The sequence below is a fragment of the Typopeltis vanoorti genome, chromosome 8 (genome assembly GCF_054136105.1).
Source record: "Typopeltis vanoorti isolate ZY-2024b chromosome 8, IOZ_Tvanoo_1.0, whole genome shotgun sequence".
NCBI classification, from domain to species: domain Eukaryota; kingdom Metazoa; phylum Arthropoda; class Arachnida; order Uropygi; family Thelyphonidae; genus Typopeltis; species Typopeltis vanoorti.
The window spans coordinates 19,965,342-20,478,436 of NC_143556.1; the positions used below are offsets into that span (position 1 = coordinate 19,965,342).

Sequence of the window (513,095 nt, forward strand, 5' to 3'; positions counted from 1 at the left end):
GACAACTGTTTGCCATACTACAGAAGGAATATAAACGAATTCCGGTAGCAGGCTACCGTAATATACAGAGTGAGCATACCCAAAGGGGCAATGGCTGTAATACCAGCAAAAGGAGACTCGATCTCGTATTGCCAGCATAGTGATGAGAAATACAAAGAGTTGGTGTGCAGGTACTTTTAGCAAGTGTATATTTTGTCCTGTTAGCCTCGATTTTACTCCCGATGGCTTCGAATGCACTATTTTCACTGACCTCCTGGATTATGTATAAAAAAATAAAATTAAAATAAAAATCAGCTTATACCTTTTTATTCCTGTATAGGGAGTAGGCGAGGCCATGTAGCTCTAACTGGATTATGTGTAAAATATTATAAATTTAGAAAGAAAAAAACTTTTTTCTTCTTGCTTTTCCAATACTTGAGCAACATTATATAGCATTATATAGCAACATCATACTGTATAGCATTCTTCCTTTAATTATATTGGATATCATAATCTGTAGTTTTATGTAAAAACTCTCTAGTGTGTGTGTGTGTGTGTGTGTGTGTGTGTGTGTGTGTGTGTGTGTGTGTGTGTGTGTGTGTGTGTGTGTGTGTGTGTGTGTGTGTGTGTGTGTGTGTGTGTGTGTGTGTGTGTGTGTGTGTGTGTTTTAAAAATAGATATTTAATTACTTTAAACCGAGATAAAATATTAAATTTTAATGAAAATGATACAACTAGTTTCGGCCTTTTACAGCCTTCATCAGGTATCCACTAAAGGTAGAACACAATAATAAAAATTGAAGTTACAAAAAACTGAGAATTACAGGCAAAAATGCAATACATAATTGACATAAAATACGTTGTATTTTTTTAAGTTGTTCTATCCAACGCGCCATTGTCTGTAGCGTGCGTGCTTGTAAGTTCTCGTGAAAGCAGTATTGAACAACTGCAGCATGGCTATCAGGCTTAAATTGCTGTTCAAATCTATATACAGAAAACCCACTCATACTAATAGATATCTGCACTGTCAGTCTCATCACTTTCCACCACAAAAGCTCGGAACTATTTTTACCTTAAGACACAGAGCACGCTCTCTTTTAAGTGAACCAGATGAGCTCCAAAAAGAAATTAATCACCTTTCTCTTATCTTTAAACAAAATCGATATTCTGAAAAAACGATTCAGAAATTCTTCTGGATCCTCCTAGGCAGTGTACTACGGAAACTACTAATTTTACAGGTAGCATCTCCATCCCATACATTAGTTCAGTCTCCAATAAATTGGCTAAAGTCCTTAAAAAAATACAACATCAGGTCAGGACGTTTTTCACTGCACTTTCTAAAATCCGTTCTCTTATAAGCCATCAGAAGCCTATTCATCATAACCTAAAATATCCAGTTGTATACATATTATGGTGCGACTGTAATATTCCTAATTTTGTACAGACTAATAAATCTATTGAACTACGTATATAAGAACATAAGAGAGACATCTCCTATAAAAGATCACATGCATCTGCGCTATCCAGTCATGTTCTTTTCTCAAACAATCCTCATGATGATCTACAAAGTCACTCAGTTTTCTGGGATAAATCCGAAAACATTTTTCGCTGCAGTGATGAGTTTGAAAGGAAAATCGTGGAAGGGAAATCCTCCTTAATCCTGAACATTTGAACATCAATTTAAGTAACGGCATCCCTGACAGCCATACTGCAGTTGTTCAATACTGGCGTTCACGAGAACTTACAAGCACGCACGCAACAGACAATGCCGCGTTGGATAAAACAACTTAAAAATACAACGTTTTTTAAGTTGTTTTTTTTAAGTTGTCAATTATGTATTACATTTTTGCCTGTAATTCTCAGTTTTTTGTAACTTCAATTTTTTATTATCGTGTTCTACCTTTAGTGGATACCTGATTAAGGCTGAAACTAGTTGTATCATTTTTATCAAAACTTAATATTTTATCTCGGTTTAAAGTCATTAAATATCTATTTTTGAAATGTACCATAACAACCGAGTAGAAGCTTAGGAATACATACATATATACAGTATATGGAAGAATGATCATTAACTCGGTTAACAGACATATTTTTATAAAGAATTGAATGACTAGAACCGAGATTTAAGTAAAAAGGTTTTAGTATAAAAACAAGACTAGTTTCGGCTTGCAACAGCCTTCATCAGGTGACATTATAAAAGAAAGAAAAAACACTAAAACACTGAAGATTAAATAAACCATGAACATCATCGCGAGTCGTCTCTATACATAATTGGCATTAAATCGTTGTGGTTGTGAAGAGTGAAGAAGCATGTTTTAAAATGTATAGAGACTCGCTATGATTTCATGGTTTATTTAATCTTCAGTGTTTTACCATTTTTTCTTTCGTTTATAATGTCACCTGATGAAGGCTGTTGCAAGCCGAAACTAGTCGTGTTTTTATATTAAAACCTTTTTACTTAAATCTCGGTTCTAGTCATTCAATTCTTTATAAAAGGGGGAAAAATATATATATATATGTATATGTGTGTGTGTGTAGTATACTGATAATTTCAATATATATATAATATATACACAGTATGTATATATATATATATACTTCGTATACTTTGATAGCGACATAAATATTATTTACTCTCGATACCATATGCTTTGTTTTGAAATTATGGGTATGATTTCATCATAACACATTGTTGATATGTAAGCAGAAGCATGTTTTAAAATTAATAACTGATAGTAGTATCCTTCTAACGCGATATACAAGTTCTCCGCTTACAAGAAGGTAAGAATTACATTATTGAATTAAAATAAAATATGCGGGGATTTGCAGGTTAGAAGTATGTATATTTCGAAATTTTTTTATTGTTGTGACCAAATAATTTGACATCGATTTTCAAGAGGATAACATCTCTAGAGGTTTGCGGCATAGACACTGAGGGTACGGTATCAGTTTTGGTTTTAATTTGCGCTGGAGTGCGACATATTACGATACAGAATTCATAAAAGTATGATTTCTGATATCACTCAGGGGAGAAAAAAATATTTTCCTATAAAAATACTGTAAAAAGTTTACATCTCCACAACCTGTTATATGTGTTGGTGTGTTTGCAACTTCATACTTTAGACAGATGATGTTAAAGAAGATAAAATGAGGAGTCGCAAAGCAATAGTTATTACCAGCTGTATTGAAATCAACATGCAGCAAGTGATGACAGAACATTATTGAATTACCCACTTATCAGTAATTGTTTTGCTAAGTCCTCATTGACTAAATGTTTTACAATTTTGACAAAAGAAAAATATAAATAAACTTGTTGGAACTGTACCTCAGGAAATTGATGAAGCCGGGGATTTGGGGAGTGTTAGTGGATAGGGAGTTAAAGTTTAGAAGGCATATTGCAGAAATGGCTAAAGCTGCTCGTTTGATTATTTCGTTACTGAAGAATAGACGAGCAGACAAGCTGGTTATTATACCTCTTTATAGATCCTTGTATGACCCTATCTTAACTACACACTCAGATCTGGTTACTTGGGTTTCTTGGGGATGAGGAAGAAGTAGGGACGATCCAGAGATGAATGACCAAGACAGTAGCATGTCTGTGGAATAAACCTTATTAAATGCAAGTCGAAGATTTGTGGGTTATATAAATTGGTTGACATGCAGAAAAGTGTGATATGATTGAGACATACAAATTACTGTCTTGGTCATTCATTTTTATAGGAAATTTATTCCTATAAAATGTTAACTCAAAAAAACCAACGACAGTAACTTATTATTATGGGCTACTCCATGGACTTGGATCCGCAGACTCATCAAAGGAGGGTTTTTACAAGATTAATACAGAGGAAATTTTTCAGAACAGGTCTGGCAATGGTAGAAGAACTGGAGTCACCATCCTTGGAAACTGAGCAAGAGTGTAGTTAGTAAGAATGTAAAGACAAGATTTTTTGTTTGGAGAGTAGAGAATGGTGGAATAAGTTGCCAGTTTGTTGTGGGTGCCACAACTGTGAGCGAATTCAAAGAAAAGTATGATAGTTACTGTGCCAAAGTTGGATAGTGCTTGACATGATGTTTAGGGCCTCCCTTGATGAGTCTGCGGATCCAAGTCCATGGAGTAGCCCATAATAATAAGTTACTGTCGTTGGTTTTTTTGAGTTAACATTTTATAGGAATAAATTTATTGGCAGTAGCAAGATAGTTGACTGAGAATAATATACTTACCATGGAGTAGAAATGGAATAATTAAAAATAAATCCCCTAATGCCTGTTTTTCCCTAAAGAGAAAATACAGAGCTCCTTTTGCTGGAACCTTTTGAAGACAGGTAGGCAGCCAGTCTCCATCTTTCACTGATAGTGATACTGAGCTATTAATGAATTATTGCTTTTTCATGGGGGGGGGGGAAATAGAGAGTATATAGCTGTGGCCATCTCATGACCCTAAACCCTAAAACTCATACTTTGGAAAGACCTGGGTTCAAATCCTATTTAGGATGTGAAGAACCTTTGTTAGGGTTTTTTTAACTGAAGGTGAGTTAGCTGGTCTCATATGGAAGTGGCAGGGTTTCTCCTCCCCGAAACTGCAGGCTTTTTATCCTGCGAAGTGGGCAAATCGACCATTAGAACACAATGCAGGCCTCATAGTCTGAGTTGCTTCTCTCTTAATTCCAAATAAATCAAACCAGATCTAACACTTGTATTATTGTCTATAATAGTGTGAGTTCTGTGGACAGTTTTTTTAAGATACAGAGTTATAAACCCAATTTTACAGGAGAAAAATATTCTACTTGTTCATGCCACAAAATGACTAACTTGTGAACCAGGGAAAGAAAAGTCTTTAAAAAAGTTCCTCTGTTTGCCAACTAGAATCAATCATATAACAATCTTTCTTCAAGCTGCCTAATGCTAGAGATACAAATGCCATTTCCATAGGGCCATGCAGACACCTGTGCATGGAGAATGTGAAGGATATGGTATTTTTAGAGAAAGAGAGAGGAGTTGGAGGGCAGCAGAGAAGGTGAACAGTGATCATATAATTGATTGCCAGGATAGAGGTTCAGGATGTAAGCAATGGCAAAAATTGAATCTGAGACTGTTATCAGTGGAGAGGAAAGTAGGCAGTGCACAATATATAGTTGAGTGTTGTTATGAGTTTTAGATGCCAAGGAGAAATGAATGAAAACATATAGAAAAAATAATGAATTAATTTTTCTATATGGAAGATTTTAAATATGTCAAAAAGTGACATATAGTAGTGCGATTAAAATTAAATAAAGAAAATTTAACAGTTGTTGGAGTGTATGCCCCCGAAAAAGGAAAAAAAGAAGAAAATTATTACTTTTACAAAGAGTTACAAGAAATATATGAAAAATTAAATAAAACAGACCATATAATTATGGTCTGTTTTATTTAATATATTCCTTGATAATAATTATTGTTGATTATGATTGATGTTACAGAACTGGTTTGAATGCACCAGTTTTCGTCTGATCACTGAAGTTAAGCAAGCCTGAGCACAGTTAATACTTGGGAGGGTGCCCATTTGGCTGCTGCTGGCATTAATTATTTTTGCCAGCCTGGTTAGCCGAATGGTTAGTGTATGCACTCTCCAGCCAAAAGGCTACGGGTTCGAATTCTGCCATGGGCATAGAAGTTTGTGATTGTCTGAAAATTGAATTGTGGTGTTGAGCAGTAGATGGTTGGTGTACATTATGATGGTAGATGCGGTTGGTGGAGACAGAGTTGTAGAGTAGGTACACCCCCCCCCCTCGATGAGTCTTTGGACTCCCTGAAGGTGTCATGTAATAATAATAATAATTATTATTATTATTTGAAAAAAAAAAAAAAAATTTATATAATTATAGCCAGAGATTTAATGCCAGAATAGGAATGAAAAAAAGTAACAACAATATACAAAAATTTGGAGAACCAACAGTAAACAAAAATGGAAAGTGACTCATTGATTATACAATATATAATAATTTAAAAATAATGAATGCATTTTACAAACATAAAAATATACATGGTGTGCAAGAGGACAAAAATCAATAATAGACTACTTTATAGCAAATGTAAAAGCAGCAAACCTCTTCCTAGATATTAAAGTTAGAAGAGGACTAGAAATCGACACAGATCACCATTTAGTGCAGGCAAAACTAAGGTTCCCACCAAACTGGCTACGAAAAATACAAAAAATAAACAAACTAGAGAAACAAAATCTAATTACAAAGTAAGACTACTAAATGATTCAAGTATAAGAAATTTATACCAACAGAGGAAAATGAAGACATTGAGAAAGAATGGAATAATATAAAAGAAATTATTGCATCAGCAGCATATGAAAGTCATCATCATCATCATCATCAAATTCCTGCCATGTACCCTCAAGGGGTGTACAGGATATGACAGTACTACATGAAAAAATTACATCATTACTAACTTCCTATCTACAATTTTCCTCCAAATCAGTCTGTTACTTGTCAAGACTCCAACATTATCAGATCTTATATTTCTATCGTCTAAGGCACTTTGTACCGTATCAATCCACCTATATCTTGGTCTTCCTCTGGGTCGTTTTCCTGCCAACCTGGCAGAGAACACTTGTTTTGCTAATCTTTCCTCTCCCATTCTATTTAAGTGACCATACCATCTGAGATTAGCTCTGCAAACGCATTCCTGGATGCTGACAATGTCAAGTTCTTTCCTAATATCCTCATTTTTAATATGATATTGCCATTGATGCCATCTGTTCATGCCTCTAATCTTTCTCAGGACTCTCATATCTGCGGTCTCTAGTCTTTGGTCAAGTGTTTTACTTCTGACCCAGCTCTCAGATCCATAAGTTAAAATAGGTTTGAACACAGTCTTGTATACAGCTAATTTAGTGTTCCGACTAATTTCTTTCTTATTCCATATGAATTTATTCAATTGACTTCCCACGATACCAGCTTTGCTGATTCTGTTGTCTATTTCTATATTTAGTTTACCATCTTCAGTAAAAATTGTGCCTAAGTAGCTGAAATGTTTTACTTGTTCCACAGGTTCTCCATTCGTTGAAAATTTATTTATCACTAGGTTAGACTATAATAGATTTAGTTTAATCCTTTATCCCAGTGAGAGCAAACAAAGTTTGCGCCTGAAAATATCTTCAGGACTAAATATAGTGTTGTACTATCTTATCCAGTAAGTAGTGCAACACCAAGGCAACTCGTGGCAAAGGTGGAGCAAGCTACCAGGCACTTCTAACCCAGTATCTCCCATAATGCAAAACACATTTCCTATGTGGATATGTATATACTGTTATGCATTAAAGGGATTGGCCATCTACCCAGACTAGTTTCGACCTTTATTGAGGTCTCTTCAGTGGGAGCCAGGCCCAGAGCTGGAGATACCAGGCAGAAGCAGTAGCAAGTCATCTGTGCCTATGGGAGTTGCCAAAAGGTTTATCACCTTTTTTAAAAATTACTCTGGATTTAGAGAAAGATGTTGAAAATTTATTTATCACTAGGTTAGACTATAATAGATTTAGTTTAATCCTTTATCCCAGTGAGAGCAAACAAAGTTTGCGCCTGAAAATATCTTCAGGACTAAATATAGTGTTGTACTATCTTATCCAGTAAGTAGTGCAACACCAAGGCAACTCGTGGCAAAGGTGGAGCAAGCTACCAGGCACTTCTAACCTAGTGATAAATAAATTTTCAACATCTTTCTCTAAATCCAGAGTAATTTTTAAAAAAGGTGATAAACCTTTTGGCAACTCCCATAGGCACAGATGACTTGCTACTGCTTCTGCCTGGTATCTCCAGCTCTGGGCCTGGCTCCCACTGAAGAGACCTCAATAAAGGTCGAAACTAGTCTGGGTAGATGGCCAATCCCTTTAATGCATAACAGTATATACATATCCACATAGGAAATGTGTTTTGCATTATGGGAGATACTGGGTTAGAAGTGCCTGGTAGCTTGCTCCACCTTTGCCACGAGTTGCCTTGGTGTTGCACTACTTACTGGATAAGATAGTACAACACTATATTTAGTCCTGAAGATATTTTCAGGCGCAAACTTTGTTTGCTCTCACTGGGATAAAGGATTAAACTAAATCTATTATAGGTTCTCCATTCACAACACAGTTGACATTTTCAATGATTCTGCCTATTTTCATTGTCTTTGTCTTTTTATTGCTGACCTTCATACCATATCTATTACAACATATTATATCTATTACAAAAAAAAAAAAAAAAAAAATTACATATGTGAAATAAAAACAATAATTGAAAATAAAAAGCTGGCTTTTAAAAGATGGTTAAGTAGCAAAAATCAAGAAGATTAAATTGAATATAAAAAAAAAAAAAGACGAGCAATAGCCAAAAGAGAAACCAGAAAGAGACAGAGAAAGTTGGGAAAAATTTGTATCATATCTAGAAAATGAATACAAAATAAGACCCAGTGCGTACAAAATACTAAAACACATGAATGCAGATACAAAAGAAACTGCAAATATAAATTGTGAAATAGATGTAAAAGAATTCTTGGATTACTTTACAAATCTTGGGATGGATAATACTGGCATCAAAAATAATTACACCAGAAACTTACAAAATACCTTAAATGATATGATAACAATGAAAGAATTAAAGGACAACCTAAATAAAATAAAAAATTTCAAATCAGCAGGAGAAGATGGGATAAATTCCAAACTGTATAAATTTGGTGGAAAAAAATTTCATCAAAGATTATTAAAATTTTTAAATAAAATATGTGCAAATGGACAAATGCCAATATAATGGAATACAAGCATAGTAATACCTATATTTAAAAAAAGGGATAAAACAAAACCTGCTAACTACAGAGGTATTAGTTTATTGAATACATGCTACAAAATATATAGCAGAATACTTAATGAAAAACTTAAAATATTCAGTGAAAAATTATTATTAGAATATCAAAATGGATTTAGAAAAGGACGCTCTACAGTGGATGCAGCGTTCTGCTTAAAACTACTTATAGAAAAAAGAAGAGAATTTAATTTGGAAATCTTTTTTTTATAGATTACGAAAAAGCATTTGACGAAGTAAAAAGATATATACTGTTTGATATATTACAAAGAATAAATATACCTAATGTTTTACTACATGCAATATTGAATATATTCAAAGATAATGAAATAAAACTAAAATGAATGAAAAATGTCTGAAAAACAATCTATAAACCAAGGAGTAAGACAGGGATGCCCTCTCTCTCCAACACTTTTCAATATTTACATTAATGAAATATTAATACAATGGAACACCTTAAACAATCCAGATATAGAAATTTCCCGGAATAACAAAATAAATACGCTATTATTTGCAGATCATCGAGTAATAATATCAGATAAGGAAGACAATTTACAAAGAGCAATATACATGGATGGTCTGAAACGTTCTCAGCCTAACAATGAAAAACCGAATTTTAATTTCAAAATTATTTTTATTTTTCAACATACTCTTCCTTAAGACTAATACATTTATTCCAGCGATGCTCCAGCGCCATTATCCCTTAACTGTAGTGGTTCTCAGTAAAATCTGCAAAATATCCCTCTGCAGCTGCAATCATCTATTGATTCGAAGAAAAATGCTGACCAGTGAGGAAGAGTTTTAGTTTTGGGAAGAGATAAAAGTCGGAGTCAAATCTGAGGAAAAGGGTAGATGTTCCTTCAATTCATAGTGCAAATCCCTTAATTTTCCCATTGCCAAAACACTTTTGTGGGCAGGTGCATTGTCCTGATGAAAGGTGATTTTTTTTCTTCTGCAAACCGGGTCTTTTTTCATGAATTTGTTCATCTAGTCTGGTTAAAAGATCGGAATAATATTCCCCGGGTATTGTTTTACCCCTTTTCAAGATAATTAATAAACAAAATTTGGTCTGTTTTATTTCAGCATCCCAAAACACTGATGCCATGATCTTCCCTGCTGATGGAACCGACTTTGTCTTCTTTGGTACTGAACAGCTGGCTTCTGTCTGCTGTTTTGACTACTGTTTGGATTCTAGTGTGTAATGGTGAATCTAAGTCTCATGCACAGTAATAAATTGATGCACAAAATCAGTTTTATTACTGTTAAAATGTTCCAAGCACTGTTCAAAGATTTTCATGCGAGTGTGTTTTTTGATCTGCTGTGAGCAAGCACAGCACCCATCTTGTGCAAAGCTTTTTCATTTGCAATTCTTCATGCAAAGTATATCCTACATGTTCTTTTGAAATGCCTATAGTCTCTGCAATTTCACTCACTTTGACTCATCGGTCATCCGATACCATATTATCATGCACTGAACAATAATTTCTGGTGTTGTTACACTTTTTGGACTTGCTTCACGTGGATCATCTTCAAGGCTGGTACGGCCACGTTTAAACCCGGCAGCCCATTTTTTGATTGTCGAAAATGAAGGAGATGAATGCCCATAAACTTTTATGAACTTTGAATGAATTTCTTTTGGTGTTAAACCTTCTTTTACAAAGAATTTTATAACCTCATGATACTGAATTTTATCCATTTCAAGGGATACAGGCAACACTTTTGCTTCAGACAGCTATATAAAACAAACTATTTGATAGAATGACTTGCAATTTCACATCGATGCTTATGACAGATGTACCAACTTTGAAAAAAAAATGCCGTTTATGGTTGAGGCCAAGAACTTTTCAGACCACCCACGTATAATTTAAACGTTACAGTATAAAGTTTGGAATGAAATTTTCCATAGATAAAACTAAAACAATGGCCAGTTAGAAGTAAAATAATTATTAATAATAAAATAATAGAACAGATAAATACTTTCAGTTATCTTGGATGTGAAATATCATGTGAAGGAGAAAAAGACATAAAATTAAAAACTTAAATTTTTACAGATTATAGTCCTAATAAATAGACCATTCAATCCAAATATAGTACAGAAAGAAACACGCTTGAAAATATACAATACTTTAGCCGTGCCCACATTATTATATAGCAGTGAAATTTGAGCAATAAACAAACAAGATAAACAAAGAATAAAAACAATGAAATTAGATTTATGAGAAGAACTACAAAATACACATTATTAGACCAAAAAAGGAAAGAAGACATTTTAAAAAAACTAAAAATAAAATCAATAGAAGAAAAACTAAACAATTATAAACAAAAATGGATAGAACATATAAACTGAATGGCCAACACCTGATGTTCTAAACAATTACTGTTATATAAGCCAGTTGGAAAGAGATGGCGGGGTTGACCTCAAAAAAGGATATTGGATGGATAATGAGACCCGAACAGACCAATATGGTCTATGCTCGTAATTAGCATGACAAAGATGATGATGACGAAAAACATAAATTTTTGATAGAATAAAATGCTATATCTGAAGTTGCTGAGGGATTATTACCTTCAATGATATGAATCAGATGATATGGCCATTTCACCATTTTGGAACAGGGATCATAGAAAGTTAATATTGATCTTGGTGGTGACCAAGCATATGAATTTTTTTTCCCATCAGTCCACAGAGTTAGTTAACTTAGGCTCATTAATTTATCATTATTATTATTACCCTAAGACCCCATGGAGTCAAAGCCTCATCTAGGATGTCCCTTTGTCATATACACTGCTCATCATACCCTGCCTTAAATACATTCAAATTTTCAGACACCACACTCTCAAACAAGGCATTGCAATCATTCACAACTCTGCATGCAAAAAAACCTTCTATTATTCACACCCTCCTTATACTTTGTGGGAGATCAGGAGAGAACAAGTTCATAAAATGGTGGGAGATCAGGAGAGAACAAGAGGTCATCCAGGGATGACCTCTTGTTCTCTCCTGATCTCCCACCATTTTATGAAACCCTCTTAAACTTTGATCCTATAACAGCCCCTTACCAACTTATATGTCTTTATCATATCACTCTTCTTCCTCCTATTCACTAGACTGTAAATTGCATGTTCTCAACCTTTTCTCATATTCTGCATTTCAGAGATCATAGACTACCTTTGTCAATTATCTCCGGACCCTTTCCATCATCTCTTTGTTCTTTTGAAAACTAGGTGACCAAATCTGTGCACAGTAGTCTATGTGTGGCCTAATCAAACTTTATACAATGGAACAAGCTCCTTACTTCAAGTCAGGAGCTAGTGCACTAGCTCCTCCACATCATTCCCAGAATTTGATGTGTTGTACTTGCAATTTTGTCAGTGTGTCCTCTAAATTTTAGATCCTTATCCACCTTCGCCCCAAAATCTCTTATTTCCTCCACCTCCAACAATATATCCTTACTAAGAAATTCTACATCCCATCTTTGGTTCCCAAATTTTAAAGCCTTACATTTCACAACATGGAATTGTCATCCCCACTCCCATTCCTGTTCACTTAATTTATAGAAGCCTTCTTCTAAGGCCAGAAGGCTCTACTTCTCATAGTTCTTCCCAACTTTGCAACATCTGCAAACAACTGAATATCCCTACCCAAATCTTCCCCAATATCATTAACATACAGGTTAAACAGTGGCCCTAAACACAGATTCCCGAGGCACACCACTATTCACTTTCTCTTCTGGGATATTGTTTCTCCTCCTCCCCCTACACACACACACACACACACACACACACACACACACACAACTTGCTGATACATATCAGATAGCCAATTTCCAATCCAGTGCACTAGTCTAATATCCAGCCCCATCCACTCTAGTTTGTTGGGAGTTTATTTTGCACTTGATTAGACTATAATAAATTTAGTTTAATCCTTTATCCAAGTGTGAGCAAACAAAGTTTGCGCCTGAAAATATCTTCAGGACTGTAGCAAGGTGGCAACTCAGAGGAAAGGTGGACCAAGCTCTCATCACTCCTTGTCTCCGTATCTCCCACCATGCAAAACACATGTCCTTGCGGACATGTATAATACTATGTCCTTCCCACATGTATATTGTGGGAAGGGCCACTACCCAGACCGGTTTCGACCTTTATTGAGATCTCGTCAGTGGGAGGCAGACCCAGAAGTTGTGACACTAAGGCAGAGTTGCCAACAGTTGCACCACCTTGCTACATCCTAAAGATATTTTCAGGTGCAAACTTTGTTTGTTCACACATGGATAAAGGATTAAACTAAATTTATTATACTCTAGTTTGACTATCAACTTATCATGCATTAATCTGTCAAAAGCCTTTGCAAAATCTAAGTATGCTACTGTGTATCAATCTCTTTAGTCCAGTGAAGCTGTCACCTTCACTATGTGTTTGCTAAAGGGAAATAAAACATGATCTTCCTTTAGCAAACACATGCTGTCCATCAAAGATAACACCATTGTTGTCAACCCAATTCTGGAATTTGTGGTTCTTACTAACCTCTCCAACACTTTAAACACCTCAACTGACACACAGATAGGCCTATGATTTGATGCTTCAGGTCTGTCACCTCCCTTATGAAGTGGCACAATATTGCCTTCCTCTCACTCCTTTGGAACTTGACCACTGCAAGACTCATATTACATAAATGTTTCAAGGCAGCTGCCAACTCCTTAGCACCTTCCTTCAAACATGGAAGGTTATTAACATCAAGTTTGCTTAATTCCCTATATACTCCTTGCTCACTTGCAGTCAGTTTCTCCTCCTCATCATCAATTGCTCTCAAACTCTCAATGATGTCACATTCACAAGAATGAAAGACCTTTATGAACTGCTCATTGAATATTTCAACTATATTCTCTGCCACAGTGGTCTTATACCATTTTCTCCAATGTCATTCTTCCATAATCATTCTTTTTTTTTTTTTTTTTTTTTTTTTTTTGCCGATTACACATCGAAAGAACTCCCTAGGATTCTTTTTGGCTTCATTAGCTAACTGCTGCTCATACTTCACTTTCACTACCTTATTTAACCTTCTGATCCTTGGAATACATTTAGACATTGCTTCTACTAGACATTTCTTGAATATCACTCAAGCTGCATTGATCTCCTTTCCAGCCAACTCCTAATTCCATGCTATACCTGCAAGCAATTATTTGAGAGATGTAAATGTAATAACAGAGAAGTAAAAAGTTAATTTAAAACAATATAGCATGACATGTAAAACTGCAGGTGAGGGGTAGCATGCAGAAATTTTGTGAAGGAATTAAATCAAATTTGCCAAGAAATTATGTTTTTGTTTAATCCTTTATCCAAATGTAAACAAACAAACTTGGCATGTGAAGTAACTTCATAACTAGGATACTTGTATATAGCAGCTTTGGGAAGGGTCACTAATGAGACCAGTTTCAACTTTATTGAGTTCTCATCAGTGGGAGCCAGACCCCAAAGAGATATACAAGTAATGCAGAAGTCATATATTTTCCATATACAAGTAAGTGAAAAGGTGTATAGTTTTAAAATACTCTGGATTAGTGATAGCTACAGAAAGATTTTTCACTTGGTTATAATTTAAAAACTTGCCAAGAAATTATATTCTTGTTGATAGAAGCAATGTTCAATTGCAATCTTATAGTTAGGAAAATAAGCTGGTAATTAAATTAACAAATAAGATCATAAATAAAAAATTGCATTTGAAGAAAATTTTGTGGAGGGATCATATTGTGCAGAGGACATAGTGGAATTGTTCAATGAACACTTTATTGGAGTATTTCATCCTAGAGGAGTCAGTTTTAATGTTAGAGGGATAGGACTGGTTCGAGGTCTGGAGGTACAGGAGGAGAGTGTGTTTCAGATACTGAGTACTCTGGATGTCAGTAAAGCTGTGGGACTGGATGGTATTTCACCACGAGTTTTGAGAGAATGTGCTAGGGAATTGACAGTGCCTTTAACATGGCTTTTCAATGAGAGTCTGGCTTTGGCAAAAGTACCCAGGGAATGGAAGGAAGGTAAGATAGTGCCATTGCATAAGGGTGGTAACAGACTGGAAGTGTCTAATTATAGGCCAGTCTGTATGTCATCAGTAGTTAAGATCTTGGAGAAAGTAGTGAGGGACCGTATACAGCATTGGGCAGATGAGGGTAATGTTATCTGTGAGAATCAACATGGATTTGTGAAAGGACGCTCTTGTTTTAGCAATATGCTAGCCTTTTATAATAAAGTTTCAAGAACATTAGATGAGGGAAAGGCATATACTGCAATTTTCTTAGACTTGGCGAAGGCATTTGACAGGGTGCCACATGATAAGCTGATATTTAAGTTGCAGCACATGGGTCTGGATGTCAGATTGGTCAACTGGATTCAGGATTGGCTGTCTGATAGGTATCAGAGTTATGTATGGTGGAGCAGTTTCCAGGAGGCAGAGGTTTACAAGTGGGGTCCCACAGGGCTCAGTACTAGGACCTATATTGTTTAACCTTTATATCAATGACATAGCCAGTGGATTGCAGGGGGATATTCAGTTGTTTACGGATGATGCGAAGCTGGGAAGGATTATTAGTAATAGTGCAGATGTGGTAGCCCTGCAAGAGGATTTAAATAAGCTAGATAGATGGGCAAATGAATGGGGGTGTCAGTTTCATGCAGCAAAATGTAAGGTCTTGAGGTTTGGGAAACATCGATGGGATGCTGCATACTCTATGGGAGGAGTTATACTGGAGGAAGTAGGGGAGACAAGAGATCTGGGGTTGATAATTGATAGAAACCTGAAGTTTAGGGGACATATTGCAAAGGTGGTGAAGGTAACACAGAGGATTGCTGCTATTATGAGAAGGACACTGACCTGCAGAGATAAGAGGGTTATCATTCCGTTGTATAAGTCTCTGATCAGACCACACTTGGACTGTTGTTCTCAGATTTGGTCCCCAGGATTTGAAGGGGATAAATTAACTGTGGAAAGGATATAAAGACGGATGACAAAGATGGTTTCAGGACTGTACAAGGATAGTTATGAGGATCGGCTGAGAGAATGTGGACTGCAGAGTTTGGTGGATAGAAGAAGGAGAGGTGATATGATTGAGACTTTTAAACTGTTGAGAGGTGGTTACAGGGTTGACACTGGGGAGTTCTTTCGCTTGGTTGAACAGCGGCAAGGAGTGATGACAAGAGGCCATCCCTGGACGTTACGAAAGGAAACTGAGCAAGAGGGTAAGGAGTGGTTTCTTTGTGTGGAGGGTGGTTGAGCCGTGGAATGCATTGCCTGATGGAGTGGTGGGAGCGAGAACGGTCAGTGAGTTTAAAGAGTGGTAAGATAAACTTTGTGTTTCTCAGGGGGGGACCTCCCCTCGATGAGTCTTGACAGACTTTATGTCTTAGGAAGGACCTCCCTCGATGAGTCTTTTGACTCCTTGGAGGCCTGAATAATAATACTAATAATAATAATAATATACGTAAGTGCTGTAAAGTGCAGGCCAGAAGAGTGATAAATATGTTAAAAAGTTAATTCTAGTAAATTTTTCCTTTATAAAGCTAGTCAAAGGAAGAATGATTGTAAAAGGATAGATTAATTAGGTTATATTATCCAGGCAGAAATGATATGGCACACCTGCCAATGAAAAAAACTAGAAGAGAGGTGAATGAGTTAGAGGTTCCGATGATATTTCAAAATCTATTTTCTAATGTGGCAGAATTATGTTAGCAAATATGTTCATGGAATGTACAGGAAACAACTAAAAATATCTTGTCCTTTCTTCACTTTCTATGGGAGCCAGAAAAATAAAATGAAATAAAAACCATGGAAGATTTTTTACATGGCAGGGCCAAAGGAGATGCAGAAAATTGTCAGTATCAGTTGTCATTAATAAAATTACTTTATATGGAAACTACATAAGAAATATATAGAGCATTTAATGCAAAACCCTCATGATGAATATATTATCACATCATTGGAGTGAACACACAACAAATGAATACTTGCATGAAGTAAGAATGGGATAAAAAATAAATGCAATAGCAAAAAATATCAAAGCTTATTCAGTATTGAAGCTACCCCACTCCTTCAACAAGAAATCTGATTTAGATGACTAATATAAAGTTTTTAATTTAAATTAAAAAGACATACATGATTGTATATTTTTAGAAGGTAAGGATAACAAGATATTTAGCCAAAACATATGTAAGATGTGTATATAATTATTATTATTATTTGACACCTCCAGGGAGTCCAAAGACTCATCGAGGGAGGGCACCTGCTGTACAATTTTGTCTCTACCACTCAATCCACTAATTATGCCAACACCACCACTAGTATTTCCACAGCCAATCACGAACATCCATGCCCAGGGAGGGATTCAAACCCGCAGCCTTTTGACTGGAGAGCGAATATGCTAACCACCATAATGATGTATAATAGGGTAAAATTATGTGTATATAGTGATATATGATATGTATATATAATGATGATGTAACATTACATTACTGTATGTTAACTATATGCATATTGTAACATGCTCAAGCTGTTGCTCTTAGGTTAACCTATGATTATTCAAAATTGTGTATTATGATAAAATTTAATAAAGTGAAAATTTTATTTTAAAGAAATACAAAAAAAAAAGAGAGAGGAAGTTGTTGAGAATGAGGCTCAGTTATATGAACTTAAATATGTATATTCAATAATCGGAAATGCAGCTTAAATAAAATCAGTAAACATGGAAGATGATGAATCTGATTGACTGTCAATTTTGAAAGATTGAGAATTAAAATTATAAAAACTAAAAATTAAAGATCAGAAAGGAACAAAAACTATTAAAGTATATACAGGACCATCAACATTATGGTTTGCTGTCTGTTTTGTTTTGTGGGAATCAGTGTTATGTGATAAATAAACAGCGACCAAAGGACTATGAGCTCTCTGTGGTTTAAGATTATAAATTAAGAGCTATCTTAAACCATGTGGCAAGTTAGTAATCAGTTTTGCACTGTTTATCATCTGATGAAGATTACCACAATTATATACCTTATTACTTTTTTTCATTCCTTGTCTTTAATTTTTAATTTTCATAATTTTAATTCTTACTCCATGAAAATGCATAGCCCATTTGATTCCTCATCTTCTTTTTTTTTATTGGTTTTATTTATGTTTCCTTTTCACCTGCAGAATATACAAACCTTGTGGATGAGTTGCAAGTGATGAAGAAATGCATTAGCAAATAAAGATGGGTGCGAAATGAGCAATCATAATGGGGACATTATCTGAACATTGATTGCACAACAGTAAAAAAATCTCATGGTAAGAATGAAACTGAATTTATTTATTTGAGCCGTTACAAGGCACCCTCCTCAAATAGTATGTAACAGAAGTAACTCAAGGTCAAAGAGTGTTACATCTGTGTGTAAAAACTCACTTCTCCCCTAAGAACTATAATAGATGCCATAGATTCCCTATGCTATTAATTAGCAAAACAGCTAGCAAGCTCCCCCCACTGGTGTTACACCTGATATATTAGGAATATAGTATTCTCAGCCATCATGGTGTAACATGAAGAATAAATATCATAAATTAAAACCCCTGCATAAAAAAAAAAATGAATTATTTAATGGAAAATTTCTTGCATCCAGTAAAAAGTATAAAATGTAAGGGTTGTTGTTAAAGTAGCTGATAAAGGAAGGAATGTATTAATATTGTAATATGACTTAAAATAAGGAATTCTAACTAAATAAGTAGCTAACAAAGGAAAGTATAGATTAATATTGTAATACGATTAAAAATGAGAGAGTTAAGTAAATAAGTAGAAATGGGGGAGTCATAAAATACATTATGTGAGAGATTAAGTTATTAAGTAGAATTCATAGAAAAAGTTTGAAAGGGGATTAAGTCAGGCCAGCACAAGAAAAGCAAAGCTATCACTTAGGGCCGATCCCCGGATTGAAACATTGAGAACGGGCTTGCCGATCAAATGACGTTTGGCGAGAAAACGCCACCCTAATTGGTCGATGATTAAAAAACAAGTAGAAGGAGGAGAAAGGAAGTAAGAAATGGTGCCGTTAGGAGAGCAGCTATAAAAGGGTTGGTAACCCCCTGGAAAAAAACCCTTTTGGATAGTCGCTTTTGGCCTTGGAGTTTGGTTTTGGTTCCGGTGGAGTTCACGGGGTTTTCCTAAGTGGCGACAGGGGTGATATCTCCTCGTCACAACACGGAAACGAAAGCGAGCGGGATTTCGATTTCCGTTTTCCCGAGTAGGAAGCAAAGAAAAAATTGCCATTGAGTTCTAGAAAAGCAGGGATCTTCGACGTTTCAACTACGCAAAGCAGAGAGCTGTAAAGAGATCGATGTCCTCGTTGCTAATAGTAGAGCAAATATATGTGTGTTAAAGTATTCCAGAGTTACGAGAAGTTATACTAGAGGTTCGCTTGGAAAAGAATAAAGGCCCATACGAAAAGCTCAAGAAAGGTACTGTAAATCATAACCTATGTTAGCTAGAAATTTGTCTGTGAAAAGTATCGTGATTCCAATACAGAACTGTTGAAGTTATACTAGGACTTTAGTATATGATAGAATGTGTTATGTGTAGATTGACTAGTGTTAAAGATTTGTGAATGATTAAGAGTCCTAAGGTATTTTTGCATGTCTATTATATTGCACAAGATATTTAAATGACATAATTGTGTGTTAGTGCAAATAACGGAATAGCGTGAATTAAGTAATTACGTATCCTAAGAATTGAATGCCTAATGTAATGTATAAAATAATTGAAATGTCACAAGTATGTGTTAGCAGTGAATGATTTGTTAATCTACTTCAGTATGAATAATCAGATAGTGTGAATTGATCTAATTTGTTCACATCAGGTGAATTTATGAATTAATGTGTATGGTGGCATAATCACAAATAGCCATATTGCTTGTAATAATTTAATGTTAGTCTATAAGTATTTTAGTTTAGTATTTGAATTGTACCATGTTTAGAAACTTAATAAACCTTTTGTTCAGTGATAAAAGAGTTGTCTGATGTTGCTAATCCAATGCACCGCTTAAAATCATCGTACCTAATCACGCGGAAAAATTTAATGTTGAGGGAAGAGATTAAGAGTCACGACTGCAATAATATTTAAATACTAAGAGATATATTCGAGATTGACTTTCTCCCTATTTATGACAACATAAATGGTGCAGTTGATAACCACTTGAAAATATTGTACTTAGTCACGCGGAAAATTTAAGTTGAGAATCGAGTTAAGTGTCACGACTGCATTAGTTACACTTTCAGATATATTTGAGTTCTTTCTCCTTGTTTATGTATATAATATCCTAAACTAAATATCCCAAAAGGCACAGTATAAATACAAATATTAGGGGTACTACGGGGAGCAATAACTTAGATATTGGTATAAGTTTTGGTAAAATCTCGGGCATAGAAGTTAGAAGAATATAGATAAAAGGAATTTGTAAGATTAGAGTAGAAATCGTAAATTGGGACACAACACTGGTCATACCACATCATAAATAAAAATATCTGTTTTAAGACTCTTCTATTGAGAATTTAACATTAAATAATACAGATATTTTGGTTAGCCTTGACATCACTTCACTGGTAACCAGTATTCCCATAAACGACACCTTATCACTTATTAAAAAAAAAAAAAAAGGTTTGTCCTCCTGATATCACAAATCTCTTTTCCTATGCCATCCATTCTGGATTTTTCTCTTGAAGTACAAAATTTAAAAACAGATAGAGCTATATGGCTTCTCCCCTCTCGCCCTTCCCTTACCAATTTTTGAAAAACAAGTTCTTGATGCAGCCCCTCTCAAACCTTCTATCTGGTTACAATATGTGGATGATGTGTTTTCTAATCAGCCTCATTACCCAGACACACATTAGACTCTTTCTATCTCACCTCAGTAGTATTCACCCTAAAATCCAGTTCATTCACTATGGATAAGGAAACTAATAATAGTTTAGCTTTTAATCTTGGTAACACGCCTACCCAACGATAACGTGGCCTTTTCAGTATACAGGAAACCCACTCACACACACACCCTTTCAACAACATGATATTATTAAAACCTTAACCAATAGAACCTATATTGGTTCTATGTACTTCTTTGCATGGAGTACATAGAACCAATATAGGAAAACAATTTAGAAAATATAGAAAACATAGAAACATAGAAAACAATTTCCAGCAATTGTCTCTTCCTCCTCCCATTCTATGAAAAATCTCCTCTATGTCAACCAGATAACAACCCCTGACTAGCTTATGTCTCAATCATATCCCACCCCCTCCTATTAACGAGGCTTAACAGTTTACATTCTCTCTATCTGTCCTTGTCTTCCACATTCCAAATACCACTGATCATCTTTGTAAATCTTCTTTGGACTCTTTCTAACATATCCTCATTGTCATGAAAACTCGCTGACCAAATCTGTGCACAATAATCGATATGAGGCTTGATCAAGGCCTTATACAATGACACTTGTTTCTGCATGTCAGGGTCCTCTGCATTATTGCCATTATCCAATGTGTCGTCTTCACAACTTTGTGCAATTTACTCCATTAAGCCTCTGACATGAGTGTTACATCTGATCATAGTATCAAAGGGGGAACGTAACTATTCTGCCTCTGGTTGGTAACAGTGATCATGCAATAATAACTTGGGAAGTGGGTATGTTTATAAAAGTTCCATTCAGAAAAGATTACATGCTGAACTACAAAGCAGGAAATTATGACCTGAGGAGTATGCTGGGTTCTGCTCCATGGTATGTTGTTTTATGAGAAACATTTAAAAAAATACTTAAATGATGCAAGATTGGAATGTTTATCCCTATAGTTCGAAGAATAAATAGGGTAAAAGTGAAATGGATCTGTAATGTTATTATGCAAGAGATTCTCTGCATTATTGCCATTATCCATTCATTCATAAGAAAAAAGTGATGTGGAAGACATACCATGTACATAAGGATGATGTCAGTTATGAAACTATTGTATGAAAAGCTAAGTCTGAGTATAATAAGAAACTGTCTGTAAGCTAAAGACAACCCAAAAGAATTCTTTCCTTCTTCTCTGAGTAAAGGGAAGAATAAATATGAAAGAATAACTACTGAATACAGAAGAGATTGTTCAACTAATGAGTGCCCATCTTTCTAAAATCTATCAAACCTGGTATATGCAACATTGCACTCACTGCTACCTCTTCATAGGTTGAAGAAACTTGGTTGCATGGAGGAGGAGATAATAAAGCTGTTGCACACTGAATTACAATTCGGCAATATGGACTGATGGGATATCAGCCTGGTTGCTAAAAGAGTGTTCAGCTGAACTGGCTGTTCATTTGACTCTGCTGTGTAATTTGAGTCTCAAGAACAGAGAGTGGAAAGAATGCGTGGTAATCCCATTGCACAAGGGTTGTGCAAAGACTGATGTATCTAACCATGACCACTTCAGATATACTTATCAGTATCTCTGGAGCAGTGGTGAAGATTTTGGAAAAGTTGGTTAGAACTTGCACACAGAAATGGGTTGGTGGAGAATATGTAGTTTGCAACAAACAGAATGGGCTTACTAATGGAAGGTCATGTTTGAGCACTTACTCACATTCTATAATATAATGTTACTGTTGAGTTAGACAAGGGGGAATTGATACAACATGATACTTTTGAACTTTGCTAAGCCTTTAACTGAACGGAACATGGAATGCATAAATTAGAAAATATGGGATTGGATTGTAAAATATTAGCATGGATAAGAGGATAGGTGATTGATAGATATCAAAAAGTGGTATATTGGGGATGTGAGTCTGCAAACTTTAAGGTAACTAGTGGTGTACTACAAGGATAAGTTCATGGTTGTTATTTAATGTATACATTAATGACATTGAGAATGTGACAGGAAACATACAGCTATTTACTGATAATGATGATGATGATGCAGAGATAGGCAGGGTAATCAGGAATGGCTAGTATGCAGTACTCACATGTGATTTGCAGAATGATTTGAATAGGCTAGAATTGTGAGCATATGAAAATTGGCTGTCAGTTCAGTATTAGCAAACATAAAGTCTTGCATGCACATTGGTGTGATGAGATATCCATCGTCACATTATATTGGTGGAATTATGCCAGCAAAAACTGATCAAGCTAGAGATCTTGGAGTTTTAGTAGATAGGAAGTTTAAGGGCCATATAACAAAGACTACAAATACAACTCAGAGGATAATTGCAGTCCTGAAACGAACCTTGCATGAAGGGATAAAGAAGTCATTTTGCCTCTTTATAAGGCCTTGATAAGACCTCAGTTGGACTATTGTGTACAGGTCCGGTCTCTGTTTTCCGTGGTGATTCTGATATACAGTGGAGAGGATGTTTAAAATGATATCAGCATTGTGGACCCGCAGACACTAGCAAATAGGAGATAAGAGGAGTGATATGAATGGGACTTCTGAACTTCTGAAAGGGTCTTACAGGTTATTAGTTGATGGAATTTTTCATTTGTTGGAGTGGAGAATGAATGCCATCAAGATGGCAGGTGAGCTAGATTTTTCTCTCATAGAGTAGTGCCTGATTGGAATGGATTGGTAGTGTGAATGAATTCAAGAACAGGTCTGACAGCTGGTGATAAAATGTGACCTTCCTCAGTGAGTTACCCACTCCCTGGAGATCTCTTTTAATAATAATATTTAAGTTCACATAACTGAGCTTCATTTGCGATACCTCTTTCTCTTACTGTATGTTCTCAATGAAGTTTGGCTTCAAATACTTGCCATTCCTACCTTCTACAAATACAGTATACAAATATGCAAAAATATACATTATAGTAATAATATTTAGATACTTTTTTCAGTAACTATCTGGTCTTGTGTGGTGGTGTTCTGGTTTTTCCTCCCAAAAACTAGATTTTCATTCCACAAATAGACAGACTGTCCAGAAGAACATCCTCAGTTTAGCATTGTAACCTTAGCTTCTTTGGCAGTAATTCGAAATGACCGCAACCAGTTTTGCAGTGTAATTAATTATGCCTGCTAGGAACAGCTATGCCATATAGTTGATTAAAGCATTCCATTCAGTGGTAGAATTCTTTAATCCAAAATGCTACATAGAGAGAGATTCAGTGGTTGGAATCCAAATGTTTTCCAAGATAAATAATGCTTTGGTCTGCTCATTTCTCTAACATATGTATTTTTATACTGTTGCAATTATCTGACAAAATTTTATTTAAATTCCACACAGTTTCCTGTATTCTTTAAAGGGAACAGCATGAATTTAATTTTATTTACAATTTTACTTGAGTAAAGTCAGCCATAGGTGTTCTACCACCCCTGGAACAAATGAGTACAAAAATGACTATGCAACGTGAGTGCAATTTTTGAGGTTTCAACCCTGAAACCTTTGATACAAATGTAGTTGCCAACCTTGAATGGGTTGTTAATTACATAACATAAGGGTAATTGTGAATCCACAGAAGAGTTTATGGCATTGGTCAGTTGACTTGGCCACAAATTATTGGTATAAGTAAGATTTGGTTTACAGAAGATGATAGGAATAATTGATTAAAGACAGAATTGAGGAATAGGTGGATAAGACTGTGATACTCTATGGTAGGTAGTTCCCTTAAGCAATAGACTCATTTTATAATAGTGACAGCTGATTTTGATAAGGGAAATGGCTACATCATGATGCTGCTGGATTTTGCAAAAGTGCTTGTCAGAATATTGCTCAGAAAACTGTTATGTAAAATTGGAGCAATTGGGAATGGATATGAAAGCTAATGTCATGGATAATGTGTTCGTGTGTGTGGGGGGAAGCTGACTCAGACACCAGAGAGTAGTATATGATGGAATAGAATCCAGGAGAATGAGGGTGAGTAGTGGGGTGCCTCAGTACTCTAGAATGATTTGAGAGGCAATTATTCTGTCGCTGATGCAAAACTGAGGACAGTAATTAATAAAGGTTATGTAGAGATCTTGCTGATCTCTACATAAATTGGAAATAAATTGGCAGTGTGGGCAAAGGATAATGGTTGTCAGTTTAATATAGCAGAGTTTAAGGTTATGATACTGTGTATTACATTGATGGTACTGAACTGCAGGAAGTTGATGTGACTAGGAATTTGGGGATGATGGGAGTTGAAGTTTAGAGGGCATATTGCAAAAGTGGCCAAAATAGCTCAACAAATGACTTGGATGTTGAAGAAAAGAACACATTGATAGTTAGTGATAGAGAGGTTATTATCCTTCTTTATAAGACTATAATTTCTAAATCTTAACTGTTGCAGATTTAGTTGCTAGTTTTTGCAGCATGAGGTGGTGGAGGCAGGGGTGTGCCAGTAGTGTATGGCACCTGTGTGCAAAACTTTAGTTGGCTCCCCTATACTCCTCCCCCCAATAAAAAAAAACTTTATAAAAACATTATTTTTAATATTTGATGCCGATAAAGTGAGTGCTTCATTTTGAATTTTATCTCCTAAATAGGAATGCATATTTTTAAAGTCAGGATCATTAGCACACATCGCGTGTGTTCCGATATAAAAGGATTAAACTTTTCTAACATCTCAATGCACTTTAAAAATTTCCATTGTTGCGATCATAAAGTTTATTACTTTTACCACAAAGAGCTAGATTTTGTTTGCCTAAAAACTGTACTAGGCCTGTGTAGCTCAGTGGAAGTGGCACTTGAGTCCTCTGCGCTTGGTCGCTCGAAGTTAGACTTGAGTTCAAGTCTAGTCGCTGACTGAAGGAACTTTTTCTAAGCCTTTCTTCGACCGATTCTCGAGTGAGTCGAACTCTGGCACAGGCAAGTGGGTTTTTCCTCACATAAACTCAAGAAAATCGACCGTAGTACTCACATTATTTCAGACAGTAAGATATCTTGTTAGGGTTAGGTACCAGGAGATGGCAGCACTTGTTTGCCAGCCTCTTCATTGGTGGCTGCTATAATTAGTGATAGACATGGGCCAGCTATCTCTGATTGGCTACCAGGAGAGATTGAACTGCCCACTCAATTTCCAAAAGCTAGATAGGCTATAAAGGCCTCGCCTACTCACTATAAGGGAATAAAAGGCGTTAGCTGTTTTTTTTTTGTTTTTTTTTTAAAAAACTGTACTCAAAAATTATTTGTTTTATAACTTCATACCAACGTTTCCTTTCATTATCTAAACTGTTTGTTGCAAATGATCAATACAAGTTTTATTTTTTAAGGATGTAATTAATTCTGTCCATTTTTTGTAATTGTTCAAAATATTTAAATTTTTCTCATGATGATTTAGGTACATTGCAAGATGTTGCCTATATTCTGCTGATAACAGCAGAATATAGAATAAAGTTAAAAACTGCAGCAGATTTTCTTATATATGTTTAGAGCAAATGCAAGCATGAACAAGATTAAACAAATTCAAACGCACGTCATCCTGTAAACAGCAATCTCATGCAAGTTCAAGTTTTTACTTGTTTACTCTAAACTACTTGTTAGAATTAGAATCAGAATAAAATAAGATCTTAAGGAATAATAACAAATAAGTGATTATAAATAATTTGTTTAACCACGCTACCGGCCAAGACGTCTATAGACGTCAAGGTTGTCATGGATGTGAAGTGCATATTAAAATTGTAATACTATTGATATTACATTGAAATATATGATGGATACAAAGTGTTTGAAGATGCATATTTGATCCATAATGGCCTGTAAGGTGGTTAAGACAAATCTCTAAAATATAATTAACATTTAAACAAAAATGTAATTTATTTTGATATAATTAATGAATAATATTTTTAAGTATTTCCTCTCGCCTGAAATCTTTGGCGTCTTTACTATCCTGTCACTTGTGTGGTCGCACATATTGCCGGCGCGCCCCTGGGTGGAGAGGATCTAGAGATAGTGACCAAGATTGTCACTATGACAGATCCATATACCATATTTTTCGATAGATAACACGCACCCCCAACATGTTCATCACTCCTTTTGCTGTATAGATAACGCGCATGTGCCAAAGAGCTAAAGATGTGAGAATATCTATTGTCCATGTGTTGCAGGAATCGAAAAGAATTGCACAAAACGATAATATAAAGGATTTCAAGGCCTACCCATTTTGGGTTATGAAGAGAAACAGTTTAAATGTGCGCTCCTCCACTAGTGTCGGACAGAATTTGCCGTGCGACTGGGAAGTGAAAGTAGCTAAATTTCATTTGTTTCTGAGAGAAAACTTGTGTGGGGTTGATCCTTGTCACTTTGGGGATATGGATGAGGTTCCCATAAGTTTTGACATGCCTAGTTCTAGGACTGTGAATCTGAAGGTAGCAAAAGAGGTTTCAGTTGCTACAGCAGGGCACGAAAGGTCTAACTTTACTGTGGTTCAAAGACAATTTGCGGGCTAAGTGGGAAGACTTAACAAAACAGGGCAGATGAAAAGAATGTCATATAAAGATATAGTTACGTGGATTGTACTGCTGTAAGTGAAAACTGTGTTAGAAATGTTTTCATTAAAGCACAAGGGAATGCAGTGGTGTCCAGTGACAATGATTATGAAGCTGAAGAAATACCAAATGAAATTTTTAACACAATTGATTCTTTCAATATTGAGTCTGATGAAGAATTTTTTGGATTTGAATAGTGTAGTGTTCAATAAATATTAAGTAATACTTCTACCTTAGTTTTGTTATTACATTTGATATATCTCTCATGCCTTTCAAATGTATACTGTGCATGTTCATTTTTAAACGAATTTAGACTTTTTTGTATAGATAACGTGCACGTTATCTATCGAAAAATACTGTATAGGATCAATTGAAAGCATGCAGGTTGCAAAGTTTACTGATGGAAAAGGGGATATGATAGAAACTTTTAAGTTACTCAAGGGTTCTATAAGATTGATACAACAGAAATATTTTAATAATGATGAGTAGGGAGAGAAAAGGGGAAATTGTGTAGGATCAGTAAGTATGCAAACTAGATTTTTGCTTGGACAGTGATAATAAACTGGAATGGATTGCTAGATGTCATTGTTGTTTTGTTAAATATGTGGCTTCCACTCACGAAAGGTTTATTTGTAAACATATAGTACATTCATATCATGAAGGGTAAGGATTATTTTTCTGTTTTTATTAATTTTATATATTTTTTGCATTTTTAAATTATTTTTTACATAGTCCAGAAACTGCTCTAGAGAACAAACATGGAACTTCTTTCAAGAAACTTCAGACCTCCAATAAGTCCAGTGATGGTCTCACATTAGGCAATGACATTCATCTCCCACCTACTAAACACAATCTCAAACATCTCTTTCCACAGCAGGATTTGAACCTGCAGCCTGTTGGTTGTAGAGCAGATATGCTAACCAGGCTGGCAAGTATAGATCAGTACTTGAGAGAGAGATAAAGCCATCAAAAAACTGAAATGTGGAAAGGCAACTGGGGGTAGGGGACAACTAGAAATTTTCAGAAGTATGGCCAGAAGGTTAAATTCTGGGTGATCAGAATAGAAATCTGATAATATTCATCTAAAATGAGAAATGGAAATAAAGATGAATGTCAAAGTAGAGAAATTGCTGCTGAGTATTCTAGATAGATTTATGTAAGCATTCTTTAGAAGAATTAATACTTTCTTATATTTTGACAACTTACATTGCCATCATCAGGGTTCACAAAACTATGTGCACGCAGACACACGCTAACAGTGGGCTGAAGAAAGGCAACCAAAGGTAGGCCTAGAGTCCTAAATGGTGTCCCCTAGTGAGCTAAATTGGGTGGTCTTGGCCATTGGTCTGAATATCTGAGGATGAGTGCTTCTCAAACGGAGCACTCTCGTGCACCCACATTTGTTGAGGTTTGGAATGTTTCTCATGGCAGAGGTAGACTTGAGGAGTAGCCTTTCATATTTGTATTTGCTGCAGTGTAATAGAGTGGTCTTCTTCCACCATATCCTATGTTGGGTGTTCAAAGCATGGACACCCACCATAGGATACATGGTCTGTAGTGGTTGTAAGGTTGTATTTCCTTGGGATTTTTGTTAATTTTTCAGATGTGGATAGTGATTTTGTGTAATCACTGCTCTCTAGGAGAAGATGGAGGGGACAGGAGGAATGTGTTTACAGGGTTTAACATTTTTTGGAGGTAGTTGTTGGCTAGGAAAGTGTTGAGAATATGGTCAAGTTCATGTTGTAATAGATTTCACGGTATGATATGAACACAGATGGATAAGAAAATAACTATTTATTAATTTAGAAGCTAATATTTCACTGGTATTATATCCAGCATCTTCAGAGCACACAACACAAAGTTTGTTACAAAAGCAAGACAACCACAATCTGGTGTAACAGTGGGGCTAGTATAAGTAATTGCAGCGTGCAACACAAGACTAAAGTCCTAATATGGCACCATCTAGGTAAAAAAAAAAAAAAAATTCAAAGTTTTGAAATAGTAGTCCAAATGATAGTCTTAGAAAGTTTTAAAAAATAAAATAAAATAAAAGTAATAAATATTAATTTGGTCTTAGGATGACTGTCTCCCAAATCTTTGGTAAATTTATACAGCCATACTTGTTAAGGTTTGGAGTATGTTTTAAGGCTTCTGTTGATTCCAGGAACAACCTCTCTGACTTGTAGAAGCTTCTGTGCATTACTTTTGTTTCTTTCCAATTGATCCTGTGTGCAGGGGTATCCAAAGCATGGTCTGCCAGACCCGACTTGCCATAGTGAAAGTGTCGGATATATTTTTTGTGTTCACTGAGGCGGATGTCCACAGTTCTTCCTGTCTGTCCGTAGTAGGCTTGATGGCAAGAACAGAGCACTTCATAGACTCCTGGATGTGATAAAGGAGTTCATTTGTCCTTAGGTGAAGCGCTTCACCTAAGGACAAATGCACTCCTTTATCACATCCTTTATCACATCCTATAACCGTGCCAGCCAAGCCTTACTCAGAGAACAAATTGCCGCCACTTGCCGTTTCCTGAGTGAAGCTAACTCAGCTATACAGGCACTCGAAGATGACCTTTCAAGCACCTTAAGCCACGAAATTTGGTCGATTTTGCGCGACATCTCGTGCACTGCAGTGGAGAAAGAGTTTAGATTAGTCCGAGATGGATGCATCAAAAAATTCGAAAATTTAAAAAAGGTCGCGATCTCTAAACCGCAACTTCCTACCAATACGGTAGTGAATCTGTCTTCACTAAGTATGAAACCTGAAGCACTCGACGCCCTCGCACGTGGCCACAACTTCGCCATTGCGCCCAAAAGAATACCTGCTGAGGATATCATAATACGGATTGAACGCGGGATCCGAGACCTCCCAAGCCACGTCGCCAACGATATTAGACTGGATGTAGCTTGTGTTCTGACCAAAGCCAAGCCACCTAAAACCAACATGCCCAGTAAAGAAATTAAATCTCTATTAGAATTAAAGAAAAACAAGAAAATAATAATCACCAAAGCTGACAAAGGGAATGCCACAGTATTGCTGAACCAAAAAGATTTCACAGGTAAGCTGAAATCTCTATTGTTAGATCGTGCCACTTACCTCCCTATCGAATACAATCCCACCAACTCACAAATTAGAAAACTACACAGGCTCCTTAAGAAGGTCACTTCTTGGCCTGTGGAAATCACCAACAAACTAAAATCATATAACTCCATACCCCCCCGTATTTATGGACTCCCAAAAATTCACAAGGAAAATGTGCCATTACGTCCCATAGTGGATGGCATTGATTCCCCCACATACAAATTAGCTAAACATTTGGCCAAAGCTATCTCACACTATACTGGCAACACACCTTCATACATAAAAAACTCAGCCCACTTCAAAGCCAGCATAGAAAACCTTTCACTCAAACACACTGACATAATGGTCAGTTTTGATGTGTCCTCCTTATTTACGAATGTCCCTCTCAAAGAATCCTTAGAGCTAATCCAAGCTAAATTTCCTCCCGATATCACAGCCCTATTTCAGTTCACAATGAACTCAGGCTATTTTGTTTGGCAAGGAAAATTCTACAAACAAATAGAGGGGACAGCCATGGGTTCTCCACTCTCCCCACCCTTGGCCAACTTTTATATGGAGACTTTTGAAGAGCAAGCATTGAACTTTCCCCACAAAAACCAACCATTTGGCTTCGCTATGTAGATGATGTATTCGCTATTTGGCCACATGGCTCCGATGCACTCCTCTCCTTCTTAACACACTTAAACAACCAAAACCCCAGAATCAAATTCGCCCTGGAAGAGGAAAAAAACAACTGCATTCCGTTCTTAGACACACTAGTCACCTGCCAGCCTGATGGAACCTTGGTTTTCTCAGTATATAGAAAACCCACCCATACAGGCAGATACATTCACCAACAATCCCCCCCCCCCTCACAACAATATGGAGTCATTAAGACACTACACAACAGGGCTAAACTTATCTGCTCGAATGACAATGCCCTAACCACAGAATGAAACCACATCCTCAACACGTTCTCAGCAAATGGCTGCCCCCCCCCCCAAAAAAAAAATCCAAAAAATATTAAAACCAGTAAACCACAACCCTCCCCCTCACAACAAGGATTACTCTAAATCCATCACCATACCTTACATCCGAGGCACCTCAGAAAAAATCACAAAAATCCTAAAAAAACATAACTTAACTTCTTGTTATAAACCATATAAAAAATTGGCATCCCTTATCTGCTCAACAAAAGACCAACCTCCCCCCCCCCCTAGACCTACCTGGTGTGTACCAGGTCCCTTGCAGCTGTAAGCTGTCCTACTTCGGCCAAACAGGCAGGACAGCAAATATCAGAATTTCAGAACACAAGGACTACATTTTGTTTCACCAATACAGCGACTCTGGTCTTGCTGACTATGCTCTGGATACCTGCCATAGAATACGGTGGAAAAAAGCCAGGATAGTACACCGTAGCAAATACAGATATGAAAGGCTTTTCATAGAATCAGCTTCAGCCCTAAGAAACAAGCCAAACCTCAACAAATTTGGCTGCATGAGACTTCCTCAAATTTGGGAAACCTACATCAGAAGACCTTCAGCCCAATCGCCCAAGAATACCAACATCGCCCGCACCATCAGGACTTTAGGAGAAATAATAGCTTCATTCTTCTTACTCATTTATTGTTTTTGCTGTGCCTGCGTGCACGTATCTTGTACCTAAGTTCTTGAAAATGGCAGCGTGACGTTGCCGAAATATAGAAATATATTAAAATTTATTTTAATGTATATCCTAGTACGTTGTAATTTCCTGAAATAATATAGTGAAAATGCATAACCAACCTCTAAGCCTTTCCACGAGAATTACTATCTCATTACTTGGTCTATAACAACATCCAACCAAGTATTTCATTCCATTCACCTCTATCTTACACCATACTGCCTCAAACCACTGGCACTATTTCCCTCTTGCATCTCAACTTTGTATGGACATAACTCTTTCTATGTCATCAATAGCACTCCCCCTCCTTTTTACCCCTTCTATCCTCACGAAACACATCAGACCCTTCCATCTCCATTCCTGTCAGGATGTCGTCCTCATCTAACCATGTCTCATTTATTACAACAATTTTTGGATGAACAGACTCAATTAGTGCAACCATTTCATCTGCCTTGTTTCGTGCCTTGTGGTTTCAATTTTACACTCTTAAATTTTTTCTGTATGGTTTAGGCACAGGGCAGGCAGATTGACAGTTATGTGTATACTATGTTATGCATAGAACTCCAGACCGTCATTTACAATTTATTATTATTGTCTTATTATTATTTTTTTTTAATTTAAATATTTGCATTCTGTCATCATCTTCATAAAATTCCTGACGTGTACCCTGAAGGGATGTACAGGATATGATAGAACTACATGCAAAACTTACATTGCTACTAACTTCCTATTTACAACATTCCTCCAAATCAATCTGTTACCTGTCAAACATTATCAGATCCTGTATTTCTGTCTTCTAAGGCAGGGCTTCCCAAACTTTTATAGGTTGAGACCAACTTTCAAAAACAGTAATTTTTCGGGACCCACTTGCCTGTAAGGAATATTTTGAAGGGAAGGGGATTGAATAAAAAATATCGCTTTACTACTTTTAAATTTTTTATTGAATAGACTTAATTAATATATAAATTTATTAATCACATACATAATGAGGTATATGTGAAGAATGGGCTTGTTTTCTATTTTTGCTGCCGATGTCTTGGACATCCACTTCAATATGTGTTATTTTCAGATGCAAAGAGTTGCATAATTGAAGTTTATTTTGAAATTTGTTTTTAATTTCTATCATTGCCGAAAATCCAACTTTACACATGTATGAAGTAGTAAAAAGAAGCAGCACTCTTAACGCTGTGGTGGTAGAAAGAGACCCAGTCAAAATCGGCTCACGACTGCCACTCTGTTCTAAGGTACTTATTACTGTATTATCAATCCACTTATATCTTGGTCTTCCTATGGATCTTTTTCTGGCAGAGAACACTTGTTTTGCCAACCTTTTCTTTCCCATTCTGTTTAAGTGACTATACCACCTGAGATTAAATCTGCTAACACATTCCCAGATACCAACAATGTCTAGTTCTGTCTTAATATCTCAGTTTTGAATATGATATTGCATTTGATGCCATCTGTTCACACCCCCTAATCTTTCTCAGGACTCTCATATCTGTGATCTGTTGTCTTTGGTCAAGTGTTTTATTTCTAACCCAGCTCTCATATCCATAAGTTAAAATTGGTTTGAACACTGTATTGTATACAGCTAATTTAGTGTTTTGACAAATTTCTGTATTATTCAATATAAATTTATTCATTCAACTTCCTACATACCAGCTTTTTTGATTCTGTTGTCTATTTCCATATTTAATTTACAGTCTTCACTAAATATTGTGCTTAAATAGCTGAAATGTTTTACTTGTTCTATAGGTTCTCATTCAGGATACAGTTGATGTTTTCAATGTTTCTGTCTTTGTCTTTGTCTTTTTACTGGATTGTCACACCAAACCTATTACAATAGTTATTCAATTTAGTCAGGGAATCTTGCAGACTTGTACTGGATTTATTTAGAAGTATAATATGATCTGCATAAAGTAAAGAGCTGAGATTAACATCTCCAATTTGATATCGGGTTTAATATCACTTTACTTCATAATGTGATACATATAGATAATGAATAACAGAGGGGATAATGTACATCCTTATCTGATGACAGATTTAACATTAAACCATATTCATGTACTTCCTTCAATTCTAACTGCTGACTTACAACTCAAATTAAGATTAAGTATTGCTTGATATAATGCCCCTTGATATATATGAAAGAGATAAACCAAGGGGTCCGACAGGGATGTCCCCTCTCAGCAACTCTTTTTAATATCTACTTAAATAAATAATAAAATGGAATAAAAATTTACATCAAGGAATTAAACTTTCTCCTACAGTAAACTTAAACACTCCCCTATTTGCCAACGACCAAATAATAATTACAAATTCTGAAGATAACTTACAGAAAGCTATTTTAGATCTAAATGAGATATCCAAAGATTATGGTATGATAATATCAACAGAAAAATAAAAAACTATGGCCTTTAAAGGACAAGATCCAGCAATAACTAAAATAGTAATAGATAACAAGATCGTAGAACAGGTGAATTCATTTAACTACCTAGAATGTATGATCATGTATGAAAATGAAAAAGATATAAATGTAAATATTGCAAAATATTTAAAAATAACAGGTGTAATTAAAATGAAAAGCTAAACGGCTTGTTTTCTGGCAACTTAATAGTTATTAAAGGGATAAAAATCCTATGTTTTTATATAGTCAGTAAGTGAAACTCAAGATCGAGAACTACGATCTATGAGTTTCAATGCCGAAAAACTATCGGCGAAGGCAATTCGAAGCAAAGGTGGAACAGGATCCCTCACTATTCTTGATATTCTCTCATAATGTAAAACACAGCTCCTAGGAGATGTAATACTGTCATTACATTATGAGGAGAGGTCACTACCCAGACCGGTTTCAACCCTTTTTGAGGTCTCATCAGTGAGTAGGTACACCTGGAAGATATCAAAGCTTAGTGAAAAGAACTTACATACCTTCACTATACAAATGTGGCAACTTAGTAGTTATTAAAGGGATAAAAATCCTATGTTTTTATATAGCCAGTAAGTGAAACTCAAGATCGAGAACTACGATCTATGAGTTTCAATGCCGAAAAACTATCGGCGAAGGCAATTCGAAGCAAAGGTGGAGCAAAGTTGCCAGAAAACTAGCCGTTTGGCTTTTCATTTTAATTACAAAATATAAGCACACCTTTATGGCATTCGTATAGTGAAGGTATGTAAGTTCTTTTCACTAAGCTTTGATATCTTCCAGGTCTACCTATTCACTGATGAGACCTCAAAAAAGGTTGAAACCAGTCTGGGTAGTGACCTCTCCTCATAATGTAATGACAGTATTACATCTCCTAGGAGCTGTGTTTTACATTATGAGAGAATATCAAGAATAGTGAGGGAGCTTGCTCCACCTTTGCTTTGAATTGCCTTCGCCGATAGTTTTTCGGCATCGAAACTCGTAGATCGTAGTTCTCGATCTTGAGTTTCACTTACTGGCTATATAAAAACATAGGATTTTTATCCCTTTAATAACTAATAACAGGTGTAATTAACTCTATATTTAAACGAAACCTAGTTCAAAAACAAACCAGACTAAAAGTATACAATACATTAGCCCTACCAGTCTTCATGTATGGAAGTGAAATCTGGACAATAAAACAAAATGACAAACAAAGATTAACAACAGCAGAAATGAAATTTATGAGAAAAACTGCTAAGTATACCCTATGTAGAAAGTATTTTACCTTGGGTATATTAAATGTTAAAAAAATACCAAGCTATTTTAAACCTGGTTTTACTCCATTTCCCAAGTAAGCAAACAGAAAAACAAGTCAAGTTTGCGCCTGCAAGTGTTGCAAGTCTAGCTGATCCTGCACATAGTGCAATACCACTTGTTCTGATAAAATACTTATAAGCTGTATTACTAAAATCTTGTTCTTTATCTTGTAAATCTTGTATTACTAAAATCTTGTAAAAACTTGTTCTGGTAAAAAACTTATAAGCTCTGTATTACTAAAATCTTGGTATTTCTAGCCTGGCTCCCACTGATGAGACCTCAGTAAAGGTCGAAACCGGTCTGGGTAGTGGCCCCTTGCCTTTAATACAAAGCATCATACATCTCCTCCAGGAGATGTGCTTTGCATTAAGGGTAAATATTAAGATTAGTGATCAGAGCTTATTCTACTTTTACCATGAGTTGCCTTGGTCTTGCTCTACGTGCAGGATCAGCTAGACTTGCAACACTTGCAGTCGCAAACTTGGCTTGTTTGTCTGTTTGTTTACTTGGGAAATGGAGTAAAACCAGGTTTAAAATAGCTTAGTATTTTTTTAACAAAGTATACCCTATTTGATCACAAAAGAAGTGAAGAAATTATGAAAGAATTAACCAAGAACCAGTAATAGAAAAAATTAAAAAATATAAACATAAATGAATGGAACACGTTCAAAGAATGAAAACAGAAAGATTACCAAAACAAGCCTAAAAGTACAAGCCATTAGGAAAAAGAAAACCAGGATGTCCTCTTAACTGATTCAACGATGACTTCTAAGGCCGGAACAGGCCATGTTAGACCTAAATCCTTGATACGCATGATGATGATGATAATGCCCCATATACACCATACAACTGTAGTGTTTTGAATAGTTTTTCTCCTCACACATTGTCATATGACTTTTCCAGATTTACAAAACTTAAATACAGATCTTTGTTATATTTCGATGATTTCTCAACTATTTGTTATAAAGTTAAAATCTGATCATGACAGCCTCTATCTGGCCTGAATCTAACTTGTTTAACCAAGCTTCCCTTCCACAATCCTTCTCAACCATTTCTCAAGTATACTTGGATAAATCTTACCAGGAAAACTCAGTAGGGAAATAACTCTGTAATTCTCACATTCAGTTTTAGTTTCCTTTTTTTACATATGGGTACTATAAGAGCTCTCTTGTAATTGTCTGGAATTTGCCCCTCTGTCTGATATCTTTTTCTCCAGTTTTCACGTCACCTTTATCATTACTAATTCCTTTTACAGCACTCTTTACTCTATTTCTGAACTTCTTCAACAACCTCCAGAATATCTTGCCACCTTCCTGATATTTATTTTCTCTGTTCTTACCAAAGTCTTCCCATGACTTTTGTTTAGCTATTTTTACACAGTGTTAGTTTTCTTACATTTGTCTCTGTATTCTCTAAGTGCACAAGCTGACTTAATCACCAGGAACTTTTGATATACCTTCTTCTTTTCCTTCACTGCCTCTCCAACTTCCTGTGTCTACTATGGAGTTCTGATTTTTCTATCCTTGCAGACAACTTCACCACATACCTCTGGCTTAATCAATCAGTGTTTTCTTTATGGCTTGCCACTGAATTTCCAAGGTTTGGTTCCCATTCTCAAACTCTTTCATTTTTTCTTGAATAATATTTGTGTATTTTAGTCTACAATTCACATCTGAGAACAGGAACCAAACATTGGAGATTCAGTGGTAAGTCTTGAAGAACACCCTGATTGATTCAGCCGGAGAGGCATGTGGTGAGGTTGTCTGCAAGGATAGAAAAATCAGAACTCCATTTTGGACACAGGAAGTTAAAGAGGCAGTGAAGGAAAAGAAGAAAGCATATCAAAAGTTCCTGGCAAATAAGTCAGCTTGTGCTCTTAGAGAATACAGAGACAAATGTAAGAAAGCTAAACACTGTGTAAAACTAGCTAAACAAAAGTCATAGAAAATAAATATCAAGAAGGTGGCAAAATATTCTGGAGTTTGTTGAAGAAGCTTAGAAATTGAGGAAAGAGTGCTGTATAAGGAGTTAGAGATGATAAAGATGACATTTAAACAGGAGAAAAAGATATCTTTGAAGTATGGAGTAATTACTTTGAAAAATTGCAGAATGAAATAAGCAGTGATAGCACAGTGGTAAAAAAACACTCAACAGGCATACACTCAGGATATGTCCATACTTGAAGTAGAAAAAGCCATCAAAGGTTTGAAATGTGGATAGGCAGCAGGAGTAGATTATATTCAACCAGAAATGCTGAAGTATTGTGGTAAAAACATCTTACAGTGGCTGCACTACATAGTTCAGAAGGCCTGAACATTGGGATGAATTCCCGATGATTGGAGTGGAACTTTCATCATACCCATATATAAAAAGGGAAATAAAACAATGTGAGAATTACAGAGGTATTTCCCTACTGAGTGTTCCTGGTAAGATTTATGCAAGTGTACTTGGGAAACGGTTGAGAAGAATTGTGGAAGAAAAGCTTGGTGAAGAACAAGCTGGATTTAGGCCGAATAGAGGCTATCAGGATCAGATCTTAACTTTACGACAAATAGTTGAGAAATCATGGGAATATGAAACAAAGATCTGTATTTAAGTTTTGTTGATCTGGAAAAGGCATATGACAAGGTGCCAAGAGGGAAGCTATTCAATACGCTACAGTTATATGGTGTCAGTGGGTTATATCAAGCAATACTTAGTCTTTATTTGAGTTGTAAGTCAGCAGTTAGAATTGAAGGAAGTACAGGAAGATGGTTTAATGTTAAATCTGGTGTCAGACAAGGATATACATTATCCCCTCTCTTATTCATTATCTATGTGTATCACATTATGAAGGAAAGTGGTATTAAACATGATATCAAAATTGGAGATGTTAATGTCAGCTCTTTACTTTATGTGGATGTTATACTTCTAAATAAATCTGCTACAAGTCTGCAAGATTCCTTGACTAAATGCATTAACTGTTATAATAGATATGGTATGAAGGTTAGCAATAAAAAGACAAAGACAATGAAAATAGGCAGAATCGTTGAAAATATCAACTGCATTGTGAACAGAGAACCTGTGGAACAAGTAAAACATTCAGCTACTTAGGCATGATTTTTAGTGAAGATTAAATTAAATATGGATATAGACAATCGAATCAACAAAGCTGGTATGGTAGAAAGTCAATTGAATAAATTCATATGGAATGAGAGTGAAATTAGTCGGAACAGTAAATTAGCTGTATACAAGACAGTGTTCAAACCAGTTTTATCTTATGGATCTGAGAGCTTGGTTAGAAGTAAAACACTTGACCGAAGACTAGAGACTGCAGATATGAGAGTCCTGAGAAAGATTAGAGGCATGAACAGATGTCATCAATGGCAATATATGTTAAAAATGAGGATATTAGGAAAGAACTTGACATTATCAGCATCCAGGTATGCTTTTGCGGAGCTAATCTCAGGTGGTATGGTCACTTAAACAGAATGTGCGAGGAAAGATTAGCAAAACAAGTGTTCTCCGCCAAGTTGGCAGGAAAACGAACCAGAGAGAGAAGACCAACATATAGGTAGATTGATACTGTACAAAGTGCCTTAGACGATAGAAATATAAGATCTGATAATGTTGGAGTCTTGACAAGTATACAGACTGATTTGGAGGAAAATTGTAGATAGGAAGTTAGGAATGATGTAAATTTTTCATGTAGTACTATCATATCCTGTACACCCCTTGAGAGTACATGGCAGGAATTTGATGATGATGATTCACATCTGAGAGCTGGTCAACTTTTATTTGCCTTAAAACTCTCTTACATGTTCTTCTTTTCAGTATGAAATTCAATTTTATCCTGCTCAAGACTTAAACAGTGATCAATTGCAATTTCAAATCCTCTGTACACTCTAGTGTCCTGCACCAATGAGAAAGCATCACTAAACAATAATATAGTTAATGAGACTTTTCTTATTCTTTGTCTCTTCTCTCCATGTGAATTTTTGCAAATTTTTATGTTGGAACATTGTGTTAGTAATAACCAGTCCATGTCCTGAGCAAAAATCCAACAGGTATTTGCCATTATTATTATTATCTTTACTCTTTTTTCCAAATTTTCCCAAAATATTTCTGTATATCTGACAATCATTTCCTACTCTGCTATTTACATCTCCAACAAGGATCAACTTTTCCTTTTTCATATTGTCAGTTGCTTTCTCTAAATCCTCAAAAAATTCCTCCCAGTTCTATCTTAGTAAGATCTTCTGTGTGACCATAGAAACTAATAAGGCTCATTATCCAGTTCTCCATTTTGATATTGCCTGCTATTCAAGATTAGCCTTGTATTTAGTATTGAACACTATAGCTACTCTTTCTTTTCCCTGATTGTTATTGCCTGAATATAACATTTTGCATTTGTTGCTCAGAAAAATCTCACCAGATTTTTTTTTTTTTTTTTTTTTTTTTTTTTTTTTCCAGTCACCCCTATTATGTCAATCTGGTGTATCCAATTCTTCTGCTAATTCCATTTCTTTGCCATTCAGTCTTCTTATGTTGATAGTACCGATCTTGAACTCTGGTGATTCTGAGTTGGGATGTGTTTCAGGATTTGTTCCATTGTTCACCCTAGTTCTCTGGCAAAAACAGCAGAGGCCTTGTTTAACTGGGTTATGCCCCAGCTGACATGAAATTCTATCATGTTGTGCAATCAATTTAACACTGTGGTTTAAGCCTGTTTCTCAAACTTCAGATATCCACGTACCCCTTGTTAAATTTTCATTATTACCTAGTACCCCTAATTAATAAAAAAATAATCCATTAATTAATTATAATTAATAAATTAATTCTTTAAATTAATAAATTAAAATTAAATATCTATTTTATTTGAATTTATATGTTCATGTAAACAAAAAATATGATATATTTTAAAATTTTGGTTCTCTAGAGATGTCAGACGACACACTCTTATTAGTTTCATTTGATCCAGATGCAAAATCAACGTTTTCTTGTTGCTTATAGCTACTTGTATTTGCTATATTGCTCTCTTTTGGGGGTTTTATAAATCCAATCTTTAACCAATGATCTATACATAAGAATTAGAAAGCTAAATAAAATACTGTATTTTAAATTAAGGGGATATAAAATCCACATTGTTTTAAAACCGAATAAGAAACTCAAAGATTGGAATCAGAGAGTTTCATGCCGAATATAGTAAACTATAAAGTATCGGTGATCACTGGCGTGAGCTAATGCAAGTGACCCTAGTACGTAGTACAATATCGGACAACTCGTTGCAAAGGTGGGGAAAGTTCAGATCGCTATTCTTAGGTATTTTCCATAATGTAAAAACACATTTCCTAGGAAATGTATGCTGTTATTACATTATAGAGGGAGGTCACTACCCAGACCGGTTTCAGCCTTTTTTGAGGCCTCATCAGTGAGTAGCTAGACCATAATACCAACGTGTATAGCGAAAAGAACTTATATACTCTGCTATACGAGTTTCCAAAGAGGTGCAACCATTAAGTTACTTGAGCTAATGCAAGTGACTAGGGTCACTTGCATTAGCTCACACCAGTGATATTCGGCATGAAACTCTCTGATTCCAATCTTTGAGTTTCTTATTCGGTTTTAAAACAATGTGGATTTTATATCCCCTTAATTTAAAATATTGTTTATATCGCCGAAATGAAGCTTATTAGCTCTTTATATTTAAGTAATAAAATACTGTATTTACACGAATATAACTAACTTTTTTCCCAAAATTAAAGCTAAAAAATTGTGTGGCGAGATACGTGCGGGAATTTTCGGAAATTAAAGTTTTCAGAAAAAAACTGAAAATGGTGCGACGTACCAAGAAGCTCCTACTCGCTATCACTACTTTTGGCATCGAGAACAGTTTCTTTTTGTGCATCGTCAAAGTGATCTACCCAAATAGCGTCGTCTTCTTTCCAATTATTTCAAGCAAAAATTACCAGTAATTTACAAGACTTGAGATACATAGAGCAGCGAAGAACTGCATATGATTGGATATGATTGGTGCGGTATTAACAAAAGATTGCGCGAACCAAAGACAAATTAGCATTTCAACAGCTGAGTTGAAATGCTAATTCCCTTCAACCGAATTCCATAATATCTGAAACACATTCACTGTATATTTCTTAGTTTTAACACGTTAACGTGTTAAAACTAAGAAATAGGTGTCAAGCAAAACATATGTTCCACCGGCAACATATGGTTTTACTTGGCAGTTTCTGATGGAGAGGGGATGTGATTCATTAGTTAGTGCCATTTTATCAGGGTTGTCTCTAATTGCACTGTTTGTTAAAAAATATAATGACTCCTTTAATTATACATAACCGAAAATTGGCACATACCCACTAACAACCTTTCGCATACCCTAGAGGGGGGGGGGTACGCATACCACACTTTGAGAAACACTGGTTTAAGCCAATAAGAATGCAATTTCATCAGCTGAATCCCAGATTGCCTGCCCATCCTCATTTGTTCAGTATCCAGGTGGATACCTAACAGGATGCACCACAAGGTGAGGATTGGACATTAGGTCAGAAGCCCTGTTGGTTCTCCGTATTCCTTTAAAGACTATGTGGAGGTCACCTGTCAGTTTAAGCACCCCTTCAATCTTTTGTAAAAACCTTAAAGATTCCTTTTAGTGTAAATTTTTAATTATTCACCATATGTGTTAAGGAATGTGTCATCTCCATAAGGTTTGTTTTTATATATCCTTTTTAGTTATTCAACCCACATCTGAGTCCTGACGAGACTTCATAAAATATCATAGACTGTGTGTTATATGTGCATTTTTAGTATGTGAATTTACTATTAAATATTGATATGCCAGAAAAGAGAGGAAATGTATAAAAGAACAGCAGGTTCCCTAAAACTTCATAATACATAGTTTGAATACAAATCATAATAGATGAGGTGGCTTATTTGAGAGTATGCCAACTTGATATTTCAGATGTTTAGATTCAATTTTGATTGTTATTTAAATGAAGCAATTGATTAAGAATATATTGAGTTTTTTAAATTATTTATGTCGTAAATTTTATTAAGTATGTTTGAATTTTTATGTAGGATAGTAAAAAGAGTTGCAAGCTTTCAACATCAATGTGCGTCCTTAGTCCTGCTGGCTGATCGTTTAAAAATGTCGATTACCTTGCAAGATGTGGAATCTTTATGGACAAGCAATAAGCACAAAGAAACAATATTTTTACTCCTTACAGACCATTTTTCCAAAGCTGAGAATTGTTACAAATGTCTATTAGAATTGATAAGTCCAGCATTAAATACAAAGGCAAGAAAAGTAGGATTAATTGTTGCCATATTAGAAATATTCAACCAGTGGATTTATGATAAACCAGAAAGGGCTCACCTTAATACAGATATAAAAGATCAAGCATTTCATTTGGTCTTGCATGAAAAGAAACTGTGCATTTTAAAACTAGTCTTTGAAATTTTTAAATTAGCTGATGATGCCTCTCATTTTAAAAGTGATATTGATGCTCTTTTGTATCAGAAAAAATATTCCCTGGTAGGTAACGTGCAGAATATAGAGGTTAATCTTTAGTTTGCAATCATTTCACTGATTAACTTTACTATCTCAATTGAAATATAAAAGAAACTTAGCTTTATGCATTTATACAGATGTGATATACACTGCTTGGAAAGAAGCCAATGGACACCATAGTGTGAGGAACAAACAGCTGTGGCACCCACCTTAATAAGAAGTAGGACCTCCTTTCGTTGCAATGAATCTCTGGGCCATACTTTCCACAAAGCATATGATAGTGATCAATGGGAATTTTTGACCATTCTTCCTGTAGGCATGTAATGAGGCTCTAGACTGTTGTGGAGCAGATGTGTCAAGCATGATGACATTCATGTCTGCAAACCACACAGTTAGAGCAGCAGCCTTATGACACAGTGCATTGTCTTGCTGAAAGAGACAGTGGTCAGTTCTGTAGAAATTCCACAAAGTAGAAAGCATTGCATTGTCCAAAATATTCAGATACCCCTTGGAGTTCAATGTTTGTGGCACCACAAACAGAGGTCTGAGGCTAAACCAGAAACGCAGGACCATACCATCACACTGCCACCTCTGAATTCATAGGGGTTACACACTGGTAAGAGATGTTCACTCTTTGTACCACTGAAGATGACACTGCATTGGTTCGGATAATGTGGGTCTTACATATCGCAGTCATACCATGTAAACTCATGTTGTGAACCTTGGTTTTGAATCTTTCTGTGCAGATTTGTATTCCGGTCGATGTCTGGAACTCCACATTGAACGTGCCGACCGTCAAATGTGGGTTTTTACATAGTATCCTTCGAAGTACCCTACAATCACGTTCAGTGAGTGTGGTGGGTTGTCCACTGCAGATAACACTTCCAGTTGACTTCCTGTGCTTCCATCTCAGTATGATATCGCTGATTGTTGACATGGGATGGCCCAGTTTGTGAACAGATTGGCCTGCAACTGGGCATCCTATCACAATGCCTCTTTCAAACTATGTCAGTTCCCTTCTTACAGTCATTTCACCTGGACACAGTTGCACTGACTTGGGAGCATCATATTTCTCCAATTTATACCAGCTACAAACGCCTGACTCGTAACATGGCACGATGCACCTTGCCCATGGGGGGGGGGGATGTCCGTTGACTTCTTTCCAAGCAGTGTATTTATGTTAGTTTATATAGATATAAATGAAGTGTCTATAAACGTCTATATTTATATGGATATTGTCCTTGTAGGCAAAGTGCTAATGTATTTTTTTTTTTTAATCTCTCCCAAGAGATTGCAGAACCTAGATCACAATAGTGTCATATGTAAGGGCCAAAATTAAGGGAGAAGGAACCTGATTTTTGAGAACTAGAGGTTGTGGATGATGGGGAGGAAGAGGAGACACAGGTTTTATACATTTGATGTTAGACTGTAAAAAAAGTTGAAAAGCTGTTGTTTTAGTATGCTTAGTAAAAAAGAGAAGAATGATAAATGCCAGTTCATTGGAGCAGAGATCATGGAAGTGTCCATAAAAGAGACATGAAGCTGAAACAGTGGTTGAAGTATGTCAGTGAGAGAGATTTTATCAGCCAGATGGCTTTCCTTGCTCATAAAAAAAAAAGTGATATTTGTGTATCTATATTCAAAACACTAAATCTGTGTGATATACAGGAAAACTTTATGCAGAGCGATATGTATGTTATTCTTTGAAGTGGTAATTTAACAGAAAGAAATTATTTGACATCTAAACTTGTGGAAACAAGACTCCAACATACAGATGCATGCATGCACATGTGCACACACACATACACACCTGTTTCCAGGTGCATGACACTTATCAAACAAGATAGGGAAATTTTCAGATCTTTCGCATGTTCCTTCGCATTCAGTATTGCATGCAAATCCACTTGTAACTGATACAGGAAAAATGTAGCAGCATTAAAACTCAAAATGCAGAAGAAAAATTAACAAAGAACTTTAGCAGAAACTACCAGGGGTTTAAAAAAAAAGAAAGAAAGATTGGATAAATGTTAGGGTTATATGGAAACTTTCTCAACTTTTTTTTTTAAAATGTTTATCACATCCTCAAAAGATTGTAAACTTATGTATAGATATAATAAAATATTATATATTTGGTGTTATATTTTTTCTATATCAAGTTAATAGTGGATTTCATGCAGTACTGAATGCATGAAAGAGTTAGATAATCTGGTTCCTGTTCTGCAATAATGCACTTTTTTCAAGAGAATTTCCATTACTTATATAAAAGGCATTGAATACTTCATGGTACTTCACTACTCACAAACATTTCTTACACTTGGAGAAAGGATAAACCAAGAATATAACCAGGTGAAAAAACTTTCAACATCTATCTCTAATCCAAAATATTTTGATAATAATGGTGGAGAAGTTCTACAGAGAATTGTGGGAGATCAGGGGAGAACCAGAGGTCATCCCTGGAAACTGTATAAAAAGGGTGTGAGTAGGGGAGTGAGAGGCAGGTTTTTTTCGTGCAGAGTTGTGAATGATTAGAATGCCTTCCCTGAGAGTGTGGTGTCTGCAAGGAGTTTGAGTGTGTTTAAGACACGGTATGATGAAATGTGTGTGTGATAAAAGGACCTCCCAGATGAGTCTTTGACTCCAGAGGGCTTGTTTAATAATAATAATAATATAATAAGGTGTGGCACCTTTTGACTACTTGTATATGGATGATATATGACTTCTGCATTACTTTAACCTTGGGTCTGGTTCCCACTAATGCGGCTTTGAGTGGATGCTGAAGTGGTCTCCTTAGGTGTGGGAGCCACTGAAGTAGATGCTCTCTCTGAGATATGAGTGACCCCACTTGGTGGTGGGGTGGGCCTGCTACTGCTAAGGGCTCCGTTCAGTGACCTGGTGGGCCGGTCACTGCTGAGTAATGAGTTAAATGATCCTTTGGGTGATCTGAGGGATCAAACGAGAGAGGTATTCCCACACTTAAACATACCTCAAAGTCAAAACTGGTCTAGATAGTGGCCCTTTCCATGATGCATAGCATTATACATATCTGAAAGGGCATGTGTTTTGCATTATGGGATACTAAGGCAATTGATGTGAAGTCATTAACCTCTATATACAAGTAGCCCAGTTGTGAAGATACTTTATGCACAAACATTATTTGCTTACACTTGAAGAAAGGATTAAACCAAGAAGATAATTTCTTGGCATCTTTAATGTATTATTATAAAAAAAGCATTTCTGAACATCTCAAAAAGTGAAGACCTGCTCTTCAGAAGACAGAAGATTATTATTAGGAATGGCTAAAACAACAGTCAAAGACCTTTCTAAAATCTGGAAGGATATAGCTGTTTTTCTAACAGCGACTTGGAACCTAAAGAAGTGTGATAGGAAAAGGCTAGCCACTTTTGAGATATGGTGTTACATAAAGCTGTTGAGGATATTATATACTGAAAGGTGGTCAAATGAATGGGTGCTAGAAAGGATCTGTAGAACTTTGGCTCCTTAAAGATATTGACAGAACAGTTTTGTTTGTCATATTGAAAGGATGGAAGGTGGACATCTCAAAATAGTAATAAAAGATAAAGTTCCTGAAAGAGAAGGAGAGGTAGATCTTCAATGAGATGGGTGGATAGTGTGTTTGAAGTGACTGACCTTCAGAGAGTTGAAGCCTCTAGAAGGCAATACAACATGACCACCTGATGAGGTGGTCATGTTGTATTGTTGCATTCTTTGGCAATGTGTGTCATATCGTCAAGGAATGGATGAGAAGGCTTGGAAAGCATGGAGTTTCTACTATGTAATATGTTCTGCTCATCTCCATTTTAATTTTAAAATCTCTTCCCCTATATCCAATACTTTTGTTTATTTTCTTATATCTTCAATCATTATTTTCTTGTAGTTTGATGTTTTGCATGGCTTTCTGTAGCTCAGTGGATGTGGCGTTTGCACACCACGGCACTTGGCCGCACGAAGGAAGACTTGGTTTTGAGTCTAGTCGGTGACTAGAGGAAATTTTTCTAAGCCTTTTTTTGACCGGTTCCCGAGTTAGTCGATCTCTGGCACGGGCAAGCGGGTTTTTCGTCCTGTAAACTCAAGAAAATCGACCGTCGAACCCACATTATTTCAGACATTAAATATATTGTATTAGGGGACCACGAGATGGCGGCACATTTGAGCCGTCTCTCTTCACTGCGTACTGTTTAATTAGCGATAGCCTTGGGCCATCTATCTCTGATTGGGTACCAGTGGAGATTGAACTGCCCACTCAGTCCCCATAAGTTAGATAGGGCTAAATGGCCTCGCCTACTCCCGTATACGGGAATAAAAAAGGCGTTAGCTGATTTTTTTTTTTTTTTTCCCTCTCCATTCTACGTTCAAAATTTTAATATTTTACTACTAACTACTACTAAAATACAACCAAATTTGTCTTTTATATCAATCTGTTGAGTTCTCTTCCCAATGAGATTCAGTTATCAGGCTGCTTAGTACACAATAACCTGGTTATTGGGAACCCTGCCTAAAAAGCAAGTAGTCCTCCTAATTGCTAGCTTGTCATCAGTGTGACCAACACAGATATCTTTAATATAAGTTGGTTTTATTCAGTGATCCACATGAATGGAGGACCATAACTGATTCTCTCTTATTGACCAATGGAGGTGTTTATCACAAAAGCCATAGCAATAAGAAAACACTTTCAGAGCCTTGAACACATTCTCATATGCAGTACTGAATGTAATAAAATACTGTTTACTAAATCATTTGCTACTAGCAAACTGAAATTTGAAATTCTGTGTTAATAATTGTTACCACACTAAGCATTCACATCCAGTGATGGCTGCACCATCACTTTATAGAAATGCACATAACAGATAATATAATAATTATTATATCTTTCTTGTCAGGAAGGAAGATGTGTATATTCACATATACACTTTTATTATTATTATGATGATGACCAAATAGTGGGCATATTCAGTCTTGCAATTTGTATTTCAGTAGTAGTAATAATACAAGAAGTTTGTATTGTTGCTTTAATGTTGAAACAAAGCAATATTTCATTTTTAAAAACTGATAAGTTAGCTTAGCCAAAGGAAAAATTACTGAAACTTAAATTAAAATACCAAAAAATTATATTCTTGTTTAACTCTTTATCCAAGTGTAAGCAAACCCAGTTGTCCTGTGAAGTTTCTTCACAACTAGGCTACTTGCATATAGAAGTTGATTGCCTTAGTGTCCCACAGTGTAAAGCACACATCCTTTCGGGTGTATATAATGTTATGCACTATGGGAAGAGCCACTACCCAGATCAGTTTCAACCTTTATTGAGGACTTATCAGTGGGAGCCAGACCTAGAAAAGATGCCGAGGTTGAAGTAATGCAGAAGTCATATATATATTCTATATATAAGTAGTAAAAAGTTGTAACACATTATTATTAAAATACTCTGGATTAGAGTAAGTTGAAGAAAGTTATCAGCTTCTATATACAAATAGCCTAGTTGTGAAGAAACTTCACTCGCAAACTTGATTTGCATACACTTGGATAAAGCATTAAACAAGAATATAAAATTTCTTTTATTTAATTGACATTCTTAATTTAATTTATAACAAAGTGAAAAATAATTTCTACTATTGAAGTTTAATTTCACATTTGATGATTTATATTTCTCTTAATTCTTAATTTAGGCATGCCAGTGTATTATATGTTTAAAGCTTCAAAACCATTATTCCCTTGAAGAGGTAGGTAACAATGCAGACGATATTAGGATATATATTTCTTTATTTATTTTATTTTATATATCTGTATATTTAATCTAATTAATAATATTTTCATTACATGTATTCATACCCCCCCCCTTTTGATTTAAACTTGTGTTCATCTGTACTTTGTATATTTTTTAAAGTTTTATGATTTATGAAGAAGATAGAAAGCATTGTCAAGTAGATGTGGCTGTGCTGTTGATTATTAAAAATTGTTTATTTATGATCTGTATTGATTTAACTTTTCCCCCTAGGTAATAATTCCTGTTGTCTTGCAAAATAAACTTAACCTTGTAGAAACTTATCTAAATGAATTTACAGACTTGCAACTAGAGTTAGTGAAATATTTAGATCAGTTATCTGCAAATTCCAATGAAGTTGAAGCAGTAATAAAGTAAGTATTGTTAGTTTTTGGGTATTTTATTTTTTACTTTTATGTAGTAAAGTAAAGAATGATTTTAAAATTAATTTCATAAGCACAAATTTGATAGTTGAAAATAAACACCAAACATACAGTTCATGAACATTAATAGATATCTGCCGTGTGTGTTATATATATGTATAAGAAACTCAGCAGTACAATAAACTAATAATCATTTGAACTATTAAATACATTGGAAGCATTAAAAAAAGTATCATTGGCTGGATAACAGAATTTTGAGAAGAACAGGGAGGGGAGACAATTTATAAACATCTTGTAAAGGAAGAAACCAGCAAAATTTTTATATTTATCCCCCCCCCCCTCCCTCCCAAAGAATCTTGGAACAGATATGAGATTGCCTCAGACCTGCTGGTATTTAAAAAATAGTTGTCAGTTTCAAAAAAGTGTAAGATTGTTTATAACACATCTTTTTTGTTTGTAACACAAATGCAGAAATTTGCAGAGGTTGGCATCTTGTTTTTTGCCTTAATAACTGAAACATTTATCCTTTAGAAATAGTAGTGAGAGATGATCAAGTCTTTTCTGTTTAGAACAAGTGGATATTTTGGGGGGGGGGGAGTGTTAAGAATTGAATATAAAGGAAAATGTAAAATGAGATATTTTGCAAAGTTCTCATTGTGAAACCAAAGAAGTAACAGTAATAAATTCTTGATAATGCATCAGCCCATCCTAATGCTGAGAAGATGGTTAGTAAGAATGGAAGAATAAAATGTATCTTCCTTCCTCCAAATACCACTTCTATAATACAGCCTATAGACCAGGGAGTCATTGTTGCCTGCAAGAGGCTGTATAAGAAGAAGTTTCTTGAAGAGGAGAACAAAAATGATCCCAAAGAAGATACAAGAGGAGCCAGGACACTTCAAAATTTGCACGCATACAACATCAAGTCCACCATCTTTAATTTTGCTGCTGCTTAGAAGGAGATAAAGACTACAACATTGGCTAATGGCTGGACCAAGTTACTGAACAAGTGTGAACCAGAATACAATTTCAGAGATTTTGAAGCCTCTGATTTCCGTGAAACTGCGAGCTGGTGATAATGTCAGTGAGAATGACATTGAACAATGACTAGACATCGACGAGGGTGACCCAGGCTACCAAATTCTCAGCCAGGAAGATATTGCTGAAGATGTTCTACAGGGCAATCAAGGGGTTGACAACGAGGAGGAAGAAGAAGAAGCGGTTCTAGCTGGTCCGAAACTATCTGTGGTTAGAGAACACATAGGCAACATCGTCTCATTCATAGACGCATCTTCAGATCCAGAGGTGATTGCTTATTACGAACATTTTCCGCAATTTCGATCGTTAATTATTAAGAAACAGTATAAAAGTGGAAAGCAACTGAAGCTTTCCAGTTCTTTCTGACCTCCAGTATTTCTTCATGAACATTGTTCCATCTCAAGTTTCTTTTTACTAAATGTTCTCTTTTCTGGTCTGTTCATCTTTTTCCATGGTTTTCCTTTTGGCCTCTTCCCCTTAATTTTCATGTCATGCATTTCTCTTGGTATTCTTTCTAAATTATTCTCATTATGTGTCAGAACACTTCAAGCACACATTCACAGGCATTTCTTCATGTTTGGGACAAGCCTCTGGTCCTAAAATATTCCTAATGTTCATAGTTCTTTCTATTTCCTTTTTTTTTTTGCCCACATAGGCCTCAAAACTTTTCATTCCATTGCTTGTATTCTGTTCGTTAATCTCCATGACCTTGTGGATGATTCACTCTTGTCTTATTTTTTCATTGATGTTGGAGTATCCATAAGGCTCTGTGTACTCACTTACACCCAATCCTATTTATAGCTTTACTGATATCAGTACATACCATTTGTCTTCTTTATATATAGAGCCTTTTACTCAGATGACTCATCCTTGAAGATCTAATTGTGAAAGTCAACTCAAAGAGGAAACTGATCTTGATTGGTGAGGAGATTGTTATCAAAAGAAAAGGGAATGAAGAATGGTCATTCTTCAACAAAATAAGATGGAATATGTTTTTGGTAGCATTAAAATTCATTATACTATCTTCATCTCATTTAAGAATGGCTAAAGGTTGATGAAGATAGTATAATGAATTTTAATGCTACCAAAAACATATTCCATCTTATTTTGTTGAAGAATGACCATTCTTCATTCCCTTTTCTTTTGATAACATTCTCCTCGCCAATCAAGATCAGTTTCTCTTTGAGTTGACTTTCACAATTAGACTATCCTGGCATAAATACATCGCATTATTGCTTTTTATTCCTCTTCTACTCAACATCATAAATCTCCACATCCTTAGAATATTTTTTGCATGTCTGGGTTGGCATACCCCCCCCCCCCACCTCGAAATACTTCATTATATCAAGAGGAGAGCTGTTTCCTTAATTTATGACTCTCCTACTGATTCCTTCCAGTTGCTTTCCCCATAGATGATCCTTTGGTTCTGCATTGTCCTTTCTTTCATAACTTTTCATTCTCTTCCTTCATTCCATATATTCCAATACGATTTTCCCCAATGAATGTAGTCCTCAACTCTTCAAATTAAAATTTTCGCATTCGACACCTGTAGATGCCATATGGTCACTTCCGTACCTCATCTAGTTTTGGGAGTGAAGTCTTCTGCTAGAATAAGTGGTAAGGTCACAGATACCCTTTCCACACAGAGTTAGTAAGACAATCACAAACATCCATGCCCATGATGGGATTCGAACCCTCATCCTCTTAGTTGGAGAGCAGATACGCTAACCACTCGGCCAACCAGGCCATCAATTCTTCAAGAAACACTTCTTCTTCAGCTGCTCCCATTTCTATATTGGATCATTGTTTCTGATGAGTCTTCTCTTCTTCTTATGAGTTTCACTAGTTTCTATTGTAGATTGCATCTTTGTCCAGGTTTTTCTCCTTCAGATTTCCTGTACATTATCTTTCCACCTCTTCTTTGGTCTTCCTTTTTTTCTTCTTCCTTGTATTTCCATCATCATGATACTTCACTCACCATATTTTTCATTTCCCTCACTCATTACAAGTTCATACCATCTTCAAGAAACACATTAACCCCCCAACCGGCCAGGATGTCTATAGACATTCAGCTAAATCTGGATATGATTCAGACGACCTGTTGAAAGAACATGGATAAGAAGTGCAATTTGGCCATCATGTCGTTTAGAAGGTGTGATAATCCCTCATGCTGAAAAGAATACTTAATCAGATTATCTCACGCTCATAGCTACGTCTCAGTTGCCTATAACAGGAAATGCAGTTCCTCGTTCTATGCTGGGTAACTGAATCTTAGTTATATTGGATACACTAAAAATATAGAAATTATTTTTATTTTCTCTTTTTATTGTACAATACAATTTTAATGCCTGGACAAAATAAAGATCCTTGCATAGTTTCTTCACTTAAATATTGCCTTACCTTGGAGAACCAATTTCATTTTTATTTTTATTTTTTTTTGCGCTGATTTTTTCTAATCGCTTACTCCACAAAACATTTCTTTGTTCTCGAAGAAATTAATTCACGATAATCATTTGAAATATTATTTAAAAATACTGGCTGCTGACGTTCGACATTATGTTATATTTTTGTTCAAAATCATATTTCAAAGAATACTTCACAGATTTCCTGAAGGACATGCTTGAGCAACTTTGCTTTATAGAAAATAACGTGAAATTCTTTAATCATGTCACTAAATTTTTTTTTCTTTATATTATAATCTACTGTTCTTTGCACTTTCACCTTCTTGGTTTCCCTGTATAATCCTGATATTCTCTGTCCTGCCTGTTTGGCCAAAGTAGGACAATTTACAGCTGCAAGGGACCTGGTATACCCCAGGTCGGTCCAGGGGAAATGGTTGGTCTTTGGTAGAGTGGATAAGGGATACCAACTTTTTATATGGTCCATAACAAGAAGTCAGGTCATGTTTAGATACTAGACCGACCTGGAGTATACCAGGTCCCTTGCATCTGTAAATTGTCCTACTTTGGCCAAACAGGCAGGACAGCGAATATCAGGATTTCAGAACACAAGGACTACATCCGGTTTCACCAGTGTAGCCACTCTGGGCTTGCAGACCAAGCTCTAGATACCCGCCACAGGATACGTTGGAAGAAAGCCAAAGTAATACACCCAGCAAGTTCAAGTACGAAAGATTATTCATAGAATCAGCCTTAGCTCTAAAAAAACATTCCAAACCTCAGCAACTTTTGGTGCATGAGACTGCCCCAAATTTGGGAGACTTACATCATGAGAACATCAGCCCAGCGGCCAAGACAACCTAACATAGCCTGCTAGAGGGCACCATTAGGCGTTTAGGAACAATAGTAGTTTCTTATCTTTTGCCTCATTTGCTTTTTGTAGTGCCTGCATGCACGTGCCATATTTGTATGTTCCCATGAAGCTGGCAATGTGACATTGCCGAAATATAGGAAGTATTTATTTAATTTTCTTTTAATTAATATTCCAGTCTATGTTGTAAATTCCTTAAATAATTTAATAGTCACTATATCAGCCTGTAAAAGAAATGTCTGTATTTCTTTCTATGTTAGGATGTCTACTAATCAACAATTGAAAACGAAACATGAACATTCTTGATGTATCTCGCACTACAGCTTGAAGCACTTTAGCGTGACTAATGGAGAAGTGTTCCCTCTTTTCTTTCTCACTAGCAGTGAGAGTAATCTAAGCTTTTAGATTTTCCTCCAGCTAAGACGATTATTATCAAGTATTTCTAAGACATAGATTATTTCAGAAATAGCAACTAGCAGCAGTATGGGTAGTAATATTTTGATTTTTTAAAAAAAAGAAACAAAATGCATATAAACAATTTTGCATTATGGAAATATAACATAGTATTTCTAAAATGTCAAATAATTTCAGCAGAAGTAGAACAGCTGATTTTAGATTGCAAAGAAATAGTACAGAATTAGAAGCTTTATGGTACAACAATATTATGGCCTTATTTCTTTTGTCAAAAGAGTAAGATGAAGTAATAGATTTTGAATATCTGGAAATGTTTTCAAACCTGTAGAAATTTAGAATAGTTATGTAATTGAATTCCAGGAGATGATAAGGAGTGGAGAGGGTAAGCATTAGAAAATCTTCAAAATGAGCATAAATTTTGAATCATTCCGTATATGATATCCTTCATATTATATTTTCAACATATCTACAGTAGTTATGCACTGGATATTATCGTAATGTGCATCCTATAAAGAAAAAACGAACGCGAAGTATCCCTACTAAAACATCATTGGATATAAATTTTTGATACTAAAAAGACTCACAAATGTTAACCGAGTAATGCAATTTAACATTTGTTGTTCATAAAAAAAGAAAAAAAAAATTGTTTCTAAAACTGAAATGTGGTGATCCATATAATGGCATTTTGCTAGGAAAGAAAGCAAAAGGTCATATTTATTTCAATAAATATTATTTAAAAATATAAATATGTGACATAATATTTTCAATGCAAACATTTGAAAATTTGCAAAAAAATTGTTTCTATATTGTGAGTAAAGTGAAAGAACAACCAGTGCAACTGTTCTGTTGCACTGATTTGAAGAATAAAATACAGGTAACCCTTGTATAACGTGGTACTTATACAACGTGGTTTCACTATAATGCGGTCTAGAAATTGTAGTAACCCTTTATCTTTTCATATATATTTCACCGCACGACTTAAAAATCAAATTTTATCTTCTTTAAATTTGTGTCTGCCTGTATCGCGCAGGTAGTTATAAGTAGCGAATTTATATTATGGGAAACACCCTTTAGCATGCATGTACGTCAATTGTATACCATATAAAGTGTTTATTGTTGAAAATTGTCTTTGTTTTCTGCCAGGAAAGTGCATTAAAAATCATAAGTGTGTGCTATCTCAAGCTGAGCACTTTATTTTCTGGTGAGTTATATACATAATTAATATGTAATGCTTTTTTATGTAAAAAAATTATTTTTATAGTAATGGCCACAAATTGCATTGAAAGGGAAAAAATGAATATTGAGAAGAAAATTCGTCTCGAAGAAAAAAATTAAAATCATGGATTGGTTGAAAAATGGAGAAAAACCAATTGTTGTAAGGACTTTGAATTTAAATGAATCAACAATTCAAACACGATGAACATAAAATCCGAGAAAGTGTTTATTGCTGGGTCAACGATAAGTGCAAAGCTCGTTGCTCGTGTACACAATTTTCTAAGAGAAAAATGAAGAACTCTCTAATGATTTGGAAAGAAGATGCACTCAAAAGAAAATTCCTTTGGATGGAAATCTTATTAAACAAAAAACTCTCAAAGTTTATAAACATTTATAATGCAAACCAGGTGTTCAATGCTGATGAATCCGGGTTATATTGGGGAAAATATGCCAAAATGCACCTATATTTCGAAAATGAAAGATCAGCTCCTGGATTCAAAGTTTCAAAAGACAGAATTACTCTACTGTTTTGTAGTAATGCATCAGGTGATTGTATGACAAAACTAATGTTTATTAACCGATCCTCATACTATGAAAGATTAAAATATGCACTTATTTTTATTTTGCCTAAAACATTTATGTATTACGTGCAATGAAGCTTAATTATAATTTGTAATTTTTATACTATGTATTTGTGTCATAGTTTATGTTTTCTTAACTTACATGAATTACCTGAATTAAATAAAACTATTTTTTTGTTGGATATGTCGTTGTTTATATATTTTTTTAAAAAAAAAAAAAAAAAAAACGTTTTCGGAACATAACCCTACTTTTTGTATGTGATCTGAGTCTTGCATAACATGATCTATATAATGCGGCATTTCTGTGGAACCTAACATCTGAGTTATACGAGGGTTACCTGTACAGCAAATTTACTATTACTAAATAGATTCATTGCAAAGGCTGATCGGTGGTCATTTCAGGATTGGTTATTTTCGCACATGTGAAATTCGTTTTTGGGAAGAGACACAATCAATTGTTAGGCAAAAAAAAGGTCAAATATCTTTGGATAGTAAAGGAAATTCCAAATAAAACAGTAGGCATAAAGACAGGTGGTGAGTGACAAAGGTCACTCACTGTTAATTAATGAGTGACCTTTGTCACTCACTAACAGTTAATCCACTTATGACTCTAAAATAGCTGTAAAGGGATTACCAGCAGAGGGGAGGTAATGGCATGATAAAAGATAGAATGCTGATTAAGTTTTGATCCATGCAAAATGCTATGGTGGTCCGGATATTTCATAGACCTCAGCCAGTAGGAAGGTTAATAGATTTCTTTCTTCTCGCTAATCACCCCCCCCACACACACACACACAGTACTGTTGCATTATAATTGTTGGGACCTCTCATGTATGAAATTGATATTCAAAAATTAAACAAAAAAAAAAGTTTATGTTGAATTAACAGAATAAAGAGAAAAATATACTCTAAACTTAAATGAAGTCATTGTTTTTATTTTTTTTAGGCTTTCATTTATTCAGTTTGTTATAATTTTTAATAAAGTAAAAATTTTGTATGAATAATGTTTTCAAGCCTCCATATAAGTTGCTTTCAGCAAAATCCTTTAGTTGGGCAGAACTGGATTTGAATTCCAGTAATGCAAATAATCCTTTATCAGGACTTTTCAATCACAGATGATTATCTGGGGTGGAGGGTTTTATTTTTCTCAGAAATGCTGGTTTTTCATCCCTTGAAACAGACAAACTGGCCCTATGAACTCTCATGTCTACAGATATAAAATACTTACTAATGAGCAAGGAAGGAATGAAAAACAACCTTTTTCTATTATTATTATTCCATAGTAAAGTAGGAAATAATGATGATAGAAGTAATGTGGTTTTTCTTCAGATCTTCGATTGATACATATTTTATTTTAAGATCCAGTGATTCCTGAGTTATCTAGCCATAGCCACAAAGCAGTTTGCTGGTTGAATAATGAAAGTGATAGTTAATTGAAGGTATAATTACATTGTGCTGTACCAGGGAAGTCGTTTGACACCAGCCAATTTGAGGATCAGTTAATTCAGTGTTTAGTCATTTTATAGTTGGATAATTGGGAAAATCGCTGTATTATTCCATCATGATGATGTATCAGTCATTATTTGTATATCATCGATATACAATCATGGTGGTCAGTAGAAGATATATCTCCTTAGTGACTACCACCTTACTATGGGTGATCACATACAACTAACAAAACTACATTGTTATCTGCAATTTTTTTCAGCATAATTTCAGATAATAGTTATGCAAAAATTAATGAGTTGCAAAGTTTAGCATGCTTAGTCTCCTTTTAATCATATCTTCTTTTACAGAAGGCTGAATGTACCTGAAGTAAAAAGAGAAACATTACAACCCAGAGCATTACATAAATTTATATCTCGTCTTATAAAGATTTTCAGGATTTCTCCTGGTAAGTCTAAATGTCAAATTGATCCTAGCAAAACAGAATTATTTTAGATTGGTTTCTAAAATTATTTTGTTCATTCATTCATTTTAGTTATTCTTAATTGATATTTTGTTTTTTTTAAAAACTTATTAATTTATTCATAAGCAAAAAAAAAAATGTTTTTTCTGAATCTGTAATATACAGTGGGTTTCAAATTAAAGTAAGCAAATCATGCTGAAGAGATTTTGACAAAAAAAAAAAAAAAAGTTCAAAAAGGTCTGATAAAGTAAATAATATGCTGCTATGAGCAGGAAAAAATTATATTAATGTGAACCAGATGGTATTGTGATTGTGAAATGGTTCAGAGTCAGTGACAAAAGTTATTCGATGATATTTATTTTGCTCATTACGTAAAATAATGTGATATAAAAACATTATGCTGAGCTAACTCTTGACACCATACTAGTTGAAGGATAGAGTCAGTCTCACGCCTTCATTTATACTGCCTTACAACTTGTGGTATGCAAAATTCACTATCATTCCTCCTCGTAGTATCATATTTCTTCTGTCAGTCATTTTTCGAACTAATTTTTTTTTATCATCAAAATCTCTTCCCCATGATGTGGTTAGGGTACTCGCCAAGTTTGAGAATATTTTGTCTACTGGCTCTCTCTCTCTCTACATATTGTTCTGAATAGGGTACTTTAATTTGAAACACCCTGTACATGTAAATAAAATATATATCATCATTAATTGTCATGCAGTATAGTATAATAATCAGTATAAAATTTCTTTGCTAGGTTTTTTGTCAAGGGTTTCTTTCTGAGTCTCTGGATCAAGTCTTACTTTCTTGTCTCCTGAAGACATCCTGACTGCATCAATTCATTTACTGCTTCTTCCTTTATATATTTTCTACTGTTTTCTATTTCATCTCTTGTTCTGTTTAAATGATATACCATCTTAGAGTACAATAATTCAACTTGCACATGCTTGTATATTATCCATTTCAAACTGTTTTCTAGTATCTTCATTTTTATTTGTTCCACCATTGTTATGTGGTCGCACATTTTTTTTTTTATTATTATTGTACATAGAGAAAGAAATAAATGAGGTATACATGTAGTTGATACAGCTTGTCCTCAAATTATTTCATCTTTGTTTTGATACAGATATTTTTATCTGTATCAAAACAAACATGCTGTATATATAGCAGAACTAATTCTGCTATATATTGGTTCATTTCCTTCCATTTTATGGTGTGCTGTTATTATTATTAAGAGAAACCTCCAGGGAGTTAGGGACTCATTGAGGGAGACAACACACTACTACACAAGCTGTCATATTTGTTCTTGAATTCATTCATGCTACTTGTATACTCATCATCCAGTGGCGACCCATTCCAATCACACACCACTCTATGAGAAAAAAATCTAGTTCTCATCCCTTCTTGACAGCATAAATTCTCAACTTTCGATAATGCTCCCTCAACCTTTCCCACCCTCCATAAAATTTGAAATTTTATGGAGGTGGGAAAATTCCATCTACGGAAATCCTGTATGATCCTTTCAGAAGTTTGTAAGTCTCAATTATTTTACCCCTCTTTCTCCTGTTTTCTAGTGCCTCAGTCTACAAAAATTCTCAGTCTGTCTTTGTAATCAGTATTCCACAATCCTGATATCATTCTTAACACTCTCTTTGCTCTCTCTCTCTCTCTCTCCACTGTATAAGAATCACCATGGAAACCAGGAGACCAGTCCTGAACACATCACTCTAAGTGGAGTTATCAAGACCTTGTAAAGAGACAAAATGTGACTTCTTTATCTTTATATGTGAAAGTTTGTTTTATCATTGCAATTATCCTCGAATTTGTATTTGCAATCATTGCTATATGACCTGGAGTGCTTAAGGGTCAAAGCCTTATAACTGGGAGGTGACCTCCAAGTATCTTTTTAAGGAATGCAAAGAACCGACTGTGGCTTCTGATCTAATGTTCAATCCTCACCCTCTTGTGGTGCACCCTGTTAGGTATCTATCTGGATACTGAATGAATTGGCTTAAACCACAATGTAAAATGATGTTCCAACATGACAGAAATTCATGTCGGCTGGAGGTCTCCAGGTAAATAAAGCCCACATTGTTTTCATTAGAGAACCAGGGCAAACAGCACAAACTCAGCTATTGGAACAAATTCCAGAGCACATCCCAACTCAAATGTCAGTGAAGTTCAAGATTGGTACTATCAGTGTAATGGAAAAGAAATGGAACTAGCAGAAGAATTATACCAGATTGACATAATAGGCATGACTGATACAAAGAAGACAGAAACAGGTGAGATCTTTCTAAGTAACAGATAACAGGGGATACTCAAAAATAGGCGGATTCTGAACTTGGCATGTGCACATTTTGTAGTTATGGATCATGCTGCTAGGCATCATGAGTGTGCAGTTTTCCACACCAGTCTGGCAAGTGGCATCATCCTGTGTGAACTGGTTCATTGTTCTGGCTGCTTTTTTGTTACTGTTTACAAGCCAGTTTGGCGGCTTTGTGATGGCTGACCACAAGGAATAGAGAGTGTGTGAAACTTTGTTTTCTTTTGAGTAAAACTGCAGCTGAAACTATTGTTATGTTTCTGCAAGCCTTGGATGACACTTTAGGTAAAATGCAGGTCTATGAGTTGTTTTCCCATTTTAGAAATGGGGACATGTCAGTTGAAGACTAACCACAATCTGGCTGACCTTCAAAAGCAGAAATGATGAAAACATTGAAAATGTTTGCGAGGCAATCAATGAAGATTGTTGAAAGACCACTGAGCAAATTTTTGAAGACACAAATTTGTCATGGAATTCGTGCCAACCAATTCTAACGGAAGATTTGCAAATGAAACGTGTGTGTGTGTGTGTGCTAAATATCTTCCTTGTTTGCTCACAGAGGACATTTTATTCCCACGGATAATGAAAACCATGAAAGGGTAGCAATTTGTTCATGTGGATGAAGTGTAACAAAACTCACTGGAGACCATAAACAGTATTCCAGTTGAACAGTTACAGAACTGTTTCCAGCAGTGGAAAAAAATGTTTGGACAAGTGCATTGACTCACATGGAGAGAACTTTGGAGGAGACTAGAATATGGTATTATAAACTTGAATAATATTTTTTTTTAAAAATAATTCTGGCTCCATTTGGATACCCCCCCCTCATATAAAATATTATATTCAGGTGATAACAATCAGGGAAAAGGAGTAGCTATAGTATTCAACACTATGTATGGGGATAATTTTCTTGAATGAATGACAAATATCAGAATGGGGAACTGGACACTGAGTTCTATTTGTACATATGGACCCACAGAAAGTTCTATTGAGGAAAAAATACAGCAATTTTTGGTGGCATTAGAGAAGGCAGCTGACACAATGAGAAAGGAAAGGTTGGTCCTTGTTGAAGATCTAAACAATAGAACAGGAAATTATTACATGACATACAGAAATGTTTTGTAAAATTTGGACAAAATAGCAAAGCCGATAATAATAGTAAGTGCTTGCTGAATTTCTGTTCAGCACATGGTCTAGTTATTACCAACACAAAAGATCCTGTGTAGCTCAGTAGAAATGGCGTTTGCACTCTAGCGCTTGACCACACGAAGAAAGGATTTGGTGGTTCAAATCTAGTCACCGACTAGAGGAAATTTTTCTATGCCTTTTTTCAACAGGTTCCTGAGTTAGTTGATCTAGCACAGGCTAGCGGATTTTTTCTCCCGGTTGCTGCCTTCTTCACTGTGTACCGATGAATCAGTGATTGCCCTGGGCCAGCTATCTCTGATTGGCTACCAGTGGAGATTGAACTGCCCACTCAGTCTCCAAAAGTTAGATAGGGTAAATGGCCCTGCATACTCCCTATACGGGAACAACATAGGCATTAGCTGATGTTCCAACATGAAAATGCAAAATCACATGGAGAAGAGATGCATGAAATAAGAAAAATCTCATTTGACTGGGGTATAGTTGGTAGCAATGTTTTCCCACTGGTTCAGGACACAAGATTATCAGAGGTAGACTCAAATGCACAAACCTCATTAAAGAAAAAAATGAAAGAATTTTTAACCAAGAACAAAACCTTGGAGATCTATTGCAAACCCTGATGTAAACATTGACTGATTCATCCAGAGAGGCATGTGATGAGGTTGTCTGTAAGGATAGAAAAATTGGAACCCCAAGGACTCAGGATGTTAGGGGCAGTCAAGGAAAAGAAGAAAACATATTGAATGTTCCTGGCAAGTAAGCTTGTGCTCTTAGAGAATACAGAGAAAAATGTAAGAAAGTGAAGTACAGTGTAAAACTAGCTAAACAAAAGTCATATGAAGACTTTAGTAAGAACACAGAAAAGAAATATCAAGAAAATGACAAAATATTCTGGAGGCGCTATTGAAAAAGTTTAGAAATGGATGAAAGAGTACTGTAAAAGGAATGTGAGATGATAAAGGTCACATGAAAACTGAAGACAAAGATATTCTAGATGTCTGGAGTAATTACTTTGAAAAGTTGCTAAATGAAACAAGCAATATCAGCATAGTGGTAAAAAACTTCTAATGCAGTCAGGAATACATATCCATACTTGAAGTAGAAAAAGTCGCCAAAAACCTGAAATGTGGAAAGTCACCTGGAGTAGATGAAATTCGACCAGAAATGCCCAAATATGAAAGTATAAAAGTTTTACAGTGGCTGTACTGCATAATTCAGATGGTCAAATTCCAGATGATTGGAATAGAGCTCTCATAGTACCCATTTATAAAAAGGGAAATAAAACTGGATGTGAGAATTAGAGGTATTTCCCTACCCCTAGTAAGATTTATGCAAGTATATTTGAGAAGCAGCTAAATAAAGGAAGGAAAGCTTTGGGAAGAACTTGCTGGATTCAGGTCAAATAGAGGTTATCAGGATCAGATTTTCATTTTAAGACAAATAGTTGAGAAATCTTTGGAATATAACAAAGATTTGTATTTAAGTTTCATAGATCTGAAAAAGCCATATAACAAGATACCAAGAGGAAAGTTCTTCAAAAAGTTAGTTATATGCTCTAAATGGAACATAATATTGAGAAAACATAGTGTCTATTTAACCTGGCATTAGTAAAGTGACAGTGTCACAGTTATTTCTTTCTATATGTTTGGGATCTGTGACACCCCACCTTACTAATGCCGGGTTAAGCTCTAAGTCAAGCAGTTAGAAATAAAGGAGGTACAGGAAAATCATTTAATGTTAAATCAGATGTGTGACAAGGGTGCACATTATCTTCATTGATAACAATGGAGATAACAATCTCCATTGTTATCCATTATATATATGGATCACATTATGAAGGAAAAATGGTGTTAAATCTGATATCAAAATTGATGTTATACTTCTAAATAATCCCAGTAAAAGTCGGCAAGATTCCCTGAGTAAATTGAATAACTGTTCAAATAAATTTGGTATGAAAATCAGCAATTAAAGGATAAAGACAGTGAAATTAGGCAGAAACATTGAACGCATCAACTGTATGCTGAATGGTGACCTCATAGAAGAAGTAAAATATTTCAGCTATTTAGGCCCAGTTTTTAGTGAAGGTGGCAAATTAAGTATGGAAATATCAAGAGAATTAGTAAAATTGGTATGTTGGGAAGTCACCTGAATATTATATGGAATAAGAGGGAAATTAGTCAAAATACTAAACTAGCCTTGTATACAAGACAGTGTTCAAACCAATGTTAACTTATGAATCTGAGAGCTAAGTTAGAAATAAAACACTTGATCAAAGACTGGAGACCACAGATATGAGCGTTCTGATTATGATTAGTGGAGTGAACAAATATCAAATGACTGTAGCATATTAAAATGATGATATTAGGAAAGAACTTACCATTGTTAGCTTTAAGAATGTGTCAGCAGAGTTAATCTCAGATGGTATGGTCATTTAAACAGAATGGAAGAGGAAAATTAGCAAAACAAGTGTTCTTTGCCAGGTTAGCAGGAAAAAAGACCCAGAGGAAGATTAAGATTATAGGTGGATTGATACAGTAAAAAGTGCCTTAGAAGACATACAGGGTGTTCGGGATAAATTTGACAGTTTCGTAAGGAAAAAGAAAATCTTCTTTGTATCTATTAAATTTAATGAATTGACAAAAAAACATTACAGGCAGAGTTAATTACAATACTATCAACAAGATTTACTCAAAATAACCACCATTAGCATCGATCACAGCTTCAATTCTGCTTCGGAACCTCGAACAAGCTGATGCTACAGTCTCCCTGGGAAGGGCCGCAAAAACTGTTTTAATTTTATCCATTAACTGGGCTTTTGTATTACTGGAAGTGCGATTGGTGTCTTTTTCAACTGCGCCCCATACAAAATAATCCATGGGGTTAAGGTCTGGGGAGTTTGGAGGCCAAACATTTGGACTGGTGAAGTCGTAGAAATTTTCAGACAACCATTTTTGACTTTTCCCAGAGGTGTGGCAAGGGGCCGAATCCTGCTGCCATACATACGGCCTACCATTGGCTACCCTTGTTATCCAGGGCTTGACTACAGTTAGCAACTCCACGAACAAAGCCCGAATTCCAATGCCAGGGTTCTTCAACACCTGTTCCTGCAGATTTGCGAGGAATTCTGCTGTACGAACGCAATCAGATCGTCTGCTAGGGATCTTTCTTCTTGCTACATCCTCGTAGTCACCATTGCAAGTCTCTAGTTCATGCCTGATTGTTTTTACTGTATTCAGGGAGCATTGGGCAGCAGTCGTAATATCCTTATTTTGATGGCGGGCACGAATCATCATGATACAAGTTATTCTCTTCCATGATTCAGGTGGGTTCCAGCTATCCATCCTTTCTGACATCTTGTATATGAATGAAGAAGGGTCCAAACTTTTAAATGAAGAGAAGTGTGTGTTAATACATGTAACTTACGGAAAAATATAATTAATTATAAATATGTCAAATTTATCCCGAACACCCTGTAAATATAAGATCTGATAATGTTGGAGTCTTGACAGATAATAGATTAATTTGAAGGGAAATTGTTGACCAGAAGTTTGTAATGGTGTAATTTTTTTCATGTAATGCTATCATAATATCCTATACACCCCCTGAGGGTGCATATCAGGAATTCGATGATGATGCTATATGGCACTTGAACTTCAACTTAATATCTACTTAAACTCCAAGATTCTTAGCCTAATCAATTTCTTCTAGTATAATCCCAATATTATAATATGACATTGGATACCTATTCAGACCAAAGTGCATGACTTTTACTAACATTGAATTGGCAGAAATTTTCACATGGCTGTCAATTCAATGTTAGTAAATGTACATTTCCAACAATTTCAGCCTATTCAAATCATTTGGCAAATACTGCATATCAACTGCATTCCTGATTGCTTTGCCTATTTTTGTATCATCAGCAAATAGCTCTGTGTTGCCTGTCAAATCCTTCCCAGTGTCATTATTGTAGAGATTGAATAACAATGCACTAAGGGCTGAACCTTGAGGTACACCACTTGTTACCTTAAATCTTGCAGACTACATCACCCATATAACTCTTTTGGATATCTTTCAGTCAGCCGTCATCTTATCCACACCAATATTTTATAATCAAATCTCATTCTTCAGTTTATGCAACAGTCTTCCATACTGCATTCTGTCAAAAGCCTTAGTAAAATCCAGGAGTATCATGATATATCCATTCACCTTGTCTAATTCAATATTAACATTATTGTAGCATGTGAACAAGTTGCTGAAACATTCCAATAGTAAATTCATGCTATTCATTACAAAGTAGAGATTCTCTGTGAACCCATTTCCAAATATGAGCCCTAACCAACTTTTCCAAATTCTTCACCACCACTCCATACTTAGGTTGATTGTTGGATGCATCAGTCTTTCGGCCACTCTTGTGCACTTTTATCATCATTAAATTCCTGAAGTGTGTCCTCAAGGGGTGTACAGGATATGATAGTGCTACATGAAAAACTTACATCATTACTAACTTCCTATCTGCAATTTTCCTTCAAATCAATCAGTTACCTGACAAGACTTCAACATTAACAGAGCTTATATTTCTATCTTCTAAGGCATGTCCACCTATATCTTGGTCTTCCTCTGGTTCTTTTTCCTGAAAACCTTGCAAAGAACACTAGTTTAGCTAATCCTTACTCTTCCATTGTGTTTAAGTGACCATACCGCCTGAGATTAGATCTCCTAACACATTACTGGATGCTAACAATGTTATTATTATTATTACGGGCAACTCCAAGGAGTCGACAGACTCATCGAGGGAGGCTCTAACATCATGTCACGAACAACTATTTGTCTTTCACACAATATCTATCATACCTCGCCTTAAACTCATTCATGGTCATAGCACCCACAACAGATTCTGGCAGCTTATTCCACTCATTTACCACTCTCCAAGTAAAGAACCTAGCTCTAACACCCCTGTTAACCACATTTTTGCCCAGCTTCCATGTATGGCCCCTAGTCCTCCCACCACCAGCCCTATTCTCAAAAATATCTGGATTAATCTTATAGAAACCCTTCAGTAATTTGAATGTCTCAATCATATCACCCCTTTTCTGCCTATCAACCAATTTTTGCAACCCACAAATCTTCAATCTGTTCTCATAAGGTTCATTCCACAGACCTGCCACCATCTTGGTCACTCGTCTCTGGATCCTCTCCACCTCCTCCCCATCAAGAAGAAACCCTGCTGCACATAACTGGGCACAGTAGTCCAGATGGAGTCTTATCAAGGCTCGATACAGAGGAACAACAACTTGTTTGTCTCTGCATGTTAAAGTATTTTTCAGAAGCCAAGTGATTTGGTGAGCCGTTTTAGTCACTTTTGCAATGTGGCCCCTAAACTTCAATTCTATCCACCAACACTCCCAAATCCCTGGCCTCATCAATCTCCTGGAGTACGGTTCCACCAATGCGATATACTGCTGCTATTCTTTTCACCCCAAAGTGCATAACCTTACACTTTGCCACATTAAATTGACATCCATTTTTCCTAGCCCAGTCCTCCAAACTGTCCAAATCATCCTGTAAAATTTTGACATCCTCTGCACTCACAATTGCTCTACCCAACTTTGCATCATCAGCAAACAAGTGAACCCTCTCAGATCCTTTCCTATATCGTTAACGAACAAATTGAAAAGTAGTGGTCCAAGAACAGAACCCTGCGGCACACCACTAGTCACAAGCCATCTTTTGGACTCCACTCCTGAATTAAACACTCTCTGGTATCTCTCCATCAACCACCCACCTATCCATCTCACCAACCCTATATCCATTCCCATATGTTGCAGTTTAAGGATTAGAGTTCCATGTGGTATCCTATCAAAGGCCTTGGCAAGGTCCAGTAGAATCACTGAAATCCCATTACCCTTATCCAGTTCAGTCGTTACTGTGTTATAAAACGTGAGCAAATTACTGAGGCATGATCTACCCTTCACAAAACCATGTTGTCCCCCATACAGTATCCCATTTTCATCTATCCAATCCTGTATTCTTCTCTTGACTATTTTCTCCAAGACCTTGACAAATGATTCCTGATATGCTAATCAGTCGGTAATTTACAACAGCAGTCTTGGAATCTCCTTTATGCAGTGAAACTATTTTCTCCTCTTTCCACCCCTTCAGGACTAACCGAGACTCGAGACTCAGATTAAATAGAATGGTCAAGGGTACTGACAGTTCTTTAGCCGCTTCACGTATGACACGAGCTGGTATACCATCCAATCCCACAGATGTATTCACATTGAGGTTTTGTAATAGACTATTCACCTCCACTTCATTCACCACAATTCCCATATAAGCTGTTGGTTCCTTCATTCCTGCAATATCACCACCTGGATGATATACTCATGCAAAGTGCTCATTCAGTAATTCCCCTATATCAACTGATTCGGTTACCTCCCTACCATCGGCATTCTTTAAAATCATTCTGCCATATACATTTTTTCTTCTACTTGCAACATATCGAAAAAGCTGTTTAGGATTGTCTTTAGCCTGCATGGCCAATGTTCCTTCGTAATCCTTTTTTGCTTTTCTTACCACACTTGTTACCCTTCTGGCCTGGGCTTTATACTGTTCATGTGTCTGCCGGTCAACTTTCTCCTTAAATTCTAATTGACTCGCTTACATTCTTTACGGTCGCACCGGGTTGGTACGATTTTGTTAAACTCTCTACTAACACACCTCTTACTAGGGAATCTTCATACGACACACGCTCTTTCATTTTGTTTACACTCACTATCATACCCTTATTTTTTCTCTCATATTTTTGCCGATTATTAGTCGGTAGGCTTGTTAAAGCTTTTTGCCAACGTTCCAGTTGCTGGTTTACTCCATGTATCGCTCCGCGTAATAGAGCTATTTCACTCATTGCGTCAGTGTAATCATTTTTATTTTCCGATGATTCATTCAATCGTTCTGTATGCTTAACTTCATTCTCTCTTACAACGCCACTCTCACAGCTATCAGGTACTACCTCGCAAATATCCTCATTCATACCTCTAATATCGCTGTTATCTAGATTCTCACTTTCGACAATGTTATCACTCACACGACCTGAAACATTCTTTACACTTTTTGCACACATTCACTCCACAATCATTGTTTAACCAGACTCCAACCACTCTCCTCGATGCATACATTTCGCAAATGGTACACTGAATCAAGTTTTTTAAGTTAAGATTTTCAGACAAATATGGCGACCTTGACTCCATCTTTGTATTCCTCTTTATGGGAGCCATGTGCACAGATAAACGATCTATCAATTTACTATTACAATACTCAAAAACACACAAAAATCACACAGACACATTGAAATACTAAAAATAAACAATACTATGTAAATACTATGCAAATTCATCAATTTTTACTCAAAATATCACTTATCTGGTCAGGAGTTATTCTCAGACACTATATACTTATTGCCCTCTAGTGGCTATGTTCTTTCCAAGTGGCAATATAATTTTTAATATTATATTGCCACTGATGCCATCTGTTCATGCCTCTATCTTTCTCAGGACTCTCATATCTATGGTCTCTAGTCTTTGGTCTAGTGTTCTATTCCAGCTCTCAGATCCATAAGCTAATTTAGTGTTTTGACTAATTTCTCTCTTATTCCATATAAGTTTATTCAGTTGATTTCCTACCTTACCGGCTTTATTGAAGCTGTTGTCTATTTCTATATTTGATTTACCACCTTCACTAAAAATCGTGCCTAAGTAGCTGAAATGTTTTACTTGTTCTATAGGTTCTCAATTCACAATGCAGTTGATATTTTCATTGTCTTTATTGCTGATCTTCATACCAAATCTATTACAACAGTTATTCAATTTAGTCACGGATGTTTTTGCAGACTTTCTACTAGATTTATTTAGAAGTATAACATCATCTGCATAAAGTAAAGAGCTGAGATTAACATCTCCAATTTTGATATCAGGTTTAATAAGACTTTCGCTCATAATGTACATCCTTGTCTGACACCAGATTTAACATAAAACCATCTTCCTATACTTCTTTTAATTCTAACTGCTGACTTACAACTCCAATAAAGACTAAGTATTGATTGATATAATGCTCCATTGACACCATACAACTGTAGCGTTTGGAATAGCTTTAGCTTTTCTCTTGGCACCTTGTCATATGCCTTTTCCACAACTACAAAACTTAAATATAGATCTTTGTTATGTTCCCATGATTTCTCAACTATTTGTCATAAAGTGAAAATTTAATCCTGACAGTCTCTGGCTTGAATCCAGCTTGTTCTTCACCAAGCTTCCCTTCCACAATCCTTCTCAACTGTTTCTCAAGTATACTTGCATAAATCTTTCCAGGAACATTCAATAAGGAAATACCTCTGTAATTCTCACATTCAGTTTTATTTCCCTTTTTATATATGGTTACTATGAGAGCTCTACTCCAATCATCGGGAATTGGAGTGCACTTTTATGCTTTCTTTTTTGCTATTGATAATTACCCATTTTATCCAATTTGCTATTAACAAATAGTAAGAGAATAAATGCAAGATAAATATAAAACATAACATAATCATATTGAATTTTAGCGAGTGTCAGTCATTTATTTATGTTGATGTAGGTAAATTTAGAATCAGTGTAGTTAGAAAATAAATACATCAAAACTCCTATTTTGTGCTTTTTAAGGATATGCATGTCTTAGTCTGTGATAAAATTTAAACTTTATGAAGCTTCTGGTAACTTAACTCATTTGGTCATTGTTTGTGACTGAGTGAATTGTAGCAGGAACAAAGCTCCAATAAACTCGCAGTGTGTGTGTGTGTGAGAAACACATGCAGCCACATAGCCAATTTAAAGTATAGTAGGCATGCATAATTTTTCTTATATCCATGTCTAAGTTATGAATTAAATAATTCATAACTTAGACATATACTTGATTGGGTATAGGGAAAGAAAATAACATCATTCCTTGTCAGATGTTCATCGTAACTAAGTGGAAACATTTTCTCCACAACTATCTCTCATCCAGAGTATTTAATAATTATGTTTTTTTCTACTTGTACAGGAGATGTAACTTCTGCATTTAATATTGATTTAACATTGGTATCTTCTTGGGTCCGGCTTCTGCCGACAAGACCTCAATAAAAATCAAACTGGTCTTGGTAGTCACTCTTCCCATAATGTTTTTGTGTTATGGGATGAGTAAGTTAATGTGGAGTCAGCAGCCTCTGTATACAAGTAAACTAGTCAGAAGTTACTTCACACTGATGGCACTTGGTCATAGGCAAAAATAAAACAAGTATGTAATTTCTCCTCAAGTGTAATATAAAGTAGGTCTGTTTTAACATTTAAACATGCAAAATAAATAAACCAACAAGATAAAGCAGTCCTGATAAAGGATTGCTTTGAGAGTCACTATTGATCTCTGTTCTCTCATGGTATTGTATGCGAGCATACTTGGTTCTGTTCATTCAAAAGCAGGTGAGATTTTTCCAGTATTGAATTACAAAGCAGTTAAAAATCAAGGTGCTAGAGTCAGAGTTTGTCTTTCTCATTCAGTATACAGCCCAGACTCGGCACCATCTGATTATTGCTTGTTCCAATCACTGACTCAATTTTTTTCAGTGACATCTGTTTAGCCTGTGTTATGAAGTCAAACATAATCTATTTTTCACCCTCCAAGGACCAGGAGTGATATGAAGGTAGGGAGATGTCAAACTGCCAGCAGAGAGAAAGAGAGATTGAGATTGATCAAGATGATACAGTATACTGGTTTATATTTTGTTGAATAATGTTTTTTTGATCATAATTTTGTGAAGCATTAAAATATCGATGTGAAAATTAAAACTTCAAGGCTTCTTCATGTATGACTTATGTTTCCTAGTATAATTTAAATGCTAATGACAATATCCTTTCTTTGGAAAGACCTGAGTTCAGATCCGTTTATAAAGACTTTTCAGCTAATGGTAAGTTGGTAAGTCTTATACATAGCCTGACTGGCCTTATAGCTTTAGTTCCATTAGAAATCTCAAACAAACAAACTAGTGTGATGTTGTTAAATTGTGAATGAAGCTATGTTATGTAATTTATTATTTTTCATTCACATTTAACATTGCTTATTAAATAGTAATCATGGCTCATATAAATTTATTTATTATTCCTTAAATAAGAATTACTAATTAAATATTTATTTAAAACCTGACCTATTATTAACTTATAAAATAATAAAATGTATAGAATCTTGTATAACTAAATATATATGGTGTAACGTAAAGTGTTATTTTATATTTAACTGTATACGTAATCAAAAAGTTGAAGAAATAGCTTAAATATTATATTGTTCTTATTTGTGAAATATTTAATGTTATGTAATCACTCATGTAGCAGTAATAGAGCATACATTACATTGGCGAAATGTTTACGCTTAGTCTGTTGTCATGGAGACGCACGCGTAAACAACCACGAGTGAAGAGAGCGTGGCGTTCGAACGTAAGGTGGGAGTGAAGGTCATACAGTATATATAGAAGGTTATAGAGAAAGAGAAAGAAGAGGGAAGGTCATAGATAAGATAGAAAGGAAGAGAAGAATTATTATTAAGCGAGTGAGGAGAGAGTTTTGCGGAACCAAGATTATAAAATCCTGAGGGCAGAAATTTATGACTATAGTGTTCGGAAGTGAACCTATAAGTAGTGAAACATAAAGTTTAATGTTATAAGCGAAATCTGCTGTTGTTTTGAAGAAAAGTTGATGCCGTAATCAGATAAAAGGAAACTGGACAGTCAATGCGAAAATTCTGATTAGTTCCAGTTAATCTGGATTACGATTAAATTCTATGTTGCCCTAGAAAAAGGTTATATTGATTACTTGGAGAAAAGTGAACAGGAAAAGATATTAGTACCTAATTACTGTTGTTTGGAATAGTGAAGTGCGACTTACAGTAATACAGTTTAAACTATGGAGAATATTTGTTATGTGTGTTCCGCTAAAGTTAATTAAGTTAATTCATAAGTGCTCTCTCAATAATTTGATGTATTGAAGAATTTGTCTGGTAAGAGTAGTTGTATAAGTTTTTCTATTCTAGCATTAACTGTAATATATCTCCGACGCTCAAGGACCGGAATATATTTGCTTGGAATATTGCTTACGTAGTTTATTGCCTGCTGTGAATATAAACATTGAGCTGATAGATTTGTGATGACTGATTAAATGTGAAGTTCTTATGTTAACTTGAGATAAGAAGATTTGTGTTTTTGAGACTGTGAATTGTATATGAAGATTAGAACATTGAGTTGGCATACTGATTTAGGAAGATGTGTTAAGTTATTTGTATAGTTCCATTTTAAAATAGAGTTCTTGTATTTGTTAACCATATCATATATTAAATGTTTTATTTTGTTGATCTAAATATTGTGTTTGCCTGAATTCCTTATTATTGCACCGTTCATAAATATTCGAATCTTGCGGGAACCCCAAGTAAAAAAAATGATAATAAATAATTCGGCCTAATGAGAAGACTGCTGACCTAATTAAGAATTGATCCTACTATTTATATAGACTAATCTAAGAATAGGGTGGCGCAGTATAAATATAAATTTCCCTACTTTTGGATCGGTGATCACTTCGCAATTGGTTATTTTAATTATAAAAGTGACTTGAATCTAGAAGATAGATTTAGAACACGACAGAAAAGGAGTCGTCGCGACAAATGGCGCAGTCGACAGGATGTGATTTAATTGATAGTAATTAAATTTAACAACTATAAGTTAAGAAATTGAATTTAAGTTTTAGTAATAATGATAGTAGAAGTACTCCCTGGAATTTGGAAAGTGAAATAATTAAATCACAGTGAACTGGTTATAATCTGGACTCAGGCAAAGATAAAAGTTTATTTTAAGGTAGAAAGATTTATATGTATTTATTGTATTTATTGAGATAGTAATTTATTAATCACTATGGCTGTCACATCAAACTCTGAAATGAATGACAGTGAATTTTTTCGTACTGTAAACCCGCAAGAGGTTTTTCCCCAATTTTCAGGTGAAGAATCAGATGATGTACTATTTTTCTTTACCTATGTTGAAAAACTTAGAGAAATTGCAGGTTGGACTGATTTTCAATTGCTAGTTTTGATTAGAAGCAAATTAGTAGGTAAAGCAAAAACATTTTTGCATTCTTCTCCAATACTTCGAGAAACTTTTGAGTATTCCAAATTTAAAGACACCTTATTGTCTCAATTTTGTAAACTTAGAAGTGTAGGTCCTAACTTGTGGAAATTGCAGAAAATTGTTCAAAAGGATAAAGAGACTGTTACTGATTTTCACAATAGGTTATTAACATTGGCCAACAGTTTGAATGTTACTGGTGAAGATAAACCTCACTTAGATTGGGCTGTGTTCCAACAATTTAGACAAGGTGTTAGGCAAGAATTAAGAGAAACAGCCTACAAGAAGAAAATTTCTACTTTAGAAGAGTGTCTCAAAAGTGTTAAGGAAAAAGAACAAATACTAGGTGACCTTTATCCCTCAACCAATGCAAGTCTTGTGAATGTCGTGAATAAAACTGATAGTTCATTCAATCAATCAGAAATAGAAAAGAGAAGTAAAGTTGAAGAAGGAAAAGCAAAGAATATTGGAAAAAATTCAAGTAGTGTAAACTGCATGACAGAGAGTAAAGAGCAAATGGACAAGAAACTGATGACAGAAGTGAAATCCTTAATTCACCAGGAGGTGAATAAGTTAAATCAGCCAATAATGGATAGTCTTAATGAAGTTGTGAGACAGTTATCAGCTATTAATTTGAAGTCTCAAGAAAATCAAAACCACACTACAAATAAAATTGATGAGATGATCAAGCATGAGGTTGAAAAACAAAGTCAACCTATTTTAAGTAGCCTAGATGAGGTAATCCGAGGATTAAATGATGTTAGACAACAAATGGCTGCTATCCCTCAATCCAAGACAGAGACAAAGCAAAGAAATCCTCTTAAGTGTTACAATTGCAACAAAATTGGACATTATGCCAGGAATTGTTTCTATAACAAGGGAAACTACTCTAATAACAGATGGAACTCAAAGTTTGGATACAAACCCCACAGAAGAAATAAAAGAATTCAAAATTATCAAACATCTAATGAGAGAATGATGAGAATTAGAGGTGATATCCTGGGCTCTAAATGTGACATCATAGCTTTAGTTCCATTAGAAATCTCAAACAAACAAACTAGTGTGATGTCATTACCTTTTTTTTATTATTAAGGATCTGTAATCATATTTAACAAAAAAAAAAAAAAAAAAAAATGCTTGGTTATCTGAGTAGAGTTTCTAGCTTAATGATGCCTTGGCCACACCCATTCTACTAGTGCATTATTATTCCCATCCTTTTGTTGATAAGATGGCTATAAACACAGATGGAGAGGACCTAAAACTGCTGTAGCATTCCAATAATCATTCTTTCTTGTCTGATGCTCTTCTCACCATATCCTCAATTGCTCCCAATTACTTTAACCTGTAAAAATGAAGGTGCATACCATAAAAAAAAATGGTACTCTTTCAAATATATTTTACAAATCCATGTAAACTGTACTGTAAACTAAACTTAGTATTTAATATTCATGTTATACTTTAATAAAATAATATTTTTAAACTTAATAAAAAATATTTTTTAAATATTATTTTCCACCTGTTGAAAAAAAAAATTAGCTCATTGTTTACATCTTGTATGTTTCCAAAAGATGTGCAATCAATTGAATCATCTATCTCTCTGAGTAATTTTTATGCAATCTTAACATTAATGTTTTCATCTTCAACTCATCCATAATTGCAGGGCATTGTAAGTCTAATAATCTTTTATGTATGGGATTACTGATTTATTTTATATTATTTATACCTTTTTATATTATTTTATTACTTAAAATAATATATATAATTTTTATGTTTTGCATACCAAGTTATGCAACTATTTCAACTATATTGGATGAATTGATACTGTCACAGTAAAATTAGGTTAGAGATGATAGCATGATATACACACATAAAATGGTAAAGAGTGACTTAAAAAAATAAAATAATAATAAAAATAAAATTTCTTACACTGTTACTTTGCTCTGTTCTTTATGTGAATCCAATCCACAAAAATCTGTTGTAAATTTGAGTACTGTGGGTAGGCTGCAGTTCATCAGATTAAGACCTGTCAGACTGATTTTCATGTAATCAATACTACACTGTGATTTTTTTTATATCTTCTCATTAATATTTTGTGATTATTACAATTGTGCATATTTGTAATTCTTGAATTTTAACCTTACAGATGAGTGTCCTAATTTATGTTCTAAAAGAAGTTATGGAGCACTTAAGTATATGTTGTATAGAAAATATATTGAGGTATTTTTTAACGTTTTTCATTTAATTTCTTTTTTTTTTTTTTTCATTACTACCTCTCAAATTTAGAATTTTAAAATTAGAGATTGGCTAAGTTGTAAATTTTGACAGAGTATATTACTACATATATGTTATTTATTATTGTCCTATTCACTTTGCTGGTACTCTGATCATCTTCTTCCTGAACAAGTGTGGAAATTATCAGGTTTACTATGAATAGTAATAACAAAAACAGCAGTTAGTCACTCTCATGCAGTTAAGATGACTTGGTTTGCTTCACTATGTGGAAGTGTATCCTGTTTTTAGTTTAATCATTCTAAATGATATGATTCTACTGTTTTATAGTGTGTGTTGTTCTTGTTTTTCTCAACTTACTTATTTTACTACATAGCTTTGTTGTATATACAGTGTATACACTAGCGACCAAAAGCTATGAAATGTATATGAAAACATTTGCATGACTACAGTCAAATGTGGACATAAATTTATTGATGGCATACTAATAACTTATATTATACAAAAAATGTGTTAGAAATTTCATACAAATTGCAGTACATTTTTAGCAAAAGTTACAAATTTCCTAAAGACGTAGTTAAATGTACAGTGCTTTGACAAAATTATGTGGAGAGATATTTCAGTATGGAATATATCCACCCAGAACTGCGATTCAGCTCTTACAACATCATATCATGCTTAGCATTAAGTGATTCAGAGCTCTTTAGGCAAACTGGCCCACTCCTTCTTCAGAGCAAGGAAAAGGTCTTGTTTGATTTCTGGAGGGTAATTTTGAGCAGCAGTGCATCCACTTTTTGCATCCAAACAAGTTTTATAGGCTTGAGATCTAGGGAACCTGCTGGCTAATCGATTTGATTAATATCCTTGGTCTCCAGATGTATCTCCACTGCTTGTGTACAATATGGTGTGGCATTGTCATCCATAAAAATGAATTCTTTGGCACCACGGAACAGTCACACATGAAATTGAAGAACTTAGTGGAAATAGTGTTCACCAATTAATCCCTTTTTCTAGCACTTGTAGCTCTGTGCATTCGTTAAACATAATGCCTCCACACACACACACCATGACCCCCCAGCACTGCTGTATCTCTCTTTCAAGAACATTCTCGCGATGGTAAGCAGTGTCATGTTTGCACCAGATCAAGTGTTGTCTAAAGTTGGAGGAAAGACTAAAATGGTTCTCATCTGTAAAGAATTCATTAGCACATTGGTGTCTAATCTAATTTTTATGGATACAACACCACTAAAAACATGCTCTACAATCAGCTGGAGATAAAGGAATGCAGACTACAGGCCTTTGGGTGTATAAGGCTACTTGTCACAGGCAGTTATAATCTTCAGAAATAGTGTTTGTCCTTAGGTTTTTGGACATCAGTATATATATATGTGTGTGTATGTATATATATATATATATAAATTATATATTTAGTTTAATCCTTTATCCAAGTGTAAGCAAACAAAGTTTGCTCCTGAAGTATCTTCAGGAGTGAGGCAACTCGTGGCAAAGGCGGACTGAGTTCTCATCACTTTCCTTAGTATCCCATAATGCAAAGCACATCTCCTTGCAGATATGTATAATGCTGTGCATTATGGGGAGGGTCATTACCCAGACCGGTTTCGACCTTTATTGAGGTCTCTTCAGTGAGAGCCAGACCCAGAGGTGATACCAAGGTTGAAGCAATGCAGAAGTCATATTTCCATATGCCAGTTGCCAAAAGATGTCACACCTTATTATTAAATTATTCTGGATTAGAGAAAGATGTTGGAAGTTTTTTCCCACTTGGTTAGACTATAAATTATATAGTTTAATCCTTTATCCAAGTGTAAGCAAACAAAGTTTGTGCCTGAAGTATCTTCAGGAGTGGGGCAACTCATGGCAAAGGTGGACTGAGTTCTCATCACTTTCCTTAGTATCCCAAAATGCAAAGTACATCTCCTTGCATACATGTATAATGCTATGCATTATGGGGACGGTCACGACCCAGACCGGTTTCAATCTTTTTGCCATGAGTTGCCCTATTTCTGAAGATACTTCAGGCGGAAACTTTATTTGCTTACACTTGGATAAAGGATTAAACTAAATATATAATTTATAGTCTAACCAAGTGAAAAAAACTTCCAACATCTTTATCTAATCCAGAATAATTTAATAATGAGGTGTGACACCTTTTGCCAACTGGCATATGGAAATATGACTTCTGTATTGCTTCAACTTTGATATCACCTCTTGGTCTAGCTCCCACTATAGAGACCTCAATAAAGGTCGAAACCAGTCTGGGTAGTGACTCTCCCCATAATGCACAGCATTATACATATCTACAAGGAGATGTGCTTTGCATTATGGGATACTAAGGAAAGTGATGAGAACTCAGTCTTCCTTTGCCATGAGTTGCCCCACTCCTGAAGATACTTCAGGTGCAAACTTTGTTTGCTTACACTCGCATAAAGGATTAAACTATATATATATATATATATATATATATATAGTATGATGCTGGTTTTTTTTTTTTTTTTTTTTTTTTTTAAGAGAAGTGTCTGATGTAAGAATAGACAACATCTTATAATGGACTGAAGGCAACTTTGATTCTTAGTTTTTGAGAGTACTGTTCTCTCTGTAACCATCTTCATGTATAGGAGAGTGATTACATCTTTATAATGGTGGTTTTCTTTTTGATTAATTTCAAACAAATTAATCAGCAAGGCTTGTCTTAATGTCTTTTGTACTCCTTTCAGATTGTACCCATTCCTTTATCATAGTTGCAACTCTTCGAATTAAGTTATTTTTCTTGAGATGGAATTACTGATAATTCTGATAATGTATCCTTTTTTGAGAAGGGTAGTGATGCAGCATTGCATGTAAGTATCTTCCATTGTTATTCAGAAGTTTCTCAACCTGGTTCATGCCACTCTTATTCAGTTCCCTACAAGTTATATATAAAAGCTTAGTATTTTATGAATCATCCATAAATAATTTTCCATTTAGCTGCTACCAAATGCATATAATTCAGGCATAAAATGCAGTTGTGTATTTTAAATCAAAAGTAGAACCATTAATTTATCTTTCAGGGTTACTTACAGGAATTGTAGGCATTGTGGATGACCGAGTTATTCCTTCTGTTTACAGTTGAAACATTTGACTATGAACGTAAAATCATAATAATTAATTTCTTGATGTGTACATCCAAGGAGTGTTCAGGTTACTATGACAGCACTACATGATTAAGTTTACATTATTATTAATCTCCTATCAACAATTTTCCTCCAAATCAGTCTATTACTTGTGAGCACTCCAATATTGTCATATCTAACATTTTGTACTTCTAAGGCACTTCTGACTGAATCAGTCCACCTAGGCCTTGGTCTGGGTCTCTTTCTTGCCATCAAACACCTGTTTTTTTCTAACCTTTCCTCACCAGTTCTTTTTAAGTGGCCTTTGCCACCTTAGATTAGCTCTGCTGACACATTCTTGAATATTGTCAAGTTCCTTTCTAATATCTTCTGCCATTAGTTCATTCCCCTAATTTTTCTCAGAATGTTCATATCTTGTGCTTTCTAGTCTTCAATCAAGTGCTTTATTTTTAACCCAACTCAGATCCATAACTTACAACTGATTTGAACACTGTCACTGTCTTTTATAGTACTAGTTTGATGTTTTGTCTAATTTCTCATTTCTTCCATATAAATTTATTCTGCTGACTACCCACCATACCAGCTTTGCTGATTCTGTAGTCTTTTTCCAGATTTAATCTGCCATCTTCACTAAAAACTGTGCCTAAATAGCTGAAATATTTTATTTATTCTGTAGGATCTTCATTCACAAAGTAGCTGAAGTTTTCTATGTTCCTGCCTATTTTCATAGTTTTGATCTTTTTCCTGTTGATTTTCATGCCAAATTTGTTACAGCTGCTATTCAATTTAATTAGAGAATCCTGGAGACTTGCACTAGATGTGTTTAGGAGTACAACATCATCTGCATGAAGCAAAGAGCTTAGTTTGTCATCTCCAGTTCTAATATCAGGCATAATGCCACTTTCTTTCATAATGTGATCCATATAGATGATGAATAAGAGTGAAGATAATGTGCATTCTTGTCTTACCCCTGATTTCAGATCAAACCATCTTCTTGTATTTCCTACAATTCTAAGTGCTGACTGAAAACTTAAATGTGGACTATGTATTGCTCTGTATGATGTTCCATTCACCCCATATAATTGTATTGTTTTAAAAAGCTTTTCTCTGGACACTTTGTCGCATGCCTTCCAATCAAGAAGTTTATCTTCATGTTTGGTGTTGAATGCTATCACTTCTCTTTCCTTTCTTTGTTCATTATTGTCTGAAAAAGAACATCCTATATTTAGTACGATCTTACTTGTTTGTCTTCTTTGTCTCAATGCCAATTATTTCCACATGGTACTTTGGAAAAATAAATAAGTGATGTAAAATAGAAATGATGGAGGATAAATAAATGGTTTAAAGCAGTGTTTCTCAACGTGGGGCGTATGCCCCACAGGGGGGCAATTTGAATATTTTGGAGGGCAATTAGAAAATGTACATGTACATTTTTATATTAGACATATTTATATTATACTTTTTCAGAATTTGGCGGACTATTATGCTAGGGGGGGGGCATCAAAATCTTTGAGACGTTGATGTGGGACATGATCCAAAAAAGGTTGAGAAACACTGGTTTAAAGTAAAAACAAACACAATTAGCAGACTGATATTGAATTATAGAAGTTGATGGTAGAATTTTTGTGCCTGAAAAATGGTTTAAAATTCACTAAACATGTTTGATCCTTTTTTCTTTTTTTTTTTTTTTTTTTTTTGTGGACTGTTATATTCAGGCAATAATGATCAAGAAAAGGAGGGAGTAGCAAAAGCATTCAACACCAACCATGAAGATAAATTTCTTGATTAGAAGTCAATTTCAAGTAAAGTTATGTGGGCAAACTTCAAAATGGGAAAATGGACATAAAACCTATTTGTGCTTATGGTCCCACAGAAGGATCTCGTAAGTAAGGAGTCAAGGAATTTTTTGAGTCACTAGAGCAGGCAGCTTACATAAAGAAAATGTGGTACTTGTTGGAGAGATAAACAGCAGAGTAGGAAGTGAATCCCACCAGGTATATAGAAGTGTTTTGGGAAAATATTTGAGAAAAGGGCAAGGCTAATAATAATGGTCTAAGTATCTGCTGGATTTCTGCTCAACATATGGACTAGTCATTATAAGAAATAAGAAAAGCCTTATTGACTATGTTAGTGTTAATAGTGATATCTTCATGATGGTTCAGGATAGCTATACAGAGGATTTGAAATTGGAAGTGACCATCTCTTAGTTTTAAGTATGATAAAACGGAATAGCACATTGAAAAGAACAGTATGTAGAGAAGTTTTTGAAAGAATTAAAGTTGAGCACCTTTTACAAGTAAACTGTAGACTCAACTATACAAACATTATTGAAGAAAGAATGAAACAGTTCAAAAACAAGAACCAAACTTTGGAATCTGTGGCAAACTCTGAAGAAAACATTGATCGATTCAGCTAGGGAGGCATGTGGTGTCTATAAGGATAGAAAAATAAGAACACTAAGTGGACACAAGAAATTAAAGAAGCAACCCTGGAAATTAAATAATAGATACTAAATAAATACTAAAGGTTCCTAGCAAATAAGTTAGCAGATGCCCTAAAGATTACAGAGAAAAATGTAAGAGAGTTAAGCTGTGTGTTAAAGTAGCTAAACAAAAGTCAAAGGGGGTAGACTGGTAAGAATATACACTGCTCAAAACAATTAAGGGATATTTTGGTCTTCTTGTAAATTATAAAATTATAAAAATGGTTTTAAAATGTAACACATTTATTTTAAAATATTCTTAATATATAACAGTGTAGAACATGCAACTGCGTACAAAATCATGTTAAGACTTGTCAAAACAATAGCTTCAAGAGCTCGAAATTGCGAGGAAATATCCCACAAGAACTGTTTGATCATCTTATCTGGTCCATGCAATCAAGTTGTACTGCTGTTTTGGCTATTAATGGAGCCTATACGCCCTATTAAAAATTAACAAAAGCGTTTTTGGCTATTCTTGTTGTTATTCTTGTTAAAATTATTTGACTTTAAAATGTATAAGTTGTTGATTATGTATAATTTGTTAAATTTGTAATAAATATCGATTATTTAAACAATATCTCATCAATTGCACCCTATCCATAAGTAAGAAATATTTATTAATGGTTAAAGTACCCAATAGTTATAATTATCTGACAGAAACTAAAATATCCGCTAATTGTTTTGAGCAGTATAGAAGGTAAATATCAGCAAGATGGAAAAATGTTCTGGAGACTATTGAAAAAGCTTTGAAAAGTAAGAACGAGTACTATAAAGGAATCAAAGATAAGTTAACATGAAAGCTGAAGATTAGAATATCTTAGATGTCTGGAGTAATTGCTTTGACTTTTCTACTACAGTGACAGAACTGTAGTGGAAAATTTTCAAGAAAGATGCAAACAGGAATACATATCAATACTTGAAGTAGAAGAAACTCTCAAAATTTTAGTGTAAAAGCAGTCAGAGCAGATGATATTCAAGCAGAAATGCTCAAATATGAAGGAATAAAAGTGTTGCAGAGTACCTGTTCAGAAGGTCAAATTCCAGATGATTGTAGTATAGCTCTACTACCTATCTATGAAAAAAGGGAATGAAGGTGAATGTTGGAATTACAGAGGAATTTCTCTAGTAAGTGTTTCAGGTAAGATTTATGTAATCATACTTGAAAAAGTGGCTAAAAGAAACTGGTAGAAGAACAAGCTAGTTCAGGCCAAACAGTGGTTGTCAGGATCAAATTTTCACTTTATGACAAATAATTCATAAATCATGGAAGAATGACAAGGTGTCCATGGAAAATCTTTTCAGAACACTACAATTAAATTGGATAAATGGAACATTTTATAGGGCAATACATAGTCTATATTTAAAAGCGGCATTAAACCTGATATTATAATTAGAAATAACAAACGTAGGCTTTAAACCTGATGTTATAATTAGAGATATCAAATTAACTCTTTGCTTTATGCAGATGATATTGTACTTCTAAGCACATCCAGTACATGTCTCCAGGATTCTCTGACTAAATTGAACAACAGCAGCATTAAACCTGATATTATAATTAGAGATATCAAACTTAGGCATTAAACCTGATGTTATAATTAGAGATATCAAACTTAGCACTTTGCTTTATGCAGATGATATTGTACTTCTAAGCACATCCAGTAGTCTCCAGGATTCTCTAACTAAATTGAATAACAGCAGCACAGTTTTTAGTGAAGAATTTAACATGACAATTGTTACTAGATTAGTCCTGTTTATAGTTAAACTCTTAGGGAGAAAGGTTCCTTGGGTAGAATATGTGCCTTCCATATGCCTGGGATTTTTAGACCATCATTATTGTTAAGATTAGGGTGGTTGATAAGGCTTCCTTAAATTTACGTTCATACCATGTTTTGGTGTGATGTAAACAACTGGTGCTTTTCTAGTCAATTCTATGTAAAGTAGTGACCAGGGCATGATCAGAAAGGCCAGCTTCACCATAGTTATTATATTTAATATGTCATTTATGTTCCTTTTGTCTGATAGGAATTGTGCATCCTGTTTTTCCTGTGTATGGTAGATTGCAGGTGCAATAAATACGGTATACTCCAGGGTGGGCCAGCAGAGGGAGTGGGTCTTTGGATGAGTTAAATAAGCTCTTTACTTTTGCAGGTTTAATGGTAGCTTTAAGGTTGTATTTCTGTAGTATTCTGTTTATTTTATCTGATGTCCCTTTAATGTATGGAATGGTTATAGTTTTATTTTAGTCTAGTTTATCTTTGTTTTTTAGTGAGGTCTTGTAGAGAATTTTGTTGATGGTATTTTGGGAAATACCAGCAAATACTTATTATCAGCAATACTTTCCATTTTTTAGGAAAGTATTGCTGATAATAAGTATTTGCTCCAATGAAAAAGCTGTGCTTTTTCATTGGAGCAAATCTTCAAAGCCCTGTTTTTTAGAGTATTAATGACACCTACTTTTTGTATTGGATGGTGGTATGAGTTTATGTGTATATATTGGTCACTATGTGTCAGTTTCCGGTAACAATTGTCATGTTGAATTAGGACATCATTGTTATTGTAAGAAAACTATGTATATGAAAGAATGTTTCTCTGATGTTATCTTAAATAGAATATAGCTTTGATGTAGTTTTTAATTAAGTAATTAATTTATTTTTTATTTGTATTTGTATTTTTTATTTATTTATTTATTTATTATATTATATTTTCACTAGAGGTCTTGGTGCAGGTCATATGTCTTCCAAACAAGGCCAAATCACTCAGTTCTTCTTACTTCTTATATTTTTGTAATAAAATGTTGGGTCTTTGATACATATAGTGCAGTATTTTGATGGAAGAAGTCCAAAAATCCTTCTCAGTACCATTCTTTCAAATGTAATAAGTGTAATTTCAAATGTAATGTTGATGACCATGTTTCACAACCTTAGGTTGTGAAACATGGTCATCAACAGAGAGAGAGAGAGAACAGAAAACTTAGGTTAATGTTAGACATAGGTGGCTTAAATGGTTTATATTTTCTTGATAATGATAATATTCTGGAATTCAGGAATTGCACAGTTGCAAAATATCTGTGATTGGCCTTCTCCATTCCCTCCTCTGTCTTGTGATGCATATCACTGTATCTATTAATGTTAACTCTTAGATATATAAAATTATTACCAACCAAATCTGATCTGTTCTGATAGCTTCTTGGGATGCACATATGTTTAGTCTTTTCCTGGTTTATAGAAAGACCCATAGGCTTACTTGCCTTAAATTAGATGTAGCTTGTCTAGCATGTTGACAAGAGTCTACAAGGATAATGATGTTATCAGCATAAGCTAATAGAATGTTCTTCCTATTCATTTAGGTCTTTGACTTTTCCAGTGCTAAGTCAGTGAGATGCATCTCCTTATTTACTTGATGAATATTCCTGTAGGAAACCTACCTTGCAAGGGTGGTGATTACACAGTTGTATCATTTATATACTTTATTGTTCTATTCTAAAAAGTCTTATTATATCCTACTCGTAGGGCATTTCAGTACACATTGTTGTATATTCGCTTATAGTTTGCAATACTAGATGAATTCTTTATCAGATTCTTAAATCTTTTCTAACAAATTGTCAGAGATTGAAAATATGATCAGTTGTTGACTTTCCCTTGCACAAGCCACACTCATTGTGTCTTCTGCAAGGTATATTAATTATTTTATAGACCAGTGTAGAAGACATCGTTTTTTAAAAGTAGAGCCTAACATGGTTGTATTCCAATCCAGTAGGATTTCTTCTTTTTGCCATGTTAACTTAAATGGTTTGTTAATTTCAGTTTTTAAGGGTGTTCCTCCAATTTTTAGAAATTCTGCTGCAATTATGATTTCGCTGACTGCTTTAATTTTTATTATCATCAAATTCCTTATATTGTTCTTCCTCTGACCTTTTTCTACCAATTTGCAAAGAACATTTGTTTCGCTAATCTTTGCACTCCCACCTTATTTTTTAGTGTTTTAATAAATTCTCATATTCAGTCAGAGATGGTTTTTCAACATTTCCTTTTAAATGTTGTACCTCAGGTTTAAGGTTTCTGTCTAGTGGTGGTAGCGATTTGTTTAGTAGTCTCACAATATATTGTTTTAATTCAATACTTACTTTTTCTTGGATAATGAAATCTCCTTGGTTGTTAGTCATTATTTGAATTAATGCTTTATGTAATCTTTTAAATGTTCTATGAAGTACCTATTATTTTCAATTGTCTGCAACAATAGAAAAATCAGAACTCCATGGTGGAGCGAAGAAGTTGAAGAGGCAGTGAAGGAAAAGAAGAAAGCATATCAAAAGTTCCTGGCAAAAGACTTTTGTAAGAACATAGAAAATAAATATCAAGAAGGTGGCAAGATATTCTGGAAATTGTGGAAGAATCTTAGAAATGGAGGAAAGAGTGCTATAAAAGGAATTAGAGATGACAGAGGTGACATGAAAACTGGAGAAAAAGATATCCTTGAAGTATGGAGTAATTACTTCAAAAAATTGCTAAATGAAACAAGCAGTGATAGCACAGAGATAAAAAACTCTCAACAGGGATGTAGTCAGGAATATATATGTCTATACTTGAAGTAGAAAAAGCCATCAAAGGCCTGAAATGTGGAAAGGCAGCAGGAGTAGATGACCAGAAATACTCAAGTATGGAGATATAAAAGTCTTGCAGTGGCTACACTGCATAGTTCAAAAGGCTTGGGCAGAGGGACGAATTCTGGATGATTTGAGTAGAGCTCTCATAGTACCCATATATAAAAAGGGAAATAAAACTGAATGTGAGAATTACAGAGATATTTCCCTACTGAGACTTCCTCCTGGTAAGATTTACGCAAGTATACTTGAGAAACAGTTGAGAAGAATTGTGGAAGAAAAGCTTGGTGAAGAACAAGCTGTATTCAGGCCAAATAGAGGCTGTCAGGATCAGATTTTCACTTTACAACAGATAGTTGAATTTTGGGAAAATAACAAAGATCTGTATTTAAGTTTTGTAGATATAACAAGGTGCCAGGAGAAATGCTATTTAAAATGCTACAGTTGTATGGTGTCAATGGGGCATTATTTCATGCAGTACTTAAACTTTATTTGAGTTTAAGTCATCAGTTAGAATTGAAGATTGTTTAATGTTAAATCTAGTGTGAGACAATGATGTACATTATCTCCTCTGTTGTTCATTATCTGTAATTATCTCATTATCTATATAGATCACATTATGGAGGAAAGTGGTATTAAACCTGATATCAAAATTGGAGAAAGCCTCCGTAGCTCAGTCAGTATAGATGAAGCCTTTTGGTCGGTTCGATTTCTGTCAGTGAAGAACCTTTATCTGGTCTCTTTCTACTGAAGATAAGTTAGCCGGTCTCACACAGAGGTAGAGAGATTTTCACCTGGAAACGGAGGTTTTTCGTCTCTCAGAACAGGCAAACCAGCCTGAGAACATGGATCTACAGTCAAAAATACATACTTAAAATCTCTCATTGGAAGGGCTCAGCCAGTCCTAAGGGACGAATCAGGAAAATTGGGGAAATCCCACACAACAATAACATCAAAATTGGAGATGTTAATCTTAGCTGTTTACTTTATGCAGATGATGTTATATTTCTAAATAAATCCGGTACAAGTCTGTAAGATTCTCTGACTAAATTCAATAACTGTTGTCATAGGTTTGGTTGAAAATCCAGTAAAAAGACAAAAACAATGAGAATAGGCAGAAACATTGAAAACATCAACTGTATCCTGAATGGAGAACTTATAGAACAAGTAAAACATTTCAGCTATTTAAGCACAATATGTAGTGAAGATGGTAAAGTATATATGGAAATAGATAACAGAATTAGTAAAGGGTGTGCTTAAGGGTCAAAGCTGTATAATTGAGAGGAGACCTCCACATAGCCTTTAAAGGAATGCAGAGAACCAACCAGAGTTTCTGACCTAATGTCCAATCCTCACCTTCTCGTGGTGCACCCTGTTGAGTATCTACCTGGATACTGAATGAAGGAGAATGAGCTGGCAATTTGGGATTTAGCCGACCAAATTGTATTCTTATTGGCTTAAACCAATATACAAAATGATGGTACAACATGACCAAATTTCATGCCGGCTGGGGTGTCACCTGGTTAAACAAGGCTCCCGTTGTTTTCGCCAGGGCAAACAGCGAAAAGTCAGCTACTGGAACAAATCTGAAAGCACACCGCAACTCAACATCACCAGAGTTAAAGATCGGTACTATCAACATAAGAAGCCTGAATGGCAAAGAAATGTTGCTAGCTGAGGAATTAGATAAGTACCAGATCGACATAATAGGGGTAACTGAAACAAAAAAGACAAAAACTGGTTACATCTTTCTGAGCAATAAATACAAAATGTTATATTCGGGAAATGACAATCAAGGAAAAGAAGGAGTAGGCATAGTATTCAACACTAAATACGAGGCTAATCTTCTTGAATGGCAGGTAGTCTCAAGTAGAGTGATGTGGGCTAATATCAGAATTGGGAATTGGACAATGAGACTTATTTGTGCCTATGGTCCCACAGAAGGTTCTACTAAGGTAGAAGTGGAGGAATTTTTTGAGGCTTTAGAAAAAGCAACTGACACAATGAAAAAGGAAAAGTTGTTCCTTGTTGGGGATCTAAATAGCAGAGTAAGAAATGATTGTCAGACATACAAAAATATTTTGGGAAAATTTGAAGAAAAGAGCAAAGCTAATAATAATGGCAAATACCTGTTGGATTTATGCTCAGGACATGGACTGGTTATTACTAACACCATGTTCCAACATAAAAATGTGCACAAATTCACATGGAGAGAAGAAGCAAGGAATAAGAAAAGTCTCGTTCACTATGTTATTGTTAATAGTGATGTTTTCTCCCTGGCGCAGAACACCAGACTGTTCGGAGGATTCGAAATTGGAAGTGATCACTATTTAGTCTTGATTTAGCTCTTTGCTTTTTGCTGACGATGTTATACTTCTAAATAAATCCACTACAAGTTTGCAAGATTCCCTGACAAAATTGAATAACTTTTGTAATAGATATGGTATGAAGGTCAGCATTAAAAAGACAAAGGCAATGAAAATAGGTAGAATTGTTGAAAATGTCAACTGAGTTTTGAACGGGGAACCTGTGGAACGAGCAAAACATTTCAGCTACTTAGGCACGATTTTTAGTGAAGATGGTAAATTAAATATGGAAATAGACAACAGAATGAATAAAGCTGGTATAGTAGGAAGTCAATTGAATAAATTCATATGGAATAAGAGAGAAATTAGCCAGAACACTAAATTAGCTGTATACAAGACAGTGTTCAAACCAGTTTTAACTTATGGATTTGAAAGCTGGGTCAGAAGTAAAACACTTGACCAAAGACTAGAGACCGCAGATATGAGAGTCCTAAGAAATATCAGAGGTGTGAATAGATGGCATCAGTAGCAATATCATATTAAAAACGAGGATATTAGGAAAGAACTAGACATTGTCAGCATCCCGGAATGTGTTAATCTCAGGTGGTATGGTCACTTAAACAGAATGGGCGAGGAAAGATTAGCAAAACAACTGTTCTCTGCCAGGTTGGTAGGAAAACGACCCAGAGGAAGACCAAGATATAGGTGGATTGATGCGGTACGAAGTGCCTTAGATGATAGAAATATAAGATCTGATAATGTTGGAGTCTTTACAAGTAACAGACTGATTTCGAGGAAAATTGTAGATAGGAAGTTAGTAGTGATGTAAATTTTTCATGTTGTACTATCGTATCCTGTACACCCCTTGAGGGTACATATCAGGAATTTGATGATGATGATGATGAATTAGTAAAGGTGGTATGGTAGGAAGTCAACTGAATAAATTTATATGGAATAAGAAAGAAATTCGTGAAAACGCTAAATTAGTTGTATACATGATGGTGTTCATAGAAATTTTAACGTTTTGATCTGAAAGCTGAGTTAGAATAAAACACTTGATCAACGACTAGAGACCACAGATATGAAAGTCCTGAGAAAGATTAGGGGTGTGAACAGATGGCATCAATGGCAATAACATATTTAAAACTGGGATATTAGAGATGAACTTGACATTGTTAACATCTAGGAATATGTTAGCTGAGTTAATATTAGGTGGTATGGTCACTTGAACAGAATGGGAAAGGAAAGATTAGCAAAATTATTGTTCTCTGTCATTGTTGGCACGAAAAAGACCCACAGGAAGACCAACGTGTAGGTGGGTTGATACAGTAAAAAGAAGAAGACAGAAATATAAGATTTGATAATGTTGGAGTCTTGACACGTAACAGATTGATTTTGAGGAAAATTGTAAATAGAAAGTTAGTAATAATGTAAATTTTTCATGTTGTACTATCATATCCATTACACCCCTTAAAGGTACTTGTTAGGAATTTGATGATGATGATTATTTTTAGTTTCTTCAATTAATTTTTTTGCTTCCTGCTGCTTGTGAATTTGAAGGATTTCTTCCACACAGTGAGTAATATTTTATTATTATCGTTGCTTTATTTCCTGCTTTGTTTTATTCTACAGATTGTCTTCATATGTTTACATCCTCACACTTCTTGGTATTATAATGATTAGTATTTCTGTTAACATTTCTCTCTTTGAGAAAAACTTTAAACTATTACCAGTGATCAGTATCTGCATCATCTGTGTAGGTAGGAATATTATGTATGTGCCTATTGTTTATTGTTACATGGTCTGTTTGTTTTCCATAGCATCTGGAGAGAACTAAAAATAATCACAAGTTTCTTTATGAATATTTCTTCTATGAAGGCATGTACTACTATGAGCCCTTTGGAACTTGCAAAATTGGCCAGATAATCTGTATGACATTATCTGGCCAATACTTGGTCTGCATCTGTTTCATTAAAGTCACCCATAACTAATTCTATACAATGCTCAGGTAAAAAAAAAATTGTATATTCTTTCTAGTTTATCATAAAACTTATCTTTGACATCATCATCCTATCTTCTGTTGGCACATAACCATTGTTAGTTGCAACATCAAATGGATGATGTCTGTTAATTCTTTTTTCTTTGTTTAATTTGTTAAAATAAAATAAAAAAAATTACCAGATCTAATAGAAATAGGAATTAAAATAAATGGAATTGAAATTAACTGGCTATGATCTGCTGATCATATAACTTAACAATAATAACTGGAGCTAAAAGTAATGAAGAAATAAAAAGGAGAGCATAAGATAGGACGCATTGAAGTGCTGCTGCCACCAGCCAATCTTTGAATTAAAGCACCCAAGAAGGAAAAGATGGTTTTTTTTATTCATATTTTTATATTTTATAGAAATCTGAATACATTAGTTAAAGAGAGTGGTATGCAGATGACATTACAGTAATTTATGGAAAATCTGAATACATTTGTTAAATGGAAATAATAATCTGTTGCTAGATTTAAATATCTTCCATCATCTACTCCAACTTTCTCCATTTGTTCAGTACTTGACTATCAAAACAGCATAAAAAGTACTGTTTCACTACTATATAAACTATCATATGTTCGAGGCACGTTTATATTATGACAATATTGATAATACCCAGTTTTGACTTTTTCAGCATAGCATCCCAGAAGAATCTTGGAAGGAAATGACAAGAGTAAGCATTATTTTAATGAAATAAAATAGCACTTAAGTAAATTAGTAATATTAAAATATGATGTTCTTGTAATTTTTTTTTCTGAAAAATTTTGACTTCTAAATAATGTTAATGAGACATTATTATAAACATTATGCCAAAGGTGAAGCTAAACAATATAACATAATTCCTGTCCCCCCCCCTCCCTCTCTCTCTCACACACACATACATACACAGCATATATGTATGTACATAAATCATATATGCATCATGCATGTACATGTGTGCAGAACCATGTACAGAACAGATTTTTTCTCATTCCCTAATTTCCCATGTAGGTTTCACAAGTGAAACTGTAGCATCAATTCTCAAAAAGATAAATTATCATGGAAAAATCTTTAAGTGCCCTATAACAGTATTTTTTATTAATATAATATAATATCAGCCACATGCAAGCACCCACTAATGCCTACCATTAAAAGCAAAGATATCGGCAGTAAAGCCCAATGATGACAGAGAATATGACAATGATGGCATATCTACTGCAGTGTGTGAGTGCGTCCAGCATGCATACTCAGTACATAAAAATTGACTAATCAGCATACAGACTTCTTGGGAACCTGAACCGGTCTTTTTTTCTGTCCACTGTGCTGCCTCCCTTCAGTGAAACAATTCCTAAACATAGAAAAATGCATTGAAAGCTTGGAGCAGTTACTATTGCTACTATTGACCAAACCAAGCTAGAACAGATCCATGGCCAATGCATAAACAAGAAATCACCTATCACGTCAATGGTACACAACTCGATTGAGGCTAAAAACAAATGCCATTATCCTCACCTTCCACACTGAAAGCAATGATATACGGGTACAGCTCAACCTTACCTTTACCCAGCATGTTCAAGGCTGCTGACATTATTCATTATACATGATACATCGACTACAAAAGAGAGATTCTAGTGTGGAAATCAAGTAGCATTAATAGCAAACTTGAAAACCAAAGTACAAGTACTGCATAGGGAATGTGTATGACCCACTTGGTCAACAATAAACCTTTCAGATTCACTTTACAAATATACATGGTCTCTGCTCCAACCTCAACAGTGTCCATTCCACCTCCAGTCTACAAAACCCAACCTTTTTTTCTGACAGAAACCCAAATTTCAGACTCTCCAAGCACTATTCATCTGAACTTCTCCAAATACACACTATTTGACTCCTTTTGGCTCAAGGAGTGACATTTGCCCTGACATACCATGTCAGAGAACATTGAAGGAAGAGAGCAATTTAGAATCTCCTAATCATGATCTACATAAAAATCTCTCTGCCTCACTCTGTCCAATTTATTTGCTGTCTATATCACTCACTCTCCCAATGCCACCAACTACACACTCTTCGATTTCCTCTCTGTGCAAGTCAATATCCTTCAATCCAACTTTCCTAGTAGTGAGATTATTTATCTTCCTTTGCAATTTCAGTGTACACAATGCCAACTAGCTTTCCTTCTCCAACTTTACAGATCAAGCAGGTAGAGATGTTTTAAACATTTATCATCACAAATAACCTTATTCAAATCGTTCACATGCCCACCAGAATACCAGATAATTCCAACCACTTTCCAAACACCCTGACCTCTTCCTCACTAATGATCCCTCCAAATATACTCTGAAGATTGTATCTACTTTGCGTAACTTAGACCACAACCTGGTGCTTATCTCTTCCCCGACTGAGCAACATCCATGCAGCTATTCTCAACCAAGAGTCCTCTGGCATTATAAGAATGTCAGACTGGATTACCTCTGAGATTTCTATGCCTCATTCCCATGGTCAGATGCATGCTTCGCTCTTCCAACCCAAGCATATGCACTGAATACATGACCGAAGTAATCCTCTCTGAAATCCGAGAACATATTCCCCATTCCATTCTAAATTTCCGTCCCCTAAGTAAACCCTGGTTTTCCAAAAGATGCACCAAGGCTGTACAAATGAAGAACCAAACATGCTGCAACTGGTTATCATCAAGAACTCCACCTTCTCTCACTGCATACACCAAAATCCAAACCAGCTGCAAGAAAATCATTAATGCATCAAAAACTGATTTCCAAAGAGCCAAAAGCAGAAAACTTGCATTATACCCAAATGGCAGCCATGCATTCTGGTCTCTGACGAAAGCAGTTGACCATAACTTTTGCCCAACTCCGCTCCCACTGCTAAATCCCCACATGATTCTATTGCATCACCCACAAAAAAAAGCCAATCTCCTGGCATCATACTTTTCTTCAAATGTCTTCACAGATGATTTTGTTAAATTTCGTCAACCATTTCAAACATCCAGCATTCAGTGTTCCCCTGACCTTTCACCAGGAAGTAATCAGAAAAATTCTATCCAAATTAGATACCAAAAATCCCCTGTCTTTGATGGCATTCTTCCAATTGACCTGGAGATATATGCTCCAGAGTGGACTCCCATACTGTATTGCCTGTTTATGTTCTCCTACTCCACTGGCATCTACCCTACACTCTGGAAATTAGTCCATGTCCAACCTATTCCCAAAAAAGGGTGACAAATCCTTACCATCAAACTATTGCCCAATCTCTTTCACCTGAGTCCTCTACATAGTAATGGAGACCATCAACAGCCAACTTCTATGCTATCTTGAAAGTACTTACCTAATAAACAGCTGCCAGTATGGATTTTACCAATACTGTTCAACAGGGGATCTGCTCACCTGTGTTACACACCTCTGGGTAAGCACCATGGAAAATTTTGGTGAATCCTAAGTGGTTGTACTAGACATCCCAAGACTTTTGACCGGGTTTGGCACAAGTGCCTATTAAAGCTTCCATCATTTGGTTTGTCTCTTGACTTCTTCAACTGGGAATGCCAGTTTTCTCACTGGATGCACATTGCACATGATGGGTGACATTTCCCTGTCTTCTAACTATGCAACTAGTGCTGGGGTTCCACAAGGTTTTCTCTCCTCTCACCCATCCTTTTTCTTCTATATATCAATGACCTGCTTCAATTCACCACCAATTCAATACCCACTTTTTTCTGATGACAGTGCACCACATTTGTCCTTCTCACTTATCAAACCTTGCACCAAACAAACCACCATAATTCACAGAGCAAGAGCCTGAATTCTGATCTCCAAACTATTCTTCAATAGGACTTGGATAATCTTGTCAGTTTCAACATCTGCAAAATACAGTTCTGCCTTATTTCCCATAAAAAAGAACCATGTTATCTCAGACTTACCTTTGACAATGCCGAATCTGTAGGCAAGAAGTGATCTCTCTTCTCTTTGACATTAAGACTCTCTTTGCATAAACATATTACAAGTATCTAAAAAATTAGGATTCCTCTTTGGTTCAAGGCATTACTTTACCCTAAAACAGCTATTAATTCTGTACAAATCACAAATCTGTCCATCCATCTAGTACTGCTCATACATCTGGCAAGTCCCCCCCCCCCAAGTGCTACCTAAAAACACTTGACGCAATACAGAAGAGAGCAGTCAGACTGATTAATTGCTCATCTCTTACCAACTCACTCCAACCACTCTCACACGGGCATTTAGTATCTACTCAAGGGGCATCTTCTATAAATATTTTCATAGTAAATGTTCATCAGAATTATCATCAATAATTCCACTCCTCCTCTCTCTCCCCCAAATCCATTGAAATACGTGCAGCTACTACCCAACAAACTCCATACTCATAGAACAAGTTTCTCTTCATCCTTACTGCTATTGTATTCTGGAACAGCCTTCCCTGCCACGTGTTTCCCAAGGAATACAATGTACAGGCCTTCCAATCCAATGTGAACAAGTTCCTCGTTTCCCAGTTCTCTTCCCATACATGGTACTAACGAACTGTAGGTGCAGTATAGATTATGCCCTGCATAATCCATACCGCACCATCTCCCACCTATTACTAATAACATTATTTTTGCCTGTTAAATGTGTGTTCTCTGGCTGATTTGCCTGTATGCAGGATGAAAAAAAAAACTTGCTTGGAGAAAAAACACTACAACCTAAACTCAGGACTTTTCTCGAAGGGAGGGCATATGTGACATTGTTCTTCCAACTGTGCGCTACACAACAGATTTCTCTTGGAAAAATTAGGAGATCTATATTAAGAGATAACTGTAATAATACAGTGAGAGTTGACAGTAAAAAAAATTGAGTAAACACACAAACACATACACTCATATACATAATTGAGTTTTACTGTTTTCCAGTCAGGACATCATTTCTATTGTTTCTAACCATTCAGTTATATGAAACCTTGTTCAGTCATGTTGAAACCTGGATCAGGGAGCATAAACCAGAAATAATATTCCAACATTGCAGAAAGCTTTCAAGTTTGTATTTCAGTATAACGGTGGTTATTGAAAAATAAATGAACATTTCTTTCTGTCATTGAGAATAACTTGGAATTCTCATTGTTATACTAATATGCACTTAGCATTATGTAAGTTTACTGCCTATGTTCTCTCACTTTATCCCTTTTGTAGATGGATAAACTAAGTTTATAGAGTGAAAATCCAGTCATTATGCGACCAACAAACCTCAGTTTCAATAGACAACCCCTATGAACAGTCTTATCATTCAATGAGATATTACTGTAATTCCACGTATATCCACATATGTGAATTTAAACATATAGTTCAACATATTATTATTCCTATTATTATTATTATTATTATTCCTGACACCTCCAAGGAGTCTGAAGACTCATCATGGGAGGACACCTACAACTTTCTCAACCACTACCGAACATCTACTACGAATCATCTCCATCAACACCATCTACCGCCCACCTCCACCACCAGTACAAGTAGTATTTTTTGTCTATAAATTGTGTGTTCTGAAAGGCCGATTTGTCTGTATGCAGGATGAAAAACCCGAGTTTCTGGGAGAAAAAAACCCTGCTACCTCCGTATGAGATTGGCTAACTCATCTTCAATTGAAAATCGTCCAAATAAAGATTTCTCCCGTCGCGATGAGAATCGTACTTAGGCCTATTCCAATCGAAGGGCGCAATGTATACCGTCGTAATGTACAATATATTCTCACAGAAGCCTTCATATGGCTTGTCACTACCCAATTGATTGCTTCATGATCACTCTTACCAGTTGGAGTAAAATTTGATACCTCATTTGTAGTAACATCCTCTGATGAAATAATTAAATTATCCGTGTGTGCTCTCTGTTACATACCGCCTAAGATAGTATGTAACAGGTAGTATCTCTTAAGAAATTCATTCTCTTCATCCTGATTTGTATTCTTCTTCTTCTTTCTCATCCTTGGGGACTCAATCTGTCAGATGACAAGTTGAGTCCCTATGTACAAATCTTTGCCATCTGGTTCTATCTTTGGTCATCTCTCTGGAGTTTGATAATTGTGACCTTTCCTTCAAGGCCTATAGCCAAGTTTTTTTTGGTCGACCTCTTGATCATCTTCCTCCAATTGAATTCCATTCAAGACTATTTGGTAATCTTTGAAAGGACATACTCCAGAGATGTCCATACCATCTTAATTGTACTTAAGAATTAGAGCTATGATATCTTCTCTATAGTTTAATTCATGTTTGACTTGCTCATTTGTTTTGTGTTCTGACCAGTGAGTCTTATTTTTTGAAGCATTTCATTTCGAATGCTCTGATTTTCTGTATTTCTTTCTGATTAGGTGTCCAAGTCTTGGCTCCATACATTGCTGTAGGTATAATAATAGAGTTTTAGTTTGAGGCTTTTGAAATGCTGCTATTTTTCCATATTTTGTTTAATTTATTCATATTAGATCATCCTTTGTGTAGACTGTATTTTACTATTGTGTTCTTGAGGTTTTGAGTAATGAGACTGCCAAGATATGTAAATTGCTTTACTTGTTCAAGTATGTGATTTTTCCAAGTTTATTGAAATTTTTTCCTTGTCGCTTCCTATTTTCATTGTTTTAGTTTTGCTTAGATTGATTTTCATTTTAAAAGTTTTACATTCTTCATTTAAAATTATTATTGTTCTTTAGATTCTGCAAGAATAATAATATCATCTGCATATGTAATATGGTTGATATTCGTGCCATTTATTTGTAAACCTGGTTTCTTCAGCTATGGATTTGCATATTGCTTTATGGTAGATAATAAATAAATTTGGTGAGAGTGGGCAACCTTGCATGACATCTCCCTTTTTGAGAATTGGTATTGTGATGTCTGGAATTTCACCAGTATATAGTATATGGTTAAAAAGTTCAAGCAGAAAATTGCTAGCTGTTATGTCACCAAATATTTCCAAAGTTCAGTTTTCATTTTTAGGGGTTTGTTTTGGGGTGTTTTTGTTAATTCTTTATAATTTTATATACAGTCTTGCTATCATTCGTTTTATTGGCTTCTTCACACATTTTTGCTTTTTCTTCTAACCAAGCATTCTTAGCAGATCTGTGCATTCTGTCTATTTTGATTTTCAGTCTTTTATAATGTTTCTTATTTTCTCTGTTCAGATTAATATTTTGCAGCTCTTTTTTTTCTTCTTCTTCTAGTCTCCAAAATTTCTGTTTTATTTGCTCTAATTGTTGTACCAAGTGTTTTAATTGCAGTATTTATCATAGCTGCTTTACCTGTTTTCCATGTATTTTCTACATTGTCAAAAGTTATTTTCTTTAACTGAGTTTCTATTGTGTTTCTGTAGTAGTTTTGTTATGTTATTAGTATTGCTTATGGCCTTTGGTTTGCTATTTTTAAATTTCTACTTAATTTTTGCAGCTAGTAATTCATGATCAGTCTAAACTTGCTTTCTTTAGTGTTCTTACATTTTGGATTGAGGATATCCAATTATTTTTGATCAGAATATAATCAGTACAATTTTTAATCATACCTTCTGGAGATGCAGTTGTGTGAGGATCTATGGAAAAATAGTGTTTGATATGATTAGATTATTATTATGTTCACATAATTTCAGCAGTCTTTTGCCTCAGTATAGTTATTCCGGTTTTGTGACCACATATTTATTAAAGAAAACTATTTTTAAAACTAAACAAGTACTAAAAACAACACCTGACAAGTTTCGTTAGTGTGATGACTAACGAAACTTTATCTTCAGAGGTAAAGAGAACTAAAAGTTTAAAGCACAAACTACTAGAAATTACGAAAATTAGTTCATTTGTTGGTATTGTGAACATCTTGACAGTTTGTTAAAAAAGCGAATAACAGATCTATACAACCAATGATGTGTGTTAGCTGGAGACAATGCTATTTGTTGTCGCATTCTGTGGTTCACGTTCACTCTGTTTGAGGTCTGAAATTGGTAAATTTTTAATAAACGATGACCAAACTTGATTTAAAATCAAACCTTGGTTTTTGTTGCATTGTGTAGGAATTTTAATCATATTTGCTGCCTCTTTGAATTTTTTTGTGAAACAATTCTTATCTATATAGGACATGTTTGTTCTGTTGGATTCTGAATGAAGAGAAATTTAAATTATTAATACTCTCCTCAGAATCCAACATAATCCACCATGGCAAAGGCTACATTTGTAAATATTATTTAATGTAAATCACTTGTTTATAATTTAATATTCATATAACTACCTTTAATTTTATCTAATATTTAATTATTTAATCAAGAATATATGTATTAATAGTGGAAAAAACTCTGTGTTAAAATATTATCAAGCTATTTAGCTTATTTCTATGTTAATATAGAATTTATATTTGATAATTTAACTGCGCATTAATTGAAATGTGAATATTCTTTATTTATTCCTATTTGTAGAAGTTTAGCGTTATGCAATACCTCAGTTTTATTATGTTATGTTTTGTTGTCATGGAGACGTATGTAAGTAAGCGAGCACGTTTTTGGAATAGCACGTGGGGAGAAGGTTTATTGAAAAGAGTTTTAGAAAGAAATCATGAGAATAATTTAGGTGGGAAGAATGGATATAAAAAGGAAGAACGCTGGAAATTATTATTATTAAGAGAGAGAGAAAGGAGAGGATTGGCATTAAGTTGGAATCGGAGCATTCGGCATTCGGGAATCACAGTGCGATAATAGTGAGTCGGCAAGTCACTCAAGCAGCTAAATAAAGTCTACTAGTCGAGAGGTGGTTAGCTAATAAGTTGTAGAATAATAATTATAGCTACAGAAGACAGCTGAGTGACTACTAAATAGACTAGCAATACTTGAGTTGAGATTTAATTTCAGGGCCGACCTGTCAAGGACACACAGAATCTTGAAATAAAGCACGGAGTTACTAGAGTAGTAGAGGCTGTAAAGTTGAAGTTTACCGTTATCTGTGTTTAGAATTATAGTGCTTAAATAATTATTTGAATGCAGGAGGAATGAACAACTGTGCATATAAAACCTCAAGTTAAGAATTATTGTGTGTTGCCTTATTTCATGAGTGATCAGTAGTACTTTATGCAACGTTTGTTTATGTGTATTGTGACCGATGATTAATTCAGTTATTGCTTAGAAGAATTTATTTAATGAGTGCTGTTTACTGTTTAAAGTGTTTACAGTTATAAAAAGTGTATATGTATAAGTAGATGAAGATAGAAGATTATTGGTAAGATTATTCCAACCATTAATATTCTTATACAGAAAAGTGTGAGTTTCATCCTAGAATTTCCCTATTCTAACAGTAACTATTGGTGAAAATTAGCTGAGGTGTAAATTTAAAAGTGTTTGTTTATGAGGAAGTGTTACTGCAATTTTTGTCGTATTTGGAACTTAAGGAACTGTGAGAAGACTGTATTATAGAGATAACAGATTTACCATTGTATGAGTTGAATGATTGAATTTACCTGAGAAGTTAAAATGTTTGTGATATCTTAATTACTGATTTGAATTTAAGTGTAAAATTTGTGATTCTAAATTAAATGTTTGTTTTTGTTTATCTAAAGTTGTATTTTGCCTGAATCTCTTTTACTGCACCATTCATGAAATATTCGAACCAAAGCGGGTAAGTTAAGTAAGTCAAATATACTCGGCCAGTATATATTTTAAGGAGAAATAGTTGAAGGTTGATTTTTCTTCAATTCTTGAACTAATTCAGATATAGAGTGGCTTAGTCTTTAAATATAAATTTTCTCTATATTTGAATTAGAAACCAACTAGCAACTTATTATTTTGTTTAAGAACATCATAGTGACTAACATGTCGGATCCAAAGTATAGATTGAGAAGAAGTAGGACCCAACAAGATTCTGTGTGTCCTTGACAGGTCGGCCCTGAAATTAAATCTCAACTCAAGTATTGCTAGTCTATTTAGTAGTCACTCAGCTGTCTTCCGTAGCTATAATTGTTATTCTACAACTTATTAGCTAACCACCTCTCGACTAGTAGACTTTATTTAGCTGCTTGAGTGACTTGCCGACTCACTATTATCGCACTGTGATTGCCGAATGCTCCCATTCCAACCTAATGCCAATCCTCTCCTCTCTCTCTCTCTCTCTCTCTCTTAATAATAATAATTTCCAGCGTTCTTCCTTTTTATATCCATTCTTCCCGCATAAATTATTCTCGTGATTTCTTTCTAAAACTTTTCAATAAACCTTCTCTCCACATGCTGTTCCAAAAACGTGCTCGCTCACTTACATACGTCTCCATGACAACAAAACAAAACATAATAAAATTGAGGTATTGCATAATGCTAAACTTGTACAAATAGGAATAAATAAAGAATATTCACATTTCAATTAATGCGCAGTTAAATTATCAAATATAAATTCTATATTAACATAGAAATAAGCTAAATAGCTTGATAATATTTTAACACAGAGTTTTTTCCACTATTAATACATATATTCTTGATTAAATAATTAAATATTAGATAAAATTAAAGGTAGTTATATGAATATTAAATTATAAACAAGTGATTTACATTAAATAATATTTACAAATGTAGCCTTTGCCATGGTGGATTATGTTGGATTCTGAGGAGAGTATTAATAATTTAAATTTCTCTTCATTCAGAATCCAACAGTTCTATCCCAGAGTAGAGGTTGGGTGAAATGCCAATCCCGATTTATGTTCTCTCTTATTTTGTACGTTCTTTTGATGTTTGCTCATGCAGATTTCTCCCGATCTCCCCATCTGGCCCACATAACAGATGCCACAGGAACAGTGAATATTATAAACTCCTGGTTTTTTCATTGGGTGATGTGGAGGTTTCAGAGGATGAAGAGATCTTGATATTTTTGCAAGTGGCAGGAAAGTCACATTTATGTTGTATTTGTAGAGAGGTTTGGCTAATTTATCTGTTACATTCTTGATATAAGGAAGGGTGATTGCATTCTGGAAATCTTGTTTATTTACGTTTCTTGTAGGTGCTGTATTGAATTTCTTAATTAACTTAGTATTGAAACCATTCAGTTGTAGGATCTGTGTTAAGTATTGTATTTCTTCTTTCCGATTTTCTTCTGTACTGGGGATGTTGTATGCTTTATAAACCCTTAAGGTTTTTATTAGGCCTATTTTTTGTTTCGGGTGGTGATGTAAAGTAGTATACAGAAATTTTCCTGTGTTTGTTGGTTTTCTATAGATGGAGAACGATAATCTGTTTTTTCTTTCATTTATTTCTATAAGGATGTTAAAATTCTCAATACAGCACCTACAAGAAACGTAAATAAACAAGATTTCAAGAATGCAGTCACCCTTCCATATATCAAGAATGTAACAGATAAATTAGCCAAACTTCTCTACAAATACAACATAAAAGTGACTTTTTTGCCACTTGAAAAAATATCAAGATCTCTTCATCCTATGAAACCTCCACATCACCCAATGAAAAAACCAGGAGTTTATAATATTCACTGTTCCTGTGGCATCTGCTATGTGGGCCAGACGGGGAGATCGGGAGAAATCTGCATTAGCGAACATCAAAAGGACATACAAAATAAGAGAAAACATAAATCGGGATTGACAATTCACACAACCTCTACCAGTCATGATGTACTCTGGGATAGAACAAACATGTCCTACATAGATAAAATTGTTTCACAAGAAAATTCAAAGAGGCAGCAAATATGATTAAAATTCCTACACAATGCAACAAAAACCAAGGTTTGATTTTAAATCAAGTTTGGTCATCGTTTATTAAAAATTTACCAATTTCAGACCTCGGACAGAGTGAGCGTGAACCACAGAACACGGCAACAAATAGCATTGTCTCCAGCTAACATGCATTAACGGTTGTATAGATCTGTTATTCGGTTTTTTAATGAACTGTTTAGATGTTCACAATACCACCAGATGAACTAATTTTTGTAATTTCTAGTAGTTTGTGCTTTAAACTTTTAGTTCTCTTTACCCCTGAAGATGTTAGTCTGACGACTAACGAAACTTGTCAGGTGTTGTTTTTAGTCCTTGTTTAGTTTTAAAAACAGTTTTCTTTAATAAGCATGTGGTCACGAAACCGGAATAACTATATTGAACTTCTTAACCACAGAAACCTTTACAGGAATAGTCTTTTCCCTCTTTTATTTTTCTCGTCCACTCCAAATTTGCTTATCACATCTTTCATGTCTGGTGTGTATCTCCATATACTAGTCACATGCCTTCCTGATGATTCATTTTCCTTTTCTGTTTATAGAAAACCTACACGTGCAGGGAGATATTTATACAATTATACCATCATCCAGTTCAAAAATAAAGTATCCTAAAAACACTAACTCACAGAGCCAGAACTATCTGTTCCAATAGCAGTGCTATTACTACTGAACTAACTTACTTGCATCACACTTTTTTAGCCAATGACTATAATCCTCAAAGAATAGAAAAAATACTAAATGCTCCCTAGAAATATCCTCCATTACTTAATATTCAAGACTACAGAAAAATTGTTACCATCCCATACATTCAGAGCACATCCAAAAAGATATCCTAGAGTTCTTAATTAATATCAGCTGTGCATCATGTTTAAACCATATGTCAAATTGGCAACTCTCATCCATTCATCTAAGGACAAATTCTCTCCTTTATCACATCCAGGAATATATGAAGTGACTTGTACTTGTGACCTGGCTTACTATGGACAGACAGGAAGAACTGTTGACATCCACCTTGGAGGACATAAAATATATATTTGCCACTATTGTTATGGCAAGACAGAACTGGCAGACCATGCCTTGAATATCCCTTCACACAGGATCAGATGGAAGAAAACAAAAGTGCTACAAGTCAGAGAGATTGTTTTTGAAATCAGCAGCAGCTTTAAAACATTCTCCAGACTTCAACAAGCATGGCTTTATCAGTTTATCAAAAATCTAGGAGAGAGAGTCATTTTAGGATCAAATTAATACTTGCTTTTCTTCTCTCTCTTTATCCAACAAGAGATGTTATCTTAGGACTTTGGTTCCTTATGTTTTCCATTACATTTTTTAAACTAGTTCTATTGTTAGACCGAATTGTTGCGGTTTCATGTACTGTGACTTCCTTGTGCTCTGAAGATGCTTGATATAATACCAGCAAAATATTAGCAAATAAATGAAATAAATAATAATTATTTTCTTATATTCTGTGTTGTGAATTAATACCATTAAATAAACTGTCATGATCAAAGGTGGACAAGTGAGCAACAAAAATGTGTTTCATGGGTGCAAAGATTTGTGTTGTGAACTGAAGCAATATGTAAGCAAGTGGAATGAATGGTTGATATGATTAAGGTTGGAGAGTGTGGTGGCCATGGTGAAAAGGGCAAAATCAAATTATGAAAAGAGGTTAGCCAAAGTGGCCTAGGGAAATCTGAGAGAATTTATTTGCTGTGTAGCAAATAAAAGGAAGAACAACCATGGAAGAAAACCTTAGTTAGTAGAGATGGTAGAAAAGTATCAGATTTTTCAGTTCAGTAAGGTATATATATTCCAGGCTGGCCAGTTAGCTTTCTGGATACTAGAGAGGAACTGGATAAAAGAAGTAGATGAGTTAGAAATATTAAACAGTTTCACGAGCTTGACTCAAATACAACAATTAGACTGGATGTACATATTGGCATAAGTGCTGAAGGAATGTGCAAAAAAGTTATCAGTGCTCTTGACCTGGTGTGTTTATGATTTCTAATGAATGAATGAAAGAGGACCAAGATGATTCCATTATAAAAAGGTGAAGCTAAGACTGATGCAACAAATTATAGACCATTTAGTGTCTCTGGTGTGGTTATTGAGTTATTGGAAAGGCTGGTCAGGAATCATATCCAAAGGCAGACAGAAACACTGGGATTCTCTGTAGATGCAGCATATCTTTTGTTTAAGATAGGTCTTGCTTGGCAATCTGCAGAGCTGGATAAGGGGAATGGATTAAATTAAAATTGAAAAGAAATTATATTGTTTTATCCTTTACCCAAGTGTAAGCCCAAGGAAAAGGCATACAAGAATTGAAGAAAAAAACATGCCTCTTGGTCTTGTTTTTTTTTTTTTTCCTTCAACTTTTACTTGGACAACCAAGACAAATCATCTCCTGCACCATTGTAAACTATCCACTGCATTCCTCCTCAGAACTTTTTCCAAAAAGACATCAGGAGAACCCTGATTAATTTGATACCAATAAGGCTCCTGGTATGCCCAGAATTAACACCTATCCTGTCTTGCCTATATAAGCTATCATATTCAACTGGCATCTATTCAACAACATGGAAGCAAGCCTTCATTCAGTCTGCACCTAAAAAGCTAGACAAAATTCTGTGATCTAACTATTGTTGTATTGCCCTCAACCCAGTACTTTCAAAAAGATTTGAAGAAAGCTATGTTATTGTTACTCTCGATATTTCAAAGGCATTTGATTATGTCTGGTATTGAGGCCTCCTGAATAAACTTCCATCTTATGGCAGGTCATAAGATGGTGTTCCTCATTAGTCATTCACTGTATGTCATGGTGTATGGCTTCCTCTCATTAGATTTCTCTATCATTGCTTGAGCACCCCAAGTTTCTGTACTCTCACCCAATTTCTTCCTCCTTTACGTCAATGACCTGATTTCAAATTCAATCTTCAGTTTTGCTGATTCTCAAATGAGGAAGAGGATCTTCGATCCTCTTCCTCATTTGAGAATCCCTGTTGAACTCAGTGATATAAGCCTCAAGATCTTCCATAACCAGTGACTGAAATACTGATCTCCTTAACATCCTGAAATAGAGTGTAGACAACTTAATTTCAGTGCCATAAAAACTTAGGCATGCCTTATTATCCACAAGAAAGATCCTACTTCACTCCCACTTACTTTTGATAATGTTCCAATATCCTTTCAAGATCAGCTTTCTCTTCTTGGACTGACTGTCACATCCAGTTAACCTGGCACAAACATATTAGCCTCCTCAATTTCAAAAAAAATTGGTGTTCTTTTCCATTCAAAACATTACTTCCTTTCTGCATAGCTCCTAACACTTTATAGTCTCAGATCCGACCAACCTTGGAATATTATTCCCACATTTTGAGTGGTGCACCCAAATCCTCCCTAAGAATTCTTGATACACAGAAGAGGGCAATCTGTTTAATAGATGATCCTTCCTTCACAGACTCTCATCAATCACTTTCTCATAGGTGCTCTGTTTCTGCACTGTGCCTTTTCTGTAGATACTTTCATATGCATTCCTCCACTTTCTTCTAATGATGTAAGAACTAGAGCAGCCACTGACTCTTTAAGAAACTTCAGTAGATTTACTTCTTTCTCCATAAACACTTCCCACATGTGACACTATTGTGTTGTGTTATAGATTCTGTATCTTTCATGTATAGGCCATTATCACTCTGTCTACCATTTTCATCCTATATGTTATAGGTATGTTAGAAAAAATAGCCAGAGTTCTCTGCATATATGATCTCCATGCCACTTTCAAACCTATCGTTTAACTAGTGACCATCATACATTCTCCAAAGATCAACTGCATCTTCTTCAACATCCTGGCCAGTTTAGCCTTCTTTGGACAGACTGGGTAGATCTGTTAACATCTATCTGCCTTGAAGAACACAAAATTACATCTTCAGTTATCTGTATGGCAAGTCAAGATTGGCAGACCATGCTATGGACACTCCTTCACTTCTATATTACATAGAAGTTATGGGCCTGAGAGACCATATCAGACTATAACTTCAGAGGTGGTGATGATGATCACCACCTCTGAAGCATTCTCCCAACATCAGAAAGTATGGTTGCATTAATTTACCAAAGAACTGAGAGATTATCATTTTGTTGAGACCTGACTTCTCTAAATTAACTTTATGGTTATCCCATGGAGGGCACGTGTAAGGACATATAGTTTTGTTTTCAGTTACAATTACTTAGTTCAGTGCATCTGTCACAGTTGTACTCTGATGATGCTGGGGAAGAAACAGCAAAATATTAGTGAGTTCATTAAATGTTTTTTCCTCTATTGGTGTTGTTTATATCATGGGGCATTAGTATGAATCATTTATGTTCATACTAATGAACATAAATGATTCATATATTCATATTCATAAATAACTTAATAATGGTCTTCCACAAGGGTCAGTATTGGCACCCTTACTTTATAACCTATACACATGTGACTTGCCTGCTACCATCTCACGCAAGTTCTGTTATGCTGATCACACTGTAATTGCCATTCGACACAAAAACATGAGTCAGGCTGAAGACGTACTTACAAAAGATCTGAAAACTATAGGTGAATATTATAAAAAATGGAGGCTCCGGCTCAATCCAGACAAAACAGAAGTATCAAGCTTTCACCTTAATAATCACATGGCAGATGTCACTTTACATATCTTCTTTGAAGGATGTTTACTACGACACAATAAGTTTCCAAAGTACTTGGCATTACCCTGGACCGCACGCTCTCTTACAAGCAACACCTAACAAACGTTTCTGCTAAGTTAAGAACCCGTAACAACATAATACAAAAACTAATAGGCACGACATGGGGAGCAACAGCCGATAATCTGCGGATTACTGCTCTTGGTCTAATTTTCTCTGTTGCCAAATATTGCTCACCAGTGTGGCTAAATAGTACACATGTTAAACTTGTTGATAGCCAACTAAATAATACAATGAGACTGATTTCTGGCACAATTAAATCAACGCCCACACACTGGCTTCCAGCTCTTAGTAACATTGTTCCACCGAATCTGCGCAGGACTAAGGCTCTCTTACATGAGTATAAGAAAATCTTGGAGAACACAGCCCTACCAATACATTTAGATCTCCCAGACTTAAGTGTGCGACGATTGAGATCAAGACATCCACCACTACAATTAGTCCAACTACTACTACATTCTAACTTTGACTTGAAGCAAAAGTGGCAAGAACAGTGGGAGAGCCATACAGATGACATCACAAAATTTTCTCTCAATGAATTACAAGAAAGTTTTGATGCTTGCTCACACCTCCCACGAAAATCCTGGACTCAGCTTAATAGAATACGAACTGGTCATGGTGTATGTGCAGACATGCTTTTTAAATGGGGTAAACGACCATCCCCGCATTGTGATTGTGGAGCTCAGAGACAAACTGTGAACCATATTGTGACTCAGTGTTATCTCAGAGCATATTCAGGAGACGAATTGGACTTTTTAAGTGCTACACCCGAAGCTATGAACTATCTGACCAATATGGATGTAACCTTTTAATTTTATTGGTTTTTAAAATGACTTTTGACTTTTAATTTTATATGTTATTAAAGTGTATTGTACTGCATGTTTTGATATTCATGCCATACGAATAAATTTATGTTCATCTACAAATTAAACAGCAGCAGCCTAAGCACAGAGCCTTACAACATAGCAACTTCCAGATTACCCTTCATTCCACTTCAAGCCCACTACAATTATCACTCATTAAAGTTATCCTACAGTCATTCACATTCTTTCTTTAATTCATCACAGCATCAGAACTCTTTAGGATTTCCTGTGGCTTGTTTGGCTGATTTCCTCTCATAAACTGATTATACATTCTTTTTTACCCTGTTGTGGTCACCCTTCCTCAGTGCTTTGTACTGCCCATGAGCTTACTAATTATCTTTCTCCTTATATACCCTGTTTTTTGCCATTCCTGTTTAATGATACTACTTATCCATTGAAATCCTGACCTGATTTACTCTCCTAACCTTGGGTATATAGTCTAATATTGTTTCCTTTAGACATCACTTGACCATTTCCCATGCACTGCTAATGTCCTTCCTTTTCAGATTTTTATACCATAGCACTGTTTTGCTCTGCCTCCTAAGCTTGTCCATAAATACCTGCCCTATAATTCTACACATATCTCTTAATTGAAAAGTCCACATGATTGGCACCTTCAAGTCAAGACTGCATAATCTCTCTTCCCATTTGAAGATAGTGTGGCTACCTTGTCTGTTGACAGATCTTCTAATGCTGTCACCATATTCAGCCTTCCCAAACTGAATTCTCCCCACCATCATATGCTGTTTCAAGTAATTATGTCTTAGTGGTGAAGAATATCCATTTCCTTCCTGCCATTAGGACCAACAAGAGGGGAAATGGATCATGGTGAATAAATTTTCCTCTTCAGCTATGGCAGACTAGCTAATGATGCTATCGAGAAAAACATATGCATCATAGTTTGAGGGTCCTAATAATTTCCGACACTTCTCTCTTTCATTGGCCCTGCCTGCCATGTGATCTTTCCTTCTTCCAATGTATGTTCCTGTAGTTGAAGGTTCTCCCTCATAATAATTACACAGCCTGCACTCATTGTGCTAATTGGTTAATGGATGTCATTTACATCTTCCCTTGCACTCCCCTTCATCGCCTGTATGAAACCACTTTCCCGCTAACTGGAGGCCTGAAGCAGCTTGAAAAAGTTTCATGTTTGGACTCTAGAGAAGCATTTCCAGACTGTTAAAAAAAATTAATTAAAAATACAGAAATATATAAAATTGATAAAAAAACAAAAATTAGAAAAAAATCCATCATCTGTATATAAATCCTTCCATTCAACGAATTCTGTCCAAAAGTCTGCAAACTGGGCACAGCATTTCTCCTGCACAATAACTCATCTGCCCTCATTAACTTGCCTCTGTCATACCCTGGCAGCAGGCTCACAGTCTTTACTCTCTTACTGTTCTTTTTTTTTTGCTTCTTCCAATAACTTTCATATCTTCTCCATACCATACTTTTTTTTTCCTTTCAAGTCATTTGTGCCTGCCAAAATAGTCATCTTTTTCATTTCTTTGAATCTTGATAACCTCACTACTACCATTAAATTTTGCACCAAAGAAACAAGATTTAGTCATAGAATCATAAATGACATTCTCCTTACTTTCTTTCCCTTGCCATACATTCCTTTCTTCTTACCTCACATCTCATCTCTTGTGCTATTCTTAGCAATACCACTCATCCAGTATTGCTGCAATCATTCAAGTTCACACATTGCACTCACTGTAAAGGACTTCACATGAGTGCACTGTTTCTTTCATAATATCCTCTTCACTTCCTTGTAGATGTTAATGCATCATCATCATCAAATTCCTGCCATGTACCCTCAAGGGGTGTACAGGATATGACAGTACTACATGAAAATATTACATCATTACTAACTTCCTATCTACAATTTTCCTCCAAATCAGTCTGTTACTTGTCAAGACTCTTATATTTCTATCGTCTAAGGCACTTTGTACCGTATCAATCCACCTATATCTAGGTCTTCCTCTGGGTCATTTTGCTGCCAACCTGGCAGAGAACACTTGTTTTGCTAATCTTTCTTCACCCATTCTGTTAAGTGACCATACCACCTGAGATTAGCTCTGCTGACGCATTCCTGGATGCTGACAATGTCAAGTTCTTTCCTATTATCCTCATTTTTAATATGATATTGCCATTGTTGCCATCTGTTCACGCCTCTAATCTTTCTCAGGACTCTCATATCTGCGGTCTCTAGTCTTTGGTCAAGTGTTTTACTTCTGACCCAGCTCTCAGATCCATAAGTTAAAACTGGTTTGAACACTGTCTTGTATACAACTAATTTAGTGTTCTGACTAATTTCTCTCTTATTTCATATGAATTTATTCAATTGACTTCCCACCATACCAGCTTTGCTGATTCTGTTGTCTATTTCTATATTTAAATTGCCATCTTCACTAAATATCGTGCATAAGTAGCTGAAATGTTTTACTTGTTCCACAGGGTCCCCGTTCACAACTCAGTTGACATTTTCAACAATTCTACCTATTTTCATTGTCTTTGTCTTTTTATTGCGAACCTTCATACCATATCTATTACAACTGTTATTCAATTTAGTCAGAGAATCTTGCAGACTTGTTGGGGTTTTATTTAGAAGTATAACATCATCCACATAAAGCAAAGAGCTGACATTAACATCTCTAATTTTGATATCATGTTTAATACCACTTTCCTTCATAATGTGATCCATATAGATAATGAATAACAGAGGGGATAATGTACATCCTTGTCTCACACCAGATTTAACATTAAACCATCTTCCTGTACTTCCTTCAGTTCTAACTGCTGACTTACAACTCAAATAAAGACTAAGTATTGCTTGAATAATGCCCCATTGACACCATATAACTGTAGGGTATTGAATAGCTTCTCTCTTGGCACCTTGTCATATGCCTTTTCCAAATCGACAAAACTTAAATACAGAACTCTGTTATGTTCCCATGCTTTCTCGACTATTTGTCGTAAAGTGAAGATCTGATCCTGATAGCCTCTATTTGGCCTGAATCCAGCTTTTCTTCCACAATTCTTCTCAAACTTTTCTCAAGTATACTTGCATAGATCTTGCCAGGAACAATCAGTAGGGAAATACTTCCGTAATTCTCACATGCAGTTTTATTTCCCTTTTTATATATGGGTACTATTAGAGCTCTACTCCAATCATCGGGAATTCATCTCTCTGTCCAGACTTTCTGAACTATGCAGTTCAGCCACTGTAAGACTTTTATACCACCATACTTCAGCATTTCTGGCCGAGTGTCATCTACTCCTGCTGCCTTTCCACATTTCAAGCCTCTGATGGCTTTTTCTACTTCAAGTATGGATATGTATTCCTTACTACATGCCTGGTCAGTTTTTTACCACTGTGCTGTCATCACTGCTTGTTTCATTTAGCAGTTTTTCAAAGTAATTACTCCATACTTCAAGGATTATATCAATTATTATATCACTGGGCGTTAACATCTTCCTCCTTGAAGATGTTAATGCCCAGTGATATAATAATTTAATAAGTTGCAAGTGGAAACGAATAAACAGAAATATCCATGAAGGATGCATAATCTCACTACTCTTATAGATTAAAAGTTATTTTCGACCAAATGAACTCTGGAAAAGACAGACTTTTAAATGAAAAAACCTTATAAACAATGGTTACCCAAGAAAATTGATCCACAACGACAGCCTGAAGAAATACATTATAATTCCACTATCACAATTCCATATACCGGGACAGTTTCCAATAAGATTGCTACACTCCTCAAGCCACATGGAATATGAGTGGCTTTTAAATCTTCAAAGACCATATGAAAAAAAAATTTTAAATCTTCAAAGACCAAATATGCCAGAGTCTACAATATCCCCTGTTCGTGCGGATTAAACTAGAGGTCAGACCTCTAGAAGTTTCGACATCAGAAAAAAGGAACACGTAGGAGACGTATACAATAACAGAGATGACAACTTGGGGTTAGCATTTCATTTCTCCAGGACAAACCATACCATAGAATGGGACAAAAGCTCCATGCCCTACTTAGAGGAGGATTTCTGCTCCCAAATCATAAAAGAAGCCATAACAGTGATCCGTTCTAAACATAACTTAAATAGAAACCAAGGATTAATTCTACCTGATATTTGGAAGACCCTTATAAGATCTTTAAACGTGCCAGAATTAAATCTTGCTGCTAATTACAGACTGTTCCTAGATAACAACAAGTGAGATCATACACGCTCTATGCATGTGATCTACCATTCTTCTGTTTTTTGTAAAAAATACAGTTGTATTCGGTTCTTCCTTCATTAATAGTTAGTGAACAGTTTTAGCATTTAAGTTGTTTTACATCTATTTTTACCCTGAAGAAGCCAAACAGCTAAGTTGGCGAAACTTGTCGGTATTTCTTACTTAATTTCAAATAAATTTGACCTATATAAACCCAATTGAAGTCTATCTCACCACTCTTTTTAGTGAAATAGTAAAGAAATGGAAGCAAAATATAAACCCAGCATTTAAACTAATTGTGGAACTATACGTAATACCTTGTTGTTTGCAGATAACCAAATAATCGTAGGAAAAAAGTGAAGATCAATTCCTGAGGTTAATATTTTGCTTGAACACACTTGCTTTGGAATGGAAATATCAACTGATAAAAGAAAATCATCACTTTCAAAAGTAAAATCATAATAGATAATAAAATTTTTGAACAAGTTAACTGCTTCGGATACCCTTAATGCTCTCTCTCATATATAAGAGAAGCTGATGTTGATACAAAATATCAAACTTCCTAAAGAAAAACAGGGTGATTATTATTTTATAGGTACCTCCATGGAGTCCATAGACTTATTACAGGGACCCAAACTATCCACACAATGTCATACCACTCCTTGAACCCATTAACAGAGAACGCATTAATAAGTGACTCTGGTACCTTATTCCATTCATTTAGAACTCTCCAGTCGAAAAAATTTAGTCCTCACATCTTTACCAACTGCAGTTTTACTCAACTTCCAGGGATGGCCTCTTGTCCTGTCCCCTTAGTTACGTATTGAAGCATTTTTCCTACATCAGTCCTATAAAAGCCTTTAAGTAACTTAAACATTTCTATCATATCCCCTCTTTTTCTCCTATCAACCAACTTCTGCAATTCATACACCCTCAATCTATTCTCAATGGGAATGTTCCACAGACTACTCATTTTGGTTGCTTGTCTCTGAATCTTCTCCACCACTTCCTTATTCCCAAGAAACCCAGAAGACCAGATCCGAGCATGGTAATCCAGATGTTACCATATCAATGCCTTATAAAAAAAGGAATAACAACTTTTTTATCTCTACTTGTTAATGTGTTCTTCTCTGTCTACCCATCCCTAAATCTCTATTTCCTGGAGTACAGTTCCCCCAATGTGGTACACAGCTTGTAATCTATTTATCTCACAATGCATAACTTTGCATTTCTCCACATTAAACTGATACTGTTATATTTTATCTATGGCATCCTATTTAAATCATCCTACAAATTCTCCACTTTCCTTGATATACTGTTACTCTACCTAATTTTGTATCATCAGCAAGCAACTGAATATTTTCTTTCAGGTTATTTCCTATTACCATTTATGTGCAAAATAAACAATAATGGTCCTAGCACTGAATTTTTTGGCACACCACTAGTCACCAGCTTTCGCCTGGTTCCTGCTCTTCTGTATACCACTTTTTGATATCTCTCCAGCAACCACTCTCTTATCCACATAACCATCCCCATTCTATTTTGCATAACTGTGTTATGCAAATTATTTATTCTAATTTGCATAACACAGTTCTGTGTGGTATTCGGTCAAATGCCTTTGCAAAATCCAGCAGAATCATCACGTAGCTATTTCCTTTATCACTCAGCTATCATTCTACTTTAAAAAAGTTCTTAAATTACTAAGGCATGACCTATCCTTCACAAAGCCATGTTGCCCCTCATAGAGCATCATATTCTAATCCACCCATTCTTGAATTATCTTTTTAATGAATTTTTCCAGTACTTTTACCACCACTATTGAGATACCTATAATTTGCTGCTGCAGTCTTAGACCTTCCTAACCTAAGGGTTAAAAGAAGGGCCTGCATACTGTTGAGTTGTGCAGTTTAGATTTATATATAAATCTAAACTGCACATAATTCAGAAATATAGTGCTGTTCCACTACTCATTTTAACATAATATAGTCTTCCTCCTTTCATATCAGGATGCCATTGTACTTTAGATCTTGTTGTGGAAGTTGATCATCACACTTCAAATAGGAGAGGCTCCAATTAAATGTGGTAGGAATAAACTAAAACCAAATTCTAAGAGTTCAATTTGATTGAGAACTCAGTCATACCTGGGAAATGGGTAAGAGTATGGTTAAGAAAAATGTGAGATCAGGTTCTTTTCATGGCATGTGGGTGAGTGTTTGGAACCAGCAAATGTTGTTAGTGTAGCTTTACTGAAGGTTTTCAGAGAAAGTCACTTGATAAATGCCCTCACTCAAGAAGTCCTTATCATCTTATAGGAGCACCTGCGTAATAATAATAATAATAACTGCAGACTTGTAATCATGTGAATCAACAATACACATTGCTGTTCTCATTATTCTGTCTAGTATTATTAGATATGTTCATGTAAAGGCCAAAATGTGTGGGAAAGTACATTATCTCTGATTAATTTTTCTTTGTTATTCTAAGATTACAGTATGATTCCTTTCTTCAGTGGTTTTCATGTTTTTATTGTTTTAGAACAAAACTAATTATTTGGCATTATAACTATTGTACATAGCCTGTATCAGTTAAGAGTACCTGAGGATTGATATCATAAATGTCTGGGGAAAAAAGTTTTGTAGAAAAACTAGGAAGGATATCAAAATAGTAATGATATAGAATATTTTGAAACGTTCCTGGCATCACCTAAAAAGAAGATGGCAGCCTGATCCATTTGCGAGTTGTAATGTGTACACATATTTCTGAAAAAAGTAAATGAGAAAACTCATGTTAAATAACTTAATCTTTAATAGTAAAATTTGAAAATTTGTCAAAGGCATCTTTCAGTACAAATTTCCTAATTTTAAAATAATGCAATTTTTTAATTTTATATTTTATAATTAGGAAATTGTTGACTGTTTTGTTACCTTATAGAATCTGTTAATTGTATATTATGCTGTTCAATTTATGTATTGAAAAATGCCTTTGACACATTGGAAAAAATTTTACCATTGAAGGCTCTAGTTTTCCATTTCTTTTATTTTTAATATTATGCCTGCATATGTTATTCCAGTTTTAAAACAGATGTAGGTATATTTCCCAACTAGCACTGTGATGAATGTGCTGAAGAAACAGCATTATTCTGCTGCTTCATAAAATGGCCATAGCTACAAACAAGATTCATAGAAAGACTTGTATCGATCCAGTGAATTGTAATTGTCACCTGGGGCAGAAGAAAGTGACCAAATGAGTCAAATGCCAAGTCATGCAAATTTCTTTCTTTGTTGTGCAAGATCTATGGAATTTCTTCCCCATTACCAGATCATGAATCAAGCATCATCAAAACTATTCTCTAATGCTTTTCAGATACAGTATGTCATAAACAGCCTCATGTATAGTTTTCTGGCACCTGGCTTCTATACTATGTCACATAGTCCTGAATGTCCATTAATTCTATGCTAAGCACACTATCCATGTGGTTCCCTACTCACCTCATTTACCAGATTTAGCATCTTGTGCTGTTTTCCTTCCCAAACTGAAATGCACCCTGAAGGGGAAATAGTTTTAAGACATGGCAGATATACAGTACAAGCTATTCCCAGATAGGTTAACCAGAGATGCAATGAACAATGGAAGAGAGTTGCTGGAATCTCTGCACTTAATCAAGTGATCATACATTCAAAGAGGTAATTCAAAGTATAACTTTGGTGCACTTTAATTTTCCTATTAAAAAAGTTCTGTTCTTGATATTTTTGATCAAATACCGTATTAATTTTTTATATGACGCCTACTCACAAAAGATTGTAAACTTATAATACATTTTAATGTGTATAGGTATTTTTAGTTTATATATTTATATATATTTTGTTATTTATTTTTTACATAATCTGGAAACCCTGCTTTAAAGATGTGGAACTTTGTTAAACATTTCAGACTTCAAAATAATGCAGCAGCAGTCTCAAACACATTCACCTCCCACCTAAATGCAATCAAACATCCATGCTCATGGTAGAATTCAGACTTGGAGCCAAATGGTTAGAAATTGCACCTGCTAATTATTCATTGAACCAGGCAAATAGTTAAAGCCTTGTTAAAAATTGCAGAAAAGAGAGGGGAGAAACCCTTGTTTTATTATGCTTCCTGAAGTCACACACCATGGCAGAAATTTAGAAAATATTTTGAAAGAAAAAAGAAAAAAAAAACATGGCAAATGAAATTAAAAAGGCAATCAAGGAAAAGATGTGATCTTAGAGAATGCACAGAAAAATGTAAGAAAGCAAAGCAGTGTGTAAAAGTAGCTAAAAAAAAAAAAAGCAAAGTCATGGGAAGATTTTGGTTAGAACATAGAAAATAAATATCAGGAAGGTTGCAAAATATTCTGAAGGATATTGAAAAAGCTTAGAAATGGAGGAAAGAGTACTGTAATAGCAATCAGAGGTGATAAAGGTGACATGAAAACTGAAAAAAGTATTCTAGATGTCTGGAGTAATTACTTTGAAAGGTTGCTAAATGAAACAAGCAGTGACAGTGATGGTAGAAACCCTCAACAGGAATGCAATCAGTGATACATATCAATGCTTGAAGTGGAAAAAGCCATTAGGCACTTAAAATGTTGAAAGGCAGCTGGAGTAGATGATATTCAACCAGAAATGTTCAAATATAAGGTATAAAAATTTTACAGTGGCTACACTGAATAATTCAGAAGGCCTTGTCACAGGGTCGAATTCTGGATGATTGGAGTAGAGCTCTCATAGTATCTATAAAAACGGGAAATAAAACTGAATGTGAGAATTAAGAGGAATTTCCCTACTGAGTGTTCCTAGTAAGTTTTATGCATGCATACTCGAGAAACAGCCAAGAAAAGAAAGGAAATTTTGGGAAAGAACTTGATGGATTCAGGCAGAATAGAGGTTATCAGGATCAGATTTTTACTTTAAAACAAATAGTGGAGAAATCATGAAGATATAACAAGGATATCTGTATTTGTTTCATAGCTCCTGTAAAAGGCATATTACAAGGTGCTAAGAGAAAAGCTGTTAGAAAACATACTGTTATATGGTGTGAATGGGACAATTATATCAAGCAGTACTTAGACTGAATTTGAGTTAAGTCAGCAGTTAAAATTGAAGGAGGTACATGAAGATGGTGTGATGTTAAATCAGGTATGAGACAGCGATGTACAAAGGATAGTGGCATTAAGCCTGATATCAAAGTTGGAGATGTTCATCTCAGCTTGTTACTTTATGCAGATGTTGTTATATACTTTTAAATAAATCCAGTACAAGTCTGCAAGATTCTCTGACTAAATTGAATAACTTGTGATAAATTTGGTATGAAATCAACAATAAAAAGACAAAGACAGTGAAAATAGGCAAAAACATTGAATACGTTGACTGCATTCTAAATGGAGAACTTATAGAAGTAAAACATTTCAGCTATTTAGACAGAATTTTTAGTTAAGATGGCAAATTAAATTAGAAAATAGACTGCAGAATTAGCAAAGCTGGAATGGTAGGAAGTAAATTGAATAAATTCATATAGAATAAGAGAGAAATTAGTCAAAATAACACTAAACTAGAGGCATACTGCTGTTCAAACCAGTTTTCACTTATGGATCTGAGAGCTGGGTTAGAAATAAAAACACTTTATCTGAATCCAGTTACCGCAGATATGAGAGTTCTGAGAAAATTTAGGGAAGTGAATGAATGGCATCAGTGGTAGTATCATATTAAAAATGGGGATATTAAGAAAGATCTCAACATTGTTAGCAGAGCTAATCTCAGGTGGTATAGACACTTAAGCAGAATGGGAGAGGAAAATGTTTGCCATGATTTCAGGAAAGAGACTCAGTGGAAGACCAAGATGTAGGTGGATTGATACAGTAAAAAGTGCCTTAGAAAAGCGAAATATAAAATCTGATAATATAGGAATCATGACAGATAGCAGATTAATTTGGAGTAAAATTGTCGATAGGAAGTTAATGTAACTTGTTCGTGCAGTACTGTCGTAATATCTTGTACAACCACTAATGGTACATCAGTGGTTGTACAAGATATAATGACAGTACTGCACGAACTATAACGACAGTACTGCAGTTGTACAAGATATAATTTGATGATGAAGATGAGGCAAAACATGCTTTTGAATTTACCTGAGTGCATTCTGTTGCTTTTTTTATAATTTGTGGAGCAGACCTGGTTGGCTGAGTGAATAGTATCTCTGCTGTCCATTCCACAGACCGTTGGTTAAAATTCCACTGTGGCATGGATGTTTGTGAGGTGGAAAGAGATGTTTTACCATAGTGGGGGGGGGGGGCTGGGAATTGTATTACTGCATATTGGTACCATATTTTGATGGGGTGATCATTCTTTAATGAAATGTACTATTCTGCTTCTGTCATTGTAGCAAGTAAAAACACAGCTGCTTATTTGCACTCCAACAGAATATATACTAAGATAATATTTTTAAGGGTATTTAGTTATACTTGGAAAACCATTATTTTACACATGGGAAAAATTAGGTTTCTGCGAGTTGATAAAAATGAAACTAGTAAATTATAGTAGTGAGATTGGAGAGGGGGGGGGGAATCCTGCATAAAGTTTCTTCTTTAGTGAAATGCTAGTAAATTTAAGAAGCACTTGACTTTTTTCCTCTTTGATATGAATTCAAAATGATATTTGATAATTTTACAGTGCACAAATAAAACTAAAAATAAATAAAAAATAACTTCATTTCAGAATGTGGTGGACAAAAATCCAGAACTGCAAAGAGAATTGGCTTTAGAATTACTTAATTATAACGAATATGAAGAAGCATTAAGGTGGTTAAGGCACTATAATATACCTATGGATGAATGGCCACAAATATTAATTGAGAATGAAGCAAAGGAGAAAACTGAACAGTCATTTAGGTAGGTTGATTGAAATAAATATCATAAACACAAACTAATTCTACGCTTATCACTCAGTAAAAATTATCGAAAAAATATTATAAACTTTATTAATTAATGAATCTCAGACCACTTGGTGGGTGGAAAGTTTGAGATTTAAATTTTGATCTGACTGGAGAAACTTTTTAGTTACTACATATCAAATGGAATTCATGGAGGTTCTCATCCTGCATAATAAAATGATCCTTTTTAGATCAGAAGAAATTATAAACTATGTAGACTGATGTGTTATACCTTAAGTTGCTTGTTCATTGATCCATAAGCTGAATCAGGAGTTTTTTAGATAAGCAGTATTTCTGTTATTCAGATAGACAGAATATAACTGCTTCTGATAATTACATAGCAGCATACTGGATTGTTGTACAGTTTTTAAAAAGTGCGTGTGTTGCTAACAAATTTTGAGTATTGTGTTGTCTTTGTGTGCATGCAAGTGTTAGTTGTACTCCTTGAAGATGTCTCACTGATTGACAGGAAATATTGAAAGCATTAAAATTAATTTTTAATCCTTTCTTAGTGTTATCAGTACTCCATTAAGGATCCTCCATGTCCTCCCAGCACTTAAGTCTTAACATGTAGATATATATATATATATATACAGTAAAACTCCATTTTTACGTTCCCGCAATTTGCGTTTTCCTGCCTATTGTTTTCCCACCATTAACAACTGGATGTGGACGTTATTTCCCGTGATTTGCATTTTTTTCTCAGGTGTCAATACTGATTTTCGAATCGATTTCTGTGGAAATCTGCGCATTTCTATTCCCAGGTGGCGTTGCTTTCGGCTGTAGTTTCATTTCCGCCATCACAGTGACTTGCAGCAGTAATGTAGTGATGAGTGATACCGTGATTTTTCAATCTGAGTATGAATGGATATTGCAGAATTTCTGCTACGTAATTCAGCGTGTGCAAGCTGCTTTCAAGTTGCGGTGGTGGATTATCCATGTTAGTAACATGGAGAAAAAAGACAGAAAATATATTTTGTTAAAAGAAAAGATGGCAATTCGGCGACGTGTAGATTGGCATGCTGGAACACGTGTGCATTTAGCAAAAGATCTTGGTCTCTCCATTCCACTTTGAACACGATAGTAAAAAACAGGTCAAGCATTGAACTCAATCTGGCAATTGAACTCAAAATGCAAAGCAATCTGGCGCTATGTCGTTTTGTATTTAAGAATCTATTTAGGTAGTAGAGGCTATTTTTTTTTTAGCTGTTTCAAAACAACTAAAAAAAAAAAACGAAAAGCAAAAACAATCAACAATTAAAGATTTTTTTAAATAGATAAATGTGAGTAATTGTAAATTCATTTATTTTCAGTTATTAAATTTTGTAATCGAGTATGTAGACTCACATACTAGCAGTAAGTTATCTTTTAGCCTTTTTTTTTAATCTTTTTTTACATTTCCTGCTATTTACACTTTTTTTCCATCAGTCCCCTGAAAAGTGTAAAAAAAGGGGTTTTACTGTATCTGTAGTAAAACTCTGCCAGCTATGATAATACCTCGTCATAGCATTTCCTGTTAACATTCACACATATGAGGTTTCGCATTTATTATCTCATTGAGTATTTTTTAGAAAATTATTCCTTTCACTGGTAGGGAAATTCAATTTCAGCTTACTTTGTGAAGGAAAGGTACCTGTGTGTGCTGAAAGTTTCTTTATTATTCATTCAAAACAGATCTTCCTGGCATTAAATCCTGCTTGGTGCAGGGTTGGGTATTTTAAATGATGCAACTTTAAGCGATCCCATCTGGCTTGTCGCAGAGCCTGGTCTTGGGGGGAAATATATTTATGTCTATAAAATACATTTCCCCCCAGGTTTCCTATTTTGAAAGTCAGAGGGTTTTGAAAAAACCCTCTGACTCTATATGAGACCAGCTAACTCACCTTTATAATGATAAAAAGTTATTTTTGACCAAAAGAACTATGGGAGAGATTGACTTCAATTTGGGTTTATATAGGTCAAATTTATTTGAAACTAAGTAAGAAAATACCGACAAGTTTTGCCAACTTAACTGTTTGGCTTCTTCAGGGTAAAAATAGATGTAAAACAACTTAAACGCTAAAACTGTTCACTGAAACTATTAATGAAGGAAGAACCGAATACAATTGTATTTTTTACAAAAAAACAGAAGAACGTGTACATCACACACATAGAGTGTGTATGATCTCACTTGTTATGTGGGAACATTCTGTAATTAGCAGCAAGATTTAATTCTGGCATGCTTAAAGATCTTATGAGGGTCTTCCAAATATCAGGCAGAATTAATCCTTGGTTTCTATTTAAGTTATGTTTAGAACAGATCACTGTTATGGCTTCTTTTATGAAACAGATTTTCTTACCAAGATCAACTCCTTCCATCACAAAATTAAATTCACATTAGAACTTGAGAAAGAAACACAATTACCATTTCTGGACACTTTAATTAAGAAACAAATGGATGGACGCATCAGCCTTACAGTCTATTGCAAACCAACCAACACGGGTCGATACTTGCACTTCACTTCTTCACACCACATTTTTCAGAAACTAAGCATCGTACACATGCTAAAAAATAGAGCCTCTCTCATACTACAGAAGATAAAGACCTCAAAGATGAACTATCCCTGATATCAAAAAACCTTATAAACAATGGTTACCCAAGAAAATTAATCCACAAGATACTTTACTGTGACCCCCCACAACGACAGCCTGAAGAAATACGTTATAATTCCACTATCGCGATTCCATATATGGGGACAGTTTCCAATAAGATTGCTACACTCCTCAAGCCACATGGAATACGAGTGGCTTTTAAACCTTCAAAGACCATATGCCAATTCGTAAGATCTCCGAAAGACAGTCATCTTTTCTTCAAATATGCCAGAGTCTACAGTATCCCCTGTTCGTGCAGATTAAACTAGAGGTCAGACCTCTAGAAGTTTTGAAATCAGAAAAAAGGAACACATAGTAGACGTAAACAATAACAGAGAAGACAACTCTGGGTTAGCATTTCATTTCTCCAGGACAAAAGCTCCATGCCATACTTAGAGGAGGATTTCCGCTTCTGAATCATAAAAGAAGCCATAACAGTGATCCGTTCTAAACATAACTTAAATAGAAACCAAGGATTAATTCTACCTGATATTTGGAAGACCCTTATAAGATCTTTAAACGTGCCAGAATTAAATCTTGCTGCTAATTACAGACTGTTCCTACATAACAAAAAGTGAGATCGTACACGCTCTATGCATGTGATCTACCATTCTTCTGTTTTTTGTAAAAAATACAGTTGTATTCGGTTCTTCCTTCATTAATAGTTTTAGTGAACAGTTTTAGCGTTTAAGTTGTTTTACATCTATTTTTACCCTGAAGAAGCCAAACAGCTAAGTTGGCGAAACGTCGGTATTTTCTTACTTAGTTTCAAATAAATTTGACCTATATAAACCCAAATTGAAGTCAATCTCTCCCATAACTCACCTTTAGTTCAAAAGAGACCAGATAAAGGTTCCTCATGTCATGGATGGGAATCAAACCCAGGTCTTTCTGACCAAAGGTCTTCATCTATACCGACTGAGCTACAGAAGCTTTATTCGTTCAAAATAGATCATCTTGCAGAAACTATTACATTGTTTCGAATTCAGTGTTAATCCCCCTTCTCCAACCTCAAACTTCTAGCACTAGTGGGTACTATAGATTTCTTAATGTTTTACACACAGGATTGTTAAAAATTTCCTCCTGCATTAATTATAACTATCTCCAAATAGACATAATTCAAACAGAAATTAATAATTTAAACTTGGCAAAAGTTTAAATGGGATCACGGATGTATCTTCAAATGGACGTAAGTCGAGGATGACTGTGTGTATATATATAAATTAGAATTAAAATGATGCGCCCAGGTGCATCATTTAGAAGACAGGGATAATGTAGTATTCAGTGCCAACTTAGATTTGGACAACTTAGAATGCACTCTGCATTCTCAACATTTAATTTCCATGGCACTGACATCCTTTCATATCATAGATGTGTAGTAAAGATAAAGTCTGTCTCAAAAATGAACAAATTTTAGGAATTACCAGTATGTTTAATTCTTACCATAGTGAACTCATAAGGATTAAAAAAAAAATATATATATATATATATAGCGTTCTTTGGTGAATTTTGATTAGTATGGCATCAGTGCTGGTTTGGGGTTAGACATTTTCTGTAGTTGATTATAGTGAATCAGTTTGCTATAATGAGAATTAATATTTGTAACTGTAATGATGCAGTGTTGGAAGTACTTTAGAAGACCAAAGTATATGATAATGAAGTGAATAGCAAGGCTTATTTGGTAATGGAGCTGCTGCTCCCCCCTGTATTCCAACCTAGGGCTAAACTTGATTATAACTGGTATAATGTATAGTCATCCCTCGACTTAAGTCGGAGTTCCATTCATCCAGCAGGGCATAAGTCGATACATTAAATCAACAGAGTTTTAGGAATTTGGGACTTAACCGTAATAAGTATAGTGTCATTTTAATTCTTAAACCTTATAAAACTGTATTGTATGTTACTACCACTATAAAATAGGAAAATAAACACCCAAATCTTCCTCCACAATCACATCTTCATTACCTTCCCTACGTGATGGACCAGGCTATGGCTCTTCTGGTGTAAGCTTTTATTTTTTGATGAAAATGTCCGATGCGCTTTGCTTATTCCTCTTCTTCTTTTAATCGTAAATTTGTTCATAGCAAACAAATGCACCATGTACTTTCCTTTCTACTAATAAGTAGTATTCAACATTGGGGTCCATGTCTTCAACCATTTTGAGAATATTGCTAACTGCGGAGAACATTTCTGCAAGATCCTTCACTGTGAATTGTTTAACTACCTCTCCTTGTTTCTCTTTTTCCTCTTCTTTTTCTCCTTCCACCTCTTCTGCAACAAGTTGTTCCTCCAGTTTGCCCAACTCTTCGGGGGCACTTTCTATGAGTTGAACTATGTCGTCATCATTCACTTCGAGATTCAGTTAGTTTGTTAGGCCCACTATTTCTTCACTCAATTTATAAAGGTCGTCATTTTATTCAAAACTTCTAGAATCATGCACAAACCTTTTTTATGTCTTTTTCCATATGCCACTCATACATTGAGAGGTCACATCGTCCCAAGCCATAGCAGTATTTTTAATAACGTGATAATTATTGAATGCATTGAGAGATCACTTCGTCCCAAGCCACAGCAACATTTTCAGTAGCATGATAATTATTGAATGCTTTTCAGAATTGCATGAGAGTCTGGTCATTTCCTTCAGTAGCAGAAATGGCTTGTGAAAAAGTTCTCTGTAGATAATAAGCCTTAAACACTACAAGAACTCCATGATCCATCAGTTGGATCAATGAAATAGTGTTTGGAGGGAGAAACATGACCTTGAACTTGGTGAAGATCATCTATATAAGATGGATGACCCGGAGCATTATCTAGAATTAATAAAATTCTAAATTCTACATTTTCTTTCACACAATAGCTTTCCATTTCACTCGCATTACAGTTGATTAAGGCATCCGCAAATAATTTTTGAGTCATCCACAGCTTTTATATCTTTGCTAATGAACTGGAAGAGTGTTCTTCCTAATGTTTTTGAAGGCTCGTGGATTCTCACTGTGCCATATCACAAATGGTTTCAGTTTATATCCAGCCACATTTCCCTCCAACAGAATCGTAATACGGTCTTTAAGAACTTTGAAACCAGGCATAGATTTTAGCTTTTTGTGGATGAATTGTCCACTCAGGTATTTTTTCCAAAACAAGAAGGTCTCATCCATATTAAATATTTGCTGTGGCAAATAATTTTCCTCCTTAATAATTTTATCCAATTTCTCTACAGACTCCTTGACAGCCTTCTCATTGGAACTTGCAGATTCACCATGCATTTTCATATTATGCAGTGCAAAATGCTACTTGAATCTCATGAACCAACCGGAAGAAGAATTGAATTCGTAGTCATAATCGGGTCCTGTGTTCTCCTTCAACATGTTGAAGAGACAGTGCCTTAGTGGTTATGGTCATAGTGCTAAGAGGTATACTCTTTTGGTTCAGGTCCTCTATGCATGATGGAAGTAGCTTTTCCAATCACCGATAGGACCTTGTCGTTGCTTCATCACTATCGTTGAACTTGCAACTTCTTTTCAAGATCAATTGTCCTTTTTTCTGTGATTCTTCACTAGGTTTTTTAATTGAGCATGTAGGAGCCATGTTGCACAAAATATATTGCAAAATATTAAACTATAAATACACAAATAACCCCTATTTTTTTAAACACAAAATCAACAAAGGAACTGTTGAAGCATAGTGCCGACTGTTGAAGGAGGTTGCTGCTGAATGCATTGTTGCTAAATAAAAACTTTTTACTTTATGCTCACGTGCTCGAAAGCATAGTTGAAAATGTTATTTATTCCATTATGGGATCACGGATGTATCTTCAAATGGACGTAAGTCGAGGATGACTGTGTGTATATATATAAATTAGAATTAAAATGATGCGCCCATGTGCATCATTTAGAAGACAGGGATAATGTAGTATTCAGTGCCAAACTGGTTGGAGCTAAAAAAAGAAAATGTTGAGGATGAAGAAAAGTATGTGAATGTTGAAATATATATCCAGTGGCCAAATTGAAAAAAAAAACGAAATCGATAATGGAGAAGAACATAGATCAAGTAGACTATGGATTTTGAAAGATTAAAAATTAAAGAATAAAAAGGAACAAAACTTGTATACAAAGCCAGCTGTATGATGGTTTGTTGCCCTTTCCTTAGGAATCATCTTTGGATTTTAGACAAAAAAAATAATTTTTTTTTAAGTTTTTTCTTTCTCTCCAAAATCTAAAGACAATTCCTACAAAACAACCATCACACTGCTTCCAGTTGGCTTAATATATATTATATAAGTTTTGTTCTTTTTTATTCTTTAATTTATAGTTTTTAATTCTTAATACTTCAAAATCCATAGTCCATTCATCCTCAATTGTTAAGAAAATGCACACACACACACGAGAAAATATTTTAAGATATTAAATATTGTGTAAACGTGTCTCTATTTTTATAATAAGTTGCCTTCTGTTTGTAATATGTTGTCGGCTGTTGCGCCTTTGTAATATCTTGGTTGTTGTGTCGTTGTAAACTGTTGATTGTTCTCTATTATTACTAGTTTCTGTTTCTATTTTATGTGCTATCCCTATCTATTATTAGTTGCTATCTCTATCTATATAATGATTCATTCACTTGTACAAAGTTTATTCTACCTTCCGCACTTTCTGTCATATGCCTAAGAGTACTGGAAATTTATTTTAGACTGCGCCATCAGTATTCTTTTCTTGGCATAAGACTTGGTAATATGTCCGGCAGACCTCTCTCTCTCTCTCTCTCTCTCTCTAACATAAACTCCTTTCAGTCAATTATCATAGTATCTAATTATAAGAATAGGCTAGGTCGTAATTTATTATGTCTATACACAAATGCCAGGAGCATTAGAAACAAAGGGGTTGAGTTTGTTGCTTTATTGAATACGATGTGGCCTAAGATTGTTGGCATTAGTGAAACCTGGCTATCATAATCAGATATGGTAAGTGGGATCGAGTGTAAGGGATATACTATTTTTTTAGAAATGACAGAAGAGATAGGAGAGGAGGAGGAGGACTACTAATGATATCAGATGACTTAAATCCAGTTAGGATAGAAATACAAGAAAACAATGATGGTAACAATGCCCCATGTAGCGATGAGTTTGAGTCTATTTGGTGTGAAGTGGAGGTTAACAGAATGAAATATATGGTGGGGTGTTGCTGCAGACCTGGCAGCTCAGTGGGACAAAGAAATGCATTGCCAATTTAGCCTTATGGGTTCCAAGCGAATGATCATTATGTGTGACTTTAATTTTCCAAACATTGGGTAGAAGAGATATCTCATGATCAGAAAGAACAGGAATTTATTGAATTGTTGCGGGATGACTTTCTCAAGCAGCATGTGAAAGAAGGAACTCGAGGTCAAAGAGTGCTGGATTTGCTCATAACATCAGAAGGGATCTCTGTCAAGAATATAGCTATTTTTCCACCAATTGGTGACAGTGATCATTCTGCTCTTTCTTGGGAAGTATCTACTTGTATTGAAGCTCCGATTAAAACAGGCTACATGCTGAACTACAAAGCTGGAAATTATGATCCACTTAGAAGAATACTATCTGTGGTCTCATGGTATCAGTTACTGTATGGAAAAAATGTCAGCAATGCATGGGAATCTTTGAAAAAGTGCTTGAATGAGGTGGTATCTGAATGTATCCCTAGTGTTTGAAGAGTAAATAGGTTGGATGTGAAATGGATGTGCAGCCTTATTAAGCTAGAAATCCACAAGAAGAAGATGACGTGGAAAGAGTATCATGAGAGTAAGATAAGAGTAAGAGTGAGAATATATAAAGCTCAAGCCAGAAATGTAACGAGTATTGTGAGAAAAGCTAAAACGGAGAATGAAAAGAAATTGGCCATGCAAGCTAAAGGCAATCCAAAAGAATTTTATCGTTATGCCGCAAGCAAAAGAAAGAATGAATGTGGAAGAATAACTTTATTGAATGCAGAAGGTACACGAGTGTCGGATGCTAAGGAGATTGTTCAGTTAATGAATGCTCACTTTGCTGAGATATATCAACCAGGTGTATGGTGCACAGTGCTACTGCTATGTTGGATGAAGAGTCAGAGGTTCATGAAAATGAGGTTGAAGAGCTTTTGCATAACCTGAATAAGAATTTGTCAATATGGATAGATGGAATATCTGCCTGTTTGTTGAAGGAATGTTCAGCTGAATTGGCTAGGCTTTTCACACATTTGTATAACTTGAGTCTCAGCTCAGTAATGATACCACAGGAATGGAAGGAATGTAATATAGTTCCGTTGCACAAGGGTGGTGCAAAAACTGATGCGTCTAACTACCGACCTATTAGTATTTATGGTGTGGTAGTGAAGATTTTAGAGAAGTTAGTAAGAACTCGCATACAGAAATGGGTAGACAGTCATTCTATACTCTGCAGGGAACTGCATGGGTTTACTAAAGGAAGGTCATGTTTTAGCAATTTGCTCATATTTTATAACAATGTTACGGCCGAGTTGGATAAAGGAAATGGATACATTATGATAATGTTGGATTTTTCTAAGGCATTTGATAGGATACCACACAATAGGCCAGTGGTTCTCAAAGGGTGCGCCCTAGAAGATTTCCGGGTGTGCCCTGTGGTATTCCAGAGAAATATGTGTCCAAATATAAAAATAAATATAGTTACTCTATTATACCTTTTCATTACAGATATACCACTCTTTTTGTCAACACATCATTATTATGTTAATTAACAGCAGTTTTTCTTACAAAGAGAACAAGAATATGGTTTATTCTTGTTGTGTATATTACTTATTTTAAAAGTGTTGGAAGTGGATGTTATGTGCATATTTCTTATTTTCAGATAAATACATCCAAATAAAATGGATAGATTTCTCAAAAAGAAGCGTGATATTGAAGAATCAGATTCTGGAAGTGAGCAAAAGTTAAGTGCAAGTAAGAAAGCAAAATCGCGGCCTACTCACAAATATAATGAACGTTATTTAAGATTTGGTTTCACTTGGACCGGAAGTGAAGATCATCCTTTGCCGCTATGTTTAGTATGTGGATGTAAAATGGCAGATGAATCATTGCTTCCTAGTAAATTGAGTAAACATTTTAAAACTATACACTCTAATTTGCAAGATAAATCTGTAAGTTTTTTCAAGAGATTGTCTGAACAGCAAACAAAAGCCGCAAATTCTTTTAAAGATATAATGACTGTTTCTGATAAAGCTCAAATCGCTTCTTATCAAGTCTCAGAACTGATAGCAAAAAATATGAAAGATCATACTTTAGGTGAGTCACTTATTTTGCCTGCATGCAAAAAAATGGTCATGACAGTGCTAGGAAATGAAGCAGCAATGAAAATAAGCAAGATTCCTCTGTCCAACGATACAGTTCACAGGCGTATTATGAAATGTCTTCTGATATCGAGAAAAATGTATGCAGTAATAAACTTCAGTATTCAAATTTTGCATTGCAAGTTGATGAGTCAACAGACATTACCAACAAGGCCCAACTCTTAGCATTCGTCCGTTTTATTAATGAAGATCAAATAGTAAATCAGTTTCTTTTTTGCAAAGAATTAAGTGTGTCTACAAAAGGTGAGGACGTTTTTAACATTTTGAATAGCTATCTTGATAAATGACAGTTAACATGGAAGTCGTGTGTAGGCATTTGTACAGATGGAGCCCCTTCCATGGTAGGCTGTGTTAGGGCCTTACATCTTTTGTAAAAATCAAAATGAGAATGTCATCGTAACTCACTTCTTTCTTCATAGGGAGGCCTTGATGGCAAAAACATTGGGAGAAAAATTAAGAGAAGTTTTAGATCAAGTTGTTCAGATGGTAAACTTTATTAAAACAAGACCTGTCAAATCGTGTTTATTTGAAAAGCTTTGTATCGATATGGATTCACAACACAGACCGCTGCTTTTACACACTGAGGTGAGGTGGTTGTCAAGGGGAAAAGTACTTACCCTGGTACACGAGCTACGACAAGAACTTCTTGCTTTTTTTGAAGAGATGAAACAATTACATTTTTATAACCTCCTTTGATGCGAATTTTGGATTGCCAGGTTACAGTAACATGGCAATCCAAATATAATGCCGATATATTTCAGCAGCTCAGTATTTTGAATACTAGCATGCAAGGGAAAGAAGAAAATATTCTCACATCCACTGACAAAATGAAAGCGTTTCAGAGAAAACTACAGATTTGGAAAAGAAAAGCTGTTGAAGGTAATTTGGAAATGTATATATTGGTAAGTAACGCTTGCATAATTGAAACACTTCCAATAATAGTTGAATATTTAACAAGTTTAGAAGAAAAATTGAGTTCTTATTTTCCATCACTTAACACTGAACAATACGATTGGATTAGAAACCCATTTATGGAAACTTCAAGTGATTTTGGTTTAACATTAATAGAAGAGGAAGAACTGGCAGCTATATCAACTGATCGTGGATTGCTGATTAAACATAGGGAATTGTGTCTTGAGGCCTTTTGGATTTCTATTAAAGAAGAATATGTATCAATATCTAAAAAAAAAGATTTGAACATTTTACTACAATTTTCAACATCATATTTATGTGAATTAGGATTTTCTACCCTCATCACAATTAAGTGTAAAAAGAGAGGAACTCTTCAATGTATTGACGAGGAAATGAGAGTTTGCCTTTCAAATATATGCCCAAACATTGAGGCAATCGCTAGGACACATCCGGCTCATGTTTCTCATAAACACAAGAATGAATAAACTTAAGGTATGTTTCATTTTATTTTTTTTTTATCGCATTATTTTTTTTTTCTGTAATATTTGACTTAATTATGTCAAATATTACAGAAATATTTGGGTGTACAGGATATGATAATACTACATCAAAAAAATTACATCATTATTAATTTCCTATCTACAATTTTCCTCCAAATCAGTCTGTTACTTGTCAAGACTCCAACATTATCAGATCTTATATTTCTATCGTCTAAGGCACTTTGTACCATATCAATCCACCTGTATCTTGGTCTTCCTCTGGGTCGTTTTCCTGCCAACCTGGCAGAGAACACTTGTTTTGCTAATCTTTCCTTGCCCATTCTATTTAAGTGGCCATACCACCTAAAGATTAGCTCTGCTAACACATTCCTGGATGCTGACAATGTCAAGTTCTTTCCTAATATCCTCGTTTTTAATATGATATTGCCATTGATGCCATCTGTTCATGACACTAATCTTTCTCAGGACTCTCATATCTGTAGTCTCTAGTCTTGGGTCAAGTATTTTACTTCTGACCCAGCTCTCACATCCATAAGTTAAAACTGGTTTGAACACTGTCTTGTATACAGCTAATTTAGTGTTCCGACTAATTTCTCTCTTATTCCATATGAATTTATTCAATTGACTTCCTACCATACCACTTTGTTGATTCTATTGTCTATTTCTATATTTAATTTACCATCTTCACTTAATATCGTGCCTAAGTAGCTGAAATGTTTTACTTTTTCCACAGATTCTCCATTCACAACACAGTTGACATTTTCAATGATTCTGCCTATTTTCATTGTCTTTGTCTTTTTAATGCTGACCTTCATACCATATCTATTACAACAGTTATTCAATTTAGTCAGAGAATCTTGCAGATTTGTATTTTTGTATACTTATTTATTTATAAGTATAACATCATCCACATAAAGCAAAGAGCTGACATTAACATCTCCAATTTTGATATCATGTTTAATACCACTTTCCTTCATAATGTGATCCATATAGATAATGAATAACAGAGGGGATAATGTACATCCTTGTCTCACACCAGATTTAACATTAAACCATCTTCCTGTACTTCCTTCAATTCTAACTGCTGACTTACAACTCAAATAAAGACTAAGTATTGCTTGATATAATGCCCCATTGACACCATATAACTGCAACGTATTGAATAGCTTCTCTCTTGGCACCTTGTCATATGCCTTTTCCAAATCGACAAAACTTAAATACAGATCTTTGTTATATTCCCATGCTTTCTCGACTATTTGTCGTAAAGTGAAGATCTGATTCTGACAGCCTCTATTTGGCCTGAATCCAGCTTGTTCTTTACCAAGCTTTTCTTCCACAATTCTTCTCAACCGTTTCTTGAGTATACTTGCATAGATCTTGCCAGGAACACTCAGTAGGGAAATACCTCTGTAATTCTCACATGCAGTTTTATTTCCCTTTTTATATATGGGTACTATGAGAGCTCTACTCCAATCATCGCGAATTCGTCCTTCTGTCCAGGCTTTCTAAACTATGCAGTGCAGCCACTGTAAGACTCTTATACCACCATACTTCAGCATTTCTGGTCGAATATCATCTACTCCTGCTGCCTTTCCACATTTCAAGCCTTTGATGGCTTTTTCTACTTCTAGTATGGATATGTATTCCTGACTGCATGCCTGGTCAGTGTTTTTTACCACTGTGCTGTCATCACTGCTTGTTTCATTTAGCAGTTTTTCAAAGTAATTACTCCATACTTCAAGTATATCCTTTTCTCCTGTTTTCATGTCACCTTTATCATCTTTAATTCCTTTTACAGCACTCTTTCCTCCATTCTTAAGCTTCTTCAGCAACCTCCAGAATATTTTGCCACCTTCTGATATTTATTTTCTATATTCTTGCCAAAGTCCTCCCATGACTTTTGTTTAGCTAGTTTTACACAGTGTTTAGCATTGGTCTCTATATTCTCTAAGAGCATAAGCTGACTTATTTGACAGGAACTTTTGGTATGCTTTCTTCTTTTCCTTCACTGCCTCTTTAACTTCCTGTGTCCACCAGGGAGTTCTGATTTTTTTATCCTTACAGATAACCTCACCACATGCCTCTCTGGCAGAATCAATCAATGTTTTCTTCAGAGTTTGCCACTGAATCTCCAAGGTTTGATTCCTGTTCTCAAACACTTTCATTTTTTCTTCAATAATCTTTGTGTATTTTAGCCTACAGTTCACATCTGAGAGCTGCTCAACTTTTATTCGCTTTAAAACTTTCTTACATATTATTCTTTTCAATATGAGATTCAATTTTATCCTGCTCAAGACTAAATAGTGATCACTTCCAATTTCAAATCCTCTGTACACTCTGGTGTCCTGCACCAATGAGAAAACATCACTATCAACAATAACATAGTCAATGAGACTTTTCTTATTCCTATCCTCTTCTCTTCATGTGAATTTGTGCACAACATATTTCTCAGAAATTTGTATATAGTGCACCTACAATTATTTGTAGGATTTTAAATGCGCCTCGACTTCCAAAAGTTTGAGAACCACTGCAATAAGCTGTTGCATAAACTGGAAAATATGGGATTGGAACATAATCTGTTGACTTGGATCTGGGGATGGTTAACAGACAAATATCAAAAAGTATTATACAGTGGGTGTGAATCTGCCAGATTTAAGGTAACCAGTGGTGTACCTCAAGGTTCAGTCCTTGGGCCATTATTGTTCAATCTATACATTAATGACTTCAAGCTGGGTGTATCATCAGATTTGCAATTGTTTGCTGATGATGCAAAGATAGGTAGGGCAATCAGGGATGCTGCTGATATTCAGCAATTACAAAATGATTTGAATAGACTGGAAATCTGGGCAAACGAAAATGGCTGTCAGTTTAATGTTAGTAAGTGTAAAGTTATGCACTTTGGCGTGATTAGAGATCCAGTGGCATATTAACAGGGTTATGCTACAAGAAACTAAGGAGGCAAGGGATCTTGGTGTATTGGTGGATAAGAATTTAAAGTTCAAAGGTCACATAGCAAAAGTTGCAAATACAGCTCAGAGGATAATTTCTATGCTGAAGCGAACCTTGAGATGTAAGGATAAGGAAGTAATTTTGCCTCTTTATAAGGCTTTGATAAGACCACACTTGGATTACTGTGCTCAGATTTGGTCTCCCAGTTTCCAAGGGGATAAAGAAGCTGTGGAAAGGGTGCAAAGAAGAGTTATGAAGATTATATCTGAAATATGGGATTTAGATTATGAGGACAGATTGCGAGTATGTGGATTACAGACTCTGGTTAACAGAAGAAAGAAGGGTGATATGATAGAGGTCTATAAACTTTTGAATGGTTGTTATATCATTTCAAATGATGAAAGTTTTCGTTATGTGGAAGGCAGGGAGAGAACATGGGGGCATCCATGGAAGTTAAGGTTGTTCTCAGTCAAGAAAGGGTTAAGAGCTAGGTTTTTCTCTCAGAGAGCAGTGAGTGAGTGGAATAATTTGCCCTTTGGGGTAGTGAGTGCATCTAGTGTAAATGAATTTAAGGGAAGGTATGATAGCTGGGTTGGGTAATTTACAGCCTCCCTCAATGAGTCCTTGACTCCCTGGAGGTCTCAGATAATAATAATAAATAATAATAAACAGTCGTGGTCCACATGCACTTATTATCATTTCTAGTACCTTACTTGTTTCCTTCTTACAGGCCCGAGTTTATTTTAAAACAGTGCATTGTAAATCAAAGATTAGGTCGCACTCTATTGACTTATAATAAACACATTTATTTACACTAAGACAAAATTACACCAATTGTACGATAGGGAAGGTACTCCTACCTATCTGTTAAAACTTCCTTTTCAATTGGTGATAATTATACAACATAAAATATTCTTTCACTTTCCTGTTTACTGAATAAGATTCTTATCTATTCATAAGGAAATGAATTTGCTATTCTAAGCTACTGCAAATATTTACTCCAGTTACTAACAAGCTAATAAAACTTTCTCATAGACACTGCTTATTCTTAGCGCCATATATTTATCAGTCCACTGTAAATAGTTCTCCTAGATTACATAAAAAATTAGAACATACAAAAAGAAACAAACTCAAATGAGCTCAAACATCTTTGTCGTGCACTTAAGTCCTAAACTTTTCTTCCGTCTCAGGCTTTGGATTTCTTCATACAGTGTCTCGTATCACTGGCGTCTCGTCAGAGATGTTGGCGGGGTCTGGAATGCAGATTTCCGGCACTCATGGGCTCGGGCAAGAGGAATAAACATACGGAGTATATGCATTCTCGTCCAGTTGGCGGTGCATTCTTCTCCGGTACTGGTTCACTCCTCGTTCAATAGCTTCTGGCGACCTACCGCTGCAATGTCATAGATCTAGACAGCCTCTTGGCTTCCGGTGGATCAGTGTCCTCTTCTCCACCTCCTTCCCACCTCTGCCTTGTCCTCGATAGTCGACTGCTGATATTTGCTATACCAAGCTACTATAAATGTACTCCAGTTACTAACAAGCCAATAAAACTTTCTCATAGACACTGCTTATTCTTAGCACCTTATATTTATCAGTCCACTGTAAATAGTTCTCCTAGATTACATAAAAAATTAGAACATACAAAAAGAAACAAACTCACATGAGCTCTGGCACACATGGGCTCGGGCAAGGGGATTTAACATACGGAGTATATGCTGTCTCATCCAGGTGGCAGTACATTCTTCTCCAGTACTGGTCCACTCCTCGTTCAATAGCTTCCAGCAACCTACCACTGCAACGTAATAGATCTAGACAGCTTCTTGGCTTCCGGCTGATCGGTGTCCTTCTCTTCTCTACCTCCTTCTGACTTCTGCCATGACCTAGCCGAATAGTCGTGTCCTTGATAGTCGACTGCTGATATTCGATGTTCTCGTCGACACCTTTATCCCTCCTTCAGAACCTTGCATGAAGGGTTGAGACCCCCAAAGAATTCGGAACGACTCCTTGATCTACTACTCACGCCAACTATTTCTTTCTTCTCTTAAGTGCACTCCTAAAATCCGTTTTGTCGAACAGCGGAACCTTGTCTGATCCGTGCCAACCCTTTTAACATTCACCTTGAAGGTGGTTACATACAAAGCTTGTGAACAAAAGTTTCATCATCACATTCCTACCATGTACCCTCAAGGGATGTACAGGATATGATAGTACTACATGAAAAATATTACATCATTACTAACTTCCTATCTACAATTTTCCTCCAAATCAGTCTGTTATTTGTCAAGACTCCAACATTATCAGATCTTATATTTCTATCGTCTAAGGCACTTTGTACCATATCAATCCACCTATATCTTGGTCTTCCTCTGGGTTGTTTTGCGCCAACCTGGCAGAGAACACTTGTTTTGCTAATCTTTCTTTGCCTATTCTGTTTAAGTGACCATACCACCTGAGATTAGCTCTGCTAATGCATTCCTGGATGTTGACAATGTCAAGTTCTTTCCTAATATCCTAGTTTTTAATATGATACTGCCATTGATGCCATCTGTTCACACCTATAATCTTTCTCAGGACTCTCATATCTGCATTTCTAGTCTTTGGTCAAGTGTTTAACTTCTGACCCAGCTCTCAGATCCATAAGTTAAAACTGGTTTGAACACTGTCTTGTATACAGCTAATTTAGTGTTCCGACTAATTTCTCTCTTATTCCATATGAATTTATTCAATTGACTTCCTACCATACCAGCTTTGCTGATTCTGTTGTCTATTTCTATATTTAATTTACCATCTTCAGCAAAAATAGTGCCTAAGTACCTGAAATGTTTTACTTGTTCCACAGGTTCTCCATTCACAACACAGTTGACATTTTCAATGATTCTGCCTATTTTCATTGTCTTTGTCTTTTTAATGCTGGCCTTCATACCATATCTATTACAACGGCTATTCAATTTAGTCAGAGAATCTTGCAGACTTGTAGCGGATTTATTTAGAAATATAACATCATCCACATAAAGCAAAGAGCTGGCATTAACATCTCCAATTTTATATCCTGTTTGATACCACTTTCCTTCATAATGTAATCCATATAGATAATGAATAACAGAGGGGATAATGTACATCCTTGTCTCACACCAGATTTAACATTAAACCATCTTCCTGTACTTCCTTCAATTCTAACTGCTGACTTACAACTCAAATAAAGACTAAGTATTGCTTGATATAATTCCCCATTGACACCATATAACTGCAGCGTATTGAATAGCTTCTCTCTTGGCACCTTGTCATATACCTTTTCCAAATCGACAAAACTTAAATACAGATCTCTGTTATATTCCCATGCTTTCTCGACTATTTATCGTAAAGTGAAGATCTAATCCTGACAGCCTCTATTTGACCTGAATCCAGCTTGTTCTTCACCAATTCTTCTCAACAGTTTCTCAAGTATACTTGCATAGATCTTGCCAGAAACACTCAGTAGGGAAATACCTGGCTTTTTCTACTTCAAGTATGGATATGTATTCCTGACTGCATGCCTGGTCAGTGTTTTTTTACCACTGTGCTGTCATCACTGCTTGTTTCATTTAGCAGTTTTTCAAAGTAATTACTCCATACTTCAAGGATATCTTTTTTTACCGTTTTCATGTCACCTTTATCATCTCTAACTCCTTTTACAGCACTCTTTCTTCCATTCCTAAGCTTCTTCAACAACCTCCAGAATATTTTGCCACCTTCTTGATATTTATTTTCTATATTTTTGCCAAAGTCCTCCCATGACTTTTGTTTAGCTAGTTTTGCACAGTGTTTAGCATTCTTGCATTTGTCTCTGTATTCTCTAAGAGCACAAGTTGACTTATTTGACAGGAACTTTTGATATGTTTTCTTCTTTTCCTTCCTACCTCTTTAACTTCCTGTGTCCACCAGGGAGTTCTGATTTTTTGATCCTTGTAGACAACCTCACCACATGCCTCTCTGGCAGAATCAATCAATGTTTTCTTCAGAGTTTGCCACTGAATCTCCAAGGTTTGATTCCTGTTCTCAAACTCTTTCATTTTCTTTTCAGTAATATTTCTGTATTTTAGTCTACAGTTCACATCTGAGAGCTGCTCAACTTTTATTCGCTTTAAAACTTTCTTACATGTTATTCTTTTCAATATGAAATTCAATTTTATCCTGCTCAAGACTAAATAGTGATCACTTCCAATTTCAAATCCTCTGTACACTCTGGTGTCCTGCACCAGGGAGAAAACATCACTATCAACAATTACATAGTCAATGAGACTTTTCTTATTCCTTGCCTCTTCTCTCCATGTGAATTTGTGCACATTTTTATGTTGGAACATGGTGTTAGTAATAACCAATCCATGTCCTGAGCAGAAATCCAACAGATATTTGCCATTATTTTCTCCAAATTTTCCCAAAATATTTTTGTATGTCTCACAATCATTTCCTACTCTTCTATTTAGATCCCCAACAAGGACCAACTTTTCCTTTTTCATTGTGTCAGTTGCTTTTTCTAAAGCCTCAAAAAATTCCTCCACTTCTACCTTCGTAGAACCTTCTGTGGGACCATAGGCACAAATAAGTCCCAGTTCCCCATTCTGATATTTGTCCACATTACTCTACTTGAGACTCACTGCCATTCAAGAAGATTAGCCTCATATTTTGTGTTGAATACTATGGCTACTCCATCTTTTCCTTGATTGTCATTGCCTGAATAATAACATTTTGTATTTATTGCTCAGAAAGATGTCACCAGTTTTTTGTCTTTTTTGTTTCAGTCACACCTATTATGTCGATTTGGTACTTATCTAATTCCTCAGCTAGCTCCATTTTTTTGCCATTCAGGCTTCTTATGTTGACAGTACCGATCTTAACTCTGGTGATGTTGAGTTGGGGTTTGTTTTCAGATTTGTTCCAGTAGCTGACTTTTCGCTGTTCGCCCTGGTTCCCTGGCGAAAACAACAGGGGCCTTGTTTAACCGAGCGACGCTCCAGCCGGCATGAAATTTTGTCATATCATACCATCATTTTTATTTTGGTTTAACCAATAAGAATACAATTTGGTCGACTAAATCCCAAATTGCCAGCCCATCCTCGTTCGTTCAGTATCCAAGTATATACCCAACAGGGTGCACTACGAGAAGGTGAGGATTGGACATTAGGTCAGAAGCCCTGGTCGGTTCTCTGCATTCCTTTAAAGGCTATGTGGAGGTCTCCTCTCAGTTATACAGCTTTGACCCTTAAGCACCCCAGCAAATAAGAAACAAAAGTTTCTTATTCGCTTAATCAGAGCAATAATATAAAGTTTCCGTTGGCAAAGCATTACCCTTGTTGTTACTGTTGTGTCCTTTTTATGTCCTATAATTGTTAGGACATTTATTTTGTGAAAGAAAATGAAAACAAGAAGCAATTTCTTAAATTTGTCTAGGTGTGAAACAATTATGCAGTCTTGATCTTGAACTCGCAATTTACTTTTCTTCCCCCCCCCCCCACGTCCATTTTCGTACATTATTACAAGCGGTGCATTGGATGGCAATTTCATTGAGCAAAAGTTTATTATGCACATAAGTACAATACAATACATTAAAAATTGTTAAAACTCAATTCAATACCAAGCTGATGCAATACAAAGTAATACTAGCAAAACACAAATGATAAGTTATAAAATTTTATGTGGGAAGGGTGATTATGCTGCCACAAAAGGCTCCACACATTTGATAAAAAGGATATCCTCGTAAATGTTTAAAATTTAACTAAAACTTCTCATCTGTCTGAGTACAGTATTATGATACAGTACCTTAATTAAACACAATTAGTTTACACATGTTAACTCACAAGAGCAATATGAGTTAAAAAGTCCTATCACTACTATAGTAACCACATTCAAATCTTCAAACAGCTCTCAGACAAATATATAGATGACATATATAAATTTCTAGACACTTGATTATTTATCTATTATCAATAACAAGCTTATTCTCTTTCTATTTCTAAATGCACTAAAGTCCTAGTTCAACTCTCATTCAAGTCTTTCAATTGATAAGTAACTGAACTACAATCACAGCTACATAAATTTTGAAGTATTATAAGATTTTACGATACTGTTTGATAAGGATCTTCTGTGCTAGTCTCTACTCTCACTCGTCTGCATTTTCTGAAGATGAATTCTTCTGTAGTCGACCATATCTGAGATTCCTCTGATCAAGGTCGACTTTTTCATCTTCGGCACATCAAGCTTCTTCCAAGGAAACACGATGAATCTGCAATTCTGTACTCTTGAGATTCACCACGTGGGTACCTACTTCTCCACGGATTGTCTTCTTCGTCAAGAACATGGTAGTTATAACATGCAGTAGTTACCTTTCTCCTCAGCTGTACAGTGTTTCTCCTTTCTATAATAGGAAATTAGGACTGAAATCCCGCTTACTTTGTTTCTTGTTGTGGCAGAAGGAGAGAATTCCTGACCGTCACTCAGGAAAACCACATAAGACAACCCCAAATGAGAACTGGAAACGAAGAGCCCCATGGGGAGGTTCCTAACCCTTTTATTCCATGACCCTATTGACACCTCCTGCAATTAATTCCCCCCCCCCCATGTCTGGATACCTTTCCTTCCAGTTAAGGTGGCGTTTTTCTGTCAAAATTCCAGCGGGCCGTGTGCACACGACTGACTCTTGCTGATGTCTAAAATCGGGAACTTTGAACTTGGACCTTACATTGGTTCTTGCTAACCCTATGAGTCACATTTATTAAACTTTATCAGCTTACCTAAATTTTCTAAGAATTGACATAAACCTATAATCCCTTATTTCAATTGTTTAACAACGAGCCTTTACATGCAAATTCTTATGAGCAATATTCTGTAAATTAATTACCTTACTTTCATCATATTACAACAAATTTTCTTATGTGAGTTAACAAATATTCTCAGTTGTATTTCACACTTAGATGCAGGTATAATTTTCTTATTAAAGGTTCCTACTTGTTAAATTGTGATCAAATAAATCCTTTTAGGAACTTTATTAATCACAAACTTTAACATTACCATTTTTGGACGTTCTTTGTTTACAAAGTTTGAGCAAGTTAATTCCCATCAGATTATTTACATAGGCTTTTAGCATTCTTTGTACAGAGACATACAAGGTTATTTTTAACACAATCTTGTGAGATGTGACCTCTGTAGAAGTCAATGTAAAGCGCTTTTAAAATTCTTAAGCTACATCAAATTTTACCGAGTCATGTTATATTGAATCAGTTTTTATTACATCATTGTAAACATATACTTATACTCAGCTAATGATAGTGTACATTTATTTTGACAGAACATTAAGTGACTCAGATCAAAATCAAACTCATTTAGATTGCAAATTAATTGATGAAAATGATGAATATTGGGACCCAGAAGAGAATAATGAAAACTTTCTTTCTTTACGCCTTGAAATTTCTGATATTCATGTAATCAAGACATTGGAAGAGTTTCAAGATTGTATTGATGACATATCTCAAGTAAGCATAAGATTTTTTCTCTTCCCTAACAACTAATTTGTGGAAGAGCTAAGTTGTATTTATTCATGTATCACTACAAAGTTATAGTCAATCCTCATTAAAGTCATAGGAACTAAAGAAATAGTGTTATAGTAGGTTTGCTCTAGTGTATTTCCTTTAACATGACATTAATACTGTGGTTTTGGTCATTTCTTTTAAGGAGTTTATTATAATAAGTGATTTCACTATAATAATATTTGCTGTAGTGAGAATTGACTATTTTTACAAAGCACCTTGTTTTTCTTATATTAAGTAATCTGTAAAGATTATTAATTATAGATGAAGAATACTTGAGTGATATATGATTCACCAGTGATATAGTAATATTAGCATGACTAAAAGAATTAGAACACATGATTATATAATTAAATGAAGTAAGTCTAGAGACAGATCTACAAATAAGTATAGAAAATCAAACTTAATGTATGGTGGAAATACTCGAGAAAGAAAACAAACAGAAACTAAAACAAATTGAAATAGTGAGTTCATGTAAGTATCCAGGACAAAAGATTACAAGTGACCATAAATTTGATGATGAAATATCAGCTAGAATAACAGGATTGATTCTTGTGCATCTCTATGCCTACTAATAACAAATATAGAGATGCATAAAATTGCCTAAAAAGGAAGAAATGTTGAAAGATATTCATCTAGCAGCAGACTGATGAAAGTTGATGATAATGATAGGAGATAATTACTTTTTCAAGGATGGTACATTAGTTTTGTACTTGTAAAGAAGTTGCTGCAGGAGAATAGAAAAAATGCAGTGATATGCATTTTCACTTTTCACTGTATAATTAAGAATTGATTCTTAAGGGTACAGAAAACCAGGACCTTTGCATTTTGATATTTTTAAAATTAACATTATATTTATGGATTATTGCAATTGACTCTCACTACAGCAAACAAACCCACACATTCATTATAACAAACTTTTGAAAAGTCATATATTTCCATATTCAGATTTCTGTATCTATCATAGTGATTCATGTTGAAGTTTCTGGAATGAAAATAAATAATTTAATAATTGAATTAAATATTTATATGCCACCATTTCACCAGCTCAAGCTAACATTATCTAAAACACTTTGGCAACACACACTGAATGATGACTGGGAATGAAATGACCAAAGAACAAGGACAGTCATGTGTATGGAGGATGACACTGGCTTTCTTATCAGCAGTCTTATGAGATTACTCCTGACTAGAGGATAGGGTGATACACCAAAATTTGTGTAGGGTTACACAATCAGTTCTTTGTAGTACACAGGGTTATGCATAACATGAACTGCTTCTGGGAACAGTGCCTAATTTGAAATGACTGATGAAACACTGGAACTTACATACAGGTATACTGTAGACCAGTGCTTCCCAAACTTCTGGATGTCAGGGCCCCCCTTCGGAAAAATTAAAATATATCACAGCTCCCCTCGAAAAAATATCGTAATATAGACATATTATTATATTTATATTCAATACAAAACATAAACAGTGAATATTGCAAAAATCAAATGCAAATATTACATTTTTAGCATGTTATATACACATTTGACATGCACATTTTCTCATATTTTTATATAAATAGATTTATTGTTATTGTACATTTGCAGTACAAGCACATGAAACGTAAAATGAATAGTAATAAAGAAAGAATTAAAAACATAAAAGAAGTTTAATAACAATTTAATGTGATGGATGTGTTTCAATACTGCTACACCAATATCAGGTGAAATATTTGAAACTGCAATTCTTAGATTTCTGCTTTGAAATGAGACTTATATGAATAAGTATATATTTACTAATATTCATTAAGCACAGAAATACGCAGGAAGCAAAATTTGTGAACCCGCACCAATGTGTGATTTTTTTCCATTAAAATATAAAAAATAATAAAAATTAAATACGTTTCTTTTAAGATAAAAATAATCTACTTAGTCTTAAAAGATTTTAAATTTGTTTTCATTATTTTATGGCCTCCCTCAATAAAACCTATGGCCCACAGTTTGGGAAGCACTGCTGTAGACAACTGAGAAGCAGAGAAGGGGGAGGTAGCCACTGGTTTGTTTGAGGACGGTGGAAACTTTGTCTAGAGGTATATAGACTTTTATAATTTTGTATTTTAGGGGTGAGCTCAGTCTATATGTTATACTTTTAATGTAGGATAGGGGTATGATGTATGTATGATCAATCTGATGAAGGGGAATAAAGCCTCTAGCCTTTTTGTACTACAAAGAACCTCACATCTTCTTCTATCACAGTGAGAGATAGAAGAAGATGTGAGGTTCTTTGTAGTACAAAAAGGCTAGAGGCTTTATTCCTCATCATCATCATCATCAAATTCCTGCCATGTACCCTCAAGGGGGTGTACAGGATATGACAGTACTACATGAAAAAATTACATCATTACTAACTTCCTATCTACAATTTTCCTCCAAATCAGTCTGTTACTTGTCAAGACTCCAACATTATCAGATCTTATATTTCTATCGTCTAAGGCACTTTGTACCGTATCAATCCACCTATATCTTGGTCTTCCTCTGGGTCGTTTTCCTGCCAACCTGGCAGAGAACACTTGTTTTGCTAATCTTTCCTCTCCCATTCTATTTAAGTGACCATACCATCTGAGATTAGCTCTGCTAACGCATTCCTGGATGCTGACAATGTCAAGTTCTTTCCTAATATCCTCATTTTTAATATGATATTGCCATTGATGCCATCTGTTCACGCCTCTAATCTTTCTCAGGACTCTCATATCTGCGGTCTCTAGTCTTTGGTCAAGTGTTTTACTTCTGACCCAGCTCTCAGATCCATAAGTTAAAATTGGTTTGAACACAGTCTTGTATACAGCTAATTTAGTGTTCCGACTAATTTCTTTCTTATTCCATATGAATTTATTCAATTGACTTCCCACGATACCAGCTTTGCTGATTCTGTTGTCTATTTCTATATTTAGTTTACCATCTTCAGTAAAAATTGTGCCTAAGTAGCTGAAATGTTTTACTTGTTCCACAGGTTCTCCATTCACAACACAGTTGACATTTTCAATGATTCTGCCTATTTTCATTGTCTTTGTCTTTTTATTGCTGACCTTCATACCATATCTATTACAACAGCTATTCAATTTAGTCAGAGAATCTTGCAGACTTGTAGCGGATTTATTTAGAAGTATAACATCATCCGCATAAAGCAAAGAGCTGACATTAACATCTCCAATTTTGATATCAGGTTTAATACCACATTCCTTCATAATGTGATCCATATAGATAATGAATAACAGAGGGGATAATGTACATCCTTGTCTCACACCAGATTTAACATTAAACCATCTTCCTGCTTTATTCCAGCTTTATTCCTCTTCATCAGTAAAGTAGTGACATGTCAATGTAATAACATATCAATTCAGGGGTGGATATTAAGTAACTGGAAAAAAGTTAGCAGGAACTTGTGGACCATGCAGATAAATGGCAAAGGCATTGTCTGCATGGTCTACAGTTAATTTCAGCCATACTGTGGACTGGGGGAGAGTTGAATTTATTGCCGAAGTTTTTAAAAATCATGTATAAGTTAGCAATGGGTTAATGAATGACCTTTGGTTTGTTTAGAGCTGGTTATTTCAGCTAAAATACCGCGATCTAAGGTAATGCTGAAAGAGACTGCAAATGTCAGGTGGGAATATTTTGGAAAGGAACTCTAGTGTATTATCCACTAGAACTTTAGTGAAAAGAAATGACACATCAGAGCTCACTTAAGTGATCGTTCCCCATTTTGAAGGTCCTGTATAGGGGTTTTAAAATGTGTGGAGTTTATGTAAGCAGCTAATATGCTTATTAAGTTTGGATGCCAAATGTTTAGCAAGTTTATAGGTGGGATAATTTAAAATATCTGTGATGGTGTTAGATTCTGATTATATAGAGATTGGAGTAATTATTATTTGTTTCAGAATCCAATATGATCTTCCATCACATAGGCTAGACTTGTAAATATTATTTAATGTAATTCACTTGTTTATAATTTAATACTCATATAACTACCTTTAATTTTATCTAATATTTAATTAATTAATCAAAGATATATGTATTAATAATGAAAAGACTATTAAATATTCTTAAGCTATTTTATTCATTACTATATTAATATTATAAGAACTTGTATTTGATAATTTAACTGTGCATTAATTGAAATGTAAATATTCTTTATTTACTCCTATTTGTAGAAGTTTAGCGTTATGCAATACCTCAATTTTATTATATTTTGTTTGGTTGTCATGGAGACATATGTGAGCGAGCACGTTTTGGAACACCACATGAGGAGAAGGTTTATTGAAAAGAGTTTTAGAAAGAAATCACGAGAATAATTTAGGCGGGAAGGATGGATATAAAAAGGGAAGAATGCTGAAAATAAGAAAGATTAGATTAATTAAGAGAGAGAGAAAGGAGAGGATTGGCATTAGGTTGGAATCTGAGCATTCGGCATTCGGGAATCACAGTGTGATAATAGTTAGTCGGCAAGTCACTCAAACAGCTAAATAAAGTCTACTAGTCGAGAGGCGGTTAGCTAATAAGTTGTAGAATAACAATTATAGCTACGGAAGACAGCTGAGTGACTACTAAATAGACTAGCAATACTTGAGTTGAGATTTAATTTCAGGGCTGACCTGTCAAGGACACACAGAATCTTGAAATAAAGCACGGAGTTACTAGAGTAGTAGAGGCTGTAAAGTTGAAGTTTACCGTTAGCTGTGTTTAGAATTATAGTGCCTAAAGAATTATTTGAATGCAGGAGGAATGAACAACTGTGCATATAAAACCTCAAGTTAAGAATTATTGTGTGTTGCCTTATTTCATGAGTGATCAGTAGTACTTTATGCAACAACATTTGTTTATGTGTATTGTTACTGATGATTAATTCAGTTATTGCTTAGAAGAATTTATTTAATGAGTGCCGCATACTGCTCAAAGTGTTTACAGTTATAAAAAATTGTTTGTGTGTAAGTTTATGAAGAAAGAAGATTATCGGTAAGATTATTCCAACAATTAATATTCCTTTGCAGAGAAGTGTGTGAGTTTCATCCTAGAATTTCCTTATACTAACAGTAACTATTGCGGAAATTAGCTGAAGTGTAAATTTATAAGTGTTTGCTTGTGAAGAGGTATTACTGCAATTTTTATTGTATTTAAAACTTAAAGAACTATGAGATATTGATGTGAATGATCATTAAGGAACTTTATTAAATAGCTAAAAGGAACTGTGAGAAGACTGTATTACAGATAACAGAATTACCATTGTCTGAGTTTGCATGACTTTATTATCAGAAAGGCTGAAGTGTTTATAATAACTTGTTTAGTATTTTGATCTTAAGTGTATAATTTGTGATTATAAAATTAAATGTTTGTTTTTGTTAATCAAATGTTGTATTTTGCCTGAATCTCTTTTACTGCACCATTCATAAAATATTCGAACCAAAGCGGGTGAATTAAGTTAGTTAAATATACTCGGCCAGTATATATATTAAGGAGAAATAGTTGAAGGTTGATTTATCTTCAATTCTTGAACTAATTCAGATATAGAGTGGCGCAGTCTATAAATATAAATTTTCTCTATATTTGTATTAGAAATCAACTAGCAACTATTTTTTAGGTTAAGAACATCATAGTGACTAACATGTCGGATCCAAAGTATAGATTGAGACGAAGTAGGATCCAACAATGGGGCTCCAGGTTTGTGGAATATAGGTAACCCATGTAGCCCAAGGCTACATGGGCAGTGTGTTTGTGTGCAGTTAAAAGATTTTTAATTTGGACAAATCTTCTGTTCACCACTTGTAATATTATATAACAGGTTTATGTTTTTATTTTTTATGAATGGGTCTTCCCATGTAGTTGGAGATCTACCAGGTTTTCTCTTGAATGATCTTGGATATCAGTTTGTAACACAGTAGGTCCACCTGTTGTTGTTGAGTCTTGCAATATGACCTGCCCACTGTGCCTTGTTGTCCTATACTCTGGTTAGTTTTCTGATAGTTGTATTTGTGATGTGGTCTATTTTACTTATCCCATCTCTCAGCATACCATGGAACTTGAGCGTAGGCTAAAAATGGCAGGACACAGCTGTTGAACATGCTAGGGCTTATTTCGATATCTAGCTTAGGATTAGTGATTATGGATTTGATATGGTTAAAGGAAGTCCATGCATCTCTTTTTCTTGTTGATATTTCTTCAGAAATATCATTGTCCATGTTTATTCAAGGTATGTGTTTGACCAAGGTATGTGTAGGAGTTTATTCTATAAAAAGTGTATTCTACACTTTTTATAGTGAAATTTATTTAGTTAGATGTGGTTTTGACAGTATTTGCTTCTCATCCATTTGGTTTTGTCAGGGAGAATTTTAGTCCTATTTTATTACAGGCATCATGCACTTGAAGCATTGTTTCGAGTTGTGGGGGATCTTAAGCTATGAGTATTATATCGTCTGCAAACATTAATATTTGGAGCAACTCTCCATCAATTTTGGTTATTTATGCAGAGCTACCAGTGTTAATTTCTTTAATTATAATGATGTAGACCGGGTTGATGCTTGTTCTAGTACTGCCTGTAAAACTGTTATGTTCTATGGTGTCGAAGGCTTTCAATAAATAGAAAACAAAGGAGATCTGGTATTCTTTGAATCATTCACTAAGTTGGGTGACTACTTGTATGTGATCTATTGTAGAATAACCTTTTTTGAATCCTGCTTGTTCTTTACTATTATTTTCTTGAAGGGTAGTTTTGGTTCTCTTTGATGTAATTTTTTGTCATTAACTTATATATATATATATATATATATATATATGTGATAGCAGACATACAGGATGGTAGTCTTGATGTCTTCTGTGTTGCCTTTTTTGAAGAGAAGAATTGTTTCTGATGTTTCCATTTTGATGGTATTTTTCTTTCTTTTAGATACCAAGTAAATCTTTCGGCCAGTTCTTTTTTATAAAGTTGTGGTCTTCCTTGTTGAACATCCTCAATTTTCATCTAATCAATGCCTGGAGCTGTATTTGGTTTCATGTTTTTGAGTGCATATTCTATTTTGTCTGGGAACACTTCTGGTATATATATATTATCGAGTTTTCATTCTGGTAAAGAATATTTTGATACAAAAAGGTCATTATAGAAGCACTATCTTTTCCATTTTTGTTCTATTTGTGTGTCTTTTTCCATCTTGATCTAGTAGTGCTGTTGGGATTGGCCTTTTCATTCAGGCCTCCAAGGAGTCAAAAGACTCATCGAGGGAGGTCCTTCCTAAGACATAAAGTCTGTCAAGACTCATCGAGGGGAGGTCCCCACCTGAGAAACACAAAGTTTATCATACCACTCTTTAAACTCACTGACCGTTCTCGCTCCCACCACTCCATCAGGCAATGCATTCCACGGCTCAACCACCCTCCACACAAAGAAACCACTCCTTACTCTCTTGCTCACAGTTTCCTTTCGTAACTTCCAGGGATGGCCTCTTGTCATCACTCCTTCCCGCTGATCAACCAAGCGAAAGAACTCCCCAGTGTCAACCCTGTAACCACCTCTCAACAGTTTAAAAGTCTCAATCATATCACCTCTCCTTCTTCTATCCACCAAACCCTGCAGTCCACATTCTCTCAGCCGATCCTCATAACTATCCTTGTACAGTCCTGAAACCATCTTTTTCATCCGTCTTTGTATCCTTTCCACAGTTAATTTATCCCCTTCAAATCCTGGGGACCAAATCTGAGAACAATAGTCCAAGTGTGGTCTGATCAGAGACTTATACAACGGAATGATAACCCTCTTATCTCTGCAGGTCAGTGTCCTTCTCATAATAGCAGCAATCCTCTGTGTTACCTTCACCACCTTTGCAACATGTCCCCTAAACTTCAGGTTTCTATCAATCATCAACCCCAGATCTCTTGTCTCCCCTACTTCCTCCAGTATAACTCCTCCCATAGAGTTTGCAGCATCCCATCGATGTTTCCCAAACCTCAAGACCTTACATTTTGCTGCATGAAACTGACACCCCCATTCATTTGCCCATCTATCTAGCTTATTTAAATCCTCTTGCAGGGCTACCACATCTGCACTATTACTAATAATCCTTCCCAGCTTCGCATCATCCATAAACAACTGAATATCCCCCTGCAATCCACTGGCTATGTCATTGATATAAAGGTTAAACAATATAGGTCCTAGTACTGAGCCCTGTGGGACCCCACTTGTAACCCTCTGCCTCCTGGAAACTGCTCCACCATACACAACTCTCTGATACCTATCAGACAGCCAATCCTGAATTCAGTTGACCAATCTGACATCCAGACCCATGTGCTGCAACTTAAATATCAGCTTATCATGTGGCACCCTGTCAAATGCCTTCGCCAAGTCTAAGAAAATTGCAGTATATGCCTTTACCTCATCTAATGTTGTTGTAACTTTATTATAAAAGGCTAGCATATTGCTAAAACAAGAGCGTCCTTTCACAAATCCATGTTGATTCTCACAGATAACATTACCCTCATCTGCCCAATGCTGTACACGGTCCCTCACTACTTTCTCCAAGATCTTAACAACTACTGATGACACACAGACTGGCCTATAATTAGACACTTCCAGTCTGTTACCACCCTTATTGCAATGACACTATCTTACCTTCCTTCCATTCCCTGGGCACCTTTGCCAAAGCCAGACTTTCATTGAAAAGCCACGTTAAAGGTACTGTCAATTCCCTAGCACATTCTCTCAAAACTCGTGGCAAAATACCATCCAGTCCCACAGCTTTACTGACATCCAGAGTACTCAGTATCTGAAACACACTCTCCTCCTGTACCTCCAGACCTCGTACCAGTCCTATCCCTCTAGCATTAAAACTGACTCCTCTAGGATGAAATACTCCAATAAAGTGTTCATTGAACAATTCCACTATGTCCTCTCCATCAGTCACTCTATTCCCATTTTTATCCCACAATATCATTCTTCCACAGTCATTTCTCCTCCTACTGGCCACATAGCTAAAAAATTCCCTAGGATTTTCTTTGGATCTTAGGGCCAATCTCCTCTCATATTCCAGTTTCGCTTTCCTTACCACACTAGTCACTCTTCTGGCCTGTGTCTTATATTCCTCATGCATCTCTTCACCTGTCTCCTTATATCTCTTCCATAGCCTCTTTTTCGCATGCAATTCCTGTTTAATATTGTTTGTCATCCACTTTACTCCAAATTGCGTCCTCTTCTTCACTCGTGGTATACAACTTACCATTGCTGATAACAAATATTCTTTCACAATTTCCCACGCACTGGTGATATCCCGGCCTTCCAATTCCTCCCTCCATGAAACTTCCCGAAGTTGACGTCTAAGACTATTATAACCACCTGCCTTATAATTCCACATAAGTTCCCGTCTCTTTGATACTCCTGCATGTCTATTCATTTTCCAAGTCAACACCATATGGTCACTCTCTCCAACTGGTGGGAGAGACGTCAACTCAGTTATTATCAACTCTTCTGATGCTATAACCAAATCCAAAATTTTTGAACCCCTTGTTCCCTCTGTTACATGTTGCCTAAGACATTTGTCCCTAAAGAATTCTAGAAATTCCATTCCCCTATTGTTACATGCATCTTCCTCTCTCCAATTTATACTACTGAAGTTAAAATCTCCCATAACAATCATTCTTCTTGCACTTGCCAAACTTAGCTGTCTAAACATCTCCTGGTCCCCATCCTCTGTGCTCCTGGGTCTGTAGCAACACCCTACTAAATATCCTGTCTTGCCTACCTCTACCTCACACCATACGCTCTCAAAATCATTTGTCTCACTTCCTTCCAAATTCTCCACTCTTAGAGGACATAGGTCATCACTTATCATAAGCAGCACCCCACCACCACGCTTTCCCCTCCTATCCTGGCGAAAAATGCTATACCCAGCGACTTCAATATCTGTTTTTATATCCCCTTCTGTCAACCACGTCTCAGTGATCGCAATAATTTTTGGCCCGGCTGATGCTATTTGCGCCACCAATTCCTCTCCCTTATTTCGGATACTCCTGGCATTAGTATACAGCATATCAATGCCATTGTTTCTATACCCAGCATTATCCCTTCTAGACTCCACTGGGCTCAGTGTTACCTGACATTGTCTCCCTTCTCCCAAGTATCCATTCCCACAAGAGGCCACCCCTGCTATCATCCTCCCTGGGACACACTGACTCGTTCAGAACAGCAATCTCTCCAGATGCCTACGTCCTTCCTCATTCAAATGTAAACGGTCTCTCGTATACAACTCCTCTCTTTCCTCAAACGCACTCCAAGCATCCACATATACCAGTCCTCTCTTGTCACACATTCTCGCTATTATGCCATTCAATATCACCGCTTAAAAAAAAAAAGGAAGCAGGACACGCAGGTGCTGGTAGGAACATCGGCTACAGTCTTACTTACTCAATGGTAAAAGTTCTTTTAGTCAAGGAAAAGCAGAATAATCCAGACTCAAATAATCAGTTCCTCGTAACCAGATGGCTGTATCACACGGGACACACTCGCAAGCGTAATAATAACCGGTCCGCGTTTCAAAATTATACAACTTCGACGAGGATGGGATTCGAACCCACGCGGGGATACCCCAATGGATTAGCAGTCCATCGCCTTAACCACTCGGCCACCTCGTCTTACAAAAATACTCAGTAAGTCATCCCTAATGCGAACATCACCACCACATCCAAAAAATCACATAAAGATTCCTCACGTGATAGACGGAATCGAACCCAGGTCTTTTCAACCCCAGGGCTTTGCCTATACCTATACCGACTGAGCTACTTTCAGTTCTCTTCTCATTTTTAGTAAATTCAAGGTTTGTATGGAGAGTCTTTCTTTTTTGGGGTGTACTTGATTGACTTTAAAATTTTCCATGCACTTGGATAGATTTGCCAGGAGCGTGTCATAATCCTTGTCATGTTTGTTAATATTTCATTTTATTTGATCAATAGACAAATCAGGATCTAAATATTTGGGTCACTTTGCATAGTCTGAGATTGCCCGATGTTTTTTTCCTTTTTTTTTGGTCAGTTTGTAGGATGGCTCGTAGTAGTCAATGGTCTGTGGATGTCAAAATACTTTCTGCAAATTGTTCTTACATCTTGAACTATTCTTTTGCAGTTTGTTACAATGTAGTCTGTTTCATTTCTTATATGGGAATTGCCATTTGGAGATTCCCAAGTCCACCTTTTTCCTACTCTGTTTTGGAAGAAGGTATTCATGATAAAAAGTTTTTCTGCTTCTTCAAATTCTAGTTTCTTTCCTCTTACATTTCTGTTACCTAATCCAAAGGAACCAATGAAGGTTTCTTGATTTCTGTCCTTCCCAATTTTAGCATTAAAGTTGCCACATACAAAAGCTTACGTGGACTTTTGCTGTAGCGGCTCCTCAAGATTCTTGTAGAATTTATTTATCTCGTTATCATTTGAAGCTAATGTAGGAGCATATTGTGATAATTTTAAGGATGGCCTTTCTTCTAAGATCTACCTACCATCAGAGTGCCAACTCTTTCAGAGAGAATGTTACACAAAATGATTTTCTTTGTTGATCTTTTCCTTATAATGAATCCGACTCTGCCTTGTTTTGCATTATTTGGTTGCTGGGCTAAGAAAAATTAGTGAGTCGTCATTCCATCATGTTGTTAGTTCTTTTCATTTCATTTATGGCCAGAATATCCATTTTTGTGTTGCCTAATTCTTTAAGTAAGAAGTCAATTTGGGAATCCTTTGCCAGAGTGCTGGTATTCAAGGTACCTATAGTCAGGTTAATCTCTCCAAAAGATGGCCTGCCTTCATCTGATGGATTGTTAGCACCCCTGACTCTTCATTTTTCTTTTCTGCCATCTTAGAAAAGTAGGTGAGAGTTTCACAGGACTCAGGGGGATGGGGCCTATTCTTCTGTTTCGCTGTCATTTGCCATATAATTGCTGTTGACTTTGCTTTAGTCTTTTTTTTTTACTTAACCAACCAGGGTTCTGAAGTATAGAGAGGATGACGGGGGACACCACGTGAAGGTGAGGATAAGTGGAATTTGACTTGACTGGGCCGTCCGGACTTGACCGAAATTCCCATGATCACTGGTGAATATCAGCTCCATCAGTGTTTTTGATATGACATGCGCCATAAAAGCCCATGTGCCTCCACCAGTGAAGCACATGGACTTTTATGCCAGTAAGACCTCCCCCCCCCCGCCCTAACCTCTGTTGACATATCATATAATAATTACTATATTTTATTATTGTCCACTGCAGCATTTCCTTTGTCTGTTTTCACTATAACTGTTTTAGTTTAATTTTTTAGATTTCTTAAAGCTATTTGTTTGTTTTTTTTCCTTCTTTAGTAAAATTGCTTTTTAGAAACCATGTTTTTTTTTTTTTTTACATGGTAGTGGCTTCTAGCCTAATAACATCTACGTCACCTTCACCTTGCAGTAATCTTTTTTTGATGGCAAAGTTTATATCTGTCATGATCTTAATGCACTGGATTTTTTTTTTCTGTAGTAATCACATTGAAGCCTTTACTTAAGATTTTGGTTTCATTGACAAAAAAGTGTATAATCTGATCAGCTATGGATAACCTTGCCTGCTAGAAGTTGCTTGAGATTTTTCTTTGTTGCAAGATTTTCAAACTTCCCAATTAGATTTCTTTTACTGTCAATAAATATTTTCCATTCATTTTTGGCTGAGAGTGCTCTATAAAAATACAAATATATGCTTGGAAAGCTTAAGGTGAAGGTCATAGCATTTTGAACTGAGAATGCTAAGAATTCTATGAGTGTTTTGTATTTGTTCTTTTGGTGGAGAAATTCTGACTTTTCTATATGTTCTTAGTGTTTGAAAGGTGTAAAAGTTTTGTGTTGCTATGTTGACAGCAGTATTTAAGAAACATACACCATATCGCTACCCTACGAGGTACAACAGACAGACAGACAGACAGACTGGGCTCACTCCTAAAACATAATTAGAACGGTCTATAAACCTCTGAACAAAGTTTCCACCTTTCTGAGACAAATAAAACACTGCCAGGATTCTCTCTTTCCCATCTGTCCACAGAGTATACCTGTCCGTATGTGTTCCAGTATTTTGGACAGACAGGTTGGGACCACCTTGGTGAGAAGAAAAGAACGCAAAAAAATATACATTCAGTATGGGCAAGTGGACTTGCACAGCATGCCTTGGAAGAAAGCCATTTCATCAGATGGAAAAAAGCTGAACAGCTACACAGATCCCATTTCAAATCACAGAGACTGTTCCTGGAAGTGGCTCATGCTCCGTATAATCCAGTGAACTACAGTAGAACTATGGTGTAACACTACACAACTTTGGGCCTACTACCCTATTCTCCAATCAGCACTAATCTCAGAAAATTGCTGCAGAGAGTACCACTGTTGCCTTCAACCCCTTGTTCTGTAGGTCATTTCGTTCCCAGTCTTTATTAAGTATGTGTGTTGCCAGCATATCTTTGATAATGTTGCTTGATCTGGAAAAACATCAACATGTAAATATTTAATTAGTTATTAAATTATTTGTTTTCCTTTCAGTTCTATGTAGTTTTTATCCCTAAAACTTTAATTTTGAAAAGTCAAAACCAAAGCCTCATTGTCTCTGCTGTTCTAAAGGAAATTCACAGCGAACTGTCAGTTGTAACAGACTATTCCTATAGTCTCCACAAGCTCACTGTACTATGGTACAAATAAGCCATTATTTTTGCAGTGTAGAAAGATTCAATAACCAACATCAAATACTGCCAACAAAATTAATGCTGTTCTCTTCAGACTTCTTCATTCTTTGTCAGCCATATACAGGTTTTCAGTTCTCACTTTTTATATATACACTGTATGCTGAGTTAGCTTTGCATTAGGGACCCCCCCCCCTTCCTCCCAAGTGATGTGTCCTGCTGCACCATACTGATGGCTGGGTTCACATTTGGCATGAACAGCATGTAGCCCTATGTGTGCAAAGGTTTCTATGGTTCAGTAGTTCGAAAGATTGATTCTGGTATTGAGACCACATGTTTATTAACTACGAACAGGATACGTGAAAACCCGACAAGTTTCGTAAGTTGTATGACTTGCATCATCAGGGGCATTCGTGTATAAAAAAAGTTAAACACAACTAACAAAGATTAAATTCATAGTCCATTAGATGTTTCTAACTGTAACATTGAAAAAATTGAAACATTCGTTACTGAATGTTTGTTGGAACATTGTTATTTGTTGTCACATTGTGCTTCACGTGTGTTATGTCTGAGATCTGAGGAAGTTCAATTTTTTATGCATGCTGACCACACTTAGTGTAATATGAAACCTTGGGTTTGTTGCACTGTGTAGAAATTCTAAGCATTTTTGCTGCTTCCTTGAATTTCCTTGTGAAACAATTTTTATTATTATTATTATTATTATTACGGGTAACTCCAGGGAGTCCTTAGACTCATCAAGGGAATCCCTAACATCATGTCAAGAACAATTATTCAACATTCACACAGTATCTATCATACTTCGCCTTGAACTCATTCACAGCCATGGCACCCGCAACAGACTCTGGCAGCTTATTCCACTCATTCACCACTCTCCAAGTAAAAAACCTAGCTCTAACAGCCTTGCTAACCACACTCTTGCCCAGTTTCCATGGATGGCCCATAGTCCTCCCACCACCAGTCCTGTTCTCAAAAATATCTTCTGAATTAATCTCATAGAAACCCTTCAGTAATTTGAATGTCTCAATCATATCCACCCCCCCCCCTCTCTTCCACAATTTTTTTTCCTATCTACAATTTTCTTCCAAGTCAGTCTGTTACTTGTCAAGACTCCAACATTATCAGATCTTATATTTCTATCATCTAAAGCACTTTGTACCATATCAATCCACCTATATCTTGGTCATGTTACTGCCAACCGGGCAGAGAACACTTGTTTTGCTAATCTTTCCTCGCCCATTCTGTTTAAGTGACCACACCACCTGAGATTAGCTCTGCTAACGCATTCCTGGATGCAGACAATGTCAAGTTCTTTCCTAATATCCTCGTTTTTAATATGATACTGCCATTGATGCCATCTGTTCACGCCTATAATCTTTCTCAGGACTCTCATATCTGTGGTCTCTAGTCTTTGGTCAAGTGTTTTACTTCTGACCCAGCTCTCAGATACATAAGTTAAAACTGGTTTGAACACTGTCTTGTATACAGCTAATTTAGTGTTCCGACTAATTTCTCTCTTATTCCATATGCATTTATTCATTTGACTTCCCACCATTCCGGCTTTGCTGATTCTGTTGTCTCTTTCTATATTTAATTTACCATCTTCAGTAAAAATCGTGCCTAAATAGCTGAAATGTTTTACTTGTTCCACAGGTTCTCCATTCACAACACAGTTGACATTTTCAATGATTCTGCCTATTTTCATTGTTTTTGTCTTTTTAATGCTGACCTTCATAACATATCTATTACAACAGCTATTCAATTTAGTCAGAGAATCTTGCAGACTTGTAGTGGATTTATTTAGAAGTATAACATCGTCCGCATAAAGCAAAGAGCTGACATTAACATCTCCAATTTTGATATCATGTTTAATACCACTTTCCTTCATAATGTGATCCATATAGATAATGAATAACAGAGGGGATAATGTACATCCTTGTCTCACACCAGATTTAACATCTTCCTGTACTTCCTTCAATTCTAACTGCTGACTTACAACTCAAGTAAAGACAAAGTATTGCTTGATATAATGCCCCATTGACACCATATAACTGCAGCGTATTGAATAGCTTCTCTCTTGGCACCTTGTCATATGCCTTTTCCAGATCTACAAAACTTAAATACAGAACTTTGTTATATTCCCATGCTTTCTCGACTATTTGTCGTAAAGTGAAGATCTGATTCTGACAGCCTCTATTTGGCCTGAATCCAGCTTGTTTTCACCAAGCTTTTCTTCCACAATTCTTCTCAACTGTTTCTCAAGTATACTTGCATAAATCTTGCCAGGAACACTCAGTAGGGAAATACCTCTGTAATTCTCACATGCAGTTTTATTTCCCTTTTTTATATATGGGTACTATGAGAGCTCTACTCCAATCATTGGGAATTCGTCCCTCTGTCCAGGCTTTCTGAACTATGCAGTGTAGCCACTGTAAGACTCTTATACCACCATACTTCAGCATTTCTGGTCGAATATCATCTACTCCTGCTGCCTTTCCACATTTCAAGCCTTTGATGGCTTTTTCTACTTCAAGTATGGATATGTATTTCTGACTGCATGCCTGGTCAGTGTTTTTTACCACTGTGCTGTCATCACTGCTTGTTTCATTTAGCAGTTTTTCAAAGTAATTACTCCATACTTCAAGGATATCTTTTTCTCCTGTTTTCATGTCACCTTTATCATCTCTAATTCCTTTTACGGCACTCTTTCCTCCATTCTTAAGCTTCTTCAACAACCTCCAGAATATTTTGCCACCTTCTTGATATTTATTTTCTATATTCTTGCCAAAGTCCTCCCATGACTTTTGTTTAGCTAGTTTTACACAGTGTTTAGCATTCTTGCATTTGTCTCTATATTCTCTAAGAGCAAAAGTTGACTTATTTGACAGGAACTTTTGATATGCTTTCTTCTTTTCCTTCCTACCTCTTTAACTTCCTGTATTCACCAGGGAGTTCTGATTTTTTTATTCTTACAGACAACCTCACCACATGCCTCTCTGGCAGAATCAATCAATGTTTTCTTCAGAGTTTGCCACTGAATCTCCAAGCTTTGATTCTTGTTCTCAAACGTTTTTCAGTTTTTCTTCAATAATCTTTGTGTATTTTAGTCTATAGCTCACATCTGAAAGCTGCTCAACTTTTATTCGCTTTAAAACTTTCTTACATGTTATTCTTTTCAATATGAAATTCAATTTTATCCTGCTCAAGACTAAATAGTGATCACTTCCAATTTCAAATCCTCTGTACACTGGTGTCCTGCACCAGGGAGAAAACATCACTATCAACATAGTTAATGAGACTTTTCTTATTCCTAGCCTCTTCTCTCCATGTGAATTTGTGCACATTTTTATGTTGGAACATGGTGTTAGTAATAACCAGTCCATGTCCTGAGCAGAAATCCAACAGATATTTGCCATTATTATTAGCTTTGCTCTTTTCTCCAAATTTTCCCAAAATATTTTTGTATGTCTCACAATCATTTCCTACTCTGCTATTTAGATCCCCAACAAGGACCAACTTTTCATTTTTCATTGTGTCAGTTGCTTTTTCTAAAGCCTCAAAAAATTCCTCCACTTCTACCTTAGTAGAACCTTCTGTGGGACCATAGGCACAAATAAGTCTCATTGTCCAGTTCCCCATTCTGATATTTGCCCACATTACTCTATTTGAGACTGACTGCCATTCAAGAAGATTAGCCTCGTATTTTGTGTTGAATACTATGGCTACTCCTTCTTTTCCTTGATTGTCATTGCCTGAATATAACATTTTGTATTTATTGCTCAGAAAGATCTCACCAGTTTTGGTCTTTTTTGTTTCGTCACCCCTATTATGTCGATCTGGTACTTATCTAATTCCTCAGCTAGCTCCATTTCTTTGCCATTGAGGCTTCTTACATTGATAGTACTGATCTTTAACTCTGGTGATGTTGAGTTGGGGTTTATTTTCAGATTTGTTCCAGTAGCTGACTTTTCGCTGTTTGCCCTGGTTCCCTGGCGAAAACATCGGGGGCCTTGTTTAACCGGGCGACGCTCCAGCCGGCATGAAATTTTGTCATGTTGTACCATCATTCTATATTTTGGTTTAACCAATAAGAATACAATTTGGTTGGCTAAATCCCAAATTGCCAGCCCATCCTCGTCCGTTCAGTATCCAAGTAGATACCCAACAGGGTGTACCACGAGAAGGTGAGGATTGAACATTAGGTCAGAAGCCCTGGTCGGTTCTCCGCATTCCTTTAAAGGCTATGTGGAGGTTCATTCCATAGACTTGCTGTCATCTTGGTCACTCCTCTCTGGATCCTCTCCATCAAGAAGAAACCCAGGTGCCCATATCTGGTCACAGTAGTCTGGATGCGGTCTTATCAAGACTCGATACAAAGGAACAATAACTTGCTTGTCTCTGCTCGTCAGAGTATTCTTCAGTAACCAAGTGATTTGATGGGCTGATTTAGCCACTTTTGCATTGTGCCCCTAAACTTCAACTCCCTATCCACCAACACTCCCAAATCCCTGGCCTCGTCAATCTCCTGGAGTACAGTTCCACCAATGTAGCATGCTGCTGCTAATCTTTTCACCCCAAAATGCATAACCTTACATTTTGCCACATTAAATTTTGGAGGACTGGGACCTTATCCCAGTCCTCCAAACTATCCAAATCTTCCTGCAAAATTTTGACATCCTGTGCATTCACTATTGCTCTAACCAACTTTGCATCATCAGCAAACAAATGAACAATTCCTCTCAGATCCTTTCCTGTATCGTTAATGAACAAATTAAATAGTAGTTGAAGAACAGAACCCTGCTGCACATCACTAGTCACAGGCCGTCTTTTGGACTCTACTCCCGAATAAACTACTCTCTGATATCTCTCCATCTCACCAACCCTATATCCATCCCCATATGCTGCAGTTTACCGATTAGAATTCCGTGTGGTGTCCTGTCCAAGGCCTTAGGAAGGTCCAGCAGAATCACTGTAAACCCTTTACCCTTATCCAGTTCAGCTGTCACTCTGTTATAAAACGTGAGCAAGTTACTGAGGCATGATCTACCCTTCATAAAACCATGCTGTCCCCCATTCAGTATCCCATTTTCATTTATCCATTCCTGTATTTTCCTCTTGACTACTTTCTCCAAGATCTTGACAATGACTCCTGATATGCTGATTGGTTGGAAATTTTCAACAGCAGTCTTGGAACCTCCTTTATGCAATGGAACTATTTTCCCTTCTTTCCACCCCCTCGGGACTAACCCAGACCCGAGACTCAAATTAAACAAAATGGTCAAGGGCACTGACAATTCTTTAGCCGCTTCACGTATGACACGAGCTGGTATACCATCCAATCCCACAGATGTATTCACATTGAGGTTTTGTAATAGACTATTCACCTCCACTTCGTTCACCACAATTCCCATATAAGCTGTTAGTTCCTTCATTCCTGCAATATCACTACCTGGATGATATACTCATGCAAAGTGCTCATTCAGTAATTCCCCTATATCAACTGATTCGGTTTCCTCCCTACCATCGGCATTCTTTATTATCATTCTGCCATATATAATTTTTCTTTTACTTGCAACATATCAAAAAAACTGTTTGGGATTCTCTTTAGCCTGCATGGCTAATTTTCTTTCATAATCCACTTTTGCTTTTCTTACCCCACTCGTTACCCTTCTGGCCTACGTTTTATACCGTTCATGTGCCTACAGACCACCTTTCTCCTTAAATTCCCTCTGCAGTTGTTTCTTTTTTTGCAGCTCAAGCTTAATGATATTATTCATCCATTTAACCCCTACTTGATTTACTATTCGGACTCTAGATATACAGTCAGCCATTGCCTCCTGCAAACACTCCTTAACCACCTCCCATGCACTATCAACATCCAGCCCGTGCAGTTTTACGTGCCATAACACTGAACCAAGCAAACTCCTAAGCTTGTCACACTTACCAGCCTGATAATTCCACATGTACCTTGTCTTAATTGAAAATTCCACACATTTAGCCACCTCCCAGGTCAAGACCCTATGATCACTCTCACCAATTGGTGGCAATGTGGTCATATTCATTACAGGAAATTCTCAGATGCAATTACTAGGTCAAGCACTCTCTTACCCCTAGTATTTTCCATTACATGCTGTCGCAGATAGTTATCCCTTAATAACTGCATAAAATTTATCAGTATATGACATGATCGTTTTTTCCCAAAGTACTTTATGTCCATTGGAAGTTGTGTGGAAAGCTATAACTGATTTGTGTTCTCTTCTTTTTTCTAAGTCTTTTTGATGTTCTGCCATATGGATTTCTCCTGACCTTCCTGTATTGCCTACATAACAAATGCCACAAGAACAATAGATTTGATAGATCCCTGGTTTTTTTATGGGATCGTACGAAGGTTTCGGTGGATGTTGGAATCTTGATATAAAGGGAGAAAAGCTACTTTTAAGTTGTACTTGCGGAGTACAAGACAGTAACTAGTCTTGAAAAAGATTTTCAAGACTAGTTACTGTATCATTTCTCGGTACATTAGTGAAGAAGCTGACTATATTCAAGCTTGCTAAAACGTCTGAAGGTTCTATATTAACATCCTTGATCTTCTCGATGAAATGTAAACTGTTCTTTATGAATGAATCTGTTTTTCCTATATGTGGCACTAACATGTTTGTCAAATATTTTGCCAGATTTGATGTCAGGGAATCTCTTCCATCTACAATCGACTTAACAGAATTTATATTTTATGTATTTTTGGCACGCCATAAATTCTTGAGATTAATGGGTGTTTAGATGATATAGTTCTTTTTAGTTCTTCAGGCCAGTTAGGTATCTTCTTCATTAAGTCATTAGTTTTATTATGTGTTTGCCATGTGGGATCTCTGGTAATAGGCAAGTAGGTGGTGGAATACTCTAAGAGGGTGTTCATCTTTCTTGTGTAATCTTCTGAGTTCATGATGACTGTAGTGTTCCCCTTATCTGCTTTAATTATCATGATGTTGTTGTCAAGTCTTAATTTTTTAAGTGCTGCAGATTCCGGTTTTGATAAGTTCTTGCATGGTATTTTGCATTTTAATAATAATGAAGAACTTTGTATGTGGAGGAAGTCAGCTGTATTGCTAGGCAAATTGTGGATTCCTTTTTCAATTTGTGCAATGATCTCTACTTTCGGAATGTGCTGTGCTGTTAATGCGAAATTGAAGCCTTTCATTAGAAGATTGTTTTCTGCTTTTGACAGGACTCATGAAGATAGGTTAATCAGTAATTTAAAGTGATCTAGATGCTTTTGTTGGTTTTTTTTCTTGCTGAAGTAAATTGAATTTCCTTATTAAATTATATTTTTTCTGTTTGTCAACCAATGCAGCTTTATTGTATGTAATGTTATCGATATTATTCCAAAGGTCTGACAGTAAAAAAAGCGAAATGAGGAATTACATTACTTAACACAGAACCTCACACTTAATGGATTTGAGCCAAAAACAAGCAAGAAAATCCTGAACACAGCTCCCACAACCAATGTAGAAAAACAAGATTTCAAAAAGCAATCTCACTACCATACATCAAAAATGTCACAGACAGATTAGCGACATTGCTCTGCAAGTACAACTTAAAAGTAGCTTTTCTCCCTTTATATCATCATCATCATCATCATCATCAAATTCCTGCCATGTACCCTCAAGGGGTGTACAGGATATGACAGTACTACATGAAAAAATTACATCATTACTAACTTCCTATCTACAATTTTCCTCCAAATCAGTCTGTTACTTGTCAAGACTCCAACATTATCAGATCTTATATTTCTATCGTCTAAGGCACTTTGTACCGTATCAATCCACCTATATCTTGGTCTTCCTCTGGGTCGTTTTCCTGCCAACCTGGCAGAGAACACTTGTTTTGCTAATCTTTCCTCTCCCATTCTATTTAAGTGACCATACCATCTGAGATTAGCTCTGATAACGCATCCCTTTATATCAAGATTCCTGCATCCACCGAAACCTTTGTACCATCCCATAAAAAAAACCAAGGGTCTATCAAATCCAAAATCTCTATTCTTACATAGGCCAGACAGGAAGGTCAGGAGAAATCCGTATGGCAGAACATCAAAAAGACTTGGAAAAAAGAAGAGAACACAAATCAGGACTATTACCTTATCCTCCAAATGATTGTAATCCAATTGAACATGTGTGAGATATGCTAGACCAGTGTGTGAGACCTGCTGATCCTCCTCCACGGAATGAGCATGAACTGACGGAATTGCTGCAGCGGGCATGGGTAGAGTTACACATGGAAAATGCTTGCCACCTTGTGGAATCTGTCCTAGGCATCTGCAAACCATGATTGCACAGAGAAGTGGACCAATACATTATTGGGTGGGTGTTCCTAATGCAAAGCTAACTCAGTGTATGTATGTATATATTATTATTACTACATGACACCTCCAAGGAGTCCAAAGAATCATCGAGGGAGGGCACCCACTCCACAACTCTCTGCCTCTACCACTCAATCCACCAACCACAGCAAACTGCATCATCTACACCAATGCCATCTACTGCCCCCCACCACAACTGGTATTTTTACAGACAATCACAAACATCCATGCCTACGGTAGGATTCGAACCCGCAGCCTTTTGGCTGGAGAGTGGATATGCTAACCACTCGGCCAACCAGGCCTTTACCATTTCATATATATATGAAATGATAAAGAAATGGAAGACAAATGTAATACCAGCATTGAAACTAGATTGGGGAACTATACTTGTACCTTGTTGTTTACCAGTGACCAAATAATCATAACAAGAAGTGAAGGAAAACTCCAAAAAACAATATTTTCCTTAAAAACAATCAAGAAAACATCTGAATGAAATATCAATAGACAACAATCATAGCTTTTAAAGAACTGCCTCGCCTCTAGTCCATAATAAAAGTATGATTGAAAATAAAATTTTAGAACAAATTAACTGCTTCAGATAAACTTCCTAAAGATGATCACAATAATGTGTACCATAATAACAGTAATTACAATATTGATTATTAACAATAATTGGCTGTGTTTATAATAATAATAACCATATAAAATAATATGGAGCATAAAACTGCAGAAGAATAAAATAATATAAACTGGAGAAATCAAATTCATGCTTAGAACAGCAGGCTGTATACTCTGGAATTAAAAAAAAAAAATGCAAAAAACTCAAAATGGTCTTTGTAATTGATATAATATACAGTTACAGAATGAAATGGATTAAACATATTTAAAGAAATAACATTTCAAAACTACTCGAAAAGGTACTTTGATACTACCTATTTGGAAGACCAGGAAAAAGATTGAATAAGACTGGAACATGCGCTGAGAAGGATGAAGGATGATAATATATTCATGTCCTGTGTCACCATCATCTGTTGAGCTTGTTCCCTTTGTTCTACACTTTTCTGCAAGAAATAGAGTACACAAAAATTACTTTTTTGTATACTAGTTATAGCGATTATTCATTGACAAAGCCATAGACAAATATAGGAGTTTTCCATCTTTATGTGCTTAGGAAGAAATTAGCTGTGAAATTAGGTTTAGGGTATCACTAAGCAGATTACTAAGAACCTTAGAATTTTTTGTGCTTAAGTTGTATTCTGCTCTGTCCAGAAGCTTTCTTTATTTTTAAGTTTTGCAGAAGTTAAGCTTCCAGTTGCCAATTTTGGTGTTGCTCCGATTCCTAGCACCTGTGGTTTATCTTATTTTGGCTGACTTGGAAAGTCTGCATGGCTATTCATCATGAGGAACATAAAAATTACATCAACAGAAGAGCAAGTTCATTGTTGGAAACATGTAAGGAAAGTTGTAAAGCATTACTACATCATCCTGATTTTAAAAAAATTCAATGGATTGTGTTCATCTCCATTGTGGATTACTCAGCACTGCTCGTTGATATTTTTGTATACCTTTTACTACCTCTTGTTAAGGTTTCATTTATAATTATTATGCTGCTCTGTTACAGCTCATGAATTTATAACTGCAAAGAACTGCTTGGTTCTTTGCAGTTATAAATATCCGGCCTGGTTGGACGAGTGGTTAGCTTATCTGCTCACCAGCCAAAAGGCTGTGGGTTCGAATCCCACTGTGGTCATGGATGTTTGTGATTGTCTGTGAAAATACTAGTGGTCAGCGATAGATGGCGTTGGTGTAGATCAGGGGTTCCCAACCTTTTTGTTTCCTAGAGCACATTCTAAAATACCAGTAGGGTGACGGGCACCATCTATTTTTTCGGAATTGCAACGCTACTGTTGCACAACAAACAAACACAGTTATCTTTAAAATTAATGAAACAATATGTTTTCCTCCCAGTAAGTGTTCAAATTATAGGTTTGTTCATTGTATTTTACTTGATTCACTCATTTTAGGATTAAAAATCAAAATATTTCAAAAATTTAAGTACAAGACACCGTTAAAATTATGCGCATATAACTAGCAACAGATAATGAACAATTTTGAATGCGCGTCTACTTTACATTGTATGCATTTAATACTCGTCATGTGTCATTAACGCATGCGTCATATAGCATGCCATGAATTGTTGTGTGATGTGCACATGATTATTTCAAACTATGCGGCACACGGTTTTACAGCGGCAGGCACACACAAATTGGTCGACGGGTGCCATGGTGCCCACGGGCATATGGTTGGGAATGCCTGGTGTAGATGATGAAGGTAGTTGCAGTTGATGGAGTGGTGGAGACGGAGAGGTGTAGAGTAGGTGCCCTCCCTCAATGAGTCTTTGGACTCCCTGGAGGTGTTGTGTAATAATATAATAACTACTTTGTTACTCCTTCTTTCATGTTGTTATTTGTTCTTTTATTTTATTTTTTTTATACTGGAAATGACTGCAATAAGATGAGTATAAATTTCATAAATAAAAAATATAATATGCTATTTTACATTTCCATCACAAAATAAATATGTCTTTCCTCTGAAAATATCTGCATGCTAATTCTCACTACAGTGAACCTTTAGAATAGTTTACTTTAGTGAATTTCCTTTAGAATATCATTGTGCATGTGAAGATATGGTTGGGACTTTTCATCAGTTTGTTATGGTGGGTGAATTTGTTATGACAATGTTTGCCATAGCGAAAGTCAATTGTTGATTTAAACTTGGTTGTTATAAACTATAAACTGCTTTATAACAACCAAGTAAGAGGTATTAGTCTTTTTTTATTATTATTCTGAGTGGCATTTGAGAGTACTGGCATTGTTTATGTAGATTTAAGTGTTTGCATAGTTTAGTGTGAATCAAGCCTGTACTTGCCCTGCCTTCAAGAAAGTGATGGTTTGGTATATATATTAGGTGCTCTTTCTTCATAATTCCTACTATGCCATAAACTTCTTGAAATATCCTACAACAGGATAGATTTATTAATTTTTTTTTATGTGGAATTTAGGTATTCCTGAATGTCCTCCCGCGATGAGTCTTTGCATTACTTGGAGGTGTCACGAATAATAATAATAATAATTTAGGTATTCAGGATCACTTTTAAATTTTGTTAGTTACATTTGGACCATTTTAATGGCAAAATTAAGTAAAAAATTATCTGCAGTGAATGTACAAAAAATGATTAGATTCAATTATTGTGATGATGATTGGGCTCACTTGATCATTACCATTTTGCCATAAGCTTTTTGAAATATCCTACAGCTACATTTATTTAGCATAGTAAAAATTCAATAAATTAATGAACAAAACTATATACAGAAACCAAGACAACAATGTAATATGGCACCCTATGCTGCCATTAAATAAGCATGCCTCTATAAAGATACCTGAAAATCAACTTCAGTGACAAGATGCAGCTACACAGGAGTCTGCTCCATGTCAGGAATGGCTTCTATTTTGGGGATTGATAGTAGCCTGCATTAGCTTCCATCTAGGAAATAACTTCTAATACTCACCTCTGGGTCCAGGGTGCCAACAGTGGCATACTGGACACTACAAAAAATGAGCTACAACTGCATTATTAGCTATTATTAGCTCTTTTTGAATGTTGATGTTTACTTTTTTTTATATTATTACTCCCACACACAGTTCAGCAGAGTCTGTAGCAAATAAATCCCATTTATGAGTAGGAGTTATGACATAGATATGTGTCGATAATCTTCTTAAATAAGTAAAGACTGTGGTCCTTTGGAAGTACTTCATGGGGAAGGCTGTTCCATCGAACTGAGGTGAATGGAATGAAAGATGACCGAGAGTAGCAAGTTTTCAGTGAGTATACATCTCAACTGTAAAAGGATATTGAGCAGCTGTTGCTTGAGTTTTCCTGTAGATCTGCCAAACAATTCCCAGGGAAATATCTGTAGAAGAGATAAAATATGAAAATTGTAATTTATTTTTAGTAATTTAGTAAGAGATTTAGTTAGTAGGATCTTTAGTAAGAGAGTTAGTGAGGTGTCATTAATTAACAAAACCATCCTTTTCTAAAAAGCATCAAGGATTTTTAGGGACGTCCTAGGTGCACCACTATGCCAAACATGAGAGCATTGTTCCAAGGTTGGCTGGATTTGGGATTTATACAGAGTAAGTAACTGGTCAGAAGTGAGGTGTTTTAGAAGCCAAGGATTCTACAAAAGTAATGTGATAATGTCTGAATAGTTTGGAGTGAGGGTCAGTGCTAGAAGAGAGATCTGGTCTTGACTGTTGAGCTGAGCATTGTCAAAAAAGGTGGACAACATCAGGGGATCTTTTTTTTACAAGAAAACAAGCAAAAAAAAAAAAAAAAAGTGTTTTGGAAACATTGGTGCTAGGTTGTTTTTAGCCCAGTCAAGAACACCACTGCAGAATCAGTCTTCAGGACATTTATTACAGATAACTATTTTTTAGAGATACTTGTACTATAAAGGTAAGACTGAATTAAGATGTGAACACAGGGATAAGGATGTTTGGCAGTAAGGCTTATACATTGAATATTCATAACTGTATTTTTTAAGGAAATTACAACATAGAGTAAGATGTTAACTAAAATAAATTTAATTAATGCTTCCAATATTTCAGCAAAGTTACATTGCCATCATCAAGGAATGCAATATAATATGTGTGTGCAGGCACTATACTAAGTAATGAGGCTGAAGCACATGAACTGAGAGTAAGTCTATAGTTTTAAAGAGTTCCTATAATTGGCTCAGACAGGCATCCTTGACTGTCGAAGTACAGAGGATGAGAGCTTACCCGGTTTGAGGCAGTTTCATGCAACCACATTTGTTGAGTAGTTTCTTAAGGCTGAGGCAGATTTAAGGAAAAGTCTTTCATATTTATATTTGATGTCAATATAAATGGAGTAGCGTGGCCTTGCACCGTATCCTATAGTGTCCAAAGCATGGTCAAAAGCAGAGTTTTAATAATCTTCTACTGGTGGGATGGGTGGGGGGATTACTGTGAATGTATCTACCAGTGTGGGTAGGTGGGTTTTCTTGTGTTGTTAAAATGTCTAGGAAGGGGAGACTGTCGTTATTTTCTTTTTCTAAGGCAAACCAGATCCTGGGATGTTGATTGTTTAAATGTGTTAAAAATATGTTGAGGGCATCCAAGCCATGTGGCCAAATGGAGAATACGTCATCAACACAGCAGTTAACTCTATCCCACATAAACCCACAAACAGTGAGTCTATGTGAATCGGAGTTTATATACTGTCAACATATTTTTATATGCTTTATATAAAAGAAAATAACAGTCTCCCCTTCCTAGACACTTTAATTACATGCCATCCTAAAGAATTCCTGGCATTCTCCTGTATACAGAAAACCCATATGCACTGATATTCAGTCACCTTCCCAACAGTATGGGATTATTAAAAGTCTGTATAAGAGGGCTAAATTAATTAGTTCAAATAACAGTGCCTTCTCCAATGAACTTGATCTCATTTCTAAAACCTTCTTAACCAGTGGCTACAATTCCCACCATATCTAAAAAAAATATTAAAACCACTCACTCTCTCCTCCTCCTCTCCAGAACAGAGACTATACCAACGCTATCACTATTCCATATATCCAAGGTGCATCTTAAAAACTAACTAAAATCCTTTAAAAAAAAATACAACCTTCCAACCACTTAAAGACCATATAAAAAATTAGCATCCCTTATCAGCTCAACCAAAGCCCAGCCACATTCCATAGACCTGCAGATGTTTAGTGGATCTATTGTAGTTGTAAAGTATCCTACTATGGCCAAACATCTCAAAGGCATTTGATCAGGTTTGGCACAGGAACCTACTCACCAAACTCCCTTCCTCACTTTGCAACTGGATTCCCAACTTTCTCACTGGTTACTCACTACATGTTATGGTGGATGGTTAACTTTCCTCAGATTTCCCCACTAATGCAGGAGTACCCCAGAGTTCTGTTCTTTCATCCACTCTCTTCCTCTTGTTTGTATATATAAATTACCTGCTCTCACAGAATTTTTGAATCCTATCCGTAGCTTTGCTGATGACAGTACACTCCATTTCATTCGACAAACCTGTTAGTGCTTAAGTATTAGAATCCCAAATTAGAATTGAGAACTCAGATCTCCTAGTTATATCCCATTGGAGCAAGGACAACCTTGTAAACTTCAATGCCACCAAAACCCAGGTCTGTCTGATCTCTCGCAAGGAAGTGCTCGCATCTCCCCTCCCCTTACTTTCAGGAATACTGAGATACCCAAACCCAAACTTCTTTAGAAGACTGATAAGCTGATTTGCACCTCCAATCTTTCCTGGCACAACCATATTTCAACTATAGCTTTTGTAGCTGCCAAAAAACTTAGTGTACTTTTTCGAAAAGACACTACTTCACAGCTGCTAACTCTATATCAAGCCCAAATCCTCCCAGCCATGAAATATTGCTCCCATATTTCAGGTGGTACCCCAAAATCCTCTCTAAGATTGCTCAGTTCTATCCAGAAGAGGGCAATCTGGCTAATTGATGGTCACAGACATTTAGTTTTTGCCTTGTGCCTCTTCTACAGATACTTTCATGGAGAGCTCTGCTGAATTGGCCACTATATCCTCCACTCTCCTCCAAAATCATTAAAACAAGAGCCACTACTAACCAACACCCTTTTACAGTCCACCATAAAACTCACTGAACCAACTTCACTGCCTCCTTTTTTTATTCCATCTACTTCTGTCGTTTGAAACAGTCTCCCCCACTCTGCCTTCCCCAAAGATTACAATCCTCAGCTGTTCAAACAAAATGTGAACAGGCTCCTCCTTTCTTCTATTTCTCTCCCCCCCCCACACACACAGTGCTAGTGTGCTATAGGTCTTGTGGCTCGTGTGTGGATCATATATATATATATCTGATCTACACAGTTAAGGACTGTAACCATTTCCTCCACTACAGACACTCAGGACCTTCTGACCATGCTTTGGACACCTGCCATAGGATATGCTGAAAAGGCCACTTTTTTGTTGCATGAAACTGTCCCAAATTTGGGAAGCTTTCATCTTCTGTTACTTCAGCTATGGTCAAGAATGAATATTTTAGCTAACTAGGGGAGACTATTTAGGATTTTAAGCTTACTCTCAGTTGACATGCTTCATCTTCATTACTTAGTGTATTGCCTGCATGCACATATATTAATATTGTGTTCCCTGATGATGATGGCAGTTTGACTCTGCTGAAATATTGGAAGTATTAATTAAATTTACTTTAGTTAATATATTAGTATACATTGTAATTTCCTTAAAAAATTCAGATAAGGATGAATAAAATATTAAACTTTAATAACCAAATATTTCAACCTGCAAAATTACAGGTCGTCATCAGTAGCTTATCCTTATGTTCATGTGTTATTCAGTCTTACTTTACCTTGTACAGAAGATGTTGAAGCTTGAGATGTTTAAGCATTGCAAAGCTTGTCATTCGAGTAGGATGAGTGAAGAGTGTTATCATCAGCAAAACTATTAATGGGATTTCTAGTCATTGAGAACAGGTCATTTCTATAAATCAGTAAGAGGGTGGGTGAAGTGACAGAGCCCTGAGGAACACCTGCATTAACAAGAATATCTAAAGAGAACACCTTCCACCATCAGACATAGGGATCGATATGAGAAAAATGGCAATCCAATTACAAAAGGATGAAAGCAGTTCATATGATGATAATTTGTTGAGAAAGCTTGATACCAGATGCCACAGGTTTCTCCAAACCTTTCCATAGCACTAGTCTAATGGTAGGTGATGTAGGCGAGGAGATCTCCACTGGTTTTAGATTGGTGAAATTCATACTGGTGGTCATTTGGAACCCCACTCTAGAGACAACAAATAACTTTCAAGCCACTACAGTCCTCCAATAAGCATGGTCACATACCCTGAGCAATTTTTCTATCATCTAAATCATTTCACAATTATGCTCATGTGATTCAAAACCACAGATTGTTGGTTGTTAAGGAGTGAATAGCATATCTGCCAATAGGCCAACCAGGCAGGCATATGATTGTGAAATGGTGTTTCTGGAGTATTTGGCATGCTAACGTTTAAAAGACTGATAAGCTTAGGTTCATGTTAAGGACAAATAAATGGTAAATCATAGTACTATGTTTAATTATTCATTCAAAAATGTCATTCCGAATACTGAATGACTCGTATCATATTAGTAAAATTAAAACTTAATTGGCTTTGAGTTTTATTATTTTATCCATCTTTATTTTAAGTTAAGAGTACATCTTGTATTCATAATTACAAATACAAGCATATTATTTTGATAGAATTATGATGTTGTTGGAATGGATGCAGAATGGAAGCCATCCTTTGGTTTGCAGCTACCAAGGCAAGTACACTTATGTTGTATTCTTTATGTCATAGATTTCTTTACTTATATAAAGTATTTCTTAAAAACAAAGAGAAAGTCCTAACCACACAATGCTAAGGTATGCAATTTTGCATACCTTAGCATTATGTAATATTTTGATCAGTAATTGTGGAAAGTTTTTTAAATTGAATTGAATAATATATTACACTGGACAAGAAATTATTATCCTATTTTGTTCATATTATACCCAAGCATATGCAAGCAGTAGTTTGCACATAAAATTTTAGTAATATCTCACATAAAGCACTCAAATATGGAGCTTGTTTCACTTAAATAGTTGTGTTTTTATTTTATGAGGGGAGGAGGGGGATGAAAAATTCTGATAAACAACTGGAACAAAAATGATATTAAAGGAACTGATATAACCACTAAAAGAACATATCTTAAAATCCTTTAACTCCCATGTTTCATCAAATTGTAATAATTTGCTCTTATCTTTTAGGATATATAAGAAGACATGTCAGGGGTTTTGAAGAAATTCGAAGACGAAGAGGTGTGGGCCGTCATCAAATTTTTCGTACTGCAAGAAAAGTCCACAACCGAGGCTCAACAAACTTTGTATGAGTCTTTGGGAGACTGTACCCCCATCATATCCAACAGTTGCCAGATGGGTGGCCAAGTTTCAAACAGCATCCTGAGATAACAGATGCCCCTGGTTCAGGAAAACCTTCCACAGTGATCACACCTGAAAACATTGATGCAGTACATGCCATGATTCTTGATAGACGAATACCAGCCAAAAACATTGCAAAGACTCTCTGGATATCCATGGAACAAGTTGGGGTCATTATCCATCAACATCCGGGTATGCAGAAGCTCTCAGTGAAGTAGGTCCCCAAATGTTTGAGTGTCGACCAAAAGACGTGTGCTCTCATCTCAAGGGATTATTTTGAGAAATCAGGTGCAAATTTTTTGGCTTGTATTGTGACTGTTGATGAAACAAGGCTTCATCACTATGACTCAGAGACCAAACAGCAGTGAATGGAGTGGAGACACAAAGATTCTCTATGGCCAAAGAAGTTCTGAACCCAAAAGTCAGCAGGGAAGGTTCTTGCCATTGTCTTTTGTGATATGAATGGTGTAATCCTTACCATTTTTTGGCTTGTATTGTGACTGTTGATGAAACAAGGCTTCATCACTATGACTCAGAGACCAAACAGCAGTCAATGGAGTGGAGACACAAAGATTCTCTATGGCCAAAGAAGTTCTGAACCCAAAAGTCAGCAGGGAAGGTTCTTGCCATTGTCTTTTGTGATATGAATGGTGTAATCCTTACCAGGTACCTCAAAAAAAGGTTGCATGCAGAAGCTCTCAGTGAAGTGGGTCCCTAAATGTTTTGAGTACTGACCAAAAAATTGTTACAGCAGCAGTTTATTCAACAGCTCTGAAGGAATTGAAGACGGTACTGAAGGTAAAGTTGATGAGATGATGAAGAAGGTTAATTTTATCTAGAAACAATTGTAATTTATGTTCGGGATGATCCCAGACTGTAAATACGTCGTCGACATATCTTAACCAAATTTTTGGTTTGGGTTCAAAAGTGAATATTTTTTCTTCAAGGTGTTCTAGAAATAAGTTTGCTAGGTTTAGTGATAAAGGAGATCCCGTTGCTGTTCCTTCTTCTTGCTTATAAATTTGACCTTTCCAGGTGAAGTAACCTGATGCAATCTAGCAAACTTGTTTCTAGAACACCTTGAAGAAAAAATACTCACTTTTGAACCCAAACCAAAAATTTGGTTAAGATATGTCGACGACATATTTGCAGTCTGGGATCATCCCGAACATGAATTACAACTGTTTCTAGATAAAATTAACCTTCTTCATCATCGCATCAACTTTATGTTAGAAAAAGAATCTCTACAGGGTATCTCTCCTTTTTGGATTTACACATCCAAAGAAAAGAAGACTGTTCCATCGCCACATCTGTCTTTCGCAAGCCTCAGGTCTCTACATTCACAATTCTTCCACTCATCATCCATCTCAGAAATCTGGCATTATTAAATCACTAGAGCACACAAATTCTGCTCCTCTGAAGAATCTTTAAACCAGGAATTAGAAGTAATCAAAAATACGGCAATCCTAAATGGATATAATCCGAAAACAACTCAAAAAATCATCAGTCACTTCTCCACACATCAAACCAGACAGGAAGAAGTCCATAGGATTCCCATACCTTACGTCAAAGGCATCTCCGAACATCTTTCTAAAATTATGAAGAAATACAATTTTGCCACTACTTACAAACCTATCAACCAAATTTACAACTTGTTACCTTCTCCTAAGGACAAACTCTCACCTTTGATGTTGCCTGGTGTTTATGAAATTCCATGCTCATGCAAATTGTCTTACTTGGACAGACAGGTAGGTCTGTTCAGAAACGCATCTCGGAACATCAAGACCACATTCGTCTTTTTAAACCGCAGAAATCTGGCCTCTCTCAACACGGAATTGAAATCCAAACCATAGGATCTATTGGGAAAAGTCTAAACTTTTACATAGATCTTATATAAACATGAACGTTTATACAAAGAAAGTTCTGAAGCCCTACTACACAGACCAAACTTAAACTGCAACGACGTTCTTACAATTCCAAAAGTATGGGAAATTGTCATAGAAAATTGTGTTAAATAATTATTTTTATTTTATTTTTTTTTTGTAACATGTTACACACATTTAATGAGATTCTATTGTAATCATGTGCCCTAACTATATGTTATTCCTATTATTGTTTTAAACTACTGTACTGATGATGTCCTAAGATACTTAGGATGAAATATTTACAATTAAATAATTTTCACTGTGGTTAATACGTGTGTTTCTTTTAATTATGATCACACCACAGGTTTCGTTATTTAAAAAAGAATTATTATTATTATTATTATTATTATTGTTCCGGGAAACTCCAAGGAGTCGACAGACTCATCGAGGGAGGCCCTAACATCATGTCAAGAACAACTATTCAACATTCACACAGTATCTATCATACTTTGCCTTGAACTCATTCACGGTCGTAGCACCCACAACAGACTCTGGAAGCTTATTCCACTCATTTACCACTCTCCAAGTAAAGAACCTAGCTCTAACACTCTTGTCAACCACGCTCTTGCCCAGCTTCCATGCATGGCCCCTAGTCCTCTCACCACCAGTCATATTTTCAAAAATATCTTCTGGATCAATCCTATAAAAACCCTTCAGTAATTTGAATGTCTCAATCATATCACCCCTCCTTCGCCTATCGTCCAATTTCTGCAACCCACAAATCTTCAACCTATTCTCATAAGGTTCATTCCACAGACCTGCTATCATCTTGGTCACTCGTCTCTGGACCCTCTCCACTTCCTCCCCATCACGAAGAAACCCTGGTGCCCATAGCTGGGCACAGTAGTCCAGATGGGGTCTTATCAAGGCTCGATACAGAGGAGCAACAACTTGTTCGTCTCTGCATGTTAAAGTATTTTTCAGAAGCCAAGTGATTTGGTGAGCTGTTTTAGTTACTTTTGCAATGTGCCCCCTAAACTTCAACTCCCTATCCACCAACACTCCCAAATCCCTGGCCTCATCAATCTCCTGGAGTATGATTCCACCAATGCGATATACTGCTGCTATTCTTTTCACCCCAAAGTGCATAACCTTACACTTTGCCACATTAAATTGACATCCATTTTTCCTAGCCCAGTCCTCCAAACTATCCAAATCATCCTGTAAAATTTTGACATCTTGTGCACTCACAATTGCTCTACCCAACTTTGCATCATCAGCAAACAAGTGAACACTTCCTCTCAGATCCTTTCCAATATGATTGATGAACAAATTGAAAAGCAGTGGTCCAAGAACAGAGCCCTGTGGCACTCCACTAGTCACAAGACGTCTTTTAGACTTCACTCCTGAATAAACCACTCTTTGATATCTCTCCTTCAACCACCCTCTTATCCATCTCACCAACCCTATATCTATACCCATCTGCTCCAGTTTACTGATTAGGGTTCCATGTGGTATCCTATCAAAGGCCTTGGCAAGGTCCAGTAGTATCACTGTAAACCCATTACCCCTATCCAGTTCAGCCGTCACTGTGTTATAAAACGTGAGCAAGTTACTGAGGCATGATCTACCCTTCACAAAACCATGTTGTCCCCCATACAATATCCCATTTTCATCTATCCAATCCTGTATTCTTTTCTTGACTAATTTCTCTAAGACCTTGACAATGATTCCTGATATGCTAATCGGTCAGTAATTTACAACAGCAGTCTTGGAACCACCTTTATGCAGTGGAACTATTTTCCCCTCTTTCCACCCGCTCGGGACCAACCCAGACCCGAGACTCAAATTAAATAAAATGGTCAAGGGTACTGACAATTCATTAGCTGCTTCTCGTACAACACGAGCTGGTATACCATCCAATCCCACAGATGTGTTGACATTGAGGTTATGCAATAGACTACTCACCTCCACTTCATTAACCACAATTCCCGTATAATCTACTGGTTTATTCGTTTCTGCAATGTCACCACCTGGATGATATACTTTTGCAAAGTGCTCACTCAGTAACTCAACTATCTCAACTGGTTCAGTTACCTCCCTACCATCGGCATTCTTTAAAATCAATCTGCCATGTACATTTTTCCTTTTACTTGCTACATATCTAAAAAACTGTTTAGGATTGTCTTTAGCCTGCATGGCCAATGTTCTTTCGTAATCCTTTTTTGCTTTTCTTACCACACTCGTCACCCTTCTGGCCTGCGCTTTATACCGTTCATATATTGAACAATTGACTTGTTAATGTGTTATCACAAAAACATTTTAGTGAAAGAGGAATATTGTGCTTAGTACATGATAATGATGCTGCAACAGGTGATTGAGAGTTCATTGGAGGAAAAGAAAAAAAAAACATTAATATTTAAAATAAAAAGTAAAATTAGTTACTGTATTTGCTGTGGTGTAAGATGACCCCCAAAATCCGGATGACTACAAGTTTTATATTTACTGCTGACAACAGTAAACATTACCTTAATATAATATGGGCAGAGCAATCACTTCTGGTATTTTATATATTGTAATTTATGAACTATGTCTTCCCATACAAATCAATAAAATTGTTATGTATATATACTAGTCTTCAGTTTTTGTGTATCACTAGTATGGTGTCATTAGAATATAAATGAAAAAGTGCATGCTTGTCCTAATGAATACATTTATTTAATACAAATATTAGAACACAATACTTATATCTAACAACACTGCTGCACAGTACATTACTGCAGCAGCTAGATGATCACTTGATTTTTTTTTTCAATCACTGAGTTCAAAGGTTCGCTTTGAATATGCAGAGTATAAGATGACTCCTGGTTTCAGCAGGTTTTTTTTTTTTTTTTTTTTTAACTTCAAATATTGTATTATATCCCAACATATATGTTATATATTTCTCATCACTTTTTGCAAATATTTTAGTTGAAATGCTGTCATTTTTATGAGTTTTCTCTTCTGTTGCTTTCAGTGTGTCCATATTTGTCCTCTTTTGTAATTTTATTTTAATTTTGCTTTTTGATGTGTGCATTGCTGCTGGAAAGTTCCCATTTTTTCTCTTACAGCTGGATAATATTAACACAAGAACATTATTAATTATGGTCCCCTACACTAATTTCCTTGTGGAAGTTTATTTTTTAACATAAAATTACCGATATTAATGACATTCAGTGGAAATCTGTACAATTATACACTCGCTAAAAAAGTGCCAGTTTTTAAGATGTTAGTAAGAATTTTTTTGAAATTCAAATCTGGAAAGGCACTTGGCCTCGTTGGTGATATATGAAATATACAAAATGTTATTTCCCATTTTGTGTGTGTGTGTGTGTGTGTGTGTGTGTGTGTGTGTGTGTGTGTGTGTGTGTGTGTGTGTGTGTGTGTGTGTGTGTGTGTGTGTGTGTATTTAAACGGTTGTTAATAAGAAATTTGCAAAATCTAATACTAGAGTAATGTTCAAATTGATTAGTTCCAATTATTTTCCTACTGTTTCTTCTTTTTTGTTATTGCAATATTGTAAAAAAGAATAATGCTCTAAATAATAATATTCTAAAAAAATTATAATAAATGTTTCATCTATTAAACATCAGGATTGTTCATTTTTTTTTCTCTTTTGATTTATAAACCAAACAACCATAATTACGATTTGTTTAGTGAACTCTGTTAAAACATTCCTCTTTATTGAGAGGCATAAGTATACCACATTGCAGATGGGGGGGGGGGATTTCAGTTGACCCAATATAATGGGGACCTGCTCACAAAAAAAAAAAAAAGTTGAATCCCAGTAGAGAATTGTTACATGAGGTTACCCTTTTTTGTAATTTGAACTGAAATGCTTTCCTTTCGGCGAAGATTTAATGATGAGATAATGAGATATGATGAGATTCATCTATGATGAGACAATTCTCTCATCATTCATCATAGATGAATACATATGGAGTGTATTCTATGCATGACTTATATTTTAATGGTGTAACTATATATACAATCAAATCTATTACTATCAAACATATTGAGATCAGAGGAATAGTTTGTTTCAGCAGAAAGTGAGTTATATTAAATTTCCTTTAAAACAGTGCTGTTTGATATGAGTTCTTTACCTAACTTTTTGGTAGTCTGTTAGAGTAAAGGAGTTTGCTATAATGAGAGTCTGTAACTTATTGATGGTTAAATAAATGTTTATTATAATAAAACAAAATCTTATTACAAAAACTATAGCTATTTTTTATGATTACTGTTAGAATACTGACAAATTTCCAAGAGGCAATTATGATCTTAATAACAGTTTTGACACAAACTTATAATCACAATTAAGGCAATTGATTACTGATATCTGTTTACAGACTTTCTTTGCTCCAGTTAGCAGTGTGGGATTCTATTTATATTTTGGATTGTATAGCCCTTTATGATGTTCTTCCAACTGAATATTGGCATTTTCTGTCTGCTTCCATTTTCTGTAATCCAACATTATTAAAGTTAGGTAAGTTTATTTACAGAATAAATATGTTTATTTATATATTTCTTTTTGTTCCATAATACCACTGCTAAGGTTTTCATAGGAAAACCTTTATTTTATATAAAGTTAAATATTTGCACATGAATGGACTTGGCATCAGGCACCTAGAGAAATTATTTATCAGAATGAGAACTAATGCATAAAATCAAGAAAACTAGATCATCTTGGGAGGAATTAGTTCACCTAAAGATGAGCCAAGGAACAGGACATCCAAAGAAAGATAATTTGTAGATATCCTACTCCTCCATTCATCATCAGGTGAACTGATTACTTCTGTTTATCAAAAGCCTACCTTCACTGGATGTTGCATTCAAGCACTCTGCTCACCATCCTTCTCAGAAGATTAAAATTATCAGATTTTAATTTTATTATTTTATGTGAGAACTTTATTACAAAGTGCTCACATTATATGCTGTATGTTGCAACAACTACAACAAGAACTTTTAAACATCAAATAATATATGAAACTCAATGGCTTCTGAGAGAGGACCACACAATGTCTTTGTTGATTCCTGTAATCCTAGCTCAAATAACTTGGAAACAATATGTAGATCCCTATCCCCTATGCATTTCTGGTATCTCGGAACCAATTTCTAGAATTCTTAAGAAGTACAATCTAGTGGTTACATTTATTTATGTCAACAAACTATCATCATGGTTCCCATCTTTTAAAGATAAACATTCTTTTCTTGCTCTTCCTGGCATCTACCAAGTTCTCTGTGACTCACCTTTCTTACTTCGGATAAACTTGATGTTCAGCGGGAAAAAAATACAAGAACACCAGTCTTATATCATCAATAGGAAATCTGAGAAATCTGGTCTTGCACAACATGGGATACATATAGACCACAATATCCTCTGGTCTGAAACATGTCTACACCATCGTTGTTGCCACAAGTTTGAATGTTTATTCAAAAAAGTGCCATACCCTTATTGCATCGTCCAAACTTGAATTGGAATGACTGTGTATCACTATCAAAGATATTGGATAGTCTTATTTTAATTAATACAGATTATTAAGATTTTACACAGTTATTTTAATCAATACATTAAAAAAAAATACAGTTAAAACCTGGCAATTCATTTCTGGGGATGAAGAAATGCATCTCCAAATTACCCAGATGAGTACTAAATGGGTAATCATTATTGGTGACTTAAATTATCTGAATATTAATTGAATATTAGCGACAACTGTCTCAAGCCGCATGTGTGAAAGAAGCAACTCTAGGACAAAGTGTTAGATTTGATCACAGCATCAGAAAGTGTCTCAGTGGGATGTGACTATTTTGCCATCAGTTGGTGATGGTGATCATGCTGTACTGACCTGGGAAATGGCCAACCATATTGATGTTCCAATCAGGACAGATTATTTGCTGAACTACAAATCTGGAAATTATTACAAACTTAGGAGAATACTGTCTTTCCTTCCATGGTATCAGTTGTTGAATGGGCAGGATATCAGTAGTGCATGGGAGGTTTTTAAAAGATATTTAAATGATGTAGTATCTGAATATGTCCTAAGAGTTTGGAGAACAGTGGCAAATTCTCCATGCTTGCTATGCTAGCTCATTAATTGAGAAAGAAGTAATATTTATTTGTTAATAAATGCATGCATTTATAAGCATTCCATTTAGGCTTTTATTTTTGTAGATAGAAGACGTCTTAAGCTTGTGCGGCAATAGTTGAGCTTTGCGTTGTGTATCGAAGGCCGATGCTTGCTCATTTAGTCAAAGCTACCTTGGCTTGCTCTGTTATAGGAGCTTCCAAGTCCTTGCTGAAGCACTGCGATTTCATGCGCATGCATAGCCATTTCCGCTCCCTTCATGTCGTCTTAAACATAAGGCCATACACAGTCAAAGTAGCTCTAGCCAGTGAGCTTCAGCCAGCGTTTACAAGTGTGTGTGTGTGTGTGTTGCTTGGGAAAATTAAGTTACAACCAACTTTTTATGACGATGTTATTGACCAGTTCTTAAAGCACCATATGGTAGAATTTGTATTCAAGTAGCTAAACTGATAAAGATAGAATATCATTTGTAAAATAAATATTGTATTTGTATGATTAAATGTACATAAATTTCTAAATATGTAGTTTTAAATGGTCAGTAATTCATTATTCCACTAATCAGACTTCAATCACACCTCTCACTCCCTGAATGATAGAGCAAGCATGAATTTCAAGACCATCATTCGCCCCTGTTGGAGAACAAATTGAGTGAGAGTGAAATGGTTGTGCAATCTCATTAAAGAAGAAATCCATAAGAAGATAATAATGTGGAAGGAATATCATGACAATAAGAGAGATGGGAATTATGAAATATATAAATAAAGCTCAGGCCAGAAAAGTTACAAGTATTGTACAAGTAATGGAAAATTGAATTTCAATATGAAAAGAAATAGGCTCCATAGGCTAAAGGCAACCCAAAAGAATTTGATCATGATGCTGCAAGTAAAAGAAAGAATGACCATGGAAGAATAAATTTACTGAATTCAGACAGTACCCTAGTATCAGAACTAGATGAGGCGTAGTTCAAATAATGAGTGCTTGCTTTGCCAAGATCTGTCAAATTGGTGTATATAACATAGTGCACAGTACTATCATTACATTGGATGAAGAGATAAGAGATGCATGAGAAGGATCTAGAGCTGTTGCATAACCACTAAGAATTCATCAATCGAGACACATGGGATATCAACACATTTGCTAAAGGAATGTCCAATCAAACTCTCTAGGCCCTTGACTTGTTTGTATAATTTGAGTCTTATAGCTCAGGAAAGATCCCACAAAAATGGAAACAATGTATAATAATGCCACTGCACAACGGTGGTGCAAAGGCTGATGTATCCAATTATCGACCAGTTAGTATCTCTGGAGTAATTGTGAATACTTTAAATACGTTAATAAGAACTTGCGTACAGAAATGAGTGGACAAGGAAGCTGTATGTCATTCATGCATTTGCAAATGAGAGAATGCAGTGGTTGTTCTACTGTGATATGAAATGAACATCTGATGGACACAAGAGAGTGAGAGAAAGAGAGAATATATCAGGGGCGAATATTCCGGGTGTGGTAGATGTGCATTGTACACCCACAAAATAGCAGTATACCGATATTATATTTTTGCATTTATTCCTTCTAAAGGCTCATCTAATTGTTTACTACCTTCACATGATTCCTAAAATTAAACACAATATATTAATGCTTCATGAAAAGGACACTTTTCAAAACATAAACATTACACCACATCCTTGTTAATAGCCCAGGTGTACAGTCACAAATACTGACCTTTGATCCATTTAAACAGAATGCAGATGGCGCAGCGTGTCAAATACTTAGCATTCCAGTGGTTTTAAATGGTCCAGAAGGCGAGGCAAGATGTGCGCTGAGATAATAGCAAGCACCCAGAAGTTGTTAGTGGCTGTGATTGGTTATTGTGTGATGTAATCCAATCAAAAGTTGTCATTTGTCATAAGTTGCTGTTTTTGTTTTCTGAGTTTCATCTGTTTTACATGCATGAAGTGTTAACTATAAGGAATTTAGTTTAATTAAGTGTAAGCAAACAAAGTTTGCACCTGAAGTATCTTTAGGACTGAGGCAATTCGTAGCAAAGGTGAACCAAGCTCTCATCACTCCTTGTCTCATAATGTATCTCCCATAATGCAAAGCACATCTCCTTGCGGACATGTATAATGCTATGCATTAAGGGAAGGGCCACTACCCAGACCGGTTTCGACCTTTATTGAGGTCTTGTCAGTGGGAGCCAAACCCAGAATTGGTGATACTAAGGCAGAAGCAATGGAGAGGTCATATTTACTTATACGAGTTGCCAAAAAGTGTGCCACCTTATTATTAAATTACTCTGGCTTTAGAGAGTAATTTAAGGTCTGCAGGAAGTGTCCACCATGGAGTGAACACTGGAAGTGTTCACTCCATGGTGGACACAGGAAGATGTTGGAAGTTTATTTTCCACTTGGTTAGACTATAATGATTTTAGTTTAATCCTTTATCCAAGTGTAAGCAAACAAAGATTGTGCCTGAAGTAGATTAAATTAAATTCATTAAAGTCTAACCAAGTGGAAAATAAAATTCCAACATCTTTCTCTAAATCCGAAGTGTGAACTGATGTGTTTATGATACCAATATAGACATGTTTTTAATATATATTTATAATTTCAGGGTGCTTAAGAGTCAAAGCTGTATAACTGAGAGGAGACCTCCACATAGCCTTTAAAGGAATGCAGAGAACCGACCAGAGCTTCTGACCTAATGTCCAGTCCTTACCTTCTTGTGGTGTACCCTGTTGGGTATTTACCTGGATACTAAACGAATGAGGATGGGCTGGCAATTTGGGATTTAGCCAACCAAATTTTATTCTTATTGGCTTGAACCAAAATACAAAATGATAGCACAGCACGACAAAATTTCATGGGGCGTCGCCTGGTTAAACAAGACCACCCGTTGTTTTCACAAGGGAACCAGGGCGAACAGCAAAAAGTCAACTACTGGAACAAATCTGAAAGCACACCCCAACTCAATATCACCAGAGTTAAAGTTCGTTACTATCTACATAAGAAGCCTGTATGGCAAAAAAATGGAGCTAGCTGAAGAATTAGATAAGTACCAGATCGACATAATAGGGGTAACTGAAACAAAAAGACAAAAACTGGTGAGATCTTTCTGAGCAATAAATACAAAATGTTATATTCAGACAATGACAATCAAAGAAAAGAAGGAGTAGCCGTAGTATTCAACATTAAGTACAAGGCTAATCATCTTGAATGGCAGGCAGTCTCAAGTAGAGTGATGTGGGCAAATATCAGAATTGGGGAACTGAACAATGAGACTTATTTGTGCCTATGGTCCCACAGAAAGTTCTACTAAGGTAGAAGTGGAGGAATTTTTTGAGACTTTAGAGAAAGCAACTGACACAATGAAAAAGGAAATGTTAGCCCTTGAGGACTTTGGCAAGAATATAGAAAATAAATATCAAGAAAGTGGCAAAATATTCTGGAGATTTCTTGAAGAATCTTAAGAATGGAGGAAAGACTGTAAAAGGAGTTAGAGATGATAAAGGCGACATGAAAACAGGAGGGAAAAAAAAGATATCCTTGAAGTATGGAGTAATTACTTTGAAAAAGTGCTAAATGAAACAAACAGTGATGAGAGCATAGTGGTAAAAAACACTGACCAGGCGTGCAGTCAGGAATACATATCCATACTTGAAGTAGAAAAAGCCATCAAAGGCTTGAAATGTGGAAAGGCAGCAGGAGTAGATGATATTCGACCAGAAATGCTGAAGTATGGTGGTATAAAAGTCTTACAGTGGCTGCACTGAATAGTTCAGAATTGGTGATATTCCCGATGATTGGAGTAGAGCTCTCATAGTACCCATATATAAAAAGGGAAATAAAACAATGCGAGAATTACAGAGATATCTCCCTACTGAGTGTTCCTGGCAAGATCTATGCAAGTATACTTGAGAAACAGTTGAGAAGAATTGTGGAAGAAAAGCTTGGTGAAGAACAAGCTGGATTCAAACCAAATAGAGACTGTCAGGATCAGATCTTCACTTGATGACAAATAGTGGAGAAATCATGGGAATAAAACAAAGATCTGTATTTAAGTTTTGTCGATTTGGAAAAGGCATATGACAAGGTGCCAAGAGAAGCTATTCAATACACTACAGTTATATGGTGTCAATGGGGCATTATATCAAGCAATACTTAGTCTTTATTTCAGTTGTAAGTCAGCAGTTAGAATTGAAGTAAGTACGGGAAGATGGTTTAATGTTAAATCTGGTGTGAGACAAGGATGTACATTATCCCCTCTGTTATTCATTATCTATATGGATCACATTATGAAGGAAAGTGGTATTAAACATGATATCAAAATTGGAGATGTTAATGTCAGCTCTTTGCTTTATGTGGATGATGTTATACTTATAAATAAATAAGTATACAAAAATACAAATCTGCAAGATTCTCTGACTAAATTGAATAACTGTTGTAATAGATATGGTATGAAGGTCAGCATTAAAAAGACAAAGACAATGAAAATAGGCAGAATCATTGAAAATGTCAACTGTGTTGTGAATGGAGAACCTGTGGAACAAGTAAAACATTTCAGCTGCTTAGGCACGATTTTTAGTGAAGATGGTAAATTAAATATAGAAATAGACAATAGAATCAACAAAGTGGTATGGTAGGAAGTCAATTGAATAAATTCATATGGAATAAGAGAGAAATTAGTCGGAACACTAAATTAGATGTATACAAGACATTGTATATATCTAATTCAGTTTTAACTTATGGATGTGAGAGCTGGGTCAGAAGTAAAATTCTTGACCCAAGACTAGAGACCACAGATATGAGAGTCCTGAGAAAGATTAGTGTCATGAACAGATGGCATCAATGGCAATATCATATTAAAAACAAGGATATTAGGAAAGAACTTGACATTGTCAGCATCCAGGAATGTGTTAGCAGAGCTAATCTCAGGTGGTATGGCCACTTAAACAGAATGGGCAAGGAAAGATTAGCAAAACAAGTGTTCTCTGCCAGGTTGGCAGGAAAACGACCCAGAGGAAGACCAGGATATAGGTGGATTGATATGGTACAAAGTGCCTTAGACGATAGAAATATAAGATCTGAGAATGTTGGAGTCTTGACAAGTAACAGAGTGATTTGGAGGAAAATTGTAGATAGGAAGTTAGTAAGTAATGATGTCAATTTTTCATGTAGTACTATCATATCCTGTACACCCCTTGAGGGTACATGGCAGGAATTTGATGATGATGATAAACAATAGATAAAGATGTTCTAAAAGGAGTAGAGGCAGAGCAACTGTAAACAATATTCAAAAAGAAAGCAATTGAGAATCCATATCAGTGCTTGAGAATGAAGGAAATCATTCAAGCCTGAAATGTGAAATCATCTGGAATAGATAATGTGCTACCAGAAATGCTCAAATATGGAGGTGTAGAAGTTTTATGGTGGCTGCACTGCATAATTATTATGATTATTATTATCACTGCATAGGCACCTCAATGGAATCCTGAGACTCATCATAGTAGACTCAAACTATCATTCCAATATATATCATACCTCTCCTTGACACCATTAACAGACAAAGCACTCACAACTGATTCACCATTCCATTCCATTCATTCACCACTCTCCAGGTTGAAAAATCTAATCCTCATGGCCTTGCTAACCACTATTCTGCCTCCCCTCCCAGTGAGGTACTGAAATATTTCCTTTGTATTAATCCTATAAAATCTTTAAGTAACTTAAATGATTCTATCATACCCCCCCCCTTTTTTTTTTTTCAATCAATCAATTTTTGCAACCCATAAACCCTCAATCTATCCTCATATGGAGCATTCCACAGGGCACTTGGTCACTCACCTCTGAAGTGTCCCTCTCCACTACTTCCTCATCCCCAAAAAAACCAAGTGAACAGACTTGAGTAATACAGTTGTGGTTATATCAAGAGAAGCTGGCTCTGCAAGCTTTATAAAGTGGAATAATAGCTCCCTTATCTCTGCTTGTTAGTGTGTTCTTCAATAATCAAATATCCTGTGAGCGACCCTGCCACTTCAGCAATATGCCTCTTGGCATTTGTGTATAGATATAATTATAGTGTAGACATTATTTGAACATTGATTGGATAGTAATGAAATCTTATGAAAAGAATGAAGCCAAATTTATTGAGCTATTGCATGACAACTTCCTTCAGCAGCATGCGACTAAAGAAACTATGTCAGAGGGGAGTCAATAAAAGAAGTGACTGTTTTCTCTATAGTTAATAACAGTGATCATGTTGTACTGATCTGTCAAGTTGCTAAGCATATAAATATTTGATTTAGTTAAGGTTACTGAACTTCAAAGATGGAAATTCAGATGTCGAGAGGAATCGGTTGCTAGATTCAGCAGTTTATGGGAAATATTTAAAAAATACATCAGTATTTGAATATGTCCCTAAAGTTCAATGAATAAATAGAGTGTGAGTGAAATAATTTTATCAGGTAAGAGATTCTTAAGAAAAAGAGGATATAGAAGGAATACCAAACATGATGTCAGTTAAGAAAATTATAAGGTGCAAGCTAGAAGAGTTCCATCTGTTTTCTGGAAAGTAAAGTATGAAAAGAAGCTGGCTCTGCATGCTAAAGACAACACAAAAAAATTCTATCATTATGCTGCAAGTAAAAAATGAAGCATGTTAAAGAATAACTCTTGTCAGCATGGATGATATGTTAGTGTCATGAAGAGATTGTTCTACTAACAAGTGCCCATTTTGCTAAAAGCCATTAACCTGATTTATATATCATAGAACTCAACTACTACTACTGCACTACAAAACGTAACTCAAGTATATGAGAAGATTCCGCATGAGTGGAAAGAATGTGTGATAATCCCAATACACAAAGGTGGTGTAGTGACTGATGTGTCTTAACTCTAGAGAGCTACAAACTGATTGTATTACAAGAATTGCTATTTCAATTTCAACTTGCTGTAATATTGGTTCCAATTTAAATATCAATTCATTCCATTTATTTAACAAGACACAACCTGCTAGATTTAAAATTGAATCCAATTAATGAAAGAAGTAGAGCAATTTTAAAATGAAAAAAAAAAAAGTATTGTTGAAATCATTTGAACAGCGTATCCCTGTATGAATTCCCATTCTCTATTTTAATTTGATTAACCTAATCAGATTAAAATGGGAGAGTTGGGAGGGTAGCTTCCTCCACATATATCTGTTGTTGCATCATTCACCCATTTCTACCAGATTTGGCATGTGGTATTCCTAAATATCTCACGAGAGTCATTTTTTTGATTTTCATGAGAATTTTGCCCCATTCAGACTAAAATAAAGGAGAAGTACCTTCCTTTTCTGATTTACAAGCTGTATTTTACCATTTTCAGTGGAATTCAGAATATAGTAGCTTCTTGCATTGTAGTCATTTCTTACATTTGGCTAAAATATTCAGAGGCTGTTAAGCTTTCAGACTGGAATGAGGGAAATCATAATGATATACTGAAAGCACCACATGCTGCATTATTCAGTCACTTTTGAGCAGATTAGGAATATATTTGTTTGTTATATCTCTTAAAGTACACTTAAAGTTTCACTTAATTTGAACTAAAATAATCATATACATAATTTAAAAAAAAAAAGAAGTGACTAAGGCACTGGAACCAAAATTGGGCTGCAAAATTTTAGAACTACAGGATGCAATACTTTGTTGAAAATGTAAAATACTTTCTAAAATTTGACACAAAACAATGTGCAATATGAGTCAAGGAAAGTATTCTAAATAACAGCCAACTTCCATCTTTCTCAGAGCTTGATCACTTTTTTTTTTTTAAACATGTAAGATTGGTTTTTAATAAGATTTGTGTTTCTGTGGTTATTTAAGGATCTGCGAATTAGTAGGGTGTTCAGAAATTTTTTGTTCATGTCTATAAATAGCATGCATTTAAGGTTAACTGGTCCAAAGTATTAAGAGTTGGTACTAAGTATTTTAGTCATTTCAATATAATAATCAGTATTGGTTGACAGAAATTTTGATTGTTATACAGTCAGTAGTTGTTGTTTTTGTTTCAATAGAAGTTGTTGGCTAATTTCTGAATTGCCTGTCTTTCCTGACTCACTAATCATCAAAGTAGATGGTTAATAACAGGTGTCATCATGGGTGAATGTAAGGATTGAATGCTGGGTCAAAAGTCTTGGTTTCTATATTCTTTACAGGCAATGTGAAGGCTTCTTCTCTCAACTATATAACTATACTTGGGAGAAGTATTGCATAATTATTATTATTATTACATGACACCTCCAGGGAGTCCAAAGACTCATCGAGGGAGGGCTCCACAGCTCTCTGTCTCCACCACTCAGTCCACCAACTACAATGAAGTGCAGATACTTTCATCATCTACATCAACAGCATCTACTGCCAACCACCACTAGTATTTTTACAGACAATCACAAACATCCATGCTCACGGTGGGATTCGAACCCACAGCCCTTTGGCTGGAGAGTGGATGCACTAACCACTCGCCTGCAATGGTTGAATAGTTTTGACCATAATGCAATACCCTAAGTAATTACTTTGAAAAACTTGTTAAATGAGGCAGCCAGCAACAGAATAATGATGAACCATATGCAGAAGGAATGATTATATTTTACCACAAAAGTAGAAAATGCTGTTAGAAATCCAAACTGTTTTAGATTTTATTTTAGAAATTTTGTGGTCATCTGCAATCCCCTTTTTGGTGTGATATATGATTAAACTGAAAATATATAAGTTATCTGAATTTATTTCTAAAAAGAATATGTAAAATAAAATGGTACATGAAATACTGTAGTAATACCTCCTATTCCTATCTTTTTTAAGGATACAGCATAATATCTGACATACATATGTTAGAAAATTGCATTCCTGATGCAAAGGGCAAGTTAAGAAAAGAAATTCAAAATGTTCTGGATTTTAGTACATTTTTTGGACAAGTATGTATATCATTTTTTAGTGTATATCATATTATGTATATGATATGATCTGTGGTGCTTAATCTTTATCCTGATTTAATTAACTGCTTTAATTAATTCACTATTATTATTATAATTCTGACATTCCAATAGAGTCCTAGGATTCAACGCAGAAGACTCACACAATGTCTCTTATATCTCTTTAAGCTTGTTATTAGACAGCGTACTCGCATCTCTCTCTATATATATGTGTGTGTGTGTGTGTGTGTGTGTGTGTGTGTGTGTGTGTGTGTGTGTGTGTGTGTGTGTGTGTGTGTGTAGAGAGAGAGAGATATATATACATATATATATAAAATGATAAGCCTTTTTATGTTAAAGATACCAAGCAATTTTAAACCTGGTTTTACTCCATTTCCCAAGTAAGCAAACAGACAAATAAGTCAAGTTTGCACCTGCACATAGTGTGAGTCTAACTGACCCACAAGGTAGTGCAACTCGTGGTAAAGGTGGTATAAGCTCTGATCACTATTCTTAATATTTACCCTTAATGCAAAACCCATCTTCTTGAGGAGATGTATGATGCTATGCATTAAAGGCAAGGGACCACTACCCTTGTGGCCCCTTGCCTTTAATGGCATAAAATGCCATTGATATGACATAAAATTTAATGGCTTTTATGCCCTATGGCAAAAAAAGGCCACTGGCCTCTTCCTGAACAGAAGAGGATGGGCTGGCAGTTTGGGATTTAGCTGACCAAATTATATTCTTATTGGCTTAAACAAAAATTTCAAATCATGGTACAACATGACAGAATTTCATGCTGGCTGGGGCATTGCCCGGTTAAACAAGGACCCCCCCTCCCCTTTATTTTCGCCAGGGAACCAGGGGCAAACGGCGAAAAGTCAGCTACTGGAAAAAATCCTAAAAATTAGCCCAACTCAACTTTATCAGAGTTCAAGATCGGTACTATCAACATAAGAAGCCTGAGTGGCAAAGAAATGGAACTAGAGAAGGAATTGGATAAGTACCAGATCGACATAATAGGGGTGACTGAAACAAAAAAAGACAAAAACTGGTGAGATCTTTCTGAGCAATAAATACAAATATTTTTATTCAGGCAATGACAATCAAGGAAAAGAAGGAGTAGCAATAGTATTCAACACTAAATACGTGGCTAATCTTCTTGAATGGCGGCAGTCTCATGTAGAGTGATGTGGGCAAATATGAGAATTGGGAACTGGACAATGAGACTTATTTTTGCCTGTGGTCCCACAGAAGGTTCTACTAAGGTAGAAGTGGAGGAATTTTTTGAGGCTTTAGAGAAAGCAACTGACACAATGAAAAAGGAAAAGTTGTTCCTTGTTCGGGATCTAAATAGCAGAGTAGGAAATGATTGTCAGACGTACAAAAATATTTTGGGAAAATTTGGAAAAAAGAGCAACGCTAATAATAATGGCAAATACCTGTTGGATTTCTGCTTAGGACATAGACTGGTTATTGTTAACACAATGTTCCAACATAAAAATGTACACAGATTTACATGGAGAGAACAGACAAGGAATAAGAAGTCTCATTGACTATGTTATTGTTGATAGTGATGTTTTCCCACTGGTGCAGGACACTACAGTGTACACAGGATTTGAAAGTGGAAGTGATCACCATTTAGTCTTGAGCAGGATAAAATTGAATTTCTTACTGAAAAGAAGAATATGTAAGAAAGTTTTAAAGAGAATAAAAATTGAGCAACTCTAAGATGTGAACTGTAGACTGAAATACACAAATATTATTCATGAAAAAATGAAAGAGTTTGAGAGCAGGAACCATACCTTGGAGATTCGGTGGCAAGCCCTGAAGAACACACCCAGAGAGGCATGTGGTGAGGTTGTGTGCAAGGATAGAAAAATCAAAACTCCATGGTGGACACAGGAAGTTAAAGAGGCAGTAGAGGAAAAGAAGAAAGCATATCAAAAGTTCCTGGCAAATAAGTCAGCTTGTGCTCTTAGAGAATACAGAGATAAATGTAAGAAAGCTAAACACTGTGTAAAACTGGCTAAACAAAAGTCATGGGAGGACTTTAGCAAGAACATAGAAAATAAATATCAAGAAGGTGGCAAAATATACTGCGGGTTGTTGAAGAAGCTCAGAAATGGAGGAAAGAGTGCTGTAAAAGGAATTAGAGATGATAAAGGTGACATTTAAACAGGAGAAAAAGATATCCTTGAAGTATGGAGTAATTACTTTGAAAAACTGCTAAATGGAACAAGCAGCGATGATAGCACAGTGGTAAAAAAAAACACTGACCAGGCATGCAGTCAGGAATACATATCCATACTTGAAGTAGAAAAAGCCATCAAAACCTGAAATGTGGGAAGGCAGCAAGAGTAGATGATATTCGACCAGAAATGCCCGAGTATATGGCGGCATAAAATTCGTACAGTGGCTTCATTGCATAGTTCAGAAGGCAGGGTCAAAGTGTGAATTCCAGATGATTGTAGTAGTAGTACCCATATATAAAAATTTAAATAAAACTGAATGTGAGAATTTTAGAGGCATTTCATTACTGAGTGTTCCTGGTAAGATATAATATATGGAAGTATACTTGAGGAACGGTAGAGAAGGATGGTGGAAGAGAAGCTTGATGAAAAACAAGCTGGATTCAGACCAAATAGAGGCTGTCGGGATCAGATTTTCACTTTATGAGATAGTTTAGAAATCATGGGAATATAACAACGATCTGTATTTAAGTTTTGTCGATTTGGAAAAGGCATATGACAAGGTGCCAAGAGAGAAGCTATTCAAAACACTACAGTTATATGGTGTCAATGGGGGTATTATATCTAGCGATACTTAGTCTTTATTTGAGTTGTAAGTCATCAGTTAGAATTGAAGGAAGTACAGGAATATGGTTTAATGTTAAATCTGGTGTCAGATAAGGATGTACTTTATTCCCTCTCTTATTCATTATCTATAGATCACATTATGAAGGAAAGTGGTATTAAACCTGATATCAAAATTGGAGGTATTAATCTCAGTCTTTGCTTTATGCGGATGCTGGTATACTTCTAAATAAATCTGCTACAAGACTGCAAGATTCCCTGACTAAATTGAATAACTGTTGTAATAGATATGGTATGAAGATCAGCATTAAAAAGACAGAGATAATGAAAATAGGCAGAAACATTGAAAATATCAACTGCATTGTGAATGGAGAACTTACAGAACAATTTCAGCTACTTAGGCACGATTGTTAGTGAAGATGGTAAGTTATATATGGAGATAAACAACAGAATCAACAAAGCTGGTATGGTAGGAAGTCAACTGAATAAATTTGTATAGAATAAGAGAGAAATTAACCAAAACACTAAATTAGCTCTATACAAGACCGTGTTTAAACCAGTTTTAACTTTTGGATCTGAGAGCTGAGTTAAAAGTAAAACACTTGACTAAAGACTAGAGACTGCATATATGAGCATCCTGAGAAAGATTAGGGGCATGAAGAGATTGCATCAATGACAATATCATATTAAAAACGAGGATATTAGGAAAGAACTTGATATTGTCAGAATTAGCAGAGCTAATCTCAGGTGGTATGGTCACTTAACCCCTTAACATACAAAGTCTGTGACAAGTCTTTTGTTTATTGCACCAAAAGTGATTTTGAATTTTGGTTTCACATATAAATACAACCGAATATAGACGCTAGACAATCTTGTGTCTATTTCCTTTCAAACGAGAAAAGTTGCCAACGGTGTGTATCTGCTATTTCATTTGTGTTTGCAGAAATTCATGATTATTTTTCAAATAATGATGAATTTGATCCATCAATTCATCCTCACCCAAAAAATTGGCAAAAAAACGACTGCTTTCTGATTTTTAATTGGTACGTTAAGCAGAATGGGAGAGGAAAGATTAGCAAAACAAGTGTTCTCTGCCAGGTTGGCAGGAAAAAGACCCAGAGGAAGACCAGATATAGGTGGATTGATACAGTAAAAAGTGCCTCAGAAGACAGAAATATAAGACCTGATAATATTGGAGTCTTGACATTTAACAGACTCATTTGGAGGAAAATTGTAGATAGGAAGTTAGTAATGATGTAATATTTTCATGTAGTGCTATCGTATCCTGTACACCCCTTGAGGGTATATATCAGGAATTTGATGATGATGATGAGTTTTGAGCAGAATAAAATTGACTATCATATTGAAAAATATAATATGTAAGAAACTTTTAAAAGGAATTAAAGTTGAACAGCTTTTAGAGGTGAACTATATAAGCATTCAAATATGATTGGAAGGGAAATGATGGGATTCTAGAACAATAATGAGACTTTGGAGATTCAGTTGCAGACTAAATAAAATTTTGGTTCATCTATCCAAAGAGGCATTTCATGAAGTTGCTGCAAGGATGGAAAAATCAAATTTCCATGGTGGATGCAAGATGTGAAAGAGGCAGTATAGGGAAAAGAAGTAAGCATATCAAAAATTCCTAGCCAGCAGGTTGACAGATGCCCGAAGAGAATACAGAGAAAAATGTAAAAAAAGCAATGCAGTGTATAAAATTGGCTAAACAAAAGCTATGGGAAGACTGGTAAGAACATAGAGAATAAATATCAGAAAGCTGGAAAAATATTCTTGAGGCTATTGAAAAAAATCTTAGAAATGAAAGTAGGGGTGCTGTAAAAGGAATCAATGACGATGATGACATGAAAACTGATGATAAAGATATCCTAGATGCTTAGAGTAATTATTATAAAAGACTGTTAAATGAAACAAGAAGTCATGCTAGCAGTAGTAGAAAATTGAAAGTTTGTTGATAGTTTTTCCACTTGGTTATACTATAAATTAAAGATGCCAAGAAATTATATTCTTGGTTTATTATACTGTAAATTAAAGATGCCAAATAAAGCAAGAATATAATTTCATGACATCTTTAATTTACAGTATAACCAAGTGGAAAAACTTTCAGCATCTATCTCTAATCCAGATTATTTTAGTAATAAGGTGTGATACCTTTTGGCTACTTGTATATGGAAATATGACTTCTGCATTACTTCGACCTTGGTATCACTTCAGGGTCTGGCTCCCACTGATGAGACTTCAGTTAAGGTCAAAACTGGTCTGGGGTAAAGACCCTTCCCATAATGCATAGCATTGTACATGTCCGAAAGGATATGATGTGCTTTGCATATGAGATACTAAGGCAAGTGATGTGAGTTGCCCAGTCCTGAAGTTACTTCAGGTTCAAACTTTGCTTATAGTTGGATAAAGGATTAAAGGAAGAATATAATTTCTTGGCATCTTTAATTTAGTGTAGAAGATATTTACAAAGGAATGCAATCAATGGTACATATCAATACTTGAGGTTAGAAAAAGTCATTAAAATCCTGAAATGTGTGAAGGCAACTGGAGTAGATGATATTTGACCAAAAATGATCAAGTATGGAGGTATAAAAGTTTTACGCTGCACTGCATAATTCAGAATGTAGAATCCAGATGATTGGAGTGGAGCTCTCATAATGTCCATCTGTAAAAATAGAAATAAAACAGCGAGAATTACACTGCGGTTTCCCTACTGAATGTTTCAAGTAACACATATGTAAGCATTCTTGTGAAGGGGCTAAGAAAAATTGTCAAAGAGAAACTTGGAGATGAAATAATGGAATATAACAAGGATCCATATTAAAGTTATGTAGATCTGGAAAATTATTATGACAGTATGAATTGGACATTGTACCAAGCAATATGCAGTCTATGTGAACTTATAAGTCAGCATTTAGAATTAAATGATACTTTAATTCTAAATTACAAGTACAGGAAGATGGTTTGATGCAAGGATGCACACTATCTCGACTTTATTCACATATATGAATCACAGTCTTAAGGAAAGTGGCATTAGGCCTGATAACAAAATTGGAGATATTCAACTTAGCTGTTTACTTAATGCAGATGATGTTATACTTTTAAATAAATCCAGTACAACTTTGCTTTCCTTAAGTGAATTGAATAACTGCTGTAATAAATTTGGCATGAAATTAAATTCAGCGATTAAACAACCAGAAAGTACGAAAAATAGGCCTGAAAATTTCAACTGCACTCTGAATGGAGAACCTGTAAAACAACTAAAACATTTCTACTATTTAAGCACAATTTTTAGTAAAGATATGGAAATAGACAACAGAAGTAGCAAAATTAGTATATATATGTAATAAGAGAGAAATTCTTTAAAACAGTAAACTAGCAGCATGCAAGACAGTTTTGAAGCCAGTTTTAATGTATGAATCTGAGAGCTGGATTAGAGGGGAAAATTTGATCAAAGACTGGATATTACAGATATGAGAGTTCTGAGAAAAATTAGGATAGTGAACAGATGGCATCAATGGAATCATTAAAAGTGAAGATATTAGGATGGAACTTGACATTGCTGTTAGTATCGACTTAGTATGATTAGAGCTAATCAGGTGGTGTGATCACTTCAAAACAGAATGGGAGAGGACAGATTAGCAAACAGGTGTTTCATGACAGGAAAAAAAGACAGAGGAAGACCAAGATGTAGGTGGACTGATGCCTCAGAAGACTGGAATGTAAGAGCTGACAATATTGGGAGCCCTAGCAGATAACAAACTAATTTGGAGGAAAATTGTCAATAGAAAGTTAAACTTTTCATGTAGTACTTTCATAGTGTCCTGTATATCCCTTTGAGGAAACATATCAGCAATTTGATGATGATGAACTGTCATAGGCAAAAGCACAGAGCCGATCCACATTGATATGCAGTGAATAACAAAAAATATCAGGCCTAATTAAATGCCTCAGAAATGTGAAGAGCAACAGCCTGAGTTTATTTTCTCCATATCTAGAGTGCAGAATCCATATTGTCAACCACTTATGAATAAGTAAGCCTCTGGATAGTGAACAAGTTGGCTATTGATTTTCTCTGTAGTTTTAAACAGGTTTGATTATATAGGAGAGAAAGAGATTTCTGAAAGTCAGTTGTGATATGCCTATTTCTTTACTTTTCTTCAAATATTATTGGAGAAAAAAGTGAAACAGTTTGGAAACAAAGAAAATCATACCTTAGAGAACTCGATTAAAAATCTGAAGAAAATATTGATTGAATTCACTAGTGAATAGTGTAATGAAATTGTCCATAAGGATAGAAAGATCAGAACTAATTTTAAGAAGTTAGGAGCAATTCTGGAAAAGATATCATATTGAAAGTATTCCTAGCAAATAGTCATGTGCTCTGGAGAATATAGAGAAAAATTCAAGAATGCCAAGTCATTTTTAAAAGTGGCTAAGTGAAGTCATGTAGGAGACAATTTTCATGAAAATGGTACCTTGGTTGGTTTGCCATGGGCCATGCATAGTAAATCTTGTAATCACCTACCTTCTTTAACATAGTATAATAAACTCTTTTCTATCATAGTATAATAGACAATGTTTAGTAGAATGGAATCAACTTTTATGTTATTCTAAGTGCTTGGTTATTTTTCTACTGTCTTTTTTATGTAAATTTAAACCACAAAATTTCTATAGTTGCAATTTTCTTCAATAACTTGTTAAGCAAGTCATCCAGACTTCTCAAGAGAAATTCAATTGGAGAATGTATTAGAAATATATAACAAAAGAAAGTTCTTATGAAGATCATTTCAGATAGATCTAAAATTATCTGCATGCCTACCTAGTCCATTAAAAACCAAGACTTAATGCTCACTCACTTGAATTGCTCTTAAAGCAGTTAAACTTTCAATAAAGATGTGAAAGCTATTATGTCAACTAGATAAACAATGATGCAGTTATTTGAATGTGAAGCCCAGTTCTAGTTGTACAAAAAGTTGCTCTTTATATTTAAAGCCTTTTTAGTCTGAATGCTGAAGTGGTTTAATGTTTTTTGGGATGAAAGTTCTTCATTATCTAAAGTTTTTCTCTTGTTATTAGTCTAAAGGAGAGTGAAAAAGCAATCTTGTATCATTATTAGTTATGACAATCCTAACTGATGACTAGAACATGAAGAATCTCAGATGGTAAAAATTCATAAAGTGTACTGCAGTTTACATTGTAACCACCAAAACAAAAAGTGTAAATTGCAAAGTATGTAACAGACACAGCCTTTCTTTATGATCTTTATTTACATAAAGGATTTGTTTAATGGTTAATTTTTGAAATTTTAATAGAGCTCTTGATCACTTATTCTGTTTCCTGAAACTTCATATATGTCTTCAGTTCCAGATTCTATTTGTAGGAAACATTATGGAGTTATAAATTCCTTAAACTTCATAGGTATAGCCTGTTGTTCAGTTTTATCATCACGTGCCATGTTTAGTAAATTTTCCAAATTGGATAACTAGTTAATCTGAATGGTGCATGCACAAACTGTACAAAAGAAAAGTTTGTATAACTCATTGTACAGAAGAAACGTTTGTACAACTGATTGTACAAAAAAAAAAAAAGAAAGAAATGTCGTGTAATGTCACGATTTTTCAAATAAATTTTGTAAATCAGAATATGATTGCAGGCCTGTTCGGTTGAGTGGTTATCATATCCACTTTCTGACCAACAGGCTGCAGTTTCAAATCCCACCATGGGCAGGATATTTGTGACTGTCTTTAAGTGAGAGATGAATTTCATTGCCCAGCATTCAGAGAACCACACAGTTATTGGAGATCTGAAGTAGCTTGAAAAAGTTCCATGTTTGGCCTCTAGAGAAAGGTTTCCAGATTTTGTAAAAAATAAATTAAAAAATTCAAAACTGATTTTTGGAAAAATAAAAATCCTTAGTCAGTCCATGGTACAAATGTTATATAGATTTGCATGTAACCTATCGTGGGTGGGGACTACATAAAAAAAAAATTCGCATTAAGTTTGTATGAGATGATTTGTCACAATGATTCTTAGTAAATGAAAAATAACATTATACTATCTTTTAAGTTGCAGAAATGGCACCCAGAAATATTAGATCCATCTTATAACTATAGCGTGAAAGGACTTGGCCAGCTTGCAAAGATTATGCTAGGATATCCTCTAAATAAAAGTGAGCAGTTTTCTGATTGGGAACGGAGACCACTTAGAGATTCCCAGATTAATTATGCAGGTAATTTGTACATTTCTCGCCAAATCACAATTTCATATATGAATTTATACAAAATTAGTCAAACAGAGGTTTCATATAAAAGTTGCATTTCATTTTATAGAATAGTGAAAAATCGATACTTAGCCTAACTTTCTCGTTGTGTAGGCTTCTTTGGAGAAAGGACATATTAGAATCACTATTTTCCAGTATTAAACCATAATAAAGAAGTCAAAAAGAAACTGTTTTAATTCAAAAAATTTGTTTAAAAAAAAAAAAAAAAAAGTTTCACTTCATCAGGAAATATAGTATAAAATAGTCTAGATTCTTTGCTAGAAATGTTAACTGTTATTACTTAGCTTGGTTTTTTTAATTTATTCATGCTATTTCCTGATAAAGTGAAACAAAGTTTTTTCATGAAACTAGTCAAATTAAAATATCATTTCTTTACTACTTTGTGTGTGTTTTATACTGGAAAATAGTGAATCTAATATTAGCCTAACTTTATCGTAAAATACACTGTGGTGCTTTGTCTATTTTCATATTGAAATGAATAAAATAAATAAATTATTATTATTTCTCGGGCAACTCCATTCTGTTAAAGACTCTACAAAAACAATGGTTATGGTGGGAGACCCACAATTACCATTGTTCACCAGTACCGCTCCTTAAACTCATTCACTGAACACTCACAAACATCCCTGTCAATCCATTCCACTCATTCACCACTCTCCAAGCAAAAAAAATCTACTCCTAACACCCTTCTAAGCACACTGTTATACAATTTACTGGGCTACCACATGTTCTCTCCCTTTCTGCTATGTATTGGGATAAAAGTCTTTGAAATCCTGTAGAACCATTTTATTAACTTATATTTCTATTATGTTCCCTTTTTTACACCTATCAGCTGGTTTTTGAAGCTCACAGACCTTCAGTCTGTTCCAGGAATCATTCCATAAACTCATCATAATCTTGGTCACTCATCTCTGGATCCACTCCACTACCATTCCTTCATCCAAATGAAATCCAGGTGACCAGATCTACATGCAGTAGTCTAGATGTGGCCTTATAAAGGAAAATAATAACCTCTTTATCTCTGCCTGTCAGTGTGTCCTTCAACATCTAATCTGATGTTTTGGTCACTTTTGCAATATACCCTCCAAACTTCAACTCCCTGTCCACAATCACTCCCAAATCCATAGCCTTGTTAATTTCCTGCAGTTCATTTTCATCAATATAAGACACAGCTTGCGGTGTCTTCTTTCCTAAATGTATTGCCTCCCATTTGGCTACATTAAACTGATATCCATTTACCTTTACCTATACTGCCAGATTTAAATCATCCTGCAGGATCTCTACATCATTTTCACTTTTTCCGTCTTTGGATCAACTCTCCAAATTATCATACAGAGATAAAGAGCTTTTCCCTCCCAGAAACTTGGTTTTTTTTTTGTCCCTTAGAATAGGCAAATCGGCCATTAGAACATGTGCAATAACATACATAATACACTGGCATCATAGCCTGAGTTGCTTCGGCCATAAATCTAAATAAACCAAACCAGCTTTATATCTGTTTCCATTTGCTCCACTCTATGCAACATGTTGATATCTTTGCAAAGTCCAGGAGTATCACTTGAATCGTAATTTCCTTTATCCAACACAGTTGTTACTTTATTATAAAAAAGTAAGCAAACTACTAAAGCATTATTACTCTTTTTAAAAGGATGGTGCCCCTATATCACTGATGTACAAATTAAACACAGAACCAAGTACTGATCCCTGCAGCACTCCACTAGTCATCTGCCTTCTCCTGGACTGAACTCTCCCACACACCACCACTCTTTATATCTGTCTGTCAGCTATCTTATCCAAATCACCAGCTTAATATCCATTTTTATTTGCTCCAATCTGTGCAATAGAATTCTTATTGATGTCTTTGAAAGTCCAGCAGTATCACTGAGTAGCCATTTCCTTTATCAAACTCAACTTTTACTTTATTATAAAAAGTAAGCAAATTACTATGGCATGATTACCCTTTATAAAAGCATGTTATCCCTTATTAAGTATCATATTCCTGTCCACCCACCTCTGAATTCTGTCTTTTACTAACTTTTCCAATACCTTATCTACTGCTCCTGAGATATTGATTGACATATAATTTGCTACTTCTGTCTTGGAGCTTCCTTTATGCAATGAAACTATTATTTTGTCTTCTTAATGGAAAGATTTCACTGAATGATCTCAGCATTATATAGCTAGTACCTTCTGTTTTCACTAAGTATATAAGGTTTTGCAAAAGAATTAAGAGTATTGGACATGTAAATATTTATTGTAAAGAAAACTAAGATACGCAATAACAAACATTATAAATGACAACTTAAAATATGATGGTTGTCAGCTCCTTGTTGTGGCTGCTGTTCTCTCTCAATTTATCTTTTATTCTTGTAGTGAAGTCACTCTACTTTATTTTTTACATAATACCATAGAAAAAATTCTAACATTGTAATTCACTACTTCTGGCTGTGGAGAGCTATGATTGTGAATGAGTCGCTGCACAGATTGTGTAGGAGGAATGGTGCGGAGTTTGTAGATGATGACAATTTTTATTATCTTTTGTAGTAATGTAAATAATTCTTAAATAGATCATTAAACATCAAAGAAATGACCTTTCATAACAATTACGTCATGAGCCATTACGAATAAATCACGTTAACGAGACACGCACATTGTCATGCACAATACCAATTTTTTGTATGAATTAGAACCATCAGTTATAACCTAGTCTGTAACCTTCATTTTAGCTTACTAGTTTGTATTCCCTGCGGATGCCAATAGAAACAGATTGGCGAAACATGTAGGAGGATAAAATAAAGCTACTTGATAAAGATTATATAAAAAGTGTAATAGTCTTATGAATAATTGTCAAGAAAAAATTCAATGTAAATAATTCTTGTTTGAAATTTTATTGAGAAAATCATACCAACTGTAATTTTTCTTAATAAACCATTTTTTTCTAGCTTTAGATGCCTTCTGTTTGCTTATGTTGTATGAAACACTCTATACAAAGGCACAGAATAATAATTTGCAGTTAGATGACATAATTCAGAAGGCTATTAAAGATGGAAAGAAACAAAAACCTTCAAAATCTGCTCGTAAGAAAATTAAAAACGAGTTAACAAAACATGCCATGGTAAATATTTTTCTTTAACCAAATTGTTTTTTTTTTCATGATCACTGTTTAATTATCACTTTAAGATTAATTCTTTAATTTTTACTAACTGTGCTACCCTATTAGACTCTAGAAAACAAAGTAAGCACTTAATTATAATTTTAAAAGACAATGTGTTGGAGCAATGGTTTTCAACTGTTTTTTGCATTTATTTGTTCACATGGAAATCATTCTGGGACTCTTGTAGGATGGATTTTATTCCAATTTGATATTTGAAATCCTTACAGAAATTTGTACTGCTGGTATTTTTGCTGAGAATTCTATTGACTACTTTTTTATGAAAGTTATTTAATAACATTTCATTTCTAGCATCTCTTCATTTGAACAGATACTTTTTTTAAAGTTCTACTGACAACCTAGTTTTTGTGTTGGTCACAATAGGAATCAATGTATGTGTTGGTTTTCAGTAGACAGAACCTGAGGGTATGCTTTTGTGATGTATATCCAGAAAAGAAAGTGTGTTTTGTTATACAGTTTCAGCAATTAGTTGAGGAAGATGTCCAGAGTTTGATGCCCATAGGCCATTTACCGTATTTTCCGGTGTATAAGACGCTCCTATGTATAAGACACACCCAAGAAATTTAATACAATTTTCTGGAAAAAACCTAAAAAAAACTTTTTCTGTAGGCGGAGGTCCAAAATGTCTTTCAGCTTCCCTATTCCCATGTTCTTCCGCATATTTTATTACCTGCAATTTGTAACTTGAAGTATATGAATGTCGCCTGTTTTTTTCCATCACTAAAATCTACGGGGAAATATCAAACTGAACACAAAATATCTCAACACGTCAATCAACTCAATACTGATAAACATTGGTAACTGATTACTCGGATAAGATATTATGAAACTTGAATAGGGACTCCCCATTCTTAGCCAATGACACACTAGAAGTCATGTGAAGGTCACGCATCAATTTGATTGCACCATTAACCGCCTACAAAGATCTTGGAACATAAAAGGGAGTGCGTATGACTTTGAAAATAGGAAACAAACTTTACCTTCATTATATAAGATGCACCCCATTTTTAAGGTAAAAAAGTGCGTCTTATACACCGGAAAATACGGTATATCAAGATGTCATTAGTATATCTGAGCAAAACTGGATTTTTGGAGGACATAATCTGAAGCATATTGTTCAGAAGTAGAAAGTTTTTTAACTTGGGTATATTATGTATTCAAGATACCAAGTAATTTTATATAAACTTGGTTTTTAATCCTATTTCCCAAGTAAGCAAACAAACAAGTAAGTCAAGTTTGCACCTACACATAGTGCCAGTCTGAGGCAACTCATGGTAAAGGTGGATTAAGCTCCGATCACTTTCCTTAGTATTTTTCCCTAATGTATAGCACATACCCTTGCAGAGATGTATGATGCTATACATTAAAGGCAATGGTCACTACCCATACCGGTTTCAACCTTTATTGAGGTCTCGTCAATGGGAGCCAGACCTGAAAATGCCAAGGTTGAAGTAATGCAGGGCTTACGAATTTTACCTAAGATCGGAGCTTAATCCACCTTTACCACGAGTTACTTCAGGCTGGCACTACGTTACCATGAGTTGCCTCAGACTTGCAGGTGCAAACTTGACTTACTTGTCTGTTTGCTTACTTGGGAAATAGGATTATAAACCAAGTTTATATAAAATTACTTGGTATCTTGAATATTGTTCAGAAGTTTTCATGTAAATGTTAGCACTGTGGAAACTTTTCATATAAAAGTTAGCACTGTGGAAACTTTTCATATAAAAGTTAGCACTACGGGAACTTTTCTAAAAATCTGAATAGAGTAGATAGATCAAAACTGACTAATTTAAATCAATTTGCTTAGTGTGATTCTTTTGTCTTCTCTTCTTCTCCCTTCTACATGTTAGGCCTACTGGCCTGTTACAGAGCTATCGTAAGCCCTTTAACAGGCCAGTAGGCCTAACACAGTGCTAACTTTTATATGAAAACTTCTGAACAACATGGTTCAGATTATGTCCTCCTAAAATCCAGTTTTGCTCAGATATACTAATGACATCTTTATATGGGCACCCAACTCTGGACATCTTTCTCAACTACTTAAATAACACAAATATACACAATTCACTATTGAAACTGTATAACAAAACACACTCTTTTTTTTTTTTTTTTTTTTTTAATGTATGAGTGAAACTTACAAACTCCTTCAGTAGTGCAGCTGGTTTCTTGGCTAAGGAATATTTCTTGCCTGTGGGAAACCAAAATCCAGACTGTTTTTTGTTGGGTTTGAAAATCCCAAGAATTAGTTTAATATACTGAGAAATCCTGAAATGCTAATTATTTCTACAACCAAAATAAGAAAGCATGCTAATATTACTCACCAAATCATTATCATCATCATCATCAAATTCCTGACATGTACCCTCAAGGGGTGTACATGATATGATAGTACTACATGAAAAATTTACATCATTACTAACTTCCTATCTACAATTTTCCTCCAAACCAGTCTGTTACTTGTCAAGACTCCAACATTATCAGATCTTATATTTCTATCGTCTAAGGCACTTTGTACCATATCAATTCACCTATATCTTGGTCTTCCTCTGGGTCGTTTTCCTGCCAACCTAGCAGAGAACACTTGTTTTGCTAATCTTTTCTTGCCCAATCTGTTTAAGTGACCATACCACCTGAGATTAGTTCTGCTAACGCATTCCTGGATGCTGACAATGTCAAGTTCTTTCCTAATATCCTTGTTTTTAATATGATATTGCATTGATGCCATCTGTTCATGCCTCTAATCTTTCTCAGGAAGGACTCTCATATCTACGGTCTCTAGTCTTTGGTCAAGTGTTTTACTTCTGACCCAGCTCTCACATCCATAAGTTAAAACTGGTTTGAACACTGTCTTGTATTGTATACAGCTAATATTAATTACTCAAATCTCTATATATTCAGAATCCAACACTGTAGAGTGTTTTTTACCACTGTGCTATCACTGCTTGTTTCATTTAGCAATTTTTCGAAGTAATTACTCCATACTTCAAGGATATCTTTTTCTCCTGTTTTCATGTCACCTTTATCATCTCTAACTCCTTTTACAGCACTCTTTCCTCCATTTCTAAGCTTCTTCAACAACCTCCAGAATATCTTACCACCTTCTTGATATTTATTTTCCTTGTTCTTGCCAAAGTCCTCCCATGACTTTTGTTTAGCTAGTTTTACACAGTGTTTTGCTTTCTTACATTTGTCTCTGTATTCTCTAAGAGCAAAAGCTGACTTATTTGCCAGGAACTTTTGATATGCTTTCTTCTTATCCTTTACTGCCTCTTTAACTTCCTGTGTCCACCATGGAGTTCTGATTTTTCTATCCTTGCAGAAACCCTCACCACATGCCTCTCTGGCTGAATCAATCAGGGTTTTCTTCAAGGCTTGCCACTGAATCTCCAAGGAATAAGACTTTTCTTATTCCTTGCCTCTTCTCTCCATGTGAATTTGTGCACATTTTTATGTTGGAACATGGTTTAGTAATAACCAGTCCATGTCCTGAGCAGAAATCCAACAGGTATTTACCATTATTATTAGCTTTGCTCTTTTCTCCAAATTTTCCCAAAATATTCTTGTATGTCTGACAATCATTTTCTACTCTGCTGTTTAGATTCCCAACATGGACCAACTTTTCCTTTTTCATTGTGTCAGTTGCTTTTTCTAAAGCATCAAAAAATTCCTCCACTTCTACCTTAGTAGAGCCTTCTGTGGGACCATAGGCACAAATAAGTCTCATTGTCCAATTCCCCATTGTGATATTTGCCCACATCACTACTTGAGACTGCCTGCCATTCAGGAAGATTAACCTCGTATTTTGTGTTGAATACTATGGCTACTCCTTCTTTTCCTTGATTGTCATTTCCTGAATATAACATTTTGTATTTATTACTCAGAAAGATCTCACCAGTTTTTGTCTTTTCTGTTTCAGTCACCCCTATTATGTCGATCTGGTACTTATCTAATTTTTCAGCTAGCTCCATTTCTTTGCCATTCAGGCTTCTTATGTTGATAGTACCGATCTTTAACTCTGGTGATATTGAGTTGGGGTGTGCTTTCAGATTTGTTCCAGTAACTGACTTTTCGCTGGTTGCCCTGGTTCCCTGCCGAAAACAACGGGGGCCTTGTTTAATCGGGCAACGCCCCAGCCAGCATGAAATTTTGTCATGTTGTACCATCTTGAGTATGATATTTTTGAATAAAGAAAAATAAATTTTACTCGTATTTTTAATTTTAACAATATTTAAGATTTGATATTCTTGCCTAGAGGAACTTTTCCCTGAGCCTTTTGTAAGCCAACTCTAAGGCTGTCTTTGGCACAGACAAATGTTTTTTTTTTTTTTTTGTTTTGTTTGTTTGTTTGTTTGTTTTTGATTTTTTCCTCAAATTTGAGATAAATGATTAATGAATAAAGTTTTTTCTTTAATTTGCAAATGTACTTAAGTAAAGCAATATATTGCCTGTGTAGCACAAATGGAAGAACAGCAGAACATTGCACTCTTCAAATGGAAAAGGCCTGGGTTCGATTCTTGTTATGACAAGGGAAATCATTATATGGGCTTTTCAATTGAAGATGAGTTAGCCAGTCTCATACAGATGTAGCAGGGTTTTTCATCCCACGTACAGACAAATCGGCTTTCAGAACATGCACTTTACAGACAAAAAAAATACTGTTGTTGTATTTTTTTTGTCTGTAGTACACTACTACCATCAATGCCATGTTCACTAAATACATCTCATCATCTCCACCAGTAGTGGAGATGATGAGATGTATTTAGTGAAGAAGAGTAGAGTGCCCTCTCATGATGAGTCCTTGTACTCACTGCAGGTGTCACATAATAATAATAATAATAACAGTTTAATATTAAATTATTTCATAAATAATAACTTGCCAATCACTGATGATGAATGCAATTCAAGTATTACAATATGGGGTGCATAAGGGTCAAAGCTGTATAATGGAGAGGAGACCTCCACATAGCCTTTAAAGGAATGTGGAGAACCAACCAGGGCTTCTGACCTAATGTCCAATCCTCACCTTCTCGTGGTGTGCCCTGTTAGGTATCTACCTGGATACTGAACGAACGAGGATGGGCTGGCAATTTGGGATTTAGCCTACCAAATTGTATTCTTATTGGATTAAACCACAATGTTAAATGATGGTACAACATGATAGAATTTCATGCCAGCTGGGGTGTCACCCGGTTAAACAAGGGCCCCCTAAACCAACACACCCCAACTCGATATCACCAGAATTGAAGATCGGTACTATCAACATAAGAAGCCTGAATGGCAAAGAAATGGAGCTAGCTGAGGAATTAGATAAGTACCAGATCGACATAATAGGGGTGACTGAAACAAAAAAGACCAAAACTGGTGAGCTCTTTCTGAGCAATAAATACAAAATGTTATATTCAGGCAATGACAATCAAGGAAAAGGAGTAGCAGCCATAGTATTCAACACTAAATATGAAGCTAATCTTCTTGAATGGCAGGCAATTTCAAATAGTGATGTGGGCAGATATCAGAATGGGGAACTGGACAATGAGACTTATTTGTGCTTATGGTCCCAGAGAAGGTTCTCCTAAGGTAGAAGAGGAGGAATTTTTTGAGACTTTACAGAAAGCAACTGACACAATGAAAAATGAAAAGTTGGTCCTTGTTGGGGGATCTAAATAGCAGAGAAGGAAATGATTGTCATACACAAAAATATTTTGGGACAATTTGGAGAAAAGAGCAAAGCTTATAATAATGGCAAATACTTTTTGGATTTCTGCTCAGGATATGGACTGGTTATTATTAACACCATATTCCAACATAAAAATGTGCACAAATTCACACATGGAGAGAAGAGGCAAGGAATAAGAAAAGTCTCATTGACTATGTTATTGTTGATAGTGATGTTTTCTCTCTGGTGCAAGACACTAGAGTGTACAGAAGATTTGAAATTGGAAGTGATCACCATTTAGTCTTAAGCAGGATAAAATTGAATTTCATATTGAAAAGAAGAACATGTAAGAAAGTTTTAAAACAAATGAAAGTTGAACAGCTCTCAGGTGTGAACTGTAGACTAAAATATGCAAACATTATTGAAGAAAAAATGAAAGAGTTTGAGAACAGGAATCAAATCTCGGAGATTCAGTTGCAAGCTCTGAAGAAAACATTGATTGATTCTGCCAGAGAGGCATGTGGTGAAGTTGTCTGCAAGGATAAAAAAAAATCAGAACTCCCTGGTGGACACAGGAAGTTAAAGAGGCAGTGAAGGAAAAGAAGAAAGCATATCAAAAGTTCCTGGCAAATAAGTCAGCTTGTGTTCTTAGAGAATACACAGACAAATGTAAGAAAGCTAAATACTGTGTAAAACTAGCTAAACAAAAGTCATGGGAAGACCATAGAAAACAAATATCAAGAAGGTGGCAAGTTATTCTGGAGGTTGTTGAAGAAGCTCAGATATGGAGGAAAGAGTGCTATAAAAGGAATTAGAGAGATAAAGGTGATATGAAATCTGGAGAAAAAGATATCCTTGAAGTATGGAGTAATTAGTTTGAAACACTGCTAAATAAAACAAGCAGTGACAGCACAGTGGTAAAAAAAATTTAAAAAACACTGAACAGGCAGCCTGGAATGCATACTTGAAGTAGAAAAAGCCATCAAAAGCCTGAAATGTGGAAAGGCAGCAACAGTAGATGATATTCGACCAGAAATGCTCAAGTATATGGCGGTATAAAAGTCATACAGTGGCTGCACTGCATAGTTCAGAGGGCCTGGACAAAAGGACGAATTCCAGATGATTGAAGTAGAGCTCTCATAGCACCCATATATAAAAAGCGAAATAAAACTGAATGTGAGAATTACAGAACTATTTCCCTACTGAGTGTTCCTGGCAAGATCTATGCAAGTATACTTGAGAAATGTTTGAGAAGAATTGTGGAAAAAAAGCTGGGTGAAGAACAAGCTGGATTCAGACCAAACAGAGGCTGTCAGGATCAGATCTTCACTTTACAACAAATAGTTGAAAAGTCATGAGAATATAACAAAGATCTGTATTTAAGTTTTGTAGATCTGAAAAAAGCATATGACAAGGTGCCAAGAGAAAAGCTATTCAAAACGCTACAGTTGTGTGGTGTCAATGGGGCATTATATCAAGCAATACTTAGTCTTTATTTGAGTTGTAAGTCAGCAGTTAGAATTGAAGGAAGTACAGGAAGATGGTTTAATGTTAAATCTGGTGTCAGACAAGGATGTACATTATCCCCTCTGTTATTCATTATCTATATGGATTATATTATGATGGAAAGTGGTATTAAACCTGATATCAGAATTGGAGATGTTAATGTCAGCTCCTTGCTTTATGCGGATGTTGTTATACTTCTAAATAAATCCGCTACAAGTCTGCAAGATTTCCTGACTAAATTGAATAACTGTTGTGATAGATATGGTATGAAAGTCAGCAATAACAAGACAAAGATAATGAGAATAGGCAGAAGCATTGAAAATATCAGCTGCATTGTGAATGGAGAATCTATAGAACAAGTAAAACGTTTCAGCTACTTAGGCATGATTTTTATTTTAGGTGGTAAACTAAATATGGAAATAGACAACAGAATCAACAAAGCTAGTATGGTAGGAAGTCAACTGAATAAATTTGTATGGAATAAGAGAGAAATTAGTCAAAACACTAAATTAGCTGTATACAAGACAGTGTTCAAACCAATTTAACATATGGATCTGAGAGCTGTGTCAGAAGTAAAACACTTGACCAAAGACTAGACCGCAGATATGAGAGTCCTGAGAAAGATTAGGGGCGTGAACAAATGGCATCGCTGGCAATATCATATTAAAAACGGGGATATTAGGAAAGAACTTGACATTGTCAGCATCCAGGAATGCATTAGCAGAGCTAATTTCAGTTGTTATGGTCACTTAAACAGAATGTGCGAGGAAAGATTAGCAAAACAAGTGTTCTCTGCCAGGTTGGCAGGAAAAGGACCCAGAGGAAGACAAAGATATAGCCTGATTGATACAGTAAAAAGTGCCTTAGAAGATAAAAATATAGATCCGAAAATGTTGTCGCTTTGACAGATAACAGATTGATTGGATGGAAACTTGTAGGTAGGAAGTTAGTAATGATAATGATGTAAATTTTTCAATTTTTCATCATATCCTTTACCTTGAGGGTAAATGTCAGGAATTTTATGATGATGTATTACAATATATAAATTGTCGTCTATGTCAGGGGGTCAGCAAATTTCTGAGAATGGCCAGATAGGAAATATTTGATGCTTTGCATGCCATAAGATAAAATATAGAATATCATTTTCGTGTGTGTGTGTGTGTGTGTATATATACAGTTTATTTTTTAAAAATTTTTTATATACATATATATATACAGTATATATATATATATATATATATGTGTGTGTGTATGTATGTATAAGATAAAAAAAAAAAAATTGAAACCATTTTTTTTTAACAAAATCATCATCAATTTTCTGATATTTACCCCCAAGGGGTTGTTCAGGTTACTATGACAGCACTGCATAATTAAGTTTACATTATTATTTATCTCCTGTCAACAATTTTCCTCCAAATCAATTTGTTACTTATGAACACTACAATATTGTCATATCCAACATTACGTGCTTCTAAGGTACTTCCAACCGAATCAATCTACCTTGACCTTGGTCTTCCTCTGGGTCTTTTTCCTGCCATCTTGGCATCAAACACCTGCTTTGCTAACCTTTCTTCAGTCATTTTATTTAAATGGCCTTACCACCATAGATTAGCTCTGCTCACACATTCTTGAAAACAAAATGCAGAATATAATTGCGTACAAAGAGAATTGGGGTGCTTAAGGGTCAAAGCTGTATAACTGAGAGGAGACCTCCACATAGCCTTTAAAGGAATGCGTAGAACCGACCAGGGCTTCTGACCTAATGTCCAATCCTCACCTTCTCGTGGTGCACCCTGTTGGGTATCTACTTGGATACTGAACGGACGAGGATGGGCTGGCAATTTTGGATTTAGCCGACCAAATTGTATTCGTATTGGTTAAACCAAAATAAAAAAATGATGGTACAACATGATAAAATTTTATGCCGGCTGGGGAGTCACCCGGTTAAACAAGGCCCCCGTTGTTTTCGCCAGAGAACTAGGGCAAACAGCGAAAAGTCAACTACTGGAAAAAATCTGAAAACAAACTCCAACTCAACATCACCAGAGTTAAAGATCGGTACTATCAACGTAAGAAGCCTGAATTGCAAAGAAATGGAGCTGGCTGAGGAATTAGATAAGTATCAGATCGACATAATAGGGGTGACTGAAACAAAAAAGACCAAAACTGGTGAGATCTTTCTGAGCAATAAATACAAAATGTTATATTCAGGCAATAACAATCAAGGAAAAGAAGGAGTAGCCATAGTACTGAACACAAAATATGAGGCTAATCTTCTTGAATGGCAGTCAGTCTCAAGTAGAGTAATGTGGGCAAATATGAGAATGGGGAACTGGATAATGAGACTTATTTGTGCCTATGATCCCACAGAAGGTTCTATTAAGGTAGAAGTGGAAGAATTTTTTGAGGCTTTAGAAAAAGCAACTGACACGATGAAAAATGAAAAGTTGGTCGTTGTTGGGGATCTAAATAGCAGAGTAGGAAATGATTGTGAGACATACAAAAATATTTTGGGAAAATTTGGAGAAAAGAGCAAAGCTAATAATAATGGCAAATATCTGTTGGATTTCTGCTCAGGACATGGACTGGTTATTACTAACACCATGTTCCAACATAAAAATGTGCACAAATTCACATGAAGAGAACAGGCTAGGAATAAGAAAAGTCTCATTGACTATGTTATTGTTGATAGTGATGTTTTCTTCCTGGTGCAGGACACCAGAGTGTACAGAGGATTTGAAATTGGAAGTGATCACTATTTAGTCTTGAGCAGGATAAAATTGAATTTCATATTGAAAAGAATAACATGTAAGAAAGTTTTAAAGCAAATAAAAGTTGAGCAGCTCTCAGATGCGAACTGTAGACTAAAATACACAAAGATTATTGAAGAAAAAATGAAAGAGTTTGAGAACAGGAATCAAACCTTGGAGATTCTGTGGCAAACTCTGAAGAAAACATTGATTGATTCTGCCTGAGAGGCATGTGGTGAGGTTGTCTGTAAGGATAAAAAAATCAGAACTCTCTGGTGGACACAGGAAGTTAAAGAGGCAGTGAAGGAAAAGAAGAAAGCATACCAAAAGTTCCTGTCAAATAAGTCAGCTTGTGCTCTTAGAGAATATAGAGACAAATGCAAGAATGCTAAACACTGTGTAAAACTAGCTAAACAAAAGTCATGGGAGGACTTTGGCAAGAATATAGAAAATAAATATCAAGAAGGTGGCAAAATATTCTGGAGGTTGTTGAAGAAGCTTAAGAATGGAGGAAAGAGTGCCGTAAAAGGAATTAGAGATGATAAAGGTGACATGAAAACAGGAGAAAAGAATATCCTTGAAGTATGGAGTAATTACTTTGAAAAACTGCTAAATGAAACAAGCAGTGATGATAGCACAGTGGTAAAAAACACTGACCAGGCATGCAGTCAGGAATACATATCCATACTTGAAGTAGAAAAAGCTGTCAAAGGCTTGAAATGTGGAAAGGCAGCAGGAGTAGATGGTATTCGACCAGAAATGCTGAAGTATGGTGGTATAAGAGCCTTACAGTGGCTGCACTGCATAGATCAGAAAGCTTGGACAGAGGGACAAAGTCCTAATGATTGGAGTAGAGCTCTCATAGTACCCATATATAAAAAGGGAAATAAAACTGAATGTGAGAATTACAGAGGTATTTCCCTGCTGAGTATTCCTGGCAATATCTATGCAAGTATACTTGAGAAATGGTTGAGAAGAATTGTGGAAGAAAAGCTTGGTGAAAACAAGCTGGATTCAGGCCAAATAGAGACTGTCAGGATCAGATCTTCACTTTACGACAAATAGTCGAGAAAGCATGGGAATATAACAAAGATCTGTATTTAATTTTGTCGATTTGGAAAAGGCATATGACAAGGTGCCAAGAGAGAAGCTATTCAATACGCTGCAGTTATATGGTGTCAATGGGGCATTATATCAAGCAGTACTTAGTCTTTATTTGAGTTGTAAGTCAGCAGTTAGAATTGAAGGAAGTACAGGAAGATGGTTTAATGTTAAATCTGGTGTGAGACAAGGATGTACATTATCCCCTCTGTTATTCATTAACTATATGGATCACATTATGAAGGAAAGTGGTATTAAACATGATATCAAAATATGAGATGTTAATGTCAGCTCTTTGCTTTATGCGGATGATGTTATACTTCTAAATAAATCCGCTACTAATATGCAAGATTCTCTGACTAAATTGAATGGCTGTTCTAATAGATATGGTATGAAGGTCATCAATAAAAAGACAAAGACAATGAAAACAGGCAGAATCATTGAAAATGTCAATTGTGTTGTAAATGAAGAACCTGTGGAACAAGTAAAACATTTCAGCTATTTAGGCACGATTTTTGCTGAAGATGGTAAATTAAATATAGAAATAGACAACAAAATCAGCAAAGCTGGTATGGTGGGAAGTCAATTGAATGAATTCATATGGAATAAGAGAGAAATTAGTCAGAACACTAAATTAGCTGTATACAAGACAAAAACAGTGTTCAAATCAGTTTTAACTTATGGATCTGAGAGCTGTGTCAAAAGTAAAACACTTGACCAAAGACTAGAGACCACAGATATGAGAGTCCTGAGAAAGATTAGAGGCGTGAACAGATGGCATCAATGGCAATATTATATTAAAAATGAGGATATTAGGGAAGAACCTTGACATTGTCAGCATCCAGGAATGCATTCACAGAACTAATCTCAGGTGTTATGGTCACTTAAACAGAATGGGTGAAGAAAGATTAGCAAAACAAGTGTTTTCTGCCTGGGGTGCTTAAGGGTCAAAGCTGTATAACTGAGAGGAGACCTCCACATAGCCTTTAAAGGAATGCGGAGAACCGACCAGGGCTTCTGACCTAATGTCCAATCCTCAACTTCTCGTGGTGCACCCTGTTGGATATCTGCTTTGATACTGAACGAACGAGGATGGGCTGGCAATTTGGGATTTAGCCGACCAAATTGTATTCTTATTGGTTAAACCAAAATAAAAAATGATGGTACAACATGACAAAATTTCATGCCGGCTGGGGCGTCGCCCGGTTAAACAAGGCCCCCGTTGTTTTCGCCAGGGAACCAGGGCGAACAGCGAAAAGTCAGCTACTGGAACAAATCTGAAAACAAACCCCAACTCAACATCACCAGAGTTAAAGATCGGTACTATCAATGTAAGAAGCCTGAATGGCAAAGAAATGGAGCTAGCTGTGGAATTAGATAAGTACCAGATCGACATAATAGGGGTGACTGAAACAAAAAAAGACCAAAACTGGTGAGATCTTTCTGAGCAATAAATACAAAATGTTATATTCAGGCAATGATAATCAAGGAAAAGAAGGAGTAGCCATAGTATTCAACACAAAATACGAGGCTAATTTTCTTGAATGGCAGTCAGTCTCAAGTAGAGTAATGTGGGCAAATATGAGAATAGGGAACTGGGCAATGAGACTTATTTGTGCCTATGGTCCCACAGAATGTTCTACTAAGGTAGAAGTGGAGGAATTTTTTGAGGCTTTAGAAAAAGCAACTGACACAATGAAAAAGGAAAAGTTGGTCCTTGTTGGGGATCTAAATAGTAGAGTAGGAAATGATTGTGAGACATACAAAAATATTTTCGGAAAATTTGGAGAAAAGAGCAAAGCTAATAATAATGGCAAATATCTGTTGGATTTCTGCTCAGGACATGGACTGGATATTACTAACACCATGTTCCAACATAAAAATGTGCACAAATTCACATGGAGAGAAGAGTACTAGGAATAAGAAAAGTCTCATTGACTATGTTATTGTTGATAGTGATGTTTTCTCGCTGGTGCAGGACACCAGAGTGTACAGAGGATTTGAAATTGGAAGTGATCACTATTTAGTCTTGAGCAGGATAAAATTGAATTTCATATTGAAAAGAATAACATGTAAGAAAGTTTTAAAGCGAATAAAAGTTGAGCAGCTCTCAGATGTGAACTGTAGACTAAAATACAGAAATATTATTGAAAAGAAAATGAAAGAGTTTGAGAACAGGAATCAAACCTTGGAGATTCAGTGGCAAACTCTGAAGGAAACATTGATTGATTCTGCGAGAGAGGCAGCATGTGGTGAGGTTGTGTGCAAGGATAAAAAAATCAGAACTCCCTGGTGGACACAGGAAGTTAAAGAGGCAATGAAGGAAAAGAAGAAAGCATATCAAAAGTTCCTGGCAAATAAGTCAGCTTTTACTCTTACAGAATACAGAGACAAATGTAAGAAAGCTAAACAGTGTGTAAAACTAGCTAAACAAAAGTCATGGGAGGACTTTGGCAAGAATATAGAAAATAAATATCAAGAAGGTGGCAAAATATTCTGGAGGTTGTTGAAGAAGCTTAGGAATGGAGGAAAGAGTGCTGTAAAAGGAATTAGAGATGATAAAGGTGAAATGAAAACAGGAGAAAAAGATATCCTTGAAGTATGGAGTAATTACTTTGAAAAACTGCTAAATGAAACAAGCAGTGATGACAGCACAGTGATAAAAAACACTGACCAGGCATGCAGTCAGGAATACATATCCATACTTGAAGTAGAAAAAGCCATCAAAGTCTTGAAATGTGGAAAGGCAGCAGGAGTAGATGATATTCGACCAGAAATGCTGAAGTATGGTGGTATAAGAGTCTTACAGTGGCTGCACTGCATAGTTCAGAAAGCCTGGACAGAGGGACGAATTCCCGATGATTGGAGTAGAGCTCTCATAGTACCCATATATAAAAAGGGAAATAGAACTGAATGTGAGAATTACAGAGGTATTTCCCTACTGAGTGTTCCTGGCAAGATCTATGCAAGTATACTTGAGAAACGGTTGAGAAGAATTGTGGAAGAAAAGCTTGGTGAAGAACAAGCTGGATTCAGGCCAAATAGAGGCTGTCAGGATCAGATCTTCACTTTACGACAAATAGTCGAGAAAGCATGGGAATATAACAAAGATCTGTATTTAAGTTTTGTCGATTTGGAAAAGGCATATGACAAGGTGCCAAGAGAGAAGCTATTCAATACGCTGCAGTTATATGGTGTCAATGGGGCATTATATCAAGCAATACTTAGTCTTTATTTGAGTTGTGAGTCAGCAGTTAGAATTGAGGGAAGTACAGGAAGATGGTTTGATGTTAAATCTGGTGTGAGACAAGGATGTACATTATCCCCTCTGTTATTCATTATCTATATGGATCACATTATGAAGGAATGTGGTATTAAACCTGATATGAAAATTGGAGATGTTAATGTCAGCTCTTTGCTTTATGCGGATGATGTTATACTTCTAAATAAATCCGCTACAAGTCTGCAAGATTCTCTGACTAAATTGAATAGCTGTTGTAATAGATATGGTATGAAGGTCAGCAATAAAAAGACAAAGACAATGAAAATAGGCAGAATCATTGAAAATATCAACTGTGTTGTGAATGGAGAACCGGCGGAACAAGTAAAACATTTCAGCTACTTAGGCACAATTTTTACTGAAGATGGTAATCTAAATATAGAAATAGACAACAGAATCAGCAAAGCTGGTATCGTGGGAAGTCAATTGAATAAATTCATATGGAATAAGAAAGAAATTAGTCAGAACACTAAATTAGCTGTATACAAGACTGTGTTCAAACCAATTTTAACTTATGGATCTGAGAGCTGGGTCAGAAGTAAAACACTTGACCAAAGACTAGAGACCGCAGATATGAGAGTCCTGAGAAAGATTAGAGGCGTGAACAGATGGCATCAATGGCAATATCATATTAAAAATGAGGATATTAGGAAAGAACTTAACATTGTCAGCATCCAGGAATGCGTTAGCAGAGCTAATCTCAGATGGTATGGTCACTTAAATAGAATGGGAGAGGAAAGATTAGCAAAACGAGTGTTCTCTGCCAGGTTGGCAGGAAAACGACCCAGAGGAAGACCAAGATATAGGTGGATTGATACGGTATAAAGTGCCTTAGACGATAGAAATATAAGATCTGATAATGTTGGAGTCTTGACAAGTAACAGACTGATTTGGAGGAAAATTGTAGATAGGAAGTTACTAATGATGTAATTTTTTCATGTAGTACTGTCATATCCTGTACACCCCTTGAGGGTACATGGCAGGAATTTGATGATGATGATGATGATGATGATGTGTTTTCTGCCAGGTTGGCAGCAAAACGACCCAGAGGAAGACCAAGATATAGGTGGATTGATACAGTACAAAGTGCCTTAAAAGATAGAAATATAAGATCTGATAATGTTGGAGTCTTGACAAGTAACAGACTGATTTGGAGGAAAATTGTAGATAGGAAATTAATAATGATATAATTTTTTTCATGTAGTACTATCACATCCTGTACACCCCTTGAGGATACATGGCAGGAATTTGATGATGATGTTGATGATGATGACAAAGAGAATTTTGAGAAATTAGTAAGAAGTGTGGAATTCTTTTTTTTTTTTTTTTATGAGACATAATTATGCTTAATTGTGGTTGAAAGTTAGTGTTCTCAGACATGAAAATCAATTGCAAATACTCATCAGGTAAAGCTTATTTGTAAATGAGATTTTGTATTTCATTTTATAAAATGTCTTTTATGATCTATGGGTTCTGAATAAAAACATCAGAAACTGGTGATACTTGCAATCTAAATACTGAATAAATGCCCTCTTAATATACCATTATTTCCCATGAATTAATTCTCACACTGAAGAAAGTTGCAAATAAAGAGAAATCCTACTAGCAATAATTGGAGTGGATAGCCCCAGTTATTACTTTAAAAAATATGAAATAATTCGCTTTGTATGAGAATTTATGCCCATTTCTGTTGGATCATGATGATTCCAAAATCCTTTCTTTCATTATTATATTATGCTCAGCATTTATTATAAAAACACATGGACTACTGAAGACTTTGAGTAATGACTTTGATTCCTTTAAGCTTTGTTTACTTCAGGTTAATACTCAAACTGTCTATTGCTTAACTTGACTGTCCCAGTTATTATCTAGCCAAGAAACTAGCAGCAACTCAAGCAGTTGATAAGTGGTTTCTTCCTCTTACATAGAAACATATTGTAGATAAAGAACACCACACTTGACAAGGATGATATATTAGTCATTCATAATGCATAAAGCCAACACAAAACTGCATGACAGTGTTACAATAAAAAAAAAATAAAAATAAAATAAAAGTTCTTATGCTTAGAAGGAAAACATTTTTAATTAGTGCCATTCTAAAAATTGGTCATAACAAAAAAAAGTCAATAAAATTCCTCTGTAAGAAGATGGATAAAGTTCATAGTTATGGCATACATAAAAATATCACAATACTACTTTTAAACCACTTCCTCAAAATTATAAACTCTATGCTGTTCTAAAAACTTCTTCTTCCCTCTCCTTGGTTCATTCTAGTGTGTGCCAAATTAAGTGCATCTGTAATTTACCCAAAAGGAAACATTATGCATTATATATACTTGTGAGAAAAGAGAAACATAAACATTGCATCAGATTTATTAATTATAGAAAATCAACCCCTTCCAAATCATGCTTTGAATCCCTCCATATTAAATTAAATTAAATTTAATTTAATGGCAGCTGTTCCCTATATCATAGCAAAATGTGATTTGTATGGAAATTCAAGGAAACCCATGAAGTCCTAATCAAACAACCAAACCTTGATAAAAATGATTGACTAAAGATTTCCAAACCTTTGTATTGGTCAACATTCAACTTTTACAAACTCAAAACAGCCAGTCAAAATCTCCAAAGAAAATTCTGTATGTAACCAAATGTTCTAGACTTCACAGCCTTTCTAACAAAGCAATTAAACAAAAGACAGAAAGAACTTCAAGCCAGTATAATTTATCATCATCATCATCATCAAATTCCTGTCATGTACCCTCAAGGGGTGTACAGGATATGACAGTACTACATGAAAAAATTACATCATTACTAACTTCCTATCTACAATTTTCCTCCAAATCAGTCTGTTACTTGTCAAGACTCCAACATTATCAGATCTTATATTTCTATCATCTAAGGCACTTTGTACCGTATCAATCCACCTATATCTTGGTCTTCCTCTGGGTCGTTTTCCTGCCAACCTGGCAGAGAACACTTGTTTTGCTAATCTTTCCTCTCCCATTCTATTTAAGTGACCATACCATCTGAGATTAGCTCTGCTAACGCATTCCTGGATGCTGACAATGTCAAGTTCTTTCCTAATATCCTCATTTTTAACATGATATTGACATTGATGCCATCTGTTCACGCCTCTAATCTTTCTCAGGACTCTCATATCTGCGGTCTCTAGTCTTTGGTCAAGTGTTTTACTTCTGACCCAGCTCTCAGATCCATAAGTTAAAATTGGTTTGAACACAGTCTTGTATACAGCTAATTTAGTGTTCCGACTAATTTCTTTCTTATTCCATATGAATTTATTCAATTGACTTCCCATGATACCAGCTTTGCTGATTCTGTTGTCTATTTCTATATTTAGTTTACCATCTTCAGTAAAAATTGTGCCTAAGTAGCTGAAATGTTTTACTTGTTCCACAGGTTCTCCATTCACAACACAGTTGACATTTTCAATGATTCTGCCTATTTTCATTGTCTTTGTCTTTTTATTGCTGACCTTCATACCATATCTATTACAACAGCTATTCAATTTAGTCAGAGAATCTTGCAGACTTGTAGCGGATTTATTTAGAAGTATAACATCATCCGCATAAAGCAAAGAGCTGACATTAACATCTCCAATTTTGATATCAGGTTTAATACCACATTCCTTCATAATGTGATCCATATAGATAATGAATAACAGAGGGGATAATGTACATCCTTGTCTCACACCAGATTTAACATTAAACCATCTTCCTGTACTTCCTTCAATTCTAACTGCTGACTCACAACTCAAATAAAGACTAAGTATTGCTTGATATAATGCCCCATTGACACCATATAACTGCAGCGTATTGAATAGCTTCTCTCTTGGCACCTTGTCATATGCCTTTTCCAAATCGACAAAACTTAAATACAGATCTTTGTTATATTCCCATGCTTTCTCGACTATTTGTCGTAAAGTGAAGATCTGATCCTGACAGCCTCTATTTGGCCTGAATCCAGCTTGTTCTTCACCAAGCTTTTCTTCCACAATTCTTCTCAACCGTTTCTCAAGTATACTTGCATAGATCTTGCCAGGAACACTCAGTAGGGAAATACCTCTGTAATTCTCACATTCAGTTTTATTTCCCTTTTTATATATGGGTACTATGAGAGCTCTACTCCAATCATCGGGAATTCGTCCCTCTGTCCAGGCTTTCTGAACTATGCAGTGCAGCCACTGTAAGACTCTTATACCACCATACTTCAGCATTTCTGGTCGAATATCATCTACTCCTGCTGCCTTTCCACATTTCAAGCCTTTGATGGCTTTTTCTACTTCAAGTATGGATATGTATTCCTGACTGCATGCCTGGTCAGTGTTTTTTATCACTGTGCTGTCATCACTGCTTGTTTCATTTAGCAGTTTTTCAAAGTAATTACTCCATACTTCAAGGATATCTTTTTCTCCTGTTTTCATTTCACCTCTATCATCTCTAATTCCTTTTACAGCACTCTTTCCTCCATTCCTAAGCTTCTTCAACAACCTCCAGAATATTTTGCCACCTTCTTGATATTTATTTTCTATATTCTTGCCAAAGTCCTCCCATGACTTTTGTTTAGCTAGTTTTACACACTGTTTAGCTTTCTTACATTTGTCTCTGTATTCTGTAAGAGTAAAAGCTGACTTATTTGCCAGGAACTTTTGATATGCTTTCTTCTTTTCCTTCACTGCCTCTTTAACTTCCTGTGTCCACCAGGGAGTTCTGATTTTTTTTATCTTTGCACACAACCTCACCACATGCCTCTCTGGCAGAATCAATCAATGTTTCCTTCAGAGTTTGCCACTGAATCTCCAAGGTTTGATTCCTGTTCTCAAACTCTTTCATTTTCTTTTCAATAATATTTCTGTATTTTAGTCTACAGTTTACATCTGAGAGCTGCTCAACTTTTATTCGCTTTAAAACTTTCTTACATGTTATTCTTTTCAATATGAAATTCAATTTTATCCTGCTCAAGACTAAATAGTGATCACTTCCAATTTCAAATCCTCTGTACACTCTGGTGTCCTGCACCAGGGAGAAAACATCACTATCAACAATAACATAGTCAATGAGACTTTTCTTATTCCTAGCCTCTTCTCTCCATGTGAATTTGTGCACATTTTTATGTTGGAACATGGTGTTAGTAATAACCAGTCCATGTCCTGAGCAGAAATCCAACAGATATTTGCCATTATTATTAGCTTTGCTCTTTTCTCCAAATTTTCCGAAAATATTTTTGTATGTCTCACAATCATTTCCTACTCTACTATTTAGATCCCCAACAAGGACCAACTTTTCCTTTTTCATTGTGTCAGTTGCTTTTTCTAAAGCCTCAAAAAATTCCTCCACTTCTACCTTAGTAGAACCTTCTGTGGGACCATAGGCACAAATAAGTCTCATTGTCCAGTTCCCCATTCTCATATTTGCCCACATTACTCTACTTGAGACTGACTGCCATTCAAGAAGATTAGCCTCGTATTTTGTGTTGAATACTATGGCTACTCCTTCTTTTCCTTGATTGTTATTGCCTGAATATAACATTTTGTATTTATTGCTCAGAAAGATCTCACCAGTTTTGGTCTTTTTTGTTTCAGTCACCCCTATTATGTCGATCTGGTACTTATCTAATTCCTCAGCTAGCTCCATTTCTTTGCCATTCAGGCTTCTTACGTTGATAGTACCGATCTTTAACTCTGGTGATGTTGAGTTGGGGTTTGTTTTCAGATTTGTTCCAGTAGCTGACTTTTCGCTGTTCGCCCTGGTTCCCTGGCGAAAACAACGGGGGCCTTGTTTAACCGGGCGACGCCCCAGCCGGCATGAAATTTTGTCATGTTGTACCATCATTTTTTATTTTTGTTTAACCAATAAGAATACAATTTGGTCGGCTAAATCCCAAATTGCCAGCCCATCCTCGTTCGTTCAGTATCAAAGTAGATACCCAACAGGGTGCACCACGAGAAGGTGAGGATTGGACATTAGGTCAGAAGCCCTGGTCGGTTCTCCGCATTCCTTTAAAGGCTATGTGGAGGTCTCCTCTCAGTTATACAGCTTTGACCCTTAAGCACCCCAGTATAATTTAGTCCACTATATATATATAGTTTTCTGGCCAGTGAAAGTAACAGGATTCAAATATTCATCTCAAAGTTATTTATTTTATTATTTTAATTTTTTTTTTCTTGAGTTCAGGTTAGCCATTGGTTGGTAAAATAAGTTCTACAATTCATAGCATGTCTGTGCCGGTTAGCCTAGTGGATATACGCTTCTCAACCATATGCCTGAGGAAGGAGTGTCCTAGGTTCGATTCCCATCAGTGAAGTGAGGAGCTTAAGGATCTTCCTCAGCCATAGCCAAGTTAGCCAGTCTTGGGCATGGACAGCAGGATTTTTTCTCCTGCAAAACAGGCAAACCATCTTGTCAAACCATGAATGCACATTTTGACAGATGGGATACTACCCGGAATAAGGAGCAACCAACCTATTCCACTGGATTATCGGTTACGGAAGCTTTTGCGGTAAAATGTGTAGGCCTGCATGAAAGCATAACATACGATGATGATGACAATTCATAGCAAAATGTAGTATGGCTTGTGTGTGTCTTTAAAAATTTCATCTAGTGCAAGATCACTATCCACTAAATGTCTTAAAGTGGCTTGAAGTTTCCAGAGCATGATCTTTGGATTGCTTAACTTAGTCAATCAATGATGCTAATGTACTATGGATTTAATATTTTGCGGATGGAATTCACATTAAAAAAATAATAAATATGTATGTACACCAGAAAATAACCTTGATGTAAAGATTAAAACTTCAAGTAACTAAGTTTATTTAGTTTCATAGGGACCACAGAATAGCTTGTTATATTGGATAGTTTATTATATTTCTTTTAAAATAGCAGTGTACACTGAGGGATTTAGTCATGGATGTTTCAATAGTTTATTATAGTGAAGGGTCGCTTATTATTATTATTATTATTATTACGGGCAACTCCAGGGAGTCATTAGACTCATCGAGGGAGGCCCCAAATCATTTTCATCACAACTATTCGACATTCATACAGTATCTATCATACCTCGCCTTAAACTCATTCACTGTCACAGCATCCACCACAGACTCAGGGAGCACATTCCACTCATTCACTACTCTAAAAGTAAAGAACCCAGCTCTAACACCTTTACTAACCACACTTTTGCCCAGTTTCCATGGATGTCCCCTAGTCCTCCCACAACCAGCCCTGTTCTCAAAAATATCTTCTGAATTAATTTTATAGAAACCCTTCAGTAATTTGAATGTCTCAATCATATCTCCCCTCCTCCGCCTATCAACCAATTTTTGCAACCCACAAATCCTCAACCTGTTCTCATACGGTTCATTCCACAGACCTGCTATCATCTTGGTCACTCGCCTCTGGATCCTCTCATCACTACTTATAATGTATAAAAACTTATACATTATAAGTTTTTATAACGTATGCTGAACATTGTAAACAGGTGAAAGAGATAGTTGCTAACATTACATGAAATATGCTAAAAAGGCAAATAAATTTACAAAGAGAGAGAATATATATATATATAAAACAAAGACAATCCTATTATTGTTGATAATGATGTTGTCAGATTAGGTCAAGATAATACTAAGTATACCCATGGTCAAATCCTCTGTATGCCAGTAAATGGTATGGGCATACAGAGGATTTGAAATAAAACATAATCGGCACCTAGTATTGAATATAATAAAAATGAGTATCATTAAAAAGAAAAATGCATTATAGTTTTGAAAAAAACCATATGAGATGTTTAATAATGAAAATGTGGTACAGTTACAAAATAAATTACCAATCTTCTCCTCTTTCTTCTTATTAACTAAATGTAGTGGCTATATGGGCGCTAGTAGTGGTATCTGGCGGTCGTCATATCAAACTCTGAGCCAAGGCCATTCACATGGTACAAGTCACATTCATTTGTGGTTCGTGGTTGCAGAGATATACAATTTTCAAATCGGGACATTCTTTTTGAAACACCTTGTATTGGGGGTGGTGAGGGTGAAAGAGTTTGAAAGCAAAAATGACATCTTTCGAGATGAGTTAACAAAATCTGAATGAATCGTGATTAATTTAAATGAACATTGATTAAAACTCATCAAGGAAAGCATGCATAGATAGAAAAAAGATGATGGACACATGAAGTTAAACAATCAGTCCATAAAAAGAATTGTTGAAAATCCACAACTGGTAATATGGTATGCTCTTGGGGAATATAAAGAAAATCATAGGAAAACCAAGTTACATAAAACCAAACAAAACTCATTATATTATGCTTGACAAATTATTATATATTTTTAATCCTTTACCCAAGCATATGCAAACAGTTTGCATGTGAAGTAACTTCACACTAGTCTACTTGCATATAGAGGCTCGTGACTTCACATCAATTGTCTCATGATTCCATAATGCAATAACATTATGTGAATGGTACCCACCATTTTTAACCTGTATTGAGAGTTCAACAGTTGGATCCAGACCCAGGAAGATTCTAAGGTTAAATCATTGCAAAAGTCATATATTTTTTATATACAAGTAGATTCCATAATGCAATAACATTATGTGAATGGTACCCACCATTTTTAACCTGTATTGAGAGTTCAACAGTTGGATCCAGACCCAGGAAGATCCTAAGGTTAAATCATTGCAAAAGTCATATATTTTTTATATACAAGTAGAAAAATGGTGTTGAAAGTTTTACTGCTGGGTTACAAAGTATATTGTACTTGACAAGAAACTGTATTCTTGTTTTAATTGTTTAAACATGTATAAACAAAATATGCACATGAAGTATCTTCACACCTCCTCACTTGTATTTGATAAACCTTACCCTACACAACTCACCTCAACCTACAGAACATCAACTACCACCACCCTCAATTCCGATCTCCAAGCCATCCTGCAATGGGGTTCGGCTAACCCCATCAATTTCACTGCTAATAAAACCCAGTTCTGTACTATTTCCCATAAAAAAGAACATTTTTTCCCAGTATCCTTTTTGACGATACCCAAATATTCAGACAGTTTGAGATCACTCTTCATGGAATTACCCTCACATCAAACCTCTCTTGGCATAAACACATCACCATTGCATCCTCAGCTTCAAAAAAAAACTAAGATTTCTCTTTTGCTCAAGACGTTACTTCACCCTTGAACAGCTGTTAACATCATGCAAATCACAAATCTGCCCAGCTATTGAATACTACTCCCACATATGGAGTGGGGCCCCTAAAAGCTTTCTCAAAATGCTTAACTCAATACAGAGGCGAGCAATTAGACTTACTAATGACCTATCTCTTACCAACTCTCTCCCCCCAGATGGTGGAAGTTTATTTTTCACTTGGTTAGACTATAATAAATTTAGTTTAATCCTTTATCCAAGTGTAAGCAAACAAAGTTTGTGCCTGAAAATATCTTCAGGATATTTTCAGGCACAAATTTTCAGGTAAGGTAGTGCATCACCAGACAACTCTGAGCAAAAGTGAACCAAGCTCTCATCACTCCTTGTCTCAGTATCTCCCATAATGCAAAGCACATCTCCTTGCAGACATGTATACTGCTATGCATTAAGGGAAGGGCCCACTACCCTGACCGGTTTCAACCTTTATTGAGGTCTCGTCAGTGGGAGGCAGACCCAAACGTGGAGATACTAAGGCAGAAGCAATAGGAGAGGTCATATTTGGGTCTGCCTCCCACTGACGAGACCTCAATAAAGGTTGAAACCGGTCTTGGTAGTGGCCGTTCCCTTAATGCATAGCAGGATACATGTCTGCAAGGAGATGTGCTTTGCGTTATGGGAGATACTGAGACAAGGAGTGATGAGACCTTGGTTCACCTTTGCTCAGAGTTGCCTGGTGTTGCACTACCTTACCCCAGTTCTGAAGATATTTTCAGGTGCAAACTTTGTTTGCTTCATCATCATCATCATCATCAAATTCCTGCCATGTACCCTCAAGGGGTGTACAGGATATGACAGTACTACATGAAAAAATTACATCATTACTAACTTCCTATCTACAATTTTCCTCCAAATCAGTCTGTTACTTGTCAAGACTCCAACATTATCAGATCTTATATTTCTATCGTCTAAGGCACTTTGTACCGTATCAATCCACCTATATCTTGGTCTTCCTCTGGGTCGTTTTCCTGCCAACCTGGCAGAGAACACTCGTTTTGCTAATCTTTCCTCTCCCATTCTATTTAAGTGACCATACCATCTGAGATTAGCTCTGCTAACGCATTCCTGGATGCTGACAATGTCAAGTTCTTTCCTAATATCCTCATTTTTAATATGATATTGCCATTGATGCCATCTGTTCACGCCTCTAATCTTTCTCAGGACTCTCATATCTGCGGTCTCTAGTCTTTGGTCAAGTGTTTTACTTCTGACCCAGCTCTCAGATCCATAAGTTAAAATTGGTTTGAACACAGTCTTGTATACAGCTAATTTAGTGTTCCGACTAATTTCTTTCTTATTCCATATGAATTTATTCAATTGACTTCCCACGATACCAGCTTTGCTGATTCTGTTGTCTATTTCTATATTTAGTTTACCATCTTCAGTAAAAATTGTGCCTAAGTAGCTGAAATGTTTCACTTGTTCCACAGGTTCTCCATTCACAACACAGTTGACATTTTCAATGATTCTGCCTATTTTCATTGTCTTTGTCTTTTTATTGCTGACCTTCATACCATATCTATTACAACAGCTATTCAATTTAGTCAGAGAATCTTGCAGACTTGTAGCGGATTCATTTAGAAGTATAACATCATCCGCATAAAGCAAAGAGCTGATATTAACATCTCCAATTTTGATATCAGGTTTAATACCACATTCCTTCATAATGTGATCCATATAGATAATGAATAACAGAGGGGATAATGTACATCCTTGTCTCACACCAGATTTAACATTAAACCATCTTCCTGTACTTCCTTCAATTCTAACTGCTGACTCACAACTCAAATAAAGACTAAGTATTGCTTGATATAATGCCCCATTGACACCATATAACTGCAGCGTATTGAATAGCTTCTCTCTTGGCACCTTGTCATATGCCTTTTCCAAATCGACAAAACTTAAATACAGATCTTTGTTATATTCCCATGCTTTCTCGACTATTTGTCGTAAAGTGAATATCTGATCCTGACAGCCTCTATTTGGCCTGAATCCAGCTTGTTCTTCACCAAGCTTTTCTTCCACAATTCTTCTCAACCGTTTCTCAAGTATACTTGCATAGATCTTGCCAGGAACACTCAGTAGGGAAATACCTCTGTAATTCTCACATTCAGTTTTATTTCCCTTTTTATATATGGGTACTATGACAGCTCTACTCCAATCATCGGGAATTCGTCCCTCTGTCCAGGCTTTCTGAACTATGCAGTGCAGCCACTGTAAGACTCTTATACCACCATACTTCAGCATTTCTGGTCGAATATCATCTACTCCTGCTGCCTTTCCACATTTCAAGCCTTTGATGGCTTTTTCTACTTCAAGTATGGATATGTATTCCTGACTGCATGCCTGGTCAGTGTTTTTTATCACTGTGCTGTCATCACTGCTTGTTTCATTTAGCAGTTTTTCAAAGTAATTACTCCATACTTCAAGGATATCTTTTTCTCCTGTTTTCATTTCACCTTTATCATCTCTAATTCCTTTTACAGCACTCTTTCCTCCATTCCTAAGCTTCTTCAACAACCTCCAGAATATTTTGCCACCTTCTTGATATTTATTTTCTATATTCTTGCCAAAGTCCTCCCATGACTTTTGTTTAGCTAGTTTTACACACTGTTTAGCTTTCTTACATTTGTCTCTGTATTCTGTAAGAGTAAAAGCTGACTTATTTGCCAGGAACTTTTGATATGCTTTCTTCTTTTCCTTCACTGCCTCTTTAACTTCCTGTGTCCACCAGGGAGTTCTGATTTTTTTATCCTTGCACACAACCTCACCACATGCCTCTCTGGCAGAATCAATCAATGTTTTCTTCAGAGTTTGCCACTGAATCTCCAAGGTTTGATTCCTGTTCTCAAACTCTTTCATTTTCTTTTCAGTAATATTTCTGTATTTTAGTCTACAGTTCACATCTGAGAGCTGCTCAACTTTTATTCGCTTTAAAACTTTCTTACATGTTATTCTTTTCAATATGAAATTCAATTTTATCCTGCTCAAGACTAAATAGTGATCACTTCCAATTTCAAATCCTCTGTACACTCTGGTGTCCTGCACCAGGGAGAAAACATCACTATCAACAATAATATAGTCAATGAGACTTTTCTTATTCCTAGCCTCTTCTCTCCATGTGAATTTGTGCACATTTTTATGTTGGAACATGGTGTTAGTAATAACCAGTCCATGTCCTGAGCAGAAATCCAACAGATATTTGCCATTATTATTAGCTTTGCTCTTTTCTCCAAATTTTCCCAAAATATTTTTGTATGTCTCACAATCATTTCCTACTCTACTATTTAGATCCCCAACAAGGACCAACTTTTCCTTTTTCATTGTGTCAGTTGCTTTTTCTAAAGCCTCAAAAAATTCCTCCACTTCTACCTTAGTAGAACCTTCTGTGGGACCATAGGCACAAATAAGTCTCATTGTCCAGTTCCCCATTCTCATATTTGCCCACATTACTCTACTTGAGACTGACTGCCATTCAAGAAGATTAGCCTCGTATTTTGTGTTGAATACTATGGCTCGTATTTTGTTTGCTTACACTTGGATAAAGGATTAAACTAAATTTATTATATCTCCCCCCCCACTATCGGACAGACGTTTGGTTTCTGCAATGTGTATATTCTACAAATATTTCCATGGGCAATGCTCATCTGAAATAACAGCAATAATTCCTCCACAGTACTAAGCTCGTTGGAATACATGCAGCTTGCTGCTCAACATCCCCTCACAGTGCACCTAGAAACAAACAGAACAAGTTTCTTTTCCTCCTTCTCCATCCCTGCAACTGCTGCACTGTGGAACAGTTTCCCACCTACTGTGTTTACCAAGGAATACGATTTACAGTCATTTAAATCAAATGTAAACAAGTGCCTCCTTTCCCAATCCACTACTCATACATGGTACTATACGTTGATCAACCAACCAACCAACCTACCTCTTGTGTATGAGTGCAACATAAAAAAAAATAAATAGATAAAAAAAGGCCATTTTTGACCTTCATTGAGGTCTCATCGATGGGAGCCAAACTCAGGAATGTTCTATGGTGATGAACTGTTTTATTGCTTTATGTATATAGAAAATATTACTTCTGCATTGATTTAACCTTGGTATCTTCCTGGGTCTGGCTCCCACTGATATAAGACCTCAATGAAGGTCGAAAACGTTTGGGTAGTGATTCTTCCCATAATGTTTTTCCGTTTATTGTATTGCTGAGGCAATTGATGCGAAATTGACAACCTCTGTATACAAGTAAATTAATTATGTGAAGGAACTTCACTATTACAAAGATTGTTTGCTTAACTCTTGGGTAAAGGATTAAAACAAGAATATAATTTCTGTTGGATATCTTATATATTCAAAGTATATTCTATCTTGTCAGATAGAATATACTTTGTAACTGAGCTGTAAAACTTTCTAAACTCATGGGAAGATGTTGGTAAGAATGTTTTGGAGGCTGCTAAAAAAAAGCTTAGAAATGGTGGAAAGAGTACTACAGAAAGAATCAGCAAAGATCATAGTGGTTAATGGACAGCCATCAAACATTAGTCATGATACAGATGAATCAAAGAGAAATCAGGTGACCAGAGATGGGCCATTGGGCTCTGTGTGTGTGTATGTATGTACGTATATATATATATATATATATATATATATATATATATATATATATATATGAGAAATCTCTGGTTTGCTGATGAAACTGGCAATAGTTAATGAAAGTGATCTGGGAGATACTGCAAGATTTAAATAGACTATGAGGGTATGGGCAAGAGATGATGGTTGGCATTTTCATTTGGCAGAGTGTAAAATTATACATTTTGGAATAAGATTACAAGCTCTGTAACATCAGGTCACCCCAAAAGTAATGTTTTTAATACCGTACTTGTTCAGATGTGTCTCAGTTTGTCTAAACATGAATTTTTAAAGCTTTATAAGTATCCCTAAGCTGAGGCCGCCTCATTCTAAGGAATTCCACCTTACAAGAACATCATACATAAGTTATTGTTTAAATAACCCTTTATTACTATGGAGGTCACTGAAGAGCACATCATGCTTCATGAGTTCAGAAAATGGCAACAGTGCTGCTAATACCAAAAATTGTACACAAGAAGTGTACAAAATTGTACACTTCTTGCACAATTTTGCAAAAAATGTGCAAGAAGTGTATGGCGATAATGCTTTGAATGTTCAAAAGTGCCAGCAATGGTTCCAAAAATTTTAACAAGGAAACTTTAGTATGAAAGACTTCCTTGCTCTGGGCAACCTGTCTCTCTCAATAAGATATGCTGGAAGCTGCTATTGCAAGAAATGCCAATGCAACTGTTGAAGATTTAGCAAAAGATCTTAATTCATCATCATTTGCAAGAACTTGGAATAGTGTCTAAGCTCGGCAAGTGGATTCCTCACGAACTGATGAACAACAGTCAAAGAGAGTGCATCAAATCTGCATTGCTCTTCATTGTTGAGAGGTTCAATCTACGTTTTTGGTGGGATATGACTTTAAGAATTGAACTCTTGCAACAAAACAAAACAAAACCATCACGGCTGAAGTATACTGTGAACAATTGATCGATTGAATGAAAAACTGAAAGAAAATAAGTGTTCAGAGGGATAACGAATTCTTTGATAATGAATTTTTTGAAGTAATTCATTATCCCTCTGAACACTTCTTTTCTTTCAGTAGAGTACCTGCTAAAGAAATTTTGCAGTACTGACTTGATTGTAGAGAACATGGCTTAGAGTTGTGTAAGAATGTGGATAGCAAAAATGTGGGGCCAACATTTTATTGCTGGAGAGCAATAAACGTGGAATGGGTTGCTAGGGGTAGTTTTGAATACTCTCTCTCTTAGATCAGTTAAAATTGAAGGATGTACAGATGGATGGTTTAATGTTGGATCAGGTGTAAGGCAGAGTTGTTTGTTAGCTCCTCTTTTATATCAGCTGCATTATTAAGGAAAGTAGCAAAAGAAAGAGTGAGAGAGTTAGAATGATTAGTCTTTTGCCATGGTATGACAGTGAAATGTTTAAAAGGAGGGCCATAATTGCGAATGACTTTATGTGTGGGTTATGTATGACGAGTGGTGTGGAATTTGTGGACGTGTGGAGTGAGTTCGATGGGCGAAAGGATCTGTATAAGATGGATGGCTTGCATTTGAATGGTTACGGTGTAAGAAGACTTGAGAAAGTGTTGGTGGATGTGCAAATTCAGGGAAACTAGATTTATTAAGGGGGGGGGAGTAGATATACAGTCCTTAGGGAGGCAGTTGAATGTATGAATGAATATAATAAGCCCGAGTGAATAAGGACAACAAATCAGAATGGGATAGTTAATATAAGGCATCAAGGTAGGGTTGGGCTAATGGGGGTCTTAAATTCATGTACACTAATGCTAGGAGTATTGGGAACAAGAAGGAAGAGTTTTTGGCCATGGTTGGCACTTCCAGACCACAGGTTATTGGTATTAGTGAATCATGGCTGACTGTAGATGATATAGCTAGTGGGATTGAATGTGATGGGTATAGTGTGTTCAGGAATGACTGGGAGAATAAAATGGGGGGAGGAGTATTGTTGATGATAGCTGATGAGCTACAGCCAAGGAGAATAGAAGTTGAATTGCAGGATGAGAAAAGAGCACATTTGAGGCCATTTGGTGTGATATTGTGGCTAGCAGAACTAAATATACAATTGGGTGCTGCTATAGACCAAGTGATGGAAAAGATGGTGGTGACAGTATGCACAAGCAAATAGAAGAAATGAGTGGAAGGAGGGTGATTATTATGGGAGATTTTAACTATGGTCGCATTGATTGGAGTGAGGAGAGGATACACGGGAGGAAGGAATTGGATTTTATGCAGTTATTAAGGGATAACTATCTGCGACAGCATGTAATGGAAAATACTAGGGGTCAGAGAGTGCTTGACCTAGTAATTACATCTGAGGATTTGGCTGTAACAAATATGACCACATTGCCACCAATCGGTGAGAATGATCATAGGGTCTTGACTTGGGAGGTGGCTAAAGGTGTAGAATTTTCAATTAAGACAGGGTACATGTGGAATTATCGGGCTGGAAAGTATGACAAGCTTAGGAGTTTGATTGGTTCAGTGCCATGGCATGTACAACGGCAAGGACTAGAAGTCGATAGTGCATGGGAGGTAGTTAAGAAGTGTTTGCATGAAGCAATGGCTGACTGTATACCTAGAGTCTGAATAATAAATCAAGTAGGGGTTAAATGAATGAATAACACCATTAAGCTTGAGCTGCAAAAAAAAAGAAACAACTGCGGAGGGAATTTAAGGAGAAAGGTGACTGGCAGGCACACGAACGGTATAAAGCGCAGGCCAGAAGGGTAACGAGTGTGGTAAGAAAAGCAAAAAAGGATTACGAAAGAACATTGGCCATGCAGGCTAAAGAGAATCCTAAACAGTTTTTTAGATATGTAGCAAGTAAAAGGGAAAATGTACATGGCAGAATGATTTTAAAGAATGCCGATGGTAGGGAGGTAACTGAATCAGTTGATATAGTTGAGTTACTGAGTGAGCACTTTGCAAGAATATATCATCCAGGTGGTGACATTGCAGAAACGAATGTACCAGTAGATTATACGGGAATTGTGGTGAATGAAGTGGAGGTGAGTAGTCTATTGCATAACCTCAATGTCAATACATCTGTGGGATTGGATGGTATACCAGCTCGTGTTGTACGAGAAGCAGCTAAAGAATTGTCAGTACCCTTGACCATTTTGTTTAATTCGAGTCTCGGGTCTGGGTTAGTCCCGTTTGGGTGGAAAGGGGGGGATAGTTCCACTGCATAAAGGTGGTTCCAAGACTGCTGTTGTAAATTACCGACCGATTAGCATATCAGGAATCATTGCCAAGGTCTTAGAGAAATTAGTCAAGAAAAGAATACAGGATTGGATAGATGAAAATGGGATATTGTATGGGGGACAACATGGTTTTGTGAAGGGTAGATCATGCCTCAGTAACTTGCTCACGTTTTATAACACAGTGACGGCTGAACTGGATAGGGATAATGGGTTTACAGTAATACTACTGGACCTTGCCAAGGCTTTTGATAGGATACCACATAGAATCCTAATCAGTAAACTGGAGCAGATGGGGATAGATATAGGGTTGGTGAGATGGATAGGAGGGTGGTTGAAGGAGAGATACCAGAGAGTGGTTTATTCAGGAGTGGAGTCTAAAAGATGGCTTGTGACTAGTGGAGTGCCACAGGGCTCTGTTCTTGGACCATTGCTTTTCAATTTTTTCATCAATGATATAGGAAAGGATTTGAGAGGAAGTGTTCACTTGTTTGCTGATGATGCAAAGTTGGGTAGAGCAATTGTGAGTGCAGAGGATGTCAAAATTTTACAGGATGATTTGGACAGTTTGGAGGACTGGGCTAGGAAAAATGGATGTCAATTTAATGTGGCAAAGTGTAAGGTTATGCACTTTGGGGTGAAAAGAATAGCAGCAGTATATCGCATTGGTGGAACCGTACTCCAGGAGATTGATGAGGCCAGGGATTTGGGAGTGTTGGTGGATAGAATTGAAGTTTAGGGGCCACATTGCAAAAGTGACTAAAACGGCTCACCAAATCACTTGGCTTCTGAAAAATACTTTAACATGCAGAGACAAACAAGTTGTTGTTCCTCTGTATTGAGCCTTGATAAGACCCCATCTGGACTACTGTGCCCAGTTATGGGCAGCAGGGTTTCTTCGTGATGGGGAGGAAGTGGAGAGGATCCAGAGACGAGTGACCAAGATGATAGCAGGTCTGTGGAATGAACCTTATGAGAATAGGTTGAAGATTTGTGGGTTGCAGAAATTGGTCGATAAGCAAAGGAGGGGTGATATGATTGAGACATTCAAATTACTGAAGGATTTCTATGAGATTGATCCAGAAGATATTTTTGAAAATATGACTGGTGGTTGGAGGACTTGGGGCCATAAATGGAAGCTGGGAAAGAGCGTGTTTGGCAAGGGTGTTAGAGCTAGGCTTTTTACTTGGTGAGTAGTGAATGAGTGGAATAAGCTTCCAGAGTCTGTTGTGGGTGCTCCGACCGTTAATGAGTTCAAGGCAAGGTATGATAGATATTGTGTGAATGTCGAATAGTTGTTCTTGACATGATGTTAGGGCCTCCCTCGATGAGTCTGTCGACTCCTTGGAGTTGCCCGGAACAATAATAATAATAATAAAAGTGGTATTAAATCTGATATTCAAATTGGAGATATTAAGCTTTGCCCTTTATTCTGTGCTGATAATATTGTCCTCTTAAATTTGCTAAAATTATTTAAGAGTATTTACCAAATTAATTGCTTTTACAAACTTGATATGAAAATTATGAAAATAGGCAGAAAAACAATACATCTGCTATATTTTCAGTAATGAGAACCTGCAGACCGGCTACACCATTTAGATGTGTAAGAACAATTTTAGTAAAGAAGGCAAATTACTTTCTGTATTCAGTACCTGAAAAATTGTAAATTCACACCATAAATGTTGACTCCATGGAGGGTGTAATAATAATAATGTGTATACATAGATATTAATATCTTGGTCGATAAGGATTACATAATTCAGAAACCCTATACATTAGAGTCTAAATGTGGAACTTTTTCAAGCCACTTCAGACTTCCAGTAAATAAAAGTGGTTTCACACCATAAACAGATTGTCAGAACTAACATGTTTACACATTCATCTAAGATGGTATGGTCACTTAAACAAAATGGGAGATGAAAGATAAATGGCAGAAACGATTGAAATTAAAAAATCCTAACTACAATTAACCTACCTATATCATGGTATTCCAGAAGAATACGATGATATATGTAGGTTGATGTAGTTAGGATGCTTTAGAAGATCAAAGGTAATCAAATCAGACCTGAAAAAATAAGCCAGCTTGTAAGAAAGTTGCTGATCAAAATAACTAGTAATGGAATATTGCATTAAACTGTTGGTGCATCCCATCCCTTAATAACACACACACCATAAATTGAGAATGAAAGTATTATAGTAAACTCAACAGATAAGAAGAAAACATAAATTTGTCATCATCCAGAAAATTTTGTAGTGTTTTAATCATAGATATATATAATGATTTGACCATACTATAATGATTTTGACTTCAAAATGTCTGTCTTTGGATATTATACTGTTCACAAGATACATTGGTTCAAACAGAATACCCAAAGAAATCATCAACAATTTATTTTGTTGTGTTATTTTTTATATAATGTTTTATTTTTTAGAATGACTTGTCAAAAAAATAAATACATGAATTAGAGACTTCTGGATTTTCATATGATAAAAAAGGTAAAATGCTGTATACAAGAACATTAAAGGTGAATACTCAAAATTATTAATGAAATCTGTTTTTTCAAGTCAAGTTATAAATATGTGTTAATAATACCATTAAGAGATTCAACGATGACTTCTAAGGCCAGAACAGGCCACTCTATGCCAAAATCCTTGACAAGCACGATGACGATGATATACATATTTTTTTAGCCAATGTATTCTTCCTATATTGACATATGGCAGTCAAATATGGACACTAAATTCAAAAGAAATTCAGAGATTAAGAATAATCCAGTTTAGTATGGAAAGAAATATGCTTGGTATCACAAAAGGAATATGTAGATAAGAAATCAAACCAAAATCTCTGACATCATAGGAAGAGTGAAACATCTGAAGTGGCAATGGGCTGGGCATATTGCTCAAGGACAAGATCAACAATGGACAAAATAAGTACTGTATTGGATTTCACAAGAAATAAAACGACCACGACGCCGACCTAAATCACAGCGGATTATTGATATCATCAGATTTGCAGGAGTGACATGGGAAAGGAGAGCCATGGACAGGCAGTGTTAGAGTAATCATGGAAAGGTCTTCATCCAGCAGTGGATTGACAATGGCTGATAATGATGATGATTTTTATTTATTTTATTTTATTTTTCTAATTTTTTACACTTATTCTGCATATCTAAGTATAATGAAGTCTCCATGCTATGTAAGTCTTTAGAGTTGGTATGTTTTTGATCAACTCTCTGGAAGGAATAATAATGTATTCACTAACCTGCAAAAATATCTCAAGTGCTAACAAAATTAAATAGGCTTTTAATACCAATGCTAAGGTTAAAAAAGATAAAACCGAAAAACTTCCCGTGGTGATAACCATTCATACTTTGCCAAGGAAACAAAAATAACTATTTCACAATAACTAATGCCATTTGAAAATACCAGGTGGCTCACCCAACAAAGTCTAGCAGGGGAAAAAAATAAAAATAAAATATATATATAGATAGATAGATAGATAGATAGATATATAGATATAGAAAGAGAGAGAGAGAGATTTTTTTCATCATCATCAGCAGTTTCCTGGTATGTACCCTCAAGGGATAGACAAGCTTAGTTATAGAATGTTGTTGAATAACTTATTTTAATGGTATTAACAACACCAAATGAACTATTTTATAAAAACAGATGTTTATTAACTGGCTTATATTTTGATGGATTTGAAACCAGCATCAGCAGAGCATAAAGCAGCATGTTATATTCTTCCATCTAATCTTGTGTGAAGGAGTGTCCAAAGTGTGGTCTGCCATTCCTGATTTGCCATAATAATGGTAGCAAACGTACTTTTTATGTTCTCCAAGGCAGATGTTAATAGATCTTCATGTCTGCTCATAGTAGACCGAGTCATAATTACAAGGAACTTTATATCCTAAGACATTCTAGAAGATGGTGTTTATCCTTAGGAGAGTGGATCAGAGTTGCTAATGTAATTTGGTTTGATGTGGTGCGAAGGCCATGTTTTATTAGCTTTTGGTTATCTTTTCTGATGTACCTCTGACATAGGAAATAGTGGTTTTGTTCTTGTGCATTGGAGGAGGGAGAAGTAATGGGGTTATATAGTATTTTATCTATTTTGTAGGAATTGTAGCCATTGGCCAAGAAAGTGTGGCATATCTATTTTGTAGGAATTGTAGCCATTGGCCAAGAAAGTGTGCCATAGATATTTAAGTTCTGTTGAAAGAGTTGTGTCATTAGAACAAATTGCTCTGGCTCTGGGTGTGTGTTTTTAGACTACCATACTGTTGGGCTGGATGATAATGTGATTGTTTATATAGATATCTTCCTGTGTGTGTGTGTGTGTGTTGGCTTTCTGTAAATGGAAAAATATAGTGATCCTCTGAAAGGCAGGCAGGTGACTAATGTGTCAAGAAAAGACAAACTGCTACTAGATTCTTTTTCTACTGTGAAGTGAATTTTGGGGTATTGGCTGTTTAGGTAGGTGACAAAAGCATCCAAAGTATCTTGTCCATGGGACTAAATGGCAGCCACATCATCATTCAAAGTGTAACCGCACTAGGGGCTTGTATGAGCTGTGGTAAGTATTTTGTTTTCAAAGTATTCCATGTAAAAGTTAGCTTGGGGAGGGACTCATGCAATACTATTAATCTGTTTACAGATTTTTCCTCCCCATGTAAAGTAACCTGTACATTGTAAATTTGAGTAATTCAAAGATATCAGGGTGAAATTTAGACTATTAAATTAAGAGTGTCTATTAGTGGTACATTAGTAAGTAAAGAAGTGACATGAAAAAGTGACATTGCTGCTAACTTCCTATCAACAGTTTTCCTATAAATTAATCTGTTATCTGTGAAGATTCCAATATTATCAGATCTTATATTTTTTTCTAAGGTACTTCTTACTGTATCAATCCATCTGATGTTGGTCTTTTCTTGCCTTCTTGGCTTGCTAACTTTCTCTGTTTAAGTGGCCCCATACCAACTGGGATTAGCTCTGCTAACAATGTCAAGTTTATTGCTAATATCCTCATTTTTAATATGACAGTAATATTTAATTTTGATGTCACCCTTGGTTTGTAGTCTTTGATCAAGAGTTATTTCTAACCCAGCTCTCAGATCCATGAGTTAAAATTGGTTTGAACACTGTCTTGTATACAGCTAGTTTAGTGTGTTGACTAATTTCTCTCTTGTTTCATATAAATTTATTCACTTGACTTCCTTTGCTAATTTTGCTGTTTCCAAATTTAATTTGCTATCTTTAACTAAAAATTGTGCCTAACAATTGTTTTACTTGTTCTCTAGGTACTCCATTCAGGATGTAGTGAATGTTTTCAATGTTTCTGCCTATTTTCATTGTCTTTGTCTTTTTGCATTGCTGGTTTTGATACCATATTTATTATAGCAGTCATTCAGTATAGTTAGGGAATCCTGCAGGTTTATCTGGATTTATTTAGGAGTATAACATTATTTGCATAAAGTCAAGAGCCGAGATTAACATCTCCAATTTTGATATTAGGTTTAATACCACTTTCCTTCACAATGTGATCCATATGGATAATGAGTAATGTACACATATGTCTCACACTTGATTTAACATCAAACCATCTTCCTGTACATCTTTCAGTTTTAATTGCTGACTTACAACTCAAATATAGACTTGATTGATATGTTTCATTTTCTCTGTATAATTGAAGCATTTTGAACTAAATCTACAAACCTTGTTATATACCAATATTTGTGAACTATTTGTCTTAAAGTGCAAATGTGATTTTAACAACCTTTATTTGGCCTTAACCCAGCTTGTTCTTCCCCAAATTTCGTTTCCACAATTTTTTTTTTAACTTTTACTCAAGTATACTGCATACATCTTGACTAGAACACTCAGTATAGAAATTTCTCTTTAATTCTCACATTCAGTTTTATTTCTTTTTATAGATGGGTACAATGAGAGCTCTACTCCGGTGATCTGGAATTTAATCCTCTTTTCTGAATTATGCAGTGTAATCACTGAAAAACTTTTATATCTCCATATTTGAGCATTTTTGATCAAATATTATCTACCTTTCCACATTTAAGGATTTCATGCCTTTTTTTCTGCTTCAACTTTTTTTCTGCTTCTGCTTTCATGATTGCATTCCTGTTTTTTTAAACAGGAATGCAATCATGAATTTATGTTTTTACCACCATACTGTCACTCGTTATTTCATTTAGCAATCTTACAAAGTAATTACTCCTGGCATCTAGAATATTGTTAATTTCAGTTTTCATGTCACCTTTGTCACTCCTGTTCCTTTTACATTATTTGTTTCTCCTTTTCTGATCTTTTCAATAGCCTCTAGCATATTTTTACCACCTTTGTAATATTTATTTTCTAAGTTCTTGCCAAAGTCCTTCCAAGCTAGTTTTGAACATTGCTTTGCTTTCTTATATTTTTCCCTGTGTTATCTAAGAGCACAAGCTGACTTATTTGCCAGGAACTTTTGATATGCTTTCTTCTTTTCCTTGACTACCTCTTTCACTTCCTGAGTACACTATGGAGTTTTTTTTTTTATTATTATTTATTTATTTTATTTTATCATTGCAGGCAATCTCATCATATGCCTCTCTGGCTGACTGACTCTCTAAGGTTTGGTTCTTGTGTTCAAACCTCTTTCATTTTTTCTTGAATAATGATGTTTGTATATTTGAGTCTACAGTTCACCTCTGAAATCTGTTCAACTTTCATTGGTATATGTTGTGTCCTCAACCAGTGGGGAAACATCACTGTCAGCAATACTATAGTTAATGAGACTTCTTATTCCTTGCAACTTCTCTCTGTGAATTTTTTGCACATTTTTATGTTGAAACATCATAGTGTTAGTAATAACTAGTTCATGTCCTGAACGGAAATCCAGCAGATACTTACTGTTATTTTAGCTTTGTCTTTTCTCCAAATTTTCCTAGAACATTTTGATATGTCTGGTAATCATTTCCTACTCTGCTGTTTAGATCTCTAACAAGGACCAACGTTTCCTTATTCTTTGTGTCGGCTGCTTTTCTAATACTGAAAAGTTCCTACACTTGTTCCTTAGTAACACCTTCTGTAGGGCCATAGGACAAATAAGTTTCATTGTCCAATTCCTCATTCTTATATTTGCCCACATCACTCTACTTGATATTGCCTGCCATTCAAGAAAATTATTCTCATATTCAATAACGTTTAAGGAAAAGAAGGGCTAGCTGTAGAATACTGCAGCTAGCCCTTCTTTTCTTAAATGTTATTGTCTGAATATAACATTTGTATTTGTTGCTTAACTAAATCTCACCTCTTTTTGGTTTCTTTATTTTGTTAAAACCTATTATGTTAATCCAGTACTTATTTCTTTTCCATTGATACTTCTTTTGCTGATGGTGCCAATCTTGAACTCTGATAATATTCGGTTAGAATTTGCTTTAGTAGCTGAATTTTCACTCTTCATCCTGTCTCCCCGACTAAAACAACCGAGGTTTTATACATCTGTCCTGATGTTCAACCCAAAGTTTTCTCATGGTGTGCTATCATTGTATTTTGTTTAAGCTGATAAGAATACATTTTGGTTGGCTAAATCCCAAATTGCGATCCTATTGTCTTTTATTCAGTATATCTAGGTGCCTGTCAGGGTGCACCATGAGAAGATGAGGATTGAACATCGAGTCAGAGGTCCTGGTTATTTCTCTGCATTTCTTGAAAGGCTACATGGAGGCTTCCTTCCAGTTATCCATCTTTGATCCTTCTGCACCCTATGTATTTTTTAAATATTAAAAAAATTATTATCAATATTATCATCATAATATTGATGAAATATTGCACATGTGGGTTTAACTTTTCCCAGATCATAAGATCAGATAATTTATTTGAATAAAATTTAAACTAAATTTGGAAGTAAATTGTCAACAGACAGCAGGCAGGCAGTTACTTGCCTCATTGTGAAGGGAAATAATGCCTACCATAACAAAACAGCCATGTCATTATTTTCTTTACTATGCTGCATATTATAATTGTTCAATATAAAGAATTTTATTTGATTTTATTAATATTATCTTGTTTTCATTAAAGTTTATCTTGATTCTATGAAAATTAAAAATAATTAAATTATCATCATCATCATCAAATTCCTGCCATGTACCCTCAAGGGGTGTACAGGATATGACAGTACTACATGAAAATATTACATCATTACTAACTTCCTATCTACAATTTTCCTCCAAATCAGTCTGTTACTTGTCAAGACTCCAACATTATCAGATCTTATATTTCTGTCGTCTAAGGCACTTTGTACCGTATCAATCCACCTATATCTTGGTCTTCCTCTGGGTCGTTTTCCTGCCAACCTGGCAGAGAACACTTGTTTTGCTATTCTTTCCTCTCCCATTCTATTTAAGTGACCATACCACCTGAGATTAGCTCTGCTAACGCATTCCTGGATGCTGACAATGTCAAGTTCTTTCCTAATATCCTCATTTTTAATATGATATTGCCATTGATGCCATCTGTTCACGCCTCTAATCTTTCTCAGGACTCTCACATCTGCGGTCTAGTCTTTGATCAAGTGTTTTACTTCTGACCCAGCTCTCAGATCCACAAGTTAAAACTGGTTTGAACACTGTCTTGTATACAGCTAATTTAGTGTTCCGACTAATTTCTTTCTTATTCCATATGAATTTATTCAATTGACTTCTCACCATACCAGCTTTGCTGATTCTGTTGTCTATTTCTATATTTAATTTACCATCTTCAGTAAAAATCGTGCCTAAGTAGCTGAAATGTTTTACTTGTTCCGCAGGTTCTCCATTCACAACACAGTTGACATTTTCAATGATTCTGCCTATTTTTATTGCTGACCTTCATACCATATCTATTACAACAGCTATTCAATTTAGTCAGAGAATCTTGCAGACTTGTAGCGGATTTATTTAGAAGTATAACATCCGCATAAAGCAATGAGCTGACATTAACATCTCCAATTTTGATATCAGGTTTAATACCACATTCCTTCATAATGTGATCCATATAGATAATGAATAACAGAGGGATAATGTACATCCTTGTCTCACACCAGATTTAACATTAAACCATCTTCCCGTACTTCCTTCAATTCTAACTGCTGACCTACAACTCAAATAAAGACTAAGTATTGCTTGATATAATGCCCCATTGACACCATATAACTGCAGCGTATTGAATAGCTTCTCTCTTGGCACCTTGTCATATGCCTTTTCCAAATCGACAAAACTTAAATACAGATCTTTGTTATATTCCAATGCTTTCTCGACTATTTGTCGTAAAGTGAAGATCTGATCCTGACAGCCTCTATTTGGCCTGAATCCAGCTTGTTCTTCACCAAGCTTTTCTTCCACAATTCTTCTCAACCGTTTCTCAAGTATACTTCCATAGATCTTGCCAGGAACACTCAGTAGGGAAATACCTCTGTAATTCTCACATTCAGTTTTATTTCCCTTTTTATATATGGGTACAATGAGAGCTCTACTCCAATCATCGGGAATTCATCCCTCTGTCCAGGCTTTCTGAACTATGCAGGCAGCCACTGTAAGACTCTTATACCACCATACTTCAGCATTTCTGGTCGAATATCATCTACACCTGCTGCCTTTCCACATTTCAAGCCTTTGATGGCTTTTTCTACTTCAAGTATGGATATGTATTCCTGACTGCATGCCTGGTCAGTGTTTTTTATCACTGTGCTGTCATCACTGCTTGTTTCATTTAGCAGTTTTTCAAAGTAATTACTCCATACTTCAAGGATATCTTTTTCTCCTGTTTTCATGTCACCTTTATCATCTCTAATTCCTTTTACAGCACTCTTTCCTCCATTCCTAAGCTTTTTCAACAACCTCCAGAATATTTTGCCACCTTCTTGATATTTATTTTCTATATTCTTGCCAAAGTCCTCCTATGACTTTTGTTCAGCTAGTTTTACACACTGTTTAGCTTTCTTACATTTGTCTCTGTATTCTGTAAGAGTAAAAGCTGACTTATTTGCCAGGAACTTTTGATATGCTTTCTTCTTTTCCTTCACTGCCTCTTTTACTTCCTGTGTCCACCAGGGAGTTCTGATTTTTTTTATCCTTGCACACAACCTCACCACATGCCTCTCTGGCAGAATCAATCAATGTTTCCTTCAGAGTTTGCCACTGAATCTCCAAGGTTTGATTCCTGTTCTCAAACTCTTTCATTTTCTTTTCAATAATCTTTCTATATTTTAATCTACAGTTCACATCTGAGAGCTGCTCAACTTTTATTCGCTTTAAAACTTTCTTACATGTTATTCTTTTCATTTTCAATATGAAATTCAATTTTATCCTGCTCAAGACTAAATAGTGATCACTTCTAATTTCAAATCCTCTGTACACTCTGGTGTCCTGCACCAGGGAGAAAACATCACTATCAACAATAACATAGTCAATGAGACTTTTCTTATTCCTAGCCTCTTCTCTCCATGTGAATTTGTGTGCATTTTTATGTTGGAACATGGTGTTAGTAATAGCCAGTCCATGTCCTGAGCAGAAATCCAACAGAAATTGCCATTATTATTAGCTTTGCTCTTTTCTCCAAATTTTCCCAAATTATTTTTGTATGTCTCGCAGTCATTTCCTACTCTGCTATTTAGATCCCCAACAAGGACCAACTTTTCCTTTTTCATTTTGTCAGTTGCTTTTTCTAAAGCCTCAAAAAATTCCTCCACTTCTACCTTAGTAGAACCTTCTGTGCAACCATAGGCACAAATAAGTCTCATTGTCCAGTTCCCCATTCTTATATTTGCCCATATTACTCTACTTGAAACTGACTGCCATTCAAGAAGATTAGCCTCGTATTTTGTGTTGAATACTATGGCTACTCCTTCTTTTCCTTGATTGTCATTGCCTGAATATAACATTTTGTATTTATTGCTCAGAAAGATCTCACCAGTTTTGGTCTTTTTTGTTTCGTCACCCCTATTATGTCGATCTGGTACTTATCTAATTCCTCAGCTAGCTCCATTTCTTTGCCATTTAGGCTTCTTACATTGATAGTACCGATCTTTAACTCTGGTGATGTTGAGTTGGGGTTTGTTTTCAGATTTGTTCCAGTAACTGACTTTTCACTGTTCGCCCTGGTTCCCTGGCGAAAACAACGTTGGCCTTGTTTAACCGGGTGACGCCCTAGCCGGCATGAAATTTTGTCATGTTGTACCATCATTTTTTATTTTGGTTTAACAATTTGGTCGGCTAAATCCCAAATTGCCAGCCCATCATCGTTCGTTCAGTATCAAAGTAGATACCCAACAGGGTGCACCACAAGAAGGTGAGGATTGGACATTAGGTCAGAAGCCCTGGTTGGTTCTCCGCATTCCTTTAAAGGCTATGTGGAGGTCTCCTCTCAGTTATACAGCTTTGACCCTTAAGCACCCCAAAAAAAAAAATAATTAAATAGGCACCATAATTTCTTATTCATATATAGGGCATAATAGACAGTTAGGTGTTTTAATTTCTTTATAGATACAAAGAATATGTTTATTTCTGAGTTTCATTGGGTATGTAGAGATTTGTTTTTCACATTTTAGAATAGTAGAACTGTCTGCATCATATTTTAATCCAAAACTTGGCTTTGGCCACAATTTCCACAGTACTTACATAGATATTCATTAGTTTGATCAAATAGTTAATCCTGTATTCATGTCTGATTTTATATATATTTTTTCTTCAGACTTGTCAAACATTACCAGTTATTCAAGAAACTAATAGTACCAGCTTTCCACCAGTACCTGTTTCAGAATTTAAAGTAGTAGTGGACACTATGCTTCAAGGATTGGGACGATGCCTGAGAATATTAGGAATAGATACTGTTATTTTAGAAGATTGTGATGACCATGATAAAGCAGCAAAGGTCCAGTATCATAGTTCAGATATTCATTCAGTACTGTACTATAAATAGGCTTTTCAAAATCCCTAACCTAGTGATAATGACTAAATTTAAACATATGAGGAAATGATTTGAGAAAAGCAGAAATGGGTGCTGTTTTGCAATTCTATTCTTATATAGACCTTGATCTGACCACAGTAGCAAGGAAATTTGCCTTTCGGATAATTGAAAGGTCAGATAATGAAATACAGTTACATGGTGCTCTGCCATAAGTTAGTTGACATGTATAGTTCAGTTAATTGAAGCATTGTTCTTTTGAATGTTGGATAAATGGTAGATTACTATATATTTATCCTACACATAGTTATCTTTAACCAAATTAAGTAATTTCTTTGATAAATTTAGTATGCAAATGATCACTAAAAAAAAAAGACTAAAAAAATTATGTCAGCAGATAGGAAAATAAAAATAACATTAACTGCATTCTCAGTGTCCTATAGAACAAGTACTGTAATAAGTTTTAATTCTTAAAGTGCAATTTTTAGTGAATACGGTAAACTAAATACAGAAGTAGATAATGAAAAAAGTAACATTTGTGTAGTGGGAAGCCAAATGAATAAATTTAATATATAAAAAAAAATGAGAGAGAGAAATTAGGAGGAGAGAAAAAATAAAATAAATAAAAAAAACTAGCAGTATATATGACATTGTCCAAACAGAATCTTAAATCTGAGAGCCATCCCAAAAATAGAAAGCTCCTCCAGAAATTTAAAATTAGTAACTCAAAATATACTCTTGGAGAATATGAAGAGAATAAATAAGAAAGCAAAGTTATATGTAACAATAGCTAAACAAAACCTGCGAGATGTTGGAATGAATCATTATCATCAAATTCTCGATGTGGTGTATCCTCAAACATTTACCTACTTACTACTTATCACCACTTCCTCAAAATTAGTCTGTTATCTGTCAGTATTCCAGCATTATCGGATCCTATATTTCAGTCTTCTGAGGCACTTTTTACTATAATCAAACCATCTGGGTCTTTTTCTTACAATTCTAATAAAAAAAAAATTTTTTTTTAATTGTTATGCTAACCATTCCTCTCCCATTATGTTTAAGTGACCATACCACCTAGGTTATCTTTGTTCACACACTCTTGAATGTATTATCATGTCCCTTCCTAATTATCTTTACTGGAGATCCCAGATGACATAATAATGTCATCTGGGATCTCCAGTCTATGATCAAGTATTTTATTTCTAACCCAGTTCTGAGATTCTTGTAGCTAAAATTAGTTTGAGTACAGTCTTGTACAAGTATATGACTAGTTTAATGTGTTGACTTCCTGCCATACCAGCTCTGTTGATTCTGTTTTCTATTTCCATTGTAATTTGCTATCTTCACTAAAAATTCTGCCTAAATAACTGAAATCTGCTACTTGTTCAATAGGTTGTTCATTCAGAATGCAGTTGATGATTTCAATGTTTTTGTCTGTTTTCAGTGTTTTTTATTGCTGATTTTCATACCAAATTTATTACAACAGTTATGCAGTTTACTTAGGGCAGGGTTTCCCAAATTGTGTTTTGCAGAACACCAGTTTTCCACGGAAAGTGAATAAGTGTTCTGTGAAATATTATCAAAATTAATACGAGCCTGGAATGGTTTTAAATGCTGCGACAAGTTCAAACATGTTTGAAAATCAGGCGCTCTTCATTTTGTGTGTGGATTGTGCTATTAAGGCCAGTGCGCTGGCCTTGACACCCTGGAAAAAGAGGAAAACAATATCCTCCCCTTCCTAGACACACTAGTCACCTGCCAACCTGATGGTACCTTGGTTTGCTCAGTTTTTAGAAAATCCACCCCCCATATAGGCAGATACATTCACCAACAATCCCACCCCATCACAACAATATGGAGTTATTAAGACACTATTCAACAGGGCTAAACTAATCTGTTCAAATGACCAAGCCCTAACCATTGAACTAAATCACATCTTTAACACTTTCTCAGCCAATGGCTACCCCCCCCAAAAAAAAAAAAATACTAAAACCAGATATCCACCCCCCCCCCCCTTCACAGAAAAGATTACTCTAAATCCATCACCATTCCCTACATCCAAGGCACCTCGAAAAAAATCAACAAAATCCTAAAAAAACATGACTTGTCCACTTGTTACAGACAATATAGAAAATTGGCATCCCTTATCTGCTCCACTAAAGACCAACCACTTCCCCTAGACCTACCTGGTGTATACCAGGTCCCTTGCAGGTATAAACTGTCCTACTTTGGCCAAATAGGCAGGACAGCAAATATCAGAATCTCAGAACACAAGGACTGCATCTGATTTCACCAGTACAGCCACTCTGGGCTTGCAGACCATGCTCTGGATACTTGCCACAGAATAAAGTGGAAGAAAGCCACAGTAATACACCACAGCAAGGTTCAAATATGGAAGACTATTCATGGAATCAGCCCTTAGGAACATGCCAAACCTCAACAAATTTGGATGCATGAGACTGCCCCAAATTTGGGAAACATTTATCAGAAGAACTTCAGCCCAAAGGCCAAGAACACTTAATATAGCCCGCTAGGGGGGCACCATCAGGACTTCAGGAAAACGGTAACTTCCTCGCTTTGTTTCTCATTTGCTGTTATGTAGTACTTGCGTGCACGTCTTTATCTTAAGTTCCCATGAAGATGGCAACGTGACATTGCCGAAATATCGGAAAGTATATATTAAAGTTGATTTAATTTATATTTCTAGTGTACGCTGTCAATTCCTTAAGTATTAATCATCATGTTTAACCACAAGAATATATATATAAAAAGATAAGCGGAAATTTGAAACGTTTTGTGTCTCTTCATTGTTTTGAAACGTCCAACAATGTGTTTGCCTTCATGAGACAAACACATTGTTGTCTCATGTCTCGAGTCATCAGAATTGAAGGAGAACCTGCTTACCAGCTCGGAACTCAGGGGATTGGGCGCCAGAGGAACAGAGCCCCCCCCCACTAGTATATATATAATAGGGAAAAAAATCCTTAGTCCATCCTTGGTACAGGTTTACAAAGAACTTTTCATGAACAGGAGAGTCACAAAAAAAAAAAAAAAAAAAAACTCTAACTGAATCAGTTAAAATGTTTCTTCAAAGTCTACCACTGAATTTCCAAGGTTTGGTTCTTGCTTTCAAACTCTCTAATTTTTTTTTTTTTTATTGAATAGTATTTGCATATTTGAATCTGCAGTTTGCCTCTGAAAGCTGCTCAACTTTGTGCAAGAAAGTTTTAAAAATAATCATTTCTTATTTCATATCCTTTGTATACTCTTGTGTCTTCTCTCCATGTGAATTTGTGCGCATCTCTATGTTGGAATAAGGTGGTAGTGAGGACTAATACATGTCCCTAACAGAAATCCAGCAAGTACTTAGTACTTACCATTGTTATTAGTTTTGTTCTTTTCTTCATTTTCCCAAAACATTTCTATATGTCTCATAATCATTTTGTACTCTGTTTAGATCTCCATCAAGAACCAACTTTTCCTTTTTCTTTATGTCAGCTGCCTTTTCTAATATCTTGAAAATTCCTACACATCTTACTTAGTAAACCTTGTGTGGGACCATAGGCACAAATATATCTTATTGTCCAGTTCCCATTCTGATATTTTCCCACATCACTGTACTTAGTATTGTCTGCCATTCAAGAAAATTATCCTCATATTTTTATTGTAAAATACTACAGCTAGTCCTTCATTTTTCCTAAACATTATTGCCTGAATTCAGTGTTTTATTGTGTTTTCCCTTAGAAAATTAGTGTTTTTATTATTAAAATTAGTATATTAGTGTACATTTTAGTGTTTAATAACATATTTTTGTTAAGATATTGCAGTATTAAATATAGTTTAAAATGTCACCAAAATCACACAAGAAATGTGATGCTAAGAACAGTGAAGTGTAGAATAAGAAGACTTGCCTTGCTAAGGAGGTTATTGAAATGGATTAACCTCCAGAATAGCGAAGTTAAAGCAGATTATTAGAGAAACAATGTGGGAAATACAGAAAGTCAAGTGGTGTTTGAATGAACATAGGGAGGAAAAGAAATTTAAGCAGCAGAATATGAAACAACAAAGCATGGAATCAAGTAAGTAACGTTGGTTGTAAAAAGAAGGATATTATGGTGACTCCATCATAAAACATGCTGTTGATGAGTGGTTTATAACTTCAAATTTTCCTGGAGCAAAAATTAAGAACATAGCACATGCAACTGAAAAACAGAAAAGAAAAGTAATAAGTTAAATATGAGAGAGGATATGAAAGAGTTGTTGGAAGAAGTGAGAGTGAGAAAGTGAAAATAGTGAGTATATTACCTTGCTATGACAAAAATGAATTAAGAACTGCTATGATGGCAAACAATTCAATGCAAAGGCTGTGTAGAAGGAATGGATGTGAGTTTTTGGACATGTGGAGTGAGTTTGAGAGAAGACTTGATTTGTATAAGAGAGCCTACACTTGAATGCTTTTGGTATCAGGAGTCTTGAAAAACTAATAACAAGTATGAGACCTAACACAGTCATGGAAATTGAACTATAATGGGAGGAATAGTGAGAATATGTGCATAAGAGTGACAATGTATAAATTATATATTTAGTTTAATTATTTATCCAAGTGTAAGCAAACAAAGTTTGTGCCTGAAGTATCTTCAGGACTGGGGCAACTCATGGCAAAGGTGGAGTAAGTTCTCATCACTTTCCTTAGTATTCCATAATGCAAAGCACATCTCTTTGCAGACATGTATAATGCTATGCATTATGGGAAGGGTCACTACCCAGACCGGTTTTGACCTTTATTGAGGTCTCTTCAGTGGGAGCCAGACCCAGAGGTGATACCAAGGTTGATGCAATGCAGTACTCATATTTTCATATGCCAGTTGGAAAAAGGTGTGACACCATATTATTAAATTACTCTGGAAGTTTTAACTGAGGCTCGGCTGTTGCTATTACCCCCCAGATGAAATATGAGCGGCCTTACTCAGTGATGGGGTGAGCCTGCCACGGGGTAGAGCCAACAATGAGTTTTGATCCTGCGGGGTCACTCATTGTTGGGTGATCCAAGAGAACTCACGAGTTTTTGGAGAGGTAACCCTGCACTTAAACAGGTAAAACCAGTTTGTGTAGACTGGTTTTCCCTGTTTAAGTGCAGACCCTTCCCATAATGCATAGCATTATACATGTCTGCAAGGAGATGTGCTTGGTATTATGGGATACTAAGGAAAGTGATAATATATAGACATGTCTACACAAGAATATTATATTTTAATTTGCCAAATATTTCAGTCTGAAAATAACAGACTATCTTCAGTGACTACACAGGAACAGTTTTTTTTTAAACAAGGTGAAATACCAACAATTGATCATTCAAAAGTAGAACGAGCCACGTGATGTTATATCGCTAAGTAAAGAGAGGAAAACATTTTTTATCAGAGTGATGATTAAATTAAAGATATTAATTCACAAATTCATATAATAATCTTAATTTATAAATAACATTAGACTAATGTAAGAATTAAAGTCTTAATTTAAAAAAAAGTTATATACATGTTAATGTGTTATCCTGATTAAACTTTCCCATATTTTTGATAAAGATATACAGTCATTTCGATTCAAGTCAGGGAGATTGTAGGAGGCGAGTCTTGGACCAGAGGATGTTGTGGCTTGTCTCTATTCCGTGCTGAGCCAATCCAGAATAATTGGATTTGTTGTGCTGAAGGTATGATTGATGTTCCTGAATTCTTTTTTCTATAGAGCATCCTTTTGTCCAAAGTAGGACAGATTACAGTTTCAAGGAACTTGATACACACCAGGCAGAGACATAGTTGAGGATTTATCTTTAGAAGAGGGGAAATAGGTGGATATTTTGTTAATAGGCATATAAGTGGCTGTTAAATCATATTTCTTGAATTCTTGAAATTGGTTCTGAAATCCCGGAAATATAAGGAATTGGAACTCAATGTATTGAATCTGTGTTGTTTTGGATTGGCTTGTAAGAATCGAATAGATGTTGTGTACTCTTTTCGGAGAAGCCATTTAATATCATGTGGTGTTTGATAGTTGAAAGTTCTTTCTGTAATTCATGAGGAGTTGAATAATTAGTTCTGGCTGGTTGGATTAAACATTTTATGATTCCTGATTTTTGATAAGGATGATGAGCAGATTGTTTGAGAATATAATGTCCAGGGAAGGTGGGTTTTCTGTAAACTGTTGTTAGAATACCTGAAGGTGAACAGATGAGGAGGATGTCTAAAAAGGATAACTTGATGTCTTTTTCAATCTCCATGGGGTAAAATCCTGTATAGAAGGATTTTTATACAAAAATACCTAATATACCGATTTTACTGGTAAACAAAATTCACTAAAAATACTTGTGGGTTAATAGAGCAATTTCATATTTTTTAAAATAATATTTTTTATATATTACTGAATATTGTCACCTCAAAAGGTATTTGTAAAAGAACAAATGAATATAAGTGTAAGATAAATTGTCTAAAGAAACCTCTTAGTCACCAGTAATTCTAGACAGATTAAGGTATTAACTAATGACCTGGAGCAACTGCAACCTCGAAGGTCAACATTGCAAAGGGAGTTTCCCCACCTTAATGCAACAACCGAAAAAAAAGGTGGCAAGTGTAGAACAATGTAATACCCAGGGGATTAATACGTAGCAGAACCCAAGGACATCGGAGAAATATAAGAGGGGGTTTGCTACGGCGATAGGGGCTTTTTAGTGGTTCCTTGGTCAGTGAGAAGTTACGAGGTCACGTGAAGTTAAGTACTCGAGAAGGCGACGAGGTCAGCAAGGGTCGAGTAGTTACCGGAATAAGATGTACTTTACAGCGACGGAGTTTTGCTAATCATCATAGAAAATGATGCGCTATCACCATCGGAGACCTGCATTCCAGATAGAAAATTGCTGCGGGACTGACACATCTAAGATAAGCTGTTTTAGAAGAAATTAAATGCCGATTTTCCATGCTGGCACGTTTCTGATGTTCGCTAATATTAAAATAGGATTTCACAAGCCCCAGAAGAGTTACCCGAGTTCAATGCTAAAGTCGGACTGTAATAGAAGGAAGTGATTTCAGGGATCATTCAGAAAAGACCAGACATCTGTTCAAAGTGAGATCTTTCCTTTGTTTAGCTAGAAATAAAAAGATTGTGATGATGATTTAATTAAGGGACTTGTTTTATAGTGATACTTGAGGACTTTAGGCCTTATGCTGATATTTGAAGTATTTTGTTATTTGTGAGAGAAGGTCTGGCTAAATTTTAAGGTGAACCATCTTGTATTTAATGTTATAGCTATTGCCTAAACCTGCAGAATGTTGTGTGAAAATTGATCTGAGTATTACCAAGGTTAACGAGAGAAAATTATAGACATGTGGTCTTATTAACTTAGACATATTCATAGACATAGACTTATAAACATAGTTGTGATTTGAACCATAGAAGCTAATTTACTTATTACTTAAAATTGACCCATTGTACATTTCATTGATGTTAAATAAATTGTTTTCTTGTTTAAATAATATAATAAATTTAGTTTAATCCTTTATCCAAGTGTGAGCAAACAAAGTTTGCGCCTGAAAGTATCTTCAGGACTGGGGTAAGGTGGTACAACACCGGGGCAACTCGTTGCAAAGGTGGAGCAAGTTACCGACACTCCTGTCTCAGTATCTCCTATAATGCAAAACACATCTCCTTGCAGATATGTCTAATGTTATGCATTAAGGGAAGGGCCTTGCGAATATGTCTAATGCATAACATTAGACATATCCGCAAGGAGATGTGTTTTGCATTATAGGAGATACCGAGACAGGAGTGTCGGTGTCTTGCTCCACGTTTGCAACGAGTTGCCCCGGTGTTGTACCACCTTACCCCAGTCCTGAAGATACTTTCAGGCGCAAACTTTGTTTGCTCACACTTGGATAAAGGATTAAACTAAATTTATTATACTCTAACCATGTGAAAAATAAACTTTCAACATCTTGTTTAAATAACTTGCCTGATTTCTATTTCCAATGCACTTCTCATTAATTCAAATCTGTGAGCCTTAAGGTAGATATTGCCACGACTGCATAACAGAAAATTTAAGTTGCTAGATTTACATAGAATTAAGAGAGTAAAGTTCCGTGTGGTTTACTGTGTGTTATTTTTCGGAAGGAGATTCAACTCCCACCCACGAATTTGGTGGTGCAGCTGGAAACTAAATAAATTTTCCAAATTCAGTGAGAATAAACACCAGTGGGTCAGACAAAAAGATTGGCTCAGGCCTGAGGTGATTTCTTTGTTCTGTAAGTTTTGCACACGTGAGCTTTATATTATTTGCAGCCATAAGTCAGATGTATAACAAGGTAAAGAAGGAAAGTTTAAGTAAGATAAAGTAGGATTTTAAAGGGAGATTTAAATAAAAGAAAATAAGATATAATAAAAGATTATAATAAGACGTTATTATTAAAATTAACATATTTAACAATGGTAAACTTAATACGAGGATGTAAGGAATTGGTTCTGGCTAAAAAGGAAGGTAAGGAATCTGTGTTATGAGGCCATACTGAAAAGATGTCGTCTATATATCTCACCCAAAAGGAAGGTTGAGGGAATATAGATGAGAACAGGATGTCTTCTAAATGTTCCAAATAAAAGTTGGCTAGAGCAGGTGAAAGTGGACTTCCCATGGCTGTTCCTTCCACTTCGTTGTAGAATTTGTTTTGACATTAGAAATATCCAGAGTGCATCACGAAATCAAATAATTTTATAATGTCTTGTGGGAAGATGTCAGCAAGTAATTGTAAAGTCTCTTTGAGAGGTAGATTAGTATATTGAGATTCTACATCGAAGCTCACCATAAGATTAGTAGGTTGTAATGAGATATTTTTTAATTTATTTAGGAAATTGGAAGAGTTTTTCAAAAAGGAGTGTGATTTGCCTATATGTGATTTCAATTATTTCGCTAAATATTTGGCTATGCGATGAGTAGGTGAATCAATACAGTCCACTATAGGACGAAGAGGAATATCTGTCTTGTGCATTTTAGGTAGACCATAAAATCTTAGGAGGTCTTGCAAAATGAGTTTTTAGCCTTTCAATCGTATCTGCATCCAAACTTATCACCTCATCTAGAAGGGAGTTTAATTTCTTCAGTTGTCTGTTGGTGGGATTGTGATTAAGTTCTTAGTATGTTGAGCGATCTCAAAGTAGAAGAGAAATTTTTCTTCTATAGTTTGAAGAATCCATAATTACTGTCGCTTTCCCTTTGTCTGCTTTAGTGATGACAAGGTGACTGTTGCTTCTTAAGGAATGTAGCGATTTCTTTTCAGAAGGAGATATGTTGGAAGGAGGAAGCTTGGCTTTAAGTAGTGTAGAAGCAACTTCTAGGCAGAGAGAATTAGCCTTTTCACTGGAAAGATGACTAAGGTTCTGTTCGATGTTAACCAGGAAATCTAGATATGGAATCTTTTTAGGGACTATAGCGAAATCATGTCCTTTTGAGAGGATGAGTGTTTCACTACTAGTTAAAGGCGACTGGATACGTTGACGATTCAGTTATCTGGAACTTGGAAAGGCTTGATTTGTTTAGAAACAAGAATATTATATTTGTGGTTTAGATGTTGATTCTGTTTTTTACACGAACGTTGTATAGAGCGTTTAGCCACATTAAGAACTAAGTTTGTGGAGATAAAGGTCTAGAGATCAGAAACTTGATGAATGTTAGTAGCAAGACCATGTTTAGCTGATCTGAGTTGGTTACGGATTAAAGCTAAACTGGTGTTCCTGTAGATATTATGAGCTCCAGGAGATTTGATGGTTTCTTCAATCTTAGCGAAATTAGAAATGATCTTGTTGTTGCGGCATTTTTTCAGAAAGATGATCCTCGCTCACAACTTACCTTGTATTACTGATAGTTTTCCTCATGAAGGAATAGAATTTGATTCTTTAGAGAAACTTGTGACATTAAGATTATAATATATAGACACGTTTACACAAGAATATTATATTTTAATTTGCCAAATATTTCAGTCTGAAAATAACAGACTATCTTCAGTGGCTACATAGGAACAGTTTTTTTTTTAAACAAGGTGAAATACCAACAAATGATCATTCAAAAGTAGAACGAGCCGCATGATGTTATATCGAGAGGAAAACATTTTTTATCAGAGTAATTATTAAATTAAAGATATTAATTCACAAATTCATATAACAATCTTAATTTATAAATAACATTAAACTAATGTAAGAATTAAAGTCTTAATTTAAAAAAAAAAAAAATTATGTATATGTTAATGTGTTATCCTCATTAAACTTTCCCATATTTTTGATAAAGATATAGTCATTTCAATTCAAGTTAGGTCATTGAAGTAAGGCCTCGGCACTTTCTTTAAATAAATTCAAATTTATAGCGACATCTGTGTAGGAGGTGAGTCTTGGTCCAGAGGATGTTGTGGCTTGTCTCTATTCCGTGCTGAGTCAATCCAGACTTATCGGATTTGTTGTGCTGAATGTATAATTGATGTTCCTGAATTCTTTTTTCTATAGAGCATCCTGTTTGTCCAAAGTAGGAAAGATTACAGTTACAAGGAACTTGATACACACCAGGCAGAGACATAGTTGAGGATTTATCTTTAGAAGAGGGGAAATAGGTGGATATTTTGTTAATAGGCATATAAGTGGCTGTTAAATCATATTTCTTGAATTCTTGAAATTGGTTCTGAAATCCCGGAAATAAAAGGAATTGTAACTCAATGTATTGAATCTGTGTTGTTTTGGATTGGCTTGTAAGAATCGAATAGATGTTGTGTACTCTTTTCGGAGAAGCCATTTAATATCATGTGGTGTTTGATAGTTGAAAGTTCTTTCTGTAATTCATGAGGAGTTGAATAATTAGTTCTGGCTGGTTGGATTAAACATTTTATGATTCCTGATTTTTGATAAGGATGATGAGCAGATTGTTTGAGAATATAATGTCCAGGGAAGGTGGGTTTTCTGTAAACTGTTGTTAGAATACCTGAAGGTGAACAGATGAGGAGGATGTCTAAAAAGGATAACTTGATGTCTTTTTCAATCTCCATGGGGTAAAATCCTGTATAGAAGGATTTTTATACAAAAATACCTAATATACCGATTTTACTGGTAAACAAAATTCACTAAAAATACTTGTGGGTTAATAGAGCAATTTCATATTTTTTAAAATAATATTTTTTATATATTACTGAATATTGTTCCTGAATTCTTTTTTCTATAGAGCATCCTTTTGTCCAAAGTAGGACAGATTACAGTTTCAAGGAACTTAATACACACCAGGCAGAGACATAGTTGAGCGTTTATCTTTAGAAGAGGGGAAATAGGTGGATATTTTGTTAATAGTATAATAAATTTAGTTTAATCCTTTATCCAAGTGTAAGCAAACAAAGTTTGCACCTGAAAATATCTTCAAGACTGAGGTAAGGTGGTACAACACCAGGCAACTCCGAGCAAAGGTGGACCAAGCTCTCATCACTCCTTGTCTCAGTATCTCCCATAATGCAAAGACTGGTTTCGACTTTATTGAGGTCTCGTCAGTTGGATACAAGTGTAAGCAAACAAAGTTTGCTTACACTTGGATAAAGGATTAAACTAAATTTATTATAGTCTAACCAAATGAAAAATAAACTTCCAACATCTTTCTCTAAATCTAGAATAATTTAATAATGAGGTGGTACACCTTTTGGTAACTCGTATAGGTAAATATGACCTCTCCATTGCTTCTGTCTTAGTATTACCACTTCTAGGTCTGCCTCCCACTGACGAGACCTCAATAAAGGTCGAAACCAGTCTGGCTAATGGCCCTTCCCTTAATGCATAGCATTATACATTTCTGCAAGGAGATACTGAGACAAGGAGTGATGAGAGCTTGGTCCACCTTTGCTCGGAGTTGCCTGGTGTTGCACAACCTTACCTCAGTCTTGAAGATATTTTAAGGTGCAAACTTTGTTTGCTTACACTTGGATAAAGGATTAAACTAAATTTATTATCGTCTAACCAAGTGCAAAATAAACTTTCAACATCTTTCTCTAAATCCAGAGTAATTCAATAATAAGGTGGTGCACCTGTTGGCAACTTGTATAGGTAAATATGACCTCTCCTATTGCTTCTGCCTTAGTATCTCCACGTTTGGGTCTGCCTCACATGCTGGATATAGAATACGAAAGGCTCTGCTTGGGGTAGGGTTTTGACTGTCTTTGAGGAGAGCAACCGCTGAGATTATGGCTCTGTCTGGTGGTGGAATGAGCCTGCCACTGGGTAGAGCCAATGCTGAGAAGTTCTTCTTGGTGACAGTGAGCCTGTCACTGAGGGGAACAAAGCTGATTTGGGCGATCTTTCGGGATCGTCTAATTTTTAGAAAGGTCTTTACTTAAATACACGTCAATAAAGGTCGAAACCGGTCTGGATAGTGGCCCTTCCCTTAATGCGTAGCAGTATACATATTCGCAAGGAGATGGGCTTTGCATTATGAGAGAACTGAGACAAGGAGTGATGAGAGCTTGGTCCACCTTTGCTCGGAGTTGCCTGGTGTGGCACCACCTAACCTCAGTCCTGAAGATATTTTCAGGCGCAAACTTTGTTTGCTTACACTTGGATAAAGGATTAAACTCAATTTATTATAGTCTAACCAAGTACAAAATAAACTTCCAACATTTTGTTAATAGGTATATAAGTGGCTGTTAAATCATATTTCTTCAGAATTCTTGAAATTGATTCTGAAATCCTGGAAATATAAGGAATTGGAACTTAACATGTTAATGAGATTCCTTTACCTTCCTTTTTAGCCAGAATCAATTCCTTACATTGTCGTATTATGTTTACCATGGAGATTGAAAAAGACAACAAGTTATCCTTTTTAGACATCCTCCTCATCTGTTCACCTTCAGGTATTCTAACAACAACAGTTTACAGAAAACCCACTTTCGCTGGACGTTATATTCTCAAACAATCTGCTCATCATCCTTATCAAAAATCAGGAATCATAAAATGTTTAATCCGACCAGCCAGAACTAATTGTTCAACTCCACATGAATTGCAGAAAGAACTTTCAACTATCAAACACCACATGAAATTAAATGGCTTCTCCGAAAAGAGTACACAACATCTGTTCGATTCTTACAAGCCAATCCAAAACAACACAGATTCAATACGTTGAGTTCCAGTTCCTTATATTTCCGGGATTTCAGAACCAATTTCAAGAATTCTGAAGAAATATGACTTAACAGCCACTTATATACCTATTAACAAAATATCCACCTATTTCCTCTCTTCTAAAAATAAACGCTCAACTTTGTCTCTGCCTGGTGTGTGTGTGTGTGTCAAGTTCCTTGTAACTGTAATCTGTCCTACTTTGGACAAACAGGACGCTCTAAAGAAAAAAGAATTCAGGAACATCAATCCTACCTTCAGCACAACAAATCCGATAAGTTTGGATTGGCTCAGCATGAAATAGAGACAGACCACAACAACCTCTGGTCCAAGACTCGCCTCCTACACAGATGTCATTATAAATTTGAACGTTTATTTAAAGAAAGTGCCGAGGCCTTACTTCAATGCTCTAAATTGAATCGAAATGACTGTATATCTTTATTATCAAAAATATGGAAAAGTTTACTCAGGATAACACATTAACATATATATATATATATATATTTTTTTTTTTTTTTTTTTTTTTTTTTTAAGACTTTAATTCTTATATTAGTCTAATGTTATTTAATAAATTAAGATTGTTATATGAATTTGTGAATTAATATCTTTAATTTAATCATTAATCTGATAAAAAATGTTTTCCTCTCTTTAATACTTAGCGATATAACATCACGCAGCTCGTTCTACTTTTGAATGATCAATTGTTGGTATTCCACCTTGTTTAAAAAAAAAAAAAAAACCCGTTCCTATGTAGCCACTGAAGATAGTCTGTTATTTTCAGACTGAAATATTTGGCAAATTAAAATATAATATTCTTGCATAGAATAGACGCGTCTATATATTATAATCTTAATGTCACAAGTTTCTCTAAAGAATCATAAGGAAAGTGATCATAACTTACTCCACCTTTGCCACAAGTTGCCCAGTCCTGAAGATATTTCTGGTGCAAACTTTGTTTGCTTATACTTGGATAAAGGATTAAACTAAATATATAATTTCTAGTCTAACCAAGTGGAAAAAACTTACAGCATCTATCTCTAATCCAGAGTAATTTAATAATGAGGTATGACACCTTTTGGCAACTGACATATGGAAATATGAGTTCTGCATTGTTTCAACCTTGGTATCACCTCTGGGTCTGGCTCCCACTGAAGAGACTTAATAAAAGAATTAAAATAGAATTTAATACTTCCTATATTTCGTCCTAGTCACTAGGACATCTACGGGGATTACAAAAAACAATTAATGTAACATATACACAAATAACAAACAATACTAAGCCCAACCACGTGGGTGACACTAAAGTCCTATCTAGGTAGAGCGCCCTCTAAGGGCAGTAGTAGGTGGCCTGGAATGTAAGGTGGGAACTCTGGTGATGAGTGTTTCCCTAATCTTTGGAAGCTTAATGCAACCATATTTATTGAGATTTGGTTGGTTTTTGAGATCTGCTGCTGCTGCTTCTAAGAAAAGTCTCTCTTTCTTGAATTTGCTGTGGTGGAGCATGGTGGTTTTCTTCCATGATACCCTGTGGATGGTGTCCAAAACATGGTCAGCCAAGCCTGAATGACCATAGTTGTGTTTGAAGATGTAAGACTTGTGTTCCTCTAGACGGATGGATGTTGATCTGCCTGTCTGTCCAAAGTATGCCAGCTTACAGGAACAGGGTACTTTGTAAACTCCAGGCAGAGAGAGAGGAGGGAGCTGATCTTTCGTAGAACGGATAAGGGTAGCCAGTTTGCGGTGGGGCTTATATGCTGTGTGTAGATTGTACTGTTTTAGTATCTTGGCTATTTTTTCGGATGTGCCACGGATGTAGGGTATGGTGATGGCATTTTTAAAATCTTGTTGACGAGAAGGACGGGGAATGGGGGAGGAGTTGATTATTTTTTTGATACTGTAATCGCTGTAGCCATTGGAGAGGAAAGTGCTGTGTATGTGGTTAAGCTCAGTAGTGAGGGCGGTTCCACTGGAACAAAGATTGTGGGCTCTCTTGGTAAGAGTTTTAATAATGCCATATTGTTGAGAGGGGTGGTGGTGGGAGAGTTTGTGAATGTATCTGCCTGTGTGTGTGTGTGGGTTTTCTGTATACGGTGAAGGTAAGTGTATCATTAGGCAGGCATGTGACTAAGGTGTCTAGGAAGGGTAAGCAATTGTTCTTTTCCTTTTCCATAGTGAACTGGATTCTTGGATGTAGACTATTGAGATGACTGAGGAAGGAGTCTAACGTGTCTGGGCCATGAGGCCAAATAGAGAACACATCATCTACATATCTTAGCCAGAAAGAAGGTTTGAGTGGGGCTGAGTCTATGGCTCGTTTTTTGAAATCTTCCATATAGAAATTGGCAAGGGGGGGGTGAGAGGGGGGAACCCATGGCAGTTCACTCTATCTGCTTGTAGCAAATAGGCAAAGGAAAAGAGATCTAAGATGTCAGAGGGAAAAACGTTTTCTAAGAGAGATAAGGTGTCAATTAAGAGAATATTGGTAAACAAAGAGGAGATATCAAAGCTTACCAATATGTCTGTCTTCTTCAAGGTTAAATTTTCTGTGAGGGCTTTAAAGTGGGTCGAGTTTTTTATATAGGAAGGGGACCTTCCAGTGAGGGGGATCAGAGAGTTGGCCAGCTGTTTAGATAGTCTATAACAAGGTGCATTGGTAGCATCTACTATAGGCCTGAGTGGAGAATTGGGTTTGTGGATTTTTGGTAAACCGTATATTTGGGGGGGATGGGAGCGGAAAGGTTTAAGTTTTTTCGTGACATCAGGGGGCCAGGAAGATACTTTTTTGAGTAAAATTTTTAGTTTTTTGACTTGTGTTTTTGTGGGCTCGTGTTCTAGCGGGATGTAGGTAGCACGATCGTGGAGGATAATGTTCATTTTACGATTATATTTACTGGTATTAAGAACGACTGTGGCATTACCGTTATCCGCTCTGGTGATGACGATACTTTTTTCTTTACGTAGTTTTAGGAGTGCCGTGCGTTGGGCATATGATAAATTACTTTTTGGCGGAGAAGAATGCGCGAGGATGTTGGCTACATTGAGTCTGATGTTGTTAGCTATCTCCGACGGTAAGCGACCGATTCCACGTTCGATGTTCACCATTACGTCAAGCACCGGCACTTCCTTCGGAGCGACGGCAAAATTACGGCCGAGGCAAAGGGCGCTGACGGCATCGTTGTTGAGCCTTTTGGAAGAGAGGTTTATTACTGTCTGGAGCAGTTGAATTTGTGGTTGTGGTTTGTTTTTCACAAGGTTGCTATATTTCTTGATGTGTTTATTTTTTATTTTTTGGAATTCTCTCTGTGCCGAAGTTTCCGAAATGCCAGAGAGAATCGACCAAAGTTCAGGGTTAAGAACGGTGGAGAGCTCTGAATGCAAGGAGCCAATGGCAGCGTTCGTCACTGCGAGGGAAGCATGTGTAGAGGCGATTTGCTCGCGGAATAATGCCTGGCTGGCACGGTTATATATACGAAGTGCTTTTTTGGAATGGAAATTGATCTTCATTTTAACGCAGTTTGGTATCACTCTTGCATCCCGACATCGTTTTAAAAAGGCCAGCCTATTTAGTTGCCTAGATAGTCGTAGTTTTGACTTACCGTATTGCTTGGATTTGCGTGGTAATTCTTCTCCATGGATGATTAGAATACGTGTGTTAAAAATGCCATCACCATACCCTACATCTGTGGCACATCCGAAAAAATAGCCAAGATACTAAAACAGTACAATCTACACACAGCATATAAGCCCCACCACAAACTGGCTACCCTTATCTGTTCTACGAAAGATCAGCTCCCTCCTCTCTCTCTGCCTGGAGTTTACAAAGTACCCTGTTCCTGTAAGCTGTCGTACTTTGGACAGACAGGCAGATCAACATCCATCCGTCTAGAGGAACACAAGTCTTACATCTTCAAACACAACTATGGCCATTCAGGCTTGGCTGACCATGTTTTGGACACCACCCACAGGGTATCATGGAAGAAAACCACCATGCTCCACCACAGCAAATTCAAGAAAGAGAGACTTTTCTTAGAAGCAGCAGCAGCAGCTCTCAAAAACCAACCAAATCTCAATAAATATGGTTGCATTAAGCTTCCGAAGATTTGGGAAACACTCATCACCAGAGTTCCACCTTACATTCCAGGCCACCTACTACTGCCCTTAGAGGGCGCTCTACCTAGATAGGATTAGTGTCACCCACGTGGTTGGGCTTAGTATTGTTTGTTATTTGTGTATATGTTACATTAATTGTTTTTGTAATCCCCGTAGATGTCCTAGTGACTAGGAGGAAATATAGGAAGTATAAAATTCTATTTTAATTCTTTTTGAGTGTTGTAAGAAATCCATTAAGCCTCCAACATGATGTCCTCACAGCACTTAAGCCTCTACACACGTATTCTAATCATCCATGGAGAAGAATTAGCCCGCAAATCCAAGCAATATGGTAAGTCAAAACTACGACTATCTAGGCAACTAAATAGGCTGGCCTTTTTAAAACAATGTCGGGATGCAAGAGTGATACCAAACTGCGTTAAAATGAAGATCAATTTCCATTCCAAAAAAGCACTTTGTATATATAACCGTGCCAGCCAGGCATTACTCCGCGAGCAAATCGCCTCTACATGTGCTACCCTCGCAGTGACGAACGCCACCATTGGCTCCTTGCATTCAGAGCTCTCCACCGTTCTTAACCCTGAACTTTGGTCGATTCTCTCTGGCATTTCGGAAACTTCCGCACAGAGAGAATTCCAAAAAATAAAAAATAAACACATCAAGAAATATAGCAACCTTGTGAAAAACAAACCACAACCACAAATTCAACCGCTCCAGACAGTAATAAACCTCTCTTCCAAAAGGCTCATCGACAATGCCGTCAGCACCCTTTGCCTCGGCCGTAATTTTGCTGGTGCTTGACGTAATGGTGAACATCGAACGTGGAATCGGTCAATTACCGTCGGAGATAGCTAACAACATCAGACTGGACGTAGCCAACATCCTCGCGCATTCTTTGCCGCCAAAAAGTAATTTATCATATGCCCAACGCATGGCTCCCTGAAACTACGGAAAGAAAAAAGTATCGTCATTACCAGAGCGGATAAGGGTAATGCCACAGTCGTTCTTAATACCAGTGAATATAATCGTAAAATGAACATTATCCTCCGCGATTGCGCTACCAACATCCCGCTAGAACACGACCCCACAAAAACACAACTCAAGTGTTGTGTTTTGAGTAAAATTTTTTTGAGTAAAAATTTTACTCAAAAAAGTATCTTCCTGGCCCCCTGATGTCACGAAAAAACTTAAACCTTTCCGCTCCCGTCCCCACCGAATATACGGTTTACCAAAAATTCACAAACCCAATTCCCCACTCAGGCCTATAGTAGATGCTACCAATGCACCTTGCTATAGACTATCTAAACAGCTGGCCAAGTCTCTGACCCCCTCAGCGGAAGGTCCCCTTCCTGTATAAAAAACTCGACCCACTTTAAAGCCCTCACAGAAAATTTAACCTTGAAGAAGACAGACATATTGGTAAGCTTTGATGTCTCCTCTTTGTTTACCAATATTCCCTTAATTGACACCTTATCTCTCTTAGTTTTTCCCTCTGACATCTTAGATCTCTTTTCCTTTGCCATTAACTCTGGGTATTTCTCTTGGAACAACAAAATCTACAAGCAGAACTGCCATGGGTTCCCCCCTCTCAGCCCCACTCAAACCTTCTATCTGGCTAAGATATATAGATGATGTGTTCTCTATTTGGCCTCATGGCCCAGACACGTTAGACTCTTTCCTCAGTCATCTCAATAGTCTACATCCAACAATCCAGTTCAATATGGAAAAGGAAAAGAACAATTGTTTACCCTTCCTAGACACCTTAGTCACACGCCTGCCTAATGATACACTTACCGTCATCGTATACAGAAAACCCACACACACAGGCAGATACATTCACAAACTCTCCCACCACCACCCCTCTCAACAATATGGCATTATTAAAACTCTTACCAAGAGAGCCCACAATCTTTGTTCCAGTGGAACCGCCCTCACTACTGGGCTTAACCACATACACAGCACTTTCATCTCCAATGGCTACAGCGATTACAGTATCAAAAAAATAATCAACTCCTCCCCTATTCCCCGTCCTTCTCGTCAACAAGATTTTAAAAATGCCATCACCATACCCTACATCCGTGGCACATCCGAAAAAATAGCCAAGATACTAAAACAGTACAATCTACACACAGCATATAAGCCCCACCGCAAACTGGCTACCCTTATCCGTTCTACGAAAGATCAGCTCCCTCCTCTCTCTCTGCCTGGAGTTTACAAAGTACCCTGTTCCTGTAAGCTGGCGTACTTTGGACAGACAGGCAGATCAGCATCCATCCGTCTAGAGGAACACAAGTCTTACATCTTCAAACACAACTATGGCCATTCGGGCTTGGCTGACCATGTTTTGGATAGCACCCACAGGGTTTCATGGAAGAAAACCACCATGCTCCACCACAGCAAATTCAAGAAAGAGAGACTTTTCTTAGAAGCAGCAGCAGCAGCTCTCAAAAACCAACCAAATCTCAATAAATATGGTTGCATTAAGCTTCCGAAGATTTGGGAAACACTCATCACCAGAGTTCCCACCTTACATTCCAGGCCACCTACTACTGCCCTTTGAGGGTGCTCTACCTAGATAGGACTTTAGTGTCACCCATGTGGTTGGGCTTAGTATTGTTTGTTATTTGTGTATATGTTACATTAATTGTTTTTGTAATCCCCGTAGATGTCCTAGTGACTAGGACGAAATATAGGAAGTATTAAATTCTATTTTAATCCTTTTTGAGTGTTGTAAAAAATCCATTAAGCCTCCAACATGATGTCCTCACAGCACTTAAGCCTCTACACACATAGACTTAATAAAATCAAAACCTGTCTGGATAGAGACTGTTCCCATAACGCATAGCATTTTAATGTCCGCAAGGAGATGCACTTTACATTATGGGATACTAAGGAACGTGATGAGACCTTACTCCACTTTGCCACGATTTGCCCCCATTCTGAAGATACTTCAGGCACAAAATTTGTTTGCTTACACTTGGATAAAGGATTAAACTAAATATATAATTTTTAAAGTGACAATGTTATGTAATTGTGTTAATGATGGGAATGGGCATTATCATTGGAATGATTATGATGAGATAACAATTTTGACTTTGTTTCAAATGTGTTAAGATGTCTGTATATATAAGGCACTAGAGAATAATAGTGATCTGCAATGTTGTCCAGCTGTGTCACATAGACTACAGACAAGTGTATATAAAAGAACATGCAGGTAGCTTGTATCTCTACATCAGTGTTTCTCAAGGTGTGGTATGCAAACCCTTCCAGGGGATATGCAAAAGGTCTTCATGGGGATACATGGCAATTTTCGGCTATGCATCATTAACACATGGAATCATTATTAAGAAGAAAAAAAAGAATTATTTTAAATGTATATGTTTCTCAATAAATTATATATTATGTGTGAATTCTCCTACTCAAATTGCGAGTTACTATCGTCACGACATGTCCTGGCAATAGGTAACTCGCTCCATATGGTAAACAACACACCCTTCCCAACAGTATCACTATACTGAAAACGGGAAGAAAAACAAGTAGTTTTATTGTATCACTGAATAAGGTACGGAGACGGTGCAATTAGAGACAACGGGGTAAAAACGGCACTAACTAATTAATCATCTTCCCTCCAACAGAAACTGCTGTATAGACTCAAGCAAAACCATATGTTGCTGGTGCAACATATGGTTTTGCTTGACACCACCCCCGTCGTGAGCTTATTAAAACTAAGAAATATATAGTGAATGTGTTTCAGGTATTATGGAATTCGGTTGAAGAGAATTAGCATTTTAACTCAACTGTTGGCTTGCCTTTGTCTTTGGTTCATGCGATCTTTTGTTAATACTGCACAAATCATATGCACTTCTTCATACTTGCTCTATCTCTACTGGCCTACCATTACTATCTGTTTCGCGCTCTGCTTTTACTTCTCATTTGTGAAGGATTGTTCATTAAATATCTCAAATTTTGTAAATTACTGGTAATTTTTGCTTGAAATAATGGGAAAGAAGATGAAGCTATTTGGGTAGATGACTTTGACGATGCACATATGGAAACTGTTTTCGATGCCAAAAGTAGCGATAGTGAATAGGAGCTTCTTGGGAAGTCACGCCATTTTCGTTTTTTTCCTGAAAACTTTAGTTTCCAAAAATCCCTTGCATATATCTCGCACCATGATTTTTTAGCTTTAATTAAATTTTGGGGGGGGGGAGTGCGAGTTATATTCGAGTAAATACAGTAATTTTTTTAACTTTCAAATTCTTAAGTATGGATAATTGGTTAAAGACTGGATTTATAAAATGCACAAATGAGAGCAATATAGCAGTGTTGTTTACAGTAGAGCAATACAACAAGTTGCTTACAGCTACTTGTTGCTTACAAGTAGCAGTAAGCAACAAGAAAACGTTGATATTGATCTGGATCAAATGAAATTGATAAGGGTGTGTCATCTGACATCTCTAGAGAACCAACTAGGAAGAAGAAAAATCTTCGTAAGTATGATATGGATTACTTGAAATGTGGATTTTCATGGACGGGAAATGATGAGGAACCTATTCCAAATTTTGTTCTATTAAAAATAAATCATATTTTTTGTTTACATGAACATATAAATTCAAATAAAATAGACATTTACAATGAAATATGCTTTATTTATTTATTATTATTATTTTGATAAGGGGTACGTGGATATCTAAAGTTTGAGAAACACTGCTCTACATGAATGCTGGGGGTATCAAACAAAGGGGTAGAGTTTGCTGCTTTGGTCAATATGTTGGGACCTCAGATGTAGCCATTAGTGAGACCTTGCTATTAGAATCATACATTCTAACTGGTATCAAGTGTAAAGGGTACGTTATTTTTGAGAAAGATAGATAGGATAGGATAGGAGAGGAGATGACATACTGCTAATGATATCAGATAACTTGAATCCAGTTAGAATTGAGACCTATGATTGTAATACTAGGAACAGTTTTTCATTTGGCAGTGAGTTTGAAGCCATCTGATGTGAGGTGGAATCTAACAAGATCAAATACACAGTGAGGTGTCGTTACAGATCTGATGGAGCAGTTGCTAGTGCTGAAGAACTTCATCACCAAATAGAGACAATGAGCATGAAAAGAGTAATCATAATGGGAGACTTTCATTATCCAACTATTGATTAGGTAGCAGTAAAATCTCATGACAAGAATGAAACTGAATTTATTGAGCTGTTGCGAGACATCTTTCTCGAGCAGCATATGACAGAAGGGACTCGAGCACAAAGAGAGTTAGATTTGATTATAGTGTCAGAGAGTGTTTCTCAGTTAAAGACGTAACTATTCTGCTTCCAGTTGGTGACAGTGATCATGTGGTACTCACTTGGGAAGTGGCTAAGTTTATGAATGTTACATTCAGGAAAGATTACATGCTGAACTACAAAACAGGAAATTATGACCAACTGAAGAGAATACCGAGTCCATCACAATGGTATCAGTTGCTGGATGGGAAAAATATCGACAGTGCATGGAAACGTTTAAAAAATACTTAAATGATGCAATATCAGAACGTGCCCCTAGAATTCAAAAAATATATAGGGTAGGAGTCCAATAGATGTGTAATCTTATTAAGCAAGAGCTTAATAAGATTACACATCTTTAATTTGTAAGAAAAAGATGATGTGGAAGGAATACCGTGTGCATAACAATGATGTTTGTTATGAAAATTATAAGTAGCAAACCAAAAGAATCACACCGATTGCACAGAAAGTCTGAGTATGAAAAGAACTGGCTCTGCATGCTAAAGATAACCCCAAAGAATTCTATTGATATGCTGCAAGTAAAAGAAAAAATGAATATGAAAGAATAACTACTGAATGCAGATCATGCGAGGGTGACAGATGCAGAAGAGGTTGTTCAACTAATGAGTGCCCTTTTATTAAAATCTATCAACCTGGTGTACTTAACATTGATCTCACTGCTACCTCTTCACTGGAACGGGTATATGAGGACAAGGTATTAGAGCTGTTTCATGAACTGAATAAAAATTCAGCAAAGGAACTGATGGGATATCAGCATGGATTATTCCTTTAACCAGGCTATATAATTTGAGTCTCGGAACAGTGAAGATTCTGCCAGAGTAAAAAGATTGTATGGTAATCCATACATTGCACAAGGGTGGTGCAAAGACCGATTGATCCAAGTATCAACCATTCAGTATCTCAGGAGTGGTGGTGAAGGTTTTGGTAAAGTTGATTAGGGCTCGCATTCAGAAATGGATTGACAGAGTACCTCTACTTTGCAATGAACAGCATGGGTTTACTAAGGGAAGATCATGTTTTAGCAGCTTACTTACATTCTATAATAATCTTACCATTGAGCTAGACAAGGAGAGTTACCAAAAATATATGGTGGATACACCATATACTTTTGGATTTTGCTAAGGCTTTTGACAAAATACAGCATGGAAGACTGTTGCGAAAATTGGAGAATATGGGTTTGGATTATAAAATATTAGCGTGGCTCAGAGGATGGCTAATTGACATATCAAAAAGTGGTATCTGCAATATTTAAGGTAACCAGTGGTGTACCACAAGGAATTGTCCTTGGTCCAGTGTTATTCAATCTATACATTAATGACATTGAGAAGGATTTGACAGATGACATACAGCTGTTTGCTGATGATGCAAAGATGGGTGAGGTAATCAGAAATTTGGCTAATATGCAATAATTGCAGAATGATTTGAATAGACTGGAATTGTTAGCTTGAGAAAATGGATATGAATTCAATGTCAGTAAAGTCTTGCACTTTGACATGATTAGATATCCAGTGTCATATTGGTGGGATTATGCTAGAAAAAACTGATCAGGCTAGGGATCTTGGAGTGTTAGTAGATAGGAAGTTGAAATTCAGGGGCTATGTATAAGATTGCAAATACAACTCAAAAGATAATTGCAATGCTGAAACAAACTTTGAGATGCAAAGATAAGGATGTTGTTACACCTGATATCTTAAGAATGTAGAATTCTCAGCTATCATGGTGTAACATGAAGAATAAATAAATTAAAAACCCTGCATAAAAGATAATAGATGATTATGTATATTATTTCTGGGAAAACTCCCATGTTACTCCTCTTTATAAACTATTATAATTACAGCTATTTTGCCTGCTTCAGTTTAGGAGTACCCCTGTTTAAATGTCATTGGCTATTTACTCATGGATTCTTAGGGCATTATGGGTGTAGATGTACTAAAAAGTATATGTAGCCTAAGGAATAGAAAATTGCACATACCTTTTTCTGGGTGTTGTGGCTTTTCCTCAGTCTGCGATGTCGAAAACTGCAGAGTGTGTGTATGGGGGGGGGGGTAGGCAGTTTGGTAGAATAAGTTAGAAAAACCCGGGTTTTTTTCGTAATATATAGAAACATATACTTTTATATAGGGTGGGGAAAAAAGTGAAAGGGTTAATTTTTTTAAAATAGGGAGGGGGAAGGGGAAAGGTGGTTGACGGGGTGTGGACCGTTTCGACTATTCGTGGTCGTCATCTGAACACATTGGGAAAGTGGAAGCTGTGTCAGGTCAGGTGAGTGCTTCTGCTTTAGAGGTGTTTGTGTTGTCTCCTATTGGTCGGGGTTGTGACCTCAATTTTATGTTGTGAAGCTTCCAAACCTCGGAGATTATGTAGGGCCTGTGTACGTTGATGGAGTTCGCGTCACACTTTATAGCTATTGTTTCCGATATTCTGAGCATTGTTTCATTGTCTTGTCTGTCTATTATGATGGCCTTGTCTATCTGCGGGGTGTGTTTTTGTTCAAGGGCGTGAACAGCTATTTCCGTTTTTCCTGTGTTTTGTATACGATTTTTCTTTTTGATGTTGCGTTTTTTAGTGTTTAAATGTTCTGGAATAGGGATGTTACAGTCACGGAAGTGTTCTTGTAGTCTTGCCCATAAAGACCTGATGGTGGAACCTGTGTAGGTGATGTCACAGTCTTTTTGGCAGGGAAATTTATAGACTACATTGTGCTGTTCAAATATTTCTTTTTGTGTGTGAGGTTTGGTGGATTTTAGGAGGTTTGCCAGTTTTTGGCTTGTGGTGAATACCAGTTTGTAGTCAGTATGTTTGAAGATGTATTTATAGGCTTTGTATGTGTTTTGGGTGTATGGTAGTTTGATAATTTTTTGTGTAGGGAAGTTCGTTTTGGTACTTGAGTTGTTTTGGCAGTTTTTTGCTGTCTTGTTTGCGTAGTTAATCAGTTGTGTAGGATAGTTGCGATTTAAGAAGATCTGTGTTAGTTTTTTTATTTCAGCGTTTAGACTATTTTGATTGGTTGAAAATTTGTAAGCATTTATGAATTGTGATAAGATGACGGATTTTTTAACAGAATACGGATGGTATGAGTGAAAATGGAGGTAGTTTCCGATGTGTGAGGGTTTGTGGTATATTTTCGTGGCTATTTTGTTGTGTGTTCTGGTTAATGTCAAGTTTAAGAAGTTGATGGATTTGTTCTGTTCGGTTTCTGTGGTGAATTTTAATCTGTTGCTGTAGCTGTTTAGGGATGTTTTTAAGGTGGTGATGTGTGTGGGATTACCAAAGCACAGAATATCGTCTACGTATCTGCCATAAAAGGTGATGCTGGGGGGAAGGGAAGGGTGGAGTAGAAGTGATTCTATATGTGCCAGGAATAATTCTGCTAGTTGTCCACTGATGTTTTGGCCCATGGGGAGTCCGAAGATTTGTATGTACATGTTGTTGAACTTGAAGAAGTTTGCCGAGATTACTAGTTTTATTAAGTTAATAATGTCAATGGGCGTTAGTTTAGTATGAGAGTGTAGGGTGTGGTCTTCTGTGAGTAGTGTGTGTACGATGTCTAAAGTTCTGGGGACGTCCACGTTAGTGTATAAAGAGGCCGCATCCAAAGAAGTGAGGATGTCTTCTTGGGATAGGGTTAGGTTTTTTATTTTTTTGAAAAGGTCGTCCGTGTTTTTTATCATGAAATTAGACGTTGTGGTTAGAGGTTTGAGGAGTTTCGCTACGAATTTTGATAAAGGGGCTGTGGTGGTATTTTTGTAGGAGACTATTGGTCTCATCGGGTACCCGTCTTTGTGGGTTTTTATTTGTCCGAACATACAAGGGGTGCGTGTGGTGCGGGGGATTGTGTTTTTCAGTGTGGTTTTGTCAATTTTATTTTCATTTTTTAGGATGTGTAGGGTATCGTTGATTTGTTTTATGAGGTCGGAGGCGGGGTCAATTTGTATTTTTCGGTAGGTGTGTGGGTCGGTTAAGATGGCTGTTATCTTGTTGTGGTAATCAGCTTGGTTTGTGATGACTACGGTGTCCCCTTTGTCCGCTTTATTGATAATAATGTTCGGGTTCTTCTTTAGGGATAAAAGGGCTTCTTGTAAGTTGGGGGTGATGTTGGGTTTAATTATTATTTTACTGTTTATGATGTTGTTAATTTTGTGGAATATTGTTTCTTTGTTAGGGTCATACTCTAATTTCGCTTGCATTTCGGTAATGATGTCTCTGTTTTGTATGTATTTTGGGGAAACACCAAAGTTTAATCCTTTGTTCAGGATGGTGATTTCGTCGGGCGTGAGATTGTGGTGTGATAGATTGATAATGGAATTGTTTTTTGTTGGTTCTAGGGCGGAAATATCCGAAGGGTTGGAAGCAACGCGATTGTTGTATTGGGTGTTTGTTAGTGTGTACCATTTCTTTGCGTGTCGATCTTCTAATAATAGCGTGTAGTCGTTGATGTGCGATTGGGTATTATCCCAAAAAACTGCCCATTCGTTAGTGGTTAGTAGCTTTTTCAATCTGTTTTTTGTTTTGTGAATGTATGAATATGCTTGTTGTTTCTTTTTAAATCTGTTGTTTATGGCTTGTTTTATGAGGGCACGGGATGCTCGGTGGCAGATTTTTTTGTTTCCGTGAATCGTGCTGTTCCCGCGTACCGTCGCAAATTTTGGTGTGATGTTGTGATCGAGGCATTTTTTTGAGGAAAGTTATGTGTATTTTTTGAGCGGTGTATGTTAGGATGGTTTTTTGGTATGTACTTTTTGTAAAGTTTATGCACTCATTGAACATGTGACGAGCGACCATGACATATGCTTATGTTGGTATGTGCGTTAGGTGAAGGCTATTTTTAATGGTGTTTGTGATCGAGGGGGGGGGGTTGGGTGTTGGTGGGGGAGTTATGAGTAGAGAGCCAATGTTAGGGGTTGTGTGGTTATAAGACACAAGAAAATTATGTATATTATTTCTGGGAAAACTCCCATGTTACTCCTCTTTATAAACTATTATAATTACAGCTATTTTGCCTGCTTCAGTTTAGGAGTACCCCTGTTTAAATGTCATTGGCTATTTACTCATGGATTCTTAGGGCATTATGAGTGTAGATGTACTAAAAAGTATGTGTAGCCTAAGGAATAGAAAATTGCACATACCTTTTTCTGGGTGTTGTGGCTTTTCCTCAGTCTGCGATGTCGAAAACTGCAGAGTGTGTGTGTGGGGGGGGGGGGGGGTAGGCAGTTTGGTAGAATAAGTTAGAAAAACCCGTTTTTTTTTCGTAATATATAGAAACATATACTTTTATATAGGGTGGGGAAAAAAGTGAAAGGGTTAATTTTTTTAAAATAGGGAGGGGGAAGGGGAAAGGTGGTTGACGGGGTGTGGACCGTTTCGACTATTCGTGGTCGTCATCTGAACACATTGGGAAAGTGGAAGCTATGTCAGGTCGGGTGAATGCTTCTGCTTTAGAGGTGTTTGTGTTGTCTCCTATTGGTCGGGGTTGTGACCTCAATTTTATGTTGTGAAGCTTCCAAACCTTGGAGATTATGTAGGGCCTGTGTACGTTGATGGAGTTCGCGTCACACTTTATAGCTATTGTTTCCGATATTCTGAGCATTGTTTCATTGTCTTGTCTGTCTATTATGATGGCCTTGTCTATCTGCGGGGTGTGTTTTTGTTCAAGGACGTGAACAGCTATTTCCGTTTTTCCTGTTTTGTATACGATTTTTCTTTTTGATGTTGCGTTTTTTAGTGTTTAAATGTTCTGGAATAAGGATGTTACAGTCACGGAAGTGTTCTTGTAGTCTTGCCCATAAAGACCTGATGGTGGAACCTGTGTAGGTGATGTCACAGTCTTTTTGGCAGGGAAATTTATAGACTACATTGTGCTGTTCAAATATTTCTTTTTGTGTGTGAGGTTTGGTGGATTTTAGGAGGTTTGCCAGTTTTTGGCTTGTGGTGAATACCAGTTTGTAGTCAGTATGTTTGAAGATGTATTTATAGGCTTTGTATGTGTTTTGGGTGTATGGTAGTTTGATAATTTTTTGTGTAGGGAAGTTCGTTTTGGTACTTGGGTTGTTTTGGCGGTTTTTTGCCGTCTTGTTTGCGTAGTTAATATAGTCGAAGAAAAGAAAGAATAATTTTTGTGTTTCAACTTCAGTGACAACCACGAAAAAGGGAAAGCTGTAAAGAAATCGATATCCACGTCGCGAGTTGCACAGCCATTATTTAGACGATTCAAAGTGTGTGTCCTGAATAACGAAAGGTAAAGACCGCGTAGGCAAAGTTCAATTCAAAAGGGAACATATGAGAAGCAGATTATCGGAGAGGTTATACCAGGATACTTCAATCAGAAAAAGATAGAGGCCCATATGGAAAACTCAGGAAAGAAAAGTACTGTAAATTATATCTCGTGTTAACTAAGATTTGTCTGTATTAGTTATCATTATTTTAATTCTGTACTGTTGAAGTGACCAAGAAAACAATACTAGGACTTTAGTATCTGACAGAATATATTGAAAGTAAGCTGGCTAGTGTTAATGTTATATGAGTAATTAAGTGTCCTGTGAATCTTGCATGTCTATTATATTGTATAAGAAAGTTTAAATGTCATAGTTATGTGTTAGTGCAGTAAATGCTTTAGTTAAGCTATTTAAGTTTGGATAGTTAAATAGTGTGAATTAATCTTATATGTCCATGTCATATGAAGTTATGTGTTGAATGTGTATGGTGGCATGATTGTAATACCCATTATAGGATCATAGCTTAATTATTTATGATAAGCTAATGTCAGTTTGTAAATATTTAGTATAGCATTGAATTGAGTAATAACTAAAATTTGAATTGCACCATGTTAAGGAATTTAATAAACCTTTTGTCCAATGATAAAACAGTTGTCTGAAATTGCTGTTCAATGCACCACTTGAAAAATTACGAACCTAATCACGCGGGAAATTAATGTGTTAAGAAACGAGGTAAAGTGTCACAACTGCAACATTGTTTCACTTTCAGACATATTTTAGTTCTTTCTCCTTGTTTTTGTATATAATATCTCAAACTAAATATCCCAAAAGGCGCAGTATAATACAAATATTAGGGGTACTAAGGGGAGAAACAACTTAAGTATTAGTAAAAATTTTGGTGATATCTCGAGCATAGATAATAGTAGAACATAGATGAGAAGAAAATATTAGATAGAATAAAAATCGTAAAAGGGGATGCAACAATATCATTTTTGTCTCTTTTAGGCCTTGATAAGACCTCACTTGGACTGTTGTGCGCAGATCTGATTAGGGTTACCATATGTCAGCATTTATGCAGACATGTCCACATTTTGATAATGGAAATATCTGTCTGCATACATTTTCGAAAAAAACCCGTTTTGACCGCATTTCTGTCGGAGCATTTTAGATTTTTTTTCCCAGGCGTTTCTCCTGTGTTGGTAACATTGCTGAAACAAGAATGCAGGAGGTTGGTCAGAATTGCGCTTTTAGATATCTGCACTCGTTTTTTTTTTTTTTTTTTTTCTTTTTTTCCCCCAACTTTTCGCTCTTTCTCGCTGGCACTGGCCTCACATTAATGGAGTTATTGCATGCTTAGTGCTATGATAGTGGTGGTGTTTGAAGTGGAAATCAAGACTCATCCTTAGTTTTGTTCATTCTTAATTAGTATTAATGATCTTGCCAAGTAAGTAAGATATTAAATTATCAAATTATATTAGAATTAAAATATATACCACGTTTTAGGTTATGACATAACTGTTATGTAGGCCTACCTAAACATTACAATATAATTTTATATCATCTTACTTATATTTATTTCAGATTATCTGGAGGATGTCTAAAGCTAAAAGAAAGTGCTCCTTCAATGATAATCATAGGGAAAAATTTCCATGTTTTCACCCTGGACCATGGGAGGTTGAATGTATTGCATGCAGTCCTGGTACATACATTTCAGTCGCACAGCATAGGATAAGAGACTTGGAACTACATGCAAAAACAGAAAAGCATTTAAAGTGTGTTAGGGGACAGAGTTCAACAGGAAAATTAAGTGATTATTTTATCAAACCAAATTCAGAATTGGAAGATAGTGTAAGTGCTGCTGAAGGGCCCTTGCATATCATGCTGTTGTTCATCACAACAGTTACAATTCCATGGACTGTGCTCTTGGATTGTTGAAACAAATTTTCAGCAATTCAAAAATTCCAGCCAAAGTGTTGAGTGGTCGCACAGAAACACAAGCCAATGTAAATTCTGTTCTTGCTCCCCATTTGATAGAAACTATAATCAAATCCATGGCAGATATTCCCTTTATAGGTGTTTCAATAGATGCTACTAACTATGGTAATGTGAAAGTATTTCCTATCCTTATTCAATATTTTGACTATAAGAATGGAGGTTTACAGATTAAAGTAGTGAATGTTGAGAACAAACCAAATGAAACTGCAGAAACTATTTCAACTTATGTCAGTGAAACACTAAACAGCTTGTGACTTCAAAATAAATGTGTTGCTTTTGGGAGTGATAATTGCAATACCATGTTTGGGGGTCTTATAAAGGTCAAGGCAATAATGTATTTGCCAACTTGAAGAGGATGGGTAACCAGTCATTGGTCGGAGTGGGATGTCCTGCACACATCCTTAATAATTGCATCCAACATGATACAGATCTGCTTGACATTGACCTACAAACTTTAATAGTTAAAATATATAATTGCTTTTCAGTATACACTGTCCGTGTGGAGTCTCTCAAAGAGTTCTGTGAGTTTGTGGATATAGAATACTAGCAACTTTTAAATCACAGTAAAACGTGATAGCTATCCTTGTATCCTGCTGTTGAAAGACTAATTCAAATGTATCCAGCTCTTAAATCATTCTTTTTATCTCAAAATAGACCACCAGCTGTAATAAAGAACTTTTTTGAAGACCTTTCAGTGAAATCTATCTATGGCATTTGCAGTCTCTAATTGGTGTGTTCCATTCACATATTAGCAGGCTAGAGAAAGAAGACAATTCCCTTATTGATGTAATGGAAATACTATCTTCATTACATTTCTTCAGGAAAGGAAAAATAAACATTTTGTACCATTGAAAGCAAAGGACATGTCGAAGAAAATGGAAAGTGATGGCTTCAAATCTGGGGTAAAAAAGTTTTGGTGTTTAGACTATTTGAACATGTGGATGCAACAGTTTAATGAATTTTCCTGTTTTAAGTGGCTAGGTCTTAAAGAACTCTCCTGGGAAAGTGTAGAAGAATGTATGCATTTATTGATGGAGCGAGGTTTGCAAGCTGATGACAGCAAATGTTTTGACCAATTTTCCAACTTGAAGAGATTTGTCTTCATATGATGGAAAAGAAGTGTCAAGTCAGAAAAAATGGTGTGACTACATTGAATTCTGCAAGAGTAAAGAACAGTACAGTGAAATTGTAAAGATGGCTCAGTTTCTGTTTGCAATTCCAGTTCACGTCAGTGTAAAAAGGCTGTTTTCATTAATACAAGCTCAGTGGACCAAGGAAAGAAATAGACTTACCATAGAATCTATGAAAGGACTTGCTATAGTTAAATTTAATTACAGACATTTTATGTGTAAAAATATGTTCGTCTATTTGTGTCGAAACAAAGAACTGCTAAAGAAAATTAGAACTAGTGAAAAATATGCATGGGCTGCAAAGTAATGTATGTAGTGTAATAAGTCTAATTCTTTTTCATGTAGGCCTACTCTTGTTTCATAAGACTTATGATGACACTTAAAATCTCATATTTTTGTGTGTTCTAATAAGCATACTCATCACATCTAATTAATGAAAAGCTTATAAAGGTAAAGATTTCAGACATATGTATTTATTTTTGTGTTAGATGTTTGTGTCCGGAACGAGTTGGTCATGCGATGGGGTGTCAGCATTTTGGCATTTTAGAATATGGTAACCCTAGGTCTGGTCTCCTGGTTTCTGTTGTGATTCTTATATAGTGGAAAGAGAGTTAAAAATTCTATCAGGATTGTGGAATACTGATTATGAAGACAGATTGACAATTTGTAGGCTGAAGACACTAGCAAACAGGAGAAAGCGAGGTTATATGATTGAGACTTACAAACTTTGGAAAGGGTCAGACAGGATTTCAGTTGATGGAATTTTTTATTTTATGGAGGATGGGGAAAGGACAGAAGAGCATCCTTGGAAGCTGAGAATAAATGCTGCAAAGTAAGGGATGAGATCTAGATTTTTCTCTCATAGAATGGTGCATGATTGGAATGGATTCCCATTGGATGTTGTGTGTGCAAGCAGTGTGAATGAATTCTAGAACAAGTATCAATACTGGTGCATGTAGTAGGTGCTGACTCCCTAGAGGTCTCTCTTAATAATAATAATATAACATCTTATATTTGTTGCTTAGCTGAATTTCACCTGTTTTTATCTTCTTTGTTTCATTCACACCCATTATGTCAATCTTGTACTTATTGAATTTTTCTGTTCAGTATATTTTCAGTTGATGCTTCTTATGCTGATGCTGCATTGGGATTTGATCTTCCAGTAGCTGACTGTTCATTGTGACTCCTGGCTAAAACAGCAGAGTTGAATATTGCCCATCCCATCCTAATTCATTCAGTATATGCGTGTAGGTAGATATCCACCAACAGTATTTCATGAGAAGGTGAGAATTGGACATTAGGTTAGAAATCCTAGTCATTTCCCTGCATTCTTATAAAGGCTATGTGTAGATATCTTCCCAGTTATCCAGTTGACTCTTTTGATACCCCCTTTAGAAAGAATATAGAAAATAATAATTATTGTCAAAACAGCAAAATCTGTTGGTCATTAATAAAATGGTTGTAAATGAAAGAATTAGTGTCAAAGATCAGTAATCATCATCATCCAATACCAGTACCAGACAAGATATTATGATAGAACTACATCATTATTAACTTACTATCAACAATTTTCCCCCAGATCAATCTGTTATCTGTCAAGACTCCAACAACATTATCAGATCATATACTTCTGTCTTCTAAGGCACTTTTTTCCCTCTGTCAATCCACCTGTACCTTGATCTTCTTCTGGGTCTTTTTCCTACCAACCTGGGAGAGAACACTAGTTTTGCTAATCTTTCCTCTCCCATTCTGTATAAATGACCATACCACCACAGATTAGTACTGCTAACACATTCCTGGATGCTAACAATGGCAGGTTCTTTCCTAATATCCTCGTTTTTAATTTGATATTGCCATTGATGCTATCTGTTCATGCACCTAATCTTTCCTCAGGACTCTCATATCTGTGGTCTCTAGTCTGGTCAAATGTTTTATTTCTAACCCAGCTCTCAGATCCATAAGTGAAAATTGGTTTCAACACTGTCTTGTATATAGCTAATGTAGTGTTTTGATTAATTTCTCTCTTATTCCATACAAATTTATTCATTTGACTTTCTACCATACTGGCTTTGTTGATTCTGTGTCTATTTCCATACTTAATTTACCATCTTCACTAAAAATTGTGCCTAAGTAGCTGAAATGTTTTACTTGTTCTATAGATTCTCCATTCACAAAGCATTTGATATTTTCAATGTTTCTGCCTATTTTCATTGTATTTGTCTTGTTATTGTGATTTTTACCAAATTTATTACAACAGTTATTCAATTTAGTCAGAGAATCTTGTAGTGGATTTATTTAGTAGTATAACATCTTCTGAAAAAAGAGCTGAGATTAACATCTCCAATTTTGATATCAGATTTAATATCTCTTTCCTTCATAATGTGATCCATATGGATAATAAATAACAGAGGGGATAATGTACATCCTTGTCTGACACCAGATTTAATAACAAACCATCTTCCTTTACTTCCTTCATTTCCAACTGCTGACTCACAACTCAAATAAAGACTAAGTATTCCTTGACATAATGCCCTATTATATCAGGATCAGATGACACCATATAACTGTAGCATTTTGAAGAGTTTTTCTCTTGACACCTTGTCATATGGCTTTTGCAGGTCTACAGAACTTAAAAGAAATCTTCAAAGTTTTGAAGACCAGTTTTGTTATGTTCCCACGATTTCTAAACTATTTCTCGTAAAGTGAAAATCTGATCCTGACAGTCTCTATTTGGCCTGAATCTACTTGTTCTTCACCAAGCTTCCCTTCCACAATCCTCTCAACTGTTTATCAACGTATAGTTGCATAAAACTTATCAGGAACACTCATTGGGGAAATACCTCTGTAATTCTCACATTCAGTTTTATTTCACTTTTTGTATATGGGTACTATGAGAGCTCTACTCCATTCATCTGGAATTTGTCCTTCTGTCCAAACCTTCTGAACTATGCAATGCAGCCACTGTAAGACTTCTCTACTCCTGCTGCATTTCTGCATTTCAGGCTTTTGATGGCTTTTCCTACTTCAAGTATGGATAAGTATTCCTGATTGCATGTCAGTTGAGTGTTTTTTAGTACTGCACTGTCATCACTACTTGTTTCATTTAGCAATTTTTCGAAGTAATTACTCCATACATCAATGATATCATTTTCTCCAGTTCTCATGTCACCTTTATCATCTCTAACTCCTTTTACAGCACTCTTTCCTCCATTTCTAAGCTTCTTCAACAACCTCCAGAATATCTTACCACCTTCTTGATATTTATTTTCCTTGTTCTTGCCAAAGTCTTCCCATGACTTTCGTTTTGATAGTTTTACACAGCTGACTTATTCACCAGGAACTCTTATTTTCCTTCACTGTCTCTTTAACTTTTTGTGTCTGCCATGGTGTTCTGATTTTTCTATCCTTGCAGACAACCTCACCACATGCCTCTCTGGCTGATTCAGTTAATGTTTTCTTCAGGGCTTGCCAAGGTTTGGTTCCTGTTCTCAAACTCTCTCATTTTTTCTTGAATAATGTTTGTGCATTTTAGTCTACAGTTCATATCTGAGAGCTGCACAACTTTTATTTGCTTTAAAACTTTCTACATTAAAGAATTCAGTTTTATCCTGCTCAAGACTAAATAGTGATCACTTCTAATTTGTACAGTCTACTGTTCTACACCAGTGAGGGAATCACTGTCAACCCTAACATAGTCAATGAGACTTTTCTTATTCTTGCCTCTTCTCTCCATGTGAGTTTATGCAAATTTTTATGTTGGAACATGTGTTAGTAATAACTAGTCTATGTCCTGAGCAGAAATCCAACAGGTATTTGCCATTATTATTAGCTTTGCTCTTTTCTCTAAATTTTCCCAAAATGTTTTTGTATGTCTGACAGTCATATCCTACTCTGATATTTATATCTGCAACAAGAAACAACTTTTCTTTTTTCATTGTGTCAGTTGCTCTCTCTAAAGCCTCAAAAAATTCTTCCACACTTTCTACCTTAGTAGAACTTTCTGTGGGACCATAGGCACAAATAAGTCTCATTGTCCAGTATCCCATGCTGATATTTGCCCACATCACCCTACTTGCTATTGCCTGTTATTCAAGAGGATTAGCCTCATGTTTAGTGTTGAATGCTATAGCTACTTCCTTTCCTTGATTGTCATTGTCTGAAAAATTTTGTATTTATTGCTTAGAAAGATCTCACCAGTTTTTGTCTTTTTTGTTTCAGTCAGCTTGTTATGTCAATCTAGTACTTATCCAGCTCCTTAGCTAGCTCCATTTCTTTTCCATTCAGGCTTCTTATATTAATAGTACCAATCTTGATCTCTAGTGATGTTGAGTTGGGTTGTATTTCAGGATTTGTTCCAGTAGCTGACTTTTCACTGTTCACCCTGGTTCCCTGGCGAAAACAACGAAGCCGTTGTTTAACCTGCCTATGTCCCAGCCAATATGAAATTCTGTCATGTTGTACTATCATTTTATTTGTGGTTTAAGCTAATAAGAATACAATTTGGTGAGCTAAATCCCAAATTGCCAGTCCATCCTCGTTCATTCAGTATTCGGGTAGATACTTAACAGGGTGCACCACGAGATGGTGGGAATTGGACATTTGGTCTGAAGTCCTGCTTGGTTCTCTGCATTCCTGCATTATTACTATTCCAGACCTTCATGGAGTTTTAAAAAAAAAAAAAAAACTAATTTCTGGAGGCCTGACACAAAGTATTATACCACTCTTTAAACCCATTGTCATTTATGCTTGTTCACCACCCTATTCGCCAATCAATTTCATGGTCCAACCACTTTTCACGGAGAAATGCCCACTACTCATAGAATGAAAGAAGAGGAGAAATTACTGAGGTTGAATTTCGACGGTTAATGGGAGTTGACTGAGAGCTGCTTACATTTGTACAGACAGGAGGAAAGTGGAACAGTTTTAAAATCCAGTTCAATCTCAATCAGTTTAAAATCCTTAAGAAAAGGCATAAGGTAGAAACAAATAATGCATATGAGAAAGTGATTGAAGCACCTGCGAAAGAGGATTAATTTGGTTAACTAATGACCCTCTTTAAGGTTATTAGTTGTATAGGGGTCAGAAAAAGAATAGAAGTGTAATTTAGCCTAAAAAGAGGAACATGATCTCTTCTGTGGAGATCTGGGTATTATCAAAGTAGAGGGACGTAAAGTGAATTTTTTCTTAATAAAGAAAGATCATAAAACTGTCTTGATGGCACAGAAGTTGAACAAGGTTGTACTCACCCCTACTAAAAAAACTGGAAAGAAACTTTATATTAAATGATATTTTTTTCTTGACCACATAAGCTCTGTAAATTGACTATTTGGGAAATGTTGATCAAGTATCTGAGAAAAAACTATTTTAATACCAACTAGTTTCACCAACTTAAGCTGTTGGCATCTTCTGGGTGCAGAACTGATGATGGGAACTAAAGCTAACAAAACATGTTACAGACCAGACATTAACAGAATTCTAATTATAAATTACAAAACAACACTGAACGTGTGCAATACATGTGTGACGCGTACATGATTTCACTTGTTGTTGTTTAGGAACGTTTTATAGTTTCTAAACAACAACAAGTGAACGTTTTATAGTTCCAAGAAATGAACTTTGGTACTAAAGTTCATTTCTTGTGTGTTTGGATATCTAATTAGGGCCTTCCAGATCTCGGATAAGATTAAAAATTGGTTCCTATTAAGATTTTCTACAGAACAGGTGACCATTGTGGCTTCTTTAAAAATACGAGAGTGGTAATCCTCTTCTATGTAAGGAATACAGCTTTTATCCCACTCAATGACATGGTTGGTTCTGGAGAAATGGGAAGCTAAGCCCTGATATATCTTGTCTGTTGTTTTTGACATATCTGATGTATTCTCTCTGTCTTATCTCAAGGCTTGAAGTTTGGCCAATGTAACTTAAACTGTACAAGCACGGGATATTGTAAACTCCAGCATATTTAAAGAAAGGGTGGAAGTCTTTTGGAGATCTTAAGAGTTTTCGAATTGTATCTTTAGGTTTAAAGGTCACTCTTATTTTATGTGGTTTGAGGAGTTTAGCAACCTTGTTAGAGGCTGTCCCCACGTATTGAATGACGATTGTTGTAATATATTGAGTGTTTTCTTGTTGTCTTTGTGGTGGATCAGAGAACAGAATCTTGTTAACAAGTCTCCGGTGGTGACCATTCAAGATGAGGTTGTTGGATATCAGTGTCAATTCGTCTTGGAGATCTTTTTGGTCTGTTGTAATCCGGACAGCTCTCTTCTTTAGCATATGTACAATGCTGAGTTTTTGAGAAATGTGGTGGGAGGAGCTGAAGTGTAAATAACGCCCTGTATTCATGGGTTTTCTATAAACTGAGAGGTTGAAACGACCATTAGCTTGCTTCTTAATTAGGATATCCAGAAATGGTAGTTGTTTTTCTTTTTCAAAGGGTCAAAGCTGTATAACTGAGAGGAGACCTCCACATAGCCTTTAAAGGAATGCGGAGAACCGACCAGGGCTTCTGACCTAATGTCCAATCCTCACCTTCTCGTGGTGCACCCTGTTGGGTATCTACTTTGATACTGAACGAACGAGGATGGGCTGGCAATTTGGGATTTAGCCGACCAAATTGTATTCTTATTGGTTAAACCAAAATAAAAAATGATGGTACAACATGACAAAATTTCATGCCGGCTGGGGCGTCGCCCGGTTAAACAAGGCCCCCGTTGTTTTCGCCAGGGAACCAGGGCGAACAGCGAAAAGTCAGCTACTGGAACAAATCTGAAAACAAACCCCAACTCAACATCACCAGAGTTAAAGATCGGTACTATCAACGTAAGAAGCCTGAATGGCAAAGAAATGGAGCTAGCTGAGGAATTAGATAAGTACCAGATCGACATAATAGGGGTGACTGAAACAAAAAAGACCAAAACTGGTGAGATCTTTCTGAGCAATAAATACAAAATGTTATATTCAGGCAATAACAATCAAGGAAAAGAAGGAGTAGCCATAGTATTCAACACAAAATACGAGGCTAATCTTCTTGAATGGCAGTCAGTCTCAAGTAGAGTAATGTGGGCAAATATGAGAATGGGGAACTGGACAATGAGACTTATTTGTGCCTATGGTCCCACAGAAGGTTCTACTAAGGTAGAAGTGGAGGAATTTTTTGAGGCTTTAGAAAAAGCAACTGACACAATGAAAAAGGAAAAGTTGGTCCTTGTTGGGGATCTAAATAGTAGAGTAGGAAATGATTGTGAGACATACAAAAATATTTTGGGAAAATTTGGAGAAAAGAGCAAAGCTAATAATAATGGCAAATATCTGTTGGATTTCTGCTCAGGACATGGACTGGTTATTACTAACACCATGTTCCAACATAAAAATGTGCACAAATTCACATGGAGAGAAGAGGCTAGGAATAAGAAAAGTCTCATTGACTATGTTATTGTTGATAGTGATGTTTTCTCCCTGGTGCAGGACACCAGAGTGTACAGAGGATTTGAAATTGGAAGTGATCACTATTTAGTCTTGAGCAGAATAAAATTGAATTTCATATTGAAAAGAATAACATGTAAGAAAGTTTTAAAGCGAATAAAAGTTGAGCAGCTCTCAGATGTAAACTGTAGACTAAAATACAGAAATATTATTGAAAAGAAAATGAAAGAGTTTGAGAACAGGAATCAAACCTTGGAGATTCAGTGGCAAACTCTGAAGGAAACATTGATTGATTCTGCCAGAGAGGCATGTGGTGAGGTTGTGTGCAAAGATAAAAAAAATCAGAACTCCCTGGTGGACACAGGAAGTTAAAGAGGCAGTGAAGGAAAAGAAGAAAGCATATCAAAAGTTCCTGGCAAATAAGTCAGCTTTTACTCTTACAGAATACAGAGACAAATGTAAGAAAGCTAAACAGTGTGTAAAACTAGCTAAACAAAAGTCATGGGAGGACTTTGGCAAGAATATAGAAAATAAATATCAAGAAGGTGGCAAAATATTCTGGAGGTTGTTGAAGAAGCTTAGGAATGGAGGAAAGAGTGCTGTAAAAGGAATTAGAGATGATAAAGGTGAAATGAAAACAGGAGAAAAAGATATCCTTGAAGTATGGAGTAATTACTTTGAAAAACTGCTAAATGAAACAAGCAGTGATGACAGCACAGTGATAAAAAACACTGACCAGGCATGCAGTCAGGAATACATATCTATACTTGAAGTAGAAAAAGCCATCAAAGGCTTGAAATGTGGAAAGGCAGCAGGAGTAGATGATATTCGACCAGAAATGCTGAAGTATGGTGGTATAAGAGTCTTACAGTGGTTGCACTGCATAGTTCAGAAAGCCTGGACAGAGGGACGAATTCCCGATGATTGGAGTAGAGCTCTCATAGTACCCATATATAAAAAGGGAAATAAAACTGAATGTGAGAATTACAGAGGTATTTCCCTACTGAGTGTTCCTGGCAAGATCTATGCAAGTATACTTGAGAAACGGTTGAGAAGAATTGTGGAAGAAAAGCTTGGTGAAGAACAAGCTGGATTCAGGCCAAATAGAGGCTGTCAGGATCAGATCTTCACTTGATGACAAATAGTTGAGAAAGCATGGGAATATAACAAAGATCTGTATTTAAGTTTTGTCGATTTGGCAAAGGTATATGACAAAGTGCCAAGAGAGAAGCTATTCAATATGCTACAGTTATATGGTGTCAATGGGGCATTATATCAAGCAATACTTAGTCTTTATTTGAGTTGTAAGTCAGCAGTTAGAATTGAAGGAAGTACAGGAAGATAGTTTAATGTTAGATCTGGTGTGAGACAAGGATGTACATTATCCCCTCTGTTATTCATTATCTATATGGATCACATTATGAAGGAATGTGGTATTAAACCTGATATCAAAATTGGAGATGTTAATGTCAGCTCTTTGCTTTATGCGGATGATGTTATACTTCTAAATAAATCCGCTACAAGTCTGCAAGATTCTCTGACTAAATTGAATAGCTGTTGTAATAGATATGGTATGAAGGTCAGCAATAAAAAGACAAAGACAATGAAAATAGGCAGAATCATTGAAAATGTCAACTGTGTTGTGAATGGAGAACCTGTGGAACAAGTAAAACATTTCAGCTACTTAGGCACAATTTTTACTGAAGATGGTAAACTAAATATAGAAATAGACAACAGAATCAGCAAAGCTGGTATCGTGGGAAGTCAATTGAATAAATTCATATGGAATAAGAGAGAAATTAGTCGGAACACTAAATTAGCTGTATACAAGACTGTGTTCAAACCAGTTTTAACTTATGGATCTGAGAGCTGGGTCAGAAGTAAAACACTTGACCAAAGACTAGAGACCGCAGATATGAGAGTCCTGAGAAAGATTAGAGGCGTGAACAGATGGCATCAATGGCAATATCATATTAAAAATGAGGATATTAGGAAAGAACTTGACATTGTCAGCATCCAGGAATGCATTAGCAGAGCTAATCTCAGATGGTATGGTCACTTAAATAGAATGGGAGAGGAAAGATTAGCAAAACAAGTGTTCTCTGCCAGGTTGGCAGGAAAACGACCCAGAGGAAGACCAAGATATAGGTGGATTGATACGGTACAAAGTGCCTTAGACGATAGAAATATAAGATCTGATAATGTTGGAGTCTTGACAAGTAACAGACTGATTTGGAGGAAAATTGTAGATAGGAAGTTAGTAATGATGTAATTTTTTCATGTAGTACTGTCATATCCTGTACACCCCTTGAGGGTACATGGCAGGAATTTGATGATGATGAGGTCCAGAGTGAATTTGATTGAACGGTGAAAGGAGTTGATCTTATTTAGGAATTCAAATAAGTCATCTTTTTTGTGGTTCCACACAATGAAGATGTCATCCACATATCTCCACCATATTGTGGGTTTGGGGTCTATTTGAGATAAAATTCTACTTTCAAGATATTCCATGAAAAGATCGGCACAAGATGTTGAGAGCGGGCTACCCATTGCCAAGCCAGTCAATTGCTGGTAAATGGTTTTCTTCCATAAAAAATAGTTTAATGTTAGGCAATGACTGAACAGCGAAGCGATATCTTGTGGAAACAACGTACCTAAAATGTTGATGTTTTCTATCACAGGGATGTTTGTAAATAAAGATTGGACATCTAAGCTGGCCAGTAGATCATTTTCGGAGATGTTTTCTAATTTCTCTACAAAATGTTGCGAGTTTCTAATATAAGTATCCGAATTATGGATATGTTGTTGTAGGAGTTTTGCGAGGTGCTTAGACAACAGATAGGTAGGAGAGTTGATACCATCCATAATAGGGCGTAATGGAACTCCATCTTTGTGAACTTTAGGAACGCCATATAGTCTAAGAGTTAGAGGATGCATCGACTTCAAATTTTTTATTAATTCTGTTGGCCATTCCATTATGCTCTATTGTGGATGGTATCAACTCTCCTACCTATCTGTTGTCTAAGCACCTCGCAAAACTCCTACAACAACATATCCATAATTCGGATACTTATATTAGAAACTCGCAACATTTTGTAGAGAAATTAGAAAACATCTCCATCTCCGAAAACGATCTACTGGTCAGCTTAGATGTCAAATCTTTATTTACAAACATCCCTGTGATAGAAGTCATCAACATTTTAGGTACTTTGTTTCCACAAGATATTGCTTCGCTATTTTAGCTTGGCAATGGGTAGCCTGCTCTCACCATCTTGTGCCGATCTTTTCATGGAAGAAAACCATTTACCAGCAATTGACTGGCTTGGCAATGGGTAGCCCGCTCTCACCATCTTGTGCCGATCTTTTCATGGAATATCTTGAAAGTACAATTTTATCTCAAATAGACCCAAAACCCACAATATGGTGGAAATATGTGGATGACATCTTCATTGTGGAACCACAAAAAAGATGACTTATTTGAATTCCTAAATAAGATCAACTCCTTTCACCATTCAATCAAATTCACTCTGGACCTTGAAAAAGAAAAACAACTACCATTTCTGGATATCCTAATTAAGAAGCAAGCTAATGGTCATTTCAACCTCTCAGTTTATAGAAAACCCACGAATACAGAATGTTATTTACACTTCAGCTCCTCCCACCACATTTCTCAAAAACTCAGCATTGTACATATGCTAAAGAAGAGAGCTGTCTGGATTACAACAGACCAAAAAGATCTCCAAGGCAAATTGACACTGATATCCAACAACCTCATCTTGAATGGTCACCACCGGAGACTTGTTAACAAGATTCTGTTCTCTGATCCACCACAAAGACAACAAGAAGACACTCAATATATTACAACAATCGTCATTCGATACGTGGGGACAGCCTCTAACAAGGTTGCTAAACTCCTCAAACCATATAAAATAAGAGTGACCTTTAAACCTAAAGATACAATTCAAAAACTCTTAAGATCTCCAAAAGACTTCCATCCTTTCTTTAAATATGCTGGAGTTTACAATATCCCATGCTTGTGCGGTTTAAGTTACATCGGCCAGACTTCAAGACGCCTTGAGATAATACAGAGAGAACACATCGGATATGTCAAAAACAACACACAAGATATATCAGGCTTATCTTCCCATTTCTCCAGAACCAACCATGTCATTGAGTTAAAAGCTGTATATTCCTTACATAGAAGAGGATTACCGCTCTCGTATTTTTAAAGAAGCCACAACAGTCGCCCGTTCTGTAGAAAATCTTAATATGAACCAAGGTTTAATCTTATCCGAGATCAGTAAGACCCTAATTAGTTCTCTAAACACACAAGAAATGAACTTTAGTACCAACTATAAAACGTTCCTAAAATACAAGTGAAATCATGTATTTGCCACACGTGTATTGCACACGCTCAGTGTTGTTTTGTAATTTATAAATAGAATGATGATACAATGGGCCATGAAGCCCTTTTTTACAGGGAAGTATGGCACTATCTCAATCCCCCCTCCCCAAATTTTATCCGGACTCGGGACCGGCATAGCTGATGAATCAGGCCTATGACTGAGACTTAAGTATTCCTGACTGTAATCTGTGTGTGCTCGTGGGACCGGTTTGCCTGCTTGCGGAATAAAAAAAAAAAAAACAGATAAACTGGGGGGGAACCCTGCTGTCCACGCCCAAGACTAGCTAACTTGGCTATGGCTGAGGAAGATCCTTATGCTCCTCGCATACTCGACAGGGATCGAACCTAGGACATTAAATGCCAATCTTGATTTCTCGGAAATCAAGATTGAGGGAGAACATCAAGAGAGGATATTAAGCTGTCTAAATTAAGGAAGAAATAAGAAATGCACATGGGGGGGGGGGGGGAAAGGTTCGCAACAACTTATGAACAATTAAGCACCCAAAACAAAGTCTTTTAGCAAGAGAGAACTGGAGTGACGTCATCATGCCAGAGGGTAATTGCGGACACTTCAGAGTATGAACAAAGAGGATATTTAAGGGACTGAAGTGGGGAGAAAAGGGAACCAGGGCTTTTTTTTCAGCTGTACTGGAAGAGAAGAAGCGATGACTAGGATCTCGTGGCTGGAGGTTTGGTAGTTCGTACCTCGTGACCCTGATGGTTTGTCGTTGGAGTTTTGTTGACTTGAGTCTCCCTGAAGTTTTTTGGGTAGTTTCTGAGGCAAGTCTGTCAATGTATCCGATGGATAAACGTCAAAGGTGAAATCAGAGTTTCTCCAGTTGCCTACTAGTGTAATCAACAGTCAGCCGCCAGCCGAAGAAGGAAGGAAGGATATCGTTTATTACTCAAGCCAAAACAACCGCAACGGTATACAGAGTACAGAAACATCCAAGTTAAAGAAGTATCCAGATCAAGGCAAAGATTTGAGATGTCCCGATGGAAACTTTATTTGTGGTAAAGGACCGTCTATAAAGAAAAGAACTGTGAATAAGCACATTGTATCGATGTTTCCTGGATTGTAGATATGTAAAATTTGTATATATATGTTAAGCAAGTGTCTGTGCTAAATTTTGTAAAATACTGAGTACTGTGTCAGAATGTCGTAAATGTATATGTTATATTTGTACAAGGTATTTTCTGAAGTTAGCTGTGCCAGGAGAAACAGTTATTCCCCATTTCTTGTCTAGTTTGTAATCACAATTTTTTAGTTAGAATAAAATGCTTTGTTTGAACAGCAATTTGATCTAATCATTGCCAATGCACTATCTTAAAAAAAAATTACAGACCTGTGCGTGTTAATTAAATATTGCGAGGACTTACTGTATGGTTAAGAAAATTTTGACTATGGTTTGCCTTTATTCCATTTCTTTAATTTCTCATTCTCTATTACTCTGTCTGACTGGCACAGTTGTAAATCAAATAAATTTGTCAGGCTGATGAGTGTGAGAAATTGAATATACCACAGTTGTATAGCAAGCGATAGCTAGAATTAGAGTCTGCTTTATGTGCTGTGGGAACAATGGGCAAGGGCAGGAAGAAAGGAGAGAACAAAATTTAAGATAGAGAAGCTTCATGAACTAAACATATCGTAAACAAATTTTTCTTTAAACTGAAGTAATCAATGGAATGGTAATATAAGGAAATATAAAAACCACAAAAAGCAAAATAAATTAAATAAATAGAGTAAAAATCAATAATAAAAAAAGTTAATAGTAATAACCGAAGAACAACAAAAAATTTACAATGGCACAGTCTAAGAAGTAATAACAACATCTAAAGACATAAAAAAATCATACAATTTTACAGTTCCGCTGAATTGGCTTCCACCATTCCTCCACTTTTCCTTTAAACTTAAAAGCAGATGAACAACTGCTGATCAACATCCATTTACATTCCAGTTGCAAACATACTGAACCAATTTCTCATGATCCTCTTTTATTCTTCTTCACACAATTTTTCCTGGAGACTACAACCTCCTGATTTTCAAAATACACATCAGCAGGTTCCTTCTTTTTTCTTATCCATTTCCCCAGCAACAGCACTAAAAACTCTATGACTTTTGCTGCAGTTGGTGTGGGGTTGATATCTAACCAAGAACATTAAAATGCAATATTATTACCATACAGCATTATTACTGACTTCCTTCAACATAAATAAGTAAAATTTCAGCAAGGATTAAAATACCAACTTTTCTATAACACTAATTGTTTAAACTAAATTTTAAAACTATAACAATTTCAGATTTGTGATTTATTAATTCATCATCACACTTTAGTGTGATGATGAAATGATGATAAAGTTTCTAGTACCATGTATAAATTTATGGTCTAAACTTTGATTTCTTAATTTACAGTATTGTATAAACAGTGGTTGGGAATATTAAATGGCATTTCAACTGTAAGTACATCTTTTCAGGTTGCTCAGAAGGATAATAGAGTTATATTAACAAATGGTGCACCATTTAACAAGGTAAGATAGAACTGTTTACAAAAATTATAAAAAGATATTTTATTGAACTTAAATGTTGTAATGGTTGCTAATAATTTCTTTGAAATGGCAGTGTATAACTATTTTGTTCTCCATTACATAATTAGTAATTATCACATTATTTATCATGGTATTTACATACACAAAATAAGTAACATTCATTTTCAGTTGAAGGAGCATGTTCCTGAAGGGATGTGTCTTAATGTGCCAGGTACCTTAGTTGCCAGATCCCAAGCAGCCTTTGTCTGCAAACATTACAATGTTCAGATTTCAGAAGCAGATATTTTTGCAAGATGCTCAGTAAGTATTATCAACTTTTTTTTTTTCATTTTTGCACATGGCTGGGTTTCCAAAGATGCAATATGTCATCTTAATTAATTAATACTATCATAGTGCAGAATTTTTTTTATTTTAAGAATTAATTTTGAACACTGACAAATCTTTATTATCTTGCTCTTTTATTATTAATTATTATTATCTTCAAAAATAAAAACTAATTGGTTGTTAGAATTATTAAACTTCTTTATAACTGTTTTTTCTTCCACTGTCACTTGCTTAGGAAAGAGACTTCACTTAAAATATACAGCCTCTGAAAAGCATGTGATAGGAGGAACTTGAGGAACTTTATAAAACAATTTCCAGGATACCAGGTGCCAGCATGGTTGGCCAAGTGATTAGCTTTTCTGCTCTTTAGCATAGGCTGCAGGTTCAAATCCTGTTGTGGGTATTGATATTTGTGATTGTCTTTATGTGAAAAGTAACTTTCATTGCCTGGTGTGAGATTGTTAATGGTTGTGATTGCTGCGCCATTGTAAACTATGGCTATCTATTTATGCCGTATTATTTAATTCCTATTCTTGGTTCTATCTCTTACTCTACCTTCCGTGACTCTATATTCTTATACCTGAGAACACTAGAAATTTATTATTTATTAAAGACTGTGCCACTAGGCACCTCCTTGTGGTATAAGAAATAGTAGTACTTCCAGCAGGTCTTTAGTTAATCCAAATCCTCTCAATTAAATTACAGTCGTGGCTCTCTATGCATTCCTTATCTTATCTATCGTTTAGTCCCCCCCCCCCCCCCCCCGCACGCTCACAGGATCGAGTTTATTTCAAAACAGTGCATTGCATATTAAAGATCAGGCGATACTCGTTGAATATAAATAACAAGCATGTTTATTAAATACTAAGACTGAATATACAATACATGCAATAGGGAAGTTGCTTCTTATATCTTTATCTTAAGCTACACTCTATATGACAAACTTCTGCAGCATACTTCCACAATTATGTAACATATCTTACAAAATTACTGCAATATAATTTATGACTCCTATTTATTAAACTAGCAAACTAATTTAGAACAGAATCACTATGGTAATTTTCTGTAATTATGCAGCATGAAGCCTTAGAATTCCTCACAATTAACAATTAAACATTATGTCCAATCACTTCTTAGGAATTTGCTATGCTCTGATCCATATACTTAATAATTCCAACCTTAAAATTGCATTAATTATTTTCAGGCTATAACCATCTTATCACATTAAACTTAGCAGTCCATTAAGGTAGTTCCCTTACATCACATACAAAAATAATATACATTTGACTCGCATGAATTCCTTTTGCCTTTAGTGCACTTCGTCTCGGAGTCCTTAGTTTCCTTTTCTGTCTCGGGTTTTGAGACAGAAAAGGAAACTTTTTCTTTCCTTAGAGGTTTACGGAGCACCGGCATTTCATTCAGAACGATTGGCAGGTCTGGAATGCAATTTCCCGGCATCTTGGAGCTTCAGGCAAAGTGGATTCAGCATACAGAGCACATGCAGATTTGTCTGATCGGCAACGCATCGGGTCTGGCTTGGCTGCTCCCTCTTTAGTTAATCGCTTCTGGTAACCATCATTTTTGATCTGGACGATTTGCCGTGGACCTCCACCTCGTTACCTCCTTTCGACTTCTCTCTGTTCTAGCCAAAACTGTCGACCTCTCCTGGTTGAAGATCCATGCCTTATATTCAGTCTTTTCTGAAACCTTGGGTTAAGGATTGAAATCCCCGTACTTTCCCGTGCAAACTCTGGATGTAGGTTTGGGAACCCCAGATATTTCCTCATGACTCTCTTGATCTAAAATTTCCGCCGACTTCTCTTTTCTCCCCCTTCATATGTCTTTAATCTGTTTTACCGGACTGCAGAATTTATGTTCGATTCTTGCCGCCCCTTTCTCCACTGACCTTGAAGGTCGCCTAAGACTGAACTTGTAAACAAAAGGGCTCTCTTACACTTTAATCAGAGCACTAACATCAAAATAACCTTCCGATGGCAAGGCATTGCCCTTGGCTTTACCATTTTAACATTCTTTGTTTATGTGAGGAGCAAGCTAATTCTCTTTGGGCTTTATACATAGGCTTTTAGTATTCTATTTACAATAACAAAGTTTATTTTTACAACCTTTCTAGATGTGACCTCTGTAAAAGTCGATGCAATAAAAAGTATAAAAATTTACTCTGCATCGAATTTTACAAGACCATCTCCCCACTTATTGGAGGCCTTAAGTATTTGCTCTCTAGAGCAGGGTTTCGGGTAATATAAAAAATAAAATAAAAATCTTGTCCTGGTTGGTTGAGTGGATTGCATACATGATCTCCAACAAACAGGTTGTGGATTCACACATCCCTCCATGGGCATGATAATTATTTACTGTTATTTTTACTTCATAGTGTGATAATGTTTAATAATAGGAAATTAAGTATATAACACACTGTTTATTAAGCATAAATTTATTGTTCAAATATATGAAAAATAAGTAAAATATATGTGATAATTTTTAATAAAAATGTTTATACAGTAGATATAAAAAAGTTTTATATAGTGAATATCTTAACAAATGAAGTAGTGAAAATGTAAATTTCATTAAATAGCTATGCTTATTTGTTTTGCATACTAAGTAAACATATAGAAAATTACCAACTGTTATAAATTTCTTAATGTGCCACATCCATAGGTCACATGTCATTGCTAATTAATAGAGGTGCTGATATGCATTGCCATTGTGTACTGCCACAAAAATATAAAAAGTGTGTGTGTGTGTGTGTGTGTGTGTGTGTGTGTGTGTGTGTGTGTGTGTGTGTGTGTGTGTGTGTGTGTGTGTGTGTGTGTGTGTGTGTGTGTGAGATAGTAAAAAAAAATCCATACCTATAATACTAATGTATTATAGGTTTATAACCTTTTGTGAATGGAAGTCACAACTACAACAAAAAAGCTAACTCAGTCTGAGACAGAAAATCAGGGTTTTTACCTCTCACACACAAAACGAGTAAATCAGGAGTGGTCATCTTGCCAGGCTAAATTCTGTAAATCCTCAACATCTTGAATAGGTGCTGGAAGGAAGAATTTATAGGTGAGAATAAAAATAAAACTGTGTGTAATAGTAAAAAAAAAAAAAAAATCCATAGCCATCCTATAGTACTAATATATTATACAGCGTATTTTTCATATTACTATCAAAGTTGCATTGCCCAACTGATTTGATCATATCCTATAACTGTAATTGACTGTTTTGTGTCTTCAGATCTTAATAGTTATTAAGTAACTTTTGAAAACAGGTCTAACAAATATTTTAAATGATAGTATTGGATTTAATCCTTCTTTCTAGTTCTTGTACAGCATGCAGCATATATATGTCATAGTAATACCAGATTTGCATTTTCCAAATAATTCGATAGTTCTTCTGGTTAACTAAATACCTTGTTTTATTGTTGTTTTCCATATTTTAATAATCTGATCAATATATATTGAATAGAGTTGGAGATAAGCAACATCCCTGTCTAATACCTTGATTAATTTCAATCTCTTCTGTTAATTTATTACCTAACTGCAACTGTATTTTTGTATCTTTATATAAATGTTTTATAGTTTGTAAAAAACATTTCTGTTTTTACAAGCTATGTAATAGATATCCTTGTTTTTTCATTATACTCCATAATTTTTCTCTGTGTATTTTATCAAAAACTTTCTCATAATCTATAAAGGCCAAATGAGTCTCCAAATTAACTTTTTTGTTATATTCCCTCTCCAATGCTTTTTTTTTTTTTTTTTTTGTTGGTAGTGCCTGCTTTATGTTGCTTCATTCATTTAATTCTTACTTGGTTTATCCTCCTGATCCCAAGTGTGCAGTCTCATACTACCTCTCTCTCTCTCAAACAATTCTAGACCACTTCCTATGAACTACTGAAATCCCTTTTCTTGTAGCTTCTTATGCCATGGCTAATATTTTGACTCTGCTAGATCTTCTGATGCTAGGAAATAGCATCAGAAGATCCATAACTTCAGTAGCAACTCTACCTCTGAATGGGGAAAGTAACCATACGGTCTTGTTCTGGCAGGTTGCTCAACATGTGAAATTACAGAGGTGGCAGTTATGGCAAGCTAACGTGGAAGGTTTGGAGCAGTGCCATAACTGCCACCTCTGTAATTTCACATAAACCCTTTGTTTACTGAGAATTCCACATGTTGAGCAACCTGCCGGAACAAGACCGTATGGTTACTTTCCCCATTCAGAGGTAGAGTTGCTACTGAAGTTATGGATCTTCTGATGCTATTTCCTAGTATCAGAAGATCTAGCACAGTCAAACTACTGGTCCCTTATGTACAATTGAAACAGCAATGATCCAAGTGCAGAATCTTAGCACTCATGACAAATATCTACTGTATGTCACCTGCTTTCTCCTTGATTCTGTTCCTTTATAACAACTCTGGTATCTGTCCATCAACCACTTTCATATACATGTCACCAGCTTTATATTCATCCATATTTGGTCTGTTTTTTGTAACAATGTTTCATGTGGTATCCTGTCGACTGCTTTTGCAAAATCCAGCAGTATCATCATGCAGTCATTCCCTTTATCTTTCTCAGCTGCAATACGGTGGAACTATTTTGTCCTTCATCCACTCCCTTTGAGACATGATCACTCAGTAACTCAAATATTTTGTCATCATTCCATAGCCATTCTTTCATTTACTTGCCATATAGCAAAAGAACTCTGAGATTTTCTTTGGTCCTTGGCTAATTTCTTCTCATAAACATATTTTATTTTCCTGTTGGTTACCTTTCTTTTTCTTGCCTGTGCTTTGTATTGCATGCGAGCTTGCTGACAGCTGTTCTTCTTATGTATCCTCTACAACCTTTTTTTTTTTTCAGCTCCTGTTTAGCGATAATGCTTATCTAATTCCATCTCTATTATGTGATGTATTTAGGTATATATAGTCTGATGTTGCCTTCAGATACCCTTTGACCATCTCTATGTTCTGCTAACATCTTTCCCTTGCAGATTCTCATGCCATATCACTGCTTCAAGCAGACCCCTGAGCTTGGCATAGTCACCTGCTCTGTAGTTTCACATATACCCCCATCATAACCCAAAAATTCCATGTTTTGCAACCTCCCTGTTTGACAGTCATCATTCTCCTAATCAGGGGCGCATTGTGACCACATTTGGACAGATTTTCTGATCCTATGACCAGATCAAGCACTCTCAAACCCTACGTTCCCACTATCACTTGTTTTGTGTATCTCTTACTAGGTGAATAAATTCCATTTTCTTCACACCATGTGATCCTTCCACATTAATTACTATTGTGCTAATTCACCAACTCATGTTTCACATCCTTTCTTGTAGAAGACTCTTCTCCCCCCCCCCCCTTCCACAGCCTATATCAGCAGCGAACTGTATATTTTATCTTATTGGTCTCTCTCTCTCACACTGGATCTCAGATGAAAGAGCCTTCCATAAAATTGCTCTCTTCCTGATCTCCTGCTCTTTTTTTGACAGCAGGTCATCTGCTATCATCATCAATACCTCTTTCCCATCGTATTCTCTCTGTTCTCCTTGAAAATATTATAATTATTAAAAACAACATGTAAGTCCACAGTAATAACTTTAATTAATAAATAAGGTAGATATTTCATACTAAAACTAATAGTACATTTTCAGTGTTACAAACAGATAGGAATAGAATACAAGTAACGATCATTCAGTGGATGAATTTATAAATGGATGAATACCTAAGGTTTCTTCAACAGTTCACAGAGTTCCAATCCCCTACATTCCAGGAATCTCGGAACCTATAGGTAGAATTTTAAAAAAGTACCAATTGATTCCCATGTATATTCCTATCAACAAAATTTCTTCCTTATTGCCTTCTACAAAAGATAAACTATCATCTCTGTCTTTGGCTGGCGTTTACCAAATTCCTTGTGAATGCAATGTTTCTTATTTTGGACAAACTGGCTGTTCTGTGAAAAAAAGAATTAAAGAACATCAATATTATATTGATTATAACAAACCTCAGAAGTCTGGTCTAGCACAACACAGTATTACCACTACCCATAATATCCGGTGGGATAAAGCTATTCTCCTTCATAGATGCAGGTTCAAATATGAATGCCTCTTTAAAGAAAGTTGTGAAGCTATTTTACACCGACCGAATTTAAATTGAAATGATTGCCTCTCTCTCTCGAAGATCTGGGAGACATTTATTTTATGTAATCATTAAAAAACTAATTATCTTAAATATTAATTATTTATTAATTTCTTTCATTTCCTAGCTCACGACAACATTGTATTTTAATAGGTGATCCACCGAATGTTCGTTACTTGTATTCTATTCCTATCTGTTTGTAACACTGAAGATGTACTATTAGTTTTAGTACATCTTCAGTGTTACAAACCTGTGATTACATGATCTGCTGCCATCCAAATCTTACTAATAACTTTTGGTGAGGTTGTGCAAATCAATACCGAAACTTCTCTTTATTCCCAATACTTGAATTATCATCGTCATCATCAAATTCCTGCCATGTACCCTCAATGGGTGTACAGGATGTGATAGTACTACATGAAAAAAATTACATCATTACTAACTTCCTATCTACAGTTTTCCTTGAAATCAGTCTCTTACTTATCAAGACCCCAACATTATCAGATCTTATATTTCTATCGTCTAAGGCACTTTGTACCATATCAATCCACCTATATCTTGGTCTTCCTCTGGGTCGTTTTCCTGCCAACCTGGCAGAGAACACTTGTTTTGCTAATCTTTCCTCTCCCATTCTATTTAAGTGACCATACCACCTGAGATTAGCTCTGCTAACGCATTCCTGGATGCTGACAATGTCAAGTTCTTTCCTAATATCCTCGTTTTTAATATGATACTGCCATTGATGCCATCTGTTCACACCTATAATCTTTCTCAGGACTCTCATATCTGCGGTCTCTAGTCTTTGGTCAAGTGTTGTACTTCTGACCCAGCTCTCAGGTCCATAAGTTAAAACTGGTTTGAACACTGTCTTGTATACAGCTAATTTAGTGTTCCGACTAATTTCTTTCTTATTCCATATGAATTTATTCAATTGACTTCCCACCATACCAGCTTTGCTGATTCTCTTGCCTATTTCTATATTGAATTTACCATCTTCACTAAAAATCGTGCCTAAGTAGCTGAAATGTTTTACTTGTTCCACAGGTTCTCCATTCACAACACAGTTGACATTTTCAATGATTCTGCCTATTTTCATTGTCTTTGTCTTTTTATTGCTGACCTTCATACTATATCTATTACAACAGTTATTCAGTTTAGTCAGAGAACCTTCCAGACTTGTAGCGAATTTATTTAGAAGTATAACATCATCTGCATAAAGCAAAGAGCTGACATTAACATCTCCAATTTTGATATCATGTTTAATACCACTTTCCTTCATAATGTGATCCATATAGATAATGAATAACAGAGGGGATAATGTACATCCTTGTCTCACACCAGATCTAACATTAAACTATCTTCCTGTACTTCCTTCAATTCTAACTGCTGACTTACAACTCAAATAAAGACTAAGTATTGCTTGATATAATGCCCCATTGACACCATATAACTGTAGCATATTGAATAGCTTCTCTCTTGGCACTTTGTCATATACCTTTGCCAAATCGACAAAACTTAAATACAGATCTTTGTTATATTCCCATGCTTTCTCAACTATTTGTCATCAAGTGAAGATCTGATCCTGACAGCCTCTATTTGGCCTGAATCCAGCTTGTTCTTCATGCAGCTTTTTTTCCACAATTCTTCTCAACCGTTTCTCAAATATACTTGCATAGATCTTGCCAGGAACACTCAGTAGGGAAATACCTCTGTATTTCCTTACTGAGTTCAGTTTTATTCCCTTTTTATATATGGGTAGTACTATGAGCTCTACTCCAATCATCTGGAATTCGTCCCTCTGTCCAGGCTTTCTGAACTATGCAGAGCAGCCAGTGTAAGACTTTTATACCACCATACTTCAGCATTTCTGGTCAAATATCATCTACTCCTGCTGCCTTTCCACATTTCAAGCCTTGGATGGCTTTTTCTACTTCAAGTATGGATATGTATTCCTGACTGCATGCCTAGTCAGTGTTTTTTACCACTGTGCTGTCATCACTACTTCTTTCATTTAGTAGTTTTTCAAAGTAATTACTCCATACTTCAAGGATATCTTTTTCTCCCATTTTCATGTCACCTTTATCATCTCTAACTCCTTTTACAGCACTCTTTCCTCCATTCCTAAGCTTCAACAACCTCCAGAATATTTTCCCACCTTCTTGATATTTATTTTCTATATTCTTGCCAAAGTCCTCCCATGACTTTTGTTTAGCTAGTTTTACACAGTGTTTAGCATTCTTTCATTTGTCTCTGTATTCTCTAAGAGCACAAGCTGACTTATTTGCCAGGAACTTTTGATATGCTTTCTTCTTTTCCTTCACTTCGTCTTTAACTTCCTTTGTCTACCATGGAGTTCTAATTTTTCTATCCTTGCAGACAACTTCACCACATGCCTCTCTAGCTGAATCAATCAGGGCTTTCTTCAAAGCTTGCCACTGAATCTCCAAGGTTTGATTCCTGTTCTCAAACCCTTTCATTTTTTCTTCAATAATCTTTGTGTATTTTAGTCTACAGTTCACATCTGAGAGCTTCTCAACTTTTATTCGCTTTAAAACTTTCTTACATGTTATTCTTTTCAATATGAAATTCAATTTTATCCTGCTCAAGACTAAATAGTGATCACTTCCAATTTCAAATCCTCTGTACACTCTGGTGTCCTGCACCAGGGAGAAAACATTACTATCAACAGTGACATTAATAGTCAATGAGACTTTTCTTATTCCTTGTCTGTTCTCTCCATGTGAATTTGTGCACATTTTTATGTTGGAACATGGTGTTAGTAATATCCAGTCCATGTCCTGAACAGAAATCCAACAGGTATTTGCCATTATTATTAGCTTTGCTCTTTTCTCCAATTTTCCCAAAATATTTTTGTATGTCTGACAATCATTTCCTACTCTGCTATTTAGATCCCCAACAAGGACCAACTTTTCCTTTTTCATTGTGTCAGTTGCTTTTTCTAAAGTCTCAAAAAATTCCTCCACTCTACCTTAATAGAACCTTCTGTGGGACCATAGGCAGAAATAAGTCTCATTGTACAGTTCCCCATTCTCATATTTGCCCACATCACTCTACTTGAGACTGACTGTCATTCAAGAAGATTAGCCTCATATTTTGTGTTGAATACTGTGGCTATACCTTCTTTTCCCTGATTGTCATTGCCTGAATATAACATTTTGTATTTATTGCTCAGAAAGATCTCACCAGTTTTGGTCTTTTTTGTTTCAGTCACCCCTGTTATGTCGATCTGGTACTTATCTAATTCCTCAGCTAGTTCCATTTCTTTGCCATTTGGGCTTCTTATGTTGATAGTACCGATCTTTAACTCTGGTGATGTTGAGTTGGGGTGTGTTTTCAGATTTGTTCTTAGGTATGCTTAAGGGTCAATCCTGTATAACTGAGAGGAGACCTCCACATAGCCTTTAAAGGAATGCGGAGAACCGACCAGGGCTTCTGACCTAATGTCCAATCCTCACCTTCTCGTGGTGCACCCTGTTGGGTATCTACTTGGATACTGAACGAACGAGGATGGGGTTGCAATTTGGGATTTAGCCAACCAAATTGGTTATTGGTTAAACTAAAATAAAAAATTTAAAATAAAAACTTCTATTATTAGTATACATAAGTCACAATATTCCTTTATGCACCTAGTTAACTTTATATCCTGAATTGTAACTTTTATTTTCAATTTTGTCATTTCAGAGACTAGATTCTGCATTTCTTAGTGATTCTCACACTCACTTGGTTCATGAGTGCTGGTGCATATCCTCATACCTGCATACACAAACACACATTCCCTATCCCAGGTGGAGAACATGTATGCAGGTATGAGGCCTCTAGTTTTCCTGAATTGCACTTTCACGCTCATTGAACAATGCTTTCTGAAGACACCTAACTAATAAATCCATTTAAGTGCAGTCCAATAGCATGTCTGTCTGTCATATTCAAACCATAGCTCTATAAACTACACTCCATTCTATCATAGTTTAGCAGCAGACCCACAATCTTTACTCCCTCCCTCTTCTTTTTTAGTTTCTTTGAACAACTCTTTTTTTTTCATTAATGGAAGTCACATAATTTTTTTATGTGACTTCCATTAATGAAAGGTTTTAAACATAGACTACATTAGTATCAGGATTGGACTAAGGTTTTTCTATTTATTAATTTTAGATATTTTTTGTATATTTATTATTTTTTAACAATTAATAAATATACAAAAAATTGTCCAGAAACCTTGTTCTTGAGATCACACATAGTACTATTATTTAAATTAAGGGGATATTAAATCCAACATAGTTTTAAAACCGAATAAGGAACTCAAAGATTGGAATCAGAGAGTTTCTTGCCGAATATAGTAAACTATAAAGTATCGGCGACCACTGGCATGAGCAAAATGCAAGTGACCCTAGCACGTAGTGCAATACCGGAAGACTCGCAGCAAAGTCGGTAAATTCTGATCACTATTCTTAGGTATTTTCCATAATGTAAAAACCCATTTCCTAGGAAATGTATGCTGTTATTACATTATGGTAGGGAGGTCACTAAATTAATTTAAATAATGTTTTCATTGCCGAAATGAAGCTTATTAGCTCTTTACATTTAAGTCACACATAGTACTTTTTTGTACCATTTCAGGTAAATTGGGTAGTGATCTTACACCAGTCTCAATCTTCTCCCATACACTATTTTTTATCTTACTTTTTTTTTTGCATCCTGACAGTTTTGCCAGTGTTATTAATTTCCACACCAAAAAAAATAAGATTGTCGCACTCATTAACTACTCCTAATATCATAGAATCATCATAAAAATTTTCTCTACACTCTCCTTATCTCACTTTGTCATATGGTCCTGATTTTTTTACCCCTCGCACCTTGTTTCTTTCTCTTTATAACTATACACAGTCACCTAATTTCTAGCATGCTTTCTGTTGCATAAGCATGCTGTTTCTTTCATGAGGTCTTCTTCATTCTATTGACCATCACTACTGCACTTTCATCAATAATATGGCTGACAGATTTTCCCAACTTTGGTCAATATTCTCAACTCTGCTGTCACATATTTTACTCTCCTCACATAACTGTTACTCACTCTCAGAACACATCCTACATATTTGCTTGCTACTCTTGCTTTCCTTTCACTTTCATAAAGAATATGATTTACACATGCACACACTGCAATGAATAAAATCTTGTATATTAAAGTCTACACAGAAATACACCTTGGTCACAGTTGTTCTTACACATTAGCACCATGCCAACAATATCAGTATAATACGAAATATGTAATTTTTTTGTAAAAACTCTACGACTGAATCTGCTAGACACACTCATTAAAAAAAAAAATAAAAAATAAAAACTACAACAAATTCACCTAATATTAACTAAAGTCAAAAATTTACTTATCTTTCTGCACTACTTAAGCCTGTGTAGCTCAGTGGATGTGGCGTTTGCACACCACCGCGCTTGGCCGCATGAAGGAAGACTTGGTTTCGAGTCTAGTCGGTGACTAGAGGAAATTTTTCTAAACCTTTTTTCGACCAGTTCCCGAGTTAGTCGATCTCTGGCACGGGCAAGCAGGTTTTTCCTCCCGGAAACTCGGGTTTTTCGTCCTGTAAACTCAAGAAAATTGACCGTAGAACCCACATTATTTCAGACATTAAATATATTGTGTTGGGATTAGGGACCACGAGATGGCGGCACATTTGAGCCGTCTCTCTTCATTGCGTACCGCTTAATTAGTGATAGCCTTGGGCCATCTGTCTCTGATTTGGTACCAGTGGAGATTGAACCCACTCAGTCTCCAAAAGTTAGATAGGGCTAAATGGCCTCACCTACTCCTGTATACGGGAATAAAAAGGCGTTAGCTGGTTTTTTTTTTTTTTTTCTGATTTCTGCACTACTGTAATCAAATTATTGCCTGAATTTAACATTTTGGTCAGTATGGCATGCATATGTGGAATGTATGCATTAGTGAATGTGAATAGTTTGTAGGAAAAAGAAGAAACTGGTGATAGAGTATATCCAAATACCACACAGAAGTTAGAGAGAGACTAGAGACCACTTGGCATACAGCAAGAAGAGTAAGAAAGGAAGCAGGAAGTAAAGGACAGTACAAGAAAGCAGAAATGGACAAAAAAAAGGGGGGTATGGTGATTACACAATTGGGGACATGGTGGATATATGAAGTACAGAATCATGTTTTCTGGGAGCAAAGATTTGTGACATTACCTATATCATATGTAAGCAAATAGAACCACTGAATGATATGATTGTGTTAGATGGAATAAATGATTTACACAAAAAATTGAGTACAGTATGAGAGAAGATGTGAAAGAGTTGTTGGGAGTAAGGCAAAAAAGAAGAGCAAAAGTTAAGATTGTGACTCTTGCCACAGCATAATAGGAGGGAGCTCAGGCAGACAGTTCTTGATTGTGATAGTGATTAGACTATGTTAATGGTAAAAAGATTTGTACTTGCAGGACAGATTATACATTTTGGGTTAGATATCTGGAGAAATTGTTGTTTAGTGAAAATTAAATGTGAATAGCCCAGGAAAACTAGATGTGGCTGAGAAATTGCATGAAAGTGTCGATGTGTGCATTCAATTAAAAGGTTGAAGCTGACTAAGGGTGCAGTTAAGAAGCATGTGTGGTCCAATTCTTTTTGTGGCATTTGCCAAGTGTGCAAAATAAGTTCTTGAACTTCCTAGAAGAGCTTATATAATAATATTTTTCAGTAATATAATTGATGGACTAAGCAGAGTTTTATTCTGATTCATGTCGCTAATCAACAAGGGTGTGGTATCTGACTAGGCAATAAAACTTATTGCCATATATACCCAGAAATAGTATATGCCTCATCTGTATATTATCCTCTGTTTATATATAATTAATATATATTAATTATAAGCAACAATTCTCAAATCATGTGCAATGACACCCTGGGATCTTGCAGTGTCTATGCTCCATTACAAATGAATGCCTACAAGGTAAATTTTTGCAGATATATTTACTCCAGTATAACTTGCCCTCACATATATTTACATCCCTGATTTTACTTTACGAGAAAATAAATTATAAAGTTTCGCATATATCTCACATACAAAAAAAAGTTTAAAACTTGAAGAAATAGATACTCGCAATTACTGCAGATGGAAGACAGTTGCCTCCTTACGTAACATTCAAAAGGAAAACAATGCCGAAGGGGAAATTTTCCTCTGGAATTCATGTAACAGTTCAAGAAAAAGGGTGAATGGACACTACAATGGTTCAGGATTGGATTAGAACAGTTTGGGACATACAGCCGGGGCCTTATTTCAATGTCTTACTCTCTTCATGTGGGATAATTTCCACAGACACTTAGGACCTGAAATAGTAAAATAACTTTTAGATGTTGAAGACCAGTGTGGCCATTATTTGTGGGGGTCTTACACCTTATTTACAGCCCTTGAATGTATCAATCAACAAACCATTCCAGAACTACGTATGAAAATTCTACACGGAGTGGATGGCAGCTACGATCTGACTCCAGCAAGGAAGATTAAGAGACCATCATTAGAACTGTTGTACAACTGGATTTTGAGAGCTTGGGACATGATTTTGCCATAAGTAATTGCCAAGATTTTTTATAATAAAACATCTTGGCAATTACTTATGGCAAAATCATGTCCCAAGTTCTCAAAATCCAGTTGTACAACAGTTCTAATGATGGTCTCTTAATCTTCCTTGCTGGAGTCAGATCGTAGCTGCCATCCACTCCATGTAGAATTTTAAAATAAAATTAAAAAATTAAAAATAAATTAAAAAATATCTTTATATTGAAACATTATATTAGTAAAGTCCATGGCCTAAATAAAAATCCTGCAGGTACTTACCATTGTTAGCCGTATTCTTCTCCAAATTTTCCCCAAATACCAGGTATACAGAAATGTTTTGGGAAAATTTGGAGAAGAATACAGCTAACAATGGTAAGTACCTGCAGGATTTTTATTTAGGACGTGGACTTTACTAATATAATGTTTCAATATAAAGATATTTTTTTCCTCTTTCTCTCTCACATATGAACAATCACAAGACCTATAGCAGATCGGTTGCCCAACGAAGGTTGTATTCTTTGGGGGAAGACTCTTCTAAAGAACAGATGTAGATGAATGAAAGATGATTTAAAAAAAAAAAAAAAAAAAATCTTCATGATCTTATAATTCCAAAATGATAAAAGGACAAGCAATAATGAAATGGTTTATTTTAATTTAATTACTGAAGGAGTGTCACTAAAGATTCAAATATATCGTGTAAATAACATGGATACTTAAAATTTAAATGCATTTATTTTATAAATAATGTGAGCAATTATAAATTATGACTTCAGTTTAATGTTTTCCGGAAAAACTTTGGTTTCCTAAAAGTGCGAGTTATATTCAAGGAAATACAGTAATAGACTGGACTGGTTGACATTGAATGTAACAAATTTTGTAGCAAATTTTGTGTTATAGATACTGGCACATAAACACAACTGTTTTTCTTGGTATAAGATTAAAGGTCAGGATATCATGAAAATAATGTGTACAATTATTATTTTCTATGTTATTATTTTCTGTGTGTGTGGTGGGGGGGGGGGACAGAGAGTTATGAAGACATGATAAACCACTTTATGGCTTAAATGGTGTAATGAAATAATTTAAGTTACTATGGTGAAAAAGAAAAAAGTTTGGAAACCACTGATATAAAGTGTATATTCATATGACAACATATTTTATTGCTAACATAATAGAATAGATAATAGGACACACTATGATTCTGAATTCTGAATTATTTTTTGTATCGACTCAGGTTTGTAATGGAGATCGTTACATAAGGATTCCATCAGCAGACCTAAAGATGATGTGGAAGAAGACTGTATATAGTGCCGAAGATTTTTATGGTGAAAATAAACAGCATCTGCAGATCCATAGTGAAGTCATGGTAGAGTTTGAGGAGGGCAAAGTTGATGTTACTTCTGCTACATTAGATACTGGTGTTTCAATAAAGCTGGAGCTTTTATCGTCCAACGTATTTGACAGAGTGGACTTATTCTTTGTTTGTGCTACATGTGGTAAAGTGTATTGGGATGGTTCTCATTATGGACGAGTCAAACAAAAGATGTGTGATATTCTTTCAACAGTAAATACAACTGGATTCAACATCTACACTCGTCATCAGGTCGAAACAACTTTTTTTTTGTTTTATAATTAGTTGTTCATGTGCTGCATAAATTTTATTACAATTTAATCATAACATAGGGACTGTATTATACTTGAAACCGTATAATACAGTCCCTCATTGTTAAAAATGACTCACTATAACAAACTACTGAAAAGTCCCAAATGAACCCCCCCCCCCACATAGGCAGAATATGATGCAAAAGTGAACTTACTATAACAAACTATTTCTGTGGTCCCTACAAGTTTGTAGCAAGAGTCAGCTGTATTATTATCTGAAATCCTGGTATAGATCAGCTAAAGATCAGCTTCATGCATTAATTATAATGAATACATTTCAGAATGCCATAGCATCATCAATTTCCTGATATAACCTAAGTGGATGTTCAGGCCACTATGACAGCACTACATGATTAAGAGATTACATTATTAATAATCTTATCAACAATTTTCTTCCAAATTAGTCTATTACTTTTCATTACTCCACTATTGTTGTATCTAACATTTCGTTCTTCTAAGGCACTTCTGACTGAATCAATCCAGAAGAAGACCTTGGTCTTCTTCTGGGTCTTTTCCTGTCATTTTTGCATCAAATATCTGTTTCGCTCCTTTCTCTCCCATTCTATTTAAGTTGACCATATAACCTTAGATTAGCTCTGCTCACACAATCTTGAATCCAAACAATGTCAAGTTTCTTTTTAATATGATTCTGCTACTGATGTCATCTATTCAGACTCCTAATTTTTCTATGAATTCTCAGATCCATAACTTAAAACCAGTTTGAACACTATCTTGTGTACTGCTAGTTTAGTGTTTTTCCTGATTTCTTTCTTATTCCATGTAAATTTATTTTGCTGGCTATCCACCATACCAGCTTGGTTTATTCTGTTGTCTCTTTCCAGACTTAACCTGCCATCTTCAATAAAAACTGTGCCTAAATACCTGAACTATTTATATGTTCCTGCCTATTTTCATAGTTTTGGTCTTTTTATTGCTGATTTTCATGTCAAATTTGTTGCAGCTGTTATTCAGTTTATTTAGGGAATCCTGGAGATTTACAGTGGATGTATTTAGGAGTACAACATCATCTGCATAAAGCAAAGAGCTAAGTTTGATATATATTTCCAATTCTGAGATTAGGTTTAATGCCACTTTATTTCATAATGTCCATCCTCATCTTATACCTTATGTTACATCAGACCATCTTCCTGTATTCTCTCAATTCTAATTGCTGACTTACAAATTAAATATAGACTGTATTGCCCTAATGTTCTATTTACCCCATATAACTGTGTTTTGAAAAGCTTTTCCCTGAGAACCTTGTCATATACTTTTTCCAAATCTACAAAACTAGTACTAATCCTTGTCATATTCCTATGATTTCTCAACTGTTTGTCATAAAGTGAAAATCTGAAACCTCTATTTGGCCTGAATCCAGCTCCTCCCAGTTTCTCTTTCACAGTGTTTTTCAGCCTGTTTTCAAGGATGTTTGTATAAAACTATGTTGAACACTTAGTAGAAAATTCCCTCTGTAATTCTCACATTTAGCTTTGTTTCAGTGATGCCAACATGTCAGACTATTGCTGCAAGGATGAATGAGTAATGTGAGGAAGAGAGTGGAAGAAATAAGTGAAGCAGGAGAGTGGAAATAGTCAGACTGCAATGATTGTAAATGAGAATAGTAGTACTGTGAGTGATAATGATAACAAGAATGCAAGATGGACAGGGAAACAAGAGAAGTTGGGTTGGACAGGAATACACAGTATAAGGAGAGTTGATGTTGGAAGTAGTAGTACAGGATGTATTTAAGTCTATAGAGATAGATAGAGTAAGTATTGATAAAGGCAATTGGGAATGGTTCTTCTTCACCCATATTTTCCCCAATGGTCTACATAGACCATTGGAGAAACAATGAAGGAGACAGTCTTAATATATCCTCTCTCCAGATGTTTTTTCTTGAGCTCCTTAACAAAGTGGAGAAAGAAGAATTAGTCCACTTTCTAATATTATCTATCCAAATGATTCTAGGTTATTCCTCGATGTCTTTTACCAGAAGTCAGGCCTGTGCTAATTTAGGTAAGCTACCTGATCTAGCTATGTGGCCCAGCCACAGAGCTGTTTCTGACGTATTTTATTGATGATATTTTCTTGTATTCTATCAACAGAGTGGATTTTCCTCTAACCTCATCATTTGTTATGTGAGCCATATGTGGTAGCTTTGAAAGTTTTCTGTAGCACTTCATCTCAAAGGCCAATAATCTTTTTTCATCTTCCTTTAGCAATGTATCGATGAGGTAGAGTCTTGTAGCTAGCTATATTTTATTGTCCTTCCAAAGTGGCTGTAATGTCATGTTTAGACTGGCCATCTCTGTGTTGTACGCATCACAGGTAGGTGAATGTTTCTACTTCTTCTTTCATCATTAATTAAAACTTTTGTAGGCTTTTTTTATTGTCTAAAGACATTGTTTTTGATTTATGAATGCTGATCTTTAATCCATAAAAACTATGGATGCCTTAACACGTTCATTGCCAAGCTGAAAATTGGAATTTTGTGTGGTGGCCAAATTTTTTTTATTTTTTTATTTAGTTTTTATTATGCTCAAAATAAGTTAATATATTATTTATATGCTTTTATTATTATGTACATGGGATTTATGTACTCTAAATATCTATTACGCGATATTGCGTGATATGTAATTCTGTCAAATAAGTTATGTTTTATAAATAAAAAACATTTAAATATAATAATTATAACTTTAATTATCAGTCTTTTATAATCACATAGAATTTTTAAAAATAACATACAAATAGAAAAAAATAATTATCAAAAATCAACATTTATAGGGAACTTACTAAACAATACTCAAAATAAATAAAAACCGAACTTCAAGCACGCTAAATCAATGAATAACTAAACAAAATCGTCGCGTCGTCGCCTTGTCCAAATGCCGCCACTGTGCGCACTGGCTAACATAAACAATAGACAATGGCTGGCGGCCATCCCTACTCCACGAAAGTCGATCCCTTCCCTAGTGGCCAATATAAATGTTACGCGCCATTTCGCTGTGGCCTATTCCGCTTAGAAACTTGATAGCGACGTCCACGTGATCGGCCGAAAGGTAAGAACGCGCATCACGCGATATCGCGTGATTGGCAGTGAACGTGTTAGAAACTGTCTGTTAATTGTTGTAAGTGATGTTCATTCTCTGCTCTTGGGTCAATGTTATCAATAATCTAAGATTATTAATTTTTTTTTTGCCAACTATAATTCCAATACCACTGTTTACAGAACTAAGTTTGATATATATTCCAAGTTAAAAGTATCGGCAAAAGTATGCAGCCCTGATGCACACCTCTTTCCATTTTGAAAGGCATTCTCTAGTTACCTTTGATTTCTATTATTTTCTGAAGAATGATAAAGAGTTTTAATTAGGTGTACTATTTTCTTTCCATATTGGTTCAGTATTCTCCACAATGCCTTATGTCGTATTGAATCAAAGGCCTTCTGTATATCTATAAAATTGTGATATAGTATTTTATTATGTTCAATATATTTTTCTCCAGTGAGATGTATTGTAAATAAATGAAGTATTGTACTCCTGTGTTTATGGAATCTGCTTGGTTCTCTGAAAGTACACTTTCTCTTTTCTTCTCAATCCTAGTTTTAGTAAGATTTTAGGAAAATTTGTTGATCTCCTTATCATTTGGAAAACACTTTTAGAGTTGTTTCTATGTCATTCTCCTTCAATCTTTCTGCATTCATTCAGAATTCACTTGGTTTTAGCTGTTTTGTTATTATTTTGTTTAGTTCTCTATACTTTTCCCTGCTATCATTATCCTTGTTTATAGTGGATTTTAAGATTCTCCTTTGATCACATAGTTTAAAATGTCTTCTGTAATCCAGGGTTTGTTTATCCTGCAAGATTTTCCTATTATAGTATTGGCTGCTTCTAAAATAGCTTTAGACCCTCAGTCCAAAAAGAAACTGAATGTTTCGAAAATAGAAGAAACTAGTGGTGTCACCTGTTGTATCTTTTTGTTGTCAAAAGCAGTAACCTTCATTAGTGTTGTGTCAACTATTTATGACATTTGTTTCATTAGAAGTCGAGTTATAGTGCCAAGAGTGACAGTGTGTTTTGATGAACAGTCGGAAAATGAGTTTCAAACAGAGATCTGCGATTGACTTTTGTGTTAAACTTGGTAAAAGTTTTACTGAAATGCATCAAATGCTTCAAAAAGCATATGGTGATGAATGCTTATCCCATACTAAAGTTTCCAAGTGGTTTAAGAGATTTCAAAGTGGTCGTGAGACGCTTCAGGACGACGAAAAGCTGGAATGAGCGAAGTTAACATCCAGTAAAGACAATGCTGATTTGTTTCTACTATTCCAAGGACATTATCCACAAAGAATTCATTCCGCCTGTCCAAACTGGCAATGGTGAATTTTATCTTGAAGTTTTGAAGTGACTGATAGCGAGAATTCGTTGCGAATGGCACGAATATCATGATGCAGGCAGCTGGTCACTTTTGCACGATAATGCACCATCTCATCATTCGAACATTGTGACAGTTTTTGAGCAAAAACCAAGTTTGTGTGTTGGATCACTCGCCGTATTCACCTGATTTAGCACCGTGTTACTTCTTTCTCTTCCCCCCACTTCATTTGCTGGTGGAAGGAAAGCAATAGGACACCATTGAAAACGATAGGACACCATTCAAGCAGCAGTAAACACAACCTTCAACAGTATCCCAAAAACCGATATAAAAAAAACTCATTTAACGAATTAATTGACCGTGCCAAACGCTGTATCGAAGTTGAGGGAGAGTATATTGATTGAAATAAATGATTTGAATAATTATGATTGGCCTGTGTTTTATTTTCTATCAAAAGTTCGGTTTCTTTTTTTGGACAGAGGGTGTATCATCATCGTCGTCAAATTCCTGACATGTACCTTCAAGTGGAAGTGTACATGATATTATAATAGTACTACATGAAGAACTTAAATTATTACTAACTTCCAATCAACAATTTTCCTCCAAATCAATCTGTTATCTGTCAAGACTCCACAATTATCAGATCTTATATTTCTCTCTTCTAAATCAATTTTTACTCTATCAATCCACCTATATCTTGGTCTTCCTCTGGATCTTTTTCCTGCCAATCTGGCAGAGGACACTTGTTTTGCTAATCTTTGCTCTCCCATTCTATTTAAGAGACCATACCACATGAGATTAGCTTTGCTAACACATTCCTGGATGCTAACATTGTCAAGTTCTCTCTTAATATCCTCTTTTTTAATATAGTATTGTCATTGATGCCATCTGTTAACACCCCTAATCTTTCTCAGGACTCTCATCTGTGGTCTCTAGTTTTTGGTCAAGTGTTTTATTTCTAACACAGGTATCAGATCCATAAGTTAAAATAGGTTTGAACGCTGTCTTGCATACAGCTAATTTAGTGTTTTAACTAATTTCTCACTTTTTCTCTGTAAATTTATTCAATTGACTTCATACCATGCTGACTTTGTTGATTCTGTTGTTTATTTGCATATTTAATTTACCGTCTTCATTAAAAATTATGCCTAAGTAGTTGAAATGCTTATCTTTTTCTGTAACTTTTACATTCACAATGCATTAAAAATTTCAATGTTTCTGCTTATTTTCATTGTCTTTATTTGCTGATTTTCATATCAAATTTATTACAACAGTTATTCAATTTAGTCAGAGAATCTTGCAGACTTGTACTGGATTTATTTAAAAGTATATCATTTGCATAAAGCAAAAAGCTGAGATTAACATCTCCAATTTTGATATCAGATTTAATACCACTTTCCTTGGATATAGATAATGAATAACAGAGGGGATAATGTACATCCTTGTCTGACACCATAATTTAAACTTAGCCCACCTTCCTGTACTTCGCTCAATTCTAACTGCTGACTTACATCTCAAATAAAAACTAAGTATTGCTTGATAAAAAGACCCATTAACACCATACAACTGTAGCGTTTAGAATATCTTCTCTTTTGGCACCTTGTCATATGCCTTTTCCAGATCTACAAAACTTAAAAAGAGATCTTTGTTACATTCCTACGATTTCTCAACTAGATGTCGTAAAGTGAAAATCTGATCCTGATAGCCTCTATTTCGCCTGAATCCAGCTTGTTCTTCACCAGGCTTCCCTTCTTTTATTTCCCTTTTTGTATATGGGTACTATGAAAGCTATACTTGAATCATCTGGAATTCATCCCTCTGTCCAGGCCTTCTGAACTATGCACTGCAGCCACTGCAAGACTTTTATATCTCCATACTTGAGCATTTCTAGTCGAATATCATCTACTGCTACTTTTGAATCAGGCTTTTGATGTTTTTTTCTACGTCAAGTATGGATTTGTATTCCTGATTGCATGCCTACTCAGTGTTTTTTTTTTTACTACTGTGATGTCACTGCTTGTTTCATTTAGCAATTTTTCAAAGTAATTACTCCATACATCAAAGATATCCTCTGTATTGCTTGATAAAAAGCATGGGATCTTATCCCTTGATAAGACCCCATCTCGACTACTGTGCCCAGATCTGGTCACCTAGGTTTCTTCTTGATGGGGAGAAGGTTGATTGAGAGGATCCAGAGGCGAGTGACCAAGATAATAGCAGGTCTATGGAATGAACCTTATGAAAACAGGTTGCAGAAATTGGTTGATTGGCGGAAAAGGGGAGATATGATTGAGACATTGAAATTGCTGAAGGGTTTTTATAGGATTAATTCAGAGGATATTTTTGAGAACAGGACTCTTGGTGGGAGGACTAGGGGACATCCATGGAAGTTGGGCAAGAGTGTAGTTAGTAGGGGTGTTAGAGCTGGGTTTTTTACTTTTAGAGTGGTGAATGAGTGGAATAAGCTGCCAGAGTCTGTTGTGGGTGCTATGACAGTGAATGAGTTCAAGGTAAAGTGTGGTAGATACTGTGCGAATGTCGAATAGTTGTGATGGACATGATGTTTAGAGTCTCCCTCGATGAGTCTAATGACACCTTGGAGTCGCCCATAATAATAATAATATCTTTTTCCAGTTTTCATGTCGCCTTTATCATCTCTAATTCCGTTTTCTACAAACTTTCCTCCATTTCTGAGCTTTTTCAACAGCCTCCAGAATATTTTGATTCTGGAGGCTGTTGAAAATTTATTTTCTTGATATTTATTTTCTATGTTCTTACCAAAGTCTTTTGTTTAGCTAATTTTACACATTGTTTAGCTTTCTTACATTTTTTTCTGTATTCTCTAAGAGCAAAAGCTGACTTATTTGCCAGGAACTTGCAATATGCTTTCTTCTTTTCTTTCACTCTTCTTTAACTTCCTGTGTCCACCATGGAGTTCTGATTTTTCTATCCTTGCAGACAACTTCACGACAAACCACTGGCTGAATCAATCAGTGTTTTCTTCATGGCTTGCCACTGAATTTCCAAGGTTTGGTTTCTGTTCTCAAACGCTTTCATTTTTTCTTGAATTATGTTTGTGTATTTTAGTTTATAATTCACATCAGATAGCTGCTCAACCTTTATTCGCTTCTTCTTTTCACTTTCAATTTCAAATCTTCTGTACACGCTAGTATCCTGCACCAAGGAGAAAACATCACTATCAACAATAACATAGTCAATGAAACTTTTCTTATTCCTTGCCTCTTCTCTCCATGTGAATTTGGGAACATTGTGTTAGTAAAAACCAGTCCATATCCTGAGCAGAAATCCAACAGATATTTGCCATTATTATTAGCTTTGCTCTTTTCTCCAAATTTTCCCAAAATATTTTTGTATGTCTGACAATCATTTCCTACTCTGCTATTTAGATTCCCAACATGAACCAACTTTTCTTTTTTTCATTGTGTCAATTGCTTTCTCTAAAGCCACAAAAAATTCCCCCATTTCTACCTTAGTAGAACCTTCTGTGGGACCATAGGCACAAATAAGTCTCATTCTGCAGTTCCTCATTCTGTTATTTGTCCACATCACTCTACTTGCTATTGCCTGTCATTCAAGAAGATTAGCCTCATATTTAGTGTTGAATGCGTTTAGCTACTCCTTCTTTTCCTTGATTGTTATTGCCTGAATATAGCATTTTCTATTTATTGCTTGAAAAGATCTCACCAGTTTTTGTCTTTTTTTGTTTGTCACCCATATTATGTCAAACTTGAGTATAGGTGTGTTGCTTTTGCAGGACAATGCACCTACTTACATGCTTATGAAACCCAACAGATAATACACAACTTTGGCTTTCAAGTTCTGCCTCATCCACCCTATTCTCGCCAGACCTAGTCCCATCTGACTATTTCCTATTCCCAAATTTAAAGAAACATTTGAAAAAGGAACAAAATTTACCACAGACAATGAAGTCATAGCTGCAGCTGAGGATTGTGCAACAAGGGAAAGACTTCTTTCTTAGAGGTTTGCAAATGATGCAGCAGCAGCGTTGTAACAAGTGTGCAACACTTCATGGGGAATATGTAGAATAATGTGTAAGATACATGGTTCTACCTCATTTCCTTCATGGTGATTATCACAACTTTTCAGCACACCCTTGTAGTCTTTGTTTGGAATTTGTTTTATCACCGAGTTAATTTGTCCATAGAAGTCATTAATATAATCTTCATTGTGTAATGGTGTAGGTGCATAGACCTGTATTACTGATACATTTATTGGTTTTTCCTTCCAGTTTGACAAGATTCTGCTACTTATCAGTTTAAAATCCATCACATATTTTGATGGTTTTATGAATCAAAAACCCAATTCCATCTGAGCATGGGTAGGACCAGTTATAAACCTAAAAGTAAATCGCTGTGTTTATTTACGAATGCCAGGAGCATCAGAAATAAGGGATTTATTCCTGATGGTTTCATTGATTGTTTACTCACTCAAAAATCATTGAAATAAGTGAAACATGGTTGGATAAGGATGATATCCTGACAGGAATGGAAATGTATGGTGTTTTCTGTGAGGATAGAAAGAACAAGAAGGGAGAAGAGTGCTATTGACGGTAGAAAGTGAATTACAGTATGTCCAAGCAAGCAAAGTCAAGATGCGAGATCTAAATAGTGGCAATGGTTTTGAGTAAGTATGGTGTGAGGTGGAGGTTGACAAGAAGAGATATTTAGTTTGATGCTGCTATAGGCCAGGGAATGGCGAGGACAGTGATGAAGAAATGTATAAGCAACTTGGGTTAGTGAACAAGGAAAGGGTTGATTATTATAGGTGATTTTAATTATGACAGTATAGACTGGAATGAAGAGATTGGATTTAAGAAATAGGAAAATTAAATTCTTGAGAGACATCTATCTGAGGCAGTATATGAAGGAAGGCACATGAGGATCGAGAGTTTTAGATCTGATCATTTCATCAGAGAATGCAATTGTGAGTGGGGTTTCGCACTTCCCTCCAGTTGGCAAGAGTACAACAAGAAGTGATCACCTGATTATGGCTAGCCATATGGAGACTTCTGTGAGGAAAGGACATAAGTGGAAATACATGGTTGGTGATTATGAAAAACTTAGGAGACAGCTTGGAGTTATAGCATTGGAATAAGGTGTTAATTGGGGAGGAAGATAAATGCTGCATGGGAACTGACCAAAAGATATATCACAACATCAATGTGCAAATATTTTCTGAAGGTCAAAAGGCTGAATAAAGTAGGTATTACATGGATGAATAAAGGGAGTAAGCATGAAATTTGGAATAAGAGGATACTGTGGAAGCAGCACAAGATGAATAATGGTAGCAATCAGTTGCATGAGAAGTATAAAGAGCAGGCCAGGAAGGTGACTGAGTTGGTAAGAACAGCAAAATTACAGCATGAGTAGAAATTAGTAAATCAGGCAAAGAAAAGCTCTAGAGAGTTTTTCAGAAATGTGGACAGTAGAAGCAAAAATGATTATGGTTAAATGATGATAATGGAGGAAAATTGTAGTATGGTAACTGCTGCAGAAGACTTGCAGAGGTATTCAGTGAACAATTTATACGGATGTTTCATCCTCATTACGGTGAAATCATGAAAAACTCAAGTGTAGAAGACATAGGCAAGGATGGCTTAATTGTGAACGAGCAGGAAGTATATGAAGAATAAATAAACTTATTTATTCTTCATATACTTCATCAAATCCTATTGTCAATAAGGCAATAGGATTTGATGATATATATCACTACATGTCTTATGTCTTTTCCTGGGAATTTGCAGTAGATTGGCATGCCTGTTTAATAAGAGTCTTACAACAACACAGGTTCTAAGAGAGAAAGAGAAAAAAAGATAAAATTGTTCTCAGGTGGTGATAGGGCTTTGGTACAAATTATAGGCAATCTCTATATCTCGAGTTGTGGTTAAGGTACTGGAGAGATTGGTAAAAACTAGGATACAGAAAAAATGGATTAATAACATCAGTATTCTCTGTGGTTGTCAGCAGTTTGTTGAAGGGAGATCATGTTTTACCAACTTATATACTATAACAAGGTGACAAATGTCTTGGACAAGGGAGATGCATGTACAGTTATATACTTAGATTTTGCAAAAGCTATTGATAGACTGACACACAGCAAACTGTTAAATTGAAATGGATGGGATTGGATAACAGACTAGTGAGTTAGATCAGTGACTGGCTGTCAGATAGGTATCAGAAAGATGTATATGGAAGTGCAGTGTCCTGAAGGAGGAGGGTCATTAGAGGTGTGCCACAGGGATCTGTATTGGGACATTATTTTTCAATTTGTATATTAAAGATATTGGAATGGCTTTAATTGGTGATATGCAGCTGTTTGCATGTGATGCAAAATTGGGAAGAGCAATGCTGAGTCAAGGATGTTATGCTCTTACAGGAGGACTTGAATAGATTATATGAATGGACAGGTAAGTGGAACTGTCAGCTCTCAGTGTTGCACAGTGTAAGGTTTTGAGATTTGGTAAGCAACGATGGGATGCAAAGTATACTTTGCATATACTTGGTGGAGAAACTTTAAAGGAGGTAGAGGAGATAAGAGATCTGAGAGTGGTAGACAAGGACCTAAAATTCAGGACCACATTGCACAAGTTATGAAGTTGTCACACTGCATAATGGTAATGGTGCAGAGGATCCTGATGTGCAGAAATAAAGAGGTTATGATTCCACTGTATAAGACCTCATGGATTATTGTGCACAGATTTGGTCACCTGGTTTTCATGTTGATCAAGGTTCGATCACAGTTGGATGAGCTTTGTGTGTGATAGTGTATGCCTCTCATGATGAGTCTCTAACTGCAAGTTAGAAAGGGTACAGAGAATAGTCAGTGGTCTTTGGAATGTGGAGCATGAAGACAGATTGAAAGAATATAAATTACAATGCCTCGTGAATAGGAGGAGAGGATATGATTAAGACATATAAGTTAGTCCGGGGTTGGTATCAGGTTGACATGAAAGAAATTTTTCATAGATTGAGAGAGGGGGAGGGGGGTAGAACAAGAGGCCTTTCCTGGAAACTATGAGAGGGTGTGAGTAGAGGAGTGAGGAGAAGGTTCTTTGCATGAAGAGTGGTTGATGAGTGGAATTCACTTCTTAAGCATCTTGTGAATGTAGACATATTGAATCAGTTTAAGGCACGGTTGGATGAGCTTTGTGTGTGATAACATATACCTCCACAATGAGTCTCTAACTCCATGGAGGTCAGATGCCAATAATAATAATTACTATATCTATGTGGTACTTTTCCAGTTCTTCTGCAAGCTTGATTTCCTTTCCATTAATACTCATATTGATGGTTGCTATCTCCAATTCTTTTGATGTTGAGTTTGTTCTTTCTAGACATCATCATCATCATCATCAAATTCCTGCCATGTACCCTCAAGGGGTGTACAGGATATGATAGTACTACATGAAAAAAATTACATCATCACTAACTTCCTATCTACAGTTTTCCTCCAAATCAGTCTCTTACTTGTCAAGACCCCAACATTATCAGATCTTATATTTCTATCGTCTAAGGCACTTTGTACTGTATCAATCCACCTATATCTTGGTCTTCCTCTGGGTCGTTTTGCTGCCAACCTGGCAGAGAACACTTGTTTTGCTAATCTTTCTTTGCCCATTCTGTTTAAGTGACCATACCACCTGAGATTAGCTCTGCTAACACCATTGATGCCATCTGTTCACACCTATAATCTTTCTCAGGACTCTCATATCTGCAGTCTCTAGTCTTTGGTCAAGTGTTTTACTTCTGACCCAGCTCTCAGATTCATAAGTTAAAACTGGTTTGAACACTACTTGTATACAGCTAATTTAGTGTTCCGACTAATTTCTCTCTTATTCCATATGAATTTATTCAATTGACTTCCCACCACATTACCAATTTTATTATTATTAACAATTATATATAAATTAAATATAGAAATAGACAACAGAACCAGCTTTGCTGATTCTGTTGTCTATTTCTATATTTATCCCTCTTGTTCAAAGAAACATGTTTAGAAAATTGAATGTAACGCATCGTATGTGAGGAGGTAGAAAGTCAGTAGTCAGCTTTACATTGGATCTTTCTTTTTTGCTGGTTTGGTAAATCAACACATTCCTGTCTGAATGTTTTAACTGTGAAGAGTTTTTAAACTTTGAGCATGACAGTTGATGTGTATGTGTTACTCCAGTAAATATTTCATTAATTGTGCAAGAGTTTCCAAACAGCACTGTCACCATTGCAACAGACACTAAAAAACCTAGATCTTAATGTGGGACCTCCTTATGAAATTACATCAAGGAAAAGGTGTCTGGATAGATCTTAGATACTAATGAAGCATTGATGGATGCTGTTGCAGATATTTGCATACTAAGATAGATTTCACACATGACATGAAATGGATTGTGATAATGATGGACAACATAGAGGTGTGGTAGTTCAACTCTTAGTATCCTATGTGTATAAAATATCTCAAGAAAATAATCTTTTCATATAAGATTTCTTCAAATAGTGCATAAATTCATATTTATTTTGCTTAGGAAATGCCCATTCCTGTCAGCTAAGTTTATTTCTGTTTGATATAACTGAATTTGTAGACTATTTTTTATATATATTGATTTGTTCATTCATTTCTTTTGTTTTTCAGAAACAAGACATACCTGATGTTAAAAATAACAGAAGCCAAAATACAGAGATATTTGATTTAAGCAATGAACAGTCAGATAAAATACAACAGCATGATGCTCAATTTACTAATGTCCTTCCATATGATCCAGAGGATTCTGATAGTGATGGATTTAATGATGATGATTATATAGATAATTATTTTTGAAAATAATTTCTGTAAATAACTTATAAAAATATTTTTTTAAAAAATAAGACTTGTCACTCTCCTTACATATCCCATTAAAAATTTTGAAAGATGTTTTTCTGATTTAGGTATGAAAGGACAGTGTACTCATATCACTTGTCCAATAAGTTGTATATTTAATCATGCTGTTATGGAGATAATTCATTTATTATTTATATAAAAAATGTTTTGTTCATTTTATATAAAGAATTAATAATTTTAAGATAAAAACTAATGAGTTATTTAATAAAATATCCAGCATTTACACAAACAAGAACTTTAATATTTCATGATTTCTACCCATTCTTAATTTTCCTCATTTTTGTAAAATTATTCCTAACCCCAAAGTAAAATGTACATAGAAAAGTATTATTAATGATGAATCATTTTCAAAGTAATAAAATTACCATGATGCTTTCCTGAAATCTGTGATGTGTCAGAAAAATCAGTAATGCTGCTAACAGACAATTTCTTTTGTTCTCCCACACACACACTGAGCACAGCACAGCACGATGTGCTTTTGTATGGTTTTGTGATCATTTGTATGTGCGGTTGATATTCAGAATAAATAAATTTTAAAACAAATATTACATATCATACTTCATAAAGAAATATTTTTAAAAAAAATCAATAGTCAGTTAAACTCATCACCATTTAAAATTAATAAATGCATTTTCAGTTTTATTATCCTTAAGTTATATACTCTTTAACTTCTGAAGTAGACTATTATTTTAAAATCATACAGATCAAATTTTTAATTTCTTCTAAATGTAACATGTTAATGATACATTACTAAGATAATGAAATGTAAATTTTATGATATAAAATTTGCATAAATGCAATAATATTGAGTCCTTGGACTCAATGGAGGTGTCACATAATAATAACTAAGCATCTCCATGGAGTCCTAAGGCTTATCATACCACACTAACAGTGCACTCACAACCACCTCCAGCAACACATTCTACTTGTTCATAACTCTTCAAGCAAAAAATGTAATCCTCACATCCCTGCTTACCATTCTTTTTTGTTACCTTCTCCTTCTACATGAGGTACCCATTTGTGGTGCAGGGAAAAGGTCACTCGGTCCTTTTCATTCTCCTTTTTCTTTGCTTTTCTTCCCATATTCTTTGATCTATTTCTCCTGAAATTTTTACTACCCTGTCTTTCAGACTACCATCACTGCTATCCAATGCCCTTCCACTGTTTGCTATGTGGTGCCACCCATAAGAAACTGGTCGTCTTGCATTACGTTCCCATCTGCTTCAACAAGATGGAAAGTCCTGAATGGACTGGCCATGATCAGTTGACTTAATGGGCTTGCCTACAAGGGAAAGCCCACTAGCTGATACTTCTGTAACCAACAAAAGTCAGCTAAGCTCACCAAATGATCCTGGCACATCAAATGATGTATTCAACATTTTTCCAGGGGTGCTTAAGGGTCAAAGCTGTATAACTGAGAGGAGACCTCCACATCACCTTGAAAGGAATGCAGAGAACTGACCAGAGCTTCTGACCTAATGTCCAATCTGCACCTTCTCGTGGTGCACCCTGTTAGGTATCTACCTGGATACTGAACGAACGAGAATGGGCTGGCAATTTGGAACTTAGCCAACCAAATTGTATTCTTATTGGCTTAAACCAAAATATAAAAATGATGGTACATCATGACAGAATTTCATGCTGGCTGGTTAAACAAGACCCCTGTTGTTTTTGCCAGAGAACCAGGGCGAACAGTAAAAAGTCAGCTACTGGAACAAATCCTGAAACGCACTCCAACTAAACATCACAGGAGTTCAAGATAAGTACTATCAACATAAGAAACCTGAATGGCAAAGAAATTGAGCTAGCTAAGGAATTGGATAAGTACCAGATCGGCATAATAGGGGTGACTGGAAAAGAAAAAAAAAAAGGCAAAATGTGGTGAGATTTTTCTGAGCAGTAAATACAAAATGTTATATTCAGGCAATGACAATCAGGGAAAAGAAGGTGTAGCTATAAATTGAATGGCAAGCAATATCAAGTAGAGTGATGTGGGCAAATATCAGAATAGGGAATTGGACAATGAGACTTATTTGCACCTATGGTCCCACAGAAGGTTCTGCTAAGGTAAAAGTAGAGGAATTTTTTGAGGCTTTAGAGAAAGCAACTGACACAATGAAAAAGGAAAAGTTGGTCCTTGTTCGGGATCTAAATAACAGAGTAGGAAATGATTGTCAGTCATACAAAAATATTTTGGGAAAATTTGGAGAAAAGAGCAAAGCTAATAATAACGGTAAATACCTGTTGGATTTCTGCCTAGGACATAGATTGGTTATTATTAACACAATGTTCCAACATAAAAATGTGAAAGAGAAGAAGCAAGGAATAAGAAGTCTCATTGACTGTGTTATTGTTGATAGTAATGTTTTCCCACTGGTGCAGGACACCAGAGTGTACAGAGGATTTGAAAGTGGAAGTGATCACCATTTAGTCTTGATAAGGATAAATTTGAATTTCATACTGAAAACAAGAACATGTAAGAAAGTTTTAAAGTGAATAAAGGTTGAGCAACTCTCAGATGTAGACTGTAGACTAAAATACACAAAAATATTATTCAAGAAAAAATGAAAGCGTTTAAGAACAGGAACCAAACCTTGGAGAGTCAGTGGTAAATCCTGAAGAAAACATTGATTGATTCAGCCAGAAAGTATTTGGTGAGGTTGTCTGCAAGGAAGTTAAAGAGGCAGTGAAGGAATAGAAGAAAGCATATCAGAAGTTCCTGGCAAATAAGTCAGCTTGTGGTCTTAGAGACAAATGTAAGAAAGCTAAATACTGCGTAAAACTAGCTAAACAAAAGTCATGGGTAGACTTTGGTAAGAACATAGAAAATAAATACCAAGAAGGTGGCAAAATATTCTGGAGGTTGTAGAAAAAGGAATTAGAGATAAAGATAACATGAAAACCGGTGAAAAAGATATCCTTGATGTATGGAGTAATTACTTTGAAAAATTGCTAATGTCATGACAGCGCAGTACTAAAAAACACTCAACAGACGTGTAATCAGGAATACACATCCATACTTGAAAGCCTGAAATGTGGAAAGGCAGCAGGAGTAGATGATATTCGACCAGAAATGCTCAAGTATGGAGGTATAAAAGTCTTACAGTGACTGCACTACATAGTTCAGGAGGCTTGGCAGAGGGACGAATCCCAGATGATTGGAGTAGAGCCCTCAAAGTACCCATATGTAAAAAGAGAAATAAAACTGAATGTGAGAATTACAGAGGTATTTCTCTACTGAGTGTTCCTGATAAGATATATGCAAGTATACTTGAGAAACGTTTGACGATTGTGGAAGGGAAGCTTGGTGAAGAATAAGCTGGGTTCAGGCCAAATAGAGCCTGTCAGCATCAAATTTGCACTTTACAACAAATAATTGAGAAATCGTGGGAATATAACAAAGATGTGTATTTAAATTATATATTTAGTTTAATTCTTTATCCGAGTGTAAGCAAACAAAGTTGGCACCTGAAGTATCTTCAGGAATGGTAAAGGTAGTACAAGTTCTCATCACTCATGCCTTAGTAGCTCCCATTATGCAAAGCACATCTCCCTGTGGACATGTATAATGCTATGCATTAAGGGAAGAGCCACTACCCTGACTGGTTTCAACCTTTATTGAGGTGTCATCAGTGGGAGCCAGACCCAGTGGTGGTGATAACAAGGCGGAAGTAATGGAGAAGTCATAATTAATCCTTTATCCAAGTGTAAGCAAACAAAGTTTGCGACTGAAGTATCTTTAGGACTGAATTATAAATGTATAATTTATAGTCTAACCAAGTGAAAAGACTTCCATCTTTCTCTAATCCAGAGTAATTTAATAATAAGGTTGTCACCTTTTAGCAACTCATATAGGTAAATATGACTTCTTCATTACTTCCAATTTGGTATCACCACCACTGGCTCTGGCTCCACACTGATGGACCTCAATAAAGGTTGAAACTGTTTGGAATCTTGGGTGATGGATGGCAATGCTGTAGCCAATGAAGTTCTGAGGCTTGGCTGTTGCTGTTACCCAGGTAGAGGGGCAACGAATGGCAATGCTGTAGCCCATGAAGTTATGTGAGCTCGACTGTTGCTGTCGCCCCTCAGATGAGATATGAGCGGTTCTGCTCGGTGGTGGGGTGGGCCAGCCATTGGGTAGAACTTCGCTGAGAGTTCTTCTCAGTGACGGGGTGAGCCTGTTACTGAGGGAAACAACCACTGAGTTAAATGATAGTTTGGGTCACTCATTGTTGGGGGATCTCACGAGTTTTTTGGAGAGGCAACCCCCGCACTTAAACATGGAAATCGGTCTGGGTAGTGGCCTTTTCCTTAATGCATAGCATTATACATGTCTGCAAGGAGATGTGCTTTGCATAATGGGAGATACTAAGGCAAGTGATGAGAACTTATACCACCTTTACCACGAGTTGCCCCAGTCCTGAAGATACTTTAAACGCAAACTTTGTTTGCTTACACCTGGACAGAGGATTAAACTAAAAATATATAATTTATAGTCTTACCTAGTGAAAAAACTTCCAACATCTTTCTCTAATCCAGAGTAATTTAATAATAACGTGCGACACCTTTTGGCAACTTGTATAGGTAAATATGACTTCTCCATTACTTCCACTTTGGTATCACCACCACTGGGTCTGGTTCCCACTGATGAGACCTCAATAAAGGTAAAAACCGGTCTGGGTAGTGGCCCTTCTCTTAATGCATAGCATTATACATGTCCGCAAGGAGATGTGTTTTGCATAATAGGAGATACTGAGGCAAGTGATGAGAACTTATATCACCTTTAACATGAGTTGCCCCAGTCCTGAAGATACTTTAAACGCAAACTTTGTTTGCTTACACCTGGACAGAGGATTAAACTAAAAATATATAATTTATAGTCTTACCTAGTGAAAAAACTTCCAACATCTTTCTCTAATCCAGAGTAATTTAATAATAACGTGCGACACCTTTTGGCAACTTGTATAGGTAAATATGACTTCTCCATTACTTCCACTTTGGTATCACCACCACTGGGTCTGGTTCCCACTGATGAGACCTCAATAAAGGTAAAAACCGGTCTGGGTAGTGGCCCTTCTCTTAATGCATAGCATTATACATGTCCGCAAGGAGATGTGTTTTGCATAATAGGAGATACTGAGGCAAGTGATGAGAACTTATATCACCTTTAACATGAGTTGCCCCAGTACTGAAGATACTTCAAGCACAAACTTTGTTTGCTTACACTTGGATAAAGGATTAAACTAAATATATAATTTATAGTCTAACCAAATGAAATAACTTTCTACATCTGTATTTAAGTTTTGAAGATCTGGAAAAGGCATAAAGCTGTTCAAAGTGCTACAGCTGTATGATGTCAATAGAGCATTGTATCTAACTTCCATCAGTTGATATCCTACAGCACCCATTCAAAAGTGTATAGACCTCTGTCATATCATTCTTCCTTCTCCTGTTAACCAAAGTCTGCAATCCACATACTTGCAATCTGTCCTCATTATCTAAATCCCATAATCCAGATATAATCTTCGTAACTCTTCTTTGCATCCTTTCCACAGCTTCTTTATCCTCTTGGAACCCCCAAAACGAAATTGCACGCAATAATCCAGGTGTGGTCTAATCAAAGCTTTACAAAGAGGCCAAATGACTTCCTTAATGTCAAGGTTTACTTCAACATCGTAATTATCCTCTGAATTGTATTTGCAACTTTTGCTATGTGACCTTTGAACTTTAAATTCCTATCCACCAATATGCCAAGATCCCTTGCCTCTTCAGTTTCTTGTAGTATAACCTTAGTAATATAATATGCTGCGGACCTCTAATCACGCCAAAGTGCATAACTTAAAACTTACTAACATTAAATTGACAGCCATTTTCTTTTTTTAAATTTCCAATCTATTCAAATCAGTAGCATCCCTGATTGCCCTGCCTATCCTTGCATCATCGGCAAAAAATTGCATTTGATGTTAGATCCTTCCTGATGTCATTAATGTGTACATTAAACAATAATGGCCCAAGGACTGAACCCTGAAGAATACCACTGGTCACCTTAAATTTGGCAGATTCACACCCACTGTATACAACTTTTTGATATCTGTCTGTCGATCATCCTCTGATCCAAGTCAAGAGTTTATATTCCAATCCCATATTCTCCAGTTTATGCAACAGCCTATCATGTGGTATCCTATCAAATGCCTTAGAAAAATCTAACATTATCATAGGGTATCCATTCTCTTCATCCAACTTGGTTGTAATATTGTTCTTGGTTGGTAGATTCCTCTTGTCATCAACTAGGACTGAACCTATAACTGCCTGCCTTATAACAGTCTACTACAGGAAACTTTGCCACAAGACCACCACCACCTAGCCATCTCAAAAGAAACTTCTTGCTTCGTTTTCCAAGTTTTAAAAATATCAAAACTTTTACAATCTGAAAGGTCCACATGTAATATTACTCGTGCAGAGATGTCTTAAATCGCATAGTGGTTGTTAGTCCTGTAGAAATGACATTTGAATCCATAGCAATAGGGTGCCCGAAAAAAAGACCATTATAATTTTGATTCTAGTAGCCAACTAAAAGGGACTTTTTGCTATGTTTTTCTTTCTTTAGCAAGTTCCCTAATTAGTCCTGTAGATATGACATTTGCATCCACAGCGCTTGGCTACTAGAGAAAAAAAAAACACCATTATAGTTTCGAACTAATTGCCAACTAGAGAGACATTTTCTACATTTTTCTTTAGCTAGTTCCTCCGGTTAGTCTAGATCTATCACAGGTATATAAGTTTCTTTCGCCTGAAAGAAATTGAAATGCAGCGTTAAAAAATTTCAATTTTTTAACGCCATCTAAAAATAATCAGTCATATTGATAGACCACGATATGGGGCAGCAGTGTGTGTCGCACTTTCCCTTCCGAATTTTAGGTTCATTGAGGGTTTCATCTATCAGTAAAGGATGAAGGCTGCTAACCCATCAACTCTACTTTCACAGGAGAATAAAAGCATTAAAGGATAAACTAAATTATATTTATATTCAGCATTTTGATGATGTTTCATTTCATATTTTCAGATGCCGAGTTTCCATTGCAAAACACCTTCACTACTGCTGTAACCTTTGTTTCTGTGCAGTATGACCTTTGCTGTAGAACCTTTACATTGCAAATAATTTGATTCTGTGTAACATCTGCGAAGTGAATCAAGTAATCATTGTAGAAGCTTTGACCCTATATCGTAGCGACGAGAGGCGAATAAGGCACTAGCCTCGGTCACACAAGATGAAGGGAAGATAGAAGAGACGTTTTATAATTTTAGTTATTATATTAAAAAGAAATAGATAAATTGAAAAGAAGTGAAATAGAGTACGTACGCCATACTATACAGTACTTACAACTATTTACATCAGAATAGTGCTATGAAACTACACTGTTTGGAAAGAAATTAGCGGTCGTACCCATGGGCGAGGTGCATCATGCTATGTAACGAGTCACGGCTCTGTAGACGATATAAATTGGAGGAATATGATGCTCCCAAGTCCGGGGAAATGGCTGCGAGAAGGGAACAGGCAGAGTTCGAAAGAGACGTTGTGATGCGATGCGATGCCATGTTGCAGGTCTATCTGTTCGGCAAATTGTTGACAAACTGGGCCATCCACGGTCAATCAACAATCGGTGATGCCATACTGAGATGGAAGCACAGGGAGTCAACTGCAGGTGCTGCCCGCAGAAGACGACCCACCACAACGTTCACGTTGTGGTGGGTCATTCGTGAGTCAAAATGTTGAATGTGAAGTTAGACATCGACTGGAACACGAGTCTCCACAAAAAATTCAGAACCAGGGCTCATAATATGGGTTGCCATGGTAGGATCACAATATGCAACCCCCACAATACCCGAACCAACATGCAGCTGTTGAATGGTGCAAAGAGCATGTACAGTGGTACATGGAGACTTGGAAAGTTATTATGGAGCGACAAATTACGCCATACCCTCTGCAAGCAGATGGACGCGTGTGGCGGATGCCCCATGAACGACTCTTACTAGAATGCATAATCCCAACTATGAAATTCGGAGGTGAAGATGTGATAGCATGGTCCTATTTTTCCTGGTTGTGCCACGGATCTCAAGGTGTCCCGAAAATCGAACCCAAAGAAGTATCTGAACATCTGCAAAATGCAATGCTTCCTACTTTGTGGCGTTTCTGTAGAAACGCCACAGCAAGACTTGTAGATATGACTGTTACCACATCTGACTGGCCTGTACGGCTCTAATTTCAACCTTACTGAACATCCTTGGGATGAATTAGAGCATCGGCTCAGGTCAAGAAATGTACACTACACTACACAACATTCCAGACCTCATTATGTGCCTAAAGGAAGAATGTTCCAAAATTCCCATCGATCGCTTTCGTACGCTTGTGGAACCTATACCAAATAGGATTGCTCCAGTCACCAGCTAAAGGGGGGGGGGGTCCTACATCATATTAAGGTGGGCAGAATGGCTGTTCAGTGAGTTATTCCGTTGACTTCTTTTAAAGCAGTGTCTATTGGGACAGTACAATTTTCTATTTCTATTCATTCCTGGAGAGTAAAAGGTACCATTTAGGACTGATACACATCCTGCATTTGCGAGCTTCGATAACATCTCCTTTTCAACCAAAGTTCATATTCTGCCAGTTGCACAGATGTCTGTGAATATCAAGTGAGAATTGATTGTTTAGTCAACATGAAAAATACCATGATTCAGGGAGAGTAGATCCTAATCTTCTCTAGATTAGGATTCTCTAGATTAGGATTTTTATTGTCTAATCCTGAGCCGACCAGCAATATTCACCTGCTGTGTGTTTTCTATGGATGTTATTTTAAAACAAAATGCTGATTCAAAATTTTCACAAAAGTTGCTATTTTAAAAGGCTTTTGCTGTCCTCATAAACAATCAAAATGAAATATTCCAAGCAGAATGATTTTGAGCAAATCAAAAGTGGATGAATGAACATTAAAATAAAAAGATGAATCTAATAATGATAAAAGCGCCTGTGTAGCTCAGTGAAACCGTCGCGAGTTCGATTCTAGTCGCCGACTAGAGGAACTTTTTCTATGTTTGAAAAAGGAAATTTTTCAAACATAGAAAAGGTTCCCTAGTTAGTCTCTGGCACAGGCAAACGGATTTTTTCTCCCGGAAACTCAGGTTTTTCATCCCGTAAACTCAAGAAAATTAACCGTAGAGTCCACTATTTTCAAACATTAAAAAATATATTGTTAGGGTTAGGTACCACGAGATGAAGGCACTTGCTAGTGGTCTCTTCACTGTGTGCTGCTTAATTATTGATAGCCTTGGGCCAGCTGTCTCTGATTGGGTACCAGTGGAGATTGAATTGCCCACTCGGTCTCCAAAAGTTACATAGGGCTAAAACGGCCTCGCCTACTCCCTATAACGGAATAAAAGGCGTTAGCTGATTTTTAATATTACGTGGAGGATGAAAAGTTCTGATTGGTCTACAAAAGAATAGCCCAATCACTAACCCAGCTTCTAAACAATAATAATCAAATGGAAATAAAACAAGTAATAAGTCAAGAAAAGAATGAAGAACCAATACAGCTAAATTTTCTAAATAAAATATTGGATAAACTAAAAAATAGGTAAGCTACAGGAGAAGACGGAATACATTTTCAGAACTATGCAAATACAGCTCTAAATAATTTCAATTACGATTAATTAAATTTCTGAACAGAATATGGGAATAGGGAAACATCCCGCAAGAATGGAAGACAGCAATAGACTATTGCCAATAAACATATTCAAAAACGGAAACAGAAAGGATTGTGAAAACTACAGAGGAATATCCTTATTAAATACATGGTATAAAGTATATCTAGATATAATTAAAAGTAAATTAACACCATATATATATCACGAAACCACTCATCGCAATATTAATTTCTGTGGAATAAAGAAATGTTACTGTCTGTATTAACAAAAGAGGTTGATAGATGGCGTATACGGGCTGATGTGCCAGAATGTCACGTGACTAAACGCAAGCTTGTTTCGGCGCGCCTACGAACCGCGACCAGTCGTCGAAATGGAAGCATCCTTGGAACAGCGTTATGCGATTAAATTTTGGGTGCGTTTGCAAAAATCGGTATCGGACACTTTTAACATGATACGCGAAGCTTTCTACGGTGAAGCAATGTCGAGGGCAAGTGTTTTTCGCTGGCATAAAACTTTTAATGAAGGAAGGCAAAATGTGGAAGATCTTGAACGTGAGGGAAGGCCTTCAACGTCCATCACAGAGACAATGATCAACACAGCAGCGATTATCATCAAGGAGGGTCGCAGAATTACAGTATGCCAGCTGCATGTTGTCCTGAATATTTCTGTGGGAAGTGTTCACTCAATCATGGCTGAACATTTGGGACTGAAACGTGTTTGCGCCCGATGGATTCCCAAACTCTTGACACCGGAGCAAATGCACCATCGAGTGGATGTGTGCACAGAATGGAAAGAAAGACTGGAACAAGAAGGCGACAACTTCTTAAAACGCATCATTACAGCAGATGAAGCTTGGTTGTATCACTATGACCCTACAATGAAACAACAAAGCAGTGAATGGAAGCATCCGTCTTCGCCTACCCCCCCCCCAAGAATGCAGAAACTGTAAAATCGGCTGGTAAAGTTATGACCATAATGTTTTTTGACTACGAAGGCATTGTTTACCAACACGCTGTAGAACCCGGGAATACTAAACGGCTCGGATGTTTTACGGACAATGGTACAGCACGTCAAAAGGAAGCGTCCATTGCTGAAGAATGGCTTCTTATTGCACCACGATAATGCAAGGCCACATATTGCTGGTTGTGCAGTTGACGTTTTGCAGAAGAACAACATAGATATCCTACCACACCCTCCATATAGTCCTGATCTCGCACCGTGCGATTTCTGGCTGTTTCCTCAGCTCAAGAAACCACTAAGAGGCCGCTATTTCGAAAGCAACAAAACTGCGGAGGCGGTTTTGAAAGAACTCTCAAAAAACGGACTTTCACATGTGTTTAAGAAGTGGACGCAACATTGGGACAAATGCATCGAGTCTCACGGTAGTTACTTCGAAAAAGACCATGTAAATGATGACGATTAAAGGTAATCTGTTTTCTGTATAAATATAATCTCATATATATATATATATATATGATATACTGAAATATGGCAGTAATTGATCTAGGAATTAAAAAATTCCTAGATGAATTACAGAAAAATCTACACGTATTGAACAAAACAATAGAACAGCATGATATGAAGATCTCAATAAATAAAACGAAATCAATAGCATTTCAAAGTAAAAAAATTAAAAGATGTAAACTAGTCATTCACAACAAAGTAATAGAACAAGTGGACAAATTTAAATATCCAGGAAATTACATAAGTCCCAATAGAGAAATCGACATTGCATATAAAAAGAAAAAATTCCTAGCAGTCCTTGGAATTTTGAACAGACAATTCAGTAAACACGTGTCTAGAACAACACAAATAAAACTATATAAAATAATAGCCAAGCCAATTCTGAAATATGGCAGTGAAACATGGACTTGGAGAGAACGAGATAAAAGACAAGTGGAAGCTGCAGAAATGAAATTTCTAAGACCACTCGCAGGCTATAAAAGAATAGAAAAGATAAGAAACGAAGAAAGAAGAAAACATTTATCCATAATCAGGAGTGGTTCGTGCATAGGCACTACGGAACTGCAGCACCCCCAATTTTTCTCGGTATATAAATATATTTATTAATTTATTTATACTTGTTTGTAATATTTAATTTTATCGTCAACAATCCTATACAATTCTCGTATTTTGTACAAAAAATAATAAAGATCCATCTTGTTACACTTAGGAGGGCGAAGGACGCTAGCAGCACTGTGTTTACCACAGTGTCATATTGCTACGCGCGCAAACATATGCACGTCATAATGAGATGCGAGCTACTAGCGTAATGCGGCACTGTTCGTCGCGCAGTTCCATTGTTGTTTATATGCAGTTTGCGCCAGTAATAGAGTGCTTATAGTGCTTATCGTGTTTACTCCGTCTCTTTAAATATTTGGACATTACAATTAAAGGATTTAGTTGCAATGTCCAAAAATTGTAAATCCCTTCCTTTAATTACAATTAAAGGAATGAATTTTATTTTTAAGTAATTTTGAATTATACCAAACTGTATAAACTGTAGTTAATTCAATAATAAACAATATTTTTTCATGTTTAATTTTTTTTAATATTTACCATAATTTTGATATTTTATCCAAATACGTATACACTGTACTTACAATGTGTATGTATATTTCGAAAGTTCCAGCACTCTCCCCCCCCCCTCCCCACGATTTCAAGCAACGAGCCGCCACTGTCCATAATTAACATAACAGACGACATCACAAACTATAGAAAGAACTGAGAAAACCATATAGAAAGGATGAATGAGGACCGATGGCTAATTATTGCCTTGAAATATAAACCAAAGAGACACCGATCAACAGGAAGACCCAGGAGGAGATGGGCAGAAGACTTTTTAAATCCTTGAAAACTTTACAGGCAAAATTGCCTAATACGGTAAGCCAAGAAGAGAAGAGGGAAAGACTTTTCTCAGATGATGCAACAGCGTTGTAACCAGTATATAACACTTCGTGGGGAATATGTAGAATAATGGGTAAGTTCCATGGTTCTACTTCATAACATTTCAGCACACCCTCGTATTATTATTATTAACTAAACATAAGTTACCAGAGATTGATGACTATTAAAAGATGGAGAATCATACACTGATGTACCATAGCAACTGCTCACGCATATTAGTCATATTATGTGCGTGTTATTTACATGCCATTTGAAGTGGAGAAGGAATAAACTCTTTTATACGGTGTTATATATTTTTTCGAAAATAATTTTATATAAGAATATTTTTAATGCAGTTCGAAACAAATAAATTTTGTTTGTTTGGGTAATAATGGGGAAAAAATGGAAAAAATCATTTAGAATTTTTAAAAGTCCTGTTTTCTGAAACTGTATTCTTTAAAATCTCAAAACATCTTCATTCTGGTTTGATATGTAAAATTTAATTCCTTCCAAATATTTAAAAGGGAAATATTTTGTAAGAGCGCCATCTGGTATGCTACTGTATGTGAACTTCGATGTCAATCCACTAGAACGGGCACTTCAAATGAAAGACCATAACTTCATCTTTTTTTTTTTTTTTTTTCTTTGTGCCCGGTCTCAAAAATAAAAAAGACAGCATGTTGGTGCCTTTGGAAAAGTGGCTGATTTAACTTTCACAGGATCTGTCAGCTTCAGATGTCGGTGCTTCTTGTCCTTCGTTGTAATATAGGCGGAGTTGATGATCACGTGCGTTAACAATAGGCCACACTCCAGGTGGCATGCATGCAGCTGACTACCGAATCAATGCACTCCTTGTGGCGCGTTCCTAGCACGTGCTTTGCATGGGAACGACCGTTATTCTCACCAAACGAACAACAGCATGCCAAGATAAGCCACTGATACTCGTAGAATTTCTCTTCTTTAACGTGGGAAGTGCAGGAATGACCACCACTCCGCTTGCATCATTAATGGGACAGATTGAAGTGACGTTCTCACGCTCTGTAGCTTCAATGCTCTAACTTTGTTTACTGAGCACTAATCCTTCTTGCCTGAGAATCTTTTTCGTCTAATAATTAGAAGGTAAATTTCCCAGGATATGCGCCAACGTAAATCTCCATTAACTGCACTTGATTCTAATTTAGTGTGAGTCATCATCATCACAAATTCGGATATTTAGCAGCCTAGACATACGTTATTAGTTTTCTTTATAGAGAGTTTATAATTTTGGAAGTTAGCAAAAAATAAAAATAAAAATAAAAATAGAAAGTTTAAATATAGTCTGAATGGATTTGTTTGTTTTGAGAGTGTTTTTAAATAAAGCAGACGAAGTACTCGAATATCACAAAACTATAATGAATTGAGTATTTATTTTTGCACTAATATAAAAATTTTTAATATATATATATATAAAGGGGTGTACAGGATATGATGGTACTACATGTAAAATTACATCATTACTTTTTGTCTACAATTTTCCTCCAAATCAGTCTGTTACGTGTCAAGACTATCATTATCCAACATTATCAGATCTTATATTTCTATCTTCTAAGGCGCTTTTGACTGTATCAATCCACTTCCTCTGCGTCTTTTTCCTGCCAACCTGGCAGAGAACACTTGTTTTGCTAATCTTTCTTCACCCATTCTGTTCAAGTGACCATACCACCTGAGATTAGCTCTGCTAGCGCATTCCTGGATAATGACAATGTCAAGTTCTTTCCTGATATCCTCGTTTTTAATATGATATTGCTACTGATGTCATCTGTTCACGCTCTAATCTTTCTTAGGACTCTCATATTTGTGGTCTCTAGTCTTTTGTCAAGTGTTTTTACTTCTGACCCAGCTCTCAGATCCTGAAGTTAAAATTATTTCATATAAATTTATTCAGTTGACTTCCCACCATACCAGCTTTGTTGATTCTGTTGTCTATTTCCATATTTAATTTACCATCTTCATTAAAAATCGTGCCTAAGTAGCTGAAATGCTTTATTTGTTCTGTAGGTTCTCCGTTCATAATGCAGTTGATATTTTCAATGCTGCTGCCTATTTTCATTGTCTTTGTCATTTTAATTCTGACCTTCCTATCAATCATATCTATTACCACAGTTATTCAATTTAGTCAGGGAATCTTGCAGACTATATATATATATATATATATATATATATATATATATATATATATAGCAGACTATATATATCTTGCAGACTATATATATATATATATATATATATATATATAGCAGACTATATATATCTTGCAGACTATATATATATATATATATATATATAATTAACACTGAAAAATTTTCCGAAGAATCCGCTTTTTTTTTTTACAACTTTAGAATAAATTATTACTCTTGTAAATGAACGTTACAGTTGGATTCCGAAAATATTCTTCGGTACTGTTACTTTTTCTTATTTCTTTGTAAAGATTTTTCGAATTACTTGTGTATTTATTTAAAGATTTATTTACTTCTTTTTAAGATTTCTTCGTGTTCGTTCTCCAAGTCAGTAGAGGGCTCACTGATCTGGTATGTTTATTTCCATCTATGAAATATATCAGTACATATTTTTTTGTTTTGTTTTGTTTTACACAAAATTTAAGTGAGAAGTCTGTTTGTATCACTGCGCGCTAGGCTGCGCGGTGATACAAAATGCGCAGCACCAATTAGAGCACCTGCAAAATTCTTACCAGAGTGCCTTGGCTAACGGAAATAAACAAGTGTTTGAAAGGAAAAATAAAAGTGGGAGAGTTTCTGAAATGAAGGAAAGAGTGTTGTATGGTGACTCGTTATTAAGAGGAGTGATAAATGGGAGTGTAACTAAATCGTACTTACCGGGGGGGTGCGAAATTTAAGGATGTAAGTGAGAGTATTAGAGCGCAAAAACAGAGGGTGAAAGAATTGATAGTTGTGACGGGTACGAATGAATTGAAAGGGCATAATTTTTTTATGAGAGAGGACTTGAAAGTATTGTTAAAGGTAGCGAAAGAAAAGAGGGACAGAGTTATAATGGTGAGTCTGTTGCAGCGGTATGACAGAGAGGAGTTTAGAAGGTGGGTCATAATCGCAAATGACATTATGCGCAGGTTATGCAGACGGTGTGGTGTGGAATTCGTGGACGTGTGGAATGAGTTTGATGGGCGAAAGGACTTATACAAGATGGATGGCCTGCATTTGAATGGATTGGTGTGCGGAGACTTGAAAAAGTGTTGCTGAATGAAGTGAAAATGGATGTGCAGAACCAGGGAAACTAGAACTACCAAGGGGGGGGGGGGGAGTGGATATGCGGACATCAGTGAGACAGTTGAGTGTAAGAATGTATTTAATACACCCGAGCCAGCACTAAGAACAAAAAATGGGAATGGGACATTTAGAATAACGCATCAAGATAGGGGTGGGACAAAGGGATCAGTGCATTTCATGTATACTAATGCCAGGAGTATTAAGAACAACAAGGAGGAATTTTTGGCCTTGATTGGCTCTTCCTGGCCACAGGTTATTGGAATTAGTGAAACATGGTTGACGGAAGATGATGTAGTTAGTGGGATTGAATGTATAGGTTATAGTGTGTTTAGGAGGGATAGAGAGAATAAAATGGGGAGAGGAGTGTTATTGATGATAGCTGATGAACTGCAGCCAAGGAGAATTGAAGTTGTATTGCAGGATAGCGGAAAGAGCTCATTGAGGCTATTTGGTGTGAGATCAAGATTGGAGAACAAAATATACAGTTGGGTGCTGCTATAGACTAGGTGGTGGAATAGATGGTGGAGATGGTATGCAAAAACATATTGATGAAATCAGAGGAAGGAGGGAAATTATTATGGGGGATTTCAACTATGATAACATTGATTGGAAGGAGGAGAGGACACATGTGAGGAAAAAAATGGATTTTATTCAATTATTAAGGGATAACTATCTGACACAGCATGTAATTGAAAATACTAGGGATGTGAGAGTGCTTGACCTGGTAATAGCATCTGAGAATTTGATTGTAATGAATATGACCATATTGCCACCTATTGGCCTGGGAGGTGGCTAAAGGTGTGGAATGAACAACTGCAAGGGCCGGATGTCGATAGAAAATGGGAAGTGGTCAAAGAGCATTTATAGGAGGTTATGGCTGATTGTATACATAGGGTCCGAACAGTAAAACAAGTAGGGGTTAAATGGATGAATAACACCATTAAGCTTGAGCTGCAAAAAAAGAAACAACTGTGAAGAGAATTTAAAGAGGTGACCTGCAGGCACACGAACGGTATAAAGTGCAGGCACACGAACGGTATAAAGTGCAGGCACACGAACGGTATAAAGTGCAGGCCAGAAGGGTAACGAGTATGGTAAAAAAAGCAAAATAGGATTATGAAAGGAAACTAATTATGTAAGCTAAAGAGAATTCCAAACAGTTCTTTCAATAAGATGCAAGCAAAAAAAAAAAAAACTTACATGGAAAATGATTTTAAGGAATGATGATGATGGTAAGGAGGTCACTGAATCAGTCGATATAGTGGAGTTACTGAGCGAGCACTTTGCAAGAGTATATCATCCAGGTGATGACATTGAAAAAATGAAGGAACCATTAGGGAATTGTGATGAATGAAGTGGAGGTGAATAGTCTATTACAGAACCTTAATGTGAATACATCTGTGGGATTGGATGGTATACTGGCACGGGTCTTGCGTGAAGTGGCTAAAGAATTATCAGTGTCCTTGACCATGTTGTTTAATCTGAGTCTCGGGTTTGGATTAGTCCCTAGGGGGCGGAAAGAGGGGAAAACAGTTCCACTGCATAAAGGAGGATCCAAGACTACTGTTGCAAATTACCTACCTATCAGCATATTAGGAGTCGTTGTCAAGGTCTTGGAGAAAGTAGTCAAGGGAAAAATACACGAATGGATTGATGAAAATGAGATGCTGTACGGGGGGGGGCAGCATGGCTTTGTGAAGGGTAGATCATGCTTCAGTAACTTGCTCAAGTTTTATAACACAGTGACGGCTGAACTGGATAAGGGTGATACTGCTGGACCTGGCTAAGGCATTTGACAGGATACCACATAGAATTCTAATCCGTAAACTACAACATATGGGAATGGATATAGGATTGGTGAGATGGATAGGTGGGTGGTTGATGGAGAGATCAGAGAGTAGTTTATTCAGGAGTACAGTCTAAAAGACGGCCTGTAACTAGTGGTGTGCCACAGGGTTCTGTTCTTGGACCACTGTGTTTAATTTGTGCAATATAGGGAAGGATCTAAGAGGAACAGTTCATTTGTTCGCTGATGATGCAAAGTTGGGGAGGGCAATAGTGAATGCAAAAGATGTCAATATCTTGCAGGACGACTTGGATAGATTGGAGTTCTGGGCTAAGGAGAATGGATGTCAATTTAATGTGACAAAATGTAAGGTTATGCATTTTGGAGTGAAAAGATTAGCAGCAGTATACCACATTGGTGGAACTGTACTCCAGGAGATTGATGAGGCCAGGGACTTGGGAGTGTTTGGGGATAGGGAGGTGAAGTTTAGGGGGGAACATTGCAAAAGTAGTTAAATCAGCTCATCAACTCACTTGGTTGTTGAAAAATACCTCGACGAGCAGAGACAAGCAAGTTATTGTATTTCTATACCGAGCCTTGATAAGACCTCATCTCGACTACTGTGCCCAGATTTCGTCACCTTGGTTTCTTCTTGATGGAGAGGAGGTGGAGAGGATCCAGAGGTGAGTGACCAAGATGAGAGCAGGTCTATGGAATGAACCACATGAGAACAGGTTGAACATTTGTGGGTTGCAGCAATTAGTTGATAGGCGGAAAGGGGGAGATATGATTGAGACATTCAAATTATTATTATTATTATTATTATTATTATTATTATTATTATTATTATTATTATTATTATTTCGGGCGACTCCAGGGACTCCTTACACTCATCGAGGGAGGCCCTAAACATCATGTCCACAAAACTATACGACATTCTCACATTAACTATCATACCTTGCCTTGAACTCGCTCACCGTCATAGCACCCACAACATACTCTGGCAGCTTATTCCACTCTTTTCCCACTCTAAAAGTAAAGAACCCAGCTCTAACACCCCTGCAAACTACACTCTTGTCCAGCATCCAAAGGTGTCCCCTAGTTTTCCCACTAACCAGTACTGATCTCAAAAATATCCTCTGAATTAATCCTATAGAATCCTTTTAGCAATTTGAATGTCTCAATCATATCTCCCCTTTTCCGCTTATCAACTAGTTTTTGCAACCCACAAATCTTCAACCTGTTCTAATATGGTTCATTCCATAGACCTGCTATCATCTTAGTCACTCGCCTCTGGATCCTCTCCACCTCCTCTCCATCAAGAAGAAACCAAGGTGACGAAATCTGGGCACAGTAGTCGAGATGAGGTCTTATCAAGGCTCGGTATAGAAATACAATAACTTGCTTGTCTCTGCTCGTCAAGGTATTTTTCAACCAAGTAAGTTGATGAGCTGATTTAACTACTTTTGCAATGTTCCCCCCTAAACTTCATCTCCCTATCGACCAACACTCCCAAGTCCCTGGCCTCATCAATCTCCTGGAGTACAGTCCCACCAATGTGGTATACTGCTGCTAATCTTTTCACTCCAAAATGCATAACCTTACATTTTGTCACATTAAATTGACATCCATTCTCCTTAGCCCAGAACTCCAATCTATCCAAGTCGTCCTGCAAGATATTGACATCTTCTGCATTCACTATTGCCCTCCCCAACTTTGCATCATCAGCGAACAAATGAACTGTTCCTCTTAGATCCTTCCCTATATCGTTAATGCACAAATGAAACAGCAGCGGTCCAAGAACAGAACCCTGTGGCACACAACTAGTTACAGGCCGTCTTTTGGACTGTACTCCTGAGTAAACTACTCTCTGATCTTTCCATCAACCACCCACCTATCCATCTCACCAACCCTATATCCATTCCCATATGCTGTAGTTAACGGATTAGAATTCCAAGTGGTATCCTGTCAAACGCCTTTGCCAGGTCCAGCAGTATCACTGTAAACCCATTACCATTATTCAGTTCAGCCGTCACCTTGTTATAAAACTTGAGCAAGTTACTGAGGCATGATCTACCCTTCACAAAAACGATGCTGTCTCCTGTAGAGTATCTAATTTTCATCAATCCATTCCTGTATTTTTCCCTTGACTACTTTCTCCAAGATCTTGACAACGACTCCTGATATGCTGATCGGTCGGTAATTTGCAACCGTAGACTTGGATCCTCCTTTATGCAGTGAAACTATTTTCCTCTCTTTCCACACCTTCGGGACTAAACCATACTCGAGACTCAGATTAAACAACATGGTCAAGGGCACTGATAATTCCTTAGCTGCTTCACGCAAGACCCGTGCCGGTATACCATCCAATCCCACAAATGTGTTCACATTAAGGTTCTGTAATAGACTATTCACCTCCTCTTCATTCATCACAATTCCCTAATGGTTCCTTCATTTTTTCAATGTCACCGCCTGGATGATATACTTTTGCAAAGTGCGTGCTCAGTAACTCCACTATATCGACTGATTCAGTAACCTCCTTGCCATCGTCATTCCTTAAAATCATTTTGGCGTGTACAGTTTTTTTTCCTGCTTGCAGCATATTGAAAGAACTGTTTGGGATTTTCTTTTGCTTGCATAGCTAGTTTCTTCTCATAATCCGCCTTTGCTTTTTTTACCAAGTCCTTACCCTTCTGGCCTGCACTTTATACCATTCGTGTGCCTGTAGGTCAACTCTTTCTTTAAATTCCCTCCACAGTTGTTTCTTTTTTTTTTTTTTTGCAGCTCAAGCTTAATGGTGTTATTCATCCATTTAACCCCCACATGTTTTACTATACGGACCCTAGGTATGCAATCAGCCATAACCTCCTGTAAATGCTCCTTGGCCACTTCCCATGCCCTATCGACGTCCAGCCCTTGGAGTTGTGCATGCCATGGCAGTGATCCAAGCAATCTCCTAAACTTGTCATACTTGCCGGCACGGTAATTCCACATATACCCTGTCTTAATCGAAAATTCCACACCTTTAGTCACCTCCTAAGTCAAGACCTTATGATCACTCTCACCAATAGGTGGCAACATGGTTATATCCATTACAGTCAAATTCTGAGATGCTGTTACCAGGTCAAGCACTGTCACTCTCCTAGTATTTTCAATTACATGCTGTCTCAGATAGTTATCCCTTAATAATTGAATAAAATCCATTTCCTTCCTCACATGTGTCCTCTCCTCCTTTCAATCAATGTTACCATAGTTGAAATCCCCCATAATAATTACCCTCCTTCCACTCATTTCATCAATATTTTTATCCATACTATCACCACCATCTATTCCATCACCTGGTCTATAGCAGCACCCAACTGCCAGTCTCAATCTCACACCAAATAGCCTCAAATGAGCTCCTTTCACTGTCCTGAGATACAAGTTCAATTCTCCTTGGCTGCAGTTCATCAGCTGCCATGAATAACATCCCCCCCCATTTTATTCTCTCTGTCCCTCCTAAACACACTATAACCTATACATTCTATCCCACTAACTATATCGTCTTCCGTCAACCATGTTTCACTAATTCCAATAACCTGTGGCCAGGAAGAGCCAATCAAGGCCAAAAATTCCTCCTTGTTGTTCTTAATACTCCTGGCATTAGTATACATGAAATGCACTGATCCCTTTGTCCCACCCCTATCTTGATGCGTTATTCTAAATGTCCCATTCCCATTTTTTGTTCTTAGTGCTGGCTCGGGTGTATTAAATACATTCTTACACTCAACTGTCTCACTGATGTCCGCATATCCACTCCCCCCCCCCCTCCTTGGTAGTTCTAGTTTCCCTGGTTCTGCACATCCATTTTCACTTTATTCAGCAACACTTTTTCCAGTCTCCGTACACCAATCCATTCAAATGCAGGCCATCCATCTTGTATAAGTCCTTTCGCTCATCAAACTCATTCCACACCACACTGTCTGCATAACCTGCGCATAATGTCATTTGCGATTATGGCCCTCCTTCTAAACTCCTCTCTGTCATACCACGGCAACAGTGATGGCCGAACCACTGTGGCCTCACTAGACGAATTAAATATAATATTGAATATCGGAAATAAAAATTGCTGAAAGGTTTCTGTAGGATTAATTCAGAGGATATTTTTGAGATCAGGACTGGTGGTGGGAGAACTAGGGGACACCTATGGAAGCTGGGAAGGAGTGTGGTTAGCAAGGGCGTTAGAGCTGGGTTCTTTACTTTTAGAGGGGTAAATGAGTGGAATAAGCTTCCAGATTCTGTTCTGGGTGTTATGTCAGTGAATGAGCTCAAGGCAAGGTATGATAGATACTGTGAGAATGTCGTATAGTTGTGTGGACATGATGTTTAGGGCCTCCCTCGATGACTCTAAGGACTCCCTGGAGTCGCCTGTAATAATAATAATAATAATAATATATTACAGCCTCTGAGAATTCTAACAAGAGAACTAGTCTAAACACACGCGAAAACGAAACTTCTAGAGTTCAACTAGTTCAAGCGGATGAATACTCACTCAATTCCAACCACTTAGACAATCAAAGCATTGTGGACCAAACGATATTTTGATTGGATGAGTGCATTTGCTCAATTATTTACGCTATTTGAACTCTTTGAGAATACCATGATAAAAATAAATAAATAAATAAATATTTAAAAAAAAAGTTATTTAGAATCATTCTATTGCATCCCGTTTGATGACAGCATTTGTTTGTTTCAGCATTTGTTTGTCTTTTTCGATGGAAGAAAAATCTTCCAAACTGCGTATAAGACCAACTAACTTACCTTCATAAAAGAAGCAGTACAAATGCAAATTGTAAGCTCAACTGAATAGAATGCAGAAATGATTAAAAGAAATGCAACAGACTAAGAACCTTGGTGAAAACCGATTTTTTTTTTGTTTTCTTTTAGAGTGGGATAGTGCCTCACTTGGCTAAATAGAAGGGGCGTATTGGCAATTTCAAGGCTAATGCCTGCATACGCAAAATTGTCGTTTTAATGTCTTGCAAAAGGCGACAAATCTAATTCACAATTTCTTCGATGCAGTCACAATGCTAAATGTAGAAAAGCACTCCTATACTGCTTCATACCCACTGATAACCTTTCCTAGTGCGCCATTTTTAACTGCTATAATTCAGGGACTTCTAGGCAGAACTGTGAAATATTATTTCCAAACTATGGAAAACTCTGATAAATAAGTGCAGATCACTTCGCCAAGTTGCATTTTTGTTTTTAAGGATAATTTTTCTGCAGTGCTAGGCGGTTAGAAGAAAGCCTACTATAGATTGGATTGCCGATTTTAGATAAAACTTTTCCCGAATTAGTCGATCTTCGACATATGTAAGTAGGGCTTTTATCTTCTTCTTCTTCTTCTCTTCATGTCTCGGTTTTTTACCGATCAACTCAAAAAAAAACAGACTACAAATACCATTTCATGCAATAATAATAGTTAGGGTTTAGGATCATGAGACGACAGTAGTTGTCTACAGTACACCAAAATCACTAAAGCACGAACTCAACTATTGAACGAGAGAAAGGCATATGTGTTGAGAGTACATGACAGTTTTATATATATATATATACTGATATCAGAATATTAATTCCAAGTTGTTTTCAAACTCCTGTAATATGGACTGTGCAGTTTGTATGGAAACTACTTAGTAATAGTTTAGTTATAGCTAAACAATAGGTTTAGACCTATGTAATATTAGCTAGATATCCCTTTGATTTAATCGATGGATATCAGTGCAGCATTGGTAATTTTTGACACCTTTCGAAGTAAGAGGTTTTGATCTGTTTGAAATATAGAAGTACGTCGTCTCACTCTCTGATAGTTTCATTTTCAAGTGTAGTTGGTCTCCTTTTGTCTGTTTAATTAAAATTTTCAATTTTATTCTTTTAAATTTTTTGTCAATACGAAATCTGTTTTTTTTTTTTTAAGATGATGTGAAGCACATTTTAAAGAGATTTGTCAAATAGATGTAAGTTTTCCGAAGTAAATTGTGGACCTTCCCACTAAGTCCTAGAAATCTATGGAGGACAGGGCAGTCGTAAGAGTCCACTAAGCAAATTAGGTAATACCTAGGAGCGGCATGAACCGACAAAATTATATTTTAACCATAAAAACAATTTTGTCTTTAATTTCACACATTTAATTATAGAACTTGCCTAGAGAGCGGCATATACCTTTACATCAGTCCTGATGGAGAAAGCAAGTAATGATAATAACGAAGAAGCTGAACCATTCTTATTCACTGATATCATTCATTATCATAGTAATTTAAGATTTTCAGTTTTTCTAATCTTTATTGTTTTTAGGAACAGATTTCATCGATGTTTCAACAACAATGGTGGCGCTGTTGTTGCACGCTCAGAAAAAAAAAAAAAAAAAAAACGAAAAAACAATGCGACTTTTCCATGTATTGATCCATGATTGCCAAAAAACTAAAACTAAAACGTGGGAAGTGCGATGTTTTTCAATAAATAAATGAATATTAGTAGCCAATAATTCGAATGGCATTTTTTCTTGGAAACCTGAAGTAAGAAAAAAAAAAAAAAAAAAAAATCAAGACTATATTTTAGTACCTGAAATCTTGTCCAATCCATTTCTATCTCTGTTTTTTTTATTATTATTTCATCGGTGATGCTTTTTTGCGTAGTCTCATATATATAAGTCATCATTTGTCATACGTTGGGGCCAAAATATGTTTAATATTTTACGCAGACATTTGGTTTGAAAACTATTTAACTTATCTTCCTGTTTTTGGTCAGCTTTCATGTCATAATAATACTGTCTTAACATTGCTAACGTTTAAAAAAAAAATTTTAAAAATTAAAAAATTGGTTTTATTACGACATTTTGAAGATTTTCATATATTACTTAATTTTCTAAAAGCAATATTTGCATTGTATTTGCATTGTATCTGTGTCAGTTCCACCTTCAGCATCTTCATCTGCACCCAAGTATATAAAATTCTTAATTTCTTTTATAGCATGCCAATTGATTTTGATCTCTTTGTGGCATTCACTGTTTAGTTTAAGCACTTTTGTTTTAGCCATTTTTATTTTAAGATCAGCTATTTCAGTCGTTTTATACAAGTCTTCCGATTTTGTTTGTATATCATTGTATTTTGATGATATGTCATCAGCATATTACAATAACCTAGGCATTACGCAACCCTGCTTGCCACCAAATCTTATCTTAAAGTCCATTCAGATGTTATTTTCTGTTGTGCAATAACACAACTTTTACTTCCCTTATATATTTCTTTGATTATCCTCACATGTTTGACGGGAATTCCATAACTTTTAATAATTAACCTTAATGTTTCTCTGTCAATATTATTACTATTACGCGACCCCTCCAGGGAGTCCAAAGACTCATCGAAGGAAGGGCAACCACTCCACAGCTGTCCGTCTCGACCCTCAACTACAACCAACCACAACTACCATCATCTACTCTAACGCCATCTACCGCCCACCACCACCACTAGTATTTTCACGGACAATCACAAACATCCATGCCCACATCGGGATTCGAACCCGCAGCCTTTCAGCTGGAGAGCGGGTACCAGGCCGGCCAACCAAGCCGGCATATTGTCAAATGTTTTAGCAAAATCTTTAAAATGTAGGTCTAATGGGCCTCTAAATAGGTTTCCACTTGTTCTAAAACCAACTTTGTTGTGGCTTAATATCTTCTCTACTTCATTTTTAAGCCGATTTACCAATATTCTATTAAACATTTTTGGGGGTACTGAGAGTAGGCTAATTCCCCTCCAACTCTTACATGTGGTGAGATCACCTTTCTTAGGGATAATTGTCATCGCTTCTTTCCACTGTTTAACAGTAGTTTCTATTTTATCATTGTCTGGAGCTTTACCACTATTTTATTTTCTCTATTACATTCGTTATTTCATTTTTAAATATAGTTCTGATGTTATATTTAAAGTTATGCTTAGGAGGTTCTTTTGTTATTGAACTTTTAATCATGTCAGTTCTATTGTTGTCGACATTTAGAATTTCATCAGTGTTCTTTCCATCTTCTAACAATCCTCTTCAGTTAACAGTGAACCATCTTTATCTCTTCAAGCATTTACTTGCTTCTTTTCTTGAGATAATAACTTCCTTATCATCTCCTACGATCTTCCAATGTGCCCTAATGTTCCAGCCTTTTGCGCTTCTTCTGCCAAACTGTTTACCTAATTCTTCTTATCCTCTCTTGCAGATCTTTTAACTAACTTGCCTTTTTCTCTATAATTGTCGAATTTAATTTCTTTAGGCCTCTGCGATTTAACACTTTCAAACATCATTTTAACTTTGTGCCTTTCTTTTATGAGTTTTTCTTAGCACCCAAACAGCCTCTTGCAACCTCGTTATATACCATTTCAAAACGTTCCCATTGCATTGCATTTCAATTATGCATTTTTGGTTTCTACTTTATTACCATCTAGCTTGTGATTTTCCAAAATATGAAATCGATTTTTTTTATCAAAATAGAATTTCTTTTTCTTGATTTCATTAATTTCAAACAAATCAAAATTTTTTTTTTTAAATCCCACGCAGTTTTAATTTAATTTTGGCTGTTACTAGGTAATGACCCAATCCTACATCAGCTCATCGTCTTACTTTAACATCTAAGAGTGAACTCCTAAAATTATCTTGATTGCAATGTGATCAATTTGGATTTTGGTTTTACCATCTGGTTATTTTATTTATGTCTTTATGCTTAAATAAGTTTCCTCCTATCACAAAGTTAATCATTTCAAGAAACGCCTCAAGTAGGTCACCATTCTCATTTCTTGAACCACATGCTTCGTTACCTACTGCTCTCTCATCTTCATTATTTCTTTTACCAACTTAAACTTTCATTGCACCCATAAGAACAACTATGCCATGTTTTGATATTCGTTCTGTACATTTTTGTAACTTATCATGCAAATTCTCCTTCTCTTCAAGATCCTCCTCATTTGTTGCTGCATAAGCTTGTATATTCTGGCTAATTTAATACATCTTGAACGCAATCTCGCCGTAAATGTCCCCTCGCTTATGGGCTTCATTTTATCGAGCTTTTACTTGTCTCTGCAATAAATATAAGTACCGCAACTGTTTCATGACTTTCATCTGATCCTGAATATAACATGAGATTTCCATGTACAATTCTCACTCTTCCAAAGCTGGTCCATCTTAGCTGACGTATTCTTAAAATATCTATTCCATACTGTCCCATTTCCTTTATAACTTCCTGCGTCTTTCCAATTTGAAACATCGTCCTAACATTGCATGTTGCAATTCACGTGGTGATCTCATCTGTTTCAAGGGTTCCTGTAGGCTTTATCCATGAAACTAAACTTCATCCATGCATTATTTTCTTAGAGATTCTCTTAGACAAACTCAGTCAATCTCGCAGGCATCCAATACACGCGCCGCAATAAAATTAGTCTCCTTATTTTTTTCAATATATTTTGTAAGTATCATTCTGTTCTTTATTAACTAATGATGAAAAATGATGAAAAAATATTTCTCTTTGCATAAAATATAATTAAATGGCATCTGTACTCGTAGAACTTATGTTTTCTCTCATTAAAAATTAATTTGAATTTTTGCATAGATTTCTCCTTTCGGAATTTATAAATTTCACTGTCAAAATAGTTTCCAAACTTTTTTTTCGCCAAATACACAACTTCCAAGATAAGAAATTTGACTTAGTACTTCATTTTCTATTTTATTTATTTATGTAATTATTTTACTATTATTTGTTTCTTTGCTTTCAAAGTTTTGGAAATTACAAGTTAGACCTAGGTTCTAGTCTAGTCGCTGACTGGAGGAACTTTTTCTAAGCCTATCTTCGACCGGTTCCCGAGTTAGTCGATCTCTGGCATGGGCAAGCGGGTTTTTTCCTCCCGGAAACTCGGGTTTTTCGTCCCGTAAACACAAGAAAATCGACCGTAGTACCCACATTATTTCAGACAGTGACATATCTTGTTAGGGTTAGGTCCAAGAGATGGCAGCACTTGTTTGCCAGCCTCTTCATCGGTGGCTGCTATAATTAGTGATAGACATGGGCCAGCTATCTCTGATTGGCTACCGGTGGAGATTGAACTGCCCACTCAGTCTCCAAAAGCTAGATAGGGTATAAAGGCCTCGCCTACTCCCCTATAAGGGAATAAAAGGCGTTAGCTGATTTATTTATTTAGAATAGAATGAAATTATAATATCAAAACTATTATTGTCCAAATATCAATTGCGATAATTTACTTTACTCTCTGAAAGACATCAACGGACACCATAGAGTGAGGAACGAAATCCATTGCTCCCACGTTAATGAGATGTAGGATCTCTGTTTGCTGCGATGATTAGAGAAATCCTATGGGGCATATTACAAGCATATGATAGCGATCAGTGGGAATTTTGGACTATTCTTCCTGTAAGCATGTAATCAGGTCCTGGATTGTTGTGGGGATGGATGGCTCTTGACCTTATCTGACGCTCCAGTTCATCACATGGATGTTCAGTAGGGTTGAGATCATGGCTCTGTGGAGGCCAATCAAGTATGGCGGCGTTCGCATCCACAGACCACACAGTTATCAGCAGTCTTATGACAAGGTACATTGTCTTGTTGAAAGAGACCATTGGTGATTTCCGTACAAACGCCACGTAGGAAGCATTGCATTGTCCAGAATGTTCAGATGCCTCTCGGAATTCAATGCTCATGGTACCACAAACATAGATTCGAGGCCAAACCAGGAAAAACAGGACCATACTATCACACCGCCACCTCCGAATTTCATAGCTGCGGTTACCCACTCTGGTAAGAGACGTTCACCAGGCTTCCGCTACATCCGTCCATTTGCTAAGTACAAGGTGTAATGATTTGTCGCTCCATATCACAGCTTTCCGAGCTTCCACGTCCCACTGTCCATACTCTTTGCACCACTGAAGACGATGCTGGTTCGGGTAATGTTGGGTTTGAATATCGCGGTTCTACCATGAAAACCCATGTTGTGAGTGTCGGTTCTGAATGTTTTTGTGTAGACTCGTATTCCAGTCAATTCCCGAAAATCCGCATTAAACGTGTCGGCCGACGAATGGCTGTTTATATATATTATCTTTCGTAGCACCCTATGGTTATATTCGCTGAGTGTGGTGAGTCGTTAACAGCAGTTATCACTTTCATTTGCCTCCCTGTGCTTCCATCTCAGTATGGTATCACTGCGTGTTGACTCGGGATGGCGTAATTTGTCAACCATCTGCCAAAGAGATTATGCACATGGCATCCTATCACAACGCCTCTTTCAAATGGTTGCGAGAAGTTCCCTTCTCGCAACCATTTCACCCGAACACAGTTGTACTGACTTGGGAGCATCATATTCCTCTAATTTTTACCGGTTACAAGCACCTAATTCGTTACATGGTCCCATGCACCTTGTCCGCGTGGGTGTTCGCTGTCTTCTTTCCAAGCAGCGTAATTCCTATTTTTGTCGCAGTACAATTCTGCTGGATTGAATCCAGTAGATTATGGATCCAATGAATAATTCGATCCAATAGCGGAAATTTTGGATCCGATGAATGGAAAAAAATCATATAGAAAGCATAGCAGTAAATCAGTCAGAAGTATAGGAAGACCGAGGAGAAGCTGGCTGGATGGTCTTTGAAGACAGACGCATTACAAGCATTTACGCTAAATAATACGGAAGAAGAAGAAAGGTCTATTACGAACATCGCATATCATTTGGTTCATGAATATTTGTTTAAATTTACCAAATAAGTAAGCTAAATTTTTCATTAGTTAGAGAGAGGTATCTGAAACCTTAATTGCTAAACTACGACTGAATAAATTCCAATGCATAAATTACGAGTAATAAACATAACTTCGGTCACGTTCTCATCCGTCTAAATTATACGAATAAGTCTTTTCTAAAGTTGAATTACCTACAATCAATAGAGGAAGGAGTTTCAACGCATGGCCCGCGGGCCACCTGTGATCTGCCGGCCAATTTGAAAAAATAACTATTTAACATTAAAACGCAATTAAATAAAAAAATAATTCCAATGAAGCCCGCGGGCCTCTAAGCTACACTGCGGTATTTAGAATTGTAAGATGCTTTCCAGATTCACAAGGAACGCTGTGCATTTGATACTTTACATAAAATTGTATAAAAATAAATATTAAATGGACATGCTTCTTCAGCCATCTACCAGCGCCAAAGGGTACTTAAATACTAGTACTAACGCCGCAGGTAGATGGCTGAAGCAATAGTTCGTTCGAGTGTCTGGTGTCTTCCAGATACACCTTGAAGGTTCTCGATACTTCGTTATTTTCATATAAATACAAGAGGATCTCATCCACAGCCAGTCAATCAGTCGTAAACAGTGTGATATTCGTGTATAAGCGCACAAGGGTTCGTCGTGTCAGTCATAGCCTATTGTGGTTTTATGTTGCCAGAATTTTTTTCATTAGTGTGAGACATATTCAGTGGAAAATAACCTTTTGGATTATTTTTTGGGTTCACCTTCCATCACTATGGCGTTTACGAGTAAAAAGCGTAAATCAAGTGATTCTTGTCGGATTTTTAATGAAAAGTGGACCAATTTGTACTTTTTTTTGTGCCGATCGACGATAAGCCAGTGTGTAATGAGTCAGTGTCAGTAAAGAAATGGTTGTCGTTTTGAATACAATACAAAACGACACTATGAGACAAAGCATGCGTCCAATTTCGATCACCTTCAAGGGCGGCCTCGTGTGGACAAAGTGAACCGTCTCCAAATTGATTTAAAATGCCAGCAGGGTACGTTTAAAAGGCAGAGGGAAGTGACCGAAGCGTGCGTCAAAGTGAGTTATGTAATAGCGGAACAAATTGCTAAAAATCAAAAGCCTTCTTGGACGGTGAATTTGTGAAAGAGTGTCTCATCGCTGCTGGGGATATTCTGTGCCCAAATAATAAGGAAGTGTTTAAAAACCGAATTTGTCTGGGGTAACTGTAGCACGACGTGTCGAAGAACTTGCCAATGTTATTGAAGGAACTTTAAAAAAACGGTCGTCCGAATTTACGTCATATTCACTTGCTTTATATGATAGCCCAGATGTGAAGGATACAGCACAACTGGCTAGCTTTGTCCGTCGCTCAACAATTTAATGTAACAGAACTGCTAGGAAAGGCACTGATATTCTTGAAGCCGCTAAGAAAACGCTCCAGCGTTTCGACCTCACCCTGCTATGGTGGGAAAGAATGAAGGGTTTGTTGCGCTACTACGGAAAGAACCGGAACTAGAAGGAAAAGATTTCGTCCATTACCACTGTTTAATCCATCAGGAGAATCTGTCGTCAACCTTATTAGGGCAAGAAGATTGAATCATCGTCAATTCCAAGCGTTTTTGACCCAAGAGTGCGAAGCCGATCACGGCGATGTGGTTTATTATAGTGATGTGCGTTGGTTGAGCAGAGGAAAGGTTCTTAAAAGAGTCTTTGACTTAAGGAGTGAAATACGGCAGTTCTTGCAAACCAAGGGGAATCCGATTGCGGAATTTAACGATCCGAAGTGGATGACAGACTTTGACTTTGTGACCGACATCTCGTGGCATATGAATGACCTAAATACCAGGCTAAAATCCAAAAATCAACTGGTGCACACTCTGTTTGATCACATCAAAGCTTTTTGGGACCAAGATCAAACTTTGGGAAACACAACTCGCAAAAAAAGACTTAACTCATTTTCAGCTTCTCGCTGAGTCCAACTGTTCGTCTCTTGATGAATACGCTACAGAATTTGACGTGTTGAGAAGTGAGTTCGAAGAGACATTTAATGATTTTCGTAAACAACAGTCTTCTTTAGATTTATTTTTAATGCCATTCAGTGTTAATGTTGCCGAAATGCCAGGCTCAGTACAAACTTGAACTCCAAAACAACTCTTCTTTGAGAGAAAAATTATTCAATGTGCCCTTGCTTACATTTTATAGACTACATTTCTGAGGATGCATTCCCTAATCTTCGCCGACATGCTTTGAAGATGTGCGCTTTTTAGGAAGCACATACTTATGTGAGCAGTTCTTCTCCAGAATGAAGCATGTGAAGTCCAAGACAAGAACTCAGATTACATTACCGTCCAACATCTCGAGAATACTCTGCGCATAGCGACTTCCAACATTGATGCCAACAACAAGATGGTCAAGGAAAAGCATTGCGAGGTTTCCCATTGACGTTGTAAAAATGAATGTTTTCTTCATTAAATTATCTTTTTTTTTCCAAGTCTTGATTGTATTTACTTATCATGAACCCGACTCCCACGTACGCTCTTTAAGCTGAGTTTGTTTATTTTTATAGGATTTTATGTAAAATATCAAATGCATAGCGTTCCTCGTGAATCTGGAAAGCATCTTACAATTCTAAACTGAGCAGAATAGCTTAGTGGTCCTGCGGGGTTCATTGAAATTTTTAATGCGGCCCGCACTCTCTGAAAGGTTGCAGACCCCTGCAGTAGAGTAATATTTCAAATTTGAACAGTAATAAAATAAAGCTGTATCTGTCATTTTAAACGTAATTCTGTTATTATTATTATTTGAAACATCATCGCGGGGGGACATTCTACTCCACTTCGTAAACACATCTCACCGTCTCTCCTACTGCTTAATTCTCTTACTACACATCACTATCATCAACGTCATCTTTCAACCATCACTACTAACAAAATAATAATAATATTATTATTATTATTATTATTATTATTATTATTATTATTATTATTATTATTATTATTATTATTATATCCGACCAGCACATGGCGACACACAGAATCCTGAGTATTAAAAACTTGAAACACTACATGATATTAACAAGGAATTACTTCAACATCACCTATCGATACAACAGAGACACATATCGTATAACACGACCTACAATAACTTTCTACATCCCCACACCCTTCAACAACTCATACGGTTCTTTTGTGCGATCACATCAGATACCCACGCAACTCAACAACCTACCAAGAAAGTTAAAACACGTCGATAACTACAGAACATTAAAACACGAACTCTGGAAAATATACGAACAAAGTTAATATACCATTAACACAAATATACACATCACAAATAACCAGCATCCAATGCCTACATCCCATGCATAAACAGTAACAACAACATAAATAGTGAAGGCTAATCCCACTCTCTTCATAAAAGCTAATCCAAGCTTCGAAGTAGGTGGGATTAACTTGCCTCACTCATCTACACGTAATCCTTATAATCAAAGAATGCAGATTATGTAACAAAACAGTCAGTAAAGTGTATAACAATAAAGATGATACTGAAGATACTGATTATTATGTGATAATATCATTAATATACCGTAATATGACTATGTAACATGAAAAAATAATGTAATAAATTATTCTTATTATTAAAAAATTATGTAAATAATGAGTTTACATTGTATGTTTGTGAGAATTACGAAATATAATATTTTAATTGCATATGTGTAAATACTGTTGTATAATCACACTTTCTCAAACTCAAAAAAAAAAATAAAATAGTAAACTACAACATGTAATATTATATAACTTGTGTAACTCTGAGCTATATAATTGTAAATTATTACTGTGATTGTTATTTTAAAAGATAGCAAAAAAAAAATATGTTATCATCATTATTATTGAAATCTCATTATATGTAGCACTTAGTGCTGAACCTTGTAAAATAATACACTGAAGGTTACTCAAGATGATCATTGTACAGGGTGTCCCAAAATTCACGCAAGATTTAAATTTAGCGCCATTTGTGTGGTAAAGTGTTGCCAACGAGAAAAAAAAAGACAGCGTGACAGCTGACAGTTCAGGGTTATTAAAAATGGAGCGCTACACGAAAGAACAACGCATTTTCATTGTTCAGCAATATTTTAAAAATAATGAAGGTTTGGCAGCTACAGTTCGCAATTTTCGTACAAAATATGGTCGGAATAGTGATTTAACTTCATCAACTGTGAAAAGATTAATTAAAAAATTCAAGGAAACTGGATCAATTAGTGATCTTATACACTCTGGCTTGCTTATTTTTCGAACAAAATCATCTTCAGCGATGAGGCTCATTTTCTTCTTGATGGCTTCGTTAATCGACAAAATTGTCGCATTTGGGGTTCAGAAAATCCATGAGTGATTGTTGAGAAATGAATGCATCCACAACGTGTCACTGTTTGGTGCGGATTTTGGGCTGGAGGCATCATCGGTCCATTCTTCTTCGAAAATGCGGCTGGTAAGGCAATAACAGTTAATGGTGCTCGCTATCACGACATGATAATCCAGTTTTTTGTGCCTAAATTGCACGATATCGATGTGGACGACATGTGGTTTCAACAAGACGGTGCCACATGCCATACAGCCCTAGAAACAATTCAATTACTGCATGAGTCATTTCCTGGTCGTGTAATTTCCCGTTTTGGTGATCAGAATTGGCCGCCCAGATCATGTGACTTAACGCCGTTGGACTTTTTTCTTTGGGGTTTTTTGAAGTCTAAGGTTTATGCCAACGAGCCCACGACCACCCACGCCTTGAAGGAGGAAATTGAGCGCTGTATCAACGAAATTCAGCCACATTTATGCAAAACGGTCATGGAAAATTTCGACAAAAGAGTGCGTATGTGCCAGCAAAGCTTTGGAGGCCATTTACCCGATATGCATAACCCTATACTGTATACTTTATGATCAATAAGAAATTACAATTTTTAATTAAAAACCTGTGTTTTCTATCAAAATTACTTCTTGCGTGAATTTTGGGACACCCTGTATATATGTAAATATTTGAGCGATTATTAAAAAAAAAAAATAATAATAATAATAATAAAAATAAAAAAATATGCCTAAGGATTTTGTTATCTGTAATTCCAAGTAATTCCAACGTAATATTCCAAGTAAGTCACGGTAATTCCAAGTGTGTGAATATGCAATTTAAGAACGAAAAATATGCACTGAAACTACATACTGTGTGTGTGTGTGTGTGTGTGTGTGTGTGTGTGTGTGTGTGTGTGTGTGTGTGTAATAAAAAAAATATAGAAAAAAAAATCGTCAGCCCAAGCAAGGTATGAATGTGCAGGCGGTTACAAAAAAAAAAAAAGGGAACCGTATTAAAAACAATAATCACATATTCGCTATTGTAATATTTTGTTGATCTTGTGTTTCGCTGTCTATATGTACATCCATATAACAACGATCTAAAAAACACTAAAATATAATGTGGATGTATTCATTTGTTAATTTAAATATTTCATTGATTATTTGTAAAATTTCTTAATGGAAATAAAGGGACTGCAAGACAGAGAATGCAATGAAAATGTTCTAAGTAACCGCTATATAAAATTTTGAGATCTACTAGATACATGAATTACATAGTTAACAAGTGTCACATTAATATCAAATACCAACAATAGATGGAGACACATTAGTTAAACGTACAAATATGATTATAATATACTGTATCAGCAGAATAAATTAATTTTAAATGCGGAACATAGCTTTAAATAGCTGAATAATTAATTTTATTAACATGAATTATTCAATAAATAATTAATTTGAATTTAGCTGCTATTATAGGTTTTTGCCTGCACCTAAAGAAACCCAACAAATCGAAATTCTGTATGGCAGTGAAGCCTTTTAAATTAATTCATAAAAGACGAATATATAAACGCACGTCGACTTATTATCAATCCAATGATGTTTTCTGCTAGGTCAGTATTATGATTGTTCATGCTCAGAAATGGCATAGGTGACTGCATGGTTCTATATAACAACGATACCACAATTTCGATGAATCAAATCCTTGATTCATCGATAGCTTGGATTTAAGATTCATTAAATTATGAATCTTAAATCCAATAGTGTGGATTTTACGGTCCATTTTTTGAGAAATGAAATTGAAAAATTCATTAGTTTCAGGAGGAAAACTCTACTTGCCCCTGCTAGAGATCAACCAAACAAAACTTTAGAGGGGGGAAAAAATAGTCTAGTTGAAGTGTACAATCGAATCTATAAAAGCCTTCCATTGGACAGCTTAAGGCTGTGGAAAAAAATGTTATTTCCATAGGGAGTGGGCTATTACGGTATCAAAAATCACATCTAGAGGTGGGTAGTCAGTGACTGCCTACCTCTAGAGTGAAGGTGTGACACTCTTTACACTCTTTAATTGTTTCACTCTTTACAGAAGACTTTGCGAAGGATAGGTGTTGGTTTATCAATCCAATCATGTTGTCTGCTAATGGCTTTTATCTCCATCACTGATAGCTGGACCAAGTATGGCAGATGATGGTTGAAATCTCATACTTAGTTACGTGCTCTAATAATTGTCTCAAATAATCGAGTTGCCAGCGCCGAACTCGCAATAGGTTGAAAAAAAAATAGTTCTGAAAGTTTCTCTGGTTGACGACTAAAATCCAACTTACAACTGCATTTCTTCTGTTAGTATAGCACTATGGAAGTAATGTCATTTTCACAGGGCTGTACAGGACTAATAGCAGAGTTGAATAAGGAGAATAGATTTATCTCATGATTTTGCCAGACATTTGCTATAATTCTGCATGAAATATTTTTATCGATGTGTGTGTGTGTGTGTATGTATATATATATATATAATTATATATATATATATATATATATATATATACATATATATATATATATATATATATATAAGTCCTGACTTGCACTACGTGCAGGCGAAAACTTGACTTACTCGTCTGTTTGTATATATATATATATATATATATTTGAATTTATAAATACAAACTCGTCTGTTTGTATATATATATATATATATATATATATATATATATATATATATATATATATATATATATATACACAAACAGACGAGTAAGTCAAGTTTTCGCCTGCACGTAGTGCAAGTCAGGACGACTCCGCACGTAGTGCAAGTCTGAGGCAACTCGTGGTAAAGGTGGTTAAGCTCTGATCACTATCCTTAGTATTTACCCCAAATGCAAAGCACATTCCCTTGCGGAGATGTATGATGCTATACATTAAAGGCAAGGGCCACTACCCAGACCGGTTTCGACCTTTAATTGAGGTCTCATCAGTGGGAGCCAGGCTTAAGAAATGACAAGGTTTAAGTCATACAGAGCTTATAAATTTTACCTAAACAAGTTGCCACAAGGTGTTTTGACCTTATTAATTAAAAATCTCAGGATGAGAGATAGATGTAGAAAGTTTTTTTACCTTGGATATATTATACATCAAAGATACCAAGCAATTTTATATTAAATTAAACTTGTTTTAATCCTATTTCCCAAGTAAGCAAACAGTTTGCGCGATATACAAACTTGACTTACTTGTCCGTTTGCTTAGTTTCAAAGAGTGCTATATGATAAGGGCACAATGAGAATTATGGTGATCATTGGTACCATAGGATTCTGTTTTAATTTTAATATTGTTGGCAATGGCGATGATCTGGAGGGAAGAATTCAATTATGTGAATTATATGCCAATGATGCTGGATTGACATATAATTCATAAGGCTGGATTTATGCATAAAGGAGGGAAGCTTCAGGCATTATAAAGGGTCTCAGCCTCAGTATAGATAACCTAAAATTCTCTGAGTATAGGGATTGGGATTCTTAAAAGTTATAGCTTAGGTATCATAACAACCTTAAATCCCGCCCTTGATGATTAGGGACATAACTAATACATAATCCTCACATGGTGACGCTCATGAACTCATGAAACTAACTCTCATGAACATTTGTCCATAAAATTTTATGGACAAATGTTCATGAGTGTCAGTTTCATCTTGCTAAGCGCGGGATAATATAATATATTGTCAGGGCCCTCGCCAGATTAGATTGCGCCCTGGGGCAAACAATTAAATATCGCCCCTGATGGATTATAAGACAAAAATATAAGAAAATCTCCAGTTGTTAATTTTTTTTTTTTACAAGAGAAACATTAATGCCAAACGATTACATAATAATATTAATTAAATGTTTGCTCTACGGGGATATCGCACAATAAAATTGTTTAGAAGCTCATTGGCAGTTAATGTTTAACTTGTAATTTTCGTTTGCTTTGCTTTCCTGATTGAACCCTGATGAAGCCGCATTAGCTGGCGAAACTAGTTGGTAATTAAATAGTTATTCACCTACACTTGACCAATATCTAAATAAAAGTTTATTCTCATTAATCCTTGTGGTCAAGAATCAACAATTTTGAATGTTTATAAGTTCTTCTAAAATTAAATTATAAGCTATGTCCGCCTCTGTCGATGTAGTTGCTAGACCAACCAATCCTTCTTGGGTCATTGCTGTTCGCAAATAATTTTTAATCAGTTTAAGCGTGGAAAAACTTCTTTCCGCACTTGTTACACCAACAAGAATTGTTAGCGTAGCGATGGCGTCTACCGCAAAATGGCTGAACAGCGCCCGTATTAAGCCGCACCATGAGGCAGGCTGCCTCTATGCTACACCCTGTCGACGGTACAGTATATTGTGGGTTGAAGACATTGCACACTGAGTATTATATTAGTGTCATTTGTTGCTATTGGTGTGTGAAGCTAGAGACCTAAGGCACGGTACTTGTAGGAATAAAGAAGTTATTCTCCCGCTTTACAAGCGCCTTTAATAAGACCACATTTAGAAGATAACATAGATAACATTACAGTATAGATGCAGAGTAAATTTTTTTGAGCTCAGCAGGTAGGGTAGAACTCAGAGTCATCCCTAGTAAAGATATGATGAAGCATGTGAGCATACGATGAGTAAATGGGACAGTGCCAGAGGATGTTATGAGCGCTAACGCCTTTTATTCGCATATAGGGAATAGGCGAGGTCTTTCAACCCTATCTAGCTTTAGGAGACTGAGTGGGAAGTTCAATCTCCACCTGTAGCCAGTCACAGATAGCTGCCCCATGTTTATTACTAATTATAATTATAGGCAGCCACCGATGAAGAGACCGGAAAATCAGTGGGTTAGGTACCAAGCCATCTCTTGGTACCTAACCCTAACAGAATATGTTGCCGTCTGAAATAATGTTGGGTCTACGGTCGATTTTCTTCAGTTTACGGGATGATGTCTATTCAGTTCCTAGTCATGGAACTTGTATGTCATATTCTCTCGATCTTCAATAACTTTATGATATACAGAGAATCATATTAGTACCATTAGGCTAAGAATTTGGCTGGGTATCCTGCTCTTAAGGAAGGCTTTTTTTTTGTAATACTATTTAGATTTCAGTTATGTATCACTACTCGATAAAACTGATCTGTTCTCCTAGATGAGTTGTTTAGTAAAACGATAATCAATTTCGAAAAATGGAAAGAATTTTATAAATAGCGATCTGCAATGGAATTCCAAACAGAAGCCAGCAGTTTGCAGTACAATTTAGGTGTCACAGATGGCGTCACAATTTAGGGTGTATATAAATTTTACACCCTAAACTTGGCTTGGTAAACATCTGCACTGTTGAATGGAACTCTTTTCATTCTCCAAAATCAGAAAATTATCATTAATTAAATTAAGGGGATATTAGATCCCACATTGTTTTAAAACTGAATAAGAAACTCAAGGATTGGAATCAGAGAGTTTCATGCCGAATATAGTATAAAAAACTATAAAAGTATCGGCGAATACTAGCGTGAGCTAAATGCAAGTAGTCCTAGAACGTAGTACAAACACGGGCAACTCGTTGCAAAAGTGGGTAAAGTTCTGATCGCTATTCTTGGTATTTTTACTTTATATTTAAGTAAGAAAATTATCAGAAAGTTATCAGAAAATTCCAAACTTTCTTCTCTCCATTTTGTCCTTTGATCGGAACGATAGGAATATTTACGACAATGAGTTGGCCGGTTTTATACTTCAGTGAAAAGTTTTTCCTTCCAGCCAGAGAACAGAGCTAACAGACAGTTAACGGACATAACACATTCCCTTAATCTAAACGATACCATTCTATATTTTAATTCGAACAAATTGTGTAAATTGGATTTCAAAATTGTGGAGTAAATCACAAAGCGTGCTAAGTTAGCAAAAGACTCGAGCACTCTAAGCCAGTGGAAGATTCCGAAGTCAAAATTCCGCAGTGTGTCTTGTCAGTTTTAGAAGAAATTTATATTAGGCATTGATGCGGCAGATAAAAAACAGGATTTGCACTCCGGGAAATTAATGAAAGTAGAAAAACGACGTTTAATCTGAGGACTCCTATGGATCCCGTTTACAGTGTGGATATCAAATTCTGTCATCTGGTGTCAAAAAAGATAATTGCTAATTGATGATATCAAGTGATTGATTATTACGATGGTTACTCAGCTGTAGTTTTACATCCATTTGAGATGTTTGTATGGTCAGGAGGACGCACGCTTCATTTATCTCCCGGTGCTCATGTTATATTCATTTGGCATGGTTTCCGGTTATAATAGCGGGGTTCCGACTTTAATAATCTGGGAGCCTTCCTAACAGTACTTCATTTCTCTACCCTTTCACACAAGCATTCGACATCTATTTGATTGCCAGCTGACAAACTAACTTCCGATGATTTCTTTTAAGATGAGCTTTGACCTGCCCTTTGCACTGTTGGAAGATTAATAATGTTCCCCAACTGAGATATGCGCTATTCTATCCTAAATGCATTTATTGAGTTGCGTTTTCTGAAGCATTTCTTGTCGTATAGCCTTTATTCGTCGAGAGATTAAAAAAATAAATAAATAAATAAAAATTCTTCAGTTTGAACCTTTTAGGTGATTTTTAGGGAAGAAACATTGGCAACATTCGAATCACATTATGACCACAAATGAGAACAGAGACTAGAGTTATATTATATTTAAAATCTGAATCGCACCTATGGAAGTTTGCAACCTTATCAGACATTGACTACTGTAGGTAAACTAAGAGTTATATAGTCCGGACTCTGTGTTCTAGATACCAAACATGGAATTTTTTCAATTAAAAAAAACAATGAAAGGTAATAAGTATCCATCATTATTTTATACTAAGTTGGAAAAAGCATTTGTCTTTGAAACTTTGATAAAATGGTAGTGAAAATGGTAAGTTTACGATACTTTTTTTTTTTTTTTTTAAATATGAGTTTCCTTGTTATGATATTATTTAGAAGAAATAAACTGCACTCTGTATATAAAGTTCCTAACAAATGCTTTGTTTTTTTTTTCCTGGTAACGGTTTCAGAATATGGGATAACATAAACACCTGTTACGTGTATAATTAAGCAATCTAGAAAACTACCAGACGTTTCCCATCAGAGAACTGACCCGCTACTAAGAAGTTTTCTCTTTCGCCCTCACAGTAGCCACCGTTTTTTTTTTTTTTTTTTTTTTTTTTACGTTAGGCATTCTCCTTACCGGCACATCAGTTTTCCCACACTAGCAGAACCAACTCTTATATTTTATCACATGATTTGCCTCCATAAAAATGGCCCGAGTAACTAAGTTTTACGAGAGCGGCTTCTTCTGTCGGTAGACAGGCAGCAAATAGTCCCACTGTTATCCCAGTTCCATCTAATGCAATTACTGTACGCGACGGCCCTCCTCTTTTGTCGGTGGTCGCTGTTGAATTCCTCTAAGAATAAAAAGAAGGCGGCAGGAGTCGTTATTCCTGTGGTTTTAGCGACTCGGAAGTGACATTTTTGAATGCTTCGTATAGTAGGGAAGCCATAGTCAGCTCGCAGAATCGAAATCAAGATTCCTATTGTCGTGAAAAAAAAAAAAAATAAATAAAAATAAATAAACAGTAGCAGCTCGTGGCTTGAAATCGTGGGGGTGCTGCAACTTTCGAAATATACATACATACTGTAAATACAGTGCATACGTGTTTGGATAAAATATCAAAATTATGGTAAAAATTTAAAAAAAAAAAACATGAAAAAATATTGTTTATTATCGATAAAATTATACAGTTTAGTATAATTCAACATTACTTAAAAATAAAATCCATTCCTTTAATTGTAATTAAAGGAATGGATTTACTATTTTTGGACATTAATTAAAGGATTTAATTGTAATGTCCAAATATTTAAAGAGACGGAGTAAACACGATAAACACTACGAAAATTCTACTACTGCCGCAAACTGCACATAAACAACAGTGGAACTGCGCGATGGACAGTGCCGCATTATGCTAATAGCTTGCCTCTCACTATGACGTGCATATGCTTGCGCGCGTAGCAATATGACACTGTGGTAAACACAGTGCTGCTAGCGTCCTTCGCCCTCCTAAGTGCTACAAGATGGATTTTTATTAATTTTTATACAAAATAAGAGAATTGTATAGGATTGTTGATGATAAAATTAAATATTACAAGCAAATATAAATAAATTAATAAATATATTTATATATCGAGAAAAATTGGGGGTGCTGCAGTTCCGTAGCACCTATGCACAAGCCGCTCCTGTAAATAAATAATAAATAAAGTAAACCATTTTATCATTTTCTTGGTACTGTCTAGTATAAGATAAAAAATTCCACAGTATCAAACATTTTGACGTTATTAACTATGGCGTTCTTTCTTGTGAATAACTCGAATTTTTCATCATCAAACAGACCCGAGTATCCTGGGAACAGATAGAAGTCGCTATAACAACATAGTGTATAGAAGAACCGCTAACAGCTGGTCTGCGGTTGGTTAGGAATAGACTAAATCTGCACTCACAGGTTATTAGAAGGACTATAATTACGAGACAGAGTATCAAAAACCTAAACTAGGCAGGAAAAAAAAATTCGTAACTTGGATTTAATACTCTCTATAAAACCTGAGACAGTAAAGTGTCTGGGAAAAGATGCAAGATCTACTTCAGGTCCAACAACCTCCTTTCCTCCTCCATACAATAACCAATCAAACTAAGATGTCTATTAAAATGTTTCTGGTTCTGTTTGGGGGAAGATGGGGGGGGGAGCTGAAAATGCAGCAACTTTCAAAGAAAGTCATGAACATTAGATGCCATTTATACATTTGTTCTCTTTCGGCATGCGGTGTACTAAACTATCCCAACTACCCGGAATATAGTGCATCTAGATTAAAGGGGTGGAGTGGGGAGAAATACCAGCGAAATTAAGGAAATTATACTAATAAAACAAGAAATGTTTTTTTTTTCTTAAAAAAAAACATTTCTTGTTTTATGGATGTTAACCATCCATGCCCATATGGTATTGGAAAGTGCAGCCTATTGGGCGGTGAGCAGCCAATTACGCCAGTAATGTTCCTAGCTGGTATATAACAACAGAAAAACTTTATTAAAATAAAATTTAAAAATTAAAAAGAAGATACATTGCTTAGAAGTGCTTAATGCTGTAACACTCTTCTAGTTTTCTATTTTTTTTTTAAACCTTCACTATTAATAGTTCATATTTGCCTAAAAAGTTACGCAACTTATGGGCAAACCCGAAATTGATTTCGCTAGTTTTGAACTTCTTTTAACTCCAGTTGTTATTCCAAAGTACAAAACCAATGCCGTAACGAGTAGATAGACCTCCCATGGCAAGTTCCAAAAATCGTAAAGCAACTTGAGCAACTGTTGGGCTTACTATATTAGCCACGCACAAAGTTGCAGCGCCTATAATGCCGAGCCTGCATTCTTCAACAAAAACACTTTTTTTTTTAAATTAAGGGGATAAAAATCCCTTATTATTTTACAGCCAGTATGCGAAATTCTAAGATCGAAAACTACGATCTAAGAGTTTCATCGAAGAACTATCGGCGAATCCAAGCGTAAGTGACCACCTGGAAGTACAACTTCGTCAGAAAAAATAGCCGTTTGGCTTTTCATCTTAGTTATAATACTTTTTTTTTTTTTTTTCCAGTCGGAAGGAGATCTGGGTTGTCTGGGACGCCGGCAACCCTCTATAATTTTTGTCAAATGATTGTGAGCTCCCTGGTGTCCCTCATACGTTAGTCGAAGGGTTTTGCATCCCACTTTAAAATAAAAAAAAATAATAATAAATTAATTTAAAAAAATACTCTTAGCTGGTGTGGCCATAATTCTAACTAAATCAAACATATGTTTGATGTTTTTCTTGAACAGCTGGCCCAAACACCGGAAGGAAGACATAGGTAAGCATGAAAAAGAACAAACGTTAGCTGAGAGAGAGAAATTACTGTCTCTTCTGAATAACATAAAATATGTTTTTGGATTTTTCGTGTTGGCAGTTTGGGGATTTATATGCTTATAAGCAGTAACTTTACACTAAGATTTTGGAGGTGTTTGCGCCTTCGACCATAAACATGTACCATCATAGCCTTCACCTCTATCAAAGATATTTTTTCGGAGGAAAAAAAAATATAAAATTCCGAAAATAATTATATATTTCTAATTAGTAGAAAAATTTTATTGGTGCCTTTAAATATTTATAAAATTTAAGAAAAATTTAAAAATAACAGGAATTATTTGTAAAAAATGCAAAAAATTATTTAAGTTACTATATTATTATAATAGAAATATAATTTTTTTATTAATATTCGAGCTAAATATCCATCACATGAATTCTTCCAGTAGTCACTTTGCTTTGTATAAAGGAAGATGAAATAGGGTATTGAGATTGACTTCTGGTGTCGTGATATTTTATCACACGTTTGACTCAGCTAATAAGCTATAAAGACCAAGCATAAAATAGCGAAAGAAAAAAAAAAGGACTTGAATTCACTCTCTGTTCCCTTGGATAATACCCAAATGCAGTCATGGTGAGATTTTTTTTTTTTTTTGGCGTGACTTCCAGTGGTATTTTATTTCATAATCGAGTATTTTTTTAATTTAATAATAAGTCAAGTCTTTCGACGCACCAGTTTCAGGATCGTCCATAAATTACTTTTTTTTTTTTTTTTAACGGCTATTTTTCCTTGATTGGTATGGCATCCCCTGCTTCACCATGAGGATGCTCACTATTATTGGCTCAGGATAACCAAGAGGAACAAGAAAGAAAAAAAAAAGGAAAGATGATGTGATACGGAACATAGGGAAGGGAGAGCCATAAAATAGTACAAAGCAATTTATGGACGTTTCTGTTGGTTTAAATCTTCCAGAAAATAAAGATTTATTCTTTGGGAATCTCCTAGAATTCAAACAAACAGTAAGTAAACAGCTATGTTTCTTCTACGAACCATAAAATATTCTATTGGCTTTTGGAATTAATAGCTGATCACAAAGAGTCCGGTTAAGTATATTGGTATAATTTATGCAGAATATATCTGAAGAGGAAAAAAAAATCATCAGCAGCAATTCTCTCTCTGTGTGTATGTATGTCATCCTGCCAGTAAAAAAAAAAAAAAAAAAAAAAAAAAAAAAAAAAAAAAAAAAAAATTCCACAACAAAATATGTACGGCCACTAATTATCCATCTTTGTGACACTCATTTCAAAAAATATGGCAGATGAAGTAGTGATCTGTCTGCAGTGTGTATGTTCGCGTGTACATTTTTTTTTTTTTTTTTTTGAACTTGTAATTAGAGGGTAAGCCTTTCCCCCCAACCCTTCTAGTAGCTACAGGTGACATGTGGCGCAGGTACCAATCAGGTAGACAGACGTCATTATGATGATTACTTCAACGAACCCGTTAGAAGAACTTTATAATCGCCTGGAATTTCTCTGGAGGCTTCGCATCACTTCGAACAGCATAGACTTCAAGGGGAAAAGGTCATAGCAAACAACTAAAATTAAAGTCCCGTTTCATGAGGGGGGGGGAGAATTGTACTTCTGATAACATTCTCGTTACAGCTGAGAACAAAATTTTAAACAGTACACTCACTCATCACACAATTCGAAATTTCTAATATGATTGTAAATTTTTTATATATTTCAAAAAAAAAAAAAATAATAATAATCAATGTTGAGAACCACTGTTTAGATATTTCAATTTCCAATGCCTTTAACAGAATTTTATTTAAATTCTGTTATTTATACTTTTTTTTTAGATAATTGCCATTGAAAAGAATGCATTTTTCGTAAGGGTTGGCTTGTTCTGTTGGATAAAAACCGAACTCGCTAAAGGAAAAAATGATAATAATAAAACATGTAACTTCCTTATACAATCATTCTCAATGCAGTAATTCAAGCACATAGCAACATATTTGCCTATGATTATGGAGCTGGTATTCCTGTAATAAAATCAGTCTGGTTTATTCATTGTTGGATCTGAAATTTCGGGTCCGACAAGAAACCAAGTTGGACTGCAATCAACACTGGAGAAAGACATCAAATTTCATTCAAATGTGTACATCCCTCATTAATCTGTTATACTGTATATGTGCAGACGTGTGGATAGCACCTCCCGAACGTGTTTCAAATTGCATCTAAGTATCAGTAAAATTCTGATCTATCCAGAACACTACAAGGAAAACTCTTATTTGTAAAAATAGCAAGCAGTTTTCCTTAATCGCAAATATCATAACAATAGAACTGCTTGCATGTGCACTAATCCAGGAGTTCCTAAGACAGTCTGGATGGCCAAGTCGTTCTAGCTCTTTAGATCTCTTCTAGCTTCTTACCCAGGATGCACCATGTGAGGCGAGCTAGAGTTACATCCCAAGTTGGCTTATGTACTATGGACAGCTTTTTTTTTTTATTATTCGTAAAATTTGCGACAAAATACTCTAATTAAATTAAAATTGAGATAGATCGATAACTTCTAGTCATGATTACAAATACCATCTCTCAATTAAGTTCAGGTCAACAGAATTTATTAAAATGGCGGAGTTATGTTGTAACTAGAGACTCGGTGATAAAACGAATACAATAGCTACTCTCCGTTTTTTTTTTTTTTTTTGCGACATGTACCTAAAAAAAAAAAAAAATTTCAGTACACTTCTGATACTTGTTATCGTTGAAAGTGTAGTAGGTACAAGAGAAGGGGTAAAACAACTGAGGAGTTTGCGGGTTTGCTTTGAGTGTTTGTTTATCAAAAATGTATATAAATAAATCAACCGTTTACAACAAATGATAATAATCATAATCTGTGGTGCTTACAGGCCCATAAGGCCTACAACCTGCCCAGATTGGCTTGCATAACCTTCGTTTTAGGATAAGCGGTTAGTCTCGTGGCTAAATGCATTGTCTGGTATGTAAATTGAGTTTATTTTCCTGTGAGGTGAAAGGTGTACCTGGTTGTGGGATGAAAAACTTAAGTTTCCAGGAGGAAAAATGGTTCATCTCTACATGAGACCGGTAACTCTTCATTTGACAAGCCCTGATAGTCTTCGCATCCTTGACTGAATTCGAACTCGGTTCTTTCCAACCAAACAGCTTCGTAGAAACGTACTGAGCTATACAAGCTTTATTTACAATGATTAAATAAATAAAAAATATATATATCTCTTCTTCTTCGACACCATTTCAACCACCCCTACAAGTGGAATAAGTTTTTTTTTTTTTTTTTTTTTTTTTGAAAATTGGTAAAACTTCACTTCTCATCGCTGCAGCAGACGGGGTGTATTTGTATAAACAGTGTTAAACCCACGCGAACATGGCTGACACATGTGACTATTTCGTATTCCTAATCCAAATGGTATTTATTTGTATGTATTTTGTGGGTGGGGGTGGGGGAAGTAAATATCAAAGTTTCTTCCAAAAACCCTAACTTAGTTGATCCAAGGACTGATTGACAAATAAAGCTTTAAAAAAAGGTGGCGAAAAATTCCTCAGGTGGATGACCAGAATCAAACCTATTAATAGCCCGTCTTATACGAAACCAACGAGGCTCTTCGTATACCTAAAAAACAGGCTAATTTTGAAAAGTGAAATATTTTTATGAATCATTTTTCAACAAAAAATAGCAATGTCCTTGAAAATCATATGATAGGATCATAGATCATGATGCCACACTTTTTTTTTAAAACTAGGAATGTTAGGTAATCCGCTGTGTTCGTCGACAAAGGATCCCAAAAACTTGAAACTCTCCCATGTCACATCATAAACTTCAAAATCATAATAATAAGTCATTACAGAAAAAAAAAAGTTCAAAATCTCCAAATGAATTCTGTAGTTTACAGATATTTCAGATTTTCGTCGAACTTTATCAATCCATTTTATCGGTTTAAATCAAACCCTTTTTTTTTTTTTAACAGCAAATGCTAGCAGACGATGACTTTTTGCATGTTACATCAATCCCAATAAATCAATTACCTACGCCAAAACCAACTTTATCTGTTGTAATAACGAATGATTATACAAAAATGCGATACTTTCCATACTTATTTATTATGCTTGTAATAATAAATAAGTATGGACTTCACATCGCTCTCTATATATTCGCCCCTCCCCAAGATTACAAACCATTACATTTTCCAAACCATTTTACATTGTTTTCTAAATGCTAATTTAAACCCGAATCCCTAAAGTAAGAACTAATTTGTAAACTTTACCTATTCAGCTGTGTTGAACAAATGCCACTTTCATAGCAACCAAAAAAAAAAAAAAAAGCCACATCATTATGTATTTCCCAACTAAATAGCGGATGATTGCTGTGTTTAAAGTGTTCTCTCTTTTGAATAGCTTAAGGTGTTCACCTTGTTGTACGAACGAATAGCTATCGGCCATCTGAGTCTACTCGATGCATTCACCAGCGTTACGGGCGCAAGCAGATTTAACAATAGCTTTCGAGTCATACGTCACACTTCCGGTTGGAGGTACAGAACATGTCCTGCACCCCCCATTGTTATCACGAGTACGAGGAGCGTTTTTAAGGTTCGTCAAGAACAAGGCGATCGCAGAGGCGTGGAGGAAACACAAGAATGAGACACTGGAGAAATTGTGTCGGAGAAATTTTTCTGGCTCGTTGATCTCCGATGCGGTGTCGTCTTGAAGCTCCCAGGGGAAGACGGAAGAGTAGGGTGACGAAGGGTCAAGGTTTACGGAGATTTAAAGGACCTACTAATACAGGTCACTGTATGTCACGTCGCCGGGGCTATTAGAAACACAAAGGTCGAGAGAGAGAGTGAGACAAGAAGACAGTTTTTGTGCCTTCTATTTCCCCTCCCACCTCCCTACCTTCTCCGGAAGTTAAACAAGTCGAAGTGTGAATAGATCCCCCCCCCCAATAATAACACGGATTCTGTCACTGCTTTCAGTGCGCTAATTGCCTCTTCCTCCCCCTCCAGTATTTGCATTTCCCGTTTAGAATTTCGACAATAGAACAGAAATAGGCTTAAGTGAAACAGATTGACTCAATTGTTCTTGTTTTAAATGAATTGATTTGGTCGCTTTTGGTCGATACCAAGAGCGACCGACTACAGAAAGATGATCTTCTACATGAAGGTGAAGTTTCCTGGCCGCCATTCAAATTGCACTACAGATATTACTGGATCATAATAGAAACTTCGATATCATTGGTATCGATTATGTCCTTTAGTTGGAAAGACGTAGATTCGAATTCCGTCCAGGAAATCTTTATAGAAACCTTTATAAGAGCTTTTCAATGGAAGATGGGTTAGTTTCATGCAAAAGTATGAAGGAATTGGTATGGTATTTTCTTCCGAAAATCTCAGCTTTTTCTACCGGCAAAAGTGGCAGACCAGACAAAAAGAACAGCTATTCTGCACCCATGTTTCACTGATTTCCAGGGCCGACTGGAGGTTTTGTGGAACCTCGGGAAAACGTTATTAGTGGGGTCCCAAAATATTTGCAAAAAAGGAATTTTTTTTATCGAAAAATCTTATAAATTTATTAAACATAATTTACAAACATTAAATACATGTAGTTATGTACTAAAATATTTCCCATATCAATACATCTCTGAAACATCAGTTTTCTTAGAAATTTAAAATTGCGGGGCCCTCTGAGCGAGGCCCGAAAAACCGACACCTGAGTTGGTCCTGCTGATTTCATTGCCTTTTATATTTCTACCTCCGTTCTAAACAACACCAACAATTTCGATATAATACTCTGACACTTGGAATTCCCAAATCCTTATTATTAGAGCATTCTTTACGATTGAAACACACACACACACACACACACACACACAGTATAATGGAGAAGATCGTCATGGTGTAGTTCTAATGCACCACAGTTGCAGAAACCAATTATTAACTACTATGACAGCCCAAACTCCAAACCACCTCCATTTTTTGTATATTTCTTGTACTGCGACAGCAATCTTAAAACTTCCCCATTTCTTGTAAAAAAAAAAAAAAAATACCGAAAAAAATTGTTTAGTTTTTTTTTTTTTTTTTTTTTTTTTTTTTTGGAAAATCTGAGAGTCCGGAGGAAAAGCAATCCCAAACTAGAGTCTGAGATCGATTCTCTCACTGCAGCAGATTAAACTATTAAAATAAAAAATATAAAAAAATCGATAATTGTAATCATTCTCTTAGAGGAATCCAGTTTGTTCGGCTGTAGCTCGCCACTAGGCCTAATGACAACAGAGTTACCAGTGTTCGAATTCAAACTACATGCTAATATTAAAACCATCTTTCTTTCATAAGAAACTGATAACACGACAGACTGTGTCTGTTCGATCCCATGTCACTCTTTTCTTAGTAATGCCGCTAAACATTACTTATGGAAGGCCTACTACACAAGAAAGTGCTGTTTCCGACCGACTTTCTCAAGCAGGTCACCCAAGAGGAGGACATTGGTTCGACTGTACGTCAGTTTCTCTCACCTTGCCCTACATTCACCTCCGTGCCTTCTCGCAAGGTCGGAGTTCGCTTTTTCCAATGCGGGGTGTGGTGAGTATATGAGAAACTTAATGTGGGAAGATGTTGTTCGTGCACAAATAAGAAGTGAAAGAAAAACTAAGTGGTGAGTTAGCTATGGGAAGAACCCACCCTGCAAATGGAGGTGAAGCCTTCAAATATCCAGCAGAGATCAGCAAGGTTATAGGAATGGATGGGATTAGCATAAAGTCGCTGAAAAGTCGTTGAAGATTTAGCTACAAAATGGTTTAGTCGCAGCATTCGGATCGAAATAGTTTGGTTAAACGCAAGGCAACTTGGGACAAGATGCGTAAAAGTGCTGCACATGCTAATTGCTTTTTTTTTTTTTTCATGTTGGTTTGTTTGTGCCTTTCTAAATAAACATTCTAACCATGTCTTTTTTAAATAAGCGTTTGAAAATATTCAAAATATTAGTGCTGGTTTTAGAAAAGAGTTTTAAGGTTCACAGGGTGGGGTAGGGGATGGTTATAATCATGGCCGAAGCAACCAAAGCCAAGGAAGATAGTCAGTGCAAATATTATCACCTCCTCTGAGAATAGCAAACTCACCTTCATTGAAAAGTCGTTATAGTTCATTGTCATCTACAGGATTCAAACTGAAGTCTTTCCCGTTGAAGGATAAACGTTGGAAGTCAATGACTATGCTCTATACAACGTTGTTATCTTTTACTAGATGGAGGGGACCTCAGCTTTGTAATTTACAGAAGCAGATTACACTTCTTATTTCGTGTATTCCACGAAATAAGAATGTGGTTCTGATGTGATAAGAAGTGTGGTTCTGATGGTGACACATTAGTGAGTTTTTTTTTTTTTTAACTTTTTTGAAGACTTTTTCTAACTTCTTTACTGAACACTTATCACCAGCACTTTCGATCCCTAAGTCTTTTACATGCTATGAAAAGTGATTATCTTTCACTAACTGTATAGATGTTCTTTCTTGACTCCTATATGCTGCTTTCTCCTCAGTTTTTAAATTTCTTTTATGTATTGTAAAATATTTCACCAGAAGTATTTTACCAAATACTTCTGGTGATTCCGGAGTCCAGAGACCAAACATGGGACTTTTTCAAGCCACCGCAGGCCTCCAATAAGCAGGGAAATGGCCTCACAGCGGCAATTAAATTCACCTGTCACCTAAAAATAATCACAAACATCCACACACAAAGCTGGATTCGGACCCGCAACTTACTGGTGGAAAAGAGGATACGCCACGCGATCCACTTGACTAATCAGGCAGAAATATTTCGTCTCTCATAATGATTACTGGTCTGGTAGCTACTTACTTAATCTGCCGCTATGTTTCTTATTTAGTTTCTTTGTATCCTCAGATCTTATCCTATATTGTGTGCTACCAAATATTTCAAGGTCACTTTCTTCATGAATACTGTTCCAACTCATGGTCAGTTTTTCTAAATCTTTCCTTATCTAGTTTCCTCGCTTTTCCATGGCCTGGTCTTCCCCAACGTTCCTACCCCTAATTTTCATTTCATACATTCTTATTAGTATTCCTCTTAAGTTCCTTCTCATTAAATGACCAGAGCACTTTCAAGTGAGAGTTCACAAGCACTTCTTCAACACTTTTTCGGTACGAAAACATTCCTAATATCCACTTCTTATTCTATCTTTCGTTGTTTTTACCAACATTCTCCTTCAAACTTTCATTTCCACTGTTTGTATTCTATTTACGTCTCTTTTTTTCTTACTCTTCATGTCTCTCCTGCATAACACAAAATGGGCAAAAGGTGACTTCTCTTAATCAGAAGTTTGCACTTCTCAGTGGGACCTCACTCTGTCCAAAAGCTTTGGTTCAGTGAAATCCTTTTCCGTATCTCTCGATCTAAACTTCCATGCAATTACCATTCTACTACTTTTATTCTCACTATTATTGCGCATTCCCTCGTCTCTATATTATTTACACACACACACACACACACACACACACACACACACACACACACACACACACACACACACACACACACACACACACACACACACACACACACACACACACACACACACACACACACACACACACACACACACACTCTTACCTTAGGTGAATAACCAATGTTATTCTCCTAAGAGAAAATTCTCCTAAAATTCAGCAATGTCTAGTTTTGTAGCTAATGGTTTAACGCAGACTTAATTATTACTATTATTATTATTATTATTATTTCTACGTGACACCGATAAGGAGTCCAAAGACTCTTTGTGGAAAAGCACTCTACTCCACACAACCCACCATCTGCACTACTTAATCCTCCATCTCCACTTATACGCCACAGTCCATCAACTATACACAGTGCTACCCACCATCCCTAATCTGTAAATTGCGTGTGCTAGGGGGCCGATTTATTGTATGCGCAATGAAACACCCGAGTTTCCGGGAGAAAAATTCCTTCTACCTCCGTATGCGATCCGATAACTCACCTTCAGTTGATAAAGCCCATACAAAGATTCCTCTCATTAACACCATTGCAAACTGGTGTATTTAGTTTGAGTATTTCAATTGATATTGTAAGGGTAAGTTGTAAAATAGTGTACATTGGTGTCCAAAACCGAAGGACGAACACTATTTCTGAACATTACAACCTCAAATTTAAACGAATCAATTTGTCTCAATTTGTATAACTGACAATTCGAGTAGAATTCGGGTACAAATTCAAATCTTCGAATCGCGCGCAAAGGGATCATGTGGTGGCATTCAACAGAAGAGAAGGCTGCGCTAAGCGAATTGTGTTTGCAGGAAACTCTTTTCGCGAAAGAATAAAGTTGCAAACTTGGATGTCTTGTGATCTCTCAAAGACATCTAATTGATTTTAAGCTTGAAGAAGGCCGCAGAAATACTGATATTGTCAGAGATTTTGGAATCTCACATAGTCTATGGGTCTATCCAGGCTATGGGCAGCTTTCAAAACCAATGGAACGTATTTCAGACGTTTGCTAAGAGGTCGCCCTCGCTCTACCACGGAGCATGAAGACAGATTTTTGGTTATAACAGCAAAACGTAATCGATGCACCACGACAAGTCAGCTCCATTCAAGCACAGGTATATGGATATCTTGACAAATTGTGGCAAGATGTTTGTCACAAATAGGCCTATACTTTAGGACTACAGGCCCGAAGGCCTGTAGTCTGTGTCCCTTTATCCGCAGCTCATTGTAGAGCACATTTCCAGTGGTTTTGTATCCAAGACACTAATGGGCTAATGTACTCTTTACAGATGGGAGAGGTTAGTCTTTCCTCCGATTCTAGACGACATTTGATCTGGTGTGAAAGTGGTACTGCTTATCATCGCGAGAATGTTCTTGAAAGAGATAGTTATCGCGGTGCTGGGATCGTGGTGCGTCCTCCATTATACTTAATGGACGCACAGAGCTTCAAGTGCTGGAAAAAGGGACTATGACTGGTGAATGATATTGCAACAAAGGATTGTTCCGTGATGCTGCTGGCGAAGAATTCATTTTTATGGATGACAATGCCACGCAGCATCGTACACGAGCAGTGAACATACTTCTGGAGACCCAGGATATTAATGGAATCGAGTAGCCAGCACGCTCCACAGATTCCAACCCCCATAGAATACGTTGGGACATAATAGGAGAGTCATTTGCTGGTCGAAATTCCCCACGAGAAAACAAACAAGGCCTTATCCTTGATCTGTAGGAGGAGTTGGCCAGTTTGTCTCAAGAACTCCTGAACTTGTTGCTAAGCATGGTATGACGTTGTGAGAGCTGCATCGCAGTTCGAGTTGGTCATATTCCATACTGAAATGTCTCTCCGCATAGTTTTTCTAAGCACTCGACATTGATTCCTTAACTACGTCCTTAAGAAATTTGTAAGTTTTGCCAAAAACATATTGCAATTTAATTTGCACGAAATGGGGTGGTGAGTTCCACATATTTTGCGTAATATAACATATTAGTATGCTAGCAAATTTATGTCCACATCTCGCTGTGGTCATGAAATGTTTTAATATACAGGTAAAAATATAGTTCGTCCTAACTTTTGGACACCAGTGTATTATATTTAATAGAGTAGTATAGAACAAGGTGAAAAAAAAACGAAGAAATGAAGAGAGGAAAAAAATCAATTACACAGGAATAATTTAAATAATTAGTAATAGTAGTAGTAGTACTCCGCGTGGTTAGCTTAGTGGCTGTGCGCTTTGCAACCATATGCCTGGGGAAGGAGTGCCCTAGGCTCGATCCCCGTCGACAATGTGAGGAGTTTAAGGATCTTCTTCAGCCATAGCCAAGTTAGCAGGTATTTGGGCGTGGACAGCAGGGTTTTTCATCCCGCAAACAGGCAAACCCTGCTCCGTGAACACATGCGGATTACAGTCATGAACATCGCTCTTAGGAGGGGACTCAACCCGTCCTAGGACGGACGAGAGGAACAGATAGTAGTAATGATTAAAAAAAGATGCAAAAGTACTGATAAATAATAATAATAATAAAAAATTAATTGAATTAGTATTTGCAAATATGCTCGAATCATAAACTGAATTCCCAATAGTGTGGAAGTGTTGATGAGGAATGTGTGTGTGTGTGTGTGTGTGTGTGTGTGTGTGTGTGTGCGTGAATTTGGTTTCCTGAGAATGAAGCCATCATTACAGGTAAGGTCATTTGTTTACAAAGCGTGAGGGGGTTGAGATGGGGGGAAAATAAGGGGTGGTACACTTATGCTTAGGCAGCTCGATTTTCATACAATTCTGGAATGCTTCGTTAATGAGATCTGATAAATAGACCATCGTGCTCAAGGAGAATGGGGTGGTCAGTCCCACGCCTCTCGAACAGGGAAATGAGAGCGGTCAGTTGTTAATCGAGCAATTACGGTTTTAATAATGGAAAGAAATTTGTAAAACGTCTGTCACTGTTCTCTATTCAAGGAAACAGAAAGAGCTAGAAAGCGTAGAAGCTCGAGACAGTGGAGGAAAATTACAGGATGTGTGAAAGTGATTAAGGTCAAGGGCTTCCATTGCTCATGTAAGACGAAGAGGCAAGAAGTCGTTATGCGTGGGAACGCCACTAACACAACCACAGGTAGTGTCCTCGTTCTAACAAGAATTTTATCACCGCCCCGTCACGCGCTAGTTTGGACAACCCCCGCCTACGAGCTGTGGTCATTACTTGGGCTACCACTTGTGTTTGTCTGTAAGCTTTTTACTATTTGCTAGAGAAAACAGCCCACTCGGTAAACTATGACAACCGAAAGATGGCGCCACAGGAAAAATATTAATTTTTCGTTCGAAAGAGAGATCGAATTTTCGTCCGAAAGCTAATTTATGAAGAGAGGTCGAGGTTAAGTTGCTTCGTTCCTGTTGCTCTATTTGTTACGTGGCCTTGTGTCCCTACTGCACCCTCTCTGGGTAGGTCAGTTTTCATACCGCCAGTGGGTGGTAGCAGTAATTTACATGCAAATGATAAGGTCACGTGACTGATTGAATCCCTGTTGCTAGAAGTTGCCACGAAGCCATAGGAACAGCGCTCACTTTGCCCGCATCCGTTAAATAGATACAGAGGGCGTTGCTCTTTAGTTAACTAAGTTCTTACGATATACTGCAAATGCGATGTCACTTTTAAAGTGACAGCACCCAATTAGACACAGAACATTGAACAAAAGAAACGGCAATGTAAATGGTAATGACTGTGGTGAGTCAATCACGAACCCGCTTTTTTAGCTGTAATACATTGAGATGTTCTGCGCTGGTGTACTTTTCACCAAAAGAAGGGCGTTAAGAAGACTGATCCTAACCCAAAGAAACATGCTCCAGACACTTTAGGTCTCCGCATAAGCAGAGCAGTAATTTCACACTGGGGAGATGGAGTTCATCTCCCATCTAAAGACAATCACAAACATCCATGCCCATGGAGGGAATCAAATCCGCGGCTTACTGTGTTGGATGGCAGGTAATACACTGACCTGGGCTAAACAAGCCGATATGTACATAATTTTGCTCACGTAAATATATTTTGGAATTGAAATGAGATTGTATTTAGATAGCAGGTAATTCATTTTGCTACTGAAATCAGTTCATATCTTTAATAACAATAATGAATCCCAAAAAATTCATTTATTCCAATAACAATAAACTAACACATTAAAAACTGGCCTACGTCTTGATTTTCGTCTCCTAATTTTCTGAGTTGCCATGAATATAACTGACTAAAGTAAATAGTTTCAAGGCTTTCGTACATTTCTAATTAAAAACCTTGACAACAACTAGATTCGAAAATCAATGCCTCAACCAAAGACGAGCAAAATCAATGTTATTACAATTTATACAAAAGCGCACTGTTCATACTGAGTCAAAATAAAAAAACGCGTTTTTTTTTTATATTTTTTGCCCTAAAAAGTTATCAGTATCAGTTGGAGGTGACATCACTAAAAGATATCCACAAAAGATGAGCTCGCTCATCTCCACTAGGCTGAGCAGACATCTTCTGGAGGAGAGGGGCGAGAATAGGGGGTGATGGGGTTAGGTGGGGGAGCATTGCAGGGAAGACCTCTGTCACCCTCTTGAAGACCTTTTCACTTCCACCACCTAATGCTATTTTTTTCCCCATCCCAATAATTTCGGACATATGAGTGAGAGAAATAGTCACATGGTCTAACATCAAAAACACTTTTTGAGGAAAAATACTTAACATAATAAGGACAAATAATATAGAATACTCTTCGAGCCACAGAGATAAGATTTGTCCTATCATGTCTCAAAGTAAGATAATCTCACATCAACATCACATCCAACAGCATGTAGAAGCATGTCCATGAATCATCTGCGTGAAAGTTTCATTTTGGAAAGAACGGTCAGGGTTAAGGGTCATGTAAACAACTATAAGGACAAACAAACGAGTCAAGTGTCTTTGCAGTTACAGCAATTCGTTCATCCTGTGCAGCTATCATATTGTGTTGTGGTGTTTGGTATCTAGGAAAATAAAGTAAAATAATGGGTGAGCCACAAAAGTCATTGAAATTTTCTTTCTTCAGGAAAATAGCACGAGACAAAACTCTTCACCTAGCTCTAAAAGGATGGAAACCGATTATTATTTTAGAAGACACGTACATTTTGATGTATTTAATCAGGACCACTTGGGAAAAGTTACACAGGAAGTTTTCTGATATCCTCGGCTACTTGCAAAGAAGAGTTGACTACGAAATGGACCTCAGTGAGTGTTATATTCTGAAATGCCAAGATGGGGAACTAATACTTGATGATACAGGAGCTGATGGAAGTAAAGTTTTTTCTATTAGTTGTGAAGAAGCTGAGATATTTTCACCAAAAAATGTACGACATTGATAATCATTTACTATTTTTGGAAACTGAATTACCATCTATTCGTATCATGGGGAAAATTATCGCTAATCATTTAAATTCATCAATGGTAAAATTAGACTTTCAAGATTTTATCCAGTTCGATAAAGATTCTTTATTTTGGGACATTTACGAATATTTTACAAAACTGTTTGTGTATATTTGCTGACAAAAGAATACACAGAATGTTTAGGGAGGCATGGTGTATTTCCAGACTGACACAATATCAAATGTATGTATAGAAGTGTGGTTACCATGGTATCTGATTTAAAAATTCTTTTGCGTGACCAGCTATTTTGATGTAATGTAACCAAGAAACAGTGAGTAACAAAAATTTTATTCATTGAACTCTTTGGAAAATGTTAAGAGTCTAAACTAAATATTGTGAAATATTTTTAGGTAATTACGTATTTCGAATTTTTCTCAGTGAATATACTTGTAAATAGTATTTCCTCAAAATAAAATATGCAATTGTAAACTTAAATGAACAAAGATGTGTGATTTTGTTGTGTTTTTCCACAGTGAATTTTTTACTCAGTTATTCTGATTAGAACTTGATATTTAAATCCACCACTTTATATCTTAATGCAATTCTGTTTAATTATTTTTAAAAAATCACAAAATGTTTGTACTCTCCAGATAACACATACAAATTTTACCTTTCCCCACATAAAGTAAGATAAAAACACACTAACAGTATATCCAGCAGCATGTGAAAACATGTCGTTGAGTCATCTGCGCAAAAGGTTCATTTTTGAAGGAACGGTCAGGGTAGGGCATGGTAAGTGTAAACAGTACTATAAGAAAATATAGAGTCCAGTGACTTTGGACTTAAGGTAATTGTTCATCCACTGCAGGTGCTGTTTTGTGTTGTAGTGTTTTGTGTTTGGTAATGTAAAAATAATGGGTGAGCCACAAATTCTTTGAAAGTTTCTTTGTGAAAAGTTCTAATTGTTTAGAATTTTGTAACAGAAAGTTACCATAAAATATACGATCAGAGCTAATAATAAATAACTATTTATTTGTGGTGCCATATGAAGTAATCTAAGAAGAAGAATGAAGGAAAACGATTATGAAAAATCGACAGTGGGTGAAAAATATGAATTTTCAGTTATCACTGGGATAATTGATTGCCAATTTCTTTTGAATAAGAGTTCAAATTTATTTCCTAAAGAAATTTGTATTTCTGATGAAATTATTGTAAGATATGCATTGACAAAATCACCTTGTAGTTGGAAAGAATTGCCTGAAAGAGTTAAAAAACAGAATTCTTGGTTAATAAAATATAACCATCAGCTGAAGTGGGAAATTGGTTCACTATCTCTGGACAAACTAAGAAATTGGATGATAGAATCAACATGCAAATATCAAATATTAATCGCCAAAGGAAGAGAAAATCAAAAACATTAACGAGGTTAATAGGGAGGCCTGTTCTTGATTTAAATGAAATTGGATGCCCAAAACGTGAAAACATAACTTGTACTTTTAAATGCTTTTGGAAACATAACGAAAGATTCGGTGCTTTTAATAATTCTCAGAAGTATATGTATTGGTTTCAAAAAAATAAATATGCAACCCTTAATTTTACTACAGTAATAAATTCCAAACGATCACCAAATGAAAAATTAACTTTCAGATGAGAGTCACATTGTCAAAAACCACATGATGGCAATTCCACAAGCATGGGAAGAACCTTTGATGTATTTTTCAATTTATTTATTTTCTGTATTGTTAGATTCAGTAAATACAATTTGTAAATAATATTTCATTCAAATAAAATGTGTAAATTTAAATGAATAAATTGGGTGTCGTTGATGTGTTATACAAACTTAAGTCCATAACATTTTTTTTCCTAGTGAAATTTCATGCGACAAAGTAACCAGAGACTTTTTTTTGACTCAGTGAATTAAAAGTCTTATTTGTTCATGCAAGCCCTCAAATATTTCATGAAACTGTCAACTCTTGGAAGCAAAAGGAATAATCGGATATTAAATTAATAGCCAGAATTTTAGTGGAGATTTCACCTGAAAAATCACAATACTGTTAGAGTTTGTTGGTTATTTTACAGAGCCATTAGATATTTTAAACCAATGACACGTTACTAAAATTCTTAAAAAGATTGCTAGAAAAAACTGCAGAGAGTTCAAAACCTTGTTTGTCTCATATCAGTTACTTAAAATTACTAATGCTAAAGAAAAAATAAATAAAATAAATAAATTCCACTTACAGAAATAGGTTAAGAGCACAAGGAATCGGAGGTAAAATTAATAGTCATATTGGTTTTTTTTAAAAATAAATAAATGTAAGCATTAATTTACTACAGAAATAATTTCCCAACGGAAACCAAGAGTTCGAAACTAAACACACGATTTCTCACCTACGTACAACAATTTGGTGACCGGATAAGAGAGATATCTTTAAGATAAGACTTAATGAGAAATCTACAGTGATGGAAAATAAATTCACATACACTTTATATATTTATTAATTTTGCTCAGTTATTCTGTTTGAATATGAATTTTAAAAATAAAATACAGAAAATAACCAATCAATTTGAAAAAATAAAAAATAAATAATAATAATTACACTTGTCAGAATTCCATACTCTAACAGCAATCAGAATTCGAAACCAGAAATAACACTTACCCTAAACTAAACGGCACATAGACTTTCCCAGCAAGTTTGGGAAATCATAGCATGAGCAACTGTGGGAAAGAATTAATACAGAGAACCAATCGGATAATAATCTAAATTAAGTAGTCAACTAGCTTTTCTGGTTATTTACAGAAATATCTTTCAACTCCTATGTTTTATGTGTTTTGTGGTGTGAATATATGTTAGCCCCAGTAACCTATAATGAAAAAGTGAACTGCATTTTCATTTTGTGTTCTGTGAATAGATGTTAATAATTAACAATTTGGAATATTCAGAAAACCTAGATAGTACCAAGATGTTCCCATTCTGAAAAAAAAATGTAAGTTAATTTTTTTTAAGTTGAACATAACAATTGATAATTGTAATTTCAATAATCACTGCTCATATGTTTTGGCAAGCGTAATTCTAACACTGAATAGTTTTTTTTTTTTTCATAAGAATAATCATAGGGTACATATTAGAGTATCAACATGGATACATTAGCGACTTTTCATGTCTAATGTGTATGTGTGTTTGAGGGACACCAGTATATAATTAATTTATTCATAAAAGCTCGAAACAATGCAGTCATCACGACTTTCTCTAAGAACTCCCACCCTTTAACAGGAAAGAAATATCCCAAAATGTATTGGAAATTAGTACTACCACTTATAGAAGAAAAAAAACTGTATGTTTGAGTGACATAGCATATAATTAAATTATACAGAAAACCTCGAAACTGTGAACTTCCAAACACATAACGTCACGATTATTATCTCAAAAACATCGCCCACAATTCCATAGCCAAACCAAAACACCATGTGATGTCCCTGACAGACGAGGGCCCCAGTGAAATTCCAAACATTCCAAACTCTATAATAACAAACATCTACGTCACGATTCCTCATCTTATCTTGATCTTGATCTGGTCAGAAGTGTCCCACCAATCACGACAAGATTCCTTATACACTAATATATCTCCCTTTCCATTCAAAACAACAACGTCACTTATTTACAAATAACAAATGACGTCACTTGTCTTCATCTGATAACAACAAACATTCACGTCACGATTCCTTATCTTATCTTGATCTTGATCTAGTCAGAAGTGACTCACATACTACTGAGTCAAATTAAGCCACCTGTTTAAAATGAATTCTCTATTTGCTAAAATAAAGAGCTAAGGGATGTCAATTTAGCACAATTATGATATTAAAATAGAGAATATTATGGATCCGACCATATTTTATTTACCAGAATTTATTATTATTATTATTAGGCCATATTTTATTAAATTTACCAAAGAGCTCAAGAAAATATAATCCTCGGTATTGGAGTTACCTTGGTATGCACTACTTAAAAGACACGAGCTCTGTCCACGAACCTGCTAATGAGAACCAACCAGTTCTAAATAGCTGTTAGCCAGTGAAAACTAAAACTAAACTAACAAAAGGCGAACATAGGGTTCCTAGCAGAGCTCGTATCTTTTGCCTTGGCAACACAGAATGTGTGCGAAGGCAACTCTGATATCGAAGATTATATTCTTCTTGTAAGCTCTCTGGCAAATTTTCGAAACTTTCTAAAGTTTATATATATATATATATATATATTCGGCTATAAAATATGACTGGAAATATAATGTTCTCCATTTCAATGTCTTCATTTTTTAATCTTTATTAAAAATTCATTGACGCAAAGTATGGCATCAAGGCCTTCTCTACAAACTGATAAAATTTAACTTTCCAGTCAAGTTAATAAAAATAACACATTCTTACCTGAAAGACAGATATATGCAGGTCAGGGTCGGCGATACGGTTTCGACCAGACGCAGGATCTCGGCAGGCGTACCTCAGGGATCTCTTCTGGCACCTCTCCTGTTTTCAATCTATGTAGCAGACATCCCTCTGAACCCAAGATCAACATTCACTGCATTATATGCAGATGATACTGCACTGATGGCAAGATCACTGAGCCCAAAACTGGCAACTAAAAGACTAAAAACTAGCATACACACTTTAGAAAAGTGGATGGCAGACTGGAGGATACAAGTTAACCCCTAGAAAAGCTCAGCTATGTTGTTTACTAGAAAGAAAATCCATACCATGGAGGATATTTATTTATTGGGAGTAAAGATTCCATGGCAGACTGAAGTTAAATATCTTGGAGTGATTCTTGATAGTAAACTTCTATTCAGCAAACATATTGGTTACATTACATCAAAGACATCCAACATCTTAGCACAGCTCTACCCTATGATCAACAGACAAAGTAAACTGGACACGCAAACAAAATTAACAATTTACAAGATGGTAATTCGACCGGTTATCACTTACGCATCCCCAGCATGGAGCCAAACCGCTAATTCAAACATTCTACAACTTCAGAGATTACAGAATAAGTGCCTGAGGATGATTTTAGATGCCCCTTGGTTTATAAGAAACACCCAGATCCATAGAGAAGTTAATGTCCCTTATATCTCTTCCTTTCTCATAAATCTAGCTGAGAAGTTCTTTACCAAGACAAGTAACCATTCTAACCCTTTAATCAAGGAAGCCTCGGAATATAATGAAGCAGAAATCAACAAATATAAAAGACCAAAGTCTATCTTAAGTTCAGCTGAACACAGCTGACTTCACTGCCCTCAATGGGCGAGGATATAGCTCACTAACACTCCATTCAAAGTTCTTTCATTACAAGACAAAGGGGAATATGAAAAGCAATTTTGCTTCACCCATCTAGCCAGAAATGCTAATGTAATGTCTTTCCTCATTTTTCAATAAAAATACAATATTGAACACTTTTTTAAACTATAACGGATCCTTCTGGAAAAGGGCATCCCACCAATTGAGAAACACTAGTATAGAATATTATTTCAGAACTAACCACTGCGGTCAGGCAAATCTGTTTTGCATGTTTACATTTCTCTTTTATGCTTTCTGCGCATTATAATTGGACTTGTGCTCCGAAAAGCGGCCAACATTATTGAGGTGTACTTTCAGCAATAAGCTTAGATCAGCTGCTTTAGGAGGAGACGACTGATCATGCTTTAAAAACATAACTCATTTTGTTGATTGAGTTTTTTTTTAATGTTCGCAATAAACAGAAAATATTTTTTATTCTAATCATCATCATCATGCCTATTAAGGATTTAGGCCAAGAGTGGGAGTGGCCTGTTCCGGCCTTAGAAGTCATCGTTGAATCTTTTAAGAGGACGTCCTGGTTTTCTTTTTCCTAATGGCTTGTACTTTAAGGCTTGTTTTGGTAATCTTTCTGTTTTCATTCCTTCAACGTGTTCCATCCATTTATGTTTATATTTTTTGATTTTTTTCTATTACTGATTCTTGGTTTAAATTCTTTCATAATTTCTTCGTTTCTTTTGTGATCAAATAGGGTATAGTTTTGTAGTCTTTCTCATAAACTTGATTTCAGCTTTTATTAATCTTTGTTTGTCTTTTTGTTTTATTGTCCAGATTTCACTTCCATACATACTTATATTTTAATAATATTTTAAAAATACTACGGGCTTAGCAATAATAGAAAAAATCATTTTTAAAATTGAAAATCCAATATAATATTAGTGTAGCTGATTTCAATATTAATATGGTGTCGCGGGAAAAAATGTACATTATTAAAGAATCCATTCGTCAGATTATGTTCAGAAAAAAATCTGAGGTCTTTAATAACGCGGTTAATGTTTTTTTATATTACTTAATAAAGTATAGTTGTATTATGGTTTGAATATACATATTATCACATAAAATACTCTATCGTATAAGTCATTGCTAATAAGACTTTTTACGCAATAAAGGTTCCCGACTCTTCTCAAAGATCAGGAATTCTCATAACTGTTTTGGCTACTGTTAAAACAATTCCAATCCAAAGATTTTTTTATTATTATTACTATTATTATTATTAGTATTTATGTAAAACTCCCATCCACGAAAAGTTGTATATTTATACTACATTAATAGATGGACTAAGGATTTTTCCTATTAGGTTGGTCGATTGGTAGAGCCTCTGCTACTAAAGGCTCAGTTAAGTAAGTTTGAGCGCGGTTAGTAGTTGGAAAGGGAACCAATCGTTCGATGCTGTTGGTACACTCTCCCTCGATGAGTCTTTGGACTCCCTGGAGCGGTCAAATAATAATATATATATTTTAATATATTTTTATATAGTCCGGAAACTTGGCTCTGTCTGGAGACCGAACATGGAACTTTTAAGCTACTTCAGGCTTCCAATAAACAAGGCGGTGGTCTCATACTCAGCAATGAGATTCATCTGCCAAAAACGATATATATATAGTAAATAATTTCGTTATGGAGCATTATGATTTTTGGTGAGTGATAGCAATTAAATGAATTTATTTATATAATGTGTAATGGAAGAAAAAATTCGTTTAGAAACGTAGATAGACTGGCGTTGAATTTTTCTCCCACAGAGTGGGGGGAAAAAAAGAAGAAAAAAAAAAGAGAAGATTTTTATCAGTTAACAGCTGATACTCCAGTGTTCGCTTAATGAATAATAAGTTAGCGCAGAAACAGTTTGGAAGGAGAGAATGGGGAAACCAATATTTCTTCTCTCTCTTTCTGTCATTGACCAAAGTGAGCGATTCCAGATGTCATGCAGTCGATCGAAATAAAAAATTTTTTTGGCGACAACACGTTCTTATTGCGTTCCCCGAGGGACCCACTTCCTGACACTTTTACGCGCATATTCGCTACACAACACACAGGTATTCGTGCTGTCACATCCTTTGTACAGAGGTTTACGGACACGTGAATTCCGTGAGAACATCTCGTGTACTTCCTGTGTCCCTAACGGGGTTCCCACGACTGTTCTTTATTGTGCGTGATTGCCAAGCAGGCGTCACTAGAGCGGGACTTTTATACACCTGTCGCGTTTTATAGCTTATAGTGGTGCTAAATAGCACTGCAAGACCCAACCGCCCCCTCTCCTGTAGTCCCAGATTAACAGCAGGGTCTGGAACCCCCCCCCCCGTACCAAATACTTATTTTATTTATATCCGACACCTGTTAATCTAAGGTCATTTCATCTGCTGGGGGGAGACTCGGTCTTCCAAGGTCAGAAACCATTTTAACTGCCGTACAACCAGTGATTTTTGCTTTGCTGTATATCGTGCAAAAAAAAAAAAAAAAAATTGTTGAAACAGATGGACACTCATGCGAATTAGTACGAAGAATTCGAATTATTATAGTTTTTTCCAAAAAAAAAAAAAAAAAAAACAGGTCAGAAAGTTACTGTGAATGTTCAGTTAAACACAAATTACATTACAGCAATATAAATACAAAAGATACTTAGTAAGTCGGAAACCTCCTTCTGTTTGTAGGGATTTTTATTTATCGTTTTTGTTATAATATTAATTGTAAGATTGTGATATGAATACTTATTATTGTAATTCCACAATACTTCGCTTTCAACTCATTCACTGACAAAGTACACAGTTGGCTCCGTCAACCTATGCCATACATTTAACACTCTCAAAAAAAAAAAAAAAAAAAAAAAAAAACAGGCATAATAGTCCAGATTGGGCCCTATTAAAACCTTCCTTATTTCTACTGGTCAGTGCAGTCTTCAGTAACTAGGTATTTCTATGAGTTATTTTAGCCAGCTTTTGCAATGTCTTCCGAACTTGAAATCATTTGGGAGTGCTGATTCCATCAGCACTCCCAAATCCCTAGTCATTAAAATATCATAACAATAATCGGCAGTACTTATATTCCCTTAAGACTCACGACCTGCCCAGATTGGGCTTTTTTCATCATAATTTAAGATAAGATAGTCTTATGCCAAATGTAAATTGTATGTAAACTGCGTGTGTTTTCCTGGTCGGTGTGTCTGGTTGCGAGAAGACAAAAATCAGACTTCCGGAAGGAAAAATATTTCCCCACCATAGGAGACTAGTTAACTCATCTTCATTTGAAGATGAGTTAAAGGTTATTCGGGTCCTAGACTGTATTCGAACCCTGGTATTTCCAATCAAAGAGCTTTCGAAATATAAAGCTATCGTTTTCGACTCAGATTAGATTTGATGGAGGACCGAGGCTTCCTATCAGATTCCTAGTCTCATCAATAACCTGCAACCCGAACTGGGTTGGTCATCACAGTTGATAATCCTTTCATTCCAAAGTGCATAATCTTACATTTTGCCGTATTAAATCGACAGTCATTCTCCTTTGTCCACACAGTTGCTCTATTTAAATCGTACTGCATCTCGAAATCATCCTTTTTAACTATTATTCTACCCAATTTTACATCATCGGCAAACGACTGAATATTTCTCCTCAAATCATTAATTAATGTATGAGTGAAATAGCTGTCCAGTGTCACCCCGCTGATCATACGTCTCCCCCTTGGACTCTATTCCTCCATAAACTAATCTCGGCTATCCATCAGTCATCTTTTTATCCACCTCATTAGCTTCACATTCCAACAGATTTGCTCCAGCTTATGTAAGAGAGTTCCTTGCAGTATCCTGTCAAAACGCTTTTCCAAAATTCAACCATACAATCGTGCCAGCAAAAGTTGGTCGATGGTAGTCTCCGCTACTAACGACTCACGCAAAACGTTAAGCAAGTCTGAGCGCGGTTAGTAGTTGGAAAGGACCCAATCGTTCGATGCTGTTGGGACTCTGCTGAGGACTGGCCATTCTCATAGGCCAGTCCTCAGCATAAAGTAAAATATATTAATTTTACTTTAAAATTATCATTTATTTATTCATTTTGAAATCATGCTTAGACAGTTCCAAGTTATTAACCGTTACCACACACATCAGTGATTAAACAAAGGAACTACACAACAGGTGTTTTCTTCCAAAATGGCAAATTCCACGTTGCATCACTAACTACAAACGCCACCAATGGTCACACTAAAGTGTAGTCATACTTGACCTCCCCTCTTTTTTCTTTCCCCCAGTGATTATCGAAGAAGGGCAGTAGGCATTGCTATTTTTAGAGCCAAATGTTTCTCCAGTCTACCGCCATTTCACACGGTAGGCAATGAAGGTCACTTCCCCAGTGAGAATACAGAAAAAGGAAACGGAAATGGAAATCATTCTTCTGTACAAATCTATAGGTTTCTGTTGTGTGTGTGTGTGTGTGTGTGTGTGTGTGTGCGTGAATACTATCCAAAAAATGAAAGGAGATGCAGGAAGATATTCAGAACAGTCGCGAAGCGAGCCAAAAACTGACTCATTCAAATCGCTAACATTGCACAGATGCCTTTTTTCTATACTGGAAAATGAAGTATTAAAATAATAATAATAATAATAATAATAATAATAATAATAATAATAATAATAATAATAATAATAATAATAATAATTAAAATTTAAATAAAAGATGGAAAAAATTGTATGTTAGAAATATAACAACGAAACTCTACAAATGTATAAGCTAAAAATGGCTTTTAGTTCCACTGTTGTGATAATCTTGTCTTTAGAAAACTACTATTATGAAAGTACGTCTTTTTCATGATTACCTCAGACCACTTCCATATTTCCTGGAAGTTAAGCAAAGAGCTAAACTCACAATTCACTTATTCGAGAAATTAAAGGGGAAAAATGTAATGGTGAGTTTAATATAACATTCGCCTAATCTAAAAAAAAAAAAAATGTTTGTTATCGAGAGCGCTCTGACGTTATATTCTCATTGAAGCGATAAATTGGTTGGCTGTTGTGTTGCGTGGAGACGCTTCTCTTGTCAGTTCACAAAATAAAAGTTATATATATATATATATATATATATATATATATATATATATATAACACCTCCAGGGAGTCCAAAAGCTGATTGAGGGAGGTCACCTACCCTACAACTCTCCATCTCCACACTCATTTCACCAACCGCAACTATCTTCATCATTTACACCAACGCCATCTACCGCCGACCATCACCACCAGTATTTCCACAGACAATCCCAAACATCCATGCCCGTGGAGGGATTCGAACCCGCCGTGAAACGCTACTTGCACATCATCCAATGGCAATCCATTCCAATAACGCACCACCCTATGAGAGAAAAATCTAGCCATCTCCCATCTCTTAGCAGCATTCATCCTCAGCTCCCAAGGATTCAGGGCCTTGTAAAGAGACAAAATGACTTCCTTATCTTTGCATGTGAACGTTCGTTTCAGCATTGGAATTATTCTCTGAGTTGTATTCACAATCTTTGTTATATGACCCTTAAACTTCAACTTCCTGTGTACTAAAACTCAAAGATCTCTAGCCTGGTAAGTTTCTTCTAGCATAAACCCACCAATATAATACGACATTGGATATTTAATCACACCAAAGTGCATGACCTTACATTTATTAACATTGAACTGATAAACATTTTCACATGTCCACAATTCCAGCCTATTCAAATCATTCTGCAAGTGATGCATATCAGCAGCATTTCTGATTACCCTATCTTTGCAACATGAGCAAACAACTGTATGTCGCATGCCAATCCTTCTTAATTTTATAATGTACAGACTGAATAACAGTGTACCAAAGACTATCTGTCATTCAGCCATCTTCTTATCCAAGCTAATATTTTATAATCCAATGACATATTCTCTAATTTATGCAGCAGTCTGCCATGCTGTATTCAGTCGAAAGCCATAGCAAAAATCCAAAAGTGTCATGGTGTATCCTTTCCCCTTGTCTAATTTAATGGTAACATTATTATAGAATGTGAGCAAGTTGCTGAAACATGATCTTCACTTAGTAAACCCATGCTGTTAGTTGGTCAATAGTTGGATCTTTGCACCCCTTATGCAATGGGATTAATTGGCCGAGTGGTTAGCGTATCCGCTCTCCAGCCAAAAGGCTGGAGATTCAAATCCCGCCGTGGGCATGAATGTTTGTGATTGTCTGTGAAAATACTAGTGGTGGTGGACAGTAGATGGCGTTCGTGTAGATGATGCGATTCGCTGTAGTTGGTGGATTGAGTGGTGGAGACGAGAGTTGCAGAGTAGGTGCCCTCCCTCGATGAGTCTTTGGACTCCCTGGAGGTGCCAAGTAATAATAATAATTACCATACATTTTTTCCACTCCTGTGGAATCTTCCCTGTTCATGGCATATGTATATAAATACATATCAATGTATATACTGGAACATGATAACGTTCTCACAGGACATTTGTTTTTTTAATTTTTTTCATTTATCATTCTTATTTTATCGCGGAGGGCGCAACTTGTGTGTCGGCCATGTTGTCTATGGCTTATAAAACTGACACTGAAGTAATGTGTTCCTTTGTATATTTTGTTGTCGAATTCCAGGTAGGTATTTTGACTATATTCTCATATTGGTATAGAAGACTAGGTTTTAAATTGAAACGGTATAAATATATTATTATTATTATTAATTATATTATTATAATTATTATCCGACACGAAGGGCAGAAACCCTTCTACCTCTGAAATGAGATGAGCTAACGCATCTTTTCTTTTCCTTTTTTTTTTTTTTTAATGGGAATCTCATTAAAAGTTGTACGCCCTACCCTGGGTGGATTAAGGATTAGATAGTTCGCTTACCCTGCTCAACAGAACAAATATGTACCTTCAGCCACTTCGGATATCCAATACGCACCGATGCCAGTCCCACATGTTGCATGAATGAATTCTCACGAATTATAATTCACGTTATACGATTGTAAACATTGGTGTATGCTATAAATGTTGTTACAATTCCACAATAAATTCATCTGTGTGTAGATCCGAGTTTAGTTTAATTTGCCTTAAAAACTAGTTCGCATCATTCATAAGAACTCGTTGGTTTCAATTAAATGAGTCCTCAACTACTCATTTCTAGTGCATGGCCACCCCAATTCTTCTTCTTCTTCCTCCTCCTCCTTTTACGAATCTAGGGCAGTGGCCTATTTCGGTCTTATCCCAGCGTTTCATCAATCTACCTCTATTTCTTCGACCCTTTGGTTTGTACTTCATCAGCTTCCTGGGTATTCTATCATATGTCATTCGTTTTATTCTTTCCATTTGTTCTGCATTTTTCTGTTGTTTCCTATATTATTGGTGTTTGGTTTAGTTCTTTCAGTATATCTTCACTTCTCTTTTTATCCAGTCTTGTATAATCTGCTGCTGTTCTCATATACACTCTAAGAATCAATCTACTATTATTCATCAATTAATTCATCTAGTTGATTAAAATGACTACGTGACTTATTTTTATATTTCCCCCCTCTTGGCGCTTTCTTGTGCAAGTGAATTTCTTTCGGAACTCTCATTAGCGATCCAAATTTGTCGTTCTCAAGGCCTAATATATCGTGAGGTCTTCAAGGACTCATCGCAGGAGGGCACTGTACTCCACTCCTCTGCACGCATCTAATAGTCTGTAATATGCACGCACACACACACACACACATATATATATATACATAGTTTTTCTTTCTTTCTTTTTTTTTTTTGTGCGCGCGCGCGCGCGCGTGTGTGTATGTGCTGAACTTACTAAGGTTGAATTAGTGTTAACGCGACTATTCTGCTCTGTTCTGATATAAACCAAGACGATAATGAACAGTTCGTTATTCGCATGTGACGCCATATAGTCACTCCCGCACCTCATCGGTTTGGGAAGCGAAGCCTTCTGCTAGAAGAAGTGGTAGGGTGACAGCTTTTTTTTCACTACCTCAGGGGGGAAAAAAAAAACGTCTTTATATGAAAAATGCAATTTTCCTCCAAGATTAGCGATCCCTCCTCCCGTAATGCATTTGCGAAGACGTCATGACCACGTAGAAAGAGCCTGGTTCGAATTCTATCAAGGATGCGATGCACCGATACAAGGACTGTTCAAGTGAAGTTGAGTTATCCCAACTGAAAAATTCCTCCCCCCCCTCCACCAGAAAATTCGAGGTTTTCCTTCCACAAAACATAGAAGCTAACCAGAGAACAAACACAAGCAATTTACAGACATAAAACACTGACCTCAGTTGTAATTGCTTCAAGGATGGTTCAACACTCGGTGTTGGATGCTTAGTCGGAATAGAATCCAACACCGAGTGATGAACCATCAACGAAAGGTTATAAAACTATCATACATTACGACCGTGGATGCACTAAGGATCCGGGAAAGAAACTCCACTCTAGAAATCAAACGTGGGACTTTTAAAAGCCAATTAAAACTACTGAAAAAGAGAGCCAAAAGGCTTCACTTCGGCGATGCAAAATCATTCAAATTAAGTGGATATTGAATCCAACATTATTTCAAAGCCGAATAGAGAAACTACAAGTTGCGTGCCGAATATCCGCCGAAACCTTTATAGTTTTTATATTCGACACGAAACTCTTGTAGTTTTTCTACTCGGCTTTGAAATAATGTTGGATTCAATATCGTCTTAATTTGGCCAATTAAAACCTCCAGTAAGCAGGATAGTAAAGCGAAGAAATTCCTCGAGTACGTCTTAAACACGATGTCTTTATATCTGCAAGTTATAAAAGCAGAATGTCTTAATTATAGGAAATAAAAGTCTCTGCTGCTACAAATGAGTCATAACCGATAGCGCAAAGCCTGTAAACAGTATCTCTCTTTCTCTCTCTGCACGGAAGCTCAAACCCACAGCTTAATAAAAAAAAGTATTGATCTGGCAGGTGGGAGGAGGGAAAAGAAACCCCAGACTCTTGAGAGAATCACTCCCCCCACCTTCCCCTTTCCTGACAGCGGAAGCGAAGTGCAGTTAATAATTGCCGCTAACCGTCGTTTACATTATCGAAATTAAGCGCTCCCCCCCGTCTTTCCCTTTCGTTTCCCCATAACCATGGGAATCTCTCAAGCAACGCTCGCACGTTGCTGTTGGACGTGTGTCGACCGATGTTGTCGCTGGCAAAGTAGGTCTCCACGTGAATACAGGAGACCGTTTTTCCCACCGATTCGTTTCCGCCAACTATGGGAAGGCTCTGACGAGGGTTATTCCATCTCACGGGAATCACTTTTTACCTTTTCAAGTTCGCAATTACGGCATCGTAGAAGGATGCGATGGTGTAACAGGCCCCGCGGAATGGAGGATGGCTTCTGCTTACAAGAGGGCACGCTTGTATTTTTTTGTAGGTGGAGGAAATATGGTTTTTTCCCCCTCCTATTCCCCTTTTGTATTACATTAGTTACTGTCTGCCTCAATAGTTCGAAATGCTATTAGCGTTCGTTGACCGATTACTCAAGAGGAGCTCACGTGATTATATTTTCATTTCTGGATTGATTTACGGTTAATCTAGATATTATTGAATCAGCGCCGAATTACATTTACAAGATTAAATTCCATTTTTCAACTTTTACACATTTTCCATTGAATCTAGAAGTACCTTTGGAAAAAAAAAAAAGAAGAAACACTTGGGAAAATGGTCTCCGAGATTGTTTCTGCCATCTGAAAATTTTGGTTGTTTGTGTTGTTTCTGCAACGAAGTGCGCATGCGCATCACTTCTTTGACTTCATTATCATAACCTCTTCTGCTAGCTCACATTACCATGTATGGTATTTGCAAGATTGCAACAAAAGGTTGAAAATTCATGGATTCTCTGGACTCAATTTGAACAGAAAATCCGATCTCAACAATGAAACCCATGAGACGCTTATGGTTTCAACTTGTTTAGCATTTTTTTTTTTTTTTTTGGACAAAAAACAGAGCACCACAAGTAAGGCAGCCTAGATATTAACCAGATTTGGCTCCGTGTGATGACTTTTCTTATTGCTGTTGTATCTTGAAGCTCAAAAATATTGAAAAGCCACAAATTGATAGTGCCAAAGACCTTAAACAATATTCGATAATAAGTCTGTTTTTAGAATTTTAATTAGATACTTAATCTGATTTGAACAAGAAAGGAAAAAGTCGGAGAATTTTAAATAATGATGTCAAACTCGAAATGTCATCCGAATATCACCACCAGATGGCGTTCTTACAAAATAATGTAACAGGTGTTTCATCATTGCCACGAAACGCTAATCATTTATGAAATTAACATTGACTAGATGAGAACAAGATTTTTCGCTTGGAGAGTGGTGAATAAATGGAATGCGCTGCCTGACTCAGTTGTGAGTGCTTCGTTCGTCAATGAGTTCAGGAAGAGGTATGAGAGATATTGTGTGGATGGGCGCGTGAAACAAAGCTGGATTAAAAACAGACTCAGAAGTAGACCGAGAGGAAGACACACACGATTTCTGTAGGCATCCATTTTTTTTTTTAAATTTTAGTTCTGATTTTTTTTTAGAATGGTGTTTTAGTTTGAGTCTGTTTGATTCGTTAATTATTTTCAAACCATCTTAAAACTTGACAATGGTACGTCAAGTGATTTAACTCAGTATATCTCTCCCCAATTAAAAAAAAAAAAAAATCAATGGAAAATTACTTTTTACTTTTAAAAAAAATTCCCCATAAGTTCAATAAACCGCTGCCAAATTCGTCGAAACAGACCTATGAAGTAAGTCGGAGAATTACGTTTTATTTGAATTTTTTTAATTCTCATGACTTCTAAGTTATATAAAAAAAGAATTCTTGATGAACTGTTTATGAAGCAAAAATTTCATAGACTAATGGATCCTATTACTGTAAAATAAGTAAATAAATAAAGACTAAAACAGAAAACACGGCTGATTATTTTTTTCCCAATTAGCTGCAGGCAATAAATGGATATAGGTTGAACTACTGTGATTGAACCCAGATTCAGAAAGGTGCGCGCACACGCGCACGTTAACTTTTTCTTCGCTAATGTTTCTTATGTCAGTTTTGCTAATTTTCTACTTGTTAAACCATACTTCGTGGAATGTGGGTTCACCGCCCCACCGCTAGAGGGCCTCACTCAATTCATCTAAGGCTAAATTATAAAACGAGCGATCATTAGTTCTTCCTTATTGGCTGTGGTTAAGACTGCTTTCTCCACAGTGGTACTAAACCGGTTTTTCTTGCATTTCCGTGTGCATCCTGCAATCAGAGAAAGAAGGACGAAAAGAGAATTTGCTGTTGGTAGGGGAAGGGCTACCGTGTCCTCTTTAATGCCCCCCCCACACCTGTCCTACTGCTCTCTTCTTGAAGCTGAAAAATCTAAATTGTAACTTTGCTGTTCTGAGGAATGTCTAGAATTTGGGGGGGGGGGGGTATTCATTCAAACGAACGCAACTCACAGGATCTTTAATATTAAGTTCTCGGACACATCCGTAATTGGATGAGAAAATAAACCATGCGCACATAGAAAGACAATGAGAAACTCATGAGAATTATACTTTCAGAGTTTATCCTAGCCAAAAACTGTCACTTGCGATCATTTTTTCCCCCTCAAATAATTCCAAGCTTTTTCTGAAATACAATTTCGAACCACAATATCTCAGAGAAGGAAAAATAAAATTATCAACGTGATGTGAAGTTTGTAAACATTCAGAATAAATTCTCGGGAGAATGAGATTCTTTACAAAGTCTCTTCTAGTTCAGATGTTGTCCACCAGGGTGCAAAGAAATTTTTCACCAGTAATAAGATTCCTAGAATGTTGCAACTTAGATGACCGCTGATGCCAGTTGCGGAACACAAATTTCATCATCAGAAAAAGAAGCTTGTTAAAATATATTAAATAGATTAAGAAACACGTTAAAATGTATTGCAAATTATAAATTCTGTACATTATAGAATAACTTGCAATAACAACAATATAATAATAATATTTTTTTTTGCAAACTTTATTATTTATATATAATCTTTATAATACATGACATCAGTGGTTCTTAACCTTTCTTGCCTGGCGCCTCTTTCAAGTATTGGCCTGGGCCACTGCTCATTTTTGCACTAGGTTAATGACTCAATAAGATAATTATAATATATTATAATTATTACTGTATTTAATAATCCAGTCATTAATGGCTACCCTCAGCCTGATGAGATTCTGCTAATTTTTTAATATCAGGTTCAATGTGCGACAAACGAAGTCTCAAAAATTTTTTATATTAAGTTTATTATATCAAGTTTATTATTATATTAGTGGTATTATAACGCTTACCGTCCCCCTCAGCGCCCCCTAACTGCTTACCATCCACGTTAAGAACCACTACATTACATGAACACAATTATGCATAACAGATCCATGCACGTATATAATTTTTTTTTTGAATTTTTACACTCTATATATACAATAACAATAGCTATAATTTCTCTATATTATAATAATATAGTATATAACTTCTCTCTAATAATAATAATAATAATAATAATAATATCTCTGTGTACACTATTTGAATGTGACGATCAAGGAATGTTACCTTTACTTGGTCTACTGTGTTTATTAATGTAATTGTTTATTTCACTTAGAAATAATAATGGAACTTATATTTCATACAAAATTTAAAAAACATTACAGAGATTATAAAATATTTTCGAAAATTCTAAGATCATTGCAATACACCATTAAATATGCCATATGATAATATTACAATTTAACAATAAAATGTAGTTGCAAATTGTTTACTGTGTTCTAGTTTTGCCTGCTGGTGGTTATTATATCAGTTTTAGGCACTCCTTGCGATCAGTCTGGGAACCAGGGTGACCACCCAGCAAAAATATTTCGTACTAACTTACGTAGGAAAAAGGTACTAGATCTGAAATATTTCGTACTACCTTATGTAGGAAAAAGGTACTAGATCTGAAAAAAAAAGTACTAAATTTTCATTTACTTTCGTTTCACTCTATTTAAGACATTTTACGATATTACTACCTTATTATCATAGATGAACTCAATGTAAAACCGCTAAATTAACACATGTACAACAAATATGAAAAGAAAAAAAGTCAAAACTCATCTCACTGTAGTCATCTATGAGTCCAAGAGCTGCAGTTGTCAATCATCATAATAACATAAGTCCCAATTGTAACTCTAGCATTTCACATGTGTATTAATTAACCATATAATTTTTAGTCTCATTTTAGTGTTTAAATAATGTAACATTAAATATTCAGTTATTTATTATGCTATTTACATCCACAAGAAAAATACTGGAAGAATTTATTCTTTATTTTTATCAGGTTTTGCTAAATTAATTAACTCTTCAGAAACAGTAAAATCTGTAACTGATGAATGTTTCAATTTTTCTTTTGTCAAAAGGAGTCCATTCATCAAAGGATTTTTTTTTTTTTTGAGATTTCATTGCGTGAATTTACAGCCAATATATCTTATAAAATATCTTATAAAAATATTCACTGTTTATAAGATAGTTACATTTAGTGCGTCCACACTGTATTTTCTTAGCAATTTCACTATCAAGAGCAATTGTTTTCAATAGAGTTGGAAGAGTACCCATAAGACGCAAAAGCAGATTGTGTTCGGCATCCAAGGTCGTTCCGTTGGTTTGCGACTCCTGAGTGCAAAATTTTTGTGCCCCCCTCCCTTTCCATTAAAAATTAAAGGATCCCGAAGTACAATAACACGTTTAGAATAATTTTATTATACTGCACATTAAGAGGAATGTATATTAAAATAAAGAAAAAACACAAATAGTAAAAAAAAAAAAAACTTATTTTTATATAATAAACAAACATACTCCTGTAATGTAACGTGGAACACGACAAGAAAAGAAGAGACTCTCAGAATAACTCAGCGTGCAATGGGACGTAGGATTTGTAACATCAACAAAATGGAACGTGTTAGGATCACGGAACTAAGAAAGAGATCAGGCATAAAAGATAGGGTAACTGCAGTATATGAAAACAGAATGAGATAGGCAGGTCACATAGCCAGATTCAGGGATAACAGATGGACATATAGAATGTTCAACTGGCAACAAGAATAAAGAGAAAACCAGGAAGACCACCTACAAGATCAGAAGATCCACTAGTGAAATCTATGGGAATAACATGGAAGAGAGAGGCTCAAGATCGAGATCGTTGAAGGCATCTTTGTGACCTGCACTCATGGAGAAATCCTGAGTGAAACACAGGTCCATCAAGAAGAAAACTCAAGAAATTCCTAGAATGTTGTTCACTGTGCTGAGAGCAGTGATTAAAGTAAGTTGTGTTGAAGCTCGTACCATTTATTTAACTATCCAGCGACTCAGCCCCTCATTGAAATCTCTCACATTCGAAGGTGACAAATATGCACAAACAGTTCAGTGTATTATTTATTCCATATTTTGTATGAATGTTCGATTATATCGCCCCTAAATTGTGCGGCCGGGTTCATTCATTGCACCATTTGCGTCCCTGTACGGAAGGGACCTGTCTGCATCATATGCACATAATCTTAATTCTGCCTCTTTAATTTATTTTTCTGACTGGTATTTGGAATTGGATTTAAACAACGGCATCATACCTAGTGTGCTTCTTTTAGATTCTACATTCTGCTAGTGTTTTTGGAGTGTTTACATAACGAATCAATAGACATTTGCTACCATTAACGCTTATATCACAAAATTTACAATAAGCAGTGTGTCCTTTACTTTTAACTGAATAAATGAAGGATTTAAGAAAGGGATCTTCCAACCATTCTTCTTTGAATTTTTGCTTATATGACTTTTTCGTCTTTTTAGATGAGCCTTGTAAACCTGAATTTGAATCATAACTAGCATCACTTTCTCTTTTATCTGAATTGCCTGCGTGAGAAGTAGTTTCTTGTGAATGGGAAGGGCTGGCATTGAGATCTTCACTTTCAATAGCTCGTTTATGTACTTTACTGACTCATGCACTACACATTTTCTCCTGAGATTTAGAATCAAATTTAAATTTAGAACGTTTTTCTTGTCACTTGTCCATGTTTAAAAGCAACATCTAAATAATAATATTTTCGATGAAGAATTAAACAAGTTTTTGTTAATAAAATTAATAAAAACACTGGACTTCTTATAACGCGCGAGAAGTGTTTGAACAGCGAAGAATATATTTTCATTGGCTAATACCAGTCGGATTGCCTAAGTACGGGATCGTGGGGGATGAGAGAAGACTAGCGAACAGTGAGAGGGATAGGAAAAAAGAGAAATGATATTCTTGTATCACTGAATATGACATATTATTATTATTATTATTCGTGACACCTCCAAGGAGTCCAAAGACTCATCGTGGGAGGACACCTACAACTGTCTCAACTACTACACCGAACCTCTACTACGAATCATCTCCATCAACGCCATCTACCGTCCATCTCCACCAATACAACAACTAGTATTTTTGTCTGTAAATTGCGTGTGTTCTGAAGGGCCGATTTGTCCGTATGCGGGATGAAAAACCCGAGTTTAAGGGGAAAAAACCCTGCTATGGAGAGGTGGGAGAAGAGAAAAATATTCAATTCATATGTCTAACTCTCATGTTGTTATTCTTCTTCTTCTTCTTCTTCTTCTTCTTCTTCTTCTTCTTCTTCTTCTTATTATTATTATTATTATTATTATTATTATTATTATTATTATTATTATTATTCGGAAAGGAAAAAGTACTAGATTTGTCGGCGAACGTACTAGAACACTAAAAATTTATAAATCGTACTAGATCTAGTATGAAAGTACTAGATGTGGTCACCCTGCTGGGAACACTTTGTACAAAAGACAGCATTACTTATCCTCGGTGTTGATGTTGATATGTTGTATTTCCTTGATCTTATATCAATGAAACATTGCACACTGTATTTTTATTGATAGGGATATGCTAAACACAAATTTTCGCGAAGGATCCGATCAATCTGAATGTGTTGATGATATATCAACACCTCACATAAATGCTAAATGTAATTTCTTTTTTGTTGCCTTTAATTTAGCAGAATCTTAATTAGACTTTTCAATTGAAAGTGAGCAAGTCGATTTCATAAGGAAACGGCAGGATCTTTCTTTAGTAAATACGATCATAGCACTGTCGGTTGTTCATTTTGTCTTCGGTTGGAAAGATCCCGATTCAAATCCCGGACTCCAAGAAAAACTCTTCCACTGATTACCATTGGAGCTTTCATCTGATGGCTATCAGTGGAAGAGTTTGTCCTCCTGGAAACTCAGGATTTTTATCCAACCAAACTAACAAACCAGCCGAAGAACACAGTAAGGTATTATATCTTTTAATTGGAACAAGAGGTTTGAAAAATATTTTGAATTTGCTCTAACAAAGTTTTTTTTTAGAACAAACATTCTAAAAGATTTTGAAATTAAACATTTCGAACATATTTGTGCTAACCATTACCATTAACATTACTGACAGGATGGGTGAAGCACCTAGTGCTTTTCATATTCCCCTTTATGTGTAATGAGAGTTGTTTGGGAATGGGAGGTTTGTGAGCAGTTAAGCTTGCCCTCTGAGGGATAATTGTGCTTATATATTGAGCTATTAAAGCTCTGATCATGGCAGGAGGGTAACAGCAATAGCCGAGCCTCAGTTAGAACTTCATTGGCTACAGCATTGCCATCCATTACCCTCCAAGGGTATTAATCACCGTCGAAACTCCACCTCCTTGCATAATTATGCTAAAAATTCAAAGTTTATTAAAATGTTTCGTTATGAGGGAATCACGAAGGTGTGTGTATAAATTTCCTTTACAAGTAATACTCAAGTTTTACTGTTCACATCTCGGTAAGTTAAATAAAGTCATTTTAAATGCGGTGTATTTATTCCACATGAAAAATAGCATGCGTTTTGAAGACTACCACCTGTCCTGTTTCCCCCAACCCTCCCCAATCTTCAACACAATCTCATTAACGGCTAAAACCGAAATGGATGTTTTATGCTCGAAGCACGTGACTCTGAGAAGAACAGTTATGCGACCATTAGCAACTGAGTCCTCTCCATGCACGCACTAAAGGCTTATTATCCTGACGGCATACCTGGACATCGTTTGGGTTTCTAAGCCTCGGGGAGGAACATTGGGCAGATGACAGAACAGCGTCACGCCCATAAAGTCGTTTTTTTTTTTACCCCCCTTTCATCGTATGCTTTTGTAAAACCGGCTTAAAGAATGCAAGAATATTTCACATTCTTTGCTAATGATAATGGTCTGAATGTAATGAAAAACCAACTGCGTCGGTCTGCATGGCTTTGATAAAAAGTGTTCTACTAATGAAAGTCGTGTAAGTGTAACAACACCCCTTCCACTACAGGGGTTTTGAGGATTGCGTGTCTAAAGATTGTTAACACTTATTAACTTTCTTAGTGCGTGTTGACCCGCTTGAAAAACTAAAACGTGTGCACATCTGTATCAGAAAGTGTGTCGCTGGGGATGGGGTCTTTCCCTCTTCATCCTAGTGAGGAAAATAAGACCCTCCCCTGTGCATTTTTCGTGGCGAGCAACGAAGGTTGTGAGAATTTTTACAAAAGGAGGTTTGGTCGTACCGTTCATAGGTGAGTTGGTGACCTTTGCTAGCTCCATCTTGGACATCACAATTACCGGAAGTGACGTGTCAATGGGTTGTCAAGGACAACAAAGATTTGTTTGTTGGGATAGTCTGGTGCACACAGCCCGTCCTAGATGTGTCACCAAACTATGCAAGTAATAGTGCATTCCTATAGAATAAGAAAAAGAAAAAAAAATGAACGGGTTGTCTCCTTTCATTGTTCGACTAACTCATGAACAAAAATTTGTTATTTTGCACGGAGTCAAGGATAGGGCGAAATTTCGCTATTAGGTGACCGTTTTTTCCTTCTTAAGGATTACAGTTCAGCTTGTATTGAAGGACTTTAATCTACTATATATATATATATACAGGGTGTCCAAAAATTCACGCAAGATTTAAATTTAGCGCCATTTGTGCGGTAAAGTGTTGCCAACGAGAAAAGAAAAAAAAGACAGCGTGACAGCTGACAGTTCAGGGTTATTAAAAAGAACCACACACAGCGAAGAGAGTTCGTTGAGTGGATTATGGAACAACAACAAGTGGATGCTTATTTTTCGAACAAAATCATCTTCAGCGATGAGGCTCATTTTCATCTTGATGGCTTCGTTAATCGACAAAATTGTCGCATTTGGGGTTCAGAAAATCCACGAGTGATTGTTGAGAAACAAATGCATCCACAACGTGTCACTGTTTGGTGCGGATTTTGGGCTGGAGGCATCATCGGTCCATTCTTCTTCGAAAATGCGGCTGGTAAGGCAATAACAGTTAATGGTGCTCGCTATCGCGACATGATAATCCAGTTTTTTGTGCCTAAATTGCACGATATGGATGTGGACGACATGTGGTTTCAACAAGACGGTGCCACATGCCATACAGCCCGAGAAACAATTCAATTACTGCATGAGTCATTTCCTGGTCGTGCAATTTCCCGTTTTGGTGATCAGAACTGGCCGCCCAGATCATGTGACTTAACCGTTGGACTTTTTTCTTTGGGGTTTTTTGACGTCTAAGTTTATGCCAACGAGCCCACGACCGCCCACGCCTTGAAGGAGGAAATTGAGCGCTGTATCAACGAAATTCAGCCACATTTATGCAAAACGGTCATGGAAAATTTCGACAAAAGCGTGCGTATGTGCCAGTAAAGCCGTGGAGGCCATTTACCCGATATGCTATTCCATGCATAACCCTATACTGTATACTTTATGAATCAATAAGAAATTACAATATTTAATTAAAAACCTGTGTTTTCTATCAAAATTACTTCTTGCCTGAATTTTGGGACACCCTGTATATATATATATATATATATATATATATATATATATATATATATATATATATATATATTTTTTTTTTTTTTTTTTTTTTTTTTTCTGGGATACTTTTGAGGGTCGTGGTTACTGCTGCTTGAACGTTTTCAATGGTGTCGTATCGCTTTCCTTTCATCGGCCAATGAAGTCGGGGAAAGAGAAAGAAGTCACAGGGTGCTAAATCAGGTGAATACGAACTTGTAGAAACAAATCAGCATTGTCTCTTTGGACTTCTTAAAGCGAATTTTTTTTCGGATGCCCCTCTTCTGGTAGTCTCCACTCAGCATTCTGGCGCTTTGTTTCGAGTTCATACTCAAAACACCGCGTTTCGTCACCACTAACGATCGTTTCAAGGAAGCTTGAGTCCTTTTACGAGCGGTTTTAATGAAGTCTTCGAAGCGTTCAATTCGATATTTTTTGGTCGTCGGTCAACTTGTGGGGAACAAATCGCGAATTCAATTTACGAAGTCCAAACTCTCGGTGAAAATGTTGTACACAGTTGATTTTGGAATCCCCAATCCATCTTCAATCAATCTCACGGACGATTTCGGGTTTTCTTTGATGAAATCACGCACTTTTTGGGTGTTAACTTCGCTCAGTCCAGTTTTTGGATGGCCCGGCTTTTCGTCGTCCTTACGACCACTTTGAAATCGCTTAAACCACTCGTAAACTTGAGTACGGGATAAGCATTCATCACCGTATGCTTTGTGAAGCATTTGATGCGTTTCGGTAAAACGTTTTCCAAGTTTAACACAAAAGTCAATCGCAGCTCTCTGTTTGAAACTCATTTACCGACTCGTCAAAACACGCTATCACTCTTTGCACTATAACTCGGCTTTTAATGAAACAAATGTCATAAACAGTTGACAACAATAATGAAAGTTGCTGCTTTCGACAACAAAAATATACTACAGGTGGCGCCACTAGTTTCTTCTATTTTCGGAAAGTTCGGTTTCTTTTTGGACAGAGGTTGTAATTCTGATTTTTCCAGTACGCCGCTGGAGATGAACATAAAGTATGGACGCATCTGTGGAGACGCACACGTACTTGGGAATGCCCTGCAATTGTCGTGTTAAATTCATTTGGTATATTCAGAATATTTTGAAACCACGTGACCCCAGGGCTTTTATTCCCTGAGAAAGACAAAGAAGTCGCAAGTGGATAAATCTGATGAGTTATGCGAATGGCAAACCACGAAGTGTTTGTTTGGGAAATCCAAACGTATGGTTTGGATGAGATCATGGATGGGAAATCACGTGTTTGGCTATGAATGCCACACAAATATCTTAAATTAACTGCTGACTTTAATTAGATTTCTGAATGATTGTAGTAACATTTTTTTCTTTTTTTTTATGATCCTTTTACCAAGTTTACAGTGGAACTTGTATTGCTCCTTCAGCATGTACTTTACCATACAAACACAACAAAGTGTCCCTACAAAAATTCTCACCCATATATTCAATCAACTGTCATATTATCATCGATTCAATTTTGTCTTCAGCCGATGTGGTTGAAACTTTAGAACGTTTTGTGTGACCGCAGGATTGAAAAAAAAAAAAAAAAAAAAAAGAATATTAAATGAATATTGCACAAAGTTATATGCCTAAGAGTGCACGAAGCTCAACTAAGAGCAGAACTTTTTTAGGTCGGGATGAAGCAGTAATCATACACAAATAGAATCTTACAGGCTTTTAGCTTTCCCTCCTATTGAGTACCATATTTCTTTTCAATTAGATTTTTTTCGATGCAAAACGTAGCCAGCCCCTTCTTTATTGAATAGAATAATAAGAGTTCCTTTAGTGTTCTTGTTTGGCCACACAAGCAACAATCACTTTTATATAAAACCTGACCCCTGTCGTTAGTTGTAGAAGGTAACGTTCATGTTTATTTATTATTTTTTTAATATTAATTCCACACAGGAAAAGTCATAAGAATCTATGGAACAGCGTTCATAAAAAAAAAAAAAAAAAAAAAAAAAAAAAAAAAAAAAAATTGCGCTGTTTTGGCAGTGCGGCAGGCAGCTGGCCTCGTTGACCGAGTGGTTAGCGTACCCGCTCTCCAGTCAAGAAACTGAGGGTTCGGATCCCACCTTGGGCGTGAACATTTGTGATGTCCTTTATTCATTTATACACACTTATTCATACAAAATACAGTATACACTTTTCCCAAGGTGAACTGGGTCACCATGAGAAAAGTAGACCCATCCCTCTCCAATTAGGGGAAGGGCCTTCCTCAGCAGTTAGCCCTTTTTTATTTTTTTTATTTTATTTTGCGAGGGACCAGCCACGTTCCCACCTCATATGAGACTGCCCAACTTACCTTAAGTTAAAAAACTCTGAGAAAGGTTCTTCCATCTTAGACTGGATTCGTAGCTTAGTGGGCAAAAACTAAGCTACGGATATTCCCGAACAAAGCACATAAAGAATACAAAAACAATCCGCATGGCGGATCATCTAAACAATTTCTTGTACTACTCTAAATGTGAGAAAACGATGGATTTGGAATTCGTATAGGATTAGTAGCTGTGAGAAAGAAGTAGTGTTTTTAATGAGGAAGATACTAAGTTTATTGTAGGCAGGAGGCGAAGGGTGTGATGTGTTCTGCGGTTCAACTCATCAGATTAGTGATACACTCTTTAATCGATTAGAGTAACTTAACTGGTCGGTGAAGTTCAGCGGGAGAAGGCATATCATCGCTACAAACGGTGCATGAAACAGCCTTTCAACAAAGAAAGGCTGTTTCGTGCTCACATTATTTGTATATTTGCTTATTATCTGGTTTTGCCTAATTCTGCCATTAAAATGGTCGCTGACTGAAACCATAATTAAATGATACCGAATACCAAATTAAAAAAAAAAAAAATCCAACTGGCCACAGTGGAGACATAGCATACACATAGATCAGAATGAATCCAATGAATGTGTATTATTCAAAACTCAACTAAATATGGGGATTTTTTTTTTTTAAAAAAAAACAAAATTTTGTCATTAGTTTTTCAGGCGAAGTTGCGACTAGAATATCCTTGCCCAATTCACCGTTGCTGCAGCAGAAGACAGGCATGTGTAAGAGAAATCGAATCGTCACATTTCCCACGCAAAATCCAAGGTTCACCATTCCATTTTTCGTTTAATAATAACAAGCTCACACAATTTTTTGTCAACCAGGTGGCAGCACTTTCTCTAGCACTAGAAAATAGTCCCATAGGTAGAGAAAATGAAGCTCTCTCTATTTAAAAACCTTTCGCATTCCAGGACCATACTCTGTCATTAGCATTACGAACGAAACGCTTAGTGACAGATAATCACGTGCAGTCTGTCTGTCTGTTACTCGATACGGCTATCAATAAGGCGAACTCCCTTCACGTCCCCCCCACACACACTTCTCTGTATACTGACAAATAACACGTTGCCAATAGTGACAGAGAGAGAGAGAAATCAGAAATTGAACAGCGACATTTCATTTGACATTCCCGCAGTCCGATTTCGACTTCGTCTGACCTTTGTCTTCAACGCTGCGTCTCTACGGTCCAATAACTTTCCGTCGCCACGAAGCAATCGTGGTCACATCCCTCCCAAATTCACACGAACTATCTCCTGTGACATTCGAGCACGTATTGTGCTGCCCTCGCTTCTAAGACCGTGACCTTTCTTTTCCATCGGAAAGATTTCTTTCGCGAGCGTCTATTACCTTTACTTTGTCGTGATCATCACACGCCATCTGCTTTAATGAGAACCGAGCACAGCGCCATCAAACGGCGCCCATTAAAAAAAAACCACAACATAAATAAATTTACTACAAGCTGATGGATGTAAACACTATGTGGAACGGATTTGTATAATTAGCACACGCTCTAGTGAGTGAATGTAATTAGCATAGTACACGACAGTCCAAACACCTGAAATGTTTAGTTACCTCCATGTAATCAAGAGTGCTCAGGATGTGAAGAATTAATAAAATAACTAAGGCTATTACCCTTCGATGGGAAAGGACCTGCGCTCGTGACGAGAGGAATCTTTACATGGGCTTTTTCAATTGAAAGTGAATTAGCCGATCTCATACGGAGGCAGCAGGATTTTTTTCTCCCGGGAACTCTTTTTCATCCCACGTACAGGCAAATCGGTCATGAGAAGACACACAATTTACAGACAAAAAACACTGTTGTTGGTAGTGATGGGCGGTATATAGTGTTCATTGTAGTAGTTGGAGAGTTAAGTAGTAGAGGAATAGAGTGAGTGCCTTTCTGCGATGAGTACCTGCACTCTTTGGAGGTGTCTGCTAATTGCATGTTTATCGGGTATCTATTTTGCGTAGGACGAACCCCTTCCTCCCTTCATGCTTTTTACCAGGCCAGCTAGTTTGCTGTCACATAAAAAAGCCTTTATGTGAATCTCTTGCATTCTAGATGGGATTTGAGCTAGATCTTTTCAACCAAAGGACATCGCTACTACCGACTGTGCTACGTTTAATGACTAACCTTTTGTTTTGTCAATTTTCTACTATTTTTTAAGTGAATCTTACCCATGAAAAGCTGAAAACCTAATCCAAAAGCATTCTTTTAGTCAAAACATGAACTTTTGAAAGTCACTTGAAGCTTCCAATATGCAGGGTGATAGCTCACATCGGATGATCAAAATCATCTACAGCTTAAAGATATTCGCAAACATCCATGCCTACAGTGGGATTCGAATTCATAGCTTCTTCATTGACGAGTAGAGATGCTATTCACTTGGCCAACAACAACAGCAAAGAGCTTTAATTTTCATTAAGTAAATGCCTTCTCCTAATGAAGCTTTGGAGGTGTCAAAAAAAAAAATCAGATAACGTCTTTTATTCCGGTATAGGAAGTAGATGAGGCTGTTTTAGATCTGTCTAACTTTTGTTCACTGAGTGGGCAGTTTAATCTCCACTGGTAGCCAATCAGAGATAGCTGGCCAGAGGCTTTCACTCATTTAAGCAGCCCGTAGTGAAGAGACGGCGCAACATGTGCCTCACCCTCGTGGTCCCTAACCCTAACACAATATATTTTTAATGTCTGAAATAGTGTTGGTTCTACGGTCGATTTTCTTGAATTTACGGGACGAAAACCTGAGTTTCCGGGAGAAAAACCCGCTTGTCCGTGCCAGAGATCGACTAACTCGGAAACTGGTCGAAGAAAAGCTCAGCAAAATTTCCTCTAGTCGCCGACTAGATTTGAAACCAAGAAGCCTTCCTTCGTGCGGTCAAGCGCCGTGGTATGCAAATGCCACATCCACTGAGCTATATAGGCTTTTGTGTACACCTTCTACACAGGCTTTGGAGGTGTGGAATAATAATAATAATAATAATAATAATAATAATAATAATAATAATAATAATAATAATAATAATAAATGTAGATCCTCCGTGGCTCAGTCGGTATATATACGAAGCCCTTTGATCGGAAAGACCTGAGTTAGATTTCCGTCCATGACGTGAGGAACCTTCTGGTCTCTTTCGACTAAAGGTGAGTTAGCTGGTCTCATACAGTGGTAGAGGGTTTTTCACCAGGAAACTAGGATTTTTCGTCCTCAGAACAGACAAACTGGCCCGTAAATGCACACGGATCTACTGTCAAAAAAGGCTCAACCTGTACTAGGGGACAGATGAGGAAAAGTGGGAAAACCACACACGACAACAACACCAATAATAAATACGAAAACCTAAATTAATTTTTTTCAATTAAAATGTGGAAGAAGTGTCATTATTGAAACACTGAAATAAATCATATTAAGAGAATGTGGCGTATTAAACAACCTATAAGTATTTGTTCATAGCTTCCTATAAAACTACAGTTCCCTTTGAAACATACGCTAGTGGAGCGCAGTTGGAGCCTTTCACTATTCACATGTCGGCAGATTGTACAGCGCATGCGTCCACTTTAATGACTAATTAATAGGTTCACAGTATTGTGATCAAGTATTTACATGCTAGATGAATCTACACGGCAATCGTGCGAAAGAGAGAGCTTTCGCCGCAGTCTGGTGGGGGTGGTAGAGCTCTGTCATTCCCATGAGATTAGATCTTCCATTCGGTGATCTACTGGGGCAGTAGGAGAAAAGGTCATGTGTTAGTGATCGTGGTCTGCCACGGCCAACAGCTCTCTCAGAGCCATTACGGCACTGACAATGACCCTAAGCCTTGAAAGACGACGATGCAGTGACGTCACCAGTCATTAATGATTGGGAATTAGCCGATAGACATAAAGGCGTTCACTACCCTCTCTTTTCTCTCGCTCTGAGAGTTGTCTACGAAACAAAATAAGGAAAGAGAACTTTCCTAATTTTGCATGCAGGATAGAAAGAGTTAAAAAACAGAAATAATTTTAAATCTACGATCTATCCTTTCAAACTAAAGGGAAAAAAAAAAAGATATGGAATATTAAAAGGTTATAGTGGAAATATTATAATGAAAAGTGTTATAAAAAGAATTAGTTATAATGAAAAATATTATTAAACAGTTCTACACACACACACACTGTTAGTTAAATTTTCCTTTTTAAAAAAATTCTTTTTTTTTTAACAATTATATATGTAAATTTATCTATAGAGGCGTTTGGTTTGCCAACTGGTTCGAGTTAAAATGAAATCTCGCGTTCTACTTTTACATGGTTTGCAAAAGTTTTTTTTATTTCTCTTAGAAATAATGATGTAACGTATATTTTGTATGCAATATATAATTTACTATTTGGATAGTTTAAAATAATCCAGAAAACTCGAATTAATTAATACACCTTTAAATGTTTCATATGTTAGTACAATTATATTTTAACAGGGAGAAGAAACAATTTAACATGAAGTGAAAAAAAGTCCTTTTTAGGACTTCCAGGGTAACAATTAGCAATGCTGAACCAAGGAAGTAAACTGAGGTTTGGCTGTTGCTGTTATCCTGGGTGTGAGTTTTTGAGTTCGCTCCCTTCGGGTTTTTGCCTTAAGGGAGCACCTTGAGTCTCCGGGGAAGGTGTTCTCCGGCACGGCCCGCTGAGGGGTTCTTGCCGGTGAATTATTTTCTTCGGAATTTGAGCGGTTCTGCTCAGTGGTCGGGGAGCCCGTCACTGAGTGGAACCAACGCTGAGATATGGACGGTCTTTCGCCCACTATGAAGTGGCCTAGAGATCGTCCGATTTTTTGAGATTTTACCCTTTACTTACTAATCAGGGTAACAAATGGCAATGCTGTAGCCAATGAAGTTTAACTGAGGTTCGGCTGTTGCTGTTACCCTGCCGAGTTTCGAGAGTTCGCTCTCTTAGGGTTTTTGCCTTAAGGGAGCAATTTGAGTCTCCGGGGAAAGTGTTCTCGGGCACGGCCCGCTGAGGGGTTCTTGTCGGTGAATTATTTTCTTCGGAATGAGTGGTTCTGCTCGGTGGTCGAGTTTCACTGAGTGGAACCAACGCGGAGATTTAGACGGTCTTTCGCCCACGAATGAGTGGCCTAGAGATCGTCTGATTTTTTGAGATTTTACCCCTTTACTTAAACAACAGGACTTCCAGGGTAACAAATGGCAATGCTGTAGCCAATGAAGTTTTAACTGAGGCTCGGCTATTGCCGTTACCCAACCATGACTAGAGCTTTTTAGCTCAATAACACCCCATCCACACAGATTTATTTCATTCAGATGACGGGATAAAGAGTCAAGGACTCAGTCCATCGCCCAGTTCTTATAAGAAGAAACAATTTGGTCACGGATGTTTCCGAAGAGTGAACATCCCAGTCATTTTTAGGACTTCTAGGGAAACGGATAGCAATGCTGTAGCCAATGAAGTTTTAACTGAAGCTCGGCTATTGCCGTTACCCAGCCATGACTTGAGCTTTTAGCCCAATAACACCCCATCCACAGATTTTCTTCATTCAGATGACGGGATAAAGAGTCAAGGACTCAGTCCATCGCCCAGTTCTTTTTAGAACTTTTAGAAGAAACAATTTGAAAGAATAATCAATCGACTGTGAGATGCGGTGATTGATTCATTCAATCCAATACCCTTGGAGGGTAATGGATGGCAATGCTGTAGCCAATGAAGTTCTAACTGAGGCTCGGCTATTGCTGTTACCCTCCTGCCATGATCAGAGCTTAAATAGCTCAATAACACCTTATCCTCTACAGATAACGGGGAAGATGAAAAGCATTCTTGCTTCGCTCCTTTAAGCCAGTCCATATTATAAGGACTAAGAAACAATTTGGTCTTCATATTGAAAAAGTCCTTTTTAGGACTTCCAGGGTAACAAATGGCAATGCTGTAGCCAATGAAGTTTTAACTGAGGCTCGGCTATTGCCGTTACCCAGCCATGACTACAGCTTTTTAGCTCAATAACACTCCATCCACACCGATTTTCTTCATTCAGATGACGGGATAAAGAGTCAAGGACTCAGTCCATCGCCCAGTTCTTTTAAGAACTTTAAGAAGAAACAATTTGGCTTCCGCCGTGCACACAGCACAGTGCAACAAATACACCGACTAGTGGAGCATATCACTCGAGGATACAACTGGAACCTTCACACAGCTGCAGTCTTTCTGGATATTGCCAAGGCCTTTGACATGGTATGGCATCAAGGATTACTCTACAAACTCATTCAGGCCAACATTCCAACAAATCTTACCCGTCTAATAAAATCATACATCACTGACAGATCCATGCAGATAAAAATAAATGCCACCATCTCAACTAGGTGCCAAATCCTAGCAGGAGTACCACAGGGATCCCTGTTAGCTCCTTTACTTTTCACAATCTACGTGGCTGACATTCCACAGAACCTGAGGACTACCATCACATTATAGCTGATTATAGTTGATGACACAGCCATAATGACAAGATCTCTCTGCCCACACCTGGCGATCAGTCGTCTCCAGGACACCATTACAAAGCTAGAGAAATAGTTCTCGGACTGGAGGATACAAGTAAACCCCATCAAAAGCTCAGCTATACTATTCACCAGACGCAAAGCCTTCATCCAAGATGACATTCAACTCCTCGGATAAAAGATACCATGGCAGACAGAAACCAAATATCTTGGAGTACAGCTAGACAAAAAAAAGCTAAATTTCAACAGCCATATCAAGCTCATAGGCACAAAGACATCCAGAACCATAGCCCAACTCTATCCCCTGATCAACCACAACAGCAAATTGGATACACGCAACAAGCTGCTACTATATCAGATGGTAATACGACCAGTAATCACATATGCATCCCCAGCATGGAGTCACACATCCAAATCTAACATCCTGAAACTACAGGATACAAAACAAATGCCTGCGGATGATCTTGGACGCCCCATGGTTCGTCAGAAACACGCAGATCCACAGAGAAACCGGAACCCCAGACATCCATTCTCTCCTTCATGCCCATGCGGAAAACTTCTTCAGCAAGGCACACTCTCATCCCAACCCACTAATCAGACAAGCTTCCAGTTATAGTGAACATGACTATCACAACATAAAAGACCCAAGGCAATCCTGCTCTCAGCAGAACAGAGCTAACTCCATAGTTCACAAAGTGCGAGCATAAGGCTCACAACTCCTCCCCCCATCAAGCTTCTCGACACAGACAAAGGGGAAAACAAAAAGCATTTTATGCTTCACCCAGCAAGCCAGTAACGTTGTTGTTGTTGTTGTTGTTGTTGTTGTAAGAGACGTGTTGGCCATTTTTTAAGTCAATGCGGTCATTACAAGTTATTAGAGATAATGTGCTTGATTACAACGAATGTTCTTAGAGTAAGTGTAAAAACTATAATTTTATTATTATTGATATAAAATAAGGCGTCAGTTATTGGATTGATGGTGAATTGTGATAGCGATTAAAATGTGAATCGCATTAGAAGAGCAGCTGCGATAAACGCAGGGAAGGAAAACATTTTTTTTTTTAAATCTTCACAAATAGCAAATATATAGACATGAAAAAACTAATAGATAAAACGAAATTCGAAGATGTATATGCTCCATGAGACATTCTCTTCCCCCCCCCCCCAATCGTCACAGAAGACAGTCTGGAAGATCGAAACCATGAGAACGTGACAGCATTAAACATCAGTCAACAGGACTCAGAGCACTCACTAAATCCTGAGGATGGTCAAAATTACAAACCAACGCCCACCTTATTTCGGACACAGCTGACACACAGGAGGAATTCCAATAACAAAAAAAAAAAAAAAGAAAAAGAAAAATCTCCGTTACCACAGACACCCAAAATAGTGGAAATGGAGACTGATAATAATACAGATTCAAAAGAAAGAATAGCCCAAGTCATCCTAAGGGATAAAAATCACTGGACATCCGTTGTCACTTTCCCAAAGCCACCAATACAGAACAAGGAATTCGCATCCAACCAAAAACTTCCGCAGACTGCAGAAAACTAACCAAATTACTTGATAATAGCAACCTACCCTACCACACATTTGCACTCAATAGTGAGAAGAACCTCAAAGCTGTGCTCAGAGGGGTAGCCGAATCGATTACAATTAGATGAAATCACATCAGACCTCTAAGACAGAGGTTTCAGACCTGTTAAAGTCAGTCGCATGCACAGAGCCGACAAAACACCATATCCCCTAGTATAGAAATCAGCAAAGACCAGAAACACATCTACGATCTCCAAACTATCTGTGATTTAGTCATAAAGACTGAATCATTAAAACACAAGTTAATAACGACGCAATCTCCTCTGCCAAAAGTTTGGTCATGCGCAACACGGTTGTAGAGCAGATTACCGATGCGTTAAATGTGGTGAAAAACATGCAACGACTGAATGCCAAAACCCATGCACACAACCAGCAAAGTGTGCACACTGCGGATGTCCACACCCCGCAAACTACAGGGGCTGTACAGCATTCCCACAGAGCCAAAAGACTCAACCCCAAATCAGTAAACCTCCACAAGAACATGGAACCATCATACAAGCCACGACCTCCACAACAAGCAGAAAATCTCATGCAGAGGTAGCTACGTCCAGACCCCATACCACCATCAAGCTACCCCCAAACTTCCAGTAAACCTGACCTGTCAAATTTAACAAGCTGCAGCGGAACAGTGCTCTCAGAACTTCGACAAACCAATCTCCTCAAGAAGTCAAAGACATCATCCTTAGGCATACTCAGTTATTATTCCCAGCAATCCTCAATGGGTAAATACAATCGAAAACCTACCTCAGTACAGATTCATCGCTAAAGAAAGCTGAAACTACGCAAAATGCTCGCAAAGAGCATGTAAAATACCCACAGCAATCCTCACCCATAATCAAGAAATCAGATAAACAGATGAAGAGTCAAGGACTCAGTCCATCATCCAAAGAAATTCACAGAGAGAGAGAGAGACGTGTGCTAATTTATCAGTACTCTATGCGATGTGTTAATATTAATCCCGCATTCTGATTTTTTTTTCTTCAAAAATCAATTTAATGAGCTGTATGCGCCAGGAGGCTACTATGAAATAAGAAAATACATTGTATTTCACACCTGAACGCATTTTCTTCGAAAACCATAAAGTCTTTTTACACCAGATTTTTGGTGCTATTAATGAACTTGACTACTAATTTCGGTACTAGAACAATTCTCTATTTCTTCCTCCTCTACTAAGTCACAAAAACAAATAAAAATAAAATAAATAAATGAAATAACGCTAATCACTCCTCCAACCAGGCCCGCCAAAGTAATCTATTTACAGTATTTCAAAACTGTTTGTTTATGTGATCAACAGGATTTTGTAAAAGACAATAATGCTGTTGTCACAGTTTAGAATTAATGACAAGTTCATGTATCCTGCATACCATACCATACCGTATGTTTGTGTGTGTGTGTTCGCCGGCTGGTTTGTTTTTTGAAAAGCGCTTACATATGTTCCTTGTGCCTTAAATGGATTTCTAAAGAGACCTTTTCAACCATCGTACTTCTGACGATGCTATGGAGGGAATAATGTTATATCTATAGGACAAGATATAACATTATTCTTGCACAGTGGCTTTATTCATTCATTATCAACAATCACATGTTTACTATCTTTACATATAATTTCGCATAGCATTGTCACATGAGTAAGAGAGAAGGACCAACGGACCATATAAATAAATAAATAAAATTGGTACTCACGTATTATTCCAATGATAATAGATCACCCTCTCTCTCTCTCTCTCGATGAATTTGTCTTCTGCTGTTTTGAAATATCTTAGTAGTATGTAAAAGGTTTCATCATCATCATCATAATACTAATTACGAGTATACGCCATATTGGTCTGTTCCGGGCTCATTATCCATCCAATATCCTTTTTTGAGGTCTACCCTGCCTTCTCTTTCCAATTGGCTTATATTTCAAACCATAAAGTCTTTACATGTTCAATCCATTTTTGTTTATAATTGTTTAGTTTTTCTTCTATTGATTTTGTTTTTAGTTCTTTTAAAACGTCTTCGTTCCTTCTTTGATCTAATCATGTGTATTTTGCAGTTCTTCTCATAAATCTCATTTCGCTTGTTTTTATTCTTTGTTTATCTTGTTTGTTTGTTTATTGCACAAAAAGGTTCATATTTCGAAAATATAACTGAAATTGTATAAACAACTAAAACGTATTGGAAACATCCCTTAATCCGTGTTTGTCCATCCCCCATGCCAATAATAGCGCGAGATCGGCTGAACGGATTTTAATAAAAGTTGATGTTTGAGATCATTACTGAAGTTTGTCCAGCTAGTTCAGTCTTGTCTGAGATGAGATTACCTCAATTTAGAAACGTGGGAATGCAAAAACAGAAATGGAGTTACCAGTTGAATACTTTGTTTCTGAATATCCAGCAGTCTCCAATATTCATTCATTAGCTTTGTGAACTGTGCGTGCACTTCGTTCTGATCCCCCCCCCCTCCGTGCTTTGTGATTACACTCTCTCTTTCTCTGTGTGTTTCAGGGGCACCCTCACCTACACAAATAAGATGCTGTTGGAAGAGAGAGTAACGGAAACATCAAGTAATCAGTGGGAACCTGCCGACCCCTTACTCCAACAAGCAACCGTGAAAGTTGTCCCTTCCTGCTGAGATGTTCTTCCCACACCCCCATGGAAGTCCAGCAGTAGTTAGGCTTAGAAGCCTTCCCACGTCAGCCTTAATGGGATGATGATGATTCGTCTCCTTCCGGCTCTCAGTGATCCGTTGTGATGCAGTTCTTGCCGGAGAAAACAGGTTTGGCGATAACAGCTTCTTGTGACAGGTTGATGGAGCAGCTCGCTCTGTGGAGGCACGTGACACAATCTTTCGTGGTGCGCGTCGTGACTTAACTATCAATATCTGACTAACTAACTGGCACCGTTAAAGAAATCCCTGAAAATGACGGGGGAGAGACAGAAAGAGAAAGCACCCAAGACAGACAAAGAAAGAGAAAGCACCCAAGACAGACAAAGAAAGAGACAGAGAGCGGGTCACGTCTATTGAGAGAAAAAAATCAAAAAAGAGATATGAAAGACTGGAGAGAGAGAGAGAGAGAGAGAGAGAGAGAGAGAGAGAGAGAGAGAGAGAGAGATCAGGAGAAAGCTAATGACAATTTTCTAAACAAATTATATTAAGAAATGTCTAAGGACGGGATGTATAAGAGAAGGATAGCTCCCATACGAAGGATAACTGTAACCAGTACTACGTATCTGTTAGACTGGGGTGATGAAGTAAGGTTTTACCACTTTCTAAGTATAATCATTCTAAAAGAAAACTACTTTTAAGGACCTTAGAGTTTTTCCGGATCCTCCGGAGCTCAGTCACTATAGACGAAGCCCTCTGATCGGAAAGACCTGGATTCGATTCCCATCCATGAAGTGAGGAACCTTTATCTAGTCTCTTTCGACTAAAGGTTAGTTAACCGGCCTCATACGGAGGTGGAGGGTTTTTTCTCCAGGTAACTCGGGTTTTTTCCATCCCTGAAAACAGGCAAACCGGTCCCGTGAACACACACGGTTACAGTCATGAATACTTATGGCAAGGAAGGCAACGGGAAACCACCTTGCGTCATATGAGCCTAGTAATCAGTTGCAACCCTCTCAAAGAGGAGGCCACAGATTAAGATTCGAGTTTTTCCAAAGGATCCGATGTTTGGTGGAGATGGCACGCTTAGCAAGTACACATTGATTCGGCTCATGGAATTGAATGTAGTCGAAATGTTCACTACGAACAGCCCAGAATTTTCAGTTCGGAGACAGTACGATAGTCCAAAAGTGCAAGGTATCCGATAAACACCTGGGTAGGTGTTTAAGAGATTTAAGTAATTTGGCGATCCTCTCTGGAATACTCTTTATATAAGAGATGGCAATACGGTTGATGATTTCCTCGAATGCCAGCGACCTACAAACTCCATAAATGAATTTAAAAGGCGATAAAAGCCGTTAGACAAGAATGTAGTCTTAATAAAATGTATTTCTTGGGTCAGCAAAGCTTCAGAAGAGCATCAAATGTTATCCCGATGGATGAAACTCGTAATGGTAGCAGATTTTTGAAAAGGATGGCGATGTGAATGAGCGTGGATAAAGTCAGGTATGGATTTACTTTCGACAGATAGGAAACGGAAAATAAAAAGAAAGAGAAATGATAGAAAGAGAAAAAAAAAAATCTGGGAGAGAGAGAGAGAGAGAGAGACGCAGACAGATTAAAGAGCAATGATATGGAGAGATAGAAAAATTGATGGAGAGAGGAAAAGAGAATTAATAGATAGAGGGAAAGGGTTTGAAAGAGTGAAGGGCGCATTTCGATGACACGGAGAAGTGTCCAGCAATGGAAACCAAGTTTGCGTCGCCATATTAAGACTGTTTCAACGAAAGTTATTAAAAGGCACTTGTTCGAACGGAGATGGAAATTTTTTTTTCTTATTTTCTCTTTTTCTTCGTGTGCTCCTTGAAGCAACGGTGTGCGATGGTCGCCTATCAGGCGACGACACAGGAGATTGTTGTGTCATCTTGTTTCACTTCCGCGGTATTCGATTTCTTTTTGACGCATTTTCCCACAGTGCAGTCATCGAAAGAGAAGGTCGCCAGGAATGGAAGAGAAGTAATAGTCGTATTAGACAGGGTGGAGGTCAGAGGTTAAAGGTTGGCGTTTGGATCCATTCCAGACGGGTTGGGCCGAATGGCCAAACAACTAATTACAACACTCTGAGAGACACTGGGGGGGGGGGGGGGAGATATTCTCTTTCTATCTCCGTAGTAATGACGGAAGAAGGTGCTGAACCAACTGTGCGTGGGAATTCCGACATGAACTTCCAACCACTGTTCAGTAGCTAAGATGAGAACTAGGAAAAAAACAAGAAAAAAAATTATTTGTTCAAAGAGAAGCTGTTTACAAAGAGATAATACATCATCAACATACTTAAAATCCTCATATAAAATATCCGGATAAGCTCACGTTATTTGACTCAAATTTTCGGCTCGAAGTGAGTACGAGTATTTGAATGAAGCAAACAACTCATTGTGAATTTTCTGAACTGAATCATTTCGTTTAAATATAAATAAATGAAACATCTCATAAATGAAAGATGATCTTGGATATCTTGACTGTTAAGACGATTAGCAACGGTAGACAAGAATCATTTTACCGCTTGAAGACTTCATCGAATTAGCAGTTCTTAGACCAGTGTTGTTTAATGTGCGTAGTTATCCGACTTGAAAGCCTCGTTCCCTCGAAAAAGATTTATTCAAATACGTCTAAAAAGGACTCTAGGTTCAACTGTTGCGACGATGATGATGATGGCTATACAAATATTGCCATTGCTAATCGCATGTTTTCCTGGTCGTCTGGAATCGTTTCGATGCCTGTTTGATAGGAATTTTTATTATGGACATTGAAAGCGAATAATTAAATATTTAAATTCAATATTTAAACAATGCTATAATAATGTCAGATCCTCCTAATTGTCACTGCCTGGATAGTCATCTAACAATTATGGAAGGATGCAGGAAGGTAGTCTGTCGTTGTCCAGGATTTGTTTCACGCTTCAAGGGTAAAGGGAAGGTTCCCCCCTCCCCCCCCCCCTCATACCCCGTGAGGAGAAGGGAAAGCACTGCTTGTTTCTCACGTTCTCACAGCAGCAGGGTATTCGCGTTGTTGATGCACATTTGTAACACCGGAAGCGGAAATGGAAATCAGTTTTACGTAAATGTTATGCGGAGGATTCCCGTGAGATAATGAGTTGATAGGGTGGGCGCTAATTTCACTGATATTCGCCCAGAAAGGGACAGGAAAGAGAGGACGTAGAAGTGGACAAAGCTTACAGCGATAATCCTATTTAAAGATTTACTTTCACTCCTAGGAAGGAAGCGATGAAGCAGAAACAAGATGGCAAAGTAGACTTAATAAATGGAATAAAACGGAATTTCAAAAAATTCATTAATGTGCTCATCAGAGTTTTAAGAATATGTTTATTCCGAATGGATGCATGAAATTCCCTTTGAAAAAAAAAATGTATTTGCAGAGTAAACAATGTTCACCATGTAAATAATATTTTATTTTTTTAAGAAAAGGATTATTGTCGTGGTGAACAAAAACTAATGAAATATATTCAACGTTTCGCCACTCAAATATTTTGGAGCCACGCCAGAGTAACTTATACAAAAATCAACATAAATCAGAACCTCAGAACAGACAAACTGGCCATAGAACACACGCATTAACATACAATGTACACACTGCCTGTAGTAAACTACAGTTGATCCCCTGCCAAGGGACCGTAAAATCAGGTAAGAAACCAAGAAACCCACAGCAGTGTACTGGTTAAGGGGGGCCAGCGCCATTAATGCACCAGATAAGGGATCAAATAAATAAATAAATAAATGATCTGATTAGCGACTTTTATATGTCGTACCAAACCAGTTTTTCGATATTTAAACCATCGAAATAACAAGTCACCTAATTGGTCTGATATTCCCATACAGTGAACTAAACAAACTATTTTTTAATGTTAACCACCGAAATCAAAAATAGTCAACTTCGCTCCAATAACAACCGACTGTAGATTCAGAAGTCCTTTAGCTAATACACCAAAGCAAATAGGTTCGTTGTTATAGTAACTGTTTGTGTATGCCTTGCTGTAAATACTAACAATAGAAAACTTTAAGTACATCAGATATTAGATCATGTTGTTCAATATGGACTTACAGTGTATTAGGAGGGAGAGGGGAAATTGATATCATTGGAATGTGATCTTCCACCTAATCTAACTGAATAATAATACTAACATTTTCTCTTCCTTTTTTTTTTTCTGTTCAAACATCAAAACTGAAGCTCTGATCGCAGTTCACGTAGTCTTTCTCTAAAGGGCACTGCAGGATCTCTTAAGTAGATTTTTCCAAACCACAGGATCTGTCGAAATGTCACGATTGCGTTATAAATTCTCAAAAGAGTAATTAAACTTCGGCGGTGGTCAAATTTCCATCATAAACTTGTGATGCATCGTCCCGATGTTTTTTTTTTTTTTCGGCCTCCACGTTAATTAGATGGTTGTGATTGCCTTGTTTTTATGTACACAGAGTAGAAAATTAAGGGCTCAGATAACTAATTATACTTCGTTGCTGAAGCAAGGGTATCTTTGAATGATGTCACATTCTTAGGAATGAAGATTCGAGAAAATGTGAGGGTGGGGAGAGGGATCGAGAATATTACATCATCGTCACAAAGCAATTAAAAAAAATCTTTACATTAATGACGTCAGTATTATTGATGATATTGACTTATGTACTGTGGATAATAGTAATAATAATAATAATATTCATTACAAATATTAGGAATTAGCAAAACATATGTTTGTTTCTGGCTGCTGCTGATATGGAATCATGGAAAACAACTTTAATTGTGAATAATGAACGATTTGGAGATATCAGCATTAAGCGTGGAATTTTCCAAGGTGATTCCTTATCACTGTTGCTCTTCGACATTTCTTTGATACCTTTGTCTACGATTTTGAAGAAAACAAAGCTTGGATATGAAATTCCTAAATGTAATATTAAAATTTCCCATCTGCTGTACTCCTATATGGCTTGAACTGATATGGAAAATCGGCCCAGGAAATAGACTCTTTACTGAACACAGTTCGTATTTTCAGTCAGGATATCAAAATGGAATTTCGTTTAGATAAATGCGCAATTTTATCTATTAAACGAAGAAAAATTAACGACGTTAGCAATTTTAATTTTAAGAAAGATATAAAAACCCTTTTAACTAACGAACACTATTAATACCTAGGAATATTAGAAGTCAGTGGTATTCTCCACTCGAAAGTTAACTAACAAGCTGCAGCTTATTACCAAAAGAGTCAGGAATATTCTGAAAACAAAACTTAATGGATTGAACACAATTCGAGCAATGAACTCTTGGGCTATACCAGTGATCGGATACACAGCTGGCACAGTGTGACAAACTGGACATAAAACTCGGAAACTAATGACTATGCATCATCCATTTCAGTGATGTTGATCAGCTGTATCTATCAAGAAGGATAGGTGGACGGGGTCTGCTGCAAGTGAGACAGACTGTGGAAGAAGAAGAAATTAGTTTAAAAAATTACATCAAGAATGGCACTGAGCAAATATTTCAAGCCATCTCACAAAAAAGACCTTCTAAATAAAGCAATAGAAAAGAAATTCGATTACAGGAAAGAACAGCAAAAACTGCAATAACCCTTGCATGCGAGATAGAAAAGTAAAATTTGAAAAGACCAAGATATAGTGATGGTTGCGATATAGATATATTAAAAAAGAAACGGAAGGATTTATTCTAGCTAATCAATAATATGCGTTACAAACTAATATAATCAAAGAAAAAATTGAGACAGTAATAATAGCAAATGCAGATTATGTGATCAGAAAGATGAGAATGTGGATCTTCTAATCGGTGCATGCAGCAAGATAGCTCAAACTGATTTCAAATACCATCATGATCAAGCGACCAAAATGATTCATTGGCATGTACGCAAAAAATATGGCTTTCCTACTTCTGATAACTGGTGGCAGCTTAAAATAGAGACTGTATTGGAAAACGAAACAGCAAAAATTCTCTGGGACTTTAGAATACAAATTGACCGGCATTTGGGACACAATAGACCTGACATCACAATTATCAGGTCTATCGACGGGTTTGGATTATCGATTAGCAGTACCCAGTGATAACAACATTAACAACAAAGAACTGGAAAAAATTACTGAATATCGAGATCTGGCAATCGATGTTGCCGGCTGTGGCTTATTTAAACAGACCAAAGTAGAACAGTCCATATTTTACGGCGTTACCTGCCAAACTATTCTTAGATTCTTGGGATAGAATCCGAATTGTGCTGTATTAACAGTCAAATTTCTTCGTTGTTGTTTTGGCTGTATTTGAACTGTGTGAATAAAACAATAGTAATGCCAAAATAAAAACAAGTTTAATTGATAAAAACAGAGGCTATTATAAATCCATCCTTATTTCATAGCTAATTATGATAGATGAAAGCAGTAATTTTCAATACTAGACAAGAGCGCACTGCGTTTTGTGCAATATCTTTTGTGATTTTTATGCACTGCGCTATTTTGGCCATCACTAAATTTCGTATCCAAAGCAAAACTGCATGACCAATTTTTATAGTTCGAGTATCCAATTTTACTGTATAGTACACAATTCATCCACAAGGTGGCGCTACTGTTAGTTACAACTGTTCATGACGTGGTTTTCCTAGTGGTTCATCGTCAACTAATACACAAAAATCGTTTGGATATTAGCATCAAATCTAAGGATTTTCTTCTATGTACCCTATTTGGAATACGTTTCCGTTCGATGAGGTGATTACGCTTAACTATTTGCAGTTTGTTCCAACTGGAAACTAGTGGTTAATGCAAGACGTTAAATCAATAATAACCTAAATGAACAGGATCAACGGATCTATTTCAATTCATCTGTTCCCCTAACGGTTAACTAAATAAAAAATTAGCAGCTCCTATATGGAGGATCGTTTTTCTTAAACCCACCGGCTGTGGTTTTGGCCCTTCTTTCCCCCATTGCTATGCAATGTGGTCGCGAGAAGTCAAGGACAAAAACGGCAAACAAAAAAAAAAAAAAAAAAAAATTATCACATTCTCTATTACAAATTTATTCCGATGCCTCGAAGAAAAGGAAAAAGACAGCAAACATAACAGGTACGATGCTGTCCGGGATGAAGCTGTTCTTAGCTACAATTTTTAACAATACCATCAGGGAACACTGGAACTCTTTCTCTGTGTTACTCTTGTGTTAAATAATTCAAAGATTACTTTACCACTTAACCATAATAGTACAGTAGTAATTATGTAAAAAATTGACTTATTGCCGTTGTCAAAGATGAATCATTGTCGTGTTTATTAAATGTCAAAATTTTTTAATCAGATTTCTTTTTATTCATGGTTGCTCCAAGCAATTTCTTTTTAATCATTAAGTGAGTTCCCATTGTTGTTTTCAAAAAATTGTTTTTTAAAGTTCGGCCACTTCTCATGGTCTAATAAGCGGGACTGACAGGTCCAGATAAGAAAAGATGTTAGAATCTTTAACGATGGAATAGATGAATGAGTAGGATCTCGAATCTCGCCTGTATAGAAATAGACTCAACATGATTTACGAACACACCATTTTGATTTTCTTATATGAGAAAATCACTTGAAATTAGTGGTTCCCAACGGAGGTGACAGTGTCCTCTAGGAGAACTTTTAGGATTATGGAAATTTTGTTTTATTGTTGGCTTTACAGTTTTTTTTTTTTTTTTTTTTTTTGAGGCTTTTAAGCGTTCTCTTTATTTAATTATTGTTATGTAAATGCAACAAATGGAACTCATAATGCATTTTATTATTTGTTTGTTCTGATAACGTATTTCCATTGGTTAATTGAGAGTGACGTCACCCATTCCCTGAAGGAATATCTGCAAAAAAAAAAAAAAAACGGAAAAAAAAAGATCGGCCAAAAAGAAAAAAAAATAGGTTGATGCTTTCGTTTAAGAAAAAAATAATAATAAATAAATGTACTCCAGTACATCACACACGAAAATTATCAAGCGAAATAACTGGTAAAGCGTAAAAATTCTCCATCTTAGAATACAGACTCACATAAAACTAACTCGCCAACTTTATGGCCTACCAATCCGTCCTAAAGCAGCTTATTTACACCCTCCTACGAAACATAAATAACCAAGCAATCTCCTTATACAACAATCCGAGGGTAGAGCATCAGATAAGTTGTGTTTACTTCGATAATGATTGTAGTACAATACATTCTCCTGGCACTTTATGTAAATAATTGTGTTTATCTGTAGATCGTCCTTTGACCTTGCTTAAAATCAAAGCAATGACATAGTTTGGTAACGTTAAAGAATATTAGACTGTGGCCGTGATATATTTATCATGACATGACATCGTAATCTCGTCGAAAACATCATGAGCTATCGGATACATAGTGTGACCAAGTATTCCATCTCACCCTCAGTTTTTTAATACCAGAAAGTCCCGTTTTTCAAAAAAAACTCAAATGGACGTCCCGATGATGACATACGAAACGTATGCACACAATGAAAGACATTTTTGGCACTCTTGCTTTAAAATTATTCTTTTGCTTTGACGGGCGCTGTAAGATCAAACATGACCAGAGGAATTGACCCTCTCATACTCATGACGTCATGGCTTGCTCTCAAGAACCCTTATGAGTGTTTAAAAAATTCATTTAAAGTCTTTTATTCTCCAAAGGGAGTAGGCAGAGGTCCTTTAGTCCTAAGTACCTTTTTGAACGTCGACAACCGGTCTCCATTCTTCACTTACAGCTGAGCTCAATACTACCAGTGATTCAAGGCTTTCTTGAGAGCGTGCGGCAAGCAACTGCTGCCATTTTGTGGTCTTAAGTCCTAGCAGGTATATATTATATCTGAATATGAGTTCTACGGTCGAAATTTTTCGAACTGCAGGTTTAAAAACCGACTTTGTGGAAAAAAAAAAGAACAAAATATGTCTGCCCAGTCAAAGATCAGCTGACTTAAAATCAGCCTGAAGAAATCAAGATTCTTTTTTCCAAGTTATTTAAAATAAAAAAGTAGACATGGAATTACAGATTATCCACGTGAATCACCCCATATTACCTTAGTGGACCTGTGTTTCATTCAGGATTTCTCCGTGAGTGCAGGTCACAAAGATGCCTCCTACGATCTTGATCTTGAGCCTCTCTCTTCCATGTTATACCCATAGATTTCACTAGTGGATCTTCCCATCTTGTAGGTGGTCTTCCTGGTTTTCTCTTTATTCTTGGTTGCCAGTTGAGCATTCTATATGCCCATCTGTTAACCCTAAGTCTTGCTATGTGGCCTGCCCATCTCATCTTGTTTTCGTATTCTGCAGTTACCACATCTTTTACGCCTGATCGCTCTCTTAGTTTCGTATTTCTAACATGTTCTACTTTGCTGATGTTACAAATCCTACGTCCAATTTCACGCTGAATTATTCTCAGTCTCTTCTTTTTTTCTTGTTGTTTACCATGTTTCTGATCCGTTTGTCAGTGATGGAAGAATGTCACTATTAAATAGTTTGGCCCTTCGCAGAGATGTAAAGATTTGGATCAGCAAGTGTGTCTTTTAGTCTGTTGAATGATAGCCATGCGGCTTTCTTTCTTTTTTGCTAGTTCTTCAGATAAATCGTTATTCATTTTTATTGTTTGTCCTAAGAAATTGTAAGAGTTAACCTGTTCTATAGGGATGTTATTAATACATAGGTTTTTATGACTCGTGTAAATGTTTTTAATCATTTTGTTTTTTCTAAATTCATATTTAAGCCTATCTCGCTTCTGTTTGTATATATTTTTTCGCCCATTTCTTCTAAATCTTTTGGGTTTTGAGATATTAGTACTAGATCATCGGCAAACATGTGGATTTATAATTTTTCGCCATCTATGATTATTTCTCCGTTTAGGTTTATTTTTTTTCAGAATGTATTCTAAAGTGCTGGTAAATAGATTTGCGGGGGATCACATCGCCTTGGCAGACCCCCTCTCTTTATATCTATATCTATAGGTTGATCAAATAGGGATTCTATGGTATCAAACGCTTTTTTGAAATCAATAAAGATGAAACATGAAGGGGTTCGGTATTCTCTGCATTTTTCTGTTAATTACGAAATGACCTGAATATGACCTACTGTGGAGAAGCCTCTTCTGAATCTTGCTTGCTCTCTGCTCGAGTTGTCTTCGAGATTAATTTAGATTCTGTTCAGTATTACCCTGTTCATGATTTCATATATGTGAAAGAGAGTAGACAGATTGGGGGGTGGGAGTTAATTTTCATGCCTTCTTTATTTCCTTTTTTGAACAGAAGTATATAGGTTTTGATGTCTTCCATTCCTCTGGAATCTTTCTTTTTTGAAATACCACGTCAATCTAGTGGCCAAGACTTTGAATATAGTTGGTCCACTTTGTTGAATTTCTTCGACCCCTTAACATGGTCAAGTCCTGAGGCTTTACCTTTATTCATTTTCTTAAGGGCATGTTCTATCGCATCAGGAAGTACGTCTGGGATATTGCTTGGTTTTGGAATGATAGGTTCTGAGACTTGGCATTTAGTTGCATACAGGTCATTATAGAAATTCTGCACAATTTCTGTCTTTTTATCTGTTAGTATATTTTTCTCAATTTTGATCCTGTAAAACAGATTTAATTGACTTTTTAAAATTGAAGTCTTTCTCTATTTTTTTCAGGCTGGTTTTTGTGTGTGCTGCTTCTTTTAGTTTTTGTATCCTGAAAGCTTTGTAGTCTTCTTGAATTCTTTTCCTTAATAACTTACAGATAACCATGTATTCTATAACATTTCCTTGGGATTTCTTTAATTATTTTCTCTTTTTCAGTAGTTCTATGGTTTGAAGTGAGTCGTTCTCTTTTCTTTTGTTTCACGGGATTTTCTGATTTTTTTTTTTTTTTTTTTTGCATTCATTGAATTTATTAATAAATTCAGTATAGTCGTCATCTATGTAGTAATTCTTGCTATTAATAGTCTATTCTATTCTGTCTCTTCTACGTGCTTCCTGAAGATATGATAGTGTATTTGTTTAGGCTGTATTTTTGTGGTTTGATGTTCCCCTCATGTTCTTCTTTTTTGTGGTCTATTCTTATAGTGGCCTTGAGAAGTGTGGTCAGAATCTATGTTGAAGTATGTTCCGCCTATTGCAACAACATTTTGTACCAGTCTTTTACAGTCTGATGAAATGTAGTCAATTTCAGTTTTTCTGTCTCCATTCGGTGATTGGAGACAAGATTACCAAGTCCATCTTCTTCTTCCTTTTGCTGAAAAAGAGTATTCATAATAAAGAGTTATTCAGCTGCAGCAAATTCGGTTAGATAATCTCTCTCTCCCCTCTTCTATTTCTCTCTCCCAGACCATTCGGATCTATAAACTTTTCGTTCTGTTTTCCGCATCCTATTTTGGCATTCAACTCTCCACCAATGAATGTTTATGTTGACTAATAATTTAATGTCAGTTCGAGATTCATGTAGAAATTTTCTATATTTCTTGATTATCTTCGTTTGAAGCGTAGCAGGATATGCATTTTATTGTTGTATTATTCTCTAATTTAATTAGTAACATACCTATTCGTTCAGATATGATATTACAAGAAAGGATCAACTCGGTGAGCTTCGATTTAACGATAAAGCCCACTCCGCCTTGTTAATCCCTGTTTGAAGATGCGCCCAGGAAGATCTGTGAGCCATCGTACCATCTTGCTGTTACTTCTTGTTTCAATCGCTAGGAGAATATCTAAGTTGATATTGGTTAGTTCTTTGATTAATAAATCTATTCTGTAGTCTCTTGTCAAAGTTCGAGTATTGAGGTAGGTGGCCTACCTTCATCTGCGATATTCTTACAAACACCCTTGGCCCCACTCAATGCCTTATCGCCGCTGTAGAGAGGTGACTGTGGGCCACGCAGGACTCGGGGCCGTTTCTGTTGCTGTGAATCTTTGCAGTAGTCGGATATACACTTATATATATCCATACACAATATATCATCCCATATATTAGATGTAAACAATTCATTGTCATGCATGGCTTTTGGATGATTGTTAGGATAATGCTGCATCAATAGATTGATGCAGCATTACCCTAAGCAAAGTCCTGTTTGGTCAAGGTAGTCAGTCTTCCATATTCCATACTTTTGTTGTGGGTGTTGAAATGAGCTAACCTGAAGGTGTCTACTAGTATGGGTTGGTTTCCTGTAAACATCAAGACATGTTTCGATTTCGATCTTTTTGCTGATTAAAATATCTAGGAAAGTAAGTTTGTTGTCCATTTCTAAGTTAAACTGAATTTTTAGATGGATACTATTTAAGAAACATGCGAAACTGTTGAAGTCTTTTATGGTATGTTTCCAAATAATGAATATATCGTTCACATGCTGCCAGTAACAGTAACTTCTCTACCTATGGTGGAAAAGTGGCTTCTAGCAAAGCTTTACCCCTCAAACGTTTTCCATATAAAGCTTAGCTAGTGTAGGAAAGAGATGGATATTTCCTACATTCGGAAATAGATGGAACGAAGAGTCTATAGCTGGATCATTCTGGATAAAGACCTTCCCTTTCTATCCGAAGAAAGATGACTGCATAATAGTTGACATCATTATAGCAAACACAGTCCAATCAAAACATTGGGATTACCATCTCAATAGTTTTTATTTCCATTCTTGCTGTCAGAACTGGCATGGTATTTTATTTAGGATTCAAATAAAGTGAAACCAGCGTTCATGGAGTCACTAGATGCCAATCTCCTAACGTCTAGAAATGACTGTGCAAACCACTTTTGCTATGTCCTTCATAATTTCCTGGTTTACACTACCAAACGTCTGTCCAAAAAAAAAAAAATAAAAATAGAGATTAAAGAAATGAAGCAATACGTTGAATCCATAGTAACAATCACCATAGCAACCTCTAATATAAAAGCGTAATTGGATATCACAAAAATGTACAAAACAACTCTTGACATTATTGAAGAACTGTGATATAAATAAAACTATTTTCCATGATTTTTAAGCGTTTAAACATTGTTCATATTCTGATGACACTCATTATCTGTCTCTCCCATTATCCTGTATATTATCTCATTCATTTTCCCGCAGCCACTTGAAAGTCTGGGAACGTTTCCCACGTTGGAGCATAACTTCAGATAACACATGAAGAAAGTTTCTTTGCCTATCGGCCGCTGTCAACTTTTTCACACCAGAAAAGTGTCGGTATATCTATTACATGACGTCATTTTGGCCCTATTATCTTTGTTGACAGAGTTGTATAACAAACACGAGCCTTGATTTCCTATAATGTCACACGGTCTCAATTCTGGACATTATCTGCTATCACTCGGAAGATATTAAAGAAACTCGAAGTTAACAAGGTGAACAAATATGGGCATATTGAACTTGGTGTTTTATAAAGTGTTATTTTTGAGTTCATCGTCAGGAGGAGAAAAAAAAAAAAAAAAAAAGATCGGAGTAAGAGAAAGCCGTAAAAATTTCTAGTCAATAAGTGAAATCGAGACTGTGATAATTTGATTGAGAGAAAGTTTTAAGCAGGACGACGAAGGCAAATGCCAAAATGGGCTATAATTCAATTGAAATGACGATGCCAGGAAGGAAGACAGAATAAGGGATTGACGATACACTTTACAGAGGGAGCGGAAATACGACTAATAATACCAATAAATCTGCTGACTATTTATTATTATTATTATTAAGGGGGGGCTCGTGCATAGGTGCTGCGGAACTGCAGCACCCCCAATTTTTCTTGACATATAAATATATTTATTAATTTATTTATATTTGCTTGTAATATTTAATTTTATCATCAACAATCTAATACAATTCTCTTATTTTGTATAACAAATAATAAAAATCCATCTTGTAGCTCTTAGGAGAACGAAGGACGCTAGCGGCACTGTGTTTACCACAGTGTCATATTGCTACGCGCGCAAGCATATGCACGTCATAGTGAGATGCGATATACTAGCGTAATGCGGCACTGTCCGTCGCGCAGTTCCACTGTTGTTTATATGCAGTTTGCGCCAGTAGTAGAGTGTTCGTCGTGCTTATTGTGTTTACTCTGTCTCTTTAAATATTTGGACATTACAATTAAAGACATAACATTTGTTATAGTTTTTATTTTAGAATTTTATTAGGATTATGATAATGGATTTTATTTTTAAGTAATTTTGAATTATACTAAACTGTATAATTTTATCGATAATAAACAATATTTTTTCATGTTTAATTTTTTTTTTAATTTTTACCATAATTTTGATATTTTATCCAAACACGTATACACTGCACTTACAGTGCGTATGTATGTTTCGAAAGTTGCAGCATCCCCACGATTTCAAGCCACGAGCCGCCGCTGCCCAAAAGTTTGAGAAATTGTTATCCTCAACTGTATAAAATAAATTTATCAGTTTTGATTTAATTTAATTACAGCCCAATAGCATTTAGTCCTTAAACATGCTACTGTATACGTAGAGGGATTTCAATGCAAGCATGCGCACTAACTGTTCCTTTGAATGTAATTCCTATTGTAGTTTAATAGATGTACTGATGATACTTAAGAAAATATTTGCTTATTATTAATAAGTTAATTAATGTGGCATACGTGTGGATTTATAGTTATTGTTATTTAAAGTATCAAAGTTGAAACCTCTTCAAATGTGAATTGCACATTCAAATGAAGAAAAATATTACTCGGGCAGATAGAAAATAAATCGACTTAAAAGCAAGATCCAACAGATAATCTTAGTTCAGGAGAAAACATATAAATAAATTATAAACTGTTTATGAAGGAGGGAAATAAAACTAAAATCTAAAAACCAACAATGATGAGATAGAAGAAAATTAGAGGGCGATACGTAGGCATGGATGTTTGTGATTGTCTTTAGGTGGGAGATGAACTTCATCGTCCGGTGTGAGACTATCACACTAGGATGCGAAGAATCTTTATAGGGGTTCTACAACTGAAGGCGAACCAGGAAACCGACCAGAAGAACACATGCAGCTAACATACATAAGACACTGGCCAAGTTGCTGCGTAATCCTAGACAACTCCAGCCTGTTGCTGTAAGGATGACATTAACCCCTTTAAATCTGCTACAAGTTTTCAAATTTCTTTACCCAAATTAAACAACTGTTGTAACAAAGTTAGTGGGAAAATCACCAACAGTGCGAAAATAGGTAGGACATCAGAAAAACATTATCTACATTCTCAAGTAGTAAATAAATCTCATCATAAACATCATCATCATCATCATCAAAATATTCTTAATACGTACTGTCGACGGGGGGGGGGGAGATTCAGCATATTATGAGTAAGACATAAAAATGTTACACCATTACTAACTTCCTATCAACAATTTCCCTCCAAATGAATCAACTATCTTTCAAGACTCCAATAGTATCAAATCGTATATTTCTATCTTCACTTTGTACCGTATCAATCCACCTATATCTTGGTCTTCCTCTGGGACTTTTTCCTGCAAACCTGACAGAGAACACTTGTTTTGCTAATCTCTCCTTTCCCATTCTGTTTAAGTGACCATTCCACCTGAGATTAGCTCTGCTAATGTGTTCCTGAAAGATAACAATGTCAACTTCTTTTCTAATATTCTCGTTTTGAATACTGCCACTGATACCACCTTCTCATTCTCCTAACCTTTTTCGGAACTCTCATATCAGAGATCTCCAGTTAAGAGTTTTATTTCTAATCCAGCTCTCAGACCTATAAGTTAAAATTGGTTTGAACACTGTCTTGTACACTGCTAGTTTCGTGTTTTGATTAATTTCTCTCTTATTTCATATAAGTTTATTCAGTGGACTTCCACATACCAGCTATGCTAATTTTGTTTGTCAACTACTTTACTAAAAATTTAATAAAGCTATAAAACAGATTACATATTTTAGTAGGTTTGGCTCACTTTTTAGTGAAGATGAGAAATTAAATATGGAAATAGATAATAGAATAAATAAGAGTGATAGGGTCCGAAGTCAACCGAATAAATTTATATAGAATAAAAGAGAAATTAGTCAAACCACTAAACTAGTAGTGTAGAAGAGAGTCCAAACCAGTTCTGATTATGAGAGCCAGAACAAAATAATGCGGTAAATAAAGACGGTTCATAGAAGTATTTTAAGGAAAATTGAGGAGAGAAGAAATTGTATCAATGGTTGTTGACATAAAAAAAAAAAATAAAATAATAATGGTGTGATACATTATGTCTGCCTTAGAAAACAGAAGCGTAAAGCTGATTTAGTCATGTATCTAATAATATATCTAATCAATCTAACAATAATAACAAATAACTTTTACAACTTTAGAAAGAAAATCTGTGTTTGACTCTCTCATATCCTGTGCACGTCTCATGAATGCAATTTAAAACATCCTTCGAGCTTTGATGGATTTCCGCTAGATGGCTTTCTGTCATCTAGGCCTCTTTGTGTACTTTGTATTAAACGTTTCCCTCTATTTTTATTTTATTCACCGGCTCTGTAGGCATTGATGCTCTCTAAATCTCAAGATCTTCCATCTGCCCACATACACAGTGATTAAGAAAGAAAAAAAAACTGACATCAGATTTTACCACCAAACAGACAGCTCCCTCTGGTGACTCATGGAACCAGTAGGTGACCACTCCTGAAACTTTCGAGTGGGACATACAATGTGAACTCGCGGGGAGTTAAAATTAAAAAAAAAAAAAAAAAAAGAAAAAAAATAAGGAAATAGCCGAACCTTTCTTCGTTGTGGTTAACGTATACGAATCAAGCTGTTTTACGACCTTTCATCTGCCTTCGCCAAACTACGACCTTCGGGAATAAAAAAAAAAAAAAAAAAAAAAAAAAAAACGTACACTAGTTGACCTTTTCCTTCTGAAGTGCACCTTTTCGAAGGATCTTCAAACTTTCTTTAAAAAAAATCTTACAAGCATGAGATTCTTATTTTGTTCCGCCTTCTGTGCAGTAGATCTCACCCGTCTGACCTATTTTTGACCCTCCTTTTTTAGTGGAGACTTTTAAAAAACGGAAATGGGCCAGAATAGAAGTTTGGAGAATTTTACTTTTTACAGGCGTCTCAGCAGAGGGCGACACGCTGAGTCTTTTGATGGCATTTTTTCTCTTCCTGACATTATTAAGAAGATCGCCACTCCCTAGTTTCCTCCCGTGGCAAGACTCTTTTTTTTTTTTCTCCCTTAGCTTTTTACGTTTTTTTCTCTAAAACTTACACAACCCACCCGGTCTCAATGAAAAGCCATTTCACAAAATGTGAGTGCCCTTCTATATGTGTGTGTCGTCGTTGTTCTACTTTCTCTCGTTTCTCCATTCTGATTGCTTGATGCAATAGCCAGTAGGATGAACCAGGCTGATTTTGAACTTGTTTTACCCCCCCCCAATCTTACAGACTTGTTATTCAGTCAACTTAATGTCCCAATTAAAACGATCAATGACCTGTCTTTTGGTCCAAAAACACCACGTTTTTCTATTTGAGTCTAACGTCGTGGCCTATGAGTTCTCCTTCTATGTGAACTCTTACTATAAAAGGTTGTTTTAGCTGTGCAGACTATAGAACTTATTCCCCCTCTTTCCCCCCACACCCCCTTCCTCATATGATCACTAACCTTCCTCTTTCTGTCCCGGAACTGTGATCAAGAATGAAGTGCTGAAGTTCGTCCTTGGGATTTTGTTTGTTGTCAGTTTACGGGGAGTAACCAGCAAGTGACTACAAAAACGTGTTCGACATACAAATGAATAATTATGAAGGGTAAGGAAGTTATTAATGCACAGTCGAGCAGCCCGGCGGGATGGGAAGGTGACAGCCTACTCAAACATTTCACACACAAGCAGCTCTGTAATTAAAGGTAGTGTTAAGATCAGCACTCGTAACCTGTACTGCAAATTCCTTGCAGAATATTAAACATGCTGAGAAAGAAGGATCCTGCTGGGTTCGGTGGAGATACAATGCGATGTTAGCATAACATTGCCGTTACCTCTCATGGTTCACAATCGAGAATTAGACAGAAAAATCTTTGGAATTTCGATATACATAAAGATTGCATTTCTGATGACACCGGAAGAAATAAAAACATCTTAAAAACGGCCTTCATCCAGATCACCCAGAAGTCAGATTAAATCTTGGGTCATTTCAAATCTCTAGCTATAAACCTACTTCATGTATACGCGTGTGCGGTTTGCGATAATCATTTCCAAGGTAATACGTGCTCGATTTTAAAAGAGGATTATATGTATTAATCGCGTATCATAAAGGCCTTCCATTTATGGAGTGGTTTAGAACAAATTCTCTATCTTCCTACGTGATATGGTCAATAAAAACACAACTCGAATAACAAGCGACTTCAAGCAAGTCTATCATTTAAATGCGCCAATGGTGTAAGGTAAAAAACTACAATGAAATAAAATAAAAATTATCTGTTAACATATGCGTTAAGCAATATTTAAATAATCAATATACAGAAATTCTTGTATTTGATTTACATCAAATATATAAATAAGTTATATGAAAATCCGCTCCCAAGTGGTATTAAATACATTTATAGCATGGGTATCTAAGCCTAACTTGGCTTAGATATCCGAAATTCGACTCTAGAAACCAAACTTAAGATACTTCATGCCTTAAGTAAGCAGGGTAGCGGTCACATACTGGGAGATGAAAATTATCTGCCACCTATAAATTCACAAACGTTAATGGCATAGTAGAATTCGAACCGAATTGAAAAGCGAAGACACTTGGATTCACTGCCAACTAGGATTGCAGGGAATATACATTTTTATATCTGTAAGAACATTTCTTTTTTTTTGCTTGATAATAGGAAGCATACAATATGCATATTACTTTTACACGGTATATCAACAGAATGACTTTATTTCTTTGAAATAATAACAGTTTATATTTTACTTGTATTCTATTATTTATTGTGTTTAATTGGTGTAAAATATCCTCGATGAGTTTAAGGACTCCTTGGAGACCTTAGACTCATCGAGGGAGCCCTTAACATCATACCAAGAACAACTATTCGGCATACTTTGCTTTGAATTCATTTACAGTGATGGCACCCACAACAAACTCTGGTAGCTTATTCCACTCATTCACCACTCTCCAAGTAAAAAAACCTATCTAACACCCTTGCTAACTACACTCTTGCTCAGTTTCCATGGATGGCCCCTAGTCCTCCCACCAACAGACCTGTTTCGAAAAATTTTCTCTGAATTAATCTTGTAAAAACCCTTCAGTAATTTGAATGTCTCAATCATATCACCCCTTTTCCGCCTATCAACCAATTTCTGTAATCCACAGATCTTCAACCTGATCTCATAAGGTTCATTCCATAGATCTGCTATCATTTTGGTCACTCGCCTCTGGATCCTCTCTACCTCCTTCCCATCAAGAAGAAACCCTGGCACCCAAATCAGGTCACAGTAATCAAGATGGCGTCTTATCAACGCTCGATAAAGAGGAACAATAACTTGCTTATCTCTGCTCGTCAAAGTATTCTTCAGTAATCAAGTGATCTGATGAGCTGATTTAGCCGCTATTGCTCTACCCAACTTTGTATCATCAGCAAATAAATGAACAGTTCCTCTCAGATCCTGTCCTATATCATTAATGAACAAATTAAACAGTAGTGGTCCAAGAACAGAACTCTGCTGCACACCACTAGTAACAGGCCTTCTTTTTGACTCCACGCCCGAATAAACTACTCTCTGATATCTCTCCATCAACCACTCTCCTATCCATCTCACCAACCCAATATCCATCCCCATATAAAATCTTGGGATAAACCTTTCAACTTTCCATATCTAATATTATATATAAATTATGACAATCTTTAAACTTTGACAATTATGACAAAGTTTAAAGTAAATAAAGTAGAAAGGCGAACTCCATATTGATATTAAATCCATTTTATACGACTCATTTTAAGTCATGAAACTTGTGCAGTACTGTTTTTTTTTTTAAATATATCCAGTTGAATTTTATAAGAAAATCACCTTTTCATATACAAAGAGAAAAATGATTTTATGAACCATCTAACTAAACTCATGATTATAAAACAGCTATGAATCAAATTCTGAAGATAGTGCCAAAATCAAAATATACGAAAATTTACGGATGAAACCTCGTATCGTTGACCGAACGTACAAATAGAAGCATACTTTGTAATCGAATATAGATAGCGAAGCATTTTTTTCCCCATCATATACATTAAATACAAGAATTATTGTAATAGAGAGGAATGTACGTAGCCTTCGCGATATACACAGTAACAAGAATATTTAAAATATGTTAACGAAATTTTTTTTTTCTCATATTTATGGGACATAGTGTACATACGATGCATAACATCTGTATGAAAATGCGATTTTTAAGTTAGGTTTACAATGAATTTCTCCAAGAAAAGGTGGTGTAAGGACGTTACAAGGACCTCCAACACTGTTCACTTTTTTAACTGTTCACTTGCGCCTTAAATATAATCGCGCTGTTATTAACGAAAATCAAACGAGTTAACCTCAGCAATAAAGCACTGTGGGAAGTAGTCAATCATATCCAAAATTAGGGAGTTCTTGTGAAATCAGTCAGAACATTCTCACAGAATTATTCCGACGAAAGACTTCCCATCGCCATCGGAACGGCAATTTGTTCTGTTAGAGAAATATTTCATTAACACTTTCTACGGTAGAAACCCAGGGTCTCATTGAGTTCATTGTAAGAGGGTGAGGTAGTCGGCAGCTCCTTAGTCACGCCCAATTGAACACAAATACGACCCACTAACATCCAGCAACCCAAATACACTCGTTCCTTGAACTCACTATTTCCCAAGTGACAGGCTGAGCTTGGATAGATTCGGATAACAAGATTCCGTTTTCTTTCTTTTTCCAGCACACCAGTGCTGTGGCATTTTGAAGGTCCTTGTCACTGGAACAGAGCCGCGAACAATCTCCTCCTCCCCCGATGAAAACATATAACTTAGACTATTAATTATATCCAACTTAATTAATTCTGCTACTTAATTCATAAGCAGTATTCTAACTTGAAAATCCCCTGACAGACAAACACAATCATCGCATTTTCTGGTTTTCCCACGCAAACAGATAAAAGCTTTATGATGTGTGTGTGTGTGTGTGTGTGTGTGTGTGTGTGTGTGTGTGTGTGTGGAGAGACAATGAACAGGATTCATGAAACATGCTTTTTCATTGACCCCCAACACGCACACACACCAGAGGTCGCAAGACCTTTAACACAACAGTGTCGTGTGTGTGTGTGTGTGTGTGTGTGTGTGTGTGTGTGTGTGTGTGTGTGTGTGTGTGTGTGTGTGCGTGCGTGGTGTGCGTGTGCGTGCGCGCGCGCGCCCAAGTAGTTAAGGAAAAAAAAGCAAAAATTTATTAGCAACTTTCTTGAAAACTTGGGAATTGTATTCATTGGGGAACCCATCTCTGACTGCCTTGATTCATTTTTTTACTCCTCCCCCTTGTTATTTATAGAATTAAAAGACTAATCAGAAAACTTCTCTGTACGATATTAAACTTTATGTAATGTCGCATAATACTAGCGGAATAATCTCCATCATACTGTATAAAAGTCAGCGTACACTGAAAACTGAGGTATAGTAAGTTATTTGGATCAAATATCCGTTTAAGATGTTTACTAGACAGTCTATAAATCTGTAAGAACTCAGTTAGGTGACAAAATACAAAGGGAAATAATAATAATAATTTTTTCAAACAATCGTTGAATCAAAATTTTTATTATTCATACATACGTACTATTTACAATGCATACATGTGCACATATAGTATTATGCATGTAATCTATTTTCATATATGTACTTGTATACAGTATGTGCACAATGTATGCATTGTAAATAGTACGTATGTATGAATAATATATATATATATATATATATATATATATATATTTTTTTTTTTTTTTTTGGCAATGGCAAGATTTATTATCATACAGAGTATTTACCTATAAGACATATTTTTATAGTACAAGGATTCAGTACAAAATGCAGAGTACTTAATTCTTTATAAATATACATTAAAAAAAAAAAAACATTTATTTATCGTATTTACATATGGATTGGCCCGAATTTGCATACATTTCTTTACAATGCAGCAATACAACTCACAGTTCAATAGTAATAATAATAATGGAATGATTTTATATTAATATAATTTGTCTTCATTTTGTGTTTTGTGTTTTTCTTTCAATATTTTTATAGATTCTGTATTTAATACAGATATTTTAACAGATATTTTTAATAATAATTTTTATTATTATTTTACTTTTCTAGAAAAATTCAATATACAAGTTACTGAGTATTCTTTTTGATATAGTTGTTTGTTTGTTTGGGTGGCATTTCTGCTAATAATAATAATAATAATAATAATAATAATAATAATAATAATAAGCAAAAATCAAGTGTTTTCTGTTTCAAGTGCTGGAATTTCTTATCCATTTTGTTGAAGAACTGAGTTATCCTATGGTCCTAGACGTAAAGAGATGCTCTACATACAAAGTGGGCCCCACCAATTTGCCAATATTCTTATCAAAGATGCTTTCCAGCCAGTGAATGATGTCACTGTAATTGGACTTCGATGCATTTTTAGTGAGTTAATTTCGGTTGCATCTCATTTACTGCACTTGCTTGTTTTACTTCAGTGTTCCATGCATTTCATATCGTGGAATCTTCTAGTGACCTTCAGGAAGCCCTTATGAAGGAAAACAAAGGGAACAAAAATGATTAATTAAAGCAGTAGATGTTTCATGTGCACAATACGCAAAGGGTATTTATTTTTCGAGTTTAAGGATGGTCGGAGTTGCTGAAGAAAACCAGCTTAAATGGTGTGACATTTTCAAGACTTTTAATTCGTTCCCTTCCAACCCTTTTAGAAATGTCCCAAACTTTATTTCTGTTTCCTCTCTCATGCCACAAGGATCACTCTTTTTTTTTTTTTTTTTAATGAAAATTTTGTTCAAAACCATGAAAGCTTACCGAGATCATTTTCATTTGAAATTATTTCGGGATTGTCATTTCAATAATTTTGAAAGAAATTTAGTTTTTTTTGAAAAAGTGAAATTTCTAATTTTTGTTAGAAATTTTTGTTTCAATTTTTCAATTCATTTGAAAAATTGAAAATTTTTCTAACAAAATGATTAGACTGCTAACTTCGTTTTGAAGTGTGTACTTCCTTCTCTTTTCTTTGTCAAAAACGATATAAATGGTGCAAACTATGGCATCGTTTAAATCTGGCAAGTACGGCACAATCTTACGGAAACCAATATAGTACTATTGGTTGTAATGGAATTTGTCTGTAAACTGCGTGTTTTCATGCCATGGCCGGTTTGCTTGGTTGCGGGACGAAAATCCCTGTCACTCCTTACGGGACCGGCTAACTCACTTTCAACTCAAAAGCCCTCATGTAAGTTCTTCCGCGTCGTAGACGGGACACGAACCCATGTTTTTCCAACTAAAGGACATCGTCGAAAGCAAGCCACCGAGGAAAGAGAATAAAGAACAGAGCCTACTCCACAAAAGAATCAGAATAGTGAGAAGAGGGGAAGTCAAGGGAAGAAGTCTCTTTGAGTTCAACAGATAATTTCTAATTTAGCGTTTCAAGTTATTAGATGCATATTTGAATCTTGTCCGAAAATTAGAAGTGCCACCATAATTCTAATCCGATCCACTGAGATTGATGTAACCAATCTACAACCAACAGGGTCCGGGTTCGAATTCAGCCGTTGGCGTAGATGTTTGTAATAGTCTTTAGGCGAGATGAATTTCATTACCAGTGTGAGACCGCTGTCCCGCATATTGAAGGCCTAAAGCGGCTTGAAATCAATAAATAATAATAATAAACTTGCCTTACAGTAATAATTTATCACACATCTCCAATCTTTCGTGGGGGGGAGGAATCACATAAAAATATCACAGCATTTTAATCGTAATAGTTAATTAAAATTTAATTGATTCTTAGAAACGATTGGGGTCGACGGCCGATTTTTTTATTTTTTATAATATGTATACAATAGTTTGTGACGTAAAACTTAGTTATTGGATAAAAAAATAAACCATGCTGATTCAGTTATTAGAAATCATTCCTACTAGTTCAAATGTTATATTCTCTGTGTGTGTATATATATATATATATATATATATATATATATATATATATATATATATATATATACAGTATATACAGTATATATACATACAGTATATATACATACAGTATATATACATATATATATACATATATATATATAAATATATAAATATTTATATATATATAAATATATATATATATATTATATATATATATACAGTATATATACAGTATATATATATATATATACAGTATATATATATATATATATACAGTATATATATATATATATACACAGTATATATATATATATACAGTATATATATATATATACAGTATATATATATATATATACAGTATATATATATATATACAGTATATATACAGTATATATATATATATACAGTATATATACAGTATATATACAGTATATATATATATATATATATATATATATATATATATATATATATATATACTACCAGTGTGAGACCAGTGATATATATATATATTTCTTGCACTACTGGCTGTTGCAAAGAGTCTAGCGGCTAAGTGGTAGTATTCATCGATACTTCCTGCTTTCTTGATCTATCACCCTCTCACAACAAGCTGCGCGCTACTATTTGCCACATGCCGGCTAATTTTATCTCGGGATATTGATAACAAGGTCATTAGGAACAAGGTGTTTTTCCCAACAGCCTCTTATGGGAGCAGAGAATCCAGTTAACGATAACTAAGTTGATAAAGAATCTCACAGAACACCCATCGAAAGGGGGGGGGGGGTCTATGAGATTTCTTCCTTTCACAAGAAAATTTTGCGGAATATTCAAATCGGAAATAAATTCGGTTTCACACTCGGAATACTTTTAAGCACGTGAATTTTTTTTTCTTTTTCTTTTTCTTCTGGACGACCTCGCAAACTTTCTAGCTACGCCATTTATTCATTGTCTTGTAGGTCGAAGTGAGAACGCTTCAAAGTACCTTTTCTCAGGCCGTCAAAAGAGACGTAAGGAACATGCGGTGTCCCCATTTCTAGCTGTCGGGTGATGGACGGACGGGATATGCTACGTTGTTTTAGCTAAGTGAAGTTGCGACCATAGAGGAAGGATTAGACGTTTGTAAAGGGGGCAGAGAGGGGGGGGGGAATTATACTTCTCACGAGTTCGGAGGAAAATATGAACGAAAAAGGAAGTTTCGGATGTTATTTTAAAAGTGAAAACCCATCTCACACTGAGCATATATGCGCTCCGTTCTTGACTAATTGAAATCGTGTGAATTGCGTTCCCACAGCCGACTTCCGGCAGATCGCATAGGTAGAATAGGCGGAAGAGAAAAAAAAAATTAAAAAAAAAAAAAAAAAAAAAACGAAAAGAAATGCGTCGTTTCCATTCTTAGAGGGCCGGTACAATCAGGAAGGTGAACTGAGACTTAAGAGAATGTGATGACGTTGTATGACGTCATAGTGACGTTTTCAACACATTTTCTACTTCGTCGAATACGGGAACCGCTTCTGTTTAAAGCAGCTGTACAACTATGAGATGTGGGCCTGTTATGGAAAAGGTTACAAGCAAACAAGCCACCGTAACCTTAATATTTATGTCATCCCCCCCTCCCCACTTGTAATTCATAACCTGTTATCCGATTTATTTTCCCTTTCTGCCGACGAATTACTTTCTTCGCAACTGTCCCATAAATATTAACACAACAATTCGATTTTGGGGTCATCACTCGTTCGTTTTAACTCCAGAGACGTGGGATCCGGTGACTGGTTTAATTAGAAAAATTTTCATTAGAGAACGGTCGTTGGCCAAAACACCCCTTGTCAAGATTTATGATGGAAGGTAAGTTAAAAGAAAAAAAAACAAGAAAAACAGATGGATGGAACACGTGCCTGGCATCTGCTCGGGCGTCAACGATGGACAGGATCGGAGCGGGTCTAATAAATCTAGGTTGACGAACAAGACATCCTTGAGCGTCGTATTCAACTTTTTGTTTAAGATGAATTCTATCAGATCGAGCCATTTATTAGCGCATTTTAATACGATGACCCCCCCCCCCCCCTACGGAGTGTCACTACGTAGGGCGCAATTACAATATCTACTCGGTACAATTCTGGGAATAGACATGGAGTGCAATAAGTAGCCGGTCGTGACCCTTGACCCTGCGCACCCAAGCACGGATTCTTTACACTTGGGGGTCTATTTCCTGAGCATTGCTTTCGTCTCAATAACAAACGTCCCCACACTCACTAGATGGGTTGTTTACATATTTGGGCTGACACTATGTCACAAAGTTACCACCATTAGGTGTGGTCACAGGGGTTGAGGAGGTTATGGGAACGGCAGTTTGGATACAGTTGACCTTATCCGCTTTCGTGACCCCGTAGCAACAAAAAAAGGGGGATTGTCTTCCTGATATGGGGGTTCGGTGAGAATCAGCTACCTTTCTGAGATGAAAATATTCGGATCTGTGTATGTGCTGGTCACTAGGTGGTCACACTTTAACCAGCTTAAGTATGGAAACTCTTTATACATCATATCATGTGAAAAACATTCCACAGCAGCCATCACACACCAGATGGGTGTTCTGTAATGTAATGTATACTCTTCTAGCAAAACAGCTAGAAGAGTATATGTTGGCGAAATCCAACATGCTTTAAAACCCTTGAAATTTGATAAATGATTGATTTAACACAAATAAGCATCAAAGCAGTTATCCACTAATACATTGAATCTATCTTCAAAGTTTTTTCATACGAATGGTTGGTGAGCCATATTCTTTTCACAGGGCATGTTCTGAGTTTATTTCTGATATGGAAAAATAATATAAACATCATATGAATGTTGTTATTATTAGTAAATATAAAACGCTATAATCAAAGAAAAACGATTAATATGGAAAAAAAAGCTAATATAAAGCGAAAATATGGGAGATTAACCGATATTACATTTTAAGTAGTCAAATACCAAGACAACTCATTCTGAAAATTGTACATTCGGTAAACGATGAAGATACCACTTTCAGAAAACAGGGACAACGTGATGGTCTTTCTACCCACGGTCTCAATTTTCAGGAACCTCAAAATACGCGGAGTTTACACGCACGTCTCCATTTCGATGTGATGGAGGCCGTAAAGAAATAGAGCGCTCATTGTTCATTATAGCAATTTGTGATGGAGGAGAAGATTTTTAAAAATTATAAACAAGCTGTTCCTATAATTAAACAGCGCAGTGGCTCTAAGCTTAATCGATTCTAATTTAGCACTTCCTATCTCCACTCCCCTTTATTACGAAAGCAACATCAGCTGTCCTGTCATCCACCTACATTCACTAACAGGTGTCTGGCCAGATTGGGATGTTTAATCTCTCTCTCTCTCCTGCCTCTGTTAAGCCTAATGTGAGTTCCATCGGAACTGAACGAGCTGGCATTAGGCCAGATGATCTCCGAGCAGCAAAAGTGTTCTTCAGGTCGCCACTGTTGTCTCTATTAGTGCCGGCATTAATGACTGTGTGGAGTAATTATAGGATGTCACCAAGCTGTAACAAGATACACGGCTGCAGTGAGTGAAAGTCGCCTCCAAAGCTAAGAATGCCAAGCAAAAAAAAAAAAAAAAGCCGAAGGGAGATTATGATACACGAAAGTCCAAGAAGTAACAACTCGCGGAATTCCACTTCAAGAAATATTCTAAGGAAACCCGAGAAGATTTAACACTCGAAGTCCCGAAAAAACACTTCAAGAATATCAAGTGGCTTTTCCATGGAAAACGAATTGACCAACTTGAACTTAAAACCACCCTTCTAGCAAAGTCTCTCGCTGACGTAGATAGGCGGCATTTTGACACTACAACCACACACTTAATCTACATCCCCTCTGTGGTTTTATTGTCGAATGGGGGAAAGGAAAAGGGGGCGAAAGAAGTTCTTTTGCAGAACTACGTATTTACATGTGCGGTAAATTCAAAACAACCCTCGAAATGTGAGCAATGACGAATTTTCCAATAATTGCAATAAGCGCATGCTTAGAAATCTCATAATTTAAGGGATTTTGCATTTAAAAAGACATAACATTAATAAAGTATTATTTACTGGTAAATAATACTTTACCAGTGGTAAATAATACTTTACCAGTGGTAAATAATACTTTACAATTAATAAAGTATTATTTACTGGTAAATAATACTTTATTAATTGTCTTGGTATGAGCACATGGTATGTGCTCATACCATGACAGAATGTAAAGAGTCTCACGATGAGTCTTGTGACCATGAAGATGCCCGTATAATAATAATAATAATAATTAATGATTATGCATCATACATTACATCCACGAAGTGATGTTGACCGGTTGTATCCACCAAGGAGAATAGGTGGCTGGGTCTGTTGCAAGTGAGACAGACTGTGGAAGAAGAAGAAATTGGTTTAAGAAATTACATCGACAATAGCTCTGAGCAAATGCTTCAAGCAATTACGTAAGAGGGTATTCTAAATGCAACAGGAAACAAATCCGAGTAGAAAAATAACCGATATGTGCGCTGGAAAAATAAACCCTTGCATGGCCAATTTCTTCGAGATACTGAGGAAAAAATTGACGTGAACAAGACGCGGCAATGGCTACAATACGGATACATTAAAAAAGAAACAGAAGGATTTATTCTAGCAGCTCAAGAACAGGCATTACAAACTAATGCAATCAAAGCAAAAATTTTGAACATCAATAATAATAATAATAACAACAAATGCAAACTATGCGATCAGAAAGATGAGACTGTAGAACATCTAATCAGTGCCTGCAGCAAGATAGCTCAAACTGATTATAAATACCACGATGATCAAGTGGCCAAAATAATTCATTGGCATGTATGCAAAAAAATATGGCTTTCCTTCTTCTGATAACTGGTGGCAGCATAAAATAGAGACTGTATTGGAAAACGAAACAGCAAACATTCTCTGGGACTTTAGAATACAAACTGATCGGCATTTTAATCGGCAAAATTACTAAATATCGAGATCTGGCAATCGCAGTTGGCCGACTGTGGCTTAAACACACCAGAGTCATCCCAGTAGTTATCGGTGCACTTGGTGCAACTTCAAAGAAGCTACCCAACTATTTACAGCAATTAAACATCAACGAAGCGATCCCATATGACCTACAAAAAAAAAAAAATATGACCTATTACTTGGAACAGTCCATATTTTACGATGCTCCCAGACAGACTGTTCTTAGATTCTTGGATGGAATTTGAATTGTTCTGTATCACCAGTCAAATTGTTGTTTAAACGATATCTTGTTTTGACTGTGTATCAATTATGTGAATAAAATATATATTTTTTAATGATCATAATCATAATAATAATAAGTCCATGTGTACTGCAGTAAGAGGGCGCCATAATCACTTGTAAATTTATCTGCGATCGCATAAATACAACAGAAAATAACAGCAAATTCACATGACCGTTGCGAACAGACTTAATATTCATAAAGAGTTAAATTTCGCTGTTGTTTAGTATTACGTCGAGGCAACTGAGACCATGAGGCGAGTTTTATACTTCTCTGGTGAGTGTATTCTTCTGCCAGTTTGTTTTGCGCGAAGAATAATGCCACCATCTTCGTATGAGAAGGTGAAGTTATTCCATCATTTTCTCATACGAAGATAGTGTGTGACAGTTATCCCATCTCATACCGGATTCGAAACCAAGTCTTTTAACGGCAAGGTCGAGTGTGGTTCTTCCAAATACGCGACGGAAGCCCTCATTGAATTTAATTGAATGTTTTAATTATTTATTTCTTATAAAATAATAATTTAGTAATTTTAATTTAAAAAATCCTTTAACTTAATGATAACCTAAAAAAAAAAAAACTGCGATTGCTTTCATCGTGTTATTTACTCATTTTAAATAAAAGAAAGAAACGTGTAATTTAGTACACATTTTACAGAACTTTGTTTCACTAGTATAATTCTAGAAGTATCACTGTCTAATTTATAGAGACGCCATCCGGTGCTTCCGGAAAAAAGTCTCCAGGAATTGCATCCGATCCATTTATGATATCAAACAAACGAGGGTATGTTTTATACAGAGAGATATGTAATGTTATAAAATTATATAAAATATTATAAAGCTTTGAGTGCTTTGGTTGTTTTTAGGATGCATAATAAATTCTAGACTTCATTTCAGATCTTCATCGTTCTTTTTGCTTTTCTTTATTTAAAAGAAAGAGCATAAAGGTAGCTTTAATTTGATCACTTTGTGAAGAAGGATAAAATATCAATACTAAGGCAACTCGTATGAAAGGAGTGGAACAAGTGCAGTAAACTTATATGGACAATGCGCACCCTTTCAGATTTAGCCTTGACCGAATAAGGTCAGTCTAAAAGTGAGAGCATACAGAACTTGTCTCCTTTCATACGAGTTGCCACGGTATTGATTATTTACAACACTATCCCTCCCCCCCCCCAAAAAAAAGAGAGAGAACATATAATATTTTTTGCCTTTTTGTTTAATATTGGCACTTTTTTCCAGTTTCGATGAAGCCCTAAAAATTTTTTTTTGTTCTTTTTAACAAGTGAAAATAAGGAAAGGACATACTTCACCTTATTCTCCTTGTAACTTAGGCTGATACAATTCACTGAAGTATTTGTCGCATTTGGCTGCTAATCATTCAAATTAGATATTTCCCATAGGACGAGAGAAACTCCCCCCCCCCGCTCCTCAGTAATACTAATACCAAGAAATATTTGAAATCCTGAGAACCGCTATTCGCTATAGTCCATTTGGTTTGTCTTTAAAGTGGAATAGCCCGGGTGATAATTCCGAGCTATCTCAGACATGCGCATTGATGAAACTTTTCCTCCTTCCTACCCGTCCCCCCTGCCTCTCTCACACACACACATTCCGTTTTACAAAAGAACCAATAACAACAATCGGAACACAAAGGTTTTGTCTGGGATTGAAGCTTGACATCAAACTCTAAGTACGCGTTTCAATACTAAGGTGCAGCTGTCCTTTACGGAGTGCACTAGATAATCAGTGTGTGTCGCTCGTTAACAAGATGCTCCAATCATTGTGGGGAGGGGAGGGGGGTAAAACCTTTATTTCTTTTCGCACGGATAGCATAAGCGAAAAGGCTAACAGAGCCCACGACGAGACTATAGCAGTAATTAGCAACCATTCTCACACTCACAATAGAGTGATCAACTCCTAACGAAGCTGAGAACAAGATACAGTCCCCGGTTACGGCTTTGTTCTCGCAAGAGTTTATAAAGCAACACCTCATCTAGAGGTTAGAGACAAATTAAAATCACTAATTACTGTAACTGATTTGGGGACGAGGAGTGACCTGATTGTACGCGACTGCGTTGCATATAGATGTGCGAGGCTCATCTATTGCATTCACACAAATACTGCTATAATTATTTAATTACTGTTACCGGACGTTAATCTCTACGATGTTTATGTTTAAGGACGTGACCCTGCCCTTGATAAAAACTCTTCGAAGATCATACAGATTCAGAAATGGAATATACAGCTGAATAACAATCGGGGTTCGATCAAGACGTGCTTTAAATCAGTTCCGATCCTTATATTGAGAACTCCGTAATTCAGTTGGAAGAAATCTGGGGTTGCTCTTTCACTTGCCAGTGACGTGAGGAACGTTGATCTGAAATAAAGGACCGTGTTGTCAGTTTAAAGGATGAAAAACCAGAGTTTCTTTTGTAAAACCTCTTTTCTTTCCTTCCTGATACTCATCACTGCTTTAATCGGGAAGTACACCAGCCTCATCTCAAGCGGAGACGAACTACCTGTAGTCTGGGAATCTAAGACCTGAACTACTGCTAAAATTAAAAAAATAAATAAAAATGAAAGTAGAGCCTATTTTAGAAAGCAGGCTGGATTAAGAGAGAATGACTGATCATATCGTACTGGCATCCCTACTCATTTATTTGTTGTTGGTACTTTTAAAAACATCATGTTCATTTACAGCTAATCCCGCCTCAGCCTTCATTCCATCGATCTTTGTTAATCCGATGAGGATCTTTATTCCACTACCGACAAAAGTACATTAAAAATGTTAATAGGTCCTCTTTCTACCAGTAAATGTCAAGCTAATAGCTGATGATTCTGCTTTTTTTTTTTTTTTTGACTTACCTTGTAGCTGAATTATTCAGCTAACGAGGTAAGAGTCAAAAATGATTATTACGTTTTCAATTTTCTATACTTATTTGTAGAATGTAATGTTAACGCTGAATTGAAGAGGTTAATGCAAATGGCACGCGATTCAAGTGACTGCAAAACGGTGACCCTAAAATTTTGAGATTTTCTTCTTAGGTGGAGTGCACATAAACCTTCCCAGGAAGTATTTAGAGGAAGTGCATATCACCAAAAATAAGAACTAATTTAAATTCACAAAAAAAAAAAAAAAAAAAAACTCAGCAATGAATTAGTGGGTCTTATGCAGAGGCGTAGGAACGCTTTGGCATTGGGGCAGTTGTCAAGGGTGTCTGGGTCGGAAGGGATCCTTTGCAGGATATTCCACCAATTATCGAAATAAAGAGTCACCTATAAAAGGCGCTTAGCGACGAATTTGCAAAGGGCTTAAAAGTTTAGCTACGCCGTTGGTCTCTCAGGCTGTGTGATACTGTGTAGCAGGCAGTTTATTTTCCTTCACAAACTGACCTTGAAGACGTCTTGGTAGTAGCATTACACGTAAGAAAAAAAAGAAAAGTTTAAATAACATATTTAAATTTTAAGTAAAAATAATCGGATATAAAATTTTAATTATTGAAATAGATATGTTAACCGAGTATTACAAACCCAACATTAAAATAGTACATAGAGAACACAATTAAGACTTGAAATTAAAAAAAAAAAAAAATAATAATAATTAAAAAACAACCAGAGAGAAATCACTCAGTCACAGTTTCATACTCGTTGTCCTGCATGTTAAATAATACATTGCGAAAAGCAAATATCACGTAACGTTAACAATAAAAGCTTTTAACGAAATTATCATTGCGGTGCTTGTCGTATTTTGACATCATTACTGCACGAATTTTACAGAGTCCGGTGTGCTAAAGAGTCATCTTTATGCAGCTGTCTCATTTTGTTTGCTTCATCGATTAATACAAATATTTGATTTTATTCTATTTCAGTTATGAAATCTTAACTGTTTACATTTGTCCCAACTCGTGTGTGTGTGTGTGTGTGTATTCTAACTCTGATGAGACAAAGCAAGTTAAAATTCATCGCTAAATAGAAAATTTTCTTACTCTTCTTTGAGGGGGGGGGACTTTAAATTTCTTTTGTGACTTCAATGCAGCAACTTCCTGGCCTTAATAAAAACCGTCGACTCTTAAGGTAACACGTGAATTTCGAGAACAGGCAGAAGCCACAGGGAAATGTTTGGATGGTAACAGACTTCGTATTGTCGAATGCGAACACTAGTATTTCACTGCCAGGGAATAAAATCCGTCCCAAATATAAAACTTCCCCTTTTGTTTGAGAATCCCATAAGCAGGGTGGTGATGGACTCTCACAGAGTGAGAGAACTCATTTACCACTTGAAAAGACACTTTTGCATGAAATATTCAGCAGCCACCATAAGGATAACTCACTTATCTCCGTCCGTATTTCATGTATGAAGAAAATTTTCGATAAACAAACATTTTTCTCTTTGTAGGCATTGCACCTCAAGATCTCCAACTCGCATAATACAGCAGTAATAATAATCCCCCCCCCCCTCAAAGATCGTGCATGTTGGAACCTGGCAGGATTGTCAAGCCTAACTCACGGAGTTCGTGCTAGTTTAAGAAAGACAGCGTTTGGCTCAAAGTCATTTGCAACGTTTGTATTAGCGGATACTCGCATATCTTCGCCAACTCTCGTAATGTCAGCAGCTGGAACACTTTTTCCAAGTTTCGTTTTTCCTCGGCCGACCCTCCCCCACGTCATTTGGGTAGCTACTGGCGTGCGAGGTGACGAAAGATCACCATGCTACCCTTGTACGCCCTCCCACCTGCTACCATTTATCCCTCCACGAAACATAATAATAATGCGTTCTTAGCCGTCACGGCTGTTGCGTTCCTGACTGTCGCCATTAGGAACGCAGCGTCATCGAAAAAGTACTGTGGAGTACGTTGGGTAAGGAAAAAGCGGCACCTCCCTCCCTCTCCGTCAAACGCGCAATGAAGTGAGGGGGGGGGGAGAGGACAATCTCATTAGCGCCCATCTGAAATTCCTTCCAAGCCGACCCCTGACATCTCCGCAGTCGAGGATTTCTACTAAAAAATGCCGCCACCTCCCTGACCTCCGCCCAATGGAAAGGGTGCGGTCTCCAGACAAGGCGGCCGTCACCCATCCGTGAGCGGGAAGTGACTCCGCCGTACAAGGGTAGCAGAGTCGGAGTGGTAAGTAACCGTGGGAGCGGGATCCGCGCTTGGGAAAAGTGGCCCCGTCCAGTCTCGACAGTATTGAGACGGACGGGATATCAAGACGTTGCTACTATCGGGCCGTTCTGTCGTAGCTATTGAACTGTACGGTTATCCCGGCTTGTTATCGGAAGTGCTTATCTGCTTGGCACACCCGATCCGATGAGACAGTTCGGGACCGACTGTCTCCTGTAGGAAACGCATCGGAAAGCGGTTCGTAGTTATTCAAGCTCCGAGACCGACTTTGAGTTCTAGAAGCGTTCTCACTCGGTGTTGCGATGAGCTGCAAAAAAAATATAATAATAAGTTTAAATCGTGGCTTCTCATGACAAACAGAGATATCGAATTTAGCATTTGACCGCTAGTATGCAAGCGTTGAATAGCAATGTGTCAGATCAACAGTTGGTGATTCATAGTCAGCAATAATACATCTGAAATAGGCGCAATCCCTACAACTAATGCTACTCGAAAGGAAAGTTGACAATGCTAAAATAATGCAGCCCAATTAATACCGACAAAAATACAGAATTGAAATATGAATTCCGTCAGTTATCTGAGGGATGAGTGTTTGAGTTTAAGGGTTTATGAAATGATATTAAAATAATAATTTTCACATAAAATACACGGGCAACTGCTGGAGATGACTTCTTAAAGAATTTCAGTATGTAATATTACGCTATTTAATTAAGATCAAGGATTTAAAAAGAAAATAAAAGGAAATACTGGAAAAATTAAAACACTAAATCAGTACAGACTCAAGATGCCTTCATAGCATATCTTAATTAAGCATTCGACGTAAAAAAACAAAGAGGCTATTTTTAAAATTTAGTTAAAACAATTCAAAACCTGATGGTAGAAGTAATTAAATAGTAATAATTGTTCCCAGACTCAGAGAATTGTGCGCATGCGCCCGCATCTGATTGTAATCAGTAGATACCAAGATGGCGACAGTTCAACCAAACACTTATTATTATTATTATTATTATTATTATTATTACGTGACACCTCCAAGGACTAATCGTGGGAGGACACTACTTCACTCCGCTACACACAAACTTTCAGGTAGTGATTCGCGGGGCAAGGAGAATTTTTGGGGAATCTTTCAGGTTAAACCCACTTCACATTCTTTGTGTGTGTGTGGGGGGGGGGGTTTAGAAAATTACGCTCTTTCACAGCTTGAGAGATGCCCAAATTTTCAGTTAGATGAGAGGCCCTCGCATTTTGAAAACAGTATGCAACGTCGTGTAAACAGGTGGTTGAGAAAAAGCAACTGACAAAATGAGAATGGATGCAGCTTATGTGGAAAGAATCGAGTTTAGGCTGAATAGATATCATGCTGGACATGGGGTTCACTCCAGGTAAATAACCCCAGAAACTCGTTTACTCCAGATAAATAAATAACACTTCAACTATCAATTCCTAATATTTGTTTACTTTCGTAACAAATATTTGCATTTGAAATATTGACTTTCTTCTGTGGAAACCCTCTATTTCAACGAAATATAATTGATGAGTAGGTTAAATGGTTTGTTTAGTGTTGATGCTAAAGGAACTTTTGCCGAAATTGATTACGATTGCCAACCCTTAATTTTGGGAGGATAGATTTCTTTTATCATGTTGTCCTATTATTCTTCTAACTGAAGAAATTTCATTTTTTTTTTCAATAACCATTTCGTTATCTAAAATTATAGATTTTATATATATAATCTATAATTTTACTGTTTGATATTTTCGAATCCTTATTATAGGCATGCTTAAGCGTAATGCCTTTTTTTTTTTTTTTTTGAAGTTAGTTTATTTCCTTGTTTATTTTAGCAGAACATACGTCCATTGCAGGCTAAATTGCACCCATTTGTTTACTGAAAATTTCTGACAATTTTGTTCCCAGACGTCTTTTTTTTTTTAAAGTATGTAAACACTCTATTATGAGTAACCTTATTTACTCAACAATAGCTGAATAGTTGCGATAACCAGTGACCGCCATTGCTCAACAAAGCTACTGCATTGCTGCATGATCAACTCTCAAAACAAACCGGATTAACTTGCCACACACAGTTAATCCCGAGTAAACAATTGAATGGATTTATGTGTGGGATCTTTCTCCATATTTCATCGCCTTGAATCCTGTATCGTTTGCCACGATAAATAAAAAAATAAAGGGGAAATGAAAGAGCAATATTTTTATATTGCTCTTTCATTTCCTCATTTATTTAATTGTTATTTTTAAATAACAATTAAATTGTTATTTAAAACGCGGCTTTTAATAAATGCAAAATTCGACAGTTTAAATTAATCGCAGTATTCAATTCAAATTTACAAGTGGATCACTTTATTTTATTTTATTTATTCCATTTATTTTATTATACTGTTACATATTTATTATATTATCATACATCATTATTAGCAATAAAATATTTCTTATTTTATTCATATGCTCATCTTTATCCTTCCCCTAATGGGTTAAGCTTCACAGCTGGCCACACCCGAAACCTAATGAATGCTATGGTAGGGTGTATGATCTGTTTATGTTTATAAATTGCCCCAACGTTTTCAGTATAACAGTAGACTGGTCTCGAAGTATATCGATACTCAAATCGGTTGACTTTCATAAAACAGTCCTAGTGTACGCGCCACAGAGGCAGGCCGGAATAAGAACCAACTAACAACTTCATCCGGTACTCAAGAAATCAGTTAAAGAAAAATATGTTCCGTTAGATCGGGGGTCTTCAACCTTTCAGACAGTGCGGGCTGCATTAAAAATTTCAATGAACCCCGCGGGCCACTAAGCTATTCTGCTGAGTTTAGAATTGTAAGATGCTTTCAAGATTCACAAGGAACGCTGTGCATTTGATACTTTACCAAAATCCTATAAAAATAAACAAACTCAGCTTTCAGAGCGTAGGTAAGAGTCGGGTTCATGATAAATAAATACAACCAATACTTGAAAAAAAAAAAAGAATTTAATGAAGAAAGCATTCATTTTTTACAATGTCAATGGGCCACTTGGCAATGTTTTTCCTTGACCAGCTTGTCGATGTTGGCATCAATGTTGGAAGTCGCTATGCGCAGAGTATTCCCGAGATGTTAGTCTGAGTTCTTGTCTTGGACTTCACATGCTTCATTCTGGAAAACAGCTGCTCACATGAGTATGTGCTTTAATAAATTTAGTTTAATCCTTTATCCAAGGGCAAGCAAACAAAGTTTGTGCGTGAAAATATCTTCAGGACTAAGGTAAGGTAGTGCAACACCAGGAAACTCCGAGCAAAGGTGGACCAAGCTCTCACCACTTCTTGTCTCAATATCTCCCATAATGCAAAACACATCTCCTTGCGGACATCTATACTGCTATGCATTAAGGGAAGGGCCACTACCCAGACCGGGTTCCCTTTGTTTAAGTGCGGGGATACCATTCCAAAAACTCGTAAAATCCCCCGGACCACTCAATAATGAGCGACCCGCAGGATCAGAAAGTCAGAAACGCTTTTGCTCATCTGGAAGGGTGACAGCAACAGCCGAGTCTCAGTTAAAACTTCACAGGCTACAGCATTGCCATTCATCACCCAAGCTTCCAACCAGTTTCGACCTTTATTGAGGTGTATTTAAGTAAAGAGCTATCTAAAAATCAGATCAGACGATCCCGAAAGATCGCCCAACTCATGTTTGTTCCACTCAGTGACAGGCTTACCCCGTCACCAATATAACTTCTCAGCGTTGGCTCTACCCAGTGGCAGGCTCATCCCACCACCAGACAGAGCCATAATCTCAGCGGTGACTCTACTCAGAGACAGGCAAAAACCTACCCCAAGCAAAGCCTCTCATATCCAGCATGGGAGGCAGGCCCAAACGTGGAGATATAAGGCAGAGGTCATATTTACTTATAGGAGTTACCAACAGGTGTACCACCTTATTATTGAATTACTCTGGATTTAGAGAAAGATGTTGGAAGTTTATTTTCCACTTGGTTAGGCTATAATAAATTTAGTTTAATCCTTTATCCAAGTGTAAGCAAACAAAGTTTGCGCCTGAAATTATCTTCAGGACTGAGGTAAGGTAGTGCAACACCAGGCAACTTCGAGCAAAGGTGGACCAAACTCTCATCACTCCTTGTCTCAGTATTTCCCATAATGCATTATGGGAGATATTCAGACAAGGAGTGAAGAGACAAGGAGATGTGCTTTGCATTATGGGAGATACTGAGACAAGGAGTGATGAGAGCTTGGTCCACCTTTGCTCGGAGTTGCCTGATGTTGCACTGCCTTACCTCAGTCCTGAAGATATTTTCAGGCTCAAACTTTGTTTGCTTACACTTGGATAAAGGATTAAACTAAATTTATTATAGTCTAACCAAGTGAAAAATAAACTTCCAATAAGTATGTACTTCCTAATACAGCGCATATCTTCAAACTCAGAGCATTGCCGGCGAAGATTAGGGAATGAGTCCTCAGAAATGTAGTCTTTGTAAAATGTAAGCAAGGGCACATTGAATAATTTTTCTCTCAAAGAAGAGTTGTTTTGGAGTTCAAGCAGCTCCAGTTGTACTGAGCCTGGCATTTCAGCAGCACTGACACTGAATGGCATTGAAAATAAATCTAAAGAAGACTGGTTACGAAAATCATTAAATCTTTCTTCGAACTCACTTCGCAACAAGGCTAATTTCGTAACGTATTTCATCAAGAGACGAACAGTTGGACTCAGCGAGAAGCTGAAAATGAGTAAAGTCTTTTTTTGCGAGTTGTGCCTCCCAGAGTTTGAGCTTGGCCAAAAGCTTTGATGTGATCAAACAGAGTGTGCACCAGTTAATCTTTGGATTGTAGCCACGTATTAAGGTCATTCATATGCAACGGGATGTCGGTCACAAAGCAAAGGAAAAGTCTGTCATCCACTCCAGATCGTTAAATTCGGCAATCGGATTCCCCTTGGTTTGCATGAACTGCTATATTTCGCTCATTAAGTCAAAGACTCTTCATTGCTCAACCAACGCACATCACTATAATAAACCACATCGCAGTGATCCGCTACGCACTCTTGACTCAAAAACTCTTGGAATTGACGATGATTCGATCCTCTTGCCCTAATAATGTTGACGACAGTCACAATAACTTTCATGACATTCTCAAATCCAATACTTTTCGCGCACAAATTCTCCTGATGGATTAAACAGTGGTAATGGACGAAATCTTTTCCTTCGAGTTCCGGTTCTTTCCGTAGTAGCGCAACAAACCATTCGTCCTTTCCCACCATAGCAGGGGCACCATCAGTTACCACATCCTCGAGGTTGGTTAAGCTGAGGTCGAAACGCTAGAGCGTTTTCTTGGCGGCTTCAAGAATATCAGTGCCTTTCGTCCCTTCATAGGTACGAGTGCTAGCAGTTCTTCTGTCACATTGAATTGTTGAGCCACGGACAAAGATAGCAAGTTGTGCTGTACCCTTCACCACTGTGCTTTCATCTAAAGCAAGTGAAGTGAATATGACGTAAATTCGGACGACCGTTTTTTTAAAGTTCCTTCAATAACATTGGCAAGTTCTTCGACACGTCGTGCTACAGTTACCCCAGACAAATTCGGTTTTTAAACACTTCCTTATTATTTGGGAACAGAATATCCCCAGCAGCGATGAGACACTCTTTCACAAACTCACCGTCCAAGAAGGCTTTTGATTTTTAGCAATTTGTTCCGCTATTACATAACTCACTTTGACGCACGCTTCGCTCTCTTCCCTCTGCCTTTTTAAACGTACCCTGCTGGCATTTTAAATCAATTTGGAGACGGTTCACTTTGTCCACACGAGGCCGCCCTTGAAGGTGATCGAAATTGGACGCGTCCTTTGTCTCATAGTGTCGTTTTGTATTGTATTTTGATACTGACACTGACTCACGACAAATTAAACAGCTTATCGTCGATCGGCACAAAAAAAAAGTACAAATTGGTCCACTTTTCATTAAAAACCCGACAAGAATCATTTGATTACGCTTTTTACTCGTAGACGCGTTAGTGATGGAAGGTGAATCCAAAAAATGATCCAAAATGGCCGTGTAACGGTTATTATCCAATGAATATGTCTCACACTAATAAAAAAAAAATTCTGGCAATATAAAACCACAATAAAACCCCTTGGCGCTGGTAGATGGCTGAAGAAGCATGCCTATTTAATATTTATTTTTATAGGATTTTATGTCAAGTATCAAATGCACAGCGTTCTTTGTGAATCTGGAAAGCATCTTACAATTCTAAATAGCGCAGTATAGCTTAGAGGCCCTCGGGCTTCATTGGAATTATTTTTTTATTTAATCGCGCTTTAATGTGAAATAATTATTCTTCAAAATGGCCGGTGGGCCACGGCAAATTGCTCCGCGGGCCATGCGTTGAATACCCCTGCGTTAGATCATCAATAAAGGCGCACGAAAAGCATGCATTCAGAGCGTCCATAGCCACGAAAAGTATGTAAGAATTTTAAACTCCAGACAAGATGAAGCCCATTGGCCAACAACCGAATTTTTTCTCTTCTTCAATTTTAGTTATGATTTCTATCTCATCGACCATTTCTTCTATGAAACGAAGACATCTAAAGCCAGTGGAATAATATATCAGACAACATCTTCACTGTTTATTGCGAATATCATCTTTGGAACTACAATAAAAAACAAATAAATGAAATAAAATAAAATCACGAAATACAGTCCCAAACATCCCACTGAAATAATTTTTAATGCATATATATATAATCAATAATAAAAAAATCCTTTGTCCACCCACGTTACGAATGTACTACGTGTTTACGAATAAACCTTTCGTATATGAAAAAAAAAAAAAAAAAAAAAAAGCGAGCCAAGTACTGAAGAAGTAGAAAGTTGACGGTATTCATATATACTTAGTATTACACGATGGTACTGTCGAAGAGCAATTAACATTCTCAATTAAAATAACAGTTAATCCAATAGCCGATTCTTAAATACAGTCACTCTCCTGCTTCATCAGTAATTGACTCTTTTTGTTCTTTTTACATATCATGTTTTTTTTTTCTAATGAACTATTCTTATATATTTAAGATGGAGCAAATTAAACAGTTTACAAAAAAAAAAAAAAAGTGGAAACCATTTGAACGATGAGATCTGCCTATAATAATGTTGACAACATCCCCCCCCCCAGTTTTACAATCCCCTTCCATTCAAGTTCAGTGGAATCTGTCAGGGAGCCCTAAACAGCCCAAGAAGTATTCTGTTCCAAATTTGGTCCAAATCGGTGGAGGACACTCCCCCCCCATACTCCCCATACATTTCATTGCAGTTAGACCAAATTTCTCCGAGGACCTTCAGTGAAATAACTATATTCCAAATCTGGTGGAAATCGGTTAAATGATGCGCCTTGTGGAGATAGGGATCGCTTCCGTACACCTCCCCTGCATTCCCGCTCCTAGATTTTGATCCGATTACACATAGAAACGGAAGAAACCTTCCAAACCAAATTTCGTCGAAGTCGGTTGAACACGTGACCTGAGAAAGTCAAACAGATTCGGAGGCGTTAAACCAATATATATATATATAGACACTAGGGAGCTTCTCCCCCTCTGGCGCCTACGTCTCCCCCCCCCCCCCCCCGTGTTCCGGACTGGTAGGCCAGTTCTCCTTGAATTCTGATGACTCGACACTCAGGGTAGCCCCCTTGAGTTTCAAAACGTTTCAAATAACTTAACAAAAAACGTGACATAAAAACGTTTCATAAAAAGGCTTATTTTATATTATAGAGTGATATATCAGAGAGTAGATATATTATTCACGGTGTGCAAGGTGTGCGGTGCTCATCCACCGAATAGCAATATCATCAAACACAGTACTATATTTCTGCATTTATTCCCGTTGAAGACTCTCCTAATTGTTTCCAGACTTCTCGTGATTTCTAAAATTAAACACAACAGATTAATGCTTCATGAAAAAGGGACTTTTCGACCATAAACATTGCATCACATTCGCGTTAATAGCTCGGGCTCGCGTTCAAAATACATACACCTTTGAGCCCTTTGAAAAGATGTACAGATGGCGCAGCGAGTCAAATTCTTAGCGTTGTTGTAGTTTAGCGTTCTAGTGTCCGCGCGGTTAGCCTAATGCAGGGGTCGGCAAACTTTTGAGACGACAGAGCCAAATCTGTCCCTCACAACAATTTAAAAATTATTCGAGAGCCATAAATATATTTTTACAAATAAGGAAAAATTAAAGTAATATTATAGTAAATTTATAGTAATATATAACAACTTAAAATATTAATTATATCTTTATTAAATGAAGAAAAATAATCACACAAAAAATTGCTCTCATTGGTTTTAATCTCAATGTCCTCATTACGATTAGAATTCAACGTCTTAGAAAGTTTCCGTATGTCCGGTTTGTAACTATTCGTTTTTAATTTAAGGCACGATTCCAAGTTGGCATCAGTAATTTGTCTCCTCAATTTACATTTAATGAAATTCATGTTAGAAAACGATTGCTCGCATAAATATGTAGACCCGAAGATACTGAGAATACCAAATGCAAATTTTTTAAACTCATGATATGAGTCCGGAAGACTATTCCAAGTATTGAAAATCATCGAGTCTGCCTTCTGTAGTTCTTTTACAGCAGTCTACATGTGCTGTGAAATCAGAATGCATTTTATTTTTCCAGTTCTTCTATTTCAGTACCAAGACGCACAAATTTGGAGCTCCCTAAGTCTTTGCTTGTCAAGTCCAGCAATTGTATTTCAAAATTAGCCATGTCAATATCAAATGGAGAAAAATTTAATTCCTTCACATGGCATTGAGAGGATTTGTAATAAAAGCTAGAGTCGCTTTATTATTTCTGAATTCCTGAAACCTTTGAAGAAGAGATTCTCCCATGTTTAAAACTGCTGTCTAGAAATAATCTTTGTTAATGAGGGCATTGTTTTCTCGGCGATATTGAGACAAGTTTGGGAAATGAACTAAAGTTCCCCTCTCTAAATCTTCAGCGAACAGAAATCAATTTCTTTTCAAACGAAATAACTTCCTCTAGCATTGAAAAAGCAGTATTTCCCTTGCCTTGTAATTTACGATTGAGCTGATTCAGTTGTGATGCAACGTCCACCATAAAGTACAATTTTTGCAACACTGATCTGTTAATTCTGGATATTGAACATCCTTGTTGTCGAGGAATAGTTTGATTTCATTTATGCAAGATGCAAAACGCTTTAACATGTCGCCTCCAGAAAGCCATCGAACCTTGTTGTAATGGAGAAGATCTGAGTACTCGCTCTCCATTTCACTTAGCAACTCTTTAAATTGTCAATGGTTAAGTCCCCTTACTACAATGGTGTTGGTAATCTTAATTACCAATTCCATAATTTTATTTCTCTGTAAATGTTCGTGCACAAAGTGCTTCCTGGTGGAGTATACAATGGAAAGTAATCACTTCATGATTAATTTTGCCTTGTAAAATTGAAACAAAACCCTTTTTAGCTCCCGTCATACTTTTTGCACCATCGGTTGCAATTGACCAAAATTTTATTGAGTGGGATATGATTTTTTTTCCATGCATTCAAGGACGGCATTTGCTATGTCCTCTCCACGCATTTGGCCCTTGAGTGGCAATAGTCCCAGAAGTTCTTCTCTCGGACCCTCAGATGATACATACCGCACAAAAAGGGAAACTTGGGCTGTGTCCTTGATGTCGCAAGACTCATCTACCGCAATTGATAAAGCTGAAGCTAATTTAACGTCTTCGACTTGTTGGTTGGTCACGTTTGAGGACATTGCGACTGTCCTATCTGCTACAGTTTTGGCAGATAACGGTATGCTTTTAATTTTATTTAAAATCTCTGCTTTGTTTTTGAAATCCCGAAAAAGTTCTTCAGATGCATTAACAAAACAACATTTTATGTATTCACCATCTGTGAATGGTTTTCCTCTCTTAGCGATCTCCTGACTCACTACGAAGCTTGCAATATTAACATCATTGGCAGACTCTCTCCAATAATTAAATACAGAACTTGATTTTTCTGAAGTTCTTCAACTGCTCTCTTTCTAGTGTCACCGACAGGATATTTTCTGGCAAATGTGGCATATTTTGTGGTGAAGTGTCTCTCCAAATTTTATTTTTTGTTGTGCGCCAGTTTTTCTTGGCAATAAGACAGGTTGGAAGGCCATCTGAATTCGAGATGAACGCGAAAGATTCAGTCCATTCAGTTTTAAAGCCACGATGCTCATCTGTTGTTTTTCTTAGTTTTTTCTTCTTAGCCATGTTGAAAAGCACCCTGAACAATATATTTTATTTAATACGCTATATAAATACATTATATAAAAAGAAAATAAAAAGAACTAAATGATTATTCAAAATAATAAATGACAATAATTCGAAAATATAATAAAAATAAATCTCACCAGTAACACGTTTTATTGTAACGGTTGTCACGTGAAATAAAACACGCCGCGGTAAATGGCGACCGTAATAAATATAATAAAACCAATATTATATATATATAGCAATCCCACGATTAGTGCGCCTAATGCGTTCTTTAAAACAGGCGCATTAATCGAAAACGCACCAATCGAGTATAATTCGCTCCTCAAATGTCTTTTTTTACCCTTGATTTTTGTATAAAAGAATTAGGGTGTCTCAGGGCCTAGCTAAAGGAAAACTATGAAGCTGAAAGACAATAAAACATATTCAAAATATAAATATATTATTCTGGCTGGCATTCTGTTTCTTTTTTTTCCAAAACAACTGCCTCTTCTGAAATTTTCTTGTTTCTCTCTCTTCACAAAGGCCAGTCTTTAAGCATTGCTACTTAAAAGTTTCGGTTGCATGAAAATATTTTAAATTTGTTTCTGTAAAATCTCTTTGGGCTTGTCAGTGATTAAATTTTCTTCAGGATCTTCCCGCTGTGCATCTAAATTTAGCAGGTCGGAATCACTCAGTTTCTCAGAATGAGATTTAATTAACTTAGATTCATTTGAAAAGCCTCTAAAATCATTTGTACAATGTGGAAGAATGTGCGTCCAAATGGATCGCATATTGCTAGCAGAACCAGGCTGCGATTTCTCTGATTTGGCCAGAAAAGTCTTGGAAGGTATTGGCTTCCAAAAAGAAGGCCAGTTTCATCGACATTAAATATTTGTTGGTCACAATAGCCCTCTTCTTATACAATTTTCTTCAAATCTCTGGATAATTTGTGGCCACCTCCTTATCGGCACTTGCAGCTTCGTCTGTGATTAGAACATTATGTAGGCTATTTCTCAAACCACCCAGCACTAACGTGGAATTCTTCTTTTCCATCATTGATAGCCCTTTCTTTCAAGGTTGCAAAGAGAATTAATACTTTTGATTTAATAAAGACTAAAGTCAGTTCTTAGCTGAGATGGTTTGGTCATGTGATGAGGAAGGAGGACGAATATGTGGGAAGAAGGGTCATGCAGATGGATGTGCAAGGAAGGCGGAAGCGTGGGCGGCCAAAGAAGAGATGGAGGGAGCTGGTAGAAGAGGACTTGAGGATGAAGAACTTGGATGTGGTGACAGCCTAAGACAGGAGGATGTGGAGGACACTCATCATCATCAACAGTGACCCCACTTAAGTGGGAGAAGGAAGCTGCAGAAGAAGAAGAAGAAAGTCAGTTCTTAGCTGGATCCGTTTTTGGTTACAATCTTCGATCTATGTAGAAAGAAAGCTCTCTAATTCAATCATTATGATACTTTGATTTCGAGTGCATGCACGGTGAACTTGAATCAGCCTTACTTTTCTCTTTGTATTCAGCAGCTTTGTTTAAAATTGCTCTTATAGTTGATTCACCCATTTTTGTGTTCTTGTCTTATCTTTGCTCTGGACTCGCCTTGTTCACTTTCTTTATTATTTCAAGTTTTTCTTCCAATGAGATTACTTTTCGAATCATTTTCACTTTTTTGCTCACTAATTCTTTTGCTCATGATGGTTGGGAAAATACTTTAAAATAATAAAAAAAAAAATGTAAAGAAAATAATTGCAAAGGAGGTACGAGATATGATCAGGAAAATGCTATGTAATTAGCAGACGACATAAATTTTGACGGTAAAAATTTGGAACATAGAGTACACGGTAGTATGCCATTAAAAATAACTTTGTAAAATGTTTTAAATCAGTAACTAAATTATTTCATTCTGTTGAGCGATTTTTTTTTTAAATAGTCAGCCATAAAAAATGTATAGATAGAAAATTTTTAAAATCTGTAACATTTATTTTTAAAATGTATATAGGCGCACTAATCGAATTTTATAGGCGTACTAATCGAATTTCGGTATCGAAAACGCACTAATCTGGAGCGCATTAATTGAGGGATTACTATATATATATATATATATATATCTGCTGAAAAGTTTCCGCGGCGGAGAAGCTTGGAGACAAATAATTACATCAATAAACGTCTTTTAGCTTTTTTTTGATGTAACTGTTCGTTCATGTAAGCTATAAATACATTGTGGTCATTTGGCATCGATTTTAATGATCTTTAATTCTTGGGAGAAAAAAAGGTATTGAGAATTAATAATTTCAGCACAATTTCACATATAAAAAAAATTGACCAGCATATTTTATTCAAAAGCAACTAATTAATTAATCCTAAATTAAATTATTTCAGTTTAAAAGCCCAAAAAAAATTCATAAAACTAACAAGTAAAATATCATTAAATTACATTCATTATACTTACCTTTTAAAAATGTATTTTTTTGTTTAAATTTGTTTCACTATATTACAATTCACACTTCACTCTGTAACGCACACACACACAGGGCAAACACTGATCTTTCTCCACAAAAATCAGAAAAAGATGAACCAAAAAGAGGAACACGTGTTTTATTGCTGCAATAAAACAGCATGTCTTGCAGACTGTTCAAAGAAGAAGAAACAGGCATAGCGCATCAGTGATCATCTTAATTGGTCCAATGCAATTAATTGCAGGATAACTTTGAATACTTCTGCGTAGAGTGGGGAACAATCTGTTTTATGATTTATTAAAAAACAAGAATGAAGGACAATGCCGTATTTGATTGGTATATTTGAAATACTGAAAGATGAAAATATGTGAACCATCATTTATAAGACATGTAAGAATAGGAAAGAATAAGTGTGAGTAGAAACACTTTCATTGATGGTAAACAAATTATTAATAATTATCATTTGTTATATGTGTGTCCTATAAGTTGCTGGGTAGAGCGAATAGCACGATCTTATAAATTCTAAACATGAATAAGTGAATTTATGATGGCATAATTAAAAAAAAAAACTTATGCGAGAGAGAGAGAGAGAGAGAGAGAGTGAGTATTGCAGGAATAAATATGGTTTGATGGAGCAGCAAATCATCTCGTAAACTTTGTTGCACATGTTATGTATATTTCTCTGGTTTGTTTGTATTTCGCTGTTTTTTCCAAGAAATTTCTTTTGTTTACTGAGACTCAGTATACATAACATCCGATCATTATCCGGAATTATTAACATTAATTAATACAAAATAAATTGCAGAATTTTATTGAGATAAGTTTAAAAATTAACGTACAATTTCATAAAAATGATCTCATAATTTGACATACACATTATCGTATACAAATCAATATCAACCTATTATCAATTTATTAATGAGATTTTTATTGTTGTACATTAGATCCCAAATGCTTTATATCAGGTTCATATTTTGTCACTTTTAGTAATACACACGCGGAACTATTTCTTAAACTGTCTTTTATAAAATTCATTTCGAAAAATAATGGCTCACAAGCATATGTAGAGGAGAAAATTAATTATGGCATAATCATAAAGAGTATTAATACACTTATGTATACGGTGTAGCACGTTGACAAATATAAAAGTACGCATTTAAATTAGTTATCAATCACAGAATTAATGCTTCAATATTGTACTTTCCTCAGGCCAACATCATTAAATTAACTTGTGGTAAGTTTCATTGACATATCTCACACTGATCACCAAAAATTTGTAATATTATTCAGTATAAAATTATTGATTATTGTATTATTATTAAATTGGTTTTAATGATGTTGGCTTGAAAGAATTTCAAGCCAACATCATTAGGTAGTGAGAAAAATATTTACGCATTGTAACTCACCATAGAAGTCAGCGGAGCAGGAGAAGCAGCAGAAGGATTTTGACTTGTCGGCAAACGCTTACCGTCGAATATAACTTGCCCTCGCATATAATTGGTACCCCTGAATTCACTTTACGAAAAAAGACATTAAAAGGTTTTGCATATATACCTCCCACACAAAAAACAATAGGTCCTCCCCCAACAACCATTATATACTATAGATGCAAGAAAAAAAAATTTTATTGTATCCCTGAATAAGGTACAGAGGCTTTGTCTGTGTAATATATTTCTCAACAAATGGTGCAATTAGAGACAGCTGGAATAAAAACGATGCTAACTAACGAATCACATGTACTCCTCTCACAGAAACTACCCTGTATAGGCAAGCAAAACCATATGTTGCACTGGAAACACGTATCTAAGTAAAATTATTGTCCAATTTTTCAATTACATGAAATAAGTGTTTCATGTAATTGAAATTCTCATATAACTGCATTTGAAATTCTCGATGTCATTATGACAGATCACAAAGGCTAACTTCAAATAAAATTCTACCACGAATTGAAACATGCCATGTAATGCTTGTGCCAGTTCCCCTTCCAGCTCAAACAAGGCAATAAAAATCAACCAAGGGTTGAAACTTTGTATGAGTTGAACCCGCCGGTAATGAGAAGTTCTGTCGGAACGATAAACGACACCCCGTCGTGAATGTCTTAAAACTAAGACATATATAGTGAATGGTGTTATGACAGTTGCAGATGTTATGGAATTCGGTTGAAGAGAATTAGCACTTCAATTCAAAAATTGTCGGTTCCATTTGTCTTTGGGTCGCGTGATCTTTTGTTAATACCGCACCAATCAAATTCATGTCTTCATAGCTGCTCTCTCCCGTAGAACAAAATTTAACTTGTATGTATTGTAACAATTAAAAAAAAAAGTGGAATAATTTATAAGCGTATAAAAGGATATCATATGTACATCGTTGACGTGCCAGCAAAATTCTCGGGCGTGCCACCTCTGGCACGCGTGCCACAGGTTCGCCACCACTGCTCTATAGCAGTGTTTCTCAACCTATGGTCAGCGGACCAGAGGTGGTCCACAGGCAGACTTAAATTAACCAAATAAATCTATATATGTTAATTATCCAAACAAAACAAATTAAAATTGAATAAATAAGTAAAAATTATTGAAATAAAATGGATACTTAAAAAAATAAAAATATTTTTTATTTTTTTTACGTTGTAGAGGCAGGATGACGAGTAATAAAAGAGGGGTGAAATGAACAACAATATGGTTTTAATGCTTTCACCCTCCCTTGCTGTTTTGTCAGATTTGAAGTGAACATGTGTTATCCACATGACCACATTTCAACCAATTGTTTGTTGTTTATTGATTTTTATTGTTGAAGGTTTTCCTCCTTCAACCAAAGCTCAATATATCTTCAGAAGTGCTAAGTAATACTTGGACAAAGTGTGTTGTGAGTTAACCCTAGTATTTATATATTTTTCGGAAATCGAAAGATAAAAGCAAGCCGCAAGTTGAGTTGAAATGCTAACACACGCGTGCGATCACTTATTAGTCACTTTGACTAATAAGTGATCGCACGCGTGGGCCGCGGCGCCCTTGGGGGCCGTAGGTTTTGTTGAGGGGGGGCCCGTGAAATAATGAAAACAAATTTAAAATGTTTTAAGACTAAGCTGATTTTTTTATTTTAAAAATAACGTTTTTAACTTTTATTATTTATTATTTATTTTTTGTTATTTTTTATATTTTAATGGAAAATTCACAAACTTTGCTTCCTGCGTATTTCGGCGCTTAATGGACATTAGTAAATATTGCTTATTCATATGTTTCATTTCAAAGCAGTGGTTAATTGTATTTACTTCGAATGCTCTCCAGGGAAGTTCCAAATCTTCCTGTCCCTTTCATCACGCGTTCGTAATCAGGGACTGTTGATATTGACTTTATATTCATATCAAAACTCGTTTTATATTATCACTATCATCTGAGCTAGTTTTCTGTTACCAATAAAAGTTTCGCATATACTTCACACATGAAAAAAAGCTTAAACAAGTTCATGTGGGGAGATAGTAACTCTCTTGCAGTGGTAAACAACACCCCTCCCTAATAGCCACTATACTGCAGAGGCAATAAAAACAAGTACTTTTATTATGCCAGTGAATAAGGTATGAGGAGTCTGTGTAATATATTTCTCAACAAATAGTGCAATTAGAGACAACTGGTAAAAAACACACTAATTAATGAGTCACATGTCCCCTTATACAGAAACTATGCTGTATAGACTGAAACAAAACCATATGTTGCATGGGCAAACACAGCATCTAACTAAAAACTATTGTTATTAATTAGATGTGTGCGAGTTCGATGTCGCAAGGCAGCAATAAAATTCAACCGAACGTGTTAAAATTCGTAAAAGTGTTAAAACTAAGTAATATATATAATGAATGTTATGGCAGTTTCACATATGGAATTCGGTTAAAGAGAGTTAGCATTTCAACTCAATTCTCAGCTATGCTTTTATCTTTCGGTCGCGCGATCTTTTGTTAATATCGCACCAATCATATGCACGTTTTAATAATCTGTCTTTCCTGTCTGTTTCGCGTTAGGCTTAATTACCGTACAGGGAGAAAAGTCACAAAAGAGAAGCATGTTCCTGGTCCGGGGATTCCCTTATTCAGGTAATATTCACTAATTTCATGTTATCAGTCTGTGGTGTGCCAGTATCGGTGAGTGGTGATATTATATGATCTATTCTACGTTAAAAAAATTTAACCCTGAGATGGATAAGTGGCTGATAAAAAATAAAATAAAAAAAAATTCCCGCGAACAACCAGAAGAAGCAGAAACAGACTCAAAAAAAAAAAAAAAAAAAAAAAAGGACAGTATTTCATATTTTACCAGAACAGCCCACATCGTCTTCAGAACCAAACGGCAAGAAGCAAAAAAATGTAATATATGCATTTGATTTTTGCAATATTCGCTGTGTATGTTTTGTATTGAATATAAATACAATAAATATTATAATAATATATCTCTCTATTACGATTTTTTTTTCGAGGGGGGCCGTGAAATATTTTAATTTTTGCAAAGGAGACCCTGACATCCAGAAGTTTGGGAAGCACTGCCTTAGATGATGAGGCACCCTAAAACCTAATCCTAATTAGTCACTTTGTTTGGCTGCGCTGCCTACTATGTGCTCAACTATCCCCTCCACTCCCTATGTATAATCTTTAAAAATTTTGTAAATGAAACTATTATATTTTTATTTTCATTTTCAATTTTACTTGAGAGCCACATGTATGTACCCAAAGAGCCGCATGTGGCTCGCGAGCAGCAGTTTGCCGACCCCTGGCATAGTGGCTTTGCGCTTCGCAACTATATGCCTGGGGAAGGAGTGTCCTGGGTTCGATTCCCGTCGCTGATGAAGAGCTGAAGGATCTTCCTCAGCCATAGCCAAGTTAGCCGGTTTTGGGCGTTGACAGCAGGTTTTTTCCCCCCGGTTTATCCGGGGGTTTTCATCCCGCAAGCAGGAAACCGGCCCCGTGAACACACGATCCACAGCCATAAATACTTAACCCCCATGAGGGGGCTCAACTTGCCCCAATAGGGATGGGGAGAAAAGGGAGGAAACTTCATATAAATAAATAAATAAGCGTTCTAGTAGGTGAGGCTGGGTGAGCTCTGAGACAATAGCACCTAGAGGCTGTGATTGGTTATTGTGTCAACCAATCCAATTGAAGATTGTCATTTGTCAAGAGTTGCTGTTTTTGTTTTCTGAGTTTCATCTGTTTTGCGTGTGTGAAGTGTGAACTGACGTGATAGACAAGTTTTTAATTTATATATAATATAGACAAGTTTCTAAATATAATTTGCAATAAATTTATAACTTTTTTTGTCCTGTATAACTGTAAGTTGTGACGTGAGGAGTTTAAGGATCTTTCTCAGACATAGTCAAGTTAGCCGGTCTTGGGCGTGGACAGCAGGGTTTTTTTCCCTAGTTTATCTAGGGGTTTTCCTCCCCAAACAGGCAAACCAGTACCGTGAACACACACACACGCACACGGATTACAGTCAGGAATACTTAAGACTCAGCCATAGGTCTGATTCGTCAGCTATGCCGGTCCCGAACCCAGATAAAATTAGGGGGGGGGGGTTGAGATGGTGCCGTACCTTTCCGTAAAAGGGGCTTACGGCCGTTGTATCATTATATGAAAACTAACTGTAAGATGTTATACAGGACAAAACTCTGCGCAGATTTGGTTACAATTAATTGATAAATTAAAGTATTCAAAATTATTCTACAATTGCATTGGACCAATGCAATTGTAGATATGGTATATATGATATAGATAATAATTGGACCAATGCAATAAGAGAAATGCGATCTTGACTTGGTTGGAGTAATCTCACAGGTAAAGGGGAAGTAAAGTGAGATCTTTCTTATGAGAAGTAAGATAGGATTGGGTTTTGGTAGGTTTGGTTGCATTGAATTTTCACCCGCTTGGCCTCACTCCTCTGAAGAACGACAAACAGATCAGTATTTAAGACATTAGTTAAGAAACATCTTGAAGGCAATTGCAGTGATCAATTGAGCACTGCAATTTATCAAATAATGAAAAGGAATGGAGTGCCGAATCAGCAAACACTGTGGTCAGGAATTGAGGTTGGTGACAGAAAATCATTGATGTACAGAAGAAAGAACCTGAATTAAGGTGCAGAACCGTAGGTACTCGGTAAATGGTAGGGAAATTCTAAAGCAAGAAAAACGTGTGTCATGACACTTACTGAATGATGGAGAGGAAACAGCCACCCACTTACAAAGGATGGAAGGAAGACGTTAAGAGGAAAAACGTTTTTTTTTTGGGGGGGGGGGGGGGGAATTACTAGAAGATCCTCGAGACTTGAGTTGCTCGAATATTATAATAAATTATACAAGTAATTTTAAATATGCCTTGTTTTATTTGATATGGTTTCAGCTTAAGCTTAATAGATCTATATGATATAGGGATTTTTTATTATTTTTTTTGAACAGCCTTTGCAGATTAGTCAGTATCACAGTATCAATGCCTTGTGTTTGGAAAGACCCGGGTTCGAATTCCGTCAAGGATGCAAGTAAGTATAAGGCTTTTCGACTGAAAATAGGTTTATCTGTCTGATATAGAGATGGAAGGGTTTTCCTTCCGGAAACTCGGATTTTTCGTAAACAAAAACAGCCAAACCGGCCAAAGAATACACACAATTGACAAGACACAAAACTGCTATAATCAATTATCATGCCCTTAATTATATGAAGCTGGTTACTTGGTTGAGACTGGCCATTGAAATCAGCACGTTAAGGAAAAGATTGCATGTGGATTTATCTTCGCCTTTTCCCTCTTTAGTCGTTTTTTTTTTTTTTTTTTTTTTTTTTTTTTTTTTTTTTTTTTCGGTTGACAAATTATAGAAGGTTGAAGGGTGGATGGAACCATTACTATCGCAATATGTTTGAACGATTTCAATTTTTTCCAAGATAGAATAAATTTTACGTTTCTCATAAAACATAGTAATGTATCTATTTATTTTAGCCATTTTATACGGTCCATGATTATAATTGAATATTGAAATAACCCTCTTTATTCAGATTAAAAACGAAATCCTACAGTATCAACAGCAATGTTTTCAACAAATCTCTGTAGCACAGTTGGGGAAACGAAGTCCCCTCGGTTGGAAAAGACCTAGGTTCGATTTTCGTCAAGATGCGATAAATCCTTATAGGAGCCTTTTTATTATTATTGATAAAACTTATCAATAATAATAAAATTTTGCGATTTTATGGTCTTTTGCGATTACTCCTGAAATTCTATGAAGAGAGACCACGCAATAATAATAATACAATATGTCATATATTAATGTGAATCGAAAATTTCGTAGCCAGACCCCAACCATAGACTGGGGTCTGGCAACGAAATTTTGTCTTAATTCAGCGCGTTTTATTAAAATTATACGAACATTTCATTCAACTGGTATACCATTTGTGAACTATGCAACCAAAAATGACTTCCGTGTTTGGTAAAATAATCACAAAAAATAACTCTCCATTTTCTATATTTTATTTTATTTTTTTCCCTTGTAATAACAACTTTCTGAATAGCAGAGCGGAATAGCGACTTTCAACCAGGCGTGCCAACTCTCCCGGAAGTCTGCGGATGGGATTAGTTCTCCCCGGAAAAGCAACATATATGTATTCACCCGTTTCAGGATTAAAAAAAAAAAAAAGCGGTCCATGGGAAGCATTTGTAGGGTTCACAAATAAAACCTAGAAAAAGCAATAAAATTCCAAGAGAAAAATAGAGCAAGTTGCTTTTCCCATCAGAGAGAAAAATAATAACTATACGCACATATACAATAAATTACAGTATAAAAATAAATAAAAAAATACGTCTGTAAAATAAATAAATAAAGTGTTAGAAAGTCGTATTACACTGAACATTAAAAGTCGTTAAGGGGCGATATTTGATCATTAACAGAGAAACTTCTGTCACGTTTTAAGTATTTATATTTTCCCTACAATTGTCTCTTTTTATTCCCGTTAAAATTTACTTCAACTTCCCTTTTTTAACGCTGGCTAATACATTCAAGCATGAAGCCACGCTCTGCTATTTACGTGTGCTAATCACAAAGGTCCAAAATGGTTGGTTCATTCTCGCATAACCAGAGAAAGGCTGAATATTTTTAATTCATTACTTTATCCTAGCGATTTTTTAAATGACTATTTTTTTTTTTTAAATTCCTACTCTTAACACAACCGAACTAGTATTAAAATAGCTTATAATTCTTAATTAAGAATTGAGAAAGAAGATTCTCGTATTATTAATAATAAATTATTGCTTTAAAATTAATATATACTTTTCGACGATACGCACATTAGCAGTTTTCCGTTTGTTTTTATTGCCATGTTTAAATTTATGGCGAACTAAATTATCGTCTGCTTTATAAATCAGCTCGCCTGCAAGTAACTTCATTTCAAAATCGCCTGCAGGTAAAGAACTTAAATTAATGATTAAGTTAGATGAAAAGTAAGAAAAAAAAAATAGCAGCATTTAATTGAATAAATTACAACTTTGCTATCAGAGTTGTAATTTATTCAATTAAATTTCTTTGCTAATTATGAAAAGTTGTTTGAGCAATAATGTTGGCTGTCAGTTGTAAATAATTAGCTAAACGACAGAATGAAAAAAAAAAAAAAAAAGAAAAAGAAAGAAATTGGACGTTTTAATACCTAAACTGTCTGATTACTTTTATTCCTGTTTTGTTTGGCTTCTTTTGTAAAGGCATTTCTTAACGAATATGTCAAGCTGACCTGTTACTCGTAACTTGTATTTACTTATCACTGGATAGCATTATGACGAGAAAGCTGCTTGTGTTGCAATTTCCGTTTCTCTTTTCTGTGCAAAGTAATGTGTGGTTTGGCGATGATGGGAAAAAAGGAAGGATGTCATTGCTTTCCTGAGGGTATTTCTCACGTATTAAAGTCAGTTACCTGACCAAGATTTAGAACCGTGATACAGCAGACCGTTTGAGGAAAAAGCCATATTTAATTGCGCCACTCAGGACCGCTCGCAATACATTCACTACGATTTCTTAACGCTTGATGACGCTCTTGACCTACATTTTAAATTGTCATCTCCCTTTGTATTCATCGGTCAGTGAGAATGTTGCTTCATTCTGCATTGTACACTCTCAGATGAGCAGATTCCCTTGCAGTAATAAAAAGAGACATCTTTCGACAGTATTTGAACTACGTTTCGTAGTAAAAAGATCAATCACTTTCACTCAATCAACCTGTCAACTTCCCTTTACTAAACATTCACTAAATGTTTTAATGAATTAATTAATGAAGTTTGTATTATTTATTTATAAATTTAGTTCAAGTCGGATATTATATTCTTTTGATATAATACGGAATTCCTTTTGGGGACATAAAGTCTTACCAAACAAACAACAACAACAACAAAAAAAAAAAAAAAACTGTTTCTGCTTCAATAAACAAGCGTATAATTTACAGGAAAGTCATAGTTATACAATATTATTACTAGTAGTATTATTATAATAGTGTCTCCATGGAGTCAGAAGACTTATCGCGGGAGACCCTACATTGACACACTGACCATTATGCACACAATGCCTATCATACTTCTCTTTAAATTCATTCACCGACGAAGCATTCACAACCACTTCTGGCAACGCATTCCACCCATTCACACCCTCCAAGCAAAAAATCTAGTCGTAACACCCTTGTTAACCACACTCTTACACTATCTTCACGGATGGCCCTTCGTTCTCTCCCTTCCTTCACTGTTCAGAAAAAAGTCATCGGTATCAATCCTATAAAACTCCTTTAATAATTTATATATCTCTATCATATCTCCTCTCCTACGTCTATCAGCTAGTTTTTAGAGCCCACAGATCTTCAATCTACCCTCATAGGAAACATTCCACAGTCCTCCAACAATCTTTGTAACTCGCCTCTGAATCCTCTCCACCATTTCTTCATCTCCACGAAATCCAGGTGACCAGATCTGTGCACAATAGTTTAAATGCGGTCTAATTAATGCCTTCTAAAGTGGAACCATAACTTCCTTATCTCTGCTTGTCTGTGTGTTCTTTAACAACCATGTAATTTGATATGATGATGGCAACTTTTGCAATATGCCCTCTAACCTTCCACAATAACCCCCAAGTCCCTATCCTCGTCAACTTCTTACAGTTCAGTTTCATTAATTTAGTACACAGCTTGTAATCTCATCCTCCCGAAGTGCATCACCTTCGGTGGCGGTCGGTGAAAATTTTAAGTGGGAGTGCTGCATATAAAAAATAAAATTTAAAAAAAAATTTTTTTTTTCTAATCAGTAACCAATTTATTAATAAATAAATTCACATGTTAAAAAATTGCTTTATTAAAAATATTTCACCCTCACCACCAACAAACACCAATAATAAAAGTTTCATAACTCACAGAAATAACGAGAGCAAGCATATGATACACTGCCCAAAGAGCAGTGTCAAGAGCGTAAACGAATATCGGCGAGTGTATCTGCAATTGGCGCGATCATTCTCATACTGCGTTAGATCGCAGTGCATTTTTCGTGTAACGATAACTGAAAAAATATAATTCTTTTCATATTTTCAACAGTGACACTCGTCATAATTCAGCCTTGTATCTATAATAAATAAATAATTATATGTTATTTTAACAGAATAAAATAAGATTTGTAAAAAATAGTTCACCCTCACCACGAACACGTACCAATAAAGAATAACGCGCGCAAGCATACACTACTTAAAGAGCAGTGTCAGATTCACTAGTTACGTGCAATGAGAAGCGCAAACGATATCGGCGAGTCTGGCTGCGATTGGTTGAACGTGATATAACGTGATAATTCTGACACTGCGTTAGATCGCAGCGTATTTGTTTCGTAATCTAAAGCGTTAATCGAACAATTCAAATTATTAACTATTCAATCACTGTCGAAACATAAGCTGTAACCTTTAACATGTTGTATTGCATTTATATAATGTTGTGAGCATTGTTATTATTTATAAACACAAACAAAATTTAATTTTTTTCATTTTTTCCTGAGGTGCTGCAGTGTCGCAGTGCTTATGTACGAGCCACCACTGATCGCCTTACACTTAGTCACGTTAAACTGACAGCCATTTACCTTAGCCCATATCGTCAGCCTATTTAAGTCATCCTGCAAGATATCTGCATCATCTGAATTGACTATCGCTTGCTGATGATACAAGACTTCTCAGTCTTGCATCATCAGCAAAAAAGTGGATATTTCCAATATCATTACAATGCACAAATTAAACAATAGAAGACCAAGTACCGAGCCCCGAGGTACATCACTAGTCACTTGCCTTCTATTGGACTCAGCTCCTTCATAAACCACTCTTTGATATCTTTTCATCAGCCACCCTCTTATCCAAATCACGAGCTCGAATCCATTCCAATTTGCTCCAATTTATGCAACAGAGTTCCGTGTGGAATCCTGTCAAATGCCTTTTCAAAGGTCCAGCAGTATCACCAAGCAAAGATTTCCTTTATCCAACTGTACGGTTACTTTAATATGGAAAACAAGTAAGTTACTTAGGCAAGACCTATCCTTCACAAAACCATGTTGCCCCTTATAAAGTATCATAATTGCTGTTCACCCAGTCCTGAATTCTAATTTTTATCAATTTCTCCAAAACTTTAACAATACTTAGATTACAATTGCTTAAAATTAAATCTGGACAATTAAACCATGAAGTCAATATATATTATATCTGCTAATTGCCGAGTTCTCAGGAGGAAAAATATTTGTTTCTATGGTGACACATCCAAGAAATATGGCACTGAATGTGAATTTTGTGACGTCATAGATTTATCATATCCGTCGTAGTCATCTTACCACTCATCTTATCCATACAATAAACCATATAGTGCTCATTACATCTCACACTTCAAGATTATAAGATTAGTGCTAAACGTTCTCTCCACATCATTCTCAATGGAGCGAGAACAACATACACTGCTCGACAAAATTAATAGAAATTTATTTTCATCAATGTTTTATTCTTAATGTGTCTCCGGAGGCGAATATTTAATCTAGTATGCAAATTCTGAGGATCCGATAGAAATAAACCTCTCCTTCAACAGATCCACACATAATGCAAATTATTGATGCCTATAACACGGATTATGCCTACATCACTTCATTCCCTTTTTCTGACTTAGTGGATTAGCCCACCTCCAGTACTTTGAGGATGACATGTCATCATCCTTTAAATGATTCTTTGAAATGGCGGGCCGTTGGACGATTTGAAGCCAGGGAAAATGGCATGTTGGCATGTGCCACGAAGTGTCATCTCGGGATAATGGACGCAGTTCCAAGAAAGAGTAACTATTACACTGACTAAGCCATTCTAAGGTTTACGTCAAACAGAACAGACCACTTATGATTCTAACAGCAAGACAGAATCGTACGATGTCCGTTTATCCACTGTCTTTTGGGAGTTGCTTTCGGCCCAGATGAAAACATTTCCATCCGGAGTGAGCGAAAAGGCTCAGTATAAGGGGACGCTACAAGGAAGCAAGTGATTTGCATTCCATTAACCACAGAAACTGGTGCCACAAACATGTGACTGAGAGCCCTGCCAAATGAGGTAGAGTTTAATTTTCTGATGTGTCCCGTTTGAGCTTACGAACAGATTCTAGACGTTGCATCTGGAGAGACTAACTGCTAAGAATTATCGACAACAGGTCCTCGAAACCCTAAGTGAGATTTTGTAGGGGCAGTGAGCTCAGATCTTGAAACTGAAGATATCTAATAACTGCCCTGGCCAGCAAGATCAGCAGACTTAAATCCGATCGAACATGTTTGGGCGATGCATTGCATGCCAACTGCCATCGCCCCGATCCCTTGGTCTGCTTTGGTAGGAAAAAAGATTTGCCACAGAAACTTATAAACACCATCATTATGTGACAATATTTTCTCGTATATCGTGTCGCGTCCTGTAATGTGATCTTTTTGGCAATTAAGCGTCTCCGTAGCGCAATTGGAAGAACGACGGTAAGTTGCGCCTTTCGGCTGGAAAAGATCTAAGTTTGATTTTCGTCGTGACGAAAGGAATCTTTATGTTTTTTTCAACTGAAGGTTACAGACAAAAAATACTAGTGGTGGTTGGCACTAGATGGCGTTGTGTGTAGATGATGATGATGATGATGATAGTAGTAGCGGTTCTTACTTAAATGGTGGAGACGGAGAGTTATAGATAAAGGGTCCTTCCTCGAAGAATCCTGGACTCTTTGGGATGTCGCGTAGTAATAATAAGAATAATAATTCCTATGCACTCCTATGTAATGCCCCGTATACATGTCCGACGTTTCTCGCTATCTCTTCATTTCACTGTTATTCTACCGTGCACCACAACACCAAATTTTTCTTGCTTCAGCGCAAACTGCACGAGTTACACCGCATTTTAAGTGTTTGGTTAACTTTGTCGAACAGTGTAGTTTATTTTATTTTTTATGTTCAGCCCATACACGAAAGGTTGGCTGATCAACCTATAGTACGTTAGTATCGAATATAAGTAGGTACCTTTAATTCAAAAAGATAAAACTGCGATTTTAATTCAAAATCGCAGTTTTGTCTTTTTTTTCCCTATTAAAAAGAACTTGGTCTGAACAAAATAAATAAATAAAATAAAAAGAAAGGCTTCTACTTTTATCTTTGACAATGTTCGACTTAACAGTTAAAAGTATCTCTCTCTTCTCAGAATTACGTACTCCTACCCTTTCCTGGTATAATCACATGACTTTTATAGCATTTTCAGCTTCCCAAAAAACTTAGCATCGTTTTTCGCTCAAGACGTTACTTTTTGTCTGTCCAGTTACTTATTCTGCGCAAATTCCAAATCCACCTAACCTTGGAATACCTTTGCTCTCACAGTTGGAGTGGCGTACCTCAACCCTCTAAAACTTCTTGATGTTCTCCAGAGAAGAGCAGTTTGGTCGATTAAAGACATCCCTCTCACAGATTCTTTCCAATCACTGTCTCAGATATGGTCAGTTTCCGCACTGTGCCTCATCTTCAAATATTTAAATGAGCGTTTTTCAGCAGAACTAGTATATCCATTATTCACCATTTCTGGTAAACCGACAAACACGACCAACAGCTGCTGAACATCGTTTTACAGTTCAACAGCTGACTCACCGAATCTGATACTCCAAGTCATCTTTCATTCCATCTATTTCAGTTATGTGGAAGCAATCTTCGCCATAAAATATTCCCCAAGCATTAACCTCCAGATCTTTAAGAACGATATTAACACATTATTTGCTCGACCTCAGCATTTGGACTTTTAGGCATTTTTCATGTTTTTGGACGAGTCATTTATTCAAAACATTAGCACAGCCCAAATTTTCAGAAAGCAGTCATGATTGTACTAGAATTATAGCATACCTAGATTGAATGCGCTTTTTTTAAGCACTTGAGGAATGAGAGGGGAAAACATACCAAGAATATCTGAAATTAAAGTATTCCAAGGTTAACTGTTATTATAAAAAAAGTGACTGATCATCTTGAAACATAATAAGCTTAAACTGGATATATATCTCTTCCTCATATTATGCATATCCTGTTCGAAAATGAAATTAAATGATATAATTCATGTTTCGTTTTCTCCAGCCAATCAAAATAGTTTTTAAATAATCGTTTCGTCTGCTAGTGAGACGCTCGTCTCACTAGCAGCCGACTTCCAGACGGCCTACCTTTTAAGCTGGTAATTTATATTTTCACGTAATTCTTCCTTGCTAATATATAAAAGTATTATGTATTTATAAACTTTTTAAAAAGGGTTTATTTTACTGTCTGCCCATAAAAGAGCACGGTAAAATATTTTTTTTAAATATATTTTTAAAGTACTTTTACGATAGCTATTACCGTTAAATCTGTTATATTATTCGAAGCACTAGCAGACGATACCCAGTGGCGCCTAAACGTCTACAGTCATATTATGCATATAATTTTTTATTTTATATAAAATGCGTTAATAAATACAATTGCTAAATAATATGTTTATGGTATGTTATTAGCAATCAGAGAAGAGAGCAATAAAGATGCTTATTTATGTGAATGTCCGTATTATTATAGTTATTTGCATGTGCGAATGTCAAGATAGCAGATTTGTGAAGTGTTTTACGATCTTCAACTACTGATGTCTTATTCAATCTGTAATAATTTTCTTAGACGTTTCCAGTGTTTTCTTTTGGAAAGTGGGGGAGCAAATTGCAACCATCGTATTCAGACGCTGCAAGGGAATATTAATCAGCACATTATCAAGTCGTTCCACAACGAGCGTCAGCTACTATCAATACTTATGAACATGTCTGCTTTGTCGTCAATCAAAATCACTCACCATCAAGGCCTTTCATTGTCTGCTTGAATTCCTTCACATGTTTTCAGCGTCTTTTAGCCTTAACAAGTTTCTTCGCTATCCAGGGAGGGTAGAAAAGCGGGCAAGAAGCGAGCTTCGCCAACTAAGCAGTAGCCAGCTTGGTAACTCAGGTGACAGAGACGGACGCACCGATTCTTTACATCGGAGAAGGTTGAGCTTAGTGTGAAAAGAACCGTAAGGGCGTTTCCCAACATGGAGGTCATGGGAACCCGCTACTGTTCAAGGTCAGACGAGATAAAACTGTCCGCAGCGCCCTCTCTTGAGCGCATGAGAAAATAAACGTTATATTTAAAAGTTACACACAAGTTGAGGGAAAGTGAAAAAGGCGGCTTCAAATCAGACTTAAAAAATCAAATTACAATATACACAGGCAACACAAGCAGTATTATCAATGCCCAGACGTCTTCATAATATCCAAAGACTCATCGGGTGGCCACATACCCATCATTATTCACTCAATACTATCATACCTCTCCTTAAACTCACTGATAAAGCATATTTATAACTTCACATTGCACTAAAAGGCTCTTAAACTCCTAAGATTTTGTAAAAGGTGCCATAAATGATTTGATGTGTTTTTAATTGGCTATTTATGGCAGGTGAATGTTAGACCCGTTTTTGATTACATGGCTTCAGTCTAGCAGCATAGTTGGTTTTGGCCCGTTTCAGGGCAATTAAATGCAGATATGATGGATGTTAACATGCTTAACGGAACGCAAATTATCTATTTTATTTTTTAAAAAATGCATAAATGCTATATGCTTATGGCGTTTATAATGATCCTAAATGCATGAATTCAAAATTCTTTTAGCGACAGCAATGCTATTTTTATGCGTACAAGATAATGTTAAAATACTACTTATAGGGAGCACAATTTTCTCTATTTCTGAAACAAATTACTGTGTTAAAATAAATATTTATTAAATCAAAGAATGGAGTTTAAGCTGGTCCAGGCAAAAGGAACAAAATTACTTTTAGTTTTTCTTGTAAAAATTTCATTTTGTTTACTCAAATTGCTTTTGTGAATGAGAATTGATATGCTTTCCCCACGTTTGTTAAAATATTTCATTATGGAGTTTCGCTTCTAATAATTTCGTGCTATTTGCAATAAATAATCTATAGCAGAAATGAGAAAAATGTGGCAAGTAGGCAAATATTCGGTCTATGCTATTCGCATCACGTGATACTATCCATTCAGCTTCTCGCATTTAAAAGGAAGGCATTTTACAGAAATTTATTATTATTATTATTATTATTATTATTATTATTATTATTGTGATCAGAGATAACAAGATTTTTCTGCCGGAAAACCCCATATGAAGATTTTCCTCTCGTGATGACGAGAATCGAACTTATAAATTAACTGTAAAACGATTTTTTTTTTCGTGTAAACAAAATTATTTCTTTTAAGTGGCATATAAAAAAAACGTCAATTTGCCATCGACTATAAATTAGAACCTAAATCTCTTCTGTGAATTAATAGAAGAAATGAATTTCAAGTAATATTCATAAACGTCCACAAATGTGTGTTGACAAAAAATATAATTTGCTACCCAAAATAACTGAACAACCTATAAATCAATAAATTTAAAATAAAACTTTACAAATTAATTTTGATGTATACGTGCTGTTGACAAGACTCTATTCCTTTAAGTTTTATTCTAATATTTTACTTACTATAAATTCAGTTCAACCGTCAACAACATAAATACATATAAATTCAAATACTAGCAAAAGCAACGCCATCAAGTGTCCATTTCACAAGCAGTCGATGAAGCTGTGATTTTCCAATTTTTGTTTGACTAACAAGTTGTAAACACGCCCATAAGAGAAAGACACACCTAAGCCTAACAAAACTACCGTAATTTCTTATGTATCGCTTCCTAATATTTTCTAGTTCATTTTTTTAATCTCGTAACACCCACTTTGTTATTAGAATGGTAAAATTAACCTTGTCGGATATTGAGGTCATGTCTTATTTAACCTATGGAAATTATCGAGGGATTAGTAAGGGGATTCTTGACATGTAATTTTCATGAAAACAAGACACGAAAACATGCTACTGAGTTTCGTGAAAGTTCGTGTACAACCTAGACACGAAGGGTTGCATTTTATTCTTTTATTATTATGATTTCTTTTTTTTACCTTTTCTTATTTATTTTTTTAATGCTCACGCTTTGAAACACTAGCTAAATTGGGGAAAAACTACCTTTTCCGGCTTTCCCACGCTGGTAGCTATGCGCTGGCACACTTTGGCCGAAGCCCTGTCAGTCATTAAACTGGGAGGTGGGTTTAGCGTGGGAATCCAAACACGTCGGTCGCTGATTGGTCTCCTCGTTTCGCGCGGGAAAGGCGTCATAGCTCGGCTATTTTCATGCTAATCGCGTAGCCTTCAAAACTCCGACGGTCTTCCTAACGCCCGCAGTGAGACGCGGATCTGCGTTGTGCGTATCGTGCTTAACTGTCTTGGTGCTTTGCGTTGATCGGTGTGTTCGTGTTTAAGCCTAAGTGTTAGGCTTAGTGGTTATAACTGAAGTATAGCATCAGTATCTGAAAAAGCAGTTAACATGAGCACCCAGGGTGAACTACAGAGCAATACGTCGTACCACCAGGACATTTTCTTGAAGGCTGTGAGGAGCGGGGACACCAACGAACTCCAGCGGATATTACAGAGATGGGAAGGAGTGGTAAATATTAACTTTTACGATAAAGAAGGGCAAACGGCACTTCACCAGAGTTGTATGGATGGCAATCTGGAATTGGTGAAATTGCTGGTCAAATTCGGCGCAGATGTGCGACTCGCAAATCGAGACGGATGGAGTGCATTGCATATTGCCGCTTACGGAGGTCATCAAGACATTGCTTTGTACCTGATCGCTAATTCCAGGAGATAGGACTTTTGAAGTCGTTTCGAGATTCAATTTAAAAAAAGGTGCTTCCATACTTGTCGGTGTGCTAAGTCCAAACGGATTCCAGCAATGACTAAAGTGTGTGGGTGTATCTGTGCTTCAACTGACTGTTAACATAGTCCTGGTCCATCCGGACAACTTCGTGCCATGGGACATGATGAGATCATCTTAGTCCACACTTTCTTTGTGGTGTCTTCATCTGTCGCGAGAGGAGTCTTATTTCTTCCCAGTCTTCATCTTTTTTTTCGAGCCAGTCGGAAATTTAGACAACTCTCGTGCATCAGGCATTTTTATTCTGTTATCGTACGCTGTTTGGCTACCTCGTCCGAATCCCCAGTCTTTCAACCAAGGTTCTCCGACCATGCCTTTTTATAATTTATAACTTGCCTTTTGGATCAAAAAAAATCAACCTCAGCATCGTCGTTTCTAGTGACACTACCTAGTCACCGAAAGACCAAGAGTTCAAATGTCATTAGGAGTAAGTGTTAATTACAACTATTTTGCCAGTAGTGTTTTTATTTCGAAATTCAACTTTGACCGGACTGGGGAAATTATGTGTTCCCAAACTGACATTTAGAACTAATTCACCTATTGGATATTTTAAGATCGTTTGAAATATTTGTGGCGTGTGTATTTAAGTCCTTTTTGAAGAATAGATCAATTGTACGATTTTGATTTTGATAAATCAGTGTCGTTTAAATGTTAACATTTCTAGGTAGCCAAGATGGCCACTAATGCGATGCCTCTAAACATTTTTTTTTTTTGGGGGGGGGGGTGTTCTCTGTGACCACTGACATATGTGCATTTTTTTTTTCAACAGTAGGTGATTATATACATTAAATAATTTAGAAGTGGTAGACTTGGATTCTACTTAGTGATCTTTTACTAGCAAAACTAAATCCGTTTTGAATATTAAAGTGTAAAACTGATGAAAACAAGAATTCTGCACCTCACGGAATAAATTTTACCCTAAGTAGGTTAGTTATTTAGCAGGTTAACTTAATTGTAAAATTAATTGAATTCAGATCTCCCCACCCCCATTTTGTTTCGTTGAACTAAATGCAAGTAGTGCGATTCGGTTTTAAAATTATATCGAGCTCTGATTGCTTGCATTATTTTTAAGTTCTCAGATTAAGGCCCGGAGCCCATTCTGACTGTGGCTGAAGGATACCGCACTACCTATTCATTAAATAATGTATATAGACATTGGATGAGTTTTCTACCATCCACACGGTATCCCCTTTCTTTTCCCCATAAACATCCTGTTTCCGACATGGACAAGAATTGCCGCATCCGGAGACGGCCCCCTAAAGGCTAGTTGCCTTGTGAAGCGTGGAGGCAACGTCTGATTCTCACCCCCTCGTCTCTTACCCTCCCTCTGTTCCATCTATGGTGTCAGCAGAGTTCACCTTAATTTGCCAGGACGAACTGCAGCAAAGTTGCTACTGGGCATAGAGCTAGTTCCCAGGTTGCAGCTAGCGAGAGGCCTACTTGCTCTCTGCCCGACGTAGCGTGGCAAAGTCCCAAGGAGAAAGGAAGGAGGGGGGGGGTGGAATGGGGGGAATGCGAGACAGACGAGAAAGTGGTTGTGACATGCTAAAAATCTTTAGTTTATTCTGTCGTATACGTATATTAACAGTTACAAAAATGGTAAAACAAGAAATGTAATATCCTCCTCCACTATTTCTATAATACAAATTCGGACTAGGATGTACTACGACATTCCTGGAGAAAAAAAAAAATACCTCACATATTCTAAATCACGAACAATTGGTGTGTTTTTGTAAATGGTGCTCAAGTGTTGTTGGACTCCACACCTCTTAGTACTTATATAGTTCAGTCATCTTTGTGTAGATATCTTGTAACTTATTATAGTAGATAGCATTTTGATGGAAGTGTTTTGAAGGCACTGTATATCAGCACCATACAACAAATAACTAATGCACTGACTGGTTGCTAAGCAATTAACAATCGACAAGCCTTTCAGCAGTTGCTTATAATTTTTAATTGGTTATTTATTTTGTATCTTTAAAAAAATTGAACCAAATTTGCCAATGGTGAGAGACAAGGAAATAGTGTTTTGTATTTAAGGTAACTAAAAAAATATCAGTCATTGCTTTGATAATACATTAAGACTTTTGTCAATAAGTCATTTAATATTAAGGCCTGCGAGCCTTCGCCAGTGGGACGTAAATTACCTCCCGAAGATGTATTTCTGTATATTGTAAATATTGGAAACATATTTCAAATGGTGCACTTTGCTATTATTGAGGCACAGCTGTACCGTACCTGTATCTATCACATGTTGCTGATTAAAACACTGTTTGTTGAAAATTTGCATTTTTTTAATGTTTTTAAAGTTTAATTTAAGATGTAAGCATTTTTAAAGCTTTTTACTGAATTGATAGATGCGATAATAACTGCAAGCGAACAATTTATTTCTGTTTATTGGAGATTTGTCTACAATGTTTGTTTTTTACAGGTTCTGTTGGAAAAGCGTGGCGATTAGTTTCGTATTTCGATTAACTTGATTCTGGTAATGAAGTGTTTTTTTTAAATTCACAATTTCATTTTAAAACGCTTATTTATGCCTTTTTATTCTAATGACAAACAAAGTCTATATTTGCTTTCTAAAAGCAAAAATAAGAAGTTACTTTTTCGTTCGTTCTAAATAAAACTAGTCAGAAGACAACGACGAATCTCCTCGTTTATGTATGACCAACAATTAGCAACGATGATCTTATGGGAGTTCAATAATAAGTATTCATAAATAAATATCGATATTTAACCATTACTTATGAGGATAGGATGCATGCAGTAATTTTTTAACTGAAATATAAGTTAGCATTTTATAGCGAAAAGAAAGCCCAAATATAGATGGGATATAGCTATCGAAATTAATGTAAAATAAATAATTATTCAAATATGAAACTCTACCTAAATTTAAAGCCTGGCAAAAAGTGGTTTTAAATGAAAGTCCATAAAATAAGGGAGAAATCAGGATAAAATGAATTATATTTTACTTAATAATCGCTATGTAGTATAAGCAGAGACCAATTATAGGATTCCTTTTAATCATGCAAGATGTCAAATTCAATTCTATATGACACCTGTACTTCTCAACACAGCCAATGCTAAACATTGCCTACTACTTACTACCTCGCAGCAATAAATTATGAAAAAGGAGTGAAATATTTCCTTTTTTTTTTTTTTTTGAACAGCGTATAATTTCAATTTAGTATAAATGTTAAATAATAACATACTGGAGACAGAATGATAAACTGCACCTAAAATGGAGAGAATTGTGCTAAGTATCGGACTACAAAACAAAGAATGAAGATTATAAGAAAGAAAACAAGTGTTGGATACATATATATAGGAGAAGAGAGATTTTAAAATAGAGCTGGACATTACGCGGATGAAAAGCTGTAGATGGACAAAGACAATCACTCAGCTGCATCCTTTTGAGGGAAGAATGTCTAGCCGACAGGAGAGAAGTGAGATGGTTGGCATCGGAAGCCTTCGACAGAGAAAGATGAAGACAAATGGGAAGGTCTATAACCAAAAATTGTTATGTGATCTTGAATTATATTTTGTTACAGTAACCCTTGAGAGTTTATAAATAATTTAAGGTTCGATATCTATTTTTCGTTTCGAAGAAACTTAACGTGAAAGCCATCCATCAGTGTTTTCATTTGTTAAAACATATGGATAATTGTCTTCGCTCTGTTTGTATGATCTTAAAATTGTGACGTATTAGTGCTATGGCAGAGTTTATGAAAACGCGATGCATGACTTCATACACTCAAGAAGGTTGATGTCACTATCCTAAAGTGTATTTGAGTAACTAGGCGCCACCCTGCTCTAAAATAGCACTGCAATGTCTGGACTCTGACCTAATAAATACCCTTGCTTTTGTGACGCGACTGACAATAGCGTTATAATAGGAGAAAAAGAGGATCAAACTATAACAAAAGAAAACGGTGGAAAAGAAAAACATGCCGTAGATGGTTGGGCAATGATGTTTTGTGCTCGCTTTGAAAGACCTAAGTAAGTGTGATGGGTTTCATGAATGAACTACGAAGGAGGTTATATATATTATTAGGTTGAATTTACATTAAAGAATTTAATGACTAGGCCATGGTACGTGCTGAATACAGGAACACTCATTTTAGCTGATAGGCTAAACTTCGAATTCATGAAGAAATATTTAATTAAATATACCATATAAAGTTTTGTATTGAGTCCCCGCTGCGAGCAAATTCTTGGCTGTGCCAATTTATTTGTGCAATTGTTGACAGGTCCAGCTAGCTTTTTAAACTGTTTTTTAAACCACACCCATAGTCCAGCTAGCTACTATTATACTTGGACTATGGGTGTGGTTTAAAAAACAGTCCTCAAATATTTTGACGTGCTTAAACTCAAAAGGATTTGGTTTAAACATGTCAAAAGAATTTATATGTATAAATCTTCGAGATATTTGATGCAATATTTACAAGTAAACAAACCAAAACTCCATAGTTCAACAGGGCATCCTGGTTAAGCAGGTAAGTAATATTTTTTATAATTATTTAGGCTATATTATGACTTACAAACAGAGTATTGAATAACAAATATAGCTAACTAACGTTAAGATTATGCTCAGACTTGAACTGCATTTAGGTTTTGAGATATTTTTGGGCCATTAGATGGCAGGGAAAGCAACTGCTGTACCTTGCCATTTCAGAAAATCAAATGGAGGATACTTAAAACTAATAACGATTGTGTTTCTTGAGATTTTGAAGGATTGCTAAGAAAGTATTCTGTTACGATCTAAGTACTATATGCATCATTAAAAGTCATTAGCATTTTTTAATTGAATAGTTTAATATAATATATGAGGTTTGTTTTCCAGTGATATTTCCCCAGTGAAAGAATAAACTAATTCGGTTTGAATAATTGACACAAGTTAGTGGGTTAGGACTACTAATTATTTGGTCGTAAAAAACAACGTATCAACATCTTGACCAGTTTGCACTTTCGTGCGGCTTGTTCAAAAAGTAAAAAAATATTTTTTTTCACATCCCTCAACTAAGCCAGAACCACTAGATATTTTACACGTAAGTATATTAGCATGTAACTTGTTCCGTTTCTTTAGCAAATGTACTTACTTTGGGAGTAGATAGTTTCAGGACTAGTCCTTCGGCAGCAGTGTTTCATTGGAACAGTTTTTCTTGTGTACCGAAGAAAAATTCGGAAAATAGCCAAACTTTAAAATATTACTAATAACACCAACGACTGTATTCTTAATCGCAAGTTAGGTACGACTGGAGATGTAAAAATTACAGAAATAATTATTCATACATATGCCTTATTATAGCATAGGATGGAAATTTCAGAAATGAAATGTTGACCGCTGCGCATAGATTTGGTCACGTGGGTTTCTTGGGGACCAGGACGTGGTTGAGAGGATTCAGGTGACAGGTCCGAGGACGTTGAGGGTTTGTGGGTTACAAAGTTTAGTGATAGGCGGAAGAGAGGGGACATGATAGAAACTTTTAAGATATTAAAGAGGTTTATGAAATTGATGAGAGTGAAATTTTTCAACATGTCATATATATATATATATATATATATATAATAATATATTATATATACTATATATCATATATATATATGACATGACAAGGTGTGTGGACCAGATTTTCTGCGTGAAAATTGGTTGTGAGTTACCTAACTGTGAATGGATTCAAGGAGAGGTATGATAGCATTTGTGTGTAAAATGGTTAATTTGGGTCTCCCACGATGAGTCTTCGCACAGATGAAAAGGCGACTGAAACACTGGTTTTTGATTTTGAACTAGCCATTGTCAACGAAGACGCCAGATACCGTTAGATCAAGCAAAGTACAGAAAAACCTTTTTCGAAATTTTAAAATATGTATTGGTAATGCATATGAATAGAAGAAAATGCGTAAGGACACTAAAACTAACATTCAGTGCATTCGATTTACCATTACCTGTGGAAATCCTGGTTATTAAGAAAGCAAATTTCCTTGCAAACGTGCCATAGCACCACATTCCACTCAAAGGACGCCATCCTGGCAATTACACTTAATCGGAAGGATTAAATTTTAGGCATGCAATGTTCGGTTATGGAATTAAAATCCATCTAACTTGCATGAAAAATGGGAAAAAATTGAACAGAATCCGAAATAAATTACAAAAAAAAAAAAAAAAAAAAAAAATTACACTTGACTGTGGACGAGTCATTTATATATATATATATATTATTCACAATATTTATTAGAAATCCGAAGTGGATTGAAAAAATTTCTCTCTTTATACAGAAAATTTCTCTATAATGTATTTTAAGCTACGTCACAAAAAAGATAAGGCGTTTTCATGTGAACGATGCTAGCACAATTTGAGACTCTTCTTTTATGGCCCTAAACCAGCGGTCGGCAACCTTTTTGGAGTGAAGAGCCATTTTTAAAATTATATCTATTAAAAAAAAAATTTCGGGAGCCGCACGCATTGATGAGTGACCAATGGTCCGCGGGACATTAGTTGCTCATACATAAATGTTTTCTACGGGATTAAGCATGTACGAATATTGTGAAAGTAATTTTAATTGGCATAAATAATTTAAAAAAATTTGACAAATCAATGGGTTTATGAATTCTTACATTATTCATGATAATCCAAGACGAATGTAAAGAAGGATTATCGCGTATGATTTGACAGAGTTCAAACATGAAAGTATTACATTTTTCAGCATCGCATGTACTATTTTCAATTGTAAAATATCCTTGAGTTAAAGTAAAATGTACTTGATTAAATGAAAAATGTCCTTAATTTATTGCAAATGCTATGTTTAGGGTTTTTAGTTTCTAATTTAATAAATAACATTCATTTTGCATTATTCAAAAATAGATTGTTTAATAATGAAAAGAGGCAAGAGTCGCAATTATTCATTCAAATAGCCGTATGCGGCTCTGGAGCCGTAGGTTGCCAACCGCTGCCCTAAACCATCACTATTTAAAAAAAAATAAATAAATAAATAAAAATAAAAACTCTGTTTCAAAAGTGAGACAAATACAATCTAATTCATAGAATCAGCTATTCTGAAGACGTTACAAAGAATTAATTTTTTGCATTAAAATTATTTTCATTATTTGTAAAAAAAAAAAAAAAAATGCAGGATGCATGAGGATTGTAAAAAATAACGAGACACAACCTTTGCACGCTTCAGCTGTTATATTTGCATAGATACAAGGAAGATTAGCATTATTTTATGCCAAATTTTAATTATTTAAATTAAATCTGCAAATAAATTAAACTTTTTATTATACTTATTCTTAATGACATAAAGTGCGTGCGTGTGTGTGTGTGTGTGTGTGTGTGTGTGTGTATGGCAAGTGCATATGCAGTAAAGGGTTAATGGGATATACACCCTCTCAATAATGAGAGAAGAGCGGAGAGAGAGAAACATCCATGAAACCTTTTGTGTCATTAGAAGAACCAAAACGACAATAACTACCCAGGAAAGCAGCCAATCCTCTCCTTGACGAAAAAGCACTTCAAATAAATTTGTCAAGTTTGGGATACACTTGAGATGGACAAATGCCAATGTTTTGATGTGGCACGTTCATCTGTTTAGCCATAATTTGAGAAATACGAGGTGAAATTAGTCACATCCCTGGAAATCGCATCTCCCCAACTTGAAGTCCAATTCAACCTGCAAAATGATCGGCACGTGTGTGTGTATTTTACCAAAGTATATAAAAGCAAGGTCAAATAACATATTCTGACTACTACAATCCATATCACCTCGAATTAATCTACAATTAAAGTCCACTGAAGTGAATCTTCTTGATAATTGTTGTACATTTTATATGATTTATTTAATAAGCAAATGTAAAAGGAAAAAATGGCCTTTAAAGGACAAGATCCAGTAAGAACTAAAGTAGTAATAGATAACAAGATCTTAGAACAGGTGAATTCATTTAACTACCTAGGATGTACGATCACATATGAAAAAGATATAAATTTGCAAAATATTTAAAAATAACAGGTGTAATTAACTCTATAACTCTATATTTAAACCAAACCTAGTTCAAAAGCAAACCAGACTAAAAGTATACAATACATTAGCCCTACCAGTCTTAATGTATGGAAGCAAAATCCGAACAATAAAACAAAACAACAACAACAAAAAAAAGATTAATAACAGTTGAAATGAAGTTTATGAGAAAAACTGCAAATTATACTCTATTTGATCACAAAAGAAACGAAAAAATTATGAAAGAATTAAACCAAGAATCAGTAATAGAAAAAATTAAAAAATATAAACATAAATGGATGGAACACGTTAAAAGAATGAAAATAGAAAGATTACCAAAACAAGCCTTAAAGTACAAGCCATTAGGAAAAAGAAAACCAGGACATCCTCTTAAAAGATTCAACGATAAATTTTAAGGCCGGAACAGGATACGCTAGGCCGAAATCCTTGATATGCGTGGTGATGATGATGAAAAGGAAACTCGTCTGCAGTAGAGGTTTTGAATTACAATGCGTAAAGAGGACATCAAAACATCTGTCCTTCGGTTGGAAAGATTTGAGTTCAAATCCATTTTTAGAACCAAAGTAAACCTTTATAAAGGGTTTTACATCTGCAGGTAAGTTATCCAGTTTCATACAAAGGTAGGAGGATTTTTTTTAATCCCGCAAAACCAGACAAAGCGACTGAAGAACATATGCAATTAATAGATATAATAACCGACTAACGACAAATCAATCAATAAACCTCGGGAGACCATTGCCTGACATGTTAAAGAGGAGATGAAAACTGGATTTAATAATTTTTTGATATGTTTCTAAGCTCCAAAATAAAGATCCAAACTGTCCCAAAAGACATTGTCAGTTTTGGAATAATAGTGTACCTGTGCAGTCTTTAAAGTTCTGGGAACTCGATTCAACATTGTTTGGTGGGATTCCTACTAAATTTTCCAAAGTAATGTGACAATCAAAATATTGACGTGTGTGTGTGTTTCGCTTATGTTAGCCTTTTCTATAAGTGACAGTGAATTTCCGCTTTGCCGGTTGCTGGAACTGAACCAAACAGCCGGTTCAGAATTCCATTGTTTCATGGCTGGGTCATAGTCTCCATTGCTCCGTCGGTATTGACATTGGTATCCTTTGGTTGCAAAGACTTGGTTCCTTCCGGAAACTCAGGTTTTTAATCCCGTAAAACAGAGAAACTGGCCATAAGAATACCTGCAATTTACAGACAGATATTCAACAGACATAAACCTAACCATCTTATCCTAATAAATTAAGATTAGGAAAGCGAAAGACATTTAGTCAGTCATGGGCTATTAAAGGTCTATACGTGCCAATGATGTGGGTTGCATTAGTTTGGTTGGAATTATGGCAGCAGCTAAAACTATGAGTTAAATCAGTGCAGTTTGCACGTTAGTCGTTCTCGCTCCAGATGGAACAAAAAAGACGAAGGGGTTTGTTTGAAAAGCAGGATTCTTGGTTTAGTTAAATCTTAGCCCTGTTACGATACTAAAATGTGTTTTCAACCTTGAGGACCGGAATGCCTTAAAAATTCTATTTATTGTGATAATGAACGATTCGAAATCTGGGAGGAATCTGATATCTAAGAGGTGGAATTCTATTTAGGATCAAAGCGATAGTCCTGGCAATTAAAACTCTCATTAAGATGCTATAAAGTACAATTATTTGTTTTCATTTGTAGGATATAAAGTACTTCCTATCAAAACGTATCTGGGATCTGAAATATCGACATAATTATACTCGTAATTTTGAGAACATACCTAAGATTTACTGAAAAGCTGGTTCGATCATGTTTGATTTTGAAAAGTAAATTAAAAAAAATATAATTCCGAACTATCAAAAAAAAAAAAAAAAAAGGTTGAATATACTTGTTGAAATATATAAAGATATTTTACATTTACGATTTCCTCAAATATCCCGCAAGCCGCCTAAATTAAAAAAATAATAAAAAAAATTCTAGTGATTCCATTCATTTAATTTTCAACAAAAGTATTTATGTAAATTCGTGTCGAAACAAGTACAAGCAATAGCGATAGCGTGTTATTCTTTATTTATTTTGTACCTGAATAAATTGAAAATCAGTTTTTAACTCGTTTTTAGCATCATCACGTGATCAAAGAGTATATTTATTTATTTATTTATCATACAGAACACGAAATCAATTTCATTAAAGCTCAGCGCCATCTCAGAGAATCTGTAGATTTCAAAAAATAAATAAAATAAAATAAAGGCAAATGCATTCATGGATCAGCTACTGAGCCTTAAAAAAAAAAAAAATAAAATAAAATAAAATATATATATATATATATATAAACTTCTATAGGGTGACAAAGTCGCGAAAGGGTTTAAACATTTAATAACGTATTAATTAATTAATTAATTTTTGTTGTTGTTATAATGAAATACAGAACCCGGAGATGTTCACATTTTAAAACCCTTCGTGATTTATGGGTCACCCTGTATGTGCTTGCTTTTCAAAACTGGAACAACAAACGCTTAAGATCGTGATTGAGTTTCCGGTAATGGCATACGAGTTCTAGAGGAGTTTAGGAGAAATTCTAGTGGCAAGCAGATATATAAATGAAACTGCAATTACAAAATACCTATACAGGACAGGTCGACGCATTTTAAAACCGAAACAGGACTTTCACGATATTTCAAATTTCATTCTTATGCTGACTTATTTCAGCGCCAAAAGTGAATTATGAGCAAGTTCTACTCCCTCTACTCAACTCAATGCTACATGGGGGGGAAGTAGGATTGAGTTGAGCAGTATCCATGGCATCATCTTTTACGTATTAGTCCTAATGGGTACTTACCTCCAGTTAACTTGGTTTCATATAGTAATGACAGGGAGATTAATTACATGACACATACAAGGCCTCGTCGAGGGAAAGCTCTCCACGCCACACCACACCACACCACATTCCACCGTATATACTAAATAATCCATTGTCTACAAGAAGAAGTATACAATCTGGATATTAACTAATTACTGTCTACATACCACATCCCCAAGTATACAGCTCAATACTAAGTCTGAGTGTTCGATTTCCAAGGCTTTCGTCTTTCAGCTGTGTGAAATATGTTTTACAAGGCGAAAGATCTGCCAATGTCGAGTCAAGAATCAAGAATGTAATTTTTACAGGAGGACCAAGTGGCCAGACGTGTTGCCACTCACTCTGAGGCCCACCTTACTAGCAAGAATTTAATAGGCGAGTTGGGATCCACAATCCAAATATCACAAATATATTCTTATGCTGAGTGATGGTTACAAATGGTTACTAAAGATGAAACTCTGGAGAAGCTGAGGGATGATTCTCACCTTTTCTTCTAATGGGAAAAAAAAAAATCTGGATTTAGTGACACCGTGAGAAGTTTCAGAATAATTGAATTGTCTCAACAATAAAACAAGATAGCAGAAGCACTGTGCTAAATACTGTGCTTTGCATGGTATGCAAAACTATTAGCAAAAGTAGCTCCTGTCGGTATGACATTTTTCACTACAGAAACAGAATTCCATAAGTTTCAAAAGAACCATATCTCCTATCATAAATACAGATGTGATGCTTTGCTTTCAGACAATTAACATAGTACCAAAGGACTAATCGGTTTAGATCTCCAATCTTAATTGAATAGTGTGAGGAAAGCCGAAATGAGAAATCATCCGTGAAGACTGTCTCCATTGCTGCATTAAAATACACTCTGCACGGTTAATTAAGCATATTTTAGCTGAAACACGTCATAAATTGACAGCAACCTATTTCCACATAGGTTATTGCTGCTATATACCGAAGATGGACTCCGTCTCTGAAATTAAAAAAAAAAAAAAAAAAGTCCCATTTAAACAACACGTTACATTACTGAAACCGCTAGCTTGTGTTTTTGGGAAAATAAATCCACAATTGAATAGCATTAAATATCACTGTCGTTAATGGAAAGCGCTCATGGAATAATTCCCACCAACAATAATTGCTTGATCCAAGAATTACGAATATTCAAGTGGCTGATTTGGGACTGGCATCTGCAGGGAGACTAGAACAGGGCAAACGAATCGTTCGCGCTAATGGACCAATTGCTCCGTCTTCTTTTCAATGTAGCCGCATTTCTTCCAGTGCTTATTTCATAACCTCTGTGACCTCAGCACGCAGCTGGAACGCGTACATTCCAGCATGTGTGTGTGTGTGTGTGTGCGCAGAAAAATCGCCGACATTTCACCCAGATTTAGCTGCACGTTTTCCATGAATGGTGGTAGCAGGGGGTCGTACGTGGGATATCCTGTGGCGGGGGATGAAGAGGGGGATTACAATGGAGCAGGTTGGCCTCACCTGCAGGGAAATATACCTGCGCAGATGGCCGAGAAGTTGCCGTAATAATAGGTCAGCATATGTGTGTGTGTGTGTACGCGAGACAGACAGGTTAGCTTAATGTTGTAGTGAGCTGACACGCAAGCCGCGTTGCAACTGTTGTTTTTTGGCATTTTCCACTCCCTGGCAGTGTAGCTTTCACTTCAATGTGATCTGTCGCTCCGAAGCCCACCTGTCGCAGTCTAAAACAATTTTCTGCCAGGTGGATATGCTAAGCATTTGTTTGTTGGTAGGTGTTTACTGATTTCACTCCAGGATAAACGAAAACCATTTATTTTTCGGTCTTTTAAAGTAACCCTGATGTTGAGATCATTACAAACAGACACACATCTAAAACGTGACTTTTAATAATGTAGTTTTTGTGTTTACTAAATCGAGAATTCTGTAAAAAAAATAAACAGCAAGAAAAATTCATCTGATTAAATCAGCAATGCGCTTTGAATAGGCCGACAGCATATCAGTAATGTAAAACGAAAAAATATACTTTAAAGCGTTGTATTTGCTAGGAAATCTAATCAGAGCGGACTGCAAAGTAAAACAAATAGGACAGGTACCATATTTTAATCCAGTAATCAATCCAGTGTGCGGTGGACATTTGTATACAAGATTTGACGTTTCTTTTCAAAACGACTTTAAAAATATCGAGAAATTGCTTGGCGCATATTATTACATTAACTTTATTTCACCTACCTGAACGCTATATTACATCAGAACAATAAGTTGAAATGAATAGCGCTTGTTTGTGTTTGTGCATTAATAAAAATGAATTACAAAAAAAAAAAAAAAAAAATACTAGATTTATGCAAGCTACGGCAACCTCTAGTTGAAATATACGTACTACAGTATTTTTTTTTAATTATTTTTATTATTTTTTTTTAATCAAAAATAAATGATATCATCCTATCATATTGAAAACATTAAATCAAATTTCACGTTTGGTTGTTGACATTAGATGAACGCATAAATTTAACTTCGTTATGTTCAATGCATGGCAGGAATTAAGTTGATTGGACCTATTGGGCCTCGCACTAAACTAAGTAATGAAGCAAAAAAATTTAAATAGATACGCATTTGGGAGATTTTGCTGTACGAAAATCAAGAAAAATTGCTTCGTCATTAGTATCTTTTTTATTTTTTACAAAAATATAATCAACAAATGTATTATTTAGTTTTTAATATTGTTTAATAGATATATATATTACTGATAACTAATTATCTTAGAGGCTTCATCAAAATGATCCCAATTGAGCCCCTCATTTGTTACGGCCGATACTTGGTTTAATGAGACGTTGGGAGCTGTTGCTTATTTTTCATGGACAGAGACGAAAATTAAATAGAATAGGATCATATCAACTCTAGGTATTTGAATAAATGGCTGGACAGTTTAAAATTAATGTTTAGAAAGAAGATATTTTGATCGTTCCTGTAAAATAAATAAATAAAACGGTAAGAAAACAGTATTCAAATATGTTAAATATTATTAAAAATGTCATATTGGTGATATTTAACATTTCCATCTTTTGCCATCACTGTTTTTATTTTTTTTTTAAATGAAATTTATTCATATACTGAATATGGATAATGCCTATTAATTGTATGCTATAGAATTCCACTGGAACTTGTCAAAAAATATATCTGTATGTTTACGTTTATTCTGTTTATTTTTGTTTACATAAAGTAAAAAGGCAAATGTTTGAAGATAAAGTAATTCTCATGTTTTTGCTTTCGCTCTACTAGTACAAAATAACAGTATAATTTGAGAAATTGTATTATAATATCCCAATAAATTATATAAAATAACCAACCAGACTCTTGATAACCAACCAAACTCCGAAAAGTCTTCCTGCATATTGTAAACCTCATATATTACACCTAATCTTTATTGTCATTTATTAAAAATTAAAAATGAGCTCTTAAAATTCAAAAAAATCCAATATTTTATTCATTTTTAAATGGCTATTGCTTCCCAACACGGCATACTCTAATTTGCCATTTTTAATGTGGAGATTTCTCCCCCCCGTCCGCCAACCCCCAAAAGAGCACATTCCAAAAGTCATTATCTTGGCCTCCAAGCGTGACAAGCCCACGGCTGTTCGCTATTGTACCTGTTCATAGTAGTGGTTAGCCGGTGGCGAAAACCGAGGGTACGAGAATCAGTGCATACCACTGCTCTGACAGATGTAGCAATGGCCTCTGGGACGGACTACAGCCAAAAGGTGAAATGAAGAAATAGTTTTTGCTGTATTAGCGTAACTTGTTAAGCAATGCATGGCGAACTAGTAATCTGCTAAACATTGCTAAATATTGTAGTTCCTTGATTTCGGTTACCAAAATTTAATTCAGAGAAAAATGTTTCGGTTCTTTTGTTAGGGGTTAAAATGTTTAGAAAAGCCATAAGAAATTTATATAATACTAATAATCATATCTGTCGATTTCCACAACCTCACATTTCCTTTCCAGTTTGTTTTCTTTCTATCAGCCGTATGCGCAGCGCCCTCTCATATTTTGAAATTAGTTATTTGATTACAATTAGTCGGATTATATGAATTATTCGAATTTCTTGCATAATTTATAGAATGATCTGTAGATTCGAATTCTGAAACTGTTTCTTATCGTGAATATCTGGTTTCAGGAGTATAAACTTGTATGGATTCTTGATTTTTCAGACGCAATGATCACTGGTAAGCTGTGTCATTTATATAAAATGCACTAAATAACAGAATTTTACTATTAAGCACGAGGTGACGTCTGAAGGAATAAATTTTGTTAATGTAGATCGCATTGGGATAATAAACGAGCACCAATAAAACATTAGCAAAAAAATTACAATAATCATATTTTTCAAAAAGTTATATACGAGGGTGGTCTCAAAAGTTCTCGGACTAACAATGAAAAAACGAATTTATAATTTCAAAATTATTATTTTTATTTTTCAACATAATCTCCCTTAAGACTAATGCATTTATTCCAGATACTCCAGCATCGCTGGAATAAAGCGAAGAAAAATTTGGAAGAATAACGCTGACTAGCGAGGAAGAGTATTAGTTTTGGGAAGAGATAGAAGTCAGAGGGAGCTCAATCTGGGTAACAACAATTCATAGTGCAGATCCCTTAATTTCCCCATTACCAAAACACCTTTGTGGGCAGGTGCATTGTCCTATTGAAAGATGATTTTTTTCTTCTACAAACCGGGTCTTTTCTCGTGAATTTTTTCGTCTGGTCTGGTTAAAAGATCGGAATAATATTCCCCGGTTATTGTTTTACCCTTTTCAAGATAATTAATAAACAAAATGCCTTTAGTATCCTAAAACAGCGATGCCATGACCTTTCCTGCTGATGGAACCGACTTTGTCTTCTTTGGCGCTGAACAACCAGCTTCTGTCCACTGTTTGGGTCTAGTGTGTGTAATGTAATGTGTAATGGTGAATCCAAGTCTCATCCATAGTAATAAATCGACGCAAAAAATCAGTTTTATTCTTGTTAAAATGCTCCAAGCACTGTTCAGAGATTTTCATGCGAGTGCGTTTTTGATCTGCTGTGAGCAAGCGCGGCACCCATCTTGCGCAAAGCTTTTTCATTTGCAATTCTTCATGCAAAATATATCCTGCACGTTCTTTTGAAATGCCTTAGTAATTTCACGCACTTCGACTCGCCGATCATCCAATAACATATCGTGCACTTGATCAATGATTTCTGGTTTTGTTACACTTTTGGGATGTCCTTCGCGTGGATCATCTTCAAGGCTGGTAAGCCACGTTTAAACTCGGCACCCACTTCTTAATTGTCGAAAACGAAGGAGAAGAGTGCCCATAAACTTTTGTGAGCCTCGAATGAATTCTTTTGGCGTTAAACCTTCTTTTACAAAGAATTTTATCACCGCACGATACTCAATTTTATCCATTTCAAGGGATGCAGACAACACTTTTGCTTCAGACAGCTGTATAAAACAAACTACTTGATAGAATGACTTGCCATTTCACATGGATGCTTATGACAGATGTATCAACTTAGAAAAAAAAAATCTTGCCGATAGTGTTGCCATCTATGGTCTTTTGAGATCACCCTTGCATATACAGTATATATTAATATGCAAATAGTCTCACACTAGCACACATTATTATTATTTTTTATATTTCTCAAATCTTGACTAATGTGATGCTTACAATTACCCATTGCTAACTGACTGTAGCAATGGGTAATTGTAAGGGAAGTGTGTCCATCTTCACAAACAAAAAAAAAAAAAGAAAAGTAAATTTCGGACAAAATAAATAAATAATGCCCTAAATGAAGATCAACTGATTGACTAGGAAAACTATTTTAGAATGAATTTATTTTATAAGAACATCGATTTCGTTCCTGGGTTCAACGCATGCCTTTTTCTGTTCTTGACATGGGCAGCGGAATAGCAGCTTTACCTTTGGAAATTTTACTTCTCAATTTCTCAAATGAAAAAGAGCTCTCTTGAAGTGCATGAACTTCGTACAATACCCGAGATCCATAAAAGCGTTTTCCTTCGAAGCAATGCGTCATATTTTTTAGTCATAATCCTCCTCGACAGGAAACCAAACCTGCATCACCTGCAGCCCTTGACAAACGTTTTAGTGACTGCTGTAGCGGCGATTAACGAAGGCAACAAACCACACTCTTTGTTGTCTAATTATGAATATATTTGATTACTTCTTTAGCATTATATAAAATATTCTATGCTCCCTGATTATTAAAGATAATATATGGGAAACATTTTAAAGTTTTTCATATTTTCCAATGATAAGGGTTTTTATCGGGTGAAGAACTTCATTATGATGCATACAGGAAATCGTTATTAATTCAGCTTGAGAAACAGATAATTAGCACTTTATTCATAACTAAGGGCTCCTTATGATTCATAAGGGACCCCATATTATTATTAGCTGCAGGGAGGCCCATATGTTCTGGAACGTCCAGCCGGTTTGACTAGACAAGGTTAACACATTAATATCGTCGGTCTATATTTATATCTTGGGATTATTCTTCGGGAGTTTGTGTGTGTGTGTGTGTGTGTGTGTGTGTGTGTGTGTGTGTGAGAGAGAGAGAGAGAGAGAGAGAGAGAGAGAGAGAGAGAGAGAGAGCAGATATTTCGCTTACAACTACTATCTTTATTTAATATTCAATGTCCGTATGAGGATCCAGACGAAAAAAACAAGCAATGTAGAATGTAGGATAACTTGTAATTTCAGTCGACCAGTTGAAGGTGAAAAATCACTTCCAGAGAATTCGGCCTCCAGAATTATGTTTATTAAGGGATTCTTTTTTATGAGAATCTTTTTTATGCGAGAGAAATTAGTCAAAACACTAAATTAGCTATATACAAGACAGTGTTCAAACCCTTTTTAACTTTCGGATCTGAGAGCTGGGTCAGAGGTAAAACACTTGACCAAAGACTAGAGATTGCGGATATGAGAGTCCTGAGAAAGATTAGGGGCATGAACAGATGGCATCAATGGCAATATCAAGGAAAGAACTTGACATTGTCAGCATCCAGGAATGCGTTAGCAGAGCTAATCTCAGGTGGTATGGTCATTTATGAGGAAAGATTAGCAAAACAAGGGTTCTCTGCCAGGTTGGCAGCAAAACGACCCAAAGTAAGACCAAGATATAGGTGGATTGATACGGTAAAAATTGCCTTAGAAGATAGAAATATAAGATCTGATAATACTGGAGTCTTGACAGGTAATAGACTGATTTGGAGGAAAATTGTAGGTAGGAAGTTAGTAATGAGGTAAATTTTTCATGTAGTACTATCACATCCTGTACACCCCTTGAGTTACATGTCAGGAATTGATGAAGGGATTCATCAAGGCTCTTATAATTACTAACGTTGTTCCTTTTTTTAAGTTCCTCATTGTCATATCTTTACGTATTATCTTGTTATCTTCCTTCATCAATGGTTCACTCAAACATAGAATAATATTCATTCATCTGTTAGTGATATGATACTGAGTGTTGGTACTGCCAAGCTTACAAATTGTGGTAACAAGAATATGATGAAAAAGTACTTCAGAGAGTACTGGCTACGTTGGGAGAGTGTGTGTGTGTGTGTGTGTGTGTGTGTGTAAGTGGGAGGAACTTTCTTGCAATATCGCTGCTTGGCCACCGGTCACGCCAATCGTGAGTGAATTCGGGATTTGCTGCACAGTAGCCTCCAGCAGTGTGGCGGTGGAACGCGCGCCCACGACGGACTTGTCGGCGAAAGTTAAGGAAGGGCAAGCTATTGTTGTTATTTATGAAGGCACAGTTTGTGATAAGAGAGCCACTGCACCGCCGTTTGTTCTCGGAACAGTTAATCGTGAAGTGCTGGGAATTGTCTGCGAGGAAGGGGGGGGGTAAAAAATAAGGGTGGTCGACCTTTACCGCACCTAAGTTCCGTTTGCTTGTAGTTTATTGAAGGGGCTTTACGGTAAGTTCATAGGTTACTTTTGAATTTATCCTGAAAATGGTTCTAGGATCCGAAAAGGAAGTTTTAGGAATGCAAGCTTTCATTACCATGAATCAATGATATTCAATCTTCCAATCGTAAGACTAAGGTTAATACTTGAGCATATAGCGGCCACCATTAGGTCGTAAATGTGCGAGGAAATACGTCAGAAAGTTTATTTAGATTTAGGAAACGTTTGCTTTTCTCCCTCGTAAACAGTAACTATTTTACTCACAGAATATGGATATAGAGCACAAACGCTCAAAACATCCTAGATGCGTTCGATGAGACTGAGTTAGATCTACTTGAGAAACCTACTGTACATTATTGCACCATAGGCTGCATTAAGCACAGTTCTGATGTCACACCAGGGATGAAATTCATCTACCATCTAAAAATATCCCCAATCATCTGAGCCACAGTGTGTTTGGAACTTACAACCAACAACCAGTGTGGGAAAACTGAGTCGTATTCCACTCAGCCAACCAGGTAAGTGATTAGTTTCGTTGAAGACTCACCCATTTAAACATTGCTGTATCAGTGAAGGGTGAGAGTCAGTTTCGTGACCGTTTGAATGTCATAAATGCATAGCCAAGCCGATAAAATCAATCTCCCATCCACCACAGCTGTAACAGTGAGCAAACTCTGAGCACATTATAGAAATTGCAAAGTGAATTCCTATGTTCATTTGAAGTTCAAAATATAGGGGGAAAAAAAAAGGGAGAGAGAGAGAGAGAGAAAGGATGTGATCGGATCGTTGTGGTTTGACGGAACTATCATTTCCAGAAGAATATTTAGTCTTATCAATGATAAAGATTATTTTTGCAACGAAATAAATCAATCGTTAGGATACATCAGCGGCCTCTACACTCACCTCGACTCCATGTTATTTTTTCTTAGGGAATATAAATGAAGACATCAACTACATAAAGGAATAATAAAGACATCAAGGATTTCGAAAAACGATACATGCAGCATTCACCATAACAGTCAAGTCAAAGGCCGATCTCAGGTAGCGATTCATAATAATAAACCTGGATGAAGATAACACTTGAATATCAAATATTAAATGGTTTGTACAACACTACTGTTATAAAAAAATCCTCTAACGCGTGTTATTCGACAAAGGATGAAGCCATTTAGCCATAACTAACTTTTTGAAGGTTCACTGCAGCCGATCTCCCTCGATCCATAGTCATCACTAATAGATGATCCAAGGCTATCAATAATTTTCATAGGCCACACAGAAGAGTATGATGGAGGCTATAACCAGCTCGTGGTCTCTAACCATAACACTACATATTATTGAAAACAGTATGAGTTCTACAGTGGATTTTCTTGAGTTGCAGGGTTAAAATCCCAATGTCAGGGAAACTTACTATCTCTTCAAGCAATCGACTAACTCAGAACCGGCTTAAAAAAAAAAGCCTACAAAATGTTCTTCTATGGGCGACTAGAATATAACGCATAACAGTCTTTCTTTAAGAAGTCTAGCGCTATGAAGGCAAACGCCAATTTTACAGCGCTACACAAGAACCGCTACCGTTACAGTAACAAAAATTAAAAAACAGAACCAGTTTTATATAACATCACGTTTATGATATAAACGTAATGTTGCGCAACATTGCAATTATACAATAAGCTACTTTACACTCTTCTTGGTTTAAGAGAATTCTCACTTCGTCGGGTTTTGGTTGGTCACTAGAATAACTTTTTTGTGTTTGTTTATAGCCATTTATTATTTGTAACATTTGATGTCTTTTCTTTGTTTTATATATCAGTATCAAACACGTGAAGTTGCCAAACCTGTAGCACATCAGGGCAGTGTTTGGGGTTAACTAGTCAAGCAGAAAGTATTGTTGATATGATTTTTGAACAACTGGAGTTTGAAGTCCTTAGGGAAAAAAAACAGTATGAGGAAGATTCTTCCAGGGCATAGAGGTATAAAAAAGGAGGATAACATATCGGTTCAGTATGTTTTCAGTTGAACAGTGAATGGATGTTGGCCAGCAGCTGCTCATGTGTTAATGAGGTTCAGAGAAAGTGGGGAAATGAGTTCAGCTAGTAGCCAAACAGCGCTCGTCAAAATGCTTGTAGAACAGAAACAAAGCGAAGAAAGCATGTCTATAGGAACAGTGACTGGAGTGAGTCTGTGAGAGAACAGTTGCCAATTAACTGACACACTCTCCTGTGGACACTATCAAGTATTTTTAGACAGGGCTTTAGTGCCGCCCCTCCCCATATGAGATATCAATATTCTAAGATTGGACAGATTCGGGATTTATATAGCAGTAGAAGTTTTACAAAAATTTTACATTACAGAAATAACGTCTTGCGTGGAAAAAGGAAGCTAGTTTCTTGAATGTAGAGAAAGTTGTTGATATGTAGGCTGACCATATTTCCTTGAGACGAAAACGGGACATTGGGATGGCAAAAATGGAAGGGGGTATATAATATTCTGTACGCATGAAAAGTAAGACGATAAAAAAAAAGTTTATTGAATAAACATATTGAGTTTACTATTATTCTTCATTGACAGAACCCATACAAAAATTTAGGTAGATGTAGAGGGGGACTGTATTTCACCGATGAAGCGATCTTACGTAGCAAATTTCGTTCTTTCACCACCTTATCATAAAACTTTTTACCTTTTTACAATCAATGACACAATTTTCTTTTACAATTAACATAGCCCTCATTGTCTCAACACTTAATCTAGATTTCTCCTGTGACCACATACTGTTCATAACAGAAAATATTCTCTCAACAGGTGGTGTACTTCTTGGAAGAAAGAATTAAGTCTACAATATTACAAAAGACTTGAAAGTCTAGGCGTTTTTTTGCTCAAATTAGAAAAAGTCTGTACCAATCTATTAGATACAGGTTTTCTTTGTCCATCTATCCAACCGCCTCAGAATTATAGATTTTATGAGGCTCCACTGATCGAATACACGAGTTTCTTCTCTTTCTGTGCGTGTGATGAGTTCCTCGTTCAGGCCGTCCTATATTTCCTTCCATTCAGGTGTCATCCTTAGTAGCACCCACTTGAACTTCTCAGTGTTTCTTAAACTGCACTTCCACTTGTTGACATATTCTAAGCTGGTTTCATAGAAATTCTCAACTACCTCAAAATAGTTATCCTCATTAATTTTTCCTGAATCTACTAACATTTTCAGTTATTTTTTGAACTGATGTTTTTAACTGAAGCCAGAGTCTTTTCAGCAACCTTATGTTTCTGGCTATGCAGATGTCGCTTCTGCCTCCATGAGCAACGGAAAAATGGACATTACAATGTTGGCATACCACTTTTGTTCCGTCACTACATAGCTTGTCCAGTTTAATAAATTTGAATTCTTTCTGGAGGTCGTCATTAAAACTGCAGTTTCGCCTCTTTGACATTTCAAAGATAGATTTAAAGCTTTAAAAATTATGAAATTTAAATACCGGCATTGAATAAGTCACCGGTTAGCATACAGGCAAAACAAAAACTAACGCTACAGCAGAACAGACGCCCTCATCTGAAACGCGCAAGTGTTGCCAACAATTTTTTTTTTTTTTTTTTAATTTTCTCTGAATAAATCGCTGCAGATATCGATATTTATTATCTAACAATGCGACTCCATGGCTATACAAATTACTGATAATGATATTGATATACGATTATAGGTTATGAATAATAATTTATGATTGACCAATATTAAAGTATATTTATAGTTTTTATTAAAACTGGACAAATTTGATATTTTTATTAAAACGACGGGACGGCCGGGAAAAAAAAAAAAAAAAAACGGTACGTATGGTCAGCCTATTGATATGTGTGACTGAATTACATTTCTAGACAGAGAGGGATGTAAGTCAGCCTAAAGAGAGATCTCTTTATTATTGGAGGAATGCTTTCCTGCATGTACCAACGGTCTTTTAGTACCATTTGTTCACATAACTGATTACGAACGATCTTGTAGATTGAGTATGGGTACTGCAAGGTTTGTCAAGAGAAAAAGGCGAATGGCGTATACTGCAATCAGCAAAACTGCAGATCATTTAAGAATTTGAGAAAAAGTGCGGGTAAAAGTACAGAACCCTCGAGTACTTTGGCATTGGTGGGGAAATATGAAAGAAACTGTCCACTATGACACGCAGTGCATGACTATAGAGGAACTTGGCAATTATTATTATTATTATTAAGAGAGACCTCCAAGGAGTTAGGGCGTGTAGTATGTGGCTTGCGTCATCGAGGGAGGACACATACTACACGCACCAGCTATCATATTTATTCTTGAATTCATTCACACTGCTTGCACTCACAACATCCAAAGGCAATCCAACCCAATCACGCACCACCCTATGAGAGAAAAATCTTGCCCTCAACCCCGTCTTAGTGGCATTCATTCTCAGCTTCCAAGGATGCCCTCTCGTTCTTTCCCCATCCTCCAACAACTGAAATCCTGTATGACCTTTTCAGAAGTTTGTAAGTCTCAATCATATCACCCATATTTCTCCTGTTTGCTAGTGTCTGCAGTCTACAAATTCTCAGTCTGTCTTCGTAACCATTATTCCATAATTCTGATATCATTTTAAACGCTCTCCTTTTCTTTTTTTTTTTTTCTCTCTCTCTCCAGTATCACAACCGAAACCAGACCTGCGCACAATAGTCCAAGTGAGGTCTTATCAAGGCCTTGTCAGTAGGCAAAATGACATCCTTATCTTTATATGTGAACGTTCGTTTCAGCATTAAAATTATCTATTGAGTTGTATTTGCAATCTTTGTTACATTGGCCCCTGAACTTCAACTTCCCATCTACTAACACTCCAAGATCCCTAGCCTCATTAAGTTGTAATAATTGTAATATAATTAAGTTGTAAAAGTGCTTGTAGAACACAATGTAATGGTAATTTGATGAACAGATCTTGTGCCAGACTATATCAAAAACCGTACAGATATTTAGAGCAACCACATAGATTTCACAGAACGTTTCTATAGCTACAGCTCATAGATGGATGATAATGGCAAGGAGATCTGTTTGAACCATGAATGACTGAATCTATATTCGTGGTCGTTAACTAGTTATGACGAGTTTGATATTCTCATTATTTTCGACACAAGTCAAACGATTGCAGTTGGGAAATAGTTGGCTTTTATCTCCTTTCTTTATGATTGGTTGTTGGTTTTAAGATTCCTGATGATTATGAAAATACATTACAAGAAATAGAGGATAGGTGTTAGTTCATGAGTGCAAGTTTTAAGCTCAGTGCGGATATATCAGCAACAGAAAACTTGTTGATATCCCAGCTATTAAGGATTCTTCTGTCTTTTGATGAAAGGCATGCAGTGAACAGTTCTGAGTAATGTGAAAGGTATTATGCCTTGATCATCATTTCAGGAGTTGAAAAAGAAGAGTGATACCAGGAGATCAGCTTAGTCTTTGGATGATGTTGTAACTGTATTATATGGATGTGGGAGAAGTGGAAGCATGGATCGTCAGACGTCGCATCCAATGGTTTTGGAGAAGGTTCAACTACCGTTTAGAGAGGAAACGAGTTTTAGGAACAGTCTAGATTGGTCGGTGGCCTTTTTTGTGGCTCTTGTATGCTTTCTAGTAGGGTGAATGAGATGCCAGAGTTTTGGTCCCCAGCCATTTGTGATAATCAGGATTCCTTTCTTAACTGCTTTACCACACTAGTTAGAAAACAAGGATTTGGGCTTTGGGACAAATTGAGGAAAGAAAGTCTCCATTCCATTAAGATTTATTTCAGTTATTCTGAGGATCCGAGCAGATCTATTGCCACATAGTGCGATTTACTGTTTCGAGATTTGGAATTCTACAATGGATATCTATAAAGGATGACACAGCAAATGCACGTGTTTATACAGACATTGAAATGGAACAAATATCTACAGACGAAATCGATACTTTCAAAATGTACACTAAGAGTGCTTCAGAAGCAATTCGAAGACCACACAGAAAAATTCTTGACAAACATTATTAGATTACTCTGCCACTTAAAGATGCTGCTCAGGTAAAATCGCAATTAAATAGCACCCAATGATAATGAAGCTACGCTTCATTGCATCCACATCGTTTTACCAGAATTTGAGGGAAGGATTTTAGTTCGTGGCAGAAATTAATGGAAACCATAACTCAAGTATTTATAATTAGAGATAGATGTTGAAAGTTTTTTTTTTTTTTTTTTTTACTGAATTATACTATACATTAAACATGTGCACGTGAGGCCCAAGTAGCCCAGTCGTGAAGATACTTCATGTGCAAACTTTGTTTGCTTACACTTGGATAAAGGATGAAAAAAAGAATATAATTTCTTGCCATCTTTAATTTATTCATAATTAGATCGTGCTAATCTACTATAACTCATGACTCCTTAACTGCATTTTTAATCCTTCAGTCATTTGTGACTGAAGATGTTCTCGACACGCTAGGAACGGAGGAATTTTTTTGGTTGTTTTTTTTTAACAACAAATCCCATGAAAGTTTGCAAACATATTACAAAATGGTATCGTGAGTGGTATAACTGATAACATAACCCAGAAATCTGGACACACCAAACTTTTCCGGTCACTTCAGATCTCCCATAAGCAGAGCAACGGTCTCATATGACATTCACCCATCACGTTAAGACTCTACAAACATACCATAAGCACGATGAGATTTAAGCCCATAACTTATTGGTTGCAAAGCTGTAATGCCATCTACTCGGTCAACCAGGTCGACATAGACAAGTTGCATTGCCAAATGTAATATCATGACTTTCTTTATTGGAGGCTTGAAGTAGCAGAACATGATGTTTGGACTCCAGAGCAAAGTACTAGTTTATTTTTCTCTCATTTCTTCCAACGTGCAGTATGACCGATGTTTAAAAAAGTATATGGAGGGTGGAACGGCTTTAAAACGGTTTTTCTATAGGAATAGATAGTATACGGTGTCGAATCCAATGGGAATGTTTAATGATTCCAGATCAGCAAGAAAAATACAATCTGAAGAACTGCCATTCTCTGCAAATTGTGAAAGGAGTTTGTAGAGTGGTGTGTGGAGAAAAGAAGGTTGCTGAAACCTCAATTTGCAGAGTAGCTGGACAATTACTCCATCTCTGTGTCGTCCAGTGGAAAATACAATCCATTTTGTATTTTCCACTGGACCAAATACTCAAACACCAAAAACCACGAATAGTCAAACCGAGTGAAAGATTACATGTGGAGCAAGCTAAACCTTCCAGATTCACGTCACAAATGGTGGTTCTCTAACTAACTTCAAGGATGGCTAGTTTATTCTCCAATTGCAAAATCACATGCCTATTCTTACCAGGAACTTAAATTTCATCGTCCAGAACTGCTCATCTCAGGTTCACTTCATGTTTGCTGTCCATATATAGACGTGGGTATCTTATTATTATTTTTTCTTACATTAATCAGCAGTGACATGCTTGCCAAAACAATTTTTATTGCAAACTGGCAAAGTTACTCATCTGAAGTATTAATAATTTGTTTCATAATAGTGGCTTCAATAGCTATTATTATGAAAAATTTAACCAATAGTTTAATTGTGTCATGGCCAGATTGATGTGTCTTCTAATATGTTCATAAAAACTTCATTACAAATCAAAACAGTGTCAGCAAACTTGCATCCACACAGACTGTTGACATAAAGGATACATTATAGTACCAAGGACATAAAGGATACATTATAGTATCCTTGCAGGACGCTATTATTATTATTATTATTATTTTGGCATTTCACTGTTGCATTTGCTAGCTTGAATTGTTGTGTTAGCCAGATATGATTTAACACGTTCATTGCCGATCACGCGATATCGCGCGATGCGAGTTCTCACCAAACGGCCGATCACGCGTTATCGCCGCTAACTAAATAAAAAAATAAAAAAAAATTTGGCCACCACACGAAATTCCAATTTTCAGCTTGGCAATGAAAGTGTTAACCGATATTTGCAACACCATCAATACTGTACCTGTGCATTTTCTGTAAAAAGCAGGTTGTTCTGATGGAAGTCAAATGCTTTAGAGATGTCTAGGAAAAAATGCTTGTACATTCAGTCTATTAAGTTCAACAGTCCAGTCCAGTAATAGTTCAGTTTTTTTCATGTTTAGACTATGGACAATATTCTCAATGGACAAGTAAAATAGAACAAGTATAATTTTTTAAAAAAAGAAGTGAAACTTGGTCTATATAAAATGTTTATTATTTAGGAATAATATTTAGTGACGATTGCAAAATGAAATAGGCAACAGACGTAGCAAAGCTGGTATGGTGGGTAGCCAGCTAAATAAATTTATACGGACATGGACTATATACAAACCAAGATGGTTAGAATTAGGAAGGAACTGACATTGTTAGCATACAAATGCTCACATTAAATTGCAGCGTGTAGTCGCCCTAACCAATTATTCTTTCGTGAAAAACTCCTTTTTTTTTTTCATTTCTTTTCTTTTTATTATTTTTGCAGTGTTCTTTTTCAAATTATTTGAGTTTTAATGGCTCTAAAAATTAAAAAAACAAAAAAACAAAAAAAACAATGTAAACCGGATTAAAGGTTGATTTCCTGCTTTTGACTGCGATGGTCACCAAATACTTGTATGTTGGTGATCTGACGAGGTATTTAGGTTGCCTGCGGTCACGTCTAGCAGGTGGTCGTGAAATAAGAAGGGTTACCACTATATTTACGGTAAATAAAGTTGGGATGTGTGGAGGGGGGGGGGATGAGACTGTTATACAGGTGCTCATTTAATGCAGGTTGATTTCCAAGATAAATTTTACAAAACGTACCGTTTTCATAAGAAAAAACACAATCAACAGAACCAAAAGGTGACATTTTCTTGCGGAGAGGGTGGGTTAGAGGATACTCAAAAATTCTGTCACGGGGAAACTTAGATGACTAATTACAAACTTTTCGCTCGTGCAGGGAGACACACCCGAACCCTCCTCCAACTGGCGAATGTCGAGTGGGGAGCCACCGCATTTACGCCTCCCTCGGGTCGCATATATGGGTTCAATAGCCTCGAGATAAACCTCATTCTTTCCCCCTCATCCCATGCCAGGTGCATCGAAGGAAAGTTGACAGTTCGTACTGACGAAGAAAATTTTAAACTAGCCGCTCGCTGCATTGGCCGCCTCTTTAGGGTTTGGCTCGACCTGACTGTGTAATAGAACACCAGTTTCAGGGCTTCACCTGCCGTATGCCCACCGCTCGCAGCGAATGCCTAATCAACACTCGGTGCCCTTCCCTCTTAAGATTAGTTCTCAACGAGATTTTTATAGCAGCCGTTAACAGCAAAGATGCTATCGCTGCACTTAAGAAGTTAGAAATATCCCACCATGTTCACCACCGAAGCGTACCGCTCGTGTTTCATATATTAGAAGTGTCCATCTTTTTAAAAGATCGTTTTTCTATTTTGACTTTCCTTCGATTATCTCTGTCTTTTTCTCCACTGTTATCTCATTTTGTAATTGAAATTCTCTTACACTGCTCGTGTAAAACATCTAGGAATACTTTCATAACAATGTTAGAAGTGAATGCTTGGCTGTGATGGCGTGTTGTCCAACCAACAGCCTGTGGCTTCGAATCCCACCGGGACTGAATGTTTGTGAATATCTTTAAGTGGGGGCTGATTTTCATTGTCCTGTGACCTGCAATGGAGCAGAAAAGTTCCATGTTTGGTCTCTAAACAGAGTTTCCGGATCATCTCATCCTTAGCCAACCCACGGTACTAATATAGTACCGTGTATTATTAGTACTATTAACCTTGAGAGGTTAATAGTACTAATATAGTACTATTAACCTCTCAAGTTCACAAGATACAAAAAAAAAAAAATATTCAGGTTTCCAGTTAGCTTTTACTTTTTATCTCTTCCACAGACAGTGATGTGATGTCACATTAATCACCACGGCAACTTTTCACTCGAGGTCCATTATGTTTAAAAAATCTACTGTATTTACAAAGCATCCATTTTAAATGACAAGATAGTAAAAATAATTCAAATTGAAGTCAAACCCTACAAAATATTTAGCATTGTTTAGTTTGCATGGTTTTTTTTTTCCTTATGCGGCTCCCACCCAAGAAAGGTTACACGCAAACTTATAGTATATTTGCACCATGGGTGGGCTAAGGATTTTTAAAATTTATGTTTATCAGTTATATATAGTTAGGAAATTCTGCTCTAGAGACGAAACATGGAACTTTTTCAAGACACTTCAACCATCCATTAAGCGGGGCGGTGGTCGCACACACAGCAATGAAATTCATCTTCTACCTAAAGACAATCACAAATATCAATGCCAACACCAGGACTCAAACCCACAGCCTGATAGTTGAAGAGCGGACGCTAACCACTCAACTGACCCGGTCGGAATAATAAAAGAATTTTCAGGAGCTTCTAACTCAGTCAATATAGACGAAGCCCTTTGGTGAGAAAGACCTGGCTTTGAATCCCATCTACAACTCTAACAGGAATTTTAAACTAGGCGAGTTAGCCGGTCGTATACGGAGGTAGCAGGGTTTCCCCCCTTCCAGAAACGAGTTTTTCTGGGAGGGAAAAACTGGAGTTTCCGGGATTGATTTCCCAAAACAGGCAAATCGGTCAGAAGAACACACGCAATTTATAGCCATAGAACATAATGAAGATAGAACTAACCTTCCAGCCATAATTAGTATCAGGTCGTTTAGAAGTCAAGTTACTTGCAGAGTCAGACCATTGAGTTTAACACAAAAGGGAAGATAAGATAAAATAATTTTCCTATTTAAACTATTGCGAATATTACATTATTAAGCATACATGGATACACCTGAAAAGTATATCCATCTAGTAGCTGCTTTTTCAGGTGTTAACGGAAAAAGCCAGTCATTCATAGGATCAGCAAAATTACTTGAATAGTTAAAAAGAATATTGTGTGTAGTCACATCCCATACTGTGTTATTAATCTTATTGAATCAAAGAGTAGGAAAAAATATTAAAACAAATACAAAGATTAATAAAAAGAGCTGCAGTACATCGATTCATAATGGGAAGTAGAATGAGTACTTTACGTGTAGCAATAATTAGTCATCTTGCATTGATTGTTGTTACGATCTGGAATTGAGCAGTATCTAATGATTTGCACATGCATAAAATCAGACTGATTTCTGTTAAGATAACCTTACCTGATTCTATTAAAACAACGGATTAAGAAATTTTCTCTAAATAAAGCCTCATAGGTGTAAAGTAATTCTTGGAAACGGGTAATAGATGTAAAATGTGCAGTTAAACCTGATTTTTCTTTTCTCTTATGAGTTACATCACGATGATGTTCAGTTTCATGGACTTCATAACTTCGGCCAGACTGCCTTATGCAAGGCTTACTGCAGAAACACCTTGGTATTTTTTAGAATGATTATTACCTTTGAAGAGATTGAACTGTCATCTAATATGCATTTAAACACACTCCTTTCTGCAGATGACCAGGTGATAATAATTGATTCCGAAGAAGACGCATTTCAGGCAGCTATTCTGATCCTAAAAGGAAACAGCCAAAGATTTTGGAATAATAATCTCAATAGAAAAATCATTTAACGGTCGAGATGTAACTAGAATAAATGTCAAGATTCAACAGGAAGAAATAACAAAATTTTGGAACAGGTTAATTCTTTTAGTTATTCAGAAGGCACGATTTCATATGAAGATGAAGACAGCATAAATATGAAAGTCACAAAATAGCTGAAAGTAACAAGTGTAATAAATTTAACGTGGTACAAAGACAAACTGGATTAACCATTATATTATAATACATTAGTTATACTACTACTTTATGGAATGAAATTTGGACAATAAAACAAAAAAGACTGGGGAAAATCAATAGTAGTTTAAAACAAAATTTATGGAAAAAATAGCAAAATATATGGTATTTGGTCATGAAAGAAATGACGAAATAAAGAAATATAAACACAATGGTGCATGTGAAATCTGGGGAAAGTAGTCCAAAATGATTTATGGCTTCGGAAGGCCCACAATAGGCCTAATTCCTTAAAATGCATGATTATTATTTTTAGAAAGCTCTGTGATTTTGAACTGGTTTGTAAGCAACCTTAATCATATTTAACAAAGAAATGATATTAGAGAAAATTTCTCTGATATAAAGTAGGCAGATGAAATTCTTATTTCACTGTTCTGATGTGGTAACTTCACACAAGAGGTTGCGAAACCTATAGCACGTCAAGGCTGTGTGTGTGTGTGTGTGTGATTACGATGATTGCATGGAAAGAGTATTTTAGAGGGGGAAATGATAGTCGGATATCATTTAGGAAAATTATTTGTATGTGCATGAATTAACCATTCTCAGTTTTATTTCTTCATGATGCAGAAATAAAAGCTTATTTGGTTTTCATTTCTTTCCTGATATAAACTGCCCACAACGCAAAGCGGCAGGCTTAAAGCTAAATGACTGGAGCCAACCAATCTCCTCGAGAAAGCTGGTTACCTTATCTCTGTCAAACTCTAGAAAATGTGTGTTTGTAGATGCAAAGTGTCCCATAAATCTCCCACTACACGTAGAGATCTTCATGCCATGGATTTCCATGTTTTTCATAACTAACGTTCTGTAAAATTCACTTTACGCACTTTCGTGTTAAGGATTATTTCTTGTACTACATAGAATCATAAATCCTGGTCTTACATTGACGTTCTGGACACATGGGTGTCTCCTATATTTTGGCAATTTTATAGTACCGGTCAGGATAACGTTTCATATCACAAAGTGATTGAATGTAATCGCTGTTTGAAAAAACATTCGGTACATTGCAATTCTGAGCACGGGGCTTTAACTTAACGTAACCAAGAAAACATCTATGGGAGAAAATAGAACGCAAAAGAGCATGTTCACGACAGCACTTTTCATTTGTGGAATTTATTAATACTTTAAAAGGGAAGTAGAGCACACTTTCTACCAGAAATTGGTGGAAAACCACATAATGCAACGAAGCAGTTATTTCGCCAAAGGCAAGTATCTCATCCGTCAACAAAGTAATGTTTAATTTATATGTGAACATGTGCCGTGAGTTTTAGAATACATGTTTATTCTTTTATTTTTTCTTTGGCACGCAAGCAGCAAACCTACTACAAAAGGTATGTCATTACTATTCTTGAGACTACAGCTGATGTAATGCATTCTAAAACAGGTCAAAGAGTTTTACACATTTTCGGGCATTACAAACACTGGCAACTCAAGTAATTTATCGGATAGCGAGGCCCTTTCGTATTAAACAGATTCTGATAGTGAGTCCTCTTCATATTAAACATATTATTAAACAGATTCAAATAACTTTTTTTTTTCAAATTGAAAAAATAAAACGGAAACTGAGCCATGAAAAATGAAGCTGAAATGCACAATTTAGTGAGAAATGCCAGAGGATATGCAATTTGCATCGCTCTTCTGATAGGACTGACCAATAGGAATACGATGAATGTAAACTTCACCATGACAATGCTCCTGCACATTCACTCCAACTTATTTTTGTGTGTGCGCGAAATGCAGCATCTCATTCATCAAATATGCTCTGCATGCGACATTTTTTTCTTCTTCCACATATTAAGATAACCTTGAAGGTTAAAGTTTAATTATTATTATTATGTAAGGTGCCTCCATGGAGTCAAAAGACTCATCGCGGGAGACCCAACATTGACATACTAACCGTTATTCACACATGAAGCATTTACCACCACCTCTAGCAACGCATTCCACCCATTTACAACCCTCCAAGCAAAAAATCTAGTCCTAACACTCTTGTTAACCACACTCTTACACAATCTCCAGGGATGACCTCTCGTTCTCTCCCTTCCTTCACTGGTCTTAAAAAGGTTATCAGTATCAATCCTATAAAACCCTTTTAATAATGTATATGCCTCTATCATATCTCCTCTCATACGTCTATCACCTAGTTTTTTAAGCCCACAGACCTTCAATCTATCCTCGTAGGAGACATTCCACAGGCCTGCAACAATTTTCGTGACCTGCCTCTGAATCCTTTCCACCATTTCCACATCACGAAGAAATCCAGGTGACCAGATCTGTGCACGATAGTCCAAATGTGGTCTTATTAATGCTTTATAAAAGTGGGACAATCACTTCTTTATCCTTGCTTGTCAGTGTGTTCCTCACTCAATAACCATGTAATCTGATGTGAAGTTTTGGCAACCTTTGCAATATGCCCTCGAAACTTAAGTTTTCTGTTCACAATAACTCCCAAGTCCCTAACCTCATTAACCTCCTGCAGTTCAGTTCCATCAATATAGTAAACAGCATGTGATCTCATCCTTCCGAAGTGCATCACCTTACACTTGGCCACATT

General features: G+C 36.0%; 1 protein-coding gene and 1 non-coding gene across 7 annotated transcripts; one reads left to right on the plus strand and one right to left on the minus strand.

The window, feature by feature from the left end:
* Positions 1 to 2,626: 2,626 nt before the first annotated feature.
* LOC150103803 (exonuclease mut-7 homolog) lies at positions 2,627 to 319,945 on the plus strand. 6 transcript variants are annotated; one of them, XM_090396545.1, is made up of 20 exons: positions 2,672 to 2,759; positions 17,047 to 17,241; positions 42,750 to 43,206; positions 48,864 to 48,917; positions 49,193 to 49,332; positions 57,656 to 57,753; positions 75,554 to 75,627; positions 90,835 to 90,873; positions 118,459 to 118,631; positions 140,320 to 140,503; positions 170,988 to 171,049; positions 177,955 to 178,091; positions 188,522 to 188,634; positions 197,541 to 197,703; positions 200,697 to 200,869; positions 243,982 to 244,161; positions 290,407 to 290,460; positions 290,647 to 290,778; positions 305,783 to 306,151; positions 319,252 to 319,945. In XM_090396545.1, exons 3-20 carry the CDS (start codon positions 42,820 to 42,822, stop codon positions 319,435 to 319,437), a joined length of 2,718 nt encoding a protein of 905 aa, XP_090252671.1. In that variant the 5' UTR covers positions 2,672 to 2,759; positions 17,047 to 17,241; positions 42,750 to 42,819; the 3' UTR covers positions 319,438 to 319,945. The 6 variants fall into 6 exon arrangements, with proteins under 6 accessions (XP_090252672.1, XP_090252671.1, XP_090252670.1 ...); XM_090396546.1 differs by lacking the exon at positions 17,047 to 17,241 and having other exon boundaries at positions 2,627 to 2,759; XM_090396544.1 differs by lacking the exon at positions 2,672 to 2,759 and having other exon boundaries at positions 17,217 to 17,231.
* Positions 151,131 to 151,212, minus strand: TRNAS-GCU (transfer RNA serine (anticodon GCU)). Its single transcript has one exon. It is a non-coding gene; the product is annotated as a tRNA-Ser (tRNA).
* Positions 319,946 to 513,095: the final 193,150 nt, after the last annotated feature.

What these genes read in the sequence shown, in the direction of transcription:
- LOC150103803 (XM_090396544.1), top strand. An exon ending in GAAGTTGAAGCAGTAATAAA is followed by an intron (nt 49,333 to 57,655) that starts GTAAGTATTGTT and finishes CTTCTTTTACAG; the next exon opens with AAGGCTGAATGTACCTGAAG. An exon ending in ACCATGATAAAGCAGCAAAG is followed by an intron (nt 244,162 to 290,406) that starts GTCCAGTATCAT and finishes ACATCTTTTCAG; the next exon opens with GTTGCTCAGAAGGATAATAG.